At 40.4% G+C, this 576,716-nt stretch overlaps 5 protein-coding genes, 3 non-coding genes and 2 pseudogenes across 10 annotated transcripts; 2 read left to right on the top strand and 8 right to left on the bottom strand.

The window, feature by feature from the left end:
- Positions 1-1,113: 1,113 nt before the first annotated feature.
- Positions 1,114-3,152, bottom strand: LOC142865956 (S-adenosylmethionine decarboxylase proenzyme pseudogene; annotated as a pseudogene).
- Positions 3,153-85,917: 82,765 nt separating this feature from the next.
- Positions 85,918-87,722, bottom strand: LOC105864336 (mortality factor 4-like protein 2). Its single transcript, XM_012752180.2, has one exon. The coding sequence runs from the start codon at positions 87,449-87,451 to the stop codon at positions 86,585-86,587; it is 867 nt and encodes a 288-aa protein (XP_012607634.1). The 5' UTR covers positions 87,452-87,722; the 3' UTR covers positions 85,918-86,584.
- A 50,819-nt stretch (positions 87,723-138,541) lies between these two features.
- On the top strand, positions 138,542-138,649 carry LOC142866090 (U6 spliceosomal RNA). Its single transcript, XR_012916155.1, has one exon. It is a non-coding gene; the product is annotated as a U6 spliceosomal RNA (small nuclear RNA).
- A 32,628-nt stretch (positions 138,650-171,277) lies between these two features.
- Positions 171,278-445,477, top strand: SHROOM4 (shroom family member 4). Of its 3 annotated transcripts, XM_075999098.1 has the most exons (11): positions 171,400-171,479; positions 266,339-266,441; positions 322,096-322,247; positions 389,436-389,570; positions 392,918-395,414; positions 400,878-400,939; positions 431,504-432,271; positions 435,768-435,917; positions 436,789-436,969; positions 440,055-440,324; positions 441,298-445,477. In XM_075999098.1, the coding sequence occupies exons 3-11, from the start codon at positions 322,132-322,134 to the stop codon at positions 441,565-441,567; spliced, it is 4,449 nt and encodes a 1,482-aa protein (XP_075855213.1). In that variant the 5' UTR covers positions 171,400-171,479; positions 266,339-266,441; positions 322,096-322,131; the 3' UTR covers positions 441,568-445,477. The 3 variants fall into 3 exon arrangements, with proteins under 3 accessions (XP_012607622.1, XP_075855213.1, XP_075855214.1); XM_012752168.3 differs by lacking the exon at positions 266,339-266,441 and having other exon boundaries at positions 171,278-171,479; XM_075999099.1 differs by lacking the exons at positions 171,400-171,479; positions 266,339-266,441; positions 322,096-322,247 and adding an exon at positions 381,770-382,614.
- LOC105864335 (MAPK-interacting and spindle-stabilizing protein-like) lies at positions 200,168-201,185 on the bottom strand. The gene has a single exon (XM_012752179.3). The coding sequence runs from the start codon at positions 201,091-201,093 to the stop codon at positions 200,356-200,358; it is 738 nt and encodes a 245-aa protein (XP_012607633.1). The 5' UTR covers positions 201,094-201,185; the 3' UTR covers positions 200,168-200,355.
- On the bottom strand, positions 321,277-321,391 carry LOC142866012 (U5 spliceosomal RNA). Its single transcript, XR_012916085.1, has one exon. It is a non-coding gene; the product is annotated as a U5 spliceosomal RNA (small nuclear RNA).
- LOC105864333 (H/ACA ribonucleoprotein complex subunit DKC1) lies at positions 353,937-355,558 on the bottom strand. The gene has a single exon (XM_012752178.3). It carries the CDS (start codon positions 355,554-355,556, stop codon positions 354,180-354,182), a length of 1,377 nt encoding a protein of 458 aa, XP_012607632.2. The 5' UTR covers positions 355,557-355,558; the 3' UTR covers positions 353,937-354,179.
- On the bottom strand, positions 375,954-376,058 carry LOC142866060 (U6 spliceosomal RNA). The gene has a single exon (XR_012916130.1). It is a non-coding gene; the product is annotated as a U6 spliceosomal RNA (small nuclear RNA).
- LOC105864334 (casein kinase I pseudogene) lies at positions 385,522-387,306 on the bottom strand (annotated as a pseudogene).
- Positions 445,478-509,944: 64,467 nt separating the features above from the next.
- On the bottom strand, positions 509,945-510,513 carry LOC142861046 (protein AF1q). Its single transcript, XM_075999363.1, has one exon. It carries the CDS (start codon positions 510,353-510,355, stop codon positions 510,083-510,085), a length of 273 nt encoding a protein of 90 aa, XP_075855478.1. The 5' UTR covers positions 510,356-510,513; the 3' UTR covers positions 509,945-510,082.
- Between the last annotated feature and the right edge of the window lie 66,203 nt (positions 510,514-576,716).

The following is a 576,716-nucleotide window of genomic DNA, read 5'->3' as shown; positions in this document are numbered from 1 at the left end:
CGTCATCAAATCTACTGGGATACTGTTCAAGAACAAAATCCACTTTTGAGCATTGGTCCTCAAAACAGAGCACCTCAAAACATTAGGTGCTATGCTCATTACAGAATCAAATTGATCATGTTGACTGAAAACTTCTTCAATGAAACTTTCAATCAACATGCTTAAAATAAGTCAAAAGTGTTCCAACCACTTGATTTCATACCAAGTTGATTTTATGTTTAGAAACACTAAAAAAAGGTGTTTCGTTTATAAATACGGAAGGAACAAAACAGCACTGCATCAATCCAGTAATTATCAAAATATTGTGAGGACAAGAAATACAAAATTTAGTCAACTTTCCTATTCACTCAGTTGCTTAAATCCCACAGTATTTGCAAATACAGCTATAAGATGCCAACTCTTGAAAGCCTGTATTTTAGTTATTTTCCATTGAGTACTTTGGAATTTTGCATGTTATGTTTTACTTATTTATTCACTCATTCATATATTTTGCTTCATGGTGTTTATCTAACCTGGATGATTCTTATTCTGGGCAGTCACTCATTTGATCCTGTGAATTCCATGGTAAAAGACCACAGTCAGAGGAACAGATGAAGTCAGAACACTCACATGCATCACAAAAGTCACAGAACTTGAAGTCACAAGATGGAAAAAGATACTGAATCTGCTTTGAACCAATGTTTACAGTATATTACTTAATGGAAACTCATGGAAATGGCTGATAAAATAAAAGTTAAGGTCAATGATCCAAGCTGACCTGACTCATTCAATCTAGTACAAACTTTATGCTAAACCTTCCTGGTAATCAACTTAGTAATAAGAACCCTTTTATACTACTACTTAAGCAAGTTAGTAAAGGCATGGTACTAATTAGAAGCTAATTTCATTTACTGAGGAGCACATATGACTGATACGTAATCAATTACATATGATTTCCAAAGCTCAGCCAGTACACCCTAATCTCCACCTATAATTCTCTATGGGTCTTCCCTGCTAATCAACACTGGAGATATTTATTTTGTTGCTGTCATCCAAAAGAGCCCAAAATTAAACCCAGGGACTATCTCCCTTTCCCCATGAGGGTTATAAGATTTATATATAAACCCACAGTGATAACAGTGTATTGCTTTATTTGGAGAGTTTGAGGAAAGACACCATGGTAAGAGAAGAAATCAATTATAGGACTACAAATGCATGGACCAATAATTTTAAAATAGTAATACACAAAATAAGTGACTGGAATCATTTTCTTAACAGGACCCGACTTGTGGAAAAAAAACTTTAATTGTTGTTGCAAAAAACATCTGTATGAAGTAGAAATTGGTTCCAATAACATTAGTAAAGAATTAGTTCTAGAAAGTGGAGGTAACTGGATGTAAAAGTCTGGCAGCAGTTTAATAGAACAGTCCCAGATGGTTTGGCTGAGGCCAATACCTAATGAGGACGAAAGCCTTGTCTGTGGGGAATTTTGGATGATACCTGGAGAAATATTACACTGTGCATAAACCAAATTGAATTGTTTTCACAAATGTTGTAAAGTTCCATATAGTAAAAGTTTTTTTCTACATGCACTTCAATTTCACAGCAAGAGTGGCATAGAATACCTAAACACAGAAGAGAGCATTCATGCAAGATATCTAACTCTTTGATATAATAATGCATACAATTCAAAATGATTACACTATCATTACATCTAGGGCTTTCTGCAACTACAAGGTGGTGGTTATGGAAAGCATGGCCCCCGATATTAACATCTAGAAAGCAGCCACCACCTTCTACGTGTGTTCTCTTTTTGCGTTTTTTCTTCATCTTTCTTAATCAACTCTGCCGTTGTTGCTGCTTCTTAGCAAAACTGGTAAAAACAAAATTGTAATCATTGAACATAGCGCTCTGGCAATCAAGACGTTTAAAGCCTTCAATCTTCTGGGGCGAAGCAAGCACCGTGCGACATTTAGAACTCTGATTAACAAACAAGGTCGTCACAAATTTTCCTGGCTTGAAGACTTCCACAACTTTCCTGATCAGGTCATCATAGGAGGTCTGACTTAAGTTTGTTTCAAAGCTAACATAAGAAAATTCTGGTTCTGGAGTGATGTGAATAGTCCAATAAGTTCCATCCGATTTCATTCCATTCATTGAATACCCACAAGGATTGAACAATGTGGCATCAATGACAGAACCTGGTATCAGGTCACGAATTCCACTCTCACGAGTGACATCCTTTGCAGTAACACCGTCTTTCATGTAGAACTGGTCCATAACTGCTGGGTCAAGCTCACTCATCAGAATTTCCAGGGTCTGATCTGGCTGACTGATTACTCGACTCTCTGGGAAATCCAGAGTATATAAGTACCAACAGTCAGAATTCATACGTCCCATACAATATGCTGCTCCATTTGGGAAAATTGCATTTAGAAACTCTATTTCTTCCTGGAAATTCCGGTGTGGGTACCCTTGGTGAGAAGGCTTCATGAAATTCTTACGAGAATAAAAGAAGCTTTGAATTGAGTCAAACCCACTGTAATCCCTAGCAAGCTTCAACAGGGGAACCAGTGCTTTCAGCAAGAGGGTGGTACCACATGTCTTCAAAATGAAACGTCTCTTGGAGACAAACATGCTACTCTCACTGAGTACATAAGCTTCCTGCTTGTCAGTTTTTGTCACACTTATGATTGAACATTGCACATCCTTCAAAAGTATGTCCCACTCAGATCTCGGGATAGTGCGAAGATCCCCAGATCCTTGGTTCGCGTCAGGTTGCTGCCGGGAGAACCAAACCTCCAGCAGCTTCTCCGTCCCTTCGAAAAAATGTGCAGCTTCCATCACCGTGAGACTAGCGAACAACCAACAACCACAGAAAATCAACTAAATTAAACCTCTTCTCCCGCCGCTGCCGCCGCCGCTGCGGATTGTTCCAGCTGTGTTACTAAAGTTCAGGTTCCTTTTTTTTTTTTTGCTATAATTTTATATTAACTTTTTTTAAAAAAAGGACTAATAAAATTTTCCCGGCTTCTTTTTGTGAGCGAAAGTTGAACGTGAGTCTGTTGGAAATAGAGGCAGATACAGTTCAGTCTCTTGTAGTCCGCTGATTCCCCGTTAGAGAGAGTAGAGCGAGCGCTAGCTAATGTCGCCGGCCATACTGTGTAAGCCGATCTTCTTTATATTTTTAACAGCATGCTGTAATTTTCAGTCTATAAAGCATGCACTTCCCTGGTGAAATATATTCTTAAATATTTTGTTCTTTTTGATACTATTGTAAATGGAATTATTTACTTAATTTCATTTTAAATGTGTTAATTGCAAGCATATAGAAATCCAATTTATTTTTGTACATTGGTTGTATATCTCAGGGAATTTAGGGAGTCTGGTTTGCAAGGTTAAAATTATATATACCATATAAGACAAACTGGATGTATGTGTGTTATTTAACAAATTTAAAATAAAGGAGGCAAGATGGCTGACTAGAGACATCACTTTCTGGACTATCTTAGAGGGAAGGAAGGATTTTGGATAATGGAGAGGAAATAGGGGACACAGCTCAGTGTAGGTCAGAGAGAGAATTTCCAGAGCCTGCTGGGGATCTCCCAGAGGAAAATTGCAAAGCAGAGAAGAAAGAGGATAAAGGAAAAAAGATATCAACAAGGATCAAACCCAGAGAAACTTGAAGCCCAGTGAAGGGGCTAGGGGGAATCCCTTTCTCCCTCCTGCACTTCTTTGGTTATCAGTGGGCTACCAAGTTACTTGAAAGCATTTCTGCCCCCACGAGCCCAGGCACCACAGTGACCAAGGAATTGTGGAGAGAACTTGCATCACCCCAAGAGCTTGGACATTCTGTGCAGAGTTCCCCTCCAAGGAGAGTGACCTGAGATGCCACAGAGCCAGCTTTCTTCCATTCAGATTGCTGTCTTTCCCTGGCCCTCCCCTACCCACTTCAAGCATGAGAGCAGTTTGAGCCAAGAATTTGGCAAGTGGCCACTTCTCCCCAGCAGGTGGATCCTCCAGTCTGAGGTTTCCAAAGAGTGGGACCCACACCTTTCCCCTTGAGGACCTGCAGTGGATCCAGGGTGCCTGATCTGGGAGCTTCTTATACACTGGTGTTTTGGGGAGGTGCATGGCATTAGGTCAGACATGTGAGCCTGATCTTGTAGCCCTTGGACTCAAGTGGGTTCTTGGGGGACACAGGGGGTAAGTTTGGGACTTGGACTTGGGAGGCAAGGGAGGAACATGTGGGTGGAACTAATGGGAGAATACTGTGGGGGTCTGAGACATGAAGATCTGGGAAAGCACGTATCTCCCCCAAAGGAAAGCCACACCTTCAGACTAGGGTAGGTCCTCTGGCAGGGAATATCCCAGTCTGCGGTGCCATAGCAACCAAGTGGGGCACATTCAGGCATGCCTGTTTGCATCTAGACACTGGAGGGCAAAGGTAACATAAGAGGGGCAGAGTTCATGCCTGACAGCCAGTTGGGGAATTGTGGCCCTTCCCTCATGAGAGTAGACTTCCCGGTCTGGAAAGCCTTCCTTGACCCTCCTCTCCCAGTCGCTTTTCCTTGAATCTGGGAAAATGACCTTGGAGTCCTACTGAAGCTCAAAGCTGCACTGTCAGACTAGGGAGGGTCCTCCAGTGGGGAAGATGTCAGCCTGCAACACCCTAGCAACCAAGTGTGGTGCATTCAGGCACACCCATGCGCAACCAGACACCCGAGGGCGGGGGTGATGCAAGTAGGAGGAGCTCCCTCCCAACATCCAGTTGTAGCCCATTCTTTTTTTTTTTTTTTTTTATTTTTTTTTAATTATTTTTTTTTATTTTGGCATATTATGGGGGTACAGATTTTAAGGTTTCAATAAATGCCCATTTCCCCCCCTCCCCCCAAAAGTCTGAGTCTCCATCATGACCATCCCCCAGATGGTGCACATCTCACTCACTATGTATGTATATACCCGGCCCCCTCCCCCCTCCCACCTGCCCAATACCCTATTACTGTAGCACCTATGTGTCCACTTAGGTGCTACTCAGTTAATACCAGTTTGCTGGAGAATATATCTGGTGCTTGTTTTTCCATTCTTGGGATACTTCACTTAGTAGTATGGGTTCCAGCTCTAACCAGGAAAATATAAGGTGTGCTATATCACCATTGTTTCTTAGAGCTGAATAGTACTCCATGGTGTACATATACCACATTTTATTAATCCATTCTTTGATTGATGGGCACTTGGGCTGTTTCCACAGCCTTGCAATTATGAATTGTGCTGCTATAAACATTCGAGTGCAGGTGTCTTTTTTGTAGAGTGTCACTGGATCATTTGGGTAGATGCCCAGCAATGGGATTGCTGGATCAAATGGTAGATTCACTTGTATCGCTTTAAGGTATCTCCATATTGCTTTCCACAGAGGTTGAACTAGTTTGCAGTCCCACCAGCAGTGTAGGAGTGTTCCTCTCTCTCCGCAACCACGCCAGCATTTATTGTTTGGAGATTTTTTGATAAAGGCCATTCTCACTGGGGTTAAGTGATATCTCATTGTGGTTTTGATTTGCATTTCCCTGATGATTAGAGATGTTGAGCATTTCTTCATATGTTTGTTGGCCATTCTTCTGTCTTCTTTAGAAAAATTTCTGTTCAAGTCCTTTGCCCACTTTTTAATGGGGTTATTTGATTTTTTCTTCCTAATTTTCGTGAGTTCTAAATATATTCTAGTTATCAGTCCCTTATCGGATGCATAGGATGCAAAAATTTTCTCCCATTCTGTAGGTTGTCTGTTTACTTTCATGACTATTTCTTTGGCTGTGCAGAAGCTTTGTAGTTTGATCATGTCCCATTTATTTATTTTTGTTGCTGCTGTGATTGCCTTTGGGGACTTCTTCATAAACTCTTTGCCCAGGCCGATGTCTAGGAGAGTGTTTCCAACTTTTTCCTCTAGAGTTCTAATAGTTTCATATCTTAGGTTTAAGTCTGTTATCCAGCGTGAGTTGGTTTTTGTGAGAGGTGAAAGGTGTGGGTCCTGTTTTAGCCTTCTACAGGTGGCTATCCAGTTTTCCCAGCACCATTTATTGAAGAGGGATTCTTTTCCCCAGCGTATGTTTTTGTCTGCTTTGTCAAAGATGAGATGGCTATATGAGGATGGTTTTATATCAGGATTCTCACATCTGTTCCACTGGTCAATATTCCTGTTTTTGTGCCAATACCATATTGTTTTAATTACTACAGCTTTGTAGTATAGTTTGATATCTGGCATATTAATGCCTCCCATTTTGTTTTTGTTGCCTAGAATTGCTCTTGATATTCGGGGTCTTCTTTGGTTCCATACGAAGCGTAAAATTATTTTTTCTATATCTGTGAAGAATGCTGATGGGATTTTAATAGGTATTGCATTGAATCTGTAGATCAGTTTGGGTAGTATAGACATTTTGACGATATTGAGTCTGCCGATCCACGAGCATGGTATGGATTTCCATCTGTTTACATCCTCTGCTATTTCCTTCCTCAGTGTTTCATAGTTCTCCCTGTAGAGGTCTTTTACCTCTTTGGTTAAATATATTCCTAGGTACTTTAATTTCTTTGTTGCTATTGTGAAGGGAATTGAGTCTTTGATTTGGTTCTCAATTAGATTGTTGTTGGCGTATATGAATGCCTCTGATTTCTGTGTATTGATTTTGTATCCTGAGACTTTACTAAATTCATTGATCAGTTCCAGGAGTTTCTTGGTTGAATCCTTGGGGTTTTCTAGATACAATATCATATCATCAGCAAACAGTGAAAGTTTGATCTCTTCTGCCCCTATTTGGATACCTTTGATTCCATTTTCCTGTCTGATTGCTGTAGCCAAGACTTCCAGCACTATGTTGAACAGAAGTGGAGATAGTGGGCAGCCTTGTCTGGTTCCAGTTCTAAGTGGGAATGATTTCAGTCTTTCCCCATTCAGTATGATGTTGGCTACGGGTCTGTCATATATGGCTTGTATCATTTTTAGGTATGTCCCTTCTATGCCTATTTTCTTAAGTGTTCGTATCATGAAAGGGTGTTGAATTTTGTCAAAAGCTTTTTCTGCATCTATTGAAAGAATCATGTGGTCTTTGTTTTTGCTTCTGTTTATGTGGTGAATTGCATTTATAGATTTACGTATGTTGAACCATCCCTGCATCCCTGGGATGAAGCCCACTTGGTCGTGGTGGATTATTTTTTTGATAAGTGTCTGGATTCGGTTAGCTAAGATTTTGTTGAAAATTTTTGCATCTATATTCATTAGGGATATTGGTCTGTAGTTTTCTTTTTTTGTTGCATCCTTTCCTGGTTTTGGTATCAGAGTAATATTCGCTTCATAAAAGGTGTCGGGGAGGTTTCCGTTCTTCTCGATGTTGTGGAATAGTTTCTGCAAGATAGGTACTAGTTCTTCTTTGTAAGTATGGTAAAATTCAGGTGTGAAGCCATCTGGACCGGGACTTTTCTTTTTAGGGAGATTTTTAATTGCTGTTTCTATTTCAGCTGTTGAGATTGGTCTGTTCAGGGAATCTATTTCTTCCTGGTTGAGCCTAGGGAGGCTGTGTGTTTCTAGAAATTTGTCCATTTCCTCCACATTTTCCAGTTTGTGTGCATAAAGATTTTTGTAGTATTAATAAATTGTATCTTGTATCTCTTTGGGATCAGTTGTGATATCTCTTTTTTCATTCCTGATGGAGCTTATTAGAGATTTCTCTTTTCTGCTTTTCGTTAGCTTAGCCAATGGCGTGTCAATTTTGTTTATTTTTTCAAAGAACCAACTTTTTGTTTTATTAATCTCCTGAATAGCTTTCCTGTTTTCAATTTCGTTTAGTTCTGATTTGATCTTGTTGATTTCACTTCTTCTGCTGGGTTTGGGGTTGGTCTGTTCTTCTTTTTCCAGCTCTTTGAGTCGTTTCATTAGATTGTCTATTTGTGATCTTCTTGCCTTTTGGTTATAGGCATTTATGGAGATAAACTTTCCTCTCAGAACTGCTTTAGCTGTGTCCCAGAGGAGTTGATAACTTGTCTCTCCATTGTCGTTTTCTTCATAGAAGTTTTTTATTTCCGTCTTGATTTCTTCATTTACGAAGTAATCATTTAGTAGGAGGTTGTTTAATTTCCACGTTTTTGTGTAGAAATGTGAGTTTCTGTTAGGGTTGATTTCTAGTTTTATTCCACTGTGATCTGAGAAGGTACATGGTATGATTTCTATTTTTTTAAATTTCTTGAGATTTTCTTTGTGTCCTAGGATATGGTCAATCTTAGAGAATGTCCCGTGAGCTGATGAGAAGAACGTATATTCAGTGGATTTTGGGTAGAATGTTCTGTAGATGTCTGTCAGACCCAATTGTTCTAGAGTTTTGTTTAAGTCCATTATTTCTTTATTAATTTTCTGTTTGGAGGATCTGTCTCGTGCCGTCAGTGGGGTGTTGAAATCTCCGGCGATTATGGAGTTGCTATTAATCCATTTGCTTAGCTCCAGTAAGGTTTGCTTTATGAATCTGGGTGCACCTAAGTTGGGTGCATATATATTTAAAATTGTTATCTCTTCTTGTTGGACTGTGCCCTTCACCATTATATAATGACCCTCTTTGTCTTTTACTACTTTTGTTGGTTTAAAAACTAAATCGTCTGAAATTAGAACTGCCACACCAGCCTTCTTTTGGCTTCTATTTGCTTGGAATATTGATCTCCACCCTTTTATTTTTAGTCTATGTGCATCCTTGCAGGTTAGATGTGTTTCCTGAAGACAGCATATACTTGGCCTGTATTTTCTTATCCATTCAGCCAGCCTATGTCTCTTGAGTGGAGAGTTTAAGCCATTCACATTTATTGAGAGAACTGATAGGTAAGGTAGATTACTGATCATTCTGTTGGGTTGGATGTTGTTGCTATGATTTCTGTCTTGAGCCATTGTAATATCTGGCCTTTAATATCTTTGGGTTTTGGTTGTTTTTATATCCGTGGATTATTATTATGATGTTCCGTGTGTAACGCTGTTTTAAGTACTTCTTGTAGGGCTGGTCTTGTCTTGGTGAATTCTCTGAGCCTTTGCTTGTCTGAGAATGTTTTTATTTCTCCTTCATATATGAAGCTTAGTTTTGCAGGGAATAATATTCTAGGCTGGGCATTGTTTTGTTTCAAAAGAGTGAGAATGGGGCCCCAGTCTCTCCTTGCTTGTAAAGTCTCATTAGAGAAGTCTGATGTTATTCGAATTGGCTTTCCCTTGTATGTCACTTGCTTCTTTTGTCTTACAGCTCTTAGAAGGGCCTCTTTAGTTGATACTTTGGTCAGTCTGATGACTGCATGACGTGACGTCTTCCTGTTTGCATTGAATCTCCCAGGGGTCCTCTGGGCTTCTTGAACTTGTATATCGAGATTTTGAGCAAGGCCTGGGAAATTTTCCTCTATTATATCTTCAAAAAGCTTGTCCAGCCCTTGAGTGTTGTCTTCCTCCCCTTCGGCTAAACCTATGACCCTCACGTTAGGTTTTTTCACATAATCCCACAGCTCTTGTAGGCTTTGGTCTTTTCTCTTGTTTCTCTGCTGTATTTCTGTGACTGATTTATTTAATTGGAAGGTGTTATCTTCAAGCTCTGAGATTCTTTCTTCTGCTTGATCTACCCTGTTCTTGAGACTTTCCACAGTATTTTGTAGTTCTCTGAGTTGATTCTTCATCTCCAGGACTTCGGTTAAAATTTTCTTCACTGTGTCAATCTCTTTGTTGAACCTTTGTTCCATTTCTTGGAGGTTTTTTGTGTTTTCTTGGTGTTGGTTATTGAGTTGTTGTTGCAGCTGGGTGAGTGTTCTTATGATCCACATACGAAATTCCTTTTCTGTCATATTGGTTGCCTGATTTTGGTCGGTGTCCGTTTCTAGGGGGCTGGTGCTCCTCCTTGGGGGTGTGTTTTCCGTTTGGTTCTTCATATTTCCTGAGTTCTTTCGCTGATTTCTTCCCATGTCGATCAGTTGTTGTTTCTTTCCTTAGGTTATTGTTTGGGTATTCACACACCTTGTTTAGTTTCTGAGGCGTTAGGTGGTGCCTGTGGGTGAAATTGGACCACTCCCTGTATATTGAGTCAGTGGATGCCGTGGAAAGGCTGTGCAAGATGCTGCCCCTGTCAGTAGGTGGCGTTTGCTTGGAGGAACAGGCTATGGTGTTGATTTTGAGTCCTGTTATCAGCTCTCGTTCTGGGCGGAGCTGGGTTGGGTAAGCCTGCCCTCAGGCCGTTAGCAGGGGTCAAAGTTCTGTTCTCAGCTTACAGGGAAAGCTGTCAGGGCAGGGCTGGAATGGTCCCGCTCAGCCAGAAAGTCTGGAGGTGGGGGTGGGGCTGTCTGAGACCCGCAGTCTGCAGCAGGCCTCGCTTCTTTCCACCCTCCCCAACTCTGCAGCTACTCCTGGGCCTCTGCCAGCAGGCCAGACCACAAGCCATCAGGCCTCCCCGGACTGTGGTGCCGGCGGGGAGGTTCCCTGCACAGGAACGCCACCTGGGTTGGGCGCACGGCCTCCTCCTGGGAGGAGGGTTGCCCTCTAGGACGCCGATCCGCCCCTGGAGGCACACAGCCCTCAGTAGGCTGTTCGTGTATAATCCTTCTGTGCCCGGGGCAATGCTAGCCCTCGGTGCAGGGGATCTGGTCTGCAGGTCCGACCTCTGGGTCCCAGAGTTCAAACTGTATTCCCACCAGGGAGAGGATTTCCGGTCCTAATTCACCCACAGGGAGCCCAAGCTGGATCTATGTCTCTCAGCCTCTGAGTCGGCACCGTTTTCCTGGGAACACGGTGCCAGCAGCACCTGGGAGGGCGGGCGGGGTCCCAAACGGGAAGGTCCCGTTCCCTGGAGGTGCCTCCGGCTGGTGGCTGTATTGTCTCTCTGGGCAGCCGCGGGTAGGGTCGGCGGAGGGGGGGAGGAGGCAATATGGCGCCTGCCGCGCGGCTCGGGTCTGTGCACACGGAGGTGCCCGGAGGAAGTTGGGAGCCTGGTGCCACGTCTGCTACAGGCTCACCGTTGGCAAGCGGCGGCAGTCTCTGGGCTGATGTCCGCAGGTCTCTCCACCCACTGGGGAGCCCACCAGCAGTCCCGAATGCAGGCGAGGGGAAACAGCAATTCCACCTACCCTTGCCGCTGGTCTCCGGGCTGCTCCGGTGGTCTCAGCCTCCAGTTCTCCTCCGCAGCCTCCTCCCGTGGAGTCTCCCGGGGTCTCAGGTACCCCTCCTTCCGGCCCTTGTCCGCTGTATGCTCGTCTTCTTGCTTCTTTCCTCTAGTTTCTGCTAGAATTGGTCTTTTCTGTAGAGACCCTCTGTCTGGCGGTGTTATTCGTCCGCCATCTTGCTCTGCCCCCTGTAGCCCATTCTTCATGAGCAGTCATCCTGGTTTGGAGAGCGTGCCTCGACCCTCCTCCCAGCACTTCCCCCTAGCCTCTGGGAAAATGACCTCTGAGCCCTTCCAGGCTCACCCAACCTAAACATGCCCAGTCTCAGTCTCCAACCCACCACTGCTATGGTGGAGATCAAGCAACCCTCTGGGAGCTACAGGGCTCCTTCCAAAGCCTGGGGCATTCAAGTGCTCCACCTGAGGAACTGGAGCTTATTATAGGCATAAAAGAACATCTCTGCAGTTGGCTCATTCCTGCAAGCATCAACCACTGAAAGGGAGACCAACTCTCTAGCTCAGTAGCTAGCTAATCCAAAGATGTTCCAGTTGCCAATAAACACATGAAAAGATGTTCAACGTCATTAGGGAAATACACAACAAAATTACAATGAGATTCCACCTCACCTCCACCAGTATGGCTAGAATATAAAAGAGATAATGAGTGTTGGTGAGGATGTGGAGAAATTGGAATCCTCATACATTGCTAGATTGTAAAATTGTACAGCCACTTTGGAAAATAGTTTGCTAGTTTCTCAAAATGTTTAATATAGAGTTACCATGTGATCTAGCATTTCTGCTTCGAGGTATATAAACAAGATGATTGAAAACATATGTTCACACCAAAATGGCCACATGAACATTCATGGCAGCACTAATCATAAGAGCCAAAATGCAGAAACAACTTGAATTCCCAAACTGATGAATATTTAAGCAAAATTTGGTATATCTTACAATAGAATATTATTCAGCAATAAGAAGAAATGAAGTACTGATCCATGCTACACATTTGGCTACAACAAATCAAAATATTGCATGATTTGAATTATATAAATATCTGTAATCCAGAGAAAAAGGAGACTGATGGTCATCAGGGGCTGAGGTAAGCAGGGGGTAGAATGGGAATTGACTTCTTATGGGCATGAGGTTTCTTTTGGTGGTGAAATTAGATTCTAGTGATGTTTGCATTAAGTATATGAATATACTCAAAACCACTGAACTGTACACCTAAAATGGTGGCTTTTATGGTATATGAATTATACTTCAATGAAACGGATTTTTTAAAAAATGAGAGCTCCCATTTCATATGCTATTGAGAGAATTAACTGAAGACATGAAATATTCTCTCACAAGATTAGACACCCAAATATTTTATCATGAAGATAAATTTTGCCTACATTCCAACTTTGCCCACAATTAGTTGTAATATACCACCAAGGTAAATGTAAAAGAACTCCAGGGTCAGAAGCAAGTTAAAATGTCTGCTCCATTTGCACCCATGCATCGAATAAAGCTCTGGCCTATTCACTAGGATTGCTGGGACAAAATGAACTTTGCTTTTTACTTTCCTGAGCAAATAGCAATTTCTTCCCACCCACCTGGGCAGATAGAACCTGCTCCTCATCCATATATCCCCTCCACTAGCAAGCATGTCTTATTCTTCTCAGAAGGTGGTTTGAGGTACAGAGCTCTTATTTTGGATTTGAGAAAAACTATTGAGCTGAAACAACATTTCAAAAGAAAAGAGAATCTATAATATCAGCCACAAGTAACCCCATCCTGCCAGTGTTTTTCTTGGGTATTCTGACAATTCAAGGCTAAGAGATCATAGATTTCTGAAAATCTCTAAGAACTCTTTCTGAAAATCCCTAAGTACCCTTTCTAAATATCCCTGAGAACCAAGATGCTAAATTCAGGATCTGGTCCTGTAATGAGAGTCCATCTTCAGGCCTGCTAGGTATTTGTGCCTTGCCCAGATAGGCTTGGGAAATGGCTAGACTGGAAGCCCATAGTTCAGCTTCCAGGTCAACTTGCAGCATATATAATGATTACACCAACTGTCTTACTCAAGAATATGGCTGTCATATTCTATTGGAATTTAAATTATGATTTTGAAATAACAAGGCACAAAAATGAATCATCTTACTTTATGCACAAAGTATATATTACATTTATTGCAATGAAAAAATAATGAAATGTGAACATTAAAATATTACATATGAGGAAAAATATATCACAAAATGTCACTTTTGTGTGTTTGTATTCATCAGGGACCTACTAGGTGCCAGGCTCTTGTAATATAGAAAAGGGTAAGACAATTGAAACCCCTAAGGAAGAGCTCCATCTTTTTGCAAGAAACAATTATAATAGGACATATTAAAGGAAAGCAAGTAGTGCTATGTGAACACAGAGGAGGGATATCTGCCTGAGTCTGGGGTGCAATGGGGACATTGAGGAGATAGAAATGCCTGAGATGAATCCTAAAGATAAAGAAAATAGATGGGGAAAAGGATCTTAAGGAACAGCTCCCCACACTAAAAATAATAAAATTTGTATATTTATAGACTTGCAAAATATTCAGTCTAGCTGAAACCAACTGTTGAGAAGGGATTGGTAAGATGAGTTCAATTACAATGAATAGGTAAGAAAGAGATTGGGATTTACATTTGGCAGACACATGGAGTCACCCTAGTCCCATCCCATTGAGGATGGCCATAAGACTGGTCAAGAACTGTTAGGCAGGGAAAAGGGTTACTGGGCTTTGTCAAAGTGGCACCTTGGTGAGGGCCAATGGTAAGCAATGCTGCCTTAAAAGAGCAGAACTTCTGAGGATCCAGCTCTGCCCTTCAGGGATTAGGGTTGAATTCCTGGCCATAGTTAAAAGAAAAAAATTCCTTCCACCCGCTCTCTCCCCCAATCCCAGGAACAGTCAAGATTCTCTTCAATAGCAACAAAAAATTTATTTATTTGTAACAGAACCCAGTCCCATCACTTAAATATAATAATCATATTCCAAGCATCGTTTGAAGCAAGACAGAGTTCCATGTTTCCCAAAGACAGTAAGCCTATGTCCCTAAGAGACCCATGGCCAGAGTCAAACTGAACACATAAAACAGGCAAGCCCAAAGTTAAGTCAGCTCTAGGCCTTGGCACATTTCATCCTTCCCCCACAGCCCTCTACTCTCCTCCACCCCCAATCAGGCTGACTTCTAGCCTCTGAGCCATCAGGGAGCTTTCTTTGTGAGATAATTAATAGGGGTTTAAGTATTACATAAAATAAGGAAATACCCTGTGAACTCTATTATTCCATGGGAACTTACAGGACATTCTACCCAAAATCCACTGAATATACGTTCTTCTCATCAGCTCACGGAACATTCTCTAAGATTGACCATATCCTAGGACACAAAGTAAATCTCAAGAAATTTAAAAAAATAGAAATCAGACCATGTACCTTCTCAGATCACAGTGGAATAAAAGTAGAAATCAACCCTAACAGAAACTCACATTTCTACACAAAAACGTGGAAATTAAACAACCTCCTACTAAATGATTAGTTCATAAATGAAGAAATCAAGATGGAAATTAAAAAAAATGCTATACTCCTACACTACTGGTGGGACTGCAAATTAGTTCAACCTCTGTGGAAAGCAATATGGAGATACCTTAAAGTTATACAAGTGAATCTACTATTTGATCCAGCAATCCCATTGCTGGGCATCTACCCAAATGATCCAATGACACTCTACAAAAAAGACACCTGCACTCGAATGTTTATAGCAGCACAATTCATAATTGCAAGGCTGTGGAAACAACCCAAGTGCCCATCAATCCAAGAATGGATTAATAAAATGTGGTATATGTATACCATGGAGTACTATTCAGCTCTAAGAAACAATGGTGACATAGCACATCTTATATTTTCCTGGTTAGAGCTGGAACCCATACTATTAAGTGAAGTTTCCCAAGAATGGAAAAACAAGCACCACATATACTCACCAGCAAATTGGTATTAACTGAACAGCACCTAAGTGGTCACATAGGTACTGCAGTAATAGGGTATTGGGTCGGGGGGGACGGGTATATACATATATAATGAGTGAGATGTGCACCATCTGGGGGATGGTCATGCTGGAGACCCAGACTTGTCAGGGGAGGGGGGGAAATGGGCATTTATTGAAACCTTAAAATCTGTACCCCCATAATATTACAAAATAAAATAAAATAAAAAAATGTTAAAAAAATAATTCCTCTATGCATAATACTAATCAGCAATGACAGCTCTACTCTTTACCATAAATGCAAATTTTGAAGTAAATTGCCATTTTGGATGGCTCCATGCTCAGCTTTCCCTATGGCCTTCATTAAAGGCTTCATTGAGTGGCTCACAATTGGGGGATGATACATAAGTAATGCCACTTGAGGCAAAGAATGGAACTTACAGATTAGGCAGAGATTACTGACAGCTTTCATGTATTTATATTAAACTTTAGCCAAAGACTATGGAACCCTGAAAAAAACTATAACTTTGCCATCTACATGTACAAGAATGGGCAATCATACCCTCATACTCCCTGTACGAGATACTCCCACTCAATCAAAAGGAGATTAATGGGGACATACTTATAAGGGAAACATGAGGGCAGAGGGACACTCTGGTCCACCAGCTCATTTACAAGGTTCTGGATGATAGCATGATGGGGGAAATTGAGACCATAGGGAAGTACCTGAGGGCAGACTCCCTTACAGTAGTTCGGGGTATAGTGACAGGGAGCAACGACCTAGCAATCCTAGCCCAGCTGGCAAAAGTTGACTTGGAAATGGTGGAGGGAACACTGGTTATTTTCAGGCCCATTACGTTCTGGGGAGGAGCCAGGAGGCTGAGACCTAATACTGTTTTGCTCATCGGGTTCTCCTCAATAGGAGTTGAAATTTGCTTTCTGTAAACTCATCTGGGAACCTAGAAAGGGATTGTGCCTCCTTAACACTTTTATAAGTGTCATTGAAATAGAGTAACAAGAAGGCAAGATCCAAGGACAAAGTGTCACACCACCGGTGCTCAAGACCTTTACTACCTTTTTGCTGCTCACACTGGAAATGGAAACGTAGAACACAGGGCCCTGTGTGATTCCAGAAACTTTGCTGAACTTCTTGTGTGATATCCTTCTCTCTCCAAGCTTTAGACATCAGGGAAGGCCTTGAGGAACCTCTTCCTGAAGGAGGAAAGTGGTTGGTTGGGCTTTCCTCAGCACAGCGCTCGACATGGTAGGAGAAGTAGAAACCAGTTAGGTGGAGATCTTGGCGGTAAACCACAGTGGCTCTGACTAGTTGGTATGCTACCTGTTTTGGTTTCAGAGTGAAGTCCAAGGTCTGTAAATGCCAGGGGCATGCACAGGTAAGAGGAAACAAGAACAGAGGATTAGCTTCTTACCTCCTAGCCTGAATCTTCCTCACAAACCTGCTCAATATAGACTGATAGCTATAATTAGCCCTAAAATTAACTCAAGATAACAGCTATCATTTATTGAGCAGTTACTAATATACTAGATGCTTTACAGGCATTAGCTCTTTAATCTTCCATAGCCTTATGAGATAATCATTATCCCCATTGTACAGACAAGGAAACTGAGGCTCAGAGAAGCTACGTCAAAAAAACCCCACAGCCATTGTTATGGTAGAATTAAGATTTGAACAAAATCTGTTTTTCTAAAGTGAAACTGTCTCTTTTAGATCACTTACAACACGAGGCTCAGGGGAAAATCTCAAATATAGAACTATTTTGTGTGTATATTGTGTATATGGGTGAAGATCAACCATATCATTAGTTGACTATTAAAGGTAACCAATTAGAATTGTTGAGACATATATAGATTAACAAAAGTCCTCATGTCACATGACTATACAGATGCAGCTTTGGGGCAACAATCCAATCTTGGGTGCTATGACTTGCCTTCATTTCAAACCTAGGATCACAGGCACTACAAATGAATTTGTTTATCCACTTCTAGTGGGACAGTTATTTTTCCATGTCTGCATTTCTGCCTTCCACCAACTTTAAGTAGTGCTTCTTAAGCTTCTTTTCCTCATTTGGTCATTTCCCTATTAGCGCTCAATTTCTCTTATCATTTCTTCCTGGAAATGGTTCTCCATTTACCCTATTCGTTTTACCACTATTCCCTTAAATACCATTTTCAACAAAGCTTTCATCACATAAATATTTTGTTTGCTGAGAAGTTTCATGTCCCTTCGTGATTGAGACCTTTAATTCAAACTGCAGCGCTGACACTCAGTGGCCAAAGGGTTGGAAGGTTGGGCCAACATGCTCTGAATTTCAGCGCCCCCTCCTGGCAAGTGTCAAGAGCAAAGATTACAAAAACCTGGCCTCTTACAAAAACCCTTCTCTCATCTTCAAGCATCTTAAATATTTCCATGTTAATTTCTATATCATTCACCTAACCATTCTTCTCCACTAAATACACAAGCTTTAAATTCATTGGTATTCCTGGCACTTTCAACATGGAAGCTCTTTAACATGTTGATGTTCCAGATTACTACAAGTTCAACTTCCAGGGGCTTGTGGTTCTAGACATCATTAACACAAGCTGAAGCAAGGCCTGTATTTGCTTTCTCAAGTTACTCCACACTCCCATCTTACAGTAATCTTTCCAAGGGGCCCACCCATATGCCTGCCCCACCCTGCCTGAAAAGGAATTCAACCCGAACCTCTAGCAGGTTATCTGGGCAGGAACTGCTCCTTCCTTCCAGACCTTGACATCACATGTTTCCTGAAGCAGGATGGGGTTGCTAAGAACAGAGCCAGGCAGGGCCTGCTCTGCACTTTTCAGAAAAAGGCTGACCCACACATCCTGTGTGATTCAATCTTTCATCTGTTTCTGGGTCCTTTCCAGAGTCCCTAGATGCTAGTATGTTACATAGTTAAGACCATGATACTGGCCTAACTCTAGGAATTCTCCTTTCTAGCTTCATATCATCTGTACAAACTTCATTTGTATAGCTTTCTTATGCACTTACAAATGAAACCCAAATCCTTTATCATGGCCTACAGGTCCTGCCTCATCAGCCTCATATCCTACCACTCCCCACAATGCTCATGAGGGGGCTCCAGCCACACTGATCCTCTTGTTTTTCAGTTAGGACAAGCTTGTTTGCACCCTCTATCCTTTTGCACGTGTTGCTCCTTCTGCCTAAATCAGGCTTCTGCCTACTCTTCTCATACCTAGCTTTTTATCTTACAGGCCTGAGCTCAAATGGCACTTCCTCAAAGATACCTTCTCTGACAGCCCCATGGAAAAGGAAGATCACATTTGCCATTTTCATTCTTTGATACCACTTGCCACAGTTCGCAGTTGTTTAACTGAATTTGCTTATTTGTCTCCACCATGAGAATGCATGCTCCATGAGAGTAGGGCTTTTGCCTATGTTGATCACATCTGTATGCCTAACACTAAGCAGGTAATAAGTGGTTACTTATTACCAGTACTTATTAAGTGCCAGTAATAAGTGGTTACTGAATGACTCTCTAGTCACACCAAGCTATTTTCTTTCCTAAATCAGAAGACACTTCTGTCTCAGTGCAGAGTCACCTGGATACTTCTGCAAGATTTATTTCAAATACTACCTCCTCCAAGAGGCCTTCCAACAGTCTCCTTGTTTTCCGTTTCTTACTTCAAGCAACGAGACATTTCTTCTGAGGTCCTGGGAGCCCTATTGCTTATCCTTTTCAAAGCACTTGTCATATTGTTACATAATTATGTGATTATTTATCTATCCATTCCACTGCACGGAGAGCTCCTGGAAGTCAAGAAAGTAATTATTTTCGTTTATATAACCAACCCAAACACACTGCCTAGTGCTCAGTTTAAATCTGTTGGGGAATCAGCACAGGATGGTGATTAACACACAGGCTCTTGGGCCTGAGAGCCTGCCTTTGATACCTGGATCTACCAATTATTAGCTTTATGACATTGAGTAAGTGACTCTGAGTCTGTTTCTTCACCTATAAAATAAGTCTGTTAATACTATATACCTCATTGGTAGTGGTGAGGATTAAGATAATGTTTGTAAAGCATCTTCTGCAATGCCTAGTACACAGTAAGCTCACAGCAAGGGTTAGCTAGGATAATATTGAGTGTTTCACTTGGAAGGGGGAGCATAAATCCTTTCTGTTGTGATCTGAGACTAGTGAAGGTCCAAGATTGATTTCACTAGGTTTCCCAAGAGTTCCTTGAAGTTGATGGCTGTCTTCATTCCCTAGAGAGCCCATGTTTCAGGAGCCCACTGTTCTAAACTGTGTCTTATGCAGGTGTTCAAAGGAAAATCAAGCATAATTGGGACAAAGAAAATTCCGAAGTACATTTAGTATGAAAATCCTAAAGTAGCAACATGGCCCAAGTAGAAAAACTGTTTGGTGTACAAGGATATTGGGGTACTGCATTTAAACACTTAAGTTATGGACAGACCTTATAATCAGACTTGAGCTCAGATCCTATCTCTGCCACCCATGGTCCATGTGACATTTGCAAGTTATGTAACCTCCCCATGCCTTACTTTTCTTATCTTTTAAAATTAGGCTAATTGCTTAAAGATAGCTCATGATAGTAGCTGTCATTAAGGATTAAATATAATATCAGATGCTCACAGAGCCAGGTATACAGACCCTCAAATATTAGCTACTTTGTGTCCTTCCTGAGGCCTTGTAATGTTCCCCAACTGAGCATCCTGTATTTTTTTTTCCTTCTAAGAGCAAAACACCACATAAAGAGCCCTCCACAAGAATGTAGTTGGGTATTTCGCAATCACAGTTTTCAGAGCTATAACAATTAATAAGACTTTTTTTAAAAAGATAGAGGCTGACACATCACTCAGTTGTCCTGGGTCCTGGGAAAATTCTTCAGTAGGCCCCAAGGCAATCTATATTTAAGTTGAAGCCCCAAAGGGAAGTAGACTTGGAACCAGATTCTCCTAAGCTTGGTATCCTTTGAAAACTAAGCCTGAGAGAACTACCCACCCACCAGACAATGAGGCCTGACAGTAAACCCACAGATTCCCTTTTATCTACACTCCTCTTATCCACTTCTCTCCCCTCCCGAACAGTATGAAGTCATGATAACTCACCTGTGAGAGGCTCTGCTACATTGGCCAAGGCCTCACCAGCCTCACCATGGTGGCCCCAATGGTGTGGTTCTCCCAAGGGTTCCCAAGTGAGTCAGCTGAACTCTGAGTTGAGTATGGGACAACTTTAGCATGTATTGCATTTCAGGTCCTTGGAGCTGTGGCTTCCACTGCTGCTTGCCAGGAGCTACTTCTAGCAGCTCCTGGCAATATAGACCAGGAGTCTACATTCTTAGCAATCATCCCAGATAGTTTCATTGCAAATTATTAGGAGACCACATTTGGGAAATGCTCTATTAGAGGTACACTACTCTACACTCCTCTTCTTCTCTTTTGGTCTGGACCAAAACACAGACTCTCTGGGGGTGGTGTCCAGAAATATGGACCTTAACAAGTTCTCCAAGGAGTTCCTATGAAGGCTAAAATATGGAAATCACTGAGTATGGCTGCTAGAGCTCAAAGAAGATGCCTTAACAGTGGTTCTCAATCTTTACTGTACATTGGAATCACCTGGTGAGTATTAACTATTATGTATGTCATAATTATATACCATCCCTAGACAGTTGCCTCCCTAGAGATTCTGATGTAATGGGTCTGGGGTGTTACAAGAGTATCAGGACTTTTTAAAGTTTGCAGGTGATTTCATTTTCCTTTTCTTTAACATAATATATGTTTACTTTAATGTACAAACTATGAAAAATTATACAAAGACAATGAGAAGACTTATTCCAAATAAAACTTCAGAGAGTTGTGAGGGTTGTATTGTATTTAGTAATGTACAAGTAAGGGATATAAAGAGATGATTCATAGTGGCAAAACCTGAATGCAAAATATGTATGAAAGATGTAATAGAAATCAGAAAAATAAAACTGAAAACCACATAAAATATTAGGTCATTAAATATGAAATATTCAATTTTGAAGGAAGTGTAGTTTATTATCTCTTAAACAAGAAGCAATACAATTAATCAGACTATGCACCTAAACTATTGACAGAGTGTTGCCATCTTTACAGTACCTTGTTTATGCCAGCAGTGAAGAAGCCTGGATAGCAAGTGGTGATGAAATTGCCAAAGGCATTATTCACAGCTTGTTGAGAATTGAATATTTTTCCTGTAAGAATTGGTCCAAATCCTGGAAGAAGAGGTAAGTAGTTGGCACAAGGTGTGGTGAATATGGTAAATGACGAAGTTTCCAAGTCCAGATGCTGTAGTTTGAGCAGCATTGTTTGCACAATACGTGGTCGAGCATTGTCTTGCAAGAGGATTGGTCTGTCTCAATTAACTAATCTCAGCTGCTTAATCACAAACATCCTCATCATTTCACCCCACTGGTTGCAGTAGATGCCCGCTGTAATCAATGGACCAGGTTTAATAAAGCTGTATGGATAATGCCAGTGCTGGACTGCGAAACAGAAACCATTAGCTTTTTTTTCTTTTTATTTAATCATATTATGGGGGTACAAATATTGTTAAGGTTACATATATTGCCCTTGCCACCCCCCCCAAGTCAGAGCTTCAAGCATGTCCATCCTCCAGGTGGTGCGCATCGCACTCATTATGTAAGTATACACCCATCCCCTCCTCCCCCCTCCCACCTACTCAACACCCAATAAAAGTTTTAGTTTTTTTTTTTGTTTTGTTTTGTTTTTTACATTTTGGTTACATTTTATATCTTTGCCTCTCCCTAGTAAGGGTTAGAAGTATGCCCTCCCCCTCAACAATGCTCACCACATCCTTAAGATGTGGGTCTACCCCCCAATCCGTGGTGAACACTACCACCCTTTGAGCACCATAGTTTTAATCAGTCAGTACCAATTTGATGGTGAGTATATGTGGAGCCTATTTTCCTGATCTTATGTCGCCTCACCTTGGATAATGGGCTTAAGCTTAATCCAGGATAGTATAAATGGTGCTAGCTCACTGTCGTTTCTTAGAATTGAGTAATATTCCATTGTGAACATATACCAAATTTTGATCATGCACTCATGAATTGACGGGCACTTGGATTGTTTCCATGTCCTTGTAATAGTGAATTGTGCTGCCATAAACATTCGAGTGCAGATGTCTTTACAATAGAATGTCTTATGCTCTTTTGGGTAGATGCTAGCTTTTTTGATGACTATTCAGTTTTGGACTTTGTTTTGGTACTTCGTTTTATCCAGACATTGTGCTGAACACTTGTGATTGTCAAAAGTAATTCATTTTTCTTCACACATATCAATATGGTGTAGAAATGGTTGTCCTTTATGTCATGACATCAGTGAAAAGCAAGCTTCGAGACGATTTACCTTCTGATGCTCTTTTAATTCATCTATCCAGCTTCTCTACCTTGCTGATTTGTTTCAAATGGTCCAATATTTTTGGAATAGTAACATCAAACCTTGTTGCTAATTCGCACATCGGTTGAGATGGATTCACTTCCACTACAGCTTTCAGCTCATCATTATCCACCTTGGTCTCAAGTTGTCCACATGGCTCATTTTCAAGATTAAAATCGGCAGGACAGAAGTTCTCAAACCATCAACATACTGTGCATTCATTAGCCACATCCTTCCGAAACACTTTGTTGATATTTTCAGCTGTCTGTGCTGCATTGTTTCCACGACAGAACTCATGTTCGTAAATAGCATGAATTCTTTTTTTTTCTTTTTTCTTTGAGAAAGTCTCACTCTGTTGCCCGGGCTACAGTGCTGTGGCATCAGCCTAGCTCACAGCAACCTCAAACTCCTGTGCTCGAGCGATCCTACTGCCTCAGCCTCCCGAGTAGCTGGGAACACTATGCGCCACCATGTTCGGCTAATTTTTTCTATATATTTTTAGTTGTCCAGCTAATTTCTTTCTATTTTTAGTAGAGATGGTGTCTCACTCTTGCTCAGGCTGGTCTCGAACTCCTGAACTCAAACGATCCACCCGCCTTGGCCTTCGAGAGTGCTAGCATTAGAGGCGTGAGCCACCACACCCGGCCAATAACATGAATTTTTGACTTATTCATGGTTTCATAATAATTGCTCTTAAAAAAATTGAAAGATAATCACAAGCAAAAATGTGCATTTGGAAGAGTGAGGATGTACCTTCACCATAAACTAAAACAAGAAGTGTCAAAGTGAAATGTCTGAGATATCAACTGCCAAACTTAGTGCTTAAGGAAATTGGACATTTCATACTCAATAACCTAATATAATTTCACGTTTACTGGATTGGCAGCACATTAAAAGACTTACTCTATTATGTTCAGGTGAGGATAGAGAACATGGCTAACTCTCTTACACTACTAATGGAAATGTGATTTAGTATAATCATTTTGGACAGCAATCTGACATTATCTCTGGTAAGGTTAAAGACATACAACTCAGCAATGCAGTAGAGCTTTCAGACATTTTTGTCTGAATCACAAAAATAAATGCATTTTACATAAATACATTTGCAACCCAACACAAACATGTCCATGGAAAAGTCAAACACTGTAAAATAATTTAAGGAAGTTTATTCTGAGTCAAATTTGAGGATCATGGCCCAGAGTCACACCCAAGAATCCTTGAGCAAGTAGACTCACTGGGGTTGGGCTACAGGTTGGTTTTATACATTTCAGGGGCACAGGAATTACACAGAAAGTCATAAATCATTATGTGGAAGGTGTACATAGGTTTGGCCCAAAATGGTGGGACATCTCCAAGTGGGGGCTTATAGGTTATAGGTGGGTTTAAAGACTCCGATTTGTAATCAGTTAAAGAAATGAAGCTTTTGCTAACGGCTTGGGATGTTTTAAGTTAAGATAAGGAAGGTGATCCATTCACTCAGCTGGGAAGGGCTTAATATTTTTAGTTCACAATTCCCCCGTTTTTGGCCAAGATCTGACAGAGGCAGCATCATTAGCCAAACTCTTATTTTGTCTCATTGTTGCCAGGGTGGTGTGGCTACCTGCCCCAGTCCATCTAGGCCCTCCGTGGGACCCTTGTTGCCAACAGGACTTAAAAGCCAAAGGGTGCAAAAATTTTCTCCCATTCTGTAGGCTGTCTGTTTACTTTCATGACTATTTCTTTGGCTGTGCAGAAGCTTTGTAGTTTGATCATGTCCCATTTATTTATTTTTGTTGCTGCTGTGATTGCCTTTGGGGACTTCTTCATAAACTCTTTGCCCAGGCCGATGTCTAGGAGAGTGTTTCCAACTTTTTCCTCTAGAGTTCTAATAGTTTCATATCTTAGGTTTAAGTCTGTTATCCAGCGTGAATTGGTTTTTGTGAGAGGTGAAAGGTGTGGGTCCTGTTTTAGCCTTCTACAGGTGGCTATCCAGTTTTCCCAGCACCATTTATTGAAGAGGGATTCTTTTCCCCAGCGTATGTTTTTGTCTGCTTTGTCAAAGATGAGATGGCTATATGAGGATGGTTTTATATCAGGATTCTCACATCTGTTCCACTGGTCAATATTCCTGTTTTTGTGCCAATACCATATTGTTTTAATTACTACAGCTTTGTAGTATAGTTTGATATCTGGCATATTAATGCCTCCCATTTTGTTTTTGTTGCCTAGAATTGCTCTTGATATTCGGGGTCTTCTTTGGTTCCATACGAAGCGTAAAATTATTTTTTCTATATCTGTGAAGAATGCTGATGGGATTTTAATAGGTATTGCATTGAATCTGTAGATCAGTTTGGGTAGTATAGACATTTTGATGATATTGAGTCTGCCGATCCACGAGCATGGTATGGATTTCCATCTGTTTACATCCTCTGCTATTTCCTTCCTCAGTGTTTCATAGTTCTCCCTGTAGAGGTCTTTTACCTCTTTGGTTAAATATATTCCTAGGTACTTTAATTTCTTTGTTGCTATTGTGAAGGGAATTGAGTCTTTGATTTGGTTCTCAATTAGATTGTTGTTGGCGTATATGAATGCCTCTGATTTCTGTGTATTAATTTTGTATCCTGAGACTTTACTAAATTCATTGATCAGTTCCAGGAGTTTCTTGGTTGAATCCTTGGGGTTTTCTAGATACAATATCATATCATCAGCAAACAGTGAAAGTTTGATCTCTTCTGCCCCTATTTGGATACCTTTGATTCCATTTTCTTGTCTGATTGCTGTAGCCAAGACTTCCAGCACTATGTTGAACAGAAGTGGAGATAGTGGGCAGCCTTGTCTGGTTCCAGTTCTAAGTGGGAATGATTTCAATCTTTCCCCATTCAGTATGATGTTGGCTATGGGTCTGTCATATATGGCTTGTATCATTTTTAGGTATGTCCCTTCTATGCCTATTTTCTTAAGTGTTCGTATCATGAAAGGGTGTTGAATTTTGTCAAAAGCTTTTTCTGCATCTATTGAAAGGATCATGTGGTCTTTGTTTTTGCTTCTGTTTATGTGGTGAAAAACAGACAGCCTACAGAATGGGAGAAAATTTTTGCATCCTATGCATCCGATAAGGGACTGATAACTAGAATATACTTAGAACTCACGAAAATTAGGAAGAAAAAATCAAATAACCCCATTAAAAAGTGGGCAAAGGACTTGAACAGAAATTTTCCTAAAGAAGACAGAAGAATGGCCAACAAACATATGAAGAAATGCTCAACATCTCTAATCATCAGGGAAATGCAAATCAAAACCACAATGAGATATCACTTAACCCCAGTGAGAATGGCCTTTATCAAAAAATCTCCAAACAATAAATGCTGGCGTGGTTGCGGAGAGAGAGGAACACTCCTACACTGCTGGTGGGACTGCAAACTAGTTCAACCTCTGTGGAAAGCAATATGGAGATACCTTAAAGCGATCCAAGTGAATCTACCATTTGATCCAGCAATCCCATTGCTGGGCATCTACCCAAATGATCCAGTGACACTCTACAAAAAAGACACCTGCACTCGAATGTTTATAGCAGCACAATTCATAATTGAAAGGCTGTGGAAACAGCCCAAGTGTCCATCAATCAAAGAATGGATTAATAAAATGTGGTATATGTACACCATGGAATACTATTCAGCTCTAAGAAACAATGGTGATATAGCACACCTTATATTTTCCTGGTTAGAGCTGGAACCCATACTACTAAGTGAAGTATCCCAAGAATGGAAAAACAAGCACCAGATATATTCTCCAGCAAACTGGTATTAACTGAGTAGCACCTAAGTAGACACATAGGTGCTACAGTAATAGGGTATTGGGCAGGTGGGAGGGGGGAGGGGGGCGGGTATATACATACATAGTGAGTGAGATGTGCACCATCTGGGGGATGGTCATGATGGAGACTCAGACTTTTGGGGGGAGGGGGGGAATGGGCATTTATTGAAACCTTAAAATCTGTACCCCCATAATATGCCAAAATAAAAAAAAAAAAAAAGCCAAAGGGGCTTACAGCCAATTAAATGATGTAAGCCAGATGTGGCCAGAGGTGGACAGGCACTCATCAATGCTTAAAAACCTTCTAGACAACAGAAGAGTGAAAATCAAAATGTCAAAGGCAAGGCTACAAAAAATAAATTTATCTATAAGTGTTGATCTGCTATATTCTTGGGTTCAGTTGCAGACTTGTAGCAATTTTGTTATATAAAACATAAGCATTGGGAACCATTTAAGCTAAGGAACTAGAGACTTTTGTTGTGTCACCATATTTTAGTCTCTTTAGTAATTTGTCCTAAGGTGGCTGATAATTCCTTGTTATACCTCCTTTTGCATAAACCCCATAATTGAGAACAGTTATACTCAGGAAGCTCTAAGTCTATGGGAAGCAGGAAATTCTTTATGGTTGGGATGGTCATTTATATAACTGAGAGTGATAGTCATCACAAGACTTTAAAGGCAATGCAGGAAGTTATATGGGTGTAAACTTTAACCCTTAAAGTTTAGTTGTTCTAGTTAGTCAAAAACCTAATAAAGACAACAACACAGAAATTAATCTTGATAAAGCATAAAATCTTTCTTTCAGGCAAGTTACCCAAATGGTAAAAACAAAACCAAAAACTAAAAAACAAAGAAACTGTCTGTAGTGTAATTGCTTTGTTCTTTATGGGAAGCCCATTTAGATAACTTGGAAGTTAAACCTGATGAAAAGTGCACTTGAATTAATCAGACACAGCATTATTGTATTCAGGGTAATGAGTTTATGATATAGAGGAATGTGAATAAGAAAAACTAGCAACTTGAATAGGGGAACAAATGACTCTTAGTAAGAGTATAAGAAATTTTCTGACAATATTAAATAATTTAGAAATATTAAAAGAGTGCACTATTAAGTTACATTGGAGGAAAACATTTTTTTCCTAAACCTTTAATATAAAACATTCTAACATCAGGCCATAACAGCAGACTTAGAAACAGAAGGAGAAAAAAGTTATAGGAGATGAAAAAATTTGAGGGTGAGAGTTACCATCCCAGCTTTTTTAATGGGAGAAAAAGCTGAAATCATTAAGACATAGAAGAAGTTGAGCTTTTAAGATATAGGTCTTATAATTTTTCAATTAAAAAAGGAAACAGGCCGGGCGCTGTGGCTCACGCCTGTAATCCTAGCTCTTGGGAGGCCGAGGCGGGCGGATTGCTCAAGGTCAGGAGTTCAAAACCAGCCTGAGCAAGAGCGAGACGCCGTCTCTACTATAAATAGAAAGAAATTAATTGGCCAACTAATATATATATATAAAATTAGCCGGGCATGGTGGCACATGCCTGTAGTCCCAGCTACCTGGGAGGCTGAGGCAGAAGGATCACTCGAGCCCAGGAGTTTGAGGTTGCTGTGAGCTAGGCTGATGCCACGGCACTCACTCTAGCCTGGGCAACAAAGCGAGACTTTGTCTCAAAAAAAAAAAAAAAAAGGAAACAGCTTATAGAATTAAAACTAATATGGCATTTAATTTCATTAACAACAAATTAGTATTTTAAGAAAACTTCGTTTTAGCCAAAAATTCTCTGTTTTAAATATAGGTAACTTGATCACATACAAAATTCCTTCATAAATTCCCGTCTAAGAATCTTATGCTGACTTGCACAGATTGTCTACAGCTGTGATCCCCAGCCCCCAGTCGTGACCCCAGCCTCCATGGCCTATTAGGAAAACAGGGCCACACATCACCACCTGAGCTCTACCTCCCGTCCTACCCCCCACCCATCACCCCCCCACCCGTCACCCCCCCCACACCCCATGAAAAAATTGTCTTCCACGAAACTAGTCCCTGGTGCCAAAAATGTTGGGGACCACTGATCTACAAAATATTTAAGCTTTCTGTTTGTCCTAAATTTCTCTTTTCTTAAATAACCAGTTATTTTAGGACACAAAAATTTCCAAACAAGAGCCTTTCTCATATGGTATTATTCTCCTTTCTGTTTTCATTAACAAAATGCATTCTACCTCTATATCCATTGCCTTTTTACATCTTTCTCTTACCTCACTAGTTCCTTTCTATCTTGTTTTAATTTTCTTCCTAAATTTATATTATCAATCAACCTTTAAATAACCTGTGAATAAGATAAAATTATAGATATACAATTTTTTAAATAAGAACACATTTCATGCCTATTTTTAGAATTTTTCTTATTAAAAACATATCTTATTCTTTGGTATATTTGATATATAGAATCACAGGTGTTGACTAGAATTTTTATTTTTAGTAACTATAAATTTTAGAGAAATCCTAAGAAGCAGGCAGTCATAAATTGTCTGCCATAACACACTTGTCATTGAGAAACAGAATCACAGTTTACTATAAAATTATAGTCATTCACTTAGCCAAACTGATAATTCAAAGATTTTGAAAAGCAAGAGTCTTACTCTTGGAGGGATGAAAAAAGGGCAGAGTAAAGGTGACCTCCTGGCTCTCTGCTCCCACAGAAAGAGGAGTGAAGAACCCGGACTGCTATGCATGAGTGAATTGCTCCCCCGCAAGAATAAAGGTGACCTCCTGGCTCTCTGCTGAATAAAACCCTGAATAAAATATGAGTGGCGCCCCCTAGCCACAGATCAAGCACCCAGTGAAGCACACACATCCAGGCTGGTAGGCAGAAGCTGTGATCTGCCTTGCTCCTACCACCATCTTAAGGGGGAATAGGGTCCAAGTCCTTGGGAATGGCAAGATCCTTCCTAAAGGTTGGGGCATTAGTATTAATTGCCCAGGGATCAGAAAACAACACAGCGGCATCAGATTACCTCATAACTGGCTCCTCAACTCAATGTACACTAATGACAGAGAGGGTAACCCCATAGCTGAACACAGTACCCTCCAACTCAAGCTATTAGAGGGCAGTGGAGTAATACACACAGGTGTCATTAACTACATGGGACTTAAATTGGGGACCAAACTCACTAATCTCCACTGGCAAGAAGTGAAGACAACAAGTCAGAGGTAACCCAACCTGCCAAAATACCTCTAAGGCAATACAAGACCAGCGCACCTCCTCCCACCACTGTTAAGGAACGTCCTGTGGGTGCTTGAAGTAAAGGGAAATAACAGAACTAGCACTCCCAGTTCTCAATTACCCTGATGGGAAAGAATCAGATAAAGAACACAGGGAATATGAAAGAGCAGAAAGGTCACCACCAGGGGAAATCATGAGACCTCAAAATCAGATATTAATTTAAATGAAATGATTAAATTAACAGAGGAAGAATTCTGAATATGGGTGGTAAGGAAACTCAATGGAATTGAAGAGAAAATAGAAACCCAAACACAAAGAAACCACAATAATAATACAGAAAATGAATGAAAAATTATCTAAAGAATTTTTTTCTTTTTTTTAATTTCATCATATTATGGGGGTAAAAATATTGTGAAGGTTACATATATTGCCCTTGCCACCACTCCCCACTCCGCCAAGTCAGAGCTTCTAGAGTGTCCATCCTCCAGGTGGTACGAATCGCACTCATTATGTAAGTATACACCCAACCCATCCTCCCCCCTCCCACCTGCCCAACACTTGATAAATGTTTCTCTCTTTTTTTGACATTTTAGTTACATTTTATATCTTTGCCTCTCCCTAGGAAGGGTTAGAGGTGTACTCTCCCCTTCCACAATGTTCACCACATCCCTCAGATGTGGGTCTACCCCCCAACCCCTCAATCCCTGGTGAATAGTACCTCCATTTGAGCACCATGGTTTTAATAAGTCAGTACCAATTTGACAGCGAGTACATGTGGAGCCCGTTTTCCTGATCTTGTGTCGCCTTACTTTGGATAATGGGCTTAAGCTTAATCCAGGATAGTATAAACGGTGCTAGCTCGCTGTCATTTCTTAGAGTTTAATAATATTCCATTGTGAACATATACAAAATTTTGATTATCCACTCATGAATTGATGGGCACTTGAGTTGTTTCCATGTCCTTGAAATAGAGAATTGTGCTGCCATAAACATTCAGGTGCAGATGTCTTTATAATAGATTGTCCTATGCTCTTTTGGGTAGATGGCTAACAATGCTATTTCTGGTCAAATGGTATTTCCATTTCTAGCTGTTTGAGGTATCTCCAAATTCTTTTCCACCAAGGTTGCACTAATTTGCAGTCCCACCAGCAGTGTAAGAGTGTTCCTGTCTCTCCACATCCTCGCCAGCATTTGTTCTTTTGGGATTCCCTGATACAGTCCATTCTCATTGGGGTTTGTTGATATCTCATTGTGGTTTTGACTTGCATTTCTCTAATGATTAGTGATGTTGAGCATTTTTTATATGTTTGCTGGCCATTATTCTGTCTTCTTTAGAAAAGTTTATGTTCATTTGCATTGCTCATTTCTTGATGGGGTTGTTTGATTTTTTTCTTGTTAATTCTTTTGAGCTCTAGAAACATTCTTTTTTTCCCCTTTTTTTAATTTCATCATATTATGGGGGTATAAATATTGTTAAGGTTACATATATTGTCCTTGCTACCCCCCCCTCGCCATGTCGAAGCTTCAAGCGTGTCCATCCTCCAGGTGGTGCACTCATTATGTAAGTATACACCTATCCCCTCCACCCCCTCCTACCTACCCGACACTCGATAAAAGGTTTTTTTTTTTTTTTGACATTTTGGTTACATTTTATATTTTTGCCTCTCCCTAAGAAGGGTTAGAGGTATGCCCTTCCCCTCCACAACGCTCACCACATCCCTAAGATGTGGTTCTCCCCCCACTCCCGAATCCCTGGTGAGCACTACCATCATTTGAGCACCATAGTTTTAATCAGTCAGTACCAATTTGATGGTGAGTACATGTGGAGCCCGTTTTCCTGATCTTGTGTTGCCTCACTTTGGATAATGGGATTAAGCTTAATCTAGGATAGCATAAATGCTGCTAGCTCACTGTCGTCTCTTTGAATTGAGTAATATTCCATTGTGAGCATATACAAAATTTTGATTATCCACTCATGAATTAACGAGCACTTGAGTTGTTTCCATGTCCTTGCAATAGTGAATTGTGCTGCCATAAACATTCAGATGCAGATGTCTTTAAAATAGAATGTCTTATGCTCTTCTGGGTAGAATGCCTAACAATGCTATTGCTGGGTGGAATGGAATTTCTATTTCTAGCTGTTTGAGGTATCTCCAAATTCTTTTCCACAAAGGTTGCACTAATTTTAAGTCCCACCAGCAGTGTAAGAGTGTTCCTGTCTCTCCACATCCTCGCCAGCATATGTTGTTTTGCAATATCTTGATACAGGCCATTCTTACTGGGGTTAGGTGGTATCTCATTGTGGTTTTGATTTGCATTTCTCTGATAATTAGAGATGTTGAGTATTTTTTTATATGTTTGCAGGCCATTATTCTGTCTTCGTTGGAGACGTTTCTGTTCATTTCCATTGCCCATTTCTTGGTGGGGTTGTTTGATTTTTTTCTTGTTAATTCTTTTGAGTTCTAGATAGATTCTTGTTATTAGACCTTTATCAGAAGTGTAGAGAGCAAATATTTTCTCCCATTTTGTGGGTTGTCTATTTGCTCTAATGATAGTTTCCTTGGCTGTGCAGAAACTTTTTAATTTGATCAGATACCATTTGTTTACTTTTGATGCTGCGGTGATTGCCTTGGGGGTCTTCCTCAAAAATTCTATGCCAAGACCAATGTCTCAGAGTGTTTTCCCAACATCTTCTTCTAGGATTCTTAAAGTTTCATGCCTTAAGTTTAAGTCTGTTATCCATCTTGAGTGAATTTTTGTGAGAGGTGAGAGGTAGGGATCCTGATTCAATCTTCTGCATGTAGCTATCCAGTTTTCCCAGCACCATTTATTGAAGAGAGATTCTTTCCCCCATTGTACATTTATGTCTGCTATATCAAAGATTTGGTTACTGTATGCTGATGGTTTCATCTCTGGTTAGATGGATTCTTGTTATCAGACCTTTATTGGAAGTGTAGAGAGCAAATATTTTCTCCCATTCTGTAGGTTGTCTATTTGCTCTAATGATAGTTTCCTTGGCTGTGCAGAAGCTTTTTAATTTGATCAAATCTCATTTGTTTATTTTTGATGCTGCAGTGATTGCTTTGGGGATCTTCTTGAAGAATTCTTTTCCTATACCAATGTCTGATCAGGTTTTCCCAACATCTTCTTCTAGGATTCTTAAGGTTACATGCCTTAGTTTTAAATCTGTTATCCATCTCGAGTGGATTTTTGTGAGAGGTGAGATGTAAGGATTCTGATTCATTCTTCTGCATGTAGCTATTCAGTTTTCCCAGCACCATTTATTGAAGAGAAATTCTTTTCCCCATTGTATATTTTTGCCTGCTTTATTAAAGATTAGGTTACTGTATGCAAATGGTTCCATCTCTGGAATCTCACTTCTATTCCAAATATCGATGCTTCTATTCTTGTGCCAGTTCCAGGCTGATTGAACTATTATTGCTTCATAGTACAGCTTGAAGTCAGGGAGACTGATGCCTCCCAGTTTGTTCTTTTTAATTAATATTGCTTTGGCTATACAAAGTTTTTTCTGGTTCCATAAAAAGTGCAGAATAATTTTTTGTAGATCTGTAAAGAATGATGGTGGTACTTTGATGGGGATTGCATTAATTCTGTAGATAACTTTGGGTAATATTGACATTTTAACAATATTGATTCTACCAATCCATGAACAAGGTAGATTTTTCCATCTGTTTACATCTTCTACAATTTCTTTTTTTTTAACATTTCATTGTGCTTCTTGTATACATCTTTCATACCTTTCGTTAAATATACTCCTAGATATTTAATTTTCTTTGGGGCTATAGTAAAAGGTATTGTGTTTTTGATTTGAGATTCTGTTTGATGGTTCTTGGCATATATGTATGCCTCTGATTTGTTTATATTGATTTTGTATTCTGAAACTTTACCAAATTCATTTATCAAATCCAGGAGTCTCTTGGATGAATCCATGTGGTTTTCCCAGTATAATATCATATCATGGGTGAAGAGCGAGAGTTTGATCTCATCTGCTCCCACTTGGATGCCCTTAATACCTCTCTCTTGCCAAATTGCAATAGCTAGGACTTTGAGCACTATGTTGAATAGAAGATAGTGACATCCTTGTCTAGTTCCGGTTCAAAGAGGGAATGATTTCAATTTTTCCCCATTCAGAATGATATTGGCAGTGGGTTTGTCATAAATGGATTTGATAAATTTAAGGTATGAGCCGCCTATGTCTATTTTATTAAGAGTTTTTATCATAAAGGTGTGTTGGACTTTGTCAAATGATTTTTCTGCATCTATTGACACAATCATATGGTCTTTGTTCTTGTTTTTATTTATGAAGTGAATTCCATTGATACACTTGTATATGTTGAACCAGATTTGCATCCCTGGAATGAAGCACACCTGTTCATGGTGAATTATTTTTTTGATGTGCTGCTAAATTCTATTTGATAAAATTTTGTTGAGGATTTTTGCATCTATATTCATGAGAGATATTGGTCTGTAATTTTCTTTTTTTGTTGCATCCTTTCCTGGCTTTGGTATCAAGGTGATATTGGCTTCATAGAATGAGTTAGGAAGGATACCATCATTCTCAATGCTGTGGAATAATTTCTGTAGTATAGGCATGAGATCATCTTTGCATGTTTGGTTGAACTCTGAAGTGTAGCCATCTGGTCCAGGACTTTTCCGTTTGGGGAGGTTATTAAATACTGCTCCAATTTCTGCACTTGAGATTGGTCTATTCAGGCATTCTGTTACCTCCTGGGTGAACTTAGGGAGGTTGTATGAATCCAGGAATTTTTCCTTTTCCTCCTCATTATGTCATTTTTGGGCATATAGTTTTTTGTAGTAGCCCAACATAATGTTATGTATTTCTGTGGTGTCTGTTGTGATCTCTCTTTTTTCATTTCTTATTGAGTTTATTAGAGTCCTTTCCCTTTGAGTCCTTGTCAATCTAGCAAGAGGGCCATTAGTTTTGCTTATCTTTTCGAAAAACCAACTTCTAGTTTTGTTTATCTTCCGTATAATTCTCTTGTTCTCCATTTCATTTAGTTCTGCTTTGATCTTCATTATTTCTTTTCTTCTACTAGGATTGGAATTGGTTTGCTCTTCATTTTCCAATTTCTTGACTCTATTCACTAAGTTGTCAGTATATAAGCTTTCTGTTTTTTGGATGTGAGCATTTATTGGTATTAGTTTTCCTCTCAGGTAAGCTTCTGCTGCATCCCACAGTTTTGGTAACAAGTATCTCCATTATCATTTTGTTCGAAGAAACTCTGGATTCCCTCTGAATTTCCTCCTTGACCCAATGATTTTTCAATAATAGATTGTTTACTTTCCATGATTTTGTGAGGCGTTGAATGGTTCTATAGGAATTGAACTGTAATTTTATACCACTATGGTCAGAAAAGATACAAGGTATAATTTCTTTTTTTTTTCCTTTTTTTTTTTATTTCAGCATATTATGGGGGTACAAATTTTAAGGTTTGAATAAATGCCCATTTCCCCCCCTCCCCCCAAAAGTCTGAGTCTCCATCATGACCATCCCCTAGATGGTGTGCATCTCACTCATTATGTATGCATATAGCCGCCCCCCCCTCCCACCTGCCCAATACCCTATTACTGTAGTACCTATGTGTCCACTTAGGTGCTACTCAGTTAATACCAGTTTACTGGAGAAAATATCTGGTGCTTGTTTTTCCATTCTTGGGATATTTCACTTAGTAGTATGGGTTCCAGCTCTAACCAGGAAAATATAAGATGTGTTATATCACCATTGTTTCTTAGAGCTGAATAGTACTCCATGGTATACATATACCACATTTTATTAATCCATTCTTGGATTGATGGGCACTTGGGCTGTTTCCACAGCCTTGCAATTATGAATTGTGCTGCTATAAACATTCGAGTGCAGGTGTCTTTTTTGTAGAGTGTCATTGGATCTTTTGGGTAGATGCCCAGCAATGGGATTGCTGGATCAAATGGTAGATTCACTTGTATCGCTTTAAGGTATCTCCATATTGCTTTCCACAGAGGTTGAACGAGTTTTCAGTCCCACCAGCAGTGTAGGAGTGTTCCTCTCTCTCCGCAACCACGCCAGCATTTATTGTTTGGAGATTTTTTGATAAAGGCCATTCTCACTGGGGTTAAGTGATATCTCATTGTGGTTTTGATTTGCATTTCCCTGATGATTAGAGATGTTGAGCGTTTCTTCATATGTTTGTTGGCCATTCTTCTGTCTTCTTTAGAAAAATTTTTGTTCAAGTCATTTGCCCACTTTTTAATGGGGTTATTTGATTTTTCTTCCTGATTTTCGTGAGTTCTAAGTATATTCTAGTTATCAGTCCCTTATCGGATGCATAGGATGCAAAAATTTTCTCCCATTCTGTAGGTTGTCTGTTTACTTTCATGACTATTTCTTTGGCTGTGCAGAAGCTTTGTGGTTTGATCACGTCCCATTTATTTATTTTTGTTGCTGTTGTGATTGCCTTTGGGGACTTCTACATAAACTCTTTGCCCAGGCCAATGTCTAGGAGAGTGTTTCCAACTTTTTCCTCTAGAGTTCTAATAGTTTCATACCTTAGGTTTAAGTCTGTTATCCAGAGTGAGTTGGTTTTTGTGAGAGGTGAAAGGTGTGGGTCCTGTTTTAGCCTTCTACAGGTGGCTATCCAGTTTTCCCAGCACAATTTATTGAAGAGGGATTCTTTTCCCCAGCGTACGTTTTTGTCTGGTTTGTCAAAGATTAGATGGCTATATGAGGATTGTTTTATATCAGGATTCTCACATCTGTTCCACTGGTCAATATTCCTATTTTTGTGCCAATACCATATTGTTTTAATCACTACAGCTTTGTAGTATAGTTTGATATCTGGCATATTAATGCCTCCCATTTTGTTTTTGTTGCCCAGAATTGGTCTTGATATTCGGGTTCTTCTTTGGTTCCATACGAAGCGTAAAATTATTTTTTCTAAATCTGTGAAGAATGCTGATGGGATTTTAATAGGCATTGCATTGAATCTGTAGATCAGTTTGGGTAGTATAGACATTTTGATGATATTGAGTCTGCCGATCCACGAGCATGGTATGGATTTCCATCTGTTTACATCCTCTGCTATTACCTTCCTCAGTGTTTCATAGTTCTCCCTGTAGAGATCTTTTACCTCCTTGGTTAAGTATATTCCTAGGTACTTTAATTACTTTGTTGCCATTGTGAAGGGAATTGAGTCTTTGATTTGGTTCTCAATTAGATTGTTGTTGGCGTATATGAATGCCTCTGATTTCTGTGTATTGATTTTGTATCCTGAGACTTTACTAAATTCATTGATCAGTTCCAGGAGTTTCTTGGTTGAATCCTTGGGGTTTTCTAGATACAATATCATATCATCAGCAAACAGTGAAAGTTTGATCTCTTCTGCCCCTATTTGGATACCTTTGATTCCATTTTCCTGTCTGATTGCTGTAGCCAAGACTTGCAGCACTATGTTGAACACAAGTGGAGATAGTGGGAAGCCTTGTCTGGTTCCCATTCTAAGTGGGAATGATTTCAATTTTTCCCCATTCAGTATGATGTTGGCTATGGATTTGTCATATATGGGTTGTATCATTTTTAGGTATATCCCTTCTATGCCTATTTTCTCAAGTGTTCGTATCATGAAAGGGTGTTGAATTTTGTCAAAAGCTTTTTCTGCATCTATTGAAAGAATCATGTGGTCTTTGTTTTTGCTTCTGTTTATGTGGTGAATTGTATTTTATAGATTTACATATGTTGAACCATCCCTGCATCCCTGGGATGAAGCCCACTTGGTCGTGGTGGATTATTTTTTTGATACGTGTCTGGATTCAGTTAGCTAAGATTTTGTTGAAAATTTTTGCATCTATATTCATTAGGGATATTGGTCTGTAGTTTTCTTTTTTTGTTGCATCCTTTCCTGGTTTTGGTATCAGAGTAATATTCGCTTCATAAAAGGTGTCGGGGAGGTTTCCGTTCTTCTCGATGTTGTGGAATAGTTTCTGCAAGATAGGTACTAGTTCTTCTTTGTAAGTATGGTTAAATTCAGGTGTGAAGCCATCTGGACCGGGACTTTTCTTTTTAGGGAGATTTTTAATTGCTGTTTCTATTTCAGCTGTTTAGATTGGTCTGTTCAGGGAATCTATTTCTTCCTGGTTGAGCCTAGGGAGGCTGTGTGTTTCTAGAAATTTGTCCATTTCCTCCACATTTTCTAGTTTGTGTGCATAAAGATTTCTGTAGTACTCATAAATTGTATCTTGTATCTCTTTGGGATCAGTTGTGATATCTCCCTTTTTATTCCTGATGGAGCTTATTAGAGATTTCTCTTTTCTGCTTTTCGTTAGCTTATCCAATGGTGTGTCAATTTTGTTTATTTTTTCAAAGAACCAACTTTTTGTTTTATTAATCTCCCGAATAGCTTCCCTGTTTTCAATTTCGTTTAGTTCTGATTTGATCTTGTTGATTTCACTTCTTCTGCTGGGTTTAGGGTTGGTCTGTTCTTCTTTTTCCAGCTCTTTGAGTCGTTTCATTAGATTGTCTATTTGTGATCTTCTTGCCTTTTGGTTATAGGCATTTATGGAGATAAACTTTGCTCTCAGAACTGCTTTAGCTGTGTCCCAGAGGAGTTGATAACTTGTCTCTCCATTGTCGTTTTTTCATAGAACTTTTTTATTTCCGTCTTGATTTCTTCATTTACGAAGTAATCATTTAGTAGGAGGTTGTTTAATTTCCACGTTTTTGTGTAGAAATGTGAGTTTCTGTCAGGGTTCATTTCCAGTTTTATTCCACTGTGATCGGAGAAGGTACATGGAATGATTTCTATTTTTTAAAATTTCTTGAGATTTTCTTTGTGTCCTAGGATATGGTCAATCTTAGAGAATGTCCCGTGAGCTGATGAGAAGAACGTATATTCAGTGGATTTTGGGTAGAATGTTCTGTAGATGTCTGTCAGACCCAATTGTTCTAGAGTTTTGTTTAAGTCCATTATTTCTTTATTAATTTTCTGTTTGGAGGATCTGTCTCGTGTTGTGAGTGGGGTGTTGAAATCTCCGGTGATTATGGAGTTGCTATTAATCCATTTGCTTAGCTCCAGTAAGGTTTGCTTTATGAATCTGGGTGCACCTAAGTTGGGTGCATATATATTTAAAATTGTTATCTCTTCTTGTTGGACTGTGCCCTTCATCATTACATAATGATCCTCTTTGTCTTTCACTACTTTTGTTGCTTTATAAACTAAACCATCTGAAATTAGAACTGCCACACCAGCCTTCTTTTGGCTTCTGTTTGCTTGGAATATTGATCTCCACCCTTTTATTTTTAGTCTATATGCATCCTTGCAGTTTAGATGTGATTCCTGAAGACAGCATAGACTTGGCCTGTATTTTTTATCCATTCAGCCAGCCTATGTCTCTTGAGTGGAGAGTTTAAGCCATTCACATTTATTGAGAGAACTGATAGGTAAGGTAGATTACTGATCATTCTGTTTGGTTGGATGTTGTTGCTACGATTTCTGTCTTGAGGCATTGTAATATCTGGCCTTTAATATCTTTGGGTTTTGGTTGTTTTTATATTCGTGGGTTATTATTATGATGTTCCATGCATAACGCTGTTTTTAGTACTTCTTGTAGGGCTGGTCTTGTCTTGGTGAATTCTCTGAGCCTTTCCTTCTCTGAGAATGTTTTTATTTCTCCTTCATATACGAAGCTTAGTTTTGCAGGGAATAATATTCTAGGCTGGCCATTGGTTTGTTTCAAAAGAGTGAGAATGGGGCCCCAGTCTCTCCTTGCTTGTAAAGTCTCATTAGAGAAGTCTGATGTTATTTGAATTGGCTTTCCCTTGTATGTTACTTGCTTCTTTTGTCTTACAGCTCTTAGAAGGGCCTCTTTAGTTTATACTTTGGTCAGTCTGATGACTGTATGTCGTGACGTCTTCCTGTTTGCATTGAATCTCCCAGGGGTCCTCTGAGCTTCTTGAACTTGTATATCAAGATTTTGAGCAAGGCCTGGGAAATTTTCCTCTATTATATCTTCAAACAGCTTGTCCAACCCTTGAGTGTTGTCTTCTTCCCCTTCTTGTAACCCTATGGCCCTCACATTAGGTTTCTTCACATAATCCCACAGCTCTTGTAGGCTTTGCTCTTTTCTCTTGTTTCTCTGCTCTATTTCTGTGACTGATTTATTTAATTGGAGGGTGTTATCTTCAAGCTCTGAGATTCTTTCTTCTGTTTGTTCTACCCTGTTCATGAGACTTTCCACTGTATTTTGTAGTTCCTTGAATTTATTCTTCATTTCCAGGAGTTCGGTTACACTTTTCTTCATTGTGTCTATTTCTTTTCCCATATCCTGGAGACTTTTTGTGGTTTCTTTGTGTTGGTTATTGAGTTGTTGTTGCAGCTGGGTGAGTGTTCTTATGTTCCACATACGAAATTCCTCTTCTGTCATATTGGTTGCCTGATTTTGGTTTGTGTCTGTTTCTAGGGGGCTGGTGCTCTTCTTGGGGGTGTGTTTTCCGTTTGGTTCTTCATATTTTCTGAGTTCTTTCGCTGATTTCTTCCCATGTCGATCATTTGTTGTTTCTTTCCTTAAGTTATTGTTTTGGTATTCACACATCTTGTTTAATTTTTGAGGCGTTAGGTGGTGTCTGTGGGTGAAATTGGACAACTCCCTGTATATTGAGTCATTGTGTGCCATGGAAAGGCTATGCAAGATACCGTCCCTGTCAGTAGGTGGCGTTTGCTTGGAGGAACAGGCTATACTGTTGATTTTGTGTGCTGTTAACAGCTCTTGTTCTGGGCGGAGCTGGGTTGGGTAAGCCTTCCCTCAGGCCCTTAGCAGGGGTCAAAGTTCTGTTCTCTGCTTCCAGGGAAAGCTGTCAGGGCGGGACTGGAATGGTCCCGCTCAGCCAGAAAGTCTGTGTGTTGGGGGTGGGGCTGTCTGAGACCCGCATTCTGGAGCGGGCCTCGCTTCTTTCCACCCTCCCGAACTCCGCAGCCACTCCTGGGCCTCTGCCAGCAGGCCAGACCACAAGCCACCAGGCCTCCCTGGACTGTGATGCCAGCGGGGATGTTCCCTGCACAGGAACACCACCTGGGTTGGGCGCCCGGCCTCCTCCTGGGAGGAGGGTTGCTCTCTAGGACGCCGATCCGACCCTGGAGGCACACACACCTCAGTAGGCTGTTCACGTATAACCCTTCTGTGCCCCGGGCAATGCTAGCCCTCAGTGCAGGTGATCTGGCCTGCAGGTACGACCTCTGGGTCCCAGAGTTCAAACTGTATCCCCACCAGGGAGAGGATTTCTGTTCCCAATTCACCCACAGAGAGCCCCAGCTCGGTCTATGTCTCTCAGTCTCTGAGTCGGCACCGTTCTCCTGGGAACACGGTGCCAGCTGCATCTGGGAGGGCGGGCAGGTAGGGAGCTCACAGTTTGAGTTCCCCTAAGTCAGGTTAGGGTCCCAAACGGGAAGGTCCAGTTCCCTGGAGGTGCCTCCGGCTAGTGACTGTATTGTCTCTCTGGGCAGGCGCGGGTAGGGTCGGCGGAGGGGAGGAGGAGGCAAAATTGCGCCTGCCGCGTGGCTGGGGTGTGTGCACATGGAGGTGCCCAGAGGAAGTTGGGAACCTGGTGCCATGTCTGCTACAGGCTCATTGTCGGCAGGCGGCGGCCGTCTCTGGGCTGGTGTCCGCAGGTCTCTCCACCTGCTGGGGAGCCCACCAGCAGTCCCGAGTGCAGGGGAGGGGAAACAGCAATCCACCTACCCTTGCTGCTGGTCTCCGGGCTGCTCCGGTGGTCTCAGCCTCCAATTCTCCTCCACAGCCTCCTCCCATGGAGTCTCCCGGGGTCTCAGAACCCCTCCTTCCGGCCCTTGTCCGCTGTATGCTCGTCTTCTTGCTTCTTTCCTCTAATTTCTGCTAGAATCTGTCTTTACTGCAGAGACACTCTGTTTGGTGGTGTTATTCGTCCGCCATCTTCTGATTTCTCTATAATTTCTATTTTCTTGAATTTTTCGAGATCTGATTTGCAGCCTAGGATGTGATCAACTTTGGAGAAGGATCCACTGGCTGCTGAGAAGAATGTAAATTCAACTTTATTTGGTTGGAATGTTCTATATAGATCCTTCAGACCTTTTTGATATAGGGCTTTGTTCAGGTCCATTATTTCTTTGCGTATTTTCCCTTTGGAAGATCTATCCAGATCATTCAGTGGAATCTTGAAGTTCTCTGCAACTATGAAAGTGTTGTGTAACATGGTGTTTAGATTAGACAAGGTTTGCTTTATGTAATTGTGTGCTCCTGCATTGGGTGCTTAAATATTAAAAATTATTAAATTTTCTTGTTTGATCTTCCTTTTCACCATTATATAATGTCCATCTTTATCCTTTTTTTACTTTTGATATTATAAAGCTTATGTTATCTGCAAATAGTATAGCCACCCCAGCTTTCTTTTGACTTCCATTTGACTGGATGATATATTTCCATCTCTTGACCTTCAGCTGGAAGGCATCTTTGTTGGTTAGATGCATTTCCTGTGGAAAGAAGATACTAGGCTTGTGGATTTTCATCAACTCTTCCAGTTTATTTCTCTTCAGAGGACACTTAAAGCATTTTATATTTATAGAGAGGATAGAAATTGGAGGTAGATTTCCATTCATATTGTTGGGTGAAGTCTTGTTGCTTTGTCTTACTCCTTGAGCCATCATGTATTTCGAGATCTAAACTTTAATTCTTTGAATATTTTGCTTTCATGAGTGTCTATTGCCCTGTTTGGTTAGAAATGTGGGTCTGAGAACGTCCTGTAGGGCTGGCCAGTACTTTGCAAATTCCTTCAGTGGTTGCTTGTCTGAGAAGGATTTTATTTCTCCCTCATAGTTGAAACTTATTTTTTCCAGATAAAGAATTCTAGGTTGTGCTTTGTTCTGTTTTAGAAGATTAGGGATAGGCACCCAATCCCTCCTGGCTTGTAAGGTTTCAGATGAGCAATCTCGTGTTAGAATGATAGGTTTTCCTTTATAGGTAAATTGTTGTTTTCGCCTCGCTGCATGGAAGATTGCTTCTTTCATGTTTACTTTGATCAGCCTAATGACCATGTGATTAGGGGATTGCCTTTTTATGTTGAGTCTCCCGGGAGTTCTTTGTGCTTTTTGTATTTGGATATCAAGATTTCTGGCCAGGCATAGCACATTTTCTTCCAGTATTCCATGAAATAATTTTTCAGCCCCTGTCATTGTTCCTCTTCCCCTTCTGGAATCCTGTTCACACTGAAATTTGGCTTTTTTACATAATCCCACACTTCTTGGAAGCTTTAGTCTTGTCTCTTGTTTCTGTGTTCCCTTTTTTCCTCTGATTTGTTTAGCACATAGCCATAATCTTTGAGTTCTGAGATTATTTCCCCTGTATGGTCCATCCTGTTCTTGGTGCTTTCCACTGTATTATGGAGATCCTTGATTATTTCCTTCATTGCCAAAATTTCTGATTTGTTTTTCTGCATAATTTTAATTTCTTTGTAGAATTTTTTATTCATTTTCTCAATTGTTCTGTGTTTCTCTGTGTTGGGATTCTATTTTCTTTTCAATTCCATTGAGTTTTCTAACAATCCATATTCAGAATTCTTCCTCTGTCAGTTTAATCATATCATGTAAGTTGGTGTCCGTTGATGGAGGTCGAGTATTTTCCTTTGAGGTGACTTTTTCTCTCTGCTCCTTCATGTTTCCTGTGATCTACCATTGGTTTTTTCTCATCTGGGTGTTTTGTCAAGGATCAGAGGTGTTGGGACTTGGTTTGAGCCAAACTCTAGAATTCCAAAGGAATGATCTTTGGCAGGGCTGGGAATATGTGCTCTGCTCCTGTATCATCTTAGATGAGTTTGAGTCTGCTGGGTTATCTTTTATCTAATGTCTTCACCTTCTGTGTACAGAGATTAATGTTTTTAGGCCCCTTGCTTAGATACTCAGGATTTAGATCACTTTTATGAGAGCAATTTTGCTCTCAACCCCTAGGTTCAAGTGGGAGGCTCTATAATAAGCTCTGGGATTACTCTCTCTTTTGTTACCTGAGGCTTCTGAGAGTCCCAAACCAGAATGTGACCTGCCACATCGCTTAGCCCCTGCCAGGATGAGGTCTGCCCCTTCCGCACAAAATCACAGTGATCTGGTTTCCGCCAAGGGTCTTCTTCAACCCCAGCAGACCTCAGCCCAGACAGCAAATTCCCTCACCCCTCTGCAATTCCCAGGAATGGGGTTTACCCTTTGGCTGGAGGCACTGACTATCAGGCCACAGTAAAGAGGTAAAGAGGGGATTTACCTTGATAGGCTGTCCTGATAAGCTGTGAGAGCTGCCTTTCCGTGGTCAGCACCAGCAGTGAGGCAGAACCAATGTGGAGGTGACAGTCTTGCAACCTGGGTTTTGGGTTAAACAGCCTCTTTATCAATTCTTCCCATAGGCAAAGTCAGATCCTTTGGCGTGAAGCACCCAGACACAAATCATAGGAGTGTGTGGGTGATGATGTCTCTCCAGGTTATATCTGGAAAAGCAGCCTCCTTCACAACTCTGCCTTGCCAAGACAGGCTATTCTCTCTGGACACAGAGCACAGGCGGCTTGTGCAGTGACAGACCATCTAAGATCAATCTGGTGGGGCAGCCACATGAACTGCAACTCTGCGCCTTCTGCCCCTTTAAACACAGAATTTCAGACAAGTGGCAGGAATGGGAACAGCCTCTTCCTCAGTTCCACCCAGAGGTGGACTTAGACCCTTTCGTGCGAAGCACCCAGTCCCAAGTCACAGGAGGGTGTAGGTGATTATGTCTCCACAAGTTATATCTGGAATAGCAGCATCCTTCACAACTCCACCTTGCCAAGATGGGCTCTGTTTTCCGGACACACAGCGCAGCCAGCTTGTGCAATGAGAGACCACCCAAGATCAATCTGGCAGGTCAGCCACGCCAACAGCCACTCTGCACCTTCTGCCCCTTTAAACACAGAGTTCAAGTCAACCTGCAGGAATGGGAAGACCGGGGGCAGTGTTGGAGGAGCAGAGGGACTTCCTCCAGCTTGCAGAGTCCCCACGGTTCAAGGAATCAAGTTTTGTACTTGCTGTCCACCAAGCGCCAGCCAAAACTTGAACTATATATAAGGTCAAAGCCTCCCTTCGGGCTTCTGCCCCTTTAAACACAGAGTTCAAGTCAACCTGCAGGAATGGGAAGACCGGGGGCGGTGTTGGAGGAGCAGAGGGACTTCCCCCAGCTTGCAGAGTCCCCACGGTTCCAGGAACCAAGTTTTGCACTCGCTGTCCACCCAGCTCCAGCCAAAACCTCAACTATGTATAAGATCAAAGCCTCCTTTTGGGTACACTCCCCTCAACCTTGTCCTGGAAGCATGTGTAGTGAGAAGCCAGACTGGACTCTCCTGCTGAGTAGGGGAGCAACTGCTGTGTTCAGACCCTCCCCCACCTGAAATTGCCTCAGCTGAGCACTAAGGAGAGTTCAAAGTGTTCCCTGCTCCAGTCACCTCTCCACACAGCTTTTCCTGGCGCTACCACTTCCCACCAACTTCAGGCATTTCCCAGCCTGCGGGGGTATGGAACTCGGTAGGGGGGCATCTCCCAGTGCAAGGTAGAGCTGATGCCACAGTTGGCCAGCAGCCAGTCAATCCACGCCTCACTCCCTCCCTGTTGTATATTTCTGATTCCCTGGATTTTGCAGAAGATTATCCAATTCACCTTTGATTTCAGCTACAGTCTTTCTTTTCCCGCCATTTCCCAGTGATAGTCTGTAGGCTTGTGAAGCTGGTCTGTGGAAGTGCAGTTCGCTTGCATGTGGTTATCTACTTTCTTCACTTTTCATTCTGGGAGCAGAGAGCCAGGAGGACACCCCTACTCCACCACTTTTAACAATCAGAAATTGAAATATTATGAAAAGAAAATCAAACAGAAATACTGGAAATGAAGGAGGCATTCAAGGACCTTTAAAACACAGCGTAAAGCCTTAAAAATAGAATATATCATGCAGAAGAGAGAATCTCAGAGATTATAGATAATGCCTATGTGCTAAACAAATCAGATAAAGAAAAAGAACACAGAAGCAAGAGACAAGAACAGAACATACAAGAAATCTGGGATTATGTAAAGAAATCAAATATAATAATTATAGGCATCCTAGAGAGAGTAGAAGAAAACACACAAGGGCTGGAAAATCTATTTCTTGGAATACTGGAGGAAAATATGCCTGGCCTGGCCATAAACCTAGATATCCAGATAAGAGAAGCACACAGAACTCCTGGCAGACTCAATGTGAAGAGGCAAACACCATGTCACATAATTATCAGACTGGAAAAAGTAAACAGGAAATCCTTCACACAGTAAGATGAAAACAACAGACAACCAATCAGACTAAGTGCAGACTTCTCAAATGTAACCCTACAAACCAGAAGGGACTGGGGACCCATCCTCAATCTTCTTAAACAGAACAATGTCCAACCTAGAATTCTTTATCTGGAAAAACTGAGCTCCATCTATGAGAGAGAAATAAAGACTGTCCTAGACAATCACTGATGGAATTTGCGAAGACCAGACCTCCTCTTCAGGAAGTACTCAGACCTGCATTATACACTTAACAGTGCAATAGGCACCCACCAAATTAAAAACACTGAAGAGTTAAATTCCAAAACCCAGATTTCACAATGGCTCGAGAGGTAAAACAAAACAATAAGAACTCACCCAATACTATGAACAGAAATCTACTCCAAATATCAATCCTCTCAATAATGTGAATGGCTTGAATTGTCCTTTGAAGAGACATAGACTGGCTAAGTGGATAAAAAATTATAAGCCAAGTATCTTCTGTCTCCAGGAAATGCATCCAACCCAAAGGATACTTTCAGACTCAACGTCAAGGGTTGGAAAATAAACTTTCAGGCAAATGAAAACCAAAAGATAGTGGCAGTAGTGATTCTGATTTCAAACAGTATAAATTTTGAAATAGCAAAAGTGAAGAAAAACAAAGATGGTTGCTATATAATGTTGAAAGGAATAATCCAACAAGAAGACTTAACAATTCTTAATATCAATGTACTCAACACAGGAGCACCCAGATATATAAAGCAAACCCTGTATGAACTAGATAGCATGATAAACACTAATGCCATAGTAGTGGGCGACTTCAACACCCCACAGTCTGAAATGGACAAATCCTCCAAACAAAAAATAAGCAAAGAAATAATGGACTTAAACAAAGCCCTAGAACAAATGGGTCTAACGCACATCTACAGAACATTCCACCCACATAAAGGCTGATATACATTCTTCTCATTAGCTCTTAGAATTTCTCTGAAATTGACCACATCCTAGGCCACAAATAAGACCTCAACAAATTAAAAATAAATTGAAATTGTGCCATGTATCTTCTCAGATCATAGTATTATAAAACTAGAGATCAATTCCAACATAAATGCTCACTGCTTAACAAAGTCATGGAAATTAAACAATCTATTGCTGAATGACTGCTGAGTGAAGGAAGAGATTCATATGGAGATAAAAATCCTTTAAATTAAATAATAACAGGAACACAAGCTATCAAAACATGTGGGATACAGCAGAAGCATTCTTGAGAGGAAAACCAATGGTATTAAATGCTCACAACCAAAAGACAGAAAGCTCATAAATCAAAAAACTAATAAACCATCTAAAGGAACTGGAAACGGAAGAGCAATTTAATCACAAACCTAGCAGAAGAAAGGAAATAACTAAGATCAGAGCAGAACTAAAGGAAATTGAGAACAAAAGGACTATACAGAAGATTAACAAATCCAAAAGCTGGTTTTTCAAAAAGATAAAATTGATAGACCTCTTACTAGCTTGACAAGAACTGGAAAGGAAAGGACTTAAATAAGCTCCATCAGAAATGAAAAAGTAGAGGTCACTACAGCAGACATCATGGAAATACAAAACATTATTTTTGAATACTATAAAAGTCTACATGCCCCAAAGCCACAAAATGTGGAGGAAATGGACAAATTCTTAGAAACACACAGTCTCTCCCAACTCAATCAGGAGGAAATAGAACTCCTGAACAGACCAATATTAAGCATAAAAATTAGAGCAGCAATAAAAATCTTCCAAAAAAAAAATGTCACAGAGCAGATCTGAATTTTACCAAATATACAAAGAACTTATACCTATACTGCAGAAATTATTCCAAAATATTGAGAAGGATTGTGTCCTACCCAAATTATTCTATGAAACCAATATCACCTTGATACCAAAGCCAGGAAATCATGTAACAAATAAATAAAACTACGGGTCCATATCCCCCATGAATATAGATGCAAAAATCCTCAACAACATTTTAGCAAACCAAATCCAAAAGCACTTAAAAAAGATAATTCACCATGACCAGGTGGGCTTTATTCCAGAGATGCAAGGCTGGATCAACCTACACAAACCTATTAATGTAATTCACCATATAAATAAAAGCAAGAACAAAGACCATATGATTCTTCCAATAGATGCAGAAAAGGCATTTGATAAAATCCAGCACACATTTATGATTTAAAACCCTTAAGAAAATAGGCATAGATGTGACATTTCTTAAAATTATTAAGGCCATTTATGATAAACCAATAGCCAATATCATATTGAATGGGGAAAAACTGAAAGCATTTCTGCTTAGAACTGGAACAAGAGAAGGTTGCCCACTAAATCCACTTAGATTCAACACAGTGCTGGAAGTTCTTGCAGAGCAATCAGACAGGAGAAGGGAAATAAGTGTGTCTGAATGGAAGCAGAAGAGGTCAAACTCTCACTCCTTGCTGATGATATGCTATTATACTTAGAAAATCCCAAGGATTAAGCCAAGAGACTCCTGGAATAGATAAATGAATTCAGTAAAGTCTCAGGATACAAAGTTAACACACACAAATCAGTGGCATTCATATACGCCAATAATAGTCAAGCCAAAAATCAAATCAAAGATGCAACACCTTTCATAATAGCATCAAAGAAAATTAAATATTTAGGAATGTATTTAACGAAGGAGGTGAGAGATATTTATAGGGACAACTATGAAACACTGAGAAAAGGAATTGTAGATGATGTGCACAGATGGAAATCCCTACCATGCTCATGGATTGGTAAAATCAATATTGTTAAAATGTCCATTCTACTTAAAGTGATCTACAGAATTAATGCAATCCATATCAAAATTCAACCACCATTGTTTCCAAATTTAGAAAAAATGACTCTACACTTTGTCTGGAACCAGAGAAGATCTCATATGGACAAAGCAATCTTAAGCAAAAAGAACAACAAATTGGAAGGCATCAATCTCCCAGACTTCAATCCTTACTACAAGGGTATAGTAACCAAAACACCATTGCACTGGCACAAAAACAGAGATATAAACCTTTGGAATAGGATGGAGATCCCAGATATAAAACCATCCTCATATTGTCATATAATCTTTGACAAAGCAGAGAAAAGTATACATTGGGGAAAATAATCTCTATTCAATGAGTGGTACTGGGAAAACTGGATATCCACATGCAGAAGATTGAAACTGGATCCCCACCTCTCACGTCTCACAAAAATCAACACATGTTGGATAACAGACTTAAACCTTAGATGTGAAACCTTAAGAATTCTGGAAGAAAATGTTGGGAAGCCTATTTTAAACATCAGCCTACATAAAGAATTTATGGGGAAAATCCGCAAAGCAATCACAGCAGCAACAACAACAACAAAAAAAATGTGACCTGATCAAAGTAAAAAGCTTCTACACAGCCAAGAAAACTGTCCTTAGAGTGAATAGACAACCTACAGAATGGGAGAAAATATTTGCTTTCCACACATCCAATAAAGGGCTGAGAACAAAAATCTATAGAGAACTTAAGAAAATCAACAAGAAAAAAAATCAAACAACCTTATCAAAAAATGGGCAAAGGACATGAACAGAAACTTTGCAAAAGAAGACACCCTAAGGGCCAGCTAACATATGAAAAAGTGCTCAACATCTCTAATTATTAGGGAAATGCAAATCAAAACTACAATGATATATCACCTAACTCCAGTGAGAATGGCCTCTATCAGAAAGTCCCAAAATAACAAATGCTGGCTTGGGTGCAGAGAGATTGGAACAGTCTATCTTCTTTTGAAAAGTTTCTCTTCATATCTTTTATCCACTTTTTGATAGGGTTGTTTGATTTTTTTCTTGCTGATTTTCCTGAGTTCTATATAGATTCTTGTTATCAGCCATATAATGTTTGTATAACATGTGATTATTTTCTCCCATTCTGTAGGTTGTCTGTTTTGTCTCATGATACATGGCTTGGATGTGCAGAAGCTTTTTAATTTGATCAGGCCCCATTTATTTATTATTATTGTTGTTGTGATTGCCTTTGGCATCTTCTTCATAAATTCTTAGTGCAGGCTGATGTCCATAAGAATTTTTGCCACGTTTTCTTCTAGCATTCTTATAGTTTCATGCCTTAGGTTTAAGTATGTCCTCCAGCATGAGTTGATTTTTGTGAGAGATGAAAGTTGTGGATCCTGTTTCAGTCTTCTACACTTGTCTATCCAGTTTTCCCAGCACCATTTATTAAATAAGGATTCTTTTCCCCAGTGGATGTTTTTGTCTGCTTTGTCAAAGATTAGATGGCTATATGAAGGTGGTTTTATATCCGGGTTATCAGTTCTGTTCCATTGGTCTGTGTCTATATTCTTGTGCCAGTACCATGATGTTTTAGTGACCACAGCCTTGTAGTATAGCTTGAAGTCTGGTAAGTTGATGGCTCCCAAATTGTTCTTTTTGCTTATGATTCCTTTTGCTTATATGGGGTATTCTCTGGTTTCATACAAAGCATTGAATTATTTTTTTCTAGATCTGTGAAAAATGATGTTCATATTTAAATAGGAATTGCATTGAATCATTGATCACTTTGGGTATAATAGATATTTTAACAATGTTGATTCTGCCGATCCATGAACATGGTATGGTTTTCCCCCTGTTTATGTCTTCTGCTATTTCCTTCCTCAGTGTTTTGTAGTTTTCCCTATAGAGGTCTTTTACCTCCTAAATAAAATATATTTCTAGGTATTTTATTTTCTTTGTAGCTATTGTGAAGTGTATTGAGTCATTGATTTAGTTCTCAGATTGACTGTTATTGGTGTATAGGAATGTTACTGATTTCTGTACATTGATTTTGTAATCTGAGACTTTGCTGGATTTGTTTATCAATTCCAGTTGTTCTCATGGCAGAATCTTTGGGGTTTTCTAGATATAAGTCATATCATCAGCAAAGAGCAATAGTTTGACCTCTTCTTCCAGAATTTGGATGCCTTCGATTTACATTGCTTGTCTCATTGCTCTGTCTAGGCCTTCCAGAACTATATTGAATAGAAACAGTGATAGTTCACCATTTCTTATGGCTGAGTAGTAATTCATGGTATATATATGCCCCATCTCATTAATCCTCTCATGTATCGATGGGCACTTGGGTTGTTTCTACATCTTTGTAATTGTGGATTGTGCTGCCATAAACATTTGAGTACAGATGTCTTTTTTATAGAATGTCTTTTGTTCCTTTGTGTAAATACATAGTAGTGGGATTGCTGAATCAAATAGTAGTTCCATTTTTAGCTCATTGAGGCATTTACATACTACTTTCCATAGCAGTTGTACTAGTTTGCAGTCCCACCAACAGTGAATGAGTGTTCCTGTCTCTCCACATCTCACCAACATTTGTTATTTTGGGCCTTTTAAAAAATTTTTGTTTTATTTTTTTATTATTATTTTTTATTTCAGTGTATTATGGGGGTACAAGTGTTAAGGTTACCTATATTGCCCATGACCCCATCCTCCCTCGAGTCAGAGCCTCAATCGTGACCATTCCCCAAACATTGCACATCTCACTCATTGTGTTTGTATATACCCATCTCCTCCTCCCCCCTCCCACCTGCCAGACACCCGATAAATGTTATTCCTATATGTCCACTGAGGTGTTGATCCGTTAATACCAATTTGTTGGTGAGTACATGTGATGCTTGTTTTTCCATTCTTGAGATACTTCACTTAGTAGAATGGGTTCCAGCTCTATGCAGGAAAATACAAGAGGTGATATATCACCATTGTTTCTTAAAGCTGAGTAGTACTCCATGGTATACATATACCACATTTTATTAATCCACTCATGAATTGATGGGCACTTGGGTTGTTTCCACAACCTTGCAATTGTGAATTGTGCTGCTATAAACATTCAAGTGCAGGTGTCTTTTTCATAAAGTGACTTTTGATCTTTTGGGTAGATGCCCAGTAGTGGAATTACTGGATCAAACGGTAGATCTACTTGTATCGCTTGAACGTATCTTCATATTGCTTTCCACAGAGGTTGAACTAGTTTGCAGTCCCACCAGCAGTGTAGGAGTGTTCCTATCTCTCCCATCCATGCCAACATTTATTGTTTTGGGACTTTTTAATAAAGGCCATTCTCACTGGAGTTAAGTGATATCTTATTGTGGTTTTGATTTGCATTTCCCTGATGATTAGGGATGTTAAGCATTTTTTCATAGGTTTTTTGGTCATTATTCTGTCTTCTTTTGAGAAGTTTCTGTTCATGTTTTTTGCCCATTTTTGATAGGATTGTTTGATTTTTCCTTGCTGATTTTTCTGAGTTCCAAACAGATGCTAGTTATGAGCCCTTTATCGGATATGTAGCTTGCAAAAATTTTCTCCCATTCTGTGGGTTGTCTGTTTGCTCTCTTGACAGTTTCTTTGGCTGTGTAGAAGCTTTTTAATTTGATCAGGTTCCATTTATTTATTTTTGTTGATGCTGTGATTGCCTTTGGAGTCTTCTTCATAAACTCTTTGCCTAGACCAATATCTAGAAGAGTATTTCCAACGTTTTCCTCTAGAATTCTAATAGTTTCACACCTAAAGTCGGGACTTTTTGATGAAAGCTATCATCACTGGAGTTAAGTGATATCTCATTGTGGTTTTGATTTACATTTCCCTGATGATTAGAGATGTTGAGAATTTATTCATGTTTGTTGATCATTAGTCTATCTTCTATTGAAAAGTTTCTGTTCATGTTCTTTTCCTGCTTTTTAATGGGGTCAACCCCATTAAGACCTCATTCTTATCCCCAGACTTGAAAGTTAATGTGATTGTTTCTTGGAAATGTCTTTTGTTGGGTCCAATATATGCCACTGCTCCAATCCGCCAGAAGAGGGCACCAACTGTCTTTCTAACCTTCTAGTTTGGGTGGACGGGGAGAGTTATAGATGTTTGGAACAGGATCTAGTAAAGAATATTTACCAGCACTCCCTGCTTTCGAAAAAGCCAGTATGTGAAAAAACTACCTGTATAAATTGAATGATTTAGGAGGTGATTACTGGCACAACAATGGGGTTATTGACAAAACAAAATGGGTCACTGCAAGTTGCTCTGAGCAGCAGGAACTTTTAAAGCTCAAGTGTGAGTTAATTTTTTAAACTATAATGTATTGGGCATGCTGGTAAAATGCATGAAATTAACAAAGAATAGATTTTTATCCATTTTGGGAACATGCTATTATACAAAGTACACATGTGTAATGGAATTCTTCCTTTATATGATTATAATTTACATTTTCTTGCAATTGCATTCATTCATAAATATCTAGTAAGCACCTCCTGTGTGGTTGTGTTAGGTGTTATGGGTGCAGGCCTGGAGCCAGTCTGCCTGGGTTCAAATTACAGCTCTACCATTTAACTAGCTTGTAATTTGGGGCAATTGACTTAATCTTTTTGTGCCTTAGCTTCCTCATCTAATAACAAAGATAAGAATAGCACCTCTTTAAAGGGCTATTGTGAGAATGAAATGAGTTAATGCATGTAATAAGCATACTGTGTTCTACACACTGTACTAGACCCTAAGAGTGCAGAAATTAACAAGGCAAGTCCTCTATCTACAGCACTCCTGGGTACTTTGCTAGTCACTGGGGTCAGTCGGGGAGATACCAAGATAAACGTTTTTATCCCAAGAAGATTACCTGTATAGTAAACATTTCCCACAGCCATGACATTTCCTCTGATTACTGTTCTGAGTCCTGAAAAAATGGGCATATTTCCTAGATAAATCGCGTTTTAAGAAACATTTTCCACAACACAAAAGGATATGTTGTATTTTACAAAAATATCTATTAATTTGTCACTGGGCTACAACTTTTTACATATTATATTTTGTTTAATCATCATATCAGCTCTATGAACTTAGGTATTATTATTCTCATTTACAGGTAAGAAAATTGAAGATCAGAATAGGTAGCTTTCCCAAGGTTGCACAGATCTCAAATGGTAGAATTCATGAGGAATCCTCTCCTTATACATTTTAGGTTGCTATATAATTGACAGTGAGCATTTGGGCCCTTTATATGACACAGTTCCCCTATAAAATAATCTCACAGAGGTTCCTGAACATGATACTAAATTATAAGCTCTGTGAATTCAAGGATCATGCTTATCTTATACATTGTTGTAGATGCTTAATAAATATTTGTTGAACAAATTATTGCAATAGGAGATTATCATTCTTGCAGAAATCTAGGCTGATGGGCAGACTCTTGTTGAAGATGTTGTAATGTGTCCTCAGAGAAAGCTCACCTGAGTTTTGAGCACATTCCTCACTGCTTTCAACCCTTCTTAGGAACACAATCAGTATTGCCTTTATTAAGTTCTTGTGACTCTCTGCATACCTGAAGATTTTAGAAGCCCCAGGGAAAGAAACTTCCCCCTTTGCCATACACAGATAGCAAGGATCACTGCTCCCAGCACTTGGAAATAGGCATTGCACCAGCTTCCCTTGCCTGAAGACCAGAGTGGCTCTAACCCAAATACAGTTGGTTCAGGTCTAGAGTTGGATAGAGCCAAATAAGCCTTGGGTCCTGAACCCAGCACTAAAACACAGTTATTAAGCCTCAAAGGTGTGCCAAGCATTTTGTTAGGCATATAATAGTGAAATTCAATAGTCACAATAGTGACTTGTAGCTGAAACAAATTCAGCTACAAGTCACTCATACTAATGATCTACTGTGTACTAGATCCTTTGTACATATGTTATTTCGTTAATTACAACTGCGAAGTAGGCACTGTATTTGTATTCCTGTTTTACAGAAAGAGGAACTGAAGTTCAAACTGTTAAATAAATTAACCTGAATCAAGCAGTTATAATGGCTGTTAAATAAATTAACCTGAATCAAGCAGTTATAATTATAATTTGCAAGTGCCCTACTTATAAGGCTTCTAGCTTTCACTGTGCTTTGGCCTCACTAGCCTTCTGTTTTTCTTTCAGTTTTTCCAACAAACTACAATACATTTTGCCTGAAGATCTTTACATACTCTGCCTCCCTCTACCCAGAATATTCACTCCCCTACCCTTTACCAGAGTACTCCAACTCAGCCTTCATATATCAGCTCAAACGTCACTTCCTTGAGTTCCTAGTTAAGTTCTAAAGAGCATTTGAGAAAGATTTGTAACAAGATTGACTCTTGAATTGGGTCCTCAATTATGTCTAGAATTTTGATAGTTGGAGAAAAGAAAGTATGCCATTACAGGATTAGTTCAGAATTTTTCAAATATTGCCCTGAAAATGATAAGAAGTATTTGAAAAGCAGTATCATCCCTACCATGGAACCCTTAGAGAGAATTAGGCAGCAGTTTTACGGCACAGCAGTTGTAAGAAACAAATTCAGCTACAAGTCACTCATACTAATGATCTACTGTGTACTAGATCCTTTGTACATATGTTATTTTGTTAATTACAACTGCGAAGTAGGCACTGTATTTGTATTCCTGTTTTACAGAAAGAGGAACTGAAGTTCAAACTGTTAAATAAATTAACCTGAATCAAGCAGTTATAATTAAAGGCATATTGGCTCTCAGTTATCATAACTCTGAGTCCTGTGCTTTTGTAGTACGTTTGAGGAGTCTGTACTTGTCTTCTATAGTACTCTCCAGGCTTGGCTTCCCATGCTGGAACTTCAGAATTTGGTTTTCAGTGTGGGAATAGAAAAACTTCTATCCAAACAGTCCCTATAAAAGTTCCTCATGGTGTCTCTGGGATCCTTGCACTGGAGGGAGTGTCCAAGTAGAGTATCTCTGGGAACAGCAACCTAGAAAGATAACCTTATAAATTTTAGCATAAGGGTACAGAATTTTAACTCTCATCATTGCTTATAAATCATAATCACTCCCAGAGCAACTAAAAGTGTATGTTTTCTTTTTGCCAAGCAAGCAAGCCACAAGTAAACATGATATTCTCTAAAGATCCTTTCAGCTGAAGGACCTCAGGAAATTTCACCCCAAAATATGACTCCTTGGTATAAGGAATATTTTGAATTACAGGCCCTTTGAGATCAAAGACCATTGGAAGGGGCTTTTCCTCTGTCTGCATAAACTGGACTCACAGATCAAAAGAACAATTGACTTCCCTTCCCCTCTCTGTTATCTCAGTATATTGCAGAAAAAAAGATCAAAAATGCAACCAGGCCGGGCGTGGTGGCTCACGCCTGTAATCCTAGCTCTCTGGGAGGCCGAGGCGGGCGGATTGCTCAAGGTCAGGAGTTCAAAACCAGCCTGAGCAAGAGCGAGACCCCGTCTCTACTATAAATAGAAAGAAATTAATTGGCCAACTGATATATATATATATAAAAAAATTAGCCGGGCATGGTGGCGCATGCCTGTAGTCCCAGCTACTCGGGAGGCTGAGGCAGAAGGATCGCTCGAGCCCAGGAGATTGAGGTTGCTGTGAGCTAGGCTGACGCCATGGCACTCACTCTAGCCTGGACAGCAAAGCGAGACTCTGTCTCAAAAAAAAAAAAAAAATGCAACCAGACATGGCCCAAATAATTTAAAATATAATACCTGTTTTTCAGGATAATTTAATTTGCTAAGAGAATCATTTATATCTGGTTATGCATGCATTCATCCTCCCTAACAACCATTTATTGCTCTTAAACAGAATTACCCATACTGCTCATCTTCCCCGCCCCTCTAAAAAACACATATAAAAATATCTGGATGCCAGTGGACATTGAGTAATTACTCTGTGATTCTCCCCATATGCATGGTCAATAAACAGTTCTCTTATTAAACTTCTTTAATTATGAGTTGATCTTTCAGTGAATTTTCAGGGGAAAGGGGAAGATTCCTCTCACTCTCAGACTACCTTCTCATGGACAGCATTATCTGGTGTAGCCATTGGAGTTTTTGATCTTGTCTAGATAATCACATCATCAGTAAAACATAGACCATATTCCTATTCTCTGGCCTTGCTCTATGGTCCCAGTAGCCATTTATACATTTTTAAAATTTTATACTTAATGCGAATTAGTAGGCAACTGACTTCTTGTGTTAGATATGGGAAAGCTGTTCTTTCCCTGAAAGTCCTACAAAGACTAGCTACATAGGTATCATTCCATTTTCTCTTCTTTTCTTTCTTTTATTATTTTTTGATTCTCATTGACAGAGTATGTATTTATTAAACTGTTTCTATTGGATGTTGGCTTCCTATGGGTCAGACATGTCTGAATAACAATGGAGCCAGGGCCAAAGCAACTCAATATAGGGAAGACATTCTGAACACATGAGAAGAGGAAAGGGAGATTAAGAATGGATTTTTCCAGCACTCAGCAGCTATTCTTCTGCTCTGCAGGTCTAAAGGCCTGTCTTTTTCTCAAAAGCCAGTGTAGAGTTTGGTATTTAAAAGTAAAATACCTAAAGCTTGGACTTACGCCAAGCACTTGAGACCAACAAAGGGGAGTATAAGGATTTTTAAAAGTATAGTCAGTTTCTCTCTCTAAACATCCTTGACACTGTCCTACTGAGTCAGACAAGGCCAGAAATGCCTCTGTCTCACTTGTCACTTCTGATATTTGGAAGAAATTAGACAGGTTGAGATTTCTCTTACACTGTCAATCCATAAGAAGTGTTCTCTTCCCCTACTACTGTGGAAAGACCAGAGCTTAAAGTTACCATGGACCCAGAAGCCAGAGTCTGGGACATGGCCACCAGGTATCATGAGGTTCGGAAGCACAAAGTCCTGATCTCAGCTTTTCTAACTTGGGCCTAAACTTAACTGCTCCATTTGGGCCATGAGGAAAGCCCAACTACATCTTTCACATTGAAACTGAAAGTTGAAGAAAAAAATCTGTGAATAACTGAATTAGCCACAGATAAATTGATTGCCTAAACTTGGAGATAATTCAAAGCTTCATCCAAATCTCTAAGCAGATCGCCAATCTTTTGGATTCTCAAGAAAATCTAATGAACGTTTTATTGTGTTTTTCTTTTTGCCTTTTGTCAAGATAAATAAAAGCTGATGAAAACCTCAGGTAGAGGCCTGGGGGCAAAAGGAGAACAGGGCAGTATAATACTTAGCTCCAACCTGAGAAGGGTAAAAATGAGAAAATTGCTGAGAACTTTACTGAGTTCTCAAAGATAGTTCTTGATCTTTCAGAGTGTCCATTCATTAGACCCTGAAGTAGGCTCCCAAACTCAGAAGACTCTTTCCTCTTTGTTAGAGATGTAAATTTTTTTTTGAGAAAAACATGTACTCATTCACACATTCATACATATATTCACTGAATGAACATATATTACTAAATAACTTCCTACATTATGTATCAATTCTTGGTGTTGAGGACACAGACAGAAACAATATTGATAATGTTCCTGTCCTTGTGGAGTTTACAATCAAGTATGGGAGATAAACAACATGTAAATAATTTTATAAATGAATAAATATTTATAATTATGTTAGAGTGCTAGGAAGGAAAATTCATAATTCATCAGGGATGAAGGTGGGATGGAAGATTCAGATGGGTCAAGGAGGGATCATTCAAGGAAGTAATATTTAAGCTGAGACATAAAAGTCAAGTAGGAGTTCACCAAGTAAAGATTTAGAGAAAGAACATTCCAGATAGAAGATATACCAATATAAAGACTTTGAGGTGTTCCCTGCTGGAGAGCTCACCCTATGCTTTCTTGTTCCCTGGGTTTTCTTCTTGGCTCACTTTCCACCTCTGCCATGCTTTGCTCTGAAGAGACACCTATCATTTCCCCCAAGTGCTCAGGCCTGTGGAGGAAGGTGGCATATTGCTTCACTTTTCCAGGCCCTAGGAACATGTCAAGGCCCAGACCAGGAGGTCCACACAGGCCTATGGCTATGATTTGTATAATTCCTGTGATTATACAATATCAACTATGGAGAAATCTCTTGTGAAAGTGGACATTCAGATAGGTCTTCCTTCTGCATGTTATGGAACAGCAGCTCCATATTTTGGCTTGGCTGCAAAACACTTTCTAGGTGTAGGAACTGATGTCATAGATGAAGGTGATACAGGAAATGGTGCTATTAAATTTTTGCAAAATATAAGTTTAAAGGAGAGAAGGGACAAGATGGCAGAGGAGAGCAACTGCCAGCCAGAGTGTCTCTGCAAGAAAGACAGATTTTAGAAGAATGTGAAAAAAAAAATCAGGCAGACAAACATAGATTGGATGAGGATCAGAAGGAAGTATGCCTGAAACTATAGGAGACTCCAAGAGGAGGAAGTTTCAGAGGAGAACTGGAAGGATAAAGCCCCCTGAGAGGCTTGGAGGCCAGTGACAAGGGCAGGTGGAGTGGTTAAATTTACCCTCCCTTGCATCTTGGACTACTGGTGGGCTCTTGAGCAGTTAGAGAGACCTGCCAACACCAGCCTAGAAATGGGTGCCAACAGTGCCCAGTGAGCCTATTGCAGACAGGGCACCAGGCTCCCAGGTCCCTTGGGGAACTTCCTGGCCTGCAGACCCAAGCCAATTGGCAGGCACCATGTTGCTCCATTCTCCACTTCCAGTGCCCTATCCATGGCTGCCAAGAAAGACAATATAGCCACCACCTGGAAACATCTGCAGGGAATGTGACCTTCCCTTTGGGGGCCCTACAGATGACTGAGGGGTACTCAGATGGTGAGCTCCCTACCTGCCAGCCCTACCAGGTGCTGCTTGCCTGGTGACTCCAGGAGAGTAGGATAAATTCCAAAGCGGAGAGACATTGATCCAGTTTGGCTACCCTGTGGGTAACTTGAGACCAGCACTCCTCTCCCTGGCAGGGGCAGAGATTAATCTCTGGGGCCCAGGGGACAGGCCTGCTTACCAGATTCTGTACATCCAGGTCTTGATCTCATTGTCTGGGGCACAGAAGGGATATTTGTGAATGAGCCTACTGAGGTGTGTGTGCCTTCAGGGGCAGATCAGCGTGGTTCAGGAGCAACCCTGCTCCCACGAGAGAGCCATGCACCCAGCCAAGGCTGCGATCCTGGGCAGGGACTCTCCTGGCTCACATCACAGACTGGGGAGATCCACTGGCTTGAAGTCCTGCCTCCTGGCAGAGGCCTGAGAGAAACAGCAGAATAGTGGAGGATGGAAAGGAGCAAGGCATGCTCCAGACTGCAGGTTTCAGACAGCCCAACCCACAAATGCAGACTTTTCAGCTGAGGGAGGCCATTTAAGCCCCTCCCTGACAGCTTTTCCCATATGCAGATAACAGACATTTGAAAACTGCTAACTGCATTTGTGGTGCTTGAGGGCAGGCTCAACAAACCCAGCACTGCCCAGACTCACTCCCCCACCTGCCCCCATTGAGGTGGATAATAAGGACACACCTGGATATCCAAGGGCCCCAGCCACCACCTGGGGCAGTAGAGCGCCTCTTCAGAGTCACAATAGCTGGTTACAGGGCCCCAAAACAACACTGCAGCCTGCTCCTCTCAGCAAGTTACACCTACTGACTGGGAGGTCATTCTGAACACACTTTAGGTGCAACTCCTGGCTCACCATAAAGGGTGTGGTCAAATATCACACACAAGCACCACCTACCAGCTCAGAGACTAAACAGGGCATGTCATTATTCAAACGAAAATCTAAAGATAAGAAGCAAGAGCTGATCAAGATGGGAAGGAATCAGCAAAAGAAATCTGAAAATATGAAGAATCAAACAGAAAGCACACCTCAAAATGGGAACACCAGCTGTATTGCAATGGACATCAACCAAATTTAGAGCACTGAAATGACAGAATAAGAATTTTAAACATGGATTGCATGAAAACTCAATGATATGCAATAAAAAATGGATAATGAACACAAAGAAACCACACACAAAAATTCCAGGACTTGGAAGAAAAATTCACTAAAGAACTAGAAATATTAAAGAAAAATCAAACCAAATTTCTCGAAATGAAGAATTTATCCAAGGAGGGAATTACAAAACACAGTGGAAAGCCTCAAGAACAGGGTAGATCAAACAGAATAAATAATCTCAGGGATTGAAGATAACACTTTTCAATTAAGTAAGTCAGTCACAGAGGTAAAACAGAGAAATAAGAGAAAAGAGTAAAGCCTACAAGAAATGTGGGATTATGTGAAGAGCCCTAACATGAGAATCATAGGCATCCCTGAGGACGAAGAAGAAAATACACAAGGGTTGGAGAAGCTATTTGAGGATATAATAGAGAAAAATTTCCCAGGCCTTGCTAATAATCTAGATATCCAGGTACAAGAAGCTCAATGGAGTCCTGGGAGATTCATTGTGAACAGGAATAAACCACAACACACAGTCATCAGACTGACCAAAATAACCACCAAAGAGGCCCTCCTACAAGCTGTAAGGTGAAAAAAGCAGGTAACATACAAAGGAAAACCCATCAGAATAACAGAAGACTTCTCAACTGAGACATTACAAGCAAGAAGAGACTGGGGTCCCATTGTCACTCTTCTCCAATGGAATATTGCCCAGCCTAGAATCCTGTATCCTGGAAAATTAAATTTGTATACAAAGGAGAAATAAGGATATTCTCAGGCAAGCAAAGACTGAGGGAATTCATCAAGATAAGACCTGCACTCCAGGAACTTCTCAAAATAGTGTTGCTCATAGATCAGCACAATAAACACTCATGAATGTAAAATCATCCAAAAGGTAAAGCTCAAAGGCCAAACACCACAATGGTTCAAGAGAGAAAACAAAGCAACAAAGTTCAACTGAAGAGGATGAACAGAAATCTGCCCCACTTATCAATTCTCTCAATAAATGTGAGTAGCTTGAACTGCTCACTAAAGAGACATAGGCTGGCCAAATGGATAAATATACATAAGCCAGTATATGCTGTCTTCAGGAAACACATCTAAGCCATAAGGATGACTTCAGACTCAGGGTGAAGATATGAAAAACAATATTTAAAGCAAATGGAAGCCAAAAGAAAGCTGGCATAGCAGTTCTGATTTGAGATAACTTAGTCTTCAAATAAATAAAAGTAATGAAAGAGAAAGAGGGTCACTATAAAATGGTGAAGAATACAATTCAAAATAAGACATAACAATTCTAAATATTTATGCACCTAACTCAGGTGCACCCAGATTCATAAAGCAAACCCTACTTGATCTAAAAAAAATGATAAACAGCAACACCATAATAGCTGGAGGATTCAAGACCCTTCTGACAGAACAGGACAGATCCTCCAAACAGAAATTAAACAAAGAAACAAAGGACTTACACAGAAATCTTGAACAAATTGGTATGACTGACATTTACATAATATTCTACTCCAAACCCTCTGAATATACCTTTTCCTCAGCAGCTCTTGGGACATTCTCTAAGATTAACCATATCCTAGGCCACAAAGCATGTCTCAACAAATTTTAAAAAATAGAAATTATACCATGGCTCTTCTCAGACCACAGTGGAATAAAATTTGAAATGAACTCCAACAGAAACTCTCATCTCTATGCAAGGTCATGGAAAATAACCAACCTTCTGCTGAACAATTATTGCATTAACTAGGAAATCAAAAGATTCTTTGACTAAATGACAAAGGAGACACAAGTTATCAAAATCTGTGGGACACATCTAAAGTAATCCTGAGAGGAAAATTTATATATATACAGGCCTACATCCAAAATACAGAAATATCACAGTTCAACAATCTAATGAATCATCTCAAAGAACTGGAAAAAGATGAGCAAAGCAATCCCAAACCCAGTAGAAGGAAAGAAATAACAAACATCAGACCAGAACTAAATGAAATTGATATAAAAAAAATATACAGAAGATTAACTAAAACATAGGTTCTTTGAAAAAATAAACAAAATTGACAAGCCACTGGCTAGATAAGGAGAAACACAAAGCAAAAAACTCTAATAAGAGAAATTACCACTGATGCCATGGAAATACAAAATATCATCTATGAATATTATAAAAACCTCTACGCACAGAATCTGCAAAATGTGGGGGAAATGAACAAATACTTAGGAACACACAGCCTCCCTAGGCTCAATCAGGAAGAAATATAATTTATGAAAAGGCCATTATCAAGTACTAAAACTGAAACAGCAATTAAACACCTTCTTAAAAAGAAAAGTCCCAGACCAGATGGTTTCACACCTGAATTTTACCAGACCTACAAAGAAGACTGGTTCCTATACTGCAGAAATTATTCCACAACATAGAGGAGGAAGGAATCCTCCTCAACACATTTTATGAAGCCAACATCATCCTGATACTAAAACCAGGAAAGGATGCAACAAAAAAAGAAAACTACAGACCAATGTCTCTTATGAATATAGATACAGAAATTCTCAACAAAACCTTAGCAAACCGAATTCAAGTGCTCATCAAAAAAATAATCCGTAATGACCAAGTTGGCTTCATCCCAGCGATGCAGAGATGGTCCTACATACAAATATCTATAAATGTAATTCACCACATAAATAGAAGCAATAACAAAGACCACATGATCCTCTTAATAGGCACAGAAAAAGCATTTGACAAAATTCAACATCCCTTTATGATAAGAATGCTTAACAAAATAGGCATAGACGGGACTTACCTAAAAATGATACAAACACTATATGACAAACCCACAGCCAACATCATACTGAATGGGTAAAAATTCAAAGCATTCATACTTAGAACTGGACCCAGACAAGATTGCCCTTAATCACCATTCCTATTCAACATAGTGCTGGAAGTCCTAGTCAGAGGAATGAGACAAGAGAAGGAAATCAAAGGCTTCCAACTGGGAGCCAAAGAGGTCAAACTACCACTCTTTGGTGACAATGTGATCTTATATCTAGAAAACACCAAAAATTCTGCCACGAGAATACTGGAATTGATAAATAAATTCAGCAAATACTCACGTTACATAATCAGTGTACAGAAATCAGTAGCATTCCTATACTCCAATAACAGTCAATCTGAGAACGAAATCAAAGACTCAATACTCTTCACAATAGCAACAAAGGAAGTAAAATACCTAGGAATACATTTAACTAAGGAGGTAAAAGACCTCTATAGGGAGAACTATGAAACACTGAGGAAGGAAATAGCACAGGACAAAAACAGGTATAAAACCATACCATGCTCATGGGTTGGCAGAATCAACATTGTTAAAATGTCTATTATGCCCAAAGTGATCGACAGATTCAATACAATCCCTATTTAAATATGAACATCATTTTTCACAGATCTAGAAAAAATAATTCAATGGTTTATATGGAACCAGAGAAGACCCTGTATAGTAAAAGCAACCATAAAAAAAGAAGAAATTGGAAGGTCTCAATTTACCACACTTCAAGCTATACTCCAAGCTACAGTCACTAAAACATCATGGTCCTGGCACAACAACATAGACATAGACCAACGGAACAGAACTGAGAACCCAGGTATAAAACCTTCTTCATATAGCCATCTAATCTTTGACAAAGTAGACAAAAAATATACACTGGGGAAAAGAATCCTTATTAAATAAATGGTGCTGGGAAAACTGGATAGACATATATAGAATACTGAAACAGGATCCACACCTTTCCCTTCTCACAAAAATCAACTCATAGGGGATAACAGACTTAAAGCTAATGCGTGAAACTATAAGAATGTTATAAGAAAATATTGGAAAAATTATTATAGACATTGGTCTAGGCAAATAATTTATGAAGAAGACCCCAAAGGCAATCATAGAAGCAACAAAAATAAATAAATTGGATCTGATCAAATTAAAAGGTTCTGCATTGCCAAGGAAACTATCATGAGAGCAAACAGACAATCTACAGAACGGGAAAAAATATTCGCATGTTACACATCTAATAAAGGGCTGATAACTAGAATCTATATAGAACTCAGGAAAATCAGCACAAAAAAAATCAAACAACCCTATCAAAAAGTGGGCAAAGGACATGCACATACACTTTTCAAAAGAAGATAGATTAATGGCTAAGAAACATACGAAAGGATGCTAAGCATCTCTAATCATCAGGGAAATGCAAATCAAAACCACAATGAGATATCACTTATCTCCAGTGAGAATGGCCTCTATGAAAAAGTCCCAAAACAATAAAAGTTGGAATGGATGCAGAGAGGTAGGAACACTTATACACTGCTGGTGGGATTGCAAACTAGTACAACCTCTGTGGAAAGTAATATGGAGATACTCCAAAGGGATACAAGTGGAACTACCATTTGATCCAGCAATTCCATTACTGGGCATCTACCCCAAAAAACAAAAGGCATTCTATAAAAAAGACATCTGCACTGGAATGTTTATAGCAGCACAATTCACAATATTGCAAAGATGTGGAAACAACCCAAGTGCCCATCTATACTTCAGTAGATTAATAAAATGTGGTGTATATATATACCATGCAGGTCTACTCAGCCACAAAAAACAATGGTGATCTAGCACCTCGTGTATTATTCTGGATAGAGCTGGAGCCCATTCTACTAAGAGAAGTATCACAAGAATGAAAAACAAGCACCACATGTACTCACATAGTAATAACTTTCATCTGGTGCCGGGCATATTGGATGGATGAGGAGGGGATGGAAATATGCATACCTAGTAGGTTTGGTGCACACCATGTAGGAGATGGATTCACTTGAAGCTCTGACTTGGGTTGGGCAAGGGCAATATATGTAACCTAAACATTTGCACCCCCGTAATATGCTGAAATAAAATAGAAAAATAAATAAAAATAAAATTAATAAATAAATGTTTGAAGTCAGAAAAGGTGATTGAAGCATAGCTCATTTGTGAACAGTTTTTTATTCTTAAATAGAAGTTCAAGTTTTGGATGGACCTGAAAGGGATTCAGGACGTTTTGGTTCTGCTAGAAAGAATTAAAGTGTGTGCCAAGAATAGAAAATGAGACGTTTTCTTTAAAATAAAAAGGGTTTGCTTTAAAAATAATTTCAAAAATGACTTTGAGGCCAAAAAATAAAAATAAAAAAAGGCCTGAGTGTCTGAAAGGAATTTAAAGAAGGCAAGTTTGACACCAGCACAGAAAATAAAGCTGGAAACTTATTGGAGTCAATTATGCTATGGCCATTTAGAATATATTCACAACTTTGGATTTGGAAGAGCAACTTCTGAAGAAATGATCAAATTCTGTTATGTTCCACTGGAAGAATGGGAGTCTATGGTACTGAGTTTTAGAACACTAGAAGAACATATTTGGGGGGGGGGAAGGAGATAATGAATTTGATTTCAGTTATTATGCTTTCAAGTATATGCCAAGTAGGTGATTGGATATATAGGCATACCTTTTTTATTGTGCTTCAGAGATATTGATTTATTTTACAAATTGAAGGTTTGTGGCAACCCTGAATTGAGGAATTCTATTGGTACAATTTTTCCAACAGCATGTTGGAAACAGCATGTTCCAAGAGCAAACTCATCAGTTGATGTCTTCTGTGTCATGTTTTTGTAATTCTCAAAATGTTTCAAAGTTTTTGATTATTATTATATCTGTTATGGTGATCTGTGATCAGTGATCTTTGATGATACTATTATAATTGTTTTGAGCTATCATGAACTGTACCCACATAAGATGGCATCTGGGCACATCATCCAGGGTACCTGAGGATAGACCTACCCTACCTGCAACTGCTAATGCCAACACACGCTATCCAGGGGCCTGAAGACAGAGCCATCTGCCCACCCACATAGTCTGGGGGGCATGAGGGTAGGCTCTGGATGGCCTGTTGCTACTGACACATGCACGTGCCATCCAGGGGCATAAGGATGGGCCAACCTCACCAGAAAGGGTGCCCATGCGTGCCTCTCAGGAACTTGGAATTGGCTCACCCATCCTGCTGTCACTGCCACTGGTGCCCACCTACATGTGCCACCTGGGGGCCTGGCTACCAGCCTGGTCAGCCTACTACCACTACTGCTGGTGCCAAAACAAGCTGCTCCAGGACCCAGGGGTTGGCCTCTTGCTGCTACTAACACTCCTGGTGCTATGCATGCCACCTGAGGGCCTGAGCACTGACCTGTCCAGCCCATCACTGCCAACTTGTGGCACGCAAGCACACCAAGCTTCAGCCCCGTGGATCTTAGCAAAGTAAATTGAAAACATTCTGGAAAAGATTCACTATTCTAGATGCCAGTAAAAATATTGGACGTTCGTTGGAGGCAGTGAAAAATATCAACATTAACAGGAGTTTGGAAGAAGATTCCAACCCTCATGGATGATATTGAGGGGTTCAAGACTTCCGTGGAGGAAGTAACTGCAGATGTGGGGAAAATAGCAAGAGAACAATAATTAGAAGTGGAGTCTGAAGATGTGACTGAATCACTGAAATGGTAAAACTTTAATGGATGAGGAGTTGTTTCTTATGGATTAAGAAAGAATGGTTTCCTTTTATTTATTTTTTTTCCAGCATACTATGGGGGTACAAATGTTAAGGTTATGTATATTTCCCTTGCTCTCTCTCCCCCCTGCAGTCAGAGCTTCAAGCGTGTCCATCCCCCGGCTGGTGCGCATCACACTCATTATGTATGTATATACCCATCCCCTCCCCTCCACCTGCCCGACACCCAATAGATGTTATTCCTATATGTCCACTTAGATGTTGATCAGTTAATACCAATTTGCTGGTGAGTACATGTGGTGCTTATTTTTCTATTCTTGGGATACTTCACTTAGTAGAATGGGTTCCAGGTCTAGCCAGGAAAATACAAGAGGTGCTATATCACCATTGTTTCTTAGAGCTGAATAGTACTCCATGATATACATATACCACATTTTATTAATCCACTCCTGTATTGGTGGGCACTTGGGTTGTTTCTACAACTTTGCAATTGTAAATTGTGCTGCTATAAACATTCGAGTGCAGGGGTCTTTTTCATAGAGTGACTTTGTTTTTTTGGGTAGATGCCCAGTAATGGGATTGCTGAATCACATGGTAGAGATCCACTTGTATCACTTTAAGATGTCTCCAAATTCTTTTCCACAGAGGTTGCATTAGTTTGCAGTCCCACCAGCAATGTAGGAGTGTTCCTGTCTCTCCACATCCACGCCAACATTTCTTGTGTTGGGACTTGTTAATAAAGGCCATTTTCACTGGAGATAAGTGATATCTCATTGTGGTTTTGATTTGCATTTCCCTGATGATTAGAGATGGTTTCTTGAGATGGAAACTATTCTTGGTAAAGATGCTGTGAACGTTGTTGAAATGACAACAAAGGATTTAGAAGATTTCATAAACTTAGTTGATACAGCAGCAGCAGGGTTTGAGAGGATTGATTTCAATTTTGAAACGTTCCACTGTGGGTAAAATGCTATCAAACAACATTACATATTACAGAGAAGTCTTATTTGAAAGGAAGAGTCTTCCCAGTACCATTTATTGAAAAGGTATTCTTTTCAATAAATGGTACTGGGAAACTGGATAGCCACTTCTAGAAGGCTGAAACAGGATCCATACCTTTCACCTCTCACAAAAATCAACTCGCACTGGATAACAGACTTAAACCTAAGGTATGAAACTATTAGAATTCTAGAGGAAAATGTTGGAAACATTCTCCTAGACATCGGCCTAGGCAAAGAATTTATGAAGAAGACTCCAAAGGCAATCACAGCAGCAACAAAAATAAATAAATGGGACCTGATCAAATTAAAAAGCTTCTGCACAGCCAAAGAAATAGTCATGAAAGTAAACAGAAAACATACAGAATGGGAGAAAATTTTCACATCCTACACATCTGATACAGGGCTTATAACTAGAATCTACTTAGAACTCAGGAAAATCAGCAAGAAAAAATCAAACAACCCTATAAAAAAGTGGGCAAAGGGCATGAATGGAAACTTTTCTGAAGAAGACAGAATATTGGCTAACAAACATATGAAAAAATGCTCAACATATCTAATCATCAGGTAAATGCAAATCCAACCACAATGAGATATCACTTATTTCCAGTAAGAATGGCCTTTATCAAAACGTCCCAAAACAATAGATGTTGGCGTGGATGCTGAGAGATCGAAATACTCCTACACTGCTGGTGGGACTGCAAACTAGTTCAACCTATGTGGAAAGCAATATGGAGATGCCTTAAAGCAATACAAGTGGATCCACCATTTGACCCAGCAATCCCATTACTGGGCATCTACCCAAAAGATCAAATAACACTCTACAAAAAAAAAAAAAAAAAAAAAAAAAAAAAAAAAACACCTGCACTCGAATGTTTATAGCAGCACAATTCATAATTGCAAAGTTGTGGAAACAACCCAAGTGCCCATCATTTCATGAGTGGATTAATAAAATTTGGTGTATATATATATATATATACCGTGGAGTACTATTCAGCTCTAAGAAACAACAATGATATAGCACATATTGCATTTTCCAAGATAAAGCTGGAACCCATACTACTAAGTGAAGTATCCCAAGAATGGAAAAACAAGCACCACATATACTCACCAGCAAACTGGTATTAACTGAGCAGCACCTAAGTGGACACATAGGAACTACATTAATTGGGTATTGGGCGGGTGGGAGGAGGGAGGGGGTTGGTATATAAATACATAATGAGTGAGACATGTACCATCTGGGGGATGGTCATGCTTGAAGCTCAGTCTTGTGGGATGAGGGGCGGGAAGGGCATTATTTGAAACCTTAAAATTTGTATTCCCATAATATGCTGAAATAAGAAAAAAAGAAAGAATCAATTGATGGAGCAAACTTCATTGTGTCTTATTTTCAGAAATTGCCACAGCCACCCCAAACTTCAGCAACCACAACCCTGATCAGTCAGCAGCTATCAACAAGGAGGCAAAATGTAACAGGGAGAATGGCCTGAAAAAGGAGAAAAATATTTTCTGTCTCTTCAAAACTCCTTCTCCCCTTTTGAAAACTAAAACCTACATCGCTGCTTCAGGCTAGTTGTCGGGAGAGGAAGGAGAGTGTCCTTAGTTCTTTGTGCCACAGGAAATAGCTTGGGGGAATTGTCCTCTAGAGGCCATGAGATTGTTTTAGCCAAAGATGGGACTATGGGATCAATCATAACCTTTAAAAGCTCTGTACCTCTGCTCAGAGGCAGGCCATTGGTACTTTGAAACAGGAGTCTGCCAACCTCCTTATTTGCTGGAAATTTTTGAACTCCTCTTCCCTTCTCCTCAAAACACTTGTCCTCATTCTTGTGTTGCAGCCTTGGGACAGGTGCTGAACTTTTGATGACAAAGACCCTTCACAATTTTTTTTTTTTAATTGCAGTTTGCTGAAGGGTTAGATGACTGCTAACATTTTTTAGCAATTGAGTATTTTTAATAGTATGTACATCATTTTTAAAAGACATAATGCTATTGCACACTTAACATATTACAGTATAGTGTAAATATAACTTTTATATGCACTGGAAAACCAAAAATTTCCAGTGGCTCATTTCATTGTAACATACACTTTATTGCGGTGGTATGGAACAAAACTGGGATTTTTTTTAGCATATACATGATTATTGAAGATATGGGAATGGTTGAGTTCATTTATACAAAGTACAGAGTAAGAAAATGAAAAGAGCCTAGGGTGAAACTCTGGATGATTCCAGCATTTTATAAACATCAGATAAAAGTAAGATGGCCAATGAGTCATTAGAAGAGCCAGGAGAGTTCTGAGTCCAGAAGCTCAGGAAAGACAGTGTTTCAAAAAGAAGGAAACTGTATTGACATATGCACAGATGTAAAGAAAATGAGAACTAACCAAGTAACATGGATTTAGCATCAAGGCAATTGATAACTGGTGAAAGCTGTGGGGTTTGTTTTTCTTTGTTTTGTTCTGAGATAAAGTCTCAGTCTGTTGCCAAGGCTAGAATACTGTGGCATCAGCCTAACTCACACCAACCTCAAACTCCTGGGCTCAGGCAATCTTCCTGCCTAAGCCTCCTGAGGAGCTGGAGCTACATGTGCGTGTCACCACACCCAGCTATTTTTTTCTATTTTTAGTAGAGATGGGGTCTTGCTCTCACTCATGCTGGTCTCTAACTCCTGACCTCAAGCAATCCTCCCTCCTAGGCCTCCCAGAGTGCTAGGATTACAGGCACGAGCTATCAGCTACCAAGCTACCACACCCAGCAAGAGCTATTTTTAGTGAAGTGGTGGTAGTATTAATCTAATTGTTCTGAGTTTGGGAGTGAATATGAGGAGAGACAATGGAAAAGTTAGGCTAGAAAATCCTTTTAGAAGTGTCAATTACAAAGGAGAGAAAAAGAGATACAGTGGGAACTGAAGGAAAATGGGATCCAGGAAGATTTTTTAATGGGAGAAACTTAGAAGTGCTAATGGTAATGTACCATATACCAATTCTATATTTCAGGCTTTAAGGACCAGAAATTAGTCAAGGTTGGGCCATAGACAGAAAGCTTGGACCTACAGCCAACAAAAGTAGATTCCCTTAGGGTGCCTTGATCAGACACAACTAGACTGCTCTCAAATCCTTTAAATAAGCTGTGTGTCATTTCTCTAATGTCCTCTAAAAGAAGAAACATTTTCCTAAAATTTTAATAGGCTAAGGCCCTGTTTATCACTTGGATAATATCTGGATGCCGTCTTTAGTTTTGCTCAAGATCATTTACACTATGACTACTGAACATACATGAGTAGGTCACTGTCCTGCTTCACATATTTTAGTTGTTTTCTAATACCTTCAAGATAAAGTCAAAAATCCTTAGAATGAACAAACAAGGCTGTTTTGATCTGATCTGACCTGTAATTATCTATCTGGCCTCATCCATGTTTATATCCACAAATTTGTATCCTACCATTTATTGAAGCCAAAGTACTAATAGTTCTTTGAACTATCCAAGCTCTCTATAATCCCTCCTACCATTCTCATGCTACTTGCCTTGCGTAGAATGCCTTCAGATGAGGTGCTCAGCAAAAGATTACTAAATAAATGAATAAGTACATGAATGAAGAAATGAGCTTGCCTCCATTTCCTTGGCACTTTGCCTCCATGTCCTTGGCACTTCTGGAAGGAGGCTGTACATGGTAATGAGTGGAGTGTTTATTTTGGGAAGCTAGATGACACTTAAATGGCAGGATTTCAGGAAATCACTGAGGCCTTCACTGCATTACGTCATCACCCCTGTTAACCTGTCTCTGGTTATTGCCCCATGGGAGTTTCATTTCCATGAGCAAGGGCTTGGTGTTACTGGAAATCCCTGAGGGAGGGAGAAGTGCTAAAAAAGAAAGAGGGGGCCAGAGAGAGAAACTAAAAGTGGGAGGCAGCTGATGGGAAACAGCTAACAGTATCATTTTGCTTAGAACTGATGATGTGATTGTTTGGAACAGAAACAAGCCAATCTAAAATATAACCAATTGAAGGGGAAAAGTTGTTTTAGAGCCTAAAATGTGCTTTGAGCAATTTTAATCATCCTGTTGTTGAGCTAAAAAGCAATTAAAATCACTTTTACTCCTCATCCTGGATGTCCAAGATGGAGGACTAAGTGGAATGCAGTAAGAGGGTTCAGGCCATTTTGAGAGATAGATTACTTGCAACAGAGCCCTTTGGATTTGAGATGGAGGGAGGTGGGTATATCAGGATCTCCTAGCAGAGCCAAGTCCATGAGATAAACAGCCCCAGTAAATCCCAGGATTTTCATAGTCTGAATGAAGGGACAAAAAGAAGCCTGGTTCATAAGTATCATAAACCTGGTGATCAAACCAAGAAGCTTTCTTCTCTGACCACTTGCAGGCATACTGAGAAATAGATCAAACCTACCCAGTCTTCTGGGATTTTCTGGGCTGGCTGGCTAGAGTTGGCATTTCAGGGATTCTAGTATCTCAAGTCAAAAGAGCCCCATTCTTCTACAGGAGCCTGGGACACAATAGGAGATAGGAAGTAAGAAAATCAAATTCCATTATACTTTCCCTCTGATACTCTATTCCCTGTTAACTATGAAACATAACTTCCTTCCACTGGCCAATTTTATTAGTTATTTGAGAAAACAGGATATTGGAGGATTGGATAGGAGACAAAGCTTGGGAAAACATAGGATACAAATGAGCATTATAGGTCTGTTTAAATAAATCAGATCCCATAGAGTTGTCAAAGGGTAGTGGGTCTTGTACCTACTTTATTCAAATTCTGCCTTTACTAACTTATTAGCTACATGACTTTGGAAATGTCCCTCACTGGGCCTTAGTTTTGTTAAATTAAGTTAATAGGGCCAACTTCACCCACATGCAGATTAAATGCTTGGTACCTAGGAGATAGTCAGTTAATGCTAGGTAATTTCCCCCCTATTTGCAGAAAATGGTGGGGTGGTAGGTGAATCCTGCTCTAAGGGACAAGGAGTTTGAAACCCTGGGGTCAGAATTGAGCAGAAAGGGCTTAGGTAAGTACACAGATCTTATGAATGGGGTGTGTAGAGGGGAGGGGTCATTGAATGTATAAAGTACAACTCTAGATGGAAACTACTGTCTGGGTACCTTCTATATGAATGAACTGAGTTTGGAGGGTAATATGTAAGTGTGTGATGTAATAGGGCCTGTGATAGCATAAAGTTTGGGCTTCTTACCCTGCCTGGCTCAACTTTGCACTTGTGTTATCTTGCACAAACCATTATATTTTCCCAATTATAATTGTTTTCTCTAACTTCCTGACCCTACTCCCACCATCAAACCAAGTTTTTATGCAAACTAATAACTATTTACAAGCTACGAAGCTCTGTATGCTCTGTGGAAAAAGGAAAGGGGGGGTGAAGGTTGAGAAAGAGATGGAGTATCATTAGCAGGAGAAGGAGCTCTAGAAAAAAGCTCTAGAGAGGTGCTCTGGAAAGGTGTTTTGCATAATAAGGAATATGGTTTGGCATTTAACTTGTGGATTTTGAGACCATAATTCATGACTCTTTATTTGTCAAGAGTGGAATTTGCCTGAGTGGTCCAATTGGAGGGCTTTGCTTTAAGCCACCTAAGATAGAAGTTGAGAACACCAGTCTATATTGTATAACATTGAGATATTTACAGGATTAGTAAAGGTTTTGTGATATGAATAGAGCTGGTAGGAATAGAAAATAATATTTGCCCTTCTATCAATTGAGCGATATTTAAATTACTCAACCATTTATGTAAAGAACTCTACAAGTAGCCATCCTAAGCATGCTTTTCTCTCAATATTTCTACTCCCTGGAGATATATTTCTATCTCTTTCTTTCATTTCACCATCTAATATCTGGCTTCATAATTACTCTTTCAATGACTTCTGCTCCTGGATTCAACCTATAACAATGACCTTCACATGGTCTAAGTCTCTGTTCATTTCTTTCTTAATCCGCTAATGTTACTGATTTCTTCCCCTTTGAAACTCCTTTTTCCCCTAGACTTCCACGAGCCTGCGCATGTCAGGTTCTCTCATTACCTCTTTGACAGCTGTTTCTTTGCCTCTCAAGGCTCTGTTCTCCCTTTGGCACACTTGGTACAGATTTCCCTCAACATTCTCTCCCAGATTCTCTTCTCTCTCTGTATTCCTTCTTTTCCACCTCATACCCACAACATCAACTATCCTCTCTAAGTGATTTGGGTCTCCTTATCTCAATATCAAACTCATATAGCGTTTCAAACTGCCAGCTGAACATCCCTACCTGGATTTTCTACTGTCACATGCTACTCTTGTGCTAACCACATGTCTACTTCCCCAAGCCAGTTCCCAACTCTGTATTCCCTGCTGTTATTGCCACTACCACTTTGTTAGCCAAGAAACCCAGTCATCCTTGGCTCCTCTCTCTCCTTCAGCCTTCATATTTAGTCCCCACATACTATTGATTCTATCTCTCAAGAGTACCTTATACCTGTGCCCCCTTTACCATTCCCATTGTCACTACTCTAAATGTGGTTCTCATTACCTCTACCTTGAACACTTACAATAACCTTTTTATACATTTTTTTATTGGAAAACAGCTCATTTTTTCAACAAACATATATTGAGCCAGTTACAGTATAATTTGTCCTAGGTATAATACAACCATGGATCTTCTCTAAAGAAACATACAATCCAGTAGGGAAGGCAGGCAACTAAAAAGGGATTAACCTTTTAAAGATAAGCGTTGGAACAGATGTAAATACAGGAAACTGTGGTACACACAGGGACAGCCCCTAACCCATAGTGAGGGTTAAGGAAAGCTTCACAGAAAAGGTGACTCAATAAGTGTGGGAGATCACTGAGAATGAGTGATTAACAGGGAATTAACAGGGAATTCTAAGCAGAAAGATAAGCATGAACAAAAGCATGGGAGAAAGAGAGAGCACATACTCCATTTGGGGAAACACAAGTTATTAGAGAATTCTAGTGTGAAGCATGAGAAGTGGGACAATAGGCTAGAGAGGTTGGCAGGTGTAGGATCATGAAATACCTAGTATCACTGCTGAGGAGTTTGGGAGCCTAAGAAACCAGTAAAATATTTGAATTAAGAGAGGAACAAATATGATTTGTACATGAAGAAGCTTTCCCTGGCAGTGGTATGGAGGTTGAATTGGACAAAGGCAATTCCAATGCAAACCTAAGAATAATTTTTAGAAGCCTGAAAAGATAAAATATAATTGTAAAATTAAACAGGCAAGATAATTTTAAAAGTTATACAAAAAGGCAATTAATAAGGATCAAGAAAGTCTAGCACTAGGAAAAATAGCTCCATGGTTAAGACTACCATGATGATTAATTGTATGTGTCAACTTGAATGAGTCAGAGTTTCCATACATTTAGTCAAATATTCTGGGTGTGTCTATGGGAGTGTTTCTAGATGAGATTACCATTTGAATTAATAGATTGAGTAAAGCAGATTGCTCTTCCTAATGTGGGTGGGCCTCATCCAACCAATTGCAAGCTCAAATGCAACAAAAAGCCTGGCCTCCCTCTAAGAGGGAACTCCTCCTGCCTGCCTTCTCGAGCTGAGACATGTGTTTTTTTCCTGCATTCTGACTCAAACTGAAACATTTTCCCTTCTTGGATATTGAGCCTGCCAGCTCTTGGGCTAGAACTACACCCTTGGCTCTCCTGGTTCTCAGGTCTTTGGACTTGGACTAGAACTACACCATTGGCTCTCCTGGGTCTCCAGCTTGCCAGCTGCAGAATATAGGAATTCTCAGCCTCCATAATCATGTAAGCCATATATATATATATATATATATACATGCATGCATGCATGTATATATGTGTACCTGTATCTTGTTGGTTCTGTTTCTCTAGAGGACTCCAATACATATTTTGGTGTCAAGAAGTAGGAGACTCCTGTAATGCATATCTAAAAATGTGGAAGCAGCTTTGAAACCTGGATAATGGGTAGATTCTGGAAGTGTTTTGAGGTGCATGTTAGAAAAATGGATTTTAAAGGTGATTCTGGTGAGACCCAAGGTGGAAATGAGGGATAGCTTATTAGAAACTGGAAGAAAAGTAATCCTTATTATAAAATGCCAAAGAACTTGGCTGAATTGCTTTCTAGTGTTGTATAGAAAGTAGAGCTTGTGAAGAGGATCAAGAACACGGACGAGAGACACCACCAGACAGAGTGTCTCTGCAGAAAAGACAGATTCTACCAGAAATTAGAAAAAAGAAGCAAGAAGACGAGCATACAGGGGACGAGGGCCAGAAGGAGGGATACCTGAGACCCCGGGAGACTCCACGGGAGGAGGCTGTGGAGGAGAACTGGAAGCTGAGACCGCCGGAGCAGCCCGGAGACCAGCGGCAAGGGTAGGTGGCTATGCCGTTTCCTCTCCCCTGCATTTGGGACTGCTGGTGGGCTCCCCAGCGGGTGGAGAGACCTATGGACACCAGCCCAGAGACGGCCGCCACCAGCCAGCGGTGAGCCTGTAGTGGACGAGGCACCAGGCTCCCAACTCCCTCACGACACCTCCGTGTGCACAGACCCCAGCCGCGCAGCAGGCCTCATATTGCCTCCTCCTTCCCTCCTCCGACCCTACCCGCAGCTGCCCAGAGAGACAATACAGCCACCAGCCGGAGGCACCTCCAGGGAACAGGACCTTCCCTTTTGGGACCCTACAGCTGACTCAGGGGAACTCAGACTGTGAGCTCCCAACCCGCCAGCCCTCCCAGGTGCTGCTGGCACAGTGTTCCCAGGAGAACGGTGCAGACCCAGAGGCTGAGAGACATAGACCCAGCTTGGGCTCCCTGTGGGTGAATTGGGACCAGAACTCCTCTCCCTGGTGGGGATACAGTTTGAAATCTGGGACGCAGAGGTCAGACCTGCAGACCAGATCGTGTGCACCGGGGTCTAGCATTGCCCAGGACACAGAAGGGTAATACCTGAAAAGCCTACTGAGGTGTGTGTGCCTTCAGGGGCAGATCAGCGTCCTAGAGGGCAACCCTCCTCCCAAAAGGAAGCTGTGCGCCCAGCCCAGGTGGCGTTCCTGCACAGAGAACCTCCCCACCGGCAAAACAGTCCGGGGAGGCCTGGTGGCTTGTGGTCTGGCCTGCTGGCAGAGGCCCAGGAGTAGCTGCGGAGTTGGGGAGGGTGGAAAGAAGCGAGGCCCGCTCCAGACAGCAGGTCTCAGACAGACCCACCCCCACAAGCAGACTTTCTGGCTGAGCGGGACCATTCCAGCCCCACCATGACAGCTTTTTCTGGAAGCAGAGAACTGAACTTTGACCACTGCTAATGACATTGGTGGTGCCTGAGGGCAGGCTTACCCAACCCAGCTCCGCCCAGAACACGAGCTGATAACAGGACACAAAATAAACAGCATAGCCTGTTCCTCCAAGCAAGCACCACCTACTGACAGGGACAGCATTCTGCACGACCTTTTCATGGCACCCACTGACTCAATATACAGGGAGTGGTGGAATCTCACCCACAAACACCACCTAACGGCTCAGAAACTAAACAAGGTGTGTGAATACACAAACAAAAACCTAAAGGGAAGAAACAACAACGGATCGACATGGGAAGAAATCAGCAAAAAACTCAGGAAATATGAAGAACCAAATGGAAAACACACTGGCAAAGAGGAGCACCAGCCCCCTATAAATGGCCACCAACCCAAATCAGGCAACCAATATGACAGAACAGGAATTTCGTATGTGGATCATAAGAACACTCACCCAGCTGCAACAACAACTCAATAACCAACACAAAGAAACCACAAAAAGCCTCCAGGATATGGAACAAAGGTTCACTAAAGAGATCGACACAGTGAAGAAAATTTTAACCGAAGTCCTGGAGATGAAGAATCAACTCAGGGAATTCCAAAATACTGTGGAAAGTCTCAAAAACAGGGTATATCAAACAGAAGAAAGAATATCAGAGATTGAAGATAACACCTTCCAATTAAATAAATCAGTCACAGAGATACAGCAGAGAAACAAGAGAAAAGAGCAAAGCCGAGAAGAGATGTGGGATTATGTGAAGAAACCTAATGTGAGGGACATAGGGTTAGCAGAAGGGGAAGAAGACAACACTCAAGGACTGGACAAGTTTTTGAAGATATAATAGAGGAAAATTTCCCATGCCTTGCTCAAAATCTCGATATACAAGTTCAAGAAGCCCAGAGGGCCACTGGGAGATTCAATGCAAACAGGAAGACATCACGTCATGCAGTCATCAGGTTGACCACAACATCTACTAAAAAGGCACTTCTAAGAGCTGTAAGACGAAAGAAGCAAGTAACCTACAAGGGAAAGCCAATACGAATAACACCAGACTTCTCTAATGAGACTTTACAAGCAAGGAGAGACTGGGGCCCCATTTTCACTCTTCTGAAAAAAACAATGCCCAGCCTAGAATCTGATTCCCTGCAAAACTAAGCTTCATATATGAAGGAGAAATAAAGACATTCTCAGACAAGCAAAGTCTCAGAGAATTCACCAAGACAAGACCAGCCCTACAAGAACTACTCAAAATGGTGTTACGCACGGTGCACCATAATAAAAACTCACGAATATAAAAAAAACCCAAACCCAAAGATTAAAGGCCAGATAATACAATGGCTCAAGAGAGAAATCAAAGCAACAACATCCAACCCAACAGAATGAACAGTAATCTACCTTACCTATCAGTTCTCTCAATAAATGTGAATGGCTTAAACTCTCCACTCAAGAGACATAGGCTGGCTGAATGGATAAGAAAATACAGGCCAAGTATATGCTGTCTTCAGGAAACGCATCTAACCTGCAAGGATGCATATAGACTGAAAGTAAAAGGGAGGAGATCAGTATTCCAGGCAAGTGGAAGCCAAAAGAAGGCTGGTGTGGCAGTTCTAATTTCAGACGATTTAGTTTTTAAAGCAACAAAAGTAGTAAAAGACAAAGAGGGTCATTATATAAAGGTGAAGGGCACAGTTCAACAAAAAGAGAGAACAATTGTAAATACATATGCACCCAACTTAGGTGCACCCAGTTTCATAAAGCAAACCTTACTGGAGCTAAGCAAATGGAGTAATAGCAACTCGATAATCGCCAGAGATTTCAACACTCCACTGATGGCACAAGACAGATCCTCCAAACAGAAAATTAATAAAGAAATAATGAACTTAAACAAAACCCTGGAACAATTGCTTCTGACTGACATCTATAGGACATTCTACCCAAAATCCACTGAATATACGTACTTCTCATCAGTTCACGGGGCATTCTCTAAGATTGACCATATGATAGAGATTTACACAAAGTAAATGTCAAAAAAATAAAAAAAATAGAAATCATACCATGTACCTTCTCAGATCACAGTGGAATAAAAGTAGAAATCAACCCTAACAGAAACTCACATTTTTACACAAAATCGTGGAAATTAAACAACCACCTACTAAATGATTACTTCAAAAATGAAGAAATCAGGACGGAAATAAAAAAATTCTATGAAGAAAACGACAATGGAGAGACAAGTTATCAACTCCTCTGGGACACAGCTAAAGCAGTTCTGAGAGGAAAGTTTATCTCCATAAATGCCTATAACCAAAAGACAAGAAGATCACAAATAGACAATCTAATGAAACGACTCAAAGAACTGGAAAAAGAAGAACAGACCAACCACAAACCCAGCAGAGGAAGTGAAATCAACAAGATCAAATCAGAACTAAACGAAATGAAAACAGGAAAGCTATACAGGAGATTAATAAAACAAAAAGTTGGTTCTTTGAAAAAATAAACAAAATTGACACGCCATTGGCTAAGCTAACGAAAAGCAGAAAAGAGAAATCTCTAATAAGCTCCATCAGGAATAAAAAAGGAGATATCACAACTGATCCCAAAGATATACAAGATACTATTTATGAATACTAGAAAAATCTTTATGCACACAAACTGGAAAATGTGGAGGAAATGGACAAATTTCTAGAAACACACAGCCTCCCTAGGCTCAACCAGGAAGAAATAGATTCCCTGAACAGACCAATCTCAACAGCTGAAATAGAAACAACAATTAAAAATCTTCCTAAAAAGAAAACTCCCGGTCCAGATGGTTTCACACTCAAATTTTACCACACTTACAAAGAGTACCTATCTTGCAGAAACTATTCCACAACATCGAGAAGAACAGAAACCTCCCTGACACCTTTTATGAAGCGAATATTACTCTGATACCAAAACCAGGAAAGGATGCAACAAAAAAAGAAAACTACAGACCAATATCCCTAATGAATATAGATGCAAAATTTTCAACAAAATCTTAGCTAACCGAATCCAGACACTTATCAAAAAATAATCCATCATGACCAAGTGGGCTTCATCCCAGGGATGCAGGGATGGTTCAACATACGTAAATCTATAAATGCAATTCACCACATAAACAGAAGCAAAAACAAAGACCACACGATTCTTTCAATAGATGCAGAAAAAGCTTTTGACAAAATTCAACACCCTTTCATGATACGAACACTTAAGAAAATAGGCATAGAAGGGACATACCTAAAAATGATACAAGCCATATATGACAGACCCATAGCCAACATCATACTGAATGGGGAAAGATTGAAATCATTCCCACTTAGAACTGGAACCAGACAAGGCTGCCCACGATCTCCACTTCTGTTCAACATAGTGCTGGAAGTCTTGGCTACAGCAATCAGACAAGAAAATGGAATCAAAGGTATCCAAATAGGGGCAGAAGAGATCAAACTTTCACTGTTTGCTGATGATATGATATTGTATCTAGAAAACCCCAAGGATTCAACCAAGAAACTCCTGGAACTGATCAATGAATTTAGTAAAGTCTCAGGATACAAAATCAATACACAGAAATCAGAGGCATTCATATACGCCAACAACAATCTAATTGAGAACCAAATGAAAGACTCAATTCCCTTCACAATAGCAACAAATAAATTAAAGTATCTAGGAATATACTTAACCAAGGAGGTAAAAGACCTCTACAGGGAGAAGTATGAAACACTGAGGAAGGAAATAGCAGAGGATGTAAACAGATGGAAATCCATGCCATGCTCGTGGATAGGCAGACTCAACATCATCAAAATGTCTATACTACCCAAACTGATCTACAGATTCAATGTAATACCTATTAAAATTCCATCAGCATTCTTCACAGATATAGAAAAAATAATTTTACGCTTCCTATGGAACCAAAGAAGACCCTGAATATCAAGAGCAATTCTAGGCAACAAAAACAAAATGGGAGGCATTAATATGCCAGATATCAAACTATACTACAAAGCTGTATTACTTAAAACAATATGGTATTGGCACAAAAACAGGAATATTGACCAGTGGAACAGATGTGAGAATCCTGATATAAAACCATCCTCATATAGCCATCTAATCTTTGACAAAGCAGACAAAAACATACGCTGGGGAAAAGAATCCCTTTTCAATAAATGGTGCTGGGAAAACTGGATAGGCACCTGTAGAAGGCTAAAACAGGACCCACACCTTTCACCTCTCACAAAAATCAACTCATGCTGGATAACAGACTTAAACCTAAGGTATGAAACTATTAGAATTCTAAAGGAAAAAGTTGGAAACACTCTCCTAGACATCGGCCTGGGCAAAGAGTTTATGAAGAAGTCCCCAAAGGCAATCACAGCAGCAACAAAAATAAATAAATGGGACATGATTAAACTACAAAGCTTCTGCACAGCCAAAGAAATAGTCATGAAAGTAAACAGTCAACCTACTGAATGGGATAAAATTTTTGCATCCTACGCATCTGATAAGGGACTGATAACTAGAATATACTTAGAACTCACAAAAATCAGGAAGAATAAATCAAATAACCCCATTAAAAAGTGGGCAAAGGACTTGAACAGAAACTTTTCTAAAGAAGACAGAAGAATGGCCAACAAACATATGAAAAAATGCTCAACATCTCAATCATCAGGGAAATGCAAATCAAAACCACAATGAGATATCACTTAACTCCAGTGAGAATGGCCTTTATCAAAACGTCTCCAAACAGTAAATGATGGCGTGGATGCAGAGAGAGAGGAACACTCCTACACTGCTGGTGGGACTGCAAACTAGTTCAACCTCTGTGGAAAGCAATATGGAGATACCTTAAAGCGATCCAAGTGAATCTACCATTTGATCCAGCAATGCCATTGCTGGGCATCTACCCAAAGATCGAATGACACTCCACAAAAAAGACACCTGCACTCGAATGTTTATAGCAGCACAATTCATAATTGCAAGGCTGTGGAAACAGCCCAAGTGCCCATCAATCCAAGAATGGATTAATAAAATGTGGTATATGTATACCATGGAGTACTATTCAGCTCTAAGAAACAATGGTGACATAGCACATCTTATATTTTCCTGGTTAGAGCTGGAACCCATACTATTAAGTGAAGTTTCCCAAGAATGGAAAAACAAGCACCACATATACTCACCAGCAAATTGGTATTAACTGAACAGCACCTAAGTGGTCACATAGGTACTACAGTAATAGGGTATTGGGCAGGGGGGAGGGGGGAGGGGAGCGGGTATATACATATATAATGAGTGAAATGTGCACCATCTGGGGGATGGTCATGATGGAGACTCAGACTTGTGGGGGTGGGGGGAAATGGGCATTTACTGAAACCTTATAATCTGTACCCCCATAATATGCCGAAATTAAAAATAAAAGAAAGTAGAGCTTGTGAATTATGAAAGTGGATATTTAGTAGAGATTTCTAAGCCTAGTATTGAAGGTATAGTTTGGATCTTCCTTACTGCTTATAGTTAAATCTAAGAGGAGAGAAATGAATTAAAGAAAGAACTGAGGCCAGGTGCAGTGGCTTATGCCTGTAATCCCAGCACTTTGGGAGTCCAAGGCTGAAGGATCACTCGAGGCCAGGAGTTTGAGTCCAGCCTGGTTAACATAGTGAAACTCTATCCGTATTTAAAAATAAGAAAGAAAATCATCAGCCGGGCATGGTGGTGTATTCCTATAATTCTAGCTACTCAGGAGGCTGAGGCAGGAAGATTGCTTGAGCCTAGGAGTTGGATGTTACAATAAACTATGACTATGCCACTGCACTCCAACCTGGGTAAAGAACAAGACCCTGTCTCAAAAAAAAAAAAAAAGGAATTATTATAGAAAAAGGCACTATAACTAAAAGATTTGAAAATTATTAATCTTTCCATATTGTAATGAATAAGAAAGGTTGTTCTGAACAGAAAACTAAGGATGTGGCTGAACAACCTTTGATAAAGAGATTATGGTTGCAATTCACAGATTTAATCAGTCATCTGGGCGGAAGCCAGGATTAGGGAAGGATTTTTTTTTTTTATTTTACAAGTATTTATTGTGCACTTTGGAAATGGAGGTGGAAGGACGTCAGCATATATTTGACCTCAAATAATGTAAGCCAAGCGTCAGCAAACTATATAGCCTTGGGGCTAAACTCAGCCTGCTGCCTCTTTTTATATGGCCTTAGAGCTCAGAGTGGTCTTTTACTTGTTTTTATTCTTTTTGTTTTGTTTTGGGAGTTTTTTGCTTTTGTTTTTCTTTCTTTTTTATTTCACAATATTATGGTGTTACAAATATTTTGATTGAATGAATTACTTTTGTACAGTTTGAGTCAAAGTTATATGTGTGTCCATCATCCAGATAGTGTACATTGTGCCCATTAGGTGTAAATTTACCTACCCCTTCCACCCCCTGCCACCTGCTTGATTTCCATTGAATTTTACTACCATATGTACACATGAGGGTTGCTCATTTAGTTCCAATTCAATAGTGGGTACATGTGGTGTTTTCATTTCCATTCTTGCGATACCACACTTAGAAGCATGGCTTCCAGTTCCATCCAGGTTGTTAAAAAAGGTATTAGTTCACCATTTTTTATGACTGAGTAATACTGCATGGTATACATGGTATACATATATCACATTTTATTAATCCACTCATGGATTGATGGTCACTTGGGTTGTTTCTCCATCTTTGCCATTGTGAACTGTGATGATATACACATTCCAGTGCAAGTGTCTTTTTGATAAAATGGCTTTTTTTGCCTTTGGGTTAGTACCCAGTAGTGGGATTGCTGGATCAATTGGTAAGTCTACTTTTAGTCCTTTGAGGTATCTCCATACTACTTTCCATAGAGGTTGAACGACTTTGCAGTCCTACCAATAGTGTATAAGTATTCGTTTCTGTCTGAAACTATGCCAGCTTTTGTTGTTTTGGGAATTTTTGAAAAGAGCCATTCTTGCTGAAGTTAGGTGATATGTCACTGTGGTTTTGATTTGGTTTTGTCTGATGATTAGAAATGTTGAGCATTTTTTCACATTTGTTGGCCATTAGTTTGTCTTCTTTTGAAAAGTTTCTGTTTATGTCTTTTGCCCACTTGTTAACAGGGTTATTTGATGTTTTCTTGCTGATTCGCTTGAGTTCTTTGTAGATTCCGTTTATTAGCCCATTATCAGATGTATTGCATGCAAATATTTTCTCCCATTCTGTAGGTTGTCTATTTGCTCTATTGTTTATTTCCTTTGCTGTGCAGAAGCCTTTTAATTTAATCAGGTCCAATTTATTTATTTTTGCTGTTGCTGTCATTGCCTTTGGGGTCTTCTTCAAAAATTCTTTGCCTAGGCTGATATCTGTAAGAGTTTTTACAACCTCTTCTTACAAAATTCTAATAGTTTCATACCTTAGGTTTAAGTCTGTTATCTATCATGAATTCATTTTTGTGAGTGCTGAAACAGGTGTGGATCCTATTTCAGTCTCAAATATGTGGCTATCCAAGTTTCCCAGCACCATTTATTGAATAGGGATTCTTTTCCCCAGTGTAAGTTTTTGACTGCTTTGTCAAAGATCGGATGGCAATATAAGGAGGGTTTTATGTCTGGGGTTCTCTTTCCTGATCCATTGATCTAGGTTTCTGTTCTTGTGCCAATACCATGTTGGTTTCATTAGTATAGCCTTGTATCAATAGTATAGCTTGAAGTCTGATGAAGAGATGCCTCCTGATTTGTTCTTTTTGCTTAAGGTTGCCTTGATTATTTGGGGTATAATATGGTTCCATATGAAGCATAAAATTATTTTTTCTAGATCTATAAAAAATGACATTAATACTTTACTGGGGATTGCATTGAATCAGTAGATCACTTTGGGTAGTATAGACATTTTAACAATGTTGATTCTGCCAGTCCATGAGCATGATATGTTTTTCCATTTGCTTACTTCATCTGCAATTTCCTTCCTCAGTGTTTTATAGTTCTCCCTGTGGAGATCTTTCCCCTCCTTAGTTAAATATATCCCTAGGTATTTTATTTTCTTTGTTGCTATTGTGAAAGGCATTGCATCTTTGATTTGATTCTCAGCTTAATTGTTATTGGCATATATGAAAGGTACTGATTTGTGTAGATTGATGTTGTATCCTGAAACTCTGCTGATTTATCAATTTCAGAAGTCTCTTGGTTGACTCCTTGGAGTTCTCTTGATATTAGACCATGTTGTTGTGTCTTTTCCTGGCTTTGGTATTAAGGTGATCTTGGCTTCATAGTACAAATTGGGGAGGATTCCTTCCTTCTCTATGTTATCAAATAATTTATGAAATGTAGGTACCAGTTCTATTTTGTAGGTCTGGTAAAATTTGGCTGTGGAACCATACGATCCAGGCATATTTTTTTTTTTTTTTGCTTTGAAATTTAGAAACAAATTTTATTTAAGATCTGAAATACAATTCCTAAAATATCAACTTTTCGAGAAAACCGTGGCTACACAATAATGCATTGCCTCTATCATGTTAGAACTTGCATTAGACTCAAATACAAAAACCATGAAACAAATCACCATCCTTCAACAATTTGAGCAAAGATAGAATGCCTAAGGAACAACATAGATGGACTTGCAGAGAGGATGGGCTGTTTTACTTCAAGCACCATAAAAAAAAAAGAGCACAAATGCATGGGTTTTCGGGTATATACATTAAGTTGAACCTTTGGCACTAGGAATCAGGGCGTTTTGTCACGTAGCATTAACACATATTAGAAAATTGTGTAGTGTCAAAGGGATAGAACCACCAGCATTCAAGCAATGTTGTCAACTAGGCAAGAAAATGTTCTACTGAATGTTTCATCTTTGTCTAATTACTGCATACACTGGTAGCAACTTTGAAATGAGAAAAGGAGCGTCACTCCTTTTATTTTCTGTTTAAAACGGAACAGAAAACAAACTGAAACATAAGCCCTGTTATACATTAACAATTTTAAAGAACATCAATTATACAAGAAAAGGACTAAGAACAAAAAGATTTTACAGATACCAGACAGATAACAGTGAGTGGTCAGTAGACCCTCACAGGGCTTTGCGGTGGTACTCAGCAGAAGCCACTTTGCAATCACTGGCAGTAAACAGAGACGCAGAATTCTTTGCCAGATATTTTAGGAAATCATGCAAGTAGCCCAACAATAATGCAAGGCTCTTCTCATCAAGGGGCGTATAGGCCAACATTGCTCCGATTCTTACAAATAATCTCAGTAGGTGTGGCGCTCCATAAACCTGGGACATCGGCGCATCAGGGTGAGCCAAGAGGATTTCAGCATACTGGGGCCTCTCAAACTTGTAGAGCAGCTGGGTGCCTAACATCACGTTGAAATATTCTTTTATTCCTGCCACGACTTCGTTAACTGCGTATTCCTTGTTATCAACATTGCCCTGTGACTTCTTGCAATTTGCATACTCTTCCAGAATAGCATCTACATTCTTCTTAGCAGGAAGTTGGAAGAGTTGCTTCTGCCTGGTAACTAAGTCCCAGTCCTCAACAAGCCATGGTTTTAATTCTTCTGGAATCTTCACTTTAACCTCCATTCTATTCTTAAATGCCTCTTCACTTTCAACAGTGGGGTCTGCCCGGGCCCTTTTCTTCCTAGGGGGCTGAGGTGCTTCGCTGGTACTGCCACCATCTCCGTTTCCAGGAGCCTTCTGTTTGTTCTTTCTAGTCTTCCTCACAGATCCTGAAGGGGGGTTCTCTGTAGAGCGACCCCCCCATCTTCCCAGGAGAGCCGGCTCAAGATTTTTCTGCTGTGGACCAGCGGTCTTCTTTCCTGAGGATGCCCCTCTCATCCTACATCTCTGCATGTTGCTTCTAGTTGGTTTTTTGAAGTTGTCTTCCTCTGCAGATTGTTGTCCACGAGTTTGAGAAGCCTGCTTTCTGGAACTCATTCAACCCTGTTTTTATTCCAACCAATAATCTTCCTTCTTTCCCTTCTAAGAACTCCTAGTGATTTCCCAGATGGAATCTTATTAGATCTTCTGGGATGGTCTGGAGGATGTAGTGGGAGACACAACCCAAGATTCTGTAATCAGGGATGGTTCTGCAATCAGGATCAGATCTCCTGATCCTTACTGTACAGCAAACTTAGCTTTTCTGATGGTGACCTTCTGATCTCCACGCACAGTGCCCTTCTGCAGGCAAATGCGCACTCGGTTAGTTTTCCAGGCATATTTTTGTCAGGATTTTTTTTTTCTACTTCTATTTTGTTACTTGATATTGGTCTGTTCAGGAATTCTATTTCTTCCTGACTGAGCTGAGGGAGGTTGTGTGTTTCTAGGAATTCATTCATTTCCTTGCCACCTTCAAGTTTATGTGCATAGAAATTTTTATAGTATTCAGAGATGATATTTTGTATTTCTGTTGTATCAGTTGTAATATCTCCTTTTTTCTTTTATGTTTTAGCTTAGTAGGGTCCTTTCTTTTCTGTTTCTTGTTAATCTAGTAAGAGACCTATAGATTTTATTCACCAATTCTAAGAACCAACTTTTGTTTCATTTATCTTCCGTATAATTCTTTTGTTATTGATTGCATTTAATTCTGCTCTGACCTTAGTTATTTCTTTTTTCTGCTGGGTTTGGGATTAGTTTGGTCTTATTTTTCCAATTCCTTGAGATAATTCATTAGATTGTTGATTTGTGATCTTTTTGCATTTGGGATGTAGGCATTTATAGCTATATATTTTCCTCTTATGACTGCTTTTGCTGAATCCCATAGATTTTGATAACTCATGTCTCCTTTGTCATTTACTTTGAAGAATATTTTTTGATTTCCATCTTAATTTCCTCCTTGACCCAATAACTATTCAGCATAGGGTTGTTTAATTTCCATGCCTTTGTGTAGAGTTGAGTTTTTCTGTTGGAATTTATTTCTAATTTTATTCTACTGTGGTCTGAGAAGGTACATGGTATAATTTCTATTTACTTAAATTTATTGAGACATGTTTTGTGGCCTAGGATGTGATTCATCTTAGAGAATGTTCTATGAGATGATAAAAGAACATAAATTCAGTGGGTTTTGAGTAGAATGCTCTGAAAATATGTCTTAGGCCCATTTCTTCTAGAGTTCCATTTAAGTCCATCATATCTTTGTTTATTTTCCTGCTTGGAGAATCTGTCTCATTCTGTCAGTGGGGTGATGTCCCTGGCTATTGTGATGCTGTTGTTTATCATTTTGTTTAGATAAAGTATGCTTTACTTTATGAAACTGGGCACACCTGTATTAGGTGCATAAATATTTAGAGTGTTAGGTCTTCTTGTTGAATTGTTCTTGTCATAATTATATAACGAGCATCTTTGTTTTTCTTTACTTTTGCTGATTTTAAGTCTATGTTATCTGACATGAGAATGGCTACACCAGTTTTCTTTTGGTTTCCATTTGCATGGAATATTGTTTTGCATCCCTTTACCTAGAGTCTGAATGAGTCCTTGTGGGTTAGATGTGTTTCCAGGAGACAGCAGATACTTTGCTTGTATTTTTTGTTTGTCCATTCAGCCAGCCTATGTGTCTTAAGTGGGGAATTTAAGCCATTCACATTTATTGAAAGAATGGAAAACTGGGGTAGATTTCTGTTCATCCTGTTGAATAGAACTTTATTACTTTGTTTTACCTCTTGAGGCATTTTGGCATCTGGGCTCTGGCCTTTAGCTTTTGGGTGATTTTACACTGGTGGGTGTCTATTGTGCTGGTCAGTGTATAATGCAGATCTGAGTACTTCCTGTAGGGCAGGTCTTGTCTTGACAAATTCCCTCAGTGTCTGAGGAATTTTTCTGAGAAGGTCTTTATTTCTCCTTCATATAAGAAACTTAGTTTTGCAGGATACAAAAATTCTAGGCTGGCCATTATTCTGTTTCAGAAGACTGAGAATGGGGCACTAATCCCTCTGGCTTGTATGGTCTCAGTTGAAAAGTCTGCCATTAGTCTCACATGTTTTCCTTTGTAAGTTACCTGCTACTTTAGCCTTATGTCATGTAAGAGTGCCTCGTTAATGTTTATTTTGGCCAGTCTGGTGACTATGTGTCCTGGTGATTGCCTCTTCCTGATGAATCTCCCAGGGTTTCGTGAACTTCTCGTGCCTGGATATCTAGACTGCTAGTAAGGCCAGGGAAGTTTTCCTCAAGTACTCCCTTAAATGGATTTTCCAACCCTTGAGTATTTTCTTCTTCACCCTCATAGATGCCTATGATTATTATGTTAGGCCTCTTTACATATCCTTCATTTCTTGTAGGTTTTGTTCATTTCTCTTTTTTCTCAGATCTTTCTCTTTGACTTGTTTAACTCAAAGTGTTTTCTTCAATCTCTGAGATTCTTTCTTCTGCCCAATCTAGCCTATTGTTAAGGCTTTCCACTGTGTTTTGTATTTCCTTGATGACTTTTCATTTTCAGACCTTCTGTTTGATTTTTTTAATAATTTGATTTTCTTAGTAAATTTTTCATTCATTTCCCACATTGCTTTTGTGGTTTCTTTATGTTGGGTTTCTATTTTCTCTTGTATTTCATTGAGCTTCCTTAAAATCTATATTTGGAATTCTTCATCTCTCATTTCAACCTTTCATTTTGGTTGGCATCCATGGGTAAGGAGTTACTGTTTTCTTTTTTAGGGTGTCCTTTCACTCTTAGTTTTCATGTTTCTGGAGTTCTTTCACTGATTCCTTCTGATCTGGCCTCTTGGTCGAGATCTTGGGGTGCATGGCCTGGCTTATAGGCCTATCTCTAGGTCCCTGAAGATCAATCCCTGGACATGCTAGGAAGAGGAGTGCTGGTCCTGAATTGCCTATGGGATGTTCTAGCAGGTTTGGTGTACCTCTTGGGTTACCTCTCACCTGCTGTCTTTATCTCTTCCCAACAGTGTGTAATCAGTTAGTTTCCCCAGCTTACTCTTAGTGATGGTGGGTGGTACTTGTGAGTGTGAATCATCCAGGCCCTGTTTGCTTGAGTTGGAAGACACTATGATAAGCTATATCAATGTTCTCACTGTTATTGGTTGATGTTTATGTGATAGAGCCAGCTGTTGAGATTTTTTTTTTGCATTTGTAGTAGTCTCAAGTACACTCCCGGTGGAGTACTTGAGTGTCCCAAGCTTTATGAGGGACCATGTAGCTCCCAGGGGGTTTCTTGATCTCCACCATCCCTCAGGTGTGGGGAGAAACAAGACAGTTCGTGAATAGGTTGCAGGAACCTGAAAGGCTTTTCAAAGACTTGGCAGGGCTTAGAAGTTGCTTTTCTAGAGATGGAATTATACTGGCAGGAATACTGCCAGGTGGGCCTAAAGAGGACAGAAAAAAATGAGACAAAATGAAGGCAGGTTGTTGGACTTCCTAGATGCTACCATACCAAACCATAGAGCTATTCAGCTGTACTCTTCATTACACTTTTCTTCAAGAGAAGAGATGAATGACCCATCCCAAAGACAATTCAGAGATCACTATCATCCTAAGTGAAATAGCACAGGAATGAAAAAAACAAACAGCACATGTACTCTCTAATAATTGGAAGCTAAACATGGGCACACATGGGCACAAAAAGATGTAAAGTCATTGTAAATCAAGAAATGCGGAGAAGGGTAGGGGTAAAAACTTACCTTTTGGGTACAATGAACACTATTTGCATGATGGGCACACTAAAAGCCTCAATATAAGCATTATAGAAGGTATTCATGTAACAAAAATATTTGTACCACCTTAATATTTTGAAATTATGTAAAAAGAGATCATTAGGTCATCCTCCTATGTTTCAAAGGGTGAGGCCATTGCCTCAGTTTCAACACAGATGAAATTTTGTTTCATAGTTTCTGACCAAAGCCGTGGAGTGGATCCACTGCCCCAGTGGGACTAGAAGGTGAGTATCAAGCCAAAGAGGATTATTCTTGAGCCTTAAGATCTAATAAAATTTGCCTTGCTAAATTTTGTATTTGATTGGGAACCTTTATCACTTCCTTGTTTCGTATTTTTTTCTTTTGAAATGGAAATGTCTTATGACTGTCCCACCATGGTACTTTATAAGCACATAACTTGTCTGGTTTCACAGGTTCACAGCTGGAGAGGAATTTTGTCTCAGGATCAATCATACCTCAAGTCTATCCCATCTCACCCATTAGCTGATATTTTTTATGAGACTTTAGAATTTAGAGTTTATACTGAAATGAGTTAAGAGTTTTAGGACTATTAGGATAAAATGAATATTTTTTGCATACTATGAGGACATGAATTTTAGTTGTCCAAGGGCAGAATGCTCTGGACTGAATTGTGTCACCGAAAATTTATATGTTGAAGCCCTAACACCCTGTGTGCTATATTGGATCCTTTAAGGAGGTGATTAAGATAAATGAGGTAATCAGGGTGGAGCCCTGATCTGAGAACTTTTGTCATTATAAAAGAGGAAGGGACAACAAATCTCTCTCTCTCTCTCTCTCTCTCTCTCTCTCTCTCTCTCTCTCTCTCTCTCTCTCTCTCTCTCTCTCTCTCTCCCTCCCTCCTTTTTCCTGCTCTTTTCTATGTGAGGACACAGCAAGAGGGCAGCCATCTATAAGCCAAGAAGAGAGCCCTCACAGAAACCAAATTCTGCAAGAACTTTGATATTGAACTTTCCAGCCTCCAGAATAGTGAGAAAATAAATATCTGTTGTTTCTGCCACCTAGTCTATGATATTTTGTTATGGGAGTCCTAGCAGACTAAAGCACCCACAGACTCTAATACTTTATTACTTGGTTTGAAGTCCCAGCTTTACCACTTACATAATAGGTGGCCTCAGATAACAGAACATATTTGGCTTATTTCTGCATAGTTTTTTTTGCCTCTCACATATAGTTCCATGTTTCTGTATGGTTTTTATAACTAGCATTTTAAACTCATGTATCCTTTACTTTTCTGTTGAGTTTTAGATGTTTTCTTTATGTTTACTATTATAAAAATATTCATAGATATAACCTACTCTTTTCCATTGAATTTTTTTCCCTAGAATTGAATGTCAGGAGTGAGATTACTAGGTCAGAGAGCAGGATTACTGGGCCTGGGGGTGGGTTGGATTTTTCCCATGGTCATAAACCATCCAAGCCACCTCACATGACAAATGTCATTACCAGCCCTTTCAGGCAAATGTTTCCAAGTAAGCTTCTGATGGGGTTATTTGCTTGGAACTATCAGGCATAGGATCACCAGCTTTCCCTCTGTTCTAGGAGAGGTAGAAGCCAGACTTGCTATCTGGGAAGAGTAGGATTGGATCCTCCTAAATTGTTTCTCTGAGCTTAGAAGGGGAAATAAAATAGAAGTAGTAGTAACTATTTTGATCAGAGTGGCTGGTTATTAGTTACCCATCCTCTCTGAGAAATGGACTTCAGTTCTCAAGGTTGGTTCCATCCTTATCCATAAAAGGAAAGCTCCCCACATAAGAATGCTATGCAAACAAGAAAATTATCTCCCCATAATATAAAAAGATACAATGTGTCTCTTGTATAGTGAAATTCCATTAGGACACATATCAGCAGGACCTTAATTCAGATATACCACTTTGAAAGTAATAATATATGACATGGGCACACAGCCTCAGCATTTATAAAGCACTTATACTTCCATTATTCCATTGATACAACAAATCCTTAACATAGAGAGCATTCGCCTCTGTATTGGTCATAATATAATAGGTTATGCCGAGACAACAAAGAATCCCAGAACTTTAATGGTTTAAACCAATGAAAGAATATATATTTTTTATTCATTCATTCTACATGCCCCTTGCTGGCCAGTGGAGGATACACATCACTTCCACTCATCTTTCATTGGTCAGATCAAGCTATAAGGCCACATCTAACTTTAAGGTGGCAAAGAGGTAAAATAAAATACCCCTGCATTACTTAAAGTAGAAAGGAGCTTAATATTGGTGAACAGTAGTAATTTCCATAAACCAAAGGGCTCAGAGAAATTACATGTTGAGGCAAGCAGTTTGAAATTGTATACTGAGCTTATAATAAATGATTTTTAGCTATTGCTACTAAAATACAGCATGCTTTCAGTAGAGAGAAGGTTCTTGGAGATTGAGAACATGAGAACATAGGCTTTGGAGTCAGCCAGTCTTGGGTTTAAATCCCAAATCGTTCCATTTACTAACAAAGTACTTCACGTAGGTGAAACCACTTCTCTGAGATTCCATTTCATCATCTATAAAATAGGGATAAAGGATTAAAAAGAAAAATTTGCAGGGTTGATGTGATGATTGGAGTTAAATGGAGTTAATGTGGATTAAGTACCTAAGTCAAAACTCACTTATGCTAAGTCCAAATTTATACCCTTACCACCTTGCCTCTGCTAGGTATGCTAGAACATGGAAATCCTGTGGAACAACTCTTGGTCTGATTCTTTTCTGGCTTTCTATTTCCCACTGTAACATGTGAAGAGGTGAGAGGACAGAAAGGATGAGGATAATTTGAGACAAGAAGGAAAGCCATTTTTACCCTGAGTTCAGAAATATATTTGTATACCCTGTTCCCTCTTTTTGCTATATCCTCTCCTATCTCCTTTGCTCAGCCAACTCTTACTTATCCTTTAAGACTTAGGTCAATCCAATCACTTGTCTGGGAAGTGTTCCCAGACTCCTTCATGCTGAGTTTGAGGCCCCTTCTCTGGACCCTCCCGCACCTCCCCACCGCCACCACAAATACTCTGTGTCTAGATCTATCTGGGCACTTAGTACAATGCCTTGTGTTTGTCACACAGCAAATACTTACTCAATGTCTATCCAATGAATGAATAAGATTTTGCATGGCATACAAGACCTTGTTGATTTTTTGTCTGGCCTCATTTCTCTCCATCCATCTCCTGACCTTTCTCTACCCATTCCTCTCACCATTACCTCAAAACAGACACCTGCTATTCCAGAAGTAAACTGAAGGAGCTTAGAAAATTTCATCCCAAAATATGATTCCTTTGTATAAGGAGTATTTTGAATTAAATGTCCTTACAGATCAACAGTCCCTTGGAAGGGGCTTTCCCTCTGTCTACATAACCAGATGGACCCATCAAAAGAACAATGGGCTTCCCTTTCCTTCCCTGTTATCTCACTATATTGAAGGAAAGAAAATCAAGAATGCAATCAGACCTGGCCCAAATAATTTTAAATATAATATCTGTCTCTCAGGTTAATTTAACTTGCAAAGAGAATCATATACAAGCCAATCTGTTTCCCTCATCCATTCATCCTCCCTAGCAACCATTTATTGCCCCTAAATAGAACTACCTATACTCTTCATCTCCCTCTCCCCTCTAAAAGAAGGGTATAAAAATATCTGGATCTTGTTGTGATATTGGGTAATTCTCTGTGATTCTCCTTGTGTACATGGTAAATAAACCTATTCATCTTATTAATCTGCCTTAATCTTTCAGCAAAATTTTGGGGGAAATGGGACATTTCTCCCTCACATCCACATACCACACTGTTTATTGACCCAAGAATCCCTCAGAATCTTTAGGCCTCTCTATTTATACATGCTTCTTCCTCTTCATGGCATGCTCTCTCACTATCTGGCCACCTTTCAAACATTTATTCATCTTTTAGTAAGGGCTGAGGACAGGAAGTTTGGAGCTCTGAACCTAGGCTACCTGAGTTTAAATTCCAGCTATGGTTATTAGCTGTGAGTCCTCAGAAAAATTATTTAACTTCTCTGGGCCTGTTTCATATTATAGGCTTAATAAATGTACCTACCTAATAGACTTGTTATGGAGATTAAATGAGTTAATACATTTAAATTGTTTACAAGAGTATCTGATACACAGTAACTTCTATAGAAGTGTTTGCTATTATTATTCAAATATCAGTGTAAACACTACTTCCTTTGTCTAAGCTGGGGTCATAAATTGGCAGCTTGCAGGGCATGTTTTATTAGGACCACATGATTGTTAGGATGGTGATGCCTATGCACTTGGGTTTTGAGAAAGATTTATCCCAACAGAGATTAGGATAGGAAGAAAACGTTTAATTACTTTTCCCTGGGGGAAGGGAAAAGGACCAGCATAGAGGTGGAAAGGGAAAAATGTGCTGGCCCCTAAAATTAACTATCAGAGGACTTTTTAAAGGGGATTGTAAAAATGGCAGAGTATAGTTGAGAAATTGCTGTATCCTCTCCTTTCTTTCTTCTTGGTGGCAAGTATATTTAAAAAACTGCTAAAATGTCAAAGTCCAAGACTTGGTTTCCTGCCTTTCCTTGGAGAAGGGATTATCACAGGAGATGTGACTCTGTCCTAAAGAAACAGTTGAGGCTGTAGCTCATTCTTCTGCTGTTTACTCAGGAACTCTGTAAAAGCAGATTCTTAAAAACAAACAAACAAACAATGGTTTGCTGCATGGTGGGGGCACTAGATCACTTGTACACATTGATTACCAGCCCGTTCTTCTTTTAAAGTGGTAGAATGTAGGTATTGGTCAACCATCTCTTTACAGACCCCGATCCAAGCTCGTTCTGCTACATAGCTTGGCACAGTGCATGGTATTCAAAGCCCTGCATGCTCTAGCCCCTGCCTTTCCTTCTGTATTCTCTGGCTCTTCCTCAAACACTGGCTCAGAACCTTCTCTTAGCAATTGGCACTCTATCAGGGAACATAGAAATCTGCAATAATAATAATAATAATAATAATAGCATCTAACACATTACATGCTGAGCACCTTTCTAAGTTCATATCATGTATTGATTTATTCAGTCTTCACCACAACAATCTTATTAGGAGTTAACTTATATTATCATCTCCATTTTGTGGGTGATAATATCAAGTTTTAGGTCTTAATGCTAATATGTAGTGGTGTTGTGATTTGAGCTCAAATACATTGAGCATGACAGCCATGCTCGTGGTCACCATGCTGTGCTTTGCTTTTGGTTTTTTTTTTTTGTTTGTTTGTTTTTTGGTATATCTCCCCCTCTAGACTTGGAGTTCCTTATGAGCAGCAATTTTATGCCCAGTACATAGTACAGTGTTTGGCACATAGCAGTGATTAATAAATTTTTATTGAATGAGTGAATAAATGAATCCATAGTGAAAAGAGTAGAGAATTTGGAGTCAGAAACCCCAGTGTCAGCCTGGTATTTATCATCTAATGATTTTGGAGGCTTTTAGTGATTGAATTAAACTTTCAACCTTTTTATGTCCAAACAGGATAGTGTTTATATACATGGGTATACATAGGAGCCAGGCTGTCTGTGTTCAAAATAAGGCACTACAACTTATTGGATGTGTGACCTTGTACTGGTCTCTTGTCCTTTCTGGGCTTCAGTTTCCTAATCTTAAAAATTAGGACAGTTGTAATAACCAGATCATAGGGCTGTTGTGATGAAAATATGAGTTAATGTGTACACAGTGCTAAGAATACTGTCTGGTACATAGCAAGTGCTTGACAAATGTTACTCATTGATGTTATTATTATGCTTTAATATTTTCACATATAAAGAGGGAATAAGAATATTTATCTCACTAGATTATTGTGAGGATTCAATAAGGCAATAGATGTAGAAGTGCTCTACCATCTGAACAGCATAGTGTAGATGCTAGAACTAGATTTAGTAAATATCCCAAATAATTTATTTAGGCCCTGAAGCTCAGGCTCAGTGTAGCTTAGCCCCACACTCACAAGTGAGTAGCAAACTCCCAAAAGTCTGGAGAATCCAACTAGGGATGACCCTTCAAGTGCTAAGAGGCCCACAACTTCAAGATTATGTGTTAGCATGGTGCTATGTAGACAGATTCCTTCATACAGGCTGTGGGCTACAAAGTCTTCTGGTTAGCTGGCATTTACTCCCATAAGAGACCAGGAGGTAGTCAAGACTTAGCAGGAAGAATCCCTGGGCACCAAAATAAACAGACTACATCAATCACCATGGTAAGGAGAAAGAAAGGACCTGTGAAGACTCAGGAAAAGGCTCTGTCCTGTGCACCTTAGGTCTCCACTGAGAGAGGGGAGTGAGCAAGGCACAGAGCAAATGAGGGATTTGGACACCATGAGTGAGAGAGAGGAGTGGAGAGGAGGATAAGAACTTAAGCAGCAGTCCAGCAATTCTGGTTCCTAAGAAGGAAGGAAGGAGGGAGTGAAATAACCACACATTGCCCTAAAATTCCTATGCTAGTGCATGGAAAGTGCCTGAGGATATTACAGTTCATACATGCTAGGATTTCCAGAGGCAAAGGTGGCTGAATTTTGCTCAGATTGTGGGCCCTCTTTGGTCTGCTTTAGGGCAAGTGCCTCGTCCACCTAGCCTCATTGACAGCAAGAGGAATCCAATCACTTCAAGTGAGCAAGAAACATTTATTAACAGTAAGGAAACTGCAAAAGGTCTGGAAAATCTCCACTTGAGTTCTCAGAACCCCTTACTGCTGGCAGCTGTTGACTGAAGTTTGAGGGTGAGGGTATGAAGGAGATAGTGAAGAAAGAGAGGGAGAGATTTATGGATAGACTGGACTGAGGGAGCAATACAAAGGAGGCCAGTTGAGTGCAACAACGTATAATGCCTGGATTGGAACCACAGACAACAGTGAGTGCAGGATACAGACTTTTTTTTTCCATATGGAAATTGGAGGAGGAAGTATACTATTTTCTTGTTGTTTTGTAATGCCCATGGTGACTGGCATAGGAATGGCCATGCAAACAGTTCACTGACTAATAACAGAAGGGCTGCTTAGCAAGGCTTCCATGCAGTTTGGAAAGCCTTGGGAACCTCGGACTGGAAGTTAAAGCTATGCTATACATCTTAAATAATTTTAATGTGATTGCAACAAAAATGTTATGGAAATTTCAACACTTGTCCCCAAAGCTTACTCAGAAGAATGAGGACAAGTGGTTTGAGGAGCAGGAAAGAGATGTTTATTAATTTGACAGCAAATGAGGAAAATGTCAGATTCACATTTTAAAGTACCATTGTCCTCACTATAAGCAAAAATACCGAGCTTTTAAATGGGTAGTTTTCAGCTTCAGGGTATTGCTGTTTAACTATAGTTGATGGTTCTGATTGACCCCAACTCCGTCGAAGACACCATCTCCATGAAAGACAAACTCATGACTTCTGCCTGGACAATTCCATTGAGCCATCTCCTGTGGTACAAAAAAACAAAGGACACTCCCCTGCCCCTCTGATAACTGGCCTTGGGCAGGGATGCAGATTTTAATTCCCAAAAAGAGTACGGTGGTAGTGGCGGGGGGTTAAAGAGAAAGCTGGTAAAAACATTTTACCCTTTTTTCAGGCTATTCCTTCTGTTACAAAAATATGTCACTAGAGCTACTGGCTAAATGCTTGACTGGCTTGTACTACATCCACTGGATCATCAACTGGATTTTAATGTGGGTTTCCTGAGCCCCTAATTGGGACTTAGCCTCAGGAGAAGGGAGTTGTGGTAGACACAAAGAAATGGAAACCTAGCCCTCAGTATCTAGTTAGGAATATAAAACAAACCCTTGGGTTTCATTACAAAATGTACTAAAGGACCATATGAGTAGCCTCAGAGACCCCAGGAAGGCAAAAGTGGACTGGAGTTCTGGACCTTGAAGGATGGTAAGATTTGCAAAGGTTGAAAAGGGAAAAGTCAGGGAAGGAGGGAAAGAGGGTACTCCAGGTAAGGGAGCAAATTGAGTAAAGAGTTGGAGGCTAGAATGAGCATAGCCTATTCAGGATACATGATCCTAATGCAGTATAATATTTGACCCTTATTCAAGACACTTCCTCCACTCTTTGATCTAACAAATGTTTGGCTATGGCTATAGAGAAAGAGAGAGAGAGAGAGAGAGAGAGAGAGAGAGAGAGAGAGAGAGAGATAGTAGTCCTGGACCAGGAAACAGGACCATGGTTAATTATTCTGGGTTTGTCACTAGTTCACTATATGACCTTGAACAAGTAGTCATTTACTCTCTGAGGCCTCTGCTTTCCAAGCTGCAACAATAGGGGATATAGGGGTGGAAGTAAATAGTTCTCATACCATTTCACCTTAAATTATCTACAGAACTGTTTCCCATACCTTAGTATTCTTCAGAAACACCTCAAGAAGCTTGATAAGAGTGCAGATTCCCAGAGATTCTGGTTTATTAGATCTATGATGGGGCCTGGGGAAGTATATCTTAACACGGAACACAGATGACTCTCCTATGTGTGATTCACACAAGAGACTGTGAGGCAGAATGTCCTAGGGTTTGTATTCAAATACATATTAGAGTCTGTTTCTGGGGTTCTGGGATACTGTAACAATATCCTCATATCTTCCCTTCCCCATACTCAAGCCAGTTCTGAATAAGATCTCCCTCACCATTTAGGGGCTTCAACAAGGACTATTCAGTTATAGCATGTCATGGAAGAGAGATGTCTCTTCTACACTTGTGGGGGTATGGTACTATCTGGCATAGTCAGGAAGGACTAGGAATGCTTGGGCAGAAGGACATGAGCTGCCACATAATGGGGCCAGGCATAGTAGGGCTGAGAGGAAACTTTCCCTTTCCCCTGAAAGTTTGCTGAAAGATCAACTCACAATTAAGGCAGATTAATGAAAGAGAGATGTTTATTTACCATGTGCATGGAGAGAATTACAGAGTGATTACTCAATATCCCAATGACATCCAGATATTTTTATACTTGATTTGTAGAGGGGAGGAAGAGGTGAAGAGCATAAGTCATTCTGTTTAGGGGCAATAAATGGTTGTTAGGAAGAATGAATGGATGGGGGAAAAGGATTCACTTGTAAACTAAATTAACATGAAAGACAGGAATTATATCTAAAATGATTTGGGCCAGGTCTGGTTGCTTTCTCTTTTTTTAATTTTAGCGTATTATGGGGGTACAAGTGTTAAGGTTACCTATATTGCCCATGCCCCCACTCCCCCATCGAGTAAGAGCTTCAAGGGTGTCCATCCCCCAAACATTACACATCTCACTCATTGTGTTTGTATATACCCATCCCCTCCTTCCCCATCCGACCTGCCTGACACCCGATAAATGTTATTCCTATATGTCCACTGAGGTGTTGATCCGTTAATACCAATTTACTAGTGAGTACATGTGGTTCTTGTTTTTCCATTCTTGAGATACTTCATTTAGTAGAATGGGTTCCAGCTCTATGCAGTAAAATACAAGAAGTGATATATCACCATTGTTTCTTAAAGCTGAGTAGTACTCCATGGTATACATATACCACGTTTTATTAATCCACTCATGAATTGATGGGCACTTGGGTTGTTACCACAACTTTGCAATTGTGAATTGTGCTGCTATAAACATTCAAGTGCAGGTGTCTTTTTCATAAAGGGACTTTTGATCTTTTGGGTAGATGCCCAGTAGTGGAATTACTGGATCAAACGGTAGATCCACTTGTATAGCTTGAAGGTATCTCCATATTGCTTTCCACAGAGGTTGAACTAGTTTGCAGGCCCACCAGCAGTGTAGGACTGTTCCTAACACTCTGCATCAATGCCAACATTTAACGTTTTGAGACTTTTTTTTTTCGGCATATTATGGGGGTACAGATTTTAAGGTTTCAATAAATGCCCATTTCCCCCCCCACACAAGTCTGAGTCTCCATCATGACCATCCCCTAGATGGTGCACATCTCACTCATTATGTATGTATATACCCACCCCCCTCCCTCCTCCCACCTGCCGAATACCCTATTACTGTAGTACCTATGTGTCCACTTAGGTGCTACTCAGTTAATACCAGTTTGCTGGAGAATATATCTGGTGCTTGTTTTTCCATTCTTGGGATACTTCACTTAGTAGTATGGGTTCCAGCTCTAACCAGGAAAATATAAGATGTGCTACATCACCATTGTTTATTAGAGGTGAATAGTACTCCATGGTATACATATACCACATTTTATTAATCCATTCTTGGATTGATGGGCACTTGGGCTGTTTCCACAGCCTTGCAATTATGAATTGTGCTGCTATAAACATTCTAGTGCAGGTGTCTTTTTTGTAGAGTGTCACTGGATCATTTGGGTAGATGCCCAGCAATGGGATTGCTGGATCAAATGGTAGATTCACTTGTATCGCTTTAAGGTATCTCCATATTGCTTTCCACAGAGGTTGAACTAATTTGCAGTCCCACCAGCAGTGTAGGAGTGTACCTTTCTCTCCGCAACCACGCCAGCATTTATTGTATGGAGATTTCTTGATAAAGGCCATTCTCACTGGGGTTAAGTGATATCTCATTGTGGTTTTGATTTGCATTTCCCTGATGATTAGAGATGTTGAGCATTTTTTCATATGTTTGTTGGCCATTCTTCTGTCTTCTTTAGAAAAATTTCTGTTCAAGTCCTTTGCCCACTTTTTAATGAGGTTATTTGATTTTTTCTTCCTAATTTTCGTGAGTTCTAAGTATATTCTGCTTATCAGTCCCCTATCGGATGCATAGGATGCAAAAATTTTCTCCCATTCTGTAGGTTGTCTGTTTACATTCATGACTATTTCTTTGGCTGTGCAGAAGATTTGTAGTTTGATCATGTCCCATTTATTTATTTTTGTTGCTGCTGTGATTGCCTTTGGGGACTTCTTCATAAACTCTTTGCCCAGGCCAATGTCTAGGAGAGTGTTTCCAACTTTTTCCTCTAGAGTTCTAATAGTTTCATACCTTAGGTTTAAGTCTGTTATCCAGCGTGAGTTGGTTTTTGTGAGAGGTGAAAGGTGTGGGTCCTGTTTTAGCCTTCTAGAGGTGGCTATCCAGTTTTCCCAGCACCATTTATTGAAGAGGGATTCTTTTCCCCAGTGTATGTTTTTGTCTGCTTTGTCAAAGATTAGATGGCTATATGAGGATGGTTTTATATCAGGATTCTCACATCTGTTCCACTGGTAAATATTCCTATTTTTGTGCAAATACCATATTGATTTAATTACTACAGCTTTGTAGTATAGTTTGATATCTGGCATATTAATGCCTCCCATTTTGTTTTTGTTGCTTAGAATTGCTCTTGATATTCGGGGTCTTCTTTGGTTCTATAGGAAGCGTAAAATTATTTTTTCTATATCTGTGAAGAATGCTGATGGGATTTTAATAGGTATTGCATTGAATCTGTAGATCAGTTTGGGTAGTATAGACATTTTGATGATATTGAGTCTGTCGATCCACAAGCATGGTATGGATTTCCATCTGTTTACATCATCTACTATTTCCTTCCTCAGTGTTTCATAGTTCTCCCTGTAGAGGTCTATTACGTCTTTGGTTAAGTATATTCCTAGGTACTTTAATTTCTTTGTTGCTATTGTGAAGGGAATTGAGTCTTTGATTTGGTTCTCAATTAGATTGTTGTTGGCGTATACGAATGCCTCTGATTTCTGTGTATTGATTTTGTATCCTGAGACTTTACTAAATTCATTGATCAGTTCCAGGAGTTTCTTGGTTGAATCCTTGGGGGTTTTCTAGATACAATATCATATCATCAGCAAACAGTGAAAGTTTGATCTCTTCTGCCCCTATTTGGATACCTTTGATTCCATTTTCCTGTCTGATTGCTGTAGCCAAGACTTCCAGCACTATGTTGAACAGAAGTGGAGATCGTGGGCAGCCTTGTCTGGTTCCAGTTCTAAGTGGGAATGATTTCAATTTTTCCCCATTCAGTATGATTTTGGCTATGGGTCTGTCATATATGGCTTGTATCATTTTTAGGTATGTCCCTTCTATGCCTATTTTCTTAAGTGTTCGTATCATGAAAGGGTGTTGAATTTTGTCAAAAGCTTTTTCTGCATCTATTGAAAGAATCATGTGGTCTTTGTTTTTGCTTCTGTTTATGTGGTGAATTGCATTTATAGATTTACATATGTTGAACCATCCCTGCATCCCTGGGATGAAGCCCACTTGGTCGTGGTGGATGATTTTTTTGATAAGTGTCTGGATTCGGTTAGCTAAGATTTTGTTGAAAATTTTTGCATCTATATTCATTAGGGATATTGGTCTGTAGTTTTCTTTTTTTGTTGCATCCTTTCCTGGTTTTGGTATCAGAGTAATATTCGCTTCATAAAAGGTGTCGGGGAGGTTTCCGTTCTTCTCGATGTTGTGGAATAGTTTCTGCAAGATAGGTACTAGTCCTTCTTTGTAAGTATGGTAAAATTGAGGTGTGGAACCATCTGAACCGGGACTTTTCTTTTTAGGGAGATTTTTAATTGCTGTTTCTATTTCAGGTGTTGAGATTGGTCTGTTCAGGGAATCTATTTCTTCCTGGTTGAGCCTGGGGAGGCTGTGTGTTTCTAGAAATTTGTTCATTTCCTCCACATTTTCTAGTTTGTGTGCATAAAGATTTTTGTAGTATTCATAAATTTTATCTTGTATCTCTTTGGGATCAGTTGTGATATCTCCTTTTTTATTCCTGATGGAGCTTATTAGAGATTTCTCTTTTCTGCTTTTCGTTAGCTTAGCCAATGGTGTGTCAATTTTGTTTATTTTTTCAAAGAACCAACTTTTTCTTTTATTAATCTCCTGAATATCTTCCCTGTTTTCAATTTTGTTTAGTTCTGATTTGATCTTGTTGATTTCACTTCTTCTGCTGGGTTTAGGGTTGGTCTGTTCTTCTTTTTCCAGCTCTTTGAGTCATTTCATTAGATTGTCTATTTGTGATCTTCTTGTCTTTGGGTTATAGGCATTTATGGAGATAAACTTTCCTCTCAGAACTGCTTTAGCTGTGTCCCAGAAGAGTTCATAACTTGTCTCTCCATTGTCGTTTTCTTCATAAAACTTTTTTATTTCCATCTTCATTTCTTATTTTACGAAGTAATCATTTAGTAGGAGGTTGTTTAATTTCCACGTTTTTGTGTAGAAATGTGAGTTTCTGTTAGGGTTGATTTCTACATTTATTCCACTGAGATCTGAGAAGGTACATGGTATAATTTCTATTTTTTTAAATTTCCTGAGATTTTCTTTGTGTCCTAGGATATGGTCAATCTTAGAGAATGTCCCGTGAGCTGATGAGGAGAACGTATATTCAGTGGATTTTGGGTAGAATGTTCTGTAGATGGCTGTCAGAACCAATTGTTCTAGAGTTTTGTTTAAGTCCATTATTTCTTTATTAATTTTCTGTTTGGAGGATCTGTCTCGTGCTGTCAGTGGGGTGTTGAAATATCCAGCGATTATGGAGTTGCTATTAATCCATTTGCTTAGCTCCAGTAAGGTTTGCTTTATGAATCTGGGTGCACCTAAGTTGGGTGCATATATATTTATAATTGTAATCTCTTCTTGTTGGACTGTGCCCTCACCATTATATAATGACCCTCTTTGTCTTTTACTACTTTTGTTGGTTTAAAAACTAAATCGTCTGAAATTAGAACTGCCACACCAGCCTTCTTTTGGCCTCTATTTGCTTGGAATATTGATCTCCACCCTTTTATTTTTAGTCTATAGTCATCCTTGCAGGTTAGATGTGATTCCTGAAGACAGCATATACTTGGCCTGTATTTTCTTATCCATTCAGCCAGCCTATGTCTCTTGAGTGGAGAGTTTAAGCCATTCACATTTATTTAGAGAACTGATAGGTAAGGTAGATTACTGATCATTCTGTTGGGTTGGATGTTGTTGCTATGATTTCTGTCTTGAGGCATTGTAATATCTGGCCTTTAATATCTTTGGGTTTTGGTTGTTTTTATATTCGTGGGTTATTATTATGATGTTCCGTGCATAACGCTGTTTTAAGTACTTCTTGTAGGGCTGGTCTTGTCTTGGTGAATTCTCTGAGCCTTTGCTTGTCTGAGAATGTTTTTATTTCTCCTTCATATATGAAGCTTAGTTTTGCAGGGAATAATATTCTAGGCTGGCCATTGTTTTGTTTCAAAAGAGTGAGAATGGGGCCCCTGTCTCTCCTTGCTTGTAAAGTCTCATTAGAGAAGTCTGATGTTATTCGAATTGGCTTTCCCTTGTATGTTACTTGCTTCTTTTGTCTTACAGCTCTTAGAAGGGCCTCTTTGGTTGATACTTTGGTCAGTCTCAGGACTGCATGTTGTGACTTCTTCCTGTTTGCGTTGAATTTCCCAGGGGTCCTCTGAGCTTCTTGATCTTGTATATCGAGATTTTGAGCAAGGCCTGGGAAATTTTCCTCTATTATATCTTCAAACAGCTTGTCCAACCCTTGAGTGTTGTCTTCTTCTCCTTCTGGTAACCCTATGACCCTCACATTAGGTTTCTTCACATAATCCCACAGCTCTTGTAGGCTTTGCTCTTTACTATTGTTTCTCTGCTCTATTTCTGTGACTGATTTATTTAATTGGAGGGTGTTATCTTCAAGCTCTGAGATTCTTTCTTCTGTTTGATCTACCCTGTTCTTGAGGCTTTCCACAGTATTTTGTAGTTCCTTGAATTGAGTCTTCATTTCCAGGAGTTCAGTTACACTTTTCTTCATTGTGTCTATTTCTTTTCCCATATCCTGGAGACTTTTTGTGGTTTCTTTGTGTTGGTTATTGAGTTGTTGTTGCAGCTGGGTAAGTGTTCTTATGATCCACATACGAAATTCCTCTTCTGTCATATTGGTTGCCTGATTTAGGTGGGTGTCCATTTCTAGGGGGCTGGTGCTCCTCTTTGGGGGTGTGTTTTCCGTTTGGTTCTTCATATTTCCTGAGTTCTTTCGCTGATTTCTTCCCATGTCGATCATTTGTCGTTTCTTTCCTTAGGTTATTGTTTGGGTATTCACACACCTTGTTTAGTTTCTGAGGCGTTAGGTGGTGTCTGTGTGTGAATTTGGACCACTCCCTGTATATTGAGTCGGTGGGTGCCGTGGAAAGGCTGTGCAAGATGCCGTCCCTGTCAGTATGTGGCGTTTGCTTGGAGGAACAGGCTATACTGTTGATTTTGTGTCCTGTTAACAGCTCTTGTTCTGGGCGGAGCTGGGTTGGGTAAGCCTGCCCTCAGGCCATTAGCAGGTTTCAAAGTTCTGTTCTCTGCTTCCAGGGAAAGATGTCAGGACTGGGCTGGAATGGTCCCGCTCAACCAGAAAGTCTGTGTGTGGTGGTGGGGTTGTCTGAGACCCGCAGTCTGGAGCGGGCCTCACTTCTTTCCACCCTCCCCCAGTCCCTAGCTACTCCTGGGCCTCTTCCAGCAGGCCAGACCACAAGCCACCAGGCCTCCCAGGACTGTGATGCCGGCGGGTAGCTTCCCTCACAGGAACTCCACCTGGGCTGGTCGCACAGCCTCCTCCTGGAAGGAGGGATGCCCTCTAGGACGCCGATCCGCCCCTGGAGGCACACACACCTCAGTAGGCTGTTCACATATAACCCTTCTGTGCCCTGGGCAATGCTAGCCCTCGATGCAGGGGATCTGGTCTGCAGGTCCGACCTCTGGGTCCCAGAGTTCAAACTGTATCCCCACCAGGGAGAGGATTTCCGGTCCCAATTCAACAACAGGGAGCCCAAGCTGGGCCTATGTCTCTCAGCCTCTGAGTCGGCACCGTTCTCCTGGGAACACTTGCCAGCAGCACCTGGGATGGCTAGCGTGTAGGGAGCTCACAGTCTGAGTTCCCCTGAGTCAGCTGTAGGGTCCCAAATGGGACGGTCCCGTTCCCTGGAGGTGCCTCCGGCTGGTGGCTGTATTGTCTCTCTGGGCAGCCGCAGGTAGGGCCAGCAGATGGGAGGAGGAGGCAATATTGCGCCTGCCGCGCGGCTCGAGTCTGTGCACACGGAGGTGCCCCGAGGAAGTTGGGAACCTGGTGCCATATCTGCTACAGGCTCACCGTTGGCAGGCGGCGGCGGTCTCTGGGCTGGTGTCCGCAGGTCTCTCCACCCACTGGGGAGCCCACCAGCAGTCCCAAATGCAGGGGAGGGGAAACAGCAAATTCACCTACCTTTGCCGCTGGTCTCCGGGCTGCTCCAATGGTCTCAGCCTCCAGTTCTCCTCCGCAGCCTCCTCCCGTGGAGTCTCCTGGGGTCTCAGGTACCCCTCCTTCCGGCCCTTGTCCGCTGTATGCTCGTCTTCTTGCTTCTTTCCTCTAATTTCTGCTAGAATCTGTCTTTTCTGCAGAGACACTCTGTCTAGCGGTGTTATTCGTCCGCCATCTTGCTCTGCCCCCCTCTGTTTTGGGACTTTTTGATAAAGGCCATTCTCACTGGAGTTAAATGATATCTCATTGTGGTTTTGATTTGCATTTCCCTGATGATTAGAGATATTGAGCATTTTTTCATAGGTTTGTTTGCCATTATTCTGTCTTCTTTTGAGAAGTTTCTGTTCATGTCCTTTGCCCATTCGTGATAGGGTTGTTTGATTTTTCCTTGCTGATATTCCTGAGTTCTAAATAGATGCTAGTTATCAGCCCTTTATCGGATGTGTAGCTTGTGAAATTTTTCTCCCATTCCGTGGGTTGTCTATTTGCTCTTTTGACAGTTTCTTTGGCTGTGCAGAAGCTTTTTAATTTGATCAGGTCCCATTTATTTATTTTTGTTGATGCTGTGATTGCCTTTGGGGTCTTCTTCATAAATTCTTTGCCTAGGCCAATGTCTAGAAGAGTATTTCCAACCATTTCCTCTAGAATTCTAATAGTTTCACAGCTAAGGTTCAAGAATACTCAACAAAATAGGCATAGATGAGGCTTACCTAAAAATGATACAAGCCATATATGACAAACCCACAGCAATATCATACTGAATGGGGAAAAATTGAAAGCATTCCCACTTTGAACTGGAACAAGAAAAGGTTGCCCACTATCTCCACTTCTATTCACCATAATTCTGAAGTCCAATCAGACAAGAGAGTGGAGTTAAGGGTGTCCAAATGGGAGCAGAAGAGATCAAACTCTCACACTTTGGTCATGACATAATATTACACCTAGAAAACCCCGAGGATTCGACCAAGAGAATCCTTGAATTGATAAATGAATTTGGTAATGTCTCAAGATACAAAATCAATACACAGAAATCAGAGGCATTCATATAGGCCAACAACAATAAAGCTGAGAACCAAATCAAATACTCAATTCCAATCAAAATAGCAACAAAGAAAATAAAGTACCTAGGACTATATTTAACTAAGGATGTAAAAGACCTCTATAGTGAGAATTATCAAACATCGAAGAAAGAAAAAGCAGAGGATGGAAACAGGTGGAAGAATAAACCATGCTCATGGGTCGGCAGAATCAACATTTTTAAAATGTCTATACTACCCAAAGCGACCTACAGAGTCAATGCAATCCCTATCAAAATGCCCCCATCATTTTTCACAGATATAGAAAAAATAATTTTACATTTTGTACAGAACCAGAGAAGACCCCGTATAGCAAAAGCAATCCTAGGCAATAAAAACAAAATATGAGGTATCAATTTACCAGACTTCAAACTATACTACAAGGCTATCGTAATTAAAACAGCTTCGGACTGGCACAAGAACAGGGACAATGACCAGTGGAACAGAACCGAGAACCCAGATATAAAACCATCCTCCTATAGCCAACTAATCTTCGACAAAGCAGACAAAATCATACACTGGGGAAAAGAATCCTTATTCAATAAATGGTGCTGGGAAAACTGGATAGCCACATATAGAAGACTGAAACAAGACCCACACCTTTCACCTCTCACAAAAATCAACTCACGCTGGTCGCTTTTTTAAATCATTTTTTCCTGCAATATACTGAGTTAAAAGAGAGAGGAAGGGAGGTCAATTGTTCTTTTGATATGCCAGTGTGTTTTATGCAAACAGAGAGAAAACCTCTTCCAATGGTTTTTGATCTCAAAGGGCCTGTAATTCAAAATACTTTTTATATCAAGGAGTCACATTTGGGAGTAAATTTTCCTGAGCTCCTTCAGCACCCAGACTCTTAACCTGGAGAAAATTCATCTTCTTCCCTGCCTCTTCCTCACCCACATGCTCCTAACATTGCTGCACAACCCCAAGGAGCCCAGATAATATTCCCATGAAGTGAACAGGATCTAATCAGAGGCAATAACACCAAAAGCCAAAGCCCGTCACAGCCTGAGTCCATTCTGCTATCCGGATTAAACCTCAGATTGAGGATGGTGGGCAGGGGAAAAGGATAAAGTGTGGACTTGGGACCTTGACTGCTGCTGGAGAAGCAGCCCTTGTGACTTGGGAGGCAGAGGTTTCAGTCTGCCATCCCAGGCCCAACTGGCTGCCCTTGGCCACCCAGGAAGCAAGCAGGGCTGAAGCTGGGCAGCCAAGAGACAGACACAACCCAGGTACCAGCGTGTCAGGTGCAAAAGGGGCCTGAAGCCCACCTGTCCCACTTTGCCAGTCCTTCTCCCTCCAGGCCCTCACCAGGGTCAAGATAGAAAATCTTTCTGGTCTCCTGCTCCCATCCTCTCTACCTGCCTCAGGACTTCCCTCCGCATCCTTCCTGCCAAGTGCTCCCCACCCACCCAGCTTTCAAGTGAACTGGGATGGACCTGGAAGCTCCCTGTCTCTGCAGGCACAGGATTCCACTTGTCAGAATGTTCTTCCTGCTGATGAGCCAAGCTTGCTCCCCTGTGACTTCCTCCTACTCACCCCAGTTCTGCCCTGAGGACCACCACCCCAATAGGACTGCTTCTTATTCTCAGCAATGTCCTTCACATATTTTGACACAGCTACCTCTGTCATTCTTGTTCCCCTGCCAGACACATGTTTCTCTTTCTCTCTCCCTCTCCCTCATCTCTCTCTTTCATTTCTATATCTCTCTCACAAATAATTTCATTGCTATATAATTCATGTGCCATACAGTTTGCCCATTTAAAGTGTACATATCTATTTCATGTTTATTGATTTGTCTATTCTGGAAACTTCATATAAATGGAGTTAGGAAACATGAGTTTGATCCATGTTGTCTGTGAACCTTTGGGTTAATCATTTCACCTCTCTGATTCCATTTCCCAAGCGTAAAATGTAGCAATATTGGTATTTACCACATAGGGTCTTAATGAGGCTTAAATAAGCTAATGCATATAAAGCATTTAGCAGAGGGTTTTCTTTTATTACTACTTTTTATAAAGTGATTTTCCTAATTACTGCTCTCATCTTCAACTGGTATATTGAAGATGGCATGGAGTTGAGCAGGACATGGGGTATTTATGCAAGCATTTACGTAATATCTGGACATATTTCTGGATAATTTTTGGATAATTTCTCTCACTGGCATGGAGTTGAGCAGGACATGGGGTATTTATGCAAGCATTTAGGTAATATCTGGACATATTTAACAGCCCATTAATGTATAGGCATGACCCAACAGAATGGCCTGAGCACTGAAGCGGGTCCTATAGGTTCTCTGTTGGGCCTGGCATTAATCCACTAATTTCTGAATTGTGGAGAGGTCAAGGGTCCAGGACATCACCACGGTAACAGACGAGACACTCAGAGGGTTCTGAGCTACTGCTATTTACTAATCAATATGGAAATATTTCAATATTTTAATACCCAATATGGCCACACCATCATGTCCTGGCTGGAGGTTTAGCCTGAGCAGTACCACCATCTTCCTTGGTATGGACATGATATGATGTTCAGAGCCTTAGATTTATAAATGTGATTCATATGAATTGTTAAGGTCCTGAATTAGGGTGTGTACTTCATACTAGACCTTCTAAAGAGACTTCAAGGCTGCCAGGCAGGCAAGCAGGGCTGACAATGGCAGCAATGACACTTGGCCCCCACATATGTTCTTTGGTTTCTCAGAAGTGTAAGGGATTCTGTTTAGCCTAGCCCTTGCCCATAAAACTAGAATATACTACATGTTAAGAAAAGAGGAGATGGCCTGAGGGAAGAGAAGGAGGTGAAAAGACTATTAAAAAGGACTCCAAAGAGCATAAGACATTCTATTATAAATACATCTGCACCCAAATGTTTATCACAGCACAATTCACTATTGCAAGGTCATGGAAACAACCCAAGTGCCCGTCAATTCGTGAGTGGATAAATAAAATGTGGTATATGCTCACAATGGAATATTACTGAATTCTAAGAAACAACAGTGAGCTAGCACTGTTTATGCTATCCTGGATTAAGCTTAAGCCTGTTATCCAAAGTGAGGCGACACAAGACATGGAAAATGGGCCCCACATCTACTCGCCATCAAATTGGTACTGACTGATTAAAACTATGGTTCTCAAATGGTGTTAATGTTCACCAGGGATTTGGGGGGCGACCCAATCTTAGGGATGTGGCGAGCATTTTGGAGGGGAGGGGCATAACTCTAACCCTTCTTAGGGAGAGGCAAAGATATACAATGTAACCAAAATGTCAAAAACAAACAAACAAACAAAAAAGAAAAAAAAAAAACTTTTATCGGGTGGTGGGCAGGTGGGAGGGGGGAGGAGGAGAAGGGTGTGTACTTACATAATGTGTGCGGTGCATACCACCGGGGGATTGGACACGCTTGAATCTCTGGCACATCGGGGGGGAGGGAGGGGAGCAGGGGCAATATTTGTAACCCTAACAATATTTGTACCCCCATAATATGATGAAATAAAAGGAAGAAAAGAAGAATAAAAGAAAAAAAAAGAATCAAACCTCCAATCTAAACAGAGATGTGGCAAAACCAGAGTAATACTAGCTCCAAGCAGTTCTTCAGGTGATGGTTGATTCGGGAATAGTAGCCAGGAAGGAAGCTTCAGAGGTGCAGGCAGAATGAGCCTTGGGCAAAGCAGAGACATTCCAGCAAATCTAATGGAAAAGAAGAGGAACGTGAATAGGAAAATGACCTGAAATGAGGACAGCATATGAGCTTCTGTGTGGATGGTAGTGTGTGAGGTAGTGAGGGGAGAGGGACAGGAGTGGAGGTGGTATCTGGAACTTTTCCCCTGCAACCCAGAGTAGCAAGGTATTTCAAATCTTGTTATTGGGAAGGTTTTTTTTTTTTTTTTTTTTTTTGCTACTTGTCTGCCTGGCCTCTCAATGGTGCTGAAAGTGGGGAGAAAGGGCAGCCAGTACAAACAGCCAGGGTGTGGCTTAATCTGGGCTGAGGGCCGACAATCTGAGGAGCCAGTGTGCAGGCAGCTTGTCTAGTGAGGAGGGCAGAGGCCTTTTCAAGCTAAGCAGCTGATGTGCTGAGGAAGAGGACTGCTAGCATCTGGGGACCTGATGAAAGAAAAGTATCTCCTCAGAAAGTCAATGGAGCAACTTGGAAAGAGAAGGAAAAGGGTAGAATTGCAGCTTCAGTTTTTGCTCACCTCTGGTGGCTGAGTGCTGTGGCATGGGGTGCAGGTATTCAAGAGACCATAAAACACTCTGTGCAGACCTCAGAGCTGATGCTCACTGATGCTGATTCCAATCACGATATCTCTCTTAAACACTATGCTATGAATACTTGCTAATAAAAACCCTGGGCTGTTGAGCAGGGTGGGGTGTATTTCCTGGGCGAAACCCTCAAGTGTAGTTTGGGTCTTTTTCTCTACAATGCATTCTTGTTCCCAAGGCTAGGCTTCTCTTTGACTTCATGAGGGTTCATAATGTTGTGGCTAAGAGCAGAGTCCTTCTTTTCCTGGGTTCAAATTCTACTCCTGCTACTTACTAGCTGTGTCATCCTTGCTTTGCCTCTCTGTGACTCAGTTTCCTAATATGTAGAATGGCTATAATAAGAACATCTGCCTCATTGCATTACTGTGAGGAAACAACATAGGTCAAGTGTTTATAACAGAGCTTGTATTGTACTAGGAACTCAATAAACATTTGGATTCTGACAATTATCCAATTTATGTCTCCTGTTTTATGTCTTCTGTAAATGTCCCTAACTAAGTCACTGGAAAAAATGATGTTGGCACAAAAAGGAATCTCTCCTTCCCTTCCTACCAGCCTCCTATTCAGTTCTCTGAGCTGTCCAAACACTTCTGGCACATATGTTTATACAAGCTGTGGCTACTGAGATCTTACCTCTCACTCCTGCTGCACTCTTCTAAGACAACCCCCTACATACTCTATCTCTCTTGTATTACCAGACTTCTTTCCCCTGGAGACTGCTCCTTCTGTCTTTCTTCTCTTGCTCCTTCTTTTCCTTCTACCTACACTGACTACCCATCATCCAGTCATACAAGCCAGGTACCTAAGAGTCATCATCCTAGCTCAGGGGTTAGCAAACTTTTTCTGTAAAGAGCCAGACAATAAATACCTTAGTCTTTGAGAGCCACATACAGTCTCTGTCATAACTACTCAACTCTGCCATTGCAGCACAAACCAGCCATAGACAATACATAAATAAATTAATATGGCTGTATTATAATAAAACTTTAGTTACAAACACAGGCAGAAAGCCCATTTGGTTTGCAGCCTATAGTTTGATAAGAATTATTGCAAGGCATAACTTTTTCCTCAAAACCTATTCTCTCATCTAATGTTATATTTGAGATTCACAAGGCTGCAGGACAGAGAGACAGAGTCACTGAGCCTGTAATTATCAAAAGGAGTTTTATTGTCTAGCTCGAGCTAGGGTCCGAGGCCCCAGAGTGCCAGCGCAGTGGCCTCTTCTCCAGGCAGGGACCCTCCTTTGTGTGTTAGTCCCCTTTTTATAACTCAGTTGTTTACACACTGGTCATGCACCCGCCCCCACAGTGATTTTTACTTCATCCTGCCCCTGATAGGCTCTAACCTGTTCTGGGTCCTAGCTGAGAGACTCAGGTTTCCGCGTTCTTTGTCTTTTTCCTCTGCGTCCCATAATGTACTCATAATGCCTTGTGGTTAGCAAACAAGCAGTAAACAGAAGCTAGAAGGTGTCCATTGTCCTTATAGCCCAGTATCTTACACAAATTCATAAAAATATCTCAAATCTAATACAACTTCTATGGAAAGTAATGTGGAGATACTTCAAAGAGCTACAAGTAGATCTACCATTTGATCCAGCAATCCCTTTACTGGGCATCTACCCAAAAGAACAAAATACATTCTACCAAAAAGACATCTGCACTCAAATGTTTATAGCAGCACAATTCACAATTTAAAAGATGTGGAAATAACCCAAGTGCTCATCAATACACTAGTGGATTAATAAAATGTGGTGTATGTATACCATGAAGTACTATTTAGCTATAAGAAACAATGGTGATATAGCAGCTCTTGTATTTTCCTGGATAGAGCTGGAACCCATTCTACTAAGTGAAGTATCCCAAGAATGGAAAAACAAGCACCACATGTACTCACATCAAATTGGTATTAACTGATCAACAGTTAAGTGCTCATATAGGAATAACATTCATCAGGTATCTGGCAGATGGGAGGGGGAAGGAGGGGACGGTAGGGTGTGGTGCGCACCATCTTGGGGATTGACACACTGGAAGCTCTGACTCAAGTGGGGCAAAGGCAATATATGTAACCTAAACATTTGTACTCCCGTAATATGCTGAAACAAAATTTTTTTTTTTTAAATCTCAAATCTATCTACTCTTGCCAATTCCACTACCTCCACCCTGGACCAAGCCACTGTACTCTCTTGCCTCTACCATTCATTTCAGGAGCTTCCTGATTGGTTTCTTTGACTCTACTTTTGTCCTACAGTTCATTCTTCACATAGAAGCCAGAGTGTTCCTTTCGAAGTTCACATCTGATAACATTACCCTTGTTTAAAACCATTCAATGATTTCACACTATTCTTAATATAAAGACTTAAATCTTCAATATGGTTTATAAGACAGTGCATAATCTAAGCCTGCCTATCTTTTCAGAGTTTTCTCTTACCATTCTCTCTCTCTCAATGCCTATCACTTAGCAACTCTGGCCATCCTTCAGTTCTTCAAACATGCCAAGATCTTTCATACCTCAAGGCCTTTGCATAAACTGTTTCCTGTACTGACAATATGCCCCTCCCCATCTCTTCATCTTCATTAATCCACCTGTAATTAATGCCTATTCATCCACCAACCCTCAGTTCAAAGGTCATTTTCTTAGGAAAGCCTTTTCTAATCAGTCCCAGACTGGAATAGGCCCCACATTAATATGGTTTCAGAGCTCCTCATGCATTTTTCTTTCTAGAACACATCCCAATTTATAATTTGTTTTGTATGATTAGTTGATTATTTGATTAAAGTCTATTTCCCCTTATTAGGGTATGAGCTCCATGACAGCAGACACAAGTTCTACTTTCTATCTTGTTGATTATGTAGACCCAGTCTTTAATAAAACTTGTTCTTAGTAAGTTTTAATTACAAAAAATGGATTAATAAAATGTGGTATATGTATACCATGGAGTACTATTCAGCTCTAAGAAACAACGGTGATATAGCACATCTTATATTTTCCTGGTTAGAGCTGGAACCCATACTACTAAGTGAAGTATCCCAAGAATGGAAAAACAAGCACCAGATATATTCTCCAGCAAACTGGTATTAACTGAGTAGCACCTAAGTGGACACACAGGTGCTACAGTAATAGGGTATTGGGGAGGTGGGAGGGGGGAGGGGGGCGGGTATATACATACATAATGAGTGAGATGTGCACCATCTGGGGGATGGTCATGATGGAGACTCAGACTTTTGGGGGGAGGGGGGGAAATGGGCATTTATTGAAACCTTAAAATCTGTACCCCCATAATATGCCAAAATAAAAAAAAAGTACAATTAAATAATTTTGACATATACACATATATGTATATACAGTTGGCCCTCTGTATCTGTGGTTCTGCATTCAATGATTCAACCAACTTCAAATCGAAAATATCCAAAAAAATTAAATTAAAAATACAACAGTAAAATATAATACACATTTTTAAAAAACAGTATAATAACTATTTACATAACATTCACATTGCATTAGGTATTATAAGTAATCTAGAGATTATTTAAAGTATATGGAAGGATATGTGTAGTTATATGCAAATACTGCACCATTTTATATTAAAGGACTTAAGCATTCATGGATTTGGGTATCAGTGGGAGTTCCTAGGACCAATGCCCCATGGATATCAAGGGATGATTGTATATGTGTGTGCATGTGTGTGAATACCATTACCACAATTGATATAACACTATATTCATTACTTCCCCAAATTTCCTCATTGTCCCCTTTGTAATGTCTACCTTCCAAGGCAACCACTGATCTGCTTTCTGTCATAATAAATTAGTTTGAATTTTCAAGTTTGGGGGTTTGTTTTGTAACTGGGAAGTTATTTTTTGGGGGGGCTTCTTTTGTTTGTTTGTTTTTTATTATGGCATATTATGGGGGTACAGATTTTAAGGTTTCAATAAATGCCCTTTCCCGCCCTCCCCCCACAAGTTGAGTCTCCAGCATGACCATCCTCCAGATGGTGCACATCTCACTCATTATATATGTATATACCCGCCCCCTTCCCCCCTCTCACCTGCCCAATACCCTATTACTGTAGTACCTATGTGTCCACTTAGGTGCTGCTCAGTTAATACCAGTTTGCTGGTGAGTATATGTGGTGCTTGTTTTTCCATTCTTGGTTTATAGCAGCACAATTCATAATTGCAAGGCTGTGGAAACAGCCCAAATGCCCATCAATCCAAGAATGAATTAATAAAATGTGGTATATGTATACCATGGAGTACTATTCAGCTCTAAGAAACAACGGTGACATAGCACATCTTATATTTTCCTGGTTAAATCTGGAACCCATACTACTAAGTGAAGTTATTTTTATTGTTGTAACTTTTTCCTTATCCATTTCAACCTCCTCCTCCCCGCCCTTTTATATTGTGGTCACATATGTATAGCATAAAATTAGCAAGTTTAACCATTTTAAGTGCACAATTGAGTAGCATTCATTATATTCACTATGTTGTGCAACTGTCACTGCTATCTATTTCCAAAACTTTCTTATCAACCCAAACAGAAACTTGGTAAACATTAAGCAATAACTCCCCATTGTCCCCCTCTCATTGTCCCTCCCATTGTCCAGATGCTCATAACTAGTACTCTATTTTCTGTCTTTGTAAATTTGCCTCTTCTAGATATTTCACATAGGTGGAATCATAAAATATTTGTCCTTTTGTGTCCAGCTTATTTCACTTATCATAGTGTTGTCAGTGTGCACCCATGTTGTAGCATGTCTCAGAACTTCATTCCTTTTTCATGGCTAAATACTATTCTATCATATATATACACCACATTTTGATTATTCATTCATATGTTCATAGACACTAGGGTTACCTCCACCTTTTGACTGTTATGAATGCTGCAGTGAACAGTGGTTTACAAGTATCTCCTTGAAACTTGTTTTCAATTCTTTCAGAGATATATCTAGAAATATAATTACTGGGTCATGTAGTAATTTTATGGTTAGGTTTGTGAATAGTTGCCAAACTATTTTACACAGTAACTAAAGCAATTTACATTCCCACCAGAAATTTATGTGGATTCCAACTTCTCTACATCCTTGCCAACTCTTATTATTCTCCATTTTCTTAAATTATAGCCATCCTAGTAGGCATAAAGCAGTATCTCGTGATTTTCACTTGCATTCCTCTAACTGTGATTGCATGAAACGTTTTTCTTTTTTGCCCAGCTACAGAGCAAGAGTGCAGTGGCATCATCATACCTCACTGCAACTTTAAACTCCTGAACTCAAGTGATCCAGCCACCTCAGCCTCCCGGAGTGCTAGGAATATAGGCATGACCCACCACACCCAGCATCATATGTTTATTTTTTTATATTCTTTGAGGGAATTTATTTTTAAGTCCTTCTCACATTTTTCTAATTGGGTTGCTTTTTTTTATGTTGCTGAGTTGTAGGCGTTCTTTATATATTCTGGATATTAAACACTTGTCAGATATATGATTTTCAAATATTTTCTCTCATTCTGTAAGTTATCTTTTCAAGTTCTAAATAATATCCTTTAATGCACAAAAATTTTAAATTTGAACAAATCCAACTTAGCTATTTTTTCCCTTTGCTACTCATGCTTTTGGTGTCATAACTAAGAATCCATTGAGAAATCCAAGGTTCTGAAAGTTTACCCCATGTCTTCTTTTAAGATTTTTATAGTTTTTACTTTTATATTTAAGTCACTGATCAAATTTCAGTTAGTTTTTGTATATGCACATAGTTTTGTATATGTAGGGAGTCCAAAGTCACTTTTTTGCATGTAGAAATCCAGATGTCCCAGCACCATTTGTTGGAGAGACCATTCTTTCCCCATTGAAATGGGCTGGACACCCTTGTCAAAATTCAACTGCGCATAGATATATGGGTTTATTTCTATTCCATTGATCTATATTTCTCTCCTATGCCAGTGTCATGCTGTTTTGATTACTGCAGCCTTTTAGTAAGATTTGAAATTTGTAGTATGAGTCCTCCAACTTTGTTCTTCTTTTAGAAGATTGTTTTGACTATTCAGAGCCCCTCCATTTCTATATGAATTTAAGGATATGCTATTTTGATTCTGCAAAAAGAAAAAAAAAGGCTACTGGAATTTTGATAAGGGCTGTGTTGAATCTGTAGGTGCCCTTGGGTGGTATTGACACCATAACAGTATTAAGTCTTCTTACCCATGAACATGGGATGTTTGTTATTTAGATGTTTAATTTCTTTCATCAATATTTTGTAATTTTCAGCATACAAGTCTTTCTTTCACCTGCTAGATTAAAGTTATTACTAGGTATTTTATTCTCTTAGATGTTACTAAGTGGAATTTAATTTCTTTTTCTTAGTTTCTCTTTTTTTTGTGTGTGTGTTGGTCTTACACGTAGCTACTTTGCTAAATTATTTACTTAGCTCTATTATCTTTCTTCTGGTTTCTTTGGCATTATATATATGTTGTATCATATTATCTTCAAGTAGAGATAGTTTTCCTTCTTTCCTTTCAGTTTGGATGCCTTTTATTTCTTTTTCTTATCTGATTGCTCTGGCTAGAACTTTCAGTACAATGTTGAACAGTGGTGGTGAGAGTAGGCATCCTTGTCTTATTCCTAATCTTAAGGGGAAAGCTCGCAGTCTTTCACAATTAAGTCTAATATTTGCTATGGTTTTTCCTAAATGTCCAGTATCATGTTGAGGAACTTCTTTTCTATCCTTAGTTTTCTGAGTGCTTTTTTCATGAAAGAGTTTTGGATTTTGCCAAATAGGCACTGCATCAATGGCAATGAGCATGTGGGTTTTTTCCCCAATCTATTAATGTGGTGTATTACATTGATTGATTTTTCTTATGTTAAACCACTCTTGCATTCCTGGAATAAATCCTACCTGCTCGTGGTGTATAATGCTTTAAATACGTTGTTGGATTCAGTTTTCTAGTATTTTGTTAAGTATTTTTGCTTCAGTATTTATAAGAGATATTACATTAGCCTGTTATTTTCTTTTGGTGTCTTGTCTGGCTTTGGTGTCAGGCTAGCACTGGCTTCATAGAATGAGTTAGGAAGTGTTCCCTCTTTTATTTATTAGAAAAGAAGGATTGATTTAAAAAAAAATATGTGGTAGAATTCAGTATTGAAGCCAGGGGGACTGGACTTTTCTTTGTAGAGAGGTTTTTGATTACTGATTCAATCTGTTTACTTTTTATAGATCTCTTGAGATGTTCTACTTATTGAGTCAGTTTAGGTAGTTTGTGTGTTTTGAGTAATTTATCCATTTCATCTAGGTTATCCAATAATTTGGTGTACAATTGTTCATAGTAGTCTTTTATAATCCTTTTTATTTCTATACGATTTGTAGTATTGTCCCCACTTTCATTTTTTATTTTAGTTTTGTGTGTCTTCTCTCTTTTTTCTTTGTCAGAATAGCTGAAAGCCTGTTAATTTCGCTGATCTTTTCAAAGAACCAACTTTTTGTTTCATTGATTCTATCCTTTTTTTCTGTTCTCTACTATTCCCCACTCTAATCTTTATTTTTTTCTTCTTTCTGCCAACTTTTATTTTAGTTTGCTCTTCTTTTTCTAGTTCCTTAAGGTATAAAGTTAGGTTATTGATTTGAGGTATCTATTCTTTTTAAATGTAAGCATGTACAGCTATAAATTTCCTTCTGGGCATATCCTTTGCTGCATTCTATTAGTTTTGGTATGTTGTGTGCATTCAGTGAAGTGTTTGTTCCTTAGCTTGTATTCAACTACTAGTGTTTTCACAGAGATTTCCTTCAACGCTCATAGATTAAAGTGAACAAACAAACAAACACCTCTCCCAGTCTTTGCAGATTGGCTAGTGATCAGCCCAAGGTGAATGCTTAGTGCTATCTCAGCTCTTTTCTGAGCGTGTGCCTTGCCCTAGGAATGCATGTGGCCTTCTAAATTCACCAGTATGTATGATGCTTTTGAATGTCCAATTTCCCAAAAAAAACACTCTTCCAAGGTTTTCCTCCCAGGCCTTAGGCAATCTATTGTATATTTTGAAAGTTATATTTTGGTCCAGCCATCTGTGGGTTGTTAGTTCAAGTTGCAATGTTTTCAAGCAATGACACATGCTTTTCCAGCCTGAGTTCTGAGTTAGGTGAAACAGAGATGAGCACCTTGCATCCATCCTTCATGTAGTCCCCAGAGAGGTTAGAATAGACATACCTGGTAGTTTTCAATGAAGGTCTCCTTTTCTCCGGAACCAGGCACCAAGATCCCACAATGGGAAAATGGACTAAGACTACTGCTGCACGGGGAAGATGTTAAGGAAAAGGCAAATAAAAGTCCCACAAAGCAAGGCCAGGTGCAGTGGCTCACGCCTGTAATCCTAGCACTCTGGGGGGCTGAGGTGGGCGGATCGCTCAAGGTCAGGAGTTTGAAACCAGCCTGAGCAAGAGCAAGACCCCATGTCTACTAAAAATAGAAAGAAATTAATTGGCCAACTAAAAAAAGATTATATATATATATGTATATATAAAATTAGCCGGGCATGGTGACACATGCCTGTAGTCCTGGCTACTCCAGAGGCTGAGGCAGAAGGATCAATTGAGCCCAGGAGTTTGAGGTTGTTGTGAGCTAGGCTGATGCCATGGCACTCTAGCCCAGGCAACAAAGTAAGACATTGTCTAAAAAAAAAAAAAAAAAAAAAAAAAAAAAAAAAAAAAAAAAAAAAAAAAAAAGTCGCCACAAAGCTTTCCTACTATTTGGAAGTTGTATTTTTCATAATTAAGCATTCACTTGCTTGTTGCAAACCTTGACTATCTTCCAGAGTTCTGACAAAGTTGGTTCTGAAAGCTTTTCCTTACTTTTTGGTTTTTCTGTGGGAAGGCAGAGCTCCTACAAGCCCTCAAGGTGATTCTGATGCAAGCTCTCATTTGAGAACCTCTGGTCTAGACATGTCATATGGCCTATAATATGTGGCTTATTTTCCTGAGGCCATAGCTGGAGCCTTTGTGACAGTCTCTGGCATCTCTATGTCAAGATTCTTTGAGAAATCCAGAACAGATGTTCAGTAATGAGTTGACCTCTACTCATGTCTCCCTTTCCTACTGCTCCCAAACAGAGTAGTCATAGCCACTCACCATTGGCTGGCTCCATAGCCCTTATACCTGTGGACTTTTACCTAAATGAATCAAAGTCTGAGTTAGCCAGACCAGCTGTGGCTGGGTGCAGATCTTGGCTTAATCTCATTCTACAGAAGCAGGGTGTCTGGTCTCAATAGCCACACAAAAGGCTGTAGACCCAAATTCAGAGATTGAAGGAATTCAAATGAATCTCAAAAAAATGATGTTCTGGGGCAGTAGAGGTCTGAGTTTCCAAGAAGAAGGATCTTGGATAATTGTTCTGTTTGTAAGTGGACAGAATGAAAGAAAACTAGGGAATCTGTTCTGAAGCTACATTTGAAGAGCAAGCATACTATTTTGAATTAGGTTGTAATTTTTTCTGGGGACTTTGAGAATGACTAGTAGTTTAAAGACCCACCCCCGCACTAATGGCAGCCCAGGTGTCTCTCCCCTAGCTGGCCTTAAGTTCCCTTGGCCAGTAATGACTAATCATTTGCAGAAATGAATTTGAGGGGGTAGAGAAAAGGATCAGCATGATGAAATAGCAAAAACCTCCAGCCTCACTGTCTAGGGTTGTGGTTCTCCTATGTAGGAGTCAGAGATGAAAAGCCTAAACTGGAGTCACCAGACATGAAGGCAAGCACAATCCACCCTCCTGCACTCACGTGGTCCCCTAAGAGGCCACATACCACACCCCACACACATGCTGTGAGCCGAGACACAGCATGATTCTACTCTAAAACAACAACAGCAAAGCATTTATTTCCAAAAAAGGGACAAGGTCACCAGAAAAGGTCTATAATAAGTAACCAAGTCAATGGAAAACTCATTTTTAAAATACCCTGCATGGAGTTTTAGGACAAAACAAGAGCTTAGTAAATGTTTGGTTACAGTTAATAGCTACTTATTTTGCCCCTGATACACAACTGTGATTTTTCAGCCTCCTCTGCCAATCTTGCTCAGCACTAGAGGTTCGAAGGTTAAAGTCCAGGTATGTAAATGGAATAGCCATATTTGCAACCTTGATATGTGGGCTCTGCTGAGCCTAGTGGCCCCTGTGTTGATTTTTGTCTGTTATTACCTTGGCAAAGGGACTAGAAACTACACTAGTTAGGAAAACAGGGCCTGTATCAAAATGTCCAATAGTTGAAATTTAATAGGGGGAATAAGTTGAGAGAGCTGAAAGATCCAACAGGAGAAAGTGAGGCAACCCAGAGAAGGACAATAGTAGAAACCTGCCTACTACCCCTAGGGCTGCAACAAGACAAGGAAGAGAGAGTGTTACTATAGCTCAGGTGCCAAGTTCATTGCAGAGGCTGCCAGATAGAAGCTATAACAATGGAAGGCTCATCAGCAGAAATTATAACTTAGAAAGAGACCCAAGTACAGACAGAGATAACGCTTGAATTAGAGGACACTCTGCTGGATACCTTTGTTTTTGCTCAACCGGCGTCTAGTCCCATTTCTTCTGATAAGTACATCATGATTTTCTTTTCTGATGAACTGTGCCTCTCCCATTGGGTATAGTCTTGGTGGTAATGTTAATCAAGGTGCTCTGGCCAGCCTAGTCAAGGCACGTAATACAAGGTATGCCAAACATACCTTCTCTCAGGAATTTGACTCCTGAGCACAAGAGCAGAAAATACTTGGACCTGTTTCAACCATATTGTAGTACCTTGAAAAGACCATGCATCTTTTCCTATCTACCTAGGTCCCCAGATATACTCTAGTTTGCATTTTATCTCCCTGAAGCCCTTTATTAACTCTTCTATTAAATTCCTTTATTTGCTCAAGTTTGTTTAAGTCTGACAAGTTTTAACTGCAATGTTTGCCTTGTTTCTAATTCTCAGAACATCCTTTCATGCCTCTTTGGCCTTAAGAATGTCTACTCATCATTCAGTACTTAATCTAAATATTCCTTTTTCTGTGAAACTTTCCCCAGTCCCCGCGCTCTCCAGAACATTTAGTTACTTATCTCCTCTCACTTTCTGTAATACTCTATACCTATCTCTATTTCAGCACTTATCAGAATATCTGATTATTCTATATTTACTTGCCTGTCTCCCTTCTAGACTATGGGGTTCTTGAGAGAAGAGTATTTCTTATTTTTATCTCAGGATTCTCAACACATAGCTGCTTGGCACAGAGTAAATGCTTGATAAAAGCATTTGTATGACTCTATGAATAAGTGAATGGATAATGTTGCCAGCGTATCTCCACTAAAAAACAGTAGAAAACACAGTTCTTTCCATCTTTGCATTTAAAAGAGTTTGGAGCTCATGGCCTTAAGAAATTAAAGTAGAGAAATGAATCCAATATATGCTCCCAATAAGAGGAGATATAAAAAAGATAATTTTATAAAGACAGGAGACATGAATGACAGAGAAAGGTGTGGATGGGGGAGACAGGGAATGTGAAGAGGGCAGCAAGACATAACAACCAATTACAAGCCTGTACAAGGAAATACCATTTTGGGCATAGAGATATGCAGAAAGGGCTTAGTGTTCCACTTGAGATGGTGGCCATTAGATTCCCTGGAGACTTAAGGGAGGTAAGTCCAATGGTATGCTGGTAAATATTTACCAATCAGCTCTCTCGGGGAGAAAGTGCCTTAATTTGTAGAATTTGCCACTTTCCTTGTTGTAAATACTCCCACCAATGGCCAGTTTCAAGCTACTAGGCAGCATCAGTGAATGCAGTGTTGAGAAGAGATGCCCCATAGCATGTCATCATATAGGATTTATACCATATAGATAAGAAAGACATAAATGACTTTAAAAACATAGATAATAGTAAATGTAGTAAAATAAGAAATAATGAGTATTTATTACTTTTGCTTAATTGTGAGTTTATATAATTTAATTTTGAATGATGGCTGTGTTTAACAACTTCCTTGCAAACTTTCTAAAAATTTAACTATTAGCTCTCATGAGCAGGTGTGAGCTAGTGGCATAGCACTATAGGTAACCTTATCTCCAGACTACCTGGGGACTCAGAAGCAGCCTAAATAGGCAGAAGTATACCAAGGTGAGATAAAGATTTCTGGTCAACTGTAGCTATAGTATGATCAAGAGGATCCAGGCCTGCTAGGTGATGTCATAGTTCCCAGGGGAGATATTATACTTGGTAGCTCCAAATACTAGAGAGCTCTATAACAGAATGCCTCTGATTCCTTATAGAATCTTCCATATTGCTGAAAATTTTCTTCATAATTGGGATTGAGTTGGTGAGCAAAACAATTCATTCTGTTAAAAGCATCCACTGAGTACCCCTGGACTGAGATCGTGCTTATAGAGCTATGTTGAGAGCCATGCTGTCTGAAATTTGTACAGTCAACAGTTTGGCCTTCATTCTAAAGTGTCCTGTTTACAAATCCTCCTCTTTGCTCAAATAGAGGAAATGGACACTAGTTCAGATGTTATGCATGCAAGAGGAAGGTGGTGCCAATTATAGTATGCCAGGAAAGTTTTACTTTTGCAGTGAGACTTTCTCTTAGTGGTGTGTTGGGCATATTAGTGGTTCTTCACTTCAACATTATATTTTTAGTCTTCCTAAACCTTTGGTTCCACTTTCACAGGACATTGTCAGTACCGAAAAGAACAGAAAGAAAATACAGCTCAACACCTAAGTCTCACAGGCTTCTGCACTACACCATGCTGCCTGAAGAGCTGTCTCTGCATTTGGAGAGTTAGTCCGGGAGAGTGGGTGGTCTGTGTATAGTGTCAAAGGATAAGTACAAAGACATGTGTCTTTCTGGAGAATCACATGAGAATTCTGAACTCAGGTCCATAAGCTTTAAAAGCACAACTCAGTGCCCCACCTCCTTATATCAAATATATGACCAATCTTAAGGAAACTTTAAACAAATATTTCTTTTTAAAAGCTGATACTTTAGGGCAACATTTAAAGCAAGCCATTGAATACAATTAGATACCTTTGCTCCCTTTCTCTATTTTTCTAAATCCTTTTCCTTGTCATACTTTGGAAGGGAAGATCTTTCCTCTTAGGTTAGCTCACACTTCTTGTTCAGCCTCAAAACCTCTTCACCCTTCATCTCTGTTATCAGATACAACTTTCCTTTTTATCTTGTCTCTCCCACTCTCAGTCTGAAAGAACACCTTACATAATGACAAGGAGGCAGGAAAGAAAAATGTGATTCCTGTCTTCTAACATTTCTCTTTTTCCTTTCCATGAGTAAAAGCAAAATGCCTCACTTATTAGGTTTATTCCAATCATACAAAGTTTTATAGACATTTTGCCTGAACAGTATTTTCTTGTGTGTGTCTGTGTGTGTGTTTTTTCTCCTTCCCTAGTAGAGTTCACTCCACATTCCATCCTTCCACAAGAGTGCCTCAAGCAGGGAGTTGCTTATATACATAGCTGAGGTTACTGCTAAATTTTTAGCTGGTTCCACCTAGAAACCCCTTAACAACTGACATATTTACAAACTGCTCCAGAAAATTGGAAGAAAACATATGTATTCCATCTGAACGAAATAATTTGAATTGAGTTTGTCCTGAAAATTACACTAGTTTTATTACAGGGCCCTCTTATTTTCCCTTTTATTAGTGTTCTTTTCTCTCTCCAGCATTTCTCCTTCTCTGTTGCCCAGTGTTCTGCCTTTCTGCAGCCCTGTCAGGAGGCCACAAGCCCCTACCCACACCCCAACAACAACAAAAAAAAACTAGCTAGAAGCCTAGTGCTGAGTGGTTTCAACTGTGGTTGCACAACAGAATCATCTGGAGAGATCTTAAAATCAATCCTCTATGATAGAGTTTGGGCATCAGTATTCTTTCAAAGCTTCCTAGATAACAATTCTAATTCTATTCTCTGGGCTTGTCCTCCCCATCCCATCTTTTTCCCTACCAAAATTTGTTCTCATCTATCAATTACTTGGGAAAAGATTTAATCAAATAATCTGCAAAAAGGCATTGATAACTGATAGAAGCTTAATGTGCTAGTGTGTTAGTGGGATTTAAAATTTAATTATGAAAATAAAATTTAAACTCTATCACAGAAATCCAGGGATGGAAGGATATATTTGTGTTGGGAGAGTTTCCCAGTCCCCAACTCATATATGTTAGTATTTTCCATGCTTTTATTTTTCTTTAGCATATTATGGGGGTACAAGTGTTAAGGTTACATATATTACCCATGCCCCCTTCTCCCCTCTAGTAAGAGCATTTCCATGCTTTTGATGTGTGCTCACATAGACACACACACACACACACACACACACACACACACACACATACATTATCAGCTTTAATAAAAACAAAGAAACTGACTTTTAAAATTCAAGGACAATGACCATTTTATTATAATGATACTAACAACAATTTCTTTGCAATATGTCACCAAGACACCTATATATAGACAAATAATGACTGAGTTATAGGTCAGGTTTGATATCCCTTTGTTTTTCTTACCTTTATTTTTACTAAAAGAGAAAATCCCAATTCACCAATTTAAGTAGTTGGAAATGGCAGTAAGCATTTGGTGGCTTTGGAAGATAGTTTTAGGTATTCATATTTGAATAGAATATTGTCTTATAAATTATAGAATGCTTTCTCACTAAAGACTACTTTCAATACTCCAACGAACATGAAGATGATAAGCATTCCACACTTAAAAACTGGAAGGTTGAAATGTTTCAACTTGGAATATGGATCTAATCCTTTCTTTGGTTCCATACAGCTCTGAAAGGTATCTTTTCACATTTCTTTACAAGATGTGGATGTGGTTTTAAAATATGACACATTTTTTTCTCTGATAAGGGAAGAAAATCACCGAGTCCAACTCTTGGTGATTGAATAAAACATTTATACCTCATTTGAGTCATCTAAAGAAATCCTGATATCATAAAATGGTAACATTTAAGCCCTGAAATGATAAGCTTGGGCTGTTCAAAATACAGAATGTATTGCCAAGATATACTTGTACAATTCAATTGAAATCATATAGACAGTCTTTTCTTGTGTTAGCACTGTCATGAAGAAATGCTTTATGTTTCACCCTTGAAAAAACTTGGGAAAATATCTTTCCTCATGATAGCTCTCATAAATCAGCATGGAAAAATAGACTTGTACTCTACTCCCCATTTCTTCACTTAGCATCATGAAAAAATGAACACTCAATGGAAGATATATTATCATAATCCCAATCCTGACTCTTTTCTTCTATACTAAATCTGCTATAAACATTCGAGTGCAGGTGTCTTTTTTGTAGAGTGTCATTGGATCATTTGGGTAGATGCCCAGCAATAGGATTGCTGGATCAAATGGTAGATTCACTTGTATCGCTTTAAGGTATCTCCATATTGCTTTCCACAGAGGTCGAACTAGTTTGCAGTCCCACCAACAGTGTAGGAATGTTCCTCTCTCTCCGCAACCACGCCAGCATTTCTTTTTTTTTTTTTTTTTTTTTTTTTTTTGAGACAGAGTCTCGCTTTGTTGCCCGGGCTAGAGTGAGTGCTGTGGCGTCAGCCTAGCTCACAGCAACCTCAAACTCCTGGGCTCGAGTGATCCTTCTGCCTCAGCCTCCCGGGTAGCTGGGACTACAGGCATGCGCCACCATGCCCGGCCAATTTTATATATATATATCAGTTGGCCAATTAATTTCTTTCTATTTATAGTAGAGACGGGGTCTCGCTCAGGCTGGTTTTGAACTCCTGACCTCGAGCAATCCGCCCGCCTCGGCCTCCCAAGAGCTAGGATTACAGGCGTGAGCCACAGCGCCCGGCCGCCAGCATTTCTTGATTGGAGATGTTTTGATAAAGGCCATTCTCACTGGGGTTAAGTGATATCTCATTGTGGTTTTGATTTGCATTTCCCTGATGATTAGAGATGTTGAGCATTTTTTCATATGTTTGTTGGCCATTCTTCTGTCTTCTTTAGAAAAATTTCTGTTCAAGTCCTTTGCCCACATTTTAATGGGGTTATTTGATTTTTTCTTCCTGATTTTCGTGAATTCTAAGTATATTCTAGTTATCAGTCCCTTATCGGATGCATAGGATGCAAAAATTTTCTCCCATTCTGTAGGTTGTCTGTTTAATTTCATGACTATCTCCTTGGCTGTGCAGAAGCTTTGTAGTTTGATCATGTCCCATTTATTTAATTTTCTTGCTGCTGTGATTGCCTTTGGGGACTTCTTCATAAAGTCTTTGCCCAGGACAATGTCTAGGAGAGTGTTTCCAACTTTTTCCTCTAGAGTTCTAATAGTTTCATACCTTAGGTTTAAGTCTGTTATCCAGCGTGAGTTGGTTTTTGTGAGAGGTGAAAGGTGTGGATCCTGTTTTAGCCTTCTACAGGTGGCTATCCAGTTTTCCCAGCACCATTTATTGAAAAGGGACTCTTTTCCCCAGCGTATGTTTTCGTCTGGTTTGTCAAAGATTAGATGGCTATATGAGGATGGTTTTATATCAGGATTCTCACATATGTTCCAATGGTCAATATTCCTATTTTTGTGCCAATACCATATTGTTTTAATTACTACAGCTTTGTAGTATAGTTTGATATCTGGCATATTAATGCCTCCCATTTTGTTTTTGTTGCCTAGAATTGCTCTTGATATTCGGGGTCTTCTTTGGTTCCATACGAAGCGTAAAAGTATTTTCTCTATATCTGTGAAGAATACTGATGGGATTTTAATAGGTATTGCATTGAATCTGTAGATCAGTTTGGGTAGTATAGACATTTTGATGATATTGAGTCTGCCGATCCACGAGCATGGTATGGATTTCCATCTGTTTACATCCTCTGCTATTTCCTTCCTCAGTGTTTCATAGTTCTCCCTGTAGAGGTCTTTTACCTCCTTGGTTAAGTATATTCCTAGGTACTTTAATTTCTTTGTTGCTATTGTGAAGGGAATTGAGTCTTTGATTTGGTTCTCAATTAGATTGTTGTTGGCGTATATGAATGCCTCTGATTTCTGTGTATTGATTTTGTATCCTGAGACTTTACTAAATTCATTGATCAGTTCCAGGAGTTTCTTGGTTGAATCCTTGGGGTTTTCTAGATACAATATCATATCATCAGCAAACAGTGAAAGTTTGATCTCTTCTGCCCCTATTTGGATACCTTTGATTCCATTTTCCTGTCTGATTGCTGTAGCCAAGACTTCCAGCACTATGTTGAACAGAAGTGGAGATCGTGGGCAGCCTTGTCTGGTTCCAGTTCTAAGTGGGAATGATTTCAATTTTTCCCCATTCAGTATGATGTCGGCTATGGGTCTGTCATATATGGCTTGTATCATTTTTAGGTATGTCCCTTCTATGCCTATTTTCTTAAGTGTTCGTATCATGAAAGGGTGTTGAATTTTGTCAAAAGCTTTTTCTGCATCTATTGAAAGAATCATGTGGTCTTTGTTTTTGCTTCTGTTTATGCGGTGAATTGCATTTATAGATTTACGTATGTTGAACCATCCCTGCATCCCTGGGATGAAGCCCACTTGGTCGTGGTGGATGATTTTTTTGATAAGTGTCTGGATTCGGTTAGCTAAGATTTTGTTGAAAATTTTTGCATCTATATTCATTAGGGATATTGGTCTGTAGTTTTCTTTTTTTGTTGCATCCTTTCCTGGTTTTGGTATCAGAGTAATATTCGCTTCATAAAAGGTGTCGGGGAGGTTTCCGTTCTTCTCGATGTTGTGGAATAGTTTCTGCAAGATAGGTACTAGTTCTTCTTTGTAAGTATGCTAAAATTCAGGTGTGCAGCCATCTGGACCGGGACTTTTCTTTTTAGGGAGATTTTTAATTGCTGTTTCTATTTCAGCTGTTGAGATTGGTCTGTTCAGGGAATCTATTTCTTCCTGGTTGAGCCTAGGGAGGCTGTGTGTTTCTAGAAATTTGTCCATTTCCTCCACATTTTCCAGTTTGTGTGCATAAATATTTTTGTAGTATTCATAAATTGTATCTTGTATTTCTTTGGGATAAGTTGTAATATCTCCTTTTTTATTCCTGATGGAGCTTATTAGAGATTTCTCTTTTCTGCTTTTCGTTAGCTTAGCCAATGGTGTGTCAATTTTGTTTATTTTTTCAAAGAACCAACTTTTTGTTTTATTAATCTCCTGAATAGCTTCCCTGTTTTCAATTTCGTTTAGTTCTGATTTGATCTTGTTGATTTCACTTCTTCTGCTGGGTTTGGGGTTGGTCTGTTCTTCTTTTTCCAGCTCTTTGAGTCGTTTCATTAGATTGTTATTTGTGATCTTCTTGTCTTTTGGTTATAGGCATTTATGGAGATAAACTTTCCTCTCAGAACTGCTTTACCTGTGTCCCAGAGGAGTTGATAACTTGTCTCTCCATTGTCGTTTTCTTCATAGAACGTTTTTATTTCCGTCTTCATTTCTTATTTTACGAAGTTATCATTTAGTAGGAGGTTGTTTAATTTCCACGTTTTTGTGTAGAAATGTGAGTTTCTGTTAGGGTTGATTTCTAGTTTTATTCCACTGTGATCTGAGAAGGTACATGGTATGATTTCTATTTTTTTAAATTTCCTGAGATTTTCTTTGTGTCCTAGGATATGGTCAATCTTAGAGAATCTCCCGTGAGCTGATGAGAAGAACGTATATTCAGTGGATTTGGGGTAGAATGTTCTGTAGATGTCTGTCAGAACCAATTGTTCTAGAGTTTTGTTTAAGTCCATTATTTCTTTATTAATTTTCTGTTTGGAGGATCTGTCTCGTGCCGTCAGCGGGGTGTTGAAATCTCCGGCGATTATGGAGTTGCTATTAATCCATTTGCTTAGCTCCAGTAAGGTTTGCTTTATGAATCCGGGTGCACCTAAGTTGGGTGCATATATATTTAATATTGTTATCTCTTCTTGTTGAACTGTGCCCTCCACCATTATATAATGACCCTCTTTGTCTTTTACTACTTTTGTTGGTTTAAAATCTAAATCGTCTGAAATTAGAACTACCACGCCAGCCTTCTTTTGGCTTCTATTTGCTTGGAATACTGATCTCCACCCTTTTATTTTTAGTCTATATGCATCCTTGCAGGTTAGATGTGTTTCCTAAAGACAGCATATACTTGGCTTGTATTTTCTTATCCATTCAGCCAGCCTATGTCTCTTGAGTGGAGAGTTTAAGCCATTCACATTTATTGAGAGAAGTGATAGGTAAGGTAGAATACTGATCATTCTGTTGGGTTGGATGTTGTTGCTATGATTTCTGTCTTGAGCCATTGTAATATCTGGCCTTTAATATCTTTGGGTTTTGGTTGTTTTTATTTTCGTGGGTTATATTATGGTATTCCGTGTGTAACGCTGTTTTAAGTACTTCTTGTAGGGCTGGTCTTGTCTTGGTGAATTCTCTGAGCCTTTGCTTGTCTGAGAATGTTTTTATTTCTCCTTCATATATGAAGCTTAGTTTTTCAGGGAATAATATTCTAGGCTGGGCATTGTTTGTTTCAAACGAGTGAGAATGGGGCCCCAGTCTCTCCTTGCTTGTAAAGTCTCATTAGAAAGCTCTGATGTTATTCGAATTGGCTTTACCTTGTATGTTACTTGCTTCTTTTCTTTTTCTTACAGCTCTTAGAAGGGCCTCTTTACTTGATACTTTGGTCAGTCTAATGACAGCATGTCGTGACGTCTTCCTGTTTGCGTTGAATCTCCCAGGGGTCCTCTAAGCTTCTTGAACTTGTATATCGAGATTTTGAGCAAGGCCTGGGAATTTTTCCTCTATTATTTTTTCAAACAGCTTGTCCAACCCTTGAGTGTTGTCTTCTTCCCCTTCTGGGAACCCTATGACCCTCACATTAGGTTTCTTCACATAATCCCACAGCTCTTGTAGGCTTTGCTCTTTTCTCTTGTTTCTCTGCTCTATTTCTGTGACTGATTTGTTTATTTGGAGGGTGTTATCTTCAAGCTCTCAGATTCTTTCTTCTGTGTGATCTACCCTGTTCTTGAGACTTTCCACTGTATTTTTTAGTTCCTTGAATTGAGTCTTCATTTCCAGGAGTTCGGTTACACTTTTCTTCATTGTGTCTATTTCTTTTCCCATATCCTGGAGGCTTTTTGTGGTTTCTTTGTGTTGCTCATTGAGTTGTTGTTGCAGCTGGGTGAGTGTTCTTATGATCCACATACGAAATTCCTGTTCTGTCATATTGGTTGCCTGATTTTGGTTGGTGTCCATTTCTAGGGGGCTGGTGCTCCTCTTTGGGGATGTGTTTTCCGTTTGGTTCTTCATATTTCCTGAGTTCTTTCGCTGATTTCTTCCCATGTTGATCAGTTGTTGTTTCTTTCCTTAAGTTATTGTTTGGGTATTCACACACCTTGTTTAGTTTCTGAGGCGTTAGGTGGTGTCTGTGGGTGAAATTGGACCACTCCCTGTATATTGAGTCAGTGGGTGCCGTGAAAAGGCTGTGCAGGATGCCGTCCCTGTCAGTAGGTGGCGTTTGCTTGGAGGAACAGGCTATACTGTTGATTTTTGTCCTGTTAACAGCTCTTGTTCTGGGCGGAGCTGGGTTGGGTAAGCCTGCCCTCAGGCCGTTAGCAGGGGCCAAAGTTCTGTCCTCTGCTTCCAGGGAAAGCTGTCACGGTGGGGCTGGAATGGTCCCACTCAGCCAGAAATTCTGCGTGTGGGGGTGGGGCTGTCTGAGACCAGCAGTCTGTAGCGGGCATCGCTTGTTTCCACCCTCTCTAACTCCGCAGCTACTCCTGTGCTTCTGCCAGCAGGCCAGACCACAAGCCACCAGGCCTCCCTGGACTGTGATGCCGGCGGGGAGGTTCCCTGCACAGGAACGCCACCTGGGTTGGGTGCACGGCCTTCTCCTGGGAGGAGGGTTGCCCTCTAGGACGCCGATCCGCCCCTGGAGGCACATACACCTCAGTAGGCTGTTCACGTATAACCCTTTTGTGCCCCAGGCAATGCTCGACCTCAGTGCAGGGGATCTGGTCTGCAGGTCCGACCTCTGGGTTCTGGAGTTCAAACTGTATCCCCACCAGGGAGAGGATTTCCAGTCCCAATTCACCCACAGGGAGCCCAAGCTGGGTCTATGTCTCTCAGCCTCTGAATCGGCACTGTTCTCCTGGGAACACGGTGCCAGCAGCACCTGGGAGGGTGGGCGGGTAGGGAGCTCACAGTCTGAGTTCCCCTAAGTCAGGTGTAGTGTCCCAAACGGGAAGGTCCCATTCCCTGGAGGTGCCTCCGGCTGGTGGCTGTATTGTCTCTCTGGGCAGCGGCGGGTAGGGTCGGCAGAGGGGAGGAGGAGGCACTATGGCGCCTGCCACGGGGCTCGGGTCTGTGCACACGGAGGTCCCTGGAGGAAGTTGGGAACCTGGCGCCACGTCTGCTACAGGCTCACCGCTGGCTGGCGGCGGCGGTCTGTGGCTGGCTTCCGCAGGTCTCTCCACCCGCTGGGGAGCCCACCAGCAGTCCCAAATGTAGGGGAGGAGAAACCGCAAATCCACCTACCCTTGCCGCTGGTCTCAGGGCTGCTCCAGTGGTCTCAGCCTCCAGTTCTCCTCCGCAGCCTCCTCCCGTGGAGTCTCCCGGGGTCTCAGGTACCCCTTCTTCCGGCCCTTGTCCGCTGTATGCTCGTCTTCTTGCTTCTTTCCTCTAATTTCTGCTAGAATCTGTCTTTTCTGCAGAGACCCTCTGTCTGGCGGTGTTATTCGTCCGCCATCTTGCTCCGCCCTCCTATTCATGTTTTTAATGTTACCTTTAATTACTACTGATTTTCATCATTGCATTTGCACATGAAAGAACCACTTTTTAGCCATTGATACATTTTGGAAATTAGTGATAGAATGAGAAAAATGGTAACCATGAAACATGCAAAATTAAGGATATAAGCAATGACAAGAGCAAATGACACAAGACAAACAACATCTTGTTAGCTAAATGTTACCCAAGATAAACCAGTCCTATCCATCACCTCATATTTATCATTATTTTGTGGTGAGAATGTTAAAATCTGCTCTTTTAGCAATTTTGAAATATATAATACATTAACTCTAGTCATCATACTATGCAATAGATCCCCATAACTTATTCCTCCTGTCAAACTAAACGTTGTGCCCTTTATCCTCTCCATTCCACCCCCAAGCCCTGGCCTCTCCACCACTCTACTCTTTGCTTCTATGAGTATGACTTTTTTAGATTCCACATGTAAGTGAGATCATGTATTTGTCTTTCTGTGTCTGGATTATTTCACTTAGCATAATATCTTCTGGATTCATCCATGTTGTAGCAACATGGATGCTACAAAAAGGAAATGACTGAATTTCCTTTTATACAAGGCTGAATGATGCTCCATTCTGTATATATACCACATTTTCTTTGTCCAATCATCTGTTGATGGACACTTAGATTGTTTCAATGTCTTATCTAATGTGAATAGTGCTGTAATAAACATGACGGTGCAGATACCTCTTCAACGTACTGATTTCAATTCCTTTTGATATATTATTAAGTTCATCCCTTGTAGTATACACACAGCATTGCATATTAACACGACACTGAGATTTCTAGATAAAAATGATCATGATCAGTCAGGTGTAACCCTGCCATTATAACCCACAAGCTCTGGCATAGAATGTAAATACATTCCATTAGCATAAAAAAACATTATATACATGGAGAAACTGAGTTTTAGAGAGACAAAATGACTTATCCAAAGTTTCACAGGTGTGAATCAAACCCAGTTTGCTCAAGACAATTAGCTGCCTCAATATAATATTCCTTAGGCATCAATATCAGCATCACTTCCTTAGGCATTGATGAGAAGTATGAGAAATGATCTTATTTAGTTTGGGAAAGAGAAGTCTGGTGGGGGAACAAGAATGACAGAGGTAGCTGTGTTAAAATATGTGAAGGACATTGCTGAGAATAAGAAGCAGTCCTGTCTGGGTGGTGGTCCTCAGGGCAGAACTGGGGTGAGTAGGAGGAAGTCACAGGGGAGCAAGCTTGTCTCATCAGCAGGAAGAACATTCTGACAAGTGGAATCCTGTGCCTGCAGAGACAGGGAGCTTCCAGGTCCATCCCAGTTCACTTGAAAGCTGGGTGGGTGGGGAGCACTTGGCAGGAAGGATGCGGAGGGAAGTCCTGAGGCAGGTAGAGAGGATGGGAGCAGGAGACCAGAAAGATTTTCTATCTTGACCTTGGTGAGGGCCTGGAGGGAGAAGGACTGGCAAAGTGGGACAGGTGGGCTTCAGGCCCCTTTTGCACCTGACACGCTGGTACCTGGGTTGGCTCTGTCTGTCTCTTGGCTGCCCAGCTTCAGCCCTGCTTGCTTCCTGGGTGGCCAAGGGCAGCCAGTTGGGCCTGGGATGGCAGACTGAAACCTCTGCCTCCCAAGTCACATGGGCTGCTTCTCCAGCAGCAGTCAAGGTCCCAAGTCCACACTTTAACCTCTTCCCCTGCCCACCATCCTCAATCTGAGGTTTAATCCTGAGAGCAGGAGAGCAGAAGGGACTCAGGGCACTATGTGCACTTGGCAGCCAAAGATGGAGAAATGTGAGCCTCTGAGAGGACTAATCTTAACCCTTGGCCATTCCCAAACCACAGAACATCTTCTACTTGAAGAATATAGTTGGAAACCCTCTAGGTCAACTCCACCACACCAGCAAAGTGTGTAATCCCTGTATCTAATAAGCCCCACTTTGGTTTTAAGTATAAATGCAGCAGCAATAGACAAACAAGACTTAAAACAAGACCAAGAAGGTAAGTTGGCACCTAATTTGCCATTTGGTAAAAATACCAGTGTTACTAGTATCATCAGTGCACTTTTCCAAAGGTGACAATAGAAGATTTTAGAGACTTAGTTAAGCCATCTCTTTGATGTACTGTGGCATCGGCTGTTTAATTATAGCTGGCAGAAAGATCTCAAGGAATTGAAGAATTGTCTGTGGCAACATTAGAGGTGGACACTGAATGGTTGCCAAAGAATGCTTTCCTAAGCCTGGAAGCGATATGCAGCTGCGATTAAAAATCCAGAGTTAAAAATGTTAACATACTTCTGTATTGGTTTGTAAATATCTACTGCCCTAAAAGCTTCATGTACTTCGTTAGTCCTAGTCACTCCAATCTCTTCCTCCAGCCACTTCTCCCCATTATCCAGCAACTATAGGAAAATAACTGACATGAAGGAACCTTCCAGGGCTCACCTCCTACTGAGACCAAAGTTTGTTAAATATTCTGAATAGGTCTCAGGTCTTTTGCCTGGGAGAGGGGACATGAGACTGGAGGTCAAACACTTCAATGGTAACAAACCAAATTTCGAAGAATTCTATTGTACTATACATAAAGAGGAAATATGAAGAAGTTTAGGTCACGAAGAAAAGTCAGTGAAGGGCTAGGTTCTAATTTCCCACATCACAACCTGTCATGAGACACTTAAGCTCTTTGCAACAAAGTGGATCTGGTGTTATAAAGCTAAATTAAGTTGTTCCAAGAGTTTCTGATGACCGAAAGGAAAATTTTTATTTAAATATTTAAGTTGGGATTTGTTAATTACTCTTTGTGTTCCTCTGATAGTTCTGAGTACAGTAGATTACACTAGCTTTTTTCATATTGTAGGAATCCTCCTTGAGCCATCTGTCACATTTAATGATAACAGCTAACATGTACAGAGCACTTACTCATCCAGACACTATTTTCAGCACTTTACAAGTAGAGTCTAATTTAATACAGCAATTGAAGTAGACCATGATTGTCACTATTTAATATTGAAGAAATTGAAACCCGGAGATGATTTAACTTGCCCACATCACCCACCTGGTAAGTGGCTGAGCAAGGCTTTGAACTGAGGCAGTTTGATTCAGAGCCCACACGTCTACTCACTATGCTATACTGATATGGTCAACCTAGCCCTACTATGTATTGAAAACCTATTATATGCCAGGGCACCTTCATAAAAATTATCCCACTTAATCTTCCAACATCTACTTTATGATAGTCATTGTCACTCTCATTTTACAAACAGGAAACTGAAGCTCAAAGATGAAACAACTCCCCTAAGATTACCCACTCAATAATCATCAGAACTGTAGCTCTAACACAAGTCTCTTATCCCAAAGGCTATGCTTTCCTGCCTCATGTGCTTTCCCATTTTCCAAGTAATTTCCCTTCTTCTGGTATCTCTATCCTTCCCTATCTTTATATTCTCATGGTCATCTTCAACTTTCTAGATTGGTTATTCTCTTCCTGGTATCCCTGGCAGCATCTGTTCCTTACCCTTGCCCCTCTTTAACCAGTCTATGACCTGTACCTCATTAAAATGTTCTCGAGCTTTAGTGTGCCTTGATCCTTGTCTGAACCCATCTTGACCATGATGGTTGGAAATGGGTCATTTTTCCAACTCCAGCATTACTATCTTTCAAATCCTGCACAACCAAACTCACAAAGCTGGCCCTACAGTTGTTTTCTGAGCCAGTCAAAAAAACTTAGTTAATGATCCCTGTATCAGTTACGGCACTTAGGGCTGTGACTTCAGGTATCTGACTAATTCTCACTTACAAAGACAATAAAGACATTTAATGATCTCACATAACAAGAAGTATGAATCAAGTCAATTCCACAGTTGATTAACTCAGCAGTTCAATGATGTCATCAAAGCTCTTTCCATTTTTGTTCTCTATTGTTCTAGATGTGTAGTGATACCTCCCCTTTCTTCAACAGCACATATTCCTTAAAATTGATTCATCTTTTTTAGTATTTTATTTTTATTTATTTATTTTTATTTTTTAATGTGTACAAAAATATAGTTAGAAGGAATAAAATCTAGTATTGGGTAGCACAATAGGGTGACTATAGTTAACAACAATTTATGGTATATTCCCCCAAATTGAAAAAATACATGTAGAGAAGATTACCATAATCCTGTATAAAGATGATACCTGAATTCATGAAGCATTTCATATTTTTCTCACATGCCTCCTTTTAAATCAGGCTGTCCCTTATAACCTTAGTAAAAATTACAACTTCACCTCCAGAATTCCTTCTCTTCCTTTCCTGCTTTATTTTTCTCCATAGCACTCATGGAGATATGGAGAATATCATATCATCAGGCATACCATATATTTTACTTGCTTTATTTGTTACCTCTCTCACATACTGGAATGTAAGTTCCATGAAGGCAGAGACTTTAGTCGGTTTCTTTACTCTTATATTCCCAATACCATTCCTAGAACATTGCTTAGCACATACGATGCATTCAATAAATATTTATTAAATGAATAAATGGCCACAAGATCACTGGTGCAGTAGTAAACATCACATACTCAAATGACAATAGTCTAAGCAGCAAAAAAGAGGCATGGGATAAAGGTGCTGTTTTCTTCTAAGACTTGCAGCTTTTATCAAAGCGTACAGTCTTTCTCAGAAACTTTGCAGTACACTTTCCGTAGGGTCTCATTAATTAGAACTAGTCACTTGGTTACCAGTAGACCCCACTAGGTGAATGGGAATGGCATTATCATGATTGGATTAAACAAATAATGATTCACCTCCCAGGACTGGGCAAAGAACAACCCAGGGTTCTTCATTTGAACAACTCAGGGGTCTTCATTTAGCATAAGGGGAGTCATGTGAGGCTGTCGTGTGAGCAACCTACAGTGTTTACCATAGTAGCTGGGCATGCTCCTGAGAATGTTCTCTAACCCCTGGACTCCTGTCTTTCCAAGTATAAGATGGCCCTTGTCTATCTGGCCAGCCCCCACAGAACCTTTTTATCATTCTTAAAAGTACAGCTCAACAAGCCTAGTTCCCATCATCAGATTTTTGTCTCTAATACCACTTCCTACTAAAAGAAGTGAGGACTTTTTAGATGATGGCTGATTCCAGAGTTGGACTATGGCAAGTACAAGGTGAGCCTGGAACATCTTGTTATACCAGCAAATAAGGAAGCACTCAAGAAAAGGTTGGGGGCATGACACAAGGGCACAGGAAACAGTTTGAATGGGTTCGATTCAACTGAAGGGATTGAATTGTCCAAATGTGGAACAATTTGAGCACCAAAATAATTAAGAGCAGTAGTGAATTATAAGTTGTTGTTGAAAAACAGGAATCCAAGAGTTCATAGTGATAATAAATAGACAAAGAAAGAAAACGGAATGCCCATGTTTATAGTAGAATACTAAGGGCTCACTGGTAAGTATGGAGTGAGTACTGGAGTTGGAAAAATCATCATTTTGCAACCATCAAGGTAAAGATGTGTTCAGGCAAGGATCAATAGATACTAAATCTAGAGGCATTTAGTGAAAAGCAGGTTATTTGCATGCTCTTAGTGCATCTTCCCACAGATGCAAGAAGCAAAACAGTAACTAGATGGTTAAATGACTGGACAACACCTTGTCTGGGTGAACAAAATTAATATGACTAATGAGGAGTAGATGGACATTATGTACCTCCACATGTGATTCCCTAAGAAGGACATATGTCATTTTTGTTGTACTCCAGACTGGTACGTATAACTATATTTCCACAGGGAAATATCAGGTAAGCACAAATGAGGAATATTATATTTTTTGAAAGGTAGGGATAGAGAGAGTCACAGTCTGAAAAGAATACTATGGAAATATTCTAGATCAAAAGAGAGTAAAAATACATGACAGCTAAATTCAATACCTGATCCTAGATTGGGTCATTTACTGGCAGAAACAAACAAAAATGCTACAAAGTACAATAGATTGCAACAAGCCACAATTAGAATATTCCATATTCCATATATGAAATATAGAAAGTAGATTATAGTAAAGAATCACATAACTGTTAAATTTAATGATGTTGATAACTATACTGAGGTTATATAAGAAAATGCTGAAGTATTTATGAGTATAATGGCCATGTATATGCAACATAACTCGCAAATGATTCAGGAAAAATAAGGTACTGTATACATGTGGATAGATAGATAGATAGTTACATGGATACATACATACATACATACATAGATGGATAGATAGATAGATGATAGATAGATGGATGGATAGATAGGGCGAGTGAGCAAATAATAAAGCAAATGGGCAAAATGTTAACAATAGGTGGGGCAAAATGTTAACAATAGGTGAATCTGGGTAAAGCGTATATGGGTGTTCTTTGTATTATTTTTATTCTCACAACTTTTCTGTATATTTAGAAATATCCAAATAAAGTGTTAAAATACAGCTAATGATCCATCCCATCCTGTTTAGAAGTCCTCTCTGCTTAGTTCTGTGGAGGCTCTTGGGGCTCTAGAATAGGAAAGAATGTCACCTGTTTTCTCTCTTTTTTTTTTTCCTTCCCTCTCACCTGCTTCTGCATCTGACCTTAGCAAGTAAGTCACCTGTTGATTTGTATGTTTTGGCAAATAGGAACTCACCCCTGATTATTTGTAGGAGATCTTCCAGGAGAAGAGAAATTACTTTCCAAGCATTTACTGTGTTCCAGGCATTGTGCTACAGACATGCTGGGATAAAAGGTGACTAAGGCGAGCTCCTTGCCCTCAGGAAGTTTATAAACAGACATGTGGGCTGTGTCAAGTGCTGTAATTGAAGATATGCATAGGTCCTTGGAGAAGCCAGAAGAGAGATACCTTATTCAGCATGGGTTGGGAATCAGAGGTTGTAAAGGAATGTTGAGAGGTCAGGAAATATTTCCCAAAGAAGACTCTTGAGTTAATCCTTGAAGGGTTTAACCTGGTGAACAATGGGAAAGGAGAAAGGATGTGGTTGGCAGGTAGAAAGGAATAAAAGAGGTAGGGTAGTAGTTAAGAACACAAACTCTGGAACCAGACCATCTTGGCCCAAATGCCAAATCTGCCACTTATTAACTGTATGACTTTGGGTAAGTTAGCTTCTCTCTGTCTTGGTTTCCTCATCTGTCACATGGAGATGATGACAGCACCTACCACATAAGATAGTTGCTAGTCATTACATTACAAGAAATGACACCTTTAGGCCACCACCGGGCACATAATATGTGTGCAATAAATATTAGCTCAGTTCATGGTCCTTTCAAGAAACTAAAAGTTTCAGTCAATCAAGTGCAGGGTTCATGGCGGGCAAAGTAGGAGATGGAGGAAGGATGTGATGATGAGCTAAGGAAATTGTATTTTAGCCTAAAGGTAAAGTGAAGTTATTGAATAATTTTAATGGCTTGATCCAACTTGTGCTTTTAAAAGGTTCCTCTGTCTTGAAGAATGAAGCAGGGAGCATGGAGGCAAGGAAACCAGTGAAGAGGTCATTGCATCAGTTCAGATGACAGGAGATGAGGGTCTGAGTTAGGATAGTAGGGCAGAGTGATGAGTGAGGAGAGAACGTATTCAAGAGACATCATGGGAGTAAAAGTCAAGGCTGACTCCCAGGGGCTACTTGAATACCAGGATGGAGAAGGGTTCTGTCCTCTGATATAGGGAACAGAGGAGGAGCAAGGTTTTGGAGGTGGGGGACAGAGATAATGAATTGAGTTTTAGCCAGAGTAAGCTTGAAAGTCCTGTGCAATGTGCAAGTAGAGATGTTTCATAAAAGGCAGAGTATACAAGACTGGGATTTGCTATCACTTAAGACTCACAAACATATTCTACTATGCTCTACCTACATGGCCTTCAACTAGCTATGTGACTTTGCTCCACTTCCTCCATTATAAAATGATTGTGATGATTAAAATGCCCTAGTATAAGTGAAAAGTACTCAATAAAGTATGATAGGATGCCAGATATATTTCTTTTTGGGAGAGCTAACACGGGAAAAAAATCACAATTTTGGGGTCATCTTTTAGGAAACTTCAAGAAGCTTTTCCCTCTAGAGGAATACAAAGAGCCAAGAATCCATAGGAACAGCCCTGTGTATCCTAAGTCTGTGTTTTTCATCCTTCCTAATTTGTCTAGACTGAAAATAGTCAAGGTAGAGACCTTACAATGAGTCTTAAATGGGCTACAAGAAGCCACTGCTGTAATAAGGGACTACAGAGGCCAAAACTTGAAGCAGAATTAAAAGTTTCTGGGGTATGTCACCTTTATTGCGATTTGGCCAACTTCCAGACACAACAGTTACATTCCAGACTCTGACTAGAGATAGCCTTGTGAGGCCTTTTGCAAAGTACTTGGTTTTTATCTCCTCTTATCAAGATAAGTGTGGTTTGTAACTACAGAGGGCACACAATGGACACCCTAATTCTAAGTGCCACAAACTAACTTTTCTCTGCAAATTCTTAGAGGCTTCTCTGCAAAAACTGTACTCTCACTCCAATGACCTTGCCTGATAATTTTCCTATGGAAGTCCTCACAAGCACCCACATTCTTTTAGATACAGAATTAACTATTTAGGTGGCAAAACTGACTCTATTTGTAGAATGTAGAATATCTGGGGAAGGAATGAACAGTCTTTTTTTTCAGGTCAGCTTGGCAGAGATTCACTTATTAATTGGTATTTATATTCAGCTTGCATTTTGTTTGTACGCCCAGATCTTGCAACCCTGATCTGTGAGTCATTCATCTTTGAATCTGTTGGCTTTTTCTCTGTATATACACCAGTTTCTCAAAATCTCCATCAATCTCTGTGTAAGTGATGAGGGGCTTCACTTTTCTCATCTATAAAATAGAAACATTAGTGCTTACCTTATAAAGCTGTTGGGAGGACTAAATGAGATTATACATTGAAAGTATAAAATGTACATGCCAAAAAGATTGTGAAAAATGGCAGAGTAGGGGTGTACTCCTGGTTCTCTGCTCCCAGAGCGGAAAGTGAAGAAAATGGACAACTACACGAAAGTGATCTGCACTTTCACAGGACCAGCTTCACAAGCTTGCAGATATCCACCAGGAAATGGAGGGATAAGATAGTCTGCAGCCTAAAGCAAACGTGAATTGGATACCCTCCCGTAAAACCCAGGGAATCAGAGATATACAACAGGGAGGGAATGAGGCATGGTTTAAGCTGCTGCCAGCTGGCAGTGGCATCAGCCCTACCTGGCGCTGAGAGACACCCCCTCCTACACCGAGCTCCACATCCACATAGGCCGGGAAGGGCCTTGAAGTTGGTGGGAAGAGGTAGTGCCGGGCAAAGCTGTGTGGAAAGGAGACTAGAGCAGGGGACATTTTGGGTTCTCCAGAGCACATAGCTGAGGCAGTTTCAGGTGGGGGTGGATCTGAAGCCAGCAGCCACTCTCCACGCTGCAGGAACCAGAGCCCACTCCGGCATCTCCCTGAAGAAAACTTCGAGGTCCAGGTTAAGGGGAGTATACACAAAAGGAGGCTTTGATATTGGATATAGTTGAGGTTTTGGACAACACTGAATGGAAAGAGTGCGCAAAGCTAGACTCCTTGATCAGTCGGACTCCCCTCCCTCTGTTCCTCCAACACCGCTCCCATCTCCCCATTCCAGTGGGATGACTTGGACTCGTTGTTTGGAGAGAGTGCCAGTACATGCCTCTGCTCAACCAATCTAATATTGGGCGGTCTCTCACTGCACAAGTGGCACGCTCAGAGAGCTGAGCCCGCCTGGGCAGGGCTTAGCCACAAAGGAGGCTGAATTTTGTGGATATAAGGTAGAGAGACTTTACGACCCACACCCTCCTGTGACTTGGGGCCAGGCCCTTGGCTCCAAAGGTTCTGTCCCCTCCATGGGGGGGAGGGGAGCTGAGATAGAGACTGTTTGCGTTCCTGCCACTTATCTCCATTTATGTAATTAAAGAGGCAGAAGATGGAGATTGGTAGGTCTGGCTGCCCCTCCTGCCGGCATCTGGATAGTCTCTCCCTGCACAAGTCTCCCCTGCTCTATGTCCAGAGAGCAGAACCCGCCTGGGAAAGGCCAAGCTGTGAAGGAGGCCACCTTTTGTAGTTATAAGGTGAAGAGACTTTATTACCACCCACACCCTCCTGTGACTTGGGGCCAGGTCTTTGGCTCCAAAGGTTCTGTCCCTGCCTTGGTGTGGAGCTGAGATAGAGAATGTTCCTGTTCCTGCAGCTTATCTCCATTTGTGTAATTAAAGAGGCAAGAAGATGGAGATTGGTGGGTCTGGCTGCCCCGCCTGTCTGTTACTGGACAGAGTAATCGCAGACCGTATCATAGTGCCTCCCTCTTCAATCTAGGGGTTGAGAGCAAATTTTCACTCATAAGAGTTATCTAACCCCCAAATCTCTGAGCAAGGGGCCTAAACCTATTAATCTCAATAGACATAAGGTCAAGACATTAGACCAAAGATTACCCAACAAAATCAAAATCTTCTAAGTCGGTACATGAATGGACCATATACGCCCAGCCCTGCCATAGATTGATCCTTAGGAACACCAGAATTAAGCCAATAACCCAGCCCCAGCACCTCAGGTCCTCGACAAAACACCCAAATGAGAAAGAACGAGTGGAAGATCACAGGAAACATGAAGGAGTAGGGAGAAAAGTCACCTTCAAAGGATAATACTCAACCCTGATCAAACGACACCAACATACGTGATACGATTAAACTGACAGAAGAAGAATGTCAAATATGGATTGTCAGAAAGCTCAATGGAATTGAAGAGAAAATATAATCACAACACAGAGAAACCTCAAGAATAATACAGGAAATGAATGAAAGATTCTCCAAAGAAATTGAAATTATTCAGAAGAACCAAGCAGAAATCTTGATAATGAAGGAAACAATCAAGGATCTCCATATACAGTAGAAAGCATCAAGGACAGGATGGACCATGCAGAGAAAAGAATCTCAGAGCTTGAAGATTATGGCTATGTGCTAAACAAATCAGAGGAAGAAAGGGAACACAAAAACATGAAACAAGTCCAAAGCTTACAAGAAGTATGAGATTATGTAAAAAAGCTGAACCTCAGGGTGATCGGGATACTGGAAGGGGAAGAGGAGCAATCACAAGGGCTGGAAAACTTATTTCATGGAATACTTGAGGAAAACATGCATGGTCTGGCCAGAAATCTTGATATCCAAATACAAGAAGCACACAGAATGCCTGGAAGCCTCAACATGAAAAAGCAATCACTTTGTCACATGGTCATTAGGTTGACCAAAGTAAATGTGAAAGAAGCAATACTCCATTCAGCGAGACGAAAACAACAATTAACCTATAAAGGAAAACCTATTAGACTAACAGCAGACTTCTCATCTGAAACCTTACAAGCCAGGAGGGATTGGGTGCCTATCCTTAACCTTCTAAAACAGAACAAAGCCCAACCTAAAATTCTTTATCTGGCAAAATTAAGTTTAATCTATGAAGGAGAAGTAAAGTTCTTCTGAGACAAGCAATCACTGAAGGAATATGCAAAGTCCAGACCAGGCCTAGAGGAAGTTCTCAGATCCTCATTTCTAACAGAGCAGGGCAATAGATACTCCTCAAAGAATTAAAGTTTAGATTTCAATCTACATGATGGCACAAGAGTAAGACAAAGCAAGAAGTCTTTACTCAACAATATTAATGGTAATCTTCCTACAATTTCAGTCTTTTCAATAAATATAAATGGTTTAAACTGTCCTCTGAAGAGGCATAGACTGGCAGAGTGGATAAAACTCCACAAGCCTAGCATCTGCTGTCTACAGGAAACACATCTAACCCACAAACATGCCTTCCAGGTGAAGGTCAAGGATGGAAATCTATCACCCAGTCAAATGGAAGTCAAAAGAAAGCTGGTAAAGCTATACTATTTGCAGATAACATACACTTTAAAATAACAAAAGTAAAACAGGATAAAGATTGCCATTTTATAATTAAATGGAAGGGAAGTGAAAGGGAAGATCCAACAAGAAGATTTAACAATTCTTAATATCTATGCACCCAATGCAGGAGTACCAATTACATAAGGCAAACCTTGTCTAATCTAAACACCATGTTACACAACACTGCCATAGTTGCAGAGAACTTCAAGACTCCACTGAATGATCTGGATAGATCCTCCAAAAGGAAAATAAGCAAAGAAATAATGGGCCTGAGCAAAGTCCTTAATCAAAAGTTCTGACAGATCTCTATAGAACATTCCAACCAAATAAAGTTGAATTTGCATTCCTCTCAGAAGCCCATGGATCCACCTCCAAAATTGATCACATCCTAGGCCGCAAATCAGATCTGAAAAAATTCAAGAAAATATAAATTATACCTTGTATCTTTTCTGACCATAATGCTATAAAATTACAGTTCAATTCCAATAGAAACACTAAATACCTCACAAAATCATGGAGACTAAACAATCTATTATTGAAAAATTATTGGGTCAAGGAGGAAATTCAGAGGGAAATTAAGAGTTTCTTCGAATAAAATGATAACGGAGACACTTGTTACTAAAACCTGTGGGATACAGCAGAAGCTTACCTGAGAGGAAAACTAATAGCAATTAATGCTCACATCCAAAAAACACAAAGCTTAGAACTGACAATCTAATGAATCAGCTCAAGGAACTGGAAAAAGAAGAGCAAACAACTTCCAATCCTAGTAGATGAAAATAAATAACGAAGATCAAAGTGGAACTGAATGAAATGGAGAACAAGAGAACTATACTAAAGATCAACAAAACCAGAAGCTGGTGTTTTGAAAAGATAAACAAAATTGATAGCCCTCTTTCTAGATTGACAAGGATTCAAAGGGAAAGGACTCTAATAAAATAAATAAGAAATGAAAAAGGAGAGCTCACAACAGACACCAGAGAAATACAAAACATTGTATTTCATTACTATAAAAAACTATATGCCCCAAAACTACAGAACAAATATGAAATGGACAAATTCCTGGATTCATACAACCTCCCTAAGTTCACCCAGGAGGTAACAGAATGCCTGAATAGACCAATCGCAAGCTCAGAAATTGAAGAAGTAATTAAAAACCTCCCCAAATGGAAAATTCCCGGACCAGATGGATACACTTCAGAGTTCTACCAAACTTATAAAGATTATCTCATATCTATTCTACAGAAACTATTCAACACCATTGAGAAAGATAGTATCCTTCCAAACTCATTCTATGAAGCCAATATAACCTTGATACCAAAGCCAGGAAAGGATAGAACAAAAAAAAGAAAATTACAGACCAATATCCCTCATGAATACTGATGCAAAAATCCTAAATAAAATTCTATCAAATAGAATTCAGCAGCACATCAAAAAAAAAAATAACCAGGCAGGCTTTATTCCAGGGATGCAAGCCTGGTTCAGCATACGCAAGTCTATAAATGCAATTCACTTCATAAATAATATCAAGAACAAAGACCATATGATTCTGTCAATAGATGCAGAAAAAGCATTTGACAAAGTCCAACACACCTTTATGATAAAAACTCTTAACAAAATAGGCATAGGTGGCTCATACCTTAAACTTATCAAATCCATTTATGATAAACCCACTGCTAATATCATTCTAAATGGGGAAAAAATGAAATCATTCCCTCTTTGAACCAGAACTAGACAAGGATGCCCACTATCTTCTCTTCTATTCAACATAGTGCTTTAAGTCCTAGCTATAGCAATCACACAAGAGAGGGGTATTAAGGGCATCCAAGTGGGAGCAGACAAGATCAAACTCTCGCTCTTCACCCATGATATGATATCATACTTAGAAAACCCCATGGATTCATCCAAGAGACTCCTAGATTTAATAAATAAATTTGGTAAAGTTTCAGGTTATAAAATCAATATACACAAATCAGAAGCATTCATATATGCCAAGAACCATCAAACAGAAACTCAAATCAAAAACACAATACCCTTTACTATGGGCCCAAGGAAAATTAAATATCTAGGAGTATACTTAACAAAAGATATGAAAGATTTATACAAGGAGAACTACAAAACCTAAAAAAGAAATTGCAGATGATTTTAACAGATAGAAAAATCTACCTTGTTCATGGATTGTAGAATCAATATTGTTAAAATATTAATATTACCTAAAGTGATCCTACAGAATTAATGCAATCCCCATCAAAATATCAGCAGCATTACTTACAGATCTATATGGAACCAGAAGAAACTTCATATAGCCAAAGCAATCTTTTTTTATTTTTTTTTTTTGAGACAGAGTCTCACTTTGTTGCCCAGGCTAGAGTGAGTGCCGTGGCATTATCCTGGCTCACAGCAACCTCAATCTCCGGGGCTCAGCGATCCTACTGCCTCAGCCTCCCGAGTAGCTGGGACTACAGGCATGCGCCACCATGCCCGGCTAATTTTTTTTTGTATATATATTTTTAGTTGGTCAATTAATTTATTTCTATTTTTGGTAGAGACGGGGTCTCGCTCAGGCTGGTTTCGAACTCCTGACCTTGAGCAATCCGCCCGCCTCGGCCTCCCAAAGTGCTAGGATTACAGGCGTGAGCCACCACGCTCGGCCCCTAGCCAAAGCAATCTTAAGTAAAAAGAACAAACTGGGAGGCATCAGTCTTTGTGACTTCAAGCTATTCTACAAAGCAATAATAGTTAAATCAGCCTGGTACTGGCACAAGAACAGAAGCAATGATATTTGGAATAGATCTGGGATACCAGAGATGTAACCATCAGTATACTGCAACCTAGTCTTTGATAAAGCAGACAAAAATATACAATGGGGAAAAGAATCTCTCTTCAATAAATGGTGCTAGGAAAACTGGATAGCTACATCCAGAAGATCTAAACAGGATCCCTACCTCTCACCTCTCACAAAAATTCACTCAAGATGGATAAAGACTTAAACCTAAGGCATGAAACCTTAAGAATCCTAGAAGAAGATGTTGGGAAAATCCTATCAGACATTGTTCTAGGCAAATAATTTTTCAGGAAGACCCCAAAGGCAATCACCACTGCATCAAAAATAAACAAATGGGATCTGATCAAATTAAAAAGTTTCTGCACAGCTAAGGAAACCATCATTAGAGCAAACATACAACCCAGAGAGTGGTAGAAAATATTTGCTCTCTACACTTCTGATAAAGGTCTAATAACAAGAATCTATCTAGAACTTAAAAGAATAAACAAGAAAAAAATCAAACAACCTGATCAAGAAATAGGCAACGGAAATGAACAGAAACTTCTCCAAAGAAGACAGAATAATGGCCTGCAAACATATAAGACAATGCTCAACATCTCTAATCATCAGAGAAACGTAAATCAAAACCACTATGAGATACCATCTAACACCAGTGAGAATGGCTTGTATCAAGAAATCCCCAAACAACAAATGCTGGTGAGGATGTGGAGAGACAGGAACACTCTTACACTGCTGGTGGGACTGCAAATTAGTGCAACCTTTGTGGAAAAGAATTTGGAGATACCTCAAACAGCTAGATGTAGAAATACCATTCGACCCAGCAATAGCATTGTTGGGCATCTACCCAAAAGAGCATAAGACATTCTATTATAAAGACATCTGCATCCTAATGTTTATGGCAGCACAATTCACTATTGCAAGATCATGGAAACAACCCAAGTGTCCATCAATTCATGAGTGGATAATTAAAATTTGGTATATCCTCACAATGGAATACTTCTCAATTCTAAGAAATGACAGTGAGCTAGCACCATTTATGCTATCCTGAATTAAGCTTAAGCCAGTTATCCAAAGTGAGGCGACACAAGATCAAGAAAATGGGCTCCACATCTACTCGCCATCAATTGGTACTGACTGATTGGAACTATGGTGCTCAAATAGTAGTAGTGTTCACCAGGGTTTGTGGGAGGGGGAGATACTCATCTTAGGGTTATGGTGAGCATTGTGGTGGGGGGAGGGAATAGCTCTAACCCCTCATAGGGAAAGGCAAAGATATACAAAGTAACCAAAAGGTCAAAAAAGGAAAAAAAAAAACCAACAATCTTTTATCGGGTGGTGGGCATATGCGAGGGGGGAGGAGTGGAAAGATACATACTTACAAAATAGGTGCGATGCGCACCACCTAGGGTTTGGGCACTCTTGATGTTTTGGCAAGGCGGAGGGTGGGGGGAAGAATGGCAGGGGCTATATATGTAACCCTAACAATATTTGTACCCACATAATATGGTAAAATAAAAGGAAAAAAAGAAAGTACATGTCAATCACATTCATTCAAAAAATATTTACTAAGAACCTACTATGTGCCAAGCTCTGCTGTGTGCATTGAAGATGCAGCAATGGACAAAGACAAATATGCCTCCCCTCATGGAGTCAAGAATGTAATAGAAGGAGTCTAACAACTCAGTAAGTATATCAGACCTTATTAACATTACTGTCACTAAAGTTGGTATACAACCCTGCACTGCTAAATTTGTCTGGCTTAAAAAAACAAAAAAAAAGAACTCAATAAGGAAAATATATAATATGACAAGTGTTGATAAGTGCCAGGGAGAAAAATAATACAGGGTAAGGTACTAGTTAGTGTCAGTCAGAGTTGGAGGTCACTATACAGTAGATGCTTCACAAATGGTAGTTATTTCTGTTAGGTCTCTTTGATCTCTATACCTCAAGTAATACTTGGATACAGATCCTATTTGCTTGTAGCAATTCAAAACACTTATCAAAACGCAACTATGGCTCAAGCATGTACTAGGTTTTGGGGATGTAAAGATGAACAAGGCATAATCCATGGGCATGAGGATCTTTTCAAGATACTATAGTAAGTGATCAGGCATGGGGTGGCGAGTGCAGAGGGTATAGGAAGGTCACTTAGCATAGACAAGAATCAGAAGAAGGCCTTTTGGACTTGTTGATGTTTATGTTGAGACTCAAAGGCTAAGAGGAAAGGAATTGGGAATGGTGAGCTTGGCAGAAGAAATAATACAAGTGAAGTCATGAGGCCATGAACTAGTGAGGTGAGTAAGAAGGAACTACATGAAGTCCATGGGATGGATAATGGCAGGAAAGGAAACCAGAGAAGTAGGTCCAAGTCAGGACATAATAAGTCAGGTTGTGGCCATCACTCAGAGGATAATTATGAAATAACTAAGTTCTATAGAGGGAAGTCATATTGCATCTTAGAAAGATTTTTTTTGTAGGGGGAAAAAGGAAGCATAAGAAAAGAGATCATGCTGGCTACAGTTTGCAGAATGGATTACAAGGAGTCAAAACTAAAGGCAGAGAATCCAGACAGGACAGTACTAGAATAGCTCATGTGGGGAAAGAGGAGAACCTGGGTTACAGAAGATAGAGAGGAAAAGATGGATTTGAGAAATATTTAGAAAGTAAAATTGGAAGGCTTTAGTGACTTATTCTACTAAAAATATGAAACATCAAGAATGACTCCTAAGGTGACTTAGGTGACTGGGTGGATAGTAGTGAAATTATGGCAAGTACAGAGCAAAGGATGGATTTCTGGTTTACAAATGATTATTTATTTTGGCCACCCAAAACATGATTCAATGGCTTATTTTCAGAAGCTACTCCTTTAGGACTTGGTATAATTTAAGGTTTTCCAATCAGGCATACCTGGGCCTAGACTATAATGTGGGAGTAGTAATAAAAATGTACTTCACAAGATGAAAAAGAAGACAAAGTTATATAATGCACATTAGTTGCTTAGCACAATGCTTGACACATAGTAAGTGCTAAATACAGATTAGGTATTAGCTATTATCATCAGCCCCTTTCCTTTCTGAGCTCAGATCACACCTCCCACTTTTACTCAATTCCTCTAAGATTGCTTTTAAGGTTTTCTATCTGACTTGCCTCTGACCTCTTAGTATACTCCTTTGGGAGCTACTGCATGAATTTCTACAATTTGCATTAATCATCCTGCTTACTTTCTAGTTTCTTCATGGTTTTCAAAAGAGCTTTGTCTTTATTCTGCACGTTTTCTTTGCTGAGTCACCATCTCACACTCCCCTTGACCTTCAGATCACTGTGCTGTTCATATTGCTTGCTTAGAGGAATTTTTAACAGGTACATCTCTGTAGGCACCAATCTGATCAGCATGAGCATGAAATGCCCCTTGTATTATTCAATAGTTCTGTTACTGGAAGAAACTGCCCAGTGCAACAATTTTGATGCTGACAGCTACTACACATTTAGCACATATTTGGCCAGGGTCTTGACATTTATTTTCCCATTTCATCCCTATAAACCCTCTGAGGTACATGCTAGTATTATTTCAGTTTTGTAGCCAGAAACTAACATTTATTAAGTGTTTGCACGATACCAGGTACTGTGTCTTACTCCATTCAGGTTGCTATAAAAAATATTATGAACTGGGTGGGTGGCTTATAAACAACAGAAATTTCTTTCTCACTGTTCTGGAGGCTGTAAAGTCCAAGATCAAGGCTCTGACAGATTCAGTGTCTGGTAAGGGCCTGCTTTCTGGTTCATAGCTGGCCATCTTCTCACTGTATTCTCACATGGCAGAAGAAACAAAGGAGTTCTCTGGAGCCTCTTTTATAAGGGCACTAATCCCACTCATGAGGGCTCTACCCTCATGACTTAGTCACATCTCCAAGGCTCCCTTCTAATGCCCTCACATGGGTGATTATGTCTCAACAAATTAATTTGGGAGAAACATAAACATTGAGTCTGTAGTATATTATGTTAGGCATTTTGCATGCCTTGATTTATTTAATTCTCATACCATCCCAAAATGTAAGTACACTTATTGCCCTCATTATTCAAATGAACAAACTAAGGCTTAGATTTGAAAAGTTAAAGTAACATGCCTAAGGCCACACAGCTGATAGTGGCAGATCAGGGATGGAAATATGAGTGCATTTGCTCCTGTGCCCTACTCTATGCCACAATGGGACAAGAAAAGGAAGGACTGAGGAGTAGCAGCTGGCTGAGTATGCCCATTTGATGGGATGAGTGGGTATGGCTATTGTATATTTTTTTATTTAAAGACAAAATTAAGTCAATTTCTTAGATGGCTTCACTTGTAAGGTGATGATCAGGAAATAGTGTTAAGGGGGGTAGAATTTGAAATTTTTTCTACAACTCCTTCCCACTCCTCATTATGTACCTAAAAACACATTAAAACTTCTAATTCTGACATCAATCATCAAAGACATTGAGTGAGGAGCAATAGACTATAATTTGACCCACTGTCCTAACACAAAACTTTTCATTTTCTATAGTCCTTTCAAGGTTGTGTCCATATAATACAATTTTGTGTGGTTGTAGCTATTTTATACTTTAATTTATGAATTTAAAATTATAAGTTGAACCTTTTATCATTCATATTTCATTTATTGATGGGCCCTAATATATATCAAGTTGCTCAATATTTAGATTATTTTCAGTTTCTCTTTAGCAAAAGTAATACTGCATTGACAATCTTTGTGCCTGTTGGCTTTTGTTTTCCATCTGCTAAAATCTGTCCTTAGGACAGAATCTCCAGAGAGGGATTGCAGTGTCAAAAGGCAGGAACATAATTATGGTTCTTGATGCAAATTACTAAACTGCTTTCCTAAAGGAACAGATCTATTTGCATTGCAGTTGTGAGAATGCAAGCTCACCACAGGGGGGCGGGGGTAGGATTTTTTAGTTGCCATATGTCTTTCCATGTTTTTAGGTTAGTTTTAATCTTTGCTGTTGCTATGATTAAGTATATATTCAAAATAGCAGGAAGGTATCAGGAAGAGAAAAATTGCCAATAAGGATTGAAATAACTGGCCACAGTTTCAAAGCCCTTTCAGGTATACTTATGGCGGGGGCGGTGGGGGGGCTCCCAGCAAGTTAGCCTTTCAATGCTTTTCAGATTAACTTTTACATAATGAGATAACAGGTGGAAGTGTAGCCACCTGGCAGGAGCTCCATTGGGAATGTTACATGTAGAGTGTGGAGGGACATCAGCCACTGTTGGGGGACCTGGTGAGTGGTGCACATAACTAGGAAACAGAAGGAAGCACCAGTTTGAGGATGGACTCAAAAAGATCCTTGGCATCAAAGTTTCCTCCATTTTGTAATTAACCCAGTAGTATCTCCCTCACACAGAAACTAATTTTTACTCAGACTAATTAGAATCAAGAAGTAGCACTGGTAACAAGAAGGAAAGTCCAGGCCTGCTCCCAAGGAGTATGGAGAGACAGAATAATAACAACCCTTATTCAGAGAGCAACATCCGCGTGTCCAATATTGTGCTAAATGCTTCCCAAAGTTTACCTTAAATTCCCACAGCAACCCTATGAGGGGGGTACAATGAAGTCAATTTTACACGTGACGAATCTGAGGCTTAGAGCAGTTTACCTGTCAGGGAACATGAAGAAACAGTTAATAGCATGAATTCCAAAGGTAGAGTGCAAGGTTGGAAACTTGGCCTCCTCAGTTACTGGTTATGTGACCTTAGGCAAGTTACTTAACTTCTCTGCCCTTCAGTCTCTTCCACTGGTAAAATAAGATAATAGAAAAAAACTGACCTTATAAAGTTGTTTGCAAGCATTAAAGGATATATTAAAATATACGCCGAGTGTTTTGAGCAGTGACCGGCATATGGTAAGCACTCCAGTGTGATGATTATTATTACCCAAGATGCCACAGCCAGTAAAGAGGAGAGCTTGGATTCTAGCTCAGGTATGCTGACCTCCAAATGTCATCCTGTCTTCATGACATCAAAAGGGCCACTTAGAACTAGTATATGTTGTTAGCAAACCCTGTTCAGTCACACAAACTATTTGTTTGTACCCTGATTATCCTAGTGAGCCACATGCAGCAGCAATGTTGGGATTTTATTTATTTTTATTTATTTTTATTCACAAATGTTATTTTATTATACATTCTGTAATTAATTTCAAAGCCATTTCTGTTTGATTATCTCCCCCACTCTGAGACAAAGCCATTTTTTTTTCGGCATATTATGGGGGTACAGATTTTATGGTTTCAATAAATGCCCATTTACCCCCCTCCCCCCATAAGTCTTAGTCTCCAGCATGACCATCCCATAGATGGTGCACATCTCACTCATTATATATGTATATACCCGCCCACTCCCCCCTGCCCAATACTCTATTACTGAAGTACCTATGTGACCACATAGGTGCTGTTCAATTAATACCAATTTGCTGGTGAGTATATGTGGTGCTTGTTTTTCCATTCTTGGGAAACTTCACTTAATAATATGGGTTCCAGCTCTAACCAGGAAAATATAAGATGTGCTATATCACCGTTGTTTCTTAGAGCTGAATAGTACTCCATGGTATACATATACCACATTTTATTAATCCATTCTTGGATGGATGGGCACTTGGGCTGTTTCCACAGCCTTGCAATTATGAATTGTGCTGCTATAAACATTCGAGTGCAGGTGTCTTTTTTGTAGAGTGTCACTGGATCATTTGGGTAGATGCCCAGCAATAGGATTGCTGGATCAAATGGTAGATTCACTTGTATCACTTTAAGGTATCTCCATATTGCGTTCCACAGAGGTTGAACTAATTTGCAGTCCCACCAGCAGTGTAGGAGTATAGAATTTTTTTATTTCCATCTTGATTTCTACATTTACGAAGTAATCATTTAGTAGGAGGTTGTTTAATTTCCACGTTTTTGTGTAGAAATGTGAGTTTCTGTTAGGGTTGATTTCTACTTTTATGCCACTGAGATCTGAGAAGCTACGTGGTATGATTTCTATTTTTTTAAATTTCTTGAGATTTACTTTGTGTAAATATCTAGGATATGGTCAATCTTAGAGAATGTCCTGTGAGCTGATGAGAAGAACGTATATTCAGTGGATTTTGGGTAGAATGTCCTGTAGATGTCAGTCAGACCCAGTTGTTCCAGGGTTTTGTTTAAGTCCATTATTTCTTTATTAATTTTCTGTTTGGAGGATCTGTCTTGTGCCGTCAGTGGGGTGTTGAAATCTCCAGTGATTATGGAGTTGCTATTAATCTTTTTGCTTAGATCCAGTAAGGTTTGCTTTATGAATCTGGGTGCACCTAAGTTGGGTGCATATATATTTAAAATTGTTATCTCTTCTTGTTGAACTGTGCCCTTCACCATTATATAATGGTCCTCTTTGTCTTTCACTACTTTTGTTGGTTTAAAAACTAAATCGTCTGAAATTAGAACTGCCATGCCAGCTTTCTTTTGACTTCCACTTGCCTGGAATACTGATCTCCACCCTTTTACTTTTAGTCTATATGCATCCTTGGAGGTTAGATGTGTTTCCTGAAGACAGCATATACTTGGCCTGTATTTTCTTATCCATTCAGCCAGCCTATGTCTCTTGAGTGGAGAGTTTAAGCCATTCACATTTATTGAGAGAACTGATAGGTAAGGTACATTACTGTTCATTCTGTTGGGTTGGATGTTGTTGCTTTGATTTCACTTGAGCCATTGTATTATTGGGCCTTTAATCTTTGGGTTTTGGTTGTTTTTATATTTGAGAGTTTTTCTTATGGTGTTCCGTGAGTAGCACTGTTTTGAGTACTTCTTGTAGGGCTGGTCTTGTCTAGGTGAATTCTCTGAGACTTTGCTTGTCTGAGAGTGTCTTTATTTCTCCTTCATATATGAAGCTTAGTTTTGCAGGGAATATGATTCTAGGCTGGGCATTGTTTTGTTTCAGAAAAGTGAGAGTGGGGCCCCAGTCTCTCCTTGCTTGTAAAGTCTCATTAGAGAAGTCTGGTGTTATTCAAATTGGCTTTCCCTTGTATGTCACTTGCTTCTTTCGTCTTACAGGTCTTAGAAGGGCCTCTTTAGTTGATATTTTGGTCAGTCTGATGACTGCATGTCGTGACGTCTTCCTGTTTGCATTGAATCTCCCAGGGGTCCTCTGAGCTTCTTGAACTTGTATATCGAGATTTTGAGCAAGGCCTGAGAAATTTTCCTCTATTATATCTTCAAATAGCTCGTCCAATCCTTGAGTGTTGTCTTCTTCCCCTTCTGGTATCCCTATGACCCTCACATTAGGTTTCTTCACATAATCCCACATCTCTTGTAGGCTTTGCTCTTTTCTCTTGTTTCTCTGCTCTATCTCTGCGACGGTTTTATTTAGTTGGAGGATGTTATCTTCAATCCCTGAGATTCTTTCTTCTGTTTGATGTACCGTGTTCTTGAGGCTTTCCACTGTATTTTGTAGTTCCCTGAATTGATTCTTCATTTCCAGGAGTTTGGTTAAACTTTTCTTCATTGTGTCTATTTCTTTAGTGAACTTTTGTTCTAGGTCCTGAAGGCTTTTTGTGGTTTCTTTGTGTTGGTTATTGAGTTGTTCTTGCAGTTCGGTGGGTGTTCTTATGATCCACATACGAAATTCCTCTTCTGTCATTTTGATTGCCTGATTTTGGTTGGTGTCCGTTTCTAGGGGGCTGGTGCTCCTCTTTGGGGGCGTGTTTTCTGTTTGGTTCTTCATATTTCCTGAGTTCCTTCACTGATTTCTTCCCATGTTGATCAGTTGTTGTTTCTTTCCTTTAGGTTTTTGTTTGGGTATTCACACGCCTTGCTTAGTTTCTGAGCCGTTAGGTGGTGTCTGTGGGTGAGATTCGACCACTCCTTGTATAATGAGTCAGTGGGTGCTGTGAAAAGGCTGTGCAGGATGCCGTCCCTGTCAGTAGGTGGCGCTTGCTTGGAGGAACAGGCTATGCTGTTGTTTTTGTGTCCTTTTATCAGCTCTTGTTCTGGGCGGATCTGGGTTGGGTAAGCCTGCCCTAGGCACCACCAATGCCCTTAGCAGGGGCCATAGTTCTGTACTCTGCTTCCAGGAAAAGCTGTCAGGGTGGGGCTGGAATGGTTCTGCTCAGCCAGAAAGTCTGCTTGTGGGGTTGGGTCTGTCTGCGACCCGCAGTCTGGAGTGGGCCTCACTTCTTTCCACCCTCCCCAACTCCACAGCTACTCCTGGGTCTCTGCCAGCAGGCCAGACCACACGCCACCAGGCCTCCCCAGAGTGTGATGCTGGAGGGGAGGTTCCCTGCGCAGGAACACCACCTGGGCTGGGTGCACGGCCTCCCTTTGGGGGGAGGGTTGCCCTCTAGGATGCTAATCTGCCCCTGAAGGCACACACACCTCTGCAGACTGTTAACAAATATCCCTTCTGTGCCCCGGGCAATGCTAGACCTCGGTGCATGGGATCTGGTCTGCAGGTCCGACCTCTGGGTCCCAGAGTTCAAACTGTATCCCCACCATGGAGAGGAGTTCCGGTCCCAATTCACCCACAGGGAGCCCAGGCTGTGTCTGTGTCTGTCAGCCTCTGAGTCGGCACCGTCCTCCTGGGAACACCGTGCCAGCAGCACCTGGGAGGGCTGTCGGGTAGGGAGCTCACAGTCTGAGTTCCCCTTAGTTAGCTGTAGGGTCCCAAAAGGGAAGGTCCCATTCCCTGTAGGTGCCTCTGGCTGGTGGCTGTATTGTCTCTCTGGGCAGCTGCGGGTAGGGTCGGCGGAGGGGAGAAGGAGGCAATATTGGGCCTGCCGCGCGGCTCGGGTCTGTGCATATGGATGTGCCCCAAGGGATTTGGGAGTCTGGTGCTATGTCTGCTACAGGCTCACCGCTAGCTGGCATCGGCTGTCTCTGGGCTGGTGTCCGCAGGTCTCTCCACCCACTGGGGAGCCCACCAGCAGTCCCAAATGCAGGGTAGGGGAAAGGTGATTTATCCACCTACCCTTGCCGCTGGTCTCCGGGCTGCTCCGGCGGTCTCAGCTTCCAGTTCTCCTCTGCAGCTTCCTCCCGTGGAGTCTCTCGGGGTCTCAGATACCCCTCCTTCCCGCCCTCGTCCACCATTTGCTCACCTTCTTGCTTCTTTTTTCTAATTTCTGCTAGAATCTTCCTTTTCTGCAGAGACACTCTGTCTGGCGGTGTTTCTCGTCTGCCATCTTGATCCTCCCCCCAAATGTTGGGATTTTAGAAAGTCATTTCCTAGCCCTTGTGGAGCACCAACTCTTCCCCTAGGGAAAGACCACCTCTTTTTTATCTATATCCATCAGCCTTGGATTACTGGCTCACTGGGGTACAACAGTTTTACATTAAGAAAGCCAAGATCTTAGGTTTCATGTCAAAAATGTAACCTGCTGGGGTTGAGATAAGCTTCTATTTTGTTCAGTCTCCTTCTCTTGAAGTCCAGAAGTTGTATTTAAGCTCGATTTTAAATCTCTAAACCAGGGCCTCTAAACTTAGGTGGAGTGTAACGGATAAAGTGATATTTTGGTAGATACTAGCTGCTGTTGAGAGCCGATCGTAAGATTTAACATTTATTAAACATTCAAAAATGTTCCAGGCACTATTCTCAATGCTTCACATTCATTTCTGCATTTAATCCTCACAATAACCCTTTGTGGTAGGTACTATTCCCATTTGGCAGAAGAAGTAGCTTAGGCATAGTGACTAAGCAATCAGCTGAAGGTCACTGAACTAGTAAATGCAGATGCTAGGATTTCAATCCAGAGCCCTAGAGCCTATAAACAACCACCACCATACCTTACTGCCTCTTTTAATCGTAAAGGGCTAATTAACAGGCAGAGGCTAATCTTTGTGTCTAGCACATCCCCTGACACATAGAAGGCATTTATTACATAATTATGAAACATTGAATGAACTGTTCACTATTCATAACTCTTTACCAAAATAGAGTCATGTTATTAATTTGTCTAAATAGCAAATTAAACTATTTTGCTAGACTTGGTCTTTAGTATGTCTCCCTATAATTTAATAACCATTAAAAATGCACAGCAGAGACATTCATTCACCCTTCACTGATTGAGAGCATCTCCTAGAAACTAAGCCCCCAAAATATCTCTAGCAACACAGTGACAAATAGACATACAGACTCACAGTCTAGTGAAAGAGACATATATATATATATATATATATATATATATATATATATATATATATACAAATAGAAATGATACAGTCTGATCAGAGTTACTGACAAGGGGAGGAATGTGGAAGAGGAAAACTAAGTGGGAGCATATAGTGCTTTTGCTGCCTAACATGGCTTTTCCTAGTGACAGATCTTATTCTATCTAGATGGGTGCATTATCCATCTCTGCCCGATCAGAGACTCTGTTTCTTCAATTCTGGAACTCTTTCTGGGAATATTGAGAAAATGAGTGTGTTTTCACTGGAGTTGCTACCTGGTAAGATGCTGAAGGAGCTCAGGAAATTTCACCCCAAAATGTGTCTTCTTGGAATAAAGAATATTTTGAATTAAAGGCCATGCCAGATCTAAGAGCATTGGAGGGGGCTTTCCCTGTATCAGCATAAACTGGAATGACCAATCAAAAGATCAAGGGGCAATTGACTTCCCTTTCTCTCTCTATTATCTCAATATATTGCAGGAAAGATCAAGAATGCAACCAGACATGGCCCAAATCATTTAAATATATTACCTTTCTCTCAGGTTAATTTAATTTGCAAAGAGAATCATTTACAAGCCAATCTCTTTCCCCCATCTGTTTATCCTCCCTAGCTCCATTTGTTGCCCCTGAACAGAATTACCTGTACTCCTCATCTCTCCTTCCCGTCTGAAAGGACATGTATAAAAATATCTGAACTTCACTGGGATATTGGGTAATCAATCTATGATTTTCCTTATGAGCATAGTAAATAATCCTTTCTCTTATTAATCTTCCTTAATTGTTCATCTTTCAGCAAATTTCATGGGAAAAGGAGACGTTTGCTCTCACCCTTACAATGTCAATCTATAGCTCTTGGCGGCCATCTTGGCTATCACGTGGGGGAGCCGGCTTGAAAACAGAGGAAATCAGAGCCAAGCAGTAGTTAACGAATTGCTGATGATACATTTGAGCATCTGGATCTAGCTATGACTAAAATTACTTTTGTATTTTCCTATTAGTATTAGTGACCCCCTTCTAGTGGCTTAAACTGATTTGTGTTGCATTTCTGTCACTTGCAAGCAAAAGAGTCCTGATCCATACAAACATCTATCTAGACTCTGGGCATGTGTACGTGTGTGTGCAAATGCACATGTTTGCGAGTCATAGGTGGCTTCCTGGAAGATGTGAGGCCTGAGCCAAGTCTTAAAGTACTGGTAGGAGTTGCCTAAGGAAAAGCAAAGCTACTCTAGGCAGAGAAATAGCATGAGTAAAAGCACAGAGGCAGGACACAACGCAGTAGAGCAGGTGCTATAAGCAGTTTGGTGTGGCCAGAGGGTAAAGTGAGAGTCAGAGGAGAGAGAGACAAAGCTTGAAAGCCAGGCAGGGGCCAGTTTGTGAAGCACCGGGAATGCCATATTAAGAAGATGACAATTAGTATTCCTTATTAGGAGTACTTCTCTACAACTCAGCCAAATTTTTACACTTTGTTCTTGTCCCAAGAGCATGTATCAGTGAACAGCATCAAAGTAGAAAGTTTTCTAGGCTTGGAGTTCGGTCAGTCTCAGGATCCTGTTTTTGGGTTCTGAGTTACTAGAGGAGCCTCTCTGAGGGATCCTATTTGCCACCTGCTCTAGATGGGACAGTCTTCATCTTCTACTCTGTGATTAAAGATTTATCAATACATCAACTAGAAAGTTCCTTCTCATAAAAACAAAAATGGCTTTTGTATCTCAGGCTCAGAGTCATGTATTTAGTGATGACTGAATATCGACTATGTCCAAGCCCTGTGATAGACACTGGGGAGCATATTGAAGAACCAGACAGGTTCCTGCCCTCATGGAACATCCATCCCTGGGAAGGAGACAATTATAGTAAAATATGAGCAGGGTCACAATGGAGAAATATAAAGGGGGTAGTGGAAACATCAAGAAAGAATATCCTAAGGCTGCTTAAAGCTGTCAAGGAAAGTTTCTTTTATATATGTGAACTTCGTGCTGACTTTAAGAAGGAGTAAAGATTTACCAGGTGAAGAAGGATGAAATGGAGGGCATTTCAGGTAGGAATAACTGTTTGCAAAAGGCTTAGAGGTACAAAAGAACACGTCATGCTTGGGGGAACTGCCCATACTTTGGTACTTTTGAAAAGCCAAGTATGCGTGGTGGGGTGGTTGGAACAGGGTTGGAGGTAACATGAGGGAAGAGTGCTGGTAATAAAGGCAGGATCCACATAATAAGAGTCTTAGTCCAGGGACATAGAATTTGTTCAGTAAGTCAACTGGAAACCATTGAAAAAAAATTGAACGGGAGTGAAATATAGTTTGTGTTTGCTTGTGTTTTAGAAAGAACACACTGGCTGAGAAGTACAGTCGTCTCCCTCAGCATACGTGAAGGATTGGTTGCAGGACCCCTGCCATATCAAAATGCATGCATACTAAAGTCCTGCAAATGGTCCTGTGCAACCCACGGATATCAAAAATTGGCGCTGCTTGTACATGGGTTTTGCATCCCATGAATACCGTGTTTTCTTTTTCTTTCTTTTAGAGAGATTTTATTTGTATTTATTTATTTTATTTCAGCATATTACGGGGGTACAAATGTTTAGGTTACATATATTGTATTTGCCCCACCCGAGTCAGAGCTTCAAGCGTGTCCATCCCCAAGACGGTGCGCAGCGCACACATTAGGTGTGTATATACCCATCCCTTGTTCTCTCCTCCCACCTGCCTGACACCCAATGAATGTTATTACTATATGTGCACATAAGTGTTGATCAGCTAATACTCTATGAGGTCTCACTTTGTCACCCAGGCTGGAGTACAGTGGCACGATCATTGCTCACTGTAACCTCCAACTCTTGGGCACAAGCAATCCTCCTGCCTCAGCCTCCCAAGTAGCTGGGATTACAGGCTCAAGCCAACACACCCAGTGAATACTATATTTTCCATCCATGTTTTCCATCCATGTTGAAAAAAATCTGGATATATGTGTACTTGTGCAGTTCAAACTCGTGTTGTTCAAGAGTCAACTATACTGCAAAGTGGAGGATGAATTAGAAGCATCTGGCAGAACTGCAGACATCAGGAAATCCAGTTAGGAAGTCATTCCAGTGGTCTAGGTGTGAGATGATGATTGAGTGGCATTGGGCATAGAGAGAAGTGGATGGATTTGAGAAGTAATTTAGGACCAGCAATGACAGAGCCTGGTGGTTGAGTGGATGTGAATGATAGGAGGAAAGAAAGAGAGGAGTTGAGTATGATATCAGGGTTTCTGAAATTTACTCTAAACCAATGAAAGAATAAACACCAAAAGTGCCCTATATATTAGACCATCACAGGACTATTCTCAAAGATATTTCTGACAATTGTTCCAGAATTCAGGAAACTCTTTCTTTAGCAATATTAGCTCCCAGACTCTCAGAAAAGGAACCAGACATCCCCAAATTTGAACATAAATCATTATGTGTGGGTTTGTTCATGTATCTATATGGGTGGAGGGGTGTGTGTGCACACATCCAGGCATGCGTACTCATGCCTGGGACCACTTCTACCAAAGAAAATATTTGAAGAAAGTAATCCTTTTCAGCAGCCTGTCTGACACTCCTGTACAAAGGCAGCTGGCTGTTCTTTCGTCTTTGGGCTAGGTCATTCTGTATTTGAACCAAAGCAAAGTAATTTCCTCTTTAGCCAGTATTTTATAGATGGTTTCATTTCTACTTAGCCTAGAGTAAAAATAAACTACCAAAAAGGAAAAGAAGAATATATCTATTTACCTAACTATCTAATGTCAAATAAAGGGCAAATAATGGCAAATAAAGGGCAAGGGAGTAAAACAATACTCAAGCTTCCCATCCCTTTTTCCATCTGTCTGCCTAAACTGTGCATCACCCTTGTCCCACCTCCCACTTATTGTTAGATGTGTGTATGTGTGTGTGTGTGTCCTTAATACCATAAATAGTTCTTTTTGACTGTCAGCTGTGTATTTCTCCAGAGCTTCAGCAAAACCATAGTGTGGGCTTTATTTTGTTTGAATCACAATGAATTGGTGTACCTTCTCTGCCATTATAGGAGGGAAAAATGACGAAAACTTTTTGAAAGGCAAAGGTCTGAGTTTTGTGTGTATGTGTATATATGACGTTTTTTCCTTTCCATAGCTGTAGGAGTTGAGGTAAGAGCTTAATATGCACCAAAATTTATATTATTGATGACCAATAAGAAATGGCTCTCAGAATACAGGATTTAAGAAGTAGAACAGATTGGCTAATACACAGCTCAAAGCAAATGATTACCCTCGTCCAAGCTGGGAACCCAGAAGTGACTATCTTCCAGCTCATATAGGGTATCTGAGCAGTTCATCTGATTTTTACATCTTTGATATGAGGAAGACATCAATCACTGGCTGACCCTCTTTTAGAGCAACGTCAAACATGCATCATAGCCCAGCTGAACTTGTACCAAGTGACAGACTTCCCCAAGGGCGAATTGAAGGTTTCCAATTGAGCTGACACTAGTGTGAACTTAGAAAACAAACAAATTAACTCCTACTCCAACAAGCCTTCTCTGAGAACACCAACCATCACAGATGGAAGCTTCTTATGGACACACAGACACACACACATTCACAAATGCTATCTAGATTGGGTTTGAGACTACAAATTCAGAGCCTCCTGAAAATCAAGCGAAGATCCTGAGATTCTATGAGACAACTGACATTTTTTATGAATGGATAAAAACATAGGATGACCCAAAATAGATGCCTGAACAACAGAAGGATTGTTTGTAAAGTTACCCAAGGAGAAACATAAACTCCATATTTCTCCAGAAGTATGTACTTAAAAGGATTTATTTAACCAAAATAATGTCTAGGTTATAGCATTTTGTATACTGTTATACTGGCTTTAACTCTAAAGAAACAGATCTTGACCATAAATCTTTCCCTAGCGCTAGGCAAAACTCCCCAGGAATCACACAAGCACTCTTCAGCAGGATGGTCTACTTAGAATTATCCTTTGCTGCACCCCCCCCCAGGCCCTACCTCCCTGCACACCCTCAGATGTACAGGTAAGAGGGAAGGAGGAGCTTGATGTTCTTTTCATAAAATCTGCATATGAATAATACCTAGAACATTGGACTTTTTTCCTCTCCACTGACAATTATCACTGTCCCAGATCTTTCCCTGTGAGAAACATCCAGAAGAGTCGGGGTAATTGTTGGGCAGGGTGGAGTAAATAGAGAAGGAGAGAAACAAGGGCCCTAGAAATCTGAATTGAAAGTCCAATAGGTCCAACTGATGAGACTAGAAATGAACATATTTTGTTATTATTTCCGACAAATATCTGTTTCCTTAAAAAATAGTCTGGGTCCCCTTTTGCTTATTAGACAACTGGCCCAGGAATAGTCTGGACTCACCAATACTTGTATTTCCAAGAAATGTTGGAGGGATGATTAGCAAAGCAATGAATCTATTCTACCTTTGGTTTCACCTGTAATAAGGGTGACCATAATTCTGACTCCTACCTTATTTTTCCCAAGGGTGTGATGAAATTAAGATAACTTGATAAAATTCACCAAGTATTTTAGAACTATGTGCCACAGAACACCAGATAACAATCACAAAATACTGATTATATTCTCTAATATGATTGTTTGCCTATGAAAAATGAGAACTTCCCTGGTTTGTAAACAATCTTTGAGCTAGCACAGAAAAGTTTTCTGAAATAGTGACTGCTCTCTTCCTTCTGACACTACTAGCAAAGAGATGGGACAAGGAAAGACTGTGGCCCCAGAATGGAAGAAGAGGGAAAGAAATAGGCCTAAGCAGTTTTTTTTCAGGTAGTGCCTGCTTCTAGTAAAAATAAACTGTCAAGAAGGAAAAGAAGAACAAAATCTTTATGATAACTATACGAAGGTGGCCCTCAAAGCCAAGTTCAACGAACACACTTTCATTCTCTCTCCCACTTTCTTCCATACACTCCCAGATCAATCTTTTTTAGGACCATATGCAACTTAAGCCTAATACCCACACGTAAATAGTATTATACAGATGTACACACATAGAAGTAACTAGGCAGTTAGAGGTGCATTCAGAAACAGGCCCATATAGATACTCAGGAGACAATATGGAATAGATAGCGAACTGAAGAACACAAAGGCAGGGTAGAAATGGGTTGAATAGATATAGTTGTGGGTAATGGTGAATAATACCACATCTCTCAAATACTACCAAGTTCAGAACCAATTGATAAATACAGGAAGAAGATAAAAAGAGATTAAAAATATCCATTTATTACTGTTAAATGGTGGTAACCACCAATCTACTCTCTATCTTCATGAGATCCACCTTTTCACTCCCACGTATCAGTGAGAACACGTGATATTTGTCTTTCTGTGCTTGGCTTATTTCACTTAACATAATGTTCTCTGGTTTCATTCATGTTGCTGCAAATGACATAATTTCATTATTTTTATGGATGAGTAGTATTTCATTGTGTATATATACCACATTTTCTGTGTGTGTGTGTGTGTGTGTGTGTAGTCTTTTTTTTTCTTTTTATTTCATCATATTACGGAGGTACAAATATTGTTAAGGTTATATATATAGCCCCTGCCACCCCTCCCCCCCACTGAGTCAGAGCTTCAAGCGTGTCCATCCTCCAGGTGGTGCGCATCGCACTCATTATGTAAGTATACACTCATCCCCTCCTCCCCCCTCCCACCTGAACACCACCCGATACAAGTTTTTTGTTTTTTGACATTTTGGTTACATTTTATATCTTTGTCTCTCCCTAGGAAGGGTTAGAGGTATGCCCTTCCCCTCCACAATACTCACCACATCCCTAAGATGTGGGTCTACTCCCCCCCCCATCCCTGGTGAACACTACCACCCTTTGAGCACCATAGATTTAATCAGTCAGTACCAATTTAACGGCGAGTACATGTGGAGCCCACTTTCCTGATCTTGTGTCGCCTCACTTTGGATAATGGGTTTAAGCTTAATCCAGGATAGTATAAGTGGTGCTAGCTCGCTGTCGTTTCTTAGAATTGAGTAATATTCCGTTGTGAACATATACAAAATTTTGATTATGCACTCATGAATTGACGGCCACTTGGGTTGTTTCCATGTCCTTGCAATAGTGAATTTTCTTTATCCATTCATCCACTGATGTACACTTAGGTTGTTCCATATTTTGGCTATTGTGATTAGTGCTGCAATAAACATAAGAGTGCATAAAGCTCTTCCATATATTGATTTCCTTTCTTTTGGATATATATCCAATAGTGGAATTGTTTGATCACATGAAGAGTTTTATTTTTGGTTTTTTGAGGAACCTCTAAACTGTTTTCCATAGTGGCTGCACTAATTTACATTCCCACCAACAGTGTACAAGGGTTCTCTTTTCTCCACATCCTTGTCAGCATTTGTTTTCCCTCTCTTTTTCATAAAAGCCATTTTAACTGTGGTGAGGTGATATCTCACTGTGGTTCTGATTCGGATTTCTCTGATGATTAGTAATATTGGAAATTTTTTCATATACCTGTTGGCCATTTGTATGTCTTCTTTTGAGAAATGTCTGATCAGACCTTTGGCCCATCTTTAATTGGATTCTTTCTTTCTTTCTTTCTTTCTTTCTTTCTTTCTTTCTTTCTTTCTTTCTTTCTTTCTTTCTTTCTTTCTTTCTTTCTTTTCTGCTTAGTTGTTTGAGCACCTTATATATTCTGGTTATTCTCTTGTCAGATGGAGAGTTCAGAAATATTTTCTCCCATTCTGTGGAGTTGTTTTTTTGCTCTGTTGATTGTTAAGAAATGCTGTTTTAATACATAGCCAAAGTGATCTACAGATTCAAGGAAATGCCTATCAAAATTCCAATGACGTTTTTTTGCAGAAACAGGAAAAAAACCCTAAATTTATATGGAGCCACAAAAGACGATAAAGAGCCAAAACAATCTCGAGAAAGAAGAAATAAAGCTGGAGGCTTCATACTTACTGACTTCAAAACATATTACATTCAAGGTTATTATTGATAGGCGAGGACTTATTGCTGCCATTTTTTGATTGTTTTCTGGTTGTTTGGTATATCTTTTGTTCCTTCCTCTCTTATTGTTTATTTTTGCAGTTGAGTGGTTTTCTCTAGTGATAATACTATAAAGGTAACAAATGTTGGTGAGGTTGTGGAGAAAAGGGAACCCTTGTACACTTCCTAGTGGACTTTTCACCTTTTTCCCACAGGCAATTTGACATAAGAGTGAATTAATCATCTGCCTGATGGCTCTGGTGTGCACACATACACACACACACACACACACAAACACAGCCTTAAACTCTTCTCCATCACTTTATTTTTACTTGTTCATCTCCATCATCAGGAATTTGTTTGCACATATACTAAGTTTAGGCACTTGGCAGGAAGTAGTCATAGAATTTGCAAACTGTAGAGGAACTTAAGAAATCAAATAGTTCAACCCCTTCAATTTACCGAGAGGGGGAGTGACCTGCTTAATATCACACAGCTAATTAATGGCAGAACTGACTTAGAATTGAAGCATGTCAGGTTCTACCCAGTACCCTTTGCAGTAGGCAATCATGCTCCCACTAACTGTACTTCCAAAAGAAGAACAAGATGCCTGCTAGCAGTAGTGATTTTTATCAGTAAAGAAGCAACATGATTTAGCCATCTTATGTTCAAAATTTCTACTACTTGTATGCTGTTTGCACAAGGGGCTAGATAATTTGTTGTTTTGCTATAATGATGGAAAGGATAAACTGAAGATTACAATAAGACATCATTGTGGAGTAAGGCTTGGAATGAAAATAGGTTAGTTAAAGGCTAGCTCAGTGTTTGCTTTCATAACAAGGTTGTGAGGATTTTTACTTTTTCCTTAACAAAGTGTTTTCATATGTACTATTTCACCTTAGTTTCTGAACAGGCTTGGGAGGTAGGAAAGTCAGAGCTTATTAGCTTAAGTTTACAGATCAAGAAAATAATGCTAAGAAGGGTTAGCCCAGTGATTTTTCCAAGGTCACCCATCCAGTTAGTGACAAGGCCAGTGCTCAGATGTGTGTCTCCTGCTTCCAAATATTTTTTCTCTAGTATAGACACATAATCCTGGAAGTCCTTAAGTGATGACTATATATCCTGTGAACTGAAGTTTACAAATTTCAATAAGCTGGGACTGCAACATGCTGAGTTCTACCAAGTTACAATTATAGAGATCTTATCCCAAAAAGAAAAAAAAATTGCTTAGTTTTAAGGTGTGGCAGAGCAAAAGAATGTTATGACATAGATTGACACAATTAAGAATCAACAAATTGTGTTGTCATTTTCTCTGCTCTCTAGTATGGAAAATACAAAAGAATAAACATGACCAAGATGGTCTCTGTATAATAGCTGTAAAAATGTAAAAGATCCAGGGTGATTTCCCATGTGAATCATCTCTAAGGACTTTAAAAGGTGAGCTATAAACACCCAAACTGCCGTTTTATTAAAGAGATGTCAGGACAGCTTTATATAATGCAGACAGTCTGGTGTGGGTGCGGAGTAGGAAGAATTGATTTGGGGGGAGCCTGTGAGAGAAGTTTCAGTGGCCTGTTGTAGCACAGGGCAGCCTGCACTGTGTTGAAGAGGCAGTGAGAAGTGAGGAAATGGAAGCAGAGAGTGGAAATCTTGACCACAGAAAGCTTGCTGTGAAGGAAGGGGCCATAGTGTGTTTATTGGCCACAAGGAAGAAGCTGCACAAGAGCAGGGGAAGAAAGTGAACAGGCAAGAGAGTGGGAACATCCTGTTGAGTCACAACATTTTCCCTGCTAGTGTGAGGTCCTTTAAAAATCCACTGCCCACATGTGGCTCTGGAGAAAACACCTCAGAGAGGGAAGATAACCTACTCAGGTGAAAGCTTAGAAACCAGCATAAGATTCAGTAACAAATTCACTTTTCAGGACGATTGTTATGGTTGTTTATTTGATCTGTTTTAAAAGCCCAGCGCAGAAACTGCAGGCTTAAGCTTGAACAGATGAGCGGAGATGTTCTTCTGGCCCCTGTCTAAAGCTGATTCTCCTCAAAGAACAACGTTATTGGGCCAGTTTATCAATGGATGCTGCTTCCTGTAGGTTTGTTTAGAGACAATACTGCTACTCATAAAATGTGCTGATTCCTGGCTTGGTCATCTCAGTGGGGCAAATGAAAGGCCGTGTCAGGAACTCCAGATGACTGGAACATACACAAGCAAGGTGTTACCCATAGACGCCAGCGCTGAGCCAGGGTGTTGCTGAGCCCCGGTAGGGGCATCCTCAAAGTGCTTCTTTACTTAAACTATGCTCTGGGGCAATGTTTCATAATGACCCCACACACCTAGCACGTACACACAGAGCAGCCTACACACACAACCCCACTGTGTTGGCTGGCCTGCGTGCTTTACTTCCCACCCCTCTAGGCAAGGTCCACAAATTAGCAGCCTTGTAACCCTCCTAGGACCCGGTTTTCGGGACCTTCAGAAGAAAAAGGCAGTCAGAGAAGCATGAACGCGCTAATCAGGAAACCAGTGTTTCAGCCCACTGGGCCACTCGGGCGTCCACACTAAGGACTTTCACCTCCCCTCGCCTGGGCTGGCTGGAGGGGCGGGGAACCTGGCAGTGAAGAGGAGGACCACAGAGGGGGCCTGCTTGAATGAAACAATGTAACAATTGATGTGAGGCCTCCCCTCGCTCCCATTCCCCTGCGTCCCTATAGGCGAGGTCCCAGTGACTGCTCTTCCCCATTGTTCCCCGTTTTCTTGTCCATTACGCAGTATCCCTCCGCCTCTCCTTTCTTTTCTTTTCTTTTTTTTTCTTTCTCCTTTTCCCCCTGGCTCCCCCTTTCTCCAGCTCCGTGTCATTTCCTCCTTGAGCTCGCTCGCTGCCCCACCGTCTCCAGCCGAGAGAGGAGGCGGGGCGAGGCGGGGCGAGGCGGGGCGGGGCGGGGCGGGGTGGCACAGAGCCACAGGGCGACGGTGGCGGAGTTGCTGGGGGCGGAGGCAACGTAGCCCCGCTGAAAAGGAGCCCCCAGCGGCTCCGAAGTGGAGCTGAGGATGGAGAACCGACCTGGGTCTTTCCAGTACGTCCCTGTGCAGCTGCAAGGGGGAGCGCCCTGGGGCTTTACCCTTAAGGGGGGTCTGGAACATTGCGAGCCGCTCACAGTGTCTAAGGTAAGAACTGTATGCTTTATCCTAACGGCGCCCAGCTTTGAATGGGCAAGTGGGCACGCGGGCTGCCTCGGGACAGGGCCCTCAGATCGACTTTGAAACTTGGCCAGGGCTGAGGGTGAGCTCCTCTGAGCAGCACAGAGGGTCTTGCCAGTCCAGGTGTAGACATCCCCTAAGGCTGGCTGGAGCACGGAATGGGAGCATGACTGGCCCCGGGTTAGAGCCTTGCGCACAAACACACTTGGGGGACTCTGGGACAGCGTTTGCTCTCCCATGTCGGGGCAGCTACTCCCCTTACTTTGGGCTGGAGAAAGTGGCGGCTGTTAGGAATTTCTCCTTGGAGTCCCCGACGGTCGCTCACATGGAACAGTGAGGGACTGAAGAGACAGGCAACTGGGCTTGGCAGAGATGTTGGTAGCTCTGGCCCCCTCCATTGACCAGCGGATCGTGCCTCCTGGGCAGGTTGCAGAGCTAGGGTCCAATGTGGAAACGGAGATGAGGCATTGGTGGCTTTAGCCAGATGGGGGCACATCCATTCAGCTCTCGGGAGTTGCTGCTGCACGTCCTGCTCCGCCTTTCCCTTCCTCCAGAGTTCTTCCCCAGCGTCGGCGAGATTTCCTGCATGTTCAGAAATGTGGAGGAAACTTTTGCTCCATGGAGTGCAGCTGTGCTGGAACTGCCGCCGCCGCTGCCACTGCCAGGGTTTGTTTGTTTTAGGAAGCTGTGATCTGCTGGAAGCCAAGTTTCACCGGAGGACAGGAGAGAGGAACTCTCCTTGGCGCTCTGGAACCCCCAAAGCTAGCCTCTTCCATAGGGGTGAGGGATGGTACAGTTGGGGCTGTTACTGGGACAAGCGACTCGTGGGACGACTCACCTTGAGCTGCAAATTGCTAAGCCAACAAACTTCACAACTCCAGGAACTTTTATCCCTCTTTGTTGTTGTTTCTCTTAAATACTCAAATTCGAAAAGCTCTCCCCCTTCCAACCTGCTCAAATGGCAGTTGAGGTTGTAGATGTGGGTTCAGGCTGCAGAAAGAAAGATATTGCCTCTCAGCAGGGAACAAATAACTTTTGGGGGGGAAGTTTAACTTTGGTCACGTCTCAACAGGGGGTTCAGTGAATGTTTCCCCCCTTCCCCAATACCCCCAACCCCCCCACACACACACCCACAATAACCTGTGCCACTTTTGCCTTGAATTGGAGCTGCTGGTTAACTTACAGTGTAGGAGTCCTTCAGGCCTTAAGGCCCACACTCTTAACAACCCTAGGATGTTGCCCTGGGGTATACAAATCAGCTTGAGCAGTCTGCGGTATGCTGGGCCAACATTTTGTGGGGCCAGCAGGGACCTCTTGTATTTTTAGCCTCCCGTAATCAGCGCTGATCTTCATCCAGTACCCCTTCCCACATACTTGTCATGTATTTCTAATCAATATGAGATGCCTTTGTCATCCACCATCACACTCCCTCCTAAGGCACTCTCCCTCCAGTGTTCTTTGGAGAGAATAAGTTGCTTTTTTTTAAACCAAAAACACTCTCGAACAACCCCTTTGGGGAGGGAAGTCCTAGCCTTCAGGAAATTTTCTAATCAAACTCCTCCTCTCCTCCATCTTTCCACCAAGGTCACAATGGGATATGCAGCCCTCCGTGGTCTGGCAGTTCTTCCCTTTCTTTTTCTCTTCACACTGCCCACAGAATTTCCAAAGTCTGCCTAGACAACCTGCCTTGGAGAGGTCATTTTTCAATTCTGCCCAGATCTGACCTATCCTGAGAAGTACTCCAGATAGTGCTTGCTGCTGTGATCCTGGATTATTTTGTGAGCCAGTGCAAGCATGGCAGGGCGTGTTGCTAAGTATCCGGCAGCCTGCAATTTGTGGTCTGGCTGGGGGATTATTTGAGGGTAGATGAGGGTTTCCTTGGCCAAGCTGTTGAGGAAGTGCCTCATGTGTTGAGAGGCAGGGTGCCTTTTAATGATTCCTTTCCACTGAATGTACAGTTGACCCTTATTATATAAAGGCTCATTATTACACACATTTGGATATGCAGGGGATAAAATCATTTCTCCTGTTCCTCCCAAATAGCCTGGCTCTTTATAGTAAAAGCCAGTTATAGCCTGATTTGCCCCAACATTATATAAAGGGACAATAGTATTTTGCAAGTGCAATTGTTGCTTGTATTTTTTTTTTTTTTTTTGCTTAACAAGACACTCTTTGGTATATTTCATTAATCCCCTCTTTTATTTTTCTGCCTTAGTTTTATTTCCTTTTATGCTTCAGAACAATACAGCTTTCTCCTTGAAAGTAGCTTGCTTTGTCTGTATACATTGATGGGGATGGGGTGGAAAGGAGTAGAAAGATAATTGGATTGGCAGATTGAAAACTTGGGTTCTAATCCTTGCTCTGCCACTCTCTACTTCTGTAATCCTGGGCATATCATTTGCCCTTCCTGGGCCTAGGCAGCCTCATGTCTAAAATGAGGTTCAAGTGGATGATCTTTAAATAACACTCTGACAGTCTAGTAGCCAGTACTTTATGCTATCTCTGGCTTTCTTCTCCTCAGAAGTGTTGCTGCAGAGTGAGGAAGATGAGGATTTGTTTCATTTACATATGGTGTTACTGTTTGCCCTGTGTTTCCACAGCCCTTATTTCATTAGCCTCTTATAGCCACACTGTGAGGCTATCAGGGAAGATTGTGGAAAAACTGTTGGAAAAGCTGATGCTATGACATATTGAGTGGCTTACCTAGGTCTATCATACAGTGAGTCAATGGCAGGCCCAAGTCCACTATATTTCTACTACTCAAAAAGGTTTCAGATTCTTCTGCTAGTACTGTAGTTTGTAAAGGAGCATGGGGCAATACCTTTCAGAGATGAATCCAGTCTTATCAGCCTCCTTGTACAGTGACCCTGTCCATGCCAGCCTGTAATTCCACAATAGGTGAGGACTGAGTTGTAGGTATACCCTGATGGAGTCTGGGCTCAGACAGTAGGAGAGGACTATTTTGGTGACTCTAAATCATTTGTGATGATCTCTGGTCAGGCAGAGACAGAAGTGACGTCTAAGAACTATGGTGGAAAATGACAGAGAATTTCCTTTGGGGTTACAGGAAAAAAAAAAACAAAACAAAAGCAATTCAGGTCTGAGTTGGTGTGGCATACATGCTTGAAGATATCTTGTGGAACAAGTGGAGCTATCTGGGGAGTGGGGGAATTTGCAAAAGTGATTAGTTGGAGAAGAAGGCAGGAAGTGTGGGAGTCTAGCTCGTATTTGTTGTGGGAGAATCTTTGGACCAGGAAATGATTGGGTTGGGGAAATCAATTCCTACTGGCTACTATGAATTCCCTGAATGTGGGGAATTCAGCTGCCTGATTTATGGAAACTTGTGTAATCTCCCCCTGACAATCAAGTGGAAAATAGAAAATATTTTTTTAAAAAAATACCATTGCCAGGTGCAGTGGCATGTGCCTGTAGTCAAGCTACTTGGGCGGCTGAGGTGGGAAGATCCCTTGAGCCCAGGAGTTCAAGGCTGTAGTGTCCTATGATTGTGCCTGTGAGTAGTCACTGCAGTCCAGCCTAGGCAACATCATGAGACTCATTGCTAAAAAAATAATTTTTTGTTGTTGATTATCCTAAGTGTTAAGGGATGGTTTATGATTTTTCTATACATTGTGGTGTTCCCAGTGAGGTCATAACAAGTAAAAGAAACATGACCAACAGGGGAATGGGGTTGACATTATTAATTCCTTTGGTTAGCATTTTATACTACCTCATTGACCCAGGGGGCCCATCTGAATGAAATCAGGACTCTCTTTTAATCAATTGTGTCTGTTTTGCTACCTAGGGATCCCTCTCTACAGGGTAGACAGTCATTCATGAAGTTGACTTCCTGCTTGGAAAAAGATCCTCTTTGGGGATGGGTGACTTTTCCAGGGTTCTGGCATCAATGATTTTGCATCACACAGGGCCTCTCAGAGGCCTCAGAGATTCATATTGTATCATCATGTGGGGTGTGTGTGTGTGTGTGTGTGTGTGTGTGTGTGTGTGAGAGAGAGAGAGAGAGAGAGAGAGAGAGAGAGAGAGAGAGAGAGAGAGAATGATAGAGAGAGAGAGAGAGAGAGAGAGAGAGAGAGAGAGAGAGAGAATGATAGAGTGAGAGAGAGAAAGAAAGAGAGAGTTCAGACTTGCTGAACTGTACCATGAGGTTCCTATATTCATTTCAAGTTCTTGGAAATGTGCCCTGCAGTTGACTGAAAGTGGAGAAAAGAAAGCGTGGAGACCAGTGTTGGGTGGGAATGCAGGAAGAGAAGAAGGAGGAAAATTGGGGAGGAGGACAGGACAGGGCATTAGACAGGCTCATCCTATATGTTTGCCCCTTTCCTGGCCCGTTTTTGGTGGATGTTTTCATAGGGCATAGTGAAGCAAGTGGGGTTAGTTACTGCCCTGAAACAAAGTAGGGTGGGGTAGAGGAGTAGTCTGGAGGAGAAAGAAGCTTCGTCTCCCTCCATGTAATGTGAACTGATGTTGCTATATCATTTTACCGTCTCTAGACCCAAGTCACTATTTGTATGGTAGTGGTAGGCATACCTTAACCATCTCTGTTATCACAGATGATCTGAGAAAGAATTGGGCAAACTCTGCTGTCCTTAGCCTAGGAAAATGGCAAAGCATGCTCTTTGTGTTGTTTTCAGCCCCTCTCCTGTCCATACTTTGACCTTATTTCTAGAAGCACACAAAGCCAGTCAAAACTTCGAGAGGACCTGGGTATGTCAAATTGAAGTTTTCTTGTGGCTAGCAGTAAATTTGTCTGTGATTTTGAGTTCTTGTCGGGTGCAGAGGTAGTATTATATGAGCAATGATAGTGTCTGTGAAACCTTGTTAGCTGTGTTACAGGCCAGGCCCACCTCTAAGGACCTTCGTGAGGTGTGCCTCTTAGGAGCTTAGTCTAGTCTAGTTACTTAGATGAATCCCCTCCTCATTTCTGCCTCTAGGTTCAGCAAAGATGCCTACTGTCTCAGTTCTCCAACTGTTGCCCTCTCCCAGAAAGTACACGGCATTTAGGGGCATGGGATAAGAATCTATCCAGAGAGATACAAAGAAGGGTGGAGGCAGGTAGAGCAAGAAGGGTGGGTGGTATGCCTGGTAGCCCTTGGCTAAGCTTTGGGTACATGCCACTTTTTGCCCTGCTGGCTGTCATAATACACCTGATACCCTGTTGAGATACACACGTATGCTCCCTGAAGTGAAAAAGGCCAAGCCTGCTAGAGGGTCTTTTCTCTCCAAAACCTCAGACAAGAAAACTAGTTCAACTACAGCTGGAAGACACTTGAGCAATGCCCCTTAAAAAATTAAAATGGTTTTCCCCCTTACTCTCCCCAACCCCTCCCCAGGAATTCCTTTAAAGAGAAAAGGGAGACTCAGACTTGAGATTGGTGGTTATGGAGTGATTATCTGAAGGGAACATCATGGATTTTACAGTTACGCTTCTTCAGAACCAGGGGGAAAAAGATGCTGACCTATGTGAGAACAGTTAATGAAGAACAGCAGAGATTATGTGAAGGGCTGCTCTCACTGCCCACCCTCCACCCCACAAGCACCAAAGGGCAGACTGAACTCAGGACAGCTGGACTCATTCTGTTCTTGGGGGAGACCTAGAATCACAGGCTCTCAGAGTGAGGAGAGCCCTTTAGAAGTCACCTAGTCTTAATCTTAACCAACTCATGAGCCACTTGTGCAATGTCCCTGAGCTTATTCTCCAGCGGTCATGGGGGAGCTCACTGCCTTCTAAGCCTGACCATTTCATTGTTGGAAAATTCTAACTGTAGACATCTTTTCCTTATGTTGAGCTGCAGTCCTTCTCCCTCTACCTAACATCCATGGGCCTAATGCTACCTTCTGGAACTACACAGAAAAAGGGTACTTTCTCTGTCTTAGGAAGGCCCTTGGGAGGTCCAAAGGCAAAGATTATGTCCCTTTGTCTCACTTTTCTAGACTAAAGAGCCTTCGCTCTTTCAACTATTCCTCATGGGCTCTCAGTTTCAGCCTCCCCTCCTGTTTCCCTCTCCCACTCTGGATGCTCCAGCTTGTCCACATTCCCCTTAAACTATGGAGCCCACAGCTCCAAAATTGAGTATGACCAAAGTTGAGTATGACCATCCTTTAAGAAAAATACAGCTGAATACCTCTTTATCTCTTTCTGGTGACCATGTCATACCAAGGCCCTGTGTCAAACAAAGCCTTTTAGTGGAAGTCGCTGTGCTGTTGCTAAGCCATACGTGCCCAAGGTCTCTACTTAGGCATCTGGGACAAGCCCATAATAGATTTAAGAGGAACACAATTCATCTCTTATTATTTATTTAGAATTGTCCCTGCCCTTAGCCCAGGCTAGCCTTGGTAAAGGTGTTGTAGAGGAGTTGAGAGAGAAGGCATAAGTCCTGACTTCAAAGAGCATATATGTTTATACAAAGAGGTTAGTAAGTTACAGAGAAGGAATTTGTATAATAGAAGAAGGAAGTGGCATTTAATGAATAATGTGAAAATCAGAATTCCAATTTTTTTTTTCTTTTTACCTCTCTGAACTTAATTTTCCCCTTCTGGGAAAAACAGTCGTCTCCAAGATTGAAGATGCTAACCATATGTGACATACAAACTGTCTGCAATGTATGGAGCCCCTACATAGGAATATACAGACAGCAGTCTCTGTCACCTTCCCCTGTCAGAAATCTATCTGTCTATATACTACCACTGGCACTGATTGCAAAAGCTCCTGCTGTTGTTGCCATCCTTAGGTTCTGTGATCTTCTTCTTGTACCTAGAACACACACGGGAGTCAGTCTGATGGAGGTCTTGCATCCACAGCTGCATCCCCCATGTCCCCATATTCACTAGTTGTCATCTGAGCTGGGAAAATACCTTTCCTTGCAACTAAAGCCCTGATTAGGGTTTGGTTTGGAGTGAGGCTTAATCCTCATTATTACTGAGGGATGAGGGGTCTAGGGATGAGAGTGTTAAAGTCTAGGAGACATGTCCCCACTGACACAATGTTATTTATAGTTGTTAGGTTCAGAACAGTTCTGTAAAAGCTTATTTAATCTGTGGTGTATGATTAGTTAAATTATACAACTTAATCATCATTTATGATATTCTATCTACAGGAAACTGTGAACAAAGCTCCAAGCTACTTATCAGTAGAAGATATTCTTGGGAAATAATATATCTATAGGTTAGGGACAAGTGCTCTAAACTTGCAGTCCATGGCCCGGGGATTAGGGACTGCAAGTTCCCGTTAGGAACCAGGCCACACATCACCGCCTCAGCTCTCCCTCCCCTACCAGCCTGTCCATGGAAAAATTGTCTTCCATGAAACTTAGAAACCAGGGGCCACACAGCAGGAGGTGAGTGGCAGGCGAGCAAGCAAAGCTTCATCTATATTTACAGCCGCTTCCCATCACTCACATCACTGCCTGAGCTCTGCCATTACCCCCTCCCCCCATCCCCCATCTGTGGATAAATTGTCTTCCGTGAAACCAGTCCCTGGTGCCAAAAAGGTTGGGGACCACTGCTCTAGACATCTTCGTTACACAAATCTGTGTGAGTCTGGGATTTCCACTACCATCAGTGCCTGAGGTGCTCATACCTTTGATGCTGGGACCACATGTATGTATATGGTTACCTTTCTCTCTGAAACTGGATTCCAGGTTTACCTGAGAGTTATCTTGTAATCAGCAAGTGACCTTTTTAAATTGGTTATGTTGGTACAGTACTGAGATCACTGTCATTCAGCTTTTAGGGAGCCAATGTTTTGTCTCCTGGTGTTCCCTGAAATACTCCCTTCACACAGACTTCAATTAAGTCATTAATGAACACATTGAGATACTATTTTTCCTGACTAGCGATTGTAGTTCCAAGGATTGGGATGAGGTAGAGGCTGTGTCCTTGTACCCCTTTGCCCTATCCCGTGTAAACAGGCCAAGTTGAAAGATTGTCTTATGCATTAATCTTGCAAGGGATGATCCGTGCTTCCTCATGTCACACTGGCATGTTTACTCAGGCACATAGCCATCCTGACCATGCACTGAAGTTGCAAAGATCAAGATGACTTGCTTTCTCAGAGTGAGCTCTAACCCCTCCCCTATGACTTCACCTCCACCCCCTCCTCTTCCAGTGTACTTCTATGACTATGTCATGTCACATAAGGAACACTGCCTAGTAGCAACAGAGACACATTTTCCATGCATCTATGCTGTCCTTATTTCATGTGCAGTCTTTGTTTCCCAGCCCCCCCCCCCCCCCATGAGCACCAGTTGCTTGAGTCCTACATTTTGGACTGTTCCATTCGAGTGTCATTGCCTCTTTGTTCATTCATTGGCCTCCCTGCCCTCTGTCCAAAACCTAACTTTTTTTCTTCTTTGGTCACAGTGGGCCCTTCTAGCCTGCTATACAAGCTTTGTCCCTCTTGGCTCAGCCATGCTTCTGGTGGGGGGTGAGAGAAACTCACAGAGTTGAGGTTGATAAGTTTGAAAACACTCAGCAAATTATAGCAGCATCAGACATTTTCTCACACTGCGTTTTTCTCTATCCTGTTTCAGTGAAGTACAGGACCTTTGTCACCTTCCTTATATTGTCTTACCAACTGGCTGAGAAATCTGGCATGCTACTTTGCATCTCTGTACTCTCCTGTTTTTTCTCAGACTATCCATGGGGCAAGCTCCTGCTTTATTGAAGGGTTGCTGAGGGCTCCAGGATCCTCCTTTGGTCTAGGCTTGGAAGTGTGAAGCCTGACTGACAGCAGGCAAATCTTACAGTACATTGCTTTTCTCCACACTCCTACTTCCTACCTTTCCAGAAGTGGCTATTTCCTGGTATGTTCTCAGGGAGGGCATGGTCTGTTAGCTTTCACTCAAGTCTTTTAATGTTACATCTGTGAGGAATGCAGGAGGTGGGACTAATTTGACAGGATCAAGGATTAAGCTCAGTGATGGACAGACCCTTTTTGGTGTCTTCTGGCCCTCACCCTAATGCCACTCAACAGATTCTTAGTTGTATGGTCTTCTCTATTCCTTCCTGAGCCACTGGCAGGGAAGTTTTGAATGGTTCTCCTATACTGCCTTTCACGGTCCATCAGAAACTGATTTTTCTTTTGAGGGAGGGGGTTGGAGTTGAGATGAGGTACAGCTAGAAGTAAAGCTGGTTTGACTAGTTATTCTGGAAAGGGGTTAGAGTCTCATGGCTGCAGCCCCATCTTTGCTTATGAGAGGATGACAAGCTAAAGCCTTGTCTTGTTGGGCTGCCTTACTGTTTTCCATTGCTTTTTGTTTGTGTTTGATGTAAGTAAAAGCTTGAAAACTTCTACAGGTAGGAAGCTTTGGATGGCATCTTATCTTTGACTGAGAGGGTGAGTGATGACATGTGAGCTTCTGAGGGTGAGTAAGTATCAGGCTTGACTCTTACGTTCTTTGGAGGACTTGACAGAGTTTGGAGCTCTGTGTTAATTTAAATTGGCAATCAGGAAGACAACAGGCGGAAAAGTGGACCAGGCAAGGATCTGGATACTTCACTTGTGTGGCTGTGCCTCACTGGGTGGAGGCAATGTAAATTGGATTTGATCTGGACAACTTCTTGAACCCAAGGAGTGGTCAGAGCCTAGACATGGTGGGATCAGAGAAGTATTAGACTGGCTGTGTGGCAAATACTACTGGTTCTAGGTGTTGTACATGTATTCTCATGTAATTTTTACAGTAACACTTAGACGTAGATATTGATGTCCCCATTGTACAGATGAAGAACTGAGGGTAGGGAGAAGTTAAATGACAGACTCTAAGTCACACAGTAAGTGGAAAAGCTGACTTTAAAATTTATTTCTGTCTGACTCCAAATCCCATGGTCTTTCTACAATATCATGTTTGCACAGGTGAAGGAAAGAGAAAGAAAATAGAATGGGACAAGAATGAGAGAGAGAGGGAGCGAGTGAGGGAGAGGAGGGAAATAAAATTGAATGCAGAAACTAGTAATATTACCAATACTTGCCACTCAGGGTCAGAATCAAAGGGAGGTTTTGTTTTATTTTATTTTGTTTTAAATCTCAAATCAGGGTAAGGGGACTGAGCTAGGATTCAGAAGACTTGAAATTTAGTGTTAACTCTGCCACTCATTATTTGTGTGACCTTGGACAAGTCATTTCTCTCTCTGTGTCTCAATTGCCTTATTTGCAAAATGAAAATAATAAAACTTGCACTGTCGTCCAAGAGGGAAGATTCATTTTATCCCTTATCTTATATAAGTACTAGGGATGGATGTGATTTAAGAAAGAAATAGAGTGTTTCAAATGTGTCCCTTATTAAACAGAAATTCGCTCAAGAAAATTTTGAATGTAAAAAATTAAGTATATGAAGTTGCCAAATTATTGGGAGTTGTGTGAAATGGTAGGACACTTTTAGTATGATGTCTGCAGCTGCCAGAAGTTGGAGGACCAGACATCATTTCCAACTAATGTCTGAAGAGCCAGCACTTTGAAAGGCTATGCTAATCTTTGTTTAGCTGTCATAAGGGCTCTCAATTAAGCCTCCAACCAATCAGTCAACCACCCAAGCAGTCAGCGCAGAATTGTTGACCACTTAGTAAAATGCCTAACCTTAAACCAGAGAACATAAGAGATACCACCATAGAAGACCGGGTCCCTGGATTCTCAGAGATCACACTTTTGCTTGAGAGCAGCATTATGGCAAGCCCAAGAAATAAAAAGCTTTAAGTGCTGAAACTTTGGGACGGAATCTAAGAGTAACATTTATTCAATGGGAAGAGATTTCATTGCTGATGTGTTTGAATTTTGTGGATAAAGGAAGAGGAATGTGAGCTAGGCCATGAGGGACATATAGGACTTGGATAGGCTAGGGGGGAAGAAGGATTGTACGTCCTAAAGACACAGACAGGAGACTGAGGCCAGTTTGCTCATTCCACAGTGAGTTGACTAATAGCACGAGGGCAGAACATGTGTTGTTTGTTTATTTATTAACTTATTATTTCATTCATTAAATTTCATCGAGTGCCTGTTCTAGAAGCTGAGCTATTCTTCCTATGGCCTATGAAACTAGTACAGAGCTCCATAGAAGTCACTTGTATTTGTTTTCTAACGAATACTTTCTAGTGTATACTCTGGGCACTGGTTTTCTATCTTGACACATATTAACTGATTTATTAACCTCATTTTACAGATGAGGAAATTGAAGCTTAGAGAGATTAGGTAACTTGCCCGATGTCATGTGGCTTGTGTGGCTGTATCAATAAATGAGTCAGTGGAGATCTACTTGATTGTTGCAGAGTAATGGCATATAAAGGTGAATGGATTTGAGCCAGGTATTCTGGAGATCCCAGAAAACTGGGCTGTAGAATGGATGCAGGTTGGGAATAGGTAGCCATGTTGTTGTTTGGAGAATTAGAGTTAATGTATTAAAAACAAAGCACCTAGCACAATACTAGCCTCATAACCACTTCTATGAAGAAAGACAGGAACTGAACAAAAGATAGAAAGGGGCATTTTGAAGGAATCAGTCATCTTGGCAATGTGCTGACTTGTCACACTTTAGTGAGTTGCCAGAGGTTAACAATAATACTTGCCATTGAAGAAACGAAGAAGAGGTAAGAGTCAGAGATGAATCCAGTATTTCTAATATAGAAGGCTGAGTAGTGTTGGGGATTAGGAAGGGGAACCAGTTTTAGTTCAGTTTTAGATCTTCTTAGACAGAGGTGTCTGCAGGACAATCAAATTAAGAAGTCCCTTTGGCAGTTGGGGAAATTGTTTATTTATGGCCACTGATCAGTTAAAAGAACAAATCATTATTTTAGGAACATAATGGTCAAGGAAGAGAATTTACTAATCTACTGATTGTTTGGAAATTATTTAATTGCCAGACAATCTCATGCCCTAAAGGTATTAGAACAGACCTGCATTGTTATTTAATATGCCTTTCCAGCTATGGCTTTGTCTTACTATGTCCTCCAATCTGTGGGATGCCTCCTCAACTGAGCTGTTACTGGCTGAAGTTCTTTTTGTATGACTTAGAACTTTCAAGGCATGGGAAAGTCCAAAAATCAAACAAACAAAAATAGAAGAAACTATCAAAACGCCAAATTTCAGACTGAAATGTTCAAATGGCTTGAGGCTGTTAAAAAACATCAGTTGGCTTGCCAGGATGTTAAGGATTGTTTTCTCTATATGAAAAACAAAATATGATGTGGTTTGGTAAGGCAAATCTCAAACCACTGGAGTTTCAAGTCTGTGTTGCATTTTTGTTGTTAGCAGTTTTATACTCTCCGCATAGTGTGGTATTATCAATCTGTAAATATCATTGTTAATATTCTACAGTAGTATTGGTTCTCAAATGTGACATTTTAAAAAGCATTATTAAACTCGAAAGTATGATTTCATCGCCTTTGGTGGTGTCCTCACCACACTAAAATTAAGGAGGAAATAGGGATTTACTTCATGGGTTCATTTGCTGCAAGTCTGGCTGGAAAACGTTGCTTTATTATTAAGAGACTTTTGCAAATTTGGAGTGATTCTCTGACCCAAACCCTAGCACTGCTATCCTTTATACTGACATGAAATTCCCAGGAAAGGTTCACTTTATGTGCAGACAGACCTGCCAATATTAGCACTAGTCTAGCCCTCCCGGCTGCCCTCCCCCCCATTCTTCCTGGAGTGGATTTCTAGAAATGTTTCTACTTTTGTGCTGCATCACCTGCTTTTCTTCATGGTGAAGAACTGAAATTCAGAACATTGCAAAGATGCTTGAGCTATAGAACTTGGTCTAAATTCACTCCTTCCCTACCTCCCTGTAGACAAAACTCACTTCTTGCAAAAAAGTTAATGGCCACATGGGTTCCTTTATTTAGCTCTTCTTTCTCACAAGATGAAATAGGTTGTAATTTATATTTGAAATTGATGTGAATATCTAGATATTGGGGAGATTTTTGTGAAAAAGATTGCCCAAGTGCTCTGGCTTTTACAAGAGCCAGGTTGCTAACTTCTCTCCACTCTTTGAACCCTGGTGTGAGGGTGATACACTCTCCTCTAGATGTAAAGGGCTACATGTGTAATTTTTGTGTTTATCCTGTGCCTTTGGCTGAAGAAATGTGCAGTGTTCTGAAACCTGCCCAGGCTCTGCACATACTGTATCTGCTTAAGGAAGGTTTTGGCTCTTAGCCCTTTTCAGCTGCACTAGGCTTCAGGTTACATCCCTCCCCCCTTCCAGCCACTAATAAAAACCAAAAGAATTAAGGATCAGGGAGAGTTAATTCACATTGCCAAGACCCAGGTGGGGCTCTTCCATCTCCTATCCACTAGGTTGGAGCCCTAATTTAAGGGTGAGCTCTAGTGTAAGCCTGTAAGTGACAGTGATCTGGATCAGGCCCCAGAAAAGCACATGACAATCAGGTTTTGCTCTATGCTGGCAGTTCTCTCCCCTCCCCTCCCCTCCCCTCCCCTCCCCTCCCCTCCCCTCCCCTCCCCTCCCCTCCCCTCCCCTCCCCTCCCCTCCCCTCCCCTCCCCTCCCCTCCCCTCCCCTCCTCTCCTCTCCTCTCCTCTCCTCTCCTCTCCTCTCCTCTCCTCTCCTCTCCTCTCCTCTCCTCTCCTCTCCCCTTCTCTATTGGGATCTTAGAGGAGAACAGTGATATCAGGGACCAAGCCAACTGACACTATTGTGGAAATGGAAATGATATATCATAGTTCTGTGGGTATGAGGGGGAAACTTGCCCTTTCCTCTGAAAGTCTGTTGAAAGAGGAACACACAATTAAGGTAGATTAATAAGAGAAAGTTTTATTTACCACGCACGTGGGGAAAATCACAGATTACCCAATATCCCAGTGAAGTCCAGATATTTTTATACCTCCCTTTTAGAGGGGAGAGGGAGATGAGTAGTATGGGTAATTCTGTTTAGGGGCAATAAATGGTTACTAGGGAGGATGAATGAATGGGGGAAACAGATTAACTTGTAAATGAGTCTCTTAGCAAATTTAATTAACCTGAGAGATAAGTGGTATATTTAAAATGACTTGGGCCAGGTCTGGTTGCATTCTTTTTTTATTATTATTATTTCATCATATTATGGAGGTACAAATATTGTTAGGGTTACAAATATTGCCCCTGCCCCCCCCTCCCCACGATGTGTCCAATCCCCGGGTAGTGTGCACCACACACGTTATGGAAGCATACACCGCTTTCCTCCTCCCCCCTACCGCCTGCCCACCACCCGATAAAAAGTTTTGTTTTGACTTTTTTTTTTGACATTTTGGTTACATTGTATATCTTTGCCTCTCCCTAAGAAGGGTTAGAGTTATGCCCTTCCCCTCCAAAATACTTGCCACCTTCCTAAGATTGGGTCTCCCCCACCACGAATCCCTGGTGAGCATTACCACCATTTGAAAACCATAGTTTTAATGGACCCTGCAATAGCATTGTTGGGCATCTACCCAAAAGAGCATAAGACATTCTATTATAAAGACATCTGCACCCGAATGTTTATAGCAGCACAATTCACTATTGCATGGTCATGGAAACAACCCAAGAGCCCATTAATTCATGAGTGGGTAATTAAAATGTGGTATATCCTCACAATGCAATATTACTCAATCCTAAAACATGACGGTGAGCTAGCACCGTTTATGGTATCCTGGATTAAGCTTAAGCCTGTTATCCAAAGTGAGGCAGCACAAGACATGGAAAATGGGCTCTACATCTACTCGCCATCAAATTGGTACTGACTGGTTGCATTCTTGATTTTGTTTTTCCTGCAATATACTGAGATAACAGGAAAGGGAAGGGAAGTCATCAGTCCAGTTTATGTAGCTAGAGGGAAAGCCCCTTCCAAGGGCCTGCAATTCAAAATAGTCTTTATACCAAGGAATCATATTTTGGGGTGAAATTTCCTGAGCTCCTTCAGTTCCTTTCATCTAAACTGGGAGATTCAGATGAAGCATCTTCTCTCTCTCTCTCTCTCTCTCTCTTTTTTTTTTTAAGTTTTTGACCCAAGTTCAGTACATTAGCAGTTTCATTCAGAATTAGAATGCATAGTAATGAACTCTGAGATAGTGAGCTCAGATGGGAAAGGGCAGCTTTGAAGGAAGGCCTTGCAAGAGCTGGGATAGGCAGCAAGAATCCTCCTTCTGGAACAACTACACTACTGTAGTCGCCTCCTCAATGTTTTTCCTTCCTTTGATCATCCCCTGCCCCACCTTAAAATTATTTAATAGTTCCTTGTTGACTATAGAATAGAGCCCAAGCTACTTTTGCCTGATGTTATGGACCATTCTCCATCTGTCTCTAGTCTTAGCACCCAGGTTTTTAAGCAGAATGGTTTACTCTCTGCTCCCCAAGCTCACCTGGGAAATTCTGACCTCTGATTTTCCCATCCTGATGATCCTTCCAGTTGCTCGGCTTCACACATCCTTGGAAGGCCTTCTTTTCTCATCTCTCTGCCCCTGCTCACAGGGCCTAACTTTAAGCCCCAGCTCTAAGCCTCAGTTTGAAATGCTAGAGTTCTGATTTTCCAGTAACCATCTTTGGGTAATTTGGCTGTCTTGTGGTTGGCTTGCTGGACCAAAATTTCCCAGTGGACAATGGCTGTACCTTCTATGTCTTCACCATCGTCAGCACAGAGCACAGAGTAGACTCTCCAGAATGGTTTGCTCATTGAGAGAACATGTAGGAAGAGTCGAGCAAAAATTTCACACTCAGTAATTGGTAATCTTTACCTTTTCCACTCCCAGCTCCAAATTAGAAAGAGGATATAACTTGAAGATCTGGATATACTATCCAAGTTTCCCAGACTTTGCATGACACCCAGTAGTGGGTGAGCCTTGCATGACACACACACACATAAGCTAGGGACAGAAGGAACACTTGGAAGAAAATATTGGTGGTGGTAGAATTTGAGAGGGATCCCTTAGGCAACCCAGAATGAGAAGGCAAATGGCAGCAGTGGATGATAAGACTGGTTACCTGCTTGTCCCCAGGATGCGTGGAGTTTGGTTTGCAACAATTGGGTTTTTTGCTTCTGCAGCTCCTGTGTGTGAGCTGTGTTCAGATGCTTGCCGATGGGAGAGGCCTGCTGGTTGATGATTACAGCATTCCCCATGCTGTTGGGATGTGTTGCTGTGAAACTCTTAAAACAGCAGCCACCCCACTTGCAGTGTGAGTCTTCTGCTTGACTCAAGTATTTCACTGCTTCAGCTGAGAGGCTGTAGCTTTAAGTGAACTACTCTGTGTGTGAGTGTGTGTGTGTGTTATCACTTTTTCTTAAGCAAGCTCTAACATGTTCTGTCTGACTGGCCTTGGATGTGAGTCACTGTCTGGTATTTATACCCAGTGCCATAAGTGTCCTCATTATTTGTCCAAGACATTCCTTTTCTCACTATTTTACTCAAAGCTGTGAATGCTGTGAAGAGCCAAAAGAAACTGAGTCTGTCCTCCTTCCTAAAGGGGTTTATCTCATTTATGGCTGTTTCTATTGTAGTCTATTAGCTTATGTTAGGGCACTAAAGGAAACAGGTTCAAATTCACAGTGGTGGTACTGTGATAGTTTAAGGGACACTCTATGGGGGCTTCTCTTTGTTTTTTTCCTGGCCAGTCTACTTCTGGAAAGTTTGACTCACTGGAATGAACTTTTAGGAACAGTACTCAGAAAGGGACCCTAGGAAGTGCTTGTCCTTATCAGGATCACATAGTAAGTATGAAAGTAGTACAAACAATCTGAGAACATCTTAAAAAGGAGGTGATTCAGCATTTGCAGGCATTGGTGAGAGAAACAGAGGATGTTAGCTTGTTCCTTACTGCTGTTTCTATTAAATTCCTTCTAAACTTTAACATTTTGTTTTAGAAGCATGCTCCTTAGAGCATGGGAATGGTAAACCTCATCAGGGGTACTATTATTATCAAAGGGACAGAGCCTCAAATAGGAATGACATGGCTGCTAGCATGGTCATTTGGGGGCCAGGCAGCCAGTAAATCATTTGAGAATGAATTAAAGGTTCAAAGGGCAGGAGGGAATTCTTTGGGTGACCTCATAGGTGCTTGAAAAATCAAAGGGTTAGCTGATATGCTTTAATGTTTTGAAGGCTGATTCAGAGGGGCAAGGGAATGGAAATGTACAGTAAAAAATTGGCCTTGCTGTTTTCATGTGCTTGGGAGCCTTAACTATAGGCTGGGTATGATCAAAGTTACCATTAATTAAATACTTATTATGTTCTGGGAATTTTATATGCATACTCTCTAATCTTCTCATCACTACTATAAATTAAGTGGTAGTATTTCTATTTCACAGATGAAAAAATGAGGTTCAGAGAGGCAAAGTAAGTAATGTTCTCCAAGTAATACAGCCAGTAAGTAGTAGAGCTGTGATTTGAACCCAGCTCTATCTGACCTCAAATCCTATACCTTGAAATTTTGTTTGAAAGATCCCCCTATTGTGCCTCATATTCTCTTTCTAATACCACTATTAACTATTGTGACTATATTTTGTGTGTCATAGCATTAGACAAAGGTGGATCTCACGTATTAGTCATTTCATAGCTTTTTTGGGAAGCTTGTTTAAAACACAGATTAGACTCTCAGGATTAAATAATATAATGTATGAGAAGTACTTAGTAGTGTCCCTATTCTAAGATGCAGAAATTGAGGCTAAGAGGGCTAAGTAACTTTCCAAAATACATTGGACCAGAAACTGGTAAAGCTGGTATTCAAAATTTGGTTTATCTGATTTTATAGTGCCTGTTCTTCCCAATGCTCCTGCTGCTTCTCAAACTGGGAGGGGAGTAAACAATAAATACAAAAACAGACTTTTCCCTCTTGGTCCTTATAAACCTACCCTTCTTACCTTTTCTCTCATTGCCAACAAATTTTCTTAAGTAAGGGATGGCCTTCCTGCCTTCCTCTCTCCCTCCCTTCCTCTCTCCCTTTTCTTCTCTTCTTCCTGGCACAGTTTGTTTAAATTGTTATTTGGGGGATAGGTGATAAATATCTATGGAACAAAATTTAAAAATATATAAATAGGCACGTCTTTCTTCACCTCTGTTCCTAAACCACCTAATTTCCCTTTTCAGAGGCAATTACTGCTACCAATTCCTTGTGTATCATTCCAAAGATACCCTTCCAATGATAGATAGGTGCATTGTATGTAGGTATATTGTGTATGCTTGTATATATGCATGCTCAGTGTCTCTGTTTCTTCACTGCCTGTGTCTTCCTTAATCCTTTCCAATCTGGCTTCCAATGAGGTCTTCCTTCGGGCCAAATTTACTGTCTTTTCACTGTCTTTATCCTCATTATTTTCTTTACACAATTGTTTTTTCAATTATTTGTTGAATTGAAAATGTAGCCACATGGTTTAAAAGTCAGTTAGTATGAAAAGGCAGACAGAATAGTTTCCCATTCATCCTTGTCCTTGATCTGCTCAGTTTCACCGCCACTGTCAACTGTGCTTAGATATTTTTTAATGTATATTTCCAGAGTTTCTCTATACATACACAAGCAAATGTGAATATAGATTCTTTATTACAAAAGGTAGCATACTAAAACTGACTTCCGTACCTCACTTTTTTCACTTACATATCCCGGAGATCTTTCCCTGTCAGAAAATAGAAGGCTACCTCCATTTTTTAATAGCTGTATTATATTTAGTTATTTAACCGGTTCATAGTATTACTAGTCATTGGTGTTGTTGTACCACTCTGACTCGACCTTCTTCAAGCCCTGCTGCCAGCATGACACTGAACTCTCTTGTTTCTCTACCATCTCTTGCTGTTTTCTACTCTCCTTTCTGAATCAACTGCCTGTCCTCTCCCCATTCTGTGGATATTCCTCAAGGCCCAGAGCTAAGTACCCCGCTTCTCTGCGTTTCTCTGTCTCTCTATGTCTATCTTTGCACTTTTCCTCAAAAAAGAGCAACAGTGAGATCTCATGACTCTTGAATCTCTAGTCTTAATCTTTTCAACTGATAGTGTCTACTTGAATAACTATTTTTTTAACCTCACATCCCAATATGTCAAAAAGAGAACTTAGCTGCCCATTGCAAAATAGGCTCTTTCCTTGGCCTCCCCACCTCCCACTCAGCTAGCATTGAAATCTTGGAGTCACTGCTTACTCATCCCCTATATCCGGTCAATCACCACATCCTGTCAGTCTTCCTCTAAAATAGCCCTCTTATCCGCCCTCTTCCTTTCAATTCCTGCCACTCCCACCCTCTCCCAAATCCTTATTACTTTATGTCTGGCTTTCTGGATTCCTGGCTGGTTTCCCTGCTTTCAGGCTCATCTTTTTTTATTTTGTAAATCACTTCTATCTGAGAATTTTAGTTTCCTTGTCTGTACAGCGAGGAAGCTAGACTAACTGTTTGGTCTCTGAGGTCCTTTCCACCTCTGACATTCTATACCAGAAATCTTCCCAAATAGTGTGTCCCCACCTCCCATCATTCCCACTCCTTATACTGGTCACTCCCACTTGAATGGCTGCTATGGCTCCATGCTGTGAGCAGTGCCTTGCACAAATCTTTCCTCCACATTGTTCCTAGAGTCTTTTTCCTAAATTAACTTACAGTTGAAAGGAATCTTAGAGGCAGGCCATCCAAGCTGACCAACACTGGCTCAGTAGCATTTATAACACTTTTGAATTTGGTTGCCTAGGCTGTGCTTGAACCCTTCTGTTGATGGGAAACACTCTCTTATAAGCCAGCCCTTTGTACTGTCATATAGCTAGAGTTTATCCATATTTCCTACCACAAACTGATACCAGTTGATCTGCCTTTATGATACTTTATTATTTAAAACCTCCTTTATCTTGATTTGAGTTAAATACCTTAGGTCTGGCATCTAAAGTTCCCCACAAATATGACTCCTATCTTCCCTTTCAGCCTTAACTCCTAGATACTTCGCTTGTGCTTCATCCAAATAAAAAAATAGCTAACATTTCTTGAGTACTTATTGGATGTCAGACACTGTTCTAAGTGATTTTACATGTATTATTTAATCCATGCAGCAACCATATAAGTTTCTATTATTCTTGTCCATTTTATAGAGGAAGAAAATGTGATATATGGAAATCCAAGTGATTTATCCATAGTCTCACAGTTAGTAAATGGTGGAGCTGAGATTTTAACCCAGAAAGCCTATCTCCAGAGCCCATGACTGTAATCACGCCATATACAGTCAGCTTCAAATGGGACTATTCTATTTCCTGAACATGCTATTTCCTGAACATGTCCAATGCTTTGTTCATCATGGTCTCTTAACCACTTCTGTACCACGCTCATTGGCTGTGAAACCTTGCCCACAGCTGGTACTCATAGTACACATGATAGTTTGTGGTGTGCATTGACGAAGAATCTGTTTTGCTCTTGTGTGATGAGGAAAGCTTTAAAGCACTGAAAGCTTGCTTTACTTTACAGGCAGCTTTACTTGTAATGTAAATCAGAATAGGTAACATATACATATATGTTTTCATTACATTATTTTTAAATGTTCACAATTTTATTTTGATAAATGAAAAATTAGAAAAGTCATATCATGGCTGTCGGCTAAAGTCGCTGTGCACGTTCATCTGTGGCTATCGACTATAGTCGACACTGGTACCAAAGTGGTTAAAACACATTTCTAGTACTATCTACCTGATTAACTCCTACCAATTCTTTGAGGCCATTCACAGATTCCACTTCTTTCTGGTCCCATTCTACCCTATCATCCATCCTTCCATTTTTCTTTCCATTCCTCCCTCCACAAAATTTTTAGAACTTTTCCGCCTCTCTTCTGGTGCTCACCATGTTCTTTCTAATGAGCTTTGCATGCTTGTTTTATAACCTTCATGGGATATGTTATCTCCTTAAAGGCAGAGTCCATAGATATAAACTGTTGGATTAGGCTTTTCACCCCATATAGGTTCCTAGAACTTAACAAGTAGAGTTAGGTTTTAGGAACTTCTGTAAGATTTGAGATTACTTCTTTTCCTATTTTATGTTTGTATGAATCTCCTGTTTCTGAATCTAGTTTCTTTCTTTGGTTCTACATTCATTTATGATATTGCCCTATGGTTCGTACATTTGTTCCAGATACCATCAGTGACAGGGCCAGAAAACAAATAGTTCCAATCGTTGCCATCTATAGTCATATCATTTATGTATATATACTAGAAGCTGAATGAAGAATGGCATAAAAATGAAAAATTTAATTACATCCTCTGTTTGCAATCTGACTTCCCTAATATTTATTACCTCTGATCTTTCTCTCTCTTGCCTCTAACCTGCATTACTGTGCTATCAAAAACTGATAGAAAATTTCCTTCTTCATGTAGATAGATAGATATATGGATAGATGGATGGATGGATAGATAGATAGATAGATAGATAGATAGATAGATAGATAGATGGAAAGAAGCTTCACCACTCATTCTAGAGATTATGGATCGAGAGGCTGAATTTTATCATATGCATTTGTGTGAATGTGGCAGAGAGAGAGAAAAGGATGGAAGGAAGGAGGGAGGGAGAGAGGGAGAGGGTTGGTATGGTGGTTGGGTGGTTGGAGGGATAGTTTTTTTAGAGTAGAAATCTTCCTTGTCTTCTGTACTGAGAAGCCCCTTTAAAATGCTACATCCTACAGAACTTCTTCCATCCCCCACCTCCTCCTTCCCTTCACTTCTTCTCATTCTCTTCTCTCTGTATTTCCTCCCTTCATTTTGTAGTGATTGTGGTTTCTCATTTGTATTTTGTAAATGATTTCTATGTTAAGTGTGCCAGGTTCTCTGACTGAGTAAGATATGCTGGGGTGTGGATCAAGATGGCGGACGAGAAACACCTTCAGACAGAGTGTCTCTACAGAAAAGACAGATTCTAGCAGAAATTAGAAAAAAGAAGCAAGAAGACGAGCATACAGGGGACGAGGGCCAGAAGGAGGGATACCTGAACCCCGGGAGACTCCACAGGAGGAGGCTGTGGAGGAAAACTGGAAGCTGAGACCGCCAGAGCAGCACGGAGACCAGCAGCAAGGGTAGGTGGCTATGCCGTTTCCTCTCCCCTGAATTTGGGACTGCTGGTGGGCTCCCCAGCGGGTGGAGAGACCTGCGGACACCAGCCCAGAGATGGCTGCCACCAGCCAGCGGTGAGCCTGTAGCGGACGCGGCACCAGGCTCCCAACTCCCTCCCGGCACCTCCTTGTGCACAGACCCCAGCCACGTGGCAGGCCTCATATTGCCTCCTCCTTCCCTCCGCCGACCCTACCCGAGGCTACCCAGAGGGACAATACAGCCACCAGCCGGAGGCACCTCCAGGGAACAGGACCTTCCCTTTTGGGACCCTACAGCTGACTCAGGGGAACTCAGACTGTGAGCTCCCTACCCGCCAGCCCTCCCAGGTGCTGCTGGCACGGTGTTCCCAGGAGAACGGTGCAGACCCAGAGGCTGAGAGACATAGACCCAGCTTGGGCTCCCTGTGGGTGAATTGGGACCAGAACTCCTCTCCCTGATGGGGATACAGTTTGAACTCTGGGACCCAGAGGTTGGACCTGCAGAGCAGATCCCCTGCACCGAGGTCTAGCATTGCCTGGGGCACAGAAGGGATATACGTGAACAGCCTACTAAGGTGTGTGTGCCTTCAGGGGCAGATCAGCGTCATATAGGGAAACCTTCCTCCCAAAAGGAGGACTTACGCCCAGCCCGGGTGGTGTTCCTGCGCAGGGAACCTCCCCTCTGGCTCCGGGGAGGCCTGGTGGCGTGTGGTCTGGCCTGCTGGCAGAGGCCGAGGAGTAGCTGCAGAGTTGGGGAGGGTGGAAAGAAGCAAGGCCCACTCCAGACTGCGGGGCTCAGTCAGCCCCACCACCACACGCAGACTTTCTGGCTGAGCGGGACCATTCCAGCCCCACCCTGACAACTTTTCCTGGAAGCAGAGAACAGAACTTTGACCCCTGCTAACGGCATTGGTGGTGCCTGAGGGCAGGCTTACTCAACCAAGCTCTGCCCAGAACAAGAGCTGATAACCGGACACAAAATCAACAGCATAGTCTGTTCCTCCAAGAAAGCGCCACCTACTGACAGGGACGGCATCCTGCACAGCCTTTTCACGGTGCCCACTGACTCATTATACAGGTAGTGGTCTAATCTCACCCACAAACACCATCTAACAGCTCAGAAACTACACAAGGTGTGAGAATACCCAAACAAAAACGTAAAGGAAAGAAACAACAACTGATCAACATGGGAAGAAATCAGCAAAGAAACTCAGGAAATATGAAGAACCAAACAGCAAACACACCCCCAAAGAGGAGCACCAGCCTCCTAGAAATGGACACCCACGAAAATCAGGCAACCAAAATGACAGAAGAGGAATTTTGTATGTGGATCATAAGAACACTCACCGACCTGCAACAGACTCAATAACCAACACAAAGAAACCACAAATAGCCTCCAGGACCTAGAACAAAAGTTCACTAAAGAAATAGACACAATGGAGAAAAGTTTAACCAAACTCCTGGAAATGAAGAATCAATTCAGGGAACTACAAAATACAGTGGAAAGTCTCAAAACAGGGTAGATCAAACAGAAGAATGAATCTCAGGGATTGAAGATAACATTCTCCAACTAAATAAAACCGTCGCAGAGATAGAGCAGAGAAACAAGAGAAAAGAGCAAAGCCTACAAGAGATGTGGGATTATGTGAAGAAACCTAATGCGAGGGTCATAGGGTTACCAGAAGGGGAAGAAGACAACACTCAAGGGTTGGACAAGCTATTTGAAAATATAATACAGGAACATTTCCCAGGCCTTGCTCAAAATCTCGATATACAAGTTCAAGAAGCTCAGAGGACCCCTGGGAGATTCAATGCAAAGAGGACGATGTCACGACATGCAGTCATCAGACTGACCAAAATATCAACTAAAGAGGCCCTTCTAAGAACTGTAAGACGAAAGAAGCATGTGACATACAAGAGAAAGCCAATTCGAATAACACCAGACTTCTCTAATGAGACTTTACAAGCAAGGAGAGACTGGGGCCCCATTCTCACTCTTCTGAAACAAAACAATGCCCAGCCTAGAATCATATTCCCTGCAAAACTAAGCTTCATATATGAAAGAGAAATAAAGACATTCTCACACAAGCGAAGTCTGAGAGAATTCACCAAAACAAGAACAGCCCTACAAGAAGTACTCCAAACAGTGTTACACACAGAACACCATAATAAAAACTCATGAATATAAAAACAACCAAAACCCAAAGATTAAAGGCCAGATAATACAATGGCTCAAGACAGAAATCAGAGCAACAACATCCAACCCAACAGAATGAACAGTAATGTACCTTACCTATCAGTTCTCTCAATAAATGTGAATGGCTTAAACTCTCCACTCAAGAGACATAGGCTGGCTGAATGGATAAGAAAATACAGGCCAAGTATATGCTGTCTTCAGGAAACACATCTAACCTCCAAGGATGCATATAGACTAAAAGTAAAAGGTTGGAGATCAGTATTCCAGGGAAGTGGAAGCCAAAAGAAGGCTGGCGTGGCAATTCTAATTTCAGACGATTTAGTTTTTCTGTTTTTTTGTTTTTTATAATACACAAAAGCAAACAAGTTTATCTTAAAAAATATCAAGTATCACATCCATAGCCTATTCCTAATTATAATTTCTTCTTAAAGCAACATTTGTCTTTGTTTACAAATACAGCAGCAGGTGATAAAACCTAACATCTCAAACAGATTGCTTACAGTTCATAATACAAATGTATATGTCCCAAATCACATTTTAGGCAGTTTAACTTAAAATGCATAGACAATTACATACATTAAATTTGTCATTATTGTCAATGAAAAATCACAATTTCAAGAAAAAAATTACAAAATATATTTACAGAACACGCATAAGAACTCAAGTTTACTTAAAGGCAACATATCAGTATCTGCTAACCAGTGACAGGCAGTGAAAGTGCCTTTATCCAGGGATAAAGTGAAGAGGAAAAACATCCCATTACTTTGTACACTTGAATAGTTGCACTGATCAACACCACAATTTTGGAAAACATCAATTTCTTAGTTAACAAAAAAGGTAAACCACACTTTGCCCTTTAACATGCCCAAAGGCTGGTTCTACAATTTCCACCAGCAGCAATCCTAACATGTGTAGGTAAACCAGTAATGAACAGGTAGACTAACGAATTCAGTTATGTCACACCTAGATTATAAGCCTCTCAAGGACAGGGACTCTCTGGCATCTGGCAAAGCACCTGATCAGATGTGTCTACTGAATGAATGCTTCAGATGTATTCTATAGCCAGAAGCTTGCATGGCATTTAAAAAATACTGATTATTTTATTGGCAAATTTTTGTTTTACTTGGCAGAATTCTGAAAATAAAAAGAAAAGTGTCTGTCTTCAATACTAAATATTGCTTTATTAAGATTAGTCTTCCCTGAAAGCCATCCATCACTTTCTATGCATAGTACAACAATATATCAGTGTGATTCATCTGAATTTAGGCTTAGGATTTTCAAATATGTTAATACTTAAAGGTCTGTGCTTATGTCTAATTTCCCCGGTTTATAACCCTGGCATTAGATAAAGATAGGTCTATATCATTCAGAGTGAGGAAAGAGACACTGGCACTTATTGTTTAGAAGTGTAGGCAACTGCCTGATAAATTAGGCTGATAAATTTCTTTTAATGAAAACTCTGAGTAGAGCAATTTTCATCTACACAAAATTTCAAATACTATACATTTGAGTACAACAGGCAGCACTAATTACTTGTGAGGTAATAGAGCATGGGCACTGACCTCTTTTCTGGAAAATATTCCAATATTATATTGTAGTGGTATGACTTGACTGAAGCCTAAAATTTACCCCTTTTCTTATTTGTGCCATTACTACCTGTACTGAAAACAACCAGCAAATGGATGCAGAATAAAGGAAGTTCTTGGGTAATTAAAAATGTATTGTCTATTCCTGAATAATCAATATTACTTTATACAAAATAGGGCTGTGGAGTCAGAGCTGTTAATAGTGTCTTCAAAAGAATGAGAAGATGAGAAGGTGGCAGTCCAGGACAGACAAGCCAAGGTATTCGTAGTACTCCATGTGATTCTTGAGAACTGTGTGGGAATGAGGACCTAAGGTCTAGGCTTTGATTTTTCACTGTCATTTTTGTGTTTAACATTTCAAAACCCATGATTCCCACTCCAGAAACACTATTCCTGAACACATCTCAAATATCTATTAAATGTATTTAAAAATTCTTGCTCTGAAGCCCAAATGTTAGTATATTCCATAATTTGTATTCCCTTAAGACCAAATATACTTGCTAACAAGCAGTCTTTTCCATAAATCAATTTCAGCCTGGCATGACTTGTTTTGAAAGCAACATTATTCCCTTGTAAAGAGGAAAAAAACCTTCCTAGATGTTCCTTCCATTCCTCCTCCGAAACTTTTGCCTTTCTTGACTCCATCCAGACTGAATTTAAAAATATTTTTGACTCAGAATGCTCACAAGAATCAAGACCCACCCCCCACAACTGGAGAAATGGTGCTTTACAAAAATAATATAAAAGCAAATTCTATTAATCACTTTGATTTTCATGCTTACATTAAAAAAAAATCTTCCCAAATACCAGTTGTAAAGCCCTTGAAAGCAAAGGGTTAAAATGGCAGTATCATCCAGGGCACCTGGGACAGTAGGGGTCAACAGCCACTATACTTACTGGGAGTAGTAATCCCAAACAAGATTTGGGATTACTTGCTAAATCCTTTACCAATAGATTTTCTCCTACAATCAATGGACTCCACAATTACAGATTCCCAATCTTGCTACCTCTTCTTTTAGTCAAAAACTATATCCTCTCTAGTGTTACATTAAATATTTCATCTAAAGCCAGAGTTGTCAACTTATCCCAATGTAGGACAGCCAAAAATAACTCCCAAGAGAGACAACTTTGCTGCTATCTCAGTTTTCATATCATCTTATCCTTCCACAACTGACAATTTAAGCCATAACACCTAAGGGTACCTGCCTTGTAGACTGGAGGCTACTTTGACAACAGATTCCAAGAGAACTGTAGATAGCTATCACCTGTCTTGAAAAGACGCTAAAGAAGAAAAGACTACTTTTGCCACTTGTAAATGCTAACAACATTCTCCAGTCTGAAACTATCCAAACAAATTAGATTCTACTTTTGTCAATCCTTAAAGTTTGAATCTATCATCTATTTAACATAAGGAATAACTGAATGTTCCTCTCAAAGATGACCATCTTTCTTTCTTAAAAGGAGGTAGCTATCAAACCATTAAATTGGCAGCATTTGGCATTCTTGACATTTTAATTATAGCAGAAATAAACTATTAAATATGTTATTACTAAGCAGAAACAAAGCTCCAGCATAAATCTCTCCTATACTGCTCTGAGAAATTCACAATACATTTTAGAAACTCAATGAATACATTCAAAATCTCAAAGTGTTACTTGACAAGTAACAAAGTTAGGTCTATCCCAAATCTAAGAATCTGATTTAAAGATTAAGGCGCCAAAAGGCTACTAGGGCTGTTGTGGTGGTTATAAACAATACTTTAAGCAACACAGTCACACTGCTTTAAACTCAACTGCAGAGATCTACAATTTATTATTATTTTCAGTGTTAGAGCTAGAGGGTAATTTTTTCAAAGATGGCACTCAATGCCTCACGTTTACCTGTCAGCAAATATAGAACTGAACTGTTAGCCATAAGCACTTTACATAGGTCCAGGAAACTATGCAGGAGACAATGACATAGCTTAACCAGACTATGAAAGACAGATATATATTTTGATTCACACTTGCACAAAGAGAACAGTCACATATGTATGACTTAAGGTTCTCTAAACAGAACTGCTGTATCTTTTTGACAGACCCATATAGAGTGTGCCAGTTTTCCATATCAGGGAGGAATCAAGGGCTATGCTCCGTCTAAAGAACTGGGAAGTGGGGATGGGTGGCTAAAGTGGCTAAAGGGAATGGTCTGGGCAGAAGAGCTGCCTCAGGTTTTCTGAGAAAGTAATTCCTGGGGTTTATCTAGTTTGAGATTCAGAACAAAGGAGAGAATTATTTCCTTCCTTGAGGTCTTCCCAAAACAATAAGCACATCTTACAATCCATCATTCTAAAGCAATACAATGAAATCACCAATTCTCTACGAATATAATTTTACATGCATGTTGGCCTGGATTAAAAAAAAAGTCAGTTTCCATAAATGGCAGATTTTAGTGCTGTATGACCCATACAGCTAAAAATAAAACCAGGAAGTTTTTGCCAAAAGCTCAAGGATATAAATGAACACTGGCTGGCTACTGAACTCAAAATCCGACAATCACTGACAGTCTTAAAATTTATATCCAAAATAAAACCTCAAGGGAACCAAGTTTATTTGTCCTATAGATAGAGCAGCTCAAAATGTTGAGGCATCATTTGTTTAGATTATAATGTGATTATTTTCAAAGTTAATTTGGGGGGTGGGGGAAGTGACTATAGAAAAATACTTGAAATAATTTGCCAATGAAGTTGCAGATCCTAACACATACTCTTAGACTTTGAAGTAGTTTCATAACTTAAATTGTTAATCAAAGATCTATTCAGTATACTTAATCACTTTAACTTTCCATGAAAAACAAATAAAAATCATATCTGAATGATTTACTTCTGTTTTCATCTGATTGTATCCATCTGATGTACTACACATCCAAGTACAAGAGGCAGTTATCTTCTCTGAGAGGTGCAAGAGTTGTTCTTTCATGAATGCCCTCTAAGAATAGTGAAACCAGCAATTCTTATATATGCATTCATGTGCATATATATGTACTTCAATAAGCAAAGTGTCATCTCTTCGTCCATTGTTAACTTAATGGTAAGAGTGGGGGCCACCAGGCATCGGTGGAGCACCAGAAGGTCCTGAAGGCACTTGGAAAGGATTACTGGGAGTAGGATAGAGTCCTGGTGTGGGATATGATCCTGCAGGGGCAGGATATGGTGCTGGTGGTCCCCAGGCTCCCGGTGGAACAGTGCCCCACGGAACAAGTGGTGCTGCTCCTGGTGCTTGGGGAGGAGGTGGAGCGGGATATGGCCCTGGAGATGGATATGGCATATTAGGGGTAGGATACTGCCCTCCCATTCCTGGTGCCCAAGGTCCAGAAGACATGGATCCCCATGGACCTAAAGGACCAGCTGTAGTTGGATCTGTGGGTGCACCATATGGTCTACGTAGCTCTGGGAAGGGCATATTTGGTGTAGGATATGGCCCTGTGGGGCCAGGACCTGGCACAGTTGGGGCTGGATAAGGACCACCAGGTGGGGGGCATGATGGTCCAGAAGGAGGAAAAGGTGCTGGGGGTCCTGGAGGTGGTCCGCTGGGAGGCACAGAGGGATACATTCCTGTTGGTGCTGGTCCAAAAGGCACAGTGGAGGGTGTTGCACTTGGTGGGAGTCCAGATGGCACAGAAGGTGGAGCACTTGGGTTATTCCAAGGGTTGGAACTTGGCCAGCCTTGAGGAGGTTGGCCAGGTTTTGTATTGCTCACAGCAGAAGTTTTGGCAGGGGAGTGTTCGGGTAGCGCATCTGCCAACTCAAATTCATCCGACATTTTCCCAGTTAGATCCAAGCCCGCAGCAGGGTCTAGAAGTGGCGATCGGTCCCAGGGAGGAGGCGACGAAGAATCGGGCGCAGGCTGACTGACGGCAGTGGCGGCAGCAGCAGCAGCAGCACCAGCAGCGCGCAGCTCTCCTCAGACGATTTAGTTTTAAACCAACAAAAGTAGTGAAAGAAAAAGAGGGTCATTATATAATGGTGAAGGGCACACTTCAACAAGCAGAGGGAACAATTGTAAATATATATACACCCAACTTAGGTGCACCCAGTTTCATAAAGCCAACCTTACTGGATCTAAGCAAATGGATTAATAGCCACTCCATAATCACCGGAGATTTCAACACCCCACTGATGGCATGAGACAGATCCTCCAAACAGAAAATTAATAAAGAAATAATGGACTTAAACAAAACTCTGGAACAATTGGGTCTGACTGACATCTACAGGGCATTCTACCCAAAATACACTGAATATACGTTCTTCTCATCAGCTCACGGGACATTCTCTAAGATTGACCATATCCTAGAGATTTACACAAAGTAAATCTCAAGAAATTTAAAAAAATAGAAATCATACCATGTACCTTCTCAGATCACAGTGGAAAGAAACTAGAAATCAACCCTAACAGAAACTCACATTTATACACAAAAACGTGGAAATTATACAACCTCCTACTAAACGATTACTTCGTAAATGAAGAAATCAAGACGGAAATAAAAAAGTTCTATGAAGAAAACAACAATGGAGAGACAAGTTATCAACTCTTCTGGGACACAGATAAAGCAGTTCTGAGAGGAAAGTTTACCTCCATAAATGCCTATAACCAAAAGACAAAAAGATCACAAACAGACAATCTAATGAAACAACTCAAAGAGCTGGAAAAAGAAGAGCAGATCAACTCCAAACCCAGCAGAAGAAGTGAAATCAACAAGATCAAATCAGAACTAAACGAAATTGAAAACAGGAAAGCTATTCAGGAGATTAATAAAACAAAAAGTTGGTTCTTTGAAAAAATAAACAAAATTGGCACGCCATTGTCTTAACCTAAGGAAAAGCAGAAAAGAGAAATCTCTAATGAGCTCCATGAGAAACAAAAAAGGAGATATCACAACTGATCCCAAAGAGATACAAGATAAAATTAATGAATACGACAAAAATCTTTATTCACACAAACTGGAAAATGTGGAGGAAATGAACAAATTTCTAGAAACACTCAGCCTCCCTAGGCTCAACCAGGAAGAAATAGATTCCCTGAACAGACCAATCTCAAGAGCTGAAATAGACACAGCAATTAAAAATCTCCTAAGAGGGGGTGGAGCAAGATGGCGGACGAATAACACTGCCAGACAGAGTGTCTCTGCAGAAAAGACAGATTCTAGCAGAAATTAGAGGAAAGAAGCAAGAAGATGAGCATACAGCAGACAAGGACCAGAGGGAGGGGTACCTGAGACCCCAGGAGACTCCACAGGAGGAGGCTGCAGAAGAGAACTGGAGGCTGAGACCACCGGAGCAGCCCGGACCCCAGTGGCAAGGATAGGTGGATTTGCTATTTCCCCTCCCCTGCATTTGGGACTGATGGTTGGCTCCCCAGCAGGTGGAGAGACCTGCAGACACCAGCCCAGAGACCGCCGCCGCCAGCCAGTGGTGAGCCTGTAGCAGACGTGGCACCAGGTTCCCAACTTTCTCCGGGCACCGCCGTGTGCACAGACCCGAGCCGCGTGGCAGGTGCCATATTGCCTCCTCCTCCCCTCCGCCGACCCTACCCACGGCTGCCCAGAGGGACAATACAGCCACCAGCCAGAGGAACCTCCAGGGAAAAGGACCTTCCCTTTTGGGACCCTACAGCTGACTCAGGGGAACTCAGACGGTGAGCTCCCTACCTGCCCGCCCTCCCAGGAGCTGCTGGCACAGTGTTCCCAGGAGAACGGTGCTGACTCAGAGGCTGAGAGACATAGGCCCAGCTTGGGCTCCCTGTGGGTGAATTGGGACTGGAACTCCTCTCCCTGGTGGGAATACAGTTTGAACTCTGGGACCCAGAGGTCGGACCTGCAGACCAGATCCCCTGCACCAAGGACTAGCATTGCCTGGGGCACAGAAGGGTTATACATGAACAGCCTACTGAGGTGTGTGTGTCTCCAGGGGCGGATCAGTGCCCTAGAGGGCAACCCTCTTCCCAGGAGGAGGCCGTGTGCCCATCCCAGGTGGCGTTCCTGTGCAGGGAACCTCCCAGCCGGCATCACAGTCCGGGGAGTCCTGGTGGCTTGTAGTCAGGCCTGCTGGCAGAGAACCAGGAGTAGCTGCGGAGTTGGGGAGGGTGGAAAGAAGCGAGGCCCGCTCCAGACTGTGGGTCTCAGACAGTCCCACCCCCACACACAGACTTTCTGGCTGAGCGGGACCATTCCAGCCCCGTCCTGACAGCTTACCCTGGAAGGAGAGAATGGAACTTTGACCCCTGCTAACGGCCTGAGGGCAGGCTTACCCAACCCAGCTCCACCCAGAACAAGAGCTGATAACAGGACACAAAATCAACAGGACACAAAATCAACAGTGCATAGACTGTTCCTCCAAGCAAACGCCACCTACTGACAGGGACAGCATCTTGCACAGCCATTCAACGGCACCCACAGACTCAATATAAAGGGAGTGGTCCAATTTCACCCACAGACACCACCTAACGCCTCAGAAACTAAACAAGGTGTGTGAATACCCAAACAATAACTTAAGGAAAGAAACAACAACTGATTTTCATGGGAAGAAATCAGTGAAAGAACTCTGGAAATATGAAGAACCAAACGGAAAACACACCCCCAAAGAGGAGCACCAGCCCCCTAGAAACTGACATCAAACAAAATCAGGCAACCAATATGACAGAAGAGGAATTTCATATGTGGATCATAAGAACACTCACCCAGCTGCAACAACAACTCAATAACCAACACAAAGAAACCACAAAAAGTCTCCAGGATATGGGAAAAGAAATAGAAACAATGAAGATACGTGTAACTGAACTCCTGGAAATGAAGAATCAAATCAAGGAACTACAAAATACAGTGGAAAGTCTCAAGGACAGGGTAGGTCAAACAGAAGAAAGAATCTCAGAGCTTGAAGATAACACCCTCCAATTAAATAAATCAGTCACAGAAATAGAGCAGAGAAACAAGAGAAAAGAGCAAAGCCTACAAGAGCTGTGGCATTATGTGAAGAAACCTAACGTGAGGGTCATAGGGTTACCAGAAGGGGAAGAAGACAACACTCAAGGGTTGGACAAGCTGTTTGAAGATATAATAGAGAAAAATTTCCCAGGCCTAGCTCAACATCTTGATATACAAGTTCAAGAAGCTCAGAGGACCCCTGGGAGATTCAATGCAAACAGGAAGACGTCACGATATGCAGTAATCAGACTGACCAAAGTATCAAATAAAGAGGCCCTTGTAAGAGCTGTAAGACAAAAGAAGCAAGTAACATACAAGGGAAAGCCAATTCGAATAACATCAGACTTCTCTAATGAGACTTTAAAAGCAAGGAGAGACTGGGGCCCCATTCTCACTCTTTTGAAATAAAACAATGCCCAGCCTAGAGTCTTATTCCCTGCAAAACTAAGCTTCGTATATGAAGGAGAAATAAAAACATTCTGAGACAAGCAAAGGCTCAGAGAATTCACCAAGACAAGACCAGCCCTACAAGAAGTACTTAAAAAAGTGTTACGCACAGAACATCATAATAATAATCCACGAATATAAAAACAACCAAAACCCAAAGATATTAAAGGCCAGATATTACAATGGCACCAGACAGAAATCATAGCAATAACATCCAACCCAACAGAATGAACAGTAATCTATCTTACCTATCAGTTCTCTCAATGAATGTGAATGGCTTAAACTCTCCACTCAAGAGACATAGGCTGGCTGAATGGATAAGAAAATACAGGCCAAGTATATGCTGTCTTCAGGAAAAACATCTAACCTGCAAGGATGCATATAGACTAAAAATAAAAGGGTGGAGATCAATATTCCAAGCAAATAGAATCGAAAAGAAGGCTCGCGTGGCAGTTCCAATTTCAGACGATTTAATTTTTAAACCAACAAAAGTAGCGAAAGACAAAGAGGGTCATTATATAATGGTGAAGGGCACAGTTCAATAAGAAGAGATAACAATTTTAAATATATATGCACCCAACTTAGGTGCACCCGGATTCATAAAGCAAACCTTACTGGATCTAAGCAAAAGGATTAATCTCAACTCCATAATCACCGGAGCAACAAAGAAATTAAGGTACCTAGGAATATACTTAACCAAGGAGGTAAAAAGACCTCTACACGGAGAACTATGAAACAATGAAGAAGAAAATAGCATAGGATGTAAACAGATGGAAATCCATACCATGCTCGTGGGTTGGCAAAGTCAACATCATTAAGACGTCTATACTACCCAAACTGATCTACATATTGAATGCAATACCTATTAAAATCCCATCAGCATTCTTCACAGATATAGAGAAAATAATTTTACCCTTCGTATGGAACCAAAGAAGACCCCGAATATCAAGAGCAATTCTAGGCAACAAAAAAAAATGGGAAGCATTAATATGCCAGATTTCAAACTATACTACAAAGCTGTAGTAATTAAATCACTATGGTATTTGCACAAAAATAGGAATATTGACCAGTGGAACAGATGTGATAATGCTGATATAAAACGATCCTCATATAGCCATCTCATCTTTGACAAAGCAAACAAAAACATACACTGAGGAAAAGAATCCCTTTTCAATAAATGATGCTGGGAAAACTGAATAGCCACCACTAGAAGGCTAAAACAGAACCCACATCGTTCACCTCTCTCAAAAGCCAACTCACGCTGGATAACAGACTTAAACCTAAGGTATGAAACTATTAGAACTCTAGAGGAAAAAGTTGGAAAAACTCTCCTAGACATCGGCCTGGGCAAAGAGTTTATGAAGAAGTCCCCAAAGGCAATCACAGCACCAACAAAAATAAATGAATGGGACATGATGAAACTACAAATCTTCTGCACAGCCAAAGAAATAGTCATGAAAGTAAATAGACAACCTACAGAATGGGAGAAAATTTTTGCATCCCATGCATCCGATAAGGGACTGATAACTAGAATATACTTAGAACTCACGAAAATCAGGAAGAAAAAATCAAATAACCCCATTAAAAAGTGGGCATAGGACTTGAACAAAACCTTTTCTAAAAAGACAGAAGAATGGCCAACAAAAATATGAAAAAATGCTCAACATCTCTAATCATCAGGGAAATGCAAATAAAAACCACAATGAGATATCACTTAACCCCATTGAGAATGGCCTTTATCAAAAAATCTCCAAACAATAAATGCTGGCATGGTTGCGGAGAGAGAGGAACACTCCTACACTGCTGTTGGGACTGCAAACTAGTTCAACCTCTGTGGAAAGCAATATGGAGATACCTTAAAGCGTTACAAGTGAATCTACCATTTGATCCAACAATCCCATTGCTGGGCATCTACCCAAATGATCCAATGACACTCTACAAAAAAGACACCTGCACTCGAATGTTTATAGCATCACAATTCATAATTGCAAGGCTGTGGAAACAGCCCAAGTGCCCATCAATCCAAGAATGGATTAATAAAATGTGGTATATGTATACCATGGAGTACTATTCAGCTCTAAGAAACAATGGTGAAATATCACATCTTATATTTTCCTGGTTAGAGCTGGAACCCATACTATTAAGTGAAGTATTCCAAGAATGGAAAAAGAAGCACCAGATATATTCTCCAGCAATCTGGTATTAACTGAGTAGCACCTAAGTGGACACGTAGGTACTACAGTAATAGGGTATTGGTCAGGTGGGAGGGGGGAGGGGGTTGGGTATATACATACATAATGAGTGAGATGTGCACCATCTGGGGGATGGTCATGATGGAGACTCAGACTTTTCGGGGAAGGGGGGGAAATGGGCATTTATTGAAACTTTAAATTCTGTACCCCCATAATATGCCGAAATAATAAAAAAAAAATCTCCCTAAAAAGGAAAGTCCCGGTCCACTGGCTTCACACCCGTATTTTACCACACTTACAAAGAGGAACTAGTACTTATCTTGCAGAAACTATTCCACAACATCAAGAAGAATGGTAACACTCCGGACACCTTTTATGAAGCGAATATTACTCTGATACCAAAATCAGGAAAGGATGCAACATAAAACAAAACTACAGACCAATATTCCTAATGAATATAGATGCAAAAATTTTCAACAAAATCTTAGCTAACCGAATCCAGATGCTTATCAATAAAATAATCCATCACATCCAAGTGGGCATCATCCCAGTGATGCAGGGATGGTTCAACATACAAAAATCTATTAATGCAATTCACCACATAAAGAGAAGCAAAAACAAAGACCACATGATTCTTCAATAGATGCTGAAAAAGCTTTTGACAAAATTCAACACCCATTCATGATATGAACATTTAAGAATATAGGCATAGAAGGGACATTCCTAAAAATGATACAAGCCATATATGACAGACCCATAGCCAACATCATACTGAATGGGGAAAAATTGAAATCATTACCACTTAGAACTGGAACCAGACAAGGCTGCCCACTATCTCCACTTCTGTTCAACATAGTGCTGGAAGTCTTGGCTACAGCAATCAGACAGGAAAATGGAATCAAAGGTATCCAAATAGGGGCAGAAGAGATCAAACTTTCACTGTTTGCTGATGATATGATATTGTATCTAGAAAACCCCAAGGATTCAACCAAGAAACTCCTGGAACTGATCAATGAATTTAGTAATGTCTCAGGATACAAAATCAATACACGGAAATCAGAGGAATTCATATACGCCAACAACAATCTAATTGAGAACCAAATCAAAGACTCAATTCCCTTCACAATAGCAACAAAGAAATTAAAGTACCTAGGAATGTACTTAACCAAGGACGTAAAAGACCTCTACAGGGAGAACTATGAAACACTGAGGAAGGAAATAGCAGAGGATGTAAACAGATGGAAATCCATACCATGCTCGTGGATCGGCAGACTCAATATCATCAAAATGTCTATACTACCCAAACTGATCTGCAGATTCAAAGCAATACCTATTAAAATCCCATCAGCATTCTTCACAGATATAGAAAAAATAATTTTACGCTTCGTATGGAACCAAAGAAGACCCCGAATATCAAGAGCAATTCTAGGCAACAAAAACAAAATGGGAGGCATTAATATGCCAGATATCAAACTATACTACAAAGCTGTATTACTTAAAACAATATGGTATTGGCACAAAAACAGGAATATTGACCAGTGGAACAGATGTGAGAATCCTGATATAAAACCATCCTCATATAGCCATCTCATCTTTGACAAAGCAGACAAAAACATACGCTGGGGAAAAGAATCTCTCTTCAATAAATGGAGCTGGGAAAACTGGATAGCCACCTGTAGAAGGCTAAAACAGGACCCACACCTTTCACCTCTCACAAAAACCAACTCACGCTGGATAACAGACTTAAACCTAAGATATGAAACTATTAGAACTCTAGAGGAAAAAGTTGGAAACACTCTCCTAGACATCGGCCTGGGCAAAGAGTTTATGAAGAAGTCCCCAAAGGCAATCACAGCAGCAACAAAAATAAATAAATGGGACATGATCAAACTACAAAGCTTCTGCACAGCCAAAGAAATAGTCATGAAAGTAAACAGACAACCTACAGAATGGGAGAAAATTTTTGCATCCTATGCATCCGATAAGGGACTGATAACTAGAATATACTTAGAACTCACGAAAATTAGGAAGAAAAAATCAAATAACCCCATTAAAAAGTGGGCAAAGTACTTGAACAGAAATTTTTCTAAAGAAGACAGAAGAATGGCCAACAAACATATGAAGAAATGCTCAACATCTCTAATCATCAGGGAAATGCAAATCAAAACCACAATGAGATATCACTTAACCCCAGTGAGAATGGCCTTTATCAAAAAATCTCCAAATAATAAATGCTGGCGTGGTTGCGGAGTGAGAGGAACACTCCTACACTGCTGGCGGGACTGCAAACTAGTTCAACCTCTGTGGAAAGCAATATGGAGATACCTTAAAGCGATACAAGTGAATCTACCATTTGATCCAGCAATCCCATTGCTGGGCATCTACCCAAATGATCCAGTGACACTCTACAAAAAAGACACCTGCACTCGAATGTTTATAGCAGCACAATTCATAATTGCAAGGCTGTGGAAACAGCCCAAGTGCCCATCAATCAAAGAATGGATTAATAAAATGTGGTATATGTATACCATGGAGTACTATTCAGCTCTAAGAAACAATGGTGATATAGCACATCTTATATTTTCCTGGTTAGAGCTGGAACCCATACTACTAAGTGAAGTATCCCAAGAATGGAAAAACAAGCACCAGATATATTCTCCAGCAAACTGGTATTAACTGAGTAGCACCTAAGTGGACACATAGTTGCTACAGTAATAGGGTATTGGGGAGGAGGGAGGGGGTTGGGTATATACATACATAATGAGTGAGATGTGCACCATCTGGGGGATGGTCATGATGGAGACTCAGACTTTTCCGGGAAGGGGGGGAAATGGGCACTTATTGAAACCTTAATATCTGTACCCCCATAATATGCCAAAAAAAAATAATAATCCATCACGTCCAAGTGGGCTTCATCCCAGTGATGCAGGGATGGTTCAACATACGAAAATCTATTAATGCAATTCACCACATAAAGAGAAGCAAAAACAAAGACCTCATGATTCTTTCAATAGATGCTGAAAAAGCTTTTGACAAAATTCAACACCCATTCATGATATGAACATTTAAGAATATAGGCATAGAAGGGACATTCCTAAAAATGATACAAGCCATATATGACAGACCCATAGCCAACATCATACTGAATGGGGAAAAATTGAAATCATTCCCACTTAGAACTGGACCCAGACAAGGCTGCCCACTATCTCCACTTCTGTTCAACATAGTGCTGGAAGTCTTGGCTACAGCAATCAGACAGGAAAATGGAAGTAAAGTATCCAAATAAGGGCAGAAGAGATCAAATTTTCGCTGTTTGCTGATGATATGATATTATATCTAGAAAACCAAAAAGATTCAACCAGGAAACTCCAGCAAGTGATCAGTGAATTTAGTGAATTCTCAGGATACAAAATCAATACACAGAAATCAGAGGCATTGATATACGCCAACAAGAATCTAATTGAGAACCAAATCAAAGACTCAATTCCCTTCACAATAGCAACAAAGAAATTAAAGTACCTAGCAACATACTTACCAAGGAGGTAAAAGACCTCTACAGGGCGAACTATGAAACACTGAGGAAGGAAATAGCAGAGGATGTAAACAAATGGAAATCCATACCATGCTCATGGATCGCAAGACTCAACATCATCAAAATGTCTATACTACCCAAACTGATCTACAGATTCAATGCAATACCTATTAAAATCCCATCAGCATTCTTCACAGATATAGAAAAAATAATTTTACGCTTCGTATGGAACCAAAGAAGACCCCGAACATCAAGAGCAATTCTAGGCAACAAAAACAAAATGGGAGGCATTAATATACCAGATATCAAACTATACTACAAAGCTGTAGTAATTAAATCAATAAGGTATTGGCACAAAAATAGGAATATGGACCAGTGGAACAGATGTGATAATCCTGATATAAAACCATCCTCATATAGCCATCTAATCTTTGATAAAGCAGACAAAAACATACACTAGGGAAAAGAATCCCTTTTCAATAAATTGTGCTTGGAAAACTGGATAGTCACCTGTAGAAGGCTAAAACAGTACCCAACCTTTCACCTCTCACAAAAATCAACTCACGCTGGATAACAGATTTAAACCTATGGTATGAAACTATTAGAATTCTAGAGGAAAAAGTTGGAAACACTCTCCTAGACCGCGGCCTGGGCAAAGAGTTTATGAAGAAGTCCCCAAAGGCAATCACAGCACCAACATAAATAAATAAATGGGACATGATGAAACTAAAAAGCTTCTGCACAGCCAAAGAAATAGTCATGAAAGTAAACAGACAGCCTACAGAATGGGAGAAAATTTTTTCATCCTATGTGTCCGATAAGGGACTGATAGCTAGAATATACTTAGAACTCATGAAAATCAGCAAGAAAAAATCATATTACCCTATTAAAAAGTGGGCAAAGGACTTGAACAAAAACTTTTCTAAAGAAGACAGAAGAATGGCCAACAAAAATATCAAAAAATGCTCAACATCTCTAATCATCAGGGAAATGCAAATCAAAACCACAATGAGATATCACTTAACTCCAGTGAGAATGGCCTTTATCAAAAAGTCTCCAAACAATAAATGCTGGCGTGTTTGCGGAGAGAGAGGAACACTCCTACACTGCTGGTGGGACTGCAAACTAGTTCAACCTTTGTGGAAAGCAATATGGAGATACCTTAAAGCGATACAAGTGAATCTACCATTTGATCCAGCAATCCCATTGCTGGGCATCTACCCAAAAGATCCAATGACACTCTACAAAAAAAGACACCTGCATTCGAATGTTTGTAGCAGCACAATTCATAATTGCAAGGCTGTGGAAACAGCCCAAGTGCCCATCAATCCAAGAATGGATTAATAAAATGTGGTATATGTATACTATGGAGTACTATTCAGCTCTAAGAAACAATGGTGACATAGCACATCTCCTATTTTCCTGGTTAGAGCTGGAACCCATACTATTAAGTGAAGTATCCCAAGAATGGAAAAACAAGCACCACATATACTCACCAGCAAATTGGTGTTAACTGAACAGCACCTAAGTGGACACATAGGTACTACAGTAATAAGGGCAACACCTCATTCTCTAATGGATCATGATACTGTTGTTAATTCCCTGTGTGTACCAATTTAATTACATTTCTGAATTCAGAGAAAATTATATAGTTCCAGTTGCTGTGTTCCAGTTCACCAAGCTTTAACTATAAATCGCTAGTGAGTACTTAATTTTCTGTTGATGGATTGGCTGTTATGTTACATGAGTATAACCCGCCTACCTCAGGGTGTCTAACTTGGTTTTGCAAAATCAAAATGTGCTCTTGAGTTCTCCCTCTGGCCCCATAATATATTTGTCAACCCCCCCCCCCACCCTGTACAGGGCCCCCTTTTCTTCTCCCTTCACATATTTCATCAGAGTCTTTAAGAGAGTCATAGACTGCTTGTGATTCTTCCCGAACCATATGGGAACCACACATCTTATTTTTCTTCTTCTACTCTCTTACATAATGATTATGACATCTTAAATGAATAAAAAAGCCCCAAGATTAGTTTTTAACTATTGAAAAACTTAGGAACAGGTAGCCTTACCTTAATTTCATCCTCTAAGAAAGCCAAAGTTAGTAAACCTTCTTTCTTTTCTTTCAGCTAACACCTGAAATCTGTTCTCCAGAAAGGTGATACTAGTTACTGCAATATATATTAGTGTGCAGCCTTCATGACCTCTCATTGTTTTTAATAAAATCTTTGTGAATAGAAAGGTCTGGGAATCATTATATAGTCTCCTGTTCCAGAATGTATTGTGCCAACTGGGTAAAGTTTGACTACAAAGTAAGGATACTGATTTTTTCCAATCTTTACTTTTTTATATTAGAATTCAGAAAGTATATTCATATCTTATTAAAATTTGAAATTCATATAACTTACTTTTTATTGTAGTGTTAACATGAGATTTACACTTTTAACAAATTTTTAAGTGCACAATTCTGCATTGTTAACAATAGGTATGATGTTTTACAACAGATCTCTAGAACTTATCATGCATAACTGAAACTTTATACTTGTTGAACAGCAACTATCCCTTTGCCTCTCCCCTTATCCCCTGGCAACCACCATTCTACTATCTGCTTCTATTAGTTTGGCTATTTTAGATATTTCAAGTAGGTGGAATCATGCAGTATTTGTCCTTCTGTTACTGGCTTATTTAATTTAGCATAATGTCCTCCAGATTCCTCTATGTTGCTGCATATTGCAAGATTTTCTCCTAAATAATATTCCATTGTGTGTTATATCACATTTTATTTATCCATTTATCCACTGATGGACATTTGGGTTGTTTCTATACCTTGGAAATGATAAATAATGTCCCAATGAACATGGGAGTTCAAATGTCTCTTCCAGGTCTCAATTTCAATTCTTTTAGATAAATATCCAAGGCTGGGCAAGGTGGCTCATGCCTGTAATCCTAGCACTTTGGAAGGATCAGACAGAAGGATCACTTGAGGCCAGGAGTTCAAGATAAATACCCAGAAACGGGATTGTTGGATCATATGTAATTTTAGTGTTAATTTTTTAAGGAACCTCCATACTGTTTTTCATGGTAGCTGCACCATTTTATACTCCGATCAACTATGTACAAAGGTTCCAATTTCTCCACATCCTCACCCCAACACTTATTACATTTATTTTTATAATGGCTATCCTAACAGGTGTGAGATAATGTCCCATTGTGGTTTTGATTTGCATTTCTCTGATGATTCGTGATGTTGAGCATCTTTTCATATGCCTGTCGGTTGTTTATTTTGGGAAAAAATGTCTATTTAAGTCATTTATGCATTTTTCAATTGGGTTATTTGCTTTTTTGCTATTGAAATGTACGAGTTCCTTATATAGTTTGGATACTAACCCCTTGTCAGATAAATTTTTTACAAATATTTTCGCCCATTCCATAGGCTGCCTTTTCTCTCTGTTAACTGATTACTTTGTTGTACAGAAGTTTTTTAATTTGATGTAGTTCTACCTGTTTATTTTTGCTTTTGTTGCCTGCACTTTCAGAGGCACATCCAAGAAATCATTGCCAAGACAAATGTCAAGAAGTCTTCCCCTTATGTTTTCATCTAGGAGTTTTACAGTTTCACATCTTATGATTTTTGTGTATTATGTAAGAAAGGGGTCCAATTTCATTCTTTTGTCTGTGGATGTCCAGTTTTTCCATACCATTCTTGAAAAGACTATATTTTCCCCATTGTGTAGTCTTGGTACCCTTGTTGAAGACCATTTAACCACACTTATGTGGGTTTATTTCTGGGCTGTCTATGCTGTCCCATTGGTTTATATATCTGTCTTTATGCCAGTGAAATACTGTTTTGATTACTATAGCTTTGCAATGTAATTAGAAATCAGGGTGTATGATGACTCCAGCTTCGTTTTTTTTTTTTTTTTTATTTTCTTAAGATTGTTTTTGCTATTTGAGTTCCTTTTTGATCCCTTATGAATTTTAGAGTTTTTTTCTATTTCTATAAAAAAGCCTTTAGGATTTTTAAAGTTTTACTTTTTATTAATTCACATGTAATAATTGTACTTATGTACAGGGGACATCATGATCAGATCAGGTGAATTAGCTTATCTATCATCTCAAACATTTAGCATTTCTTTGTATTGAGAGCATTAAATATCCTTCTATCTAATAGGATTTTGATAGGGATTTCATTGAATCTGTAGATCACTTTGGATAGTATGGACATTTTAACAATATTAAGCCTTCCATCCACTAACATGGGATGCCTTCGTATCTTCTTTAATTTCTTTCATCAATGCTTCACAGTTTTCAGTGTACAAGTATTTCACTTCCTTAGTTATATTTATTTCTGAGTATTTTTTTTGATGCTATCATAAATGGGATTGTTTTCTTAATTTCCATTTCAGGTAGTTCACTGTTAGTGAGTAGAAACACACTGGTTTTTGCATGTTGGTTTTGTATCCTGCAACACTGCTAAATTTGTTTATTTATTAGTTTTAACAGGTTTTGTTGTGGAGTGTTTAGGATTTTCTATGTATAAGTTCATATCATCAGCAAGCAGAGATGATTTTACTTGTTCCTTTCCTATTTGGATGTCTTTTCTTTCTTTTTCTTGCCTAATTATGCTAGGTAAGACTTCTAGTATGATGTTGAATAAAAGTGGTAAGAGTGGTTATCCTTGTTTTTTTTCCTAATTTTAGAGGAAAAGCTTTCAGGTTTTCACTATTGATTATGATGTTAGCTATAGAGTTTCTTATATGGCCTTTATTTTGTTGAGATAATTTCTTTCTATTCTTAGTTTGTTGAGGCCTTTTTATGAAATACTGTTGAGTTTGTCAAATGCTTTTTTGTCGTATCTATTGAGATGACCATGTGTTTTTTATCCTTCATTCTGTTAATGTGGTATATCATATTTATTGATTTGTATATGTTAAACTGTCTGTATACCTGGGATAAATACCACTTGGTCATGGTGTATCATCCTCTTCATGTGCTGTTGAATTTGGTTTCTGATATTTTGTTGAGAATATGTGCATCTATTTTCTATTAGGGTTATTGGCCTTTAGTTCTCTTTTCTTGTAATATCCTTGTCTGGCTTTAGTATCAGGGAAATGCTGGCCTCATGAGTTTGGAAATGTTCCTTCCTCTTCAATTTTTTGAAAGAGTTTGAGAAGGATTAGCATTAATTCTTCTTTATATGTTTGGTAGAATTTACCAGTGAAGCTATCTGGTCCTGGATTTTTCTTTATTTAGAGATGTTTTGGTTTACTGATTCAATCTCCTTGCTAGTTACAGGTCAGTTTAGATTTTCTATTTTTGCATGGTTCAGTCTTGGTCAGTTGTATGTTTATAAAAATTTACCCATTTCTTCTGGGTTTTCAAATATAGTGGTGTATACATTTAGTGATGTATGCACTGCATAATGATGTTTTGGTCAATGATAGCCCACATATATGACAGTGGTCTCATAAGATTGTAATACTGTATTTTTACTGTACCTTTTCTATGTTTAGATACAAAATACTTAAATTGTGTCACAATTTCCTAAAGTATTCAGTACAGTAACGTGTTGTACAGATTTGTAGCCAATAAGTAATAGGCTGCTATACCATATAGATAAGAAGCATAGTAGGCTATACCATCTAGGTTTGTGTAAGTATACTCTATGATGTTTGCAAAAAACCAAAATTGCCTAATGATTCATTTCTCAGAATATATCCCTGTCATGAGGTGATGCATGATTGTAATTCTTTATAGTATTTTTATGATCCTTTGCATTTCCATGGTATAACTTGTATCCTTTATCTATCTATCTATCTATCTATCTATCTATCTATCTATCATCTATCTATCTATCTATCTATCTATCTATCTATCTATCTAACTCAGGATAATATGGGGGTATAGACATTTTGGTTACATAAAACTCATTTGCCTCACTCAAGCCAGGGCTACAAGCATGTCCTTCCCCCATACTGTGTGCCCCGTTTCCATTAGCTGTGGATTTACCCCTACACCCTCTACCCCCTACTCTGCCACCCTTCACCTGACCGGCACCCAGTGAGTATTACTACCATGTGAGCACCATTAGTGTTGATCAATTAGTACCAGTTTGATGGTGAGTACATGTGGTGCATGTTTTTCCATCCTTATTATACCTCACTTCAAACGATGGGCTCAATCTCTATCCAGGATAATATAAGAGGGACTAGATCACCATTGGTTTTTGTAGTTGGGTAGTATTCCATGGTATACATATACCAAATTTTATTAATCCACGCACGTATTGATGGACATTTGGGTTGTTTCCACATCTTTGCAATTGTGAATTGTACTGCTATAAACATTTGAGTGCAGATGTCTTTATTATAGAATGTCTTTTATTCCTTTGGATAGATACCTAGCAGTGGGATTGCTGGATCAAATGGTATTTCTATTTTTAGCTCTTTGAGGTATCTCCAAATTACTTTCCACAGGGGTTCTACTAATTTGCAGTCCTGCCAGTAGCGTAAGAGTGTTCCAATCTCTCCACGTCCACACCAGCATTTGTTATTTTGGGTCTTTTTGATAGAGGCCATTCTCACTGGAGTTAGGTGATATCTCATTGTAGGTTTTATTTGCATTTCCCTAATGATTAGAGATGTTGAGCACTTTTTATATGGTTGCTGGCCATTTGTCTTTTTCGGAAAAGTTTCTGTTCATGTCCTTTTATGGGGTAGTTTGATTTTTTCTTGTTGATTTTCTTAAGTTCTATATAGATTCTTATCATCAGCCCTTTATCAGATGTGTAGAAAGCAAATATTTTCTCCTATTCTGTAGGTTGTCTATTCACTCTAAGGACAGTTTCTTTGTGCAGAAGCTTTTTAATTTGATCAGGTCCCATTTGTCTATTTTTGTTGCTGCTGTGATTGCCTTTGGGGGTCTTCTTCATAAATTCTTTACCTAGGCTGATGTCTAAAAGGGTCTTCTCCACATTTTCTTCCAGAATTCTTAAGGTTTTACACCTTAGATTTAAATCCGTTATCCAATGTGAGTTGATTTTTGTGAGAGGTGAGAGGTGGGGATCCAGTTTCAATCTTCTGCATGTGGACATCCAATTTTCCCAGCACCACTTATTGAATAGAGATTCTTTTCTCCAATGTATACTTTTGTCTGCTTTGTAAAAGATTAGATGACAATATGAGGATGGTTTTAAAACTGGGATCTCCATCCTATTCCAAGGTCTATATCTCTGTATCTGTGCCTTTCTCATTTTTCTTAGCTTAGCTAAAGGTTTATCAATTTTGTTCATCTTTTCAAAAAACCAACTCTTAGTTTTGTTGATCTTATCTATTGTTTTTCTGTTCTCTAGTCTGTCTGTTTCTGCTCTAATATTTTATTATTTACTTCCCTCTGGTAACTTTAGGCTTAATTTTTCTTATTTTTCTAGTTCCTTGAGGTGTAAAGTTGAGTTGTTTATTTGAGATTTTTCTTTGTTAATGTAGGCGTTTATCACTATAAATAATTCTCTCTTCCTACTGCTTTTGCTGCATCACATAGATTTTAGTATGTCTGCTTTATTTTTCATTTGTCTCAAGATATTTTATAATCTCTCTTTTTGTTTTTATTTGATCCACTGGTTGTTTACTAATGTTTAATGTCCACATATTTGTTAATTTTTTCAGTTTTTCTTCTGTTATTGATTTCTAGCTTTATTCCATTGTGGTGAGAAAAGATACTTGGTATAATTTCAGTCTTCTTTTTCTTAACTTGTTTTGTGACCTAATGTGTGATCTATCCTGGAGAATGTTCTGTGTGCACTTGAGAAGAATGTGTATTCTGCTGCTTTGGGTGGAGTGCTCTATGTATCAGTTAGGGGTCCATTAGGTCTGTAGTGTTGTTCAAATATGCTGTTTTCTTCTTGATCATCTGTCTGGATGTTCTATCCATTATTTAAAGTAGTTTATTGAAGTATCCTACTATTATAATATCACTATCTATTTCTCCATGCAGTTCTGTCAATGTTTGTTTTATATATTTAGGTAGTCTGATATTGTATGCATATGTATTTATAATTGCTATATTATCCTGTGAATTGACCTTTTATCATTGTATAATGTCCGTCTTTGTCTCTTGTGACAGTTTTTGGCCTAAAGTCTGTTGTGTCTGATATAAGTATAGCTGCCCCTGCTCTCTTTTGGTTGTCATTTGCATGCAATATCTTTTTCCATACCCTCACTTTCAGCCTATGTGTGTCCTTAAACCTAAATTGAATCTCTTGTAGACAGCATGTAGTTGAATCTTGTTTTTTATCCATTCAGTCACTCTTTATCTTTTGATTTGGAAATTAACCCATTTATATTTACAGTAATTATTGACAGGGAAGGACTTAGTATTGCCATTTTTGTTTATTATTTTCTGTCTTGTAGTTCTTTTTTCCTGTTTTTTTTTTATTTTTTTTGTATTGATATACTTCAATTTATTTATCTTTTTCCTTTGTGCATCTTTTATAAATACATTCTGTGTGGTTTCCATGGGTTTACATGAAATATATTAATAGTTATAATAATCTCTTTTAATATGAAAGCAACCTAATTTCAATCACATACAAAAATTCTATACTTTTACTCCCGCACCACACTTTGTGCTATTGATGTCACATAATTTTTATATTGTATATCCATAACATATTTTATATTTATAGTTTTTTAGTACTTTTGTATTTTTACTTTTATACTAAAATTAAACGTGATTTACCTTCCACCATCACATCATTACATTATTTTGTTTTGTATTTATTTATATATTTATCTTTGCCAGTGAGTTTTATACTTCCATATACTTTGTATCATTATTTAGTGTCCTTTCATTTCAACCCAACTCACTTTAACATTCCTTGTAAGGCAAGTCTGATTATCTGATGATGAACTCTCTCACCTTCTGTGGCAGCTTCTTCTTCTTTCCTCCTCCTCCTCCTCCTCCTCCTCCTCCTCCTCCTCCCCCTCCCCTCCCCCTCCCCTCTCCTCCTCCCCCTCCCCCTCCTCTTCCTCCTCCCCCTCCCCCTCCTCCCCCCCTTTCTCTCTCCTTCATTTTTGATAGTTTTGCCAGCTATAGTATTCTTGGTTGGTGGGTTTTTTTTTCTTTTGGCAATGCTAATATGCTATCCAACTCCTTACAGTCTGCAAAGTTTCTGCTGAGAAATCCATTGACAGTTTCATGGAGGTTGCTGCATATATGACAAGTTGTTTTTCTTTTGCTACTTTCAAAATTTTCTCTTTGTCTTTGCCTGTGGACAATTTGGTTATAATGTGTCTTGGTGTGGTTTTCTTTCAGTTCATCTTATTTGCCATCCATTGAGCCTCCTGGATCTGGATATCCATTTCCCTTCCCAGATTTTGGAAGTATTTTGCCATTTTTTCTTTTTTTTAGTAAGCTTTTCAGAAACATTTATCTTTCTCTTCTCCTCTATAACTCTCACAATGCATATATCGGCCTACTTGATTGTATCCCATCTGTAAATCTCTTCATCCTTTCACTCTTTTTCATTCCTTTTTTTTTTTTTTTTTTGGTCTTTGTTCTCTGACTGGATCATTTCCAATGACCTGTCTTTGAGTTTGCTAATCATTTCTTTTGCTTAATCAAGTCTAATGTTGAACCCCTTTTGTGAATTTTTCAGTTCAGTTATTATATTCTTCAGTTCTAAGATTTTTGGGTCTATCTCTATGTTGAAATTTTCACTTTGCTCATGCATTGTTCTCCTGTCCTCACTGAGCATCTTTATGATAGTTACTTTGAGTCTATCAGGTAAATCATATATCTCCATTTCTTTAGGATTGTCTTCAGGATACTTATTTTTTTCCTTTGTTTGAGACATATTTCTCTGCTTCTTCATTTTTTGACTCTTTATGTTAATATCTACTCATTAGACAAACAGCTACCTCTCCCAGTCTTCATAGACACTTCACACAGGAGAAGACCCTCTTAATCATCTCAGTCTTTATGCTAGTACATCCTGCTTTCTGTTTTCTTAGCAGCCCCCAAGTATCAATCATATGCAGGGTCTTATCAGTGTTCTGAGATGAGTATGACTGAAGTGAAAGCCTTGAGCAGCCTCTGAAGAAGTTGACTCATTAGACACTCTGTCCAACTCATTCCTCCTCAAAGAGAAGTTGGCATCTAGGGTTTTCTGTTTGTTTGCTCTGCACTGAGCCTGTTGGTGGGGCTATGGCAACTTCCAGCCTAAATTGCCATCTCTGATCACACTGGTCTTGAGACAGAGTATACCAAGTCCTGTCAGCTCGTCAAGATAGACAAGACAGAAGCCAGTCCTTGGGGCCTCCCACAAAGAAGTTGGGGTATTGAATATGTGGTTCAACTCCTTCCCTTCCCAGCAAAATCTGGGAGCTAGAGATTTTTACCTGCTGGCTCTGTGTTGAGTTGGGAAGAGGGCTATAGCAACCGCTAGCCTAAACCACTCTCTCTGATCTCAATGGTTCTGAGGTGGCTAGAGTATGCTGGATCCCATCAACACTCTGAGACAGACAAGACAGAAGCCAGTCTTCTGGATAGCCCCTGGAAAAGTTGGGACATTGGACGTGTGGCCTAACTCTTTCTCTTCCTAGAGAGAAGCTGGGATCTGGGGCAGGGGTGTTCCTCCCAATTCTATGGCTCAGTGTAGGATGCAGGGATTATGGTGAGAGAGTATCTCAAATTTCCCTACTGGCTTTGATGTGGCTATTCTCATGTTCACCAACAGTATAGGAACCTCTCAAGTAGTTTCTCTATTTCTCACAAAGGAAATTCATCCTTTTTTTGTTGTTGAATTGGTGCATTCATGGAGGTAGGGAGAGTTCAGGCCTTCCTATTTCACCATCTTGCTGATACCACTCAGGATAGTGATTTTTATTTGCTTGGGAAATCAATTCTATTTTACAAGCATATTCACTATGATATTGAGGCAAAGTTGACTTAATTTTATATTTTTTATTGAGGTATAATTGATATACAATAAATTATACATGTATTTACATGTATAAATACATATACAATTTGATGAGTTTTATCAATACCTGTGAAATCTTCACCACAATTAATATAATAAACATAACACTCAAAAATTTCCTTGTGCCCCTGTAATCCAGCCCCATAACCCTTAGGCAATTACTGATCTGTTTTCAATCACTATCATAGTTTGAATTTTCTAGAATCATCTATAAAATCACATCACATTTATTTTTTGGTTGCCTTCTTTCACTCTGTATAATTATATTTGCATCCATCCATGTTGTTATGTGTATCAACAGTTTGTTCCTTTTTACTGCTGAGTAATATTCCATTGCACAGTTATATCATAATTTGTTTATTCATTACCCATTGCTGAACATTTGCATTATTTGTGGCTATTATGAATAATTTTGACTATTATGAATAAAGCTGCTATGAAGATTCACATATAAATCTTTTTGTAAACATGTACTTGAATTTTTCTTGGTTAAATCTATGAGTGGAATGGCTGAGTCATATGATAGGTATATCTTTATCATATTAAAAGGCTGCCAACTATTTTCCAAAATGGTTGTAAACATCTTACACCAGTAGTGTAAAACAGTTCCATTCCTGCACATGCTTGCCAACACTTATTATGGTCAGTCTTTTTACTTTTAGCTATTCTAGTAGATATGTATTTGTACTTCTTTGTAGTTTTAACTTATTTTTTTTTATAATGGCTCATGATGTTGAGCACCTTTTCATGTGCATATTTTCCATATGTATATCATCTTCAGTGAAGTGTCTACTTAAATCTTTTTGCCCATATTTATTGTTTCTAAAATTTATAATAGTCCTTTATATATTCTAGGTCCAAGTCCTTTGTTAGACATATGAGATTTGCAGATATTTTCTCCCAGTCTGTGGCTTGCCTTTCCATTTCTTAAAAGTGTCTTTTGAAAAGTAAAAGGTTGTGATTTTGGATTTTGATAAAGTTCAGTTTAATGATTTTTTTCTATTTGTGCTTTTTATGTCCTATTTAAGAAATCTTTACATTATCTAACATAACTATGTTTTTTTCTTCTAGAAGTTATATAATTTTAGCTCTTGCAGTTGGATATAGGATACATTTTAGGTTAATATATGTTGTGTGAGGTAAGTTCTGAATGTTTTTTTTTTTTTTTTTTTTTTTTGCATGTGGCCATCTAAGTTATTCCTGTATTACTTGTTGTATATGGGCATCCAGTTGTTCCATCACTGTTTAAAAGATTATCCTTTTCCCATTCAATTGCTTTGGTACCTTTGTCAAAAATCAACCATGTTAATGGGTCGGCAGAATCAACATTGTTAAAATGTCTATACTACCCAAAGTGACCTACAGAGTCAACGTAATCCCTATCAAAATACCATCATCATTTTTCACAGATATAGAAAAAATAATTTCACACTTCCTATGGAACCAGAGAAGACCCCATATAGCAAAATCAATCCTAGGCAATAAAAACAAAATAGGAGGTATCAATTTACTAGACTTCAAACTATACTACAAGGCTATAGTAATTAAAACAGCTTGCTATTGGCACAAGAACAGGGACATTGACCAGTGGAACAGAACAGAGAACCTAAATAAATATAAAACCATTGTCATGTAGCCAACTAATCTTCAACAAAGCAGACAAAAACATACACTGGGGAAAAGAATCCTTATTCAATAAAGGTGCTGGGAAAACTGGATAGCCACATGTAGAAGACTGAAACAAGACTCACATCTTTCACCTCTCACAAAAATCAACTCACACTGGGTAACAGACTTGAACCTTAGGTCTGAAACTATTAGAATTCTAGAGGAAAATGTTGGAAATACTCTTCTAGACATTGGCCTAGGCAAAGAATTTATGAAAGACCCCAAAGGCAATCACAACAGCAACAAAAATAAACAAATGGGACATGCTCAAATTAAAAAGCTTCTGCACATCCAAAGACACTGTCAAAAGAGCAAACAGACAACCCACAGAATGGGAGAAAATTTTTGGAAGCTACACATTCGATAAAGGGCTGATAACTAGAATCTATTTAGAACTCAGGAAAAGCAGCAAGAAAAAATCAAATAACCCTATCAAAAATGGGCAAAGGACATGAACAGAAACTTCTCAAAAAAGACAGAATAATGACCAACAAACATATGAAAAAATACTCAACATCTCTAATCATCAGGGAAATGCAAATCAAAACTGCAATGAGATATCACTTATCTCCAGTGAGAATGGCCTTTATCAAAAAGTCCCCAAACAATAAATATTGGCATGGATGTGGAGAGATAGGAACACTCCTACACTGCTGGTGGGACTGCAAACTAGTTCAACCTCTGTGGAAAGCAATATGGAGATACCTCAAAGCAATACAAGTAGGTCTACCATTTGATCCAGCAATTCCACTACTGGGCATCTACCCAAAAGATCAAAAGGCACTTTATGAAAAAGACACCTGCACTCGAAAGTTTATAGCAGCACAATTCACAATTGCAAAGCCGTGGAAACAACCCAAGTGCCCATCAATTCATGAGTGGATTAATAAAATGTGATATATGTATACCATGGAATACTACTTAGCTATAAGAAACAATGGTGATATAGCACCTCTTGTATATTCCTGGATACAGCTGGAATCTATTCTACTAAGTGAAGTATCTCAAGAATGGAAAACCCAGCACCATATGTTCTCACCAGCAAATTGGTATTAACGGATCAACACCTAAGTGGACATATAGGAGTAACATTTATCAGGTGTCAAGAGGGTGGGAAGGGATGGGTATATACAACCACACGAGTAAGATGTGCAACGTTTGGGGGATGGACATGCTTGATGCTTTTACTCGATGGGGGAGGGGGCATGGGCAATATATGTAACCTTAACACTTGTACCCCCATAATATGCTAAAATAAAATTAAAAAAACAAAACAGAAAATCAATTGATTCTCTACATATGGGTCTATTTTTGGACACTGTTATGTACTGTTAACCTACATATTTCATGCAATTGGCCATTTAGGTTTCCATTTTTGCTATTATAAATAATATTATAGAGAACATCTTTGTATATACATCCATGTTCAAGCACCTGATAATTTACTTAAAAATTTAACAATTCTCAATAAATTGTACTGATTTACAACTGGCTGATTTAATGCTTGATAAAGGATCAGGTTTTTGCCAGGGGATTGAAGTGGTTACCCAAGCATCTCTCATTCTCCCAGATTACATAGTAAACTCTTACTGGGCCCTCAGGTTCAGGAAGTCTTATCTTGGAAAATTCTGCTACATTCTGGTGTCATCACTAATTTGGGGTTTCCTTATGCTGGTAAATCAGCAACAAATATGATTACCCGTTGGAGTGAAACAGTGAGGAGACATGAAAAAAAAAAAAAGGCCTAGTTCCTGCACACATGGGGATTATCAGCTCTTTGGGGGGAAAGAGGTCAGACGCATGTGGGATAATTAAGGAACAGGTCAGATCAAAACAACAGCTTATGTAGCTTGAAAGTCTGTAGAGAAAAGAAGATATGTTGATGATATTATGGATGATTCCATTTTTTTCTTTTTGCTAATCTATATTTTCTGTGGTACCTATATTGAAAGGTTAAGAAGGTAGTGTAGTATGGATTTGGAGCAGACAGGGTTGAACTGAAATTCTGTCATTTATTTCTTGGGCAAGTTATTCAGCCTCTCTAATTCTTTATCTGTGAATTGTAGATAATATTATTTATATGTAGATTTTTTGATGTGAAGAAATTATCTAAACCACTAAGCACTTAGTGCTGTGCCTGGCACACAATAATTCTCAATAAATGCTACCTGGTATTATTATGAATATTATTAGGTATTATATTATCTAAATAAAAGGTTTAAATATACATATATATTGTGTGTATATGTAGTTTACCTTGAGAGCTGTGTATACCTTCTATAAAGAACAGAGTGGGTAAAATTTGACAAACCCTAGAAGTCCAATTGGCCCTACTTAAGGAAAGAAGCTTTTCTCTGGCACTAGGCTGCCAAGGGAAAGGTGCTGCTGCCACCCTCTCTGCCAACGTTGGGGTGCAGGGAATACTACTATGCTTAGCTATGCAGGGCTGGCTCTGTTCAGCAGCCATTGAGTTGAAAGACTACAAGATTTGGAACCAACAGATATCTGGGTTCAAAGACTGGAAGTTCTCTTTCCTAGCCATGTGCCATTGAGTAATTTCTGGGAAGCAACTCCTTATATCTCAGTTTCCTCACTTGTCAAATGGCAAGTACACTTAGGTTGCAGGATTGTTGTAAGGAGAATTAAATGAAATAATAATGTCAATATGACTTTATTTGGCCCATGGTTGAGTGCAAATTATTTTATTTCCATTTCTTTTCTTACTGGAATTTCCACCTTGCTTTTGCATGTACCACACCCTCCTCTGCTTCTCATAGCCTGGGCTAGAGACCAGTCCCCTCCCATCTCTCACCTTGATGAGACTTTGGCTCCTAACAATACTTTCTTTCACTTGTCACCCAAGTCAGATATTGATCTCTTAACATAAGTATGTAAAAATGTCCTTTTCACCAGGCTGTTCAGAATTTGCTTTCCCGGACTCTGTTCCCTCAATCTCCCTTTTACCTGCCTCTGTGAGAATGTCATTTCTTTCTCTCTACTTGCCTCAGAGTTGCCCTACCTCTTGGTCAGTCGGGGTAGGGTTGGGAGCTTTCCATATCAAAGCCTAAAATTCTTTTCAGCTTTGGAGTTCTTGCTCCAGCACTGTTCCTGGAAGCTGGACAATCTACTGGTTAACCCTCCCCGCAGCTCCTCCACCCCTTTGTACTCACATCTAGATTCTTTTCTTTGATCCAAATTGAGCTTGCCTTTGGCTTGGTGCTGATTATTCTGGCACATGAGGTGTTGTGGAAAAAAGGGCCTTAGATACCAATGATTCTCCTATCCAGAGCCCAATAGCAGCCTTTCCTAAGGAGCTACCCTGCTAGTTAAGGCAGTTCAAACATAATTCATTTATTAGAAAGGAAGTATCTTTCATAAAGCTATGCAAGAAGCATAGGCTTTAGTGTCAGTTAGACCTGGTTTAAACTTTGGCTTTGTTGTACTGAAGCAATGGAGGCCAAACCTCTCTAAACCCCATTTCCTCACCTGTACCATGGGTATGTCCCTGATAGGGTTATTGTGCAGCTTAGTATATTAAGGCAGCATCTATCATTTATTGGGAATATACTATTTATAGCATTCTTATCTCATATACCCTTTAAGTCAGGTACTAAAATTGGCATATAAGACAAAAATCATGAATTATTGAAATTATCCCTGAAAATATTTTGTATTTCTTTTTTTTTCTTTATTTTTTCCCAAATTCTGTGGGTACAAATATTGTTAGGGTTACATATCTTGCCCCTGCCCCCCTCCCCATCCCGCTCTGCCAGAGCTTCAAGCCTGTCCAGTCTTCAAGTGGTGTGCCCTGCACCCACCATGAAAGTGCGTACCCTTCTCCTTCTCCCCCCTTCCACCTGTTCACCTCTCATTAACAAAATTTTTTTTTTGACATTTTGGTTACAGTGTGTTTCTTTGCCTGTCCCTAAAAAGGGATAGAGGTAATCCTTTCCCCCCTACAATGCTCATTACATCCTTAAGATGTGGGTCTCCCCCCCTCAGATCCCTGTTGAACACCACAATTATTTGAACACCATAGTTTTAGGCTGTCAGTACCAATTTGATGGCGAGGAGATGTGTAGCCCATTTTCCAGGTCTTGTGTCATCTCACTTTGTATTACAGGCTTAAGCTTAATCCACGATAGCATAAACGGTGCTAGTTCACTATCGTTTCTTAGGATTGAGTAATATTCTATTGTGAGTATATACCACATTTTAGTTATCCATTCATGAATTGACGGGCACTTGGGTAGTTTCCATGTCCGTGCAATAGTGAATTGTGCTGCTATATATTTTGTATTTCAATAGAGTACTACATCTGTGCATAGAACCCTGTAAGAGCAATTCTTTAAGTTTGTGAACCTCTGAGCTGGACTAGAGAAAGGAACAAATGGAAAGTGTTTATATAGATATCTGGATATTCAAATCATTCTACCTCTAAGATAACCATCAAATTCCTAGTGGTGAATAAAGGATCTGTGGAGAATTCTAGAGGCTTTGTTTGTTGGATTTGTTTATTTTGTTTTTATATTAAGCCTCTACCTTAATCCATGTTAATAGATTTGTGGTTGTGATTATTTATGTTGTGTGTAAAGCAATTAGCCAGGTTTCTATCACTACCAGTAAGGATTTAATAAAATGTTAGCTGCTATTTTTCTTAATAGTAGTAATAATAGTACTAGTAAGATATGAGACAGCACCTAACACAGAGCCTGGTACATAGTCATTGCTCAATAATATTTGCTATATTTGGTTAATTGGATCCTTATACTTACTATTCTTTTAAAGTATAGTAAAAAAGGACTTGGATACATTTTCCTGTGTTTCCAAGATTGCTGCTGTGGCCCCTTGGTCATTGATCATATTTCAACCTAGAGTTTCTTCTCAAGTAAGCCTCACAGGTAAATGGACCTGTGATGCTGCCCCACTGGGAACCAGATTGCACATTATCTAAAGGCAGAGAGTCTGCCTTATTCATCTTTGCACCTCCACAGTTCCTGGAACATGATGAGTATTCAGTGAAAGAATGGATGGATGTAGAAAAAAAAAAAAAAGGTTTGACTCAAACATAGGCTTTCTTTGCCTTTGTGAGATTTAAGGGACCAAGGTTCAATTTGAGCTGTTGCTGACTTTTGGTCACCTGGGTTTTTGGCATCAGGCCTTGATGGTGCTGCATATTCCTTGAAACCTTGCTCTGAGCTAGAAATAGTTGTACTCTTAAAGGGGTCTCTCTGGCATACAAACTCAAAAGTATAACAGCTGGCTTTGATACATTGTTGTGAGCACTTCAAGGGGAGAAATGGCCCTTGAGGAGGAAGGTGGTACAGCAGCAAATAAGAGCATGAGATTCAGAGTCAACAGAAACCTAGTTTTTTCACTTTCTAGCTGTGTGTCCTTGGCAAGTCCCTTAAATTTTCTGAACCTCAGTGTCCTCTCCTCATCTATATGATGGGGACAATATTACATTCCTCATAGTGTTGTTATTAGATCAAAATATGATAAATATACTTGAAACCATGGTATATTGTAATCACTCTATGTTAACTACTATTACTATTGTTGTCATAGACCATATTTTCTTTCCTTTCTAAGACGAATATAGCTTGTTTCTTATGTCATCAAAAGCAATAGCTAGCTGGGCGTGGTGGCTCACGCCTGTAATCCTAGCACTTTGGGAGGCCGAGGCGGGCGGATTGCTCAAGGTCAGGAGTTCGAAACCAGCCTGAGCGAGACCCCGTCTCTACCAAAAAAAAAAAAAATAGAAATAAATTAATTGACCAACTAAAAATATATATACAAAAAAAAAAAATTAGCCGGGCATGGTGGCGCATGCCTGTAGTCCCAGCTACTCGGGAGGCTGAGGCAGTAGGATCGCTGAGCCCTGGAGATTGAGGTTGCTGTGAGCCAGGCTGACGCCACGGCACTCACTCTAGCCTGGACAACAAAGTGAGACTCTGTCTCAAAAAAAAAAAAAAAAAAGCAATAGCTTGTTGTTTTAATATTAGTTTAGAATATACATAAAAGTTGAAAGAACAAAATGAAAATTAGTTACATTCCTATTACCTAGAGATAATAGGCATTGATATTTAGGTGTATGTGTATCTCACACTTCATTCTTCTATGTTTATACAGCCACACATACATATACATTAAAAAAGGTCACATTATATGTATTGTTTTGTAACCCATGTTTTTACACCTAACAGTACATTGTAGAAATCTTTTTTTTCCTTCCTTTTATTTCATCATATTATGGGGGTAAATATATTGTTAGGGTTACAAATATTGCCCCTGCCCCCCTCCCTCCCCCCAATGTGCCAGAGATTCAAGCTTGTCCAATCCCCCAGTGGTGCGCACCGCACACATTATGTAAGTACACACCCTTCTCCTCCTCCCCCCTCCCGCCTGCCCACCACCACCCGATGAAAAGTTTTTCTTTTTTGTTTGTTTGTTTGTTTTTGACATTTTGGTTACATTGTATATATTTGCCTCTCCCTAAGAAGGGTTAGGGTTATGCCTTTCCCCTCCAAAATGCTCACCACATCTAGAAATCTTTTAAGATCTATATAATCATTATAATGGCTTAACAGTATCACACTTTAACTATATAAATATAGGTATATTTGACTAGTACCATTTTAATTCACATTGAATCTGCTTCTAATGTTTTGCTAATATAAACTATGCAGCAGCAGCCATTTGTGTACATACATCTTTACATACTGATCTGATTATTTTACTAAGAGATATTTATAGAAGAAGCAGAATTTCTAGGTCAAAGGGAATGCAATTTAAAAACCATCCCCTTCATTAATCACAGCACATACTGGATTAATTTTTATTAAATGGGATAATGAATGGGAGGATGCTTTATAAACTATCAAGTGTGGTGTAAGTATCAGTTATTACATAACAACTGTTATTGCTAGAAGAGTGGCAGACCAATGACCTAACAGGCTAGGAGAGGTCAGATAGCTTGATTTCTCCCAGATTCCCATGTGATACACCTAGATGAACACACATACATAAATGAGTGGTTACTGTTTATTCTAACGGAATTTACATCTCCATTCTCTCCCCCAAACTGTCAAGATGAAGAAATATTCTTGTGATCTTTAAGTGAAACAATTCCTTTTAAACATGGCTGCTTACAGCCAAATGTTCAGACCTGTTCTTTACCAACCTCAAATTTTAGGAAATCATTTGAATAGAGGAGCACGAGACCTCCCAAGCGGCTTCTGCCTGAGTTGTTCTGCTACACTCTAGAGAACCAAGCCTGAGGGCTTGGTTATTTCTTTGTGTGTGGGTGGGGTAGGTGGTGGATAAGGTTGGTGAGAAACACTTTTTTAAGGCAAGGGTGGTTGATCAATGCCCAGCTTAAGGATACTTTAGTCACACCCTCTGTGGAGACACTCAAATTTCCAGTGAGCCTGACATTCCACAGAGCTCAAACCAGCCTAGAGAGACTAACTCACCCACCCACTCTTCTGGCTTCCTGTTTTTATAGCAGCCAGAGTGCCTCTTGAGTATAACTTTATTGTAAGCATTGTTGAGTAGGGGGAAGTGTGTGTTGAGAAGTCTTGAATCTGGATCTCCTCATCTAACAGCCTGCATTCTCTCTGACTTCAAAGGCTGGGCACTCATCCAGGAATGATGCTCTTGGCCTCTGCTAGAAGGTGGGGCCAGGTGTGGGAATGCAAACAGACTGTGGGGGCCTGTGCAAGGGTGGAAGGCAGCAGGAGAATATGTGACCAAGGAGGGGAGCAGATGCCTGTGTGCTTGGTCAGGCTCCACCTTACAAAGGGTCCTCCTTGCAGGAATGTTTTCAATGATGGCTGCCAGGGAGCTAAGGCTGTTTGAACCTCTAAGTCTGAATTGGGTGATGTTTGCCATAAGCAGTAATGAGCACGGAAATGATTTACTCTGGGACCTTGACTGTGTTACTATTAAATTACTGGCATACTGTTGGGGCCTACTGATCCTCAAACTGTTTTTCTGAGTTCTCTCTACAAATCCATTCTCTCCAATCCCAGCAAATCCATTGTCATTGTAGACTGTGCATAAGCTGCTGCCTTGAAAAACAGCACCCTGTTGGTATTTTGAACTTACTCATCCTCCATTCTACCCAGGTCTTCAGTTCATTGAGCTGTGAAATTTCACCAACTCCCACCCAATCTGTTTACTTTCTCTTCTGACTCTGTAAACAAACCTGTGAGCATACCTTTTCATGTGTTTACATGTATTTCTGGGAATACCTGCTGGCTCCCCAAGGCTATCTGTAAGTCTGTGGCTGTAGTTTGTTAAAGGGATTTGTCTCATCTGCATGTGCCTTCACAGAAACTTTGATTGTGAGTGCTGTGGGGTTGGGCCTTGGGGCAGGGAAGGTATTGTGGTAGGGGAGAGTGATTGACCCTTCTCTTGGACAGGCAGGCTTTGGTAAGCCCTTAATTGAATTGTGATTCTGGAGGATAGGGAAGCTCAATGTCCATCTTTGGGGGAAGATGGAAGATTACACTGACGCTGGAAGAAAACATCCTCACTTTTTTTTTTCCAGAACATGTGGGGTATACTCAGATGACTAATCCAGTGTCCAGATTCAAAACAGTTCTTCTGTTCAGGAAAGTAAGCTTAAGCAAAGGTTTTGAATGATTCTTATGTTCCCCATCCCACCCCTAGACTCTAAGCCCTTTGAGGGCACTTTCTTATTTTTGCATTTCCTCATCATGCCTTGTACAACACAGACACTTAATAATTGGTGAATGGATTATTCAGGCAGGAGGATAGACTGCTAGGCCTATTGAGGCTACTGATGGCCCTGCAGACTCACATATAACTCCTCAGGAAGGAAAGCTTAAGCCCAGGAGGTCTTGCTTCCAGAGCTGGCCTTAGACAAGGGTTCCACCCTCCCCACTCATGAAGTAATTGGCCGAATGGCTAGAACAAGTGAATGATTGTGCCATAATTAGTTTATGACCTGAGGGCATGCCAGTTTGTAGCCCTGCCAGTCTGCTAGCTGCCACCAGCACAGATATGCCTCATAAAAGCCCAAGCAACAAAGCTATGGTACTGTTCCCTGGGCCTGTTAAGCCTAATGACTCAGGCCTATGAACTGAGAGTAACTGAGCTAGTGTGTTAACATTTCCTGAACTGACCTTTTCTATTTTCATTTTATGCAAAAGTAACCTTTACATTTATTACACTTTTTAATCCTTGCTTTGACTTAATTGTAGTGCCTTCCTCCCTTCCTTCTTTCCTTTCCTCCCTCCCTCTCTCTTTCTCTTCCCCCTTTCTCCTTCCTCACTCTCTTCCCTCCCTCTGTCCTCTCCCTTCCCTGGGTTCCTCCCCTCCCTCCTTTACTGTTTATTTTGGAGCTGCCAGAATAGTTAGGCTAGGGCAAGAGGGAGCATCTGGCCCATTATGTGACAATAATTGAAATCATTCCCTTCTGATCTGCTCAGAAATAGCTCAGCCAATATCTCCTTCAAGTCTCCCCCTCCTGGCCTACTGCTGGTATGATTGTGGTCCAAATATTCTCTCCCAGTTTTCTGTGAGTTTAAGAAACCCAACTTTGGTAATGAGAAATCTATCAATCTGCCAACCTAATTCACATAAATTTGTACCAGATTGTTGATGCCAGACCTCAGCAGATCTGGATTCTGAAACCGGGTTTTGCTTCTGAGGTTCCATGAATTCCTCTTTCCTTTCCTGCTTATCAACCTGCATCATATTTTTATCTCAGATGCTCAACTATGGACTCTTTGGACCTGTTAAAGTTGAATTAATAGTGTATGCACTATTTGTTACTGACCAAAGCACAAAGCAGCTGGTGTTCATAGGTAGAGAAAACGATTTACAGATTCATGAACACCGGTTTTACATATCAGAAATAAAACAATTTGCAGAATGACCAAACTCAAAGTATAGCTCCCATTTAGTGATTTCTTTCAGAACTATTAGGATTATTGTTTCCAGCATTACAAAAGCAGTCTTAACACCCTTTGCCCCATCCAGGCAGCAGACCCAAGGTGGGAAATTCTTCACTTTTTTTTTTTTTTTCATCTTCTTGTCATCACAGCCAAGTTTTTCACAGCTTAAATTTCTTCTAAGTGTTTTGTTTTGTTGGTTGTGCTGCTCAAAATAATATATAATTAATTCTCTTTTAACATTTCCAGCAATCACTTTTACCACCTAGAATGTTCTTATTTTTATTTATTTTGAATTGCCTTTAATGTGTCCACTGACTTCTTTGGGAGGGCTGTTCAGGTCTTTCACAAAAAAGATCTAACATGTTTATGTTAGGGTCTGTATCTGGACCCTGCTCTGATTTCAGTTTTGAAGGCTAATCATGTATGGCCCTATAAAGAGAATTTATAAAGAGAACTTACAGTTTGTTTTAAAAATAAGTTTGAAATTCGGTCCATGAGAATTGTAAGACCATGTAATTTTCACATATTTGTGAAATTCAAGCACATTATTATTATGAAGTAGTAATGAGCTGTAGTAAACCAAAAGATTTCAGTTTAAATAATTGTATTTTAGTTGATAAAAGGCATATGAGTGTGACTCTAGTAAATGAATTTGTTATTACTTCTCCCCAGATTTCTTTTTAATCATAACATGGCCATGTCTATTCTCAAAAGTTATCACTTATAGAGTTTAAGGCTGTCCTTTCTGATCAGAGGTGTTTCTATATGAAAATATTTCTAGTATGGACTAGAAGACTTTTGTTTAAATGCATAGTGTTGATGAAATCTAAACAACTTTACTAAGAGCCTATAATTAGAGCAAAACCATTTTCTGTAATGCTCTGCTTATCCTGAAGCTCAGAACACAGCCTGGACTCTAATAATAAGTTTAAAAAGAAAAAAAAAATCTCTGAGCGTTTGAAACAGCTGCCACAAAGCTCACGGTACAGAAGAGGCCCTCACATCTGACTTCAGAGGGATCCCCTGATCCTTTATTTAAGGAGAGCCTATTATTTCCTCAGTTATAGCAGAGTAAAAGGAACATATTAGAATTCGGGGTGGCAGGTTAAGTGGATTTGGGGAGGCAGTTTACTCGAGAAATAGGCACAGTGACAGTGACAGTTGAGTAACCAGACAACCAGGATGCAGAAACAGTAAAAGCAAAGGCCTGGCAATATGAAATAGGTAGACAGCCTTCCACGTGAAAATGTATTAATAAGATTGCAGTATTGATATGCCAGATTTTGCTTAGCCATTCTATTATTATTGGGGATTTAAGTTATTTAAAAATTTTTACTCTTATAAAAAGTGATACTGTGAATGGTTTCTGTACAAATTGCACTTCTTCTGTTTAGAGTTACTGCTTTCTGGTATCTTACCAAAAGTATAATGACTAAGCCAAAAGGTATGAGTTGTTTTATAGCTGTCGTTACATGTTGCCAGATTGTACTCCCAAAAGATTTAACTGTGTAAATGTGCCTATTTTCACAGATCCCTGCAACACTGAATGTTATCATTTTTAACCTTTTTGCTGGCTTAATAGGTATGTAACTATACTACCCATTTGTTTAATTTTTTTATTTATTCAGTGAGGCTTTCCATTTTTGAAATGTCATAATTTGCTGTCTGTTTCCTCAGTCATTTTCTTTCACCACTTCTCAAGTAAAATCTAGGTATTGACCTTCTATATTTTTATCCATTTCTCATATTTTGGATAGTCAACTTTATAATTTATATTTGTCACATATTTTTCCAATTTTATTACTTTCATTTTTATGTATGCTTTATCATATTTCACTATGCAAAAGTGTTCTTTTTTACATTTATATATTCAAATCCATTCATCCTGTCTCTAATGCTTCTTTCATTTTTCAATATTCAGAAATTTACCACTCCTTCACAGCTGGGACAAATATGTGATTCTGTCTTCCCAACTCCCCCAGGGTGTTTTTTCTTTTTTTTGTATTTAATTCTTGGGCCCATCTGGAATTTATTGAAGTGTATGATATTAGGTATGGATATAAAGTAAAATATCCATACTGATATCCACATGTTTTAGCAATTCAATTTGGCAAATACTTCTTGAACTCCTCCTATGTGCTAAGCATTGTGCTAAGTTCCATAAGAAAGGTTTTTTTTTTTTTTAAATGAGGCAAAGTCCATGCTCTCCAAGGCTGTGATCCTGTGTGTGTGTTTCTTTGTCTTTCTGTCTTTTATTCTTCCTCTTTCTCTGAAGGGGGTAAAGGTGGTAGTGGCAGTAATAAGGTAGATATTTAAATAATTATACTAAGCACAGAGAAGGCTATGATAGTAGGTATAATTAGAAAGGTGAGAAGCAAGAAGCTGTGGGAATTTAAAGAAGTGACTCTGCAAACTTGATACAAGGAAAGGCTTCAAGGTAGAGGTAACATGTAAGAAGGGTTCAGATGGCAGTACTTCATTCATTCAAAAACATGTGCTGAATATTCTAACAGGCCTTATGATGGATACTAGGGATGGAGATAGATAAAGCACAATCCCTGTCCTCAAGGAGCTCTCAGATTAGCAAGACAGAGTGATGGTAAAGGAGTCATACCAGGGGAAAGTAGTAGAAAGGGAAACAGATGTAGTTGGAGATAGTTAAAAGTTGGGGAGCAATAGAGATTGAGACTGATAAGAAAGGTTGGGGCTGGTTTTAAATGGACTTTAAATGTCAGGAGGAGGCATTGATTCGTTCTTTCTATGGGCATGGAGAAGGTTTATGGATATGACTGCCATGATCAGAGTGGATTTCTAGGCCAGTCTGTTTAATTTGTAAGGCTGTTTGCCAGACAGTTCTCTGAAATGTGAATATTTAGGTTCCTTGGTAGCATCACTTCTACCCTTTACAGTGTGTATCAAAGTGTCTGATCACTCTTTATAATTGATAAATTTTGTGATATGTTTCATATATTGCAGCTGGTTCCTTTTTAGCAAATCCTTCATTCTCCCTTTCAAGTAGTTAGGATCACCTGCCTTTGCATAAGTTACTTAAGAGACATTTTAGAGTGAGTCCATCAAGATGGCTAAAATGAAGTGTCTGATGCTTGAGGGAATAAAGTTCAAGTAGTTGGAAGATTCATTTATGGGAAAACAGCTCATTCCCACCTTCTTCTGGGAAAATGAGGGAGTAGTGTGCATGAGACACAAAATTAACCTGAATGTGGCTACTCATATGCACATATACCTAATGAATTTGTGAAATGTTTTCTTTCTTGTGGGCATTATGCTTATTTCTCTATTTACATAAAGCCTACACTGCAGAAATTAAATCATTGGTAAACAGATCCAGGTCATCTGAAGATCTAAAAATGGATTAGCTTCCAGGGGCCACTAAAGCTTAATAAGAGGCTTAAAAATCAGTGGTTTGAAAGCAGTATCTCCATAATAGATGTGTGAGGAGCTTTACATACCCTCTTCTCACTGAAACAGCTACTGAACTGATGGAAATTATTGAAAACAACCATTTGAAATGTCTGGAAATTGACCTAAGAGAATTCAGAATATTGAGAAGTATTTATTCAAGAAAATCTACTAGGTCTCCATAAGAACAATGGGAATCTAGCTAGCTGTCATCACTTCTCCCCCACTCAGCTTCATATTGTAGAAGGTTTACTCTGGGCAAGTGTAGCTAAGAAGATGGGGCTCCCTTTACCCCCAGCTCCCAGTTGTAGGGATATAGTTTCACTGTGGGAGAGACAGGCTGCCAACATCTTTCTTCCCTCACTCTCAGCCTTATGTTGTGGAAGCTCTATTTTGGGCTGGCATAGTCAAGAAGACTGGGGTTCCCTCCCCACTCCAGATCCCACTTCTATGGTAGAGGTTCCATACCAGGAGGGGCAGACCAAGAAGATGGGGCTACCATCCCCACCCTCTAGCTCCTGCTTATAGGGTGGAGGTATCACTCAGGAAGAATCAGACTACCACTACACCCTCATTCCACTAAAGTGGCACAGAAGTTCTGCTCAGAGGGTTAGGTAAGACTGGAGGACCGGTCAGCAGCTCTGTCTGAGTGGAATGGCTTTATTTGGAAGAGAGCATGGAAGATCTCTTTCCTGAAGGTGTTGTCAAAAACAATAGAGATCTTCATGTTGAACAACTAGTAGGAAGCTAATAGTTCCATGAAACTAGGAGCAACAAATTAAATGAGAGACTAGCCAGAAGTTTAAGAGGGTGAACCAAGGAAAGAGACAACTAAAAAGAGCCCTGTTAAGTTCACACTTATCACTGGGGGTAAGGAAGGTGTGTACATGTGCCATACTGCATTGCCTCAAAAGCAACCAGAATGGTCACTTGAGAGCTACTGGTCACTGATTGAACAGGGAACCAATTTAAAAGCATTCAACAAGCTATATAGAGATTCCTTATCAAAGTTCTGAATTCTTAAGGCTTAAGGGACATAAGCACAACTCTGACCAATTGCTAGCTGAACAATACATTATGCAGACCCAGGAGCTACTCTGAGGTAATAAACAAACAAACAAAAAAATCAAAGAAGAAAAGCTGAGAAGTAACATTAGAGATTTCATAATGCTTGGTAATTAGACTTCACAAACCTAGTCCAGACAAACCACCAAACAGCAAGGCCCATGGTGATGGTGGTGGTGGTGGTGGTGGTGAGGCTACTCAGAATCTAGATTTGCTACAACATGTCATCAAAATGCCCAGTTTTTTTTGAGACAGAGTCTCGCTTTGTTGTCCAGGCTAGAGTGAGTGCCATGGCGTCAGCCTAGCTCACAGCAACCTCAAACTCCTGGGCTCGAGCCATCCTTCTGCCTCAGCCTCCCGAGTAGCTGGGACTACAGGCATGTGCCACCATGCCCGGCTAATTTTTTATATATATATCAGTTGGCCAATTAATTTCTTTCTATTTATAGTAAAGACGGGGTCTTGCTCTTGCTCAGGCTGGTTTTGAACTCCTGACCTTGAGCAATCCGCCCGCCTCTGCCTCCCAAGAGCTAGGATTACAGGCGTGAGCCACCGCGCCCGGCCAGAAACACTGTTAAGTGTGACCATTGTACGGAAAGACAGCAGGCAATAGAAACTACTTTGAGAGGGGGCATATGACATACTTATCAAGCAGATACACACAGTCCGAAATAAATATTATAAATATGTTCAGAAATTTAAAGGAACCAGTTTTAAAAATGATGAAAAGAAGATATGATAGCAACGAGAGAATATCAAATCAAAGAGAAAATATCAAAAAAGATATAGAAATTATAAAAGAACAATCAAGTGAAAATTCTGGAGTAGAAAAGTACAACAGAAATGAAAAATCCACTAGAGGGGCTCTGCACTAGAATTAGACTGGAAGAAGAAAGAATCACCTAATTTGAAGATAGATAATTAGAGATTATACAATCTGAAAAATAGAAAAAAAAAAACTGAAGAAAATGAACAGAGCTCCAAAAACCTAAGCAACACTATTAAATACTCCAACATACATGTGATAGGAGTACCAGAAGGAGAGCAGAGAGTAACAAAACAGAAAAAAAAATGGATACATAATGGCTGAAAAATTCCAAAACATGATAAAAAATGTTAAAAACTTTAAGGAACTCTAAGAAGGTTAAATCCTTAAGTATCAGCTAGGCATACCATAGTTAAAATGTCAGAAGCCAGCTGGGTACGGTGGATCATTCTTGTAATCCCAGCACTTTGGGAGGCTGAGGCAGGAGGATCACTTAAGCCCAGGAGTTCGAGACCAGCATGAGCAACATGGTAAGACACTGTCTCTAGAAAAAAAAAATGAAAAAATAATTGACTGGGCATGGTGGTAGATACCTGTAGTCCCAGCTGCTCTGGAGGCTGAGGCAGGAAGATCACTTGAGCCCAGGAGTTTGAGGTTGCCCAATAAGATCAATAGCTGATTTCTCATTAGGAAAACAGGAGAGATGGAGACCTGCAGGCAAAGGGACAACATGAGTGTTTAAAGGCAAAAGAAATCAATCACAAATTCTGTACCTGGCAAAACTATCTTTCAAAATTGTAGGCAACATAGAGACATTCCCAGATAACACAGAAGGAGAGAATTTGTTGATACCAGAATTTCTTTACAAGAAATATCAAAGGAAGTTCTTCAGGCTGAAAGTAAGTGATACCACACGGTAATTTATATCCACATGGAAAAACTAAGAGTGCTGGAAAAGGTAATTATGTAGTAACTATAAAAGAGAGCATAATTACATATTTCTTCTCATCTTCCCATAATTGATTTAAAAAACAATAACATAAAACTATAGCAGTACAATTTAATTTGGGGGCCTGTAGCATATGGAGATATTCTTAACAATGACAGCGCAAAGTAAGGGGAAGGGAAAGATTATATAATGGAGCAAGAATGGTGATGTCAGATAGCATCTCAAATCTATAATAATAAATGAAGATTATCAAATCATAATCTCAATATAAAAATTTTATATAGTTTTTTTCCATTTTCTTTGTTCATTTAAACAGCATAAGATTATTTAAAACAATAATTATAACATTGCATTGTTGAGTTTATACTGTATATAGAAAAAATAAATATTAAAATAATAGCACAAAGGAGGAAGGAGGTAACTGAGCCATAATAGAGCAAATTTTTTGTATTTTACTGGAAGTAAATCAGTATAAACCTGAAGTAGAGTTTGATAAGTTAGGATGCATATTGTAATTCCTAGATTAACAAATAAGAAAATAACTTTAAAATTCAAGGAATTCAAACGATACATTGGAAAATATCTATTTCCTACAAAACAAGGCAGTAAAGAAGGAAGAAAATTATTTAAAATGTGATACATAGAAAATAAATAACAAAATAGCAGATGTTAATTCAGCTATGCTAATAATGATGTTAAATGTAAATGGACTAAATAATACAGTGAAAAAGCAGAGATTCTCAGACTGGATAAAAAGTTGAGGTCTAACTATATGCTGTCTAAAAGATACACATATTCAATTCAAAGATATAAATAGGTTAAAATAAACATAATGGAAAAATATATACCATGTAAATTGTAACCAGAAGACAGTTGGAGTAGCTATTAGTATACTATTATCAGACAAAATAGATATCAAAACAAAAAATATTACTAGAGATAAAAGAAACATTTTATAATGATAAGAGTCAATTCATCAGGAAAATGTAACAATTATATTAGATATATATGCACTTAACAACAGGGCCTCCAAATACATGAAGCAAAAACAGAACTGAAGAGAGAAATAGGCAATATAGTAATAATAGTTGGGAACTTCAATACTTACGTTCAGTAATCCATAAAATAATTAGAAGACCAATGAGAAAATAGAGGACTTAACAATACAATAAGTTAAGCAGAACTAACAGACATCTGCATACACCACTCCACCCAACCATAGAAAAATATATATTCTTCTCAAGTGTTTATGGAACATAACCCAGGATAGACCATATGCTAGACCATAAAACAAATCTCAACAAACTTGAAAGAACAGAAATCATATGAAGTAAATTTTCATATCACAATGGAATTAAATTAGAAATCAACAGATGGGAATTTGAGAAATTCACAAATATGTGAAAATTAAACAACATATTCCTAAATAACCAGTGGGTCAAAAATAGATCACAGGAGAAGTTAGAAAATACTTTATGATAAATGAAAATGAAAACATATCAAAACTTGTGGGATGATGCAAAAACAGAACTTACAGGGAATTTCAGAGCTATAAATGCCTATATAAAAAGAATAAATATATAACCAAAAACTTAATTTTCTGCCTTAAGAAACTAGGAATTTCAGAGCAAAGTAAATGCAAAGCAAGCAGAAGAAAAGCAATAATAAAGATTGGCATTGAAATAAATGAAATAGTAAGCAGAGAAGCAACATAAAAAAATCAATGAGACCAAAAGTTGGTTCTTTGAAAAGATCAAAAAAATTGATATTTGCTAGGGCTGCCATAGCAAACTACTGCCATAGGAAACCACAGACTAGGTGGATTAAACAACAGAAATTTATTTTATCACACTTCTTTAGGCTGAAAGTACAAGATCAAGGTGTTTACAGGTTTGATTTCTCCTGAGGACTCTTTCTTTGGCTTGCAGGTGGCCATCTTTTCTCTGTGTCCTTACCTGGTCTGTACTCTCTACACGTGATGTGTGCCTCATTATGTGTCTAAATATTCTAGTCTTATAAAATCACAAGTAATATTGGATTAGAGCCCACCCTAACAGTCTCATTTTTACTTAATTACCTCTTTTTTTTAATTTCAGCATATTATGGGGGTACAGATTTTAAGGTTTCAATAAATGCCCTTTCCCCACCCCCAAAGTCTGAGTTTCCAGCATGACAATCCCCCAGATGGTGCACATCTCACTCATTATGTATGTATATACCCGCCCTCCTCCCCGCCCCCTGCCAAATACCCTATTACTGTAGTACCTATGTGTCCACTTAGGTGCTACTCAGTTAATACCAGTTTGCTGGTGAATATATGGGGTGCTTGTTTTTCCATTCTTGGGATACTTCACTTAGTAGTATGGGTTCCAGCTCTAACCAGGAAAATATAAGATGTGATATTTCACCATTGTTTCTTAGAGCTAAATAGTACTCCATGGTATACATATACCACATTTTATTAATCCATTCTTGGATTGATGGGCACTTGGGCTGTTTCCACAGCCTTGCAATTATGATTTGTGCTGCTATAAACATTCGAGTGCAGGAGTCCTTTTTGTAGAGTGTCGTTGGACCTTTTGGGTAGATGTCCAGCAATGGGATTGCTGGATCAAATGGTAGATTCACTTGTATCACTTTAAGGTATCTCCATATTGCTTTCCACAGAGGATGAACTAGTTTGCAGTCCCACCAGCAGTGTAGGAGTGTACCTCTCTCTCCGCATCCACACCAGCATTTGTTATTTGTGGACTTTTTGATAAAGGCCATTCTCACTGGAGATAAGTGATATCTCATTGCAGCTTTGATTTGCATTTCCCTGATGATTAGAGATAATGAGCATTTTTTCATATGTTTGTTGGCCATTCTTCTGTCTTCTTTAGAAAAGTTTTTGTTCAAGTCCTTTGCCCACTTTCTAATAGGGTTATTTGATTTTCTCTTGCTGATTTTCGTGAGTTCTAAGTATATTCTAGTTATCAGCCCTTTATTGGATATATAGGATGCAAACATTTTCTCCCATTCTGTAGGCTGTCTGTTTACTTTCGTGACTGTTTCTTTGGCTGTGCAGAAGCTTTTTAGTTTCATCATGTCCCATTTATTTATTTTTGTTGCTACTTTGCCTAGGCCGATGTCTATGAGAGTGTTTCCAACATTTTCCTCTAGAATTCTAATAGTTTCATACCTTAGGTTTAAGTCTGTTATCCAGCGTGAGTTGATTTTTGTGAGAGGTAAAAGGTGTGGGTCCTGCTTTAGCCTTCTATAAGTGGCTATCCAGTTTTCCAAGCACTATTTATTGAAAATGGATTCTTTTTCCCAGCGTATGTTTTTGTCTGCTTTGTCAAAGATTAGATGGCTATATGAGGATGGTTTTATATCAGGATTCTCAGATGTGTTCCACTGGTCAACATTCCTATTTTTGTGCCAATACAAGATTGTTTTAATTACTACAGCTTTGTAGTATAGTTTGATATCTGGCATATTAATACCTCCCATTTTGTTTTTGTTGCCTAGAATTGCTCTTGATATTCGGGGTCTTCTTTGGTCCATACGAAGTGTAAAATTATTTTTTTCTGTACCTGTGAAGAATGCTGATGGGATTTTAATAGGTATTGCATTAAATCTGTAGATCATTTTGGGTAGTATAGACATTTTAATGATGTTGAGTCTGCCGATCCATGAGCATGGATTAGATTTCCATCTGTTTACATTCTCTGCTATTTCCTTCCTCAGTGCTTCATAGTTCTCCCTGTAGAGGTCTTTTACCTCCTTGGTTAAGTATACACCTAGATACTTTAATTTCTTTGTTGCTATTGTGAAGGGTATTGAGCCTTTAATTTGTTTCTCAATTTGATTGTTGTTGGTGTATACGAATGCCTCTGATTTCTGTGTATGGATTTTGTATCCTGCGACTTTACTAAATTCATTGATCAGTTCCAGGAGTTTCTTGGTTGAATTTTTAGGATTTTCTAAATATAATATCATATCATCAGCAAACAGTGAAAGTTTGATCTCTTCTGCCCCTATTTGGATACCTTTAAATCCACTTTCCTGTCTGATTGGTGTAGCCAGGACTTCCAGCAGTATATTGAATAGAAGTGGAGATAGTGGGCAGCCTTGTCTGGTTCCAGTTCTAAGTGGGAATTCTTTCAGTTTTTCCCCATTCGGCATGATGTTGGCTATGGGTCTGTCATATATGGCTTGTATCATTTTTAGGTATGTCCCTTCTATGCCTATTTTCTTAAGTGTTCGTATCATGAAAGGGTGCTGAATTTTGTCAAAAGCTTTTTCTGCATCTATTGAAAGAATCATGTGGTCTTTGTTTTTGCTTCTGTTAATGTGGTGAGTTGCATTTATAGATTTACGTATGTTGAACCATCCCTGCATCCCTGGGATGAAGCCCACTTGGTCATGATGGATTATTTTTTTGATAAGTGTCTGGATTCGGTTAGCTAAGATTTTGTTGAAAATTTTTGCATCTATATTCATTAGGGATATTGGTCTGTAGTTTTCTTTTTTTGTTGCATCCTTTCCTGGTTTTGGTATCAGAGTAATATTCACTTCATAAAAGGTGTCGGGGAGGTTTCCGTTCTTCTCGATGTTGTGGAATAGTTTCTGGAAGATAGGTACTAGTTCTTCTTTGTAAGTGTGGTTTAAATTCGGGTGTGAAGCCATGTTGACCGGGACTTTTCTTTTTAGGAAGATTTTTAATTGCTGTTTCTATTTCAGCTGTTGAGATTGGTCTGTTCAGGGAATCTATTTCTTCCTGGTTGAGCCTAGGGAGGCTGTGAGTTTCTAGAAATTGTACATTTCCTTCACATTTTCCAGTTTGTGTGCATAGAGGCTTTTGTAGTATTCATAAATTTTATCTTGTATCTCTTTGGGATCAGTTGTGATATCTCCTTTTTTTCCTGATGGAGCTTATTAGAGATTCCTCTTTTCTGCTTTTCGTTAGCTTAGCCAATAGCGTGTCAATTTTGTTTAGTTTTTCAAAGAAACAACTTTTTGTTTTATTAATCTCCTGAATAGCTTCCCTGTTTTCAATTTCTTTTAGTTCTGATTTGATCTTGTTGATTTCACTTCTTCTGCTGGGTTTGGGGTTGGTCTGTTCTTTTTTTTCCATCTCTTTGAGTCGTTTCATTAGATTGTCTATTTGTGATCTTCTTGTCTTTTGGTTATAGGCATTTATGGAGATAAACTTTCCTGTCAGAACTGATTTAGCTGTTTCCCAGAGGATTTGATAACTTGTCTCTCCATTGTCATTTTCTTCATAGAAGTTTTTAAAATTTCCATCTTGATGTCTTCATTTATGAAGTAATCATTTAGTAGGAGGTTGCTTAATTTCCATTTTTTTGTATAGAAGTGTCAGTTTCTGTGAAGGTTGATTTCTACTTTTATGCCACTGTGATCTAAGAAGATACGTGGTATGATTTCTATCTTTTTAATTTCTTGAGGTTTACGGTGTGTCCTAGGATATGGTCAATCCTAGAGAATGTTCCGTGGGCTGATGAGAAGAACGTATATTCAGTGGATTTTGTGTAGCATGTTCTGTAAAAGTCAGTCAGATCCAATTGTTCTAGAGTTTTGTTTAAGTCCATTATTTCTTTATTAATTTTCTATTTGGAGGATCTGTCTTGTGCCATCAGTGGGGTGTTGAAATCTCCGGTGATTATGGAGTTGCTATTAAACCATTTGCTTAGATCCAGTAAAGTTTGCTTTATGAAACTGGGTGCACCTAAGTTGGGTGCATATATATTTAAAATTGTTATCTCTTCCTGTTGAACTGTACCCTTCACCATTATATAATGACCCTCTTTGTCTTTTACTACTTTTTTTGGTTTAAAAACTAAATCATCTGCAATTAGAACTGCCACGCCAGCCTACTTTTGGCTTCCATTTGCTTGGAATACTGATCTCCACCCTTTCATTTTTAGTCTATATGCATTCTTGCAGGTAAGATGTGTTTCCTGAAGACAGCATATACTTGGCCTGTATTTTCTTATCCATTCAGCCAGCCTATGTCTCTTGAGTGGAGAGTTTAAGCCATTCACATTTATTGAGAGAACTGATAGGTAAGGTAGATTATTGTTGATTCTGATGGGTTGGATGTTGTTGCTATGATTTCTGTCTGGAGCCATTGTAATATCTGGCCTTTAATCTTTGGGTTTTGGTTGTTTTTATATTCGAGAGTTATTATTATGATGTCCGTGCGTAATGTTGTATTGAATACTTCTTGTACGGCTGGTCTTGTCTTGGTGAATTTTCTGAGACTTTGCTTGTCTGAGAATGTCTTTATTTCTCCTTCATAAACGAAGCTTAGTTTTGCAGGGAATAATATTCTAGGCTGGGCATTGTTCTGTTTCAAAAGAGTGAGAATGGGACCCCAGTCTCTCCTTGCTTGTAAAGTCTCATTAGAGAAGTCTGGTGTTATTTGAATTGGCTTTCCCTTGTATGTTACTTGCTTCTTTCGTCTTATAGCTCTTAGAAGGTCCTCTTTATTTTATTTTTTATTTTATTTTTTATTTATTTATTTATTTTTTTTGAGACAGAGTCTCACTTTGTTGCCCGGGCTAGAGTGAGTGCCGTGGCGTCAGCCTAGCTCACAGCAACCTCAAACTCCTGGGCTCGAGTGATCCTTCTGCCTCAGCCTCCCGGGTAGCTGGGACTACAGGCATGCGCCACCATGCCCGGCTAATTTTTATATATATATATCAGTTGGCCAATTAATTTCTTTCTATTTATAGTAGAGACGGGGTCTCGCTCAGGCTGGTTTTGAACTCCTGACCTTGAGCAATCCGCCCGCCTCGGCCTCCCAAGAGCTAGGATTACAGGCGTGAGCCACAGCGCCCGGCCTAGAAGGGCCTCTTTAGTTGATATTTTGGTCAGTCTGATGACTGCATGTCGTGGCGTCTTCCTGTTTGCATTGAATCTCCCAGGCTCCTCTGAGCTTCTTGAACTTGTATATCGAGATTTTGACCAGGGCCTGGGAAATGTTCCTGTATTATATTTTCAAATAGCTTGTACAACCAGTGAGTGTTGGCTTCTTCCCCTTCTGGTAACCTTATGACCCTCACATTAGGTTTTTTCACATAATCCGACATCTCTTGTAGGCTTTGCTCTTTTTCTTGTTTCTCTGCTCTATTTCTGTGACTGATTTATTTAATTGGATGGTGTTATCTTCAATCTCTGAGATTCTTTCTTCTGTTTGATCTACCCTGTTCTTGAGACTTTCCACTGTATTTTGTAGTTCCCTGAATTGATTCTTCATTTCCAGGAGTTTGGTTAAACTTATCTTCATTGTGTCTATTTCTTTAGTGAACTCTTTTTCCAGATCCTGGAGGCTTTTTGTGTTTTCTTTGCGTTGGTTATTGAGTTGTTCTTGCAGGTAGGTGAGTGTTCTTATGATCCACATACGAAATTTCTCTTCTGTCATTTTGGTTGCCTGAATTTGGTTGGTGCACATTTGTAGGGGGCTCAGGCTCCTCTTGGGGGTGTGTTTTCTGTTTGGTTTTTCATATTTCCTGAGTTCCTTCGCTGAGTTTTTTTCCATGTCAATCAGTTGTTGTTTGTTTTCTTTAGGTTTTTGTTTGGGTATTCACACACCTTGTTTAGTTTCTGAGCCGGTAGGTGGTGTCTGTGGGTTACATTTGACCACTCTCTGTATAATGGGTCAATAGCTGTCGTCAAAAGGGTGTGCAGGATCCTCACCCTGTCAGTAGGTGGCGCTTACTTGGAGGAACAGGCTACGCTGTTGTTTTTGTGTCCTGTTATCAACTCTTGTTCCTGTAGAGATAACTCTAGTGCCTCAGGTGCTGGGTGGGGCCCTGGGACTTCCAGGTGTGTCCTTTTCTCCCCTCCAGTGAGGGCTAGTCTAGGAGAGAGTCTGGTGGAGCTGGGTTGGGTAAGCTTGCCCTCAGGCACCACCAATTTCCTTAGCAGGGGTCAAAGTTCTGTTTTCTGCTTCCAGGCAAAGCTGCCAGGGAGGGGCTGGAATGGCCCTGCTTAGTCAGAGAGTCTGCATGTGGGGGTGTGGCTGTCTAAGACTGGCAGTCTGGAGCGGGCCTGGTTTCTTTCCACCATCCCCAATTCTGCAGCTACTCCTGGGCCTCTGTCAGCAGACCAGACCATACGCCACCAGGCCTCCACTGGCTGTGCTGCCGGAGGGGAGGTTCCCTGCGCAGGAACACCACCTGGGCTGGGTGCACAGCCTGCTTTGTGGGGCGGCTTGCCCTCTAGGACTCTGATCTGCCCCTGAAGGCACACACACCTCAGTAGGCTGTTCACGTGTATCCCTTCTGGGCCCCGGACTATGCGAGACCTTGGTGCACGGGATGTGGTCTGCAGATCCGACCTCTGGGTCCCAGAGTTCAAACTGTATCCCCACCAGGGAGAGCAGTGCCAGTCCCAATTCACCCACAGGGAGCCTACGCTGGGTGTATGTTTCTCAACCTCAGGGTCTGCCCCATTCTCGTGGGATCACCGTGCCTGCAGCCCCTGCGAGGGCTGGCGGGTAGGGAGCTCACAGTCTGAGTTCCCCTTAGTCAGCTTTAGGGCCCCAAAAGGGAAGGTCCCATTCCCTGTAGGTGCCTCCAGCTGGTGGGTATATTGTTTCTCTGTCTCTCTGGGCAGCCGAGGTTAGGGTCAGGGTAGGGGAGGAGGAGGCAATATGGCGCCTGCCGAGGCTCGGGTCTGTGCACACGAAGGTGCCTCGAGGGAGTTGGGAGCCTCGTGCCTCGTCCGCTACTGGCTTACCACTCACTGGCAGCGGCCGTCCCTGGGCTGGTGTCCGCAGGTCTCTCCACTTGCTGGGGAGCCCACCAGCAGTCCGGGATGCAGGGGAGGGGAAACGGCCGATACACCTACACTTCCCGCTGGTCTCTGGGCTGCTCCAGGGGTCCCAGCTTCCAGTTCTCCTCAGTGACCTCCTCCTGTGGAGTCTCCCGTGTTCTCAGGTACTCCTCCTTCTGACCCTCATCCGATGTAGGCTCATCTTCTTGCTTCTTTCTTCTAATTTCTGCTAGAATCTGTCTTTTCTGCAGAGACACTCCGTCTGGCGGTGTTTCTCATCCGCCATCTTCTGGGTGCCTTAATTACCTCTTTAAAGGTTTTTTCTTTTTACATTTTTATTTTATTTCAAGAAAATATGAAAGTACAAACATTTTGGTTGCATTTTATATCTTTGCTTCTCCCTAGCAAGGGTTAGATTTATGCCTTTCCCCTCCACAATGCTCACGACATCCCTCAGATGTGGGTCTATTCCCCCAACCCCCGAATCCCTGGTAAACACCACCACCATTTAAGCACCATAGTGTTAAGCAGTCAGTACCAATTTGATGGCAAGTACATGTGGATCCCATTCTTCCGATTTTGTGTCACCTCACTTTGGATGATGGGCTTAAGCTTAACACAGGATAATATAAGCAATGCTAGCTCACTGTCCTTTCTTAGAATTGAGTAATATTCCATTGTAAACATACCAAATTTTGATCATCCACTCATGAATTGACGGGCACTTGGGTTGTTTTCATGTCTTTGCAATAGTGAATTGTGCTGCCCTAAACATTCGGGTGCAGATGTCTTTATAATAGAATGTCTTATGCTCTTTTGGGTAGATGCCTAACAATGCTATTGCTGGGTCGAACGGTATTTCTATTTCTAGCTCTTTGAGATATCTCCAAATTGTTTTCCACAAAGGTTACACTTTGCAGTCCCACCAGCAGTGTAAGAGTGTTCCTGTCTCTCCACATCCTCGCAAGCATTTGTTGTCTGGAGATTTCTTTTTTAATTTTCTTTTTTTTAATTTTAGCATATCATGTGGGTACAAGTGTTAAGGTTACGTATATTACCCATGCCCCCTCCCCCATTGAGTAACAGCTTCAAGATTGTCCATCCCTCAAATGTTGCACATCTTACTCATTGTGGTTGTATATACCCATCCCTTCCTCCCCCTCCCACCCTCCCGACACCTGATAAATGTTACTCCTATATGCGCACTTAGGTGTTGATCCGTTAATACCAATTTGCTGGTGAGTACATGTGGTGCTTGTTTTTCCATTCTTGAGATACTTCACTTAGTAGAATGGGTTCCAGCTGTATCCAGGAATATACAAGAGGTGCTATATCACCATTGTTTCTTATAGCTGAGTGGTATTCCATGGTGTACATATACCACATTTTATTAATCCATTCTTGGATTGATAGGCACTTGGGCTGTTTCCACAGCTTTGCAATTGTGAATTGTGCTGCTATAAACATTTGAGTGCAGGTGTCTTTTCCATAAAGTGCCTTTTGATCTTTTGGGTAGATGCCCAGTAGTGGAATTGCTGGATCAAATGGTAGACCTACTTGTATTGCTTTGAGGTATCTCCATATTGCTTTCCACAGAGGTTGAACTAGTTTGCAGTCCCACCAGCAGCGTAGGAGTGTTACTCTCTCTCTGCATCCACGCCAATATTTGTTATTTGGGGACTTTTTGATAAAGGCCATTCTCACTGGAGTTAAGTGATATCTCATTGCGGTTTTGATTTGCATTTCTGATTATTAGAGATGTTGAACATTTTTTCATATGTTTGTTGGCCATTATTGTGTCTTCTTTTGGAAAGTTTCTGTTCATGTCCTTTGCCCATTTTTTGATAGGGTTGTTTTATTTTTTATTGCTGATTTTCCTGAGTTCTAAATAGATTCTAGTTATCAGCCCTTTATAGGATGTGTAACTTGCAAAAATTTTCTCCCATTTTGTGGGTTGTCTGTTTGCTCTCTTGACAGTTTCTTTGGCTGTGCAAAAGCTTTTTAATTTGATCAGGTCCCATTTGTTTATTTTTGTTGCTGTTATGATTGCCTTTGGGGTCTTCTTCATAAATTCTTTGCCTAGGCCAATGTCTAGAAGAGTATTTCCAACATTTTCCTCTAGAATTCTAATAATTTCCCACCTAAGTTTCAAGTCTATTACCCAGCGTGAGTTCACTTTTGTGAGAGGTGAAAGGTGTGGGTCTTGTTTCAGTCTTCGACATGTGGCTATCCAGTTTTCCCAGCACCATTTATTGAATATGGATTCTGTTTTGGGATTTTTTAAAGGTTTTTATTTCCAAACGCATTCACATTCTGAGGTAGTTGGAGTTAGGGCTTCAACATAAGAATTTTTGATGGGCCCAATACAGCCCATAACAATTAACACACCTTTAAATATACTGACAAAGAAAAAGAAGACTCAAATTACTAATTTCCAGAATTTATGAGGAAAGATCACTTGTGAACTTACAGAAAAATTAATAAAGGATTATAAAGGAATACTATGAACAACTGTGTACCAAGAAATTAGATAACTTAGATGAAACGGAAAAATTCCTGGAAAAATACAGATTACCAAAACTGTCCAAGAAGAAATGGAAAGTCTTAATAGACTTATAATAAGTAAGGATATTGAATTAGTAATTTCAAATCTTCCCATAAAAAAAGCTCAGGACCAGACAATTTCACTAGTGAATTCTACCAAACATTTAAAGAAAAGTAATATCAATCCTTCACAAACTCTTCCAGAAAATAGAGGAGGAAACAAGTTTTCAATTCATTCTACAAGCATTGCCTTGATACCAAAGCCAAGGATATCATAAGGAAAACAAAAACAAAACTATAGACCCATATCTGATGCAAAACTCCAGAGCAAAATACTTGCAAACTGTATCCAATAATATACAAAAAGGATTATATACCATGACCAAGTGGGATTTACCCTAGGAATGAAAGGCTAGTTTAACACCCCCAAATCAATCAATGTAACCATTGCATTAGTAGAATAAAGCACAAAAAAACACATGATCAACTCCATAGATGCAGAAAAATAATCTGGCAAAATCCAGCACCCATTAATGATACAAAAAAAGCTCTCAGCAAGTTAGGAATAGAAAGGAACTTCCTCAAGCTTATGGAGGACATGTACAAAAGTCCTACAGATAGCACCATAGTCAATAGAGAAAGACTGGATTATTTCCCTTTAAGGTGGGAACAAAATAAGGGTCTCTGCTCTTTCCAGTTTTATTCAACATTATATTGGAGATTCTAGCCAGGGAAATTAGGCAAGAAAAAGTTAATTTTTCTTTATTCACAGATGACATGATCTTGTATGTAGAAAAATATTAGAAATCCACTAAAAATCTATTGGAAATAATAAACAATTTCATCATGTTTGTAGGATACAACACCATCATAAAAAATCAATTGTATTTCTTTATTGTAACAATGAATAATCTGAAAATTAAATTAAGAAGACATTTCCATTCACACAACAGCTTCAAAAATAGAATAATTAAGAACACTTTTGACCCAAAAAGTGAAAGATTTCTACACTGAAAACTATAAAACGCTAGTGAGAGAAATGAAAGAAAACCTAAATAAATAGAAAGGTATCCCATGGTCATGAATTAGAAGAATTAATATTATTAAAATGGCGGTACTCCACAGGTAATTCTACAGATTCAACATATTCCCTATCAAGATCTCAGAGGACATTTTTTTCCAGAAAATTACAAGCTAATTCTAAAATTCACAGGGCAATGCAAGGGATCCAGAATTGCCAAAACAATCTTGAAAAAGAAGATGAAACTTGGAAGACCTACACTGGCCAATTTCAAAACTTATGACAAAACTATAGTAGTCAAGTCATTGTGGGACTGACATAAGGAAAGACATATAGATAATGGAGATCAGTTGAAATTCCAAAAATAAATTAACTCAAAATTTAGCACAGACCTAAGTATAAGACCTTAAACTATAAAATTTTTAGAAGAAAATGTAGGAATAAGTCTTTGTGATCTTCAGTGACACAAAGATTTCTTAGATACAGCCACAAAAACATAAGTGATTAAAGGGAAAAAAGATAAGCTGAACTTAAAATTTAAAACTTTTGTATTTTAAAACATACCATCAAGAAAGTGAGATATGACCCCCAAGTCTGGGAGGCTATACCTATAAATCTTGTATCTTATAGAGTATTTGAATTCAGAAAATATAAAGACCACTCACAGCTTAATAATAAAAAGACCAATTATATATTAAAAGGCAGGGAACAATTTGAACGGGCATTTCTCCAAACAATATATATAAATGGCTAACGAACACATGAATAGTTACTCAATATTAATAGTCATTAGCGAAATGAAAATCAAAACTATGGTGAGATAACATTTCTCACCCACTGGAATGGCAATAATAATTTTTAAAAGCTAATGACAAGTGTTGTTGAGGATGTCGAGTATTGAAACTCTCTCATACATTGCCAGTGGAGATGCAAAATGGTGTAATTCTTTGGAAAACAGTTTGACAGTCTTCAAAATGCTAAAAATAGAGTTACCATATGACTTAGCAATTTCACTCCTAGATATATACTGAAGAGAAATGAAAACATGTGTGTATACAAAAACTTATACACAAATGTTCATAGCATCATGACTCATATAAGCCAAAAGGCAGAAATACCCCAAATGTCGTCAGCTTATGAATGGATAAATAAAATGTGGTATAACCATACAATGGAATATTGCTTGGCAATGAAAAGTAATAAAGCACTGTTATATGCTACTATATGAATGGATCTCAAAAATATTATGCTCAGTGAAAGAAGCAATACATATAAGGCCATATATTGTATGATTCCATTTACTGTATATGAAATGTTAATAAAAGACAAATCTATTGAGGCAGAAAGTGATTAGTGGTTGCCTGGGGCTGGGTGTTGAGAATGGGGACTGCTTATAAAGTGGCACAAGGTTTCTTTTTAAGATGATGTGCATATTCTAAAATTAGATTTTGGTGATGATTGCACAACTCTGTAAATATGCCACAATTCATTAAATTGTATACTTTAGATGGGTGAATTTTATCATATATAAATAATCATTAAAGCTGTTAAAATGCAGTGATTAAGAAAATAATAATTGTGATGATTTTCTAAAGAAATTTCAACCAAAACTAATTAAAGTATACATTTACTTCCCAGATAAAGTATAACTCCTGAATTTCTATTGTTGTTACCTTTTTAGGACCTTGTTTAATTTGTCAGTTTCCCCCATATTCCTGTCCTGTACCCTGCCATGGACCTCTTCCTCTGGATTCTGTGCTCCACCTTTTCCTTGCCTTGAGACTGTTCACCCTTCCAGAATGTCTTTCTCTTTCAGCATTCTGGCTTGTATTCTCACCTCTCTCCTAAAACCATTTTCTCCTGAAGCTCATTGTATTTCCAAATCCTGAGTGTTTTTCTCAAACCACTGCTTCTGTTTCTTTGATAAAAGTGGCAAAGAATTTCTCCTGGGCTCATTTGACAGATGTTTACTGGGCACCTACTGTGTACTTGGCCCTGTGATGATACTTGTAGTGGCTTATGCTGCTGATCTTTATATTTGGGGAGCAATAAGAATTTTTAATGTGCCACATAAAGAATTCTGTGAAGTACTGAGTAGCTATATTTCATGACAATTTTTGCCTAGCCCATAGAAAGGTCTCTATTTCAAAATAGCAAGTGTGTTATTGCTTTCTCGTTGTCCCTGAGTTGTCCACGTGTCTTAGGGTTTAAGCCAGTGGGGTGTTGGTAAAGTGGCTCTCCCAGAAAACAATAAATAAATAAAACCTGATTCATAGTATTTGTGGTTTCTATAGTGAACATACTCCCACCATGGCCAGTTTAAAGTCACTAACACAATATTATTGAATACAGAGCTGTAAAACTAACCAGTGTGAACCCTCTACTAAGAAGCAACTTCTTAGTTCTAATCCCACTGAGAATAGCTTTCATGCTGTCTCTAAAATACCACCCAACTCGGTTGGAAGGAATTTGGATAGAAGAGAACTAATATTTCTAAAATACCAATTCTATGCCAGGAACTGTGCCCTTTAGGTATTTGTTTCGATAACCCTATGAAGGAAATACCCATTTCACAGGTGAGAAGATGTGAGGGCCCAGAGGGTTAAAATGTATGTGACTTCAGGCTGGGCCCCGAAGTCACATACACTGCAGAGCTAGGATTTGAATCCTGATCATTTTGATGCCAAAGCTCATGCTACTTTCATTGCACCATGACACCTCTGACACCATGACAATGATAACATTGACAAAGTTATCAATGGAGATAGTGAGAGAATATACTCTGATAATGTTCTGGACATTTTTCACCTTCAACAGTTTGGCATAAGCACATTACTTGTAGCACATTTGGCATGCTAGAGGACATTAGGATAATCTCTCTGTGGGAAGCAGGCAGGAAGGCAGTGAAGACCGATGCATGGTGTGGGGAGAGGACCTCCAAAGCTTTTGTTTGACTTGAGCCCAAAGAGGGACTGCATTGATTGGCTAGAAAGTCTTAAATCTTCTGGGCAGAGATGCTGGAGCAGCACATTCCTTATAAGATTCCAGCAAGGCCTATAGTTGTCCATTAGAGGGTCAATGTTGTCTCTGGATATGGTGGTTTCTAAGTCAAGTTAGGTAATAAAAATGATTGGAGCCAGCTTTTGAAAACAAATCTATGACTTATATTTACTAGAAAGAAAACTCCATAAGGGCAGGAATCTGTTTTGTTTATGTATGTCTATTGTCTAGTACAGAGCTTGAGGCTCGTAAATTACTGTTAATGAATGGATTTGCCTCCATTGTAGCTCTTTCCCAGGCCTGGCTACTGCTTAAAACCAAGCCTCTTCTCAAAGGTCCATGAGGGACCAACACTGAAACTTCTTATGTTTTTCCCAGCTAAGGATCTCATTAGCAATTATGTAAAGATAAACAATGTCACTTGGGTGATGAGATATGTGACATTTCTTTGGAAGCCCCCTTCACTTTCTTTAGGTAGAATAGCTATCAATAATTGAGTGTTTACTATGTACCAGGTACAGAGTTAAGTGCTTTATATGCATTAACCCACTAAATCCTTATGAAGTTAATAACCTTATAAAATAGACATGCCCAGAGCTGCACAGGTTATGTGAGGAAGAGCAAGTAATCAAACTCAGTTTTCTTCAATTATAAATCCTTTACTTGTTTTACTATACTACACTGCCTCCTTTTGTATGTTACTTTCCATTCATTGATTCAGGGAATGTTTAAGTCTCAAGCTCTATTGTATACCAGACACTAAGACCTTCTGAAGGGAAAGGGGCATGTTGCTCTGCCTAAATGTCATATAAAAAACACTTATGTTTTCTTACATCATTTCCCCCATTCCCTAGAACCATGATGCCTGGTAACTTGAAGTTATGAGGGGGCATTAAATAACTTCACCCTCTCCCTTTCCAAAATGTTTCAGCAAGTTCTCTTGGGTGGGGGGAGCATCTTATTTAGTTCCAGAAGATGAGTGAAGTCCCAAGCAATGGTTTTATGAACTCCATTACACCTAACTGTTCCCAAAGTATTTCTTTTTGCTGTCAGTACTTGAGATGCTCCCAAGAAAATGGTTACTTTATATCAGATGAGTTAGGGCCATATGTATATAGCCTTTGTCTTCAAGGATATTCTTTCAAAAATGTAAAATACATTTAATACTAATAAAAGGGGCTTTAAAGGGTTACATTAGGAGTCTCAACAACACAAGTTTCATCTCTTGGGCTTGGGAGACTCATGAAATGGAAAGGGGTTGAGTTAAACCTGGGGTTGAACCAACCATTTCTTGCTACTTCTGTTAAGGTTCTTGCCCTCTTTTTTTCTTCTTTTATTTATTCAACAAACATTTATAGATTGTCAACTGTGTGACAGGGAAGGTGCTAGGCCAGCACTAGCCAATAATAATATAATGAGAGCTACGTTTATGCCATTTTAAGTTTTTAATTAGTCACATTTAAAAAGTGAAAAGAAACGGGATATAGATATTAATAGTATACTTTATTTAACTCAATTTATCGAAAAATTAACACTTAAGTAATCAATATAAAAAGTTATTAATGAGATATTTTACATTTCTTTTCTGCTGTGTATATTAAACTTACACGCTCATCTCAATTTGGTCTAGTCACATTTAAGTGCTCAATAGTCACTCAATAGCCACACATGACTGGTGGGTGGCTACTGTACCTACCGGACAGCTCAGTGCTAGGCCATGCTCACAGGCATGCTGAAATGTATCAGATACCTTTTTGTGAAGTGCTTAGAAAAGGCACACCAACTGGAATGAGCCCAATAATAATTTGTTTTGCAGAAAGATGTTCTTTTAATTATTGCCTATGTAGGCTGCAAATAATGAGGTTAAAACCCAATCTAACATTAAAAGTCCTTTAAGCTCCTTTGAAGTCTCCTCCACTGCTTTTGGGAGAGTAACTGTCTTAAGGCAGGAAAACATTTTGATTCTCCAAACATTCTCTGAGGTAGGGAGGTCAGAAACCTCTGCAGAGTGACCATGAACTAAGGCATGAAGCGATTTAAGATAGGGACTTCAGGGTCATCAAAGAAGAAGGACCTGCCATTCAAGTTCTTTAAGTAATCCGGAGGAAAGATCAACAAAGAACTAACTACTAGTCTGGAAGTTATTAATATTTCTCTATTCCCTGTCCTCTGTTCTTCTCTATTGTGCAATCTCTTCTCCCAGAACACTCCATCTCTCAGGGGTTCCCTGTCTCTCCTCTATACTCTGGGAGATGTGTAATTGTATGTGGGAGGGTGTGTGGCTGTGTGTGCTGTCGTGGCTCAGCTATGTAAGGGGTGCAGAGTAAGTTGACAGCTCTGAAAGTACAGCTAGGAATAATCAAGTATAAATATTCTTTCTAGTTTGTGTCCTCGCAGAAGAAGGAGACACAAATTAACAGAGCCTGAATTTAGGCCCTGAGCTGACCTGACAGTTTCCGTGGCAGATCCTCCCTGTAGTTGCAGCCACTGTCTGGCACAAAGGAGGATTTGAAACTGGCATTGGATTTTTTCTCCTTTGGAAAACAATATTTTAAATCCCTTTTCACACATAAAGGGCTTTCAAAGTTATCTTAGGCTTTAGGTAGTCTTCCTTGATTGGAGACTTAGAAATGTGTTCTAAGTCCAAAGAGGGCCCTTGGAGAAGGCAAGTTTCTTTTTTTATCCTTTTGAGGTAGAAAGGAAAGGAAGGGAGAGTAGTATTTTTCATGAAGAACCCTTCCCCAAATCCCTTAAATCATATCAGGCATACCCTCAGCCTGATTGTATTTTTTAGCTATGGCATTTCTCATTTTATTTATATTTCTATTTTTATATATATATTTTTAAATTTCAGAATATTACAGGGGTACAAATGTTTAGGTTAAATGGATTGCCTTTGCACCACCTGCATCAGAGCTACAAGCGTGTCCACCCCCCAGGCAGTGCACACCGCACACATTAGGTGTGACTATAGCCACCCCTTCCTCCCTACTCCCACCTCAGCTGGTTGTTATGGCAGTCTGCCTAGTGGGATTAATCATCTGAAAAGTAAGGCAGATACCCATCTTGCTGCTCTGAAACAGACACAATCTCAGGTTGTCTGATGTATGCTTTCCCAGGGAGAAGATGTGGCTCTAAGCCAGCACATCAAAAAAGAAGAAAATAGGCACATTCCTTAGGATTAAGATGTGGGTAAAATTTACCCTGTCTTCTCTATAAGAATAGGAAGTACTTATGGACCACATTTCCCAGAGTACTTAGTCTTCTGTTGAAGAAGCATGTATAGCCAAGAATGGCTAAACCTGGCTTTAAAGCTGTAGGGAGATCAGGACAGGGAATCCTTATAATACTGGGAACAAAAAACATGGAATAAAATGTTTAGTCATTTTAGTCTATGTTTAGTCAAGATTTGATGAACATCTGATCAGAACATACTGTATTGTCTTACGGATGGTAGAGAGGAAACCAGAAGGTAACTTTCACTTACAGAAATTTGCAAGCCCCTTATTTATTCTCAGGGCCAAGCACATCTTCCCCACTTTACAGATAAGGGGACTAAGACTCACAGGATTTATGTGACCTACACAGCTAGTTGAGTCCCAAACCATCTTGTTAAAAATGAATAAAGATAGGTGTAAATTAATACTGTTTCTAAAAATGCATTCTTCCAAGTTCTTTATAAAACCATGGGTAAAATTAGTAAAGGCAAATGTTGAAATTTCATCTCGTTTTTACTAAGACAGATTCTTTTTTATAATGTATGCATTTCCTCTGGGGATTTCATTTTTGCCATAAGTTAAAAAAAAACGTGAACTAGTAAACAACAGAAAACCAAGTATGAAGTAGGATTTTATTTTCTTCAACCATATAAATTATTCTGTTCTGTTCAGATTCTGTATGAATCAAATTTTCCTTCCTTCATTCTTTCCTTCCTTCTTTTTTTTTCTTTCTCTATTATCTCTCCTCTGCTTCATTCATATATATATATATATATATGTATGAATATGTATATACATACATATATGTATAAGTATGTGTTAAATATGGAATGACATATTAAGTGATATGTTAATGACTTGACAAGTCTTAATGGCCAGCATCTTCTAGTAGCCCATTTCAGGACAACCTTAACCAAGCTATGGTTGGAGAGCTTTTATTAAATGCCCAGCACTATACTACTGCCTACCATTTTCCACCCTGATCATTTGCTTGATGATGATGCACTGGAACTGCATGGGTAATTGATGTTGGCCAGGTGGACTAGCACATGAGGCATTCCTTTGTAGTCTCTCAGCATTAGGATCTCATGGCAGCCAGATGTGGGCATAGATTCTAGCAAAGACCTCCATACCAATCATTCCATTCCTAGAAGTATTGCCTGTAGGAGGCCAAGATAATGAGATGTTTATCCTCTTGTGTTGGTGGCTGTGGTCAGCCTGAAGTCCTCGAGAAGCTTCCCTGCTGTCCAGTTCCAGATCACTGTGACTTTGGGAACCCTCCAGAGATAGATAGATGATATAGGTATTATAATAACCAGATTTCTAGTGGCAGGGCACACCTAGTCTGCAGTTAGCAGTGGAAGCCAGTTCAGGTTATCAGCAACTGGTAAGCTTGCTGAACATCTTATTTTAGAGAGAATCTCCCCATAGCAAGAATATCAAGAAGTTGATTCCCCACTTTCTTGTACATCCTATTCCCTAACCAACCCAGACTTGACAAACTATCTTCCTCAAATATGCCAAGACCTTCTTTACCTCTTTGTCTTCACACATGTTGTACACTTCACTAGAATGTCCCCTTTCTCTTTCTACATAGTGAATTCTCATCCATTCTTCAAGGTCTAGCTCAAAAGACAAAAGATATATTTTTCTGTATAATCTTGTATTCATTTCAGCCACACTTTTTCTGTGGTCCCACAGCCTACTATATAAATCTTTGTTCTAGCATTGCTCGTACTACAGAGTAAATTATCTATGAGGCTATCTCTCTACTAAACCGTGACCCTTTAAAAAGTGATAATTGTGTCTATCTTATCTCTGTTATCTCCATTAGTTAGAACAGAGCTGGCATACAATAGGATGAACTGGTTAAATGCTAATTGAGTGACTGAATTATTCATTCCAATACTGGTAGCGTTCAATATCCCTCGATTCAATCATCGAGGCTTTTCTTGGTATTATACACTTATATGTGTGTATTTCAGAGACCTCTTCATTAATGAAATGATTAAACTTTTCAAACATGTTTGTTTGTTTCTTTGAGTAAAAGGTACATTTGTAGCCTTCAAGAGAATTTGTCCAATGCACAGATTCCAATAAAACAGCACTGGCTCCCTCTTGTGAGGCAGTCTCAGAATTTCTCCTGTAATTTCTTAGGAGACCTGTGGACAAGTTCCTTTTAGGGGATCATTCTAATAGTCCGAATGCTTTGGCTCCGAAGTGTTGAGGACCAACCAGTTCTTTCTTGGGAAACTTTAAGACCCTCACTTAACAAGAGTAAAAAAGCCATCTTATGGATTCTGGTCAGCTCAAAATTTGAGCTTCCTAGCGTTGGAAGGGTTCCTGGAGGTCACCTTTACAACTGAATCTCACAATGCAACTTATGACAGTTTTAAGGAATCTCACAAAGGAACTCAAAACTCACACGAGTTGCTTTCTCTTCTAGAGGTTTCTCTGTATTTTATAAGGTTATTTCTTTTAAGGAACTAAAGTCTGCCTGCAATTGGTCTAGGTCCTAGCCTTTGGAATCACACAAAACAGCCTTCTTAATAACTAACTGTCCTTTAGATATAAGACAATGTTAGGTTCCTCATGATATGTTTTCTAAATTCAGTTTTTAAAACATTTTTTAGCACCTCTCTAGTGCCAGGCACCCTGGTCTAATCTTCTCCAGGTCTCTCAGCTGTTTCCCATATGTCAGGTTTCCAGTCCTCTGAGCCACTTCTAGATAATTTCCACCTTGCCACTGGTTCTGAAGTTTATAACTTTACATGCTATCATTGTTAAATGCATCCCATTGTTCTAGTCGGCCCTGAAATTTTAAAATACCATCATATATGGGACCTACTCTGTCCTAGGAGAGCTTCCTCTTTTAGTTCATCAGTATAAGCTCTCAGTTATGGGACTTTAGAATAAAGCAGTAATTCTCAGGAAACAGCATGGTACAGTTGAACTGGATGATAGCAGGTCCACGTTCAATTCATTTAACCTCTTTGAAGCTAAAATGGTGCTAATGATTCTTCCCTCATAGGGCCATTATTGGGATTCATGACGCTATCTATAAGGCATTAAGCACTGTACCTAAGCACTTAGTGGGTACACCATAGAAGTTAATGTTCCTCTAGTCTCCTCCTGCCAGCTTTGCTCTGCCCACCACTGCCCTCTATAGAGGAGAATCAGTAGCTGCTTTCAACTTAGTTTTTTTCTGGTTTCAGCTATGTAGCTGTATTCCATTTAATCTCATTTTAGCCCTTTAGAAAGTAGCAATTGATGCAGGAGATGCAGCACAAACTAGAATACAGCAGACTGGCCTCAATTTTGTAAAGTAGCCCTGTGAAAATATTGCAGTAGGCATATTTTCCAATTTCTGACATGGCAAAACTGAATTAAGAGTTCTATATTGCATGGATAGCGATTTGTGAGAAAATTTTTTTTAATATTACAAGACCCCAAGGTGCTAATCATAGATTCTTGGAATATAATTCAGCTTTGTGGTTCGCTGTCATGTAAACAGTCAAAATCACCACCCAAATCTGAATTCATTCACAGGTTTTCTAGATAAAATTTTTCCTGTGTTCTTTCTGAGGAGGGACATTTATATGAATTGACACTCTAAATTCCTCTGACAGGGTGATGTAGGTTTGCAAAAAAGCAATAAAAATACAGGGACCCAGATGGCATTCAGTGCCACACTGATGAAGGGCCATACTGTTGGAATTCCCCTCCATGAGAAGATTTTGGGATATGGAGGGAAATCCCTAAGCTTGACAATCAGACATTACAGCAGAGTGGATAGAGGGTGGACTCAGTGTCAGATCTGAGTTTCTGCCACTCACTAGCTGTATGATCTAAGATAAGTCCTTTAACCTCACTTTACCTCAGGTTTCTCTTGTGTAAAATGGAAAACACACCAACTTTGTGGACTTGTAGGTACTATAAATGAGGTTAACAATTCTATACCACCTAGCTCAGTGCTTGATACATGGTAGACAAGCAATAAATCATTGCTCTTAGGATCAGTTAGTTGATAGCTGCTAAGCCTGTTGGAGCCACAGTATCATTTTCCTAATAGCATGTGCATGTCCATGGTTTGGGAACTTGGTCCCTGGGTCTCTATAGAAACCGGGCCACCCTGAGTCCCTCAGACTCTGTTAGAACTTTATAATCATTCACATGAAGCACAATGGGAAAACACTGGATTGATTAATAGCCCTTAGTGGTATGTAAGCAAAGACAATGAGAAGAACCCTGGTGACTTCTCAACCTCTCTTAACTGTTAGGGAAGAACCCCATGGTTCCTCTTAAGCTCTGGGATATAACTCTTTACATATGAGGACTTGGATTCACCAACACAAATAGTGAAACGCTGCTGCCTTTTTTGGATATCTAGAAAGATATGTTCATGAATCTGGTGAGCTGGTTACTAAGGCTCCCTTTATGGGGAGGCAGGTGGCTGGAATCTTCATTTTCTTGTAAGGAATCTTGACCTAAAGGCAAAAAGAAAATCCCCGAAAATTTCTGCTCACAAGAAAAGAGCAATCTGGCTGAGGAACCCTTGGTAAAAGATAAACTTTCCTACCTACCAGCTTTGCGAATTAAAAATAGCTATAAAAACTAATCTGTAATTACAGAAAGCTAATCAATGGTTAACCTGAAGATGGGGACAAGAAACAGTGGGTGGCGATACAAAGGGCATAAGAAATCTTTTGAGATTAATGTGTATATTTACTATCTTGATTATGGTGATAGGGCATACGTAAGTTAAAGCTCATTAAATTGTACAGTTTAAATATGTGCAGTTTAATGTACATCAACTGTACCTTAGTAAATCTCTTAATTAAAACAAACCCAGTGCGTACAACACCTGGTACGTAGTAGGTGTGTGCTAAATATGTGTTGAATTAACATAAATAATTGTGACAGACCAACTTTTGATGTGAGAAGCTCAACAGACCCTCTCGTCAATGAAACAACCATTAAACTGGTTAAAAAATTGTCTAAAGCAACCATTTAAAGTGTCTGGAAATTGGCTTAAGGTCATGAAACAAACTGAGAATGAATTAAGAAAATTTATGAAATCTTGGTAAGAACAATTGGCATCTATGATATTTGAGCAAGGACCTGCTCCCACTCTTCCCTTCAGCTTTATGTTACAGAAGATTTAATCCAGGTGGGTACGGTCAAGAATACAGGTGCTCTTTTTCTTACCAGCTCTTGCCTTTAGGGCCATAATTTAATTCCAGGATGAGATGAACAGGCTGATAGTGACTCTCATTCCACTCACTCTAGTTCTCTGTTATAGAATATTTATTCCATGTGATGTGGCCAAGAAGACTGGGTGCTCACACCCCCGGCTTACCTCCTACTCCTAAGGTGCAGTGAATTGTAAATAGTAGTTGGAGAAGACCAGGGGCTCCCATTTCCTCCTTCCCAGGCCCAGCGTCCAAACTTTATCAGATAAGGACTTCAGGAACTCATAGAAAAGAGATGTCACTCTAGAAGAAGCAGGCTTCTGTATCACTATCTCCCCATCCAGCTCCAGCAGAGTAACACAGCCTATGAAGGCTGACTCTATTTAGAAAAGCACATGAAAGAACTCATGCCTAAAGGTGTTGTTGAAAACAACAGGGATTATAGTAGTGAACATTAGAGAAGCAATTACATGTTAATAGCAGCTAGAAAAGAGTAGACCAGCTAGATATTTCAGAGAAACCTGGGGAAAAAGATAGTAAGGAAAAAAAAAAAGGCCTGCTAAGTTCATATTCATCCCTAGTGGTCTGGAAGGTTGTACACATGTACTAGACTAAACCTGTGCAAAAGCAACCAGAGATGTTATTTGTAAACTGCTAAATTATTTGAATGCAGGATAGAATTGAAGACTCCCTGAAGTGTGAAAGCATTCCCCAAGCCATACAAGCTGTTACTCTAAGAAGTGAAAAAAACAAGGATGTCCACTTTTACCACTAGTATTTAATATAGTACCAGAAGTCCTAGCCCGAGCAATTAGGCAAGAGAAAGAAATAAAGGGCATCCAAATTGGACAAGAAGAAGTCAAATTGTCCCTCTTTGCAGATGGCATAATCTTGTATAGAGAAAAACCTAAAGACTCCATCAAGAAAACTGTTATTACTGATAAAAACAAATTCAGCAAAGTAGCAGGATACAAAATCAGCATACAAAAATTAGTAGCATTTCTATGTGCCAATAATGGACTAACTAAAAAGAAATCAAGAAATCAATTCCATTTACAATACCTACAAAAAATAAAATATCTAGGAATTAATTTAACCAAGGATTTGAAACTTCTCCACAATGAAATCTACCAAACACTGATGAAAGAAATTGAAGAGGTCACAAAAAATTGGAAAGACCTCTCATGCCCATGGATTGGAAGAATTAATATTGTTCAAATGACCATACTACCCAAAGCAATCTACAGATTCAATGAAATCCTTGTCAAAATACCAATGACATTCTTCACAAAAACAGAAAAAAAATCATAAAATTTGTATGGAATTACAAAAGACTCCAAAGCAATGCTGAGCAAAAAGAACCTGGAAGCATCACACTACCTGACTTCAAAATATACTACAGTGCTATAATAATGAAAGTAGCCTAGTATTGGTATGAAAACAGACACATAGACCAATGGAACAGAATAGGGAACCCAGAAATAAAATACAGCCAACTGATTTTTGACAAAGGCAACATGAACACACACTGGGGAAAGGACACCCTCCTCAGTAAATGGTGCTGGAAAAAGTAAGTATCCATACGCAGAAGGAAACTAAACTCTTATTTCTCATTATATACAAAATCAACTCAAAATGGATTAAAGACTTAAATGTAAGACCTGAAATGATAAAACTACCAGAAAGAAACATGAGGGAAATGCTTCAGGACATGGGTCTAGGCAAAGATTTTATGGGTAAGAATTCAAAAGCACAAGCAACCAAAACAATAATAAACAAATGAGACTATATCAAACTAAAAAGCTTGGAAATAATCAACAGAGTAAAGAGACAACCTGCACAATGGGAGAAAATATTTACAAATGTTTCATCTGATGAGGGACTAATATCCAGAATATACAGAAACTTAGCAGCAAAAAAAAAATCTGATTAAAAAATGGGCAAAGAAGGTGAGTAGACATTTCTGAAAAGAAGACATACAAATGGCCAATAGGTATATAAAAATTCAGTATCACTAATCATCAGGGAAACGCAAATTAAAACTACAATCAGCTATCACCTCACACGCATTAAAATGGCTATTATCAAAAACACAAAAGATAAGTGTTGGTCAGAGTGTGGAGAAAAAACGAAAACTTACACACTCTTGGTGGGAATGTCAGTATGTACAGATATTATGGAAAAAGGTATGGAGGTTTCTCAAAAAAAAAAAAAAACTAAACTAAAAATACAGCTGTCACACAACCCAGCAATGCCACTACTGGGTATTTATTCAAAGGAAAGGAAGTCAGTATATGGAAAAGATACCTGCTCCCCATGCAGGTTTTTCACAACAGCAGCATTTTTTACAACAGGCAAGATACAGAATCAAATGTCCATCAACAGGTGAATGGTTAAACAAAATGTGGCATATATACACAATGGAATACTATTCAGCAACATAAAAGTATGAAATTCTGTCATTTGCAGCAACATGGATGAGCCTGAAGTACATTATGTTAAGTGAAATAAGTCAGGCACAGAAAGATAAATGTTTCATATTATTCCTCATATTTGGGACCTAAAAAAATTGAGCTTATAGAAGTAGAGAGTAGAACTGTGGTTATTAGAGGCTGTGAAAGGTAGGGAGGATGAGAGGATAGGCAGAGGTTGGTTAACGGATACAAACTTATAGCTAGATAGAAAGAATAAATTCTAGTGTTCTATAGCACTGTAGGGTAAATATGGTTTACAATTATTTATTGTATTTTTTCAAATAGCTAGAAAAGAGGATTTTGAATGTTCACAACACAAAGAAATGATAAATGTTTAAAGTGATGGATATGCTAATTATCTAATTTGATCATTACATGTTGTATACATGTATTGAAATATCACTATTTATTTCATAAATATGTAAAATTATTATGTGTCAACTAAAAATAAAGGAAAAATTGATACAAAATAAAGATTGATATTAAAAGAGAAAAAATAAAGTGGATTATTGAAGTGTCAAATTATTATTGTTGAATTGTCTATTTCTCCCTTTATTTCTGTCAATTTTTGCTTTGTTTCTTTTGGTGCTCTAATTTTTGATTATTAATGTTTGTGATTGTGATATCTTTCTGATTGATTGATTATTTTATCATTATGAAATGCTCTTCTTTATCCTCAGTAACATTTTAAAATTTTAAAGTATTATTGTTTTAAAGTCTATTTGGTCTGATATTAACATAACCACTCCAGCTTTTCTGTGGTTTCTGTTTACATGCTATATCTTTTCCATCGTTTTACTTTCAATCTATCTGTGTCTTTAAATCAAAAGTGTGTCTCTTATAGACAACACACATGTTCTTTATCCAGTCCAACATTCTCTGCCTTTTCTTTTCTTTTTTTAATTTCAGCATTTTATTGGGGTACAACTATTTAGGTTATGTATGTTGCCCTGCCCCCAGTCCGAGCTTCAAGCGTGCCCATCCCCCAGACAGTGAGCATCGGACTCATTATGTAAGTATATACCCTTCCCTTCCTCCCCCCTCCCATCTGCCTGACGCCTGATAAATGTTATTCCTATGTGTGCACTTAGGTGTTGATCAGTGAAACCAATTTGCTGGTGAGTACATGTAGTGCTTATTTTTCCATTCTTGGGATACTTCACTTAGTAGAATGGGTTCCAGCTCTATCCAGGAAAATACAATAGGTGCTATATCACCATTGTTATGTCCCCAAACAATAAATGTTGGCGTGGATATTGAGAGACAGGAACACTCATACACTGCTGGTGGGACTGCAAACTAGTGCAACCTCTGTGGAAAGGAATATGGAGATATCTTAAAGAGATACAAGTAGATCTACCATTTGATCCAGCATTCTCTGCCTTTTGAATGGGTTGTTTAATTTATTTACATTTAATATTATTATTAATATACTTGGATTTACATCTTGCATATTTTTTCATATGTCTTATGTCTTTTTGTTCCCTTTGTTTACTTTTTTTAAATTTTTCTTTATTTTGGCATATTATGGGGGTACAGATTTTAAGGTTTCAATAAATGCCCATTTCCCCCCCTCCCCCCAAAAGTCTGAGTCTCCATCATGACCATCCCCCAGATGGTGCACATCTCACTCATTATGTATGTATACACCCGCCCCCCTCCCCCCTCCCACCTCCCCAATACCCTATTACTGTAGTACCTATGTGTCCACTTAGGTGCTACTCAGTTAATACCAGTTTGCTGGAGAATATATCTGGTGCTTCTTTTTCCATTCTTGGAATACTTCACTTAATAGTATGGGTTCCAGCTCTAACCAGGAAAATATAAGATGTGATATTTCACCATTGTTTCTTAGAGCTGAATAGTACTCCATGGTATACATATACCACATTTTATTAATCCATTCTTGGATTGATGGGCACTTGGGCTGTTTCCACAGCCTTGCAATTATGAATTGTGCTGCTATAAACATTCGAGTGCAGGTGTCTTTTTTGTAGAGTGTCATTGGATCATTTGGGTAGATGCCCAGCAATGGGATTGCTGGATCAAATGGTAGATTCACTTGTAACGCTTTAAGGTATCTCCATATTGCTTTCCACAGAGGTTGAACTAGTTTGCAGTCCCACCAGCAGTGTAGGAGTGTTCCTCTCTCTCCGCAACCACGCCAGCATTTATTGTTTGCAGATTTTTTGATAAAGGCCATTCTCACTGGGGTTAAGTGATATCTCATTGTGGTTTTGATTTGCATTTCCCTGATGATTAGAGATGTTGAGCATTTCTTCATAGGTTTGTTGGCCATTCTTCTGTCTTCTTTAGAAAAATTTCTGTTCAAGTCCTTTGCCCACTTTTTAATGGGGTTATTTGATTTTTTCCTCCTAATTTTCTTGAGTTCTAAGTATATTCTAGTTATCAGTCCCTTATCGGATGCATAGGATGCAAAAATTTTCTCCCATTCTGTAGGTTGTCTGTTTACTTTCATGACTATTCCTTTGGCTGTGCAGAAGCTTTGTAGTTTGATCATGTCCCATTTATTTATTTTTGTTGCTGCTGTGATTGCCTTTGGGGACTTCTTCATAAACTCTTTGCCCAGGCCAATGTCTAGGAGAGTGTTTCCAACTTTTTCCTCTAGAGTTCTAATAGTTTCATATCTTAGGTTTAAGTCTGTTATCCAGCGTGAGTTGGATTTTGTGAGAAGTGAAAGGTGTGGGTCCTGTTTTAGCCTTCTACAGGTGGCTATCCAGTTTTCCCAGCACCATTTATTGAAGAGAGATTCTTTTCCCCAGTGTATGTTTTTGTCTGCTTTGTCAAAGATGAGATGGCTATATGAGGATGGTTTTATATCAGGATTCTCACATCTGTTCCACTGGTCAATATTCCTGTTTTTGTGCCAATACCATATTGTTTTAATTACTACAGCTTTGTAGTATAGTTTGATATCTGGCATATTAATGCCTCCCATTTTGTTTTTGTTGCCTAGAATTGCTCTTGATATTCGGGGTCTTCTTTGGTTCCATACGAAGCATAAAATTATTTTTTCTATATCAGTGAAGAATGCTGATGGGATTTTAATAGGTATTGCATTGAATCTGTTGATCAGTTTGGGTAGTATAGACATTTTGATGATATTGAGCCTGCCGATCCACGAGAATGGTATGGATTTCCATCTGTTTACATCCTCTGCTATTTCCTTCCTCAGTGTTTCATAGTTCTCCCTGTAGAGGTCTTTTACCTCTTTGGTTAAATATATTCCTAGGTACTTTAATTTCTTTGTTGCTACTGTGAAGGGAATTGAGTCTTTGATTTGGTTCTCAATTAGATTGTTGTTGGCGTATATGAATGCCTCTGATTTCTGTGTATTGATTTTGTATCCTGAGACTTTACTAAATTCATTGATCAGTTCCAAGAGTTTCTTGGTTGAATCCTTGGAGTTTTCTAGATACAATATCATATCATCAGCAAACAGTGAAAGTTTGAACTCTTCTGCCCCTATTTGGATACCTTTGATTCCATTTTCCTGTCTGATTGCTGTAGCCAAGACTTCCAGCACTATGTTGAACAGAAGTGGAGATAGTGGGCAGCCTTGTCTGGTTCCAGTTCTAAGTGGGAATGATTTCAATCTTTCCCCATTCAGTATGATGTTGGCTATGGGTCTGTCATATATGGCTTGTATCATTTTTAGGTATGTCCCTTCTATGCCTATTTTGTTAAGTGTTCGTATCATGAAAGGGTGTTGAATTTTGTCAAAAGCTTTTTCTGCATCTATTGAAAGAATCATGTGGTCTTTGTTTTTGCTTCTGTTTATGTGGTGAATTGCATTTATAGATTTACGTATGTTGAACCATCCCTGCATCCCTGGGATGAAGCCCACTTGGTCGTGGTGGATTATTTTTTTGATAAGTGTCTGGATTCGGTTAGCTAAGATTTTGTTGAAAATTTTTGCATCTACATTCATTAAGGATATTGGTCTGTAGTTTTCTTTTTTTGTTGCATCCTTTCCTGGTTTTGGTATCAGAGTAATATTCGCTTCATAAAAGGTGTCGGGGAGGTTTCCGTTCTTCTCGATGTTGTGGAATAGTTTCTGCAAGATAGGTACTAGTTCTTCTTTGTAAGTATGGTAAAATTCAGGTGTGAAGCCATCTGGACCGAGACTTTTCTTTTTAGGGAGATTTTTAATTGCTCTTTCTATTTCAGCTGTTGAGATTGTTCTGTTCAGGGAATCTATTTCTTCCTGGTTGAGCCTAGGGAGGCTGTGTGTTTCTAGAAATTTGTCCATTTCCTCCACATTTTCCAGTTTCTGTGCATAAAGATTTTTGTAGTATTCATAAATTGTATCTTGTATCTCTTTGGGATCAGTTGTGATATCTCTTTTTTTATTCCTGATGGAGCTTATTAGAGATTTCTCTTTTCTGCTTTTCGTTAGCTTAGCCAATGGTGTGTCAATTTTGTTTATTTTTTCAAAGAACCAACTTTTTGTTTTATTAATCTCCTGAATAGCTTTCCTGTTTTCAATTTCGTTAAGTTCTGATTTGATCTTGTTGATTTGACTTCTTCTGCTGGGTTTGGGGTTGGTCTGTTCTTCTTTTTCCAGCTCTTTGAGTCGTTTCATTAGATTGTCTATTTGTGATCTTCTTGTCTTTTGGTTATAGGCATTTATGGAGATAAACTTTCCTCTCAGAACTGCTTTAGCTGTGTCCCAGAGGAGTTGATAACTTGTCTCTCCATTGTCGTTTTCTTCATAGAACTTTTTTATTTCCGTCTTGATTTCTTCATTTACGAAGTAATCATTTAGTAGGAGGTTGTTTAATTTCCACGTTTTTGTATAGAAATGTGAGTTTCTGTTAGGGTTGATTTCTAGTTTTATTCCACTGTGATCTGAGAAGGTACATGGTATGATTTCTATTTTTTTAAATTTCTTGAGATTTTCTTTGTGTCCTAGGATATGGTCAATCTTAGAGAATGTCCCGTGAGCTGATGAGAAGAACGTATATTCAGTGGATTTTGGGTAGAATGTTCTGTAGATGTCTGTCAGACCCAATTGTTCTAGAGTTTTGTTTAAGTCCATTATTTCTTTATTAATTTTCTGTTTGGAGGATCTGTCTCGTGCCGTCAGTGGGGTGTTGAAATCTCCGGCGATTATGGAGTTGCTATTAATCCATTTGCTTAGCTCCAGTAAGGTTTGCTTTATGAATCTGGGTGCACCTAAGTTGGGTGCATATATATTTAAAATTGTTATCTCTTCTTGTTGGACTGTGCCCTTCACCATTATATAATGACCCTCTTTGTCTTTTACTGCTTTTGTTGGTTGAAAAACTAAATCGTCTGAAATTAGAACTGCCACACCAGCCTTCTTTTGGCTTCTATTTGCTTGGAATATTGATCTCCACCCTTTTATTTTTAGTCTATATGCATCCTTGCAGGTTAGATGTGTTTCCTGAAGACAGCACAGACTTGGCCTGTATTTTCTTATCCATTCAGCCAGCCTATGTCTCTTGAGTGGAGAGTTTAAGCCATTCACATTTATTGAGAGAACTGATAGGTAAGGTAGATTACTGATCATTCTGTTGGGTTGGATGTTGTTGCTATGATTTCTGTGTTGAGCCATTGTAATATCTGGCCTTTTATATCTTTGAGTTTTGGTTGTTTTTATATTCGTGGGTTATTATTATGATGTTCCGTGCATAACGCTGTTTTAAGTACTTCTTGTAGGGCTGGTCTTGTCTTGGTGAATTCTCTGAGCCTTTGCTTGTCTGAGAATGTTTTTATTTCTCCTTCATATACGAAGCTTAGTTTTGCAGGGAATAATATTCTAGGCTGGGCATTGTTTTGTTTCAAAAGAGTGAGAATGCGGCCCCAGTCTCTCCTTGCTTGTAAAGTCTCATTAGAGAAGTCTGATGTTATTTGAATTGGCTTTCCCTTGTATGTTACTTGCTTCTTTTGTCTTACAGCTCTTAGAAGGGCCTCTTTACTTGATACTTTGGTTAGTCTGATGACTGCATGTCGTGACGTCTTCCTGTTTGCGTTGAATCTCCCAGGGGTCCTCTGAGCTTCTTGAACTTGTATATCAAGATTTTGAGCAAGGCCTGGGAAATTTTCCTCTATTATATCTTCAAACAGCTTGTCCAAGCCTTGAGTGTTGTCTTCTTCCCCTTCTTGTAACCCTATGACCCTCACATTAGGTTTCTTCACATAATCCCACAGCTCTTGTAGGCTTTGCTCTTTTCTCTTGTTTCTCTGCTCTATTTGTGTGACTGATTTATTTAATTGGAGGGTGTTATCTTCAAGCTCTGAGATTCTTTCTTCTGTTTCATCTACCCTGTTCTTGAGACTTTCCACTGTATTTTGTAGTTCCTTGAATTTATTCTTCATTTCCAGGAGTTCGGTTACACTTTTCTTCAATGTGTCTATTTCTTTTCTCATATCCTGGAGACTTTTTGTGGTTTCTTGGTGTTGGTTATTGAGTTGTTGTTGCAGCTGGGTGAGTGTTCTTATGTTCCACATACGAAATTCCTCTTCTGTCATATTGGTTGCCTGATTTTGGTTGGTGTCCGTTTCTAGGGTGCTGGTGCTCCTCTTTGTGGGTGTGTTTTCCGTTTGGTTCTTCATATTTCCTGAGTTCTTTCGCTGATTTCTTCCCATGTCGATCAGTTGTTGTTTCTTTCCTTAGGTTATTGTTTGGGTATTCATACACCTTGTTTAGTTTCTGAGGCGTTAGGTGGTGCCTGTGGGTGAAATTGGACCACTCCCTGTATATTGAGTCAGTGGGTGCCGTGGAAAGGCTGTGCAAGATGCCGTCCCTGTCAGTAGGTGGCGTTTGCTTGGAGGAACAGGCTATGGTGTTGATTTTGAGTCCTGTTATCAGCTCTCGTTCTGGGCGGAGCTGGGTTGGGTAAGCCTGCCCTCAGGCCTTTAGCAGGGGTCAAAGTTCTGTTCTCTGCTTCCAGGGAAAGCTGTCAGGGTGGGGCTGGAATGGTCCCGCTCAGCCAGAAAGTCTGGGTGTGGGGGTGGGGCTGTCTGAGACCCGCAGTCTGCAGCAGGCCTCGCTTTTTTCCACCCTCCCCAACTCCGCAGCTACTCCTGGGCCTCTGCCAGCAGGCCAGATCACAAGACACCAGGTCCTCCCGGACTGTGATGCCGGCGGGGAGGTTCCCTGCACAGGAACGCCACCTGGTTTGGGCGCATGGCCTCCTCCTGGGAGGAGGGTTGCCCTGTAGGACGCCAATGTGCCCCTGGAGGCACACAGACCTCAGTAGGCTGTTCATGTATAACCCTTCTGTGCCCGGGCAATGCTAGCCCTCGGTGCAGGGGATCTGGTCTGCAGGTCCGACCTCTGGGTCCCAGAGTTCAAACTGTATTCCCACCAGGGAGAGGATTTCCGGTCCTAATTCACCCACAGGGAGCCCATGCTGGGTCTATGTCTCTCAGCCTCTGAGTCGGTGCCGTTTTCCTGGGAACACGGTGCCAGCAGCACCTGGGAGGGCGGGCGGGGTCCCAAACGGGAAGGTCCCATTCCCTGGAGGTGCCTCCGGCTGGTGGCTATATTGTCTCTCTGGGCATCCGCGGGTAGGGTCGGCGGAGGGGAGGGGGAGGCAATATGGCGCCTGCCGCGCGGCTCGGGTCCGTGCACACGGAGGTGCCCGGAGGAAGTTGGGAACCTGGTGCCACGTCTGCTACAGGCTCACCGTTGGCAGGCGGCGGCAGTCTCTGAGCCGGTGCCTGCAGGTCTCTCCACCCGCTGGGGAGCCCACCAGCAGTCCCGAATGCAGGGGAGGGGAAACTGCAATTCCACCTACCCTCTCCGCTGGTCTCCGGGCTGCTCCGATGGTCTCATCCTCCAGTTCTCCTCCGCAGCCTCTTCCCGTGGAGTCTCCCGAGGTCTCAGGTACCCCTCCTTCCGGCCCTTGTCCGCTGTATGCTCGTCTTCTTGCTTCTTTCCTCTAGTTTCTGCTGGAATCTGTCTTTTCTGCAGAGACCCTCTGTCTGGCGGTGTTATTCGTCCGCCATCTTGCTCCGCCCTTCCCTTTGTTTACTTTTGCATTGAGTATTTCCTAGTATAGCATTTTAATTTCATTAATGTACTTTTCACCATTTAAAAAAATTTGTTAGTGGTTGCTCTTGGATTTTCCATGTACATTTTAACTTATCAGAATCAGGTTCAAATTTACACTAGCTTAATTCTAGCAACATATAAAAATGTTATTTCTATATAGTTCTATTCCTTTATATACTTTGTCACTATCTGCATAATTACCTTTAACATAATGGTTTATTTTTCATGAGGATTCAAATTACTCTCTGGTATCAGTTTCATTTAGCCTAAAGAACTTCCTTTAGATTTTCTTATAAGGCAAGTCTACAGGCAATGAATTCTTTCAGGTTTTTCATTATGTGGGAACATCATTATTTTGTCTTCATTATTGAAAGAGAACTTTACTGAATATATGATAACTTGGTTGACTTTTTTCATTTTAGCACTCTAAATTTGTCATCCCACTGCTTTTTGATCTCCATTTTTTTCTGATAAGCAGTCCACTTTAGTATTACTGGGGTTCTCTTGTATGTGATGAATAGTGTTTCTCTTGATGTTTTCAAGATTTTTTCTTTTTTTTACATATTTATTTCTATATATTTATTTGTGTTATTTTAAGATGAATTAATAAATATTTTAAAATTTTCCCCATTTTAATTTTGAATACAATAAATATTGATAGATATAATCCATGGAAGCAAAAGCTTGGTGAGGTCCTCAGTACTTTTTTATTATTTATTTATTTATTTATTTATTTTTTATTTTAGTGTATTATGGGGGTACAAGTGTTAAGGTTACCATTTTGATTATGCTGTATCTGGGTGTGGATTATTTTGTTTCTCCTACTTGGAGTTTGTTAAACTTCCTGGATTTGTAGATTAGCCTTGTCTATCCACTTTGAGAAGGTTTTGGTCATCATTCTTCTAATTTATTTTTAGTTTTTCTTTCTTTCCTCTCCTCCTACTACTCCCAGCATGCATATATCTCTATGCTTAATGGTTTCCAGTATTTCTCTGAGGCGCTATTCATTTTTCTCCATTTTTCTGTTACTCATTTTGTATAATCTCTATTCATCTGTTTTCAAGTTTATTGATTCTTTCTTCTGCCAACTCAAATCTACTCTGGAGTCCCTCTAGTGAATATTTCATTTGGGTTATTGTATTTTCAACTCCAGAATTCCATTTTGTTCTCTTTATAATTCCTATCTGTTTATTGGCATTCTCTATTTGATGAGGATTTTTTTTCATACCTTCCTTTCATTGTTTAAGCCTGCTTTTTAAAGTTATTTTAATATTTTTATAATATCTGCTTTATAGTCTTTGGTAAATCCAACATTTAGGCTCCTTCAAAGTCAGTTTCTTTTGCCTGCCTTTTTTCCTATTATGGGCTATGCTTTCCTGTTTGATTCATATCTTGTAACTTTTTTTGAAAACTGGACATTAAAAATAATATATGACCTCTTTTTCATATAAATACTATATGAAGTAGCTTTAGGTAATGACCTTCTCTCCTCATTTCTTGGACTTGTTATTTGTTTGGCCATCCATTTATTTTTTGCCTTGTCTAATAAGAATTTTGTGAAGCCTAGTTCCACTACAGTGTGCAGCCTCTGATGTCCGTGCTCAATTTTTTTTCTTTGTTCTTTTGGCCTGGCTTCTTAGGGGTCACCCTTGGGTCCACATGAACCATTTATTCATCAAAGATGGATTACTTCTCTTATCCAGTTAGACTTTGACTCTTCACTTTTGAATGTGTGTGTAGCTTGGAGTTTGTTTTCACAGTTCCGGGTGTTTATGATTTTTTCTACATTTAGCCAGATGTTTTCTCTCTGGTCTCTTCTGTGAGGGGGCAACTCTGAGCATGTACACAGTGTTTCAGAGCACTAGGGTTGAGTGTGACTTTACTTTTAGGCCTGGATTCTTATGAGCAGTGCCTGGGTCAGAATAGCTTATTGTTTAGCTAGTGTTTTATCAGAGGTTGTGTTTAAGCACATTGATCTGATGGATCTGTGTGTGGCTTGGAGAACACTTTCAAGTTTGCCTCATTTTCAAGTCTGATTACCCCTGAGTAGGTGTAGCCTAGCCTATGCACACAGGTTTGAAGACTTCCAGTGATGCTGGTGGGGCTATGCTCAGCTGTTTCTTTCTCTTGTTCTATCTGTTAAACTTCTGACCAGTTTGCCATTGCACTAGCTCTTACTAGTATCGTGGAGCTGGAGCTATCATCCCTCTTTTAGTTAACCACCAAGATATCCATTGTTTTCAATAACACCCTTAGCTGGGCGCAGTGGCTCACGCCTGTAATCCTGGCACTCTGGGAGGCCGAGGCGGGCAGATTGCTCGAGGTCAGGAGTTCGAAATCCATCCTGAGCAAGAGAGAGACCCTATCTTGACTATAAATAGAAAGTAATTAATTGGCCAACTAATATATATAGAAAAAATTAGCCGGGCATGGTGGTGCATGTCTGTAGTCCCAGCTACTTGGGAAGCTGAGGCAGTAGGATTAGATTGCTTGAGCCCAGGAGTTTGAAGTTGCTGTGAGCTAGGCTGGGGAACAAAGCGAGACTTTGTCTCAAAAAAAAAAAAAAAGAAAAGAAAAATAACACCCTTAGATATAAACTTCTCTGCATTCCGTTCCAAATAAAGACAATCCGCAGAACCGTTAGAGCTTTCTGTCCTTAAGACCTACCTCTTCCCTGGCATAAACTCAGCATCACTACAGTGGAGCTGAAGGCAGAAACAGTGACATGTTTCTTTTGGAGTAATACCCCTGCTAAATGAGCAAGTCCTGGGAGGAGGATAGTAGCCCCTAATATTCTCTGCTTGCATCTCCCAGCATGGAACCTATGCCCTATGAGCAAGCTGTGGTGGGCTGATTGGGACCCCAGTATTCTTGATCTGCCTTGCCTGGAGCAGAGCCCTCACCCAATGAGTAGGAGCTAGGTGGGGAAAAGAGAACCAGTCCTTTCAGCTATACCTACCTGGGACAGCACTTCTACAACAAGGGGATGCTAGGGATAAGTAATACTGGTGGCCTGCCCCTCCTGGAGTGAAACCCTAGACTAACCTTGACCTGGGTCTTAGCCTTGACTAACAGCTGAGAATAAAGTGAGCCTCCCTCTTCTCTTAGTGACACCTGCCTGGAGTAGAGCTTACATAATACTGGGATAGAGATGGAGTGGGGTAGTGTCTCAAATGCCACTTATTCCTACTATTCTTACCAAAATAGTAGATTTACTTGAATAAGCATTTCTTCACTTTTAATATGCCATTAGGATAATTTCCAGAGAAAATTGTTGTTTTTTTAATAATTTTTGCTCGCTAAATGTTTGTTTCTCTAGAGAAATGATCCACCAACCTCCTTATATCTCAATTCTGTATGCTCTACCAGCAATGATTTCTTAGATGTAACACCAAAGGCATAAGTGATGAGAAGAAAAGATAGATAAATATTGGACTTAATCAAAAGTAAAAAATTTGGGCTTTAAAAGATACTGTCAAGAAACTGAAAGGACAACTTATATTAGTTTTCTATTGCTGCTGTAATAAATTACCACAAACTTAGTAGTTTAAAAATGTCAAATCTATAGAGACACACAGTAATTCATGGCTGCTTACAGCTGAGGATGGGAATATGGACTGACTGTATTTAAACTCAAAGTTTCTTTTTGGGGCCAATGGAAATGTTCTAAAATTAGGTTGTGGTGATGGTTGCACAACTCTGTAAATATACTAAAACCCATTGAATTGCACTTAAAATGGATAAATGTTATGGTATGTAAATTATATCTCAATAAAGCTATTAATTAAAAATGATAAATGTTTCCCTACATGCTACTTATTGACAGATGACTTCAGTTGATATACATATGCAACCTTAAGGGAAATGATAGAAAGGAAAGGAGATAGAAAATAAAATATAATAAAACCTACACTCCTAGTCTTTTTCTCTGTAATTAAGACCTCAGGAAGGAAATTGTCCATTAGTAGGAATCTGCTTTTCTCCAACTTGGATAGACAAACACATGAGCAGGTTTTTCATCTGGGCTCTATTTCAGAAATGTACATATATATATAAAGATGGAAGCGTGGGAGATTTTTGTAAGACCCTCCTGTTACTTCAGAGTGTGGGCCTCCCACAAGTGTATTGCTGGCTGTCTTTACTCATGAAGTGGCTTTTTGTTCATTTTAATACTTTAATTTCCTTAGTTAATGGGGAGAGTCCACACCATTGAGTTATGCTGGGGCTATAGCAGGTGCTGGTGACCAGAGAAAAATTCACTCCAAGTGCAAACAAGCCAAGGGCTAGAGCTGGCCTGAGGATCAGGAGCTCCCTTCCCTTATGAAGGCTTTTGCCTGACTTCTGTACACTTGCTTTAGCTGAAACATCACCCCCACCCACAGCAGCCACATTCCCTGTCCTTCCCTGAACATCGCTGTGGGCCTCCACACTGATTTTCCTTCCCTCCTCTGGACATCTGTAGAAATGTCTTTTCTGCATTGCTGCAAACTTTCATTTTTTTCTCTCCCTCTGCTATTACTTAACTCAAGGACAGAGGAAATAGCTGCAGTCCAGAAACACACATAATAAAAAGAAGAAGAAGAAAGAAAGAGAAGAAGCCCCAAACTCATCCCAAATCATTAAGAAAATAATTCCATAGGATTTGGTTGGGAATTGCCATGCAATATGGGGAATGTGAGTGAAACGTGCTAATCAGAGCCCTTTCTGCCTGGAGCCTACCTGACTTCTCTCCACCCTCCCAAGCCAGCTGGGCTTGGCTAGGTCCAGGGTAGCCACAAAGCGGCCAGCTTAGAAAATGGAGACAAATGAGCAGGCACCAGAGGGCAAAGCAAGATTTGTTACTAGTTTTGAGGCCAAAGCAACACATGCAGTGTTTAAGGGATATGGAGGTAGATATTGCGAACCTGGAATCTCAGCTTTGAGGTTAAAGATTGAGGCTGATTTGCAGTGACTTCTAGAGACAGCATTTTCTGAGCTGGATCTCCATTTGCTTTACCACCCTGACTTTTACCTTAATTATTGCCATGCTTGCCTGACTCAGTCTCCCTGAAGCCAGTCAATACCTCTTCTGAACTGTCTGCCCACAGGGCTGTCACACATGCTCTTTCCAAAACAGAGATCTGATTTCATTACTTCTTCTCTTCCAGTCTATCTCATCTCCTCCAGGAGAAAACTCACATTCCTTAACATGGTATATGAGACTCTTTATAATCTGGCCTTAACCACTCTAGCCGTGTGCTCTATCACCTGTCCTCACCCTCAGGTAACCCTACAAAATTGTTTATTATTTTCCCAAACAGTTTTTTCCTTCCCACATGAGTGCCTTTGTATCTGATATTCCTTCAGCCAGGAATGAATGCTCCCCCACCTTTTTCTTCATTAGGGTGTATCTCACCCATCATTCAAGACTAAGTGCCTCTGGTGAAAGTTTTGCTGGGGAGGGGTTTTCAGTTTCTCCTCATTGCCAGGGGTCACTGAACATGCCTTGCGAAGACAGAGTGGTACAATGGAAAAAACCTAGATGATGGAGTCAGACTGTGTGATGATGAGCAAAAGACTTAATCTCTCAGTTTCTTGGTCTATAAAATGGGAATATGAATCCCTACAGGGCAAAATTGTTGATATTGATAAGTGTCGAGCACAACATCTGGTACATGGTAGGTACTTGGGCAGTGTTGCATGTTATAAAAGAAATAGAAAAATAATTTCTTCACCTTCAGTTGGGACTCTAAGGAGGAGTTTCTCATCAGGCAACCAAGTGAGTGGTGTTCTCTGGGGCCTGTTTACCTAATTATCTTCTTGTGGTTCACTTGTCTTTGGCCACCCTTATGTCTAGAGGATGTTTTGCAAGTGTTCTGCCTTCTTGAGATCAGCCATCAGCTTCTTTCCTTTCATGTTCCTTAGAAATCTGTGTGGGCAGGCATGAGGGGGGAAGGATGAAATTCAAGCACCCTCTTCTTTTCTTCCATGCCCTAGTCTTGCCCTCAAGCCTCAAGGGATCTAGCAGTCACTCCCATGTTGACCTTCCTCTTTCCTGAAACCTGCTCCCCTAGTCTTTTTTTTTTCCTGCAATTGAGATTTCAGAAATGACATTATCCATGAGCAGGAATCTACTGTTCTCAGATTGGGATGGACATACACATGAACTGGTTTCTCATCTGGACTCTATTTCAGAAATGTACACAAGATGTCAAAAATATACCACTTGGAACCAGAGCACTATTTATTGTGAAAAAATCAGGGGAAAAATTTTCCTTGCTTCAATTCCTACTGGAATGTAAAATAACTATGTGCTGATGCTGCATTTTTACAGCATTGAGTTAGTTACCCTCAGGGTCACTGGATGAGTGGTGCATGGATACACACACACACACACACACACACACACACACACACACACACATTCACAGTGCTTTGTTGTGAACTGGGAACTGCAGGCGTTCTGATGCCAGAGTTAGATCTGTTGTTTAACAGATCAAGCCATTGGTTAATAACACTTTAGTAAGTGTTCCCTTATGTGCCAAGTCTTGTGCTACACAGGGAGAAGAAAAGGAGAAGCAATGAACTAGAAGTTAGAGATGGAGTAATCAGAGCACAACAGAAGAGAATAAAGCACTAAAATAATAATACATACAGCAAATATTTAAAGGAAAAAGAGTTGAGGTTACAGAACTGCAATCACTAGGGCAAATTTCCTGGAGGGAATTGTGAGACCTGAACAGGGCCTTCAAGGGTAGGATTGGCAACTCTGAGTCATCCACAGTGTCCTCTTAGAATAGACAGAATGAGTATTAATGTTATTAGTAGTTTGTAGGAGGTGGGAACAAGAATCATCTGAAGTTGTGTGTGAAGGAGGACACATGGAAGGTTGAGAGGAACATGGTACTAAAAGTCAGAAGGCATCTTAGTCAGTGTCACGTCACTACTGACTCATTGTAAGTGATCTTAGGCAAGTCCTTTCTCTGTGAACCTCAGTTTTCCCATCTATACATTGGAGCTAAATAATACCACCTTACCAACTTCCTAGGACCCTTGTTAAGAGAACAAATGGGATAATTGTGTGACTGTGCTTGGAAAAGTAGAGAAAACTATCCAAAGTATAGGTTGGATTTATGAAGGCAGGTATTTATACTGTAGCCACTCTCCTGCAGCTGGGAATAAGATGACCTCAGTATGTGAATGAATTTTTCTTGGCAGGCCTCTTGCCTGCTATAATTACAGTCTGCCAGCTACTAGTTGAGTATGCATACTGAAGCAGGATCTGCCACATAAGCATACGGCCATGTGTGTGTGTCTAAGTTTGCATTGGACTAGATTATAGCCATGAGAGTGGAAAGTCTGGAGAACTCTTAGGAACAAAGGTGATCTATAGAAATGGAGATTTGTGGAAGCATCTTTGGGCCAGCCTATAAAACCATATGCCCTGTTGCCACTGTGATAATTCAGGACATCATCCATTTTTCTTGGTGTATTGCAAAGCCTTCCTACTTGTCTCCCTGACTTCATGCTTCCCCAATCCAGTCCATCCTCCACATTGCTGCTAAAGTGCTCTTTATGACATTCCTGGCCGCTTAGACGTCCACAAGGTAGCATTCATGCTCATTCACATGACATTAAGCAGGACTATATTTAACTAGTTTGCACTGATATTACCATACTTCTTGTTAAAATTGTGGAATCCTTTTATAGGTACTCCTCTGAGCCCCCTCAAGACCCCTTCTGCTGCCCAGCTGCCCTGCTCCCCACTTCTGGACCCAGCCACTAAGGGGTTATTACCCAGCACAGCAGGAGGCCTGGGGGACACTGTTTCATGCATTGACCTGCATCCATTCTGCTTCACTGGTGCTAGTGCTGTATTAGTGTTTAAATATTTTGAGGATTACCTCTGCATTCATGATTCATCTCATCCCAGTCCATCTCTCCAGCTTCATCTCTTGCTCCTTCTCCCCACAGATCTCAACAACATTGAAATTTTCATATATATGTCTGGATTTATATACCTGTCTTTCCCACTATAATAGGAATTCCTTGACAGTAGGTATAGTGGCTTCCTCATCAATGTAGTCCCAAAGCCCAGATCAAGACCCAGCATATAGTGGACATTCAATACATGTTTGTTGCTTATTGTAGAGGATACTGGTATATGGGGCCATTCTGTTTGTAATCCTGTAAATATCTCCAGGGTCCACACCTGAAGTCTGTGCAAGGCACTTTCCTGGTCTTCACACAGACTTCATGAAGGTTAATTCACAATTCCAGTGTCCTTGGAAGGGATAAAAAGAGCGAGTACTATTTCCATTCTATTACTGGAGAAATGGAAATATTCCAACAGCATGTCTCAGCCACACAATGAATGTTTAGTGGAACTAAGACATAAAGTCTTCCCTCTGGAACTTTCCCTAACCCACAGTACTAGAAAGCCTTTTGGGATTCGGGGTGAAAACTGCTGCCCTAATGTGAGCAATTGAAGACTTCTGCCGTTTTGAGGAGATGCTGGCTTACAGTCCTTCTAAGGGGGCCTGAGGACTATCTGTTGGAAATGATATAAATGTTCTTGCCCCTTCTCCTTCAGTACTGCCAGGATAGACATCAGCTTGTGGGGCTGAAGTGAAGAATCATTAAATCTCTTCTAATTTGGTTGCCAGCTTCTGCTGCCACCAATTAACATGGATTCATAATTGATGATCCCTTCAGCAATAAGTTAACTTTTGTTTCAGGAACCCTTCTGATACCTTTTCTCCAAGATCCATTCTCTCCACTCCTGCAAGAATAGTCCACTGTAGGGAGCCAAGCTGTGAGTACTGTAAAGAAGGCCAGACTGGGAGAATGGATGAGCCCTATCTTCAAGAAATGTAGTCTTCCTTGGGAAGCAGACCTAATATATTAGGTATGACTTAGGCTGCAAGTGACTGAAATCAAAACTCTAACTGGCTTAAACAATTAGGAAATTTATTGTCTCATGTAACAGGAAATCCAAGGAAAGGGCAGGCTTCAAGATTGATTGAGCTGTTCATAATGACTGTTAGTATGCACTAGAATAAATTATGATCTTGTTCTTGTCCAGCTGGAACAACAAGTAAGTCCAGGAAACCATGTAGGTGTCAAATTTTCTCAGTTCTATCTCTATAAAAAGGAAAGAGAAACATGGGCATTGGAGAACAATAGGGTAGATTCAGAGTACCCACTGAATTCATATTAGCTTATGTGTCAAATGGTAGTAGTTATAATAGCTGACTTGCTTCCCAACAGGCTGGTGGTAGGAATCATGTAAGATAAGATAACGTGAGAATATTTGGTAAGCCACATAAGGTGCCATATACCTTTGAATCCTTTCTATTTTTTTTAAATTAATTGTTTTTGACAAATAGAAATTATACATATTTATGGTATACAACAGGATGTTTTGAAATATGTATACATTCTGGAATGGCTAAATTGAGCTAATTAACATACACATACTTATTTTTTTTGTGGTGAGAATACTTAAAATCTACTCTCAGTGATTTTCAAGAATACATTATTAACATGTTGAACAACAGATCTCTTAAACTTCTTCCTCCAGTCTAACTGGAATTTTGTATCCTTTGACTAGCATCTTTCCCAATCCCCACCTCCCATTCCCCCAGCCCTTGGCAACCACCACTCTACTCTCTGCTTTTATTAGTTCAAATTTTATAGCTCCGACATATAATTGTGATCATGCAGTATTTGTCTTTGTGTGCCTGCTTATTTCACTTAACATAATACCCTCCAGGTTCATTTATGTTGTTACAACTGATAGTTTTTTTGTTTGTTTTTTGTTTTTTTTTTTTTTTTTTTTTTGAGACTGCGTCTTGCTCTGTAGCCTAGGCTAGAATGCCATGGCACAGCTTAGCTCACAGCAACCTCAAACTCCTGGGCTCAACCAATCCTCCTGCCTCAGTCTCCTGAGTAGCTGGTACTACAGGCATGCGCCACCATGCATGGATAATTTTTCTATTTTTAGTAGAGATGAGATTTCTCTCTTGCTCAGGCTGGTCTTGAACTGAGCTCAAGCAATTCTCCCACCTAGACCTTCCAGAGTGCTAGCATCACAGACATGAGCAACCACGCCCAGACAACAACTGATAGGATCTCCTTTTTAAAGGCTGAAGAATATTCCATTGTGTATATTTACCACATTTTCTTTCATCTATTGATTGACACTTAGGTTGTTTCCATATCTTGGCTATTGTGAATAATGCTGCAGTGAACATGGGAGTGCAGACTTCTGTTCAACATACTGATTTCCTTCCCTTTGGACATATACCCAGAAGTGGGATTCCTAGATTATGTTATAGTTCTATTTTTAGTTTTTTGAGGAACCTCCATACTGTTTTCCATAATGGCTGTACTAATTTACATTCCCAACGACAGTGTGCAAGCGTTCTTTTTTCTCCACATCCTCATCAACACTTATCTCTTGTCTTTTTAATAATAGCCATCCTAATGGGTGTGAGGTGATACCGCATTGTGGCTTTAGTTTACATTTCCGTGATAATTCTGGCTATTGAGCATTTTTTATATACTTGTTATCCACTTGTATATCTTCTTCTGAGAAATGTTTATTTAGATCCTTTGCCCATTTTTAATTGGGTTATTTGTTTTCTGAAGACTTTTAAAAATTACTATCATTAGAGAGGATGTGTACACAGAACAACTACTATGTACAAGGCACTGTTGGATTACCAGTTTAAAGGTGCCAATCAATACATGAGTGGATTAATAAAAAGTGGTATATGTATACCATGGAGTACTATTCAGCTCTAAGAAACAATGGTGATATAGCACATCTTATATTTTCCTGGATACAGCTGGAACCCATTCTACTAAGTGAAGTATCCTAAGAATGCTGAAACAAAATAAAAAAAAAAAAAAACTAATAAAAAGGGAAACAAAAATAAAAATAGAACCCAGCTACCAACCTCAAGTTTCCCCAAACAGCGCAATACACATCTATTCTTTTTTTTTTATTTTAGCATATTACAGGGGTACAAGTGTTAAGGTTACATATATTGCCCATGTCCCCCAATTCCCCCTAGATTCAGAGCCTCAAGCGTGACCATCCCCCAAACGTTGCACATCTTACTCACTGTGTTTGTATATATCCATCCCCTCCTCATCCCTCCCACCTGCCCGACATCCAATAAATGTTATTCCTATATGTCCACTTAGGTGTTGATCCATTAATACCAATTTTCTGGTGAGTACCTGTGGTGCTTGTTTTTCAGTTGTTCAGATACTTCACTTAGTATAATGGGTTCCAGTTCCATCCAGGAAAATACAAGAGGTGCTATATCACCATTGTTTCTTAAACCTGAATAGTATTCCATGATATACATATACCACATGTTATTAATCCACTCATGAATTGATGGGCACTTGGGTTGTTTCCACAGCTTTGCAATTGTGAATTGTGCTGCTATAAACATTCGAGTGCAGGTGTCTTTTTCATAAAGTGCACTTTGATCTTTTGAGTAGATGCTCAGTAGTGGAATTGCTAGATCCAATGGTAGATCTACTCATATCGCTTTGAGGTATCTCCATATTGCTTTCCACAGAGGTTGAACTAGTTTGCCACCAGCAGTGTAGGAGTGTTCCTATCTCTCCCCATCCATGCCAATATTTATTGTTTGGGGACTTTTTGATAAAGGCCATTATCACTGGAGATAAGTGATATCTCATTGTGGTTTTGATTTCATTTCCCTGATGATTAGAGATGTTGAGCATTTTTTCATATGTTTGTTGGCCATTATTCTGTCTTCTTTTGAGAAGTTTCTGTTCATGCCCTTTGCCCACTTTTTGATAGGGTTGTTTGATTTGTTCTTGCTGCTTTTCCTGAGTTCTAAATAGATTCTAGTTATCAGCCCTTTATCGGATGTGTAGCTTGTGGAAATTTTCTGCCATTCTGTGGGTTGTCTGTTTGTTCTCTTGACAGTTTCTTTGGCTATGCAGAAGCTTTTTAATCTGATAAGGTCCCATTTGTTTATTTTTCTTGCTGCTGTGTTTGCCTTTGGGGTCTTCTTCATAAATTCTTTGCCTAGGCCAATGTTTGTAAGAGTATTTCCAAAGTTTTCCTCTAGAATTCTGATAGTTTCACAGCTAAGGTTCAAGTCTGTTACCCAACATGAGTTGATTTTTGTGAGAGGTGAAAGGTGTGGGTCTTGCTTCAGTCTTCTACTTGTGGCTATCCAGTTTTCCCAGCACCATTTATTGAGTAAGAATTCTTTTCCCCAGTGTATGTTTTTGTCTGCTTTGTCAAAGATTAGTTGGCTATATGAGGATGGTTTTATATCTAGGTTCTCTGTTCTGTTCCACTGGTCAATGTCCCTGTTCTTGTGCCAGTCCCAAGCTGTTTTAATTATGATAGCCTTGTAGTATAGTTTGAAGTCTGGTAAATTAATACCTCCTGTTTTGTTTTTATTGCCTAGGATTGATTTTGCTATACGGGGTCTTCTCCAGTTCCATATGAAGCGTAAAATTATTTTTTCTGTATCTGTGAAAAATGATGGTGGCATTTTGATAGGGATTTCATTGACTCTGTAGGTCACTTTGGGTAGTATAGACATTTTAACAATGTTGATTCTGCCTACCCATGAGCAAGGTATATTCTTCTTCCACCTGTTTCCATCCTCTGCTAATTCCTTCTTCAGTGTTTGATAGTTCTCCCTGTAGAGGTCTTTTATCTCCTTAGTTCAATATATTCCTAGGTACTTTATTTTCTTTGTTGCTATTTTGAAGGGATTGAGTCTTTGATTTGGTTCTTATTTTTAGTGTTGTTGACGTATATGAATGCCTCTAATTTCTGTGTATTGATTTTTTATCCTGAGACTTTACGAAATTCATTTATCAAATAAGGAGTCTCTTGGTTGAATCCTTGAGGTTTTCTAGGTATAATATAATGTCATCAACAAAGAGTGAGAGTTTGATCTCTTCTGCTCCCATTTGCATGCCCTTAATTCCACTCACTTGTCTGATTGCTGTAGCAAGGACTTCAGCACTATGTTGCATAGAAGTGGAGATAGTGGGCATCCTTGTCTTGCTCCAGTTCAAAGGGAGAATGCTTTCAATTTTTCCCCATTCAGTATGATATTGGCTGTGGGTTTGTCATATACAGCTTGTATCATTTTTAGGTAAGTCCCATCTATGCCTATTTTGTTGAGCATTCTTACCATAAAAGCGTGTTGAATTTTGTCAAATAATTTTCTGCATCTATTGAGGCGATCATATGGTCTTTGTTTTAGCTTCTGTTTATATGACGAATTACATTTATAGATTTGCATATGTTGAACCATCAGTGCATCCATGGGATGAAGCCCACTTTCTTGTGATGGAATATTTTCTTGACAAGCACCGGATTCGATTGGCTAGGATATTGTTGAGAATTTTTGCATCTATATTCATAAGGGATATTGGTCTGTAGTTTTCGTTTTTGTTGAATCCTTTCCTGGTTTTAGTATCAGGGTTATGTTTCCTTTATAAAATGTGTTGGGGAGGCTTCCATCCTTCTCGATGTTTTGGAATAATTTCTGCAGGATAGGCACCAGTTCTTCTTTGTAGGTGTGGTAAAATTCAGGTGTGAAACCATCTGGTCAGGGCTTTTCGTTTTAGGTATGCTTTTTATTGCTGTTTTAATTTCAGCACTTGATATTGGTTTGTTCAGGAATTCTATTTCTTCCTGGCTGAGCCTAGGGAGGCTGTGTATTTCTAAGAAATTGTCCATTTCCTCCACATTTTCCAGTTTGTGTGCATAGAGGTTTTGGTAGTATTCATGAATTATATCTTGTATCTCCGTGGCATCCTTTGCAATTTCTCCTTTATTATTCCTGATGGAGCTTATTAGATATTTTTTCTTTTCTGCTTTTCGTTAGTGTAGCCAAAGGTGTGTCCATTTTGCTTATTTTTTCAAAGAAACAAGTTTTTGTTTTGTTAATCTTCCATATGTTTTCCCTGTTGTTAATTTCATTTAGTTGTGATTTAATCTTAATTATTTCACTTCTTCTGCTGGGTTTGGGGTTGGTCTGTTCTTCTTTTTCCAGCTCTTTGAGATGATTCATTAGGTTGTCTATTTGTGATCTTTTCAATTTTTGGATATAGGCATTTATGGAAATAAACTTTCCTTTCAAGACTGCTTTAGCTGTGTCCCATAGGTTTTGATAACTTGTGTCTCAAGTAGAGTTTGCTTTATGAAACTGGGTGCACCTATGTTGGGTGCATATATATTTAGAATTGTTATGTCTTCTTGTTGAACTGTACCCTTCACCATTATATAGTGACTTCTTTGTCTTTTATTACTTTTGTTGATTTAAAAACTAAGTTATCTGCAACCAGCACTGCCACACCAGCTTTCTTTTGGCTTCCATTTGCTTGAAATATTGTTCTCCACCCCTTTACCTTTGGTCTAACTGCATCCTTGCAGGTTAGATGTGTTTCCTGAAGGCAGCAGATACTTGGCTTGTATTTTTTTATCCATTCGGCCAGCCTATGTCTCTTGAGTGGGGAGTTCAGGCCATTCACATTTATTGAGTTAACTTATAGGTGGGGCAGGTTTCTGTTCATTATGTTGGGTTGAACTTTGTTACTTTGTTTTCTCTTTTGAGCCATTGTGGTTTCTTAGCTTTGATCTTTAGCTTTTGAGTAGATTTACATTCATGAGTGTTTATTGTGCTGCTCTGTGTGTAACACTGTTTTGAGTACTTCTTGAAGGGCTGGTCTTGTCTTGGTGAATTCCCTCAGTCTTTGCTTATCTGAGAATGTCTTTTTTTCTCCTTCATATACAAAACTTAGTTTTGCAGAGGATAAGATCCTAGGCTGGGCATTATTCTGTTTCAGAAGAGTGAAAATGGGGCCAGTTTCTCCTTGCTTGTAAAGTTTCAGTAGTGAAGACTGGCATTATTCGGATTGGCTTTGCTTTGTATGTTACTTGCCTCTTTCATCTTACAGCTCATAGAAGGGGCTCTTTAGTTAATATTTTGGTCAGTCTGATGATTGCATGTTGTGACGTCTTCCGGTTTGCATTGACTCTCCCAGGAGTCCTTTGAGTTTCTTGAATTTGTATATTGAGATTTTTAGCAAGGCCTGGGAAATTTTCCTCTATTATATCTTCAAGTAGCTTATCCAACCCTTGAGTGTTTTCTTCTTCCCTGTTGGGTAACCCTATAACCCTCACATTAGGTTTCTTCACATAATCTCACATCTCTTGTAGGCTTTGTTCTTTTCTCTTGTTTCTCTGCTCTACCTCTGTGACTAATTTATTTAATTGGAAGGTGTTATCTTCAATCTCTGAGATTCTTTCATTTCCAGGAGTTCAGTTAGATTTTTCTTCATTGTTTCAATTTCTTTAGTGAAATTTTGTTCAAGGTCCTAGAATCTTTTTGCATTTCTTTCTGTTGGTTATCCAGTTTTTCTTGCAAATCGTTGAATTTTCTTACGATCTATGCTCAAAACTCTTATGTCATTTTAGTGGTTTGATTTTGGTTGATGTCCATTTCTGATGGGCTGGTTTTCCTCTTTGGGGATGTGCTTTCCATTTTGGTTTTCATATTTCCAGAGTTCCTTTGCTGATTTCTTCCTATCTGGATCTGTTTTTGCTTCTTATCTTTAGGTTTTCATCTGGATAATGACACACCCTGTTTAGTCTCTGAGCCAGTAGGTGGTATTTGTGGATGAGATTCGACCACATCCTATATGATAAGTCAGTAGATGATGTAAAAGGGTGTGCCGAATGTCCTTCCTGTTGGTAGGTGGCGCTTTCTGGGAGGAGCAGGCTACACTGTTGTTTTGGGGTCCTGTAAGCAGCTTTTGTTCCTCTGGAGAGGCACTCTAGTGCCTCAGGTGGTGGCTGGGGCCCTGGGACTTCCAGGCATGTCCTTATTCTCCACCTCAGTGAGGGCTGGTCTGGGAGTGAGTCTGGTCGGAGCTGGGTTGGTTAAGCCTGCCCTCAGGCGCCACAAATGTTGTTAGCAGGGGTCAAATTTCTCTTCTCTGCTTCCAGGAAAAGCTGTCAGGGAGGGACTGGAATGGCCCCACTCAGTCAGAAAGTCTGCGTGTTGGGGTAGGGCTGTCCGAGACCCTTAGTCTGGAGGGGCCCTGCTCCTTTCCACCCTTCCCAACTCCGTAGCTTCTCCTGGGCCTCTGCCATCAGGCCAGACTCCATGCCACTGGGTCTCCCCTGGGTGCGATGCAGGCTGGGAGGCTATCTGCACTGAGTCGCCACCTGGGCTAGGCACACAGCCTCCCCTTGGGAGGAGAGTTGCCCTCAAGCATGCTGATCTACACTTTAAGTCACACACACCTAGCAGGCTCGTTCACGAATATCCCCTCTGTGCTCTGGGCAATGCAAGACCTACCTACATGGGATCTGGTCCACAAGTCTGACCTCTGGGCCCAGAATTCACTCCCTGACCCCACCAGGGAGAGTTGTGCCAGTCCCAATTCACCCATGGGAGCCCAACCTGGGTCGATGTCTCTCAGCCTCAGTTTCTACTCCGTTCTCCTGGAATCACCAGGCCAGCAGCACCTGGGAGGGCTGGCAGATAATGAGCTCACCATCTGAGTACACCTTAGTCAGCTGAAGGGCCCCAAAAGGGAAGGTCCTGTTCCCTGGACCCCAGGCATCCTGTTCCCAGGCATCCCTGGAGAATCCTCTAACTGGTGGCTATATTGTCTTTCTCGGCAGCCCGAATAGGGAAGTGGGAGGGGAGAATGAAGCAATGTGGCACTTGCCACATGGCTCGGGTCTGTGCACAGGGAGGTGCCCCTAGGGAGTTGGGAGCCTGGTGCCACATCTGCTACAGGCTTACCGCTCACTGGCAGTGGCCATCTCTGGGCTGGTGTCCGCAGGTCTCTCCACCTGCTGGAGAGCCCACCAGCAGTCTGAGATGCAAGGGAAGGTAAAGTTAACCACTCCACCTACCTTTGCCACTGGTCTTCAAGCTTCTTGGGAGGTGTCTTCTTCCAGTTCTCCTCTGCAACCTCCTCCTGTGGAGTGTCCCATAGTTCCATAGTCTCCACTACCCCTCCTTCCGGCCTTGTCTGATGTATGCTCGTCTGCTTGCTTTTTTCTTTTAATTTCTTCTAGAAACTGTCTTTTTTGCAGATACACTCTGTCTGGTGGTGTTTCTTGTCCGCCATCTTGCTCCGCTTCCCCTCAATACACATCTATTGATCACCCATAGGTGTTGGGGAACCAGATATGAAAGAGACCTAGTCCCTGCTCTCAGGGAGGTCCCAGTAGAGTAGAGGAGACAGATGAATAAACAGAGAATTTTAGTACAACTTGGTAAGTGAACAGAAGTGTCGAGGTGTGTTCAGAGTGTTCTAGGAGTACACAGGCATTGCTAACCTATCCAGGCTGCATAGGGAAGGAGGAGGGGGAGTGTCAGGAGCTTATTAAACAATAACAGAGATAAGAAAAGAGTCATACATCATAGATACATGTAGAAAGAAAAGCCCCCAAAGTGACTTCTTATTTTGTACTTTAGAAGCAAACTAAAGGGTAGAGTCTATAGAAAACAGTGTGTAAACAACAGCATTATGAACCCTCTTTCTCCCTCCTCTCCATCTGTTGTGGTTAACCTGGGCATGCTCCCTAGGCCTTCTAATCACCAGTCTGAAAACTAAGCCTTTCCACAAATATAGTATCAAAATGTCACTGAACACTGACCTTCACAGGCAGAACAGTATCCTCCAGAGTTGCTCCATGATCTTCTGTAGCATATCCTTTGGGAATTGCAAAAGATTGGACCCCTAATAACTGGTTGGGCATGTGTATAAACTTTTTTCAGAAAAGATTATTTGACTATAGAGTCTCTTATATCCTACCATTAAAAGTGGCGATCTCCTATCCAGTGTTATCTTAATGTACTGTAAATTAAAATTATATTTATAAATGGTTAAAGTGCATTTTTAAAACAGCAAATATTCTTTAAATATAAAGCAATCTTAGTTTTTTCAAGCACTATTTTCATCAACCCTATCTGTTCCCTGAACTGTACAAGGCCTGCTTGTGGCACTGTTAGGACAAGGGTATATGAAGTCTGTAGAGTCTAATGCATGAACCCATGAACCAAACCTCAGTGTTAGACATTGAGTCCCAGTGACAAAGCCTTGCTTGTCACCACTGTTTTGAGTAGACATCTTTTCTGGCCAAGGCTCTCTGCCTCTTAAAATGCCTTATTGGATGACCACTAAAAAGCCTGCTGCACTTTGAGAGCATGGTTTCCTGTGTTACATAGAGCTCTTCTGTTAACCAGGCTCATAAAGCACACTTCTGGACAGCTTCTCAGGCCTAAGTTTCTGTTCTTTGGCAGGCTCTGAGCTTATTACCTTCTCAGGTAGGTACCCAGCTGTATGTTCTCTAGTTACTTCCTCAGGCCCAAATTTTGGCAGTGTTTTCCTGGGGAACACAGCCAGCCTCCCTGTTTCTCCAAACCAGCTAGGGGACTCACAAAATCCAGAGGCAACCCCTTACAGAGGAGTATGGACTTGGCCTTGAAAATAAGACTGTTTCACCTCTCTCATACCAATTAGTGAATGATGGGGTCTGCATTGAGGGGAAGAGTGCTGAGAAAATCTTTTCAGGAACTGAACTGAAAACCAACAAGGGGTTTGCATGTTTTCTAAATGGTATGGTCCCTTTTTTGATGGGGGGGATCATCCCAGATCTGGAAAAGATTCCAGAGCTATGGGGACAAGATGAGCAAGACAGCAGGCTAACCATCAAACATTTTGATCATGGGTTCAAATGCACGTGGGCAGAACCACCTTAGACCACACTCCAGCTTTTCTCTGTTTCTTAAATTATGCTTTATACTCCTTTCAAAAAGTTTCTTTCTAGGTTTTCTTTTGTTTGCAAAGAGGACTTTGAAAACCAAAGCTTGATTAAATGTTAGGGAGTCAGTTGAAACATTTGAGCACTATATACCCACCACAATCTAAGGTCTTGGCCCAAGCTGCAAAATATTTCCAAGAAACAAAAGTGCTCAGCAGTCAGGGTGAGTTTGACACAAAAGGATTTCCGTGGTTGAGACCCTGTAGATCCTACAGTGGAGAGGAATGAAGCACTTCGTCAAGAGTTTCCTACTCAATATAGCTTCACTAAGTGCTCAGCAATAAAATTTAATTACAACACCATGACACTGTGGGGTAGGTGTTGTTATCATCCTTATTTAACAAATAAGGAAACAGGTTTTGGAAAGGTGAAATGACTTGCTCAAGGTCATACTGCCACTAAATGTCAGAGCTAAGATTTGAATTATGGCTTAGCATGTAGTACAGTCTCAAATCATGTATATTGTTTGTGGAATGAATACATTAATGAAAAGCCTGTCTGATCATTAAATCCAATAATTTTCTTTTGCTTGTGTATGTTTCTGACATTTTTTAACATAATTTTTCCAATATGTGGAAAAATTGAAAGAATGTTACATTAAACATTCATATAAACCCATCACCTAGATTCTACTAACATTTTACTATATTTGTTTAGCATGTATGTATTCACCTATTGATTTTCTCTATTCATTCATCAATCCCTGTTATTTTCTTTTTTTATTTATATTTTTTTAATTTTTTTTTATTTTGGCATATTATGGGGGTACAGATTTTAAGGTTTCAATAAATGCCCATTTCCCCCCCTCCCCCCAAAAGTCTGAGTCTCCATCATGACCATCCCCCAGATGGTGCACATTTCACACATTATGTATGTATATACCCGCCCCCCTCCCCCTCCCACCTCCCCAATACCCTATTACTGTAGCACCTATGTGTCCACTTAGGTGCTACTCAGTTAATACCAGTTTGCTGGAGAATATATCTGGTGCTTGTTTTTCCATTCTTGGGATACTTCACTTAGTAGTATGGGTTCCAGCACTAACCAGGAAAATATAAGATGTGCTATATCACCATTGTTTCTTAGAGCTGAATAGTCCTCCATGGTATACATATACCACATTTTATTAATCCATTCTTGGATTGATGGGCACTTGGGCTGTTTCCACAGCCTTGCAATTATGAATTGTGCTGCTATAAACATTCGAGTGCAGGTGTCTTTTTTGTAGAGTGTCACTGGATCATTTGGGTAGATGCCCAGCAATGGGATTGCTGGATCAAATGGTAGATTCACTTGTATCGCTTTAAGGTATCTCCATATTGCTTCCCACAGAGGTTGAACTAGTTTGCAGTCCCACCAGCAGTGTAGGAGTGTTCCTCTCTCTCCGCAACCACGATAGCATTTATTGTTTGCAGATTTTTTGATAAAGACCATTCTCACTGGGGTTAAGTGATATCTCATTGTGGTTTTGATTTGCATTTCCCTGATGATTAGAGATGTTGAGCATTTCTTCATATGTTTGTTGGCCATTCTTCTGTCTTCTTTAGAAAAATTTCTGTTCAAGTCCTTTGCCCACTTTTTAATGGGATTATTTGATTTTTTCTTCCTAATTTTCGTGAGTTCTAAGTAAATTCTAGTTATCAGTCCCTTATCGGATGCATAGGATGCAAAAATTTTCTCCCATTCTGTAGGTTGTCTGTTTACTTTCATGACTATTCCTTTGGCTGTGCAGAAGCTTTGTAGTTTGATCATGTCCCATTTATTTATTTTTGCTGCTGCTGTGATTGCCTTTGGGGACTTCTTCATAAACTCTTTGCCCAGGCCGATGTCTAGGAGAGTGTTTCCAACTTTTTCCTCTAGAGTTCTAATAGTTTCATATCTTAGGTTTAAGTCTGTTATCCAGCGTGAGTTGGTTTTTGTGAGAGGTGAAAGGTGTGGGTCCTGTTTTAGCCTTCTACAGGTGGCTATCCAGTTTCCCCAGCACCATTTATTGAAGAGAGATTCTTTTCCCCAGCGTATGTTTTTGTCTGCTTTGTCAAAGATGAGATGGCTATATGAGGATGGTTTTATATCAGGATTCTCACATCTGTTCCACTGGTCAATATTCCTATTTTTGTGCCAATACCATATTGTTTTAATTACTACAGCTTTGTAGTATAGTTTGATATCTGGCATATTAATGCCTCCCATTTGTTTTTGTTGCCTAGAATTGCTCTTGATATTCGGGGTCTTCTTTGGTTCCATACGAAGCGTAAAATTATTTTTTCTATATCAGTGAAGAATGCTGATGGGATTTTAATAGGTATTGCATTGAATCTGTAGATCAGTTTGGGTAGTATAGACATTTTGATGATATTGAGTCTGCCGATCCACGAGCATGGTATGGATTTCCATCTGTTTACATCCTCTGCTATTTCCTTCCTCAGTGTTTCATACTTCTCCCTGTAGAGGTCTTTTACCTCTTTGGTTAAATATATTCCTAGGTACTTTAATTTATTTGTTGCTACTGTGAAGGGAATTGAGTCTTTGATTTGGTTCTCAATTAGATTGTTGTTGGCGTATATGAATGCCTCTGATTTCTGTGTATTGATTTTGTATCCTGAGACTTTACTAAATTCATTGATCAGTTCCAGGAGTTTCTTGGTTGAATCCTTGGAGTTTTCTAGATACAATATCATATCATCAGCAAACAGTGAAAGTTTGATCTCTTCTGCCCCTATTTGGATACCTTTGATTCCATTTTCCTGTCTGATTGCTGTAGCCAAGACTTCCAGCACTATGTTGAACAGAAGTGGAGATAGTGGGCAGCCTTGTCTGGTTCCAGTTCTAAGTGGGAATGATTTCAATCTTTCCCCATTCAGTATGATGTTGGCTATGGGTCTGTCATATATGGCTTGTATCATTTTTAGGTATGTCCCTTCTATGCCTATTTTGTTAAGTGTTCGTATCATGAAAGGGTGTTGAATTTTGTCAAAAGCTTTTTCTGCATCTATTGAAAGAATCATGTGGTCTTTGTTTTTGCTTCTGTTTATGTGGTGAATTGCATTTATAGATTTACGTATGTTGAACCATCCCTGCATTCCTGGGATGAAGCCCACTTGGTCGTGGTGGATTATTTTTTTGATAAGTGTCTGGATTCGGTTAGCTAAGATTTTGTTGAAAATTTTTGCATCTATATTCATTAGAGATATTGATCTGTAGATTTCTTTTTTTGTTGCATCCTTTCCTGGTTTTGGTATCAGAGTAATATTCGCTTCATAAAAGGTGTCGAGGAGGTTTCCGTTCTTCTCGATGTTGTGGAATAGTTTCTGCAAGATAGGTACTAGTTCTTCTTTGTAAGTATGGTAAAATTCAGGTGTGGAGCCATCTGGACCGAGACTTTTCTTTTTAGGGAGATTTTTAATTGCTGTTTCTATTTCAGGTGTTGAGATTGGTCTGTTCAGGGAATCTATTTCTTCCTGGTTGAGCCTAGGGAGGCTGTGTGTTTCTAGAAATTTGTCCATTTCCTCCACATTTTCCAGTTTGTGTGCATAAAGATTTTTGTAGTATTCATAAATTGTATCTTGTATCTCTTTGGGATCAGTTGTGATATCTCTTTTTTTATTCCTGATGGAGCTTATTAGAGAATTCTCTTTTCTGCTTTTCGTTAGCTTAGCCAATGGTGTGTCAATTTTGTTTATTTTTTCAAAGAACCAACTTTTTGTTTTATTAATCTCCTGAATAGCTTTCCTGTTTTCAATTTCGTTTAGTTCTGATTTGATATTGTTGATTTCACTTCTTCTGCTGGGTTTGGGGTTGGTCTATTCTTCTTTTTCCAGCTCTTTGAGTCGTTTCATTAGATTGTCTATTTGTGATCTTCTTGTCTTTTGGTTATAGGCATTTATGGAGATAAACTTTCCTCTCAGAACTGCTTTAGCTGTGTCCCAGAGGAGTTGATAACTTGTCTCTCCATTGTCGTTTTTTCATAGAACTTTTTTATTTCCGTCTTGATTTCTTCATTTACGAAGTAATCATTTAGTAGGAGGTTGTTTAATTTCCACGTTTTTGTGTAGAAATGTGAGTTTCTGTTAGGGTTGATTTCTAGTTTTATTCCACTGTGATCTGAGAAGGTACATGGTATGATTTCTATTTTTTTAAATTTCTTGAGATTTTCTTTGTGTCCTAGGATATGGTCAATCTTAGAGAATGTCCCGTGAGCTGATGAGAAGAACGTATATTCAGTGGATTTTGGGTAGAATGTTCTGTAGATGTCTGTCAGACCCAATTGTTCTAGAGTTTTGTTTAAGTCCATTATTTCTTTATTAATTTTCTGTTTGGAGGATCTGTCTCGTGCCGTCAGTGGGGTGTTGAAATCTCCGGCGATTATGGAGTTGCTATTAATCCATTTGCTTAGCTCCAGTAAGGTTTGCTTTATGAATCTGGGTGCACCTAAGTTGGGTGCATATATATTTAAAATTGTTATCTCTTCTTGTTGGACTGTGCCCTTCACCATTATATAATGACCCTCTTTGTCTTTTACTGCTTTTGTTGGTTTAAAAACTAAATCGTCTGAAATTAGAACTGCCACACCAGCCTTCTTTTGGCTTCTATTTGCTTGGAATATTGATCTCCACCCTTTTATTTTTAGTCTATATGCATCCTTGCAGGTTAGATGTGTTTCCTGAAGACAGCACAGACTTGGCCTGTATTTTCTTATCCATTCAGCCAGCCTATGTCTCTTGAGTGGAGAGTTTAAGCCATTTACATTTATTGAGAGAACTGATAGGTAAGGTAGATTACTGATCATTCTGTTGGGTTGGATGTTGTTGCTATGATTTCTGTGTTGAGCCATTGTAATATCTGGCCTTTAATATCTTTGGGTTTTGGTTGTTTTTATATTCGTGGGTTATTATTATGATGTTCCATGCATAGCGCTGTTTTAAGTACTTCTTGTAGGGCTGGTCTTGTCTTGGTGAATTCTCTGAGCCTTTGCTTGTCTGAGAATGTTTTTATTTCTCCTTCATATACGAAGCTTAGTTTTGCAGGGAATAATATTCTAGGCTAGGCATTGTTTTGTTTCAAAAGAGTGAGAATGGGGCCCCAGCCTCTTCTTGCTTGTAAAGTCTCATTAGAGAAGTCTGATGTTATTTGAATTGGGTTTCCCTTGTATGTTACTTGCTTCTTTTGTCTTACAGCTCTTAGAAGGGCCTCTTTACTTGATACTTTGGCCAGTCTGATGACTGCATGTCGTGACGTCTTCCTGTTTGCATTGAATCTCCCAGGGGTCCTCTGAGCTTCTTGAACTTGTATATCAAGATTTTGAGCAAAGCCTGGGAAATTTTCCTCTATTATATCTTCAAACAGCTTGTCCAAGCCTTGAGTGTTGTCTTCTTCCCCTTCTTGTAACCCTATGACCCTCACATTAGGTTTCTTCACATAATCCCACAGCTCTTGTAGGCTTTGCTCTTTTCTCTTGTTTCTCTGCTCTATTTGTGTGACTGATTTATTTAATTGGAGGGTGTTATCTTCAAGCTCTGAGATTCTTTCTTCTGTTTCATCTACCCTGTTCTTGAGACTTTCCACTGTATTTTGTAGTTCCTTGAATTGATTCTTCATTTCCAGGTGTTCAGTTACACTTTTCTTCAATGTGTCTATTTCTTTTCTCATATCCTGGAGACTTTTTGTGGTTTCTTGGTGTTGGTTATTGAGTTGTTGTTGCAGCTGGGTGAGTGTTCTTATGTTCCACATACGAAATTCCTCTTCTGTCATATTGGTTGCCTGATTTTAGTCGGTGTCCGTTTCTAGGGGGCTGGTGCTCCTGTTTGTGGGTGTGTTTTCCGTTTGGTTCTTCATATTTCCTGAGTTCTTTCGCTGATTTCTTCCCATGTCGATCAGTTGTTGTTTCTTTCCTTAGGTTATTGTTTTGGTATTCACACACCTTGTTTAGTTTCTGAGGCGTTAGGTGGTGCCTGTGGGTGAAATTGGACCACTCCGTGTATATTGAGTCAGTGGGTGCCATGGAAAGGCTGTGCAAGATGCCGTCCCTGTCAGTAGGTGGCGTTTGCTTGGAGGAACAGGCTATGGTGTTGATTTTGAGTCCTGTTATCAGCTCTCGTTCTGGGCGGAGCTGGGTTGGGTAAGCCTGCCCTCAGGCCGTTAGCAGGGGTCAAAGTTCTGTCCTCTGCTTCCAGGGAAAGCTGTCAGGGCGGGGCTGGAATGGTCCCGCTCAGCCAGAAAGTCTGGGTGTGGGGGTGGGGCTGTCTGAGACCCGCAGTCTGCAGCAGGCCTCGCTTCTTTCCACCCTCCCCAACTCCGCAGCTACTCCTGGGCCTCTGCCAGCAGGCCAGACCACAAGCCACCAGGCCTCCTCGGACTGTGATGCCGGCGGGGAGGTTCCCTGCACAGGAACGCCACCTGGGTTGGGCACACGGCCTCCTCCTGGGAGGAGGGTTGCCCTCTAGGATGCTGATCCGCCCCTGGAGGCACACAGACCTCAGTAGGCTGTTCACGTCTAACCCTTCTGTGCCCCGGGTAATGCTAGCCCTCGGTGCAGGGGATCTGGTCTGCAGGTCCGACCTCTGGGTCCCAGAGTTCAAACTGTATTCCCACCAAGGAGAGGGTTTCCTGTCCTAATTCACCCACAGGGATCCCAAGCTGGGTCTATGTCTCTCAGCCTCTGAGTTGGCACCGTTTTCCTGGGAACACGGTGCCAGCAGCACCTGGGAGGGCGGGCGGGGTCCCAAACGGGAAGGTCCCGTTCCCTGGAGGTGCCTCCGCCTGGTGGCTGTATTGTCTCTCTTGGCAGCCGCGGGTAGGGTCGGCGGAGGGGAGGAGGAGGCAATATGGGGCCTGCCGCGCGGCTCGGGTCCGTGCACATGGAGGTTCCCGGAGGAAGTTGGGAACCTGGTGCCACGTCTGCTACAGGCTCACCGTTGGCAGGCGGCGGCAGTCTCTGGGCTGGTGTCCGCAGGTCTCTCCACCCGCTGGGGAGCCCACCAGCAGTCCCAAATGCAGGGGAGGTGAAACAGCAAATCCACCTACCCTTGCCGCTCGTCTCCGGGCTGCTCCGGTGGTCTCAGCCTCCAGTTCTCCTCCGCAGCCTCCTCCCATGGAGTCTCCCGGGGTCTCAGGTACCCCTCCTTCCAGCCCTTGTCCGCTGTATGCTCGTCTTCTTGCTTCTTTCTTCTAGTTTCTGCTAGAATCTGTCTTTTCTGCCCCTGTTTTTTTCTGATACATTTCAAAGTAAATTGAGGACGTCAGTACAGGTCCTGAATTCAGTATGTAAAATAACTTACTAGAGTTCATGTTCATTTATAGTTCTTTTCTGAGATAAAATTTATAGACAATGAAATACACAAATCTTAAGTGTACCATTGAGTGAGTTTGACATACCATGCACCTGTGTATCTTAAATCTCTATCAATATATAGAACATTACCATTACACCAGAAATTTCCATCATGTGTGTTAGTTTTAAGCATGCTGTGTAGCTTCCCTAATTGAACCAGCAGCTCCATTGGCAGTCAGAAGTCAATGATTCTAACTGAGAGGCTGTGTTGAGATCTTTTCCTTCATTGACTGATGCTTTGGGGGATAACCGTGTGGCATATAACAAGATTTCTTCCTCAATGCTTTTCACTTTTTGATAAATTTCACCTGGAAGCATTTCGTCTCCTTTTAACCAACATTTGTGAAAGGTTGTTCATTTATTGAAGCAATTAGCTTTATCAGTTTAAACTGAGGTGAAATAGTGACTAATTTGTTTTACTTTATTGTAATTTAATGTTAATAAGGCATAAGGGCTAGGATTAAGTGGCAGTTCTTTCAGTGGGGACTCTTTCATCTGTGTTTGTTTAGAAGTAAAAATAATACCGCTAAACATAAAATGTTTCTGGCTTGATCCTCTGAGTGAGCTCTAGTCAGTTCGTTGAGACTCAGAAAGAGGCTAATAACTGAAATATTCACAGAGAACTCAAAGGAGTGTATGTGCCTGAGTAGGATTTAGATAAAAAACCCAAAGGGCCTTTGGCTTTTTTGAAAAAGTCCTATCAGAGCAGATGAGCTGAGTTGCCCCTTTGAAATCCAGGCTTCAGGTAATTTGGTATGTAGTAAAATTCAGACTGTTCCATGATCCAGGGATTGTGAGAGACTTTATAGGCTGAATTGGCAGAGGTATTGATGAGCTAGTGCCTGCCCCTTAGCAAACATGCTGTGGCTTTGATCCTTTTGGTTAATGGTACTATAGTGGGTTGGCAATGTGAGCATCACCAGGAAGAGTTCTAATTCAGGGATTTTCACACTTTAGCATTCATCAGAATCACCTGGAAGAATTAAAACACAGATTTCCGGCCCCCTCCATGGCATTTGTGATTCATTAGGCCTAGGGTGGGTCCTGAGAATTTGCATTTCTAACAATATCCCAGGAGATGCTGCTGGTGGTGGTGCAGGGACCACATTTTGACAACCACTGTCTAAGGAAAGAATGAATGAATAAATAAATAAATACGATCCCTTGTGGATCACATTTCTTCCCCTGTGTAACTATGGCATTATATATGGCTGAAAGAGATCAGGCATTCTCCTTATCTCCTAATACATTTTACAGTGGAGGGATTCTAGGGGTGACAGACACATAGACTCTCTCTCCAACCTGCACAGTGGGAATTTCAGTTTGTGCTGGGCTTATTATGACCCTAGCTTTCCACAGTCCTAATGGATATTGCTGCAGACAAGGAAAGAACCCAGGCCCCAAACCACACGGCATAGTTTTAATTAATTCCCTCCTGTGTCAGGACCCTCAGAAAAGATATGTTTGTGGCTATGGAGACCATACATCACAGATTTTCTGGGACAGCTGTGATTTCACATATTTTATCCTTTTGTCCCCATAAATATAATTGTCAAACCATATTCTACTTTTGGGTTCAGAAAATATTATTCCCATATGCATGGCCTAGGGACCCTGGGGAGCTAAAAGCAAATCTTTGTTTTCTTGAAATTGTAGGGGCCAGGCCAAAAGTTTGGCTCATAGAAAGGGCTAGAGAGTTGGAGTGAATCTAAACATTTGAGATCAGCAAGCTTCTCATTGCTTCTTTCTTTTCAAGTGTCTCAGTGATGCCTGTTACAGATCCTGGAACGTTACAAATAAGAGATTCTGAGTGCTGAAAGGGACTAAATGGGACCTCTGGCTGCCTTTTTACCTCCTTCTCCCATCCTCTGGAAGGACCACACAGGAGTAGCCCAGACAGAAGAGCCACTCCACAGAAGGCAATTCCACAACCTTCATTGACCCACCACTCAGTCTAATATTTATCTACTTTCCATGGCAGGAAGTTCTTCCTTCTTGCTAATATCAGTGCCTCTCATTGCAATTTCAGTTTCTTTTCCTTTTGTCTGCTTTGAGGACAGATGATCCTCACCTTCTAAGTTCTTTATGTACTTGGAAGTCATATTAAACCATCCTTCTTGGGCCCAGGTTTAACCATCCTTGGAGCTCCTTTATCCTTCCTGCTTGTATCTGACTTGCCAAACTTTTAATCATTTTGCCACAGGAAAGCAGCTTAGGCAGCCTCAGCTAACAGTACAGCAAAGCCTAAAGCTTTATGACTTGTGCTAATGGGCATGCTAAATGTTTAGTAGAGACTATTTTCAAGCACACAATTGTGAACTATTTAAAAGTGGACTGTACATGGAACCCATTTCCTCTCCTGGCTCCCCCAACCGGGCCTCTGCTTAGCAGCTGAAATGAGTTAGTGGCAATCAGTGCAGAGTAGGAATCCTGTGGTTTCTGCCCTCCTCTCCTGCTAGTTCTATGGCAGCTAGTCTCTTAAAATGAGTTTTCTCCCTAGTATAGCCGGTAAATGTGACTTTGGAATCAGTTGGACAAAGAGTCTAAGGAATCACTTTAGCCAAAGAGCAAGAAGTGCTGGTGCTGAAGTGCCACTGTAGGTTTTAGGAGAGGTTGGGGGGACAGAGGTGAATAGGGATTGATGAGAGAGTTTGGGCCCAGAATGTTTGCTATCCACAGAATAATTGCATCTCAGAGTGGTACGTGCCTTTTTTGCAAGTTTGCAGAGGACTTTTCTGGTCTATGTTTGTGTACTTGGCCTTTGTCCACTGTCCCAACTCTGAAAGTGATGCCAGCAATCTGTGGCAGGATCCCAGCTTCAGGGCCAGTTGGGTACCTAAAAGAGAGGAGAGTAACTTGCCACACAATGGATTTCCTTTGTCAGTTAGGTTATCGTCCTTCAAACAGATGGGTCCCTGAGTTGCTCCCGTGGTGTGGGAGGGCTGCTCTCTTAACTTGCCCTGCAGGGTGAATCCAGGGACCATGCCAGTCAAGGTGATTGAATCTAACTGATGGCACTGCAGAGGAAAGAGATAGGGCCAACTTTTATTTGTCCTGTTTTCTTCTGACTGTTGGCTCCTCTGTTTTAATCAAACCTTAAAAGATCTTCTCTTCATAAACACTAGCCAGGCAGTTTGTCTCAGCAAAGCTAAAGTAGCAGTTAATATGCCTGGCCATAAAGAAGAGAAAGAGACAGAGATTTAAAAAAAACATTTGGCATTTGTATGAAAGTGTCATTTAAGGCTTCATCACAGATATATTCAAGACTTAGGAACAGAAACTGTCTTGGGTTGGGGGTGGGGAGAGCAGTTTGATTGAAGCATTAGCTGCCTTGGCCCTGGGCCAAGGCAAATTGCCAGAGAACCATTAAACTCTATGTAATTCCATATAATTCACAGCACCCACAAGTAATCTGAATCAGATCTGACAAAACTTCACTATCACTTTTTGTCCATTAAGACTGAATGCACACTACAAATATTTCAACTTTTTTTTTTTTTTTTTTTTAGCTATAACATGGTGGCAATATTTTCCAAACCCCAAATCAGAAAACCTGGCTTGACAAATGATTTTTTTTGACTTGTGAATTTGTTTATATGACAATCCTCACAAAGGTATTAAATTAAATTAAATCACAAAGGTATAAAATGCTGAACCCCACTGAACAAATGGCCTTTAGGGAAGGAGCTATAGTCACATGAAACTGGGTTAGGGCAAAGTTTCATTCAGACTTTGGTAAGGGTTTCCCCCACTCAACACACACCTTTTTAGGGGTCTGAGGGAACTAGTTAACTAAGCACTAAATCAAATTATAATGTGGTTTATGCCCATCGTCTGGATTTGCTCTTAAATTTTTCAGGGATGATGAACTGAAAGGGCCTGTTGTAATGTCTGTACACAGGAAGGTGGAGTTGATGTTACTTTGAATTCCCAGATGCCAGAGGCAGTTAAATCTCCCAATGTCCATGAGCTGTGGCTTGTGTGTGTTTTAAATTGACTTCTTGAGGCTGAGAATGATAAAAACTAAGGAGAGTCATATCTGGATACAAAGTATTATTGCCATGCACCTAAGTTTCCTTAAAGGCTTCATTCCTCCCACCAAATTAAGAGTTTAACATTCACTTCTGGGCACCTCATGACAAATGGGGGATATTTAGTTCAAAGGATAATTATTCTGGAATATTCTGAGCCAATATTAATAATGATTTTTAAAAAGCTTTAAGTGTCTCTTTAGCAAGAAGTCTTTGTATTGCTAGTTAAAGAGCATGGATAACAATATACCTATGAGAATATAGGTATATATTTGTCACTACCGTGCAGAAGAAAATATTTTAATCTTAACAGATGCTCTATTTTGGGCAAGTCATGTAACATCTCTGAACATCAGTTATATGATCAACAAAGTGAAAATAACATTACTTGTCTAGAATCAGGCAAATGAATGGAATGGTATCCTGAGATCTCTTCTAATTCCAACAAATATTTATTGAGCAACTATTATGTGCTCAATACAGACATTTGTTTTCCTAGGTGCCAGTGATAGAGCTGTAAAAAGACATTGACTATCACCCCTCTATAATGTAAGTATCTTGACAGAAAGTAAATACATAGAAATAAACAAGACAATATAAAATGGTGATAAATTCTATGAAGAAAACAAAACAGGTAATGTGATGGAGGGTGATGGGGTTTGGGGTAGGGGAAGGAGAGGAAGAATCTACTTTATATCGGGGGTCAGAGAAGCCCTCTCTAAGGAGGCAAGATTTGAGCTGATGCCTGAATGATAAAAGGAGCTACATAAGGATCTAGAAAAAGAGTGTTCTCAACAGAGAGGACAGCAAGTGCAAAGGTCCTGAGGTAAGAATGGACTTGGCCTCTCTGAAGAACAGAAAGTTCAGTATGACTGCAATATATGTGTTTGCAAGGAGTGAGGGGTTGTAGAAAATGAGGTCAAAAAGGCATGACTGGCCACATCATGTATAGCTTCTGATCTGCTGCTGCTTACATTGTAAGAATCATTCCTTGGTCTGTCTGATTTAATTAGCGAATGTAAATGTCAGATGTTAATGACAAGGGTGCTTGAAGTTTGCCCACAGGAAACCCAGGGAGAGGGTGGGGGCGGGGAGGAACAGGAGAGAGGATGAGGTAGTGAAGGCAAGCTCAAATGCCTGGTTGGGGGAGAGAGGTGGGAGTGGAAGAGAGAATGTATATACATGGCAGGGGTGGTTAAAGAGGATTGGAGAAAGTTTGAAGGGAGGAGGAAAATCACTAGAGTGACCTGGGCTGTGAGGAACACTTTCAGTGCCAAGGTTTGTGGGGTCTGCTGTCAGAAGGAGTCATCCCTTTATAGGGGAAGGGGCAGGGTTCTACCCTTGTGTTTAAGGTTAGAGAAGTGAGAGTGAACAGGGACAGAAGCTAAAACTCTGGTTCTGTCTTTTCACCCAGTCTTAACCTAAAACAAATTTGATAACCAGAAAGAATGACTTCCGCACCACTTGCCCTTATTGATTCCCCAGGTCTTGAACTCAAATGCCCATCATTTCTTCTCTCTCAAGCTAATCCCAGCATTACAAAGGGAAATGAACTTTGATGTAAGAGTCCCTACCCACCACTAACACACATAGCAATTTGAGCACATTCTCTCTCTCTCTCTCTCTCTCTCTCTCTCTCTCTCTCTCTCTCTCTCTCTCTCTCTCTCTCTCTCTCTCTTTCTCTCTCTTTCTCTCTCTCTCAGTTGTGGAAACCCAGTTTTGTTTTATGTTATTTGGCATGTCTTGCTGAAGAGGAAAGAGGCGATGTGTCGTTTTTCAGTCGCTCTATGAACAGGACAGTAACTTGGAACAGACAGTGTGATATGGCTCACTTGTTCCCAGATTTGCAGCACTATGTGAAAGCAGCAGCAAGTGTGCTGGTTGAATTAAAAGTAGGATATATCCTAGGGTCAGTAAAGGATATTATTGTTATTGTCTTTGCAACATACATGTATGCCTTGGTAGGTTATTTGGGAGCTATTTGCTTTGGTAGCAGTTATTCAGAGGGATGGGAGAAATTAAATGCCTCTTTTCCCCTTCTTCATCTCCCATTGGTCAGAGGGCATAGTAAAGGCCAGAGATTAAAATCACTGCTGGGTAAAGGGGGCCTGGGTAGGGACAAACAATGTTCTGAGAGTGGCATGCAGGCCCCCAGCTCTGGAAAATAGAAATCAAGCCCCCTCTCCTTCTGTCCACATCTGGTGGAGGGCACACAGGCTCCTACTAAGATGGACAAGTGCTTTCCAGGCAGCCAAATAGGCTAGTAGTTTCCAGCAGCAGCAGCAGCCTTATGTCCCTCCCTTGAAGGATGTTTAGTCCCTTCGTCCTTTTCCAGTCAGAAATGACTAATGTTGGGTATGTGCACTCTTTAGAAACTGTCTTTGGCTTTTTGCATAATGGGTTATAAATAAATGGCTTCAGGGAGCCAGCAGTGAGTTATTGAGTGAACCTGGCTTCAGGATGGTTCAGATTCCAGATAGTTAATCACATCCTTTTTGGCTGCAAGGCTGTATCTAACTCATTCACATTCAGCTGGCATTTTTGGTCAACTTGAAGAATAGTTTTCACATCAACAATTGGTTGATACTAGAGAAATAAAGATTATATTAATCCAGGTAGAATTGCTTCCATCTCTCTCTGATAATCTGATAGAATTTAACACACATTCTTATTTTAATTTTGGCATTTCTTACAAGTATTAATGCTCAGTTCATAAATGCCAATGAGTTGGTATGTCTTCTTTTCAGTGTTTTTATGTTAGGTGGGATGTAGGCTCTCATGCTAGACTTACACACAGTGTTCTCTTTATGATGGAAGGCATTATGGACTTTTGGGGTTGTTCCAGACTGTTTTAATCCTATCACAAGGGAGCATATAGTGAACTCTTGTTGCTGACAATTGGTTCTAGAAGCCAGGAGCAAATCTTCTTCTAGCACTCTACCATAGCCTTTCCTCCAGTTTCTTCCACCTTGTTCCTCCCCGAATTCTCTCTATCACATCAGCTTTACCAGGTTCTGTGATCATTTGTATTGCTGGAAGTCATATCTTATTAGACAGCCAAGAAGCATAGGCAATCCAATAAGGGGGTAGTAATGGTGCTTAAAGAAAAGCTAGTTGCCTGTGTGACAATGGCCTGATGAGGTTAGACTTCTAGAAGTGGGTGTCAGGAACTCTGGGGACCATAAGAAAGAGACATATGTGAGATTGCCAAGAAGAGTAGCAGTAGATGGCTCCAACATTGGGTGAGGGATTGATTCCATTTTTATGATATGTCAAGATAGAAATTGGTTGGAGATTAAAATTTTTTTCCACCTTTACCAGTTGGCAGGTAAAGAAAATGAAGAGTTGGTCTTCATTTTCATTTTCCACTGAAATCACCTACCTTATGGGGAGCAGGGTAGATGAATACTATCTCAAAGCAGAGAGGAACAATGGGCAAGTTCATAGATTATAACTCTATTGCAAAGGCTTACCTTTTAAGAGAAATGTTTTGTCTTAAATAAAACTATGAGTATGTGAAAATAATGCCTAAGAAGCATTCATCCCCACCTCAGAAATATAAGCTGCATAGTCTAGAGGTGTTTATTCTTTTGATTCTTACTTAAATTAGAGAATAAATTACATACAGTAACATGCACAAATCTCAATGAATTTTAGATATTTATATTCTCATATAAACAGGAACCAAATGAATATGTAAAACATTTCCAGAACTCCCAGAAAATTACACTCACATGCTTTTATAGTCAGTGCATCCTCTCCAGAGTTAACCATTATTCAGAGTTATCACCATAAATTACTTTTGTCTGTTCTTGACCGTCATAGAAAAAGGATCATACAGTATGTATTGTTTTAGTCTTGTCTCATTCCCTCAACATAATATTTTTGAGATTCACCCATTTTACTGCATGGATCTAGTATTCCATTTGTGTATGCATCTGGTTTGATGGACATTTGGGTTGTCCCTAGTTTTTGTCTATTATGAACAAAGCTGCTATGAACAATAAAATCATTTTATGGACACATGCACTTCTTTCTCTTGAGTATGCCTAGGTGTGCAATTGCTGAATCTGAGATTAGCTATACAGATTTACAAAGTGATTTACAATTTTACACACCTGCAAGCAATATGGAGAATTCAAACTGCTGTACATTCTTGCCAATATATGGTATTTTCATTCTTTTTAATTTTAGGAATTCTGACAGATATATAGTGAAATTTTACTGTGATTTTAAATTGTATTTCCTTGATGAAAAATTATATTGAGCACCTTTCATATATTTATTGGGTATTTGGCTATCTTCTTTAGGTGAAGTGTTTATTCAAGTCTTTTGCCAATTGTTAATTAGCTGTTTGTCTTTTTCTTTTTTTTTTTTTTATTTTGGCATATTATGGGGGTACAGATTTTAAGGTTTCAATAAATGCCCATTTCCCCCCCTCCCCCCAAAACTCTGAGTCTCCATCATGACCATCCCCAAGATGGTGTATATCTCACTCATTATGTATGTATATACCCGCCCCCCTCCCACTTCCCACCTCCCCAATACCCTATTACTGTAGCACCTATTTGTCCACTTAGGTGCTGCTCAGTTAATATCCATTTGCTGGAGAATATATCTGGTGCTTGTTTTTCCATTCTTGGGATACTTCACTTAGTAGTATGGGTTCCAGCTCTAACCATGAAAATATAAGATGTGCTATATCACCATTGTTTCTTAGATCTGAATAGTCCTCCATGGTATACATATACCACATTTTATTAATCCATTCTTGGATTGATGGGCACTTGGGCTGTTTCCACAGCCTTGCAATTATGAATTGTGCTGCTATAAACATTCGAGTGCAGGTGTCTTTTTTGTAGAGTGTCACTGGATCATTTGGGTAGATGCCCAGCAATGGGATTGCTGGATCAAATGGTAGATTCACTTGTATCGCTTTAAGGTATCTCCATATTGCTTCCCACAGAGGTTGAACTAGTTTGCAGTCCAACCAGCAGTGTAGGAGTGTTCCTCTCTCTCTGCAACCACGCCAGCATTTATTGTTTGCAGATTTTTTGATAAAGGCCATTCTCACTGGGGTTAAGTGATATCTCATTGTGGTTTTGATTTGCATTTCCCTGATGATTAGAGATGTTGAGCATTTCTTCATATGTTTGTTGGCCATTCTTCTGTCTTCTTTAGAAAAATTTCTGTTCAAGTCCTTTGCCCACTTTTTAATGGGGTTATTTGATTTTTTCTTCCTAATTTTCGTGAGTTCTAAGTATATTCTAGTTATCAGTCCCTTATCGGATGCATAGGATGCAAAAATTGTCTCCCATTCTGTAGGTTGTCTGTTTACTTTCATGACTATTCCTTTGGCTGTGCAGAAGCTTTGTAGTTTGATCATGTCCCATTTATTTATTTTTGCTGCTGCTGTGATTGCCTTTGGGGACTTCTTCATAAACTCTTTGCCCAGGCCGATGTCTAGGAGAGTGTTTCCAACTTTTTCCTCTAGAGTTCTAATAGTTTCATATCTTAGGTTTAAGTCTGTTATCCAGCGTGAGTTGGTTTTTGTGAGAGGTGAAAGGTGTGGGTTCTGTTTTAGCCTTCTACAGGTGGCTATCCAGTTTTCCCAGCACCATTTATTGAAGAGAGATTCTTTTCCCCAGCGTATGTTTTTGTCTGCTTTGTCAAAGATGAGATGGCTATATGAGGATGGTTTTATATCAGGATTCTCACATCTGTTCCACTGGTCAATATTCCTGTTTTTGTGCCAATACCATATTGTTTTAATTACTACAGCTTTGTAGTATAGTTTGATATCTGGCATATTAATGCCTCCCATTTTGTTTTTGTTGCCTAGAATTGCTCTTGATATTCGGGGTCTTCTTTGGTTCCATACGAAGCGTAAAATTATTTTTTCTATATCAGTGAAGAATGCTGATGGGATTTTAATAGGTATTGCATTGAATCTGTAGATCAGTTTGGGTAGTATAGACATTTTGATGATATTGAGCCTGCCGATCCACGAGCATGGTATGGATTTCCATCTGTTTACATCCTCTGCTATTTCCATCCTCAGTGTTTCATACTTCTCCCTGTAGAGGTCTTTTACTTCTTTGGTTAAATATATTCCTAGGTACTTTAATTTATTTGTTGCTACTGTGAAGGGAATTGAGTCTTTGATTTGGTTCTCAATTAGATTGTTGTTGGCGTATATGAATGCCTCTGATTTCTGTGTATTGATTTTGTATCCTGAGACTTTACTAAATTCATTGATCAGTTCCAGGAGTTTCTTGGTTGAATCCTTGGGGTTTTCTAGATACAATATCATATCATCAGCAAACAGTGAAAGTTTGATCTCTTCTGCCCCTATTTGGATACCTTTGATTCCATTTTCCTGTCTGATTGCTGTAGCCAAGACTTCCAGCACTATGTTGAACAGAAGTGGAGATAGTGGGCAGCCTTGTCTGGTTCCAGTTCTAAGTGGGAATGATTTCAATCTTTCCCCATTCAGTATGATGTTGGCTATGGATCTGTCATATATGGCTTGTATCATTTTTAGGTATGTCCCTTCTATGCCTATTTTGTTAAGTGTTCGTATCATGAAAGGGTGTGGAATTTTGTCAAAAGCTTTTTCTGCATCTATTGAAAGAATCATGTGGTCTTTGTTTTTGCTTCTGTTTATGTGGTGAATTGCATTTATAGATTTACGTATGTTGAACCATCCCTGCATCCCTGGGATGAAGCCCACTTGGTCGTGGTGGATTATTTTTTTGATAAGTGTCTGGATTCGGTTAGCTAAGATTTTGTTGAAAATTTTTGCATCTATATTCATTAGGGATATTGGTCTGTAGTTTTCTTTTTTTGTTGCATCCTTTCCTGGTTTTGGTATCAGAGTAATATTCGCTTCATAAAAGGTGTCGGGGAGGTTTCCGTTCTTCTCGATATTGTGGAATAGTTTCTGCAAGATAGGTACTAGTTCTTCTTTGTAAGTATGGTAAAATTCAGGTGTGAAGCCATCTGGACCGAGACTTTTCTTTTTAGGGAGATTTTTAATTGCTCTTTCTATTTCAGCTGTTGAGATTGTTCTGTTCAGGGAATCTATTTCTTCCTGGTTGAGCCTAGGGAGGCTGTGTGTTTCTAGAAATTTGTCCATTTCCTCCACATTTTCCAGTTTCTGTGCATAAAGATTTTTGTAGTATTCATAAATTGTATCTTGTATCTCTTTGGGATCAGTTGTGATATCTCTTTTTTTATTCCTGATGGAGCTTATTAGAGATTTCTCTTTTCTGCTTTTCGTTAGCTTAGCCAATGGTGTGTCAATTTTGTTTATTTTTTCAAAGAACCAACTTTTTGTTTTATTAATCTCCTGAATAGCTTTCCTGTTTTCAATTTCGTTAAGTTCTGATTTGATCTTGTTGATTTGACTTCTTCTGCTGGGTTTGGGGTTGGTCTGTTCTTCTTTTTCCAGCTCTTTGAGTCGTTTCATTAGATTGTCTATTTGTGATCTTCTTGTCTTTTGGTTATAGGCATTTATGGAGATAAACTTTCCTCTCAGAACTGCTTTAGCTGTGTCCCAGAGGAGTTGATAACTTGTCTCTCCATTGTCGTTTTCTTCATAGAACTTTTTTATTTCCGTCTTGATTTCTTCATTTACGAAGTAATCATTTAGTAGGAGGTTGTTTAATTTCCACGTTTTTGTATAGAAATGTGAGTTTCTGTTAGGGTTGATTTCTAGTTTTATTCCACTGTGATCTGAGAAGGTACATGGTATGATTTCTATTTTTTTAAATTTCTTGAGATTTTCTTTGTGTCCTAGGATATGGTCAATCTTAGAGAATGTCCCGTGAGCTGATGAGAAGAACGTATATTCAGTGGATTTTGGGTAGAATGTTCTGTAGATGTCTGTCAGACCCAATAGTTCTAGAGTTTTGTTTAAGTCCATTATTTCTTTATTAATTTTCTGTTTGGAGGATCTGTCTCGTGCCGTCAGTGGGGTGTTGAAATCTCTGGCGATTATGGAGTTGCTATTAATCCATTTGCTTAGCTCCAGTAAGGTTTGCTTTATGAATCTGGGTGCACCTAAGTTGGGTGCATATATATTTAAAATTGTTATCTCTTCTTGTTGGACTGTGCCCTTCACCATTATATAATGACCCTCTTTGTCTTTTACTGCTTTTGTTGGTTTAAAAACTAAATCGTCTGAAATTAGAACTGCCACACCAGCCTTCTTTTGGCTTCTATTTGCTTGGAATATTGATCTCCACCCTTTTATTTTTAGTCTATATGCATCCTTGCAGGTTAGATGTGTTTCCTGAAGACAGCACAGACTTGGCCTGTATTTTCTTATCCATTCAGCCAGCCTATGTCTCTTGAGTGGAGAGTTTAAGCCATTTACATTTATTGAGAGAACTGATAGGTAAGGTAGATTACTGATCATTCTGTTGGGTTGGATGTTGTTGCTATGATTTCTGTGTTGAGCCATTGTAATATCTGGCCTTTAATATCTTTGGGTTTTGGTTGTTTTTATATTCGTGGGTTATTATTATGATGTTCCGTGCATAACGCTGTTTTAAGTACTTCTTGTAGGGCTGGTCTTGTCTTGGTGAATTCTCTGAGCCTTTGCTTGTCTGAGAATGTTTTTATTTCTCCTTCATATACGAAGCTTAGTTTTGCAGGGAGTAATATTCTAGGCTGGGCATTGTTTTGTTTCAAAAGAGTGAGAATGGAGCCCCAGCCTCTCCTTGCTTCTAAAGTCTCATTAGAGAAGTCTGATGTTATTTGAATTGGCTTTCCCTTGTATGTTACTTGCTTCTTTTGTCTTACAGCTCTTAGAAGGGCCTCTTTACTTGATACTTTGGTCAGTCTGATGACTGCATGTTGTGACGTCTTCCTGTTTGCGTTGAATCTCCCAGGGGTCCTCTGAGCTTCTTGAACTTGTATATCAACATTTTGAGCAAGGCCTGGGAAATTTTTCTCTATTATATCTTCAAACAGCTTGTCCAACCCTTGAGTGTTGTCTTCTTCCCCTTCTGGTAACCCTATGACCCTCACATTAGGTTTCTTCACATAATCCCACAGCTCTTGTAGGCTTTGTTCTTTTCTCTTGTTTCTCTGCTCTATTTGTGTGACTGATTTATTTAATTGGAGGGTGTTATCTTCAAGCTCTGAGATTCTTTCTTCTGTTTCATCTACCCTGTTCTTGAGACTTTCCACTGTATTTTGTAGTTCCTTGAATTGATTCTTCATTTCCAGGTGTTCGGTTACACTTTTCTTCAATGTGTCTATTTCTTTTCTCATATCCTGGAGACTTTTTGTGGTTTCTTGATGTTGGTTATTGAGTTGTTGTTGCAGCTGGGTGAGTGTTCTTATGTTCCACATACGAAATTCCTCTTCTGTCATATTGGTTGCCTGATTTTTGTTGGTGTCCGTTTCTAGGGGGCTGGTGCTCTTTTTTGTGGGTGTGTTTTCCGTTTCGTTCTTCATATTTCCTGAGTTCTTTCGCTGATTTCTTCCCATGTCGATCAGTTGTTGTTTCTTTCCTTAGGTTATTGTTTGGGTATTCACACACCTTGTTTAGTTTCTGAGGCGTTAGGTGGTGCCTGTGGGTGAAATTGGACCACTCCCTGTATATTGATTCAGAGGGTGCTGTGGAAAGGCTGTGCAAGATGCCGTCCCTGTCAGTAGGTGGCGTTTGCTTGGAGGAACAGGCTATGGTGTTGATTTTGAGTCCTGTTATCAGCTCTCGTTCTGGGCTGAGCTGGGTTGGGTAAGCCTGCCTTCAGGCCGTTAGCAGGGTCAAAGTTCTGTTCTCTGCTTCCAGGGAAAGCTGTCAGGGTGGGGCTGGAATGGTCCTGCTCAGCGAGAGATTCTGGGTGTGGGGGTGGGGCTGTCTGAGACCCGCAGTCTGCAGCAGGCCTCGCTTCTTTCCACCCTCCCCAACTCCGCAGCTACTCCTGGGCCTCTGCCAGCAGGCCAGACCACAAGCCACCAGGCCTCCCCGGACTGTGATGCCGGCGGGGAGGTTCCCTGCACAGGAATGCCACCTGGGTTGGGCGCACGGCCTCCTCCTGGGAGGATGGTTGCCCTCTAGGAGGCCGATCCGCCCCTGCTGGCACACATACCTCATTAGGCTGTTTACGTATAACCCTTCTGTGCCCCGGGCAATGCTAGCCCTCGGTGCAGGGGATCTGGTCTGCAGGTCCGACCTCTGGGTCCCAGAGTTCAAGCTGTATTCCCACCAGGGAGAGGATTTCCGGTCCTAATTCACCCACAGGGAGCCCGAGCTGGGTCTATGTCTCTCAGCCTCTGAGTCGGCACCGTTTTCCTGGGAACACGGTGCCAACAGCACCTGGGAGGGCGGGAGGGGTCTCAAATGGGAGGGTCCCGTTCCCTGGAGGTGCCTCCGGCGGGTGGCTGTATTGTCTCTCTGGGCAGCCGCGGGTAGGGTCGGCGTAGTGGAGGAGGAGGCAATATGGTGCCTGCCAGGCGGCTTGGGTCCGTGCACACGGAGGTGCCCGGAGGCAGTTGGGAACTTGGTGCCACGTCTGCTACAGGCTCACCGTTGGCAGGCGGCGGCAGTCTCTGGGCTGGTGTCCGCAGGTCTCTCCACCAGCTGGGGAGCCCACCAGCAATCCCGAATGCAGGGGAGGGGAAACAGCAAATCCACCTACCCTTGCCGCTGGTCTCCGGGCTGCTCCGGTGGTCTCATCCTCCAGTTCTCCTCTGCAGCCTCCTCCCGTGGAGTCTCCCGGGGTCTCAGGTACCCCTCCTTCCGGCCCTTGTCCGCTGTATGCTCGTCTTCTTGCTTCTTTCCTCTAGTTTCTGCTAGAATCTGTCTTTTCTGCAGAGACCCTCTGTCTGGCAGTGTTATTCGTCCGCCATCTTGCTCCGCCCTCCTGTTTGTCTTTTTCTTATCGATTTGTAGTTCTTTTACCATTCTGGATATAAATCCTTTGTAAATTATATGTGTATATGAATATTTTTCCCAGCATGTGGCTTATCTTCACTTTTTTAATGACACCTTTAATTAAGATTTTTCAATTTTGATGAATTCTAATATATCAGTCTTTCTTTCATGATTTCTGCTTTTTGCATCCTGCCCAAAAAATCTTTGCCCACATCAAGGTTGCAAAGATGTGCTCTATGTTTATCTCTAAAAGTATTATGGTTTTAGCTTTCTCACTTAGGTCTGTGATCTAGCCAAGTTTTTTAGTAAAAAGCTACATCAATGAAAATCTTTGAGCATGTGTCCCCAATAAACATTATTTTATTTACAGATGATATAATTTGCTATCACCAATATTAAATATTAATAAAGCTTGATTTTTATAGTTTTAGGTAAACATAGCTATAAACAGAAGTTCCAGTGGATCAACTTGTTTACGGGCTAGGGTATATGTACTCCATCCATTCTGGACACTATTGTTCTAAACCAACAAAGACTAACATTTATGACAAATATAACGTTAATGTCAGCAGAAGACTTCAATATAAACAAACAGCTATAGCTGACAAAGTAAACGGGACCCCAGTGTGCATATCAGCTAGCAATGTAAGAAACCCAGAGTTTACTCTTGTATGTGGTCGTGTTTGTCTCCCCTTACCTGGCTTAGAGTGACAGCAGGATGATCCGACTTGGTAGGAGCAAAGACAAACTCTCCTTTGCTTGCTGACATAGGGGACAGTGCTTTGACTATCTTCCCCTGTCCTCATCATGAAATTCCTAGAGCTGAGCTTGGCACTGGGCTGAATGAGTTTTTGGCACAGATGCTTAGAATTTGACTTGAGCTAATCCCCAGGGAAATTTAATGATTTGAAGTTTAGAGGGCCTTTGTTGTGAGGATTAGTAATAAACTAGATGGTGATCAAGCAGCTGGAGAGGAAGAAGCTATCTGTAGGGATGGGTCACGCTGTAGGGTACAACATAATTCTGATGTCTCGAAGTCAGGGGAGCCCTTAGGCCTGATCCACAGAGCTTTACATGCTGGGGAAGCTCCTTGTAGAATCTTGGTGTCTGTTTCTTAGCTGGCAGAGGGAAAGAATAGCTTCTCATTTGGTATCCACCTCCTCACACTATCTACCTACAGGGATTACTCCTTTGAACCAGACTCACTTGTATCTTTAATTGGCTGTTGTTTTTAAATTCTTATTTATTTAAGAGATAGGTTTTTGTTGTCTGTTTTGTCTTTCAGAAAGCTGAGGTAAAGTAGGGAAGATGAGTTTCTTATTTTTTTAATCTAGACTACTTTGAAAATTTGAGAGACATTTTTAAGGGAAGAAGTTGCTGAGACAGACAAGTTAGGACAGTCAGTGTCTTCAACCTGGAATGAGAGTGTTGAAAACCATGGCAATAAGATTGCAGAGGTTTAAAAACCTGTATCTCCCATGTCCAGGGCACCCTGATTAATGTCTCCTAGTATGATGAGATTCTAAGATATACCAACAGGGGAAAAGAGGGCAGATCAGGAACAGATAGCCCCCAACCTATGGTTTGCTCAAGATTTCCAACTAAGTTTCAGAACAAGTAAGAACTTTATCCATTCTTTGATGATCCTGATCCCTAATAGTTAAACTTCCAAAGCCAGCTTATCTCTATCTCTACATTTTATCTCTATTGATTTCCCAGAAAAGGCCAAATTGCTGAACAGGTGTTTGGTGTGTTGCTAAAGACCTGAAAATCTTTCAAAGGTGCCAAAATGACATTCAGAGGATATAGTCTTTTTTAAAGCAATTACTGGTTCAGCCTCGTGGAAAGCAATATGGAGATACCTTAAAGTGATACAAGTAGATCTACCATTTGATCCATCAATTCTTCTACTGGGCATCTACCCAAAAGATCAAATGACACTCTACAAATGGGACACCTGCACTCGAATGTTTATAGCAGCACAGTTCACAGTTGCAAAGGTGTGGAAACAACCCAGGTGCCCATCAATACATGAGTGGATTAATAAAATGTGGTATATGTATATCATGGAGTACTGTTCAGCTTTAAGAAACAATGGTGATATAGCACCTCTTGTATTTTCCTGGATACAGCTGGAACCCATTCTACTAAGTGGAGCATCTCAAGAATGGAAAAACCAGCACCACATGTACTCACCAGCAAATTGGTATTAACAGATCAACACTTAAGTGGACATATAGGAATAGCATTTATCGGGTGTCAGGCAGGTGGGCATGGGCAATAGAGATAACCTTAACATTTGTACCCCCATAATATGCTGAAATAAAAAAAATAAAAAATAAAGCAATTGGACTGCTGCATTCTGAGTGGACCTTTCCTGTCTATTTGCAATAAAAAAGGATACACGAATTTAAACAATTATGTTGTTTGCCTTCTTAGACTATGGACTAGCTTTTGGAGGTAAGGGTATGGGATATTGATTTGGCCAGAAATGCTCAAAACTGACCAAGAAAGTTTCAGCTGACGCCCACTTTTTTCCAATAAATTTCTTGTAGCAAGCAGAGGTATTCAAAATCATGTCATTGATTTTTTTTTTTTTTTGGATTTTTTTTTAATTTTTTTTTATTTTGGCATATTATGGGGGTACAGATTTTAAGGTTTCAATAAATGCCCATTTCCCCCCTCCCCCCAAAAGTCTGAGTCTCCATCATGACCATCCCCCAGATGGTGCACATCTCACTCATTATGTATGTAACAGCAATACCATTCAATACCTGTCAGTTATTGTTGCAGATGGTGTTTCTCCTCCTGAATGCATTTAAAAATATAAACCAGATTTAGTAATTCTTTCTTTTACTTTTTCATCTCCTAATTTTATTCAAAAGACCCAAACAAGTATTTGCTAGTATCTGACTAAATAAAAGCTTCTAGAAAGCTGGTAAGTGCTGTTAAGTCAATTTTTCTTTGCCTTTTCTCTCAAAGGGCCAACTTGTCCCTTTGTTGGCAGCTATCAGAGCACTTCATGCTTCATCAAGGATCCATCAAAAATTTCCAAACCACCAGATCATTAGCATAAAACGGGGCTTCAGGAATCTGTTTCTCTCAGTGTCCTGACTGAGCCTTACTAAGTGTTCCAACCTTGGTGGACCACTGAAACAATGGATAAAGACTGAGAGGAATTGAGAAATGGATGTTAATTAGTAAGTTCTGAAGGAGTGAAACATGGGTGAAGGCAAAGTACAATAGGGCGAAAAGCCTGGATTATCCGTGTCAGCAGAAGGATAATGCATGACTTTGCTAACTCTTCACAGGTCACTGAATGTCAGAGCTGAAAGGGCCCAGAGCTGTCAGAGCCCCAAGAGATCATCTACTCAGGCCCCCTTACACATTTTACCAGTAAGGGTAAGAGAGGCCACAAGAAGGGAAAATGACTTGTCCAAGGTCAATCAGCTTTTTCCAGCTTTCCAGACACCAGCTGGCTTTTGGTCATATGATATGACCTCTTATGCAATCAATTTCCAATTACTTGGGCCACTCACTGCTAGCCTAGTGATCACTTGGATAATCCAAAATGACACATAAGGTAACCATCGTTTACACTGGGCTTTGTGATGTATGTTTATACCAACATTCCAATGCATCTGGGTCTAATCTGAAAATTCACAACACTTCAAATGAAGTATGAAAGCCACCCTGAAGATCTGATTCAGGAAAAGCTGGAAAGTTGACCAGCTTTACTGAATGGACAACATCATGAAATGTTATACAGCCTCTCGAGCAGGGTATGTTAATTTCAACAAGTTTGTTGATTCACACCTTTCCTGGGCCCCAGCCAGAGTTATGAGTGGGGTGGTGGGGAGGGGAAAACAAAACCTTTTATATTAATAGAAGAATATATATATATATATATATATATATATATATATATATATATATTCCTTTCCCACTCCCTCCCTCTCTCCCTCTCTCCCATTTATTCTTCCATCCTTCCTTTTCTTTTACTTTCCTTGATAGAAACATGAACATCTGTTTTTGTCTTCCATATAAACAAATGTGTGGTTGAGCAATTGACCCGGAGAACTGGCTGTCAGAAGGCTAAACAATAAATAGAAGACATGCTGGATCTCAGGAATGTAGAAGTAGAGGAGGGAGGAGAAAGACTAGTGAGCAATAATAAAAATGGACCAGAAAGTCTGGAGGAGTAAGAAGTCTGTTGCACAGCTCAGTAAATACCCTGGGTCTGGAAAAGGGTAAGTTTAGGGTATAGTCTACTCCAAGGGATCTGCAACCAAATGTAGCCTCATTTCCTGATTTAGATCTATGTGGATTTTGAGACTGTGCTGGGTACCAAGTATTTGCTGGTTTCTTGTCTGAGCATCCTCACACTTGTACTAAAGTGACATTATCACACTTAATGTATCTTTCCTGAGGAGGATTCTGGTGGCAAGAAGGGACATAGAATAAAAAATGGGGCATGACCAGTTGCCCTGATGCTGTAGTCCAAGAAAGAGTCTTTGCAAAGACTCAGATAGTGGCAGCTGCAGTGGCAGTCGAGAATGCAAAATGTCTGAGCTTTTGCTACAGCAATAATTAAGCATTTTAGTTTAAAAGATCCCCCTCTTTCATCTTCTGGCCTAGAGTAAACAGAGATCTTGCTGATGTAACAGAGTGCTTAATTAACTGAACGTGGTACTTAATATCAATACATTTTGAAAGGAAGACTTGCTATGGGTAACAGTAATATGGATAATTGAGTTGTATGAATTTTTAAAAAATGAGTAGAGTGAATTAAGACTAATGTACATCAACATGGAGAATCTATTAGCATTCATTAGTTAGACTCCTGTTTGTGGCTTTTCATTAGCCTCAGGAAACCTTTTCAAATGGCTGATCTGTGTTGAAAGTTCTGCCTGATGCTGAGGACCTTCTATGTATGCCAAAGGAATGAGTCATTCAAACAGAACTTCTAAAATTTAAGTACAGCACTTTGCTTTTTTTTTCTTCTTACTTTTTTTTTTCCCTTTGGCAGCAGGCAGCCATGACTGTGAAGTAATAATGATAATGACAATGGAAATACAAGTGTAATCCTAATTAATTTGCTGACAGTTGTTCCCCATTTGCCAATATTGGCTTGTTTTGTCTAGAGTAGTGGCCTAGGTACCAGAACAAAGACACACACACACACACACACACACACACACACACACACATATGCTTTTTTTCAGTGTCACTTGGCTAACCTATGATTTGCCAGACAAAGATTAATTAAAAAAAAAAAACTACTGGGTTAGCAGCAATAAATTTAATAACAGTCTGTGGTTTAACTAAGAAGTTTAATTTATTTGATAGGGTTTTTAAAATTCTGAATTAATATTTTTCTCTGCACCCAGGAGGTCTCATCTGCCAAATTGCACATAAGCTGGCCAACCTAAAGCTCAGCAATATTCTAACTTCTGTGGCGTGGGGATAGACTGAGGGATGCTATAAAAGACTGAGAAAGATGGGAATAAGAGTAGAAGTAAATATAAGAACACCTTCAACACAGACCACCCATTGGTTGCCCCATTTAAAATTTACTGTCCCTTAAGGACTCTATAATTTAATCACCCTTATCTCCCTTGCCCTCCCTCCAAAAGAAAAAAAAAAAAAAAAACAGAAAAAAACCACCTCCTGACTACATCAGTGGGTTGAACACATTTTTTTAACCTAACCATCACATGGGGACACATAAACTTTATGTGTAACCTGCCCTCAAGACTAGGAGGTAAGAGTTTTGTTCATTTCTATATCTCTACAGTCGTCCTCAAACTATGGCCTGCGGGCCACATGCAGGCCGCCTAGCACATTTACCCGGCCCTCCGGGTGTTTTTGCCACCGCTGCCTGTCCTGCTTAGCAGTCAACTCATTCTGGACCCACAGCGCGCACTCTCCAATGGTCTGAGGGACAGTGAACTGGCCCCCTGTTTAAAAAGTTTGAGAACCCCTGCTCTAGCATGTAGCATGTTGTCCTGTACATAATAGAATTTAACCAAACACTTAAGGAATGATTCATGGATGGATGAAATAACTCCTATCACCATGGATGGAATTGATGTTCCAATAGATAGAACTAATCTTTGTGGTGAAAGTAATGTTAAATGTAAAATTAGCCATAAGCAAGGAAAGTTAGAGATATATTGCTTTGCTTTGTTTTTGTCTACTCCAGTAGCTATTATTTCTGCCTTTGCTTTCAATGCATTGCAGCCTGACAACCTTCTTGCCCAGATTGCTCTGGTCAGTGGAAATTCTATAGGCTATGCTGGAATAATAAATACCCATATTTCTAGCTTTTGCTGAATGCCCACTATAAGCCAGACACTGGAAGCACTGTACTAGGTATTTGTTGAAGAGACGTAGATAAATGAACAGCTACTTTGCTTGTACCTAATTTGTATCTTTTTTTATTTTTATTTTTTTAAAATTTTTTAAACATATGTATTTTTTTTATTCCAGCATATTATGAGGGTATAAATGTTTAGGTTACATATACTGCCTTTGTCCAGCTCGAGTCAGAGCTACAAATGTGTCCATCCCCAGGCAGTGCACACCGCACCCATTAGGTGTGAATATACCCATCCCTCCTCCCCGAACCTGCCTGACATCCAATGAATATTACTACCATATGTGCACTTAAGTATTGTTTTTTTTTTTCCTCTCAAACAGCCCTACAAATGCAAGAACTCAAAAAGTTGGGTTAAGACTCAGAATTGTTCCTCTCTATGGAAATCTTTAGTAAAAGGCAAAAAAATTATACAATCTGAAGAGAAACCAGAGTATACTTTGTGTCTGTTAAATTTGCCATTCCACTGACTGAATGTTGAGCTGGAAGCCACCTTCAAGGTCTCTGGAGTCAATCACCTTGTTATAATAATCATAGCTGATATTTATTGAGGACTGAGTTCCCCCAGGTACTTCATATACTAACAATCCTGTGATGAGGCTATTTTTGTTATCTATATTTCATATATGAGGTAATTGAGACACAGAAATGATAGGTAACTTGTTCAGGGTCACACAGCTAAGAAATCATACAGCCAGAATTCAAACTCAAGTTTGTCAGATTTTGAAGCCTGCCCAAAGGTAGGAAAGGACTTGTCAAAGGTCATTTTGCTAGAACCTAGTTCTTTTGCCTCTAATTTGTGTGTATATTTAGCTATGCCATGCTGCTACTTTAGTCACACCATGGGGTTCTTTCCAAGCATCATTTTCTTATTTAGAATAACTACTCTCCCCAAATGGACTGTTCATTCCTCCTGACAGGGATCGCACTGTTTCTGTATTGCCTCTTTCCTCAAGGGCTTGTCTAAACTTTGCCTTCAGTAAATAATGACCTGTGATCAGCTCACGAGCTACTCCTGGGAGTTGCCTGGAACAATTCCCCGGTACAATTTGTGACTCTGAAGTCAGGAAGAGTAGGAAGTAGAATTTTGGGGAGAAAGTTTCCTCACCACCTGCTTTCTGTTTTGTTCTCTGCAACACAGATTGAAGATGGAGGCAAGGCAGCCTTGTCCCAGAAGATGAGGACTGGTGATGAGCTGGTGAATATCAATGGCACTCCATTGTATGGCTCCCGCCAAGAGGCCCTCATTCTCATCAAAGGCTCCTTCCGGATCCTCAAGCTGATTGTCAGGAGGTAAGGTACAGAGAGATGCTGTAAGGTGCAGAAGCCACTGAAACCACTTGGTTGAGAATAAAGCTTTGATAGAATCATGTCTCTATCAATATCATGAAGGAAAGAGATGTTCCAAGTGAACAGAATTTTGCAGACAACTGAAGCAGAAAGGCATAGGCAAAAGTGCCTTTGGTTCAAATCCTGATACTGCCACATACTAGCCACATCATCTTAGATAATTTTATTTTACCTCCACAAGACTCGATTTCCTCATTTGCTATTAAAAGGACTAAATGAGTCACTACACACCAAGGCCTACATAACCCAGCATTTTTCTGTCTCCTCCTTTATAATAAACTGCCAGCCCTCAACCACATATCAGTGAAGACTTAAAGATACCTTACTGCCTGCTATGGTAGGCACTCTGGAGGCTGTGGCAAACTCTAAAACAGAAACCCTGCCCTTGAGAAATATACAATCTAAGAGGGAAGAAAAGACACACATATGACAAGTTAATTAGCAATACATTTTTTTTAATTTTTTTTTATTTTGGCATATTATGGGGGTACAGATTTTAAGGTTTCAATAAATCCCCATTTCCCCCCCTCCCCCCAAAAGTCTGAGTCTCCATCATGACCATCCCCCAGATGGTGCAGATCTCACTCATTATATATGTATATACCCGCCTCCCTCCCCCCTCCCATCTGCCCAACACCCTATTACTGTAGTACCTATGTGTCCACTTAGGTGCTGCTCAGTTAATACCCATTTGCTGGAGAATATATCTGGTGCTTGTTTTTCCATTCTTGGGATACTTCACTTAGTAGTATGGGTTCCAGCTCTAACCATGAAAATATAAGACGTGCTATATCACCATTGTTTCTTAGAGCTGAATAGTACTCAATGGTATACATATACCACATTTTATTAATCCATTCTTGGATTGATGGGCACTTGGGCTGTTTCCACAACCTTGCAATTATGAATTGTGCTGCTATAAACATTCAAGTGCAGGTGTCTTTTTTGTAGAGTGTCACTGGATCATTTGGGTAGATGCCCAGCAATGGGATTGCTGGATCAAATGGTAGATTCACTTGTATCGCTTTAAGGTATCTCCATATTGCTTTCCACAGAGGTTGAACTAGTTTGCAGTCCCACCAGCAGTGTAGGAGTGTTCCTCTCTCTCCGCAACCACGCCAGCATTTATTGTTTGCAGATTTTTTGATAAAGGCCATTCTCACTGGGGTTAAGTGATATCTCATTGTGGTTTTGATTTGCATTTCCCTGATGATTAGAGATGTTGAGCATTTCTTCATATGTTTGTTGGCCATTCTTCTGTCTTCTTTAGAAAAATTTCTGTTCAAGTCCTTTGCCCACTTTTTAATGGGGTTATTTGATTTTTTCTTCCTAATTTTCGTGAGTTCTAAGTATATTCTAGTTATCAGTCCCTTATCGGATGCATAGGATGCAAAAATTTTCTCCCATTCTGTAGGTTGTCTGTTTACTTTCATGACTATTTCTTTGGCTGTGCAGAAGCTTTGTAGTTTGATCATGTCCCATTTATTTATTTTTGTTGCTGCTGTGATTGCCTTTGGGGACTTCTTCATAAACTCTTTGCCCAGGCCGATGTCTAGGAGAGTGTTTCCAACTTTTTCCTCTAGAGTTCTAATAGTTTCATATCTTAGGTTTAAGTCTGTTATCCAGCGTGAGTTGGTTTTTGTGAGAGGTGAAAGGTGTGGGTCCTGTTTTAGCCTTCTACAGGTGGCTATCCAGTTTTCCCAGCACCATTTATTGAAGAGAGATTCTTTTCCCCAGCATATCTTTTTGTCTGCTTTGTCAAAGATGAGATGGCTATATGAGGATGGTTTTATATCAGGATTCTCACATCTGTTCCACTGGTCAATATTCCTGTTTTTGTGCCAATACCATATTGTTTTAATTACTACAGCTTTGTAGTATAGTTTGATATCTGGCATATTAATGCCTCCCATTTTGTTTTTGTTGCCTAGAATTGCTCTTGATATTCGGGGTCTTCTTTGGTTCCATACGAAGCGTAAAATTATTTTTTCTATATTTGTGAAGAATGCTGATGGGATTTTAATAGGTATTGCATTGAATCTGTAGATCAGTTTGGGTAGTATAGACATTTTGATGATATTGAGTCTGCTGATCCACGAGCATGGTATGGATTTCCATCTGTTTACATCCTCTGCTATTTCCTTCCTCAGTGTTTCATAGTTCTCCCTGTAGAGGTCTTTTACCTCTTTGGTTAAATATATTCCTAGGTACTTTAATTTCTTTGTTGCTATTGTGAAGGGAATTGAGTCTTTGATTTGGTTCTCAATTAGATTGTTGTTGGCGTATATGAATGCCTCTGATTTCTGTGTATTGATTTTGTATCCTGAGACTTTACTAAATTCATTGATCAGTTCCAGGAGTTTCTTGGTTGAATCCTTGGGGTTTTCTAGATACAATATCATATCATCAGCAAACAGTGAAAGTTTGATTTCTTCTGCCCCTATTTGGATACCTTTGATTCCATTTTCCTGTCTGATTGCTGTAGCCAAGACTTCCAGCACTATGTTGAACAGAAGTGGAGATCGTGGGCAGCCTTGTCTGGTTCCAGTTCTAAGTGGGAATGATTTCAATCTTTCCCCATTCAGTATGATGTTGGCTATGGGTCTGTCATATATGGCTTGTATCATTTTTAGGTATGTCCCTTCTATGCCTATTTTGTTAAGTGTTCGTATCATGAAAGGGTGTGGAATTTTGTCAAAAGCTTTTTCTGAATCTATTGAAAGAATCATGTGGTCTTTGTTTTTGCTTCTGTTTATGTGGTGAATTGCATTTATAGATTTACGTATGTTGAACCATCCCTGCATTCCTGGGATGAAGCCCACTTGGTCGTGGTGGATTATTTTTTTGATAAGTGTCTGGATTCGGTTAGCTAAGATTTTGTTGAAAATTTTTGCATCTATATTCATTAGGGATATTGGTCTGTAGTTTTCTTTTTTTGTTGCATCCTTTCCTGGTTTTTGGTATCAGAGTAATATTCGCTTCATAAAAGGTGTCGGGGAGGTTTCCGTTCTTCTCGATGTTGTGGAATAGTTTCTGCAAGATAGGTACTAGTTCTTCTTTGTAAGTATGGTAAAATTCAGGTGTGAAGCCATCTGGACCGGGACTTTTCTTTTTAGGGAGATTTTTAATTGCTGTTACTATTTCAGCTGTTGATATTGTTCTGTTCAGGGAATCTATTTCTTCCTGGTTGAGCCTAGGGAGGCTGTGTGTTTCTAGAAATTTGTCCATTTCCTCCACATTTTCCAGTTTGTGTGCATAAAGATTTTTGTAGTATTCATAAATTGTATCTTGTATCTCTTTGGGATCAGTTGTGATATCTCCTTTTTTATTCCTGATGGAGCTTATTAGAGATTTCTCTTTTCTACTTTTCGTTAGCTTAGCCAATGGTGTGTCAATTTTGTTTATTTTTTCAAAGAACCAACTTTTTGTTTTATTAATCTCCTGAATAGCTTTCCTGTTTTTAATTTCATTTAGTTCTGATTTGATCTTGTTGATTTCACTTCTTCTGCTGGGTTTGGGGTTGGTCTGTTCTTCTTTTTCCAGCTCTTTGAGTCGTTTCATTAGATTGTCTATTTGTGGTCTTCTTATCTTTTGGTTATAGGCGTTTATGGAGATAAACTTTCCTCTCAGAACTGCTTTAGCTGTGTCCCAGAGGAGTTGATAACTTGTCTCTCCATTGTCGTTTTTTCATAGAACTTTTTTATTTCCGTCTTGATTTCTTCATTTACGAAGTAATCATTTAGTAGGAGGTTGTTTAATTTCCACGTTTTTGTGTAGAAATGTGAGATTCTGTTAGGGTTGATTTCTAGTTTTATTCCACTGTGATCTGAGAAGGTACATGGTATGATTTCTATTTTTTTAAATTTCTTGAGATTTTCTTTGTGTCCTAGGATATGGTCAATCTTAGAGAATGTCCCGTGAGCTGATGAGAAGAACGTATATTCAGTGGATTTTGGGTAGAATGTTCTGTAGATGTCTGTCAGACCCAATAGTTCTAGAGTTTTGTTTAAGTCCATTATTTCTTTATTAATTTTCTGTTTGGAGGATCTGTCTTGTGCCGTCAGTGTGGTGTTGAAATCTCCGGCGATTATGGAGTTGCTATTAATCCATTTGCTTAGCTCCAGTAAGGTTTGCTTTATGAATCTGGGTGCACCTAAGTTGGGTGCATATATATTTAAAATTGTTATCTCTTCTTGTTGGACTGTGCCCTTCACCATTATATAATGACCCTCTTTGTCTTTTACTGCTTTTGTTGGTTTAAAAACTAAATCGTCTGAAATTAGAACTGCTACACCAGCCTTCTCTTGGCTTCTATTTGCTTGGAATATTGATCTCCACCCTTTTATTTTTAGTCTATATGCATCCTTGCAGGTTAGATGTGTTTCCTGAAGACAGCACAGACTTGGCCTGTATTTTCTTATCCATTCAGCCAGCCTATGTCTCTTGAGTGGAGAGTTTAAGCCATTCACATTTATTGAGAGAACTGATAGGTAAGGTAGATTACTGATCATTCTGTTGGGTTGGATGTTGTTGCTATGATTTCTGTTTTGAGCCATTGTAATATCTGGCCTTTAATATCTTTGGGTTTTGGTTGTTTTTATATTCGTGGGTTATTATTATGATGTTCCGTGCATAACGCTGTTTTAAGTACTTCTTGTAGGGCTGGTCTTGTCTTGGTGAATTCTCTGAGCCTTTGCTTGTCTGAGAATGTTTTTATTTTTCCTCACATACGAAGCTTAGTTTTGCAGGGAATAATATTCTAGGCTGGGCATTGTTTTGTTTCAAAAGAGTGAGAATGCGGCCCCAGTCTCTCCTTGCTTGTAAAGTCTCATTAGAGAAGTCTGATGTTATTCGAATTGGCTTTCTCTTGTATGTTACTTTCTTCTTTTGTCTTACAGCTCTTAGAAGGGCCTCTTTAGTTGATACTTTGGTCAGTCTGATGACTGCATGTCGTGACGTCTTCCTGTTTACATTGAATCTCCCAGGGGTCCTCTGAGCTTCTTGAACTTGTATATCAAGATTTTGAGCAAGGCCTGGGAAATTTTCCTCTATTATATCTTCAAACAGCTTGTCCAACCCTTGAGTGTTGTCTTCTTCCCCTTCTGGTAACCCTATGACCCTCACATTAGGTTTCTTCACATAATCCCTCAGCTCTTGTAGGCTTTGTTCTTTTCTCTTGTTTCTCTGCTATATTTCTGTGACTGATTTATTTAATTGGAGGGTGTTATCTTCAAGCTCTGAGATTCTTTCTTCTGTTTCATCTACCCTTTTCTTGAGACTTTCCACTGTATTTTGTAGTTCCTTGAATTGATTCTTCATTTCCAGGAGTTCGGTTACACTTTTCTTCAATGTGTCTATTTCTTTTCTCATATCCTGGAGACTTTTTGTGCTTTCTTGGTGTTCGTTGTTGAGTTGTTGTTGCAGCTGGGTGAGTGTTCTTATGTTCCACATACGAAATTCCTCTTCTGTCATATTGGTTGCCTGATTTTGGTTGGTGTCCGTTTCTAGGGGGCTGGTGCTCCTCTTTGTGGGTGTGTTTTCCGTTTCGTTCTTCATATTTCCTGAGTTCTTTCGCTGATTTCTTCCCATGTCTATCAGTTGTTGTTTCTTTCCTTAGGTTATTGTTTGGGTATTCACACACCTTGTTTAGTTTCTGAGGCGTTAGGTGGTGCCTGTGGGTGAAATTGGACCACTCCGTGTATATTGAGTCAGTGGGTGCTGTGGAAAGGCTGTGCAAGATGCCGTCCCTGTCAGTAGGTGGCGTTTGCTTGGAGGAACAGGCTATGGTGTTGATTTAGAGTCCTGTTATCAGCTCTCGTTCTGGGCGGAGCTGGGTTGGGTAAGCCTGCCCTCAGGCCGTTAGCAGGGGTCAAAGTTCTGTCCTCTACTTCCAGGGAGAGCTGTCAGGGTGGGGCTGGAATGGTCCCGCTCAGCGAGAGAGTCTGCGTGTGGGGGTGGGGCTGTCTGAGACCCGCAGTCTGCAGCAGGCCTCGCTTCTTTCCACCCTCCCCAAGTTCGCAGCTACTCCTGGGCCTCTGCCAGCAGGCCAGACCACAAGCCACCAGGCCTCCCCGGACTGTGATGCCGGCGGGGAGGTTCCCTGCACAGGAATGCCACCTGGGTTGGGCGCACGGCCTCCTCCTGGGAGGATGGTTGCCCTCTAGGAGGCCGATCCGCCCCTGGAGGCACACAGACCTCAGTAGGCTGTTCACATATAACCCTTCTGTGCCCCGGGCAATGCTAGCCCTCGGTGCAGGGGATCTGGTCTGCAGGTCCGACCTCTGGGTCCCAGAGTTCAAACTGTATTCCCACCAGGGAGAGGATTTCCAATCCTAATTCACCCACAGGGAGCCCGAGCTGGGTCTATGTCTCTCAGCCTCTGAGTCGGCACCGTTTTCCTGGGAACACGGTGCCAACAGCACCTGGGATGGCGGGCGGGGTCCCAAACGGGAAGGTCCCGTTCCCTGGAGGTGCCTCCAGCTGGTGGCTGTATTGTCTCTCTGGGCAGCCGCGGGTAGGGTCGGCGGAGGGAAGGGGGAGGCAATATGGCGCCTGCCGCGAGGCTCGGGTCCATGCACAGGGAGGTGCCCGGAGGAAGTTGGGAACCTGGTGCCACGTCTGCTACAGCCTACCGTTGGCAGGCGGCAGCAGTCTCTGGGCTGGTGTCCGCAGGTCTCTCCACCCGCTGGGGAGCCCACCAGCAGTCCCGAATGCAGGGGAGGGGAAACCGCAATTCCACCTACCCTTGCCGCTGGTCTCCGGGCTGCTCCGGTGGTCTCAGCCTCCAGTTCTCCTCCACAGCCTCCTCCCGTGGAGTCTCCCGGGGTCTCAGGTACCCCTCCTTCCGGCCCTTGTCCGCTGTATGCTGGTCTTCTTGCTTCTTTCCTCTAGTTTCTGCTAGAATCTGTCTTTTCTGCAGAGACCCTCTGTCTGGCGGTGTTATTCGTCCGCCATCTTGCTCCCTATTAGCAATACATTTTGTTAAGAAAGCAATAAAGGAGTTTTCACAGGATGGTGTGTGATTGTCCAATGGATTGTTCAGACAAAAATTATTAGAGAAAGAGATCACTTCAAAAGGAATTGATAGGGTAAGACTAAATAGAGGAGGTGGAATTTAAGTTAAAGGGTGGGTAGAATTTGAAAAATAAGCCTCAGAGGGGGAAGGCATTCCAGGTAAATGGAGTGGCATAAGCAGAAGGAAGGTAAGGACTTACACGTGAGCACAGTTATTCTGCTGCCACCGAAGCATCTGCCTATTGGTGAGCTTTCCATATGGCCTTTCTTTCATTTTGCTGCTGCATCTTTGCTTTGTACTGCTGGAGCTCATACTTCTCCGTTTCTATGGGTTTGTTTCCTTTATCCTATATACATGCCTAAGTTTTTCCATCTTAATTATTTTTATTAGAAAAAAATTAAAAAGCATCTTCCTACAATCCCACTTCTCCTTCTGGCTACTGCCCTATCTTCCTCCTTTTATTCATATTCAGTCTCAAAAGGATTGTTGTACTCACTGCCTCCATTTCTTTACCTTCCATTTAACTTTCCACCCTCGCAGTTTAAATTTGAACCCCAGAACTCCACTGAAACTACTCTGTCAAAAGACACTAATTATTTCCTAATAGCCAGGGTCAATGGATTATTTTCAGTCTTCCCCAAATATGACTTGTATATGGCATTTGATATTGTCAGTGTATGTCATGCCCTCCACTCTGCTTTATGAAACTCAGTAGCAAAAAAAGAAAAAAAACTCATATAGCAACTCAATAGCAAAACAAAACAAAACAAATAATATGATTTAAAAAATGGGCAAAGATCTGAATAGACATTTATCAGACCTAAAAATAGCAAAAAAGTATGTGAAAAAAATGCTCAGCAACACTAGTCATTGGAGAAATACAAATAAAAACCACAATGAGATATCATCTTACCCTAGTTAAAATGGCTTTTATCAAAAATACAAAAAATAACGAATGCTGGTGAGGACATGGAGAAAGCAGAACCCTCATACAGTGTTGATGGGAATGTTAATTTGTACAGCCACTATGGAAAACAGTACAGAGGTTTCTCAAAAAAACTAAAAATAGAATTCCCATATAATCCAGCAGTCCAACTGCTGGGCATATATCTAAATAAAGGGAAATCAATATATCAAAGAGATATTTGCACTTCCATGTTTATTGCAGCACTATTCACAATAGTCAAGATACAGAATCAATCTAAGTGTCCAACAATGATGAATGGATAAAGAAAATGTGATATATACACACAATGGAATATTATTCAGCCATAAAAATGAATGAAATCTTGTCATTTGCAGCAACATGAATGAAACTAGAGGTCATTATGTTAAGTGAAATAAGCCAGGCACAGACAAATATTGTATGTTCTCACTCATATATGGGATCCAAAAAGGTGGATCTCATGGAAATAGAGAGTAGACTGATGGTTACCAGAGGCCAAAAAAAGTAGAGGGGAGAGGTTGATTAACACGACAAAAATATAGTTAGATAGAAGGAATAAGGATATAATGGGAGAAGATGGCAGATGAGAAACACCGCCAGACAGAGTGTCTCTGCAGAAAAGACAGATTCTAGCAGAAATTAGAAGAAAGAAGCAAGAAGACGAGCCTACATAGGTTGAGGGTCAGAAGGAGGAGTACTTGAGACAACAGGAGACTCCACAGAGGAAGGTCACGGAGGAGAACTGGAAGCTGAGACCCCCAGAGCAGCCCGAAGACCAGCAGGAAGGGTAGGTGAATGGGCCGTTTCCCCTACCCTGCATCCCAGACTGCTGGTGGACTCCCCAGCGAGTGGAGAGACCTGCGGACACCAGCCCAGCAACAGCCTCTTCCAGTGAGTGGTAAGTCAGTAGCGGACGAGGCACCAGGCTCCCAACTCCCTTGGGGCACCTCCGTGTGTACAGACCCGAGCCGTGCGGCAGATGCCATATTGCCTACTCCTCCCCTACCCAGACCCTACCCGCCGCTGCCCAAAGAGACAGAGAGACAATATAGCCACCAGCAGGAGGCACCTATAGGGAACGGGACCTTCCCTTTTGGGGCACTACAACTGACTAAGGGGAACTCAGACTGTGAGCTCCCTACCCACCAGCCCTCCCAGGTGCTGCTGGCATGGTGATCCCAGGAGAACAGGGCAGACCCTGAGGTTGAGAGACATAGACCCAGCATAGGCTCCCTGTGGGTGAATTGGGACTAGCACTGCTCTCCCTGGTGGAGATATAGTTTGAACTCTGGGACCCAAAGGTCAGACCTGCAGACCACATCCCATGCACCGAGGCCTCGCATTGCCTGGGGCACAGAAAGGATATTTGTGAACAGCCTACTGAGGTGTGTGTGCCTTCAGGGGCAGATCAGAGTCCTAGAGGGCAACCCTCCTCCCAAAAGGAGACCATATGCCCAGACCAGGTGGCATTCCTGTGCAGGGAACCTCCCCGTCAGAACCACAGCCAGGGGAGGCCTGGTGGTGTGTGGTCTGCCCTGCTGGCAGAGGCCCAGGAGTAGCCACGGAGTTGGGGATGCAGGAAAGAAGCCAGGCCCGCTCCAGACTGCCAGTCTCAGACAGCCCCACCCTCACATGCATAATCTAGACTGGGCCAGGCCATTCCAGCCCCTCCCTGACAGCTTTTCCTGGAAGCAAAGAACAGAACTTTGACCCCTGCTAACGACATTGGTGGTGCATAAGGGCAGGCTTACCCAACCCAGCTCCGCCCAGACTCTCTCCTAGACTAGTCCTCACTGAAGGGGAGAAAAGGACACACCTGGAAGTCCCAGGGCCCCACCCACCACCTGAGGCACTAGAGTTCTCTCTACAGGAACAAGAGCTGATAACAGGACACAAAAACAACAGCGTAGCCTGTTCTTCCAAGCAAGAGCCATCTACTGACAGGGAGAGCATCCTGCACACCCTTTTCACAACACCTACTGACTCATTATACAGGGAGTGGTCGAATCTCACCCACAGACACCACCTACCAGCTCAGAAACCAAACAAGGCATGTGAATACCCAAACAAAAACCTAAAGAAAAGAAACAACAACTGATCGACATGGGAAGAAATCAGCGAAGGAACTCAGGAAATATGAAGAACCAAACGGAAGACACACCCACAAAGAGGAGCCACAGCCCCCTAGAAACAGGCACCAACCAAATTCAGTCAACCAAAATGACAGAAGAGGAATTTAGTATATGGATCATAAGAACACTCACCGACCTGCAAGAACAACTCAATAAACAACACAAAAAAACCACAAAAAGCCTCCAAGATCTGGAAAAAAAGTTCACTAAAGAAACAGACACAATGGAGAAAAGTTTAACCAAACTCCTGGAAATGAAGAATCAATTCAGGGAACTACAAAATACAGTGGAAAGTCTCAAGAACAGGGTAGATCAAACAGAAGAAAGAATCTCAGAGCTTGAAGATACCACCCTTCAATTAAATAAATCAGTCACACAAATAGAGCAGAGAAACAAGAGAAAAGAGCAAAGCCTACAAGAGATGTGGGATTATGTGAAGAAACCTAATGTGAGGGTCATAGGGTTACCAGTAGGGGAAAAAGACAACACTCACGGGTTGCACAAGCTATTTGAAGATATAATAGAGGAATATTTCCCAGGCCTTGCTCAAAATCTCGATATATAAGTTCAAGAAGCTCAGAGGACCCTGGGAGATTCAATGCAAACAGGAAGATCCCACCACATGCAGTCATCAGACTGACCAAAATATCAACTAAAGAGGCCCTTCTAAGAGCTATAAGACGAAAGAAGCAAGTAACATACAAGGGAAAGCCAATTCGAATAACACCAGACTTATCTAATGAGACTTTACAAGCAAGTAGAGACTGGGGCCCCATTCTCACTCCTTTGAAACAAAACAATGCCCAAACTAGAATCTTTTTTCCTGCAAAACTAAGCTTTGTATATGAAGGAGAAATAAAGACTTTCTCAGACAAGCAAAGGCTCAGAGAATTAACCAAGACAAGACCAGCCCTACAAGAAGTATTCAAAACAGCGTTATGCACAGAACATCATAATAATAACCCACAAATATAAAAATGACCCAAACCAAAGATTAAAGGCCAGATAATACAATGGCTCAAGTGAGAAATCAAAGCAACAACATCCAACCCAACAGAATGAACAGTAATCTACCTTACCTATCAGTTCTCTCAATAAATGTGAATGGCTAAAACTCTCCACTTAAGAGACATAGGCTGGCTGAATGGAAAAGGAAATACAGGCCAAGTCTATGCTGTCTTCAGGAAACACATCTAACCTGCAAGGATGCATATAGACTAAAAATAAAAGGGTGGAGATCAGTATTCCGAGCAAATGGAAGCCAAAAGAAGGCTGGTGTGGCAGTTCTAATTTCAGACAATTTAGTTGTTAAAGCAAAAAAACTAGTGAAACACAAAGAGGTATATTATATAATGGTGAAGGGCACAGTTCAACAAAAAGAGATAACAATTTTAAATATATATGCACCCAACTTAGGTGCACCCAGATTCATAAAGCAAACCTTACTGGAGCTAAGCAAATGGATTAATAGCAACTCCATAATCACTGGAGGTTTAAACACCTCACTGACGGCACAAGACAGATCCTCCAAATAGGAAATGAATAAAGAAATAATGGACTTAAACACAACTTTGGAACAATAGGATCTGACTGACATTTACAGAACATTCTACCCAAAATCCACTGAATATACGTTCTTCTTATCAGCTCACGGGACATTCTCTAGGATTGACCATATCCTAGGACACAAAGTAGACCTCAAGAAATTTAAAAAAATAGAAATCATACCATGTATCTTCTCAGATCACAGTGGCATAAAAGTAGAAATCAACCATAACAGAAACTCACATTTCTACTCAAAAACGTAGCAATTAATCAACCTCCTACTAAATGATTACTTCATAAATGAAGAAATCAAGATGGAAATTAAAAAATTCTATAAAGAAAATGACAATGGAGAGAAAAGTTGTCAACTCCTCTGGGATAAAGCTAAAGCAGTTCTGAGAGGAAAGTTTATCTCCATAAATGTCTATAACCAAAAGTCAAAAAGATCACAAATAGAGAATCTAATGAAATGACTCAAAGAGCTGGAAAAAGAAGAACAGACCAGCCCCAAACCCAGCAGAAGAAGGGAAATCAACAAGATCAAATCAGAACTAAACAAAATTGAAAACAGGGAAACTATTCAGGAGATTAAAAAAATAAAAAGTTGGTTCTTGAAAAAAATAAACAAAATTGACACGCCACTGGCTGAAGTAATGGAAAGCAGAAAAGAGAAATCTGTAATTAGCTTCATCAGGAACAAAAAAGGAGATATCACAACTGATCCCAAATTGATACAAGATATAATTTATGAGTAATACAAAAATCTTTATTCATACTAATTGGAAAATGTGGAGGAAATGGACAAATTTCTAGAAACACACAGCCTCCCTAGGCTGAATAAGGAAGAAATAGATTCCCTGAACAGACCAATCTCAAGAGCTGAAATAGAAATAGCAATTAAAAATCTCACTAAAAAGAAAAGTCCCGGTCCACATGACTTCACACCCGAATTTTAATGCACATACAAAGAAGAACTAGTTCCTATCTTGGAGAAACTATTCCACAACATCGAGAAGAACGGAAACCTCCCCAACACCTTTTATGAAGCGAATATTACTCTGATACCAAAACCAGGAAAGGATGCAACAAAAAAAGAAAACTACAGACCAATATCCCTAATGAATATAGATGCAAAAATTTTCAACAAAATCTTAGCTAACCGAATCCAGACGCTTATCAAAAAAATAATCCACCACGACCAAGTGGGCTTCATCCCAGGGATGCAGGGATGGTTCAACATACGTAAATCTATAAATGCGATTCACCACATAAACAGAAGCAAAAACAAAGACCACATGATTCTTTCAATAGATGCAGAAAAAGCTTTTGACAAAATTCCACACCCTTTCATGATATGAACACTTAAGAAAATAGGCATAGAAGGGACATACCTAAAAATGATACAAGCCATATATGACAGACACATAGCCAACATCATACTGAATGGGGAAAAATTGAAATCATTCCCTCTTAGAACTGGAACCAGACAAGGCTGCCCACTTTCTCCACTTCTGTTCAACATAGTACTGGAAGTCTTGGCTACAGCAATCAGACAGGAAAATGGAATCAAAGGTATCCAAATAGGGGCAGAAGAGATCAAACTTTCACTGTTTGCTGATGATATGATATTATATTTAGAAAACCCCAAAGATTCTACCTGACATTTACACTTGGATGTGTCAGAAGCATTTCAAACACAACATGCTGAAAACGTAACACATAATTTCCTCCTCTTCCTAAGCTCCCTAATTGTATGTTCAGGACCACGATGCACTCAGTCAACCAAGCCAGGTTACGGGCTCACGCCTGTAATCCTAGCTCTTGGGAGGCCGAGGCTGGCGGGTTGCTCAAGGTCAGGAGTTCAAAACCAGCCTGAGCAAGAGCGAGACCCCTTCTCTACTATAAATAGAAAGAAATTAATTGGCCAACTGATATATATATAAAAATTTAGCCGGGCATGGTGGCACATGCCTGTAGTCCCAGTCACTCGGGAGGCTGAGACAGAAGGATTGCTCGAGCCCAGGAGTTTGAGGTTGCTGTGAGCTAGGCTGACGCCACGGCACACACTCTAGCCTAGACAACAAAGCGAGACTCTGTCTAAAAAAAAACAAAAAAAGAAAACAAAAAACAAAAAAAACCAACAAAAAACTACAATGAGATATCACTTAATTCCAGTGAGAATGGCCTTTATCAAAAAGTCCCGAAATAACAAATGCTGCGTGGATGCGGAGAGAGAGGAACACTCCTACACTGCTGGTGGGACTGCAAACTAGTTCAACCTCTTTGGAAAGCAATATGGAGATACCCTAAAGCGATACAAGTGAATCTACCATTTGATCCAGCAATCCCATTTCTGAGCATCTATCCAAAAGATCCAATGACACTCTACAAAAAAGACATCTGCACTCGAATGTTTATAGCAGCATAATTCATAATTGCAAGGTTGTGGAAACAGCCCAAGTGCCCATCAATCCAAGAATGGATTAATAAAATGTGGTATATGTATACCATGGAGGACTATTCAGCTCTAAGAAACAATGGTGATATAGCACATCTTATATTTTCCTGGTTAGAGCTGGAACCCATGCTACTAAGTGAAGTATCCCAAGAATGGAAAAACAAGCACCACATATATTTACCAGTATACTGGTATTAACTGAGCAGCACCTAAGTGGACACATAGGTACTACAGTAATAGGGTATTGGGCAGGGGGGATGCTGGAGGGGGGCGGGTATATACATACATAATGAGTGCGATGGGCACCATCTGGGGGATGGTCATGCTGGAGACTTAGACTTGTGGGGGGAGAGCAGGAAAGGGCATTTATTGAAACCTTAAAATCTGTACCCTCATAATATGCCGAAATAAAAAAAAGTATATAAAAAAAGAAGGAATAACATCTAGTGCTTGATAATTCAGTATGGTGACTAGAATTAACAATAATTTATTGTCTATTTCAAAATAGCTAGAAGAATTCAAATGTTCCTAACAAAAAGAAAAGATGAATGTTTGAGGTGACAGATATCTCAGTTTTTTCTGATTTTATCATTACACATTATACATATGTATCAGAATATCACATGTACCCACAAAATATGTACAAGTATTATGTATCAATTTAAAAACTCTTACTTTCAAGATACCTTGTTTCCTTGTTCTTTTCCTACCTTTCTGTCCATTTGCTAAGCTAGGATTCTTTACTATCTGCTCTTCCTCTGACCATCCCTTAAATATTGGCATTCCCCTAGTTCTATCCTTTCTAACTTCATTAATGTACTGTGTAAAATTTTTCCCAGTCTATAGATTCAATTATTACCTATATGTCGATGACTACACCTCTTGCACCCCAGACCATACAACCAACATTCTACCTGACATTTACACTTGGATGTGTCAGAAGCATTTCAAACACAACATGCTGAAAACTTAACACATAATTTCCTCCTCTTCCTAAGCTCCCTAATTGTATGTTCAGGACCACGATGCACTCAGTCAACCAAGCCAGGAACACAGAAGGCATCTTTAATTCCTCCATTGTTCTCGTGTTCTGCATCCAAATGATTTACCCTGAACAGAGAATACTTAGGCAGAAAAGGGTTTGGATTAGCAAGGATGAGGTTATGTAACATCCTATTCACTTATATTATCTGCTGATACCTAAGATTAAGCCATGTCTGCCCATGTAGGAAGTGACATGTCAGGTAATGCCTTATACAATAGGCACATTATCAATGATTCGATTTGGATTTATATGATTAAGTTTAAATAAGGCTTCTTGGAGAGGTTACTTGATGAATTTAGGAAAGTTTTTGTTTTAGAGTCAGTCCCATGTATGCAACTTCCTAGTTCTGTCATATGAGAAATAATAATTAGTATATAATGGTATTATTGTAATGATTAAATGAGACAATTTATGTAAAAATGCATTTCACTTAATGGGTTCTTGGTTAATTTCATTCCAATTCTTTTCCCCTAAGGTATCAAAGAAGCATAATTGTAATAACCAAATATTGTTAAATAGGGAGAGCATCAGAACCATAGTGTGCTTTGCAACCTAATCTGCAAAGAGTGTCATTTACTGGGAAATGATTAGGGGTGGCAAAAATCTGAGCAGGAAATACAGGCCCCTGTGATACGCTGATTGTACAGAGATACCAACACTTAGAGGGAGTGTGGACATTATCCAGAGCAACTTCTGAGCAAGTCACAAAAATGAGAAGTTTTGAGTGTTTCCTCCACTCATCCTCCCATGGTGAGCTCCATGTCCTCTTTCTTCCTACTGTAGCAATGTCTGCCACTACCAGTCACTTATGAGTGGCTATAATTATGGCCTTGAGATAGCGGGGCCCTTTGGTTTTCATAGTGTGGCAGATCCTATGACTCCCTGAACCTACTTTCTTTACATTTGTCAGCCCCCTCATCTCAGCCTTTATTGGTTGAGGCTTTCAATGACAGAATTTATTAGGTGATGCTGCCCTCTTGTGGAAAACGTAACCTTTACATATGGACTACCCTGGGCATGTTATAAGAAATCAATTCCCTCTTGCTTAGTACAAATTTTTCCTCAAAATTTATAAAAAAGCTCTTAGCACATAAAATAAATGTGATTTCCATGAAGTTTGTGAATGTGTAGCCTAGCATTTTATACAAAGGTAGAAGGCCTTTGGTTTGAGTAAGCAATCAACTGACTAAGACCCAATACTAAGATTTAGGTCTGGGCGTGAGTCTTTTTGGGATGAATATGAAGAGAAGGAACTTGAGAAAATAGCCTATTCTGAGAAGCCAGCTCAGCTCTTCCTCCTGTGTTGCCTTTTAGATAATGGTCTATAAACCAGAAATCTAGGTGTCACCGTCAACGCTTCCTGGCCTCACCTCCTTGAGTCCAAATAATTCCAAGTCTTGATATTTCGAACCTGCTATAAACCTCTATTGCCTTTGTCTTAATCTAATCGCTCGTGATTTCTGACCTGCACTATTTAAAGAGCTTTCCCACTGGCTTCTCAGCTTTCAGTCTCATCTTTTCCCAATCAATCCATTCTCCAAATAGGCATCTGAGCATGTCACTTCTCTATTTGAAAAATACAAATCAGAAACAGTAACCATGCAGGATCAGGTGGATCTTAAGAGATTCAGTTTATATTGATAGAAGATACAAACCATATTGAAGTTACTCTACTTATGAACCATTTTTTCTGCAAAAATGGAATCTAAATATGTAAAGAAAAAACTGTTAGCAATACCAAAGAAAAATGATAGAAACGTCTGTATGGGAGACTTTCACAGAATCTAAGTATGACAATAAAGTAGACCTGAAAAAAAGTACTTAGAAGATTTGGGAAACATAATTCATTAGACCTAATTAATAAATTTCATAAATTTTATTTGATAGGCAGTGCATGTATCCTCTTTTCAAATATTCAGAAAACAGTTTTTAAAATGATCATATGCCACAAAGAAAACCTTTATAAACTCTTAAAAGTAGAAATTACATTGGCCTTGTTTTCTGATGATAATGTACACTTACAAATTGAAAACCAAATTTAAATAAGTCTTCAACTACTTTAGTATTTCAGAAAACATTTATATGCATCTATTAGCCCAAAGAAACACTAGAAGACTAATAAAAAATAACAAAAATGAGATCATGACTCATCAAAACTTTAAGAACAGTATTCAAAAGTAAATTCAAAACTTTATTTTATTATTAAAAATGAAGAATGGAATTGCATGATTAAGAATCCAATATGATACGAAATCAAGGGCTAGATTTTTAGGGGGAGAATGAATTAAATAGATAACCCTTTACCAATTTAATCAAGGAAACAAAGATCAGTTATAAATAAAATGTAAATGATAAATGGAATATAACAACAAAGAAGGTTTCTTAAGTTAAAGGCACACTACCATAACTATACCTTAATAAATTTGAAAATCTCAGAGAAATTAAAAGTATCCATAAAATGTTAAATGGCAAAAATCATTGAGAAATAGAAAACTAAATGGACATGTAACAGTAGAAACATTGAGAGCAATTATCAAAAGACAAACTTTTAAAAATACTTTAGGGCCAGATGTTTTTATCAGCAAATTCCTTCACCTTTTCTAGGAATAGGCAAGTTTAATTCTATAAGTATATTATAGAATTGAAAATGTTACAGTTATTCACATTGTTTTTGAAACTACCATCACTCTGATACCAAAACTTGACAGATTGCTCTAAGAATATTTTATCCAATTTTTGAATTTAGATGCAAAAACATATAAATGAAATTTTATGAAATCTAATTCAATAATATATATAAGACAATAACAATCCATTACAAGTGTTAAAAATAATTTTTAAAAAGGTAAGATCTTGACTCTCATACAGATATAAAAATGAACATATGTTAAAGATTTTATTTAACTCATTAATGAGGAAACTGTAAGGTGTTAAAACCAGCTCAAAGGAGAAGCCAAAGAAGCACAAATTTAATTTAAAGGTAACAAAAGACCATGAAAACTAATCAGAAGTTATATGAAGAAATATATCCCATTCACAATAGCAACCAAACTCAGAATACTTCAGAAATGCCCTTAAAAGGAAATATACATGAAAAAATAAGATGTATATGAAGAAATTACAAAACTCTACATAAAGAAGAAATGTGTATAAGTAATTTTTGATGGTATAGGTAAAGTCTTAGGGATCTGTATTAAGTGATTTTAAAAAGCAAAAACACAATTTAACAATACGTTCCTGTGTCCTGGTTTAGCCATGCTCTCCATAGACAGCTTTCAAGCCATCATTCCTCCATCCTCATACAAGATCCTTTTGCTTTTGAAGTTCAAACAAGCAGGCGTTATCATTCTCATTTCCTTACCAATGTCACCTGTCAGCCTGTAGGTCATTGTCTCACTTCCATTGCTTAAAATTTTTATTTATTTTTAAAATTGACACATAATAGGTATACATATTCATTTTAATTAACATAATAATTATGCATATTTATGAATAGTAATCATATTAGGGTAATTAGCACATGTATCATCTCAAACATTTATCATTTCTTTGTATTGGGAACATTCTATATCCTCTCTTCTAGCTATTTGAAAATATATATTAGTGTTAACTATAGTCATCCTACAGTGCTATAGAACACTAGAACTTATTTCTCCTACCAACCTGTAATTTTGTATCCTTTAACAAATCTCTCCCTATCCCTCCCTTCCTACTGCCCTTACCAGTCTATAGTAACCACTACCCTACTCTTTACTTCTATGAGATCAGCTTTCTAAACTTCTGCATATGAGTGAGAACATACAGTGTTTAACTTTCTGTTCCTGGTATATTTCATTTCATATAATATCCTCTAGGCTCATTGATATTACTGCAAATAACAGGATTTTGTTCTTTTTTTATGGTTGAATAAATACTCCATTTTGTATATATATCACATTTTCTTTATTCATCTGTTGTTGGACACTTGGATTGATTCCATATCTTGGCTATTGTGAATAGTGCTGCAATAAATATTGGGGGTTACAGATATCTTCAACATGCATATTTCCTGTTATTTGGATAAATATCCAGTAGTAAATAGAACAAAATAATCTTAAAATTTATAGGGAACCACAAAAGACCTTGAATAGCCAAAGTAATCCTGAACAAAATGGACAAAGCTGGAGGCATCACACTACCAGATTTCAAACTGTACTGCAAAGCTATAGTAAACAAAGCAGCATGGATTTGGCATAAAAATAAACACACAGACCAATGAAACAGAATAAATAACCCAGAAAATAATCCATATAGCTATGGTCACTGGTTTTCCACAAAGGCACAAAGAACATTCATTGGGGAAAAGACAGTCTCTTCAATAAATAGTGCTAGGGAAACTAGATGTCCATATGCAGAAGAATGAAACTAGACCCCATTTTCTCACCGTATACAAAAATCAACTCAAAATGGATTAAATACCTAAATGAAAATAGTCTCAAGGTATACATCCAATAAAGGGTTAATAACCAGAATCTCGAAAGAACTCAAGCAAATCATCAAAGAAAAACTCAAACAACCACATCAAAAAGTGGGCAAAATACATGAACAGCGACTTTTCAAAAGAAAATAAACAAATGGCCAAAAAGCATATGAAAAAATGCTCAATGTCACTAATCATAAGGAAAATGCAAATTAAAACCACAATGAGATACTACCTTACCCTTGTTAGAATAGGTTTTCTTAAACAGTTCAAAAACAATGGATGCTGGTGTGGATGCAGAGAGAAAGGAACACTTATACACTGTTAGTGGGATTGCCAATTAGTATAACCTCTATGGAAAATAATATACAGATACCTCAAAAAACTAAAAGTAGACCTATTTGATCCAGCCATCCCACTACTGGGTATTTACTCAAAGGAAAAGAAGTCATTTTATCAAAAAGACACCTGCACTCCAATGTTTATAGCAGCACAATTTACAATTGCAAATTTGTGGAAACAACCCAAGTGCCCATCAATACATGAGTGGATTAATAAAATGTGGTAGACGTATACCATGGAATACTACTCAACTACAAAAAACAATGGTGATCTAGCACCTCTTATATTATCCTGGATAGAGCTTGAGCTCATCCTTCAAAGTGAGGTACCACAAGAATGGAAAAACAAGCACTATATTTACTCGCCATCAAATTGGTACTAATTGATCAACACTAAGGTGCTAACATGGAGGTAATATTCACTGGGTGCTGGTCAGGTGGGAGTGGGTAGGGTGGGCAAACTCACAACTAATGGATGTGGAGCACACTGTTTGGGAGAAGGGCACACTTATAGCCCTGGTTTGTGTGAGGCAAAGGCATGATATGTAACCAAAATGTTTGTACCTCCATAATATTCTGAAATTTAAAAAATGGGCAAATTATCTGAACAGACATTTCTTGAAAGAAAACATGCAAATTTGCATACAAACCTGTAGTAGTTCTATAAATAGCTGCATTTTACATCTTAATGACTAATACTAAAAATCAAATTTTGATCAATCATGTTAGTAGAGGAAGTTTATTAACTTTGTCTTTTCCCATAAATAAGGATATTACAAAATCATTGGGAAATTAAGAGGCAATGAAAGTATATGCAGTAAAAAATTCAGAGAAAAAATAGTATCATAAATGTATGTCTGGCACTTAATAAAATATTGTTACTTTTCTGGATTTTTTTATATATGTGGTATTTGATAGCTTTTTAAGAGTTTGTAATTTGTTTTGATTTATTTTCTTATTATAAATATATATTCACTTTCATATCTAAAACAATACATACCAATGGTCAACAAATATATGAAAAAATGTTCAACATCACTAAACGTCAGGGAAATGCAAATCAAACCACAATGAGACCTTAACTACATCATCTCACCTCAGTTAGAATGGCTATTATCAAAAAGACAAAAAAATAACAAATTCTGGTAAGGATGCAGATAAAAGGGAATTCTCATACACTGTTGGTAGGAATGCAAACTAGTGTAGCCACTATGGAGACCAGTGTGGAGGTTCCTCAGAAAAAACTACAAATAGAACTACTATATGATCCCACTTCCATTTTATACTTTGGCACTGGTTTCACAGTTAACTTCCCTACCCCAATTCCAGGTGTCATGCTGAAAAATTTTTATCCTTACAGAGGATCACATACTTTATAGTCTTAGGGATCCTTGATCTTAACTTCATTGATGGACCCTTCTGTATCAGCAGCTGGGTCCTGCAACCTGACTGTACCATGAACCTTGCCAACCTTTCAGTCAACAAATATTTATAGACTATTTGACCTATGCTGGAGTCGGGTGATTCAATCACGAACAACATAGGTGTGGTCCCTGCACTCATGGACCCCTGACTCCTCAAGTGTTTCTCCGTCATGGTTCCTCATCTGAGTCACAGAATACAGAAAATAATTTGTGACCATTATTTCACCTTTTCTAAGGATAATACATAACTAGGAGCATTCTAGGTGCCTAAGAGAGATGTTAATTCATTACATAGCATATAATAGATGCTTTAGGGTCAAGGTTCTCAATGGTGAGCATCTCTTAGGAACTTGTTAGAAATGCAAATTACTGGACACCACCATAGACCTACTGAATGAACACTCTGGGGGTGGTTTACAGCAATGTGTGTTAACAAGCTTTCCAAGTGAGAAGCTTACAGTTTGCCCTTGAGGCATTAGGGCTTAATTCTCAGGAATCAATTGAGAAAGAGTAAATTCAACTCTTTGATGAGAATCTCTTTTCCTTTTAGCTTTCTCATACCCCATTATCTTTATATGTGTTATTCAATATCATTAAGCCCTTACGCTTCATGTTCTCCTATTCTATTGGTCTCCTTCTAACCCCCATGGCTGATGACTCTTCTTATTCTACTCATTTAATCTGAGCTACCCCATTCACTCATGGTTTTAACTACCATGGTAATGACTGCATCTCTAGTTCTAATCTCTCCCCTAAAATCAGAACCTGTACAGCAGCCTGATAGAAATCCCCACAGGAAAAACCAACATAAAATTAAAATGCAGTGTACATAAATCTGATTTCACTATCTAGCCTGTAAAACCCTCTCCCCTGCCAGTGGCAGTTGGTGGTACCATTATCCACCCAGCTATCCAAGCAAGAAACCTAAGAGTCGTTCTTGACTCCTTTCTCTCCATCACAAAGCTGTGCTGCTGATTTAACATTTTAGATACTTCCAGAATCCATCCTCTTCTCTCCATTTCCACTGTCACTGATCTGGTTCAGGCCCTCATCATCTCTCCCCAGACTATTTTGGTAGCCTCTCAGCTGCCTCAGATCTGTCTGCTGAAGTGTTGCCACAGAGATGAACCTAAAACATAGATTCAATTATATTAGTCCTCTGCTTAAAACTTGTCAGTGGCCTTCAGTGTCCAGAGGTGTACTATCTAAGACATTTTATATCCTCATCCCTATTCACACCTGCACCTTCATCTAGCACTCTTTGTTTTTTATGTTGGAATATAACCATACCTCAAGAATATCAGGCTGCTTATCAACTCTGTGATTGTTTATTCTCTCCTTTCCCCTGGAGCATCCTTTTCCTTTTCTTTCCCTGGCTGGCACTTGCTTTCACATTAACATTCACATCCTTTAAGACTAAACCTTGGTGTTGTTGTTGCTAGGATTCCATCCTTGATGCCTTGAGTTGACTTAGGTGGCCTTTCTTTGGCTCCCATAGAACTCTACCCTTTATTGTACTGTATTCAAATAATCTATTTTTATATTTATTTTTACCACTAGACTAGACCAGAGGTTGGCAAACTATAGTCTGTTGGCTAATCCAGCCCATGGCCTGCTTTTTGTATGGCCTGCTACCTAAGTGTTTTTTAAATATATTGTTTAAATGGTTGGGCAGGGGAAGAAGAACAGTATTTCATGATACGTCAAATTATATGAAACTCAAATGTAAGTGTCCTTAAATCAACTTTTGTTGGAATAGAACCATATCTATTCATTCATGCACTATGCTGCTCTCATACTAACATGGCAAGTTGAGTAGTTGTGACAGAGAAGCCTAAAATATTTATTATTTGGCTCCATACAGAAAAAAGCCTTCTGACTCTTGGACTAGAGCCATGAGGGGAGGGGCTACTCCTTATTTATTACCATGTCCTCAGAACCTAGTACACCGTATGGTCCATGGGGAGGACTCAGGATTTTTTTTAACCCATCTGATATAGCGAAGTAGGACCTATGAGTAACTGCTTCATTTGATAGTTATATTTTTCATGGTAACCTAAATTGGCATATGACATTGCATTCTGTCTCTTATGAGTATGGTTATTTGTGAGACTGGTTTTTTTTTTTAATTTTTGATTTTTTTATTTGAGAAAATTATAGGGGTACAAACATTTTGGTTACATGTTATGACTTTGCCACATCCCAACCATGATTTGAGGCATGCCCTTTCCCCACCTGCAACACTCACCGCGTCCATTAGTTGTGAGTTTACCCACCCCAAACTCCCCACCCCCAAAGAATATATCTACTGTGTGAGCACCTTGGTGTTGATCAGTCAGTGCCAGTTTGATGGCGAGTACACATGGACTGCAAATTAGTGCAACCTTTGTGGAAAAGAATTTGGAGATACCTCAAAGAGATACATACAAGTATAACTACCATTTGATCCAGCAATAGCACTATTAGGCATCTACCCAAAGGAACAAAACTCATTCTAAAATAAAGACATCTGCACTCAAATGTTTATGGCAGCACAATTCACTATAGCAAGGATGTGGAAACAACCCAAGTGATACTATTTTTAAGTAACTGATCAACTCTGAGTACACTGACCTAAAAGCAAAAAATCTTATTTTTATTATGTGAACCTGGTATCCAGATCTTGGACCAGCATAAAGATTATGAAAAGGAATTGCTGTATTTTGGGGCCTTGTCCAGACCACCTTCCAACCTCCCTAGCTGTCCCCTCTTTGTCCTCATAATAATCCTTCCATCTACAATTAAGTGGAAGGGGTTAAAACTTGTTAAAACCGAAGTTGTCCTATCATGTATTAATACATCAGGACTAGGAAGATCTGCACAGTTAGCACAGTGTTGGTGAAGTCCTGGAAAGGTAAGAGATAGAAAAATCTAAGTAATATGATAAAGCAGGGGTGAGTAAACTATTATCTGTGGTCAAATCCAGCCTGACATTTGTTTATGCAAATAGCATTTTATTGGAACACACGCGTGCTCGTCTATCTATGTGCTGTCTATAGCCGATTTTATACCACTACCACAAAGTTGAGTAGTTGCAACAGACACCACATATGATCTACAAAGCCTAAAATATTTACTACCTGGCCCTTTACAGAATAAATTTGCTGGCCCCTGGTGTAAACCATCCTCCAAAAAAAGATAAAGAACTTGAGACTGTATCTCAAGGTTAAAGAGATTGAAAGAGAACTATCATCGTCTAGACATGAGAATGAATCAAAAATCACAGAATATTTAAACCAATAAACATGGTAGGCAAACTGATGAGTTTTGAGATTCAATTACTCTTTTGAATTTGGGCAATGATTTGGTTGGCATAGGGCAAAATGAATGGTATTTGGGTTCACACAAGTATATGTTTGCTTGCTTCCTTCTACTCACAAGATATTTATTAAGTGCTACTATCACCTAGATACTGACTTAGCTTCTGGGGATACCATAGAATATAAAACAGACACATTCTCTGCCCAAATAGAGCTTATAATCTGTCATGTTTTATCCTGGAATGACCTCGTATCCAGAGCTGGGATGACCCCCTACTAGTTGTGTGACTTTGAGCAAGTTTATGTAACCTCTTTTAGTCATTCTTTTCCTATCTGTGTTACAAAAACAGTAATGTCGCTTTTGCAAGTTTGTTGTAAGGATTAACTGAAATTATATACACATATTGTATTTTTTAAGTCAAAGAATATTTGAGTGCAACTATGTGCGAAGCATTCTTTCAGATATTTGTGATATATCAGTTGATACAAAAGATTTAAAGAAAAACTTGCCCCCACGTAAACTACCTGTTAGGTAAATATATGAAGGTACCTGAAATAGAGTAGGCATTTACTAACTGTTCTTTTCCTTTGCTTGAGTAAATAAAAGGAAGGCAGTGCTTACACTTCAGTACTGCTTTTACCAGGGAGTACAATGCTTAAAACTTCATTACACAAATTTCATTTTAATGGCTAGCACATTTGACAATGTAGGTCAAGTGTTATTATCAATTACATAGTACTTTCACAATTGTAAATCACAATAATCATGAGGTTGGATGGCTCAAGTTGTGAAAAACAACTAGTTTCAAAATGCTTTACTTCTCTTTTCTTTATTTTTTTAAATTTCAGCATATTATGGGGTTACAAATTTTAAGGATTCAAATAACGCCCTTTCCCCTCCTCCCCCCACAAGTCTGACATTCCAGAGTGACCATCCCCCAGACGGTGCACATCTCACTCATTATGAATGTATATACCCACACGCTTCCTCCCTCTCACCCATGAATGTATATACCCGCACGCTTCCCCCCTCTCACCTGCCCAATACCCAAGTACTGTACTTCCTATGTGTCCACTTAGGTGCTGCTCAGTTAATAGCAGTTTGCTAGTGAGTATATGCGGTGCTTGTTTTCCATTCTTGGGATACTTCACTTAGTATAATGGGTTCCAGCTCTAACCAGGAAAATAGAAGGTGTGCTATATCACCGTTGTTTCCTTAGAGCTGAATAGTACTCCATGGTATACATATACCACATTTTATAAGTCCATTCATGGATTGATGAGCACTTGGGTTGTTTCTACATCTTTGCAATTATGATTTGTGCTGCTATAAACATTCGAGTGCAGATGTCTTTTTTGTAGAGTGTCATTGGATCTTTTGGGTAGATGCCCAGTAATGGGATTGCTGGATCAAATGCTAGATCTACTTGTATCACTTTAAGGTATCTCCATATTGCTTTCCAAAGAGGTTGAACTAGTTTGCAGTCCCACCAGCTGTGTGGGAGTGTACTTATCTCTCTGCATCCATGTCAACATTTATTGTTTGGGGACTTTTTGATAAAGGCCATTTTCACTGGAGTTAAGTGATATCTCATTGTAGTTTTTATTTGCATTTCCCTGATGAATAGAGATGTTGAGCATTTTTTTCATATGTTTGTTGGCCATTCTACTGTCTTCTTTTAAAAAAATTCTGTTCATGTCTTTTGCCCACTTCTTGATAGGGTTGTTTGATTTTTTCTTGCTGTTTTTCATGACGTCTATGTATATTCTAGTTATCAGCCCCTTATCAGATGTGTAGGATGCGAAAATTTTCTCTTATACTGTAGGTTATCTGTTTACTTTCATGACTATTTCTTTGGCTGTACAGAAGCATTTTAGGTTGATCATGTCCCATTTATTTATTTTTATTGCTGCTGTGATTGCCTTTGGGGTCTTCTTCATAAATTCTTTGCCTAGGCCGATGTCTAGGAGAGTGTTTCCAACATTTTCCTCTAGAATTCTGAGAGTTTCATACCTTAGGTTTAAGTCTGTTTTCCAGCGTGAGTTTATTTTTGTGAGAGGTGAAAGGTGTAGATCCTGCTTTAACTTTCTACAAGTGACTGTCCAGTTTTCCCAGCATCATTTATTGAAAAGCGATTCTTTTCCCCAGTGTATGTTTTTGTCTGCTTTGTCAAAGATTACATGCCTATATGTGGATGAGGAATCTCAGATCTGTTCCACTGGTCAACATACCTATTTTTGTGCCAATACCAGGTTGATTTAATTACTACAGCTTTGTAGTATAGTTTGATATCTGGCATGTTAATACCTCCCATTTTGTTTTTATTGCGTAGAATTGCTTTTGATATGTTGGGTCTTCTCTGGTTCCAAACGAAGCGTAAAATTATTTTTTTCTGTATCTGTGAAGAATGATGATAGGATTTTAATAGGTATTGCATTGAATCTGTAGATCAGTTTGAGTAGTATAGACATTTTAATGATGTTGAGTCTGCCAACCCATGAGCATGGTATGGATTTCCATCTGTTTACATCCTCTGCTATTTACTTCCTCAGTGTTTCATAGTAGTTTTCTTTTTTTGTTGTTGTTGCATCCTTTCCTGGTTTTGGTATTAGAGTTATATTTGCTTCATAAAAGGTGTTGGGGAGGTTTCCATTCTTCTCGATGTCGTGGAATAATTTCTGCAAGATAGGCACCAGTTCTTCTTTTTAAGTGTGGTAAAATTCAGGTGTGAAAACATCTGGGCTTGGATTTTTCTTTTTGGGGAGATTTTTAATTGCTGTTTTTATTTTATCTCTTGATATTGGTCTGTTCAGAAATTCTATTTCTTCCTGGTTGAGCCTATGGAGGCTGTGTGCTTCTAGAAATTTGTCCATTATGGATTTGCTGTTAATCAATTTGCTTAGATCCAGTAAGGTTTGCTTTATGAATCTGGATGCACCTAAGTTGGGTGCATATATATTTAAGATTGTTATCTCTTCTTGATGAACTGTGCCCTTCACCATTATATAATGACCCTCTTTGTATTTCACTACTTTTGTTGGTTTAAAAAGTAAATCATCTGAGATTAGAACTGCAACGCCAGCCTTCTTTTTGCTTCTGCTTGCTTGGAATACTGATCTCCAACCCTTTACTTTTAGTCTATATGCATCCTTGGAGGTTAGATGTGTTTCCTGAAGACAGAAGATACTTTGCCTGTATTTTCTTACCCATTCAGCCAGCCTATGTCTGTTGATTGGGGAGTTTAAGGCATTCACATTTATTGAGAGAACTGATAGGTGTGGCAGATTACTGTTCATTCTGTTGGCTTGGATGTTGTTGCTTTGATTTCTCTCTTGAGCCATTGTAATAACTGGCCTTTAATCTTTAGGTTTTGGTTGTTTTTATATTCGTGAGTTTTAATATGGTGTTCCGTGCGTAACACTGTTTTGAATATTTCTTGTATGGCTGGTCTTGCCTTGGTGAATTCCCTGAGACTTTGCTTATCTGAGAATGTCTTAATTTATCCTTCCTATATAAAGCTTACTTTGTTAGGGTACAAGATTCTCGGCTGGGTGTTATTTTGTTTCTAAAGAGTGAGAATGTGGCCCCCGTCTCTCCTTGCTTGTTTTGTTTCAGTTGAGTAATCTGGGGTTATTCGCATCGGTTTTGCTTTGTATGTAACTTGCTTCTTTCTCCTTACAGCTTGTAGGAGAGTCTCTTTTGTTGATATTTTTGGTCAGTTTGATGACTACATGCTGTGGTGTTTTCCTATTTGCATTGTATCTCCCAAGATTACTTTTGGCCTCTTTTATTTCTAATTCTAAGTTACTGGTTAGACCTGGAAACATTTCCTCAATTATTTCTTCAAATAGCTTATCCAGCCCTTGGGTTTTTTCTTCCTCTTTCTCCAGAATCCAGTCGACCTTCAGGTTATTTTTCTTCGTATAATCCCACAATTCTTGTAAGCTTTGCTCATGTCTCCTTTTTTTTCTGCTCTAACTCTGTGATTAACTTATTTGATTTGAAGGTGTTGTCTTCAATCTCTGAGAATTCTTTCTTATGTTTGGTTCACCCTATTTTTCAGGCTTTCCACTGTGTTTTGTATTTCCCTGGATAAATTCTTCATTTCCAGGATATCGGATTGATTCTTCTTCAAGATCTCAATTTCCTTAGTGAATCTTTGTTCCAATTCCTGTATATTCTTTGTAGTTTCCTTGTGTTGGTTATCCATTTTTTCTTGCATATCATTGAGCTTTCTTACAATCCAATTTTGGAATTCTTCTTCTGTCATTTTAGTGTTTTGGGTTTGTTCCGTCTCCATTTCTTGAGAGCTGGTGTATCTCCTATAGGGAGTGTTTTTGGTTTGATTTTTTGAATATTCAGATATTTTATGCTGGGCTCTCCCCATCTGGATCCATTGATCGTGCTCAGGCATCCTCTCTTCTGTAGTTTCTTGATCAGCCACTGGGAGGAACCTTCCACCACACTTGGAAGGTTCCCCTGCTGGGAAGGGTTGCTTGTGGAGCCTACCCCTGACCGGGAAGGAGATACAGTCCCAGTTTTTGGTTCAACTGGGTGACCTAAGCTACTCTGGGAAGCAAAGTCTTTTATACTGCGTGCTTATACACTACACAGGCCTAGTGAGTTCTCCCTAGATCTTGGGGAGAGTGGGTTTTCTTGTCTCACCCAGCCTCCAGGGGTGGAACCTACCACTTTCTGCAGGAGAGATGCAGGCTAGGAGGAGGAAGTATCTCCCCAGTCTGCCCTCCACTCCAGCACCCCATTGGCTGTGGCTCCCGTTGGCGATATTTCTCTCAGCAGTTTGTTGATCGAGCCAGGCCTGGCCAGCCGATTGCAGATTGTGTAGGGGCGGAATTTGCCAGGAGAGTCTCTAGGCTGGGCAGGGGAGTGGGGCTTGCCCACTGCACCGTATGGCTGCTGGGCTGTGGACCTCCTAAATGGTGACCCGTAGCCTCCTCTATGCCGCCTGTCCCACTGCCTGTTCAACCATAGCCCTTGCTCTTATTGATCCACCCTGTGCAGTCATATTCACCTGAGGCAGTTACAGCTTAGAGTCCCCAACTTAGTGAACAACTCTGTAGGGCTGGCCCCGCTGGTTACCAGAGGCAAGACGTCTAACTCCCTCCCCTATCAGCTCAGTTCAGTTTCCTCCCATATTGGAGGCGTTCTAGCGCTGGGCTCAGGGGAGTTCACGGTGCTTTCCACCAATGACGGCACTCTCCAGCACCCTCTTCTCCTGCTGTGATTTCACACCAATTTCTGACAGGTTCCTGGCTGGGTGGGTGTGGAGGTCAATGGGGAAGCAAGGAGTTCTCTTGTGGTCTGATCCCACTTCACCCCCTGGCCTGGTGGGCCGGCGCCCTCCCACACACCCTATTGTTTGTTTTGCACTCTCCAGAGAACGTGATCTTATCTCCCGATCACCTTGTTTTTCCTTTTTTGAGAGAGTCCTGTGCTGCACCTCTGTGGATTCTTGATGCTGTCCTTGTAGTGGGGAGATCCACTCGTGTGTGGGAGACCAAGATCTATGTCTCCTTCTCTGGGAGCAGGAATCCAGGGGGTTACCTTACTCTACCATTTTCCTTCCATCCTACTTTTCTTTTCTTAAATGCGCCTCTTTGCCTTTTCTTTATTGTTCCTTGACCTAGACACTTTTTGACAACTCTCTGGTAAACCAAAGACTGGCCATATACCAAGTCAAGCTCCAATGAAAGGAAAATGTATTGTTAGAGCTAAAAGAAGCCTCTGTCACCACTCTACTTGATGAGCCCATTTTATAGGTGAGAAAACTAAGGCCTAGAATGAGGAAGGGCTTTCCTAAGGCCACACAACTAGGAAGTGACAGAGGTAGGACTAGAACTGGCCACTTCTGCTTACCAGTCAAGCTAGCTTTCCATGGTTTCTGGAATGTCTCACATTTTCTGTCTCTAAGAAGCCTGTCTGCACTTGAGGGAAATATTTCCTTCGTATACCTACAGCAAGTTTGTGCTTTTCCTCCGCCAATTCATCTTTTATGAATTGATCCACTTCCATGGTTTTCACGTCTCTCCTGTATATAGGAGACTTCCAGATCTCTCTCCCTCGCTTCCTCTTCTTCCTGAGCTTTAGAATACCATGCCAAAGTGTGCTTTATACCCCATTCAACACCTGAATGTCCCGATATCTCTATTGTCTTATGGTGCCTTTTTCATCCTTTATGTCAACCTCACAATTATAGAATCCTCTTAAATTCCCTGTTCTAGCCTCAATAGTCCCCAAGTCCTTACTGAGCTCCCTCTGCAGTATTTCTAATTTCCATCTCATCAGTCTCCTTTGCCTTCTTCCTGCTACTGCCAGGGACACATTACCTCTTTTCTGGATGCCCTCCAACCCATTCTCTGCACTTCTGCCAAAGTAATCTTCCTAAAGTACATCTCTGTATTTATTTCAATCAGCAATAATTGTACTTTGGGGAAACCTCATGAGTTATGAGGTCTCTATTGTGCTTAGCCTGAGTTATGTCATTCCCTTTCTCAAAAAAGTTCTAATTGCTTTCAGAAATAAGCCAAAAATACTTCATCTCAGAATTCAAGACCCTGTATAGATGGGACTAAGTGACTTTTTTCTACCCTTATCTGTATGAAACCCAAAAGGGTATATATTAAAAGAGTTTATCTCCTTATTTGGACTTACCTGATTCTTTTTCCTGTGTCCTGGACCTCATTCCCCTCTACTTCCTTAAGGGTCTTGCACTTTTAATTTCCACTCTCCCTTTTATGTGTATTGTGAGCCTGTTGTCCTTCTCTTTGCCCTAGTTCCTTACCTAATCTACAAACCAGCTCAGATCTCTCCCATCTTGAAAATAACCTTTCCCAGACCTATGGTCATCCTTAGGTATTGATTGCCCTTTCCTTTTTCTTTCACAGCTAAACTACTTTGAAAAGTTGTCTTCAGTAACTATTTCTTTTTTTTTTTTTCTCAATAAGGCTTTAATTTCTCCTCCCAGTTGGACACATGCTTAACATGGCCCTCACTACTCAGAAACCACTTCTACCCCTTTTGCTTTCTTCTTCTTCTTCTTCTTTTTGATGGTGTCACTGTCCCCCTCTCCAGGCTCGCCCCCACTCTCTAGGGTAGCTTTGGCCTTCTTGTCCTTCTTATTCTTCTTCTTTTCCTTCTTGATCAATTGAGGAGCCGCTGGAGGAGTCTCATCGCTTTCACTCTCACTTTCTCACTTCCGCTTTGGGGCTTTTACTACTTCAGCAACTACCTGTGGGACTTTTACCATTTCGGCAACTACCATTGGAGCTTTTACTGCTTCAGCAACCACTTCTCTCTTGGTAGAATCACTGTAATCAACATACTCCTGCTTCCAGGTGTCAGGTGTGCTGTCTGTAGGTTTGCCAGGCTTGTCCAGAAGGCCCTGCTTGATCATCAGCCTCTTCTGACTTGCCTTTGGACCCAATCCCCACTTCCGAGGGTAAGTATCTCTCTCCATGATCACTCTTTTGATCTTGGCTACTATACCATGGTCACAGGTAGAGATCACTGCCGTAGTCATTAATGCAATAGCCATGCAGATCGCTTCCCCTTTGGTGGTGATGACCACAATCTCCTGATTGACCTCAATGCCATCCTCGTATCGGAGAACACCTGGAAGCATGATCTTGGCCCCATAGCAAATAGCATTCACTGCACTGTCTTTCATAACCAGCCTTTTATGAGATGTCAACAGCTTTGCCAAAGGGTAAACAACCCGCCGCAGGTAACTCTCATCCTTGTGGTTATCGTATAGCCACTGGGCATCAAGCACGTCATGCATCGTCACCATGTGGTCCTTCTCACTCATGACTCCAGAACGAACTCTCCGAAGTTCCTGCATCTGACCACCAACTCTCAATAATAAACCAAGATGCACACACAATGTCCGAATGTAGGTGCCAGCCTCACAACTCACCCAAAAGATTCCTAATCTTCTTTCAGGATCGTATTCAATCATTTTGCTCTCGTAGATTGTTCTCACTCGAAGCTGCCTCTTTACTGCAGCAATAAGTGGGGGTCGCTGGAACAGGGCACCAGTCAGAGTTTCTAGGGCCCTAGAAAGCTGGGTACCCCCTTCAATAGCATTGTGCAGCCAGACAATTCCCACATACTCTTTGCCTGCACTCTGTTGTGATTTCACCAACCGAGTGGCTCGTTCTATGCACACAATTAAACATCCAGTCACCTTGGGATCCAGAGTACCACTGTGTCCTGTCTTCTCCACCCTAAGTATTCGTCGAATCCAGGCTACCACCTCATGGGAAGAGGGGTTAGAGGGTTTGTCAAGATTAATGAAACCTGTCCTGATATAGTCCCCAATCTCTCTCTTCAGAGGATTTGAACCTGAAGGAAGAGGTGTATAGTGTGCTGTCCTCACATTCAGCTTATCGAAATTCTTTAGCAACAGGGGCCACTGAGATGTGTCCAACTGAGCAACTTTGGATTCAGGTTTGATAAGAAATTCTTCAGCATGTTGTATTTCAGCGACATCTTCTTCTGGTAGTGACTTTCGGTCCTTTTTCTTCTTATGCTTCTTTGGCAAAATAACTACTTCCGCATCCGCCATGTTACTCTTGTCTTCAGTAACTATTTCTACTCTTTCATCTTCCATTCACAAGTACAACTCATAACAATCTAACTTTGTCCCCTACCACATCCCTCAAGTAACTCTAGTCAGAGTTACCAGTGACCTATTAATTATTTAAAGCAATGAATTCCTTTCAGTTCCTATCATACTTCACCTCTGTATTGAAGTCCTAGGGCTGCCATAATAAAGAACCACAAAGTGGGTGTCTTAAAGCAACAGAAATGTTCTCAGAGTTCAGGAGACTAGAAGTCTGAAATCAAGGTGTTGGCAGGGCCCTGCTCCCTCTGAAGGCTCTAGGGAACAATCCTTCCTTTCCTCTTCTAGCTTTTGGTGGTTACCTGTCTCCATGTCTGTGTGTCTGTATGGCGTTCTTATAAGGTTACCAGCCATTGGGTTTAGGGCCCACCTTAGTGCAGTCTGACCTCATATTAACTAATTACAATTGCAATGACCATACCTCTAAATAGGGCTGCATTCTAAGGTTCTGGGTGGACATGAATTTTGAGGGGACACCATTCAACCCAGTGCAACCTCTCATCAGCACTTAACACTATTGAACACTACTTCCTTCTCACATTTTCCTCTTCTTTAGCTCCAGTAATACTATTCTTCCCCTAGTTTTTATTGCTCTCTTGTCTCTTCCCTTTTTAAGGTTCCTCTTCCACCGCTTTCCCCTTAAGTATTAATATTCTCTAAAGTTCTGCACAAGTTTCTCTACTCTTATCACACTATATATTCTGGGTGATTTAATTCCTTCCATGGCTTAATTTAGCATTTCAAACTTCTAAATCTCTCACTCCATCCCATACCGCTCTCCCATACATCATACTTCTTTCAGTATATCTTCATTTGTAGGCCCCTACAGGTATCTCCGAAACTCCACCTGTATACTTTAAACCCATTAACTTCCACCTCTGAACCCTGATAAAATCTGCTTCTCCTCCAGTGTAATTCTATCAAAGTGAATAGTTCACAGTGAACCGAGTTTTCTCAAGTCCTCATTTATATATTTAATTGATCAAGTCTAGGCCATTTTTTGCCTGGTGAAAATGTCTCAAATTTCTCCTCTCTTGCTTGTTTGCTGCAACAGTCTCTCAACTAGATTATCTACCTCTAGTCTTGCCATGCTGCCTACCTCCTGAATTTATTCTGCACATTGAAAGCAGAGTCATCTTTTAATATGTAAATCTGGTCATGAAACCCTTACTCACCAAAACCCTTCAAGGATCCTTACTGTGTTCAGGATAAAATCCAAACTCCTTAACATTGTTGAACAGGACCCCTAAAATATAACTGCCGTTTATGTCCACCATCTCCACACAAGCTTGCACTTTATGTTATGGCCACATTCAATTGCTTATACTTCCCCAGTTATAACATATCCTTTCATATCTCTTTGCCTTTTCTCATTCTGCTCCTTCTTCCCAGAATGACAACTGCCTCCTCCTCTTCTTTGCTTAGCTAACTCTTACTAAACACTCAAGACTTGACCTGAGGTTTACCACTTTCAAGAAGCTTTCCTTAGATATTTCATTCACGGACTGTATTAAGCCTTATCTCATAAACAACATCCTATGATTTCCTCTATCTAGAATTGCAACAGCTTGTTTACTTGTCTGTTTCCACATATAAATTTTGGGCAGTGCCCATGTGCTGTTCATCCTTGTATCTCTAGTATAGCCATTGTAGTGCTTACCAGGGTTACATGCTCTATAATCATTGAATAGCTAATTGAGTTGAATGAATGTGTGTCACATGAGGGCAAGGAGGTTCATTACAGTCAGTACTAGAGGCCAAGAATACCAGGGATGTTGGACTTTCAGGCATCCAAATACTTGAAAGTTGAAGTGGTGGATTCAGTAAAGAAAAGAGATATGAGTCAAAGAGGAGTCCAAGGTTTCTTATTAAAGAGACTGGATAGAGTTATAAGTTACAGATGCTAGTTATAGGAAATAGCATTTATTGGGTACCTACTGAGTACTGAGCATTTGATCAGGTACTTTATATACATTATATCAGAAGGAAGGAAAATAATGATATAGTTTTAGAAATGTGGAGTTTAAAGCATCTGTAAGAGATCCAAGTAGAAATTCCCAATAGGCAGTAGTAACTATTGTTCTTGTGTACAAGAAAAAAATAAGGACTCAGTAATTAGGCTGAGAGTTATTTGGATAGATAGTAATCGAAGCCATTGGAATGGATGGGATCTTCCATAAACAGTATTATAAAGAGTAAGAAAAGTGCATTAGGGGCCATATCCTGGGGGACATTTTTTATGAGCTAAACACAGGGAAAAGAACCATTCATTCATTCATATGACAAATATCTAGTAGGGCCACACCCTGTGCCAGGTACTGTTGTGGGAACTCAAGAGATAGTAGTGAACAAAATAGTCCTTTCCCTCATGGAGATGGTATCCGAGTGGAGATGGGAGAAGTAGACAATAATCACAAATAAGCAAACATATTATGTAATATCAGTTAGTGATAAGTGCTATAAAGAAAAATAAGGCAAAGTAAGGGCATATAAAATGACTAAATGTGGGTGTCATTGGTGCAGCAGGGGCAGGGGAGACTTTAGCTAATTTAAGGAAGGCCTCGCTGAAGATATTTGAACCAAGAATTAAATGATGAGAAAGAGGCAGCCACATAAAGATCTGAGAAGAGCATTCTAGCAGAAGGATATCAAGTTTAAAGGCCCTTAAATGGGGACATACACAATGTATTCAAGAGTCAGAAAGAAAGCTGTTGAAACTGGAGTATAGTAAGCAAAAGAAGCATGAAGGGAGATGAAGTTGTAGTCAGGGATACAATCACATAGAGTCTTGTAGGCTTTAGTAAGAAGTTAAAATGTATTCTAATTGTTAGAGGGCTCTAAGAAGGACAGTGGTTTGAATGGTTTTGGACTTGGAAATGATCACCCTAGCTGCTGTATGGTAAGCAGACTGTAGGGGGGCAGAGAGGAAGCAGGAACACTTGTTAGGAGGCTAATTGGAATAGTTCAGGCAAGAGATGGTGATGGGTTGGATTTCGATTTTAGTAATGGGAATGGTGAAAAGTGGTTGGATTTAGGATTTGTTTGGGAAGACTTGCTGACGGATGAGGTGTGAGTTGGGCAGGGTTGTCGTAGGGAATGGGTAAGTAGAGAATAAAATGTTCACTGGTTTTGGCCTGAATAACTGGATGGTACCAGTTACCGAGGCGGGATAGACCAGAGGAGGAGCAAGTTTGATGGGTGGTGGGAAGAAGTAGGAAACAAATATCTTGATTTTGCAAATGTTAACTTTGTACATGTAATGAGATGCCTGTTGGACAGCTACATTGTAATGTTAAATAAGAAGTTAGATGAAGAGTCTAGAGTTCAGAAAATAGGTCAAGGTTGAATATATAAATTTTGGAGTCAGCCTCTGATAATTAAAGTCTTGATACGAGGTGGGATCACTAATGAGTTAATTGTAGACAGCAAAGAAGAGAGGTCCTTGGACTGAGCCGTGGGATACTCCAATATTTAGAGATAGGGCAGGTGAAGAGCAACCAAAAGAATAAGCTGAGAAAAAGTGGCCAGGGAGGTAGGAGAAAAACCCAAAGAGAGTGGTGGCCCACAGTGCAAATGAAGAAACTGATTCAAGAAAGAGGGAGTGGTCATCTGTGTCAAATGTTGGTGAAACATCAGTTCTGAGAACTAACTGTTGATTTGGCAATATGAAGGTCATTAGCAACCTTGACAATGGAATGTTAGAGACAAAAACCCAATGGATTGTTTCATAAAATAATGGGAGGTGAAGAAGTGAAGACAATAAGTCTTTCTAGGAGATTAGTTGTAAAGGGATGCAGAAAAATGGAGTATTATCTGGAAGGACAATTGGGATAAACATACAGTTTTTATTTGCCAATTAATAAAATTTATTTTAAAAAGAAAGGAATAAGTTCTAGTGTCTGATAGCACAGCCCGGTGACTATAGTTACCTATAATTTATTGTATATTTTAAAATAGCTACAAGAGAAGATTTGGAATGTTCTCAACATGAATAAATGATAAATGTTTGAGGTGGTGGGTATCCCAGTTATCCTGGTTTGATCATTATATATTGTACCTATGTATCAAAATATCACATGTACCCAAAAAATGTATAATTATTATATAAGAACTAAAAATGCATGCACACAAAACAATATGTTTTGAAAGGATATATTCAATAAAAGTATATATATATGTATATATATATATATATATATATATATATATATATATAAATACAAAAAAAGAAAGGGAACTTTTAAACCAAGAATATTAAATATCTGATTTAATAATGCTGGTAATGGAAATAATTCAGTAGCAAAAAGGAAATTGATGGTATAGAAAACAAGGGATAATTGCAGCAGCAAGGTCCTTGGGGGAGATCAGAGCATGAGTGGGGGGGTGGCTATCGAACTTTGATAAGAATAATGATAAGGCCGGGCGCGGTGGCTCACGCCTGTAATCCTAGCAATCTGGAAGGCCGAGGCGGGAGGATTGCTCAGGGTCAGGAGTTCAAAACCAGCCTGAGCAAGAATGAGACCCCGTCTCTACTATAAATAGAAAGAAATTAATTGGCCAACTAATACATATAGAAAAAATTAGCTGGGCATGGTGGCACATGCCTGTAGTCCCAGCTACTCAGGAGGCTGAGGCAGCAGGATCGCTTGAGCCCAGGAGTTTGAGGTTGCTGTGAGCTAGGCTGACATCACAGCACTCACTCTAACCTGAGCAACAAAGTGAGACTCTGTCTCAAAAAAAAGAATAATGATAAGTCATCCATATTAACAGGAGATAAGGTAAAGTGGGTTAGTGCTGCAGTGATGGAAAGAAGAGAAAGTTCTCATCTCAATGCTTCTCTTTTAAAACCAAATATAAGGAGAAGCCATCAGCTGAGAGTGAAGAGAGAAATGGGGTGTAAAAAAGACAAAGAAAGAGCAATCAGAGAAGTAGGAGGAGACATACAGGAAAGGGATGTCATGGAATCCAAGACCAAGGAGAGGAATTCAAGAAAAAGCTAAAAAAAAAAAAAAAAAAAAAGAAAGAAAAAAAAGAAAAAAGAAAAAACTGTCCATGGAGCAATAGTGTTAAATACTCTTGTGTTAAAGTCAAATGAATCTTGAATGGAGACTATATTTTATTTTCACCATATTATGGGGGTACAAATTTTAAGGTTTCAAATAATGCCCTTACCCCCTCCCCCCACAAGTCTGAGCTTCAAGTGTGACCATCCCCCAGATGGTGCACATCTCACCCATTATGTATGTATATACCCGCCCCCTCCTTCCCCTCCCACCTGCCCATTACCCATTTAATGTAATTCCTATGCGTCCACTTAGGTGCTGATCAGTTAATACCAATTTGCTGGTGAGTAAATGTGGTGCCTGTTTTTCCATTCTTGGGATACTTCACTTAGGATATGGGTTCCAGCTCTATCCAAGAAAATACAAGAGGTGCTATAACACTGTTGTTTCTTAGAGCTGAATAGTACTCAATGGTATACATATACCACATTTTATTAATCCACTCATGAAATGATGGGCATTTGGGTTGTTTGCACAGCTTTGCAATTGTGAATTGTGCTGCTATAAACATTCAAATGCAGGTGTCTTTTTTGTAGAGTGTCATTTGATCTTTTGGGTAGATGCCCAGTAATGGGATTGCTGAATCAAATGGTAGATCTACTTATATCACTTTAAGGTATCTCCATATTGCTTTCCATAGAGGTTGAACTAGTTTGCAGTCCCACCAGCAGTGTAGGAGTGTTCCTATCTCTCTGCATCCATGCCAACATCTATTGTTTTGGGCCATTCTTACTGGAAATAAGTCATAACTCATTGTGATTTTGATTTGCATTTCCCTGATGATTAGAGATGTTGAGCATTTTTTCATATGTTTGTTGGCCATTATTCTGTCTTCTTTTGAAAAATGTCTATTCATGTTCTTTCCCCACTTTTTGATAGGGTTGTTTGATTTTTTTCTTGCTGATTTTCATGAGTTCTAAATAGATTTTTGTTATCAGCCCCTTATCAGATGGGTAGGATGCGAAAATTTTCTCCCATTCTGTGGGTTGTCTGTTTGCTTTCATGACTGTTTCGTTGGCTGTGCAGAAGCATTTCAGTTTGATCATGTCCCATTTATTTATTTTTGTTGCTGCTGTGATTGCCTTTGGGTTCTTCTTCATAAATTCTTACCCTAGGCCAGTGACTAGAAGAGTGTTTCCAATATTTACCTCTAGAATTCTAATAGTTTAATACCTTAGGTTTAAGTCTGTTACCCAGCGTGAGTTGATTTTTGGAAGAGGTGAAAGGCGTGGATCCTGCTTCAGCCTTCTACATGTGGCTATCCAGTTTTTCCAGCATCATTTATTGAAAAGGGAGTCTTTTCCCCAGTGTATGTTGTTGTCTGCTTTGTTGAAGATTAGAGGGCTATATGAGGATGGTTTTATTCAGAGTTCTCAGTTCTGTTCCATTGGTCAATATTCCTATTTTTGTGCCAATACCAAATTGATTTAATTACTACTGCTTTGTAGTATAGTTTGAAATCTGGCATATTGATACCTCCCATTTTGTTTTTATTGCCTAGAATTGCTTTTGATATACGGGGTCTTCTCTGGTTCCAAATGAAGTGTAAAATTATTTTTTCTATATCTGTGAAGAATGATGTTGGGATATCAATAGGTATTGCATTGAATCTGTAGATCAATTTGGTTAGTATAGACATTTTAACAATTTGGAGTCTGCCTACCCACGAGTATGGTATGGATTTCCATCTGTTTACATCCTCTGCTATTTCCTTCCTCAGTGTTTCATAGTTCTCCCTGTATAAGTCTTTTACCTCCTTGTTTAAGTATATTCCTAGGTACATTATTTTCTTTGTTGCTATTGTGAAGAGTATTGAGTCTCTGATTTGGTTCTCAATTTGATTGTTGTTGACATATATCAATGCCTTTGATTTCTGTCTATTGATTTTTTATCCTGAGACTTTACTTAATTCATTTATCAATTACAGGAGTCTCTTGATTGAATCCTTGGAATTTTATAAATATAATATCATATCATCAGCAAACAGTGAAAGTTTGATCTCTTTTGTCCCAATTTGGATACATTTAATTCCACTTTCGTGTCTGATTGCTATAGTAAGGACTTTCAGCATTATGTTTAATAGAAGTGGAGATAGTGTGTAACCTTGCCTGGTTCCAGTTCTAAGTGGGAATGCTTTCAATTTTTCCCCATTCAGTATGATAGTGGCTATGGGTCTGTCGTATATGGCTTGTATCATTTTTAAGTATGTCCCTTCTATGCCTATTTTATTAAGTGTTCTTATCATGAAAGGGTGTTGAAATTTGTCAAAAGCTTTTTTGCATCTGTTGAAAGAATCATGTGGTCTTTGTTTTTGCTTCTGTTTATGTGATGAATTACATTTATATATTTGTGTATGTTGAACCATCTCTGCATCCCTGGGATGAAACCCACTTGGTCATGATTATTATTTTCTTGATAAGGATCTGGATTCGGTTAGCTAGGATTTTTTTGAAATTTTTGCATCTATATTCATTAAGGATATTGGTCTGTAGTTTTCTTTTTTTATTACATCCTTTCCTCATTGTGGTATAAGGGTTACAAGTTCGCTTCATAAAAGGTGTTGGGGAGGTTTCCATTCTTCTCGATGTTGTGGAATAATTTCTGCAAGATAGGCACCAGTTCTTCTTTATAAGTGTGGTAAAATTCAGGTGTGAAAGCATCTGGGCTGGGACTTTTCTTTTTAGGAAGATTTGTAATTGCCATTTCTATTTAGGCTCTTGATATTGGTCTGTTCAGGAATTCTATTTCTTCCTGGTTGAGCCTAGGGAGGCTGTGTGTTTCTCGAAATTTGTCCATTTCCTCCTCATTTTCAAGTTTGTGTGCATAAAGTTTTTGTAGTATTTGTAAATTATATCTTGTATCTCCTTGGGATCAGTTGTGATATCTCCTTTTTGTTCCTAATGGAGCTTATTAGAGATTTCCTTTTCTGCTTTTCGTTAGTCTAGCCAAAGGCATGTCAAATTTGTTAATTTTTTCGAAGAACCAACTTTTTGTTTTATTAATCTTCTGTATGATTTCCCTGTTGTCAATTTCATTTAGTTCTGATTTGATCTTGTTAATTTCACTTCTGCTGGGTTTTGGGTTCGTTTGTTCTTCTTTTTCCAGCTTTGAGTCGATTCATTAAATTGTCTATTTGTGATCTTTTTGGCTTTGGGTTATAGGCATTTATCGAGATAAACTTTCTTCTCAGTACTGCTTTAGCTGTGTCCCAGAAGATTTGATAACTTGTCTCTCCATTGTCATTTTGTTCAAAGAATTTTTTTATTTCCATCTTGATTTCTTCATTTATGAAGGAATCATTTAGTAAGAGGTTGTTTAATTTCCATATTTTTGTGTAGAAATGTGAGTTTCTGTTAGGATTGATTTATACTTTTATTCCACTGTGATCCCGAGAAGATACATTGTATGATTTCTATACTTTTAAATTTTTGATACTTGCTTTGTGTCCTAGGATATTGTCTATCTTAGAGAATGTCCCATGAGCTTATGAGAAGAATGCATATTCAGTGGATTTTGGGTAGAATGTCCTGTAAATGTCAATCAGGCCCAATTGTTCTAGAGTTTTATTTAAGTCCATTATTTCTTTATTATTTTTTCTTTCTTTAAAGGATCTGTCCTGTGCAGTCAGTGAGGTGTTAAAATACCTGGTTATTGGGTATATACAACCACAACGAGTAAGATGTGCAATGTTTGGGGAATGGACATGCTTGAAGCTCTTACTTAAGGGGGGAGGGGTGCATGGGCAATGTAAGTAACCTTAACACTTGTACCCCCATAATACGCTAAAATAAAAAATATAAAATAAAAATCCCTGGTTATTATGGGGTTGCTGTTAATCAATTTGCTTAGATCCAGTAAGGTTTGCTTTATGAATCTGGGTGCACATAAGTTGGGTGCATATATATTTAAAATTGTTATGTCATCTTGTTGAACTCTACCCTTCACCATTATATAATGATCCTCTTTTTCTTTCACTACTTATTTTTGGTTTAAAAACTAAATCATCTGAGATCAGAACCCTCCCTATCTCGCTGAACCCTCCCTATCTCTGGCTGATTTTTTTTCGTATGGTACACAGGGTCCTCTCTTCTATAGTTTCTTGATCTGCCACTGGGGGGAACTCTTCCACCACACTTTGGAGGCTACTCCTGATGGGAGGGGTTACTTGTGGAGCCTGTTGTGGGCACTTATTAGGGATTTGTTCCTTGACCACTGCCCTGATTGTTGGCCACTGACCAGGGGAAGAGATCCAATCCCAGCATTTTGATCAACTGGGTGACCTAAACTGGTCTGGAATGCAAGGTCATTTGGCTGCCAGCTATTGATCTATGCATAGGCTCATCAGGGATTCACCATAGATCAGGGGGAGAGTGGCTTTTCTTGTCTCACCCCACCTCCAGGGGTGGAGCCTACCACTTTCCACAGGATAGATCCTGGTTAGGCGGAGGTAGCTCCCCAGTCTGCCCTGCACCCCATGCCCCAGTGGCTGTAACTCCCCTTGGCTTTAGCCTTCTCAGCACTAGAGTTCAGAGTTCATTGATCGAGCCAGGCCTGGCCAGCCCATCTCAGATTGTGTAAGGGTGGAATTTGTCAATAGAGTCTCTAGACTGGGGGAGGGGATCTGCCTGCCACACTGTATCACACCATGGTGGCTGGGCTGTGGACCCCCTCAGTGGTGACCACTTGCCCACTCACAGGGTACCAGCACTGGGTGTGACTGTTTAGGAGGTGGCAGGTGCCGGGTTGGGGATTTGGTTCATCAGGACGCTCCGTTGCCTCCTCTATGCCTCCTTCCCACCGACTCATGCCTGTTCAGCCATCTTTCTTGCTCTTACTGACTGACCCTCGGAGGGCTTATTCGCCTGAGGCAGTTCCAGCTTAGAGTCCCCAACTTAGTGAACAGCTCTGTAGGACTGGCCCTGCTGGTTACCAGAGGCAAGATATCTAACTGCCTCCCCTATCAGCTCAGTCCAGTTTCCTCCCCACTTGGTGACATCCTAGCACAGAGCTCTGGGGGGTGGTTCACGGTGCTTTCCACTAATGACTGCACTCTACAGCACCCACTTCTCCTGCCGCAATTTTGCACCAACTTCAGGCATGTCCCTGGATGGATGGGTGTGGAGGACAATGGGGAAGCAAGAAGTTCTCCTGTGGGTCTGATCCCACTTCATCCCCTGGACCATCGGGCCAGCACCCTCCCACGCTCTATACCCTATTGTTTGTTTTCCACTCTCCAGAGAATGCGATCTTATCTCCCGATCACCTTGTTTTTTTTTCCATTTTTGAAACTCCCATGCTGAACCTCTGCTGATTCACAATGCTGTTCTTGTGGGGGAGAGATCCACTTGTGTGTAGGAGACCAAGATCTATGTCTCTTTCTCTGGGAGCAGGAATCTGGGGGGTTACCTTTACTCTGCCATTTTGCAAAAAGAGACTATTGAGTTTGCTAATTTGGAGGTTATTGATCAACTTTGGCAGAAAAGACCTTATTAAAACATTAGGGGCCCAATTTCAGTGAAGAGTGAATGGAAAGTGAGGAATTCTGTATGTAAATAATTTTTTTTTTTTTAGAAAAGGAGAGTGACAAGGAATAAATTGGGGAGAAGGACCTATTTATCTTTTATTAAACTGTGAATTCTTTGAGAAAAAGGAACATCTCAGATTCACATAGTATATGTAGTGACTTATATAGTGTATGACTGCTGGTTTTCAACAAAAGTTGAGTAGGAGAGTGAATGAATGAATTGTGCACTGAGATAGAGTCAACAGAATCTTCTAAGATATTCTTTTAAGAAAATTGGATCTTTTCTGCTACCCTTCAAACATGTAGTTGGGGAAAAAAATCACTAAAGAAGTGCTTCTTTACCCTAGTAGAGTAGAAGAGTAGAGGTGACAGGAGGTAGGTCAAATGCAATCTGTAATCTCTGGACATGCACCCCACGGCCCCATGTATAGGCAGAGACCTCGAAGGTCTGATTCCAGAACTGCAATGAATTTGTTGCTGTTCTCTACATAGGGAGAAATACTGAAATGGCTAAAAGTTGTGGTGGGGTTGCAGTTTCCTCTGCTCAGGGTAGATTAAGAGTCAGCTATGGTGGAGAGGGGAGGGAATTGGATGTGAGGGACCTATAGCTATTAATATATTTGAAGGGTATAAATATAGTAACAAAAGAAGAATTGCATAGAATGGGATCAGGGTAGATCAGAGCATAATTGGATAAAATCAAGACAAGGGCTGTTATGGCTGACTATCAAAAGAAACCATCTTGATGATGAAAATTACTGGATTTGGGGCTAATCTTTGAGAGGAAATAGTGGAAAGTTTAGGCAATGTTATTGAGAAATGACGTAGCATAATACAAGAAGGGATAGACTGGACATGACCTAATAGCTTTTTCCTACACTTATTTGGTTAATTATGTCACAGATAAGGGAGATTGAACATTTTGTTTTCCCCCTGTTGAGTGAATCATACTTGAGTTGACCACAGGCATATAACAAAAAGAATACCCATTGATTAGGCAGATGATAGAATGTAGAATGGAAAGTCAGTAGTTTGGCTTAGAGAGGACTCAGACTTCTCCAATACTTAGAGAATTGATCATAGTCAGATAAAGCTCCATAAGTTAAGGCCTTGTGTTGTTCACCATTGATCTCCAGGACATGACTCCAGAGCCTGGAATCCAGTATGTGCTGAATAAAGAGCTGATGAATGAATGAGTGACACTTTAGGAAGAACACCTGGGACCACCAGTATAATATGAACAGTAGACTGATAGGTTGGACATGTGTCTTAATATCTCTGAGTCACTTTTATCATCTCCTTTTCAATGTTTTTTTTTTTTTTTCCCTGAGGATGAAATGAGAACATCTGTGTAAGATACTTGGAATTTAGCATCTTCAGAAGTATTACCTCTCTTTCCTCTCTATTGTCTAAACTCAGTCTTATCAGTTAAGTTGAACTTGTGTTTATGTTTTACTACATTGGGAAGAAAGAAAATTAGGCATACCTTTTCTCTTAAAAAATATCTGAGATATTGATGTTAAAACAGATTGGCCAATACTACAGGCAATTTTAGAGCCATTTTTAAAAATAATAAACAGCAGCACAATTCACAATTGTGAAGATGTGGAAACAACTAAAGTGCCCATCAATACATGAGTTGATTAATAAAATGTGGTATAAGTATACCATGGAGTTCTACTCAGCCACAAAAAAACATTTGTGATCAAGCACCTCCTGTATTATCCTGGATAGAGCTATAGCCCATTCTACTAAGTGAAGTCTCACAAGAATGGAAAAACAAGCACCACATGTATGCACCATCAAATTAGTATTAATTGATCAACACTTAAGTGCACATATAGTAATAACATTCATCGGGTGTCCGGCAGGTGGGAGGGGGTGGAGGGGATGGGAATATTCACACCTAATGTGTGCAGCGTGCACCGCCTGGAGGATGGACATGCTTGAAGCTCTGACTTGGGTGGGGCAAAGGCAATATACGTAACCTAAACATTTGCACCCCCATAATATGCTGAAATAAAAATAATAAAAGATTATAAAATAAAAAATAATGAATAGCTGAGTCACTACCAAGTAAAATACTCTTTCACTTTGCTTTTACAACTCCAAATCTTAATTCAAATTTGAATAAAATAAAAATGCTCTCTGACAGCATGTTTTCATCCTTTGGACTCCCTCAGTATCCAAAACACTTGAAAGTCTGTCTCTTTCAGAGATTAACTATAATTCACACTATGTTGGCCACAGATAAGCTTGATCCCCTACTGTTGGCTATTGGAGTTCACAGGTGGGAAACTCCAAATTTACCTGTTCAACCTTCTTGCTTTAATTTCTTTCTACCATTTTTCATCTTTCCACACCAGACATAATTTATAGAAAAAGGAACAGCTTCATTAAGGAAGTGATACCACTAAGTGTATAAAAATCCCTTTCCCTGTTTCCTTAAACAGGAGATATTTTCTACTTTTCTCTTTTACATTTCTTCTGTTCCACTTTGCTGCTTTTTCAGCTAGAATTAGGAGACACCAGTTTAATTTGAATATAATAATGGGATTTAATTAATATCCCAGGGAAGTCCACTTCCTTTAACAACAGGGCCTGACATATTTTTTTGAAACTTTTTTTCCAAAGGCTTATATCCCTTACACAGAACAGAATGTTTTGAACCATGTTTAAACACAGTTTTTGATTAGAGAGTTCAAGTGACCCTATCAGCTAAAGATGGGTATGAAGAATTTGGTGAGCAATCAAGGAGTGCAGTAAAATAATCAATCGATAGGAAAGTCATTCAAGTGAAGGATTTGTAAAAGAATCACGATTATTAAACCCAGAGAAGATAACATTTTCAGGCCATTACACATGGTCACTTGCCATGGATGGCTTCAAAAACAAAACCAAAATGCCGCCTTGACTCATTTCACAACCAATTTAATGTCCATGGGGGAGTTTTGCCTTGCAAACTAAATAAGCTGTGTGTTTGATTCTTTATATATTTGTTTTATAAGAGAGGAAGAAGTGATTCAATAACTGTTTTTAAGTACTGAAAAATCTCTAGAAACAAATCTGCTTTCCTATAATACCAGGAATTGAGTGCCATGATCTCCTCTACTTACCCCCTTTTTCCTGTCAACCCTAAGACCTCCCCTCAGCCACTTTAATTTTCTCGAAAAATATACCTTCCCATGCTGTTCATACCAGAAAACACAATTCCATGAATACACTACAGGGTATCTAACTGTTTTCATTTTCCTTTAAGGACATCACAAGAAGAAACAGCATCATTTGTCACAGGAGAGATTTTAGCTAGGTCTTCTAGAGGACTTCTAAGTCACTTTCTGTAGTCAGTGATAATTCACCACAGAAAGCTGTGGAATTTTGTTTACTGACTTCAGCAGATCCTCGCCTCCCCAGAGATGCCATGCCGAGACAGAAGAGAAGGGAGTTGGCAGCAATGGGTGAGAAATGGATGAACTACAACCTTGTCATCTCTTTGTATTATTCAGGCCAGAGTTCTCTAAATGTTAATGCATTGAGGAGACTCTAAGCTACTTTTGTGAAGACTGAATGACAAGCAGTCAAAAAAGAACATTGGACTTTTCTCTATTTCTTTTTGTCTCTCATACATATACACACATCCAGCTTCTCAGTCTGTCCTTTCAGTATGAAACATAATTCACTGCCATGGCATTAGCCACCTGAATACTGATGCCTCTCAGATTTAAATCTCTAGCCCAGAATTATTTTCTGAATACCAACTTCATATTTCCAGTTGTCTGTAGGACATTTTAGCCAAGAAACACAGGTACCTCAACTCAATAAGTCTTGATATTCTCCCCCTTCAAAAACAAGAACACTCTCTCTTCCTTTCCTGTTTATGATCACATTTAATGGTCCTAGTTCCCTAAAGTAGGACTTTGACAAGCTTCTTGATACCTCCTTCTCTCAGCTACTTACTTCACCTTTATCAAATCAGTTACCAAATATTATTGATTCTACCTCAAATATGTCTTCTTCCAAATCTTATACTTTTAGCCTCCTTGAACGTCTTAACCATCCACCAAATACAGTGACCTTTCATGGCCCTTTGCCTGTGCAGATACTGTTCTCTCTGCTTGGAATAGTCTCCCACTCCTTCTTTACCTGGTAAGCCGCCCCTACTTGTTATTAAAGGTCCTTTCTATATGTTACAAGGCCTTCCTCATTCCTACAGGAGAGCTAATTGTTCCCTACTCTTGCACTTACCACATTTCATCATAACTATTAGTTTAGGTATCTCTTTACCCTCCTAAATTGTGATCTCCTTGAAGGCAGAGACTGCATTTTAATCATCTTTAAAGTTCTAACATCTAGCAAATAATAGTCTATGCAGCAACAACTTATGAAAGAACAGATAAGGTAACTTTATCAATTTTTTCTTTGATGGATCATGCTTTTGATGTTAAGTCTAAAAACTATTTGCCACGTTGTAGATGCCAAATATTTTCTCCTGTTTTTTTCAAAAACATTTATAGTTTTATGTTTTTATTATATTTACTTAAGTCCATGATCCATTTTGAGGATTTTTGTGTATGCATGTATGAGACTTAGTTAGAAGCTTGTTTTTAGGCCTATGATTGTCTAATGGTTACAGGACAATTTGTTGAAAAGGTTGACTTTCTTCCATTGAATTGCTTTTGCAACTTTGTCAGAAATAAGTTGGGCATATCTGTGTGGGTCTATTTCTGGGTTTTGTGTTCTGTTCTATTGATCTATGTGTGTAGCCCTCCATCAGTACCATACAGTCTTGGTTACTGTAATTAGATAAGTCTTAAAATTGGGTACATGGTTTCCTCTCACTTTATTCTTCTTTTCCAAAATTACTTTAGCTATCCTGGTTGTTCTGCCTTTCCAGAACAATTGCATCTATGCCAACAAAAAATCTTGATGAGGTTTTGGTAGGAATTGGATTAAATATGTTTAAAAATTTGGGGAGAATTGACATCTTTACTATATTAAGTCTTCTACTCCATGAACACAGTGTGTCTCTCCATTTGTTTAAATATTTTATTTCTTTCATCAGCATTGTGTAGTTTTCAGCATACATTTCCTATACGTTTTCTGTTAGATTTATATCTAAGTATTTCAATTTTGCAACAATTATAAATAGTATTGTTTTAAAATTTGGTTCTGCATGTTTATTGTTAGAATATAGAAATGTGATTGTTTTTGGTGTGTTAATCTTGTGTGCTTCAAACATGCTGATATTCTAAGAGTTTCTTTTGTTTGTTTGCTTTTGTTGGTTTTAGATTCTTTGGGATTTTCAACATATATTACCTGTAAATAGGGATAGTTTCATTTCATCCTTTCTAATCTGAATGCCTTTTATTGCTTTAATTGCCTACTTTCTCTGCTATTAATATAACCATTCATTTTTTATTTTAATTAGTATTGACATGGTATATTTTCCATCCTTTCACTTTCAATCTGCCTGCATTTGTTTTGTTTGAAGTGAGTTTCTGTTGATGGCATATAGTTGGGTCATGTGTTTTTATGCACTCTGCCAATCTTGGTCTTTTATTTGGTATATTTAGACCATTTACATTTAATGTAGTGATTGATATGTTACAGCTTAAATCTAACATTTTGTTCTGTTATCTCTTTGTTCTCTCTTTTTTGTTGGATATTATGAGTCTGAATCATATTTCCACATTCTGTTTTAGCCAGCTGCTTCTGACACCACTGTGGCAAGGAATGGGGTTGCTGCCTCATTACTTCCATATGGAGGTACAAGTATAGGTTCTTCGCTGGGCCTCTGTTGATACCTGAGTAAGAAGGCTCTTTGTTCCTGCTAGGCTTCCACTGATACCTCCCTTGCTGGAAGTGCCTCCTTGCTGCTTCCCACGTGGCCTTCTCTGACACCACAGAGAAGAGGAGTGGCCTCCTCACTGCTGGGCAGTAGTAGAAGTTCTGATGCTTCACCAGGCCTCCTCTGATACTACCTCAGCGGGGAGAAGAAGGGGCTCTTTGTTATTGCCAAGTAGGGGTGGATGCCCATGCTCCCTATGTGTTCTCAATTGACATCGTGAGTACAGAAAGGCTTGTTATCATCCAGCGTGGATGAAAGTCCTGTCTCTGTATTTGGCCTTTTCTGCCAACACCTGAGGAAGGGGGATTGGGGCACTCACCACAGCCAGTTAGAGTGGAAGTCTAGGCTTCCCACTCAGCCTTTGTTGGCATGAGTGGGGATGGGACCATGAATTTTCTGTGGTGTTTGGCTAGAGTAGAGCAGTTATTGTCTAAACATTTTCTGTCTTGATAGGCTACCCCTCTCCCGGATAGTGAGAACAGGCTTTCATTGGAGGTTATTTTGTCTGTGCCTACTAGCATTTCCAGGTTGTTGCTTCTCAGCTCCAAATCTGGACTAAATATGGCAAAAAGAATACCCAAGAAACTACCAGTGTGTTTTCCCTTGGAACCAAAGGCGCCTTGGTTGGTTTGCCTCTGTAATGTACTAGAAGTCCTCTTCATTGCAATAAGACTCTTCTAATTGGATTGTGTTTTACTCCTGACTTTTGAAATTTCTTTATGCATTCTGGATACTAGTCCTTTATCAGATGTGTGTTTTGCAAATATTTTCTCCTAAGGAGTGGTATCAGAGGAAGTCAGATGAGAGTCTTCTGACGTTTATTTTACATATAATGTTGAAGAGTTTTAATTATATTAATGGAAGGAATAGGGAAAAGTTCATCTCCATTTTCCCAGAAGCAGAAGTTTGAATAACATTTTAACCCCCCATTCTAAGATTTATAAGTATTATCTCTCTATATCTTTGATAAATTCAAAATTAAATAAATGTCTTTACTAAAAATCCAATGTCTTTATTAAAACTACTAAATGAATGAAACCTTAAGCACCCTAGCTGTTTCTTCTAGCTAGCTGGTGAAAGAAACATGAATCCTGAAGATGTTGCATATTCCTCACTGGTCCTTGTAACTTAACAACTTCTTCAAGCCTCAGTCTTAAACTTGGGTCCTGATGAGCATGCCAACTCTGGATCTTGGTGCAAGTGTCAAGATCCTTTCTGGGGATATATCTCTGAACTGCCAGCTTTTTGGACATCAGGCCAGTTTCTATTTTGAGTGAAAGCTCCAATCTAGCAAGAGTGCATTGATTGCTTTCCAGTTCATCAAAGGGAAAGCACTGGTTGCCTGTTCTGGCATCTTGTTCAGCTAAAAATGATTATGTCTCTGGCTTCTAATGCAAAGATGTATTCTTCCTTTTTTCTCCTGTGATGGGGGTGCAGAATATACTTCAATTTTGTTAAGTAAAAAGTTAATGCATGCCTTTGAATAGACTTTGGGAAGTTATACACGGTAGGTTTTCTATCTAGGGGAAAATGTAGAATATTACCTGGCCTCCTCCTTCTCTCAGTCATAAAAAAGGTTTGATTGAAATTTACACACACTGAAGATTACTTATCTGATGTTGTCCCTCTTTGCATTTCAGAAAGATGTTTTTTCAAGTACCCATAGCTCTTCCATGAGAATGGAACATTTTGAACAAAAGTTAAAAACTAATTTTAGTACATGCATTTTGTATGAGATGAAGAAATTTTTCTTTTGTAATCTCTCTCTCTCTCTCTCTCTCTCTCTCTCTCTCTCTCTCTCTCTCTCTCTCTCTCTCTCATTTTTGGTGTATGTGATTCTTTGCTACTCTGTACTTCCTAGAAAAGGCTTGGGGTTTAATAAAGGAAAGTTTAAGAATGAGTGGGAGAGTGATGAGGAGTATGGCTGATCTATTAGATGTGATTCACTATCACTATTATGATGACTCTCCCGGAACAGGAAGAATTGCTTGAAGCCCCTTTCATGCCACTGTATATTTCCACCACAGAAAGAATTTTTTCTGCCTTCCCCATTGCTCATCAACATAAAAGCTTGCAATGGTTTGTCACAGCGGGACTGGAAAAATAGCTCTGTGTTGCCTGTGTATTATATCCCAGGATCTGAGTAGCTCTCTTGGTCTGATACCTCGTGCAATCATGGAATACAATAGCTATAGCAAACCAAGGCTCAGAATGCATATGTCAGTTGTCCTAAGGCCACAAAGCTAATAAGTGTCAGAGCTGGGACTCAAATCCATTCTCTGTGTGTGACTCCAGATCCCATGTCTTTCCCCCTATCAACATTGCTGAGTTTAGGGTAATTCCAGTCATTAGGACTATCACAATTCTAGAAGTCACTGAGCTGGTGCTGTATCAGTCCTCTACCCAAGAGTTGGTTTGAAAATCTTAAGACCAGTAAGGGATAAACTAAGTTCTCCATAGGCATTTGGGTTTTTAAATTATTTTTGTCTCTTTTTTTTCCCTGACATATAAAAGGGCTTAGATCTCCTTAGGAATTTGAATCCAGAATGAGGGATTCTTCCAAGGTGACTTCCCACCTAATTTTGAAGAGGCTCATCCAGAACCATGATTACTTTCAGATTTGATAGATACTCTGTAGATGTTAGTTCTGTCCCTGTGTCCCAGGGCTTACCAAGGGTTATATACAGTGCTAGCAGCTCTCAAGTGCATCATGTCATTTAATTGTCACAGCTCTCTTGTGAGGTATAAAGATGAATGTATACCCATATTACAGATGAGGAGTTCCCTCTCCAACCAACTTTGTTTCACCAAGTCCATCAGGCAACTGGAAAGGAATTAAAGTCAGGAAGGCCCAGAGTAGCATATTTTTCAACCCACTGGGCATGGCCTTGATAGCGACCTTGACTTGACCTCCCTTTCCCTCTGCCTGGCCTCCCCTCAAACTTGCTCCTTGTTCTTCCAGCCCTGGTCTGCTCTCAAAGCAAAGAACAGCTCCCAGTGCTAATACTAGGGGTAAAAAATGTCAAGTGAAGATTTTTAAAAATTAGAACAAAAGAATCCACCGCCAAGCAGCAAAAACATGTTGAGAAAGAGAATTTTGCTAGATTGGCAGGCTCTAAGCTGGTTTCCCTCATGGCAAAATTCTGATGTTTGAAATAGTTAAGTGGAATCACAAGTATAATTGCAGATTCCTAGCTTCAGAATGTGTCAGACAGTTGTATCGGACACTTGCTTGGGTAAATGATACGTCCATGTAGAATAGTGTCATTTTTCTTTGGAAACTTTTTCTTATTCAAAAGGTGATACATGTATAAAGTAGAAAATTTGGAAATTTTTTAAAGTATGAAAAATGATAATGACCCTTAATCCCACCACACAAAAGTAAATACCTATTGCGAAGATATTAGCATTTTTATATCCAACCTTTCAATATGTGTATGTTTTATATGAATATGTGTGTATATGCAAAGATCTTTTGAATTGGGCTTTTCAGGTTTGTATACTATTTTTTTTTCACTTACCCTTGAATGTTGAGCCTTTTTCAGGATCATTAAGTAGTCTTCAAAAACATGGTTTTTAGTGGCAAACCATTAATCCTTCATGTAGATGTACAATATTTTACCTAACTCTTCTTAAATTTTGTACAGTTAGGATGTTCCTAATTTGACTATTATGAACAATCCTGCAGTAGATGACACTTCACGTATGTAAATCAATGTGTGCATCTCTAATTGCTTTCTTAAGATAGAATTCTTTCCCTAGAATGGGAAAACTGGATCACAGGGTAAGAACATTTCATAAAACAAATAACATTCACATACTATAAAGCTCATTATTCAAGTGTTTAATTCAGTGGTTTTTAGTATATCCACAAGGTTGTGAAACTATTACCATTAATTCCAGAAGAAAATATGGAGCACTTCACAAATTTGCATGTCATCCTTGTGCAGAGACCACACCAATCATTTCTGTATCATTGCAATTTTAGTATGTTGAGCAAAACAAGCACAGTAGAAACATTTTAAGTCGCCTGAAACCATATACCAAAATTCCCTCTACAAGTGTGTAACTTTTTTTATTTCCACCCAGAAATGTATAAAAGGGCCTGTTTCCTCACAACTTTGTTGACACATTAAAAATGGCATTTTATCATTTTGTCTCTTCTTTATGAGACAGATTCTCGTTCTGTCACCTGAGCTAGAGTGCCGTGGCGTCAGCCTAGCTCACAGCAACCTCAAACTCCTAGGCTCAAGCCATCCCCCTGCCTCAGCCTCCCGAGTAGCTGGGACTACAGGCATGCGCCGTCATGCCTGGCTATTCTTTTCTATTTGTAGTAGAGAGGGGGTCTCACTCTTGTTCAGGCTGGTCTGGAGGTCCTACCCTCAAGGGATCCTCTGGCCTTGGCCTCCCAGAGTGCTAGGATTATAGGCGTGAGTCGCCATGCCTGGCCATTTTGTCTCTTTCACCAGCTCTTCTTCCTGTCCTGCCTGAACTATAGTTGTTTCATAGAACTCTGTCATCCTCCCTCTCCTTTGCACACATTCACTATGGGTAGTCACATCCACTGCAACAGCCTCAGATGCCTCCTTTCTGTGGATAGTGACCACTGCCCTAATCTGTTTCTAGCACTGAAGCCCAGATGTCAAGCTGCTCACTGGGCACACCTACCTACAGAATTTGCCAGCATAACAAACTCATGTTTGACATGAAACTCATGTCTCTTGAAGCCAGCTCCCACCCATGACTTCCCTATCTAGATTAGAGATACCACCCTTCTTCTAGATACTTCACAGCTATCTCTCTCTCTCTCTCCTCCTTATCTAATTATTAATAGTCATCCAACCATGTTGATTCTCATATCCTTTCTTTCTTCTCCATCCCCACTGCCATTGCTCTGGTTTTACCTATTTTTGTGTCTATTGCACAACATACTCACTTCTCTATGCTTCCAGTATTTATCCGTATATTTATTCTACATGTGGCTATGAGAATAACCTTCCTAAAATACTGCTTATACCATGTTGCTCTCCTACTCTGGAACCTCCAAGGGCTTTCTCTTGCCTATTGTATTATGTAAAGTAAATGCTTCAACCTGACACTTAAGGCCTACCATGCTCTTGCATCATTTTCATTTGACTTCCTCTGCACCTTATACAAACTGTGTTTTCTTCCTTTGGCGAATCCCCACCCTTTCCACTTCTGTTCATGCAAACCTGGCATGGCCTCTCTCCTAGTCTTCTCCAGTTGCAATTGCACTGAGTCTTCCAAAATTAGCTCAGAGGTTCTGTAAAGTCTTCCTTGATTCAATCAGCTGTGCCCTCTCCTTCTTTTAACTTTCCTTTTTTTTTTATTCAGCATTTCCTTTCTGATACTCATGCCATTCTGTCCTCTTTAATGTTCTTCTAGTTGTTTTTCTTCCACCCTCCATCACACTGTAAATTCCTTGAGCACAGGGCTTATATCTTCTTCACTATGGTGTGTTCCCTAGTACCTCTCCAAGCCTCTTAAATGTAGATAAGAGCTCCATAACTGCTTGGATAAAACAATGGTGACAACTGCCCATTGTTTTTTAGAGCTATTAATAACTCAGTTTTGGGAATGAATACTGTGCTAAGAAGGTGCAGATGCCAGATGACACGAGCATCATGGCTTTTTCCTTTTCCTTCACTCTCTACATTCAGTCTATCAAGAAGTACTGTTGGTTATACCTCTTCAAAATATCTCTAATAAAACCTTTTTCCCCTATCCCTACTGTTACCTTCCTAGAGCAAACTACCATTGTCTCTTACCTGAAAGAGGTTTCCTGGTTCTACTCTTGCCCCCTCCCCAAGTCTATTAGCCAAGTGAGACCTCTATAAAGTTTATATCATGTTAGTCCCCTACTTAACAACCTCTAACAGCTTCCCATTTTACGGAGAATAAAATTCAAACTGCTTACCTTAGCTTTTGAAAACTCTATCATCTGACTTATGTACCTCCCCCACCTCATTTCCCGCTACTGTCCACCTTGCTCACGGTGCTCCAGCTCTGCTGAATGTTGGCCCTTCCTCACTGTCATGTTTGCTCAAAGCAGAGCACATGGGTGCTGTTGTTCCTAATGGGGTCCTAGCCATTGTTGGCTATCATCTTAAGGCTCCATGTTTTTGGTAGTAGAAATGACTTGAGGAGTGACTAGAAGTAGTTCTAAGGGTTTTGAGATTTGAATCTGGGGAAAACCTTTGTGGATTCCATCTGACTCCTGAAAAATGGTAAGTCCAACAGTCAGTTTGAGCTGAAGGAGAGAAAGAAGAAAGGGAACTGTATTATTCTTGAAGCCTTCTTCCCAAGGGATGCTATAAATATTACTGATAGAAACCAGAGCTGGAGAACAAACATCTTCCACTTCTTTTATCACTTTGGGTGTTGGTTTAGGAAATTGAGCATTATAGCAAAATCTTTAAGGCCATCTGTTGAGTCAGATAGTGCTATGTGAACACGCTGCCATTTTCCCTGTATGTTCTTCTGAAGTCTCCTTCAGCCCTCTTGTGTTTCATCCTTAGCTTTTGTTCATAGTGGGGAAAGGAGAAAGCTCTCTTTACTTATTGAGATCATTTCATCATTTCAGATTCTTGTCATGCTCCCCTTGCTTTTAGAAGCTGCAAAAGATGCACTATCCACCTCTTTGCCTTGAGGATCATTGACAAGAAATAGTCTATGATACGTATGTTTTATCACACTATACACAGAAAAACTAGAAATTGCTCCTCAGCCCACTCTGAAAAAGAATTCTGAGTACTGCATTTCTAAACTACTAAGCCTTTTTCTTCCCCTGATATTTGCAAAGTTCTCCTGAGTCATCTGTATGGTTACTTTCTTCCAATTTTCTTTGGAAAAAGAGGTCTCCTTGTGTCTTAAAGAGTCCAATGTGAAAATGGAGAAATGGAAGCAGAAGGTCAAATGTAATGGCCCTGGGTAGATGGAGTTATTGCTCCCCATGCAGAAAGTCAGAGAGCACCCCCTGACACACAACAGTATGTGGAGGAGTCTTTTTTCCACCCAAACATTTCCTTCTTTTCTTAGCCCCTACTATGGGTTCCTTTTTAGCCAGGGATGGATCCTGAGGTGGAGTGTGGAGAGTTGGATCCAGTAGATTTACGTGGAGGACCTTGCCCTGGCTATTCAGAGGGGATGGGAGGTGGGGAGGCAGAATTGGGTATCAAAAGCCCCTTCTCCAGAAAGTACCCATCACAGATGACTCAGATTATAGCTTTCCCATAGTGACACGAAAACCAATGTCCTGAAAGTTCACTTTAAAATTACACAGACACAACATACACTCACACAGACACAAACACCAGTCACATTTTCCCCTTGGTTAGGTCTATAATAAGGAAACGTTTCCTGATCACCAGATTGCAAGGTCCCCAGGCCAATAGTGGGGTGGGGGTGGGCCTTCAAAGCTCTGTGTCCCTCCATGGTGACCAAGCTGCTTTTCCCCTCTTCTGTCAGATAAACAAGCCATGCATTGTTCTGGCCCCCTGCCTGTCTACAGGCTTCCCTTCCTGCTGAGCCTGCCAGAATGAACTTGGGTTCCTTCATGTGGGGCAGGTGGAATGTGCTGTTTGGGGGAAGGCTGGAAGAGACACAGAAAGTAAACAGAGCTAATCAAGGACGCTCTTTTGTGCTTGTCCTTATCCAAACACTTTCAAAAGAGGAAAGGGCCCGCATTACATTGTGGCACAGACCTCAGGATAAGCACAACCCCAAGCAACAGGGGTCACATTTTCCTTATTGTTCTACATTGGGGCAGAGCCATGGTTCTCTTTCTGCTAGTCCTCTCCCACCAAGTATCTCTTGAGGGGCCTGATGGGAGCCATGCTCAGAGACAGGTGGTGCCCTCAGAAGATATTGGGGTGACAGCTGACTAAGGCAGCTGAAGACTGACTCTTTCCAGAATTGGTCCACCTCCCCCCACTCACCTCTCACAATAGTCTTTACAAAGCCCTTTCTGGCTTATCTGCCACTTATGCCTGCATGTGCCTGCCCTCCTCTGCCCCCATGCCAAGTTCTTGTCCTATGAGCGCTTGGGAAAGAAGCAGTTGTCTGTCCCTTGAGCATAGGAAGTCACAATTGGTCATGTTATCTGGAACTCAGTTCTGTTAAGTGGGAGAGCCCCCTTTTCTCTCCAATCCAATCTCCCAGCTTCTTCCCCAAATCTCAGACTGGCCAAACTGCTCAAATTCCTCTCTTATCTTCCCTTACCCAAGGATTTCTCAAGTGTGTACTGTCTGTGCCCACCTGCCTACCCCCTCATCTGGTGACTACCCAACTCGCATACTCCCACCCTGCCTGCCTACTTCAGCCAGCCCCAGGAACCTGCTTGCACCTCTAGCCACCATTTCCTCAGCCTTACCCAGCACTGGTAAGGTTGGACTACTAACAAACCAGTTGCTCTTTATTTTGTTAGGAAGTGGGGAGCAGCAAGCCTCATCGGACAAGCTCTTGCATGGGCTGGGTTACCAAGTGGAAAGAGGAAGACATGGCGACCAGAAGAGTAAGGGAAGGCTGGGCATCCAGGCCTAAGGAATGACATGAAAAGAAACTGTTTATCCTGATGCATTTTTGTACGGAGGATTATTCCCTGGTATATTGCAATTCAAATGTGGTCATCACACCAGCAGCATCACTATCACTCTGGAGCTTATTAGAAAATCAGAACCTGGGCCCCACTCCAGATCTGCTGAATCAGAATCTGCATTTCAACAAGATCCCTGGGTGATTAGTGTACCCACTAAAAGTTGAGAAGTGCTACTCTAGAGTACTGAGTTTGGCTTTTGAGCCTTCTGTTAATTAGTCCTTTCTCTTTCACCTTCATTGGATTGAAGGAATAAGTTGTCTTGCTACTAAATTTTTCCCATTATTATTTTTGGTATAAGATAAATTAATAACAGATACAATTTATTGAGTGCCTGTCACATGCTAGGCATATTTTACAGATGAGGTAATTAAGGTTATGTGGCATGCCTAAGGCCAAGAACTAGTGAATGGTAAAGCTGAGACTCCAAGCCAGATCTCGATGCCTCCCAAAGCCACCAAACTTCCTCCCATGCAGTACCACCATACTATTGATAGAAGTCAGCCCAAACTTCCTTATGAGGTACAGAAGGAAGAAAGGGGGGGCTTTCAGGCCTGACTTCCCCAGAGAGGAAAGGCTTAGCATAGTTCTTATCCTGAGGGAGCTTGTGTAAGCCCTCTCTGGGGCCAGAAATTACTGGAATTGGGGCCAGAGGCCAAGGGAAACTGGAGTGGGTATCAGGAGTATTAATTAAGGGAAAACCCTAACTCTAAATCTCCAAGAAAAATTAAAATCTTATGCCTGATCCTGGACTTGGAGTGTACAACAAATCCATGTGGGACTGCTCTGGGTTCTGGCTATTGTATTGGTCAGTGAGGGCATCATCTGGAGCCCCAAGTGAGGCCTAGGGCTACTACATTATAGCATGCTATAGCTGGAAGAGTCATTTGTGACAACTGAGTTCAATGTTTTGTTTTGCAGAGAGGAAACAGATGCCCAGAGAGGGAGAGTACGTTACCATAGGTCAGAGTGAATTCATAGCAGATCCAGAGACGCTGACCCCAAGAACCACTATTCCAGCATTGCTAATGGCACCTTTTCTGGAGTTGGAGTCTGTGATGTGAAATTGAGTTTTCTTTGGATCTGCTCAAGTGTCCATGGGAAGTACAGACCCTGCAAATATGGGCCATAATGTTTGTGTGCCTCAGTATCTCAGTAGGACCTTCACCTTAGAAAATCTCTAAGTCACTTGCCCCCAGCTATGTAAAATCAGCTGCAGTGCTACCCCTCTGGACCTGGAGGCTGCTGGGCCTGGCTGATCTGTGATTTCCTTTTCTGGGACCCAGAGGACCTACAGAAATGGCTGGGTGGGGTCAACTCAGTCCAGGAAGCACAGGAATTCTTTTAAGTGTATGTGTCTGGGGTATTTTTCTCTCTCACTTACGTGTATTTTTAAAAATTCTTTTTAGACACCCACTTTATCTTTCCCAAACATCACTTCCTTACTCCTTTCCTGAGTTCTAGCAGTGGCTGGGGGCCCAGCTTCCTTATTGGCCTCTGAGCTGTAGAGGGGCTGGGCCAGGGCTCAGAAGGTTGGAGTAGGGAGCAGGGGGGCTGTTTATGCTGCTGGAACTGCCTTTCATCCTTCCCTTTGCCACCAGAGTGCTGGCTGGTTCCCAGAGCAGCGTCTTCACTCCTGTCCAGCTCTTGACACTGGCTTTTATTTCCCAAGGCTGTGGCCACATCTAGGCCCAAGAAAGCAGATGACCATACCTTGCCTTCGATGCTGCTCCTTCCTGTTCTTGGAACTGGGACCTGACTGTGACTGAGCTCCTTGGATCACATTTAGGATCTTGGGCTGATGGCCCCTTGCCCCAGAAGGTCTTGACTGGAGGGCATGTGGGTCCCAGCTAAGGGATGACTCTGGCTGGAAGGGTTGTCAGTGAGAATCTGAGCTAGCTGGATACTTCGTTCTCTCCTAAGCCATCTCTCCACCCTGGGCAACTTCCATGGTAGGTACAGCCAGTAGCCATGGCTGCTGTCCCTCTTACCCCCCATCCTGCTTTCTTCAATATCCCCTTCCTTTTGCTTCCTAAGAAAGGCACTTTGGAATAATGAATGATGGAGAATGTATTCAATAACAGTACCTGAGCTGGCCTTAGAAGAAAGGGCAAGTGCAGGGGTCATTGCCTCCATATTTAGTCCTAGAGCTGCATGGTTGGAAGTTGGCATTTTCTTACTTCTCTGTTTATTTCTCCTCATCCCTCTTCCCTAGGTAGAGGGGATGGTTTCAACTCTAGAGCTACTAAGACCTTCCTTTTCTGATTGCTTCTTGAGAGAATGGCTATGGAATGCCTCAGGCATACAAACTTTTTGAGATAGATCTCTCTTTGGGGAAGAGGGGTTGTGTAATATGGTAGAAAGAGCTGGAGGATCTCGGTCTTGATCCTGACTCTGCTGATTACCAGCTGTGTGCTCTTGGTAAATCAATTAAGCTTTGTGCATCTCTGTATCTCCATCTGTAAAGTGGGGATAATGATGGCTCTTACTGCATAAGGTTGGAGTGATGATTAAACCAGTTAATGCATGTGAAGTGCTTAGTGCCTGGCACATCTTAGATGGTCAATAAATTGTCCCTGTTGTCTTTTAAAGGGTTATAGAATATCTAGGACAAATACAATGCTGATTGATTTCACATATAGAACTACATTTAACCCAGACCACAACTCTTGATAAAGAGATGGTCATCTTCCCCATTTTAGAGATAAAGAATCTGTAAACTCAGAGAAGTGACATGCCCAAGGTCACACAACTAGGATTTGAATGCAAGTGCGGACTGACTCCGAGTCTAGGGCTATTCAGGAATAATAACAGGCCAAATATTAGACCCTATATATAGTTTCCTCTCCTTTCCCAAACTGGGGTTAGAAGGCTCCAGCTCCCTGTGTATTTTTCCTCTCCCACCCTTGGATTTTCTTCCAGTGTCCCCAAAGCCCCCACTTCTTCCTTCTACCTCCTTTGGGATTATTTTCTACTCCTGGAGAAACCCTAGAGGGAGTAAGGAGCCTTTGTAAGCTACGTTTCAGCATGGTAAAGGAGTGGTATAGCGGAATCTTGACAGTGGATGGACAGATTTGAGTACCCTTGGTGTGAGTACTCTTGAGCCATGAAAAAGGATAAATCTGGGCTAATAACCATTATTATAGTATCTACTATTTAGTAACCACATGCTATGCATCAGACTGTGTCCCAGGTGCTTTGAGAATATGATCTCTAATCCCTGCAATAACCTAGCCAGGTAAGGATTATTGTTCCCTTTCTCAGATAGAAAACTGAAGCTCAGAAGGGTTAGGTGGCTTTCACATACATACATCTAAAGTGGTAAAGTTAGGATTTGAACCTAGATGTGTCTCACTTGTTTTGTCTCATTTCCTCCTGTCTTGGAATAGTTGGTAGGATGAGATAACATACATGTAATGATGATGAACAATATAAAATATCATATTATTAGGGACCAAATTGTGAGGGCTACATTACTCAGAACAAGCTCCCTGCAGGTGGTGGTACTTAAGCAGTACCTTAAAGAGCAGGTAGGATTTAGGTTAACAAAAAGAGCAGAGAACATTCCAGGCAGAGAGAACAGTCAGGATGATAATGACGATTGGTTCAGGGCTTGTCAGACCCAGTTCTAAGCACTTGACATATGTTGTCTCATTTGACCTTTCAACAACCCCATTAAGTAGGTTCCATTATCCCCATTTTACTGCTATGAAAACTAGGGCTCTGAGAAGTGAAGTCACCTGTCTAAAGCAACAGAGCTGATAAGTGGTAGAGCTGAAACTCAAACCAAGGTGATCCAACTCTGGCGCCTGTGCTGGATTCTACTGGAAAATCCACGGTAGAGGCACAGAGTCAGAAAGGGTCAGAGCTGGTTACAGGGTATGGTTGGAGCAGAGACATGAGAAATTGAACTGAGTGGGTAAAGATAACTTGTAGAAGACTTTGAAAGTCTGATCCAGTTTACATTTGATGCAGGTAAGGGTAAGAAATAGAGAGTAAGGATTTCTTTTTTTTTTTGTTTTTGTTTCATTTTTCTTTTATTTTTTAAAAAAAGCCCCTAAATTCTATGGCTTCAAGGGAGCATCAGAGAAACATAAATGCCATTTCTGTACACTTTGTAAAGCAAGAACTAGACTCAAACGGCCACCGCCCCAGGCACGGCCCCAAGCTATGCTCCACCCGGCAGCCTCCGGGGGACCCCACTGGGGGACACGCTGCCACGGTCAGTGGCTGCCCCGCGCCCCCGCACACAAACCCGCGTAGCTGAGTCAAGGGCTTTAAGGCGTTTTGTCTCCCGCTGCTTCGCCCGGTGGCCGAATGCAGACCAAGAAGCCACTGCCCCCAACACAGCTCGGAGAGCAGGGGCGCCACTGCGGCCCGCCCTGCCTGGCAGGGCCTGCCCCCGCCGGGCCACTGAGAAGAGGCTGCGGGCAGCCTCGCCTGCCAGCCCCAGCTTTGGTGCAGCATTTTGGTTGGGGGTGGCCTCGGCACGGCCCCAGCCCCGCCTTCCCCTTTGGTTTCGGGGAAGCCCAGGGTGCTGTCTCACTCGTGGCAGCAACGCCTGTGCCCCCTCCCAGGTTGGCCAGGACGACACAGCCCTGACGCACTCCCTCCCAGGCCAGGCCTGCCCTCCCCTCGAGAAAACGGCCTTTGGACGGAGGGAGACAAGCTGGACTTTATGACGGTAACGGGGGCGGCTGCCCAGGGCTGGGGCCGCCGAGACCACACTACTCACTTCAGCAGAGAAACCAGTGGGAGAGGGCACAGGGCAGGGTGGGCCTCTGTTTTTTTCCTTTTTTCCTTGTTTTAAATAGTTAATGCTCTTGGAGGGGAGGACTAGACACAGGTGTAGAAATTTCGGCCAAAGTCTTACGTGAAGGAAGTGACCCCACGTCCCGGGGGTGGGGGCTGGCGGGCCGACCCAGGCCCCAGCAGCCCCTGCAGTCTGCGCCCTGGCTTCGAGCCAGAGTCTGGCCCTGGGCCACCACAGGCGGGCCTGGAGGGCCTTGTGGACAAGCTCACGGCCCGTCGGGCTGCACACAGATTCACGGCACTGCATGCACCCAGGGTCACTTGTGTCGCTGCATTGATTTTCTCTTTCTCCTCTTGAAGAAACAGCAGCATTTGGTGTCATCAGCCACCTCCACCTCTGCGGGCGCTGTGATGGGGGCATTGGAGTGACCAGCCGTGGGGTCATCTGCGTTCAGCTCCCCGTTGGTGGAGTTGAGTGCCTGGTTTTTGCTGTGCAGCTGGACTTTTTCCCGGATCTGAGACTGGGAGGGCAGGTCAGAGTGGACGGTGCCAATAGGTGTTGGCAGGGGCTTCCCAGCCCAGTCGTACTCGTAGTCGAACACAAAGCCGCTGCGGTCGAAGAGGTCGGTGAAGAGCTTCCGCAGGTAGTCGTAGTCCGGCTTCTCGAAGAAGTCCAGGCACCGCACGTAGCGCAGGTACGTGGCCATCTCCTCTGGGAAGTTCTCACAGAGCACCTCGATGGGCGTGGCCCGCTTGGTGTCCCCGATCTTCTGGTACCGCTCCTTGAGCGTGTTGGCCTTGAGCCCCTGCCAGGGCAGGCTGCCACGCAGGAAGTACATGAACATGTGGCCCAGGGCCTCCAGGTCATCGCGGCGGCTCTGCTCTTTGCCCAGGTGCGTGTTGATGCTCATGTAGCGCGCAGTGCCCGTCAGGCTCTTGTGCTCCCTGTACGGGATGTGCTTCTTGGTCTCGGGATCGATGTACTCCTTGGCCAGCCCAAAGTCGATGATGTGGATGGCGTGCTGCCGTTTGGTCCCCGGGCGCCCCACCAGGAAGTTCTCAGGCTTCACATCCCGGTAGATGAGGCTCTTGGTGTGCACGTACTCCATGCGCGTGATCAGCTGGATGGCGATCATGAGCACCGTCTTGAGCGTGAAGGTGCGGTCACACAGGTCAAACAGGTCCTCCAGGCTGGGACCCAGCAGCTCCAGCACCATGGCGTTGTACTTCCCGCACGGGCCAAAGTAGTAGACCTGAGGGACGCCCTCTGCAGTGCTGAGCTGCTTGTAGAACCGGTACTCCAGGTGCAGCTGTGGGGCCCGAGACTTGATTGGCTCCAGTTTGATAGCCACGTATTCGTTTGTGTAGAGATTCTTCCCTAGGCGAAGCTCCCCGAAGTTGCCACAGCCGATCTTCTTGCTGACGCGGAAGTTGGGGCCCACCATCAGGACCCCCGAGCTGGTCCCCGAGCTCCGGATGCCGTGGCTGCTGCGGCCCCCGTCGGTCTTGGACATTCTCCGGCCCTCCTCCAGCTCCCCTTTCCCTCCTTTCTTGTCAAAATCCATAAGTTTGTGATACCCTGGCCTCTCCACGGTGACTCTGCTGCCGTGCAAATCCCAAGTCCGTGGAAACCGGAGGTCGCGGCCCTGATGTGGCTAGTACATCACTGCGGCCCGGCGGGCAGGCGCAGGCGGCCTGCGGCTCCCGGCTAGTGAGACGCAGGCACTCCCGCGGGCCTGGCCGCGGTGCTCATCTCGGTGGCCTTGGGGTCGCTCTCAGGGAGAGGAGACATTCTGCTGACAGGGCCCACCGTCTCAAATCCCGTGGTTCCCGGCTGGGCTCCGCGGTGGCCGGGCCCGCGGGCGGCGGCTAGGTGGCGGGGATGGCCTCAGCAGCGCTCAGCGAGGCGCGGCCCCCGGGGGAGCCGCATGTTCAGGGCTGCAGGCGCCGGGCTGGCTCCGCCGCTCCGGGGCCGCGCCGAGAGTAAGGATTTTTGAGTGGGAGAGTTGCCCCAGTTCAGTCGATGTTTAACGTGGTGTGATTTGAAGGCAGTGACTGGAGGTGGAACGAGGGGCGACTGGATGGCAGACTAATGCAATATTTTGGACGTAATTGTCAGGGGCTTGGACTAGAACAGAGGGGAGTGGATTCTGGGAGGAGAGGTGTGATTCTGTGTATTGATCACAGTGAGAATGGAGAGAGAACAAACTCGGGCCAGAAAAACATCTTAAAAGAAGACTCAGTAGAACTCAGTGTGGGACTGGACAGTTGGGGAGAAGGTAGTACCCAGGCTGACTCCCCACATTGTAAAGCCTGGACTCAGAAGAACTTAATGAATCCTGAATGTGGAAGAAGCGCCGGGCATAGGAGATGTGCCCTGTTCCCCACTATATCCTCAGTGCCAAAAAGCATAGTACATAGTAGATGCACGTGGTACATAGTACCTAGTACTCCATGGTACTGCTACTAGTAGGTGCTTGATAAATAGCTGTTGACCAGATGACTACTGGTAACAGCAGTGGGAGAGCTTTCCCAGCAGCATGGCTTCGTGTGTGAGACTCTGAAGTGAGCATAGCCCCCAAGGCCTCCTTGTGCCTCAGCCTCCTCTCTGGGTACTCTGAAAACTATAGTAGAACAATGTGATTACAAAGCTGGGAGCCTCACCTGACTTATCCCACAATATAACAAGCTTGTGGAAGGCAGGGGCCCTCAGCCTACCCTACTCTGTACCATGAGTGCCCAGTATGAAGCCCAGCACAGTAAATGTGAATAAATTAGTGAAAATCATCTATCATCTATTTATCTCCCTGTCATCTACTTATAAATCATGTTTCCCTTACTCTGTCATTCAGCTCTCTCTATCATCCATTTATTTCTACTCTATACTTCTCTAGATCTTTCTCAGGGTTTTCTCTTTCTGGCATTTGTATTTCCCTCTTATCTCTATCATCTGCCTGGCCCATCTGCTTTCTCTCTCTCCCTGTTCTCTCTCTTTTCTCACTCTCCCTCTCTCCTCCCTCCATCCCACTCCTTCCCTCAATCTCTCTCCCATCAGTCATCTCTCCATCTCCCATGCCCCACACATGCTCTTCCCCGTGCCATTCTTCTCCACTCGCAAGAGTGGCATCATTCTTGTGAAATACTCCAGGGCACAGGGATGGATGGGTCCTGTATAAGCCAGTCAGTGCAAGAGGTTTGGCTGCAGTCTACAGCACCAGACAGATTGTGTGGCTGCATTCAGGACCATGGCCTTAGATCTGTTTCTTTTTATTCACCCCTGACCTGCTTAGCAACCAGTCTCCCTGCCAGCCTAGCACTGTACCATTCAGCACTTTGTTCTGTCTTCCCTTACAGGATTTGGGGCTCCCTGCCACCACTTTGCTGACAAACTCAGGTGTCTCAGCTCTTTGCCCATTTTATCCTTCACTCTCTTAATGCCTTTACCATACTCTGTTTCTCTTATTCATCTGTAAGCTCTCAAAAGCAAAGACTGTCTTGGATTCATCTCAGTATCCTCAGAGCTACACATAGAGGGAACACAGTAAGTATATAAAAAATATTTATTAAATGAATGAGTAAAAATTGGAGAATTGACAGCCCACTATTGACTTGTGCGAACTTCTCAATCACTTACTTATTGCTTTCTCAGAGAAAAGTTGGCTAGATTGACCAGATTGATTTTTTTTCCTCAAGAAGAAGTGAGGGTAAGCTCACTGATTATTGGGCAGCACCATTCATTTATTCCACAAATATTTATTGAACATCAAGTATGTGTCCTGCACTGTTGATCATGCCTGAAACTTTGTGAACAAAATAGCCCTGCAGAGCTGGTATTCCATATCTTAGTATGAAGGAGATTTGAGTATTGAGAGCTGAAGAGGGCCACTAAAATTTCCACACCAACTCCTTGCAAGATGTTCTACCTCACCAAAGGGAAAGAGGGGGTGGGGGAGGAAGCTGCCTGGGAAGTGATTTCAGCTCTGGTTCCCTAATCCAATTTCCTGTCCCTTTCTTGCTGCAGGAGGAACACCCCTGTCAGTAGGCCACACTCATGGCATATGGCCAAGCTTCTGGAGGGATGCCCTGAAGTGGCCACCAACATGCATTTCCCTTCTGAAGCCTTCAGCTTGTCCTGGCATTCCGGCTGCAACACAAGGTAATCTAGAGCCCTCTCCTCAAGATGAACTGAAGGGTGGACAACCTGGCCTCTTCCTCCTCTGCTGTAGTCCCTGTTGGACGTTAGAGAGCAGAAAATGAAGTGGAAATCCAAAGTACCTGGGCTTTAGTCCTAGTTTCTTTCTAACTCTCTGTGTCTGTGGGCTAGTCCCTTTCCTTCTGGACAATGTTTCCTTACAATACCTCATTTGGCTTGCAAGACACCACTCTGTCCTGCTTTTCATCCTGTTTCACTAGCTGCTCTTTCTCAGTCTCTTCCTGATTCCTCCCATCCACCTATCTCTTAATGTAGGAGGACCCCAGGGCTCAGTTCTGGCCCTGTGTTCTATCTACGCAACTCACAGGTGACCTCATCTATTGTTCGTCACCTCCGCCACAAAGCCAAAGCTTTCAAAATGGAGACCTCCCTGAATAACAGGGTCTATCTGCAAGGGGGATCACTCAATTCAGGGACCTTGGTGATGCCTGTTGTGGTTGAAACAGCTGCCCAAGAGACAGACAATATTTTCTGCAAGAGCCAGCAAAGATGCTGCCCTTGGCTGCCTTTTCCCTTCCACAAAAAGATCTATCTTCCACAAAGGGATTTCTGTTGAGGAGGTTCAGGGAAGCTAAGGATTGAGTTTGCCCTGACTCAGAGACTTTATTTGGCATTGGAAGCCAGGGGATCAGGGTAGAGGCAATGTTGTTCTGGAAGAATACACGGAACACATTCTGAGCTTGGCTCCTGTGTGAGTAGAGGGGTGTGTGTGTGGTTTCTGTTTGTTTTCTTTTTTTTTTTTTTTCAGCAGGAAGGGTGGTGTGGTGGGTAGCAGGTTCCCTTGCCAATGAAGAATTAATGGATTCCTAGCCCAGAGGACAAATGAGCAGAATGCCTAAGGGCAAGGCAGGGAGCAAGCATTAGAGAAAGCTGACCTGGGGGGTCTCATTGGCTGCTGCCACAGCTCAACTGTGGCCTTTCTGAGAACAGCCTGCAACCCCTGGGGTTCTAGTCAGAGGGAGTTACTGGAATGACTTGGCTCAGTTTGGCTTTGCGTGTGGGAAGTGGCACTTAAAATTCAAGATCGCATCTGATCCTCACCCTTTCTTTGGTCTCCCCAGTTTGGATTTGCCTAGGGGGGTGAAGGAGGTGTGGGTGGGCAGGGATTATTATAGTATCAATACTAGTAGCAGAGAGGATGCTGATAACAGTAACAAAAAACAAGATAGCAGCAGAGCATGCAGTGAACCCTTGCTCAGTGCCTGGGCTGTGATATGCGCTTCCCATTTATTACCTGGTTTCATCTATACAGCAACCCTCTGATACAGATATTACTATGATTCCCATTTAAAAGATGTGTGGCAGAAGAACTAAGACACTTGTCGACGGAAAAAAAGCCAAACTCTGTAAAATAATTTTAAAGAGATTTATTCTGAGCCAAATTTGAGGACCATGAGCCGGAGCCACTGCCAAGAGGCCTTGGGCAAGTGGGCTCGCTGTGGCTGGGTTACAGTTCAGTTTTATACATTTTCAGAGAGACAAGCGTTACAGGCAAAGTCACAAATCAATACATGAGAGGCATACATTGGTTTGGCCCAAAAAGGTGGGACATCTCGAAGTGGGGGCTTACAGGTTATAGGTGGGTTTAAAGATTCTTTGGCTGGCAATTGGCTGAGAGAGTTAGACTTTATCTAGAAGACCAGAAAGGATATGCTTACTTTTAAGATAAGGGTGGGTCCAGACAGGAGGACATTTTAAATTTACAATAGGCACCTGCTAGGATGTTTTAAGATGCTTTAAATTTAAGAATAGGCATCTTCTAGGATGCTTGAGTTAAGACAGGGGCTTCTTATCTTTTAGGTGATGTTAATGCCATACCAGAATCAGGTCAGGAAGTAAACCACTGCTTCGTTTGGTTAACAAAAGCCGCTTAGTGGGAATTTACCGTTTGTCAGCCTAACCATGCTGGCCTCCTTACCATTTGCCAGCCTAACCCAGCTGGCCTCCTTAGGAAGGAGTTTTTAGCAAAAAAATTAGAGTTCAGTCCTCAGACTAGACTCACAGAAGCCTGTGTTCCAATTCTGGCTCTGCTGTTTTAGCAGCTTAGTGAGCTTGCCAGTTTACTTTACCTCTCTAAGCTTCTGTTTCCTTGGTTGTAAGGTAGGACTAATACTCTGTCCCCTTCAGCTTGAAATGAAACCTTGTAAAGTGCCCAGCACGTTGTAGGTTCTCAGTAAAGAGTTAGAATTGCGGCCGGGCGCTGTGGCTCACGCCTGTAATCCTAGCTCTTGGGAGGCCGAGGCGGGCGGATTGCTCAAGGTCAGGAGTTCAAAACCAGCCTGAGCAAGAGCGAGACCCCGTCTCTACTATAAATAGAAAGAAATTAATTGGCCAACTGATATATATATAAAATTAGCCGGGCATAGTGGCACATGCCTGTAGTCCCAGCTACTCGGGAGGCTGAGGCAGAAGGATCGCTCGAGCCCAGGAGTTTGAGGTTGCTATGAGCTAAGCTGACGCCACGGCACTCACTCTAGCCTGGACAACAAAGCGAGACTCTGTCTCAAAAAAAAAAAAAAAAAAAAAAAAAAAAAAAAAAGAGTTAGAATTGCTATCAGTAAGAAAAGAATAGGAGAAAACCTAAATTCCAGCCTTGTCTGCTCCAATAGTTAGAGCTGGGTGATCTTTAGTAAAGTACAGCCTCAAAATGACTTCCCTTTGCAGGGCTTGCTTTGAACCAGTGGTTCTGAGAAATGCTGTCCCTAGACCAGCAGTACCAGCAGCACCTAAAGTTGTTAGAAGTACAAATTCTCAGGATCCACCCAGATCTAAAACTCTAGATAAGGCTCAGTTACCTGTATATTAACACACCTTTCATTTGATTATGACACACGCTCAAGTCAAAAATCACTGGTTTACAAATGATCTGGTTAAAGTTGAATCAGCCCTTTAGGGCCCCTCTGTAATGCTGATATTCTGTGATCATCTCTGCTGACAGAGAGCCACATACTGACGCCCTGGGGACAGGGACAGCCTAGAAGCAATTTCAGACTTGCTGATAGCAGGGAAATAGAGAATAACCCCTATGAAGTTGTCTCATGTTTAGTATTCATGGTGCTTCCCCATCCTTCTTCCATATGTCATCTTATCTCCCGTTTTACCATGCGCCTGTGGCGCCCCTGTGTCCATCTCCTTGCCTGTTTCCCTTTCTTCTTATTTTGCCCAATCTCCCCTCATTTGTAGCTTGGGAGCCTCTGGGTTCTCCTGCCTTCTCCCATGACAGGGTTGACCAAGCTGGGAAAGAGATCTGGTGACTTAGCTAACTAATGTGTCTCCCTTGTGCCTTGCAGTGACGTGTGTGTGCAGTGGTGTCCACTCTCCCGGCACTGCAGCACTGAGAAAAGCAGTTCCATTGGCAGCATGGAGAGCCTAGAGCAACCAGGCCAAGCCACCTATGAGGGACACCTCTTGCCCATTGACCAGAACATGTACCCCAACCAGCGTGACTCAGCCTACAGTTCCTTCTCAGCCAGCTCAAATGCTTCTGACTGTGCCCTTTCCCTCAGGCCAGAGGATCCAGCCTCTGCAGACTGCATCATGCAAGGCCCAGGGCCAGCTAAGGCCCCTAATGGCCAGCCTAATGTGGCTGAGACCTCAGGAGGTAGCCAGCGCACCAATGGCAGCCACCTGACCCCCAGCTCCCAGATGTCATCCCGCCCACAGGAGGGCCAACACGCAGGGCCTGCCAAGGTGGTCAGGGGCCCACCACAACCTCCAGTGAGGCGGGACAGTCTTCAGGCCTCCAGAGCCCAACTCCTTAATGGAGAACAACGCTTTCTGCCATCTGAGCCTGTGGACCCCCTGAAACAGAAGGAAAAACTGAGCATTGAGACAGTGCCATCTCCAAGGAACCCTAACAAGTTCTGCTGCCTCGGTGGACAAGACCAAGTGACAAGTGAGGACCATCAGAACTGTGAGCTCAGCCAGCCTCCTGAATACAGCCATCAGGGCTCTGAGCATCTACTGATGCAGTCCTCAGCCAAAGCTATTGGATCCCCAAAAACCCGTGACAAAGCTTTTAGATTGGATTCCAGCCCACTTAGTGAAGCTTCAGCAGAGCTACCTAAGGCTTCTTTTGGCAGCCCTCCACACGTCACAGGACTCACAGGACACCGCCATAGTGCTCCTGAACAACTGCTGGCATCCCACCTGCAGCATGTACACCTTGATACCAGGGGCAACAAGGGGATGGAGCTCCCAGCCGGGCAGGATGGGCGCCAGTGGACTCTGTCCCCTTTGCACAGCAGCCACAAAGGGAAGAAAAGTCCATGTCCCCCTACAGAAGGAACCCAGGACCATCCCAGCAAAGAAAGAAAGGTTAGGCCAGTGAATAATGATAGGCCTTTGAGTTCAGGACACCAGAGACAAATCATTTCCCCACATGGAGAGGCTGATGGACACCCTCCAGAAAGAAGTTTACTGGACCCAAACAGAGCAAGCAGAGCAGGCAGTGAATCGGCCAGCCAGCAGCCCTCTGTCTCTGGCTCCCTTGTCCAACAAGCTAAGGACTGTTCTTCAACCACTAAGATAGCCAGCAGCACAGAGTCAACTGAAGAAGGGGACAGTGAACCCAAGGAGTGTGGCCGGATGGGTAGTAAGCGAAGTGGAGGGACCCGGGGCCGGTCAATCCAAAACCGGCGGAAGAGTGAGCGGTTTGCCACTAATTTGCGTAATGAAATTCAGAGGAGGAAAGCCCAGCTCCAGAAAAGCAAGGGTCCCTTGTCACAGCTGTGTGACACTAAGGAGCAGGAGGAAGAGACCCAGGAGCCCCTAGAAAGCCCTCCATTCCCTGCCTCTAATTCATCTCTTCTATCTTCACATAAAAAACCCCCTAGCCTCAGAGACAAGCTTGTCAACAAAAGCATGATACTCAGGGCTAGGTCGTCAGAGTGCCTCAGCCAAACCCCTGAGAACCATGAATCTAGGACAGGCTTGGAGGGACAAACAAGCCCTGGCCAGAGGCCTAGCCAGTCCTCTTTGGGCCTAAACACCTGGTGGAAAACATCTGACCCATCCTCCTCAGACTCTGAGAAAGCAAGTGCTCCCTGTGGAGTCTATGGAGGTCATTGGAGATGGTCTCCAGAGCATAACCCACAGCCACATGTGGCGCTAGCCATGGAAGGCCCTTCCAGCCCAGATGACAACAATGAATTGAAGGCTTCTACTGCCCAAGCTGGGGAGGAAGTCATCCTCTTGCCCTTCGCAGACAGAAGAAAGTTCTTTGAAGAGAGTAGCAAATCCTTATCTATGTCCCATTTGCCAAGTTTAACCACTCATAATAACAAGGCTTTTACCCAGAGACCAAAACCTATAGACCAAAACTCCCAGCCAATGAGCTCCAGCTATAAGGAATTGAGGCACCATTTCATGGACCAATCATATCATTCCACAGACCAACCATATCATGTCACAGACCAATCATATCATTCCGCATCACCCCATCAGTCGGAAACTCCCACTTACCCTGAATACTTTGTGAGCAAAGGTCTGGAAAATTCCATGTGCTGTAAGCCACTGCACTGTGGTGATTTTGATTACCACAGGACCTGCTCTTACTCCTGCAATGTACAGGGAACTGTAGTCCATGCCCCTTGCATTTATTGTTCTGGGGAAATCTGTCCTGCCTTGCTAAAGAGAAATATGACGCCAAACTGTTACAACTGCCAGTGCCACCACCACCAATGCATCCGGTATTCAGCTTGCTATCATAATCCTCAGCATGGTAACCTCAAGGACAGCAGCTTGGCACCTGGCAGCACTTGGAAACCCATGAAGCCAACAGTGCAGGTGAGGACTTGGCTCTTGAGTGGGTGAGCTTCATTATTGTGAAGAGAAAACTATACGTGCTGTATTTGAAAATATAACAAGTGTAATTCCTTAAAACTGTATAGCCTAGCTCTACCAAATGATAGCTTAGTAACCTTGAGCAAGACACTCGGCCACCAAAATTGCAATTACTTCATCTTTAGAGTCAGATAAAAGTAACTTTTACTTTGTAAAATGGACAGAACAGGAATTTATATCCTGACTGTAAAATTGATATCTGAGTGACCTTAAGCAAGTCATTCAACCACCAGAATTTGGAATTACATGATTTTTAAAGGGAAAAAATAATTTTTACCTCATAAAGTAGCTAGTATTAAAGAAAGTCTTATTACCTCATCTCTAAAGTGGAGGAAAATCATGGCTGCCTCATGGATCAGCTTTAAGGATCAGATGAGATTGTGTGTATATAAAGTGCCAGGCCTAATGCATGATATAAAATAGTACTTATTACCTTCTATTTCCTGCTTCAAAACTATTTGGAGCTGCAAAATCTGCAAATGTCCCCAGGCTTTCCCTTTAGAGATCTGACTTTTCTGTGATTTTTCAAAGGACAATTCCTTTCTCCCTTCTCTAGCCTGTCTGTTGGAGACTCAGATCTAAACTCGCTGCTGCTACACCCTGGTTATGACCTGCCACCCTAACGCAAGCCACCACCAGGCCCCAGGGTACTTCTGGGTGGATCTCCTGTGTCCTTACCCACTCACTGCCAGTTTCCTTCCCTTTGGCATTCCTAGTGCCACCTTCTGGCTGGTGCACTCAAACCAGAAGTTAATTCCTGTTTTGCACTGTTCAATAGACAGACACTTTTGAAATGATTTAGTGGATGAATCTGCTTAATATATATTCTTGGAAAAAATGAACTTGAGGAGTGAAAGAAGCCTTACAGAAAAGAATACATACTCTACAATTCCTTTATATAAAGTTCTAAAACAGCTATTCTATGGGGAAAAATTCAGAATAGTGCTTGCCAATGGGAAGTGGCACAGAGTTTGACTTGAAAAGGACATGAAAGAAATTTGTGGGGTGATGACAATGTTTTATATCTTGATAAGGGTTTGAGTTACATATGTGTATTCATCAGAATTCAACAAATGTACAGCAAGCCTCCTAGAAAGCCAATGGACTTAATATTTTTGGATATCATGGGAAGTAAATTTTGCCTAAACTATTTTAAACAAATATCGAACTTTATTTAATTTGTATGCTGAAGTGTTTTTGAAGTATACCATGGTACACAATTTATATTTTCAGCATACAAATCTTGCACATGTTATATTTGTCCCTATGATTTCATGTTTTTTTTTTTTTTTTTTTTTATGCTATTATACAGAGTACTGTTTCCTTAATGTCAAGGTAAAATTGTTTGTTACTACTATATAGAAATACAATTGAATTATTTGTATTGGCCTTGTGTTGTGCAGTATTGCCAAACTCACTTATTAGTTTTAGTAGCTTTTCAGTAGATTATAAAAGATTTTCTACATAGGCAATCATGTCATCTGTAAATAGAAAGAATTTTATATATTTTTTTCCACCATGTATGCCCTTTTCTGGGATAGAGGGAAGGCTTATTGCACTAATTTCCAGTGCAATGTTTAGAGGAAGTGGTGAGAGTGGACACTCTTGCTTTGTTCTTAAATTTTCATTGTTAAGTTTGATGTTAGCTGTAGGGTTTTTTGTAGATGTCATTTAATGGAGGAAATTATATTTTATTCTTTTTTTACTAAGACTTTTCATTCAGGAGTGGCTGTTGAAATTTTTTCAAATGCTTTTTCTCTATCTGTCAAGAGGATCATGTAGTTTTTCTCTTTTAGTCTACTGAGATGGTGAATTATAGTGATCAATTTTTGAAATAAATATCAGCCTAGCATTGCCATGATAAATCCCATGTGGTCATGATATATTCTCCTTTTTATATGTTTCTAGATTTTATTTGTTAATATTTTGTTAAGGATTTTCCAACAATGTTTATCAGGGATTTTAGCCTGTAGTAGTTTTGTAACATCTTTGTCTTGTTTTCATATGAAGGCAATGCTAGCCTTAAAAATAAGTTGGGAAGTATTACCTTTTCTTCTTTTTTTTTTTTCAGGAAGAGTTTGTATAGAATTGATGTTATTTCTTCCTTAAATGTTTGGTAGAAGTCATCGTTGTAGCCATCTGGGCTTGGAGTTTTCTTTGTAGGAAGATTTTTAACTACAAATTCAATTTCTTTAATATATATTGTATCATTTAGGTTATCTATTTTTTCTTGAGTAAGCTTTTGTAGTTTGTGTCTCTTAAGGAATTTGTCCATTTCATTTAAGTTTTCAAATTTATGGGGATACGGTTGTTTGAAACTTATCTTGAATGCATCTAGAATTTAAGATGGATTGGTGGATGGATATAAGGGTAAATAGAGAAATGATAATGTAAATATAGCAAAATATTAATTATATAATCTAGGTGGTATGTATATGGGTGTTCACTAGGAACTTCTTTCAACTTTTGAGTATGTTTGAAAATGCTCATAATGTTGAACAATGAAGAGAGGAAAGAGAAAATAATGATTTAAGGGCACTGAAGCTGGAACCAGACTGCCTGGGTTTGGATTCCTTTCCTGGAACTTAGAGCATCTAAGCTTTCCCATCTAAAAAATTGGGGTAATCACAACACCTCCTTTGTAAGTTGGTTGCAAAGATTAAAAGATGTAACATGTGTAAGGCACAAAGACTGCCAGATAGTAATCATCTTATAAATGACTTATTATCTCTGAAAATAAAGGGAGATTTTGGCTTAGTTTGAGAAACTTCTACTTAAAGAAGGACCCATAAGTAGACAATAGAGAAAGAGGCCTGAGGTTGAGGGGGTGGTGAGGAGATGATGGTTGCAGAGATGTCACCTTGTAAGGGAAGGAGGTACAAATTGCAGGTTGCCATAATTGGTAGTAGCAATGCAGGTGAGCCTGTGCCTATACCATGCTCCTCCCTTTATACACTGAGGGAGAGACACATTGGCTTCCTAATGCCTGTTAGACTAGCTAAGCAGGTCTGCTTAGACACTGGGCTTTCAGACACTTGGATGGCTGTCTAGGAGCCACTACATGCCCATTTCCACCCTTGCCACCTGAACCTTCCTTCCACCACCACCACCTTCCATAAGCCATGGGGAAAGCTTGCAGCATGGGTTAAGATGCTCCAGCTCCGATGACTAATGTACTGTGCAGTGGTGGCTGTGTGAAGCAGGGCTGAGATCCTGCTCCTTACAACCCTGGATCAGATTGGCAAGCTCATTAGCTCCTGTTCAGTGCTATTAGAAGAACTGAAATCAGCATGTGCTTACATCCCTCATACTTCATGCCAGTTGGTTTTGCATATATTGTCAGATTATTTCACTTAACTGTTATATAAGTTATAATGGGATCCCCTGTTTTACCGCAGAGGAAGCCGAGGCTCAGAGAGGTCACACTTCTAGCAAGTGGCAGAGCCTAGATTTGAACAACATGACAGTAACTAGCATTTGAGTATCTACTGGGCACCAGGTACTGTTCTAGGTGCTTTACAATTTATCATCTCATTGAGTCCTCAAGCAGTCAAGAAATAGGCACCCTTATTATTATAAGACTATTATATAGTTGGGAAACTGAGATACAGAGAAGTTGAATAGCTTCCCAGAGGCCACATAGCTAGTGAAGGGCAGGTGTGGGTTTGAATCCATGCTATTTAACTTCAGGGGCCAAGCTCCCGATTGTGCCACACTGTCTCTCCACAAGCTGATCACAAAGGCCAAGCCCTCTCCAGAGTGGCAGAATGCCAATGCTTTCTAGCAGTATCACTTCCACTGGGGCAACAAGTTTCCACCACAACATCTATCTGCAACAAACTGTAGGGATGACTTCCTGTTTGGTTCAAATGGTACAGGCAATTTAAAGGGACATAAGTGGCTCAGGACAAAAAGTAAAGTGATACTTGGGACCTAAGAAGACAGTTGGGAGTTGGTACAAGACCTTGTTTGGTTTGGCCACTGCTATTTACTGAGCACATCCACAGGGCTAGACAGGGCATGGACAGGAAATCCTGGCTCCCACTGTGGCTGAACAAGTAATGGTGTCTTTGCAGGGAGGAACATCTCACAAGGGCATTGAGACAAAGTCTGAAGTACAGGTGATTAGAGTTGCTCTGATGTGTCAGATACAGGCAGGAATTGCTCTGGTCCTGTAAAAGCTAGAGCCAGGAAATAAACCTCAACTTTTCCATGGCTACTAACATCCAGAGCCTCCTATGTGCCAAGCATTGTGCTAAGTGTTCTCTCTGCACATCTCATTTTGTCCTTGTGTTTGGTAACCCAGGAACACTAGATAACATATTCTTTATTTGCCAGATAGGAAACTGAGGCTCAGGGAAGTGATATGAGTTCTGTCAAATACCATAGCTAATGAGTGTTTTAGCCAGTATGACTGACACCAAAAACCTGTGTTTATTCCATTTCACCAGGTATCTTACCCCCAAACGGGAGGCCTAGGTGGGAAAGATAATACAACCTTGAATGAGACTAATAATAATAGCATTGGAGAAACAGGGATATTTGTAAGATCAATGAGGTTTAGGAAAAACTGTGCATTCCCATTGGGCTAAGCTCTGAGTATCTAGGAAGAAGATGCTGGATACAAAATTAGGGAGAATCTGAAGGCTAATGTACTTTCAGTTTGTGGCTAGAATTAGGAAAGCAGAGACATTTTTGCAAATGGCACAAATGGTTTGGCCTAGAAGCAAAAGAGGGGCTTGGCCATAGCCCTCCAGGAAAAAACGCCCAGGACAGAGAGCCTACTCCCATAGTGTGGGGACCATGGCACCCAGCTCTCATGTTCCCTAGAGATGAGTCTGCCTCAGCCCATGCCAGCAGAGTGGGCAGGGAAGGAAGAACCACTGCAGCATGGGGACACGCCCGGTCTCCCTTTGTCTCTCCGGGAAAGAGGGCTGCTGCAGGAAGAGCTTCCTCGCACAAAGCCCCCTCAGGATCCAGGCCTTCCAAGAAATGGCTTTCTGTGTTGGAAGGGGCAGGAGGAATGAGCAGGTTCACCCAGCCAAACAAACAAAAAGACCTCCCCCTCTCATGCCTCGATGCAGGCAAGAGCCAGAGCAAACAGCAAACGTGCTAAACTGGTTTTTAACGTGGTTTGGGAGGGGAGTGGAGAAAGAGGGAAACAGCATTTCTAGACCACAGTGTCCAGGTCCCTGAGTGCTCTCCTAGTCTCTTGAGTGCCCACAGCAGCTTATCAGGCCTCCTGACAGGCAGCCCCCCAGGTACACGTTTCTCAAGCCTGCGTAGGAGAGTAGAAGGAACCAGCTGGGGAGCCTGCCTTGGGACAGGCTCCCTCCTCACATCTTTGAGGCCATCTAGATGCCTGGTTGCTCAGAGCTCCCTAACTTACTGGCTTTTGCTTTGCAGAAATTTCCTGGGGACAAATGGAAACCAATAACAGGAAATAGGAAGACCAGCCAGTCAGGAAGGTAAGTGATCACTGAGGGAGTTGGGATGAGTTGCTGCCTCTGGGGCTTCTGTAGAAATTGCTAAGGTCTTTGGTTTACTTAGCTTCATTTGAGGAAACTAGTCTGGTATCCATATGAAGGGCTTGATGCTGTAGATGTAAATTCAGCCTGCCCCCCAGAGAGCTCAGTACAGACTAACGTGACTGCTAGGGCATTTTGGAATATGCAGTAGTCAGGTAGTTTTGTGGGACACTGTGGCCATTAGCTCAGAGGCCTGAGGCAGCCCTGGCCAGGCACAAGGACACAGGGGACCAGACTGTGCTGAAATGGAAATGAGAAGGCACAAACTATGCCTGCCTTGCCAGTGGCCATGGGGTAATTGGAGTGGGCAGAGAAGAGGTAGGACTATACAGCTACTACTGTGCCTTCGCCCTAGAGTTGTTGGGGGTACCTATTTCTTGGGTTCTGCCACTTTCTTTTAATAGGACTTGTTGAGAACTTAAGGTCTGCTCATTAATAGTTTACACCACGTCCTTGGAGAAATCAGTCACCAGAGATATCTCTCTCTCTCTGTCTCTGTTTCTCTCTTTTTCTCCCCTTATTTGTAAAATCAGGTAAGATGATACTGACCATAGGCTAAAATTTCTGGAGGAAGCCAGGGGCACTTTTACAAATAGCACATGTGGCTCAGGCTAAAGGGAAAAGAGCCTCCTTGGGTGTAGCCCTTAAGGAAAAAATGCCCAGGGTGCAGAGCCTATTCCCATAATATGGGGACCATGACCCCAGCACTCTTGTTCCCCAGAGATAGGCCCATCTGCCCTAGGTGACTATAAGGAACAGACAATTACCTTCTCATGAGTTGTTCTCTATCAGCCTAGCTATACCCTCCTTTAGTGAAACTCCTTGATACACTCTTTCAGCCAGCTTTTCTCAGCCCAATATAATTATGAGGCACCTAAATCATATTTAGTCTTAACTCAAACTCCAGGAATAAAGGAGGAGACAGGGAAGAAGGATTCAGGTTGTATTTCTGTTCTCCCAGGTGGGGACACCAAGGGAGAGGAGCAGAATCTGGGTCTTCCGACCCCTGAAGAGTCCAGAGTTCTTTGTGGGTGTCCACATTAACCTCTGTGACTAGGTGGTGTAGTCAGAGATAATTTTGGCTTTCCTTTGGTTCCAAAGTCTGAGGAACCTATCAGTTTTCTACTTGGCAGTGGGAAAAAGAAGGAACTCGATATTTGTTGATGATCTACTAAGTGTTAGTAACTAGGCTGGACATTTTATACCCATAATCTCATTTATTCTCTACAACAGTTCATTTTGCTCCCCAGTTTATACATGAGATCCAGAGAGTTTATGTAACTTAGCTGAGGTCACACAGCTAGTAAGAGATGGAGCCAGGATTCAGACCCAGGTTTGTGTGGCCCCACGGTTCCTGCTTTTTTCCATTATTCCTGCTTTAATTAGGATCACTAAGGAAGCCCTTCAAACAGATACCTCAGCATCATGTCTCAGGGGTGTAACTCCTGGGTGGGGATTCTATGGAATTCTAGAGCTGATCTTGATCTTCCTAGCTCTGGACTCACTTGCACCATGTCCTCGGAGAAATCAGAGACACTGGAGATATCTCTCTGCCTCTCTCTTTCTCCTTTTATCTATAAAATCAGATAAGACTCCTAACCTCCTCACATGGTTGTTGTGAGGACCAAATGAGTTAATGTATGTAAAGCATTTATAATAAAACCTGACACAGATTGAAAAAATGGCGGAGTAGGAGTGTCCTCCAGGCTCTTTGCTCCCAGGGTGGAAAGTAGGGAAAGCGGACAAACACATCCGAACATCCTGCACTTCCACAGGAACAGCTTCGTAAACCTGCAGACATTCACCGGGATGCGGAGGGACAAGAGAGTCTTCAGCCCAAACCAAAGGTGAATCGGATATTCTTTGGCTAAACCAGGGGAGTTGGAAAGATACAGCAGGGAGGGAGCAAGGCGAGGTTTCGTCGACAGCCGGCTGGCTGCAGCATCAGCCCTACCTGGCGCTGTGAGACGCCCCACCATCCACCAAGCTCCACACCCACGTGGGCTGGGAAATGCCTGGAGCTGGTGGAAAGTGATGGTGCCAGGCAGAGCTGAATGGAGAGTCTGGATCAGGGAACATCGTACACTTTCCTTAGCTCAAAGCTTAGGCAGTTTCGGGTGGGGGAGGATTCAGCAGAGTTCAGCAGACACTCCCCTGCTTGACCGGAGCAAGGGCTCACTTTGGCCTTGTGCTGCAGGACACTCCTAGGTCTGTGTTGAGAGGAGTAGACCCGAAAGGAGGATTCGACCATAGATATAGATGAGATTTTGATGGGTGTGGAGTGGACAGAGAGCCCAAAGCTAGGTTCCTTGAACCCCGGGCCCTCTGCGAGTTGGGGGAAGTCCCCCTGCTCCTCCAACACAGCTCCCATCTTCCCATTACTGCGGTTGGCTTGTACTCTATGTTTGGAGGGGCAGTGGGGAGGGAATCAAGGTATGGGATACGTGATCTCAGGCGGTTGGTAGCTTCTCCAGGCACCCGCTCTCTGTGTCCAGAGAGCGGAGACGGGCGGCGCAGTGGCGAGGGAGGAGGCTGTTTCTTCAAAATATAAACGGGAGAGGCACTTCCATCCACACCCTCCCGCGACTCGGAACCGGAGTTTCATGCCAAGGGCCCAACCTCAACTTGGGGCGGAGCTGAGAGACTGTTCCCATCTCTGCCACTAGACCCCCAACTCTGCATTTAAAGAGACAGAGAGTGGAGAGTGGTGGCCCCCGCCACCGCCCCAACAGTCCGATCCTGGGAAGTCCCTGGCTTCTCCAGGCACCCGCCCATGCTCTGTGTCCAGAGACTGAAGCCCATCTCGGCTGGGCAGTGGCGAAGGAAACGGTTTCCCCAAAATATAAACGGGAGAGACATTTTCACCCAAACTCTCCTGCGACTGGAGACTGAGGCCCTCATCCCAAGGGTTCTGACCCCGCCTTGGGGCGCTGCTGAGAAGGAGTCTGTTTCCACTTCTGCCGATGAACCCCCAACTCTGTGACCCCCAACTCCGTGTTTAAAGAGACAGTAAGCGGAGAGTGGCAGCTTGCACCTTTGCCCTGCCAGTTGGATCCTGGGAAGTCCCCGGCTTCTCTAGGCGCCCGCACTATGCGTCCAGACAGCGGAGCCCAGCTCAGCAAGGCACAGTAGTGAAGGAGTCCGTTATTCCAAAATATAAACAGGAGATGCATTTCCACCCAAACTCTCCTGCGACTGGAGACTGGGGGGTTCATGCCAGGGCATCCGACCCTGCCTTGAGACGCAGCTGAGAAAGAGTCTGTTTCCATTTCTGTGCTAGCCCCTCAACTCTGTGTTTAAAGAGACAGTAAGCGGAGAGTGGCAGCTTGCGCCTCCACCGTGCCAGTCTGATCCTGGGAAGTCCCTGGCTTCTCTAGGCCTGGTGCTCTGCATCCAGACAGCGGAGCCCAGCTCGGCAAGGTGCAGTTGCGAAGGAAATGGTTTCTCCAAAATATAAACGGGAGAGACATTTTCACCCAAACTCTCCTGCAACTAGAGTCTGGGGACTTCACGCCAAGGGTTCTGACCCCGCTTTGGGGCACAGCTGAGAAAGAGACTATTCCCATTTCTGCCGCTGGACCCCCAGCTCTCTGTTTGGGGGGACAGTAAGCTGAGAGTGGCAGCTCATGCCTCCGCCTTGCCAGTCTGATCCTGGGAAGTCCCTGGCTTCTCCAGGCACCCATGCTCTGTGCCCAGAGAGCGGAACCCATCTCTGCTAGGCACAGTTGCAAAGGTGGCTATTTCTCCAAAATATAAACAGGAGAAGCATTTTCACCCTCACTCTCCTGCGTCTGGAGACTGAGTGATTTGTGCCAAGGGTTCCGAATTCGCCTTGAGGAAGATATGGGAAAGAACCAGTTACCATTTCTGTAGCTAGTCCCCATCTCTGTATTTGGAGAGACAGAGAGCTGAGAGTGGCAGCTTGTGCCACTGCCCTGCCAGTGTGATCCTGGGAAGTCCCTGGATTCTCCAGGAGCCTGCGCTCTGCGACCAGAGAGTGGGCCTGGCTCAGCAAGGTGCAGTTATGAAGGAGGCTGTTTTTCCAAAATATAAATGGGAGAGACACTTCATTCCATACCCTCCCTAGTGACTTGGGACTAGGTGCCTTGGGCCAAGGGCTCCAAATGCATCATGAGGCAGAGCTGGGAAAGAGTCTGTTCCCATTTCTGTAGCTGGTCTCCAACTCTGGGTTTGAAGAGACAGAGAGCCGAGAGTGGTGGCTCCCCCCAGTACCCTACCAGTCTGATCCTGGGAAGTCTCTCATTTCTCTAGGCACCTGAGCTCAGTGTCCAAAGAGCGGAACCTGTCTCGGCAAGGTGCAGTTGTGAAGGAGGATGTTTCTCCAAAATATAAATGGGAGAGACATTGTCATTCACACCCCCCTTGACTTGGGACCAGGTGCTTCACACCAAAGATCACAACTCTGCCTATGGACAGTGCTGGAAAAGAGACTGTTCCCATTTCTCTCACTGCTCTCCAACTCGGTGTTTGGAGAGTCAGAGAACTGAAAGAGGCAACTCGCGCCACTGCCCCGTCAGTCTGATCCAGATGAGAAAGAACCAGCAGAAGATCACAGGAATCATGAAGGAGCAGAGAGAAAAGTAATCTCCAAAAGAAAACACTCGACCTCCATCAACAGACACCAACCTACATAATATGATCAAACTGATGGAGGAAGAATTTCGAATATGGATTGTTAGAAAGCTCAATGGAATTGAAGAGAAAATAGAATCACAACACAGAGATACCACAAGAACAATTCAGGAAATGAATGAAAAATTCTTCAAAAATATTGAAATTATCCATAAAAAAACAATCAGAAATTTTGACAATGAAAGAAACAATCAAGGATCTCCATAATACAGTGGAAAGCATAAAGAACAGGATGGACCATGCAGAGGAAAGAATCTCAGAGCTCAAAGATTATGCCTATGTGCTAAACAAATCAGAGGAAGAAAAAGAACACAAAAACAAGAAACAAGATCAAAGCCTACAAGAAGTGTGGGGTTATGTAAAAAAGCCGAATCTCAGGGTGATTGGGATGCCAGAAGGAGAAGAGGAACAATCACAAGGGCCGGAAAACCTATTTCACAGAATACTGGAGTAAAATATGCCGGGTCTGGCCAGAAATCTGGATATCCAATTACAAGAAGCATACAGAACCCCTGGGCGACTCAACATGAAAAGACAATCAACCCGTCACATGGTCATTAGATTGACCAAAGTAAATGTGAAAGAAGCAATACTCCATTCAGCGAGACGAAAACAATAATTAACCTATAAAGGAAAACCTATCAGACTAACAGTAGACTTCTCATCTGAAACATTACAAGCCAGGGGGGACTGGGTGCCTATCCTTAATCTTCTACAACAAAACAAAGCCCAACCTAGAATTCTGTATCCGGCAAAACTAAGTTTCATCTATGAGGGAGAAATAAAGTCCTTCTCAGACAAGCAATCACTGAAGGAATTTGCAAAGTCCAGACTAGCCCTACAAGAATTTCTCAGACCTGCTTTTCTAACCGAACAGGGCAATAGACACTCCTCAAAGTAAAATCTTCAAATAATTAAAGCTTAGATCTCAAACTACATGATGGCTCAAAGAGTAAGACAAAGCAACAAGACTCCATCCAACAATATGAATGGAATCCTTCCTCCAATCTCAATCCTCTCAATAAATGTAAATGGCTTAAACTGTCCACTGAAGAGACATAGACTGGCAGAGTGGATAAAAACCCAGAAACCCAGTATCTGCTGTCTACAGGAAACACATCTAACCCACAAAGATGCCTTCCATCTGAAGATCAAGGGATGGAAAACTATCATCCAGTCAAACGGAAGCCAAAAGAAAGCTTGGGTAGCTATACTATTTGCAGATAAGATAAGTTTTAAAATAGCAAAAATAAAAAAGGATAAAGATGGCCATTTTGTAATGGTAAAAGGGAAGATCCAACAAAAATATTTAAAGATTCTTAATATTTATGCACCCAATGCAGGAGCACCTAATTACATAAAGCAAACAGTGACTAATCTAAACACCATGTTACACAGCACTACCATAGTAGCAGAGGACTTCAACACCCCAATTAATGATCTGGATAGATCCTCCAAACAGAAAATAAGCAAAGAAATAATAGACTTGAACAGAGCCATTGATCAAAAAGGTCTGACAGATCTCTGCAGAACATTCCATCAAAATAAAGTTGAATATACATTCTTCTCAGCAGTCCATGGATCCTTCTCCAAAATTGATCACATCATAGGCTGGAAATCAGATCTCAAAAAATTCAAGAACATAGAAATTATACCTTGTATCTTTTCTGACCATAGTGGTAGAAAATTACAGTTCAATTCCAATAGAAACACTCAATGCCTCACAAAATCATGGAAAATAAACAATCTATTATTGAAAAATTATTGGATCAATGAAGAAATTCAGAGGAAAATCAAGAGTGTCTTTGAACATAATGATAACAGAATACTAGTGATCAAAACCTGTGGGATACAGCAAAAGCTTACCTGGGAGGAAAACTAATAGCAATTAATGCTCACATACAAAAAACAGAAAGCTTAGATACTGACATCCTAATAAATAAGCTCAAGGAATTAGAAAAAGAAGAGATAATAAATTCCAATCCTAGTAGAATAAAAGAAATAATGAAGATCAAAGCAGAACTTAATGAAATGGAGAACAAGAGAGCTGTATTGAAGATCAACAAAACCAGAGCTGTTGTTTTGAAAAGATAAACAAAATTGATGGCCCTCTAGCTAGACTGACAAGGGCTCAAAGGGAAAGGACGCTAATAAACTCAATAAGAAATGAAAAAGGAGAAATCACAACAGACACATTGGAAATTCAAAACATTATATTTGACTACTATAAAAAAAAAAAAACCTGTATGCCCAAAAACTACATAATGAAGAAGAAATGGACAAATTCCTGGATTCGTACAATCTCCCTAAGTTCACTCAAGAGGTAACAGAATTCCTGAATAGACCAATCACAAGCTCAGAAATTGGAGCAGTAATTGATAATCTCCCCAAACGGAAAGTCGCAGACCAGATGGATATACATAAGAATTCTACCAAACATTCAAAGATGAACTCATACCTATACTTCAGAAACTATTCCACACCATTGAGAAGGAAGGTATCCTTCCCAATTCATTCTACAAAGCCAACATCACTTTGATACCAAAGCCAGGAAAGGATGCAACAAAAATAGAGAACTACAGACCAATATCCCTCATGAACACAGATGAAAAACTTCTTAACAAAATTTTAGCAAAGAGAATCCAGCAGCACATCAAAAAAATAATTCACCATGACCAGGTGGGCTTTATACCAGGGATGCGAGGCTGGTTCAACATACACAAGTCTATAAATGCAATTCACCTCATAAATAAAAACAAGAAGAAAGACCATATGATTTTGTGAATATATGCAGAAAAAGCATTTGACAAAGTCCAACACACATTTATGATAAAAAGTCTTAACAAAATAGGCATAAATGGCTCATACCTCAAACTTATCAAATCCACTTATGACAAACCCACTGCTAATATCATTCTAAATGGGGAAAAATTGAAATCATTCCCTCTTCGAACCAGAACCAGCAAGGATGTCCACTCTCTCCTCTCCTATTCAGCATAGTGCTCGAAGTCCTAGCTATAGTGATCAGGCAAGAGAGGGGTATTAAGGGCATCCAAGTGGGGGAAGATGAGATCAAACTCTTGCTTTTCACTAATGATATGATATTATACCTAGAAAACCCCATGGATTTATCCAAGAGACTCCTAGACGTAATAACTGAATTTGGTAAAGTTTCAGGTTATAAAATCAATATACACAAATCAGAAGCATTCATATATGCCAAGAACCATCAAGCAGAAACTCAAATCAAAAACCCAATATCCTATACTATAGCCCCAAAGAAAATTAAATATCTAGGAGTATACTTAATGAAAGATACGAAAGATTTATACAAAGAAAACTATGAAACACTAAAAAAAGAAATTGCAGATGATTTAAACAGATGGAAAAATCTACCTTGTTCATGGATTGGTAGAATAAATATCGTTAAAATGTCAATATTACCTAGAGTGATCTACAGAATCAATGCAATCCTCATCAAAATGCCACCAACCTTCTATAAAGATCTAGAAAAAATAATTCTTCACTTTGTATGGAACCAGAAAAAAACCTCGTATAGCCAAAGCAATTTAAATAACAATAACAACCTGGGTGGCAGTAGTCTTCCTGACTTCAAGCTGTATTATTAAGCAATAACATTTAAATCATCCTAGTACTGGCACAAGAACAGAAGCATCAATATCTGGAATAGATCTGAGATACCAGAGATGAAACCATCAGTATACGGCAACCTAATCTTTGATAAAGCAGACAAAAATATACAATGGGGAAAAGAATCTCTCTTCAATAAATGGTCCTGGGAAAACTGGTTAGCAACATGCAAAAGAGTGAAACAGGATCCCTACCTCTCACCTCTCACAAAAATTCACTTAAGATGGATAGAAGATTTGAACCTAAGGCATGAAACCTTAAGAATCCTAGAAGAATATGTCGGGAATACCCTATCAGACATTGGTCTAGGCAAAGAATTTTTGAGGAAGACTCCCAAGGGTATCACTGCTGCATCAAAAATAAATAAATGGGACCTGATCAAATTGAAAAGTTTCTGCACAGCCAAGTAAACTATCATTAGACCAAATAAACAACCCACAGAGTGGGAGAAAATATTTGCTCTCTACACTTCTGATAAAGATATAATAACAAGAATCTATCTAGAACTTAATAGATTTAACAAGAAAAAATTAAACAACCCCATCAAGAAATGGGCAATGGAAATGAACATAAAATTCTCCAAAGAAGACAGAATAATGGCCATCAAACATATAAAAAATGCTCATCATCTCTCATCATCAGAGAAATGCAAATCAAAACCACAATGAGATACCACCTAACCCCAGTGAGAATGGCCTATATCAAGAAAACCCAAAACAACAAATGCTGGTGAGGATGTGGAGAGACAGGCACACTCTTACACTGCTGGTGGGACTATAAATTAGTGCAACCTTTCTGGAAAAGAGTTTGGAGATATCTCAAACAGCTTGAAATAGAAATACCATTTGACCCAGCCATAGCATTGGGATTCTACTATAAAGACATCTGCACCTGAATGTTTATGGCAGCACAATTCATGATTGATTGCACGGTCATGGAAACATCCCAAAGTGCCTGTCAATTCACCAGTGGATAATTAAAATTTGTTATATGCTCACAATGGAATATTACTCAATTCTAAGAAATGACAGTGAGCTTGCACCATTTATGCTATCCTTGATTAAACTTAAGCCCATTATCCAAAGTGAGGTGACACAAGATCTGGAAAAGGGGCTCCACATCTACTTGCCATCAAATTGATACTGACTGACTAAAACTATATTTCTCAAATGGTGGTAGTGTGCAACAGGTGTGGGAGGGGCACATCTTAAGGATATGGCGAGCATTGTGGAGGGGAAGGGAATACCTCTAACCCTTCTTAGGGAGAGGCAAAGATATACAATGTAACCAAAATGCCAAAAAAGAACAAAAAACTTTTATTGAGTGGTGGGCAGGTGGGAAGGGGGAGGAGGGGAAGGGTGTATACTTACATAATGGGTGTGGTGTGCATCAACTGGGAGTTGGACACGCTTGAAGCACTGGCACAAAGGGGAAGAGGGGTGGCAGAGGCAATATATGTAACCCCAACAATAGTTGTACCCCCATAATATAATGAAATAAAAGGAGGAAGAAAAACCTGACACAGAAAACTCTCAGTATATGTTAGCTGTAATGAAGAGGAGGAGTAGTAGCAGCAGCAGTATACATAGAAAAGGAAGGTGAATAGTGAAGCACTGAGCCAGGCTAGATAGGCCTTGAGAACTAGATAGGATCACAAACATTGAGGGTACTAAAGGTTACTGATAAGGTAAGTAACCTGATAAATGTGGTGCTTTAAGCAACTTGGTGGCATTTGCAGCCTAGATGGCCTGAAGGAAGACTGATTAAGGGCAGTGATCCAGGCATGAAAGAGTGTGACCCTGGACTGGGGGAAGTGGAGGTGCAATACAAATGATGCAGAAGAGATAGATAAATATGTATGATTTTTTTTTTGGGGGGGGAGTTTATTTATTGTGAAAACAATGTTAAAGGAAATTTAAAAAAATAGCCTTATTCCTACCACCTTAACTCACTCATTGTTTTCATTTCCTTGCCAGCTTTATCTATAGGTATAGAAATTACTTTTGACATGATTATAATGACTATGTAGATGTTATTTTCTGTGTCCTGCTTCTTTTTCCTCGCTAAGCCCTACTAGGTAAACAGTTTTCCATGTCGCTATGCAGACTTCCTCAATAGTCATGATTTTAATGGCTGTATAGTATTTCACCAGCTTAGCGTGCTCTAATTTCTTTAATCATTCCCCAATTGTTGGATAATAAGGTTGTTTCCAGTTTCTTGTTATCATAAAGTAATGCTACAGAAACATTCTGAGTAGCTATAGATTTTTGTTTTTCATTTTGAATTAGCTCATTAAAAACAATTACCTGGAGTCAGGAGTACTAGTCCAAAGAACATGAACATTCTTTTGGTTATTCACAGAGTTCACCAAACTGCTTTCCCCAGGACACGTTTCACACTGCCATTAGCAAGCAATACATGAGGATACCAGTTTCCCAAAATTTTGTTGCCATTGAAAATTTTCTTTTTCTAATACCATAGGTATAAATGGGACCTATTATAGTTTTAATTTGCTTACTTTGATCATTCTACTTTGAACATTTGTTATGTGTCTACTGAATACCTGTATTGCTTCTCGTGTTAATTATTAAATCAGATTATTTGCTCACAAATATGTGACACCTTTTGAAGGTAAAGTAGGGAAAACTTGGTGACTACAACTTGGGGGAAGAAGATAAATCAAAAATAACTCTGAACCCCAGTGACTTAAAAAATTATTCATATACATGAGGCAGTTGAGGAGAGGAACTGGTTTGGTGGAGATGATGATAAGTTTGAACTGGGATATGTTCTATTTGAAGTTAGTGAAGGATACCAGTGGATTCTCTGGAGGAGACTTGTCAAACACTCAGCCAGAGGGTAGGATGAGGAAGAAGAACCAGCAAAAGAAACTGAAGGGTTAAGCAGCTGAAGTGGTAGAAGGTTAAATCCACCAGTGAGCCATCATGGAAGATAAAAAGATGATCGTTAATAGCCTTGACAGCTTGAAATCACAAGTGACCTTCAAGAAAGCAAATTCAGTAAAGTGGTGGGCACAGAGAGTATATGGATGATGGTCTGCAAGGGGGATTCATAGAGATGAAATACAGTTTTACACATCATAAATTCACCTGTTTTAAATGTACAATTCAGTGATTTTTAGTAAATTTACAATGATGTGCAATCATCATCACAACCTAGTTTTAGATCATTTCTATCACCCTGAAAGGATCATTCATTTCCATTTGCAGTCACTCCATTCCAACCCTCAATGTCAAGCAACCAATAATCTACTTTCTGTCTTTATAGATTTGCCTCTTCTGTACATTCTACAGTATGTGGACTTTTTTGTCTGCCTTCTTTCACTTAGCAGGATACTTTAGCAGTTCATCCATGTATCAGTACTTCATTTCTTTTTATTTCCAAATAATATTCTATTGTATGGATGCACTGCATTTTGTTTATCCATCTACCCTTAATGGACATTTGGGTTGTTGCTACTTTTTGGCTATTGTGAATATTATCACCACAAACACTCATGTGCTAGTTTCTGTGTAGATACATGTTTCCAGTACTCTTTGGTACAAATTTAGGAATGGAATTTCTGGGTCATATCGTAACTTTGTTGTTTAACTTTTAGAGGAACTGCCTGCTTTGAAAAAGCATCTGTACCATTTTACATTCCCACTAGCAATAATGTAAGAGGGTTCCAGTTTCTTTTCACTAATTTTAATACAATGATTATGTGTTACTATGTGATTTTAAAAATATTTAAAGAGAAGAATGTTTGTTGTTGCTGTGATTGCCTTTGGGATCTTCTTCATGGATTCCTTACCCAGGCCAATGTTTGTAAGCGTTTTTCCAACATCTTCTTCTAGAATTCTTATAGTTTCATACTTTATTTTAAGTCTGTTATCCACCGTAAGTTGATTTTTGTGACAGGTGAGAGGTGCAGATCCTGTTTCAGTCTTCTACATGTGGCTATCCAGTTTTCCCAGCACCATTTATTGAATAAGGATTCTTTTCCCCAGTGTATGTTTTTGTCTGCTTTGCCAAAGATTACATAGCTATATGAGGATAGTTTTATATCTGGCTTCTCAGTTCTGTGCCATTGGTCTATGTCTCTGTCATCATGCCAGTAACATGCTATTTTAGTTATCATAGCCTCGTAGAGTATCTTGAAGTCTAGTACCTGGATGCATCCCAATTTGTTCTTTTTGCTTAAGATTACCTTTGCTATATGGGGTCTTCTCTAATTCCATACAAAACATAGAATTATTTTTTCTAGATCTGTAAAACATGATGTTGATATTTTAATAGGGATTGCATTGACTCTGTAGATCACTTTAGGTAGTATAGACATTTTAACAATGTTGATTCTGCTGACCCATGAGCATGGTATGGTTTTCCACCTCTTTATGTCCCCTGCTATTTCCTTCCTCAGTGTTTCATAGTTCTCCCTGTAGAGGTATTTTACCTCCTTAGTTAAACATATTCCTAGGTATTTTATTTTCTTTGTTGCTGTTGTGAAGGGTATTGAGTCTTTGATTTGGTTCTCAGTTTGACTGGTGTTGGTGTATAGGAATGCTACTGATTTCTGTACATTGATTTTGTAACCTGAAACTTTGCTGAATCTGTTTATAAATTCCAAATAAATGGGACCTGATCAAATTAAAAAGCTTCTGCACAGCCAAGGAAACTATCATGAAAGCAGACAGACCTACAGAATGAGAGAAATTATTTGCATGCTACACATCTGATAAAGGGCTGATAACTAGAATATGTATGGAAGTCAGGAAAATCATCAAGAAAAAATCAAACAACCCCATTAAAAAGTTGGCAAAGGACACGAACAGAAACTTTTCAAAAGGTGACAGACTAATAGCCAATAAACATATGAAAAAATGCTCAACATCTTTAGTCATCAGGGAAATGAAAATCAAAACTGCAATGAGATATCACTTATCTCCAGTGAGAATGGTCTTTATCAAAAAATCCCCAAACAATAAATGTTGGCATGGAGGTGGAGAGATAGGAACACTCCTACACTGCTGGTGGGACTGCAAACTAGTACAACCTGTATGGAAAGCAATATGGAGATACTTCAAAGAGCTAAAAGTAGAACTACCATTTGATCCAGCAATCCCACTACTGAGCATCCACCCAAAGGAAAAAAAGACATTCTGTAAAAAAGATATCTGGGCCGGGCGTGGTGGCTCATGCCTGTAATCCTAGCACTCCGGGAGGCCAAGACGGGAGGACCGCTCAAGGTCAGGAGTTTGATACCAGCCTGAGCAAGAGCGAGACCCCATCTCTACTAAAAATAGAAAGAAATTAATTGGACAACTAAAAATATATAGAAAAAATTAGCCGGCCATGATGGTGCATGCCTGTAGTCCCAGCTACTCAGGAGGCTGAGGCAGGAGGATCGCTTGAGCCCAGGAGTCTGAGGTTGCTGTGAGCTAGGCTGATGCCACGGCACTGTAGTGAGACTCTGTCTAAAAAAAAAAGAAAAAAAGAAAGACATCTGTACTTGAATGTTTATAGCAGCACAATTCACAATTGCAAAGATGTGGAAACAACCCAAGTGCCCATCAATACATGATTGGATTAATAAAATGTGGTATATGTATACCATGGAATTCTACTGAGACACAAAAAAACAATGGTGATATAGCACTTCTTGTATTATCCTGTACAGAGATGGAACCCATTCTACTAAGTGAAGTATCACAAGAATGGAGAAACAAGTACCACATGTAGTCAACATCATATTGGTATTACTTGATTAACACTTATGTGCACATATAGTAATAACATTCATTGGGTGTCGGGCAGGTGGGAGGGGGAGGAGGGAATGGGTATATTCACATCTAATGGGTGTATTGCACACCATCTTGGGCATGGATACACTTGAAGCTCTGACTTTGGTAAGGCAGAGACAATATACGTAATCTAAGTGTTTGTACCCCCAAAATATGCTGAAAAAAAAATAAAGAGAAAATGTTTAAAGATACACTTCAACATTTAAAAATGTTTAAGAAGAAGTTGGCTAGGGAAAGGTAAGAAAGAGATGGGATTGTAGTTAGAGGGAGTAATTGGGCTTAATTTAGTGATTCTCAAAATCTGGTCCCAGGCCAAGCAACCTCAGTATCACTCAAGAACATGGTAGAAATGCACATTCTCAGGCCCCACTCAAACCTACTGAATCAGAAAGTGGGGATGTGGCCCAGCAATCTATGTTTTCTCAGACCCTCCAGGCGATTTTGATGCAAATTAAGTTCGAGAACCACCGGTTTGGTCAGGATCTGGGAAACCGGATTAAGTTTAAAAGCAGAAAGGAGAGACTGCCAAGAAGGGAAGGAGTAGTGACACCAAGGATAGAAGAGGTAGATCATAGTTTAAGATCTCAGGGAAAATGGAAAGGACTAGGAAAGGTCTAGGGAAAAGATGACATTTGTGAGGAGAAATCCTGGTGAAGTTTCCTCTCACACCCTCCCCACCACCACACACACTCATTTTCACATTTATCATGTCATTTCTGTCACAACTGGAATGATGGGTGCTGGTGGAAAAATCAAATATATATTTTTGATGCTTTTGCCTGGAATCCTGCAATGGATTGATAATTCCATGTAGTCACACTCTTGGTTTTCTCCCTCGACTATTATTTGGTTTGTGTGCAGACAATGTAAAACTCATTTTAACATTAGTATGGGGGTAAAAAATAGTGAGTAGGTTTACTGGGAGAAAAAGCTATGTAAGTGTCATGTGCTTAAAAGCCAAAAGAATTTATTTCCTGATTCTCTCTCTTGGTTTTCTGTACCTGTGATGTCCTCCTGTGATCCTTTCCATTTGTCCACTTTGCATAGAACTTTAGAATGTCTAGGATGTTTTTATACACACGGGCACAGTTAATCCTCATGACAATACTGTGCGGTGAAGCCTTATTTTTTCCATTTTACCGATGAGGAAGCCAAGTCTCTGGAAAGGTATTATACTATTAACAACAGCAGGTATAATAGCTAACATTTATTGAGTGTTTATTATAAGTCAGACACTGTTATAAGCATTTCACATGAATTATTTTATTATTTATGATGATCCCATGAGATAGTTAGTTACTATTTATTGATCCAATTTTGCAAATGAGGAAACTAACTCACCAGGAGATTAAAGTCACCTACTCAAGGTAAAATGGGTATCTGACTCCAGAGCCCATTACTTCTGGGATTTTATAGCTAGTACATGACCAAACGAGAGCTCTGTCTAAGTTTTCAGTTCTCAGCCTAGGGCTCTCTTCCTTCCCTTTGTCATACCATATCATGAACACAGTGTGAAATATCTAGTACGCATTTCCTATTTACTGATTGAGTGAAAGAAAATGGATAATTCAGAGTTGAATCTGATTTCAATTGGAAGAGTACACTTTTCAGGAAGCCTTTACCACCTAAGAAGCATGCAACTTCCAGAGGCACAGAAGGATGTGTCACAGTGTGACAAAGTGAATTTAAATATTTGGGTATTAATTTAACACTGGGCACACAAAACTTAGTCGAGGAAAATTATGTAATTCTAATGGGAGAAATAATGATATGAACAAATGCATAGCTATACTCTGCTTCAATTTGAGAAGACTGAATATAGTAATGATTCCAATTCTCTGTAAGTTAATATATAAACTCAATGTGCTCTGATTAGAGTCACCATAGGATATTTTACAGAACTTGTCAAATTTATAGTGAAATCTATCTAGGAAAATAAATGGGCAAGAATACCAAAAATATAATTACTTAAAAAGTTAATGATGGTAGACTTACGCTATCAGATTTTAAAGCCTATCATAAAGGGACAGTTATTAAAACCATATGATAGTGGTTTTAAAAAGATCAAACAGTGAAATAAAAAGGAGATTCTAAAAGCAGATTCTAGCTATTTTAAGAATATGGAACATACTAGAGCAACCCTGAACTGGGGAAGGCAATCACTCTTTCTTGAATAAATGCTGGGAATTTTAGATATCAATATGAAGAATAATTGACTTCAATCTATAACATATACTGTGCTTAGATCTATAGCACATACCATCTAGAAAGTGGACTGATGGGATAGCATATTTATTCCAGCTGTGGATGGAAGATAAATTTGTGTCTACTAAATGGAGGATATCATCAGAGACAAGATGGATGGGTTCAAACATATAAAAGTTGGAAAAAAACCCTTTGTACAACAAAATGTAATGAAAAGCTAAATGACAGAATGAGGAAAATGTCTGGAATCGACATTGCTGATAACAGTTGCCTGTCCAAAACATAAAGAATGGATACTGATATAGAAGGTCAGCTTTCAGATTTGGCTTCATAAGTGGACAAGAGAAATGAAGAGGCAATTTACTTTCCATGTCAGGAGGTAAAGACAGTAAAATGATTACATGGAAAAGTACAACCTCTAGCAATTAAAAAAGTACAAATAAAAGGAACTTCAGGGTATTACAACCTGCTTTTTAAACTATCAACAATTAATAGAAATGATAAATAGAAACTATAAGCCCCTGTCTTGGCAAGGCTATGAGGAAATAGTATATGTTTTGGGAGCAGTATAAATTGGTTTCATCTTCCTAGAGAACAATCTAGAAATATGTGACAAGAGTTACAAAACTGTTTGTATTCTTTGACCCAACATAGCCCAAATGAAATAACCTAAAATGGAAAAAGAAAATAAAGATGTTTATAGTAGTGCTATTTATAATCATGGAAGAAGTTTGCCAATCTGTCATCATGATGGAATAAAATTGAATAGCCATTAACAGTGCTGTCACATCACACTTATGTAGACTTTTCTCCCAGTAAACTTACTCACCATTTTTCCCCCTTGTACTAATGTTAAAATACAAATATTGGGTCTTGCACAGAAGTGGGTATTTGTAATATTAATTTTATAAAAGCTAAATCCTAAGGCACATGTTGAATCTGATGGTAGCCATACATATACATAAAGAAAATTCAGGAAGGAATCTGGTAAAATGTAAATGTCTGGACATGAATGAACATGGTGTTCTTTGGGTATATGGCAATTTGCTGTAATTTATAATAAAAAAAGAAAATCTGAAGAAGAGGCAGACGCCATTTGATTTAGGCCTGGGAAGTTAAAGATGAAGGGCTTTAAATAATCCCCATACCAATGACAGACAATGTCACTTATCAAACATACTTGCTCTCACTGCTAGCTAGAATTTGGTTTACTAGAATTCTCCATCAACCAACACTTCCGCTTATCTAAATCCATAAGAACTTTGACATTTCTGAGGGGTTACATCACCAGACCTTTGTGAATCTCCAGATTTATCACCACCACTACAACATAATACCCCCACCAACACCCCTACCAATAAAGATTTCATTCTCTGCCTTAGAGCCATCATTTGCTTAAGACCTTTCTATTTCTCTTCATTTCCACCATTGGAAGGAGCTTGTAGATATTTTGCATTTCGGTGCCATATTCACAAAGAAGCATATTTTCTCTCTACCATGGTTTCTGCATGTGTGTGTATACCTTGACAACAAATAGAGATTGGAGTCATTGGAGAGAGGATGCTAAGCTTCAACCTGGACATCCCCAACAAAGCAAGGACTGCTCTGATCTCTTCTAAGGACACTTTGCCTCGGCCTCCTGGGGACTGGAGACAGCTCAGGGAGAATCCTGCCACTTGCATTTGTTGTTGCCATGGGAATCGTTCTTTACTTGAAGTTCTGTGGACCCAGGGGCAAAGAGGGGTGGCAGCAACAGGCTTTCTGGGTCCTTCTCCCCTCCCTGTGTTGCCTCTTTGTGTCTCACTTCCTGGATCTTGCAAACATTTCCTTCAGCAATAGCCTGTGAGTGGCTGTTTCTCTTGGAGCAGTCTTATCTTTTGGCTGCTGAGGGAAGGGAAAGGCGAGAGGGGCTGGACCTGTGCACTGTTGCTACTGAGATCCTGGAATGCCAAGCTACTGTGGTAAGTTTAAAAATAAAATTTCCCAACAAGAAAACTTCAAAAGGGCCAAGGAAGAGGCAAGAGGAGATTTTTCAGTCTCTGCAAATATTGGTTTTCATTTTCAATTACTAGTAAGCTGAAAAAAATATTGTAACAAAAAAGGAAAAGCTATTCATCAGAAGAAAAGGCAAGCTGTGCCAAGAGGAAAAGAGAAGAACAGCCCAGGCCTTTGCAGGCAGCTTGCTTTTGTTTTTGAGCTACAGTCTCCTTGCTGGTGTCAACAAGCAAGGAGTCCTTTCTCATAGTCAGCTTTCATGCTTCCTCCCCATTCTTCAGCGAAGAGCTAAAGTCTTCACAGACACCTAGGGATGAATGCAGTTCAAGTTCCTTTTTCTCCACCTCAGTAGTCCTTGCTTCAGTGGGATTGTTCCTCCAAGCCAGACGGGGTAGGTTTCAGTCTGGACACTTCTGCTTCTTGCTAGTTGGGAAAATGATTTACCCTTTCTAAGCCTCAAGATCATCATATGCAAACTGGCAATAATGGTACCTACTTCAAGAGGTGGTTGTGAAGATTAACTGAAATGCACACATGAAAGTGCCTAACACAATGCCTGGCACTTAGTAAGAAGTAAGAAACCATAGTTCTCTTTCCTCAGTGAAGCTCCTTACCCTTCACCCCAGGGAAAGAATTCTGACTTAGTCTCAAAGTGAAGTTGTAGATTTCTGTGCATTTAGGAGACCTTAACCCTTTGAAAATAAGACCTCTAGAGGCTGATATCCTTGGATTGAGCCTGACACACTTCAACGGAAGCGTTCCCTGCACCATTTTGCCACAACGGTTAGAGCCAAGAAGGCAGGGGAAGTGTCAGTTTTTCTCCCCTTTGATGTGGTCATCTTGCACAGTGTAATATTAATTGAGATTCTCTTGAAGGAGTGACTCATACACATATTGGCCCAGCTGGTCCCATTGAGAGTAGTACTTCCACTTTCTGGAGTCCTGCTGCCTTCTTCCCCCCATGCAAGTGACTGTGCAAGGCTCAGGCTGGTCCAACACAGGGCAAGCAAGTGGGAGGGCAGTGCTTTTAAAACAGGGGCTGATGCAGAGAATAGCATTTTCCAGGTTGCCTTGTTAGAGCCCAGTGCCTCCAGATGGGGTCACGGTGTCATGAGTTGAGGCACCAGATGTCCTTGAAGGGCATGTTCTTTTCTTTCAACAGATTCTAGATTTTACTACTAAGGGGTCAATTCTGTAAGGCTGACAAAAGTAGTTAGTTCCTAAACAAGACGCTTTTGAATATCCAGTCTTTTTGATCTTCACACTGCTTGTAAGCCTAAACTGGGTGTTATTCTCTCTCCCTTTTTAGTACACAAGAAAAGTGAGTCAATGAGTCCAGGGTTAAGATCTTTGGTAAGCTTAGTCCTTGTGTCTAGGCAGCCATGTGCCTGAGCTGGGACACAAGGTCTCCTGGTTTCTTGGCTATGGAGTAGGTTTGAACACTAACCGGTGAGCAGCATAGTCCAACTCCCTTGATGGGAACAAGGAACAGGGCTGAAGCATACAATGGCAAAGTTTGCACACTGTACAATTTGCTCAACCACATGCAGTGACCCTGAGTAAGGGACTTCACTCTAACAGTGAGGATGGTGCTGTCATTTATTTGGTGTCTTTACACATACCCAGCATCATTCTAAGTCCTTTTTATATAGTTAATCCTCATGACTATTTTCTAAGAGAGGTATTTTAATGAAACTGAGATAAGTTAAATACCTTGCTTAAGGTCATGAAGTTTTTTATTAACAGTTATGATTTTTGCATCTATACTCATGAGGGATATTGGTCTATAATTTTCTTTTTTTGTTGCATCCTTTCCTGGCTTTGGTATCAAGGTGATATTGGCTTCGTAGAATGAGTTAGGAAGGGTACCATCCTTCTCAATGATGTGGAATAGTTTCTGTAGTATAGGTATGAGTTCATCCTTGAATGTTTGGTAGAACTCCGGGGTGTAGCCATCTGGCTCGGGACTTTTCCGTTTGGGGAGGTTTTTAATTACTGCTTCAATTTCTGAGCTTGTGATTGGTCTGTTCAGGAATTCATTTTCCTCCTGGGTGAACTTAAGGAGGTTGTGTGATTCCAGGAATCTGTCCATTTCGTCTTCATTTTGTAGTTTTTGGGCATATAGATTTCTATAGTAGTCAAACATAATATTTTGTATTTCTGTGGAGTCTGTTGTGATCTCTCCTTTTTCATTTCTTATTGAGGTTATTAGAGTCCTTTCCTTTTGAGTTCTTGTCAGCCTAGCCAGAGGGCTGTCAATTTTGTTGATCTTTTCGAAAAACCAGATTCTGGTTTTGTTGATCTTCCATATAGTTCTCTTATTCTCCATTTCATTTAGTTGAGCTTTGATGTTAGATATTTCTTTTCTTCTGCCAGGATTGGAATTGGTTTGCTCTTCTTTTTCCAGTTCCTTGAGTCTATTCATTAGGTTGTCGGTGTCTAATCTTTCTGTTTTTTGGATGTGAGCATTTATTGCTATTAGTTTTCCTCTCAGATATGCTTTTGCTGTATCCCAAAGGTTTTGGTAAGACGTGGCTCTGTTGTCGTTTTGTTCAAAGAAATTCTTGATTTCTCTCTGAATTTCTTCCTTGACCAAATAGTCATTCAACAGTAGGTTGTTTAGTTTCCATGACTTAGTGATGTGGTGTGTATTTCTGTTAGAGTAAAATAAACAAATGGGATCTGATCAAATTAAAAAGTCTCTGCACTGCCAAGGAAACAATCATTAGAGCAAATAGACAGCCCACAGAATGGGAGAAAATATTTGCTCTCTACACTTCCGATAAAGGTCTAATAACAAGAATCTATCTAGAACTTAAAAGAATAAACAAGAAAAATTCAAACAACCCCATCAAGAAATGGGCAATGGAAATGAACAGAAACTTCTCCAAAGAAGACAGAATAATGGCATGCAAACATATAAAAAAATGTTCAACATCTCTAATCATTAGAGAAATGCAAATCAAAACCACAATGAGATACCACCTAACCCCAGTGAGAATGGCCTGTATCAAGAAATCCCAAAACAAGAAATGCTGGTGAGCATGCGGAGAGACAGGAACACTCTTACACTGCTGGTGGGACTACATATTAGTGCAACCTTTGTGGAAAAGAATTTGAAGATACCTGAAACAACTAGAAATAGAAATACCATTCGACCCAGCAATAGCATTGTTGGGCATCTGTCCAAAAGAACATAAGTCACTCTATTATAAAGACATCTGCACCCGAATGTTTATAGCAGCACAATTCACTATTGCACCGTCATGGAAACTACCCAAGTGCTCGTCAATTCATGAACGGATAACTGAAATGTGGTATGTACTCACAATGGAATATTACTCAATCCTAAGAAACGATAGTGAACTAGCACCGTTTATGCTATCTTGGATTAAGCTTAAGCCTGTAATACAAAGCGAGATGACACAAGACCTGGAAAATGGGCTACACATCTACTCGCCATCAAATTGGTACTGACAGCCTAAAACTATGGTGTTCAAGTAATTGTAGTGTTCAACAGGGATCTGGGGGTAGGGGAGACCCACATCTTAAGAATGTAATGAGCATTGTAGGGGGGAAAGGATCACCTCTATCACTTTTTAGGGAGAGGCAAAGAAACACACTCTAACCAAAATGACTAAAAAAAAAAAAATTTGTCAATGGGAGGTGAACAGGTGGAAGGGGGGAGAAGGGGAAGGGTACGCACTTTCATGGTGGGTGCAGGGCACACCACTTGAAGACTGGACACACTTGAAGCTCTGGCAAAGCGGGGTGGGGAGGGGGGGCAGGGGCAAGATATGTAACCCTAACAATATTTGTACCCACAGAATTTGGGAAAAAATAAGTAAATAAAATTAAAAAAAATAGTTATGAAGCCAGACTTTTTAATTTTTCTGGAACTGACACTGTATTATTTCTGCTTTGCTCTGTTGCCTTTCCTGTGCACTGGCTAGGGAAAAAGCAAGAGTGGTAAATTCGATTGCTATCATGGAACAGGGCTCTCCTCACCACAGCTGCAAGACATTGGCCCCACTGGGGCCTTTGGAGATATTGCTGCATTTTATAAGATCTAGATTGGAGATGAAGGTGGGGAAGGAGAAAAGAGGTAGGGATAGGAGGTAGGAATGGACAACCGAGTGTGTGTGGTGAAGGGTGAGGGACAGGATATATAGCTTGGAAACCAACCTAATTAGAACAAATAACTCTGTCCCTACCCACAGTCCTCCCACCCCTTACATCTAGACCTTTGTTTCCATAATATGGTCCCTGAACCACTTGTGTTAAAATCCCTTGGGTGAATTGTTTAAAATACAGATTCCTAGAGCCTACCACAGAGGTATAAAATCCCAATTAGGGTGGGGCCCATGAATTTTCATTTTAAACAACCTCTCAAGGTCATTCTGATTAGGACCCACTTTGATTGTGAACTGCTGTCCCAGACCAGTGGTTCCTAGTAAAAGCTAGATTGTACACCCTTCTCAGAAAGAATTTTTTGAGCTAGTACTCTTGTCATCTGCTGGTAGTTCATTCATAAGCTTCTTATATATACTAATGTCCTAATATTTATGTTTAGAATACAATAAATCGTGAGGGAAAAAAGAAGTATAAATGAAGCTCTGTTAAGACCACTGCCCTAGACTGAAAAATAAATGAGCTGGCAAAAAAAAAAAAATGTGGATGGTTGGGACCCAGTTTGAGGAAGAAGGAGAGGACAGTGGTTAGTGCCCTGTAGAATAAAAATATGACCTTATTTTTGTAGAAAACCAGACCCCCTCCCCCAGAATGAAGCAAAAGAGAACCACAAAGATCCCAAAGTTATTATCAGGAACCCATAGGCTTTGGGCACCAAATACTGAAAAATAACTGGGCAAGACTGAAGGGCATTGGCCTAGGCTTAGTGTTCAAGTAAGAAGCAGTATTTTGTGGAAGCACCTACTTGGGACAAGTACCTTATCTTTTGAGATGCATAGCTAGCTAAGGAAGGCTTTCATAAAAGACTTGATCAAAGCAGAGAAGCTCCATGCAACTAATTTGAAGAAATGCAGTGCTCTTTGAGTATTGTAGGATAGGTACATCAGCCCAGTAATAGAGTTAAGAGGCTTGATACGGTTGAGTAAAATGAATAATTTCTATTAACTCACACCACCCCAAAGAAATATGCAATTTAGGTAAAAAAAAAAAAAAAAAAGCATATTTGCTATGCAAATACAGCCTCAATATCAATCCAGCTCCCTCGTGTCCCCACAAACTGCAATCAGATTCTGGAACAGGTGAACAGCTTTATCAGCCACTCATTATTGCCCTGGCCTGGCAACCTGGGCCCTGAGGTTCGAGTAAGAGAGATCTAACTTTTCTCCTTTGCCATAGTCACACAAACCTGGATTTATTCAACAATAAAGAAATATCTACTGAGCACCCATCATATGCCAAGCACTGTGCTGGATACTGGTGATACAGTGGTGAACATGACATGGCCTTTGCCCTCAAGAAGGCCATGTGGAAGGAGCAAATAAGCAGCACTGCATTAGGAAAATTAGTGGGTGCTGTATGGGCAGAGTCTAGGTGCCTACCCCATACTTGGGGGGATCAGGAAAGTCTTCCTCAGGAAAATGGTATGTAAGCAGAAATCTGAGGAGGAAGTCAGATGAAGAGAGAGGAAAACACAGTGATTCATAGGGAACAGAGAATATAAAGGCTTAAAGTGTGGGAGGTATGGGGATGGCAGAATCTAAAAGAGCCTCCTAAATCACAGTAAGAGGTCTATGCCTTATGAATAATGTAGGCTTTAAACAGGGAAATGTATAACATAATAGGATGTATGTTTTATTTCTCTGTCATCTTTAAGTGTTACTTATTTTTAGTTAAAAAAGTAATAAATGCATTTAGTATATTCACACACATATGCACACACACATACACACACACTGTAAGAGAATGTTATCCCAAACCATCAGTATAATTCTTCAGAAGAGAACATTAATAGCAATTTCTTATGTATCTTTCCAGAAAATTAACACATGTGCATGTATACCCACTCCTTTTTACAAAAATGAGAAGATATTACACTCATTTTTTATATTCTACATCTTGCTTTTTTATTTTAGTGTTGTTTTTTTATTATATATACTGCAATACCTTTAACAGCTGTATAGTATTCCATATGTAGATATTCCCTATTTTATTTAACCGGTCCCATTGAAAGGCACTTATATTGCTTCCAGTCTTTTGTGATTACGCACAAAGCTGCAGTGAATATCCTTATGGATATCTCTCTGTATTCATGTTGGAATATCTCTGTAGAATAAATCCCTGGAAGCTGAATTGCTGGGTCAAAGGATATACATATTTTACCTTTTTTTTCCTTCCAAATTCCCTCCATAGGGGTTATACTAATTTCCACTTCCACCAGCACTGTATGATATCACCTGTTTCCTTCCACCCTCATCAATTCTTTAATTTTTTATTTAAAAAAGTTTTATTATTGTTTGGACTTACATTTGTTTAATTTTCAAGATAGATAATGATACCATCTATACATAATAAGATTTTCCCCTTCCAATGCTTATAGCTTTAGCTTGTTAAATAGCACTATCTAATACTTTCAGAACAATATTAAATATTAGTGGGGAAAGTCTGTACCTATGCTTTGTTCTTAATTTTAATGGCAATGCCTTTAGTGTTTTGCCATTAAGCACAGTGTTGGCTTTTGGCTTTAAAAAAAAATGTATGACGTTAAAAATTCTAGAAGAAAACATAGGACAAACTCTTCTGGAATAGGCCTAGGCAAAATATTATGTCTAAGACCCCAACGGCAAATACAGCAACAACAAAAATAAATAAATGGGACTTAATTAAATTAAAAAGCTTTTGCACAGCAAAGGAAATAATTAACGGAGTAAAGAGCCAACCTTCAGAATGGGAGAAAATAATCCCAAACTATACATCTGACAAAGAACTAATTTCCAGAATCTACAAAGTACTCAAATAAAACAGGGAGAAAAAAACAACCCCATCAAAAGTGGGCAAAAGGCATGAACAGAAGTTTTTCAAAAGGCTGGATCCCAGAGGTGGGGGCTGTATAGGGTACACAGGGCCTGTAGTCTTGCTGGGAACCACAGTAACATTAGGGCAACAAGAACATAGTAGAGAAATGCTAGGTAATGCCACCAGCTATGTATAAGAATGTGGTAAGAATGAAGGTATTTTAGCCTTTATGTATCATTATATATAAGACTATGAAGTAATAAAACATGTATGTGCTTCATAAAAAAAGACAGACAAATGACAACAGACATATAAAAAAAAGTTCACTATCACTAATCATCAGGGAAATGCAAATTAAAACCACAGTGATATACTATGTTACCCCTGTCAGAATGACCATTATTAAAAAAGTCAAAAAACAACAGATGCTGATGTGCATGCAGAGAAAAAGGTATGTTTATACACTATTGATAGGACTGAAAATTAGCACAACCTAAGTGGAAAATAGTATAGAGATTCCTCAAAGAGCTAAAGGTAAGACCTACCATTTGATCCAGCAATCCCACCACTGGGCATCTAACCAAAGGAAAAGAAATCATTTTACTAAAAAGGCACCTGCTCAATTCACAATTGCAATGATGTGGAATCAATCTAAGTGCCCATCAATATAAATGGATAAAGAAAATATAGTATATACAGGGCTGTCTAGAAAGTATCCAGCCATGTAATATGAAAAATTATGAAAATTATGGCTGGATACTTTCCAGATAGCTGTTGTATATACCAAGGAGTAGTACTACTCAGCATAAAAAGGAATGCAATAATAATAATAATGTCTTTCCCTGCAACTTGGATGGAACTGGAGACCATTATCCTAAGTGAAGTGTCTCACGAATGGAGAAACAAATACCACATGTTCTCAGTAATAAGTGGGAGCAATGGGTGCACATGAGCACAAATAAAAGACATAAAAGACATTGGAAACTAAGAAGGGAGGAGGGTGGGGAGTGAAGGATAAAAACTTACCTATTGGGTACAATGAGCACCGTCCTGGTGGCAGTCACACTGACAGCCCTAAATTCAGCATTATACAGTGTATTTATTAACAAAAACTTTTTTATCTCCTTAATATATTGAAATTTTTAAAAACTTAATTAAAAAGATATGATGATAATGATAGTGTTGTGGAAATAGACATCTTTTTCTGTTAGTTTTTTTTTTTTAATTTGGAAAGGATGCTGAATTTTTATCAAATATATTTTAGCATTAGGGAGCATATAATATATATACCATATAACAATTGTTATATGACATATCTTTTGATTTATTGATGTTACAGATATCAGTAGGTTTTCTAATACTAAACCAGTCTTACGTTTCTGGGATGCACCACACTTGTTCATGGTGTATTGCATTTTTTTTATTGTAATACTATGCTTTTCCAATTTATTTTTTTTATTCTTTTTTCCCCCAAATTCTGTGGGTACAAATATTGTTAGGGTTACATATCTTGCCCCTGCCCCCCCCCACCCCACTCTGCCAGAGCTTCAAGCATATCCAGTCTTCAAGTGGTGAGCCCTGCACCACCTCTATCGCTTTTTAGAGAGAGGCAAAGAAACACACTGTAACCAAAATGTCTAAAAAAAAAAAAATTCTTTTTTTGTTAATGGGAAGTGAACAGGTGGAAGGGGGGAGAAGGGGAAGGGTACGCACTTTCATGATGTATTACATTTTTAACATCCTCCTGACTTCTCTTTGCTAACATTTTATTTAAGATTTTTGCATAAAAATTCTTAGATGACATTGATCTTTAGTTTTCCTTTATGTATGTTCTAGTTGTTGGGTTTTGGTATCAATGTTATGCAGGAATCTTTTCTTCTCTTTCTGTTGTCTAGATTCCAGAGTCTAGAAAATTTAAGTAACCTTATTTTTATCTGTTCCTTGAAGATCAGTAGAATTAACACAAGACTATGTGATTGGTGCTATTTTTTTGGTCAAATTTATAAATTTTTTACTATGGTAACTGGTGGGTTTAGATATTCTCATTCTTCTGCAATCAGTTTTGGTTAATTTTTATTTATGCAGAAAATCAGCCTAAGTTTCAAATTTGTTTTTATAGAGAAGAGCAAAGCATTCTCTCATTCTTTTCATTTATTCTGTAACTGTGATTTCTCCAGTTCTAATTTTGTGTGTTTGGGTGTTTTTTAATTAGATTAGCAAGTGGCTTATCTGTTTTATTGTTTTATATTTTCTTTTGAAGAATTGTCTTTATTAGTTCTATCAATAGATTCCTAGTATATTAATTTATGGCATTATTTTTATTATCTTTCTGCTTAATGTGGGTTTATTTTTATAATTCTTTTCTTAACTTCTTTTATTGAATGCTTAATTCATGTGTTTTAATTTATTCTTATGTATTAATATAAATATTTAATGATACACATTTTCTCTTGACTACTGCTTTAGTCAACCATATCCTCCACCTTCTGATATTTCCATTGTTATTTTCTAGGTATTCTACAATTTCAGATTAGATTTCCTCTTTGGCTAAAGTGAAAGGTTTTTTCCCCTGTTTATTTTTTACATACTAGAGATTTTTATTTTTGTTATTGCATTTTCATTTTTGTTATTAATTTCTAGTGTTACTGTATTCTTATTGGAGAACATAGTCTGTATTATTTCCACTTTATGACTCAATATATAGTCAATTAAAAAATACTCAATGGACCCTTGGAAAAAAAAGTATAGTCTATTTTTAGTGTATGAAGTTTAAATTTTCCATTATCTTAGTTTTTGACTGTCACACTCTGTCATCAGCTGAAACAGTGTCACATTTTGTTTCTGCTTTTTTCTACCTTTGCATCTCCTACAGATTTTGTTTTATGAATTTTGACGCTATGCTTTTTGTTGCTTAAAAATTCAGGGTAGTTACATCTTCATCATGTGTTCTAGTCGTTAGCATTATAGTGCCCTGCTTTGTCTTGTTTATTGCTTTTTGACTTTTATTCAATGTTTTTATGATATGAGTATCATAATTCTTGTTTTTTAAATTTTGACATCAATTAATTTGTTAAACAAATATTTATTGACCACCTATTGTGTACCAGGCACTAGAGTCAAGGTGAAATAAGAAAAGATCCCTGCCCTCAAGGAGCTTACATTTTCTTTAGAAAGTAGAACACAAAATAAACAAGTAAAAATATGTATGTGATATACTATCAGGTGGAGATGAATGCTGTGAGAAAGAACAAAGTAGGATAAGGATAATTAAAGATAAGTAATCTCTATTTTAGATAAGTCAGTCAGGAAAGATCTCTGCCTGGTACATATCTGTCATTCTTTTACTTTCCACTCGCCCATCATCTTTTTTGTTTTTGTTTTCTTTCATAAGGGGACCTGCCAGGTGAAAAAGTTTGCACATAAGGGATTTTTATGATCTTAAAGATCTATAGATATGCTAAGGCCCAAAGAGAAGACAGCAGGGTATGTCTGGATATGAATTTCTGATCAATATGAGTGATGAGCTAGCCCAGGATAGGGGCTGGAAATGAGGGATATTTTGCTTTCTATTCTATCTGAGTTTGGCTATCATTGTGTGTATTATTATTTTTTAAGGAGACATTCCTAGTCTTCATCATGAATACTGAATGGATATTCTGTCTGATGATTTAATGGAGCCCCTGGAATTTCCTGTCACTGGACAGGACTTAGCATGATGCTGATTGTTCACAGGCTACAGCAAGAAACCAGATCTTGTGGCTTTGAGGGCTTAACTCTTTATACACTGAGGCTAAACACATGTCTTTTAACTTTGGTCACCCTTTATTTTATAGAAGTTTGACTTTTTATATATATTCAAATAAACCTGGACTTCTGCTCCTTGAAGATTTTTTTCTATTTTATTGAAAAAATAAGAATCTTATTTCACCTCACAAGTGATAGTCTTTTAAATTTTCTGATAGTTTTTTATATGTATACTATATATATTTACATAATATATAATATATTAAAATTATATATACACACATATCCATGACTCTTGATCTAAAATTTATTTTGGCATATAATGTATGATGTAGCTTTAAAAAGCACTGCCTCTGTAGTTATCTCAAAAAGATGTATTAAATAATGTTTCTTTATCCCTTGTTTTAGAAGGTTATATATATGATGGTTTTATAGATAGTCTGGTTTGCTTCAGCACTTGATATTTTGTTTTGTTAATCAATAACACTCTGCTTTAATTGCAATTGTTTTATAATATACTTAATCCCTTACTTACTAGCTCCTCATTTCTTCTGTAGCAGAATACTCATTAATATTATATCCTACATTTTAAAAAAAACAAAGCTAATTTTGAAAAAATTCTATAGTTAAAATATTCCTATTGAGAATTCCAATTGCAATTGCATTAGGAGGTATTTTAAATCCAAAATAGGAGATATTTGTCAATAGCCTACTTGGTGTTTCTTGTTACAAGTTTAAGATCATAGACAGAATGTATACATATCTAATTCCTGATATAGGCTGTATCTAGAGAGGCAGTAGGGGAATGGAAGTGGAGAGTGATAAAAAGAGTATTATTCCTTATTTCTTAAAAAAAAATCACAAAGCATAGATGGCAAATTATTCAAATATACTAAGTCTGGTGGTAGGTGGGAACATGCGTATTTATTAAGGCAATCTCTGTACATTTCTAAATATCTGAAATTTTTCATCATGAAAAACAAAACAAACAAAAACAACAGAAGAAGCAGGAGAATCAGGCTTGTAAGCCTGAAAACACAGCACATTCACTCTGAGTGCTATAAACAGACATGAGTGGTATGTGTATATCCAGACTTTGGAGCTAGACTGTTCATGTTCAAATCCTAGCTTTATGACTTATTAGCTTTATGATTCCAGGCAAGTTACTTACCCTATCTATGCCTCAGTTTCCCCAACTGTAAAATTAGGATAATAATACTAGCTACCTCCTAGGGTTATTGTGAGGATTAAATAAGTTATGACATGGAAAGCACTTAAACAGTGCTTGGTATTTAGTATATGCCTAGTTAAGTGTTAGCTATCATTATTATTGTATTATTATTATATTTATTAATACTACACATATTACATTGTTTTATGGCTATTTTAAATTTTATATAAATTATATCATTCAAAATATGGGCCCATCTGCAACTGTTTTACTCAATCCTCATCTGCTGTTTTGCAGGGAAATGGCTCATTCCAAGGCTAGCTTTTCATGGACAACCCCCTTCCATCCTTGCCTTGAGAACCCAGTGCCGGATTTGTCAAGCTACCGAGCAATTTCTTCTCTTGATCTCCTTGGAGACTTCAAACAAGCCTTGAAAAAGACAGAGGAAACTTCAATGTATGAGGAAGAGAGCTCCCTTGCCTCCATGTCCTGCCCACTGCGTAGCCGTGCCTTCTCAGAGAGTCACATCAGCCTGGAGCCCCAGAGCACCCGGGCCTGGGGACAGCATAGGAGGGAGCTCTTTAACAAAGGGAATGAGACCCAACCAGATCTTCTCAAAGCCAGGAAGAAGACCTTTCCTCCTCCTCGCCCTCCTCCTCCCAACTGGGAGAAGTATAGGCTCTTCCGTGCAGCCCAGCAGCAGAAGCAGCAACAGCAGCAGCAGCAGGAAGAGGAAGAAGAGGAGGACAAAGATGAAGAGAGAGAAGAGGAGGAGGAGCTGCCACCCCAGTATTTCAGTTTAGAAACCACTGCTTCCTGTGCCCTCAATCCTGAGGGGGTCCTGGAGCAGCCACAACCCCTGAGCCTTGGCCACCTGGAGGGCTCACGGCAGAGTTCACAAAGCCTCCCAGCAGAGCAAGAGTCCTTTGCTCTCCATTCCAGCGATTTCCTGCCCTCAATAAGGGGCCACTTGGGATCTCAACCTGAGCAGGCTCAGCTCCCTTGTTATTATGGCATTGGTGGGCTTTGGAGGACATCAGAGCAGGAGACAACTAATTCCCCCAAGTAAGTACTTATGAGATATACTGGGTCCCCAAAGAGGCAGGCAACATGAGTTTGAATTCCACCTCCACCATTTACCAACTGTGTGACTTTGGGCTGCTCAATGAAACTGCTCCCAATCTCAGTTGTCTTACTTGGAAAATGGGCATGATAATACCTACTCTACATGGTTGTTATAAATGTTAAAATAATCTATATAAAAGACATAGCTCCATGCTTAGCATTTCAGATGCTCAGTAAATGGGAGTTATTGAGGTTCTTGTCCCTAAATATCACTATATTATTTCTTAATTTGTCTTTAAGGAATGCATCAATTTCTGGCCCCTGATCCCAAAGGCATTAAACCCTTGTTGCCTGTACTAGGCCTTTCCTGAAAATCTGGCTCAGGCCCTTTTCTGCTATTTCTTCTGCTTGTTCTCCAGAACAAGAGGCCAGCTTGCAACCTAACCTACCTCTGCTCTAAGACAAGCAGCCTGGGCTTCTAAACTCTTCTTCCCTACCCCTAGCATCAAAGGTATTTCTGGGGCTAGATGCTTTACATGTTGAAGGTTCCTTTCTACAGCTAGGGACATTATTTTTATCTTTCTGTTTCTCTCTCTCCTTGTTTCCTGCCTCTTTGCATTCACTTCAGTGGGCGATACGTGGTAGTTGACAGGGTGAGCTGCTTGGGCAGGAAAGCCAAAGCAGGAGTGTGGTCTACCAGCAGGACTGCCAGTGTCTGCTCACTCTTCCATGCCAGTACTCATCTGCATGCATCACAGTGCATGGTTGCCCTTTTTGCACCAAAGCAAAAGCCTCAGGATCATCATTGCTCAGTGCTCTGGCTCTGGGCTCTGCCTGTCCTCCTGTGGAGAGCTCAGCCGGCTCTCTGCTGGGGCTAGAGATAAGGAGACAGGTGTCTTCTAAGTGCTTTCTTTAAATCCCTTTATAGTGGGAACTTGCCTGAGACTTGTTGCTGTTAAAAGTACCTTGTTATTGTGTTGTTTATTGACAGGCAAATCTGTGACTCAGCTATATGGAGCTAATTGAGCAGTTTTCCCACCCAAGATGCCACAAGCACAGCATTTACAGGGTTTGGCTCCTGAGCACTGTGAGAATCCCTTATCAGATCCCATGTAGCTACTTCTCAAGCTGTCCATCTAGCTGGGGAGCATTCTTATTGTCATTAGAAAACATTCTGTGGAAAGTAACTATGATTGTTACCTATCACAGCAGAGAGAAGGGAAAGTGACCTACCACATAGGAGGCACTTAACTAATATTTCTGAAAAAAGAACAAATGAATAAATGAACATTTATTAAGCATTTACTGTGTGCCAGCCACTGCTAGGCTTTATATATCTATTATTTCATTTAATCCTACAAGATCCCTATTAACCATTATTATCCCCATTTGACAGGTGAGGAAACTAAAGCTTAGCAAAATAAGAGACTAATTCAGAGTTGCACAGCAAAGATTCAAAGCCAGATCTGTCTCACTCCAAAACCCATGCTAGGCAGCCTCTCTGAGACAGGTCTTGTTCTTCATGTAGACCAGGCTGTCATGAGGCCCTTTTCTGTAAGGCAATGTGGACCAGAGGTAGCAGTCACAGGCCCTGGTCCTTCCTACTTTATGCACCTCCATTCACCTTGTCATCTTAGCCAAAGAGAAGGACATCACTCTTACTAGAGATCTTGTAAGTTGCTCCAGAGATTTTTTTAAATGGCTATGGGATGTGAGGGAAAACATTTGTTTGCACACATCCCTGGCTTGTGGCTGCAAAAATCAATTAGAGATGCCTCTTTGAGTGATGGATATTTAAGGAACAGCATCATTCCCAACATAGCTAACATGTTTTGGCCTGCTTACTATGTGACAAGCATTGTTATAAGCACTTTCATGTATTGATTGATTTTCACAACAAACCTGTGAAATAATTACTATTAGTCTCCATTTCTTAGATGAGAAAAATGAGACCCAAGGAGATAAATTAACTTGATCATAAGATCACAGGTAGCCAGAACCCAGGTAGTCTGTCTCACTCTGCTTGCCACATCATCTCAGAATCTCTGGGCTCCTGAAGAAGATTCTATTCCATACCCTAGAAGAGCACAGGATTCTATCAGAGGGAAGCAGTTTTAATATTTTACAAGAAATAATAGTTTTAGGAGCAAGTATATGAGGCCTGTCTGGAAAGTATCCAGCCATTGTTAATGTATGTTTCATACTACATGGCTGGATACTTTCCAGACAGACCTCGTATGTATAATATTTTAAATCTAAAAACGCAGGCAAAGACCTCCCGATTTCATCCAAGTTCATCTGTAGTACCTCTATAACCTATGCACTGTTCAGTTAAAAAAAATTGCCAGGATACACATAGAAACTGGTTAGTAGAATTATCAAGTGTTAGTTAAGTCCAATAACTCTGACTGGGGTATAGGAATAGCTTGCTTTGTGGATTTTATGCATTTCCCCCCAGTGCTCTGTGGAAGGAATCTGATTTTTGCTTCAATGCTCACTATCAAATTCTAATTACATTCTCATAAATCACCTATAACCTCTTCCCTGTTAATGGAGGGATGAGAAAAGGAGCCCTAGAACATCGTGCCTAACATGTTATAATATAACACAGGACTCTGTCTGCTGGGAAACTGAGTCTCCAGCTAGCATATCCTTTTTTTTTTTTTTTTCTTTACATCACTTTCTGGCTCTGAACTTTCACATGTGCCCTAAATATTTTTCTTATACATAGGAATTCCCTAAGCTCATACCTTCTTATCCCCTCTAGAATATTATTTATCTTTTGCTAACAAAGATATACTCCTGCCAGAAAATTATTTACATGTAAGGTTTTATGTGATGTCGAGTTGTCCCTTTGGCAGTATAGCATAGTGGCTAGATGCACAGGTGCAAATCACAGGTCTGCCATTTAATTGCTGGTAACCTTAAGAAAGTCACTATACCTCTTGGTGTCTCATGTTCCTTATCTGTAAAATGGTTGTCATGAGCATTCATTTCTATATCTATAGACATACGTGTGTATGTATCTATCTTAGGACAGTTTCTGGGACATGGTAAACATAGTGTAATGGTAGCTAGTATTGTTCCTTTATCAGTGTTATAAGCTTCAAAATCTACATATATTATAAAATGGATTTACCTAGGATGAGGAATATTGGCATGCCCAATTTTCTTTTGTGTGATGAATTAGGAGACAACATAGCATGAATCAGTAAATAGCTGTGGAGCCTTTTAATCATTATTTTTGACCTTTATCTAAAAGCTGCAAATAGCTGCAAAAATGACTAATGAGTTTCTCCTATTTTCCCTTTCAAACAGCTAGAGGTTAGCAAAGGGGTAGTGACGCAGAAAGGTGGAGGCAGGGGACAGCTGGGAGGAAAGGAGAATATGGTGAGGGTGGGCCTCCCTATCGAATAAACCATGGGTGGAATTATTTGCGCCTCTATCACTGAAACCTGACATTGTAGTGTTTCTCTTTACTTCCTTCTCACACCAGACCAGAAGCTTTGATGGCAGAAGAGGCCAAACCCAAGCCATCATGGAGCCAGCGCTACTTTTTTCCTGAGGAGAAGCTCTCTTTTATGGGCTGGGGTTCTGAGAAGCAATGCCTCAGCCCTGCAGGCCTCAGTGAACCCAAGACAACAGGGTCTGCTGCTACACTTGTCAAGCCCCTGGGTGCCACTGGTTCCACTTTTTACCCATTTCATTCTCAAACCATGAAGGAGGCTGGGGCCACTGGGAATATGCCAGAAGTGGAGAGATGCTATCCCTTCTCAGGCTGAAGCCCTGCCCTATAGCAGGCAGTCTCAGGAGAGCTCATGAGAGATGTGGCGGGCTGTGACAAGTCCCTAGCAAGGGTGCTAACCCCAACCTCCAGCATGGTGACCACTGATGAGGTTATGGGTGACCTCTTTGCTGTGGGAGATCTGCAGTGGAGGGGCCATTTTAAGCATGAGTGGCATTGGGAAAGAAGAAAAGATGAAAATATGCAGGAAAGCCACAGGGTGCCTTTGTAAGCAAGCAGACCAGTTAGAGCTGGGATGGGTGTGGTCCAGGGATGGGTCTGAGGAAGGCCAACAGGCTTGGAGGACCAATAGCTAAGGTCTCAGATATTAATACTTTCCTGCCACCTAGCCCCTCTTTTGGGATCCATATACTGGGTCTATGAACCAAAAGAAATCACTGATGATCAGAAGCCCAGAATTTTGGGGCCCTGCCAGTTTTTCTGAATTTTAATAGTGTTAATGACCAAACCAAATTATCTTTGAAGAAGTCCCCCTAGCTGCTGAAGTTGGGGGCATAGAAATAGACTTCTAGGTTCTTAAAATTTGCCTTTACTTAACTTCTAGATAGTCTTCATGTGGCTTGTTTATATTTGAATAGTGCCTCCAGATCCATAGTTTTTTATAACTTCTTGGTGAAGCAGGGTCCCATTTTTCAGATGGGGTAATTAAGAAGCAGAAAGGTCAGCAGTCTCTCAGCAGAGGTGCTCAAATGGTCATTCTTTGTTTCTGCAGACAAGAGTTTCAGCACTTCTTACCTACTCCAGGGACCCCAGGAATCCCTACCTCTTATTCAGCTTATTACAGTATTTCTGTGGCCAAGGCAGAGCTGCTCAACAAATTGAAAGACCAACCAGAGATGGCAGAGATTGGCCTGGGAGAGGAAGAAGTTGACCATGAATTGGCTCAAAAAAAGGTGAATTTCTTTGATATGTACTATCTACAATTTTCAGCATTTAGCTTTAGTGTGTCTGGAGGCTGAGCAGCCCTCTAACACTCTCTAGAGCATCTTGCATTCCTGTGTTTTCAGTATGGAAATCAAACGCCTCTCTGGGTTCCTCACAGATCCAATCCCAGTCCCTTTTTGATCCAGTCAATCATTATCATCATCATCATCACTGTCTCTCTAGTCCTTAGAACAAGCCTACAAGGTAGATATTAGTATATCCCCTTTTCACCTGTTAAAGGGACTACTTCGTCCAGGAGTTGCAGACTTGAAGTCAAGACTGTCTGAATTTCTACTTTACTGCATGTGCCGTCTCTCTGAATTAAGCCAGCCTTGTAAGTAAGTCACTGTCTAAGGCACATCAAAGTTTTTGTCAGTGAGCTATTCTAACCAATGCTAGTGTCATTGATTTTTATTCTCTGTGCAACTTTCTGGGAGAGAAAACAGACTGACTAAAGAAAATAAGGAGAAATTATAGGCTGGCAAAGTTTAGTATTTATTTACAAAGATAGTCAATTATCTCTTAAAATACAAAATATATAAATGGAGATGATGTTGTTGTTGTTCTAAAGCCTTCGTTTCTTCTTCTAATTACCACTAGCTTGGTTTTTCTAATCAAATTCCTGGAATCACTTTGCTCTTCTTGCACTTACCCATTTTATTTCATAAGCAAATAAGGTTGCCATGACAACCTCAAAGGCTCAATTTACCACTCTGTGGGCATTTGAACTCAATGTAAATTGTTCTTCTGCTCATATTTCTTTTTGAGGACATGACCTGTAGGAAAGCACAGGGCCATTTGCAAGAGCCATCCCTCCAATTTCTCATCTAAAGCAAAATGTCAGAGGAAGAATTGGAAGCATGGTGGTGTTAAAGTTTTATTGATCTAGATGTCTGCTTCCTTGGATTCCATGTTCCCCAAGCATAGCAGGAATGCTCCTAGCCTACTCAAGCATGGACTCCAGTGCATACTTCCTATGTACAAAATACTAAGCATGTAACATGTATTAATTCATTTAATTGTCATAACAACTCTATGAGGTAGGTACTATTATTATCCTATTTTTTGGATGTGGGAATTGAGGCACGGAGAAGTTGAGTAATTTCCTCAAGGTCACATACCACTACTTTGTACCAGAGCTGGGGTTCAAGCCCAGGTAGTCTGGCACTGGAGTCCGTGCTCTTAACCACAATGCAATGCTGGCTACAAAGGCTGTGCGCAGCCTGGGACAAGTGTGTTCTTGTCAGAACCTTGCAGCTAGACAAGTATTCACTAGTTTAGAGTGCCTTGTAGAAATAATATAATAATAATAGCATTAGTAAACATGCATTGAGCAGTTAAGCACCAGGCATAATACTAAGTTTTATACTTCTGTGATTTAATTTAATCATCACAGCAACCCTGGCTTGTGGGGGGTGGGAGAGTTCTCCACTTTACAGGTGAAAAAGCAGAAGTCTTAGTGGAATTAGGTGTCTTCCCCAAAGTCACACAGTTTGGAGGAGGTGGAATTGGAATGCAGGTGTCTCTGACTCCAAAACTCTACCACACAGCCTTCCTGTGAGTGCAGTCCAAGAACTAGTTACATCCATTGGGGAGACAAATCAGAAGACACAGGCAGTACCTCCCTTGAGAAGTTTACCATCAATAGTAGGCAATGGATCAGACTCACACACATGGAATAGAAAATGAAGAATTTCAAATTACTCTATAGGGTTTTAATTCTAAAAAACTTGAGAGCTCAGTAAAGAAAGAGATCATTGAGAGACTTACAAAGGAGGGCTTCCTGCAGCGAGCATAGGAGCAGAGCCGAGCCCAGAGAAAAGAATAGGAACAGCCAAAGTGAAGAAAGAGACAAAGAGCAGGTGGAACTGCATAAGCTGCTCAGGAACACAAGAATGAATGCGGTGAACACAGAGGAGAGTGAGGAGCTGATTCTAGAAGGCTCTGAATAGTGATGTTAGAATGGCAGGGTGGGGTCAGACTGAGTGATCATAATAGCAGCCTAGCTTTTATGGAGCACTTACTCAGGACCAAGCCCTTTGCATGCATTTCTCATTGACTCCTTGTTATGCCCCAACGCAGTGGGTACTGCAATTACACCCATTCTGTGGATAGAGAAAGTGAAGCTTGCTGGGTGCAGTGCCTCACACCTGTAATCCCAGCACTCTGGGAAGCCAAGGTGGGAGGATTGCTTGAGGTCAGGAGTTCAAGAGCAGCCTGAGCAAGATTGAGAACTCTGTCTCTACTAAAAATAGAAAAAATTAATCGGGCAACTAAAAATAGAAACAAAGAATTAGCCGAGTGTGATGGCGAGCACCTGTAGTCCCAGCTACTCGGGAGGCTGAGGCAGGAGGATCACTTGAGCCCAGGAATATGAGGTTGCTGTAAGCTAGACTGATGCCACAGCACTCTAGCCTCGGCAACAGAGTGAGACTCTGTTTCAAAAATATAAATAAATAAATAATAAAAATAAAGTGAAGCTCAATAATGTCAAGTCATCCAAGGTCCCACATCTAGGAAATAGCAGAGCTAGAAGTCAGACTCGGTCACTGTGACTCCAGAACTCACATTCTTACCCAGAAGGCCTCAAAAGCCAAGCTGCAGAGGCAAGGACCTAGCAGAGTGTCATGAACATTAGAGGTACTTAAATGGATTGAAGGAAAATGAATGAAGTGACAGAGAAGTATTTACTTGTGGGCAGAGGGTTTTCCAACATAGGCTCTCAAAAGTATTTTGTCTAGCTCCTATTTGTTAAATAGTCTCAGGAAGTATTTATTAAGTTGCATTTGGCAAATATGGCTTAGCCCATGGGTATCGTTTATCTAATGGCAAGAAGCTTGGTGGTGACATAGAGATCCCTACCAGACAGGGAAAGAAGGTGCCTACTTAGAAAACTGGAATTGCTAACGACTTGCTCAGGTTTCCTTTGTTTCCAGTGACTAGGGTAGAGCCTACCATGTGTTAGTTGGATCCCAAAACAGAGCTTACAGGCACAAATCAGTTTCTGTTGGTCCTCATTGTCATCCTTTGTCTTCTCCTATTTAACTCCCCTAGATACAACTTATTGAAAGCATTGGCAGAAAACTTTCTGTCCTACGGGAGGCCCAGCGAGGGCTGCTAGAGGACATCAATGCCAATTCCGCCCTTGGGGAAGAGGTGGAGGCCAACTTAAAAGCCGTCTGCAAATCCAATGAGTTTGAAAAATATCGTTTGTTTATTGGGGACCTGGACAAAGTGGTCAACCTGTTGCTGTCACTCTCTGGACGACTGGCCCGGGTGGAGAATGCTCTCAACAGCATTGATTCAGAGGCCAACCAGGAGAAGGTAGAGTTGGGGTCTCTGAGGTGTGAATGGAGGGAAATACCATCTGTTTCTTCTCAGGCCTCCCTCTTTCAAGTTGGACTATGAAGGGAAGCAGTAAAGCATAGTGTTAAAAGAGTGCACACACTGGCCTGTAAGTGCCCTGAAATTCTGGCCCTGTACCACTTATCAGCTGTGTGACTGTGGGCAACTCACTTAACTTCACTCGCCTCAATCTCATCATCTATAAAATGGGGTGAACATCCTACCTGCCTCAGGAGGTTTTGAGAATTAAATTAGATAATCCATGTAAAGAAATTACTTAAAACAGGGCCTAGACACAGGGTAAACACTGAATCAGTGCTACCTGCCAGTAGTAGTAGTAGCAGCAGCGGCAGCAACAGCAGCAGTTTGGCTTCACTCTCTCTAGAGTTGGAGAAGGTGGTCTCATCAAGTAGTTGAGATTGGAAGGCTGTCAGTTTCACAGGTTGTGTCACCCTGCCTACATTCCTGTACCCAAACTGCATTCCTTTCCCTATACAAGTGGCTTTGAATTCAACTTTGAATTCACAGTAAGGTGCATATGAATATGCATACACACATGGATACATCCACTCACACACATCCACTTACACAGAGATACACACCATATAGAAAGCATCGCCACAGCTATGGTTGTTCACCAGATGGAAGGGACAGGCTGGCTCTTTCAGAGTCTTCCCACCCCAAAACCAGTGGTGGTCTCCATATTGAAGACAGCTTTACAGATGTCACATCCTTTTGTCCAGAATTGCTATTGTGTTTATCCTCCTCTTGCTACAGGGAAGAAAGTCTTTTGCATAGAGGTGGACTTTAGAAAAGGAAGTCTAGGACTAATCAATTAGCAGAATGGATAGCTGCATTGTGGCAGCATCCCTGGTGGAACACTGATAGGCAGCACCATTAGGCAGTTGCCTGGCAATTGGGATAGTCCTTAACTGGTCCTCTGCTTCCCCAGTTCGTGCTGATAGAGAAGAAGCAGCAGCTGACAGGACAGCTAGAAGATGCCAAGGAGCTGAAGGAGCACGTGGACCGCCGGGAGAAGTTGGTGTTTGACATGGTCTCCTGTTACCTGCCTCAGGACCAGCTCCAAGATTACCAGCACTTTGTCAAGATGAAATCTGCTCTCATCATTGAACAGAGAGAGCTGGAGGAGAAGATCAAGCTTGGGGAAGAGCAGCTCAAATGTCTCAGGGAGAGTCTACTCCTGGGGCCCAGCAATTTCTAATTCTAGGAGCAGTCTGCCACAGTGTCCCTGCCCAGCCACAGTAGGAAGTGCTTTCAATCTTCTGCAGTAGCAGTTTGTTAGCAAGTAGACAGCAATTAGAAAATCCAGCCCTCTATCCTGGGCATCTCTCACTGCCCCTTCCTCTAGCAGTGGTCCCAGCCAGCTAGGAGACTCAGGGGAGGTCCCAAGTTTCCACTGTTAGGAGCTACAACAAGGTATGATGATACAGCCACACTCTCCTTTCCACAGTTTGCAAGGTCAAGCACTTGATGCCCACAAAACCAACAAAGTGCCTACATTCTTCTTTGTACTAGAACACCAAAGACATCAAGTACTTACCACACACCCACACCATAATCGGCCTCTTTAAGTTCAGAAAGAAACTGCCTGCACAGCTTCACTCTGCTCCAGGGCTTGTGGCCTAGTCATTTTCCAAAGAGATCTGGCTCCCTTGAGGGCATTCACCTAGCAGGGCCTCACCCAAGCTTTGCTGTGGGAAGCACAGAAGGAGGAATTACACTTAACAGAATTCGATAAAAGTTTGGGTATCCCCAGGTCCCTGTTGGGAAGGAGCCAGCCTTAAACAAATCAGATCCATCCCACCTTTCCCAGAAGCTAGTTAAAAGGGAAGAGGCCTACTCTCAGCCCTGGCTAATTTGGCCTGACTCCTGTCCTAAGACTTTGGGCCTACCACCTCTTGTTTCATCTTGTCCTTTCTTTGCTAGGGGTTGCACAGGTGCCTACTCTGAGGCTTCACACTATGGGCCACTAATAGCTCTACTAAAGTTGGCTTCTGGCTATAGGTTTCATTATTGTGGGCAGGAGATTCTTATTGTTATATTTTAATGGCTTTTTGATTTTATTTATTTTTATGTTGTAATTGTTTTTATCTTTTTTAACTAATGAGGCACGAAGGAGGAAGTTGGAGAGGGAAAAGTTAACCCAGAACAAAAGCATTTTCTGCAGATTAGCCTGAATCTACCATGGCTAGGTAAGCAAGCGCCAAGGCATTGAATTCTTCCCACCATAGCTACCAGCTTCTAAGAAAAAAAGTTCTCATGAACTCAGAGCCTCTCTACTGTAGCCTGGTCCTGTGCTTCCCTTGAAGTCTGGGTGACTATGAGCTTAGCATTCACAGCAGTGTTCAATTCTTTCTTATTTTCTGAAACCAAAGAAATGTCCTGAAACTGAGAAAGGTTTGCCCATTTCCCTATTTTCTCCAGGCTATGGGATGAGTAAAGGTGAGCTTGGGGGAGCTCTTTTAACCATTGCTTTCTCAGCCTGTTACCTGGCTTAAGGAACCAAAATTCATGCTAGCTGGGAGCTCCAGCCAGGGCTAGCCCCCCAGAGTAAATTGTGACCCAGCCAGGATCTTAGGCATACAAAAAACTAAAGCCACTGCTGCTGCCAAGGCCTTGATGCTGATAGTTAGCTTGTATCTGCAAAAGCCCTCAGGTGGGTGATGACAGGAAGGGAGTCATAGCCAAACTCTGCCCTTTTATCCAGCTCAATTCCCTGTTCCTCACTAACTAGGGCCAATCCTTGTTATCACACAGCCCAGCCAAGCCCTGGCATCTCTTCTAGTTACTGCTGAGTTCCTCAGGGTCCTTGGAGGTCAACTGTAGCAGCAGGAATGCCTCATTCAACCAAAGAATTTGCCAAGGAACTTTGCTGCTGCTGCAAATACTGGTCACTAGCTTCCATTTCCTCTTCATTGTATTTGAAAACAATGGGAGAATCTTGGCCAGCAGGGTGTCCTGGGGTGGGAAGGAGGAGGTAACCCTTTCTGTGGAGCCCTGGGTATGCTCTTAGTTATGCTGCCAGAACTACTGTTCAAACCTACCCTTCTCCCCTCCAGTGGAAGATTCTTCTCTATTTAGGAAGATTGATGGCTTATAAGGGGCTGAGCTTACCCAAGCCAAGGTTGAGGAAGCTGGGGGAGTGTTTTGAATGGAGAATACAAGGATGCTCATTTTCACATGGAGGGACAGTTTCCAAAGATCTTAAAAATAACTGCAAAACTATACTGAGCAGTGAAGCTTGTTAGACAAAGGTAAACTGCTAAACAGATACTGGTGTGCCACACTCCTGTCATGGCAGTCTTGTGTTTGACAGTACTGCAAATCTTCCAATATTTCTTGAGATGCAGTGTCTCTCCCCTATTCTCAGTTCCTGGACTCAGCCCTCCTCTAAAGCCTACCAAGGGTAGCAGTTTGGAAGACAGGTCAAGGGATATGCGCAAAGACAGTTATTGGTCTTGACCTCTGCTGTCTCCCTTCAATTACTTATACAGGCCCCCATGGGTAATAGGTAAGGGTGGTTGATAGAGAGCAGCTACTATCACATGTCCTCCCTAACTTACCCTCCACCCCAAGGGCTCTGGATAATTGAGTTTCCTTGAGTCTCATAGCTGGAGACTCAGCCAGGATAGAACAGTAAATGCCCGAGTGAAATCCAAGAAAATGAGACAGAGATACTGAAAATAAAGCCCTAGAGAGGGAGAGATTTGAAGCAGAGGAGAGGAGATAAGGTGAAAAGATGAAAAGTCTCTCTTAAGGCCAGGTTCAGTTTCTGTTTTCTGTTTAACCTCAAGTGCCAAAAAGCTGCCCAGGCACACCAGACCACATCCTGGACCCCAGCCTCTGTAAAGGTGCTGCTCTGCCAGTAGCAGACCCTGGATGGAGGAAGCTGGGCACATTTCTGGCCACTTTCACCCATCTGGAGCTTGGAGACTCTTGCTGCCTTTGCCAGAGGAGTTGTTTATGCCAATAGTATTTCTTTAACAGTGTATTGTATTATTTGAAAATTAGTAGATCTTTAGATGGGGGTGGGGCAGGAGGCAGTCTTTACAGATAAAGAACCAGTGTTGTTGTACAACTGTTGGGGGTCATCTATCCCATGTGAAGCTGTTATTTTTCCAAATCTTGTTGTTTCTGCATTTGTGTCCTCCACCACTCTCTTCTTGGCTGACATTGATATGCCTGCCAGATTGTCATCAAGGGTCATACTTTAATAAAGGGTGCTATGGACAAAAAAATTATCTCATGTGTTTTGACTCAGGTGATAGAAGTCCCATAAGATTCTGCTGAAAAGTACTGGAAAGAAATTTGGTCACCTATCCATAGTCCTTCATGCATAGCCATATGACTAGAGCTTTACCCACATCCCTAAACCTTTACCCTGGCCCTTAGGGATGGTGTTGGTGCTATACCATTCATCATACCCAGTAGAATAGCAGGTTCTAGCATGTCCATTTTAGGGGAACAGCTTTTAGACATCTATTTCAAGAGCACCCTGAATAGGTGGCACAGAGTTTATGTCATGAGTTATTTCTGTTGGTACCACAGGATTGAGATATGGTGTTTGTCTACTTAGAAGGACCTTGGACCACAGCTCTGCCCTTTAGTTCACAAATATATTTCTTCCTCTATGGCTAGTCAATGGCAACATCACAACTAGTCTAACCTAGAATTTAGATTGCAGGAAGAGTCAACAATAGGAGTAATCTCAAGTATAGACCTCAGCAGTATAGAGTCCAGTCTGGAGTCTTGTCTGATCACAGGTAATCCACCTTCTATCTAGACTTCCTCCAATCTTGAGGTCTGTCTGGTAGGATCATCTTACTTCTAGCTAATAATCTGGTCTCACACCTTCATTCTCAGCTCCCTGGAAAGCAAAAGCCTTGCTGATCAGCTTTCCAAGACAAACTCAAAGTTTAGACCCAAATGCACTCCAGGCATCAAGTGACACTGAAAAACTTGACTTTTTTTCCTGATCTATACTCTGTTCACATTCCAACTATCCTCCTCCTCAGGATATCCAGTGTGGTGGAGCCAAAAGAATCCAAATTTGGCATTAGAATAAACTTTGTTCAAATCCTGTTCTGCCACTTATTCTATGATCTTGGATTACTTGTTCAACTTCTGAGATAATTTACTTATCACTAAAATGGGAACAATAAAATCTGTCTTACAGGTTTGTTATAACTCATAAATAATAAATAAAAGCCACGAACAATCTACAAGAAGTTGTTAGAAAGGCAGAAACTCAAGCCCCACCTCAAACCCAGTGACAGCAGTCTGAATTTTGACTAGATTCTTTTTGTTTGTTTATTCCTTCTTTTGGCCTTCCTAGACTCAAATTGTATGAATTTTGACTAGATTTACAGGACATTCATGTGCATACATTTTTTATTTCAGAATATTACAGGTGTACAATTGTGTTCATCACCCATATCATATGTACTGTACCCATTAGGTGTGAACTTACCTATACCTTCTCATCTGCTTGATTTCCATTAAATTTTACTACCATATGTGCACATGAGTATTGATCTATAAATTTCAGTTTAGTAGTGAGTACATATGGATTTTGTTCTTCCATTCTTGTGATACTTCACTTAAAAGGATGGTCTCCAGTTTCATCCAGGTTCTTACAAAAGATATTAATTCACCATTATTTTACAGCTGAGTAATACTCCATGGTATATATATACCACCTTTTGTTGATCCACAGTGTACTGGTGGACACTTGGGTTGTTTCCACATCTTTGCAATTGTGAATTGTGGTGCTATAAACATTCGAGAACAACTGTCTTTTTTAAATAAAATGTCTTTTTTTCCAGCAGTGGGATTGCTGGATCAAATGGTAGGTCTGTTTTCAGTTCTTTGAGGTATCCCCATACTACTTTCCTTAAAGGTTGTACTAGTTTGCAGTCCCACCAACAATGTAGAAGTAAGTGTTCCTTTCTCTCCACATCTGTGCCAGCACCTATTGTTTTGGGACTTTCTAATAAAAGCCATACTCAATGAAGTTAGGTTATATCTCATTGTGGTTTTAATTTGCATTTCTCTGATGATTAGAGACATTGAGTATTTTTTCATGTTTCTTGGCCATTAGTCTATCTTCTTTTGAAAAGCTTCTGTTCATGTCTTTTGTCTACTTTTTCATGGGGTTGTTTGATGTTTTCTTGCTGATTTACCTGAGTTCTTTGTAGATTCTGCTTATTAGCCCTTTATGGGATATACAGCATACAAATATTTTCTCCCATTCTGTAGGTTGTCTATTCACTGTATTGATTGTTTCCTTGACTGTGCCGAAGCTTTTTCAATTTAATCAGGTCCTATTTATATATTTATTCTTTTTTATTTCAGCATATTATAGGGGTACGCATGTTTAGGTTACATATATTGCTCTTGCCCCACCTGAGTCAGTGCTTCCAGCATGTAAGAATTTATGAAGACCCCAAAGGCAATCACAGCAACAACAAAACTAAATAAATGGGACCTGATCGAATTAAAAAGCTTCTGTACAGCCAAGGAAACTATCATGGGAGCAAACAGACAACCTAAAGAATGGGAGAAAAAAAGGGCTGATGACTAGAATCTATATAGAACTCAGGAAAATCAGCAAGAAAAAATCAAACAATCGTTTATTGAGTTTTGTTGTTGCTGTGATTGCCTTTGGGGTCTTCTACATAAATTCTTTGCCTAGGCTGAAATTTATAAGAGTTTTTATGACTTCTTCTTTTAGAATTCTCATAGTTTCATGCCTTAAGTTTCAGTCTGTTATCCATCATGAATTAATTTTTTTAAGTGGTGAGAGGTATGGATCCTGTTTCAGTCTTCCACATGTGGCTATCCAATTTTTCCAGCACCATTTATTGAATAGGGATTCTTTTCCCCAGTGTATGTTTTTGTCTGCTTTGTGAAAGATCAGATGGCTATATGAGGATGGTTTTATATCTGGGTTCTCTGTTCTGTTCCACTGGTCTAGGACTCTGTTCTTGTGCCAATACCATGGTGCTTTTGTTACAATAGCCTTGTAGTATAGCTTGAAATCGGGTAAAGTGATGCCTCCCAATTTGTTATTTTTGCTTAAGGTTGCTTTGGCTATTGAGGATCTTTTCTGGTTCCATGCAAAGCATAGAATTACTTTTTCTAGATATGCTAAAACTGATGTTGATACTTTAGTGGGGATTGCACTGAATCTATAAATCACTTTGGGTAGTATAGGCATTTTAACAATATTGATTCTACTGATCTATGAGGATGATATGCTTAAAAAGAAAACAACAGACTAGTATCCCTTATGAACATAATGCAAAGGTTTTCCATACCAAACCAGATTCAGTTGCACATCAAAAAAATAATCCACCACAATCAAGTGGGATTTATTTCAGAGATGCAAGGATGGTTCAACATATGCAAATCTATAAATGTAATTCACCACATAAATAGAAGCAAAAGCAAAGACCACATGATTCTCTCAATTGTTGCAGAAAAAGCATTTGACAAAATTCAGCACCCTTTTATGATCATCACTCTTAACAAAATCGGCATAGATGGAACATACTCAATATTATGAAAGCCATATATGACAAACCCACAGCCAATGCCATGCTGACCAGGGAAAACCGAAAGTATTCCTGCTTAGAACTGGAACCAGACAAGTTTGCCCACTGTCACCACTTCTGTTCAACGTGGTGCTGGAATTCCTAGCCAGAGCAATCAGTCAAGAGAAGGAAATCAAGGGTATCCAAATGGGGAAAGAAGAGCTCAAACTATCACCCTTTGCTGACAATATGATCTTATATCTAGAAAACCCCAAAGATTCTGTCAAGAGACTCCTGGAATTGATTCAGCAAATTCTCGGGCTACAAAATTAATGTACACAAATCAGTAGCATTCCTATACACCAATAACAGCCAAGCTGAGAATCAAATCAAAAACAGTAGTGATACAGCACCTCTTGTATTATCGTGGATAGAGCTGTAGCCCATTCTACTAAGTGAAGTATCCCAAGAATGGAAAAAGAAGCACCACGTGTACTGTATACTCACCATCAAATTGGCATTAACTGATCAACACTTAAGTGCACATATAGTAGTAACATTCATCAAGTGTCGGGCAGATGGGAAAGGGGAGGAGGGGATGAGTATATTCACACCTAATGGGTGTGGTGCGCACCGTCTGGGGAATGGACATGCTTGAAGCACTGACTTGGGTGGGGCAAGGGCAATATACATAACTTAAACATTTTTACCCCTGTAATATGCTGAAATAAAAAAATAAAAAGAAGACTCAATATCTTTCACAATAGCAACAAAGAAAATAAAATACCTAGGAATATATTCAACCAAGGAGGAGAAAGATCTCTATAGGGAGAACTATGAAACACTGAGGAAGAAATCACAGAGGATATAAACAAATGGAAAATCATATACATATTAAAGACTGGGGAGCACTGACCTATCACAAACATACTCAGTACATGGTTACCAGTTTAATACACATAATCAAATGAAAAATCTGAAAGTGATATTAAGAAAACATTTCCATTTATAATAGCATGAAATAAAAAATAAAAAATTAAAATACTTAGGGAGTATTTTTAGGAACAAATACTTAGGAACAAATTTAACAAAAGAAGTGTAAAACTTTTATTCTGAAAACTACAAAACATTGTTGAAAGAAATTAGAGAAGATCTAAATAACTGGAAAGATACCCCATATTCATGGATTGGAAGACTTAGTGTTGTTAAGATGAAAATATACCCCAAATTGATCTACAGATTCAACCTAATCCTTTTTTTGTTGTTTTTTTACAAGGAAAGACAAGTTTATTACTTTTCTGGCAAAGGGGGAAAATTATACATTCCTGTCTCAAAATCTAAAATTCTCCATACAGAAGTAGAAATACAGAGTTATTAAAGAGAGGCCATTCAGCTTTAGGCAATTGTTGTTTCACTACATTTGATGATTCTGATCAGTCCCATCCCAGGGGAAGACAATCTCCTGACGTCTGCCCAGACCTCTGCCTGAAGAATTTCAGTTGAGCCATGTCCTATAGCACAAGGAACAAAGGACATTCTTCTGTGTCTCCCAACAAGTGGACATAGGTAGGGATGCACGTTTTAGTTTTCAAAAAGGAGTGGGGGATGTTTTAAAGAGGCAAAAATAATTTCCACCATTTTTTTAAGGCCATTCCCTCTGTTACGTATTGTCAACTATCAATATTACCATTCCATATATATGGGAGGAAGGGTGACTACTCTGTTACAGTATCCAATTGAAGTTTGTTTTTTTTTAATAGAAGAATTGGGGTTTTTTATTTATTTTTATTTCAGGATAATATGAGGGTACAGTTTGGTTACAATTTATGTCTTTGCGTCACCCAAGCGAGGATTAGAGGCATGCCCTTCCCCTCTGCAATGCTCACTGCGTTCATTAGCTGTGAGTTTAACACCCCCCAACCCCCTAATCCCTGGAGAATATTACTGCTGTGTGAGCACCATAGTATTGATAAGTCAGTGCCACTTTGATGGCGAGTACAAGTGGAGCCTATTCTTCTGATCTTGTGATACTTCACTTTGGATAATAGGCTCAAGGTCAATCCAGGAAACTATAAGAGGTGCTAGATCACTGTTGTTTCTTATAATTGATTAATATTCCATTGTATACATATACCAAATTTTAATAATCCACTCATGAATTGATGGGCACTTGGTCAACCCAATCCTTATCAGAATCCCGGTGGCTATTTTGCATAAATTGACAAGCTGATCCTAAAATTCATATGGAATTTCAAGGGACCCAAAATAGCCAACCTTTAAAAACAATAAAGTTGGAGGATTCACACATCCCAATTTCAAGACATATTGCAAAACTACGGTAGACAAGATAGTGTGGTATAGGGACAAAGATATAAATATTTCATTTATAAATAAATGGAATCAAATAGAGTCCAGAAATAAGCCCTCACATTTATGGTCAGTTAATTTTCAACAAGGATATCAAGACAATAAAATGGGGAAGGAATAGTTTTTTAACAAGTGGTGCTGAGGCAATTGGGTGTCTGCATGGAAAAAAATGAAGTTGGATGCCTTCCTTACATCACACACATAAATCTACTCAAAATGGATCATAGACCTAAATGTAAGAATTAAAATTATAAAATTTTAAAATTATAAAATTCTTAGAAGATAACATAGTAATAAATCTTCCTGATGTTGAGTTAGACAGTGTCACACAAGCAATAAAAGAAAATAAATAACATGGAGTACATAAAAATTAAAAACTTTTGTGCTAAAAATGATAGCATGAAAAGAGTGAAAAGACAATACTCATAATGGGAGAAAATATTTGCATATCATTTGTGCAATAAATAATAACAGACTTGTTTTCAGAGTATATACAGAACTGTTACAACTCCATTATATTAATAAAAATAACCAATTAAAATAGGAAATGGATGGGAATAGACATTTCTCCAAAGAATATATGGGGCTTAGTCGGCTTGGGCTGCTATAATATACTACCATGGACAATCAACATTTAGTTCTCATAGTTCTTCAGGCTAGGAAATCTGGGATCAAGATGTCAGCAGATTCAGTGTCTGCTGAGGGCTCTTTTTCTGTTTTGTATATGGCTAACTTCTTGCTGTGTCCTCACATAGCAAAGAGAGAAAGGGCTCTGGTCTCCTCCTCTTCTTGTAAGGGCACTAATCCCATTATTAAGGCCCCTCTCTTGTGGCCTCATCTAAATGTAATTACCCCTCAAAGAGCCCACCTCCAAATACCATCACATTGAGGATTAGGGCTTCAGCAAATGAATTTGAGGAGGACACAGACCTTCAGCCTATAGCAATATGCAAATCGTCAGTAAGCACAGGGAACAATGCTCAGCATTTCTATTCATTAAAGAAAAGCAAATCGAGATGACCACATGCAACACTACTTCACACCCACTTACACCAATGGCTATATGAAAAAGACAGACAATAACAAGTATTGAGGAGATAGAGAAATTGGAGCAGTCATACATTGCTGATGGGGATGTAGACTGATGCAGCCACATTGAAAAACAGCTTGGCAATATCTCAAAATGTTAAATATAGAGCTTCCATGTGCCTTAGAAATTCTACTCCTCTGTATATACTCAAGAGAATTGAAAATAGGTTTCTAAACAAAAACATGAACATTAATGTTCAAAGCAGCATTATTCATAATAGCCAAAATGTATAAACAATCCAAATGTCCACCAACTGAAGAATGGATAAATGAACTTTGATACATCTATACAGTGTATAGATATTTAGCCATAAAAATGGATAAAGCAATGATATATACAACATGAATGAAACTTGAAAATATGCTAAGTGAAAGGAACGAATCATAAAAGACCATATATTATGTGATTTGATTGATATAAAATGTCCCAAATAGCTAAATCTATAAAGGAAGAAAGCAGATTAGTGTTGACCAAGGCTGAGGTCTGAGAGCAATGGGGACCTAATGGGCATGGGGTTCCTTTTGGGGGTGGTGAAAATATTCTAAAATCAGATTGTGATCATGGTTGCTCAACGTTATGAATGTACAATAAACCACTGAATTATATATTTTAAATAGATGAACTAAATGGTATATGAATTATTTGTCAGTAATTCTTTAAAAGCTAGTGCTTATTTATATCAGTCTCATTCCTATTGACTGGGGCCTTATTCTCACTCTTTTGAAACAAAATAATGCCCAGCCTAGAATCTTGTACCCTGAAAAACTAAGCTTTATATAGGAAGGAGAAACTAAGATATTATCAGCTAAGCAACATCTGAGGGAATAAACCAAGACAAGACCAGCCCTACAAGAAGTACTCAAAATGGTGTTATGTATGGAACAGCATAATAAAAACTCACGAACATAAAAACAACCAAAACCTAAAGATTAAAGGCCAGATATCACAATGGCTCAAGAGAGAAATCAAAGCAAGAACATCCAACCAAACAGAATGAACAGTATTCTGGTCACCTATCAGTTCTCTCAATCAATGTGAATGGCTTAAAGGCCCCACTAAAGAGACATAGGCTGGCTGAATGGATAAGAAAATACAAGCCAAGTATCTGCTATATTCAGGAAAAACATCTCACTTGCAAGGATGCATATAGACTAAAAGTAAAGAGGTGGACATCAGTATTTCAAGCAAGCGGAAGCCAAAGAAAGGCTGGTGTGGCAGTTCTGATCTCACATGATTCAGTTTTTAAACCAACAAAAGTAGTGAAAGACAAAGAGGGTCATTATATAATGGTGAAGGGCACATTTCAACAAGAAGAGATAACAATCTTAAATATATATGCACCCAACTTAGGTGCATCCAGATTCATAAAGCAAACCTTACTGGATCTAAGCAAATTGATTACTAGCAACTCCATAACAACCGGAGATTTCAACACCCCACTGACTGCACAAGATAGATCCTCCAAACAGAAAATTAATAAAGAAATAATAGACTTAAACAAAACTCTAGAACAATTGGGTCTGACTGACATTTACAGGACATTCTACCCAAAATCCACTCAATATACGTTCTTATCATCAGCTAGCGGAACATTCTCTAAGATTGACCATATCCTAGGACACACAGAAAGTCTTAAAAAAATCTTAAAAAATAGAAATCATACCATGTGTCTTCTCAGATCACAGTGGAATAAAAGTAGAAATCAACCCTAACAGAAACCCACATTTCTATAAAAAAAGTGGAAATCAAACAATCTTCTTCTAAATGATTACTTCATAAATGAAGAAATCAAGATGGAAATAAAAAAATTATTTGAGCATAATGACAATGGAGAGACAAGTTATCAAATCCTCTGGGACATAGCTAAAGCAGTACTGAGAGGAAAGTTTATCTCCATAAATGCCTATAACCAAAAGTCAAAAAGATCACAAATGGACAATTTAATGAATTGACTCAAACAGCTGGAAAAAGAACAGACCAACCCCAAACCCAGCAAAAGAAGTGAAATTAATAAGATCAAACCAGAACTTAACGAAATTGACAACAGGGAAGCTATAAAGAAGATTAATAAAATTAAAAGTTGGTTCTTTGAAAATATAAACAAAATTGGCACGCCTTTGACGAGGCTAACGAAAAGCAGAAAAGAGAAAAATCTCTAATAAGCTCCATCAGGATAAAAAGGGAGATATCACAACTGATCCCAAGGAGATACAAGATATAGTTTACAAATACTACAAAAACCTTTATGCAGACAAACTAGAAAATATGGAGGAAATGGACAAATTTCTAGAAACACACAGTCTCCCTAGGCTCAACCAGGAAGAAATAGAATTCCTGAACAGACTAATATCAAGAGCCGAAATAGAGACAGCAATTAAAAAACCTCCCTAAAAAGAAAACTCCCAGCCCAGATGGTTTCACACCAGAATTTTATCACACTTACAAAGAAGAACTGGTGCCTATCTTGCAGAAATTATTCCACAACATCGAGAAGAATGGAAACTTGCCGAACACCTTTTATGAAGTGAACATAACTCTGATACCAAAACCAGGAAAGGATACAACAAAAAAGAAAACTACAGACCAATATCCCTTATGAATATAGATGCAAAAATTTTCAACAAAATCCTAGCTAACCAAATCCAGACGCTTATCAAAAAATAATCCATCACGACTAAGTGGGCTTCATCCCAGGGATGCAGGGATGGTTCAACATATGTAAATGTAAAAATGTAATTCACCACATAAACAGAAGCAAAAACAAAGACCACATGATTCTTTCAATAGATGCAGAGAAAGCTTTTGACAAAATTCAACACCCTTTCATAAGAACATTTAATAAAATAGGCATACAAGGGGCATACCTAAAAATGATAGAAGCCATATATGACAGACCCATAGCCAACATCATACTGAATGGGGAAAAATTGAAAGCAATCCCACTTAGAACTGCAACTAGGCAAGGCTGCCCACTATCTCCACTTCTGTTCAACATAGGGCTAGAAGTCCTGACTATAGCAATCAGACATAAAAGCGGAATTAAAGGTATACAAATTGGGGCAGAAGATTTCTAATTTTCACTGTTTCTTGATGATATGCTATTATATTTACAAAACCGCAAGGATTCAACCAGGAAACTCCTGGAACTGATAATTGAATTTAGTAAAGTCTCAGTATACAAAATCAATACACAGAAATCAGAGGCATTCATATACGCCAAAAACAATTAAATTGAGAACCAAATCAAAGACTCAATACCCTTCACAATAGCAACAAAGAAAATAAAGTACCTAGGAATATACTTAACCAAGGAGGTAAAATACCTCTACAGGGAGAACTATGAAACACTGAGGAAGAAAATAGCAGAGGATTTAAACAGATGGAAATCCATGCCATACTCGTGGGTCGCCAGACTCCAAATTCTTAAAATGTCTATACTACCAAAACTGATCTACATATTCAATGCAATACCTATTAAAATCCCAACATCATTCTTCACAGATATGGAAAAAATAATTTTACGTTTTGTATAGAGCCAACGAAGACCCTGCGTATCAACAGCCATTCTAGGCAATAAAAACAAAATGGGAGGTAATTAATATGCCAAATATCAAACTATACTCGAAAGCAGTAGTAATTCAATCAATCTGGTATTGGCACAAAAATAGGCATATTGATCAGTGGAGCAGATCTCAGAACCCTGATATAAAGCCAGGGTTTTATATCTTTGACAAAGCAGACAAAAACATACACTGGGGAAAACAATCCGTTTTCAATAAATGGTGCTGGGAAAACTGCATAGCAACTTGTTGAATACTGAAGCAGGATCAACAACTTTCACCTCTCACAAAAATCAACTCATGCTGGATAACAGACTTAAACCTAAGGTATGAAACTCTCAGAATTCTAGAGGAAAACATTGGAAACACTCTCCAAGACATCAGCCTAGGCAAAGAATTTATGAAGAAGATCCCAAATTCAATCACAGCAGTAACAAAAATAAATAAATGGGACATGATCAAACTAAAAAGCTTCTGCACAGCCAAAGAAACAGTCATGAAAGTAAACAGACAACCTACAGAATGGGAGAAAATGTTTGTATCCTACACATCCGATAAGAGGGTGATAACTAGAATATACTTACAACGCACAAAAATCAGCAAGAAAAAAATCAAACAACCCTATCAAAAAGTGGGCAAAGGACATGAACAGAAACTTTTTAAAGAATATAGAATAATGGCTAACAAAGATATGAAAAAATGCTCAACATCTCTAATCATCAGGGAAATGCAAATCAAAACTACAATGAGATATCACTTAACTCCAGTGAGAATGGCCTTTATCAAAAAGTCTCCAAATAACAAATGCTGGCGTGGATGTGGAGAGAGAGGAACACTCCTACACAGCTGGTGGGACTGCAAACTAGTTCAACCTCTGTGGAAAGCAATATGGAGACACCTTAAAGCGATACAAGTGAATCTACCATTTGATCCAGCAATCCCATTGCTGGGCATCTACCCAAATGATCCAATGACACTCTACAAAAAAGACACCTGCACTCGAATGTTTATAGCAGCACAATTCATAATTGCAAGGCTGTGGAAACAGCCCAAGTGCCCATCAATCCAAGAATGGATTAATAAAATGTGGTATATGTATACCATGGAGTACTATTCGGCTCTAAGAAACAATGGTGATATAGCACATCTTATATTTTCCTGGTTAGAGCTGGAACCCATACTACTAAGTGAGGTATCCCAAGAATGGAAAAACAAGCACCACATATATTCACCAGCAAATTGGTATTAACTGAGTAGCACCTAAGTGGACACATAGGTACTACAGTAATAGGATATTGGGGAGGGAGGAGGGGGGCGAGTATATCCATACATAATGAGTGACATGTGCAGCATCTGAGAGATGGTCATGCTGGAAACTGAGACTTGTGGGGGGAGGGGGGGAAAGGGCATTTATTGAAACCTTAAAATCTGTACCCCCATAATATGCCAAAATAAAAAAACTTCACATTGTACCTTATAAATAAACATAGTTATTCATAAATTAAAAATAAACATTAAATAAAAATATTATTGTCAACAAAAAAAAAGAAAGAAAAATAGATCCTAGGCAATCAAAACAAAATAGGAGGTATTAATTTACCAGACTTCAAACTATACTACCAGGCTATAGTCATTAAAACAGCTTTTTACTGTCACAAGAAGAGGGACATTGACCAGTGGAACAGAATGGAGAACCCAGATACAAAGCCATCCTCATATAGCCAAATAATCTTCGAAAAAGCAGACAAAAACATACACTGGGGAAAAGAATCCTTATTCAATAAATAGTGCTGGGAAAACTGGATAGCTACATGTAGAAGACTGAAACAATACCCACACCTTTCACCTTTCACAAAAATCAACTCACGCTGGGTAACATACTTGAACCTTAGGTGTGAAACTATTAGAATTCTAGAGGAAAATGTTGGAAATACTCTTCTAGACATTGGCCTAGGCAAAGAATTTATGACGAAGACCCCAAAGGCAAACACAACAGCAACAAAAATAAACAAATGGGACCTGATGAAATCAAAAAGCTTCTGCACAGCCAAAGAAACTCTCAAGAGAGCAAACAGACAACCCCCAGAATGGGAGAAAATTTTTGAAAGCTACACATCTGATAAAGGGCTGATAAATAGAATCTATTCAGAACTCAAGAAAATCAGCCAGAAAAAAATCAAACAACCCTATCAAAAAATGGGTAAAGGACGTGAACAGAAACTTCTCAAAAGACAGAATAATGGCCAACAAACATATGAAAAAATGTTCAGCATCTCTAATCATCAGGGAAAAGCAAATCAAAACCACAATGAGATATCACTTAACTCCAGTGAGAATGGCCTTTATCAAAAAGTCCCCAAACAACAAATGCTGGTGTGGATGTGGAGAGAGAGGAACACTCCTACACTGCTGGTGGGACTGCAAAATAATTCAACCTCTGTGGAAAGCAATATGGAGATACCTCAAAGCGATACAAGTAGCAAGATTTAATTAGAAGATGGAGGACAAGAAACACCTCCAGACAGAGTGTCTCTGCAGAAAAGACAGATTCTAGCAGAAATTAGAAGAAAGAAGCAAGAAGATGAGCCTACATCGGACGAGGGTCGGAGGGAGGAGTACCTGAGACCACGGGAGACTCAACAGGAGGAGGTCACGGAGGAGAACTGTAAGCTGGGACCTCGGCAGCAGGCCGGAGACCAGCGGGAAGGGTAGGTTGATGGGCCGTTTCCCCTCCCCTGCATCTTGGACTACTGGTGGGCTCCCCAGCGGGTGGAGAGACATGCGGACACCAGCCCAGAGACGGCCACCGCCAGTGAGCGGTAAGCCAGTAGCGGACATGGCACCAGGCTCCCAACTCCCTCGGGGCACCTCCATGTGCACAGACCCGAGCCTCGCGGCAGGCGCCATATTGCCTCCTTCTCCCCTCCCCTGACCCTACTTGTGGCTTCCCAGAGATATAAGACAGCCACCAGCTGGAGGCACCTACAGGGAATGGTGCCTTCCCTTTTGGGGCCCTACAGCTGACTAATGGGAACTCATACTGTAAGCTCCCTATCCGCCAGCCCTCCGAGGTGTTGCTGGCATCATGATCCCAGGAGAACGGGGCAGACCCTGATGCTGAGAGACATAGACCCAGCTTGGGCTCCTTGTGGGTGAATTGGGACTGGCACTCCTCTCCCTGGTGGAGATAGAGTTTGAACTCTGGGACCCAGAGGTCAGACCTGCAGACCAGATTCCATGGACCGAGGTGTCGCATTGCCCAGGGCACAGAAGGGATTTATGCAAACAGCCTACTGAGGTGTGAGTGCCTTCAAGGGCAGGTCAATGTCCTAGAGGGCAACACTACTCCCAAAAGGAGGCCATACGCCCAGCCCAGGTGGCGTTCCTGCGCAGGGAACCTCCCCGCTGGCATCACAGGCAGGGGAAGCCTGGTGGCATGTGTTCTGGACTGCTAGCAGAAGCCCAGGAGTAGCCTCGGAGTTGGGGAGAGTGGAAAGAAGCGAGGCCTACTCCAGACTGTGGATCTCAGACAGCCCCACCCCACACAAAGACTCTCTGACTGAGCGGGGCCATTCCAGCCCCTCCCTGACAACTTTTCCTGGAAGCAGAGAACAGAACTTTGATGCCTGCTAATGGCATTGGTGGTGCCTCAGGGCAGGCTTACCCAACCCAGATGAGACCAGGCTTTCTCCTAGACCAGCCCTCTCTGAGGGGGAGAAAAGGACACACCTGGAAGTCCCAGGGCCCACCCTCCACCTGAGGCACTAGAGTGCCTCTCTAAAAGAACAAGAGATGATAAGAAGACACAAAAACAACAGTGTAGCATGTTCCTGCAAGCAAGCACCACCTACTGACAGGGAGAGCATCTTGCACACCCTTTTGACAACACCTACTGACTCATTATAAAGGGAGTGGGAGAATCTAACCCACAGACACCACCTACTGGCTCAGAAACTAAACAAGGCATGCGTATACCCAAACAAAAACCTAAAGAAAAGAAACAAAAACTGATCAACATTGGAAGAAATCAACGAAGGAACTCCAGAAAGACGAAGAACCAAATGGAAAACACACCCCCAAAGAGGAGCACCAGCCCCCTAGAAACAGATACCAACCAAAATCAGGCAACCAAAATGACAAAAGAGGAATTTCGTATGTGGATCATAAGAAAACTCACTGACCTCCAAGAACAACTCAATAACCAATACAAAGAAACACAAAAAGCCTCCAGGACCTAGAACAAAAGCTCACTAAAGAAATAGACACAATGAAGAAAAGTTTAACCGAACTCCTGGAAATGAAGATTCAATTCAGGGAATTACAAAATACAGTGGAAAGTCTGAAGAACAGGACAGATCAAACACAAGAAAGAATCTCAGAGCTTGAAGATAACACCCTCCAACTAAATGAAACCATCACAGAGATAGAGCAGAGAAACAAGAGAAAATAGCAAAGCCTACAAGAGATGTGGGATTATGTGGAGACACCTAATGTGAGGGTCATAGGCTTACCAGAAGGGGAAGAAGACAACACTCAAGGATTGGACAAGCTGTTTGAAGATATAATAGAGGAAAATTTCCCAGGCCTTGCTCAAAATCTCGATATACAAGTTCAAGAAGCTCAGAGGACCCCTGGGAGATTCAATTCAAACAGGAAGACGTCACGTCATGCAGTCACCAGACTGACCAAAATATCAACAAACGAGTCCCTTCTAAGAGCTGTAAGACAAAATAAGCAAGGAACATACAAAGGAAAGCTAATTCGAATAACACCAGACTTCACTACTGAGACTTTACAAACAAGAAGAGACTGGGGCCACATTCTCACTCTACTGAAACAAAACAATGCCCAGACTACACTCTTATTCCCTGCAAAACTGACCTTCATATATGAAGGAGAAATAAAGACATTCTCAGACAAGCAAAGGCTGAGAGAATTCACCAAGACAAGACCAGCCCTACAAGAAGTACTTAAAACAGCGTTACGCAAGGAACATCATAATAATAACCCACGAATATAAAAACAACCAAAACCCAAAGATATTAAAGGCCAGATATTACAATGGCTCAACACAGAAATCATAGCAACAACATCCAACCCAACAGAATGATCAGTAATCTACCTTACCTATCAGTTCTCTCAATAAATGTGAATGGCTTAAACTCTCCACTCAAGAGATATAGGCTGGCTGAATGGATAACAAAATACAGGCCAAGTATATGCTGTCTTCAGGAAACACATCTAACCTGCAAGGATGCATATAGACTAAAAATAAAAGGGTGGAGATCAATATTCCATGCAAATAGAAGCCAAAAGAAGGCTGGTGTGGCAGTTCTAATTTCAGACGATTTAGTTTTTAAACGAACAAAAGTAGTAAAAGACAAAGAGGGTCATTATATAATGGTGAAGGGCACAGTCCAACAAGAAGAGATAACAATTTTAAAAATATATGCACCCAACTTAGGTGCACCCAGATTCATAAAGCAAACCTTACTGGAGCTAAGCAAATGGATTAATAGCAACTCCACAATCGCTGGAGATTTCAACACCCCAATGACGGCACGAGACAGATCCTCCAAACAGAAAATTAATAAAGAAATAATGGACTTGAACTCAAGGAAAATGGCGGAGTAGGGGTGCCCTCCTGGCTCTCTGCTCCCAGAGCAAATAGTGAAGTAAGCGGATAGCCACACTCCAGCGATCTACACTTCCACGAGACCAGCTTTGCAAGCCTGCAGAATATCCAACAGGAAATGGAGGGATAAGACCATTTACAGCCTAAAGCAAAGGTGAACCGATCATTCTTCCACAAAACTCGGGGATTCGGAGGCACACATCAGGGAGGGAGCGAGGCGCGGATTAAGCTACTGCCGGCAGGCAGTGGCACCAGCCCTAACCGGCACTGAGAAACACCCCTTCCTACACCGAGCTCCACTCCCACGTAGGCCGGGAGGTGCCTGAAGTTGGTGAGAAGTGGCAGCGCGGGATTAAGCTGTGTGGCGAAGAGACTAGGGTAGGGAACGCGCTGAGTTCGCCAGAGCACACAGCGGCCGCGGTTTAAGGCGGGGGAGGGTCTGCGCACGCAGCAACCGCTCTCCGCACATCAGGAACCAGAGCCCGCTCGGGCATTTCCCTGCCGAACACTCCCAGGTCAAGGGTAAGGAGAGTTTACACAGCAGGAGGCTTTGACTTTGGATTTGGAGGAGGTTTGGGATAGCACTGAGAGGTCAGAGTGCGCAAAGTTAGACTCCTTGATCCATTAAGACCCCCCTCCCTCTGCCCCTCCAGCACCACCGCTCTGCCCCTGCATTCCGGCGCTGACTCGGCATTCCAGCGCTGACTTGGGCTCGGGGTTTGGAGAGGGGGCGCTGGTACGCGCCGCTGCTCCACCAATTTGATATTGGACCGTCACTTGCTGCACAAGAGGCACTGACTCTGTGCTCAGAGAGTGGACCCTGCCTGGACGAGGCAGAGCTACAGGGGAGATTGATTGCCCTTGGCTAATTTAAGGCAGAGAAAGGGTGCCTTCCACACTCTCCTGCGACCCAGAGCCCCGCCCTGGGCTCCAAAGTCTCTGTCCCAGCCTTGGGGGCGGAGCTGAGATAGAAACTGTTCTCATTCCTGCCGCTTATCTCCACCTGGGTAATTCAAGAGAAAAAAGGCAAGGACAGGTGGGTCCCATTGACTGCCTGCCAGCTTTTGGTCAGTCTCACCCTGCACAGGTCTCCCACGCGCGCACTGTGCCCAGAGTGTGGAGCACTAGGCCTTGCAGGAGGCAGCCGTCAGTGGTTATAAGGCAGAGATATTTTAGGACCCCCACATCCGGGGATTTGGGGCTAGGCCTTTGGCTCCAAAGTTTGTATCCCCGCCTTGGGGGTGGAGCCGAGATAGAAACTGCTCCTGTTCCTGCCGCTTATCTCCACCTGTGGAATTAAAGAGACAGAACAAGGGACCTGGTGGGTCTGGCTTCAGGACAATCTCTCACTGCACAGGTCTCTCGCGCTCTGTGTCCAGAGTACAGAGCCCATCTGGCAGAAGACACCCACGAAAGAAGCTGCCCTTAGCTGCTATAAGGCAGAGAGTCTTTATGTCTACCACCATCCTGTTTCTTGTGGCTGAGCCTTGGCTCCAAAGTTTCTGTCCCCGCCTTGGGGGCAAAGCTGAGATAGGAACTGTTCGCATTCCTACCGCTTATCTCCACCTGTGCAATTAAAGAGACAGAAGACGGGGTTCCCTGGGTTTGGCTACGGGCCTGCCGGCTTCAGGCCAATCTCTGTCTGCACAGGTCTTCTGCGCTCGGTGTCCAGGCCCTGGAGTTTGCCTGGGCACAGCCGAGCCTTGTAGGAAGCAGCCCTTGGTGAATACTAGACAGAGAGACACTACAACCCACACACTCTGGTGACTCCAAAGTCTCTAGCCCCGCCTTGGGGGTGGAGCTGAGAGAGGAACTGCTCCGGTTCCTGCCATCTATTTCCACCTGTGTAATTAAGGAGACCAGCAGGAAGGGTAGGGTAATTAGCTGTTTCCCCTCCACTACATCTCGGAGTGCTAGCTCCCCAGTGGGTTGAGAGACCTGCAGACACCACCCCAGCGAAGGCTGCTGACAGAGAGCAACTCCATCTACTGGCTCAGAAACTAAACAAGACGTGTGAATACCCAAACGAAAACCTAAAGGAAAGAAACAACAACCGAGCAAAATGGGAAGAAATCAGCGAAGGAACTCTGGAAATATGAAGAAACAAACGGAAAATACACCCCCAAAGAGGAGCACCAGCCCCTTAGAAACAGACAACAACCAAAACCTGGCAACTAAAATGACAGAAGAGGAATTTCGAATGTGGATCATAAGAACACTCACTGACCTGCAACAACAACTCAATACCCAACACCAAGAAACCAGAAAAAGCCTCCAGGAAATGGAACAAAGGTTCAACAAAGAGATTGACACAGTGAAGAAAACTTTAACCGAAGTCCTAGAGATGAAGAATCAACTCAGGGAACTACAAAATACTGTGGAAAGTCTCAAGAACAGGGTAGATCAAGAAGAAGAAAGAATCTCAGAGACTGAAGATAACACCTTACAATTAAATAAAACAGTCACAGAAATACAGCAGAGAAACAAGAGAAAAGACCAAAGCCTACAAGAGCTGTGGGATTATGTGTAAAAACCTAACGTGAGGGTCATAGGGTTAGCCAAAGGGGAGGAAGACAACACTCAAGGGCTGGACAAGCTTTTTGAAGATATAATAGAGGAAAATTTCCCAGGCCTTGCTCAAAATCTCGATATACAAGTTCAAGAAGCCCAGAGGACCCCTGGGAGATTCAATGCAAACAGGAAGACGTCACGTCATGCAGTCATCAGACTGACCAAAGTATCATCTAAAGAGGCCCTTCTAAGAGCTGTAAGACAAAAGAAGGAAGTGACATACAAGGGAAAGCCAATTCGAATAACATCAGACTTCTCTAATGAGACTTTACAAGCAAGGAGAGACTGGGGCCCCATTCTCACTCTTCTGAAACAAAACAATGCTCAGCCTAGAATCCTATTCCCTGCAAAGCTAAGCTTCATATATGAAGGAGAAATAAAGACATTCCCAGACAAGCAAAGCCTCAGAGAATTCACCAAGACAAGACCAACCCTACAAGAAGTTCTCAAAACAGTGTTACACATGGAACACCATAATAGAAACTCACGAATATAAAAAAACAACAACAACAACAAAAAAAACCAACACCCAAAGATTAAAGGCCAGATATCTCTATGGCTCAAGAGAGAAATCAAAGCAACAACATCCAACCCAACAGAATGAACAGTAATCTACCTTACCTATCATTACTCTCAATAAATGTGAATGGCTTAAACTCTCCACTCAAGAGACATAGGCTGGCTGAATGGATAAGAAAAACAGGCAAAGTATATGCTGTCTTCAGGAAACACATCTAACCTGCAAGGATGCATATTGACTAAAAGTAAAAGGGTGGAGATCAGTATTCCAGGCAAGTGGAAGCCAAAAGAAGGCTGGTGTGGCAGTTCTAATCTCAGACGATTTAGTTTCTAAACCAACAAAGGTCGTGAAAGACAAAGAGGGTCATTACATAATGGTGAAGGGCACAATTCAACAAGAAGAGATAACAATTTTAAATATATATGCACCCAACTTAGGTGCATCCAGTTTCATAAAGCAAACCTTACTGGATCTAAGCAAATGGATTAATAGCAACTCCATAATCAACGGAGATTTCAACACCCCACTGACGGCTCAAGACAGATCCTCAAACAGAAAATTAATAAAGAAATAATGGACTTAAACAAAACTCTAGAACAATTGGGTCTGACTGACATCTACAGGACATTCTACACAAAGCCACTGAATATACGTTCTTCTCATCAGCTCTCGGGACATTCTCTAAGATTGACCATATCCTAGGACACAAAATAAACCTCAAGAAATTTAAAAAAATAGAAATCATACCATATATCTTCTCAGATCACAATGGAATAAGGGTAGAAATCAACCCAAACAGAAACTCACATTTCTACACAAAAACGTGGAAATTAAACAACCTCCTACTAAATGATTACTTCATAAATGAAGAAATCAAGACAGAAATAAAAAAATTCTATGAAGAAAATGACAATGGAGAGACAAGTTATCAACTCCTCTGGGACACTGCTAAAGCAGTTCTGAGAGGAAAGTTTATCTCCATACATGCCTATAACCAAAAGTCAAGAAGATCACAAATAGACAATCTAATGAAACGACTCAAAGAGCTGGAAAAAGAAGAACAGACCAGCCCCAAACCCAGCAGAAGGAGTGAAATCAACAAGATCAAATCAGAACTAAATGAAATTGAAAACAGGGAAGCTATTCAGGAGATTAATAAAACAAAAAGTTGGTTCTTTGAAAAAATAAACAAAATTGACACACCATTGGCTAAGCTAACGAAAAGCAGAAAAGAGAAATCTCTAATAAGCTCCATCAGGAATAAAAAAGGAGATATCACAACTGATCCCAAAGAAATACAAGATATAATCTATAAGTACTAAAAAGATATTTATTCACACAAACTGGAAAACGTGGAGGAAATGGACAAATTTCTAGAAACACACAGCCTCCCTAGGCTCAACCAGGAAGAAATAGATTCCCTGAACAGACCAATCTCAACAGCTGAAATAGAAACTACAATTAAAAATCTCCCTAAAAAGAAAAGTCCCGGTCCAGATGGCTTCACCCCCGAATTTTACCACACTTACAAAGAAGAGCTAATACCTATCTTACAGATACGATTCCACAACATCGAGAAGAATGGAAACCTCCCTGACACCTTTTATGAAGCGAATATTACTCTGATACCAAAACCATGAAAGGATGCAACAAAAAAAGAAAACTACAGACCAATATCCCTAATGAATATAGATGCAAAAATTTTCAACAAAATCTTAGCTAACCGAATCCAGACGCTTATCAAAAAAATAATCCATCATGACCAAGTGGGCTTCATCCCAGGAATGCAGGGATGGTTCAACATACGTAAATCTATAAATGCAATTCACCACATAAACAGAAGCAAAAACAAAGACCAGATTATTGTCTCAATAGATGCAGAAAAGCTTTTGACAAAATTCAACACCCTTTGATGATACGAACACTGAAGAAAATAGGCATAGAGGGGACATACCTAAAAATGATACAAGCCATTAATGACAGACCCATAGCCAACATCATACTGAATGGGGAAAAACTGAAAGCATTCCCACTTAGAACCAGAACCAGAGAAGGCTGCCCACTATCTCCACTTCTATTCAACATAGTACTGGAAGTGCAGGCTACAGCAATCAGACAGGAAAGTGGAATCAAAGGTATCCAAATAGGGGCAGAAGAGATCAAACTTTCACTGTTTGCGGATGATATGATATTATATCTAGAAAACCCCAAAGATTAAACCAGGAAACTCCTGGAACTGATCAATGAATTTAGTAAAGTCTCAGGATACAAAATCAATACACAGAAATCAGAGGCATTCGTATATGCCAACAACAATCAAATCGAGAACCAAATTAAAGACTCAATACCCTTCACAATAGCAACAAAGAAATTAAAGTACCTAGGAATATACTTAATCAAGGAGGTAAAAGACCTCTATAGAGAGAACTATGAAACACTGAGGAAGGAAATCGCAGAGGATATAAACAGATGAAAATCCATTCCATGCTCGTGGATCGGCAGACTCAACATCATTAAAATGTCTATACTACGCAAACTGATCTACAGATTCAATGCAATACCTATTAAAATCCCATCAGCATTCTTCACAGATATAGAAAAATAATTTTACGCTTCGTATGGAACCAAAGAAGACCCCGAATATCAAGAGCAATTCAAGGCAACAAGAAAAAATTGGGAGGAATTAATATGCCAGATATCAAACTATACTACAAAGCTGTTGTAATTAAAACAATCTGTGTTGGCACAAAAATAGGATTATTGACCAATGGAACAGATGTGAGAATCCAGATATAAAACCATCCTCATATAGCCATCTAATCTTTGACAAAGCACACAAAAACATACGCTGGGGAAAAGAATCCCTTTTCAATAAATGGTGCTGGTTAAACTGGAGAGCCAGTTGTAGAAGGTTAAAACAGGACCCACACCTTTCATCTCGCACAAAAATCAACTCACGCTGGATAACAGACTTAAATCTCAGGTATGAAACCATTAGAATTCTAGAGGAAAATGTTGGAAAGACTCTCCTAGACATCGGCCTATGCAAAGAGTTTATGAAGAAATCCCCAAAGGCAATCAAAGCAGCAACAAAAATAAATAAATGGGACATGATGAAATTACAAAGCTTCTGCACAGCCAAAGAAACAGTCATGAAAGTGAACAGACAACCTACAGAATAGGAGAAAATTTTTGCATCCTACCTATCCGATAAAGGGCTGATAACTAGAATATACTTAGAATTCACGAAAATCAGCAAGAAAAAATCAAATAACCCTATTAAAAAGTGGGCAAAGAACTTGAACAGAAATTTTCTAAAGAAGACAGAAGAATGGCCAATAAACATATGAAAAAATGCTCAACATCCCTAATCATCAGGGAAATGCAAATCAGAACTACAATGAGATATCACTTAACTCCAGTGAGAATGGCCTTTATCAAAAAGTCTCCAAATAACAAATGCTGGCGTGGATGTGGAGAGAGAGGAACACTCCTACACAGCTGGTGGGACTGCAAACTAGTTCAACCTGTGTGGAAAGCAATATGGAGATACCTTAAAGCGATACAAGTGAATCTACCATTTGATCCAGCAATCCCATTGCTGGGCATCTACCCAAATGATCCAATGACACTCTACAAAAAAGACACCTGCACTCGAATGTTCATAGCAGCACAATTTATAATTGCAAGGCTGTGGAAATAGCCCAAGTGCCCATCAATTCAAGAATGGATTAATAAAATGTGGTATATGTATACCATGGAGTACTATTCAGCTCTAAGAAACAATGGTGATATAGCACATCTTATATTTTCCTGGTTAGAGCTGGAACCCATATTACTAAGTGAAGTATCCCAAGAATGGAAAAACAAGCACCAGATATATTCTCCAGCAAACTGGTATTAACTGAGTAGCACCTAAGGGGACACATAGGCACTACAGTAATAGGGTATTGGGGAGGGGGGGTGGGGGGACGGGTATATACATACATAACGAGTGATAGGCGCACCATCTGAGGGATGGTCACGCTGCAGACTCAGACTAGTGGGGGGAGGGGGGAAGGGCATTTATTGAAACTTTAAAATCTCTACCCACATAATATGCCGAAAAAAAAAAAATTATATATATAAGTAAAAAAAGACTGGAAAATTAAAAAAAATAATAATGGACTTAAACAAAACTCTAGAACAATTGGGTCTGACAGACATCTACAGAACATTCTACCCAAAATCCACTGAATATAGGTTCTTCTCATCACCTCACGGGACATTCTCTAAGATTGACCATATCCTAGGACACAAAGAAAATCTCAAGAAATTTAAAAAAATAGAAATCATACCATGTACCTTCTCAGATCACAGTGGAATAAAACTAGAAATCAACCCTAACAGAAACTGACATGTCTACACAAAAACGTGGAAATTAAACAACCTCCTACTAAATGATTACTTCGTAAATGAAGAAATCAAGACGGATATAAAAAAGTTCTATGAAGAAAACGACAATCGAGAGACAAGTTATCAACTCCTCTGGGACACTGCTAAAGCAGTTCTGAGAGGAAAGTTTATCTCCATACATGCCTATAACCAAAAGACAAGAAGATCACAAATAGACAATCTAATGAAACGACTCAAAGAGCTGGAAAAAGAAGAACAGACCAACCCCAAACCCAGCAGAAGAAGTGAAATCAACAAGATCAAATCAGAAATAAAAGAAATTGAAAACAGGGAAGCTATTAAGGAGATTAATAAAACAAAAAGTTGGTTCTTTGAAAAAATAAACAAAATTGACACACCATTGGCTAAGCTAACGAAAAGCAGAAAAGAGAAATCTCTAATAAGCTCCATCAGGAATAAAAAAGGAGATATCACAACTGATCCCAAAGAGATACAAGATCCAATTTATTAATACTACAAAAATCTTTATGCACACAAACTGGAAAACGTGGAGGAAATGGACAAATTTCTAGAAACACACAGCCTCCCTAGGCTCAACCAGGAAGAAATAGATGCCCTGAACAGACCAATCTCAACAGCTGAAATATAAACTGCAATTAAAAATCTCCCTAAAGAGAAAAGTCCCGGTACAGATGGTTTCACACCCGAATTTTACCACACTTACAAAGAAGAACGAGTACCTATCTTGCAGAAAATATTCCACAACATTGAGAAGAACGGAAACCTCCCTGACACCTTTTATGAAGCGAATATTACCCTGATACCAAAACCAGGAAAGGATGCAACAAAAAAAAGAAAACTGCAGACCAATATCCCTAATGAATATAGATGCAAAAATTTTCAACAAAATCTTAACTAACCGAATCCAAACACTTAATAAAAAAATAATCACCACGACCAAGTGGGCTTCATCCCAGGGATGGTTCAACATACGTAAATCTATAAATGCAATTCACCACATAAACAGAAGCAAAAACAAAGACCACATGATTCTTTCAATAGATGCAGGAAAAGCTTTTGACAAAATTCAACACCATTTCAGGATACGAACACTTAAGAAAATAGGCATAGAAGGGACATACCTAAAAATGATACAAGCCATATATGACAGACCCATAGCCAACATCATACTGAATGGGGAAAAACTGAAAGCATTCCTACTTAGAACCGGAATCAGACAAGGCTGCCACTATCTCCACTTCTGTTCAACATAGTTCTGGAAGTCTTGGCTACAGCAATCAGACAGGAAAATGGAATCAAAGGTATCCAAATAGGGGCAGAAGAGATCAAACTTTCACTGTTTGCTGATGATATGATATTGTATCTAGAAAACCCCAAAGATTCAAGCAAGAAACTCCTGGAACTGATCAATGAATTTAGTAAAGTCTCAGGATACAAAATCAATACACAGAAATCAGAAGCATTCATATACGCCAACAACAATCTAATTGAGAACCAAATCAAAGACTCAATTCCCTTCACAATAGCAACAAAGAAATTAAAGTACCTAGGAATATACTTAACCAAGGACGTAAAAGACCTCTACAGGGAGAACTATGAAACACTGAGGAAGGAAATAGCAGAGGATGTAAACAGATGGAAATCCATACTATGCTCGTGGATCCGCAGACTCAATATCATCAAAATGTCTATACTACCCAAACTGATCTACATATTTAATGCAATACCTATTAAAATCCCATCAGCATTCTTCACAAATATAGAAAAAATAATTTTACACTTCGTATGGAACCAAAGAAGACCCCGAATATCAAGAGCAATTCTAGGCAACAAAAACAAAATGGGAGGCATTAATATGCCAGATATCAAACTATACTACAAAGCTGTAGTAATTAAAACAATATGGTATTGGCGCAAAAATAGGAATATTGACCAGTGGAACAGATGTGATAATCCTGATATAAAACCATCCTCATATAGCCATCTAATCTTTGACAAAGCAGACAAAAACATACACTGGCGAAAAGAATCCCTTTTCAATAAATGGTGCTGGAAAAACTGGATAGCCACCTGTAGAAGGCTAAAACAGGACCCACACCTTTCACCTCTCACAAAAACCAACTCACTCTGGATAACAGACTTAAACCTAGGGTATGAATCTATTAGAACTCTAGAGGAAAATGTTGCATACACTCTCCTAGACATCGGCCTGGGCAAAGAGTTTATGAAGAAGTCCTCAAAGGCAATCACAGCAGCAACAAAAATAAATAAATGGGACATGATGAAACTAGAAAGCTTCTGCACAGCCAAAGAAACACTCATGAAAATAAACAGACAACCTACAGAATGGGAGAAAATTTTTGCATCCTATGCATCCGATGAGGGACTGAAAACTAGAATATACTTGGAACTCACAAATATCAGGAAGAAAAAATCAGATAACCCCATTAAAAAGTGGGCAAAGGACTTGAACAGAAACTTTATTAAAGAAGGCAGAAGAATGGCCAACAAACACGTGAAAAAATGCTCAACATCTCTAATCATCAAGGAAATGCAAATCAAAACCACAATGAGATATCACTTAACCCCAGTGAGAATGGCCTTTATCAAAAAATCTCCAAACAATAAATGCTGGCGTGGTTGCGGAGAGAGAGGAACACTCCTACACTGCTGGTGGGACTGCAAACTAGTTCAACCTCTGTGGAAAGCAATATGGAGATACCTAAAACAATACAAGTGAATCTACTTTTTGATCCAGCAATCCCATTGCTGGGCATCTACCCAAAAGATCCAATGACACTCTACAAAAAAGACACCTGCACTCGAATGTTTATAGCAGCACAATTCATAATTGCAAGGCTGTGGAAACAGCCCAAGTGCCCATCAATCCAAGAATGGATTAATAAAATGTGGTATATGTATACCATGGAGGACTATTCAGCTCTAAGAAACAACATTGATTTAGCACATCTTATATTTTCCTGGTTAGAGATGGAACCCATATTACTAAGTGAAGTATCCCAAGAATTGAAAAAACAAGCACCAGATATATTCTCCAGCAATCTGGTATTAACTGAGTAGCACCTCAGTGGACAAATAGGTACTACATTAATAGGGTATTGGGCAGGTGGGAGGCGCGAGGGGGGCAGGTATATACATACATAATGAGTGAGATGTGCACCATCTGGGGGATGGTCATGATGGAGACTCAGTCTTGTGGGGGGAAGGGGGGAAATGGGCATTTATTGAAACCTTAAAATCTGTACCCCCATAATATGCCAAAAAAAAAAACACCAAAAAACTAATGAATATAAAAGCAACCAAAACCCAAAGATTAAAGGCTAGATAATACAATGGCTCAAGAGAGAAATCAAAACAACAACATCCAACCCAACAGAATGGACAATAATGTACCTTACCTATCACTTCTCTCAATAAATGTGAATGGCTTAAACTCTCCAATGAAGAGACGTAGCCTGGCTGAATGGATACGAAAACACAAGCCAAGTATATGCTGTCTTCAGGAAACACATCTAACCTCCAAGGATGCATATAGACTAAAAGTAAAAGGGTGGATATCAGTATTCCAAGCATATGGAAGCCAAAAGAAGGCTGGCGTGGCACTTCTTATTTCAGACGATTTAGTTTTTAAAGCAACAAAAGTAGTGAAAGACAAAGAAGGTCATTATATAATGGTAAAGGGCACAGTTCAACAAGAAGAGATAACAATCTTAAATATATATGCACCCAACTTAGGTGAACCCAGATTCATAAAGCAAACCTTACTAGAGCTAAGCAAATTGATTACTAGCAACTCCATAATCACCCGAGATCTCAACACCCCCCTGACGGCACAAGACAGATCCTCCAAACAGAAAATTAATAAAGAAATAATGGATTTAAACAAAATTCTAGAACAATTGGTTCTGACTGACATTTACAGAACATTCTACCCAAAATCCACTGAATATACATTCTTCTCATCAGCTCACGGGACATTCTCTAGGATTGACCATATCCTAGGACACAAGGTAAACCTCAAGAAATTTTAAAAAATAGAAATCATACCATGTATCTCCTCAGATCACAGTGGTATAAAAGTAGATATCAAACCTAACAGAAACTGATACTCTACACAAAAACATGGAAATTAAACAACCTACTACTAAATAATTACTTCATAAATGAAAAAATCAAGATGGAAATAAAAAAATTCTATGAAGAAAATGACAATGGAGAGACAAGTTGTCAAATCCTCTGAGACACAGCTAAAATAGTTCTGACAGGAAAGTTTATCGCCATAAATGCCTATAACCAAAAGTCAAAAAGATCACAAATAGACAATCTAATGAAACAACTCAAAGAGCTGGAAAGTGAGAACAGACCAGCCCGAAACCCAGCAGAATAAATGAAACCAACAAGATCAAATCAGAACTAAAGGAAATGAAAACAGGGAAGCTATTCAGGAGATTAATAAAACAAAAAGTTGGTTCTTTGAAAAAATAAACAAAATTGACACGCCACTGGCTAAGCTAACGAAAAGCAGAAAAGAAAACTCTCTAATTAGCTCCAACAGGAACAAAAAAGGAGATATCACAACTGATCCCAAAGAGATACAAGATATAATTTATGAGTACTGCAAAAATATTTATGCACACAAACTGGAAAAAGTGGAGGAAATGGACAAATTTCTATGAACACACAGCCTCCTTATGCTCAGCCAGGAAGAAACGGATTCCCACGACCAAGTGGGCTTCATCCCAGGGATGCAGGGATGGTTCAACATAATGTAAATCTATAAATGCAATTCACCATATAAACAGAAGCAAAAACAAAGACCACATGATTCTTTCAATAGATGCAGGAAAAGCTTTTGACAAAATTCAACACCCTTTCAGGATACGAACACTTAAGAAAATAGGCATAGAAGGGACATACCTAAAAATGATACAAGCCATATATGACAGACCTATAGCCAACATCATACTGAATGGGGAAAAATTGAAATCATTCCCACTTAAAACCGGAACCAGACAAGGCTGCCCACTATCTCCACTTCTGTTCAACATAGTGCTGGAAGTCTTGGCTACAGCAATCAGACAGAAAAATGGAATCAAAGGTATCCAAATAGGGGCAGAAGAGATCAAACTTTCACTGTTTGCTGATGATATGATATTGTATCTAGAAAACCCCAAGGATTCAACCAAGAAACTCCTGGAACTGATCAATGAATTTAGTAAAGTCTCAGGATACAAAATCAATACACAGAAATCAGAGGCATTCATATACGCCAACAACAATCTAATTGAGAACCAAATCAAAGACTCAATTCCCTTCACAATAGCAACAAAGAAATTAAAGTACCTAGGAATATACTTATCCAAGGAGGTAAAAGACCTCTACAGGGAGAACTATGAAACACTGAGGAAGGAAATAGCAGAGGATGTAAACAGATGGAAATCCATACCATGCTCGTGGTTCGGTATACTCAATATCATCAAAATGTCTATATTACCCAAACTGATCTATAGATTCAATGCAATACCTATTAAAATTCCATCAACATTCTTCACAGATATAGAAAAAATAATTTTACGCTTCGTATGGAACCAAAGAAGACCCTGAATATCAAGGGCAATTCTAGGCAACAAAAACAAAATGGGAGGCATTAATATGCCAGATATCAAAGTATGCTACAAAGCTGTAGTAATTAAATCTATATGATATTGGCGCAAAAATAGGAATATTGACCAGTGGAACAGATGTGAGAATCCTGATATAAAACAATCCTCATATAGCCATCTAATCTTTGACAAAGGAGACAAAAACATACGCTGGCGAAAAGAATCCCTTTTCAATAAATGGTTTTGGGAAAACTGGATAGCCACCTGTAGAAGGCTAAAACAGGATCCACACCTTTCACCTCTCACAAAAACCAACTCACGCTGGATAACAGACTTAAACCTAAGGTATGAATCTATTAGAACTCTAGAGGAAAATGTTGGAAACACTCTCCTAGACATCGGCCTTGACAAAGAGTTTATGAAGGAGTCCCCAAAGGCAATCACAGCAGCAACAAAAATAAATAAATGGGACATGATCAAACTACAAAGCTTCTGCACAGCCAAAGAAATAGTCATGAAAGTAAACAGACAAGCTACAGAATGGGAGAAAATTTTTGCATCCTATGCATCCGATGAGGGACTGATAACTAGAATAAACTTAGAACTCACGAAAATCAGGAAGAAAATATCAAATAACCCCATTAAAAAATGGGCAAAGGACTTGAACAGAAACTTTTATAAAGAAGACAGAAGAATGGCCAACAAACATATGAAAAAATGCTCAACATCTCTAATCATCAAGGAAATGCAAATCAAAACCACAATGAGATATCACTTAACCCCAGTGAGAATGGCCTTTATTAAAAAATCTCCAAACAATAAATGCTGGCGTGGTTGCGGAGAGAGAGGAACACTCCTACACTGCTGGTGGGACTGCTAACTAGTTCAACCTCTGTGGGAAGCAATATGTTGATACCTTAAAGCGATACAAGTAATTCTACCATTTGATCCAACAATCCCATTGCTGGGCATCTACCCAAAAGATCCAATGACACTCTACAAAAAAGACACCTGCACTCGAATGTTTATAGCAGCACAATTCATAATTGCAAGGCTGTGGAAACAGCCCAAGTGTCCATCAATGCAAGAATGGATTAATAAAATGTGGTATATGTATACCATGGAGGACTATTCAGCTCTAAGAAACAATGATGACATAGCACATCTTATATTTTCCTGGTTAGAGCTGGAACCCATACTATTAAGTGAAGTTTCTCAAGAATGGAAAAACAGGCACCACATATACTCACCAGCAAATTGGTATTAACTGAACAGCACCTAAGTGGTCACATAGGTACTACAGTAATAGGGTATTGGGCAGGTGGGAGGGGGGAGGGGGCGGGTAGATACATACATAATGAGTGAGATGTGCACCATCTGGGGGATGGTCATGATGGAGACTCAGTCTTGTCGGGGGAGGGGCGGAAATGGGCATTTATTGAAACCTTAAAATCTATACCCCCATAATATGCCGAAATAAAAAAAAAAAGTAAAAACAAACAAAAAAAAAGGAAAAAAAAAGAAAAAAAAGATCTGTTAATTTTATCTCAATAAAAATTAACAACTTCCAAATAGTTAAATATAAAAAAGTATATTGCCAGTTAATATAAATTATGAGAGTGTACACTCGCTAGATAACCTTAGGAAGAATATTATATCAATTTTGAGACAAAAGTTCTTTACAAATTTAAATAATAGAGATCCAAGAATATTATAATTCTAAATTATAGAGTTGTTTGAGATATTAGCATTGGCAACGGTAACCAAAATAACCTGTAAGTACATACTTAATTTTTAGTTAATAATTTTGTGATTCTTTCAGAAATAATCTTATTTAGGAATTTTTCACATCTTATGAGGATGACTTAAAGCCAGTATGTCAATTTTGCCAACCCAAATTTTTCAAGGAAGAAAAATCTCCCAAATGGAGGTTAAGGAAACCCTTTCAAAGGAAGTGACAGTTCAGCTAAAACCTGAAGGAGTTAGCTAGGCACAAATGGAGTGAAGAAGTGGGAGGAACATTCCAGGGAGAGGGAGTGGCAAATGAAAGACTGAGAATGCTGAATACAAGTCAGAGGGACTGAAGTACTGAGGGGAAGTTTTATTCTTTTACTATGCTACCACAACTTAATGACTTAAAACATTTATCATTTCATAGCTTCTGTGGGTCAAGAGTCTAGGCATGGCTTAACTGGGTTCTCTCTAAGGCTGCAACCAAAGGCCTTGGCCAGAGCTGGACTCTCATCTAGAGGCTCAACTAGGGAAGACTCCACTTCCAAGCTCACTCTAGTTGTCAGCAGTTCCTTTCCTTGTGGCTTTAAGACTTATAGCAAGTTGCTTCTTCAAAGCCATCAATGGGGAGAGAAAGAGACTCTAAAGTCTGCTGGAACGACAGAGTCTTATATAATGTAATCACAGGAGTGACATCCCATCACATTTGCCATATTCTATTGGTTATAATCTAGCCACAGGTGCTGCCACACCCAAGGGGAGGGGATCACACAGGGGCATGAACACCAGGAGGTGAGGATCATAAGGGCCACCTCAAAATTTGTCCCCCACAGAGAGGCATGTGGCATAAGGTAGGTGGTAGAGGTTCGCTTAATCTACAGTTTGGCCAAATGCTGCTTGGCCAGGTATCAAAATCAATATTAAGCCAAAGTTAAATCCAAATCCAAAAATCCTCATTATGTATTGAAATCCTGGTATACAGGCATAAATTTGAAATTATATAAAATATTAATCATAACAAATTTATTATTATGATGTTAATAGTCCATTTTTTTGTTTATCATTGCATTCTGGGGACAAAATTCTAAGTAATGTCATACTTCCTGCTACACTATTGATCATTCCTTCATAACTATTTTTAAAGCCACAACTTTACATTTATTTTTATGACTTGCTGATTAATATTTGAGTCCTGTGCTAGACTGTAATCTTCAAGACAGCAGGAGCCTGTGTTCAGTTTTGCTCATAGTAGTATTTTTGGTGAAATAGGATTTTTTGCTCCCAAAAATATCCTTTGCTCCTACATATCCTCACCTCTCATGGGAAGAGAGACTTTTAGTGTCATAAAATTGCATCAAAGTTATTCTATCAGAGGTAATCAGTAAATGGCAAGAGAGGAGTTTATGAACAAGGAAGTTAACTTTACAATTTTTAATAATTATGAAAATTTGGAAACTATTTTCCAACATTAAAGGAATTATTAATTATACCATAGTACATCCAATCCATGCAGGGAAAATGCCTCTATTAGGTGGTTATCCTGACGAAAGACACAGAAAACAAATGAGACTGTTGCCCAAGGAGTACCACAGGCATTTCCTAATAACAATGCAGTAAAAATTAATCCAAACAGATATATATTCAAACTTTAATTCTATCAATCTTGGATGGCCAAATGGAGGTCCCCCTATCCTTAAAGAGGCTTGTCTAAAGCAGTGGTTCTCAAAGTGTGTTCATTGAAGCAACAATAGTGGCATCACCTGAGAACATATTAGAAATACAAGTTTTCAAGCCTCACCCCAAACATACTGAATCAGAAACTATGGGAGTGGGGCCCAACACTCTGTTTTAAAAGCCCTCTAGTTAATTCTGATGCCCACTCAAGTAAGTTGAAGACCCCCATATTAAAGTCGCATCTTTTTTTACTCAAGACCCTTGGTTATTGTGGTCTCCAACCACAAGGTGGCAAGCTTTGTCTAAAGTTCTATAACTTGACCACTGGTCAACTGGTAAGTGTACCTCGTCTAGGTATCTAACTGTCCAGACATAGTAAGTAGTGATGTGACATAGGGATGTGAGGGAGAAGTGGGAGATGTGGGAGGAAGAAAAGAGATGGAAGGAAGAATGGGGACTAGAAGAGGCTTTACCTCTGCTTTGAACACAGCAAGCAACAGTCCCCAACCTTTTTGGCACCAAGGACCATTTTCATGGAAGACAATTTTTCCATGGAAGGGGCCATGGGGGCAGGCAGCAGAGCTCTGTGGTTCAGTCCAGGAGTTGGGGACCACAGAGCTAGAGTAAAGGGATGGGAAAGTGCTGGGGGTGCTGATATCAGGTTGTTTACCACCTAAAAATTTAGCTCATTCTGGATATAAAACAATGTGAAACAATGTTCGGGAGTTTGTGGACAGCCCATTCCATCTACGCTTTTGATCCTTGTTATCCCCAGACACCACCCAAAGGCAAGCACCTCCCCCATACCATCACCTATTATCTTCCTACTCTCATACTCTAATCATTAATTTCTTCCCCAATTCTTTTCCATCACTGATTCTCCTCTTTTTAAACCTTTCCCCAGTTCTCCCTGGAACCCTGTTGCACAATAAAACAAGTTCATCCCATGAAAATATACAGAAATATTGTTGCCCCTCTTACTTGAACATTTCCTCCACATCCTTCCTTAATTGACACCTAGGACTCCCCTGAAGATTCTACTTCCCATACAGCTTTCTCTGATGAAATATAATAATTTTAATTTTCTCCATAAGTTATAGGGTTTGACAAAGAGGGTAGAGGGTAGGAAAACCCAAAGACAAAAGTCTCAAGGAAGGATAAACTTTTATCATCTCTGGGAATTGGATCCATGCAGACATGTCACCCAGTACCTTAACTTCTTAGTTCCATTGAATGCCTTGATTCTACTTCACGTCAGCCACTGTCATACAAGGCCACACAATGGATGTTTTCAATGCTTATAGGAAATCCATATTGGCACTGACAGGGGTGATCAAATGGAAGCTACAGTTACAAGAAGTGGCCAGGGAAAAGTGCTTTTCATTACTGTGGGCCAAAGAGTTCTTTCCCTCATCCAGAGACATACAGTGGCCACAGTGGCACCAGAAGGGGTGATCCCACCACAACAAATGGCCTCACCTGGAAAGTATTCTTTGTACTCTATGGGTTAGACTCTCCTTGCCCACCTAGAGTGTCATGGCCTGATTATAGAACGGGGAATGACATACACAGAACATATACATAAGACGCAGACAGACAGAATTGGCTGCAGTCCTGGAAGAAAAAAGGACACAGAGACAAGAGATGGTTTCAGACTTGAGCCATAAAACTCTTGTCAGTCATTTATTTATATACAGTTTAATTGGGTGAGTGTCCGGTAGCTATTTTCTCATGCCAGCTACTTTCCCAGCTACTTTTTCGTACGTGACTTCTCACTGCCAACAACACCTGCTTTTCCAGTCAAAGCAAAAAGTATGGCCTTCTACAAGAGATCTCTTTGATGTTTTGTACCGCTTTCAGATAACAAACAATCTCCGCTTGAGTGCAAGACCTTGAATCCTTGACCGTCTTGCAGCACCTAGCACTGTGTGCTGGTTACCAGGCAACCTTGGCTCGCATGCGAGGCCACAGGTTCTTGGCCATTTGCCTGGAGAAACAGTTTCTTCAGCCGCTCAACAAGCCACGTCCTGCTAATTGTGGGAATGAGCAATGGGCTTCCATTCTGCTGACTTGGGGTCTCAGCCATTCTGACCCTGGGACGGCTCGCTTACTTCAGCTCACTTCATAGAGACACAGGGAGGCCTGGCAGTATTGGGGAGAAGGGCTGAATTGCACTACCACAGGTGACCAAATATAGGAATACAAGGACAGGCAATGTTTTCCTTCTTATATGAAAAGTCCAGAAAAAGACAACATATTAGAGAAGAAAGCAAGTTTTCTGGGACTGGGGAGTCAAGGAACTGGTGCCAGGGGTTGAAAATGTTCTAATTGGATTTGGTGATGGTTATATAACTCTACAAATTTGCTAAAATTCATTGAAATGTGTACTTAAGATAGGTGAATTTTATAGCATGTCAATTATACATCAATAAAACTATTTAAAGGAATAGAAGGAACTTCTTTAACCTAATAAAGTATATCTATAGCTAACATCATACTTAATATACAAGATTTAATACTTTTCCCTAAGACCATGAAGAAGACAAGCATCTCCATTCTCACCAATTTTATTTAATATCATGCTGGAAATCCTACCTAGTGCAATAACACAAGAAAAAGAAATAAAAAGCATATAGAATATAAAAAGAAGAAATAAAACTATTTCTATTTATAGACAACACGATTGTCTATGTAGAAAATTTCATTGGCTCTACAAAAGAACTATAGCACTAATAAATGAGTTTAACAAGCTCTCTGAATAAAAGGTCAATATACAGAAATTAATGACATTTCTGTATACTAGTAATTAACAATTAGAATTCAAAAGTTTTTTTAAAAAGTATAATTTACAATCACACCACAAAAATGAAATACTTAGGTAAAAAAGTAATATGTTCAAAGTATGTATATTGAAAGCTACAAAATATATTTCAAAGATATCAAATAGAAACTAAAATAAATGAAGATATGAATTATGTTCATGGATTGGAAGACTCAATATTGCTAAGATGTCAATTCTCTCTAAGTTGATCTATAAATTCAATGCATACTCAATTAAAACCCCAGCAGGACATTTTCTAGATGTTAACCAGCTGATTTTTAAATGCATATTGAAAGGCAGGGAAACTAAAATAGTCAAAATAATTTTGAAAAAAAAAAACAAAGTTGGAAGGCTCATAATATCTAAAGTCAAGACTTACTATTAACTATGGTAATCAAGATGGTGTGGTATTTGGAGGTATGACTCCATCTGATGTTAAGACTTACCATACAGCTGCAAAAATCAAGGTTTATTGTATTGGTAGAGAGATAGACACATAGAGCAATAGAATAGAATGGAGAACCAGAAAATAGTCCAACGCAAATAGTCAACTAATTTTTGACAAAAGTGCAAAGGAAATTTAACAGAACAGGTAGTCTTCCAACAAATGGTGCTGGGACATTTGGATATCCATATATTATGGATATCCATATATTATGGATATTATGTATATATGGATATTATCCATATATTATGGATATTATGGAATGTTAATCATTTTATATAAAAATAAACTCAAAATGGATCACTCAAAAAGGCTAAATATAAAACTATAAGACTTTGAGAACATAAAATAGGAGAAAATCTCTGTGATCTTGGGTTATAACCAAGAGTTCTTAGATACCATACCAGAAGCACATGTTATAAAAGAAAAATGATTGATAAATTAGGCCTCATCAAAATTAAAAACTTATGCTCTGTGAAAGACATTATTAAGAGAATGAAAAGACAAGCCACATAAAATATTTGCAGAACTCATATTTTATAAAGGACTTGTACCCAAACATATAAAGAACTCTTAAAACTCATCAATATAGAAACAATCTAATTTAAAAATGGACAAAATATCAGAATAGACAAATCATTAAAGAAGATATGCAGATGGAAATAAGCACATGGAAAGATGATCAGCATCATATGTCATCAGGGACTTGCAAATTAAAACAATGAGATATTATACTGCACACCTTTTAGAATGGCTAAAATCCAGAACACTGACAAAATCAAATGCTGGTAAGGATGTGGAGCAACAGGAACTCTCATTCATTGTTGGTGGGAATGCAAGATGTTATTGCCACTTTGGAAGACAGTTTGGCAGTTTCTTACAATGCTAAACTTAGTCTTGCCATATGATCCAACAATCATCTTCTTAAGTACTTAGCCAACTGATTTGAAAAATTAGACTTTTGGGGGGAGGGGGGGAAATGGGCATTTATTGAAACCTTGACATCTGTACCCCCATAGTATGCCAAAATAAAAAAAAAAAAGTAAAAAAAAAAAAAATTATGTCCACACAAAACCGTGTATGCAAGTGTTTATATTAATAACAGGTTTGTTCCTAAATTTCAAAAAACTGAAAGCAATCAAGATGTCCTTGATGGTGAATGAATAAACAAACTGTAGTACGTTCATACTATGTAACACTATTCAGCAATTAAAAGGAATGAGCTATCATGCAATAACATGGATGAATCTTAAATGCTAAGTTAGAAAAGCCAGTCAGAGAAAGCTACATACTACATATCACTTATATGACATTCTAGAAAAGGGAAAACTGTAGAGACTGAAAACAGATGAGTGGTTGACAGGGATTTGAGGAGGATAAAATGTTAACTAGGTGAATCATGGGGGATTTATTAAGGTCAAGAACCTATTCTGTATGGTACTGTACTGGTGGAAACATGACATTATACATTTGACAAAATTCATAGAACTTTACAACATAAAGAGTAAATTTTAATGTATGCAAATTTTAAAAGTCAATTAGGAAGTTGGGGATCTTGGAATGGAATTTAGACTGCTAAAAATAAATTTAACTGTTGATGGGAGTGGGGAAAAAGAGGTGCTGACCTAAGTCACTTTGAAAATGACTGGAGACTGCAAGACTAACGACAATAGGAACTGTGCATAAATACCTCACCAGAAGTGTTTTTTCATGGGGCACATGTTAACAATTCTGAAACCACCGTGCATGTTATACCAATATTGAACAAATAAGTGGATGGTGGGAGCCAGGTTTCTCACTGTTGGAGTGGGAGCTTACAAATAAGCAAGAAAGACAGGCTAGAATGAAGCACGTGGTACTGTTCTGATGCTGGAGACATTAGTGTGAACTCGTGTTGATCTTAGCATAGATATTGATATAGAAAGAACTGTACTTATCCATGGGTTAGTATTCATATGTATATTCACTAGCACTGTCTACTGAGAGTGCCTAGAAGCAATGACACTCCAGTAGCAACAAGCACACCTAGCACCCAGATCTTGATTTTTAATATAATTTTCCAGTAAAAGAAACCAAGGCTCCTTGGAGAAATGGCTGATTCTAGCCTGGGGCAAGAAATATTCAAGATAAGCCTGGAGCAGCTTGTAGTGCCAGAAAGTAAGGAAGTGCTCAAAATAGCCACAATGATAAGGATATGTTAAAGGGACACAGCTGCCAACTGAAAGAGTTTCCAATGGCCAAAATTGGAACAATTTGAACAATAAAATAAAGTAGTATTGGATTATAACCCAAAGTATAAAATAAATATCCATAAGTCCATAAAGTCCATACTGTTGCAAATAAGCAATTTTAAAAAAACAAGTGGAGGGAAGACAAATCTTCTATGCATATGAATTAAAAATAATTTCTGGAAATACTCTACCCCCAAGGAGATGGAGCATAACTCCCCATTCCTTAAATATGGGCTGTACATGGAGACTTCCTTTCAAAGAATATGATAGAAAAAGGAGGAAAAAAAGAGTAACTTTACAGTGGAGAAACCTGACGAACACTAACGTCAGCCAGGTATTCAAAGTTAACATCAACTGTGAAAAATCATGTTGACAGTATGTACCCTTGACATGATGTTATGAGAATGGCACTTTATCCCTGTGGTCTTCTCCAAAAAACAATAACTTCAGTGTAATCTTTAGAAAGACATCAGATAAATCTCGATTGAGGGACATTCTATAAAATACCTGACCAGTGCTCCTCAAAACTGTTGAAATAATCAAAAACAGGGAAAGTCTGAGAAACCGCCACAGCTAAGAGAAGCCTGGAAAGAAATGATGACTAAATGTAATGTGGTAACCTAGAAAAGGATATTAGGTAAAAACTAAGTAAATCTGAATTAATTAATGACTTTATAAAATAATAATGTGTCAATATTGGCTCATTAATTGTAACAAATGCACCTTCCTAATCTAAAATATTAATAAAGGAAACTAGATGTGGGGGATTACAGGAAGTTTTTGTACTGTATTTGCAACTTTCCTGTAAATCTAAAACTGTTCTAAAAGTAAAGATTATTTAAAAAGTGAAGGTGCTTCGCAAAGTGCAAAAATTCTCAATATCATTAGAAATTAGGGAAACGTGAATTAAAACCACCTTAAGATACCACTATACAGTTATAAGAATGGCTAAAATTGTTTAAAAAGAAACTGACAATAGCAAGTGCTGACAAGGATGCAGAGGAACAGGAACTCTTGTACATTATTAGTGGGAATTAAAAATGGTACAGTAGCTTTGGAAAACAATTTGGCAAGTTATTTTAAAGTTAAGTATATACTTACCACATGATCCTGCAATCCCAATTCTGGACAATTACCAAAGTGAAATAAAAACTTACATTCACACAATATTCTGCACACAAATGTATATTGCAGATTTATTCATAATTGCCCCAAACAGCAAATAACCCAACTATCCCACAAATGATGAAAGAATAAACAATGGTACATCCATTTAATAGATTACCACACATCAATAAAAAAGGAACTATTGATATATACAACAACCTGGATAAATCTCAAATGAATTATGCTAAAAGAAAGGAGCCAGACTCTAAAGACTATATGATTCCATGTATATGACATTCTGGAAAAAAAAAAGAACTATAGGAAAGGAGAACAGGCCAGTCAGTGACAGAGGTTAAGGATTGGGGAGGAAGGTTAGACTATCCAGAGAAGGCTCAGGGATATTTTGGGGGTGATGGAATTATTCTGACTGTGGTGGTGGTTAAACAACAATATACATTTGTCAAAACTCACAGAACTGCACACTAAAAAGAGGAACTTTTACTGTATCTAAAGTAAAAATAAAACCTAAAAATCAATTACATATTTATGTTCCATTGACAAACAGAAAACAAAATTCTTAAAAGACACACTTATATTAGCATCAAAAAGTACTGAAGACCAAGCATGAATCTAACAAAAGATGTGCAATAACTCTTTAGGGAAAATTATGAAAATTAATCAAGAGGCATAATGAAGATCTTTATAGGGGAGGAGATACACCATACTCATAAATTTAATCAATCCTGGAAATACTGTAAAGATGTCAGTTCTCTCCAAATTGATCTATAGGTTCACTGCAATCCCCAAAATAATACCAACAGGAGATTTGGTGAATGTATGTTCAGATATTGACACATTTATTCTAACATATATGTGGAAATACAACAAGGAAAGGAATATTCAAGGCACTCTTTTTTTGTTATTTCAGGATATTATGGGGGTACAGATTTTAAGGTTTCAATAATTGGCCATTTCCCCCTCTAACCCCCACAAGTCTGAGTCTCCATCATGACCATCCCCCAGATGGTGCACATCTCACTCATTATATATGTATATAAACGCCCCCCTCCCCCTTCCCACCTGCCCAATACCCTATTACTGTAGTACCTATGTGACCACTTAGGTGCTGTTCAGTTAATACCAATTTGCTGGTGAGTATATGTGATGCTTGTTTTTCCATTCTTGGGAAACTTCACTTAATAGTATGGGTTCCAGATCTAACCAGAAAATAAAAGATATTCTATGTCACCATTGTTTCTTAGAGCTGAATAGTACTCTATGTTATACATATACCACATTTTGTTAATCCATTCTTAGATTGATGGCCACTTGGGCTGTTTCCACAGCCTTGCAATTATGAATTGTGCTGCTATAAACATTCGAGTGCAGGTGTCTTTTTTGTAGAGTGTCATTGGATCTTTTGGGTAGATGCCCAGCAATTGGATTGCTGGATCAAATGGTAGATTCACTTGTATCGTTTTAAGGTATCAACATATTGCTTTCCACAGAGGTTGAACTAGTTTGCAGTCTGAGCAGCAGTGTAGGAGTGTTCCTCTCTCTCCGCATCCACGCCAGCATTTATTGTTTGGAGACTTTTTGATAAAGGCCATTCTCACTGGAGTTAAGTGATATCTCATTGTGGTTTTGATTTGCATTTCCCTGATGATTAGAGATGTTGAGCATTTTTTCATATGTTTGTTGGACATTCTTCTGTCTTCTTTAGAAAAGTTTCTGTTCAAGTCCTTTACCCACTTTTTAAGGGGGTTATTTGATTTTTTCTTCCTGATTTTCGTGAGTTCTAAGTATATTCTAGTTATCAGTCCCTCATCGGATGCATAGGATGCAAAAATTTTCTCCCATTCTGTAGGTTGTCTGTTTACTTTCATGACTATTTCTTTGACTGTGCAGAAGCTTTGTAGTTTGATCATGTCCCATTTATTTATTTTTGTTGCTGCTATGATTGCCTTTGGGTACTACTTCATAAACTCTTTGCCTAGGGGGATGTCTAGGAGAGTGTTTCCAACTTTTTCCTCTAGAATTCTAATAGTTTCATACCTTAGGTTTAAGTCTGTTATCCAGTGTGAGTTGATTTTTGTAAGAGGTGAGAGGTGTGGGTCCTGTTTTAGCCTTCTACAGGTGGCTATCCAGTTTTCCCAGCACCATTTATTGAAAAGGGATTCTTCTCCCCAGTGTATGTTTTTGTCTGCTTTGTCAAAGATTAGATGGCTATATGAGGATGGTTTTATATCAGGATTATCACATCTGTTCCACTGGTCAATATTCCTATTTTTGTGCCAATACCATATTGATTTAATTACTACTAGTATAGTTTGATATCTGGCATATTAATGCCTCCCATTTTGTTTTTGTTGCCTAGAATTGCTCTTGATATTCGGGGTCTTCTTTGGTTCCATACGAAGCGTAAAATTATTTTTTCTATATCTGTGAAGAATGCTGATGGGATTTTAATAGGTATTGCATTGAATCTGTAGATCAGTTTGGGTAGTATAGACATTTTGATGATATTGAGTCTGCGGATCCACGAGCATGGTATGGATTTCCATCTGTTTACATCCTCTGCTATTTCCTTCATCAGTGTTTCATAGTTCTCCCTGTAGAGGTCTTTTATGTCCTTGGTTAAGTATATTACTAGGTACTTTAATTTCTTTGTTGCTATTGTGAAGGGAATTGAGTCTTTGATTTGGTTCTCAATTAGATTGTTGTTGGCGTATATGAATGCCTCTGATTTCTGTGTATTGATTTTGTATCCTGAGACTTTACTAAATTCATTGATCAGTTCCAGGAGTTTCTTGGTTGAATCCTTGGGGTTTTCTAGATACAATATCATATCATCAGCAAACAGTGAAAGTTTGATCTCTTCTGCCCCTATTTGGATACCTTTGATTCCATTTTCCTGTGTGATTGCTGTAGCCAAGACTTCCAGCACTATGTTGAACAGAAGTGGAGATAGTGGGCAGCCTTGTCTGGTTCCAGTTCTCAGTGGGAATGATTTCAATTTTTCCCCATTCAGTATGATGTTGGCTATGGGTCTGTCATATATGGCTTGTATCATTTTTAGGTATGTCGCTTCTATGCCTATTTTCTTAAGCGTTCGTATCATGAAAGGGTGTCGAATTTTGTCAAAAGCTTTTTCTGCATCTATTGAAAGAATCATGTGGTCTTTGTTTTTGCTTCTGTTTATGTGGTGAATTGCATTTATAGATTTACATATGTTGAACCATCCCTGCATCCCTGGGATGAAGCCCACTTGGCCGTGGTGGATTATTTTTTTGATAAGTGTCTGGATTCGGTTAGCTAAGATTTTGTTGAAAATTTTTGCATCTATATTCATTAGGGATATTGGTCTGTAGTTTTCTTTTTTTGTTGCATCCTTTCCTGGTTTTGGTATCAGAGTAATATTCGCTTCATAAAAGTTGTTGGGAAGGTTTCCGTTCTTCTCGATGTTGTGGAATAGTTTCTGCAAGATAGGTACTAGTTCTTCTTTGTAAGTGAGGTAAAATTCAGGTGTGAAGCCATCTGGACTGGGATATTTCTTTTAAGGGAGATTTTTAATTGCTGTTTCTATTTCAGCTGTTGAGATTGGTCTGTTCAGGGAATCTATTTCTTCCTGGTTTAGCCTAGGGAGGCTGTGTGTTTCTAGAAATTTGTCCATTTCCTCCACATTTTCCAGTTTGTGTGCATAAAGATTTTTGTAGTATTCATAAATTGTATCTTGTATCTCTTTGGGATCAGTTGTGATATCTCCTTTTTTATTCCTGATGGAGCTTATTAGAGATTTCTCTTTTCTGCTTTTCGTTAGCTTAGCCAATAGTGTGTCAATTTTGTTTATTTTTTCAAAGAACCAACTTTTTGTTTTATTAATCACCTGAATAGCTTCCCTGTTTTCAATTTCGTTTAGTTCTGATTTGATCTTGTTGATTTCACTTCTTCAGCTCGGTTTGGGGTTGGTCTGTTCTTCTTTTTCCAGCTCTTTGAGTCGTTTTATTAGATTGTCTATTTGTGATCTTCTTGTCTTTTGGTTATAGCCATTTATGGAGATAAACTTTCCTCTCAGAACTGCTTTAGCTGTGACCCAGAGGAGTTGATAACTTGACTCTCCATTGTCGTTTTCTTCGTAGAACTTTTTTATTTCCGTCTTGATTTCTTCATTTATGAAGTAGTCATTTAGTAGGAGGTTGTTTAATTTCCACTCTTTTGTGTAGAAATGTGAGTTTCTGTTAGGGTTGATTTCTAGTTTTATTCCACTGTGATCTGAGAAGGTACATGGTATGATTTCTATTTTTTTAAATTTCTTGAGATTTTCTTTGTGTCAATCTTAGAGAATGTCCCGTGAGCTGAAGAGAAGAACGTATATTCAGTGGATTTTGGGTAGAATGTTCTGTAGATGTCTGTCAGACCCAATTGTTCTAGAGTTTTGTTTAAGTCCATTATTTCTTTATTAATTTTCTGTTTGGAGGATCTGTCTCGTGCCGTCAGTGGGGTGTTGAAATCTCCGGCGATTATGGAGTTGCTATTAATCCATTTGCTTAGCTCCAGTAAGGTTTGCTTTATGAATCTGGATGCACCTAAGTAGGGTGCATATGTATTTAAAATTGTTATCTCTTCTTGTTGGACTGTGCCCTTCACCATTATATAATGACCCTCTTTGTTTTTCACTACTTTTGTTCGTTTAAAAACTAAATCGTCTGAAATTAGAACTGCCACACCAGCCTTCTTTTGGCTTCTATTTGCTTGGAAAATTGATCTCTATCCTTTTATTTTTAGTCTATATGCATCCTTGCAGGTTAGATGTGTTTCCTGAAGACAGCATAGACTTGGCCTGTATTTTCTTATCCATTAGCCAGCCTATGTCTCTTGAGTGGAGAATTTAAGCCATTCACATTTATTTTTTTTATTTTTTTTTATTTTGGCATATTATGGGGGTACAGATTTTAAGGTTTCAATAAATGCCCATTTGTCCCCCTCCCCCCAAAAGTCTGAGTCTCCATCATGACCATCCCCCAGATGGTGCACATCTCACTCATTATGTATGTATATACCCGCCCCCCTTCCCCCTCCCACCTCCCCAATACCCTATTACTGTAGCACCTATGTGTCCACTTAGGTGCTACTCAGTTAATACCAGTTTGCTGGAGAATATATCTGGTGCTTGTTTTTCCATTCTTGGGATACTTCACTTAGTAGTATGGGTTCCAGCTCTAACCAGGAAAATATAAGATGTGCTATATCACCATTGTTTCTTAGATCTGAATAGTACTCCATGGTATACATACACCACATTTTATTAATCCATTCTTGGATTGATGGGCATTTGGGCTGTTTCCACAGCCTTGCAATTATGAATTGTGCTGCTATAAACATTCGAGTGCAGGTGTCTTTTTTGTAGAGTGTCACTGGATCATTTGGGTAGATGCCCAGCAATAGGATTGCTGGATCAAATGGTAGATTCACTTGTATCGCTTTAAGGTATCTCCATATTGCTTTCCACAGAGGTTGAACTAGTTTGCAGTCCCACCAGCAGTGTAGGAGTGTTCCTCTCTCTCTGCAACCACGCCAGCATTTATTGTTTGGAGATTTTTTTGATAAAGGCCATTCTCACTGGGGTTAAGTGATATCTCATTGTGGTTTTGATTTGCATTTCCCTGATGATTAGAGATGTTGAGCATTTCTTCATTTCTTTGTTGGCCATTCTTTTGTCTTCTTTAGAAAAATTTCTGTTCAAGTCCTTTGCCCACTTTTTAATGGGGTTATTTGATTTTTTCTTCCTAATTTTCGTGAGTTCTAAGTGTATTCTAGTTATCAGTCCCTCATCGGATGCATAGGATGCAAAAATTTTCTCCCATTCTGTAGGTTGTCTGTTTACTTTCATGACTATTTCTTTGGCTGTGCAGAAGCTTTGTAGTTTGATCATGTCCCATTTATTTATTTTTGTTGCTGCTGTGATTGCCTTTGGGGACTTCTTCATAAACTCTTTGCCCAGGCCGATGTCTAGGAGAGTGTTTCCAACTTTTTCCTCTAGAGTTCTAATAGTTTCATATCTTAGGTTTAAGTCTGTTATCCAGCGTGAGTTGGTTTTTGTGAGAGGTGAAAGGTGTGGGTCCTGTTTTAGCCTTCTACAGGTGGCTATCCAGTTTTCCCAGCACCATTTATTGAAGCGAGATTCTTTTCCCCAGTGTATGTTTTTGTCTGCTTTGTCAAAGATGAGATGGCTATATGAGGATGGTTTTATATCAGGATTATCACATCTGTTCCACTGGTCAATATTCCTGTTTTTGTGCCAATACCATATTGTTTTAATTACTACAGCTTTGTAGTATAGTTTGATATCTGGCATATTAATGCCTCCCATTTTGTTTTTGTTGCCTAGAATTGCTCTTGATATTCGGGGTCTTCTTTGGTTCCATACGAAGCGTAAAATTATTTTTTCTATATCTGTGAAGAATGCTGATGGGATTTTAATAGGTATTGCATTGAATCTGTAGATCAGTTTGGGTAGTATAGACATTTTGATGATATTGAGTCTGCCGATCCACGAGCATGGTATGGATTTCCATCTGTTTACATCCTCTGCTGTTTCCTTCCTCAGTGTTTCATAGTTCTCCCTGTAGAGGTCTTTTACCTCTTTGGTTAAATATATTCCTAGGTACTTTAATTTCTTTGTTTGTATTGTGAAGGGAATTGAGTCTTTGATTTGGTTCTCAATTAGATTGTTGTTGGCGTATATGAATGCCTCTGATTTCTGTGTATTGATTTTGTATCCTGAGACTTTACTAAATTCATTGATCAGTTCCAGGAGTTTCTTGGTTGAATCCTTGGGGTTTTCTAGATACAATATCATATCATCAGCAAACAGTGAAAGTTTGATCTCTTCTGCCCCTATTTGGATACCTTTGATTCCATTTTCCTGTCTGCTTGCTGTAGCCAAGACTTCCAGCACTATGTTGAACAGAAGTGGAGATAGTGGGCAGCCTTGTCTGGTTCCAGTTCTAAGTGGGAATGATTTCAATCTTTCCCCATTCAGTATGATGTTGGCTATGGGTCTGTCATATATGGCTTGTATCATTTTTAGGTATGTCCCTTCTATGCCTATTTTCTTCAGTGTTCGTATCATGAAAGGGTGTTGAATTTTGTCAAAAGCTTTTTCTGCATCTATTGAAAGAAGCATGTGGTCTTTGTTTTTGCTTCTGTTTATGTGGTGAATTGCATTTATAGATTTACATATGTTGAACCATCCCTGCATCCCTGGGATGAAGCCCACTTGGTCGTGGTGGATTATTTTTTTGATAAGTGTCTGGATTCGGTTAGCTAAGATTTCGTTGAAAATTTTTGCATCTATATTCATTAGGGATATTGGTCTGTAGTTTTCTTTTTTTTTTTGCATCCTTTCCTGGTTTTGGTATCAGAGTAATATTCGCTTCATAAAAGGTTTCGGGGAGGTTTTTGTTCTTCTCGATGTTGTGGAATAGTTTCTGCAAGATAGGTACTAGTTCTTCTTTGTAAGTGTGGTAAAATTCAGGTGTGAAGCCATCTGGACCGGGACTTTTCTTTTTAGGGAGATTTTTAATTGCTGTTTCTATTTCAGCTGTTGAGATTGGTCTGTTCAGGGAATCTATTTCTTCCTGGTTGAGTCTAGGGAGGCTGTGTGTTTCTAGAAATTTGTCCATTTCCTCCACATTTTCCAGTTTGTGTGCATAAAGATTTTTGTAGTATTCATAAATTGTATTTTGTATCTCTTTGGGATCAGTTGTGATATCTCCTTTTTTATTCCTGATGGAGCTTATTAGAGATTTCTCTTTTCTGCTTTTCGTTAGCTTAGCCAATGGTGTGTCAATTTTGTTTATATTTTCAAAGAACCAACTCTTTGTTTTATTAATCACCTGAATAGCTTTCCTCTTTTCAATTTCGTTTATTTCTGATTTGATCTTTTTGATTTCCCTTCTTCTGCTGGGTTTGGGGTTGGTCTGTTCTTCTTTTTCCAGCTCTTTGAGTCGTTTTATTAGATTGTCTATCTGTGATCTTCTTGTCTTTTGGTTATAGGCATTTATGGAGATAAACTTTCCTCTCAGAACTGCTTTAGCTGTGTCCCAGAGGAGTTGATAACTTGTCTCTCCATTGTCGTTTTCTTCATAGAACTTTTTTATTTCCGTCTTGATTTCTTCATTTACGAAGTAATCATTTAGTAGGAGGTTGTTTAATTTCCACGTTTTTGTGTAGAAATGTGAGTTTCTGTTAGGGTTGATTTCTAGTTTTATTCCACTGTGATCTGAGAAGGTACATGGTATGATTCCTATTTTTTTAAATTTCTTGAGATTTTCTTTGTGTCCTAGGATATGGTCAATCTTAGAGAATGTCCCGTGAGCTGATGAGAAGAACGTATATTCAGTGGTTTTGGGGGAGAATGTTCTGTAGATGTCTGTCAGACCCAATTGTTCTAGAGTTTTGTTTAAGTCCATTATTTCTTTATTAATTTTCTGTATGGAGGATCTGTCTCGTGCCGTCAGTGGGGTGTTGAAATCTCCGGTGATTATGGAGTTGCTATTAATCCATTTGCTTAGCTCCAGTAAGGTTTGCTTTATGAATCTGGTGCACCTAAATTGGGTGCATATATATTTAAAATTGTTATCTCTTCTTGTTGGACTGTGCCCTTCACCATTATATAATGACCCTCTTTGTTTTTTACTACTCCTGTTGGTTTAAAAACTAAATCATCTGAAATTAGAACTGCGACACCAGCCTTCTTTTGGCTTCTATTTGCTTGGAATATTGATCTCCACCCTTTTATTTTTAGTCTATATGCATCCTTGCAGGTTAGATGTGTTTCCTGAAGACAGCATAGACTTGGCCTGTATTTTCTTATCCATTCAGCCAGCCTGTGTCTCTTGAGTGGAGAGTTTAAGCCATTCACATTTATTGAGAGAACTGATAGGTAAGGTAGATTACTGTTCATTCTGTTGGGTTGGATGTTGTTGCTATGAGTTCTGTCTTGAGCCATTGTAATATCTGGCCTTTAATATCTTTGGGTTTTGGTTGTTTTTATATTCGTGGGTTATTATTATGATGTTCCGTGCATAACGCTGTTTTAAGTACTTCTTGTAGGGCTGGTCTTGTCTTGGTGAATTCTCTGAGCCTTTGCTTGTCTGAGAATGTTTTAATTTCTACTTCACATACGAAGCTTAGTTTTCCAGGGAATAATATTCTAGGCTGGGCATTGTTTTGTTTCAAAAGAGTGAGAATGGGACTCCAGTCTCTCCTTGCTTGTAAAGTCTCATTAGAGAAGTCTAATGTTATTCGAATTGGCTTTCCCTTGTATGTTACTTGCTTCTTTTGTCTTACAGCTCTTAGAAGGGCCTCTTTAGTTGATACTTTGGTCAGTCTGATGAGTGCATGTCGTGACGTCTTCCTGTTTGCGTTGAATCTCCCATGGGTCCTCTGAGCTTCTTGAACTTGTATATCAAGATTTTGAGCAAGACCTGGGAAATTTTCCTCTATTATATCTTCAAACAGCTTGTCCAACCCTTGAGTGTTGTCTTCTTCCCCTTCTTGTAACCCTATGACCCTCACATTAGGTTTCTTCACATAATCCCACAGCTCTTGTAGGCTTTGCTCTTTTCTCTTGTTTCTCTGCTCTATTTATGTGACTGATTTATTTAATTGGAGGGTGTTATCTTCAAGCTCTCAGATTCTTTCTTCTGTTTGATCTACCCTGTTCTTGAGACTTTCTACTGTATTTTGTAGTTCCTTGAATTGATTCTTCATTTCCAGGAGTTCGGTTACACTTTTCTTCATTGTGTCTATTTCTTTTCCCATATCCTGGAGACTTTTTGTGGTTTCTTTGTGTTTGTTATTGAGTTGTTGTTGCAGCTGGGTGAGTGTTCTTATGATCCACCCACGAAATTCCTCTTCTGTCATATTGGTTGCCTGATTTTGGTTGGTGTCTGTTTCTAGGTGGCTGGTGCTCCTCTTTGGGGGTGTGTTTTCCGTTTGGTTCTTCATATTTCCTGAGTTCTTTTGCTGATTTCTTCCCATGTCGATCAGTTGTTGTTTCTTTCCTTAGGTTATTGTTTGGGTATTCACTCACCTTGTTTAGTTTCTCAGGCGTTAGGTGGTGTCTGTGGGTGAAATTGGACCACTCCCTGTATATTGAGTCAGTGGGTGCCGTGGTAAGGCTGTGCAAGATGCCGTCCCTGTCAGTAGGTGGCCTTTGCTTGGAGGAACAGGCTATACTGTTGATTTTGTGTCCTGTTTACAGCTCTTGTTCTGGGCGGAGCTGGATTTGGTAAGCCTGCCCTCAGGCCGTTAGCAGGGGTCAAAGTTCTGTTCTCTGCTCCCACTGAAAGCTGTCAGGGCGGGGCTGCAATGGTCTCGCTCAGCCAGAAATTCTGTGTGTGGGGGTGGGGCTGTCTGAGACCCGCAGTCTGGAGCGAGCCTCGCTTCTTTCCACCCTCGCCAACTCCGCAGCTACTCCTGGGCCTCTGCCAGCAGGCCAGACCACAAGCCACCAGGCCTCCTCGGACTGTGATGCCGGCGGGGAGGTTTCCTGCACAAGAACGACACCTGGGTTGGGTGCATGGCCTCCTTCTGGGAGGAGGGTTGCCCTCTAGGACGCTGATCCACCCCTGGAGGCACACACACCTCAGTAGGCTGTTCACGTATAACCCTTCTGTGCCCCGGGCAATGCTAGCCCTCGTTGCAGGGGATCTGGTCTGCAGGTCCGACCTCTGGGTCCCAGAGTTCAAACTGTTTCCCCATCAGGGAGAGGATTTCCGGTCCCAATTCACCCACAGGGAGCCAAGCTGGGTCTATGTCTCTCAGCCTCTGAGTCGGCACCATTCTCCTGGGAACACAGTACCATCAGCACCTGGGAGGGCGGGCGGGTAGGGAGCTCACTGTCTGAGTTCCCCTGAGTCAGGTGTAGGGTCCCAAACGGGAAGGTCCGGTTCCCTGGAGGTGCCTCTGGATGGTGGCTGTATTGTCTCTCTGGGCAGCTGCGGGTAGGATCGGCGGAGGGGAGGAGGAGGCAATATGGCGCCTGCCGCGAGGCTCGGGTCTGTGCACACGGAGGTGCCCGGAGGAAGTTGGGAACCTGGTGCCACGTCTGGTACCGGCTCACTGTTGGTAGGTGGCGGCGGTCTCTGGGCTGGTGTCCGCAGGTCTTTCCACCCGCTGGGGAGCCCACCAGCAGTCCCAAATATAGGGGAGGGGAAACAGCCAATCCGCCTACCCTTGCCGCTGGTCTCCGGGCTGCTCCGGTGGTCTCAGCCTCCAGTTCTCCTCCACAGCCTCCTCCCGTGGAGTCTCCCGGGGTCTCAGGTACCCCTCCTTCCGGCCCTTGTCCGCTGTATGCTCGTCTTCTCTCCTCTAATTTCTGCTAGAATCTGTCTTTTTTGCAGAGACACTCTGTCTGGCGGTGTTATTCGTCCGCCATCTTGCTCCGTCCCCTGGAGACTTTTTGATAAAGGCCATTCTCACTGGGGTTAAGTGATATCTCTTTGTGGTTTTGATTTGCATTTCCCTGATGATTAGAGATGTTGAGCATTTTTTCATATATTTGTTGGCCATTCTTCTGTATTCTTTAGAAAAGTTTCTGTTCAAGTCCTTTTTCCACTTTTTAATAGGGTCATTTGATTTTTTCTTGCTGCTTTTCGTGATTTCTAAGTATATTCTAGTTATCAGCCCCTTATCGGATGCGTATGATGCAAAAATTTTCTCCCATTCTGTAGGTGTCTGTTTACTTTCATGACTATTTCTTTGGCTGTGCAGAAGCTTCTCAGTTTGATTATTTCCCATTTATTTTTTGTTGCTGTTGTGATTGCCTTTGAGGACTTCTTCATAAACTCTTTGCCTAGGCCGATGTCTAGGAGAGTGTTTCCAACATTTTCTCTAGAATTTTAATAGTTTCATACCTTAGGTTTAAGTCTGTTATCCAGCGTGAGTTGATTTTTGTGAGAGGTGAAAAGTGTGGGTCCTGTTTCAGCCTTCTACAAGTGGCTATCCAGTTTTCCAAGTATCATTTATTGAAAAGGGATTCTTTTCGCCAGCGTATGTTTTTGTCTGCTTTGTCAAAGATTAGATGGCTATATGAGGATGGGTTTATATCAGGATTCTCACATCTGTTCCACTGGTCAATATTCCTGTTTTTGTGCCAATACCAGATTGATTTAATTACTGCAGCTTTTAGTATATTTTGATATGTGGCATATTAATGCCTCCCTTTTTGTTTTTGTTGCCTAGAATTGCTTTTGATATTCGGGGTCTTCTTTGGTTCCATATGAAGCATAAAATTATTTTTTCTATATCTGTGAAGAATGCTGATGGTATTTTAATAGGTATTGCCTTGATTCTGTAGATCAATTTGGGTAGTATAGACATTTTAATGATGTTGATTATGCCGACCCATGACCATGGTATGTTCTTCCATCTGTTTACATCCTCTGCTATTTCCTTCTTCAGTGTTTCATACTTCTCCCTGTAGAGGTCTTTTACCTCCTTAGTTAAATATATTCCTAGGTACTTTATTTACTTTGTTGCTATTTTGAAGGGAATTGAGTCTTTGATTTCGTTCTAACTTTTACTGTTGTTGGTGTATATGAATGCCTCTGGTTTATGTGTATTGATTTTGTATACTGAGACTTTACCAAATTCATTTATCAATTCAAGGGGTCTCTTAGTTGAATCCTTGGGGTTTTCTAGGTATAATATCATGTCATCAGCAAAGAGTGAGTTTGATCTCTTCTGCTCCCATTTGGATGCCCTTAATTCCGCTCTCTTGTCTGATTGATCTATATCAATTATCGCTTTTACTATGAGTGCTCTAAATACATCAAAGGATACCATCAAGAAAGTGAAAAGACAACCCACAGAATGGGAGAAAGCATTTGCAAATTATATTCCTGATAAAGGACTTGTACAGTATTGAAGTTCATTTAGCATCTTCAATTTGTAGGTTTATGTATTTGCCAAATTTTAAAAAATTTCAACCATTATTTCTTCGAATACTCTCTCAGCCCCTCCATCATCTTTCTCCTCTCCTTCTGAAACTCAGATGACCCAACTGTTAGGTCTTTTGTTGTAGTCTCATAAGCCCTTGAGACTCCATTTACTTTTTCCCACCTATTTTCTCTCTGTAATTTCTATTGTTCTATATTATAGTTCCTCTTTCCTCTGTCTTCTCCATTCTGCTTTGAGTCAATCATTGAGATTTTGAATTTTTCTATTGTATTTTTATTTCTAAAATTTCCATTTGGTTCTTTTTCATATATTATATTTCCTTAGTGAAATTTTTTTATTTCTTTGCTTAGACTTTCTATTTTTTTTTCACTTTTTAAGTTTGTTCATAATTGCTCATTGAAGCATTTTTATGAGAGTTGTTTTAAAATTATTTTCAGATAATTCTAACATCTGTGTTATCTTGTTGTTAGCATCTGTTGATTGTTTCTTACTATTAAAGTTGAAATCTTCTTGGATTTTGGTATGTTGATGATTTTCAATTGATACCTGGACATTTGAGGTATTATGTTATGAAAATCTAGATCTTATTTTAATCTTGTGTTCTGAGAGTCTTCCTCTGACACCACGCTGGAAGTGAAAGATGATGCTGTTTCATTACTTCCACATGGGTGTAGAAGTTTAATTCCCCACTCAGCTTCTGTTGATACCTGGTAAGAAGAGCCTCCTTGTTAATTCTGAATGGGACTGGTAGTTAAGTGGGAGGGTGTTATTCCTTCGATCTCAAGATCCCTAACTCTTCTACTTTCTTTTTTCCACCTTTTAGATGCTTCTAAATTTATTTTACAAATAATATCCAGGGCTTTTATCTGTACTTAGTTGGATAAATATGAAGATACATGTTTCCTCCATCTTTCCAGAAGCATAAATCCAAGATATTTCCATCTGGGGTGATGAAAATGTTTTAAATTTAAATTTTAGTGATGGTTGTACAACTCTCTGCCTGTATTTAACACCACTGAATTGTACACTTTCATTGGATTATTTTATGATATGTGAATTACATATCTACATAACTGTTAAAAGTCCAGACAATACCAGAAAGAAGTGAAGAAGTAGTTCAATAGCTAGAGTAGTAAATGAGGTGTTTTAGATTGTTCTAAGGTGAATAAAAAGGGAGAGGCAGCCTCTATTTCTGCCTCTCAATATTATCTCTATTTGTTAACAACTAGCTCCGATGTCACAACCTCTATGTCACTTTATCTATGAAATTTTTCTCCATGGCAAACTAAATTTTTTGAGTGCCTACCTCAGCATTATTGCAGGTACTATGATGGCCATTATCACACTCAATCCTTCCCATAATCCTGCATGGTAAGTAGTGTTATTCCAGTTTTAAAGTTGAAGAAACTATGGTTCTATGTGTTTAAGCAACTTGCCCAAAGTCAAACAAATGAGAAGTGAGGAAGCTAGGATTTCCACTTTATCATCTTGCTGCTTTTAGAGTGTTCTTCACTTTCCACCATGCAGTACAGATATTTGTAAATTAATACCATTATCTATATAGGTTACAAGCTTTTTGAATGAGGAGTAATGTCTTAGTCACAGTTGGATGTTTTGCTGTGCCTAACCCATAAGTGTCATACAATACTGAAATGTTTATTGAATGAATAGATAAATGAATGGTTGCAGTAAAGTCAATTAAATAAATAAATATTATACAGTTGATCCTATCATCTTTACCTGCTAGGTAAACAGGGAGCCTTTCCTGAATGGCCCCAAATGAATCAGGCTTGGAATAAGTGCCCCTATTCAGTGCTTCCACAATCCCCTGGGTTTAACTCCATCATGTAAATCTTTTCATGCTCTAGTATAAATCTCTCTTTATATTTCTATCTCCTGCTAAACTGTGAGATCCTTGAGGGCAAGGACTGTGTGTGAATTATCTCTATACTGGCATTTTCTGGCCCTTCAACACCCTGAACAGCACCCAATAAAGATAGGTTGCCCAATTGATAGTCGCTGAATGGAATAATGAATCAATCAATCTCTATAATGCAGTTCTAAAGAGGGTAATAAAGAGAACTGGACTCTTTTTTTTTTGTCTCACCACCCCATCCAATCCATCATCCAGTCCTACTGGTTCAACCTTCAAAATATATCTGAAATCCAACCACCTTTTTCATAGCCCTCCACTGCTATGACCGTAGTACAACTTATCAACATTTTTAGACTGAACTATTTTAGAAGCTTCCCAACTGGTCTCTCTATCTCTATAGTTGACTCTTCCTGCATTCAAACCTTCAAACAGCAGCTTTAGAGATCTTGTTTTTGTTTTCTGGGTTTTTGTTTTTTTGTTTTGTTTTTTGTTTTTGTTTTTGTTTTTTTGGCGGATGGAGGTTGGTTTATTTTTTTTAACAATCAATTACTATCTTTATTCTTTTTTTTTTTAAGTTCTCCACCTACCACCACCATAATCAGGATATCAAGCAGTTCCATTACCACCCAAAATATATTCAGGTTAACCCTTTATATAATTACACCTCCCTCATACACACAAACACACACACACACACACACACACATTCTCTGAAAACCATTGATCTATTGTCTATCCATCATTATAGTTTTTTCAATATGTAACATACATGGAATCATACACTATGTAACCTTTTGAGACTACACTTCTTTCACTTAGCTAGTGTCTTTGAGATTCATCCAAGGTATTGTATGTTTCAATAGTTAATTCCTTTTTATTGCTGAATAATATTTCATTGTTTGAATACACAGAAATTTGTGTATCTGTTCACCTGTGAAAGGCCTTCTGAGTTTCTAGTTTTGAATGATTATGAACAAAGCTTTATAAACATTAATGCACAGGTTTTTGTGTAAATATAATTTTTTGTTTTCTTTGTTTTGCTTCTGTTTTCATTTTTCTAGAGTAAAATACACAGGAGTGGGGTTGCTAGGTCATGTAAATCTATGTTTAACTTTATGAAAAACTGTCAAACTATTTTTCAGAGTGGCTATATCATTTTGTATTCCCATGAGCATTATATGAGAGCTTCAGTTACTTGCCATCCTCCTAGCAAAATTGGTATTGTCAATAATTTATATTTTAGCTATTCTAACAAGTATGTAGTGATATCTCATCATGGTTTTAACTTATATTTTCCTAATCGCTAATGATGTTGCACATCTATTAATGTGCTCATTTGACCTCTTTATATCCCCTTTGTTCAAGTCTTTTTTTCACTTTTTAAAAGTTATGTTGTTTGGTTTATTGTTCAGTTTGAGAGTTCTTTATATATTATGGATAAAATTCCTTTGTTAGATGTACTATTTTCAAATGTATTTTCCCAGTCTGTCTTTAACAATGTCTTTCACAGAGTGAATGTTTTTAATTTTGATGTATTCCATTTTATCTATATTTTCTTCTACGAGTATCACTTTTTGTATCATGTCTAATAACTTTTCATCTAATCCCAGGTCCTCAAGATTCTCATCCGTGATTTCTTTTTAAAGTTTTATAGTGGCTCTATATCTATTTGAGTTAATTTTTGTGTATTGTTTAGGTGAACATCCATTTATTTGTCTATGAATGTCCAATTGTTCCAAAACTATTTGTTGAAAAAAACTCTATTTTCTCTATTGAATTGCTTTTGCACAACTGTCAAAATCAAATAGCCATATTTTTGTGGGTCTATTTCTGGACTTCCTCTTCTGTTCTCATACTGCTTTGACTACTGTAGCATTATTCTAATTCTATATTCTGTTCCATTGATAAGTTTATCTATTCATTCACCAGTATCATGCTGTCTTGATTACTCTAACTATATAGTAAGTCTGAAATTCAGGTGGTGTCAGTCCTCAAACTTTGTTCTTCTTCTTCAAACAATGTGGCTATCCTAGGTCTTTTACCTTTGATACAAATATCAGAATCAGTTTGTTTATAACCACAAAATAATTTGCTAGAGTTTTTATTGTCATCAGATGATTTTTACTTTTTAGCCTGCTGATGTGCTAGATTATATCAACTCATTTTTGAATGCTGAACCAGCCTTGCATACTTGGAATAAATTTCATATAGTCGTGGTGTACAATTCTATTTATACGTTGTTGGATTTGATTTGTCAATAGTTTGTTGAGGATTTTTGTATCTATGTTCCTAAAAGATATTGGATTGCAGTTTTACTTTCTTGTAAAGTCTTTATATGGTTTTGGTATTAGGATAATGCTGGCCTCATAGGATGAGTTAGGAAATGTTCCCTTCCATTTCTATTTTCTCAAAGAGGTTGTAGAGAATTGATATCATTTCTTCCTTGAATGTTTGTCAGTAAAATTATCTGGGTCAAGTGATTTTTGTTTTGGAAGATTATTAATTATTGGCTTAATTTCTATAATGGATAGTAGACCTATTCAGATTTTACCTATTTCTCATTGTGTGAATTTTGGTAGTTTATGTTTTCCAAGGATTGGTCCATTTTATCTAGGTTATGATATTTGTTGGAATCAAATTGTTCATTATATTTCTTTATTATCCTTTCTTATGCCCATTGGATCAATAGTAATGACATCTCCTTTATTCCTGACATTAGTAATTCGTGTATTCTGTACTTTTTCATGGTTAGCCTGGTTACTGGAACATCAATTTTACTAATCTTTTTGCAGAACCAGCTTTTGACTTGATTAATTTCTCTATTGATTTGCTGTTTTCAATTTTATTGATTTCTGATATAATTTATCTATTTTCTTTTGCTTACTTTATTTATTTATTTTTTATTTCAGCATATTATGGGGGTACAGATTTTAAGGTTTCAATAAATACCCTTTCCCCCCTCCCCCCACAAGTCTGAGTCTCCAGCATGACCATCCCCCAGATGGTGTACATCTCACTCATTATGTATGTATACACCCGCCCCCTCCCCCCTCCCACCTGCCCAATACCCTATTACTGTAGTCCCTATGTGTCCACTTAGGTGCTGCTCAGTTAATACCAGTTTTCTGGTGAGTATATGTGGTTCTTGTTTTTCCATTCTTGGGAAATTTCACTTAGTAGTATGGGTTCCAGCTCTAACCAGGAAAATATAAGATGTGCTATATCACCGTTGTTTCTTAGAGCTGAATAGTACTCCATGTATACATATACCACATTTTATAGCTTACATTAGATTTGTATTAATCTTCTTTCTCTATTTTCCTGAAGTAGAAACTAGGATTATTGATTTTATATTTTTTTCTTTTATAATATATGCATTCAATGCTATAAATTTCCCTCTAAACACTGATTTGACTGTATGCCACAAATTTTAAGTTGTATTTTCATTTTCATTTGGTTCAAAATATTTGAACATTTCTCTTGGGACTTCTGTTTTGACCCATGTGCTATTTAGAAGTGTGTTACTTAATCTCCAAATATTTGGGGATTTTTCAGCTATCTTTCTGTTATTAACTTCTAGTTTCATTCCATTGTAATCTGAAAGTATATTTTGTGTGATTTACATTCTTTTAAATTTATTAATATATGTGTTATAGCCCAGAATGTAGTCTATCTTGGTGTCGCTCCATGTAAACTTGAGGATAATGTATAATTTGCTCTTATTGGATGAAGTATTCTATAAATGTCAATTAAAAGTAGTTGATTGATGGTGCTGTTTAGTTCATCTATATTCTTACTGATTTTCTGCCAACTCGATCTGTCAATTACAGATAAAAGAGTGGTGACGTCTCCAACTATAATAATGGGTTCATCTATTTCTCCTTGTATGTCTACCAGCATTTGTCTCATGTATTTTTATTCTCTGCCTTTATGTGCATACACATTCAGGATTGTTATATTCTCTTAGAGAATACACCCCTTTATCACTATATAATATCCTTCTTTATCCCTGATAAATTTCCTTGCTCTGAGGCCTACTTTCTGAAATAAATATAGCTAACCCAGCTCTCTTTTTATTATAGTTAACATGGCATGTATTTTCGCATCCCTTTACTTTTAGTTTATCTATTTCTTTAAATTTAAAGATTTCATTTACACAGCATATAGCTGTGTCTTGTTCATTATTCTACTCTGACACTCTCTGTCTTTTAATTGATCTATTTATACCATACACATTTAAAGTAATTATTGATATAGTCAGATTACTATCTAGCATGTCTTTAACTCTTTTGTATTTTTTACACTTAATTTTTGTTTCTTTTTTATCTTCCTCTCTTTTGTTGACTTCTCTCATTTGAATTGAGTATATTGTATAACTCCATTTTCTCTCTTTTCTTATCATATTGATTATACTTGTTATAATATTTTCAGTACTTTTCTTACAGTTTCAGTATACATTTACAATTTAATACTATTTGTAATTACTATAAGTCTACTTTCAAGTAATAGCATATTACTTCACAGGTAGTATAGGTATTTCATAACAGAATAATTCCAATTTCTCCCTCTCCTTCCTCATAATGTTTCTGTCTTTCATTTCATTTATTCATAAACTACAATCAGCAAATATGTTGTTGCCATTATTATTTTGAGCAAACAATTATCTCTTAGATCAACTAGGAATAAGAAAAATAAAATACTTTATTTTACTCTCGTTTATCCCTTCTTTAACATTCTTCCTTTATATAATTCTAAGTTTCCGACCTATGTCATTTTCCTTCTCTCTGAAGAACTTTTAACATTTCTTGCAAAGCTGGTCTACTAATGACAAACTCCTAATATTTTAGTTAGGAGTTAAAGTTTGTGAAAGTTTTTATTTCTCCTTCACTTTTGAAGGATGTAGAACTCTAGGTTGGTGGATATTTTGTCTTTCAAAAATTAAATATTTCACTCCACTCTCTTTTTGCTTGCATGAGTTCTGAAGGGAAGAATGATGTAATTCTTATTCTTATTTCTCTATAGATAAGGTATTTTATTTTCCTCTCACTTCTTCCACAATTTTTATTTTTCTCTGGCTTTTTTCACAATTTTCTTTCTGTCTTTGATTTTGTGAAAATTGAATATAATATGCCTAGGTGTAGACGTTTTGGTATTAATCCAGATTGGTGTTCTCTAGGCTTCCTGAATCTGTGCTTTGGTGTTTGTTATTTATTTTGGAAATTCTCAGCTATTATTACTTTAAATATTTTTTTCTTTTCCTTTTTCTCTTTCTTTTTCTTCTGATATTACCATTACATGTATATTACACCTTTTATAATTGCCCTGAGTTTTGTATTTTCCACTCTTTTTTTCTTCCTGCATTGCAGTTTTGAAAGTTTCTGTTGACATATTGTCAAGCTCACTGATTCTTTCCTTAACAATGTCCAGTCTACTGATGAGCCCATCAAGGGCATTCTTCATTTCTGTTACAGTGGTTTTTTTTATTATTATTTCTAGAATTTACTTTTCATTCTTTCTTAAAGTTTCCATCTTTCTGATTATACTTCCGACCTGCTTTTTCTTGTTGTCTACTTTTTCCATTAGAGCCCTTATCATGTTATTCATAGTTATTTTAAATTCCCAGTCTGGTAATTCCAGAATCTCTGCCATATCTGAGCCTTGTTCTGATGCTTTTTGTGTGCATGTCAATTTTTTACAGCCCTCTATTCTAGGCTACCTCATGTTATAACTAGTTGTGCACTGGCTGTCTTCCCTCACACTATTTCATGCTTTCAGGAGGCTAAGAATTAACCTTATTTACCTCTATATTTTCCATAGGACCTACCTTCCTCCTAATTTGTACAAAGTAGACCTCAACAAATATTTGTTGAATTGAATTGAATTTCTCTGTCCTCTAGCCCCACTATCACACAGTTCGTGATTAGAAATGATTGGTTCATGATCTGTAAACAAAAATTTAACTGCACTAGAGAAATTGCTATTTAAAAGAACAAGTTAGTGACTGCTTGGGAAAAGCAAAAAATAAAAAAGAATAATGAGAAGTGTGAATAATTATCTCCTGGTTTGTAAGTCCTAGATTCCAAAAACAGGGTTTTGAGGTTTGGTTTTGTTTGGTTTGGTGTTTTTTTGCAAACGTAAGCATACCTGGATCACTTGAAATTTTGAAATTTTTATGATTTTGCTCTTTGGGATATGTATGAATTAGGTGGGTCCAGAATTAATTTTAGAAAACGAGATGAGAAGACACTGAGATGCCATATGCATATGCAAACACATAAACACACACACACACACACAAAAAAAAACCCACTATATGTGGGAAAAAGGTTGTAAGTTAGAGAGACCTCTTTGGTCTCAGCTCTAACCTGAAAGAGTCTCAGTTAACTGAGATGAGAGGCAATATAATGAATAAAGCCCGACACTTTTGCTAGCCACTAAACTCAAAGTATGCATATTCAGTCTTTGCAATTTGCTGCTTATATTGCACACTTGTCTGGTCACAACTTTAAAATATTAAACAGAACATTGCCATCTCTACTCACTGGTCTCCCAGCTTCCACTCTTTCCCTTACACAGTCAATTTTCCATACAGCTTTCCTGAGTGCTCTTATGAAATATAAATCATATCATGTATGTTTACTGCTTGGAATTCTCCAGTGGCTTCACATCACATGAGAACAAAATCTAAACTCCCTACCTTGGCCTAACAGACCCTAAGTGACACAACCCCTATCTACCTCTTTTTACTATTTAACTTGCTCCAGATTTTTTTCAGTCCCCTGAACAAGCCAAGCTATTCCCAGTTTAGAGATTTTGCAAACATTGGTCCCCTTGACAGCAATGCTCTTCCCTTAGATACTCCCATGTCTGATTCCTTATCATCTTTCTCATCTCAAGTCAAATTATCATTCCCTGACCACACTATTTAAAATAGCCCTGTATCCCAATATTAATGACTTTCTAAATTATTACCTTCATAGCACTTATCACCATCTAATATCATTATCTTGTTTACATACTTGTGTATTGTGTGTCTTCCTCTTAAAGATAATAAGTTCTATTAAAGCAGAAGCTTTACACACTGCTGTATCCTCAACAACTAGAGTAGTGTCTCATCCAGAGTGAGTGCTTAATAAATATTGTGAAATAAATTATTGTGAAATTCAATTGGGATCCTTTTCAGTACTGAATTAGTTCAGTGTCTTGCCCAGGGATGAGCAATTTGATCTGATTCAATTTAATTTAGTTCAACAAACATTTATTTGCTTTATTCACCTCTGGTTCTCTGAACCTAGGAACACTGACTGGCAAATATTAGATGCTCAAGTAACAAAGGTTAAATGAATGAATGAATTTCATGCCTACTATGTGCAACATTGAGACAGGGACAGCCACTGGAAAAGGTGGGTCCCAGTATGAGGATAGCAGTCCAAGAACCATCTGTTGACTGCCAATAGGCCAGAGGCAAAGTCTGAGCCTGGTCTCCATGGAAACCTTTTAATAGAAAGTGTAGGAAGGAATCTATCTTACACCTATTCCCCAAGCCAATTAAGAGCTATAAGGAAGATGAGAAAAGGAGAGGCATTTTTCAAGGCCCACATGACCTTTCCTTTTCATTAACAGGGTGTGGATCTCCAAACTGCTTCCTGGATGTATGAGGGGAGAGGGCTTCCATCAATTTTGTTCTCACTGGAAATCATTGACGGAGGAGTGAAACACAGCACCAGTTTTCCAGTAAAGTGATCCCTTGGGGCCTACCTGAATCACTGTGAGGGAGGAGTTTCCATGGAGAAGGCTGCTTCCCTTAAATCCATTAGGCCTGGGTGAAAGGTGGGGATGGCAAGGAGGAAGAGGCCTAGCCTAGATTAAAGCTGCAGCTTTTGAAGCAGGAGACAGGCACTTTACCACCTCTGGGGCTCTTCCTACAGCTGAACCTCTCTCCTGCTTCCCTAGTTACCTTATGGGTGGCATCTTTATGGAAAAGCACCATCTACATTGCAGATTCTATAGAAAGAGTTTTTTTCTAAAAGCACCAGCCCTGGACTACCTATTAATAACTGGTCTCAAGACATAGTATTTCTGTTCCTTAAAACTCTCCAAAGTAGGATAATACTAGCCCCATTTTACAAATGAGAAAACTGAGACTCAGACTGAAGTTTAAAAGCTCAGACTCTGGAGCCAGATTACCTGATCTGAGCTTTACCACTATGGGATCTTGGGAAACTCACTTAAAGTTACAGAGCTTCAGCTTCCTCATCTCTAAAGTGAGGATGAAAATAATATCTAACTCCATAGGGATTACAGACACACACACACACACACACACACACACATGCACAATAATCCCTTAAAAGTGCTTAGCAGGGCCAGGTGCAGTGGATCATACCTATAATCCCAGGACTTTGGGAGGCAGAGGCAGGAGGATCACTTGAGATCAGGATCAGCCTGGACAACTAGCAAGACCCCATCTCTACAAAAAATGTAGAAGTTAGTTGAGTGTGGTGGTACACACATGTAGTCCCAGCTATTTAGTGGGCAGTGGATCATGTGAGCAGGAGGATCATGTGAGCTCAGGAGTTTGAGGTTACAGTGAGCTATGGTGATGCCACTGCACTCCAGCCTGGGTGATAGAGTGAGACCCTGCCTCTGAAAAAAATAGTTCTAAATTTTTGTTCATGTCCTTTGCCCACATTTTTTTTTTTTTTTGCAATCACACAAGAGGAGGTTTATGTTCTGGCTAGCCAGGGTCCAAGCCTCAGAGCACCAACGCAGTGGCCACTCTCGCAGGCAAGGACCCCGACTGGAACAACGGCATGCCTTTTATCCCCATGGTGCACAAGCTGCGCACAAGCCAACTACGCATGGATCATGCGTTGACCTTTAAAATGATTGGTTGCCCACTATTGCCTTTTGAAATAATTGGCAGGTTGGTTGCCCTCTATTGCCTGATGGGCCAGTCGCCTGGGCTTCAATGACCTCATCCCATAATTCCCCCTACAGCGGTGTAGCAAGCAAGCAATGACCAGAAGCAAAGGTTTGAAGTTAGCTCATTGCCCCACCCAAGTAAATTCCCGACAATTGGAAGAATTCCTCTGCCCTACATTCCCCCCTTTCTCTAGGTAGCAGACGAGCACTCTTGCTCATCCTCAAGGTCTCTTAGGTGCTCTAGTTCTATAGCACTTGACCATAGCTGCTGATATTATTGTTGCAATACTAGTAGCTGGACGGTGTTTATCCATTACAAAAGCTACTAGTCTATTAATTACACATGGCGTGAAAGTAAGGACTAAGATTAGCATAACGAGTGGGCCTAGTAGAGTGGATAGTAGCATTGTTAACCAGGGGGAACTGTTAAACCAAGACTCAAACCAACCTGCTTGCTGTTCATATTCCCGTTTGCGGCGGGCAAGCCCTTCCCTGACCTTAGCTATAGATTCTCTAACAACTCCCGTATGGTCTGCATAGAAACAACATTCTTCTTTGAGGGCAGCACACAGTCCTCCTTACTGGAGGAATACTAGATCTAACCCCCTCTGGTTCTGGAGCACTACCTCGGATAGGGAGGTTAGTGACTTTTCTAGGTGTGAAATTGAATCTTCTATCCTTGCAATATCTTCATCAACAGCTGCCCTCAGAGTATTAAACCCTCTTTGCTGCATTGCAAGAGAAGAGATACTAGTTCCTGCTCCTATTGTCCCTAAGCCAAAAAGAGTAGCCAGGGTTATGGCTGTAATGGGCTCTCTTTTTCTTTTAAAAATTAGGTTGGTGACTCTTCACCCTACTATGCCCTCATACATTGTCTCCTCAGTGTGGTATATTATTTTTGGGAACACTAACACCATTATACAGTAATCTTTAGACCCATGTAAGGTTATGGGGTTGGTGGGGGTTCGGGGCAGTAAGTACAGCTGTAGGTCTCTATCCCAAAAACATTGGACCAAAAACACAACATCCCCAAAACCCAATAACCAACCCCCCACCGCAACCCGTCCATGTTTGTCACCCAGTCAATCTTTAGATGCCACAACCCCAGTCCAAGTCTGTGTCAGCGGTCCTGGGCTGTCGCTGCCACTCGGGTCAGTCTGGTCTTCAGAGGATTCTTCCGGTCTGCAGTTGCTTTCCACTGGTCCTGGCACCGCTCCTGGTCTTTTTTATTAGCAGGTCTCACGTGGGAGTGGTGTAGCCAGGTCGCTACTATTCATTCTATCGACCTTAAGAGCAGTGGGGGTAACAAGAATAATTTGATAGGGGCCCTTCCACCTCGGCTCGAGGGTTCTGTTGTTATGTCATTTCACCCACACCTAGTCCCCCGGCTGGTGTGGGTGAAACGGGTGTCCGGCACCCTCCTCCTCAGGCCAGTAGATAGCATGGAGGGCCGGCCATACTTGACTGTAGACACGTTGCAGAGCCTGCACCGCTTGTAACACTTCTTTGGGATGTGCCGGAAGAGCCTCAGGGCTCATCCTAGGAACTACAGGAGGGGGTGTGCCATACATGATTTCAAAAGGGGTTAAACCCAAGTGATAAGGGGTGTTCCGGGCTCGGAACAGGGCGAAGGGAAGGAGGGTCACCCAGTCTCCGCCAGTCTCTAGGGCCAATTTAGTCAAGGTCTCCTTTATTGTTCTATTCATTCGCTCTACACAATACCAACCCCCCACCGCGACCCGTCCATGTTTGTCACCCAGTCAATCTTTTTTTTTTTTTTCCTGGGATTGAATGTCTTTATTAAATAAATGAGTAAATGGCAGCACAAATCAGCAGCCATAATTTTGGAAGGCGTGGGGACAGGTGTTATGTCAGAATGTAATTGTTCATTTCATAGTTTCAATGTAACTAAAGAACTGCCCAAGGCCCATTGATCAGTATTATATATTGCAAGAGGGCAAGACTACAATACTAAGGACTGAACCCTAATCCTTTTAGAAGACAGTCAAAACCTTACAGATTATTATAATGGTCAGCAAGATTGCACCTTGAGATTTGATATCTAATGTTCCTCAGCTAGTTTTCAACTCACAGCAGCAAATGTGTAGAGTAGGCTTGAAGAAGGAACACTCTTTTGAGAAAAAGAACTTAGCTATTCTTGAAATAATTCAGCATTTTTCCCTATTTTCATTTTGCATGACATATTATTTCCTCTTGTTTTATACCCTTAACTACCCCCATTTCTTTAAGAAAAACAGTGTATTATAAGCAGCAACAGGAAAGCAAGAGTCCTTAGGCTTTTAGAAATCCTGTTTTATAACAGTTAATAATCTGGAGTTAATATTTAGAGGAAAAAGGAAGAATCCCTGTGACCCCAATACTCCATTGCTTGTCCCCTTTACTTTGTGGCTTGAGGGCTTTTGAGAATTATGGAGTAGATAGATGGATAAATAAATAAATAAATAAATAAATAAATACAACTCAACTCTGGCAGATTCATCAGCACCACCAACACAATCGAAGAGAGAGAACAAGATTAAAATGGGAAAGGGGTAGAAAGGAAAGGGCTTGAAAGGGAAGACAATGAGGGCAAGGTGGTAGGAGAGAGAAGTCTTGGCCTTAGAGCAAGTCCAATTCAAAGGAGTGGATGCTGGCAATGGGAGCTCTCCAGAAGTTGAAGGTGCTGTACTCAAGAAGGGCATCACCTTCGGGGTTTTTCTCCTGTTCTGCTCCAGTTGCTTGCCCGGTCATTTTGCCAACGCTGTTGTCCTTGACCTTGAAGATGGATGTATCTGACAGACCCAGGCCTTCTAGCTCTGACAGATCCAGTTCTGGGATGGGCATCCTCCAGAAAAGAAAGGAGCTGTACTGGCTACTCACGGGGTCCCTCATAGCTTCCTGTTATCAATGACTTACTAGCGTGTTCCAAAGATGGAGGGAGTGTCTCGGGGGCTCCGGGGTCTGCTCTGGGCTGGAGAAAAAGAAAGCTATCGGGGCTTTGACGGCTTTGTCTTCTCACTCCCTCTCTCTTCAGTGACTGAATCTGCCTGCTCCCAGTCAATCTTTAGATGCCACAACCCCAGTCCAAGTCTGTGTCAGTGCTCCTGGGCTATCTACCTCCCCAGAGCTCCGGGGATTATATGCACAATGTAATTTCCAATCTATTCCCATAGCCCAGGCCAGCCCTTGACTAACCTGACTGACAAACGCAGGTCCATTATTTGATCTTATCCCTTCCGGCAGTCCATACCTGGGGACTATTTCTTCTAATATTTTTTTAGCTACTGTCAAAGCTGTTTCTCCTTTCATAGGGAAGGCTTCTACCCATCTGGAAAACATATCTACTATGATCAGTAAATATCAGTACCCGTATTTTCTAGGCTTGACCTCTGTGAAATCCACTTCCCAAAATAGTCCTGGCTGCCTCCCCCTTTCCCTCGTACCTGCGTGGGTCCCTCTGGTCCTCCCCAGCTGCATGACCTGACAGGCTCGGCAACTTTTGACGATGTCATCTGGAACCCGTCCTTGTGACTTGAACCTTAGTTGAGCAGTGTCCAGCAGTTGCAGCATCTTTCTCTTCCCTAGATGTGTGGTCTGATGCAGGTGCTTTAACAGGTGGTGTCTTAAGAGTTCTGGCACTATTAGGTGATGCCCTTCATCCCGCAACCAGCCATCTTCACGTAGCTGCTCTGAGGCCCAGACCTCATCTACACTGGAATAGTCCGGCAGAGGAGGCAACCGTCCCATGCCTGGGGGTGGCAGGCTAAGGTGCAGGATGTTTGGCTGCGGAGTGTCTTCTGCAGCCTTCTTAGCTTCAGTGTCTGCTCTCCGATTGCCCCGTGCTTCCACGGAATCCCCTCTCTGGTGTCCTGGGGTATGGACTACCGCCACTGCCTTTGGCAGCAAAACAGCCTCTAGTAGGTGGAGTATTTCAGGCATGTGCATAATTTCCTTTCCCTCTGCCATGATGAAGCCCATTTCCTTGTAGAGGGCCCTATGTATGTGCACAGTCCCAAAGGCAAAGCAGCTGTCAGTGTACACCGTCAGCCTTTTTCCTCGGGCCCGGCTAAGAGCTTCCATCAGCGCTATTAGTTCTGCCTTCTGAGCAGATGTCCCTTGCGGAAGGCATGCCACCCCGACAAGTTTACCTTGGTCATCTACTATGGCCGCCCCTGCGTACCTGCGTCCGTCCCGGATGAAACTGCTTCCGTCCGTGAACCAGGTCAGGTCGCTACCTGGAAGGAGGTGATCCTTCAAGTCTCTATGAGTTGTCTGGGTCTTGGCTAGGATCTCAAGGCAATCACGTTCAGGTGCGGCTGCATCGGGGATTGGCAGACGCGTAGCCAGATTCAAGGTGGCAGGGGTCTGGAACTCGATGCGGGGTGCGTCCAGCAAAAGTCCTTGGTAATGAGTCAGCCTTGCATTTGTGATCCACCATCTCAGTGGCTGCTTTAGAACTCCCTCTATGGCGTGTGGGTGGTGATCTGCAGCCGCTGCCCTAGGGTGAGCTTATCAGCGTCTTTGACCAACAGGGCCGTGGCTGCGATGATTCACAAGCACGTTGGCCACCCCACCGCCACCGGATCTAGGTTTTTTTGACAAGTACGCCACCGGTCTCTTCCAGGGTCCCAGGGTCTGCGTGAGGACCCCCTTGACTATTCCCCTCTTCTCATCTATGAACAGGTGAAACTCTTTTGTAGGATCAGGGAGTGCTAGGGCCAGGGCTTCCAGCATGGCTGCCCTCAGGGCCTGAAAAGTGTCTTCCATTTGCACAGTCCACTCCCATGCTCGCCCCCCTTACGCCCTTCATACAGAGGTGGAGCCTTTTCCGCAAACCCAAGGTCATCATGGAGGGCCTTGTTGAACAGGGTAGGCGAGTTTTTCCTGAACCCAAATCCAATCTCTGCCATGTGGTCCACCAATATAGTTTGGCTCCTGTTGCCCCCTGCACCCAACTGGTCTTACTGGACAATTTTCCTGTGTCTTCCGTTAGTACCAAATGTTCTGCTCCTGTATCTATGAGGAAGCTGACTGGGTTCCCCTCCACTTGCAAAGTTACCCTAGGTTCGGGGAGGGGGACCGAACTCCATCTTCCCTATTCGTCTGTCACCTGTCCTGCAACCATGACTTTTTCAGGACCTCCAAGTCTTCACCTCCCTTTCTTTTGGGGCACTCTCAGGCCCAATGTCCATGCTCTTTGCAATTGGCACATTGATCCTTCCTAGCCTCTCCCGCCGGGGCCTTTCCCTATCCTCTGACCCTATCTGCCCCCCTCTTGTGGCGGCTAGCAGGATTTTAGCCATCTCTCTGTTTGCTTTCCATGCTTCCCCAGCTTGGAATTTCCTATCTTCTATCCTGATCCTCTCTAACCTCTCTTCTGGTGTCTCTCTATTGTTATAGACCCTCTCCGCCACTTCTAACAGGTCCTGCAGAGTCTTCTCGCCCAATCTATCTATTCTCTGCACCTTGCGCCTAATGTCGGGGGCCGCCTGATTGACAAACGCCATCATAACAGCTGCCTTACTCTCTTCCATAGTGGGATCTATGGGGGTGTACTGCCGGAAGGCCTCCATGATCCTCTCTAAGTATGCTGCCGGGCTCTCCTCTGGCCCCTGACGAACATCTCCTACCTTAGCCAATTGGTTGGCTTTCGCACCGCCATACGGAGGCCGGCCATCAGAGTCTGGCGGTAGACCCGGAGATGCTCCCTACCGTCAGCCTCATTGTAGTCCCAAAGCGGCCGTTCAAGGGGAAAAGTTCAGTCAATGGTTCGCGGGTTTGTAGTAGGTCTGCCGTCCTCCCCCGGAACCAGCTTCCGCGCCTCCCCTTGAATTCTTTCTCTTTCCTCCGTTGTGAAGAGCACCTTAAGCAACTGCTGGCAGTCATCCCAGGTGGGCTGATGAGTGAAAAGAACAGAGTCTAAAAGATTAATTAGGTCTCTCGGATTCTCGGAGAAGTTCGAGTTTTGAGATTTCCAATTATAAAGATCACTGGTAGAGGAGAGCCAATATTGGAATGTCTGTGCTCTATCCTCCCCCAGGGGTCCCACTGCCCTTAGAGGGAGCGCCTTTACAGGCTCCGGATCTGGGACTCGGCCAGCCCGTTGTCTGGTCCCATAGGCTGGCCCCACTGCCGGTGGTCCCGCATCCGCCTGGGCTGGGAGAGCCGCAGAGGCTGCCCCAGGGTTATAGGGCGGAGGCGTGTTCCATTCGAGACCTGTTAGGTCTGGGTAGAGATTGGAATCCAGCAACACTGGTGTCCCAACGGACCTCGGACTCCGCACCCCCTCTTTTCTGACTTCTTTAACTGCCAGAACTTCCGCCTTTCCCCTCGGGGCAGGTAGGAGGGCCTTCAGCCAAGGTGGTGGGTCTCGAAACAAGTCTTGCCAGACCACAATATAGGGGATCTGATCAGGGTGGCCGTGGTGGCCAATACCACCCCTTTTACCTTTTCGATCAAGGAGGCATCAAACGAGCCCTCCCTGGGCCACCCCACTCCAAACGTGGGTCACTCGGCCTCACAAAGGGTAACAAACTTTCCCTTCTTGACCTCTAGGGACTGGTTGTGTGCCCTTGCCCTGACATCCTTAAAATGGCTCACCAGGATGGACAATGGCGTTGTTAGAGCCCGTCCCATGGCTAGTCAATAATAGGCAGATGTGCAAACCGATATTCCGCAGTTGGGGCACTGGGGACAAGGATCTGAATCCCTAGCCTTTCACTCCCTATGGAGGTAACGGCCGTGCCCCTCTCACATAGCCACTCCTGGCACGGGCGGCAGGAGATCCACTGTGTGCTGCCAGCCCATGCAGGGGAATACTCACCTGGAGGTTCTAGTCGCCCCTGCGGATCTTTTCATGGGTCCCCTGATTCCACGGCCCCAGCCCGAAAACCCATGCAACCCTGATGGGTTCTCGGGCTGAAACCACAGAACCCAGAGACTCCAACAAGCCAATGAGAGATGTCACACTCACTCACACACACACACAGAAAGCCGGCGACAAACAAAGCAGACAACAGACAAGTGGACAGTGAGGTAAACAGACAACCTAACCTAGTCCGGACCTACTCCCCGGTCTCCTCCTGACTGAGCCCTAGGCTACAAGGTCAGCTCCGGAGTCCAAACGGGGCCAGAGGACGTCTCCACCTGGCTCCTACCGGCGACCCACCAGCGCGTCCGCCTAGGTCCTGTGCCGGTGTCCTGATTCGGGGTCCTGCAAGGGGATTCCGCGTCCCTTGCCCAACACCACACCCGGCTAGTCCGGGGTGGATTTTCACACTCCTCCCTCAGCCCTGAATTCTATCCGGTAGTCTGTGGGGAAGGCAAATCCCGGACGAGCCCCCAAATGTTAGGGACCGACCTTCCACAGCTCCACCGGACAGAAAAGCAGAGACATCGAGGATGCAATCACACAAGAGGAGGTTTATTTTCTGGCTAGCCAGGGTCCAAGCCCCAGAGCACCAATGCAGTGGCCAATCTCGCAGGCAAGGACACTTTGCCCACATTTTAATGAGGTTGTTTGATTTTTTTCTTGCTGATTTGTTTGAGTTCTTTATAGATTCTAGTTAATAACCCTTTATCCAATGTATATCATGCAAATATTTTCTCATTCTGTAGGTTGTCTACTCTCTCTAATGATTGTTTTCTTGGCTGTGCAGAAGTGTTTTAATTTTATCAGGTCTAGTTTATTAATTTTTGTTGTTGTTGCAATTGCTTTTGGGGTCTTCTTCATAAATTCTTTGCCTGGGCCAATGTCTATAAGAGTTTTTCCACATTTTCTTCTAGAATTCTTATGATTTCATGCCTTAGGTTTAAGTCTCTTATTCGCCGCAAATTGATTTTTGTGAGAGGTGAGAGGTACAGATCCTGTTTCAGCTTTCTACATGTGGCTATCCAATTTTCCCAGTACCATTTATTGAATCAGGATTCTTTTCCCCAGTGTTTGTTTTTGTTTTCTTTGTCAAATGTCAGATGGCAATATGAGGACGGTTTTATATCTGGGTTCTCAGTCCTGTTCCATTGGTTTGTGTCTTTGTTCTTGTACAAATAACATAAAGTTTTGGATATTCTAGCCTTGTAATATAGCTTGAAGTATGGTAAAATGATATGTCACAATTTCTTCTTTTTGCTTAAGGTTGCTTTAGCTATAGCAGGTCTTCTATTGTTCTACAGGAAGTGTAGAATTATTTTTTTCTAGGTCTGAGAAAAATGAGCTTGGTATTTTAGTACAGATTGCATTGAATCTGTAGATCACTTTGGGTAGTACAGACATTTTTTTGTTTGATTGTTCAATATCACATTATAATTTTTTTTTTATTTCGGCATATGATGGGGGTACAGATTTTAAGGTTTCAATAAATGCCCTTTCACCCTCCCCCCACAAGTCTGACTCTCCATCTTGACCATCCCCCAGGCGGTGCACATCTCACTCATTATGTATGTATATACCACCCCCCGCCCCCTGCCCGATATCCTATTACTGTAGCACCTATGTGTCCACTTAGGTGCTGCTCAGTTAATACCAGTTGGCTGATGAGTATATGTGGTTCTTGTTTTTCCATTCTTGGGATACTTCACTTAGTAGTATGGGATCCAGCTCAAACCAGGAATATATAAGATGTGCTGTATCACCATTGTTTATTAGAGCTGAATAATACTCCATTGTATACATATACCACATTTTATTAATCCATTCTTGGATTGATGGGCACTTGGGCTGATACCACAGCATTGCAATTATGAATTGTGCTGCTATAAATATTCAAGTGCAGGTGCCTATTTTGTAGAGTGTCATTGGATCTTTTGGGTAGATGCCCAGTAATGGGATTGCTGGATCAAATGGTAGATTCACTTGTATTGCATTAAGGTATCTCCATATTGCTTTCCACAGAGGTTGAACTTGTTTTCAGTCCCACCAGCAGTGTACGAGTGTTTCTCTCTCTTCGCATCCACACCAGCATTTGTAGTTCAGGGTCGTTTTGATAAAGGCCTTTCTCACTGGAGTTAAGTGATATCTCATTGTGGTTTTGATTTGCATTTCTCTGATGATTAGAGATGTTGAACATTTTTTCATATGTTTGTTGGACATTCTTCTGTCCTCTTTAGAAAAGTTTCTGTTCAAGTCCTTAGCCCATTTTTAATAGGGTTATTTGATTTTCTCTTGCTGCTTTTCGTGAGTTCTAAGGAAATTCTAGTTATCAGCCCCTTATCGGATGAGTAGGATACAAAAATTTTCTCCCACTCTGTAGGTTGTCTGTTTACTCTCATGACTATTTCCTTGGCTGTGCAGATGCTTTTTAGTTTGATCATGTCCCATTTATTTATTTTTGTTGCTGCTGTGATTGCCTTTAAGGACCTCTTCGTAAACTCTTTGCCTAGGCAGATGTCTAGGAGAGTGTTTCCAACATTTTCCTCCAGAATTCTAATAGTTTCGTACGTAAGGTTTAAGTCGGTTACCCAGCGTGAGTTAATTTTTCTGACAGGTGAAAAGTGTGGGTCCTGCTTTAGCCTTCTACAGTGGCTATCCAGTTTTCCCAGCACCATTTATTGAAAAGGGATTCTTTTCCCCAGCATATGTTTTTGTCAGCTTTGTCAAAGATTAGATGGCTATATGAGGATGGTTTTATATCAGGATTCTCAGTTCTGTTCCATTGGTCAATATTCCTATTTTTATGACAATACCAGATTGTTTTAATTACTACAGCTTTGTAGTATACTTTGATATCTGGCATATTAATGCCTCCCATTTTGTTTTTGTTGCCTAGAATTGCTTTTGATATTCGGGGTCTTCTTTGGTTCCATATGAAGCGTAAAATTATTTTTTCTATATCTGTGAAGAATGCAGATGGGATTTCAATAGGTATTACATTTAATCTGTAGATCAGTTTGGGTAGTATAGACATTTTAATGATGTTGAGTCTGCGGATCCAGGAGCATGGAATGGATTTCCATCTGTTTACATCTTCTGGTATTTCCTTCCTTAGTGTTTTATAGTTCTCCTTGTAGAGGTCTTTTACATCCTTGCTTAAGTATATACCTAGGTACTTTAATTTCTTTGTGGCTATTGTGAAGGGAATTGAGTCTTTGATTCGGTTCTTGATTTGATTGTTGATGGCATATATGAATGCCTCTGATATCTGTGTACTGATTTTGTATCCTGAGACGTTACGAAATTCATTTATCAGTTCCAGGAGTTTCTTGGTTGAATCTTTAGTATTTTCTAAATATAATATCATATCATCAGCGAACAGTGAAAGCTTGATCTCTTCGGCCCCTATTTGGATACCTTTAATGCCACTTTCCAGTCTGATTACTCTAGCCAGGACTTCCAGCACTATGTCAAATAGAAGTGGAGACAGTGGGCAGCCTTGTCAGGTTCCGTTTCTAAGTGGGAATGCTTTCAAATTTTCCCCATTCAATATGATGTTGGCTATGGGTCTGTCATATATGGCTTGTATCAGTTTTAGGTATGGTCTTTCTATGCCTATTTTATTAAGTGTTCGTACCATGAAAGGGTGTTGAATCTTGTCAAAAGCTTTTTCTGCATCTATTGAAAGAATCATGTGGTCTTTGTTTTTGCTTCAGTTTATGTGGTGAATTGCATTTATAGATTTACGTATGTTGAACCATCCCTGCATTCCTGGGATGAAGCCCACTTGGTCATGATGGATTATTTTTTTGATAAGCGTCTGGATTCGGTTAGCAAAGTTTTGTTGAAAATTTTTGCATCTATATTCATTAGGGATATTGGTCTGTAGTTTTCTTTTTTAGTTGCATCCTTTTCTCGTTTTGTTATCAGAGTAATATTCGCTTCATAAAAGGTGTCGGGGAGGTTTCCGTTCTTCTCGATGTTGTGGAATAGTTTCTGCAAGATAGGTACTAGTTCTTCTTTGTAAGTGTGGTAAAATTCGGGTGTGAAATCATCTGAACCAGGACATTTCTTTATAGGGAGATTTTTAATTGCTATTTCTATATCAACTCTTGAGATTGGTCTGTTCAGGAAATCTATTTCTTCCTGGTTGAGCCTAGGGAGGCTGTGTGTTTCTAGAAATTTGTCCATTTCCTCCACATTTTCCAGTTTTTGTGCATAAAGATTTTTGTACTACTCATAAATTATATCTTGTATCTCTTTGGGATCAGTTGTGATATCTCCTTTTTTATTCCTGATGGAGCTTATTAGAGATTTCTCTTTTCTGCTTTTTGTTAGCTTAGCCAATGGCGTGTCTGTTTTGTTTATTTTTACAAAGAACCAATTTTTGTTTTATTAATCTCCTGAATAGCTTCCCTGTTTTCAATTTCGTTTAGTTCTGATTTGATCTTGTTGATTTCATTCCTTCTGCTGGGTTTGGGGTTGATCTGTTCTTCTTTTTCCAGCTCTTTCAGTCATTTCATTGGAATGTCTATTTGTGATCTTTTTGTCTTTTGGTTATAGGCATTTATAGAGATAAACTTTCCTCTCAGAAATGCTTTAGCTGTATCCCAGAGAATTTGATATCTTGTATCTCCATTTTCATTTTCTTCATAGAATATTTTATTTCCATCTTGATTTCTTCATTTATGAAGTAATCATTTAGTAGGAGGCTGTTTAATTTCCACGTTTTTGTGTAGAAATGTGAGTTTCTGTTAGGGTTGATTTCTACTTTTATTCCACTGTGATCTGAGAAGATACATGGTATGATTTCTATTTTTATAAATTTCTTGAGGTTTACTTTGTGTCCTAGGAGATGATCAATGTTAGAGAATGTCCCATGAGAAGAATGTATATTCAGTGGATTTTGGGTAGAATGTTCTGTAAATGTCAGTCAGTCCCAATAGTTCCAGAGTTTTGTTTAAGTCCATTATTTGTTAATTTTCTGATTGGAGGATCTGTCTCGTGTCGTCATTGGGGTGTTGAAATCTCCGGTGATTATGGTATTGCTATTAATCCATTTGTTTAGATCCAGTAAGGTTTGCTTTTTGAATCTGGGTGCATCTAAGTTGGGTGCATATATATTTAAAATTGTTATCTCTTCCTGTTGAACTGTGCCCTTCACCATTATTGAATTACCCTCTTTGTCTTTCAGTACTTTTGTTGGTTTAAAAACGAAATCGTCTGAAATTAGAACTGCCACGCCAGCCTTCTTTTGGCTTCCACTTGCTTGGAATACTGATCTCCACCCTTTTACTTTTAGTCTATATGCATCCTTGTAGGCAGATGTGTTTCCTGAAGACCACGTGTACTTGGCCTGTATTTTATTATCCATTCAGCCAGCCTATGTCTCTTGAGTGGAGAGTTTAAGCCATTCACGTTTATTGAGAGAACTGATAGGTAAAGTAGATTTCTGTTCATTCTGTTAGGTTGGATGTTGTTGCTATGATTTCTCTCTTGAGCCATAGTGATATCTGGCCTTTAATCTTTGGGTTTTGGTTATTTTTATATTCGTGAGTTTCTATTATGGTGTTCAGTGTGTAACACTGTTTTGTGTACCTCTTGTAGGGCTGGTCTTGTCTTGGTGAATTCTCTGAGGCTTTGCTTGTCTGGGAATGTCTTTATTTCTTTTTCATATATGAAGCCTAGTTTTGCAGGGAATAAGATTCTAGGCTTGGCATTGTTTTGTTTCAGAAGAGTGAGAATGGGGCCCCAGTCTCTCCTTGCTTGTAAAGTCTCATTAGAGAAGTCTGGTGTTATTCGAATTGGCTGTCCCTTGTGTGTTACTTGCTTCTTTCATCTTACAGCTCTTAGAAGGGCCTCAATTGTTGATATTTTGGTCAGTCTGATGATTGCATGTTGTGACGTCTTCCTGTTTACATTGAATCTCCCAGGGGTCCTCTGAGCTTCCTGAACTTGTATATCAAGATTTTGAGCAAGGCCTGGGAAATTTTCCTCTATTATATTTTCAAAAAGCTTGTCCAACCCTTGAGTGATGTCTTCTTCCCCTTCTGGTAACCCTATGACCCTCATGTTAGGTTTTTTCACATAATCCCACATCTCTTGTACACTTTGCTCTTTTCTCTGCTCTATCTCTGTTACTGATTTATTTTGTTGGAAGGTGTTATCTTCAATCTCTGAGATTCTTTCTTCTGTTTGATCTGCCCTGTTCTTGAGACTTTCCACTGTATCTTGTAGTTCCCTGAGTTGATTTTTCATCTCCAGGTATTCGGCTAAAGTTTTCTTCACTGTGTTGGTCACTTTAGTGAACTTTTGTTCCATGTTCTGGAGGCTTTTGTTGTTTCTTTGTGTTGGTTATTGAGTTGTTCTTGCAGGTTGGTGAGTGTTCTTATGATCCACATACGAAATTCCTCTTCTGTCATTTTGGTTGCCACGTTTTGGTTGTTGTCTGTTTCTAAAGGGCTGGTGCCCCCCTTATGGGGTTTGTTTTCCATTTGTTTTTTCATATTTCCAGAGTTCCTTCGCTGATTTCTTCCCTTTTTGCTCAGTTGTTGTTTCTTTCCTTTAGGTTTTCATTTGGGTATTCACATGTCTTGTTTAGTTTCTGAGCCAGTAGGTGGTGTTGCTCACTGGCGGCAGCCATCACTGGGCTGGTGTCTGCAGGTCTCTCTATCCACTGGGGAGCCCATCAGCAGTCTGAGATGCTGTGGAGGGGAAACAGCCGATTCACCTACCCTTCTCGCTGGTCTCCGGGCTGCTTCAGCGGCCTCCCGTCTTCTGCCTCCTTAATTACACAGTTGGAGATAGATGGCAGGAACAGGAACAGTTCCTATCTCAGCTCCACCCCCAAGGCGGGGCTCGCAACTTTGGAGTCAAAGTCCCAGCCCCAAGTAACCACAGTGTGTGGGTCATAAAATCTCTTTGCCTTATATCCACCAAAGACAGCCTCCTACTAGGCTAGGCCCTGCCCAGGCAAACTCAAGGGCCTGGACTCTCAGTGCAGGAGACCTGTGCAGGGAGAGACTCTCCTGAAGCCGGCAGGCAGGTAGCCAGACCCGCCTATCCCGTCTTCTGTCTCTTTAATTACACAGGTGGAGATAAGTGGTAGGAATGGAACAGTTCCTATCTCAGCTCCGCTCCCAAGGCAGGGACAGAGACTTTGGAGCCAAAGTTCGGCCACAAGACACTGGAGCGGTGGACATAAATTCTCTCTGCCTAATAACCACCAAGGGCAGCCTCCTATGAGGCTCGGTCCTTCCCCAGCAGGCTCCAGAGCCTGGACACAGAGCGCAGGAGACCTCTGCAGGGAGAGACTGTCCTGAAGCCAGAAGGCAGGTAGCCAGACCCACCTATCTCCATCTTCTGTCTCTTTAATTCCACAGGTGGAGATAAGCGGCTGGAAAGGGAACAGTTTCTATCTCGGCTCCACCCCCAAGGAGGGGATACGAACTTTGGGGCCAAAGGCCCAGCCCCAAATCCCCGGATGTGGGGGTCGTAAAATATCTCTGCCTTATAACCGCTAAAGACAGCCTCCTACAAGGCCCGGCTCTGCCCAGGCGGACTCCGCACTCTGGACACAGAGCGTGGAAGACCTGTGCAGGGAGAGACTGACCAGAAGCGGGCAGGCAGACAATGAGACCCACCAATCCCTGTCTTCTGTCTCCTTAATTACCTAGGTGGAGATAAGCGGCAGGAATGGGAACAGTTCCTATCTCAGCTCCGCCTCCAAGGTTAGGACAGAGACTTTGGAGCCCAGGGCGGGACTCCAGGTTGCAGGAGAGTGTGGAAGGCAATGTTTCTCTGCCTTAAATCTGCTGAGGGCAATCTCCCCCGCAGTACTGCCCCGTCCAGGCAGGGTCCACTCTCTGAGCACAGATTCAGTGCCACTTTTGCAGCAAGTGACGGTCCAATATCAAATTGGTGGAGCAGGGGCGCGTACCAGCACTCTCTCTGTGCCTCCCCTCCAAACCCCAAGCCCAAGTCAATGCTGGAATGCCAAGTCAGCGCTGGAATGCGGAGGAGGGAGCGGTGCCAGAGGGGCAGAGGGAGGGAGGTCCTAATGGATCAAAGAGTCTAACTTTGCTCACTCTGACCTCTCAGTGCTATCCCAAACCTCCTCTATATCCAAAGTCGAAGCCTCCTTCTGTGTAAACTCCCCTTAACCTTGACCTGGGAGTGTTCTGCAGGGAGATACCCGAGTGGGCTCTGGTTCCTGCTGCGCGGAGAGCGTTTGCTGCGTGCGGACCCTCCCCCACCTTAAACTGCGGCAGCTGTGTGCTCTGGCGAACTCAGTGCATTCCCTGCTCTAGTCTCCTCTCCACGGGGCTTAATCCCGAGCTGCCACTTCTCACCAACTTCAGGCACCTCCCGGCCTACGTGAAAGTGGAGCTCGGTGTAGGAGGGGGTGTTTCTCAGCACCAGGTAGGGCTGGCGCCACTACCTGGCAGCAGCTTAAACCATGCCTCGCTCCCCCCTGTTGTGTGCTTCCGAATCCCCGATTTTTGCGGACGAATGATCGATTCATCTTTGCTATAGGCTGTAAATGATCTTATCCCTCCGTTTCCTGGTGGATGTCTGCAGGCTTGCGAAGCTGGTCCCGTCGAAGTGCAGATCGCTCGCGTGTGGCTATCCACTTTCTTCACTTTTCACTCTGGTACCAGAGAGCCAGGAGGGCACCCCTACTCCGCCATTTTTTTCCTCCCCGACATTTTAACAATATGATTCTGCTGATCCATGAGCATGATATGGTTTTCCATCTACTTACATCCTTTACTATTTCCTTCCTCAGTTTTTCATAGTTCTCCCTTTAGAGATCTTTTACCTCCTTAGTTAAATATATTCAAAAGAAGATAGACTAATAGCCAACAAACATACGAAAAAATGCTCAACATCTCTAACATCAGTAAAATGCAAAGCAAAACCACAATGAGTTATCAATCAACTCCAGCGAATGCCTTTTATCAAAAAGTCCTCAAACAACTTTCAGGCCCTTCAACTCCAAGCATCTTATTTGGCGGAAGTGATTCCCAAAGACATTAGAAGAAAGGAGCAAGCAGACGACCATACATCAGACAAGGGTTGGAAGAAGGGTACTGAAGACTACAGGAGACTCCACAGTAGAAGGTTTTGGAGGAGAAGTGGAAGAAGAGACCTCTGAGAAGCTTGGAGACCAGTGGCAAGGGTAGGTTTAATAGTTAACTTTCCCCTCCCTTGCATCTCGAACTGCCAGTGGGCTCCCCAGCAGTTGGAGACATCTGCCCACAGATGGCCACCTGCAGACACCAGCCCACAGATGGCCACCACCAGTGAACAATAAGCCTTTAGCGGACGTGGCACCAGCCCACCAACTCCCTTGGGGACATCTGTGTGCACTGACTCGAGCTGCGTGGCAGGCACCATATTGTTTCATTCCCCCTTTCCCCTTCCCTATCTGTGGCTGCTGAGAGAGAAAATATAGCCACCAGCCAGAGGAATCTCCAAGGAATGGGACCTTCCCTTTTGTGGCCCTACAGCTGACTGAGGGGTACTCAGATGGTAAGTTCCCAACCTGCCAGTCCGCTCAGGTGCTGGTGGCCTGGTGATTCCAGGAGAATGGGGCTGACCCTGAAGCTAGAGACATCGACCCAGATTGGGCTCCTACGGATGAATTGGGACTGGCACTCCTCTCCCTGGTGGGGTCAGGGATTGAATTCCAGGGCCCAGAGGTCAGACCTGTTGACCAGAACCCATGCACACAGTTCTCGCATTGCCTGGGGCATAAAAGGGATATTCATGAATGAGCCTACTAAGGTATGTGTGCCTTCAGGGACAGATAACTGTACCTGAAGGCAACCCTCCTCCCAAGGGTGGGGCAGTGTGCCCAGATCAGGCAGATACCCTGTGCATGGAACCTCCAGGCCTACATCACAGCCAGGGGAGACCCGGTGGCATGAGGTATGGACTGCTGGCAGAGGTCCAGGAGAAGCCATGGAGTTGGGGAGGGTGGAAAGGAGCAAGGCCTGTTCCAGACTGCAGGTCTCAGATGGCCCCACTCCCACATGCAGATTTTCTGAGTGGGGCCATTTCAGCCCCTACCTCACAGCTTTTCCCAGAAGCATAGAACAGAACTTTGACCCCTGCTAACAGCATTGGTGCATAAGGGCAGGCTTACCCAACCCAGCTCTGACCAGACTCACTCCCAGACCAACCCTCACTCAGGTGGAGAATAAGGACACACCTGAAAGTCCCAGGGCCCCATCGACCACCTGAGGCACTAAAGTGACTCTCCAGAGGAAAAAGAGCTTGTTACAGGACCCCAAAACAACAGTCTAGCCTGCTCCTCCCAGCAAGTGCCACATACTGACAGGGAGAACATTCTACACACCCATTTACAGCATCTATTGACTTATCATAAGAGTGGTTGAATCTCACCCACAAACACCACCTACTGGCTCAGAGACTAAATGGGGCATGTCATTATTCAAATGAAAACCTAAAGGTAAGAAGCAACAACTGATCCATATGGGAAGAAATCAGCTAGGAACTCTGGAAATATGAAGACTCAAATGGAAAGAACACCCCCAAAGAGGAACACCAGCCCCTTAGAAATGGACATCAACCAAAATCAGACTACTAAATTGACAGAACAAGAATTTTTAGCATGGGTCATAAGAAAATTCAATGACTTGCAAGAAAAAACTGGATAACCAACACAAAGAAAATGCAAAAAACTTCCAGGACCTAGAACAAAATTTTACTAAAGAAATTGAAATAATAAAGAAATATCAAACCAAACTCCTGGAAATACAGAATCAATTCAGAGAACTATAAGAGACAGTGAAAAGCCTCAAGAACAGGGTAGATCAAACAGAAGAAAGAATCTCAGAGATTGAAGATAACACCTTGCAATTAATAAATCAGTCACAGAGATAGAGCAGAGAAACAAGAGAAAAGAGCAAAGCCTACAAAAGATGTGGGATTATATGAAGAAACCTAATGTGAGGGTCATAGGGTTACCAGAAGGGGAAGTAGAAAACACTCAAGGACAGGATTAACTATTTGAAGATATAATAGAAGAAAATTTCCCAGGCCTTGCTAAAAATCTCCAAATACAAGTTCAAGAAGCTCAAAGGACCCCTGGGATATTCAATGCAAACAGGAAGATGACACGACATGCATTCATCACACTGTCCAAAATACCAAGTAAAAAGGCCCTTCTACAAGCTGTAAGACAAAGAAGCAAATAACATACAAAGGAAAACCAATCCGAATAACGCCAGACTTCTCTACTGAAACCTTACAAGCAAGGAGAGACTGGAGCCCCATTCTCACTATTCTGAAACACAATAATGCCCAGCCTAGAATCTTACTCCCTGCAAAACTAAGATTTGTATACAAAGGAGAAATCAAGACATTCTCAGATGAGCAAAGACTGAAGGAATTCTCCTAGACAAGACCAGCCCTTCAAGAAGTACTCAAAACAGTGTTACCTACGGATCAGCACAATAAACACTCATGAATGTATATCTACTCAAAGCTAAAGATCAAAGCCTAGATACCACAATGGCTCAAGAGAGAAAACAAAGCAACAAAGTTCAACCCAACACAATGAACAGAAACCTACCCCACCTATCAGTTATCACAATAAATGTGAATGGCTTGAACTCCCCACTCAAGAGACATAGGCTGGCCAAATGGATAAAAAAACACAAGCCAAGTGTCTGCTGCCTTCAAGAAACACATCTAACCTGCAAGGATGCAATTAGACTAAAGGTAAAGGGGTGGAGAACGATATTTCAAGCAAACGGAAGCCACAAGAAAGCTGGCGTGGCAGAGCTGATTACAGACAACTTAGTTTTTAAATCAACAAAAGTAATAAAGACAAAGAAGGTCACTATATAATGGTGAAGGGTACAGTTCAACAAAAAGACATAACAATTCTAAACATATATGCACCCAGCCTAGGTGAACCCAGATTCATAAAGCAAATTTTACTTGATCTAAACAAATAGATAAACAGCAACACCATAATAGTCAGAGACTTTAACACCCCACTTACAGTACAGGACAGATCCTCCAAACAGAAAATCAACAAATAAATAATGGACTTAATCAGAACTCTAGAACAAATGGGCCTCACTGACATTTGTCAGGACATTCTACCCCCAAACCACTGAATATATGTTCTTATCAGCTCATGGGGCATTCTCTAAGATTGACCATATCCTAGGACACAAAGCATGTTGCAAACAATTTAAAAACATAGAAATCATATCATGTATCTTTTCAGATCACAATGGAATGAATATAGAAATCAACTCTAATAGGAACTCTAATGACTCTACACAAAGTCATGGAAACTAAACAACCTTCTGCTGAATGATCACTTCACAAATGAGGAAATCAAGATGGAAATCAAAAGATTCTTTGAACTAAATGACAAAGGAGACACATGTTACTAAAACCTGTGGGACACAGCTGAAGCAGTCCTGAGAGGACCGTTCATTTCCATAAATGTCCCGGCCCGCGGGACCTTCTGTTACTCGCAGGGGCGAGGGGGACCGTGCCTGAAAGAGATGAGCGAGAGAAAGAAACGAGACCAAGCAAATGGTTGTCAAGGTCTGCTTTACTTAGATTTTTAGTAGGTTTTATAGGCATACAAAAACAAGGAAGTCAAAACAAAAAATAGAGTGGTGACGATGAGGCTTGGGTCTGGATTGATTAGCCCTAATCAGTGTCTTATCAGTTTTTGACTGATTACTCATCTCCAACCGGAACATTTGCAGTCAACACATCCTGGAGCATTCCGTGGTCGGCACGTCATGGACTGCATTCTTCTCGGAGCTATAGCTGGAACTTTCCAGGGCGAAGTTCGTGCATAGGACAAGTCATAGGGGAGTTGAGGGTCTTTGAGGGTCCTTGCCTCTAACATCTCCCCCTCTCTTTATTAATATGAGGGAGGTTTATATAAGTGGGTGGAGAGCCTGTCTTAGGCTACGCGATGTGCTTCCGTGACCAGCACCCCAAACATAAGATCTGGCGATTAATGTGAAGGTGAGGCCTCTGTCTTAGGCTATGTAGGTGGCATCCAGCTCCGGCACTTCTGATTATGAAGTGTGCCCCCGGGCATGGACCTACAATATTCCCGTCATGGAGTTACCTCACTGCTGGTGGGGTGTGCACCTGGTACGCGGCATCGCGATAATCCCGTCATGGGCGTCTCCACAGCCTTTGGAACCAACTGCGTTCCATGTCTGAGGCAAGGTCTGAGAAATTTAAACCCTCTGTGGCTGAATGGGGAGACTCTGTATGGAGGTCTTCTCTGGAGCCTCTTTGTTCTAGCCGTTGGTGAAACACGGAGAGCGATTTTTGTGTGACTGCGTCTACCTGTGACTGCCATGTATAGTTGTAGATCTGATGGATGTTGGTTGCGATGGTGCTCTTGGTCACGACTAGAATCAGGCATAGGAGAGGCAGCACCTTTTTTCGGGGAGTCATTGTAGTTCTGGAAGAGAACAGAATTAAGAATTCTTCTCAGGGGATTCCCTGGGTGGGTTATATAACTTAATCGCTCTTTCTGGTAGCCATCTGGCGTTTCCTGCCTGGGTATCATAGATGCAGGCATGTCCTTTTCCCCATATGAGGACAGGGTCATGCCCCAGCCATTTGCCTGTAAGCGGCTCCTTCCATAAGGCCTGTGCATAAGTATCTGTGGTGGATGGGTGCCAAAGGTGGTCGGCGGCCGTTTTACCGGCAGTGTCAAAGGTGAGAAAGTTTAAAATGAACAGGGCATGATTAAGTAGGGTTTTGGAATTACCTGTTAAAGGGTACAAAATTCCTCCTCCCGATTGTAGTTTGGAGAGCATATTTTTACGTCTGATGAGCTCTCTCTACAATACCTTGGCCCTGAGGGTTGTATGGAATGCCTGTAATATGCTTAATGCCTAACTGAGCACAAAAACTTTTGAAATTGGAGCTGATATACCCCGGGCCATTGTCAGACTTAATAACTTTAGGCTGAGGGAGGGAGGTGAGACAGGCTATAACATGGCTGATAACGTGGCGGGTGGCCTCGCCTGTTTGTAGGGAAGCAAAAATAAATCCACTGCAAGTATCTATAGAGACATGTATATATTTAAGCTTTCCGAAAGGGGGGTAATGAGTGACATCCATCTGCCAGAGCTCCCCAGGGATCAGGCCTCGAGGGTTGACTCCTAGGTGTGGCTCAGGGAGAAGGGTAAAACAAGCCCTGCATTGGCGGACGATTTCTCTGGCCTGTTCTCTAGTAATAGAGAATTTAAGCCTGAGGGTAAGGGCATTGAGATGGTGTAAATTATGAGCCTGGCGTGCAGCGCAGACAGGATCAACAGTGATATTGTGAACAGCACCTGCAACGCGAGTCGCCTGATCAACAAGATTATTTCCAGCTACTAGAGGCCCAGGAAGGCCAGTGTGGGCACGAATATGGCCTATAAAAAAGGGCGCAGAACGGGAGTGAATGAGTCCTTGTAGTTGCTGGAACATTTGAGTAGTATTGTTGAAGGGCCGAATATGAGGCACAGTTTCTAAAGTGGCGACAGCATGAGCAACATAAGAACTATCAGTATACAAGTTAAATGGTGACTGATCTACATATTTGAAGACTGCGACTAAGGCTGCTAACTCAACCAGTTGAGCAGAGGAGAATCTGGTGGGAAAACTGCGGACCTGGCCATTAATGCTATAGGCCGCGGTGCCTGAGGAGGAGCCGTCGGTAAAGACTAAGACGGCTCCTGGAATCGGGGAGACTCTTGTTTTTTTGGGAAATATTACAGGTGTCCGATAGAGGAATTGAATTAGTTTATCAGGGGGGTAATGATTATCTAGTTTGCCCTGGAAAGACGTACAGTTAACTGCCCAGTCATCATCAGTCTGTATTAGCCACTGAATTTGGGAAGCATTGTAAGGGAGTATTATGATATCTGGATCTTTTCCAAAAAGCTTACGGGAGTTTTCTCGCCCCAATCGAATAATTTTAGCTACTAAGTAAGGGTAGGTGGGAAGGACTTTAGGGGAGGAAGCCAATAGGTGAACCCAAAAAAGAGGCTTGCCCTGCCAAAAGAGTCCTGTGGGCGAAAAGGGGGTGGGGAGGACAATGAAGTATAAGGGGGAATCAGAGAAGTAGCCAATGGCCTGGGCATTTATGGCCTGCTCGACTAAATCGAGTGCTTGCTGCCCTTCTTTAGTTAGGGAGCGGGGAGAGGTTGGGTCAGTATTTCCCTGCAGGATGTCAAATAGGGGTTTTAACTGTCCTGTGGTGAGTTTTAAATATGGGCAAAGCCAATTAATGTCTCCTAGAAGACGCTGAAAATCGTTAAGGCATTGAAGAGAGTCTTTCCTGATCTGTACTTTTTGGGAGAGGACCTTATTGGGGAATAATTCAAAACCTAGGAACAGGTGAGGGGGACAGACCTGAATCTTTTCGGGGGACAAGCGGAGGCCTCGAGCTTGTAAGGCCGAGACAACCTGCATAGTAACTTGATGTAAGGTTGCCTCGTCGGCTCCGGCTAAAAGAATGTCATCCATATAATGAATTATATATAGTTGAGGATGTTGAATTCTGAAAGAATCAATTGTCTGAGCTACATATTTTTGGCAAAGGGTAGGGCTGTTGACCATGCCTTGAGGCAATACTCACCACTGGAAACGCGGGGAGGGTCCTATACAATTTACTACCGGAAGACTGGAGGCAAAGCGCTTACAGTCATCTGGGTGCAATGGTATGGAGAAAAAGCAGTCTTTCAGGTCAATGACTATCTTATAGTAGCCTCTGGGGATAGCTACGGGCGAAGGCAAACCAGGCTGGAGTGCCCCCATGGGAACCATTGTTTGATTAACAGCCAGCAAGTCTTGTAGTAGCCGCCACTTGCCAGTCCTTTTTTGAATGACAAAAATGGGGGTGTTCCATGGTGAAGTAGAGGGCTCTATGTGTCCAGCAGCTAATTGTTCCTGCACCAATGCTGTAGCTGCGGCTAGCTTGTTAGATGGGAGGGGCCACTGATCGATCCAGACAGGTGGGTCACTTTTCCAAGTGATTTTATCTGCCTGAAGTGCAGGGGGATCAATGGCCCTTACAAAAAATGTTCTTTGAACCCTAGTCCTGATCTGTCTGACTTAGGGAGGGTGGTTAAGGGTGCTCTTAGTCCCTGACCCTCTTTGCCTAAACCCTGTCCTGGGAGGAATCCCTGTTTACGCATTTGACTGGCTACAACTTCATTGGGGTTGCACATAATGACATTCATTTGTGCAAGAATATCGTGCCCCCATAAGTTAACAGGCAGGTTTGGGACTACAAAGGGTTGGGTGGTGCCTTTGTTTCCCTCAGGGTCTTCCCATGTTAAAATTTTTGAGCTCTAGAGAGTATTATTAGACTGTCCTATACCTTGTAAGTGCGTAAGGGAAGGCTGCAATGGCCATGATTGGGGCCAGGAGTCCTGGGCAATAACTGTGGAATCGGCGCCAGAATCAAGAAGGCCTTTAAAAAGTTTACCATCTAACTTTAACCACAGGGTGGGTCGTTTTTTGGTGATAGCTTGGACCTAATAAAGATCAGAAGAGCCAGGGCAGGAAGCACCTTGGTTAGAGGCGATGGCTGGGAAGGATGTATTAAGGGGCAAGGGCAATGCCTGAGCTAAGTGCTGTCCCTTAGAGACACACACAGGGCCGGTGAGCGCACTGGCTAAGATGTTAATCTCCCCGGTAAAGTCACTATCTACTATGGAGGGGTGGACTATGAGCCCTGCAAGGGTGGAGGAGGCTCGGCCCAGAATAAAAAAGAACATGTTAGCCGGTGGGGGTCCAAATGAGCCAGTAGGCAAAATTTGAACACCATCTTCAGGTTTTAATATTGTGTCAGAGGAGGCACACAAGTCCACTCCTGCACTCCCTGTGGTCGCTCGTAGGAGTCTAGGGGCTGGGGATCCTCTTGTCGGCTGTTCCCCGAGGCCGACTGAAATTGAATAGGACAAGGGGCCCGGGGCTGGCCTCTCAGGCCGTTTCCTGAAAGGGGTGGCAAGGGATTTCCAAGGGCATCGATCTTAGAACGGCACTCACTAGCCCAATGGTATCCCCTCTTGCAGCGAGGACAGAGGGAGGGGGGCCGAGTTGGCCTGCCTGGTGGTCCACTGAGGTTAGGGGCAGCAGAGGAGGTGGCTAAGGGGCATTGCTTCGCAAAGTGTCCTGGCTGACCACACTTAAAACAGCCTTTCTGTGCCGCAGTGCCTTGAATGGCAGCCCCGACCGCAAGCTGCACAGCCTGCGACACCTTATGGGCGAAGGGGTCAGCATCATTACACATTCTAATCATGTCATTAAGGTCTTTATTTTTAAGTTTGCCCCTGAGGATGGCCCTGCAAGCACTGTTAGCATTTTCATAGGCCAATTGTTTAATAAGCCTATTATTCTCATCCTCGTGCCCGAGGGTTCGTTCAGCAGACTCTAAAAGCCTGCCCACAAATTCACTAAAGCCCTCTTGAGCTCCCTGGGTAATTTTTGTCAGGGGAGTGAGAACAGATCCCATAGAGGGAAGTGTTCGCCAGGCGCCGAAAGCGGCTGCGGCGGTCTGAGACAAAAGCCCGATTGGGAGTCCCCTTTGGCGCTGTTCAGTGGCAAATTTTCCTTGTCCGCTAAGTTTTTCAACGGTCCAAGAGGCAGAATTGGGGTTTTTTAAATTATTAGTAGCCGTAGTTTGACAGCGGTCGAGAAAATCGGCTTTCCACGAGAGGAACTGTCCACGAGAAAGGACTGCCTGAACCAGCTTGGTCCATTCTCCGGGGAGCAGGTAGCCGCCCATACGTCCTAACAGCAGAATTTAATTCTTTTAAAGTCTTAAGTTTTAGTCTGCGGAACTCGGTAGGCTCTGCAGTGGGCCCCGGGACTGCCTCTCTGGGGGGTCATCACTATCACTTTCCTTTTCTCTCCCTTCCGTATCCTCATTATCTGAATCTTGGGGTGGGCACTGGCTCGAAGAAGGGGCGGCAAGGTCTCCTTGCCTATTAGACCTGGTAACTACCGGGAATGCTAGGGCTTTATGGGAGGATTTTAAGGATTTCTTATGTAAGGTGACGTGAGACTGGGCGGTCTCATGACGTGGGTGGCTAATGAAAACCGAATCTTTAAGCGTATCTTGGAGGGAGGACAAGTCTTTGGAAAGCTGGGCAAACTCTTTTTGAAGTTGTAAAACATCCTTTAATTGCGTAACCCTTTGACTTAAGTCTTCTTTGGTACGCAAAAGTAAGGGCATTGTAAGGGGAGGTATTAACGAAGGTGCGTAAATCTGGGGCATGTAAGGAGGCGGCCATTTGGGATCATAATATTGGACCGCTTCCTCTCCGAGGGTAGCATCTTCGGCGGGGTCGAGGGACTCTTGGGGGGATTGTTTTTTGAATACTGGGTAATTAAATGCATGAGGAGCCGTAACCTCGGGTAAGGGAGGGTAGAGGGCCTTGGTGTCTGGCCTACTAACCGGGGGCTCGTCTCTAGATGTCTGGAGCTCAACCGATGGGTCTGGAGGGGGCATATTAATACAAACTGAGAGGCAAGGGGAAGGGCATGTTGATCTTTTAGGATTATCAGGGGGACCGACCCTTCGGCCGCTTCTAAAGACGTTTTTGAAGCAGACCGTGACACGGGTCGGAGGCAGAATTCTGCTACTGAGAGCAGCTGCTTTTTATTGGGGTCTGAATCTGCCCCTTCAACAATATATCTGATTAGTCCCCAGTACGAAAAAACAGATCCAGGGACGGCATCTGGGCCTTGATTTAGAAGTAAATCGTTTAAATCTCTACCTACTTTTTGCCATTTGTGTGGGTGAATCTCAGGTCCACCAATAATAAACCAAGGACAAGCACGATCAATGAACACAAAAAACTTTACTAAGTCCTTTTTCTTAACTCTAATTCCTCTCTCTCTGAGTGAGGCCTTGAGATCCTTAATAAAAACGGCCTCCTTAGACAATGAATGGCCCATCTCAATGGGGTGACAATGTAAAAGTTTACTCACCAGACCGTCGACTCTGTGAGCGGCAGAACGAGGGTCTCTGTAGGGTTTCCTTCGGCCGAAGAGCGCTCCGTGGCGTCACCCGACAAAGGTCCGTACCTCGAGCCCCACGTTGGGCGCCACTTGTCCCGGCCCGCGGGACCTTCTGTTACTCGCAGGGGCGAGGGGGACCGTGCCTGAAAGAGATGAGCGAGAGAAAGAAACGAGACCAAGCAAATGGTTGTCAAGGTCTGCTTTACTTAGATTTTTAGTAGGTTTTATAGGCATACAAAAACAAGGAAGTCAAAACAAAAAATAGAGTGGTGACGATGAGGCTTGGGTCTGGGTTGATTAGCCCTAATCAGTGTCTTATCAGTTTTTGACTGATTACTCATCTCCAACCGGAACATTTGCAGTCAACACATCCTGGAGCATTCCGTGGTCGGCACGTCATGGACTGCATTCTTCTCAGAGCTATAGCTGGAATTTTCCAGGGCGAAGTTCGTGCATAGGACAAGTCATAGGGGAGTTGAGGGTCTTTGAGGGTCCTTGCCTCTAACACATAAATGCCTATATCTTGAAGTCGAAAAGATCACAAATAGACAACCCAATGAGTCATCTCAAAGAGCTAGAAAAAGAAGAACAGTCGGATCCCAATCCCAGCAGATGAAGTGAAATCATTAAGATAAAATCAGAATTAAATGAAATGGACAACAGTGAAACCATACGGAAGAATATTAAAACAAAAAGTTGGTTCTTTGAAAAAATAAACAAAATGGACACACCTTTGGCTAGACTAATGAAAAGCAGAAAAGAAAAATCTCTAATAAGCTCCATCAGGAAAATAAAGGAGAAATTACAACGGATGCCACTGAGATACAAGATATAATTTATGAATACTACAAAAATCTCTAAGCACACAACCTGGAAAATGTGGAGGGAATGGAAAATTTCTTAGAAACACATGGCTTCCCTAGGCTCAACCAGAAAGAACTAGAATTCCTGAGCAGACCAATATCAAGTAATAAAATTGAAACAGCAATAAAAAAACTTTCCTAAAACGATATGTCCTGCACCAAATGGTTTCACACCCGAATTTTACCATACCTACCAAGAAGAATTGGTGCCTATCATGCAGAAATAATTCAACAACATCAAGAAGGATAGTAGCATCCCCAATACATTTTATGAAGCAAACATAACTCTGAAACCCAAGCCCAGAAAGGATGCAACAAAAAAGCAAAACTATAGACAAATATCCCTTATGAATATAGATGCAAAAATTCTCAACAAAATTCTAGCCAATCCAATCCAGGTGCTTGTCAAGAAAATAATCCATCACAACCAAGTGGACTTCATCCCAGGGATGCATGGATGGTTCAACATACACAAATCTATAAATGTAATTCACCATGTAAACAGAAGCAAAAACAAAGACTACATCATCCTCTCAATAGAGGCAGGAAAAGCATTTGACACAATTCAACACCCTTTCATGATAAGAACGCTAAACAAAATAGGTATAGATTGGGCTTACCTAAAAATGACACAAGCCATATGAGACAATCTCACAGCCAATACGATACCGAATGGGGGTAAATTGAAAGCATTCCCACTTAGAACTGGAACAAGACAAGGATGCACGCTATCTCCACTTCAATTCAGCATAGTGCAGGAAGTCCTTGCTACAGCAGTCAAACAAGAGAGTGGAATTAAGGGCATCCAAATGGGAACGGAAGAGATCAAACTCTCACTCTTTGCTCATGACATGATATTATACCTAGAAAACCCCAAGAATTCAACCAAGAGAGTCCTTGAATTGATAAATGAATTTCCTGAAGTCCGAGGTTACAAAATCACTACACAGAAATCAGAGGCATTCATATATGCCAACAACAGTAAAAGTGAGAACCAAATCAAAGACTCAATTCCCCTCAAAATAGCAACAAAGAAAATAAAGTACCTAGGAATATATTTAACTAAGGAGGTAAAAGACCTCTACAGGGAGAACTATGAAACACTGAAGAAGGAAATAGCAGAGGATGTAAACAGGTGGAAAAATATACCATGCTCATGGGTTGGCAGAATCAACATTGTTAAAATGTCTATACTACCCAAAGTGACCTACAGAGTCAATGCAATCCCTATCAAAGTACCATCATCATTTTTCACAGATATATAAAAAATAATTTTCTGCTTTGTATGGAACCAGAGAAGATCCCATATAGCAAAATCAGTCCTAGGCAATAAGAACAAAATAGGAAGTATCAATTTACCAGACTTCAAACTATACTACAAGGCTATAGTCATTAAAACAGGTTAGTATTGGTACAAGAGAGGGACATTGACCAGTGGAACAGAACAGGGAACCCAGATATAAAACCATCCTCATATAGCCAACTAATCTTTGACAAAGCAGACAAAAACATACACTGGGAAAAAGAATCCTTATTCAATAAAATGATGCTGGGAAAACTAGATAGCCACATGTAGAAGACTGAAACAGGATCCACACCTTTCACCTCTCACAAAATTGAACTCACGTGGAGTAAGACTTGAACCTTACATGTGAAACTACTAGAATTCTAGAGGAAAACGTTGGAAATATTCTTCTAGACATTGGCCTAGGTTAAGAATTTATGAGCAAGACCCCAAAGGCAATCACAACAGCAAGAAAAATAAACAAATGGGACCTGATCAAATTAAAAAGCTTCTGCACAGCCAAAGAAACTGTCAAGAGAGCAAAGAGACAACCCACAGAATGGGAGAAAATTTTCGCAAGCTACATATCCGATAAAGGGCTGATAACTAGAATTTATTTAGAACTCAGGAAAATTAGCAAGAAAAAAATCAAACAACCCTATCAAAAAGTGGGAAGAGGACATGAACAGAAACTTCTCAAAAGAAGACAGAATAATGGCCAAGAAACATATGAAAAAATGCTCAACATCTCTAATCATCAGGGAAATGCAAATCAAAACTGCAATGAGATATAACTTATCTCCAGTAAGAATGGCCTTTATCAAAAAGTCCCCAAACAATAAATGTTGGCATGAATGTGGAGAGATAAGTACACTCCTATATTGCTGGTTGTACTGCAAACTACTAGTTCAACCTCTGTGGAAATCAATATGGAGATACCTTAAAGCGATATTAGTAGATCTACCATTTGATCCAGCAATTCCACTACTGGGCATCTACCCAAAAGATCAAAAGTCACTTTATGAAAAAGACACTTGCACTCAAATGTTTATAGCAGCACAATTCACAATTCCAAAGCTGTGGAAACAACCCAAATGCCCATCAATACATGGGTGGATTAATAAAATGTGGTATATGTATATCATGTAGTACTATTCAGCTTTAAGAAACAATGGTGATATCGCACCTCTTGTATATTCCTGGATAGAGCTGGAACCCATTCTACTAAGTGAAGTATCTCAATAATGGAAAAACCAGCACCACATGTACTCACCAGCAAATTGATATTAACGGATCAACACCTAAGTGGACATATGGAATAACATTTATCGGGTGTTGAGCAGGTGATAGTGGGGAGGAGGGATGGGTATATACAAACATTATGAGTGAGATGTGCAAGGTTTAGGTGATGGTTACACTTGAAGCTGTGACTTGAAGGGGGAGAGGGACATGGACAATATACATAACCTTAACATTTGTACCCCCATAATATGCTGAAATTAAAAAAATAGATAATAGTATAAAAGTCCCAAAACAACAAATGCTGATGTGGATACAGAGAAATAGGAATACTCACATACTACTGGTACAACAACTGCAAACTAGTACAACCTCTATGGAAAGTAGTATGGAGATACCTCAAAGAACTAAATGTAAACCTACCATTTGATCCAGCAATCCCACTACCGGGTACTTACCCAAAGGGAAAAAAAGCTATTCTATAAAAAATACATCTGCACTTGAATGTTTATAGCAGCACAATTCACAATTGCAAAGATGTGGGAACATCCCAAGTGTCCATCAATACATGAGTGGATTAATAAACTGTGGTATACGTATACTATGGAGTTCTATTCAGCCATAAAAAATGATGAACCTCTTGTATTAATGTGGATGGAACTGGAGCCCATTCTTCTAAGTGATGTATCAAAAGCATGGAAAAACAAACACCACATGTACTCGCCATTAAATTGAAACTAATTGATCAACACTTATGTGCCCATATGAAAATAGCATTCATTGGGGATCAAGCAGGTGGGAGGGGGAAGGAAGGGGTGAATAAAAACAACCAAAAGTATTTTTAAAAAATCTAAGTGCATTATCTGGTAAATAGCGGGTTGCTCGATAAATATTAGTTGTTGTTATTATCCAAGGTAAACTAGATATTAAGAGTATGGAGACTAGATTCAAATCCTGGTCTGTCTGTTCTCAAAGCCCAAATTTCTTTCATTATACCAGGATTCCCAAATCTTAGCATGCATCAGAATGACCTATAGCACTTGTTAAAACACAGGTTACTCATTAGGGAAATGCAAATCAAAACTACAATGAGATATCACCTAACTCCAGTGAGAATGGCCTTCATCAAAAAGTCCCAAAACAACAAGTGCTGGTGTGGATATGGAGAGATTGGAACATTCTAACACTGCTGATGTGACTGAAAACTAGTATAACCCCCCTAAAGTGGAAAGTAACTTCGAGATACCTCAAAGAGCTAAAAATGGAAATACCATTCCATCCAGCAATCCCACTACTAGGCATCCACCCAAAGAATCAACACTAAGGTGCTTACATGGTAGTAATACTCACTGGGTGCCAGTCAGGTGGGAGGGGGTTGGTGGGGGTGGGTAAACTCATAACTAATGGGTGTAGAGTGCACTGTATGGGGGAAGGGCATACTTGTAGCCATGGCTTGGGCGAGGCAAAGGCATTACATGTAACCAACATGTTTTTACCCCCATAATATCCTGAAATAAAGAAAAATTAAATAAAACAAAGTAGATTCAAACCCAGAAAAAAAAAATAAATAAATAAAACACAGGTTACTGAGCTTCACTCCTAGAGTTTTAGCTCTAAATAGAGCCTCAGAATTTATGTTTCTAATTAGTTCTCAGGTGCCATCGCTGCTGCTGCTGCTGCTGCTGCTGCTGCTGCTTCTGCTGCTGCTGCTGGTCTGAGGACCAAGTTAAGAACCACAGCGCTAAATTGCTAACCTACATCTTTGCTCTCAAAGAGCATTTAAAAGCAGCTCAAGAGATTTTAGATGATAACAAAGAAAATGTGAATGCCCCCAGAGCCACTGCATTTTAAACAGGGGATTATGAAAGCTGACATACTACAGCTCTGCCTAAAGAGAAGCACAAAGTAGGGTTGTTTTTTTAGAGTAAGGAGCTTGCCCCTCCAATCACAAAAAGCTATAAGCTAACTCTTTATCCTCAGACTGCGCAGCTACTCTGTGCAACATGAGAAGGCCCTGGGGGAGGCTCTCCTCTTGACTGCTCACCAAAGCCACAGTGGCAAACACCCAGCCCTGGGGAATGTTTTGGGCTTTTCTAGCCACATTCAAGCCACATTGTTGGCACTGGGTCAGGCCCAAGATCACACCTTAGGAATTTGGTAGCTAGTGGGAGATATGGAGCCTGTAGGTCTGATTTTACAGTCCACTTGGCTGGGATAGACTTCCTTTCAGTGGAACAACTATGAAATATTGTCCCACAAATGATTCATTTAAAAAAGGATGAAACTTGGATACATGTGCCCTCTCAGTTCTCCCACAAACCAAAATCCATGCTTAGGTGATCTGCATTTGGGAACATCCACACTGACCTTCCTAAATTCCTATCTCTAGTCCAGCTAACCACTGGTGCAAACGGTGCACCACACAAGGTTTATACAGAGGCCCTTGCCCCACTGCTTCTTAAAGCCCTCTGCCCTATTCTTGAGGCCCATTGCAGACTCTCCATTATCTAGTTCCCCTCACACCATCATGGGCATCTGCAAACCAGATTTCAGCCTCATGGTAGGCAACTTTTCCTCACATTTCTCCCATAAACATTGGTTGAAATGCAGTTCTTTGACATAGATACCTCAACATGCAAATTGCCCTGGCAGAATAACACTTCAAAACACAATAAGTCTTAATACCTAAGTGTCAGCGAGTCTGGAGTCCTTGCCATATGTCAGAAGGATAGGAAAATACAGGGCATAAAATTCAAGCTTCTGGAGGGCTGAGCCTATGACTGGTGTATCTCTGTATTCATCCTCCCAAGAATACCCTACTTTTATTCTGCCTTTTTTGTTTTCATATTTTGTTATTTCTTCAGGAAAGGCAGGTGAGTGTCCATGCACATTAGCTGCTAAGTCTTTCAAAACACATCTGCACATTAACAATGTGAAAATATTACATTACTGTCTCAGGTACCCAATTATCAATTTTGTAAACAATCGATAGCCTTCTTTGCAGAGAGTAAAAAGTTCTCTTTCTCTCTCTCTATGTTAGAGCTGGAGATCCCTTAAAAATCATCTCTTGCCAGTATTTCTCAATTGCAAGTATGCACTAGAATCAACTATGTCACTTTATAATATGACAGATATCTGGGTACTACTCTATATGTAATGAGGCTCCCACAAGAGGGCATGGGCATTCAGATTTTCAAAAATATACCTCCTGTTGCTTCTAATACACACTCTTCATTTTCATCTATTCCAAGCTCTTCATTTTAAAGATGTGGAACCTGAAGTCCAGAGAGGGAAGGGACTTGTCTAAAGTCACACAGCTGATTAGTGGCAGAGCTGACTTCCAAGTCCAATCTTGAAATAGCCAATTCATTGACTTTACTCACAACTATATGTTTAGAACTACTCTTTCTCGGTGTGGATTACAAACTTAAATGTACCCAGCAAAAGCTATAAAGTAAAGAACTCTAAGAGAGGGGATAAAGGAAAAACAGGGAGAAGAAAAAAGAAAGCATAGTGGATTTCAAACTATTCAAAGACTTAGATGGGGATAAGAACCTGTGAAAGTCTGAAATTTCCAGTACTCACTAACTGGACAGAATCTGCATGGAAATGATTTGAGAGTCATACTGCAAGCACTATGGGAATTTTATAATCCCTGAGCTCAGTGGCTGTCACCTTTGTATTACTATTAATCAGCCAGGCTTGGTCCCCCTTTCCCCAGTATAATCTCTTCAATTCCCACTAGTCACAGATTATGTCATGTGACAGTGTCACCCTACACTGAATCCCACCCAGTCTTCCATCTCTTTGAAGGTCAGATGGACTCATAGCCATCCTTTCTTTATTAAAGCCACTTATGAAGGGCAGAGACAATGACCCCATGGATCTACTTACTGGAACTAGTTTTATCTTCAGATTTCTTGAAGGGAGGAGAGAGCTGAAAGCCTCCACAGCTTTTTCTGCCAATATATCAACGACATCCCAATCTAAAGGAAGGATATTTCACTGTCACAATTGTCTATTTGAAATAGGATCATGAAAGAAATCAAGCTATCATAAATTCAAGATTAATGAAAAGTGGCTAGGGGGTTGGTAGCACCAACTTTTCAACCATCTTAACCTTCTACCAATACACAAGTGACCCCTACCTTCTGTATTTGTGATTTCTGCCCTTCTGAGCGTTGATAGAAGAAGTCACAAAATGATCCTTAAATCATTTTATACATATAGCTTTCAGTTCCCCAATAACATCCTCCACAGCATCTGTCACATACCTTCTCTGCTCATTCAAGCCCCCTCTACTCAATCTTGCCTCCCAACTTATTGAAATTAAAGTCATCCAAAGTGAGCTCCCTAGACTTCCCTTCCTCTTACATTTCTACCTAATATTGTATTTTCTTCTTTGTATCACTTATCTTCTCTGCAACGAATGCGTGTATCCACCCACCCTTTCTTTTTTTTTTTCTATTTTGGCATATTATGGGGGTACAGATTTTAAGGTTTCAATAAATGCCCATTTCCCCCCTTCCCCCCAAAAGTCTGAGTCTCCATCATGACCATCCCCCAGATGGTGCACATCTCACTCATTATGTATGTATATACCCGCCCCCCTCCCCCCTCCCACCTGCCCAATACCCTATTACTGTAGCACCTATGTGTCCACTTAGGTGCTACTCAGTTAATACCAGTTTGCTGGAGAATATATCTGGTGCTTGTTTTTCCATTCTTGGGATACTTCACTTAGTAGTATGGGTTCCAGCTCTAACCAGGAAAATATAAGATGTGCTATATCACCATTGTTTCTTAGAGCTGAATAGTACTCCATGGTATACATATACCACATTTTATTAATCCATTCTTGGATGGATGGGCACTTGGGCTGTTTCCACAGCCTTGCAATTATGAATTGTGCTGCTATAAACATTCGAGTGCAGGTGTCTTTTTTGTAGAGTGTCACTGGATCATTTGGGTAGATGCCCAGCAATGGGATTGCTGGATCAACTGGTAGATTCACTTGTATCGTTTTAAGGTATCAACATATTGCTTTCCACAGAGGTTGAACTAGTTTGCAGTCTGACCAGCAGTGTAGGAGTGTTCCTCTCTCTCCGCATCCACGCCAGCATTTATTGTTTGGAGACTTTTTGATAAAGGCCATTCTCACTGGAGTTAAGTGATATCTCATTGTGGTTTTGATTTGCATTTCCCTGATGATTAGAGATGTTGAGCATTTTTTCATATGTTTGTTGGCCATTCTTCGGTCTTCTTTAGAAAAATTTCTGTTCAAGTCCTTTGCCCACATTTTAATGGGGTTATTTGATTTTTTCTTCCTGATTTTCGTGACTTCTAAGTATATTCTAGTTATCAGTCCCTTATCGGATGCATAGGATGCAAAAATTTTCTCCCATTCTGTAGGTTGTCTGTTTACTTTCATAACTATTTCTTTGGCTGTGCAGAAGCTTTGTAGTTCGATCATGTCCCATTTATTTATTTTTGTTGCTGCTGTGATTGCCTTTGGGGACTTCTTCATAAACTCTTTACCCAGGCCAATGTCTAGGAGAGTGTTTCCAACTTTTTCCTCTAGAGTTCTAATAGTTTCATATCTTAGGTTTAAGTCTCTTATCCAGCGTGAGTTGATTTTGCGAGAGGTGAAAGGTGTGGGCCCTGTTTTAGCCTTCTACAGGTGGCTATCCAGTTTTCCCAGCACCATTTATTGAAGAGGGATTCTTTTCCCCATCGTATGTTTTTGTCTGCTTTGTCAAAGATAAGATGGCTATTGGAGGATGGTTTTATATCAGGATTCTCACATCTGTTCCACTGGTCAATATTCCTGTTTTTGTGCCAATACCATATTGTTTTAATTACTACAGCTTTGTAGTATAGTTTGATATCTGGCATATTAATGCCTCCCATTTTGTTTTTGTTGCCTAGAATTGCCCTTGATATTCGGGGTCTTCTTTGGTTCCATACGAAGCGTAAAATTATTTTTTCTATATCTGTGAAGAATGCTGATGGGATTTTAATAGGTATTGCATTGAATCTGTAGATCAGTTTGGGTAGTATAGACATTTTGATGATATTGAGTCTGCGGATCAACGAGCATGGTATGGATTTCCATCTGTTTACATCCCCTGCTATTTCCTTCCTCAGTGTTTCATAGTTCTCCCTGTAGAGGTCTTTTATGTCCTTGGTTAAGTATATTCGTAGGTACTTTAATTTCTTTGTTGCTATTGTGAAGGGAATTGAGTCTTTGATTTGGTTCTCAATTAGATTGTTGTTGGCGTATATGAATGCCTCTGATTTCTGTGTATTGATTTTGTATCCTGAGACTTTACTAAATTCATTGATCAGTTCCAGGAGTTTCTTGGTTGAATCCTTGGGGTTTTCTAGATACAATATCATATCATCAGCAAACAGTGAAAGTTTGATCTCTTCTGCCCCTATTTGGATACCTTTGATTCCATTTTCCTGCCTGATTGCTGTAGCCAAGACTTCCAGCACAATGTTGAACAGAAGTGGAGATAGTGGGCAGCCTTATCTGGTTCCAGTTCTCAGTGGGAATGATTTCAATTTTTCCCCATTCAGTATGATTATGGCTATGGGTCTGTCATATATGGCTTGTATCAGTTTTAGGTATGTCCCTTCTATGCCTATTTTCTTAAGTGTTCGTATCATGAAAGGGTGTTGAATTTTGTCAAAAGCTTTTTCTGCATCTATTGAAAGAATCATGTGGTCTTTGTTTTTGCTTCTGTTTATGTGGTGAATTGCATTTATAGATTTACGTATGTTGAACCATCCCTGCATCCCTGGGATGAAGCCCACTTGGTCGTGGTGGATTATTTTTTTGATAAGCGTCTGGATTCGGTTAGCTAAGATTTTGTTGAAAATTTTTGCATCTATATTCATTAGGGATATTGGTCTGTAGTTTCCTTTTTTTGTTGCATCCTTTCCTGGTTTTGGTATCAGAGTAATATTCGCTTCATAAAAGGTGTCGGGGAGGTTTCCGTTCTTCTCGATGTTGTGGAATAGTTTCTGCAAGATAGGTACTAGTTCTTCTTTGTAAGTATGGTAAAATTAAGGTGTGAAGCCATCTGGACCGGGACTTTTCTTTTTAGGGAGTTTTTTAATTGCTGTTTCTATTTCAGCTGTTGAGATTGGTCTGTTCAGGGAATCTATTTCTTCCTGGTTGAGCCTAGGGAGGCTGTGTGTTTCTAGAAATTTGTCCATTTCCTCCACATTTTCCAGTTTGTGTGCATAAAGATTTTTGTAGTATTCATGAATTGTATCTTGTATCTCTTTGGGATCAGTTGTGATATCTCCTTTTTCATTCCTGATGGAGCTTATTGGAGATTTCTCTTTTCTGCTTTTTGTTAGCTTAGCCAATGCTGTGTCAATTTTGTTTATTTTTTCAAAGAACCAACTTTTTGTTTTATTAATCTCCTGAATAGCTTTCCTGTTTTCAATTTCGTTTAGTTTTGATTTGATCTTGTTGATTTCACTTCTTCTGCTGGGTTTGGGGTTGGTCTGTTCTTCTTTTTCCTGCTCTTTGACTCATTTCATTAGATTGTCTATTTGTGATCTTCTTGTCTTTTGGTTATAGGCGTTTATGGAGATAAACTTTCCTCTCAGAACTGCTTTAGCTGTGTCCCAGAGGAGTTGATAACTTGTCTCTCCATTGTCGTTTTCTTCATAGAACTTTTTTATTTCCGTCTTGATTTCTTCATTTACGAAGTAATCATTTAGTAGGAGGTTGCATAATTTCCACGTTTTTGTGTAGAAATGTGAGTTTCTGTTAGGGTTGATTTCTAGTTTTATTCCACTGTGATCTGAGAAGGTACATGTTATGATTTCTATTTTTTCAAATTTCTTGAGATTTTCTTTGTGTCCTAGGATATGGTCAATCTTAGAGAATGTCCCGTGAGCTGAAGAGAAGAACGTATATTCAGTGGATTTGGGGTAGAATGTTCTGTAGATGTCTGTCAGACCCAATTGTTCTAGAGTTTTGTTTAAGTCCATTATTTCTTTATTAATTTTCTGTTTGGAAGATCTGTCTCCTGCCGTCAGTGGGGTGTTGAAATCTCCGGCGATTATGGTGTTGCTATTAATCCATTTGCTTAGCTCCAGTAAGGTTTGCTTTATGAATCTGGGTGCACCTAAGTTGGGTGCATATATATTTCAAATTGTTATCTCTTCTTGTTGAAATGTGCCCTTCACCATTATATAATGACCCTCTTTGTCTTTTACTACTTTTGTTGGTTTAAAAACTAAATCGTCTGAAATTAGAACTGCCACACCAGCCTTCTTTTGGCTTCTATTTGCTTGGAATATTGATCTCCACCCTTTTATTTTTAGTCTATATGCATCCTTGCAGGTTAGATGTGTTTCCTGAAGACAGCATATACTTGGCCTGTATTTTCTTATCCATTCAGCCAGCCTATGTCTCTTGAGTGGAGAGTTTAAGCCATTCACATTTATTGAGAGAACTGATAGGTAAGGTAGATTACTGATCATTCTGTTGGGTTGGATGTTGTTGCTATGTTTTCTGTCTCGAGTCTTTGTAATATCTGGCCTTTAATATCTTTGGGTTTTGGTTGTTTTTATATTCGTGGGTTATTATTATGATGTTCCGTGCATAACGCTGTTTTCAATACTTCTTGTAGGGCTGGTCTTGTCTTGGTGAATTCTTTGAGCCTTTGCTTGTCTGAGAATGTTTTTATTTCTCCTTCATATATGAAGCTTAGTTTTGCAGGGAATAATATTCTAGGCTGGGCATTGTTTTGTTTCAAAAGAGTGAGAAAGGGGCCCCAGTCTCTCCTTGCTTGTAAAGTCTCATTAGAGAAGTCTGATGTTATTCGAATTGGCTTTCCCTTGTATGTTACTTGCTTCTTTTGTCTTACAGCTCTTAGAAGGGCCTCTTTAGTTGATACTTTGGTCAGTCTGATGAGTGCATGTCTTGACATCTTCCTGTTTGCGTTGAATCTCCCAGGGGTCCTCTGAGCTTCTTGAACTTGTATATCAAGATTTTGAGCAAGACCTGGGAAATTTTCCTCTATTATATCTTCAAACAGCTTGTCCAACCCTTGAGTGTTGTCTTCTTCCCCTTCTTGTAACCCTATGACCCTCACATTAGGTTTCTTCACATAATCCCACAGCTCTTGTAGGCTTTGCTCTTTTCTCTTGTTTCTCTGCTCTATTTCTGTGACTGATTTATTTAATTGGAGGGTGTTATCTTCAAGCTCTCAGATTCTTTCTTCTGTTTCATCTACCCTATTCTTGAGACTTTCCAATGTATTTTGTAGTTCCTTGAATTGATTCTTCATTTCCAGGAGTTCGGTTACACTTTTCTTCAATATGTCTATTTCTTTTCCCATATCCTGGAGACTTTTTGTGGTTTCTTTGTGTTGGTTATTGAGTTGTTGTTGCAGCTGTGTGAGTGTTCTTATGATCCACATACGAAATTCCTCTTCTGTCATATTGGTTGCCTGATTTTGGTCGGTGTCCGTTTCTAGGGGGCTGGTGCTCCTCTTTGGGGGTGTGTTTTCTGTTTGGTTCTTCATATTTCCTGAGTTCTTTCGCTGATTTCTTCCTATGTCGATCAGTTGTTGTTTCTTTCCTTAGGTTATTGTTTGGGTATTCACACACCTTGTTTAGTTTCTGAGGCGTTAGGTGGTGCCTGTGGGTGAAATTGGACCACTCCCTGTATATTGAGTCAGTGGGTGCTGTGGAAAGGCTGTGCAAGATGCCGTCCCTGTCAGTAGGTGGCGTTTGCTTGGAGGAACAGGCTATGGTGTTGATTTTGAGTTCTGTTATCAGCTCTCGTTCTGGGCGGAGCTGGGTTGGGTAAGCCTGCCCTCAGACCATTAGCAGGGGTCAAAGTTCTGTTCTCTGCTTCCAGGTAAAGCTGTCAGGGCGGGGCTGGAATGGTCCTGCTCAGTCAGAAAGTCTGTGTGTGGGGGTGGGGCTGTCTGAGACCCGCAGTCTGGAGCTGGCTTCGCTTCTTTCCACCCTCCCCAACTCCGCAGCTACTCCTGGGCCTCTGCCAGCAGGCCAGACCTCAAGCCACCAGGCCTCCCCAGACTGTGATGCCGGCGGGGTGGTTCCCTGCACAGGAATGCCACCTGGGTTGGGCGCACGGCCTCCTCCTGGGAGAAGGGTTGCCCTCTAGGACGCTGATCCGCCCCTGGAGGCACACACACCTCAGTAGGCTGTTCACGTATAACCCTTCTGTGCCCCGGGCAATGCTAGCCCTCGGTGCAGGGGATCTGGTCTGCAGGTCTGACCTCTGGGTCCCAGAGTTCAAACTGTATTCCCACCAGGGAGAGGATTTCCGGTCCTAATTCACCCACAGTGAGCCCAAGCTGGGTCTATGTCTCTCAGCCTCTGTGTCGGCACAGTTTTCCTGGGAACACGGTGCCAGCAGCACCTGGGAGGGCAGGCGGGGTCCCAAACGGGAAGGTCCCGTTCCCTGGAGGTGCCTCCGGCTGGTGGCTGTATTGTCTCTCTGGGCAGCCGTGGGTAGGTTCGGCGGAGGGGAGGAGGAGGCAATATGGCGCCTGCCGTGCGGCTCGGGTCTGTGCACACGGAGGTGCCCGGAGGAAGTTGGGAACATGGTGCTACGTCTGCTACAGGCTCACCGTTGGCAGGCGGCGGCGGACTCTGGGCTGGTGTCTGCAGGTCTCTCCACCTGCTGGGGAGCCCACCAGCAGTCCCGAATTCAGGGGAGGGGAAACAGAAAATCCACCTACCCTTGCCGCTGGTCTCCGGGCTGCTCTGGTGGTCTCAGCCTCCATTTCTCCTCCGCAGCCTCCTCCCTTGGAGTCTCCCGGAGTCTCAGGTACCCCTCCTTCCGGCCCTTGTCCGCTGCATGCTCGTCTTCTTGCTTTTTTCCTCTAATTTCTGCTAGAATCTGTCTTTTCTGCAGAGACACTCTGTCTGGCGGTGTTATTCGTCCGCCATCTTGCTCCGGCCCCTCCACCCACCCTTTGTTTAACTTCCAGAACTCTGGCTTCTATCCCCACCACTGTTTCACACTCTTTTATTCCATCAGTAAACCCAACAAATTAAGTCATACTTGTAAAGCATATAGCACAGTTCCTGACACAGAATAAGTGCTCAATAACATTGTAGTTTTTTCCAGCAAGCGCACATGTGCACATGTGCACACACGCACAGAGAACCAAGTCCAATGACTTTCCCTCTCTCATCCTTTACCTCTTCGTGGCATTTGACACTGTCGACCACTCTCCTTCCATTTCTGAAACTTTCTCTCACCTGACTCTGGGAAAACTATACATTAGTGTAGTATCTTATTACTTCCTTCTCTTTTGATAACTCTTTCTCCTCCTATACCCCTCCAAATGCAGTCACATCCAAAGGTTCAGAACTGAAATCTCTTCTCTTGATAGATTCTTCTTTCCACAGAGCAGTGCTGCCCAAACTGTAGTCCATGTACCAGTGCCCATCAGCAAACTGTCAGTTACTGGACCACGACAAGATAAGGAGCTTGTCCAGAATGTAAATCACTCACATCGCTAAGCATATGGATTAGTTCAGCCAGCATTTTTTCTTTTTTCTTTTTCTTTTTTTTTTTTTTTTTTTGTGGTAACAAAGCTTTCTCAATAAAAGAAGCAGTGCATTGGTATTCTGCCACAAGTGCCTTCTCTCATTACAGCCTAATGCTTTGAGGAACATTACCTTTAAGGTCCGTAACACCTTTTGGCTTCAGTATTCCCCCCTATTCAAAGAACTTTCACTCCAATCAACATCTCTAACTCCAGCTTCTCCCCAGAGCTCCAAACTTGCCCTCTAGCTGCCTGCCAGACCCCAACTACCATTGCCAACAACCTGGATATTCCATCAACTCTTTCAATTCAACAAATTAAAAGCTAAACTCACACATGAAATCCTTTTTGAAAACAAATAACAAACACACACATCTCCAAATATGTCTCTTTTATATATATTTTAATCATACACATAACACATGAATTCATTTTCCTTGCAAATATTTTGAAAGCTACACATAAGTTCCATTTCTCATACCACCAACAATCAAGGTCCACTCCTTTCCTCTCCAGAAATAACCATTGTTGACAGTTTGGATTTTGGTATACTGCTAAATCTTTTTTCTGTACATATGTACTTATAGAAAAGATAGGGCATTGTTTTGCTCTTTTAAAAAAAAGTCTCAGTGTTATCATATAGTAATACATCATTTTTAAATTGTTCTTTATAATCATCAAAATATTCTACAGATATTTCCATGCCAATACACAGAAATATTTCATTCTTTTTTTTCTTTTTTATTTCAGCATATTATGGAGATACAAATGTTTAGGTTACATATATTGCTCTTGCCCCACCCAAGTCAGAGCTTCAAGTGTGTCCGTCCCCCAGATGTTATGCACTGTACCCATTAGGTGTGTATATACCCATCCCCTCATCCCTCCTCCCACCTGCCCGACACCGGATGAATGTTACTACTATATGTGCACTTACATGTTGATCAGTTAATACCAATTTTCTAGTGAGTACATGTGGTACTTGTTTTTCCATTCTTGGAATACTTCACTTAGTCAAATGGGTTACAGCTGAGATATTGCATTTTTTTAAAGCACTGAATAGCATTTCATAGAAAAGACATCCACAGTTTCCTTAGCCATTATTTATTTATTTTATTTTTATTTTTTTTGAGATAGATTCTTGCTTTGTTGCCCAGGCTAAAGTGAGCGCCGTGGCATCACTAGCTCACAGCAACCTCAAACTCCTGGGCTCAAGCAATCCTACTGCCTCAGCCTCCCAAGTAGCTGGGACTACAGGCATGCACCACCATACCCAGCTAATTTTTTCTATATATATTAGTTGGCCAACTAATTTCTTTCTATTTATAGTAGAGATGGTCTCGCTCTTGCTCAGGCTGGTTTCGAACTCCTGACCTCAAGCAATCCACCTGCCTCGGCCTCCCAGAGTGCTAGGGTTACAGGCGTGAGACACTGCGCCCGGCCAAGCCATTATTTATTAATGGACATTGTGGCAGAGACATTGCTATATATTCAGCAAACCACTCTATTTTCGTTCTGGGCACACAAGAGCTCACAGGTGGACAATATGACTAGTTCTGGCTGATGGAATGGAGATGGAAATGATACATTCTACTTCTAGGCCTGGGCACTAAAATCTATAATAAATTCCTCTGCTCCTTTTCTTTCTCTTCTATAGTAACCAAGGTGGCCATATGTGGAAGATGGTGATATTACAATATGGGAGAAACTGGATTTCTGAATGACTATGAGGAATCATTCAGACTCCCCTTTCCTCACTGATCACATTGAATTGTCATGTGAGCAATCAATATCTTTACTGTGTTAAGTCACTGAGATTTGAGGATTATTTATTACAACAGCTATCATTGTTCATCCTAACTTTTTGGAATTTTTGAGACAGAGTCTTTCTCTGTCACTCAGGCTGGAGTGCAGTGGTGTCATCATAGCTCACTGCAACATCAAACTCCTCAGCTCAAGCAATCCTCCTGCTTCAGTCTCCTGAGTAGCTTGGACTACTGGTGCATGCCACCACACCTTGCTAATTTTTTCTGTGTTTAGTAAAGACAGGGTGTCACTGTTGCTCAGGTTGGCCTCAAACTCCTGAGCTCATGCAATCTTCCCGCCTCGGCCTCCCAGAGTGCAAGGATTACAGGCGTGAGCCACCACACCAGGCCTAATTATCGTAACTTGTACTGAGCAAACAGGCTGGGTCTTCTTTGTTCCATTTGTGATTCAACTAAAAGCTCTAATTACAGTTGACGAGTATAAGAGCAGTGCTGGTGCAACCAAATTAAAGAGTGAAGAACCATATGCTTTAAAATAAAATTAAACATAATAATGAACTCATGCAGTGTCCTGTAAAGTCCTTGAAAGTGCCAAGAGTCCTATTCAGAATCTCCACAAAAGTCCTCATCTACTTTATCTCACTCCTAATTAAACAAGCTTCTGTCTGAGTACCAGCAATTACAACCCATGCCTTATTCAACTTGATAGTTCATTCTGTTTAATTATTAGTACCACAACGACATCATTTTATATTAATTTTCCTAAAAAACAGAGAGAGAGTTTCAGCTATGTCATGGGACAAATTGGATTGATGGGTCCACCTATAAAGGTATGCATCTTTAGCAAGTTTCCAGTATAAAATGAACTTTGAATTCCAAGCAATTGCTTTACAACCCAGCTTTAAAAGCATTTTCTATTCTTTATTTTTCCATATGATTTCTTAAGGAAATAATTTTTCCATTATTTCTTAAGGAAAAACAACAAACCTAGCCAAACAGCCCATAAGCACCTCAAGGCACAGAATATGCCATTTTCATCTCCTATCACTTTCTGGTGTTACCCCAACACAGGGCCAGGCACACAGCCTACATCCTCTGCAGAGAAGAGGATGGAGTTCACATAAAGATTTCAGTTGAATGGCAAACTACACCTGCCTTCTCCATACCTGTTACTTTTATTTTCTGTCTTTCTTCACCTCCACACTTCCTAAAAGAGTAGTTTGTCAGGGCAAGTTACTCAACTTCTCTGACTCAGTTTCCACATGTGTATCCTGGGGACACAGGAATTTGCTTATTTAATGTAAAATGCTGAGGATAGTGTCTATTTTTTAAGAAGTTTTTTTTTTATTTCAAAATATTAAGGGGTACAAAGATTTTTGTTACATGGATGCCTTGTATAATGCTTAAGTCGGGGATTTTAGTGTGCCCGTCACTGAATAGTGTTCACTGTACCCAATAAGTAAGTTTTTACCCCTCATCTCTCTCCCACCCTCCCACCCTCCCCACCTCCCCACCTCCTGTGTCTGAAAATTTAACAAAAGTGGTCCATCATTATTATCTTACTTCCTGGCTCACAATCAATGAATTACTGTTACTGATAATGTGAGTCAGGCCCCCCTTAGGTGTGTTAGAGTGAAAAAAAAGAGTTGAGCATCACTGTCTGAGATAGCACCTCTGTGGATTTCAGAACTTAGTCTTTGTAACTACCTTGAAGAACACTGATGGACTCAGGAGGGCTTCCAGGCCTCAATTTGCAGACAAATCTTTATGTCCACTAAAAGCACGTGGAAAGAACAATGTTCCCTGAGTGAGTAAATTAAAATGCTTCCAAGGGTGTTGCATGCCCTACATGATAACATCCCTCCTGTGTGGGGATAGGGTTACTTTCAGACAGGTAGGAGATTTTCCCAAACCAAAGGGGTCAGTAGGTCTGCAGGCCTTCCTCTACAGAAGGGATCTTCAAAACTGATTGATTAATCATCTTATCAGAAACAAAAGACACCTTCATATATGTATATTTGTTCATATACATATTATATAACCTATGGCACAATATACAAAAAAGTATTAAATATTAGGTACAGATAAAAATGATCTGTTGCTGATTATCCCCGCTGTGTTGTTCAGTGCATAAGGGACCCTCGGGAAAAGGTTCATTGTTATTAGAATATTTATAAATCCATATTTCAAAGTTTTTTAAAATTGTAGTCTGCTTCTCTTCAAGTACTAGGACTAAAGAGCCTCAATTCCTTCCCTCCTATTTGTGTCTCAGCCCACTTGGACTGGGCTCCTTTTGGTACCATTCTACTGAATCTGCTCTCTTAAAGGTCGCTAACACCCTGAGTGCTGAATCGAGTGGGTTCTGCTCCTGTCATCATCTTTCTTGACTTCCATGCAGTATTTGACACTGTGGGCCAGATCTTCCCTCTCTTCAAGTTTTCCTTCTATTTCTCTGATTATTCATTCCTCTCCTTCATCAACTTCTCTTCCTCTGACTACCCCTTAAAGGTTACCATTTCCAGAGATCCTATCCATGATGTCCTTCTCATATCATTCTGCAAACTCTCCCAGGGAAATCTTCTCCACTCCTGACTTCAACTACCACATTGATGTTACATATTTTTTTTTCTCCAACCTACACATCTCTCACCCAGGTTTGCTGATTGACTTGGTTGTCAATGTCCTACGTTCTCAGTTGTACTGACTAACTGTAGGGGGAAGAATCAGTGAGGACCTGCAAGGCAGAGTTTAATCTCTGCTATGGACTCAATTGTGTCCTTCTCAAAAATCATTATGTTGAAACCCTAACCCCCACTATGACTTGGAGACAGAGCCTATAAGGAGGTAATTAAAGTCAATGAAGTCATAAGAGGGGAGCCTAATTCAATAGGATTACTGTCCTTATAAGGAGAGACACCAGAGAACTTGTTCTCTTTCTCTCTCTCTCTACCATATGAGGACACAGCATGAAGCTGACTCCTTGCAAGCCAGGAAGATTGCCCTTTCCAGAACCTGATCATGCTGGTTCCTGATCTCAGGCTTCTATCTTCGAGAACTATGAGAAACACATTTCTGTTGTTTGAGCCCCCTAATCTATAGCATTTTGTTATAGCAGCCAGAGATGACTAATTCATCCTTCTAGGCTTTCTCCTAGGGTAGCAACCCCATGTAATTAGTAATGAGTTAATGTAGTATATATTGTGTGCTTCTAGTTCCCTCAGCCCTCTCTTTTCTCAAGAAGCTTGTAGAACGTCTGAAATTGCATTGAAATCACTTCGCCCTAATCCACTTGTTGGTTCTTTTCTGGGCTTTGTTCGTGTGAACAATTCAAAGCATTTCTACTCTTATGCCTTTCATTCTTGAAATTCCACAGAAGTTTGCAGATTAGACAAAGTTCTCCACTCCACGCCTCCATTTCTCCTATGAAGAAGCTGTGGAGTAGAATAAGGCTGCAGTTCTGTGTTGCAGTTGGAGGCAAAGTGAACATTCTTGGGAAATAATACAAACACAAGAGAGGATTTCGAGAAGAAACAAAATTTCCAGGCAAGAACAGGAGGGGGTGGTTAACTGGAGAGAGAAGCATTATGACTACACAGCAATGCATGCTACCACAGGTGTGAAGTGGACAGCAAATGAGTAGGAATGACAATGGCTGGTGTGATATGCCCTCCTATCACTTCTAGAGCCCCTGTTACAATTTTTAGTGAAACTATCCTCCCCAGCACTTAATCGATTTGGAAATAATACACTTAAAGGATTCAATGGTAATGAATTACAGATGGGTATTTACTTCACAGGGCTGTTCGGAGAAGTTAAGTGAAATAATATATGGAAAGTGCTTAACATGGAACCAGACTTACAGTAATCACTCCATAGGTGGGAGCGGTAGTAGTAGTTGTTGGTTAAATTAAGGCCTTTTTTAAATCATAGTAACTGTGTTTCTGGCAATGTTAGATTTGCTCTGAGTTGGTTTTGTGGTAGCATTGATTGTAGTGGTGAGGGGAGACATGTGTGTTGATAGCAGTCCTGGAAAATAACATGAAAACAATAAGTCAAGAAATAGAAGAAATGTGCCACCCATCCAGCTACACAAGCTTAAGAGCCATCAGCGACACCTTTCTCTCTTCTCTCTCTGCTGCCTACTTTCAATCTACCATCAAGCTCTATCAATTTCTTCTTTTAAATATAAATATCTCTTGACTGGCTACCTAAGTGTTTGCCAACTTCCATTTGTTACCCCTCCCTCATCATCTATTCTTCACAGAAAGATCAAAGTAATCTTTTTGACATGTAAATTAGGCCACCCCAGTGACAATTTGAACACATGCATTTACCTCCACTCCTTTGCCAAACCCATTAAAATGACAGTGATTTTGGCAGAGAAGATAACAATGCAATTTTTGAAGCTAGAAAATAGTAATACAAGGATAACTGACTTAGCATGCCTGAGGAAAGTGAATCCAAAACTGGCAGTGGAAAAAGTTGATAAGCAGCACAGTTCACAACAAAGAGGCTCAAAAACAGGCTCCAAACAGGCTCAAAAATTGGTGATATCAATACTTCTGGAAGTGGAGGTAAAAGTGAGGCTGAAAAGGAGAGTGGTGGTTGAAATTTTTATTAAGCAGTTAGATCCCAAGATCTCATCCACAACTCCACACAGTTGGGTGATTTTTTATGACTGTCTCTGACCCCAACCCCCATCAGATGTGAGGTTTATTCTCTAGGGAGAGTAAAACAAAGGGTCTCTGGACTGGGGAAACATTGAGCACAGTTGAGGAAGAAATATTATATGCAAAACAGGTTATATTCCTGTTTACCTATTGATTGCTGAGACCACCTAACCCCTTACCCCACTTAGTTCTCAGAATGCTGAAAGTCAGGCTTACAAACTCCAGGCAGGGTATTGGAAGATTCTTCTTTGAGAATGTGAAAAACCCTAGGAAAAATAACTAAAAGTGCTCATATAAGGGGTTGTCCAATGAAAGGACACAGACAGATGACCTTGCAGTGAAACTCATTGTGGTAGACAGACCCTATGGTAATTCCCAATGATTCCCACCTCCTGCCGTTCATGCCATTGTGTAATTCTTTCTCCTTAAATGCAGGTAAGAACCATGATAGCTTCTAACCTAACAGAATATGGCAAAGGTGATGGGATGTTGCTCTCCTAATTAAGTTATATTATATAAAAGGCTCTGCCTTAGCAGACTGAAGCCAAGGTCTCTTCTTGTGGTCTTGATGAAAAAAGAGGCTATGTTGGAGAAGGCCACATGGCAAGTAACTGCTGATGGCCTTAAGGAACTATGGATGGCCTCTAAGATCTGAGGACAGCCTCCAGCCAACAGTTAGCAAAAAGCCTAAGTCCTTAGTTATGTGGCCACAAGGAAATAAATTCTACCAACAATCTGAATAAGCTTGGTAGCAAATTTTTCCCCAGCCAAAACTTTAAATGAGATTACATACTAACCAACACCTTGATTGCAGTCTGGGGAGACCCTTAACAGAGTACTCAGCTACACCAGACCTGAACTCCTGATGCACAGAAACCATGAAATTATCATTATCTGGTGTTCTAAGCAAATAAATTTGTGGTAATTTGTTACACCACATTAGAAAATGAATACACTCATAGTCTACAAGTCTCACTAAGTTCTCTGATCTTCTAATAGGTTTTTTAGGAGACTATTCACAAATATGAGCAAATGGGCAAGGACTATGAGGTATCTGAGGAAAGCCTCCGATATCAAACAGACCTAAACCAACCAACAAACCAAAAACGTAAAAGAAATAAAGAGATGAATACTCTTTACCATTATTGTCCTCAAAGATATGAGAAGATACGGCATCCATCAAAAAAGAACAAGATGATATTTTAAAAGATACTCAGAGAACAAAAAGATGCTCTTAAAAATTACTTTCTTTGACAGACTACTAGTAATTTTTGCATGCATGATAATTTTTGACAGTGGCTGAATAGTGATGTAGGCCTTGCCTAAGAACTTAGTTCCCTTCATCGTTCATTATCCCTCACCTTGAAGGTGAGGTGGTAGCTGCTGTTTTGAAGTTGCCACTTTGGGACTTAGAAAACATTTTTTATTATTTTTTTTATTTCGGTATATTATGGGGGTACAGATTTTAAGGTTTCAATAAATGCCCTTTCCCCCTACCCCCACAAGTCTGAGTCTCCAGCATGACCATCCCCCAGATGGTGTACATCTCACTCATTGTGTATGTATACACCTGCCCCCTCCCCCCTCCCACCTGCCCAATACCCTATTAATGTAGTCCCTATGTGTCCACTTAGGTGCTGCTCAGTTAATACCAGTTTGCTGGTGAGTATATGTGGTCCTTGTTTTATCATTCTTGGGATACTTCACTTAGTAGTATGGGTTCCACCTCAAACCAGGAAAATATAACATGTGCTATATCACCGATGTTTCTTAGAGCTGAATAGTACTCCATGGTATACATATACCACATTTTATTAATCCATTCTTGGATTGATGGGCACTTGGGCTGTTTCCACAGCCTTGCAATTATGAATTGTGCTGCTATAAACATTTGAGTGCAGGTGTCTATTTTGTAGAGTGTCACTGGATCATTTGGGTAGATGCCCAGCAATGGGATTGCTGGATCAAATGGTAGATTCACTTGTATTGCTTTAAAGTATCTCCATATTGCTTTCCACAGAGGTTGAACTAGTTTGCAGTCCCACCAGCAGTGTAGGAGTGTTCCTATCTCTCCGCATCCACGCCAGCATTTATTGTTTGGAGACATTTTGATAAAGGATATTCTCACTGGTATTAAGTGATATCTCATTGTAGTTTTGATTTGCATTTCTCTGATGATTAGAGATGTTGAGCATATTTTCATATGTTTGTTGGCCATTCTTCTGTCTTCTTTAGAAAAGTTTCTGCTCAAGTCCTTTGCCACTTTTTAATAGGGCTATTTGATTTATTTATTTCTGATTTTCGTGAGTTCTAAGTATATTCTAGTTATTAGCCCCTTATCAGATGCATAGGATGCAAAAATTTTCTCCCACTCTGTAGGTTGTCTGTTTACTTTCATGACTGTTTCTGTGACTGTGCAGAAGCTTTTTAGTTAGATCATATCCCATTCATTTATTTATTTTTGTTGCCGCTGTGATTGCCTTTGGGGACTTCTTCATAAACTCTTTGCCTAGGCGGAAGTCTAGAAGAGTGTTTCCATCATTTTCCTCTAGAATTCTAATAGTTTCATACCTTAGGTTTAAGTCTATTGTCCAGCGTGAGTTGATTTTTGTGAGAGGTGAAAGGTGTGGGTCCTGCTTTAGCCTTCTACAGGTGGCTATCCAGTTTTCCCAGCACCATTTATTGAAAAGGGATTCTTTTCCCCAGCGTATGTTTTTGTCTGCTTTGTCAAAGATTAGATGGCTACTTGAGGATGGTTGTATATCAGGATTCTCAGACCTGTTCCACTGGTCAATATTCCTATTTTTGTGCCAATATCATATTGATTTAATTACTACAGCTTTGTAGTATAGTTTGATATCTGGCATATTAATGCCTCCCATTTTGTTTTTGTTGCCTAGAATTGCTATTGATATTTGGAGTCTTCTTTGGTTCCATACAAAGCATAAAATTATTTTTTCTATATCTGTGAAGAATACTGATGGAATTTTAATAGGTATTGCATTGAATCTGTAGATCAGTTTGGGTAGTATAGACATTTTAATGATGTTGAGTCTGCGGATCCACGAGCATGGTATGGATTTCCATCTGTTTATATCTTCTGGTATTTCCTTCCTCAATGTTTCATAGTTCTCCCTATAGAGGTCTTTTACGTCCTTGGTTAAGTATATTCCTAGGTACTTTAATTTCTTTGTTGCTATTGCGAAGGGAATTGAGTCTTTGATTTGGTTCTCAATTTGATTATTGTTGGCATATATGAATGCCTCTGATTTCTGTGTGTTGATTTTGTATCCTGAGACATAACTAAATTTATTTATCAGTTCCAGGATTTTCTTTGTTGAATCTTTATGGTTTTCTAAATATAATATAATATCATCAGCAAACAGTGAAAGTTTGATCTCTTCTGCCCCTATCTGGATACCTTTAATTCCACTTTCCTGTCTGATTGCTGTAGCCAGGACTTCCAGCACTATGTTGAATAGAAGTGGAGATAGTGGGCAGCCTTGTCTGGTTCCAGTTCTAAGTGGGAATGTTTGAATTTTTTCCTATTGAGTATGATGTTGGCTATGGGTCTGTGTCATACATGGATTGTATCATTTTTAGGTATGTCCCTACTATGTCTATTTTATTAAGTATTCCTATCATGAAAGGGTGTTGAATTTTGTCAAAAGCTTTTTCTGCATCTATTGAAAGAATCATGTGGTCTTTGTTTTTGCTTCTGTTTATGTGGTCAATTGCATTTATAAATTTACATATGTTGAACCATCCCTGCATCCCTGAGATGAAGCCCACTTGGTCGTGGTGGATTATTTTTCTGATAAGCGTCTGGATTCGGTTAGCTAAGTTTTATTGAAAATTTTTGCATCTATATTCATTAGGGATATTGGTCTGTAGTTTTCTTTTTTTGTTGCATCCTTTCCTGGTTTTGGTATCAGAGTAATATTCGCTTCATCAAATGTATCTAGGACGTTTCCGTTCTTCTCGATGTTGTTGAATAGTTACTACAAGATAGGTACTAGTTCTTCTTTGTAAGTGTAGTAAAATTCGGGTGTGAAACCATCTGGACCAGGACATTTCTTTATAGGGAGATTTTTAATTGCTGTTTCTATATCAGCTTTTGAGATTGGTCTGTTCAGGAAATCTGTTTCTTCCTGGTTGAGCTAGGGAGGCTGTGTGTTTCTAGAAATTTGTCCATTTCCTCCACATTCTCCAGTTTGTGTGCATAAAGATGTTTGTAGTATTCATAAATTATATCTTGTATCTCTTTGGGATCAGTTGTGATATCTCCTTTTTTGTTCCTGATGGAGCTTATTAGAGATTTCTCTTTTCTGCTTTTCGTTAGCTTAGCCAATCATGTGCCAATTTTGTATATTTTTTCAAAGAACCAACTTTTTGTTTCATTAATCTCCTGAATAGCTTCCCTGTTTTCAATTTCGTTTAGTTCTGATTTGATCTTGTTGATTTCACTTTTTCTTCTGGGTTTGGGGTAGGTCTGTTCTTCATTTTCCAGCTCTTTGAGTTGTTTCATTAGATTGTCTATTTGTGATCTCTTTGACTTTTGGTTATAGGCATTTATGGAGATAAACTTTCCTCTCAGAACTGCTTTAGCTGTGTCCCAGAGGAGTTGATAACCTGTCTCCTCATTGTCATTTTATTCACAGAATTTTTTTATTTCCATCTTGATTTCTTCATTTATGAAGTAATCATTTAGTAGGAGGTTGTTTAATTTCCATGTTTTCGTGTAGAAATGTAAGTTTCTGTTAGGGTTGATTTCTACCTTTATTCCATTGTGATCTAAGAAGACACATTGTATGATTTCTATTTTTTTAATTTCTTGATGTTTACTCTGTGTCCTAGGTTACGGTCAATCTTAGAGAATGTCCCGTGAGCTGATGAGAAGAATGTATAGTCAGTGGATTTTGGGTAGAATGTCCTGTAAATGTCAGTCAGACTCAATTGTTCTAGAATTTGTTTAAGTCTATTATTTCTGTATTAATTTTCTGTTTGGAGGTTCTGTCATGTGCCGTCATTGGGGTGTTGAAATCTCTGGTGATTATGGTATTGCTATTAATCTATTTGCTTAGCTCCAGTAAGGTTTGCTTTATGAATCTGGGTGCACCTAAGTTGGGTGCATATATATTTAAAATTGTTATCTCTTCTTGTTGAACTGTGCCCTTCACCATTATATAATGACCCTCTTTGTCTTTCACTACTTTTGTTGGTTTAAAAACTAAATTGTCTGAAATTGGAACTGCCACGCCAGCCTTCTTTCAGCTTCCCCTTCCTTGGAATACTGATCTCCACCCTTTTACTTTTAGTCTATATGCATCCTTGCAGGTTAGATGTGTTTCCTGAAGACAGCATATCCTTGACCTTTATTTTCTTATCCATTCAGCCAGCCTGTGTCTCTTGAGTGGAGAGTTTAAGCCATTCACATTTATTGAGAGAACTGATAGATGAGATAGATTACTGTTCATTCTGTTGGGTTGAATGTTGTTACTTTGATTTCTGTCTTGAGCCCTTGTAATATCTGGCCTTTAACCTTTGGGTTTTGGTTGTTTTTGCATTTGTGAGTTTTTATTACGGTGTTCTATACATAACACTGTTTTGAGTACTTCTTGTAGGGCTGGTCTTGTCTTGTAGAATTCTCTGAGGCTTTGCTTGTCTGAGAATGTCTTTATTTCTCTTTCATATACGAAGCTTAATTTTGCAGGGAATAAGATTCTAGGCTGGGCATTGTTTTGTTTCAGAAGAGTGAGAATGGGACCCCGGTCTCCTTGCTTTTAAAGTCTCATTAGAGAAGTCTGGTGTTATTCGAATTGGCTTTCTCTTGTATGTTACTTGCTTCTTTCGTCTTATAGCTCTTAGAAGGGCCTCTTCAGTTGATATTTTCATCAGTCTGATGACTGCATGTTGTGACGTCTTCCTGTTTGCATTGAATCTCCCAGGGGTCCTCTGAGCTTCTTGAACTTGTATATCGAGATTTTGAGCAAGACCTGGGAAATTTTCCCCTATTATGTCTTCAAATAGCTTGTCTAAACCTTTAGTATTGTCTTCTTCTCCTTCTGGTAACCCCATGTTCTTCACATTAGGTTTCTTCACATAATCCCACATCTCTTGTAGGCTTTGCTCTTTCTCTTGTTTCTCTGCTCTATCTCTGTGACTGATTTAATAATTGCAAGGTGTTATCTTCAATCTCTGAGATTCTTTTTCCTGTGTGATCTGCCCTGTTCTTGATGTTTTCCATTGTCTCTTGTAGTTCCCTGAATTGATTCTGTATTTCCAAGAGTTCAGTTAGACTTTTCTTCATTGTGTCGATTTCTTTAGTGAACTTTTGTTCCAAGTCCTGTAGACTTTTTGTGGTTTCTTTGTGTTGGTTATTGAGTTGTTCTTGCAGGTCGTCGAATTTTCTTATGATCCACATTCGATATTCCTCTTCTGTCATTTTGGTTGCTTGATTTTTGTTGGTGTCTGTTTCTAGGAGGCTGATGTTCCTCTTTGGGGGTGTGTTTTCCATTTGGTTTTTCATATTTCCAGAGTTCCTTCCCTGATTTCTTCCCATGTCAATCAGTTGTTGTTTCTTTCCTTTAGGTTTTTGTTTGGGTATTCACATGCCTTGTTTAGTTTCTGATCTGGTAGGCGGTGTCTGTGGGTGAGATTTGACCACTCCCTGTATAATGAGACAGTAGATTACATGAAAATGGTGTGCAGGATGTCCTCCCTTTAGGTAGGTGGTGCTTGTTTGGACGAACAGGCTACACTGTTGTTTTTGTGTCCTGTTATCAGCTCTTGTTCCTGTAGAGAGGCACTCTAGTGCTTCACGTGGTCGGTGAGGCCTTGGGACTCCCAGGTGTGTCCTCTTCTCCCCCTCTGTGAGGGCCGGTCTAGGAGAGTGTCTGGGCGGAGCTGGGTTGGGTAAGTCTGCCTTCAGGCACCACCAATGTTGTTAGCAGGGGTCAAAGTTCTGTTCTCTGCTTCCAGGAAAAGCTTTCCGGGAGGGGCTTAATGGCCCCGCTCAGTCAGAAAGTCTACGTGTGTCGTGGAGCTGTCTGAGACCCATAGTCTGGAGCAGGCCTCGCTTCTTTTCACCTACCCCTACTCCAGAGCTACTCCTGGGCCTCTGCCAGCAGGCCAGACCACACGCCACCAGGCATCCCCTGACTGTGATGCCTGCGTGGAGGTTCCCTGCGCAGGAATGCCACCTGGGCTGGGTGCACTGCCTCCCTTTGGGAAGAGGGTTGCCCTCTAGGACACTTATCTGCCCCTGAAGGCACACACACCTCAGTAGGCTGTTCACATATATCCCTTCTGTGCCTCAGGCAATGTGAGACCTCGGTGCATGGGATCTGGTCTGAAGGTCTGATCTCTGGGCCCCAGAGTTCAAACCATATCCCCACCAGGGAGAGGAGTGCCAGTCCCAATTCACCATCAGGGAGCCCAAGCTGGGTCTATGTCTCTCAACCTCAGGATCTGCCCTGTTCTTCTGGGATCACCGTTCCAGCAGCACCTGGGAGGGCTGGCGGGTAGGGAGCTCACAGTCTGAGTTCCCCTCAGTCAGCTGTATGGCCCCAAAAGGGAAGGTCCCATTCCCTGGAGGTGCCTCCGGCTGGAGGCTATATTGTCTCTCTGGGCAGCTGCGGATCTGGTTGACTGAGGGGAGAATGAGGCAATATGGCGCATGCTGTGCATCTGGGGTTTGTGCACACGGAGGTGCCCCGAGGGATTTGGGAGCCTGGTGCCGCGTCCACTACTAACTTATTGCTCACTGGTGGCGGCCATCTCTGGGCTGGTGTCCGCAGGTCTCTCCACCTGCTGGGGAGCCCACCAGCAGTCCTAGATGCAAGGGAGGGGAAACTTAATTGCTGCACCTACCCTTCCTGCTGGTCTCTGGGCTGCTCCGGCGGTCTCAGCTTCCAGTTCTCCTCCACAACCTCCTCCCATGGAGTCTCCCGTGGTCTCAGGTACCCCTCCTTCTGAAACGTGTCCGCTGTATGCTCGCCTTCTTGCTTCTTTCTTCTAATTTCTGCTAGAATCTGTCTTTTCTGCAGAAACACTCTGTCTGGCGGTGTTTCTTGTCTGCCATGTTGATTCTCCTCCCCTAGAAACCTTTTTTAAAACCCTTTTAACTAAGTAACTGTTTTTTACTAGTAGCATTTATTTGTTTTGAATTCTCTTTGTTCAAGTTACTGGTGTGTTTGTGTCTCCTCATAACATTCTGGCTGATATTTTGACAAATGAGAATCTAGATTCAGCAAATGTGTTTCAAAATAATAAGAAAATATTTTATTAAAAAATTCATTAGAGTAAATATTAAGAAAATGTTCAGATTCCTAGTCAACTCACACTGCAAGAAATCCTAAAGATAGTTATTCAGGCTGGACAGTGGTTGAAATGCTCTTTCCTAATAATAGAGTTACACATTTGACAAGGATTTTTCTTCCCCTTGCTAGCTATTTGGGGCTCTTAGATGCTATCCTTTTCCTGTGTATTAAACTAATATGCTAAAAAACCTAATATTTTGAGGTTAATATAAGTATATTTATATCGAAATCTTTGTCTATACATCCATACTTATATCTGTGTATTGTAGTTCCAGATATAGGTTTTTGAGGTCTTTGTTCACATGGATAAGCTTGTCAGTGGTATAGAGCCCTTCAAAGACTTTAAAGCATATATTTTCTCTGTCAAAATTATGCATTTTTGGTGGTTCTCTAAAATATCAATACTATTTTATATACTTGGAAAGAGAGTCTATTTCCCCATGTTAGAACAGAATTATCAGTCCCACTAGTCACTGTCCATGTATCATATATCTAAATTTTATTTAGATACTACAAATTTTAATTATTCCTGGGTTTTGAATAGCCTCTTTTTTTATTTCAAAATATTTAGAGAGTACAAGTGTTTTTGTTATTTGAATGAACTGAATCATGCTGAAGTCGGGGCTTTTAGTGTGCCTGTCACCAAAGTAGTATACATTGTATCTCATAGGTATGCTTGGATCATTTATATTTTTATTAATAATTTGTAATTAGATTTTCATTATTAATAATTTTTAAAGGAATTTAAAATTTGTTCCCTGTTTGTTTCTTTGTATTATATATTTGAAAACATGTAAATATCTTATGTTTTAAGCCATATCTATTGCATTAAAATAATTCACCCAATTTTTTTACACTAGTGTATATATGTGTGTATATATTTTTATGAATTAGATATGCTTAGGATTGTTTTGTTTTTACTAAGAGCAGTAATGTGGAATTGAACTGTAATTTTTTCCATTTTATTTGTAATTGATTTGCTATATCTTACAACAATATTTCTAAAACAATCTATCATTTTGCAAAGATTTGTAAAGCTACATATTATATTTTTTATGTACTTGAATCTATTTCTGTAACCTCTTCATTTATGTCTTGTTTATGTGTATACATGTAATGGCAATATCTTTAAAAAATAAAAATAAACACTGAAAATCCTGACTTAAAAAAAAAATTTAAGCGAGCATCTAAACCTTTGAAATTTCTTGAGTGATATGAGTGTCTTTGTTATTTGTGGTGGGCCTTTGGGACCATGCTGGAATTTGTGCAAATGAGGTGACTCATGGTGGGCTCCTGGATAGTTTCAAGATGGGGGTTGACCATGCTGAAAAGATCAATCATGTGATTAGAGGGTAAAGGCTTTGAGCTAGAAGATATCAGCCCAAGCTAACCTCTGGAGAGGGAAAGGGGGATTGGAGATTAAGTTAAATCACATGGTCAATGATTCAACCAGGCGTGCCCATATATGGAAACCCCAGTGAAAACTCTGGACATTAAAGCTCAGGATGAGTTTCTTGGACTACATTGATGTGCTAGGGGGTGATATATCCTGGTTCCACAGGGGGACGACATGGAAACTCCACAATTGGAACCCTCCTAGACCTCATCCTCTAGGTTTCTTTATTTTGCTAGTCCTGATTTGCATCCTTTAAAATAAAGCTATTAATATAATCATAAACGTAATGCTTTCCTGAGTTATGTGAGTTATTCCAGGTAATTATCAAACCCAAGGGGCTCATTGAAATCCCCAAATTAGTAGTCAGTTGGTCAGAAGTGCAGGTGGCCTAGGGACTCCTGAACTCATGGCTGGCATCTGAAGGGAGGACAGTCTTGTTTGGGACTGTGCCATTACCCAGTAGACTCGATGCTAACTCTAGGTAGTTAGTGTCAGAATTCCATTGCAGTGTTACAGAATGTATAATACAGCTGTGTCAAATAACTATGTGTTTATTTAAACTGCATATAAAGTGAAATTTTCAGAAAATAAAAACTACTTTTAAAAGAAAATTCAAATCAGATCATGTTACCAAATTGCCTAACACCCTTAGCAGCTTATCATTGCAATTATAATAAAATCCTAATTCTTTCCCATGAGTTATGTGCTTCATCATGATCTCAATCCTGTCTATCTTATTTCATCTCATACCACTCTCTCCCTTGATCTCTAAGCTCCAGTCACTCTGGCTTACTGTATCTTCCTCCAACACAATAATAGGCTTATCCCCATCTCAGGGCCTTTGTCTTCCTTTCCCTTTGCCTAGAATCCCTTTACCTAGATCTTTTCACAGTTTCCTCCTTCCTTTCACAGGAACCAGATAAAAGTTGCCTCGTCAGAGAAGCCTTGCATGATCATTCAATCTCAAATAACCTCAAACAATCAGACAAACCCAAACTAAAGTCCAGTCTACAAGTCAATTGGCCTATACTCTTCAAAAAACGTCAAAGTCATGAAAACAGGAACTATTCTAAATTAAAGGAGACTAAAGAGACAGAACAACTAAACACTATTATATGACTCTATCAATATTTACAAAAAAGCCTATACAGACCATTATTGGGGCAGTTGCAGAAATTCAAATATGCATTGTACGCTAGATAATATTATCATTGTTAAATTTTCTGAGTATGATCATTGTACTGTGCGTGCAAGAGAATGTCCTTGCTCTTTATGAGGTACATGCTGAAGTTACTTATGGGTGGAGTGTCATTAAGTCTGCAACTAAATTTCATGTGGCTTGGCTAAAAATAAAGAGATAGGTAGATAGAATTATAGATATCAACTAATGTGGCAAAACTGTTAACAATTGGAGAATATTGGTGAAGAATATTTCAGCATTCACTGTATTAGTCTTGTGATTTTTCTGTAGGGTTGAAAATTTTCCAAATCAAAAGTTAGTGGGGGGAGGTGGAGTAAGATGGCGGATGAGAAACACTGCCAGACAGAGTGTCTCTGCAGAAAAGACAGATTCTAGCAGAAATTAGAAAAAAGAAGCAAGAAGACGAGCATACAGCAGACAAGGACCAGAAGGAGGGATACCTGAGACCCCGGGAGACTCCACGGGAGGAGGCTGCGGAGGAGAACTGGAGGCTGAGACCGCCGGAGCAGCCCGGAGACCAGCGGCAAGGGTAGGTGGATTTGCTGTTTCCCCTCCCCTGCATTTGGGACTGCTGGTGGGCTCCCCAGCGGGTGGAGAGACCTGCAGAAACCTGCCCAGAGACCGCCGCTGCCAGCCAGCATTGAACCTGTAGCAGACGTGGCACCAGGTTCCCAGCTTCCTCCGGGCACCTTCGTGTGCACAGACCCGAGCCACGTGGCAGGTGCCATATTTCCTCCTCCTCCCCTCCATGGACCCTACCCGCGGCTACCCAGAGAGACAATACAGCCAACAGCCGGAGGCATATCCAGGGAACGGGACCTTCCCATTTGGGACCCTAGAGATGACTCAGGGGAACTCAGACTGTGAGCTCCCTACCCGCCAGCCCACCCAGGTGCTGCTGGAACAGTGTTCCCATGAGAACGGTGCTGACTCAGAGGCTGAGAGACATAGCCCCAGCTTGGGCTCCCTGTGGGTGAATTGGGACTGGAAATCCTCTCCCTGGTGGGGATACAGTTGGAACTCTGGGACCCAGAAGTCAGACCTGCAGACCAGATCCCCTGCAACGAGGGCTAGCATTGCCCGGGGCACAGAAGGGTTCTACGTGAACAGCCTACTGAGGTGTGTGTGCCACCAGGGGCGGATCAGCATCATAGAGGGCAACCCTCCTCCCAGGAGGAGGCCGTGCACCCAACCCAGGTGGCGTTCCCGTGCAGGAAACCGCCCCTCAGACATCACAGTCCCGGGAGGCCTGGTGGCTTGTGGTTTGGCCTGCTGGCAAGGGCCCAGGATTAGCTGCGGACTTGGGGAGAGTGGACAGAAGCGAGGCCCACTCCAGACTACGGGTCTCAGACAGACTCACACCCACAACGAGACTTTCTGGCTGAGTGGGACCATTCCAGCCCCGCCCTGACAGCTTTTCCTGGAAGCAGAGAACAGAACTTTGACCCCTGCTAATGGCCTGAGGGCAGGCTTACCCAACCCAGCTCCGCCCAGAGCAAGAGCTGATAACAAGACACAAACACAACAGCATAGCCTGTTCCTCCTAGCAAACGCCACCTACTGACAGGGACGGCATCTTGCACAGCCTTTCCACAGCACCCACTGGATTAATATACAGGGAGTGGTCCAATTTCACCCACAGACACCACCTAACGCCTCAGAAACTAAACAAGGTGTATGAATACCCAAACAATAACTAAAGGAAAGAAACAACAACTGATCGACATGGGAAGAAATCAGCGAAAGAACTCAGGAAATATGAAGAACCAAACAGAAAACACACCCCCAAAGAGGAGCACCAGCCCCCTAGAAATGGACACCAACCAAAATCAGGCAACCAATATGACAGAAGAGGAATTTCGTGTGTGGATCATAAGAACACTCACACAGCTGCAACAACAACTCAATAACCAACATAAAGAAATCACAAAAAGCCTCCAGGATATGGAAAAAGAAACAGACACAATGAAGAAAAGTTTAACCGAACTCCTGGAAATGAAGAATCAATTCAAGGAATTACAAAATACAGTGGAAAGTCTCAAGAACAGGGTAGATCAAACAGAAGAAAGAATATCAGAGATTGAAGATTACACCCTCTAATTAAATAAATCAGTCACAGAAATAGAGCAGAGAAACAAGAGAAAAGAGCAAAGCCCACAAGAGCTGTGGGATTATGTGAAGAAACCTAATGTGAGGGTCATAGAGTTACAAGAAGGGGAAGAAGGCAACACTCAAGGGTTGGACAAGTTGTTTGAATATACAATATAGGAAAATTTCCCAGGCCTTGTTCAAAATCTTGATATACAAGTTCAAGAAGTTCAGAGGACCCCTGGGAGATTCAATGCAAACAGGAAGACATCACGACATGCAGTCATCAGACTGACCAAAGTATCAACTAAAGAGGCCCTTCTAAGAGATGTAAGACAAAAGAAGCAAGTAACATACAAGGGAAAGGCAATTCGAATAACATCAGACTTCTCTAATGAGACTTTACTAGCAAGGAGAGACTGAAGCCCCATTCTCACTCTTTTGAAACAAAACAATACCCAGCCTAGAATATTATTCCCTGCAAAACTAAGCTTCGTATATGAAGGAGAAATAAAAACATTCTCAGACAAGCAAAGGCTCAGAGAATTCACCAAGACAAGACCAGCCCTACAAGAAGTACTTAAAACAGCGTTACGCACGGAACATCATAATAATAACCCACGAATATAAAAACAACCAAAACCCAAAGATATTAAAGGCCAGATATTACAATGGCTCAGGACAGAAATCATAGCAAAAACATCCAACCCAACAGAATGATCAGTAATCTACCTTACTATCAGTTCTCTCAATAAATGTGAATGGCTTAAACTCTCCACTCAAGAGACACAGGCTGGCGGAATGGATAAGAAAATACAGGCCAAGTCTATGCTGTCTTCAGGAAACACATCTAACCTGCAAGGATGCATATAGACTAAAAATAAAAGGGTGGAGATCAATATTCCAAGCAAATAGAAGCCAAAAGAAGGCTGGTGTGGTAGTTCTAATTTCAGAAGATTTAGTTTTTAAACCAACAAAAGTAGTAAAAGACAAAGAGGGTCATTATATAATGATGAAGGGCACAGTCCAACGAGAAGAGATAACAATTTTAAATATATATGCACCCAACTTAGGTGCACCCAGATTCATAAAGCAAACCTTACCGGAGCTAAGCAAATGGATTAATAGCAACTCCATAATCGCCAAGGATTTCAACACCCCACTGATGGCATGACACAGATCCTCCAAACAGAAAATTGATAAAGAAATAATGGACTTAAACAAAACTCTAGAACAATTGGGCCTCACAGACATCTACAGAACATTCCAAAATCCACTGAATATACGTTCTTCCCATCAGCTCACGGGACATTCTCTAAGATTGACCATATCCTAGGACACAAAGAAAATCTCAAGAAATTTTAAAAAATAAAAATCATACCATGTACCTTCTCAGATCACAGTGGAATAAAACTAGAAATCAACCCTAACAGAAACTCACATTTCTACACAAAAACGAGGAAATTAAATAACCTCCTACTAAATGATTACTTCATAAATGTAGAAATCAAGACGGAAATAAAAAAATTCTATGAAGAAAACGACAATGGAGAGACAAGTTATCAACTCCTCTGGGACACAGCTAAAGCAGTTCTGAGAGGAAAGTTTATCTCCATAAATGCCTATAACCAAAAGACAAGAAGATCACAAATAGACAATCTAATGAAACGACTCAGAGAGCTGGAAAAAGAAGAACAGACCAACCCCAAACCCAGCTTAATAAGCGTAATCAACAAGATCAAATCAGAACTAAACGAAATTGAAAACAGGGAAGCTATTCAGGAGATTAATAAAACAAAAAGTTGGTTCTTTGAAAAAATAAACAAAATTTACACACCATTGGATAAGCTAACGAAAAGCAGAAAAGAGAAATCTCTAATAAGCTCCATCAGGAATAAAAAAGGAGATATCACAACTGATCCCAAAGAGATACAAGATACAATTTATGAATACTACAAAAATCTTTATGCACACAAACTAGAAAATGTGGAGGAAATGGACAAATTTCTAGAAACACACAGCCTCCCTAGGCTCAACCAAGAAGAAATAGATTCCCTGAACAGACCAATCTCAACAGCTGAAATAGAAACAGCAATTAAAAATCTCCCTAAAAAGAAAAGTCCCGGTCCAGATGGCTTCACACCTGAATTTTACCACACTTACAAAGAAGAACTAGTACCTATCTTGCAGAAACTATTCCACAACATTGAGAAGAACGGAAACCTCCTAGATACATTTGATGAAGCGAATATTACTCTGATACCAAAACCAGGAAAGGATGCAACAGAAAAAGGAAACTACAGACCAATATCCCTAATGAATATAGATGCAAAAATTTTCAACAAAATCTTAGCTTACCGAATCCAGACACTTATCAAAAAATAATCCACCACAACCAAGTGGGCTTCATCCCAGGGATGCAGGGATGGTTCAACATACGTAAATCTATAAATGCAGTTCACCACCCTTTCATGATACGAACACTTAAGAAAATAGGCATCGAAGGGACATACCTAAAAATGATACAAGCCATATATGACAGATCCATAGCCAACATCATACTGAATGGGGAAAAATTGAAATCATTCCCACTTAGAACTGGAACCAGACAAGGCTGCCCACTATCTCCACTTCTGTTCAACATAGTACTGGAAGTCTTGGCTACAGCAATCAGACAGGTAAATGGAATCAAAGGTATCCAAATAGGGGCAGAAGAGATCAAACTTTCACTGTTTGCTGATGATATGATATTGTATATAGAAAACCCCAAAGATTCAACCAAGAAACTCCTGGAACTGATCAATGAATTTAGTAAAGTCTCAGGATACAAAATCAATACACAGAAATCAGAGGCATTCATATACACCAACAACAATCTAATTGAGAACCAAATCAAAGACTCAATTCCCTTCACAATAGCAACAAAGAAATTAAAGTACCTAGGAATATACTCATGGATCGGCAGAGTCAACATCATCTACCCAATCTGATCTACAGATTCAATGCAATACCTATTAAAATCCCATCATCATACTTCACAGATATAGAAAAAATAATTTTACGCTTCATATGGAACCAAAGAAGACCCCGAATATCAAGAGCAATTCTAGGCAACAAAAACAAAATGGGAGGTATTAATATGCCAGATATCAAACTATACTACAAAGCTGTAGTAATTAAATCAATATGATATTGGCACAAAAATAGGAATATTGACCAGTGGAACAGATGCGAGAATCCTGAGATAAAACCATCCTCATATAGCCATCTAATCTTTGACAAAGCAGACAAAAATATACACTGGGGAAAAGAAACCCTTTTCAATAAATGGTGCTGGTAAAACTGGATAGCCACCTGTAGAAGGCTAAAACAGGACCCACACCTTTCACCTCTCACAAAAACCAACTCACGCTGGATAACAGACTTAAACCTAAGGTATGAAACTATTAGAACTCTAGAGGAAAAAGTTGGAAACACTCTCCTAGACATCGGCCTGGGCAAAGAGTTTATGAAGAAGACCTCAAAGGCAATCACAGCAGCAACAAAAATAAATAAATGGGACATGATGAAACTACAAATCTTCTGCACAGCCAAAGAAATAGTCATGAAAGTAAACAGACAACCTACAGAATGGGAGAAAATTTTTGCATCCTATGCATCCGATAACGGACTCATAACTAGAATATACTTAGAAATCACGAAAATCAGGAAGAAAAAATCAAATAACCCCATTAAAAAGTGGGCAAAGGACTTGAACAGAAACTTTTCTCAAGAAGACAGAAGAATGGCCAACAAACATATGAAAAAATGCTCAACATCTCTAATCATCAGGGAAATGGAAATCAAAACCACAATGAGATATCACTTAACCCCAGTGAGAATGGCCTTTATCAAAAAATCTCCAAACAATAAATGCTGGCATGATTGCTGAGAGAGAGGAACACTCCTACATTGCTGGTGGGACTGCAAACTACTTCAACCTCTGTGGAAAGCTATATGGAGGTATGTTAAAGCAATACAAGTGATTCTACCATTTGATTCAGCAATCCCATTGCTGGGCATCTACCCAAAAGATCCAATGACACTCTACAAAAAAGACACCTGAACTTGAATGTTTATAGCAGCAGAATTCATAATTGCAAGGCTGTGGAAACAGCCCAAGTGCCCATCAATCCAAGAATGGATTAATAAAATGTGATATATGTATACCATGGAGTACTATTCTGCTCTAAGAAACAATGGTGACATAGCACATCTTATATTTTCCTGGGTAGTGCTGAACCCATACTATTAAGTGAAGTTTCCCAAGAATGGAAAAGCAAGCACCACATATACTCACCAGCAAATTGGTATTAACTGAACAGCACCTAAGTGGTCTCATAGGTACTACAGTAAAAGATATTGGGCAGGTGGGAGGGGGGAGGGGGGCGGGTATATACATACATAATGAGTGAGATGTGCACCATCTGGTGGATGGTCATGATGGAGACTCAGACTTGTGGGGGGGCGGGGGGAAATGGGCATTTATTGAAACCTTAAAATCTGTACCCCCATAATATGCTGAAAAAAAAAGTTAGTGGGGAAAAACCTTGAACTTTATTTAGTGAGTTTATTGTTGGTAGTAGCACTGGTGAAGCAATTAACTCCAAACTATTTTTGATGTGCTATATGATTAAGGAAATTAGTATGTATATTGATCAGAGTAGTCTTTAAGGAACTTTCTATCACATCATCCTGTTTTATTTGCTTTATCTCATTTATCATTTTCTGAAACATTTTTTTCATTTATGTGTTTACTTTTCTGTTTAATATATTTTCCCAGCCCCTATCCTATAAATGTTGTTTAAGCAGGAATGATGTCTGCCTTGTTTTTTGGTGAAGCCTCAGCATTCAATTAAGTGCTTGGCATATAGTAGATAGTAAATAATTACTTTGGAATAGACAAATGAATGAACCTGAGGTCAGGCAGCAGCAGTTTTGTTCCTAGGGCCAAGTTAAGGCCCTGTGTCCCAGTTGGGATAGGGCTTTTTGTGGTAGAGACCTGTGAAGCTGAGAGAAAGAAAGGGGAGGAACTCAGCCTAGTTCTGTCATATGAAGTATAGTTAAAGGGAATGGGACCTACTAGAAATAGCAGGGACCCCAAAGGTCATACTAGAGGATGAGGACTATTAAAACCAAAAGGTGAATGATGGCAGAGAGGTCCTGGAAATGATTGTGCAATGCTTTAATCTCCATCTAAGATAACTGAGTTATGCAACAATTTGTCCTTGTAAGTCTTCCATTGTGTAAAGACTCTTCCCTGAGATTCCCTCTTACCAGAACGGATGAACTGTGCATTTTGAGCTAACTCTCAGCAAGGTAGAACTACAGGGAAAGAGAAAAATGGGCTGCCAGGAACATTGCTGGTGATTTTTTTAGTGGAAAACAAAGCCACCTTCCTCCCTCCCCAACCTGTTTCATCACAGCAACTCTGCCTGTCAAATCTTCTTTTTCTTAAATTCTTTTACCCTGCCTGTTTCTTCCTCCTCTATCATTTTTCTTCCTAGGGTTGATGTCAGAAAGACGTGTGTGTGGAGACTGGTGAGGTAGTAAAGTAAATCTGTACAGGGACAATTCTTACTAACATTGTCCTTTTTATTTTTTTTCCTTTTTTGATAAGGACACGCATACATGCAAATGTTGAGGATGAGCATTACAAGTGTCTGCCTGCCTCCCTTATTGACACCACATCATGAGGGTTATAAGACAGAATCTTTTCCACTCTTTCTAAACACCATCACCTCAGGATGATGTATCAGCTCTACACTCTCTCCCTCACCTCCCCTGTGATCTGCCACACCGAATTCCACCACTTTTTTTATATGCCATTAGAGCAATCTGTTTTCTCTTATTAATCTAAGATGTTTAGATCTTTTGCAATTCAGGACTTCATGGCTGTTTCTCATCAGCTTCCCCCATGTCTAAGCCATAGTAAATTAAAGATTCTACAAAGATCCATTTTTTCTTTTTTTGGTTATCCTTCTTCAAACTGTCCTCGATCTTCAATCTGCTTTCAGGTCCACAACTATCTCACTCCCGCCTGCCTACAAAGACCTTTCTCTCATCCCCTGGTCATTCATCATCAGAATTTCAAATTAGGAATTACATGACTATGTTGAGTCCATAGAAGTCAAATGACCCATTATGGACTGAATCCAAATGTATAGGCAGGTGGTTAAGCAGGTCGGGGCAGCAGTCTTGGCACAAGCCTTTCACAAGACCTGAAACTAGAAGTTGCAGCAAAAATCAAGAAACAATCATGATTTTACAAATTACCCCAAATTAGCTTGATGTCAGCTCAAGGGGAACAAAGTGGATTTGTAGATGCTTCCAGAACAAAGTACAATGTCAAGGATAATTTTTCTTTCTGGTTGGTTATACCTATACTCAAACAACCTGCATTGACTCCCAATTACCTTTAAAATCAAATCTTTAAACTCTTCAGTCTGGCATTCGAAGCCTTTTATATCTCTCTACCACTCAGTTTGCTCCAATCTCATCTCTCATTACTTCTTGGTATGGTCCCTCTGCCTCAACCAGCCTGGCTCATTCTCACCACCAGGTTTCCATTCTTGCCCCTCTCTTTGCTTGTAATCCTCTTCCCTTCCACTTCCTCCTTGCTGATCTCCATTAACTGCATTATTCAAGACCAAGTTCAGGACATGACCCCTTACAAGAAGCTGTCTCCGACTTACTCACAGGATCATTGATATTTCGTGCTAAAACAGACTTCAGAGCTAGCTGATCAAGCTGAACTTTGTCCTCATCTCCATTTTTCAGATGAGAAAACTTGAAGCCAAAAGATATTAAATGATTTTATAAGGTCATGCTGTGAGTTTACTGGTAGAATCTTAATCTGAAGCCAGATTTCCTGACTCTCTGTGCAATTTCCTTTCCACTCTGTCACACTTCGTCCCCATGCCCCCAACCCACCAGAAAAGGACAAAGTATAGTGTCAAGATCATAAACTGGCATCTGTGTTTGGATTGTGTTTCACCTGTATTTGGCTTATCTCGACCACCAAGTTTTAATGATTTTTGTGAGAAGGATCGTGTTTAATATTTCTGTCCCTTCTCCATCTCCATGGCACCTAACAGGGGTGTATACCTGTCAGACTGGCAGTAAATGCATCTTAACTGTGGAGTGCAGAACCAATAAAATGAGTACACTCTGGGTGGATTATTATATTATATATATATATATATATATATATATATTCAAAAAGATTTATCTAAACAGGGACCTCCTATAGTGAGCTTGGTTACAGATCATTAACCTACCATCCAGAGAGTGAGAGCTGAGAAACCTCAAGATAAAATTGTAAGAGTCACTGCTCCTCTTACAGGCTCCAAAAAGAAAAGAGCATTAATGCAGGCTTCCCATTCTGCTATGCAGAGGATTTCCACAGCCTCTGTCTCACCACCTGCAGCTCAGCGTTGTGCTCTGGTCTCCCTCAGCTGGGAGTTGAGTGACACAAGTTCTAAATGTCTGTTCCACCACTAATTATCTCTGTGACCTAGGACATGGCACTTAATCTCACTGGACTTGTGTTTTCTCATCTGTAAAAGGTTAGGGGGCAGGGATGTGTGGTGAAAGTACAGACTTATTTGCTTCACACATTTGTTGTGAGGCTCAAGTGAGATAATATATATGAAAGTACTTCAAAAAGAAAAAATCAAATAACCCTATTAAAAAGTGGGCAAAGGACATGAACAGAAACTTTTCTAAAGAAGACAGAAGAATGGCCAACAAACATATGAAAAAATGCTCAACATCCCTAATCATCAGGGAAATGCAAATCAAAACCACAATGAGATATCACTTAACCCCAGTGAGAATGGCCTTTATCAAAAAGTCTCCAAATAACAAATGCTGGCGTGGATGTGGAGAGAGAGGAACACTCCTACACTGCTGGTGGGACTGCAAACTAGTTCAACCTCTGTGGAAAGCAATATGGAGATACCTTAAAGCGATACAAGTGAATCTACCATTTGATCCAGCAATCCCATTGCTGGGCATCTACCCAAATGATCCAATGACACTCTACAAAAAAGACACCTGCACTCAAATGTTCATAGCAGCACAATTCATAATCGCAAGGCTGTGGAAACAGCCCAAGTGCCCATCAATTCAAGAATGGATTAATAAAATGTGGTATATGTATACCATGGAGTACTATTCAGCTCTAAGAAACAATGGTGATATAGCACATCTTATATTTTCCTGGTTAGAGCTGGAACCCATATTACTAAGTGAAGTATCCGAAGAATGGAAAAACAAGCACCAGATATATTCTCCAGCAAACTGGTATTAACTGAGTAGCACCTAAGTGGACACATAGGTACTACAGTAATAGAGTATTGGGGAGGCGGGAGGGGGGCGGGTATATACATACATAACGAGTGATAGGCGCACCATCTGAGGGATGGTCATGCTAGAGACTCAGACTTGTGGGGGGAGGGGGGGAAGGGCATTTATTGAAACTTTAAAATCTGTACCCCCATAATATGCCGAAATAAAAAAAAAATCAGAAGGCATTATACGAATGCAAGGTATTAACTTTTTTTATTTTAGTGTATTATGGGGGTACAAGTGTTAAGGTTATATATATTGCCCATGACCCCCTCCCCTCTCGAGTAAGAGCTTCAAGCACGTCCATCCCCCAAACATTGCACATTTTACTCGTTGTGATTGTAAATACCCGTCCTTTTAAATGTTCCAATCCTCTATCAATTAAATCCTAGGAGACTAGAGTGAGTGAAGGGTAACAAGTTTGTGTTTTAATCCCATGTAAATTAATTTTCTGAATCGTTGACCTTCTCCATAAATGCTGCTCTTCATCCCATCTCTTTATTTTATTTAGTAGATTATTATAAAGGTTGCTATTTTAGCTTTGCACATTATCAAGGTGG

The sequence above is a fragment of the Microcebus murinus genome, chromosome X (genome assembly GCF_040939455.1).
Source record: "Microcebus murinus isolate Inina chromosome X, M.murinus_Inina_mat1.0, whole genome shotgun sequence".
NCBI classification, from domain to species: domain Eukaryota; kingdom Metazoa; phylum Chordata; class Mammalia; order Primates; family Cheirogaleidae; genus Microcebus; species Microcebus murinus.
The sequence above is the reverse complement of the archived record's forward strand: the minus strand, read 5'-3'. Positions and strand labels throughout refer to the sequence as shown.

Excerpts from the sequence above, each read along its gene's own strand:
- LOC105864336 (XM_012752180.2), bottom strand. The coding sequence starts at position 87,451 with ATGAGTTCCAGAAAGCAGGCTTCTCAAACTCGTGGACAACAATCTGCA.
- SHROOM4 (XM_012752168.3), top strand. The coding sequence starts at position 171,363 with ATGGAGAACCGACCTGGGTCTTTCCAGTACGTCCCTGTGCAGCTGCAA. Across the intron at positions 389,571-392,917 it reads CATTCCGGCTGCAACACAAG|TGACGTGTGTGTGCAGTGGT; the intron begins GTAATCTAGAGC and ends TGTGCCTTGCAG. Across the intron at positions 432,272-435,767 it reads GAGACAACTAATTCCCCCAA|ACCAGAAGCTTTGATGGCAG; the intron begins GTAAGTACTTAT and ends TTCTCACACCAG.
- LOC105864335 (XM_012752179.3), bottom strand. The coding sequence starts at position 201,093 with ATGTCGGATGAATTTGAGTTGGCAGATGCGCTACCCGAACACTCCCCT.
- LOC105864333 (XM_012752178.3), bottom strand. The coding sequence starts at position 355,556 with ATGGCGGATGCGGAAGTAGTTATTTTGCCAAAGAAGCATAAGAAGAAA.
- LOC142861046 (XM_075999363.1), bottom strand. The coding sequence starts at position 510,355 with ATGAGGGACCCCGTGAGTAGCCAGTACAGCTCCTTTCTTTTCTGGAGG.